Source organism: Hordeum vulgare, chromosome 7H (assembly GCF_904849725.1).
Source record: "Hordeum vulgare subsp. vulgare chromosome 7H, MorexV3_pseudomolecules_assembly, whole genome shotgun sequence".
Classification (NCBI taxonomy): domain Eukaryota; kingdom Viridiplantae; phylum Streptophyta; class Magnoliopsida; order Poales; family Poaceae; genus Hordeum; species Hordeum vulgare.
The window spans coordinates 588,166,623-588,743,338 of record NC_058524.1 but is presented as its reverse complement, the minus strand read 5'-3'; the positions used below and the strand labels follow the sequence as shown (position 1 = coordinate 588,743,338).

Below are 576,716 nucleotides of genomic sequence, written 5' to 3'. Positions count from 1 at the left end.
ATATAGAAGAAGGGTAGATGAGATCAGGAAAAATATGGATCATTTTCTACAAATCCAGAATGTCGCCATTTTGTTAAATCCCTTAAAGGTTAAGAGAATTCGTTAGACATATTTTAGAGTATAGATTCACTCATTTTGCTCCGTATATAGTTTACTGATGAAATCTTTAAAAGGTCTTATATTTTGGAAGGGAGGGAGTACAAGTTTAGAAAAGTTTATTAAATAGCAGCAACTTAAATAGTAGGACATACGATGCCCGGACCGCATCCTCGTCGTCAACTCGGTGGCGACCACCTGCTTGATAGGCGCCAACATGTCCGGGACTGGGCTGTGCCGAGCTGGCACTGGGAGGAGTTACCTTCTGGGGTGCGCAGCTTGGTGAGGAACCAGGCTCCCGTCGTCGACCCAGAGCTTCTTTTGTGGCGGTCGCGGGGGGCACTTTTCGTGCCTAGGTTACCGGCCCCCAAGGAGATCGTACGTCGCTGTGTCAGGGAGGAGGACGAGCACGTCCGTCGCTACATGGAGGCATTGGATGCCAGGTTCCCCAGTACCTGGAAGGTTCTTCAGAGCTCTCACCCAAGCTATGATCTGGTGATGGTCCCAGCTCTTTGGGTGTCCACCGCCCGCGCCTCAGTACAGCGACGGCTCTTTGTTGGTTGATCAGTTATATATTATTTGATGTATTACTGTATTCAAGAGATGTATTTGTTGGGAATATGCCCTAGAGGCAATAATAAATTAGTTACTATTATATTTTTTTTGTTCATGATAATCATTTATTATCCATGCTACAATTTTATTGATTGGAAACACAATACTTGTGTGGATACATAGACAAAACACTGTCCCTAGTAAGCCTCTAGTTGACTAGCTCGTTGATCAAAGATGGTCAAGGTTTCCTGACCATAGGCAAGTGTTGTTACTCGACAACGGGATCACATCATTAGGACAATCATGTGATGGACTAGACCCAAACTAATAAACGTAGCATGTTGATCATGTCATTTTGTTGCTATTGTTTTTTGCGTGTCAAGTATTTATTCCTATGACCATGAGATCATATAACTCACTGACACCGGAGGAATACTTTGTGTGTATCAAACATCACAACGTAACTGGGTGGCTATAAAGATGCTCTACAGGTATCTCCGAAGGTGTCTATTGAGTTAGTATGGATCAAGACTGGGATTTGTCACTCCGTATGACGGAGAGGTATCTCGGGGCCCACTCGGTAATACAACATCACACACAAGCCTTGCAAGCAATGTGACTTAGTGTATGTCATGGGATCTTGTATTATGGAACGAGTAAAGAGACTTGCCGGTAAACAAGATTGAAATAAGTATGCGGATACTGACGATCGAATATCGGGCAAGTAACATACCGAAGGACAAAGGGAATGATATACGGGATTATATGAATCCTTGGCACTAAGGTTCAAACGATAAGATCTTCGTAGAATATGTAGGATCCAATATGGGCATCCAGGTTCCGCTATTGGATATTGACCGAGGAGTCCCTCGGGTCATGTCTACATAGTTCTCCAACCCGCAGGGTCTGCACACTTAAGGTTCAACGTTGTTTTATGTGTATTTGAGTTATATGGTTGGTTACCGAATGTTGTTAGGAGTCCCGGATGAGATCATGGATGTCACGAGGGTTTCCGGAATTGTCCGGAAACGAAGATTGATATATAGGATGACCTCATTTGATTACCGGAAGGTTTTTGGAGTTACCGGGAATGTACCGGGAATGACGAATGGGTTCCGGATGTTCACCGGGGGGGGCGAGCCCACCCAGGGGAAGCCCATAGGCTTTAGGGGTGCCACACCAGCCCTTAGTGGGCTGGTGGGACAGCCCAAGAAGCCCTATGCACAGGAGAAAGAAAAATCAAAGAGAAAAGGAAAAAAAGGAAGTGGGAAAGTGGAGAAGGACCCCACCTTCCAATCCTAGTTGGACTAGGATTGGAAGGGGAGGACTCTCCCCCTTGGTTCGGTCGAACCCTTTGGGGCTTCTTGAGCCCCAAGGCAAGGCCCCTCCCCTGCCAAGTATATATACGGAGGTTTTAAGGCTGATTTGAGACAACTTTTGCCACGGCAGCCCGACCACATACCTCCACGGTTTTTCCTCTAGATCGCGTTTCTGTGGAGCTCGGGCGGAGCCCTGCTGAGATAGATCATCACCAACCTCTGGAGAACCATCACGCTATCGGAGAACTCATCTACCTCTCCGTCTCTCTTGCTGGATCAAGAAGGCCGAGATCATCGTCGAGCTGTACGTGTGCTAAACGCGGAGATGCCGTCCGTTCGGCACTAGATCGGAGCGGATCGTGGGACGGATCGCGGGACGGTTCTTGGGACGGTTCGCGGGGCGGATCGAGGGACGTGAGGACGTTCCACTACATCAACCGCATTTCTTAATGCTTCCTGTTGTGCGATCTACAAGGGTACGTAGATCAGAAATCCCCTCTCGTAGATAGACATCACCATGATAGGTCTTCGTGCGCGTAGGAATTTTTTTGTTTCCCATGCGACGTTCCCCAACAGTGGCATCATGAGCTAGGTTCATGCGTAGATGTCTTCTCGAGTAGAACACAAAATTTTTTGTGGGAAGTGATGTGCGATTTGCTGCCCTCCTTAGTCTTTTCTTGATTCCGCGGTATTGTTGGATCGAAGCGGCTCGGACCGACATTACTCGTACGCTTACGAGAGATTGGTTTCATCACTATGAGCAACCCCGTTGCTCAAATATGATTGGCGAGTGTCGGTTTCTCCAACTTTAGTTGAATCGGATTTGACCGAGGAGGTCCTTGGATGAGGTTAAATAGCAATTCATACATCTCCGTTGTGGTGTTTGCGTAAGTAAGATGCGATCCTACTAGATACCCATGGCAACCACGTAAAACATGCAACAACAATTAGAGGACGTCTAACTTGTTTTTGCAGGGTATGCTTGTGATGTGATATGGCCAACGACGTGATGTGATATATTGGATGTATGAGATGATCATGTTGTAATGGTTAATATCGACTTGCACGTCAATGGTACGGCAACCGGCAGGAGCCATAGGGTTGTTTGTAAACTAACGTTTGTGCTTGCAGATGCGTTTACTATATTGCTAGGACGTAGCTTTAGTAGTAATAGCATGAGTAGCACGACAACCACGATGGCGACACGTTGATGGAGATCATGATGATGGAGATCATGGTGTAACACCGGTGACAAGAAGATCGTGCCGGTGCTTTGGTGATGGAGATCAAGAAGCACATGATGAAGGCCATATCATGTCACTTATGAATTGCATGTGATGTTAATCCTTTATGCACCTTATCTTGCTTAGAACGACGGTAGCATTATGAGGTGATCTCTCACTAAAATTTCAAGACGAAATTATGTTCTCCCCGACTGTGCACCGTTGCGACAGTTCTTCGTTTCGAGACACCACGTGATGATCGGGTGTGATAGACTCAACGTTCACATACAACGGGTGCAAAATAGTTGCACACGCGGAACACTCGGGTTAAGCTTGACGAGCCTAGAATGTGCAGACATGGCCTCGGAACACATGAGACCGAAAGGTCGAGCATGAATCGTATGGTTGATATGATTAGCACAAAGATGCTTACCACTGAAACTAGTGTCGACTCACGTGATGATCGGACTTGAGATAGTGGATTTGGATCATGTACCACTCAAATGACTAGAGAGATGTACTTTTTGAGTGGGAGTTCTTAAGTAATATGATTAATTGAACTAATTGTCATGAACATAGTCTAATGGTCTTTGCGAATTACGATGTAGCTTGCGCTATAGCTCTACTGTTTTTTATATGTTCCTAGAGAAATTTTAGTTGAAAGTTGATAGTAGCAACTTTGCAGACTGAGTCTGTAAAACTGAGGATTGTCCTCGTTGTTGCGCAGAAGGCTTATGTCCTTAATGCACCACTCAGTGTGCTGCACCTCGAGCGTCGTCTGTGGATGTTGTGAACATCCGACATACACGTTTCTGATGACTACACGATAGTTCAGTGCAAAATACTTAATGGCTTATAAGCAAGGCGCCGAAGACGTTTTGAAATGTCACGGAACATAAGAGATGTTCTAAAGAGATGATATTGTGATTTCATGCTTATGCCCTTGTTAAGAGGTATGAGACCTCCGACAAGATTCTTTGTCCACAAAGTAAAGGAGAAAAGCTCAATCGTTGAGCGTGTGCTCAGATTGTCTGAGTACGACAATCGCTTGAATCAAGTGGGAGTTGATCTTCCAGATGAGATAGTGATGGTTCTCCAAAGTCACTGCCACCAAGCTGTGAGAGCTTCGTGATGAACTATAACATATCAAGTATAGATACAATGATCCTTGAGTGATTCGTAATGTTTGACACTTCGAAAGTAGAAATCAAGAAGGAGCATCAATTTTTGATGGTTAGTAAAACCACTAAATTTCGAGAAACGCAAGGGCCGAAAGGGATACTTCGTGAAACGGCAAAATAGTTGTTGCACTAATGAAGAGACCCAATATTAAACCCAAGCCCGAGACTAAGTGCTTCTGTTATGAGGGAAACAGTCACTAAGGCGGAGCAACCCTAGATACTTGGTAGATAAGAAGGCTGGCAAAGTCAACATAAGTATATTTGATATACATGATATTGATGTGTACTTTACTAGTGCTCCTAGTAGCGTGAGAGTATTGGATACCGGTTCAGTTGCTAAGTGATTAGTAACACGAAATGAAAGCTACACGGAATAAACGGAGACTAGCTAAAGGCGAGGTGACGATACGTGTTGGAAGTGTTTCCAAGGTTGATATGATCAAACGTCGCACGCTCCCTCTATCATCGGGATTGGTGGTAAAACCTAAATAATTGTTATTTGGTGTTTGCGTTGAGCATGAACATGATTGGATCATGTTTATTGCAATACAATTATTCATTTAAAGAGAATAATAGTTGTTCTATTTGCTTGAATAATTACCCTCAATGGTTTATTGAATCTCGATCGTAGTGTTACACATGTTCATGATATTAGTACCAAAGATACAAAGTAATAATGATAGTACCACTTAGTTGTGGCACTGCAACTTGAGTCATGTTGGTATAAAATGCATGTAGAACCTCCATGCTGATGGATCTTTGTACTCACTCATTTTTTAAATGTTTGAGACATGCAAACCATACCTGTTGGTATAAATGCATGAAAACTCCATGAGAGATGGATCGTTTGGACTCGCTTGATTTTGAATCACTTGAGACATGCAAAACATGCCACATGAAACAAGAGAGTAACTTGTTGGGAATAATACATTTTTGATGTGTGCAGTCCAATGAGTACTAAGGCACGCAGTGGATATCGTTATGTTCTTACTTCACTGACGATTTGAGTAGATACAGGAGTATTTGCTTGATGAATCAAAAAGTCTGAAATATTGAAAAGTTCAATTCTGTTTCAGAGTGAAGTTCGTCGTAACAAGAGAATAAACTGTCTACGATATGATCATAGAGATGAATATCTGAGATACAAGTTTTGGTATGCAATTAAGATAATGTGGAAATTGTTTCGCAGTTCATGCCACCTGGAACACCATAGTGTGATGATGTGTGTGAACGTCATAGCCACGCCCTATTTGATATGGTGCATACTATGATGTCGCTTATCGAATTACCACTATCGTTTATGGGTTATGCATTAGAGACAACTGCATTCACTTTAAATAGGGCACCGCGTATTTCCGTTGAGATGACACAGTATAGACTGAGGTTTAGAGAAATCTAAGTTGTCGTTTCTTGAAAGTTTGGGGCTGCGATGCTTATATGAAAATGTTTCAATCTGATAAGCTCGAACCCAAAGCGGATGAAAGCATCTTCATAGGATATCCAAAACAGTTGGATACATCTCCTATCTCAGATCCGGAAGCAAAGTGTTTGTTTCTAGAAACGGATCCTTTCTCGAGGAAAGGTTTCTCTCGAAAGAGTTGAGTGGGAGAGTGGTGGAACTTGATGAGGTTATTGAACTGTCACTTCAACCAGTGTGTAGCAGGGCGCAGGAAGTTGTTCCTGTGGCGCCTACACCAATTGAAGTGGAAGCTGATGATACTGATCATTGAGCATCACATCAAGTTACTACAGACCTCGTAGGTCGACAAGGTCGCGTACTACTACAGAGTGGTACGGTAACCCTGTCTTGGAAATCATGTTGTTGGACAACAATGAACCTATGAGTTATGGAGAAGCAATGGTGGGCCCGGATTCCGACAAATGGCTGGGGGCCATGAAATCCGAGAGAGGATCCATGTATGAAAACAAAGTGTGGACTTTGGAAGAACTATTTTATGGTCGTAGGACTATTGAGTAAAGATGGATCTTTAAAAGGAAGATAGACAATGACGGTGATAAGTCACTATTAAGAAAAGCTCGATTTGTCGCAAAGAGGTTTCTGACAAGTTCAAAAGAGTTGACTATGATGAGACTTTCTCACTCGTAGCGATGCTAAAAGTCTGTTGAAATTATGTTAGTAGTTGCTGCATTATTTATGAAATATTGCACATAGGATGTCAAAACAGTGTTTCCTCGATGGTTTCCTTGAGGAAAGGTTGTATGTGATACAACCAGAAGGTTTTGTCGATCCTAACAAGTATGCAAGCTCCAGCAATCCTTCAATGGACTGGTGCAAGCATCTCGGAGTTGGAATATACACTTTGATGAGATGATCAAAGATTTTGGGTTTGTACAAGGTTTATGAGAAACTTGTATTTCCAAAGAAGTGAGTGGGAGCACAATAGTATTTCTGATAAAGTATATGTGGTTGACATATTGTTGATCAGAAGTAATGTAGAATTCCTGTGAAGCATAAAAGGTAAACAGAACTTTCAAATAAAATGCATGCCTTGACAAGTTTTTGAAGGAGTTCAAAATAGATCAGCTAAGAGAGAGTTCTTGGCTGTGTTGTAAGGTGTGAATTTGAGTAAGACTCAAAAGCCCGACCACGGAAGAAAAAAAGAGAAAGGACGAAGGTCGTCCCCTATGCCTTAGCCATAGACTCTACAGTATGCCATGCTGTGTACCGCACCTGATGTGTGCCTTGTCACAAGTCTGTTAAGAGATACAGAGAGTGATCCAGGATTGAATCACTGAACAACGGTCAAAATTTATCCTTAGTAACTAATGGACTAAGGAATTTTTCTCGATTATGGAGGTGGTTAAAGAGTTCGTCGTAAAGGGTTACGTCGATGCAAGCTTTGACACTAATTCGAATAACTATGAGTAGTGAAACGGATTCGTATAGTAGAGTAGATATTTGGAGTATTTCCGAATAGCACGTAGTAGCAACATCTATAAGATGACATAAAGATTTGTAAAGAACACACGAATCTGAAAGTTTCAGAACCGTTGACTAAAACCTCTCTCACGAGAGCAAGACGTGATCAGACCCCAAAACTATATGGGTGTTGGATTCGTTGAAATCACATGGTGATGTGAACTAGATTATTGACTCTAGTGCAAGTGGGAGACTATTGGAAATATGCCCAAGAGGCAATAATAAATTAGTTATTATTATATTTCTTTGTTCATCATAATCGTTTATTATCCATGCTATAATTGTATTGATTGGAAACACAATACTTGTGTGGATACGTAGACAAAACACTGTCCCTAGTAAGCCTCTAGTTGACTAGCTCGTTGATCAAAGATGGTCAAGGTTTCCTGACCATAGGCAAGTGTTGTTACTTGATAACGGGATCACATCATTAGGAGAATCATGTGATGGACTAGACCAAAACTAATAAACGTAGCATGTTGAGCGTGTCATTTTGTTGCTACTGTTTTCTGCATGTCAAGTATTTATTCTTATGACCATGAGATCATATAACTCACTGACACCGAAGGAATACTTTGTGTGTATCAAACGTCACAACGTAACTGGGTGGCTATAAAGATGCTCTACAGGTATCTCCGAAGGTGTCTATTGAGTTAGTATGGATCAAGACTGGGATTTGTCACTCCGTATGACGGAGAGGTATCTCGGGGCCCACTCGGTAATACAACATCACACACAAGCCTTGGAAGAATGTGACTTAGTGTATGTCACGGGATCTTGTATTACGCAACGAGTAAAGAGATTTTCCGGTAAACAAGATTGAAATAAGTATGCGGATACCGACGATCGAATCTCGGGCAAGTAACATACCGAAGGACAAAGGGAATGACATACGGGATTATATGAATCCTTGGCACTGAGGTTCAAACGATAAGATCTTCGTAGAATATGTAGGATCCAATATGGGCATCCAGGTCCCGCTATTGGATATTGACCGAGGAGTCCCTCGGGTCATGTCTACATAGTTCTCAAACCCGTAGGGTCTGCACACTTAAGGTTCAACGTTGTTTTATGCGTATTTGAGTTATATGGTTTGTTACCGAATGTTGTTCGGAGTCTCGGATGAGATCACGGACGTCACGAGGGTTTCCGGAATGGTCCGGAAATGAAGATTGATATATAGGATGACCTCATTTGATTACCGGAAGGTTTTTAGAGTTACCGGGAATGTACCGGGAATGACGAATGGGTTCCGGATGTTCACCGGGGGGAGGGGGGCAAGCCCACCCAAGGGAAGCCCATAGGCTTTAGGGGTGCCACACCAGCCCTTAGTGGGCTGGTGGGACAGCCCAAGAAGCCCTATGCGCAGGAGAAAGAAAAATCGAAGAGAAAAGGAAAAAAAGGGGAAGTGGGAAAGTGGAGAAGGACTCCACCTTCCAATCCTAGTTGGACTAGGATTGGAAGGGGAGGACTCTCCCCTTGGTTCGGCCGAACCCCTTGGGACTCCCTGAGCCCCAAGGCAAGGTCCCTCCCCTCCCACCTATATATACGGAGGTTTTAGGGCTGAGTTGAGACAAATTTTGCCACCGCAGCCCGACCACATACCTCCATGGTTTTTTCTCTAGATCGCGTTTCTGCATAGCTCGGGCGGAGCCCTGCTGAGATAGATCATCACCAACCTCCGGAGCGCCATCACGCTGCCGGAGAACTCATCTACCTCTCCATCTCTCTTGCTGGATCAAGAAGGCCGAGATCATCGTCGAGCTGTCCGTGTGCTGAACGCGGAGGTGCCGTCCGTTCGGCACTAGATCGGAGCGGATCATGGGATGAATCGCGGGACGGTTTGTGGGACAGTTCGCGGGGCGGATCGAGGGACGTGAGGACATTCCACTACATCAACCGCGTTTCTTAACGCTTCATGCTGTGCGATCTACAAGGGTACGTAGATCGGAAATCCCCTCTCGTAGATGGACATCACCATGATAGGTCTTCGTGCGCGTAGGAAATTTTTTGTTTCCCATGCGACGTTCTCCAAGAGTATTATTTATGTATTCCAGATTATATATTTGATAATATTAAGTTGATTATTCGATGATGCATGAATTAAGTGGATTATTCGATGATGTTCAATTAATTTGTAGATGCTATGGATCCAATACACAGTAGAGACGAATATCAGGAAGACATGATGCATGGTGTCATCCACGGGGATGATATTTTAGTTCACGATGTCGATGTAACCAATCAGTTTTTGAACGAGTCCGGCGAGGGAGATGAGTCTCTCAACACACTAGGTAGAATCTCCGGTGAGGTAGACTCCCACGCCTCGGGCGAGGGAGGAATCAGCGGCTCCAATGAGGAAGAAGCCGACGAGGGAGAAGCCGACCGCTCCGGCGAGGTGCATATATATATGAATAAAATAATCCTCTGTTGTCTATATACATACATTAATGCTCTTTATTTTAGCCCTCCAGATCGAGAAAATCTTCAGTATGGACGAAACGAGGCCCAACCAAGAAGCTGGATGACGGTGAGAGATACAGGATCGAAACAGTCTCAAATGCCGGGCAACCAATTGTTCCCACAGATGTAAAGTAGAAGTTTGTGAAGGCATGCGGAGTTTTTGTTAGGGACCACATTCCTATCACCACTCGAGAATGGATTAAGCCAAGGGAGGAAGGAGTCTCATATGTCGGCACATCAGCGAAAGAAAACCTTTGGAGAAAGCTCATGCTTCATTTCACCCTGCCAGTGTCAATGGTGGATCCAGATGAGGAGGAGCCAAATGAGGAGGAAATGAAGAGGCGAAAAGAGGTCGTAGAGAAAAAAGTCAAGGAGTGGTCTCTTAAGAAGATGGCCGATCTATTCAGGGGCTGGAAAAAAAGATTGCACCAGGATTTTATCTTGAAAGATAAGACTCCAGATTTTGATCACGGCTATGAGAAGATTAAAGACTACTAGGCCGAATTTGTGGCGTACAAGAAATCGGAGGACGCCTTGAAAATGTCTGCAACAAATAGGATGAACACAGGTAAGAAGGAGTACCACCATATTATGGGGCCTGGTGGCTACGGCGGTAATATGGCTAAGTGGGAAGCACTTGAGGCATCATTTTTGGAAAAAAATTATCACTCCATAGCCCTTAAGATGGCTCGAACGGGGAAGAAACTGGTTTTACGAGCATGGGGGCTTGTTGGACGAAGAAGGGAAGGAAATTTATAACCAAAGACACAAAGATAATCCCCTACCCATCGAGGAGATTAGACATGCTGTACAGGAGGTTGAAGAGGGACGGTTCTTACTCGATAGAGAGAAGGACGAGCTCACACGCGCCCTTGGGAATAAGGAACACAAAGGGCGAGCAGGAGGCTTACCAGGCTCCCCACCGTGGATTCTTGCGTTCTCCGGGGAAAGGAAGAGATTTCCCGATAGAAGCCATCAGAGGAGAAAGGAAAAGGAGGCGCTTGATAAAGCGGCTGAGGCAGAACATCTGCATAATCTAGAAGAAGCAGTAAAGCGGTTGCAGCAGGATCAAATCGACATACAACAAGGTAGCGGCCAATCTCAACGGCTCATGATAGAAGCTGCATCGAATCGGAAAAGAGGTGTCGCTTCCATGCAACTCCAGGATGATGGTGATGATGCACTGACACGGATCCTCCTCGTCGCTACCCAGTGGATGATATCACACAGAGCACACCTTGTGAGCTAAAGGTGAAAGTTGCTAACTTAAGGTTGACGGTGGCGGTCAGCATGGCCATACCAATTGGACGTAATCCAACTTGGCATTGCTCTTCGATTCCAGAAGGGTACGCTGTCATCGTGGTGGATGAAGTGATGAAATATTATGAGGAGTTGAAGCTCGACCACCCTACAGGTGAAGATAGGGATTTGACTCAACTTGGAGAAGTCAAGAAAAAACCATTGTATGGCCAAAGGAGGACATCTTGCTTCCAAATTGGATGCTAAGGTCACCGACTCCTCACAGCAGCAATCCTTCTTCGCCTCCACCTCACCTGTCTCCAGCGCCACCATCGTCTTCGTCGCCTCACCAGTCTCCAGCGTAGCCATCTCCACCGTAGCATCAGCCGTATCCACCGCCCCGTCAGCCGTCTCCACCACCCCGTCAGTCGACTCCGTCCACTGAGGATCAGAGCAAAAAGCGGAAACGTACCACCGCTAATAGTGGCGGCAGAAAGGGATTCCGATCACCGAAACATAAGTTGTCACCCGTTCCAAAAGTACCTCATAAGGATATGGAGAAGAGACCTTGGGACTATACTGAAGAGGACAATATTAAGAGGGCAGACGCCCAGCATCAACAGTGAAAGGCTGAAGTGGCTAACAACAAGAAGCCGAAAGAGCTAGAGTTCTCGAACACCCGAGAAGATCACGCCGCGTGCGTGAAAATGCTGAAAAACCTTGCAGATCACCTCCACCGTTGCCAGCAGACTATGAACGCTCAATTCTCAAGTCAACTCAGGCAAAAAAGCAGCGGTTGAAGAGTAGTACGTCAAGCGGGAAATCAGTTGCCCAGCTCGGACAACAGAAATAGCAATCGTGCCCCCCGCTCAAAGTGTATTCCGATACAAATGTGTGCTCGAGCGGAGCTGCGGTCGAGCAGAGGAATGATGAAACAACTGCTATCGATCTGGAGTTTGTTGCAATATACGGAGAAGCGGCCAAGGCTCAAGGCATGTCTATTGATGAGTACTTAGACCATTTGCAGGAGTTCGCTGACGTAACATACATGTACCGGTATGGGTCTCCTCTCATCAAACCTGAGTTAGTCAACGAGCTACCAACCAAAATGTGAAGATTGCATGACTAGTACATGCAAGCATGTGCTAAACAGCAAAACTGGATCTACATTGCATATGATGACGAGTATTTCGGGAGTGGACGAGGCGTGCATATGATTCAATTCGACGAATTATTTCAGTTATACCAACAAGACGCCCTCGACAAATCTATCATCAGTGCCTATTGTTTGTAAGTATTATTAATTATGTCATTAAGTCTTACTCAGCTCGTTCTTGCATGTATAATCTTACTCATCACTATATTAATTTTGCAGAATCAAGATTCTCGAATGCAAAAGAGGACAAATCTATGACATTGGGTTCATTGACCCATATTACAATCATCACCAAAGTCTCGAAACGAATCCCCGCGAGACAGAGAATAACTTGGTACAAGGGTTAAGGTTTTGCAGTATCAAAAAGGAAATACTATTTCCTTACAACTTCAAGTGAGTGTTACTATACACACATTCTATTTTCGCTTACTCGATGTTATTATAAGTGTACGTATAATTGACTCGTTATGCGCGTGCAGGTTCCACTTTATTTTGTTAATCATTGTTCCGACGAGGGACAAGTAATAGTCATGGACCCAAAACGCACACCCCTCGCTGAATGGACGAACATGCAGGAATGCATCCAGAGGTAATTTCAATCATTATGGCACTATATCGGTAACTTCTCGTTCATTTCCTGACAGCAAGGAATTAATATAGAACTTCTTTATTCATTTCCTTTTCTTGGCAGGGCTTGGAAACGGTTCACCGCCAAGGCTCGGGGTGATTGGAAGTCAGAGCTTACATTTAAACAAATAGATGTAAGTAACTACTATCTAGATCCGCGCATCTCTTTATTTGAGTTTTAATTCCATTATAATTCTTGATTATGTTTTGATTGAACTCTGTTCTCGTAAAGTGCTTGAGGCAGGAACACGGGAACAATTTATGTGGATACTATGTTTGCGATTTCATTCGCCAGACGACCCATCAGAAGGGCAAAACCCGCGACATAAAAAAATCGAAGTAGGATAGACAATACTCACAGCTTTATTTTATTACCGTGAATTGTGTTCGTTTTCATTGATATATATATTGACCCCTTCTTTAAATTAGATCGAATGGTTGCGGGGCGGTCTTCTATCACAGGAACGTGTACGAGCAATTCAAGAGGAAATTGCCGGATTCTTAGATGCAGAGGTCCTAGATGTCAAGGGAGAATACTATTGCCATTCGATGCAAATGATATGAAATGATATAGTGTAAAAAAGATGCATATATGTGCATGTAACTCGTGTCTACATTTTGTAAATATGTTCGACAAAGCACGACGAATGAGATGGTGTAATATATTCGTGACGATATGCAATATAGTTTTTCCTTTATTGATGTGTATATACCATCCAATTTAGTGCAAAAAAAGAATTAAAAAATGCCCAAAAAAATAAATGAGAAAATAAGGGGCAGCAAAATGGCGCCATCAATTTAGTGCAAAACCCTAAACCATAAAAATTGCTCAAAAAAACAGCGAAGAAATAGCCCCGGTTCATAATACGAACCGGGACTAATACCCCTCCCCCCTCGCTCCCAGCCCCGCCACGTGGAAGGTCATTAGCCCCGGTTCGGGGCAAACCGGGGCTAGCATTAGTCACAGTTGATTAGTCCCGGTTCGAGAACCGGGACTAATGGCCCAACCGAACCGGGGCTAAAAACCCTTTTTCTTGTAGTGCATGGAGTCACTCGACGAGATACAACATTGTATGTTCATACAAGAAATAAATTCGAAGATTCAAGAAGCGGGGAAGGCAATAAGGAAAACAAGTGAGTTACATAATAAGAACTTCTGAGCAACGGGTTAAGTAACTGCATTTTTTACTTTGGCACTTCACTGGTTGAATCGCGATTGCACTACTTGTCCTAACACATGTCATGGAAAACTAAGGATCACCCCAGTAAGCTTGGATAATGCACTACTGCAGGAATGTGTAGCGGTGGCGGGTGGGAAAAGCTCAACAGTGACGGGCAAGGCTTCCAGGTCCGCCCGCCTCTGACCTCATGTCACGGCTAGAACGCTATCAGTGGCGGGCGCCCGCCGCCACTGTTAGGGCAGGAGCAGTGGCGGGCCATAGGTCTTGCCCGCCACAGCACCCGGTGTTGCCCGCCACAGATTTTGCACGCTGCGATGTAGCAGTCATTCTCAGTGACGAGCTGTTTGCACCTGGATCATATTATCATATTGCATTTGATAAATAAATTCTGGTTTGAACCTTGATCCACATACATGCAGCAGATCACAATGATCTCAGATTGATGAAAAGTATTTTTTGTAAATTATAACAAGTGCATTACAATTAATAAGAATTTATATAAGTGAAATGAATGTCGGAGGATGTTCAACTTGACTTTGACCCAAGCTAATATACGGAGCAAATAAAAATGAAGTGTGTATTTAGTTTTTTTTTGTAAGGCTTCGTCTAAAATTCATAGCGACTTGTAAGATAGGAAAAGGTAACATATAAATTTTGTTCCAGAACAGCTTGTTCCAGAACAGCTTAGTCCCCTCTCCTGAGTCGCCTAAGGTCCCCTCTTCTGAGTCTTGACCTCCATTACAAAATCAAGGCCGCCTCTTAGAGGATTGCAGCACCTTGTTCCAAAACAGCTTAGTCCCCTTCATTTTGTAAACATGTCCAATATCGCATTAAAAACATGTATAACATATAAATTTAGTAGGTGAACCCATTTTTTCTCAAAGCATGAATGATTCCTTATTTTCCAAAATCAGCGAGGATATATGAGTCAGACCCACAATCTGCATGTTCCTGCCACACTAGGGATAAAATTGGGAACCCACCAAAAATATTGAGACAATCATGCAGGTACCGAAGGAGCCCCAGGCATCTACAAATCATACTTAATTGTATTTTGGAGCAGACGACCAAAGAAAATATGGTGTATATTCTCAAGTTCAGAGCAGAAACCACACAAGGGTTGCCTGTCCAGTTCTTTTAAGCGTATTATCTTTGGTAGCACTAACATTGTGCCATATTAACAAGAGCTAGATTTTGGTTTTCAGAAGCAGTTTGGCTTTCCATAGATGTTTAAATGATCTGTCAGGCCCACATCGGAGTGATGGTTGTACATTGTTTTCACAGCAAATTGGTTATTCTTGTTCCGGAGCCATCCAAGGACAGAACAACATATTGGATTAGGCCCCAACAAACCAATGCTAGTTTAGTCTTTCTTACACATTTTGTCTTCACTCGTATCCATCCTGGATTAACTCCATGGTTAGTCATCCATCCTAAAATGGCTATAATTTCTTACACACCTTATTGATATGAATAGTTTATTATTTTTATTAACGATGTCGCAAATGTCGTCACTAACCGGCCACTCCGGAGGCGATAGTAGTGACAATCATCATTGGCCCTCATTGGTCATCACTGGCCCACCAGTGTTACATGCCAGTATCATTGATGACTCATAAGTCATCACTGATTGACATCTAAAATTGGAGTAGCTCACTGATGACTCGTACTTAATCACTAACCAACCGTTACATATGATGGGTTGCTATTGACACGTCACCACTGTCCGGCCAACTAGGGATTCATCATTGTTTTAAAGATATTATATCACTAAACCCTCTAGAATTGAAGGCTCTCATCCAACTGGGGACATAAATTTGGAATTGGGTCATCGATTTTGACCGAATTAACAATTTCTTACTCAATTATTTTAATTCTCTATAACACTAAGCTCTCCATTTTTTAAGGTCTCACAATCAATTGAGCTCTCTGTATGAAGTTGGGTCATTCAATTTTGGTTGAGTCAACAATTCCACAGTGAGCTCTCTCATTCGTTTTTTAATGCACCATGGTCCATAATTTTTAAGCTTCTCCCGTCAATCCTTGATTTTGACTCCGTCAATCCTTTTTGTGGCAATGGAATCTCTAACTTCATTAAGCTATCCCATTTTAAAGTCCCTTATTCAAGTCTACAGTTTTGATTGGATACATAATTAATTGGATCGTTCATCCTAGCTACATGGTGGGATCCCTCAATGCATAGGTGACAAAATAGAAGTGTCGCCCATGAAACGTTTAACATCAACATAACACACGCGTCACACAATGCGTCGTGTTGAGGAGAGCTCGGCGGAGATTCAAGCACGATGGGTTTCCGCCGACAAGGCCGGCAAGGAGAACGACGGCGTCTGGCCAGCATACCTCGATGCCAGCATGTGAGAAATAGTTAGTGCGCGTGTCGCCCGTAAATTTGTATAATTAATTACGAGCATCTACCACTACTGCACAGGGTTTCTATGGAGTACCGTGTGTGTTTTTTGCGTTAATGATCCATAAGTCAGTTACCTGTGCAATCGTTTCTAATAAAGCAAGCGTACCATTGACCCAAAAATATCAACTAAACGTGTAGTTTTTTTTGATACAGGATCCACCAATTTTCTATTTTCTCGCACCCGAGTATTTTACACGTTTTGTCTGCGTTATGTGTTTCCCCCACCCAAGTTTCAACTTTCCCTGCAAAATTTTCATTTGGCGCACGATTTCAGAATTTATTCCTCCCACCACATCCCCACACATCACATTTCCGCAATATCTCACCCCTGCCAGCAGCTAAAACCGCTGCCGCCGCCACCGCAACCACAACTTCAACCACATCTAAGTTCTGCTCGAACATCATCGATCCAGTCAGGTAACCCACCAATCTCTATTATGGCCACGGCCTGATTACTGAAATGGCGCCTGCGAAACATCCTCATGCCTCCAAATCCCCACCGCCCCTACCTCCAGAGCATCGCGCAAGCCCAACCACATATAGCATGGAGGTCGAGGAGCTGATTGCGGCCGATGGCGCGATGGCCGTGATACGCTTATTTTGCATCATGAATTATTATTGATATTTATGTTGATCCTATTCATTATCCATTATTATGCAGTTATTATGCCTTTTCTCTCTTAATATGCAAGGTATATCACTGAGAGGGAAATATCTAGAAGTTACTCATGTTTTTGTACTAATTAGAAGATGTCCTATCACACGGTCAAAAAATCCACCCAAACACCATAATAATAAAAGAAAAGTGATACACTCATGAACGATTCATTATGGATTGGTTATACCAGACATTGTCTCACTAATCACTTTCCCGATTTGCACCCTTGGGCCACTTTTCCCCAAACTTTCACCATGAATTGACACATCCATCTGTAAGCATGAATCCGCAAAGTATGTCCCTAGAAGTGGAATATCTGATTCAAAAAATGCACTTCATTGGATCCCCCACCTACCAAACCAACTAATACAGATATTTATTAGAAATTTAATTTTTTTTACATGAAACATGTATAACCCCAAGAATATAAGCGTCGCAGCAAAGCCACACTGTCCTTGTAGTTCTAATTATATCCACTAAATGGCTAGAAATGGACTAAATGAGTTAAATATAACAAACTAACCCCAAAGAATAGTAAATTCTGCCATGTAACATGTAATGGTATATGTTGATTGTAGAAAAAAAATCAAGGCCAACACATAAAGTAGTAGTCGCTTCCCCTTCAAACCTAATACGTCCCCTCTTGGAACTAAGACTCTTTCTTGGAGATGGTCCGGTTTCTAAGCAATGTATTTTACAGCTTTTGTGAAACCTTCTCAATTTTTTACCACATTTTTCAAAGGATCATATAACGAGAGCGCGCCATGTTCCATGTTTCTTAGACTTTGTTTTCATTTTTGGAGTTAGAAGACCAATAATCTCCATGTTTGGGGTTGAGTCTTCACACTCTCATGTTTTGGATTCCATTCATTTTCTTGGGTAAGGGATAAACCTAGACTCAAGAACATAAATATGATTTTGTAACCCAATTTGCCAACTTTTCCATGCACTTGTTAATTTTCAGTTATCTTATCTATACTTCTATACTTATACTAATTAAAGACTCTCAAAAAATTACCACGTTAATTAAAAAATTACAGCCGTTCATCTGATGGGTCCAAATTATTACGGTGTAGATTAGTCTTTAATATATTTTTTTAACATTGCATAAAAGCCCTCTGCATGTCGGCCGTCTCCCAATGATACACTTCCTCTCTTCCGTGTTTACATTGGAAAGTATGTGCCGACTCTCTCTCCAAAATAACCTAGATCAATTCTTTCCTCTTTGTTCAGCCGCACGCCATCTCGACAAGGAGAAACATGGCGTTCCTCTTATCTCATTATATCTGCAATCATGCACGGCCTCTTCGCTGACCACGCCACAGCGCGTCCAATCTGACAGCAATCCTACCGTCCAAGACACCATCAGGGTGATTCATGTTGCATCAGAACAGTGCAGATATTATTTTCCATCGAGCCTTTCCGAGTCAAGCAGATCGAGCGGTGCCGCAGCCCAGGATTCACATGCCATGGTCGAGCAATCATGTTCACGCTGTAATAAAATCCCGTACGATACAAGTCTTGCGGCTAGCTGTCAGGTGAGCAACAAATGCAACTCATTTGCTACCCGGCGTGTGCAGTTGCTGTCATGTAAAAGTGGAGATACTAAGCAGTTAAAGCACATTGTAAGCACATTGACAAACGTTTAGATTTTAAGAGTTAGATTTCTCTTATGCTCGATCTGCACATGCATTTGAAATATTACTTTTCTCTCATCACCGGCGTACGAGTCCAAATTACTGCCTAGCAAATTCTTTGTATAGTGTACTTCTCAAGTAAAAAAATAACGCGCTATACAAAATAGCGTCGTTCCTGATATATGTTATTAACGTGTTATAGTATATTATAGCGTGCTATTAACGAGATATTGTACACTAATCAATTTAACGAGACAATTTTCTATATGCTACAGCGTGTTATTAACGGTGGTATAGGGTGCTATTTTTTCCAGTTGTACTTCTAGCTTAGATGGTGTCCTTTGTGTAATACACCAGAAAATGCATATCTTTTAAAATTATTTTGTAAGGGATGAAGTTTCTTACTAATTACCCTCAGAATGTGAAACATCAATATGCTCGTATGAAAAAAATTAGTGTGGTATGGCACTTACATGTTACAGCAATCAATATTTCCTCATGAAAGAAATATATGTGTATTTTTAGCTAATTTTCATCTGTAGGTGTGGCATGCAAGCAAGGTGAAGAGTAATTCTGTAAATCACTAATACCATGACGTAAGGTAACTTAGCAGTTCAACGTCATATTTGATTGGTCCTTATATTTCTTTTGTGTACTAAATGTACTATCTATCTGATCTTTCTATACCGTTCCTAGGTCTTGACGCAACACAACCCCTCTCTTTACTTTGACAAGCCCTTCTTAGCTTCTCCTATGCATGGCATGCATCTTGCCGCCGTCGTCCTCCTCTTTCCTCAGCAGCGCCATCATGGATTCTCATCAAAGCAATATTAACTATAGGTTATACGTACGGCCATACACTGACATAATGGAGACAGTTTGGTGCAGCCGTCTGGCTGACCTTACCATTGCCATCGCCCATTATGCTCCGATTACAAAGAAGCAGAACCTGACGATTACTTGCCGGCTGCCTAACTTGCACAGTTGGTATATAGATTAATCTAAAAATTCTTTGACACTCGATGCTTTAGTCAGCAGCAACATGCACATGTAAATGTACATAGGCTGGATGTTGAAGCGGGCAGGTGGATTGATTTCGGTGAAGCCTCGACAGCCCATGCGTAGGACAACCAGGTGACTTCCTGTATCATCTTTCTTTTGGAATTTTTTCATTCTTTGCAGGAAGTCTAATAGATATGTACGATACATTGATCCTCTGTAGATGGAAACCTAGAAAAAATCTTTTCTATAAATCTCCATTAGATCTACTGTTATGCTATGTTCAATTATCAGAGATTTATATGATAATTTGCAACGATGCCAAAGTCAGATTTTGATAAATTATGTGTACTATTTAGGTTATAAAGGACATCGGTTCAGCAGTTTAGCAATTTAGCTTCTTCTACATTAGTAAAATAATGTCAGAATAAATTTGATGTATGCAAATTTTGACACATGCCCCATATAGTGAGTACTTTTCTGCGTATGTATACCATGCGATTTTGTCGGCCTGTACTTTCGGCCGAGAGGTACACGGCTTCTTTGAGATGCACGTTCTAAGCAAGCAAGCTGCCTGCTGGATTGATTCTAGCTTGCAGAAGCACGTAGGCCACTTTATATTGTTAGACAACACAAATATTTGATGGCTAGGGGAGCGTGTTTATTTTCTTTGAATTGATCTAACTATTGATTACAGAGGTTATAACAGATAAGCTTAGATTAACGTTAGCCTATACATATTCTATATGTGATTGCTTCGATATACATGTTGATCACGAACACCACCACATCAGACAAAATTTGTACAGTTTCTCCTTCTTGCATGTTTAAATTCGTTGCTTTTAGTATCTACGTGTAAAATTTATAATTTTTTTGTGAAAAGTGTATATTTTAAACTGCATATGAGATCCTTCTAATCACCTAACAAGATTCTTAGGCCGACCGAGCTATATATAAACACAATGTCTATCTATCTGATGGAGAAACAAACTCCCTGCGGGGGTGTGTAGTTGTCTCCTTAGCTCCGTTCATATGAACTAATGTCTGTTTTGCTTTTCTGTAAACCGTTTATTTTATATTTTATATACTTCAGATGGTACACAAAACAATATGTGAAATCACCATATAATTTTCACATGAAAGCCGAGATAATGAAATTCGAGGAGACACTCCGTACCATGTCCTAAAGTAGTATGCGACAGAAGAACGTACGGTTATGCAGTGAAGTTTTGGATTGACCTAATGCTCTCTCTATGCGGTGTGCCAATACATCTTCCTCTAGCGCAAGGCTAGGGTTTTCTTTCCTCTCTGGCGGCCCCGTCGCCTCTGAGTATACCATCCCGATCGATCTCCCTCCCCGTGAGCGATCTCTCGATCGGCTAGTCCTCGCCCCGCCCTTCTCCTCGGGAGCGATGGATCCCCCCGCGGACGCCCTGTCGGGCACCAGCGCTGGCGGCGGCTCCTTCGGAACGCCGGATCTTGGAGACTTCATGGAACAACTCAACCTGGATGATGAAGAGTTTGATGATCTGGTGATAGACGAAACTGATCCAGAGATCAATGGAAGTGTGAGATGGCTTGCTTTGGCGAGGGTCCATACTGATAAAACCTTCAGCCAAACGGCTTTTTACAAGGATATGCGGGCTGCTTGGAATCCCGCACAGCCGGTAAGGTTTCGCCCGGTTGGGCCGAAGCTCTTTGTGGTACAAGCATCTTGTTTGGGAGACTGGGAACGCATGATGTATCAAGGGCCTTGGATCTTCAGGAATTTACTTGTGTTGATGGTTCCATATGATGGTTTCACAAAGGCAGAGGAAGTGCCCATGGTGTTTATGCCAATTTGGCTACAGATTCACAAGATCCCATAGGGTTTTTGCAGGAAGAATATTGTGGAAAATCTGCTGAAAACCTCGGGTGAGATTTTGGAGATGAGACTCAACGGAAATACTCGTGGTGACTACATTAGGGTTAGGGTTTGGCATGATGTTCGCCGGCCTCTCACCAAGTATGTCAGTATTGTAAGGGGGAAAGAACGTCAAGTCTATTTGGTGCGCTATGAGAAATTGGCGCGCTTTTGCAGTGTATGTGGGATCATTGGTCATGATTGCAAAGAGTGCGGATCTAGTGTGCATGAGGAGAAGGACAAGAAGTATGGCCCTTGGCTCTATGCTGATGGACTGAATAAACCGCCGCCTAATGATAGCTATGGCAGGGGGAGGACTCAGAAGCAACATACGCCTCAATCTCAACAGCAGAAATCGCCGGGGAAGACAGTTGTCGACCCGGACATCCTAGATACGGCTACAAGCCCTGCCAAGGAAGGACAAATTTCCAAGCAAGGTGATCCAACAGTGCGCAAGAGACTCTCCATGGATAATGTTGCACCGGAGGCCACTGCATTGGTAGGGCCGGGGGGTTTGCTCGCACTCACCCAGGGGCATGGTGAGGACAGGGCACATGCCTCGCCTACCAGCAGTGCAAGCAGTAAAAGGGCTCGTGTTGATTCAAGTGGTGTGTCAGGTGATCGATCGGCGGCCTCCCTCGAGGAGGACCGCCGGATGCAATGAATATCCTAGCTTGGAACTGCCGGGGGGGGGGGGGGAACCGCCGGACAGTTCATGAGGTGTTGGCCCTCTCTAAAGCCAATTCCCCGGGGCTTGTTTTTCTTTCGGAAACAAGACAGGCCTCTTCGAAGATGGAGAAACTCAAGTGGCGGTTGCAGATGAAGGGTTTTGCTGGCGTGTCGAGTGACGGCCTCAGTGGAGGCCTCGCACTCTTTTGGGATGAGAAACTGCAAGTGACGGTGCTGGATTCTTGTGCACGGTACATTGACGTGCGGATTGTTGATGTGGCAAGTGATAAAAGCTGGAGAACGACGTTTGTCTATGGTGAACCTAGGGTTGAAAACCGTCATCTCATGTGGAGTTCGCTGTCCCAGCTTCGTGCGGTTTCGTCGGAGCCGTGGTTAGTGTGTGGGGACTTTAATGAGGCAATGTGGCAGCATGAGCACATGTCAAGAGTCCAGCGCTCCGAAAATCAGATGGGGTTATTCCGGGATTGTTTGTTGGCATGTGAGTTATGGGATCTTGGTTTCTCGGGGTTTCCCTTTACATATGATAATGGGCAGATTGGAGAAAGGAACGTGCGTGTGCGCCTTGACCGAGCATGTGCGGATGAGGGGTGGAGGGAGCTCTTCCCTGCCGCGCAAGTGGATCACTTGGCATCCTCATGTTCGGATCATAGTCCGATCGTGATTCGATTGGCTCTTGTGGATCCGAGGAGAACTAGAGCTTCTCCTCGGTATGAGATTATGTGGGAACGCCATCCGGCGTTGTCAGAGGTGGTGGCGAGTAGATGGCGGAAAAGCAAGCCGGCTGGTACCCTAGCGGCCGTGAGGGATGCCCTACATGAAATGATGAATGGCTTACGGGCGTGGAGTAAGGAAAATTTCGGCCATGTTGTTACTGAACTGGAGAAGCTACGGGCCGAACTGGCTGATTTACAGCTTAACGATGCGGACCGTTCGTTGATCCGCCATAAGATGTCTCAACTTGATGAGCTGCTTTACAGAGAAGAGATGATGTGGCTACAGAGATCACGCATTACATGGCTGAAGGAAGGGGGGCGGAATACGGCATACTTGCATAGTCGTGCCGTATGGCGGGCGAGGAGGAACTACATTCAGAGACTCCAGCGGACTGATGGCTCATGGTGCTCCTCTCCGTCGGACATGGAACTCATGGCTACTTCCTACTTCAAGGAAGTCTATACCAAGGATCTGACTCTTACTCCGGAGGTCGTTCTCGAGGCTATAGATTCTAAGGTATCTGAACAGATGAACGCCATGTTATGCGCGCCGTTTACAGAGGAGGAAGTGTCGAATGCCCTATTTCAAATAGGCCCACTTAAAGCTCCGGGCACGGATGGCTTTCCAGCAAGATTTTATCAACAGAATTGGGCAGCTCTAAAAACTGAGATCACAACTGATGTGCTGGAGTTCTTTGCCTCTGGCTCCATGCCAGAAGGGGTTAATGATACGGCGATCGTCCTTATTCCGAAAGTCCCTCATCTGAAGGAGCTTAAGGAGTTCAGGCGGATCAGCCTATGCAACGTAATTTACAAGCTGGTTTCAAAGTGCTTGGTTAATCGACTCCGTCCTTGTCTATCGGAGCTGATTTCTGAGAACCAGAGTGCCTTTATCCCGGGCCGGCTCATCTCGGACAACTCTATCATTGCCTTCGAGTGCATCCATCACATACAATCTTTGAAGAGCAACAATCGGGCGGCCTGTGCGTACAAACTCGATCTCTCAAAGGCGTACGATCGGGTCGACTGGGATTTTCTGGAGAAGGCGCTGAGACGATGGGGTTTTTCGGAGCAATGGATCGCTTGGATAATGACGTGTGTCAGATCTGTTCGGTATTCGGTTAAACTCAATGGGAAGCTTCTGGAGGCTTTTACACCATCGCGAGGCCTTCGCCAAGGTGACCCACTGTCTCCGTTTTTGTTTCTCTTTGTCGCTGATGCGTTATGTGCTCTTCTATCTAAATCAGTGAACGATGGTAGATTGAACGGGGTGAGCATTTGTCGAGGTGCACCGGAGATATCTCACCTTCTCTTTGCCGATGATACCTTGCTATTTTTTGAAGCTTCAGGCCAACAGGCGAATGTTGTTAAAGGTTTGTTGAACACTTATTCCTCGGCGACGGGTCAACTTATAAACCCTGAGAAGTGTTCCATCCTTTTTTCTGACAATTGTGGTGGGTCAGTTGCGGATGATATCAAGAATACATTGGAGGTAACACAGCAGGTGTTTGAGCCAAAATACCTTGGACTGCCGGTCCCTGACGGACGAGTTCATAAAGGGCAATTCGAGACGTTGCAAGACAGATTGAGGAAAATTCTTATTGATTGGAGTGAACAATATGTCTCGGTTGGAAATAAAGAGATTCTTATCAAGGCCGTGGATCAGGCGATACCCACCTATGTGATGAGTGTGTTCAAACTACCGGCCTCAGTGTGCGATGACCTAACCAAGATGATGAGGCAATATTGGTGGGGGGTGGAAAACGGCAAAAGGAAGATGGCCTGGCTGAGTTGGGAGAGGATGATGTTGCCCAAAGCAATGGGGGGCATGGGATTCCGAGACATGAGGGCTTTCAATCAAGCTCTGCTTGCCAAGCAAGCCTGGCGCCTATTGGATAGCCCAGATAGCCTTTGTGCGAGATTACTGAAGGCCAAATACTATCCAAGGGGAAATTTGCTAGACACGGTATTCTCGTCTAACAGTTCGGCGGTCTGGAAGGGTATTGTTCATGGTCTTGAGCTGGTGAAAAAGGGCATTATATGGCGAGTCGGCAACGGTCTTATGATTAAAACCTGGAGAGATGCTTGGATTCCTCGTGGCCACAGTTTCAGGCCGATCACCCCTAAAGGGAACTGTCGGTACAATCGGGTGGCTGATTTTCTGAATGAGCATGGTGCATGGGATTTGGAACGGCTTAGGGAGCATGTTTGGGACATGGATGTTAGGGCGATCTTGATGATCCGCACATCTCCAAGGAACGGGCAGGATTTCATCGCTTGGGCTCCGGAGCGGTCTGGACAGTTCTCCGTTCGTAGCGCCTATCATCTAGCTACAGAAGCTCAATTCTCAATGCAGCTAAGCTCGTCAAGTAATAATGCTTCAGGTCGAAGGCCCATCTGGCAGCGAATTTGGAGCTCTCAAGTGCCTCTTAACATGAGAATTATGGCGTGGAAGGTTGTCTCTGGGGCTCTCACCACAAATGAGTGCAAGAAGTATAGACACATCTCGACTAGAGATAAGTGTCGGGTGTGCGGACGAGAAAAGGAGACTAGCTTCCATGCTCTAGTGTCATGTGAGCATGCGCAGAGGATATGGAATCAGATGAGAACAGTATGGCGTCTTCCGAGCCAAGAGCTTCTCCAGGATTCAGGGAAGGAGTGGCTATTAAATGTCCTGGCTAACTGCGATGATCACATGTGGGATTGCACGATCATGTTAATATGGAGGATCTGGTCGTTACGATCGGACCTTACGCACGGAAAGGATGATCCTCCCGTAACGGCAACGTCGGACTTCCTTCAGAGCTATATGAACTCCTTGAACCTATGTGGTCGATTCTCTACAGATGATATCCTCAAAGGGAAAATGCCTGTCGTTCGGGATGCAATCGTCGAGGTTCCCGCTCCTCCAACGGGTCTGCACTGGCCACGACCGCCCTTGGGCTGGGCGGCGCTATCGGTGGACGGGGCATTCATGCAAGAGGACGGGTCGGCGGCAGTAGGTATGATACTTCGGGATCATGAAGGAAGTGTGATCTTCGCGGCGTATAGATGCATCTTTAACTGCAACGATGCGCTGGAAGCGGAGCTACATGCGATAGTGCAGGGTATGGCCTTGGCCCTGCAGCACTCGGCCCTGCCAATTGTGGTTCAGTCAGACTCATCTACGGCACTAGGCGCAATGACCGGGGATAGCTTATCCAGGTCAGCTTATGGGCACTTGGTATTAGAGATCAAGCGTCATCTTCAGGATCGAGAGTTTGTTCCATCAAAACTAAAGCGTGAGCAAAATAGGGTAGCACATCGGTTGGCATTGTACAGTCGTACGGAGTCTACTACTGCCGTATGGCTGGGGAGGAGCCCACCTTGTATTGAGGAGTTGGTGTCTCTTGATTGTAACCCTATAATTATGGAATAAAACTCTCTTTCTGTCGCAAAAAAAAAAATTCATTTTCAAATATTTATGCTATTTTCCAATCGTAAAGGGGAATGCATTTTTTCCTGTGACATTATCACCACCACACATGAATATATGGTGTAGTGTGTGTCCACACTTGGGTTACATTTTGCATATGATTTACTTATGTATTTCTCCCAACTTAACAATCTCAGAAATTTTGCTATACGGTAAGCAAATGTTAGTTAATTATAATATTAATATTTAATAGATACATTTTTATTTTCCTATATTTTTTATATAGAAATATTTATTTAGCCAATATTCATATCTTCATGTGTTCTCAAGATTACTAGCCCGTGCAGATGCACGGGTTGACGACTAGTATATATTTACTAATTGGAGGCACATTTCATGAGCTCTAATTAATCCACATCATCAAAATTAATTGAACCGTCAGATAGTAAAATTTACGTTCAGGATTAAAGGAAATTTTGCGTAACACATGTTGTCCCATAAAAAAAGGAATCTGACACGTCTAACATTACCCGTCCCACAAAAAATAGATAGAATCCCTCGCCTGTTTACAACAGGTAAAAAAGGAAACTTCCTTTTTAAACATCAATCATGTCCTCATTCCTGTACTATAAAAAACAGATCTGACACGTCTAAGATGGAAAACCTCCATCGGTTTCTAAAAAGCTAAAAACAAAAGTCTCAACACCCACGTTAACTAGAAAATGGTGTCAACCAATACAAAGTCTACGTACCTTCTCACTTTGTGATGGAAAAATAAATATATTTGTTTGCAACAACTTACAAGTATTTTAATGGAAAAGAATGCACATACAAGGAAAGAATATACCAGCACGCACATCACATAATCGCCTGCAAAAAAACTTACATCAGAGAGTCCTAAACTCCCACGCTAAGTTTCAACCAATACAAAATCCAACTGTCAACTCCGTTTGTGATGGAAAAAAGGCATACGTATAATGAGAACTCCTAATGCCCCACGTTACACAAGTAGGAGTCCATGTCCCAGTTCCCACACACACAAAACACGTACATGTTCCCTGTAAAAATGAAAATGGAGACATACAAATAAATACTCCTTAAGCATCACTTTATAAAAAAGAGAGTCAATGCCTGATTGAAAAAAATCAATCCTACCTTACGTAATGAAGGCCCATACTATAATAATTTAATTTGTCAAATCATCTAATAGTAATGTAACAAGGAAAAATTTCAGAAATTGGCATGCACAGGAAAATCATATATGAACATAAACTGTATCTTTATGGGTATCCCTAATAGGAATATTCCACATTCACATCCATTAAAAACTTAATATTACTGGGTAAAACAAATTTTAAAGTATTAAAATATACTCCACTGTTTGATTTTATACATGGTAGATACATTCTCTATCAAGTATGATATTTTTTAATAATAAGGATAATAAAGGAGTACTGCCCAATGAAATAAGAATGCACAGAGATGATGTGAAACATAGATTAGTGGTGGCAAGACATTTCGATATAAAAGATTCACTCACGGATAAGTTATTCAATTTTATCCACGCCGTACAAATTGTAACTGGACCATCATGACCATGCGCTCAGATGAGATGAAATAGCATATTCGCAGGCTAACACACATTTTTTTTATTCAACACTAGAGACAATATTTATCTCTTCTAAATGTAATTATGTGAAAAAAGCAATTGGATTACCTTAAGAGTATACATCTCGATGTGTGGGTAAACTCACCAAATTAGAAAGTAAATTCTATGACTGATTTAAGTCCACTAGTAGAAAAAGGGGCTTCCGTCCCAGCTTAATTTACACACTAGTGCCGGTTCCATTACGAACCGGGACTAATGTTAGCATTAGTCCCGGTTCGAACGGCAAGGGCGTCGGTCGGTCATTAGTCCCGGTTCGTGTCTTGAACCGGGACTAATGGGTTTGGAGGCTTTAGTCCTGGTTCGTGTTTTGAACCGGGACTAAAGGGACCTTTAGTCCCGGTTCGAGACACGAACCGGGACTAAATGGGTTTTGTATTTTTATTTTTTCCTGTTTTTAAATTTTATTTCTCTTTGTAGTTTCTGTTTTAAATTGCTTATATCTTTTAGGATATTTAATTTTTTTTAGTGATTCTTTTTGCATTAGATTCAAAATTTTGTCTAGTTTCTGTTTGTGCAATTAGTTTTAAATTTTGAATGGTTTAAATTTGAATTTGTTCAAATTTTCTTCAAACCCAAATTGTGAATAACTTGAGTTTACAAATAGTTTTTAATTTAATTCATTTTCTCCTAGTCATCTGTTAGATTGTTATCACAGTAAGATTTATTTGGTTATTTTTAGAATAATTTAAATTTGGATTTTAATTAAAACAATATTGTTTTGCTTATATAGTTGTTTTAGTCATTTAATTGTTGTTTTTTATTATTTTTAGTTAGTACTTTCTGTAGATTTTAACATGTTATAGTATGGTGCATATTGAATGCATAAAAAGTCTGGAATTAAAATTATTTTAATAAAATGCCTTTGTAGCAGATGGGTTTTCGTCTAAAACCTTGATACATCGAAGGATGATCCAGTTTGTACACGAAGTGCATCCAGTTTTTATCGTAACTCTCTCAACATTTTAGCACATGCCATGTGGGTGAAACTGTGATACCATGCCAACTTTTAACCTTTTCAGAATTCATTTGTAGTGCTTTTCAATTTCAGGGTCAATTAGCTCAAAAAAGTAAGTACATGCATAAAAAATACCAAATGAAGTCAGAAAATATTGAAAATTTATGATGTGGCTTTAAATGGTGTATTTTAAACACACAAAAAGTATGGAGTTCAAATAAGTTCAACAAAATGAAATCCCTTTGCAATAGATGAGTTTTCGTTCGAAACCTTGATACTTCGAAAGAGATTGTTCATTTTGTACACGAAGTGCATCCAGTTTTTGACGTAACCCTCTCAACTTTTTAGCACATGCTATGTGGGAGAAATGATGATACGATACCAAGTTTCAACCTTTTCAGAGTTCATTTGTCGGGCTTTTCAATTTCAAGGTCATTTAGGTCAAAAAATCATTAAATGCATGAAAAAATAGCAAATGAAGTTATAAAGGGTCGAAATTTAGGATGTGGTTTTGAATGGTTTATATTGAATGCACAAAATGCATAAAATGTCTGAAGTTGGAATAAGTAAAAAAAATATCTTTCTAGCAGATGGGTTTTCGTCCGAAACCGTGATACTTCGAAGGAGATGGTCCAGTTTGTACACGAAGTGCATCCAATTTTTGTCGTAACCCTCTCAACTTTTTAGCACAAGCTATGTGGATGAAATGATGATACCATGCCAAGTTTCAACATTTTCAGAGTTCATTATAGTTCTTTTCAATTTTAGGGTCATTTAGCTCAACATAGCAAATAAAGTTAGAAAGGCTTAACTCTGACTTGGTTAACCTTAGTTGTGATTCTGCGGGGACGGTGCTAGCAAATGTAGTCGACGGGTATGATTGGACTCTTGGCTAAAGGGGGATTCTGAAATTTTCAAACTCTACCCTCCTTGGACCGTCTTTTTTAGTTTTTTACAAAATAAACAAAAATGCTAAAATCTTCAAAAAATAAAATCCTTTGAGATGTAGTTAGGTTTTAGTGCCTAGTTGGTATACAAATTTTGAGATATGAATTTTGACCGTTTTTTCAAAAAAGAGAAAAATGTAAAACGACCATAACTTTTGCATACGACGTGAAAAAAAAATAATATATCAAAAAAACTAGAGAAAATTGGGAATCGATTTCACCGGGGCTTGCCCGATGAAGTTTTCTCAGATGCTCAAAATTCCAAATGTAAAAAAAGTTATGGCAAAAAGAAGTTTTTTTCCACAAAAAGAAGAAAAAATAATTTTATTAAAAACCTTTAGGTTGTTTTCATTGAAATTCACTATTATTATTACTTATTTTTTTATTTTAATAATTGTTTGAATTCAAAAAATTAAATCATGTGACATGACATCAAACCATAGGTTGTTTAGGATTGATAGCTTACTATTGTCAGGAGAACAACAAGTGCAGACTTGACAACTAGGGGCGATAGAACCAGGAAGTTAAGCGTGCTCGGGCTGAAGCAATGAAAGGATGGGTGACCGGTCGAGAAGTTAGACGATTTGAAATGAGTAATCTACGCTAGAGCAGTGAGGATGGGTGATTAGAGATTAAATTGTCAAATAAATCAAAGATTTAAAAATTGAAATAAAACATAAAAACAAATCAAAGAATATTCAAAAATAAAATTTGAAAAATAAATAAAAAAGGTACCTTTTTGGGCAAACAAACAAAATAAACAGACGGATCATTTAGTCCCGGTCCGTGTTAAGACCCGGGACTAAAGGGCGTGCCCCTGAGGGCGCTCCGAGGCGCCCACGTGGAGGACCTTTGGTCCCGGCTTGGAAGAGGGCCGAGACTAAAGGTTAGGCCTTTATTCTCGCCTCTTTGGTCCCTGTTGGGAACCGGGACTAAAGCCCCTTACGGACCGGGACTATAGGCCCTGTCCCCACTAGTGGTCTGCTTACTCAATTTACTCCATCCATGCACCAGAAAGTATTATTGAAAGAAGTTATTAGTGTAAAGGAAGACAAACCTGAGGCCCCGGGATGACGATGCACTTAGAAAAGTAGTTTTCATTATGCCGGTGCAAATCGTTCTTATTGTTCAAAAATTGAATAGCTAGCTTTCCACAATTATGCTAAGAAGTTACAACAACGATTGCTGCCAACTACTCTTTAGGGGTAATTCAAACAAATTAATGTGTACCATTATAAGAGTGTCTCACCAAAATGTTCCTACTTTTGATGTTGATCCAAATGATGTTCCTACTTTGGCAAGAAAGTTCCGTCAAATAGAAACATATTAGGATATCTCCGCACCCATCATATGTGTCCAAGAATGTTGATACTATTTGTCAAAATCCATTGTAGTTACAAAGTCATTGACAGGGAATCTACTATGTTAGATTTTCGTTTAAAAGTATCAAAATACTCAAATGTGCATCAACATATTTGTAATGTTTGAACGCAAACTGGTCATTATTTTAAATATATAGGGTCAGATTAATTTTTGCTTAATACATCCACATTTTAGTATAAAACTTCACATGTGCATTAATTCTAACATAATATAAACTATATAGTCATTTTTCGACCCTGTTTAAAAAATTCTCAGTTAAATATTATATTATTTTACCTAATCCTGTTATGGTAGAACACTTTCTAGACCGTGCAGAAGCACGGGCTGATGACTAGTATTTACTAAATGCTTATAAATGCACTAAATAGGTAAAAATGCCAAATTTGGTCACCGAACATGTAATGGTGTATGTTGAGTGTACGAAAAAAAATCAAAGCCAAAATATGAAGCGGCGGTTTCTTGGCCTTCAAGCCCAACCCGTTTCCTCTTGAATCCACAGTTCTTCCTCACCGATGGTCTGATTTCTAAGTAGTGCAGGTCAGTTTGTTTGTCTTTTAAATTTACAACAACCTAAATAGGTCATATAATGATAGCATGTCAAGTTTTATGTTTTGCAGACTTCGCTTGTAGATTTTGGAATTTAAAAACAGATAACCTTCTAGTTTGTAGTCGGGTCTTGGCACCTCATGTTAGAATTATATTTACTTTATTAGATAAGTCCTAAACAGAGAATCGGGAAACCCGAGAGGTAAACCGAGAGGAACGACCATGTCTCTCAAGGAAAGGTAAAAACACGTTTTTTAATTTTCGATAGGGACCACCGTATCTCTCCCCGAAGGAAAATCGTGCCTCTCGAGGAAGGAAAAAAACACGTTTTTTTGTTTCTAGGAAGTACTTCTCGCGGAAGCAAAACCGTGCCTCTCGAGAAAGAAAAAAACGCGTTTTTTCCGTTTCTGAGAGGCACATACGTGCCTCTCATGGAAGCAAAACCGTGCCTCTCGAGAAAGGAAAAAATGTGTTATTCTGGTTTCCGAGAGATATGACCGTGCTCACGAAAGCAAAGCCTGCTTCTCGAGGAAAGGGCGAAAGCAAAGCCTGCTTCTCGAGGAAAGGAAAAACATATTTTTTTTTCGTTTTCAACTCAAAGCAAAACCAAGCCTCGCTTTTTTCACGCAAAAAAAAACCCAAAGCTAAGAAAGACACGTGGAAAACCGAAATGCCAGAAAAAACCCCTGAAAAAACCCCATCTAAAAAGCCAAAAATGCATGGGAAATTATTTTCCCAAAGAAAACGACCAAAACGTTACACATGGCGACGGCCGAGAACGCGTCAAACACGACATCCGAGAGTGATTCTTGAAAGGTTCCTAACGGAATGCTTCTCAAATAGGGACGTAGAGTATTTGAGTTCAAGTTCAAATGCACCCACATGAAAAATAAAATTAAAAAATCAACACATTTATAAAAAAATTGAATTTATTTTATGGTGAATTTTGAAAAATGCTCTAAGTGTTTGCAAATTTTCATCATGAGATCACATTCAAGAAAATTGTGACAAAAGAAATAAAAACGATGCTCTGAAACTTAGAAAGCATTTTGAAACATTGATTTTGTTTTATCACACCATACACAAATATGATATCATGATGAGAATTTGCAAACTTTTTAAAAAATGGTCAAAGTTAAAAAATTCAGATTTTTTTTTAAAAATTGATTTTTTTTACTATTACAGTTTATCAGATGCATTTGAGCTCGAACCCAAAAAGATACTTTCAGTCAAATAGTTGCTTCTCACATCCCCCGTCCCAGCCACATCATTTCCCATTCTCTTCACTTGTAAAGAGCGGGACTTTAGTCTAAGTTGGTAACGGCGTTTAGTCTCGTATCATCAACCGGGACTGAAGGATGAGGATTAAAGCCCTCATCTTTTAATACCGGTTGACCATAATTCGGAACTAAAACTCTTTCATGTGGCCACGAGCTTTATATAAGAAAGACTTTAGAATCAATTGGATACAACCAGGACTAAATGTCTATCTTTAGTTCGGGTTGGTGATACCAACCGGGATTAAAGGGGCTCGCAGGGGCTTCAGACTGCCGCAACCCCTTTAATCCCGGTTGATATAATCAATCGTGATTAAATGTTTCATTCAAACCGATACTCCCTCCGTTTCAGTTTATAAGTCCGTCACGTGTATCTAGGTCGTCAATTTGACCAACTTAATGAGAGGCATATATTACATAAAATATATCATTAGAAACTTTAGATATTCTATTTTTAATGATATATTTTTTAGTTAAACAATATATTTTATATAAGTTAAATTGATGATCTAGGTACACGTGCATGCCTTATAAACTGTGACGGAGAAAGTACTAAAAAACATAGATTAATGCTTGTATTAGTCCCTGATCCAAATCCGATCAAGTCTAAAGCTCCAGACGAGAGGTTTGTTTTTCACTGGTGCTCCCTTGTCTCTCTCCCTCGCCCCGATCACATTCCTCACCGCTGCCGTTTTCGGTCGTTGCCACTGCTCCATGCCGCTTAAGACGTACCTCCACTCATCCACGATCTCCGCTCGCTCCACCATCTCCTGTACGGCGAGGACCCTGGACACAACTCGTCTCCGGAGGATCGTGCGGCCGTGGCTGGCTGCGCCCGAGTGACGGATCCAGGCCACTGCTCGCTGACGCGCGTGACAGATCCACCTGTTGTCACGCAACGTGCGCACCCAGATCAAGCCCCTAAGCTTGGAAACAGACAACGTGATATGGATCAACGCATCTGTCCCAATCTCGATCTTGATCTCCCTGACCGACCTCAGCGAATCTGCTCGCGGCCGTGGTCGCGGTCGATAGAAATCGAGTCTCCCCGGTTCCATCACTGCCCAATCCCTATTATTCGTCCCGGTCGCCCCGGTTATCCACCTGCTATTATTCGTTTCGGCATATATGAGTAGTGAAAAGTGCTAATGACTTGTTTGGTTTCTGGCATCGCGTATCTAAGGTCCAAACTCGAAACGCGTGCTGAATGTGATAAGCACTTGAATGGGCAAGGCTTCAGTGGGACCTATCCATCAGCCAAGAAATACCTCGAGTCGCGCCATCGTAAACCTTTCGGCATAGTAAACATTTTTAGGGTCAGATTCTTTATGATTTTTTTAACACGGTACAATCGATGTCGCTCACATACATAAACATACACTCACACTTTCGTAGTTTACGGAACCTTTTTTTCTCACTGAACGAATATCATCAAAAGGTCTAAAGTAAATTAAAAAAATGCAACCGCCAGTGTCATGTATGAGACTTGAACTGTCAAGTATGAGACTTGAACTCCAATAAACGTAGACAGGGGATACCACTGTCCTTCTAACCATCAAATCACAGATCAGTTTGTCCTTGTGAATTATTTAGACCGTTGAAATAAGTTGCACGCTACGCAATTTAAAAAGAAATTAGGTTGCACTTCTAATAAACTCGTAGGCTTCTAAAATAAAATGTTATGTTGCGTTTTAGAAAAATAAGTTGCATAGCGGGCAGCATAGCCCTAAATAAGCCACACATCAAGACTAGCCCTTAAGTCAAACATTCAAAATCCCACATGGTTATCCTAAACCAAAGGAATTCGGATGCCCCGACGTCTCTGGTTCCAAGGACTCGTCCAAATACCCTTTCCTGCGATGCCCCTAGTGCCCTTTTATGCATTGTCTCTGCTATGATCGGTTGACTGGCCATCCGCCTACCCACATTCACGATGGCGTACTTGTTGAAAAACCTGCTATGGACTTAAGGCCGAGCAGCCTACTGCTTCGCAAACCCTATCCATGCAATACTTCTCCTCTCCCACATCTTCACTAGCTCTCTGGACCACCAAAAGTCGGGCCACCATGATGAGCAAGAAGATAGATGCCGAGAAGATCTAGATGTGTTGGCTAGTCGATGACAGCCCCTACGAGCAGCCACCGATGTGCCAGGACGATGGATCCAAGCGGAGTTATGGATCTAGTTCTAGTTGATGCCCATGATCGTCGGGTTGTCGTCGTCAATAGCTATGTCCATCGTTTAGGCGGAGATGCTCTCCTCGAATGAGGACCAAAATCCACTCTGCTTGCTATGGCCACGCAGATGAAGGAGGCTTGCATCGTTCGTTGATTGAATGGGCTACGACATCGTCGGCCCCTCCACACTATCACAACGTCCAAATTGGATGCCACAACGTGAAGGAGGAGGAGTCATTCCTGCCATGTCACCAGCCGGGAAGCCCATGGTGATCAATCCTCCATGCCGTCCATAAGGGGGGAGTCATCCTCCCCGAATGGACGAAGAGCTCATCATGGGTAGAATATGGTACCCACACTACCAGAAGATAGCGTATACGGTCTGCATGGCTTCTCAAAAACGTTGGCACCACTTCCAAAAGTGTTTGATATGGTGGCATCTAAGGTGAATGGGATTGCAAAGTGGGCCATTGAACTCCTTCCCTTCAGGATTCTGTATCCAGATTAGGCCATAAAGTCTCAGGTGTTGGCCAAATTTATCGCCAAATTGGGTCATAAAGGCTCACCAATCCAGGATGAAAAATCTCCGCGCATACAACATAAAGCTCAACCCATAAAAACGCGTCTTCGGCATACCATCCTGAAAGCTCCTCGGATTCATTGTTTCACATCAAGGCACCCGAAGCAAACCCCGATAAGATAAAGACATTGGCAAGACTAAGGGCATTAGAGAAGCTCAAGGACATTCAGCGTTTTGTTGGTTGTGTCGCTTCCCTAAGTCGGTTTATCTCATGAATTGGGAAAAGGCACTACCTGTGTATCGACTGTTGGAGCAGACATGAAACTTCAAATGGACACTCGAGGATAGTTCAACATTTGAAGAAATCAAAATGTTACTTTGCACAAATCCAATTTTGGTCCCACCGCATCCCGGTTAACTTATGTTACTTTACATCTCGGCCACCGGTCAACTGGTCAGTGCGTTCCTTATTGTCTGGGAATGTCGCATGGGAAACAAAAAAAATTCCTACGCTCACCAAGATCAATCCATGAAGACTAACATCTATGAGAGGGGGGTGCATCTACATACCCTTGTAGATCGCTAAGCGGAAGTGTTCAAGAACGCGGTTGATGCAGCCGAACATCTTCGCGATCCAATCACGATCAGTCTCGCGATCTCATCACGATCCGTCCAGCGATCCCGCCACGATCCGTCCCGCGATCTCGTCACGATCCGTCCCGATCTAGTGCCGAACGAATGGCACTGCTGCCTCTTGAGCTTGCTTTAGTTTTTCCCTTGAAGAGGAAAGGATGATGCAGCACAGGAGCAGTAAGGATTTCCCTCAGTTTGAGAACCAAGGTATCAATCCAGTAGGAGAATCGCGTCAAGTCCAGAGTACCTGCGCAAACACAAAAGAGCTTGCACCCAACGCTATAAACGGGTTATCAATTCCTTCAAGATTGATTGCAAAGTGAGATCTGAAGGCGGAAAGTGCAACGAAGTAAAAGAGTAAGGCTGAAAATATGGTGTGAAGTAGACCCGAGGGCCATAGTGTTCACTAGAGGCTTCTCTTAAAATAGCAAATAATACGGTGGGTGAACAAATTACTGTCGAGCAATTCATAGAACCGCGCAAAGTCATGACGATATCTAAGGCAATGATCATACATATAGGCATCACCTCCGAGACAAGTAGACCGATACTTTGTGCATCTACTACTATTACTCCACACATCGATCGCTATCCAGCATGCATCTAGTGTATTGAGTTCATGATGAACAGAGTAACGCCTTAAGCAAGATGACATGATGTAGAGGGATAAACTCAAACCAATGATGAAAACCCCATCTTTTTACCCTTGATGGCAACAACACGATGCGTGCCTCGCTACCCCCACTACTAGAAAAAGGGCTATAGATGATATAGATACTAATGGCGCACCACACAAGCAGTGCGCCACTACTATATAGTAGTGGCGCACCATGTGAGGTGTGCCATTAGTGTGTGGATACTAATGGCGCACCACACTCTCGGTGCGCCACTACTATATTTTTTTATTTTTATTTTTTTTGCAAAACTACTAATGGCGCACCAGCAGCTGGTGCGCCATTACTAACCTGCTTACTAATGGCGCATCTGTTAGTAGTGCGCCACTACTATATTTTTTTTTGCAAACTACTAATGGCACATCAAAGCTAGTGCGCCATTAGTAACCAGTGTTACTAATGGCGCATCTGTTGGTGGTGCGCCACTACTATTTTTTTTACAGAACTACTAATGGAGCACCAGAGGAGGTGCGCCATTAGTAACGAGGGTTACTAATGGCGCATATGTAGGTGGTGCGCCATTAGTAACCTGGGACCAGCTAGATATTTTGGACAGCCACCTACCACACTCACTTTCCCCACTTTCATTCTCTCCACCTCCTCCTCCAAGCTTGTCTCGGGTGCCTCCTCCTCCTCACCTCATTTGCATCATAGATTCACCCAAATTAAGTGGTTAAATTACCTTTTTTGGATAGGTAAGTAAGGGGAAAGCTTTTATGTTGTAGATCTACTTTTTTCTCCCTCCAACAACATGCACATGCACTTTTTATGGCCTAGCTAGATCTACGTATGTTTGTTGTGTTGCATATATGTTTGTGTTTGCAGGTACCGGTATTTGAAATGCGATAGTTGCCAATATTTTCCCAAAATGTTGATTCATTTCCGTTTCGGCGAGAATTTGGCACTATGCATTCTTTTTTGTCCTATTTTTAGGCAAAGTCATGCCAATTTTTTTTTTGGTTCTAAAATATCGTTTTGCTCTACCCCGCAGGCAACCATGGTCCGCACGATGACCGAAGGCATCGTGAATAGGTTTTTGAGCTCCGCGAAGGCCGAGATGCTTCAAAAGAACGAGACGGAGATAAGATGTCCGTGTCGAAGATGCAAGCTGAAGAGCCTTATGGACCCGGATTTCGTAAAGGTGCGGGACCACCTGCTCTTGCGTGGTTTCATGGATGGCTATCGGTGGCAAGGTGATGAAGATGATTATGAAGTCGTCCATGGGGGCCGGGAAAGAAATGAGGAAGGGCATGAGCAAGACAACCGCGGCGAGGGCGGGCGAGAAGACGAAGAATCTCCAGGGCACAGTCATCATGTAGAAGATGCCGGACATGATGATGAGGAATATGCCAGAGCAGACGAAGGGCCTGATCATGAAGATGAAGATGCCGGAGCAGACGACGATGGACCATCGATGGCCTGGGTGCAGGACCCTCATATTCAAGAGCTGCTTCTCAAGCAGACGGATAACGCAAGAGCTGCCGCCCGAGAGAAAGCCAAGCTGGATCAACTGGAGATAGACGCGGTTACTCCATTGTATGAAGGATGCAGGCCCGAGGATACCCGCCTGAAAGTAACGCTCATGGCTCTGGAGATGAAGGTAAAACACAAAATGACCGACGCATGCTTCGACGAGAACATGTCATTCTGGCACGAACATCTTCCCAAGGGGAACAAGTGCCCGACCAGTTTCGAGGAGGCGAAGAAAATCATGTGTCCTCTGGATTTAACGCACGTGAAATACCATGTGTGCATGAACAATTGCATCATTTATCGAGAGGAGCACGCAGAGTCTACCATATGTCCGGTGTGCGGCGTCAGTCGATACAAGAAGAGGAAGAAAGCTCCTCGAAAAGTGGTGTGGTACTTTCCGATCACTCCTCGTCTGCAACGGTATTTCACGGACCCTAAGGTAGCAAAGCTCCTGCGTTGGCACGCGGATAGGGAGGAGAAAAAGCGAGAAGATGACGGAAATGATCCGGAGAAAAATAAAAAAGACAAGATGCTGAGTCACCCTAAGGATACGAGCCAGTGGCAAGCGTTGAACTACGAATACCCAGAATTTGGGGACGATCCAAGGAACATCATGCTGGGCTCGAGCACCGATGGAGTCAATCCGTTTGGCAGCCAGAGAAGCACACATAGCACCTGGCCTGTGTTTGTGTGGATGTACAACCTTCCCCCTGGTTGTGCATGAAGAGGAAGTACATTCACATGAGTATGCTAATTGAAGGGCCGAAACAACCAGGGAACGACATCAATCTATATCTGGGGCTGCTGAAAGAGGAGCTAGACACGCTGTGGAAAATGCCAGCCAATACGTGGGACGCCGCAGAGAAAGAATATTTCCCTATGAGAGCCGCACTGCTCACGACGGTGCACGACTATCTCGGTTACGGATATGTCGCGGGGCAGGTGGTCCACGGATTTTCTGGATGCGTCAGGTGCATGGATGACACAATGTATCGCCAGCTAGATAGAGATCCCGGGTCTTCAAAAACCGTGTTCATGGGACATCGAAGGTGGCTTCGCGACGATGACATATGGAGAAAACGCAAGGATCTGTTCGATGGTGAAACCGAACCCCGTAGACGCCCCCTTATGAGGAGCGGCGAGGAAATATACGAGCTGTTGAAAAATTGGAAAGAGTGCCCACCGCCGGGAAAGGCGCCAGAGCCAGGAAAGAAGCGAAGGCGCCAGAGCCGCTGCTGAAGGTATGGAAAACGAGGCCTCTTTTCTGGGACTTGCCGTACTGGAAGATCCTCCGTGTGCCTCACAGCCTTGATGTCATGCATATCACGAAGAACGTGTGCGAGAGTCTGCTTGGTACCCTGCTCAACATGCCAGAGAGGACCAAAGATGGACCGAAAGCAAGGGCAGACTTGAAATCAATGGGCATCAGGGAGGAGCTTCACGCTAATAATGATGATGATGAGGCGAAGCAGGACACGGAAAGTCGTCGCAAAGGCAAAAAGTCCAAGAAGACCGGAAATGACTTCCCTTCCGCGTGCTTCACTCTAAGTCAGGAGGAGATCGATCAGTTTTTCACCTGCCTCGTAGGAGTAAAACTTCCTTACGGTTACGCGGGGAAGATAAGAAGATACCTAGACTCAGCGAAGCAGAAGTTTAGCGGGATGAAGTCTCACGACTGTCACGTGCTAATGACGCAGATACTTCCAGTTGCAATCAGTGGGATCATGGACGCGCACGTCCGTGAAACGCTATTTGGCCTATGCAACTTTTTCGACGTCATCTCTCAGAAGTCGGTTGGCGTGAGGCAACTCAGAAGGCTACAGGAAGAGATCGTGGTGATACTATGCGAGCTTGAGATGTACTTCCCACCCGCATTCTTCGACGTTATGGTGCATCTGCTGGTCCATATCGTGGAGGATATCATCCAACTCGGGCCGACGTTCCTGCACAGCATGATGCCGTTCGAAAGGATGAATGGTGTCATCAAAGGATACGTTCGCAACATGTCACGTCCAGAGGGAAGCATAGCCAGGGGCTTTCTGACCGAAGAGTGCATCTCCTACTGCACGAATTATCTAGGCATCGAGAACCCCGTTGGTCTGCCCGTCAACAGGCACCTCGGCAGGCTCGCAGGATGGGGTCACCGTGAGGGTCTCCCTGAAATGCATGTCGACTTCGAGGGTCGACTCGCCGACTTTGAAAGAGCAAACCTAGTCGTGCTACAACACATAGACGTGGTCGATCCTTGGGTCGTAGAGCACAAAACCTTTACTGAAAAGACGTACAATGACCGAGGCCAACAGAGGACGGACGGAGATATAATCAAAGAGCACAACTCATCTTTCACGCGTTGGTTCAAGCAGAAGCTTCTGTCGTACCCTTTACATGAGGATTCTTCCGCGGAGGAACAACTCATATTCGCCTTGTCACAGGGCGCCGAGCACAACCTGATGACGTATGAGGCGTACGATACCAACTGCTACACATTCTACACCGAGGGAAAGGACATGAAGAGCGATGGTTATCAGAACTCCGGGGTAACGATGGAATCCTACACCGGTAACGACAAGGACAGATACTACGGAAGGAACGAGGAGATCTGGGAGCTGAGCTATGCTGGAGAGAAGGTCTCGATGTTCCGTGTCAGATGGGCCAAGAGCGTCATAAAAGAAGACCGGTATTTCACCACCATGGTTATACCCGAAGCCAAATCCAAGACCGCGGGTGCAAACTTCACCGCGAAAAATGAGACATGGGTACTGGCTTCCCAAGTGGACCAATGCTTCTTCATTACCGACCCGCCAAAGCCCAGTCGTGTTGTCGTGAGGAGAGGAAAAAGTAAGATCATCGGAATGGATGGAGTCGCCAATGAGCAAGACTTCTACAAGTACGGCGACCCGAAGATGGAACATGACGACGATGATGAAGTACCAGCATATACCACAAGAAGAAGCAGGACCACCCTACCTAAAAGACGTCCGTTCAAGAGAAGAACTCCATTTACGAAAAATAAGGGCAAGAAGATTGTGAACAAATAGCTAGCTAAGATCGATTGTATTTAAATTTGATGATCTTTTTTCATATTCAATATGAAAAAATATTGAATATTCATGAGGACACTCGATCTCGATCCCCTCCATCTCGATCGCTATCACCCCTCGCAAGATCCCCCTCGCTGCCGAGCACCCCCCGCACCCTCCCCCGCTCCACCGCCGCCACCGTCGGCATACTTACCACTCGAACACCTATTCACTAGATACTAGACACTTCTCAAAAAAATACTGGGCACTTCTCAAACCAAGGTGCAACCAGCACAAGAAAACAATGCAAAAAAAAATACTAGGCACTAGATGTTGTTGTGAGGCACTAGATATTCATAGGCATCTAATTGCAAAGATAAAAAAAAAATACTAGACATCTACTTGCAAACATAAAAATAAAATACTAGGCACTTCTCAAACCAAGGTGCAACCAGCACAAGAAAGCAATGCATAGAAAAAAAAGGAAAAAAAAGAGGGGGGAAGAGGATTCGAACCCGCCACCTCCTGCTAGGAGGCAAAACCCACGGACCACTGCGCTGCTACTTCGGAGGTTAACAACATAGAGAAGGCGCACCTCATATACATGCGCCATTACTATATAAAAAAACATTCTAATGGCGCACCGCTCGGGGTGTGCCATTCCTAAGCCGGGTCGCGCCCTCCTCTCTTCTCCCGCGGCCTCCCCCTACCCCCTTTCCACCAAACAGCAGCGCCCGCCGTCTCCCCGCTCGCCGACCGCCGCCGGACCTGCTTGCTTTCTTTCTTGGTTCGTGGGATTCGGCCCGGGTTCCGGCGCCGCCCGGCTCGATCCAGAGGGCCACCGCCCAGCCCAGCCCAGCGGCCGCGCCGGAGGCGTGGGGGATCGGTTTTTCCGGAGCCCGCTGTCCTCCTCCACCTACAGCTCGTCCCCTCTACGGTCGCGCCGCTGTTCATGGTTGGGCTTCGACGAGGTGAGTAGCAGAGCACCACCGACGGCTCCTTCTTCAGATTCCGGTGAGTCATCTTCCACCTCTCCCATTCATCCCCTTCTCCTTGCGGCGGTGACCTAGGGTTAGGTTTAGGAGCTCAATAGTCAATAGTCAATAAGGAATTTTGTGAATTCTGCCGGCCCGTGCTCGATTTGGTGCGGTTCTTCGAGCCGTTGCCTAGGGTTGTTCGTCCGCCTGGCCTGCCCCTTTTTTGGGTCTAACACAAAGCAGGCTTGATATGTCTTATGTCCTGTCTGAAAGGGTTGTTTGGTAATTAAGCTGGATTTTGCAGTACTGTCTCAAATGGTTGTTTGGTAATTGTAAGCTGGAAGTAGTAGTAGTGTCTGAAATAGGTAGTAGTGCTGTCTGGAATCGGTAAAATCCTTTATGCTAAATTACGCACTTATGCCCTGGAGTGTGGTCTCGGACCTGTTTGCTTGGTCTATTTCTGTCTGCATCTAGCCAAGGGTCTGATTTGACCATGCAAAAGTAATCGATTCAATTGCTATAGAAGAGCTGGTATTATTTGGTTTGTTTGTCAGTGAATGGTGGTGCAAAATCATTATGTTTCTGTCTGTTTTCTGGAATTTGATGGCTTATGGGAGAGTTGGCTCAGTTGCTTGGTTTCTGTCGTAAACTTGTTCTTGAGGCCACAACGTTGGCTCTTGTATGGATTTCGCATTGAACTTGGTGAACCTCGCACGTTTGGTAGAAAACTCTCACTGGTCAAGTGGTGGAAACAACTTACATCCTAATAATGTTCTAGTTTCTTCTGTGGGGAAGGGCCACTTGTCAGATATCTTTGTGTACGGTGGTCTTCTGCATCATATGGAAATTCTCCATCTAGTGTAGTCAATAGATGTTGTTAAGTGACCGTGTCATGGTTTTGGTTCTGTTTTTTGAAGAGGAAAGCCAGTTTTTTTCAGGCTTCAAGAAAATAATTTCCCAGAATATTACTGCTAAGCCCAAGCTTGTTAATCGGCATGTACTTCTCTGTGATATATTGCTAATGTCTGCTCTGATGTGCTTGGTATTGTAAAATGTCTTTTTTTTTCTACATCAATAGCCTTTATGCATCCAAGTTATCAAACTATGTGAACTAGAAATGATAATAGAGAGAATTGATCATTACTTTTCTGAATTGTTGTAGAAGTCTCAATAGTTCTTTCAAGTTCGTACATTGAAAGGCTTGTTTCACAAATAGAGAGAGGCTTAGCTCTGGATCAGGAGCAAGACCTTTCCAGCTTATACCAAGCTCAGGTCTGGTTGGTGGTTTAAGTTGCAAATCTAAGGTAACATCAGCTGCCCCACTCTTATTAGAATGTTGATATGCATTCGACGGTTTCAGAGTATTGTCAATATTTAGACTCAGCTGACTGCTGACTGAAGAAAAGGGTGCCACTGAGGGAACATGTGCTTTCTGATGCTGAAAGATTCTATGATGGGGTATGTTCAAGCCAACCTGCATTGTAGGCAAACCTTCAAGTTGATCAACCGGGTCCGGTGATACATTAAGATCTAAATTAGATAGTTTTCCCAAGCTAGCGTTAGAAGAAGATTCTGTGCCACTTGTTGTTTGCACATCCTTGGGAGGTCTTGCTGAAGGAAAAATAGAAAACCCGTGATCTAGTTTCTCTCTCTTGACAAGGGAACTTGAGTTGATTTTGGCATTCTCACGAGATGCTAACTGTAAATCTAGAGTTAGAAACTTGTGACCCTGTGATCTGGCAGCGGGAGCAACACTCCCTAGTCCACCACTCTCTCCACGAGAGGAGGTCTCATTTGAGCCATTAAGTAGCACGCCTTTCTTCTCGTTCGTTGCTGGAGTAAAACATCTACTGGGAATATCTGATTTAGATCTATTCAAGACAGGCTCATTGCTAAAGACCAACAACTACCAAGTAATATTGGCACATAGGTTGTAAGACATTAACCCAACCAGTTCAAGAGTAAATAGCCCGTTTTCCTGCCAATGTGAACAAATGGAGCAATCATCTGACAAAAACATGGAGCATAAATAAAACAGCAAGCAGGCATGAAGAGAAGACATAAAGCATCATTGTTCCCCATCAGCATATAGTATACCGACGACAACCAAACTACAAAAGGCCTACCTATCTCTGTCATTTCAAGGTCTATTAAGAAGTGAGTTTAAGACACTGAAATGCATTGATACAAGAGACACATCTTGGTTCTTGAAACTCTGTAAAACAAAAACTCATACTACTAACTAGTTATGCCCATGGTCAGCCACCGAACCCGATGCTCCAAAACCAGAATTGGCACTCTAGTGGAGATGTCATTTGTTCTACTTCCATCACCCCCTGGGCTTAAATACACATAATGTGACTCTGCCCGCTTATTTCACTAGCATTGATACAAGAGGCTTATTTCACTAGAATGCCAAGATTTCTTGCAGATTTCATATTTAACATGTTGTATTTAACCTTTTTTTCTTATCAGTTTCATCCTTATATGACTCTGCAACATAATAAAGGTGGTTGAAGAAAGTTGTGCACACGCAAGAAAGTTGGTAGTAGTATTAGTAGTTTGGGATATTCGTTTCTGAGCCCGGGCTCACCCTTCTCCGAGCTCTCCGACCATCGTGTCGTGATGATTTTGCAGGTACCCCGAGAGGCCCTTGAGTTTGCCGGAATGTCGATTAACTTCCTTTCCGGCAAATTCGGGTACTCCATATGTCCTATTTTCAGCAAAGGTCATGCTGAAATTTTCCGTGAATTTTAGCATGACTTTGCTAAAAATAGGACATATGGGGTACTTGCGACTAATGCATGGGCTGGGGTATCTTAGTACTTAATTAAGTAGGATCAACTGCCCCTTTATTCTTGCTGCATTAAACCATAGGTGGCAATAGAGCCAAGTGATTAGGCCCAACTTAGAATTCTCCTTCCCATTTCTTGATAGGGTATATTATTAGAAGATACCCATATATATCAGTCAACCTAGGGTGCCTCGGCATCAATAAACCCTAAATGATGAAAACTGAACTTAGCATTTAGGGTGCCTTAGCGTCGACAAACCCTAAATTATAAAACCTTGGCTCTTAGGGTGCCTCGGTGTCGATAAAAACCTAAATGATGAAAGCTTAGGCTTTTAGGGTGCCTCGGCGTCGACAAACCCTAAATGATAAAAGCTTAGCTTTTAGGATGCCTCGATGTCGACAAACCCTAAATGATGAGACCATGATCTTGTTCCTTGACAATAACCAACTTTTTGACCAAACTTTTTTCCTATTTAGAGCGAAACATGGCCCACAACGATGAGGCCGGCGGTTCGGGCAAGCCATTCTGGGAGCTGTCCCAGGAGATGGAGGAAGAACCTCACAGCTATGAGGACGCCGCGGAAGACACCAATCCCGAGTACACAACCCCTAGTGGCGTCGGGGATGACACCACTGATGGTGCCGCCGAGGATGCCACCACTGATGATGGCAGCGCACGCATAGATGGCAGCCAATCGAAGAGGCAACGGAAGGACCGGCGCCCGAACGTGCTCAGCACCGTAAAGGAGGAATTTACTGAAGTGAATTCCGACGGGTATCCGACGGCACCCAAAGAAATAGTCAAGGGGTACGCGGTTCAGCTCGGGTGCATTCTCCGGAGCAATGTCTCGATCAAAACCGAGAACCTAAGGCATAAGGACCGAGGGAATTTGCGCAACCTCCTCTTCACGAAGCTGCACGAACGATACAAGTTCCCCGGTGACGTCGCAAACACACGCCTCTCAAGGAATAAAGTGAACAGTGCCGCCCTCACGAAGATGATCAAGGCCCTGTCTACTTGGAGAAGCGTGGTGAAGAGAATGATTGACAAAGGTGATAGTTATGAGAAGATCAAGGCGAAAAATCCTTCGATCAGCAAAGATGACGACAAGGAGTTCAAGATCAAGTGCGAGAGCAAGGCAACCACGGAATCAAGTCAATGGGGGAAAGGAATGCGGGAGTTGAACTTAGGGGTCCATCAACTCGGTCCCGGCGGTTACAGAGTGGCGGAACCTATATGGGACAAGGAGGACGCGGAGCGTGCCGAGCAAGGCCTACCACCCTGCTTCGAGAAATACGGTGACAAGCAGACCATGAACTATGTCAGGGCTCGGTACAAGGTGGACCCAGTAACAAAGGAGCTTACCACGGATGCGAAGACCAGGGCGCTTGAGCGTGTTCTGGTAAGGAATACACCCCACGTAATTAGCTCCATATGGTTGCATTCTAATTAATGAAGCCAAATTTCTAAATGGTTCATTCCTTCCGCAGGACACTGAAAGCAGTAGCGCAGGGTCGTCTCAGAGCTCCCATTGGGACACCAATTTAAATTGGGCGTTTAACATAATGAAAAACAAGGATAAGTCCAGTAAGCCGTCATCAGCTGGTCGTGTGGCCGGCAAAGGCTTGTCCACGAAATGGTCGTCATACTATAACGCTGGTTGGCGAAACGAGAGAAATACCAACTTGGAAAGCCAGTCGCGCGAGGTTGAAGAACTCAAGGCAAAAGTGGCGCGGATTCCGGAGATGGTCCAAGAGCTAGTGCAACACCAAGTGGGAGGGGTGATCACCGCCATTGTGCCTACCTTGATTGAGGGGCTGCAGGCTTGGATTGCGGGCGGCCAACAGGGGCCGCCCCCGATTCCCAGCTTCACGGCCAGCAACTCGCACAACGCGCATGCGACGCCATTGGTGTCTCCGGCGCCGACCGGCACCTCGGCAGCAAGCGGCCCCTCCGTCACTTGCACGCCCGCCGTTGGCGGTGCCTCGACATTAGCCAAGCTCGACGCCATCATGATAACTAAGCCTCTCTCGGCCGATGACTTCATCTCCTTGCCTTTGACTCGGCATCCCCTGACGCCCTACATGTTTTCGCAGGGCGCCGACGCCGACGTTCCATGCACTCTCCTGCACTTCATGGGCGGCGAGTTGATCGATGTCGCCAAGGGCAGAATCGTTCAACCGAGCAACCCCATGTCCCACAGTAAACCGATGCCACCCACCACGTATAGGGTTCAACTGGTTCGGGTGCTGCCAGGCTGCGACGACTTGTTACCTTCGTTCCACCCCGCTGGGGCCGACGAAGATGATGTGATGACCCTCAGCGCCTGCTTAAGCTGGCCTTGCTTTGGCCGAAGAGCCAGATTCGTTTGAGGGCGGGGGAAACCACCCCACAGACAACACCGCCAGTCGTGCCGGCGCCAAGCCATGGCAAGACCGCCGTTACGCTACCGGACATGCATGTGGCACAGGATCCGGACATGCATATGGCACAGGTTCCGGACGACGACGATGACGACGATGGTACATTTACCAAGGTCGATAAGTACTTTGCCGAACATGGGTACGGTGAGGAATTCTTGGGGCCTCCTTCTCAAGAACCCAACCCTGCAAAAGACGACCGCGATCTAGCTGGTACCGCGGAGAAACCCAATTGCAACAGGCGTTGTTTGGCGTTTAGTTTTGAGGTGATGCCTCCAGCTGCCGCCTTCACCGAGCCTCAGATAGCCGAGGTGCGAAATATTATCAGCCCCAACACACTCAAGAAGGTGGTCTCTGAGAAGATGAACTGGATCCCATTACATCAGCAGAAGAAGGGACGGAAAAGAAAGACTAACAAGGGTGCGAGCCAGCCGGCACTAAGTACGATCCGTGCTTTGGACGGGCCACCTTCACCTAAGGATATCTCGAGGAGGGTGCATGTGGCGGGTAGGCCGATGCTACCGACTAATCTGCTCAATGCTGCAACCGGTGCTATGCGGAGTCTGCATGACAGTGTTCTTTGTTTGGAGAAGCGGCGTCTCTCCGAGAATAATGTGGCATACCCGGTTTTTGTGGCCAAGGTGCCAGAGGGCAAGGGCTTTGTCGATAGCGCCATCGGGGGTATGATCGTCCTGTGGTTTGATGACATCTTCGCTATGTTTAACCTTCATCCGTTGCACTACACCTTCGTTCGACTATTTTCGCTGAGTATGGAGATGCATATCATTAGAGACAAGACCCCGGACCTAGTGATAGTCGACCCCTTCTATATGCGTGCCAAGATCTTGGGCAGCACTGGGGACCGGCAAGTCGCGAGTTCATACCTCGAAGGCGTCATTCTGGCAAACTCAGAAAAGGATAACTTCCTCGTGCCTTACTTTCCCTGGTAAGTTATCCCCTCATCGCCACGTAACATATGATTTCTTAGATTTTGATCGTCCTTTTTTTCTAACATTCCGTGTTTTGTGCAGTGACACACGTTGCACACTCATCCTCTTAAGCCTGAAATATTCCACGGCCACATATTTCGACTCGGACCGTCAGTCAAAAAAAGACTACACAAATATCAAGAAAGTTCTTGATGAAGCTCTTCCCGACTACGCCATATCTGGAGGCACCTTCAGTAGGACAAGTCTCAGGCACGACAAGCACGTGTTCACCCACAATACGATGTTCGCCTGCGTCAAGCAGCCGCCTGGCAGTCAGAAGGATGCCTACTACGCCCTCCATCACATGCGGGCGATCATACGGGAGAGTAATCACCTTTGGCTACCAAATAATCTCAAAGATTGGGCCGCACGCTTGTCGGCAATCGAGGATGCGGACATCAGACAAGAATTCTTTCGCATCCAGTCGGAGTTTGCGGAAATCATCCATCAAGATGTCCTTCGTACCTCGGGGCAGTTCTACCTCAGATCTCCGCTGTCCAATAGTGAGATAGATACAATGCTACAAATGCAGGCTGACAACGACCGCAATTTCATGACCATCACGAAAGACGGCGGCTTCATCCACGTTCCCGTGAATCGCTACTAATTCATGTTGCAATATTAAACTTTAATGAACTGGTATGTCTCTTTGGTTTGGACAGTCGTTCAACTTATATATAATCGATGCTATTTATTAGTAGGACCATGAATTGTGTTGTTATAGTTGTAATATTAAACTTTAATGAACTTGTATGTCTCTGTGAATTGCTACTAACGTTTTGTTTGGCTAGTGCATAGAGATGACGTCGTATGTCGTGTACAAGGGTAAGGTTCCCGGAGTCTACGACGACTGGGAGGAGTGTCGGAGACAGGTTCACCGATTCAGTGGTAACAGTTACAAAGGGTACACCACAAGGGCGGAGGCGGAAGTTAGATACACGCGCTATCTAGCGGGAGAGAGGAGGGAGCGTTGGAGGAACCGGATGAAGACCAGTTTCATTGCGATTATGCTCATTGTGATGACCGCAGCTCTCTTCTATGTGATTGTAGTTTAGATGGTCGATATCGACTTGTAATGTGAAGACAAACTCGCTACTCGCGGTCTCGAGACTTGTAATGTTCTAACTTTGTTCGGTATTTTAAATTCGGAGACTAATATGATGAATAGTATTCGGAGACTAATCTTCTATTGTATTCGATAAATCTGTTGTTTATATGTTGTGCTATCTATATTCTGTGCAATAATATATTTTGTAATCTGTGCAAATATCAGAAAAAATAAAATAAATACCTAATATTCATACTAGTGGCGCATCACTCCGCACACTAGTGGCGCATCACTCAGCACACTAGTGCGCCATTAGTAAGCCATAGCATATGGGTAAATATGGCCCTGGGAGGCATACTAATGGCGCACCATAAGCTATACTAATGGCGCACCAGGATCTATACTAATGGCGCTCCGGGATCTATACTAATGGCGCACCAGGATATATACTAATGGCGCACTACTTGGTGCGCCATAAGTATACCAGATACTAATGGCGCACCGTGATCAATACTAATGGCGCACTACCTGGTGCGCCATTAGTATACCAGATACTAATGGCGCACTTGTGGTGCGCCACTAGTAAAAAAATCTAATGTCGCGATGCTAGTGGCGCACCTATAGTGCGCCATTAGTAGCAAAAATAGGTGCGCCATTAGCAAGCCTTTTCCTAGTAGTGCCCTTCTGTCAGTGGGAGAGGTCACCGCACGGTATGAACCCAAAACCAATCACTTCTCCCATTGCAAGAATCATAGATCAAGTTGGCCAAACAAAACCCACAACTCAAAGAGAATTACAAGGATATGAAATCATGCATAAAAGAGATCAGAAGAAACTTAAATAAGATTCATAGATAATCTGATCATAAATCCACAATTCATCGGATCTCGACAAACACACCGCAAAAGAAGATTATATCGGATAGATCTCCATGAAGATCATGGAGAACTTTGTATTGAAGATCCAAGAGAGAGAAGAAGCCATCTAGCTACTAGCTATGGACCAAAGGTCTATGGTGAACTACTCACGCATCATCGGAGAGGTCATGGTGTTGATGAAGAAGCCCTCCGTATCTGAATCCCCCCTCCGACAGGGCACCAGAACGTGCCCAGATGGGATCTTGCGGAGACAGAAGCTTGAGGCGGCGGAAAAGTATTTTCGTGGATCTCTCGCACAGTTTTCGAATTTTTCTGAATTTATTGGCGGAAGAGGTAGGGCAGACGTGCCACAAGGGGGCCACAAGCCTGCTAGGCATTGCCCCCTGGCCGCGCCTAGGGGGCTTGTCGGGTCCCCTGCTGGCCCCTGCCTTGGTTGTCAAGTCTGGGGCGTATCTTCTGTTCCGGAAAAAATCTTTTCGGAAGTTTTATTCCGTTTGGACACCGTTTAAAATCCTCCTCTGAAAAGGGTCAAAAGCACGGAAAAAACAGGAACTGGCACTTGACACTGAGTTAATAAGTTAGTCCCAAAAAAGATATAAAAGGCATACAAAACATCCAAAGTTTGACAAGATAATAGCATGGAACTATCAAAAATTATAGATACGTTGGAGACGTATCAAGCATCCCCAAGCTTAACTCCTGCTCGCCCTCGAGTAGGGAAGTGATAAAGACTGAGTTTTTGATGTGGAATGCTACCTAGCATAGTTGTCCTTTGTAACTTCTTTCATGTGACATGAATGTTCAGATCCGTAAGATTCAAAACAATAGTTTGCTATTGACATGAAAACAATAATACTTCAAGCAAACTAGCAAGGTAATCATGAACTTTCAAAATAACAAGGCCAAAGAAGGTTATCTCTACAAAATCATATAGTCTGGCTATGCTCCATCATCCTCACACAACTAATTTAAATCATGCACAACCCCGGTATTGGCCAAGTAATTGTTTTTGCACTATTACTTTCTCAAACCTTTTACAACTATCACGCAATACATAAGCGTGAGCCATGGATATAGCACTATAGGTGGAATAGAGTGTGGTGGTAGTTGTGAGACAAAAAGGAGGAGATGGTCACATTGACTCGGCATATCAAAGGGCTATGGAGATGCCCATTAATAGATATATATGTGATGAGTAGGGATTGCCATACAAAGGATGCACTAGAGCTATAAGTATGTGAAAGCTCAAAAGGAGAACTAGTGGGTGTGCATCCAACTAGTATATGGTGGTGACAAAGACCTAGGGCAATTTGAGGAAGCCCATCATTGGAATATACAAGCCAAGTTATATAATAAATATTCTCACTAGTATATGGTGGTGACAAAGCAAGAAGCTCTCAATCATGAAGAACATGGTGATATTATGAAGCACAAGTGTGGAAAAAGATAGTATCATTATCCCTTCTCTCTTTTTACTTTTTTTTTATTTGGGCTCTTTGGCCTCTTTTTTTCTCACTTCTCTTTTTTTTATTTGGGCTCTTTGGCCTCTTTTTTTTATTTCATTTCCTCACATGGAACAATGCTCTAATAATGATGATCATCACACTTTTATTTACTCACAGCTCAAAGCTTAGAACGATGATGACTCTATAGGAAATGCCTCGGGCAGTCTACCGGGATGTGCAACGATCTAGCTTGGCGTATGACGTTGAAACATCTCGCTAGCTATCTTACGATCATGCAATGGCAACATGAGAGTGACGGCACAAGTCATGATGTAGAATGGTGGGAGTTGCATGGCAATATATCTCGGAATGGCTATGAAAATGCCATAGTAGGTTGGTATGGTGGCTGTTTTGAGGAAGGCATATGGTGGGTTTGTGTACCGGCAAAAATTGCGCGGCACTAGAGAGGATAGCAATGGTGGAAGGTGAAAGTGCATCTATACCTTGGACTCACATTAGTCATGAAGAACTCACATACTTGTTGCAAAAGTTTTTATTAGTAATCGAAACAAAGTGCTAAACGCATACTCCTAGGGGAAGGGTTGGTAGGTGTAAACCATCGCGCGATCCCGACCGCAACACAAAGGATGACAATCAGTAGATCAATTATGCTCCGACTTCCTAACATAGTGGTTCACCATACATGCATGTTACGGGAATCACTAACTTCAACACAAGTATTTCTAGATTCACAACACCCTACTAACATAACTCTTAATATTACCAAATGCACGTCTCAAAACTAATTGAGAAGAATCAGACTTCCCTTTCTACTAAATGCACATGAAGATGGAAGTTTTTGTATCCTCTTTGGGTACCTATCACCTTTGGGACTACTTTCATAGCACAAACCAACTACCAAGTCACGCACCGCCGTGCTCTAAAAGATCTAAGTGAAGCATATAGAGCAAAATTATCTAGCTCAAAAGATATAAGTGAAGCACGATGAGCATTCTAGCAAATTCACGATGAGTGCATGTCTCTCTCAAAAGGTATGCAGCAAGTATGATTGTGACACAACAAAAATAAAAGACTCCTACGATACAAGACGCTCCAAGCAAAACACATATCATGTGGTGAATAGAAATATAGCTCCAAGTAATGTTACCGATGGATTGAAGACGAAAGAGGGGATGCCTTCCCGGGGCATCCCCAAGCATAGGCTTTTTGGTGTCGTTGAATTTTGCTTGGGATTCCTTTGGCATACCCAAGCTTGAGCTCTTTCCACTCTTTATCCCTTTGTCCATGATAACATCACCCAAAACTCGAAAACTTCACAACACAAAACTTAAACAGAAACTTGTGACATCATTAGCACAAGAAAACAAACTACCACCTCTTTAGGTACTGTAGCAATCTTGATTTTTATTTATATTGGTGTTAGATTACTTTATTCTCACTTTTCCATGGCTAGTACCCCCCGATACTATCCATAGTTTCATCAAAACAAGCAACCAACACAACAAAAACAGAATCTGTCAAAAACAGACTAGTCTCTAGCATTCTGTATACTTCGTATACTTATGGTACCTCACAAATTGTGAAAACTTACGACTGCCTGGGAAAAAGGCATATCAACCAGAAGCAAAAAGAGTCAACTCAAAATCTCTTTCTGAATAAAAATGAAAAATAATCTCGTGAGAGAAAAGTTTCTGTCTTTTTCCAGCAGGATCAAACAACCAACACCAAACTAGTCATAAAGGTTTTGCTTGGCTCAAACACAAAATGAAACACAAATGACACAATCATAACAGAATTATGATGGTGTGGACGCAACAAAACAGAAATAAAAATATAAATTCATTGGGTTGCCTCCCACAAGCGCTTTTCTTTAAAGCCTTTTAGCTAGACATTGATAATTCAATGATGCTCACACAAAAGACAAGAATTGAAGCACAACGAGAGCATCATAAGGCATGTCAAAATCACATCTAAGTCTAACATGCTTCCTATGCATAGACATTTTATAGGAAAACAAATTGTTAAGACAACCAATAGTTACCAAATGCAAGAAAGAAGAAAGAGACATAGCAATCTCAACATAACAAGAGGTAATTTGGTAACATGAAAGTTTCTACCACAATTTTTTCCTCTCTCATAGCAATTACACATGGGATCAAAATCAAATTCAACAATATAGCTATCACAAAGGATATTCTTTTCATGATCCACATGCATGCAAAGTTGACGCTCTTCAAAAATAGTGGGATTATCATCAACTAAAGTCATGACTTCGCCAAACCCACTTTCAATATTATTGCATATATGATATTCATCATGAGGCTTAAACAAATTTTCAAGATCATAAGAAAAATCATTATCCCAATCATGATCATTGCAACAAGTAGTGGACATAGCAAAACTAGCACCCTAAGCTTAGGTTTTTGCATATTTTTAGCATGATTGTCATTAATAGAATTTATAATGAAATCATTGCAATCATGCTTTTCATTCAAGGAGTCCTCGTGAATCATTTCATAAATTTCTTCATCACGATTTTCAGATTCACGCATCTCAAGAAAAACTCCATAGAGAAAGTCAAGTGCACTCAACTCACTAGAAATTGGATCAACATAATTTGATCTTTTAAAGTGATTAGCAAGTGGATGAGGATCCATATCACTAGATTTTCAGCAAGCGAAGATGCAAACATATTGAGGGCACATAGCACACAAGCGAACAAAAAGCAAGCGAAAGAAAAGGGCGAGCGAAAAAGGCAAATATTTTTGTAAATTTTTGTTTTTCAAAAGTGGGGGAGAGGAAAATGAGAGGCAAAAAAGGTAAATGCAAGAGATGAGTTTGCGACACTTACTTGGATAAGCTTCACTTGATCCTCCCCGGCAACGGCGCCACAAATCCCCGATGCCAGAAATTGAAACGTTGACAGGAGACTATTCTTGACTTGATCCTCCCCGGAAACGGCGCCAGAAGTCCTTCTGCTGCCTCTTGAGCTTGCGTTGGTTTTTCCCTTGAAGAGGAAAGGGTGATGCAGCACATGAGCAGTAAGTATTTCCCTCAGTTTGAGAACCAAGGTATCAATCCAGTAGGAGAATCGTGTCAAGTCCAAAGTACCTGCGCAAACACAAAAGAGCTTGCACCCAACGCTATAAAGGGGTTGTCAATCCCTTCAAGATTGATTGCAAAGTGATATCTGAAGGCGGAAAGTGCAACGAAGTAAAAGAGTAAGGCTGAAAATATGGTGTGAAGTAGACCCGAGGGCCATAGTGTTCACTAGAGGCTTCTCTCAAAATAGAAAATAATACGGTGGGTGAACAAATTACTGTCGAGCAATTGATAGAACCGCGCAAAGTCATGACGATATCTAAGGCAATGATCATACATATAGGCATCACGTCCGAAACTAGTAGACCGATACTTTCTGCATCTACTAGTATTACTCCACATATCGACCGCTATCCAGCATGCATCTAGTGTATTGAGTTCATGATGAACATAGTAACGTCTTAAGCAAGATGACATGATGTAGAGGGATAAACTCAAACCAATGATGAAAAAACAATCTTTTTACCCTTGATGGCAACAACGCGATGCGTGCCTCGCTACCCCTTCTGTCACTGGGTGAGGTCACCGCACGGTATGAACCCAAAACCAAGCACTTCTCCCATTGCAAGAATCATAGATCAAGTTGGCCAAACAAAACCCACAACTCGAAGAGAATTACAAGGATATGAAATCATGGATAAAAGAGATCAGAAGAAACTCATATAAGATTCATAGATAATCTGATCATAAATCCACAATTCATGGGATCTCGAAAAACACACCGCAAAAGAAGATTACATCGGATCTCGAAAAACACACCGCAAAAAAACACACCACAGGGGGCCCACAAGCCTGCTAGGCGCGGGCCCCGCTAGCCACGCCTAGGGGGCTTGTGTGGTCCCCTGCTGGCCCCTGCCTTGGTTCTCAAGTCTGGTGCGTATCTTCTGTTCCTGAAAAAATCTTTTTCAAAGTTTTATTCCGTTTGGACACCGTTTAAAATCCTACTCTGAAAAGGGTCAAAAACACAGAAAAAACAGGAACTGGCACTTGGCACTGAGTTAATAAGTTAGTCCCAAAAAAGATATAAAAGGCATACAAAACAAACCAAGTTTGAGAAGAGAATAGCATGGAACTATCAAAAATTATAGATACGTTGGAGACGTATCCCGCACCTCCGCGTTCAGCACACGTACAACTCGATGATGATCTCCACCTCCTTAATCCAGCAAGAGATAGGGTGGAGAGGTAGAAGAGTTCTCCGTCAGCACGATGGTATGGCGGCGGTGTTGGTGAAGCTATTCCGGCAAGGCTTCGCCAAGCAATATCAGAACCGATCTAATCGAGAAAGCTGATATGTGGGAGAGACAGGGCTGCATCGTGGCCTTGGTTGGTTGCATCCCTCTCTCCCCATCTATTTATAGGAGGAGGTGAGAGGAAGTTGTGCCCTAGGGTTCCCTCCCTACGAGGGGGGCGGTCAAGATGAGGTGGGGTGGCTGCCTTAGGGGTGGCTTGGTGATACGTCCAAAATGCATCACTATTTTGTATCATAATTTGTCTCTATTCATTGGTATATTTTATATTATGATGATGTACTTATAGTGTTTTGGCTCATTTTCCACAGTTTACTACTTTCCGGTGCCGAAACAGAAGACGCAGGATTCAGCGGAGAAAATAGCAAGAAGAGTTACCATATCAGAACATCTCCAACTGCTCTAAAATTTTGAGGGAAGGAGTTTCCGAACAGATCATGAAGACCGGGCGAAGGAGGGCCGGAGGGGGGCCACAGGTCACCAAGGCAACCTGTTGGCGCGGGCCACCCCTAGGCTGCGCCCAGAGGCCGCCTGGGTGGTGGGTCCCGCCTCTGGCCCTCTCCTTTGGCCTATATCATCCCCTTGACCTAAAAGTTATGGGGACAGAAGTTTCTCCGGAGTTCTGCCACCGCTCCGGGACGGAAACCTACAAAGAAGAAAATGCCTTTCCGGCAGGCAGATACCGTCGGGGAGAAATCCTCCCGGAGGGGGAGATCGTCATCACCATCGTCACAAGCATCATCGAGATCATCATCACCATCACCATCTCCATCTTCACGCCATCTTACTTTACCATTGCAATCGGAGTTGTACCTTGCACTATTCATCTCCTCTACTCTACCGGTGTTGATTACTCTTTTGTTGTGAATGCTATTGAGTTTAGTTGGAGAATTATTGTTATGACCAGATTGTTCATCATATTTTCATCACCTCTGATCATGATCTCTTTTATGTCTCGTGAGTAGTTCCTTTAGTTCTTGAGGGCATGGGAGAAGTCTAGTTAATAGTAGTCATATGATGTTGAAGTAATATGTGGTGATTGATATTTAAGTTATGGTGTTATTCTTCTAGTGGTGTTATGTGAATGTTGACTACATAACACTTCGCCTTTTTAAGGACCTAGGGGAATGCATCATGTATAAAGAATGCTTATGGTGGGTTGCCGGAGTGACAGAAACTTGAACCCCAGTTCGCATACTTTTGCATGAGGGAGTATTGGATCCTAAAGCTTATTGCTATGGTTAGGATTCGCCTTAATTTCTCTCTTGTATTTGCGGACGCTTGCAAGAGGGATTAATCATAAGAGTGTACTTGTCTTAGCCTAGACGGTGCACTAGTTAAGATCCGCCCACATAACACTTATCAATACAAAACATAGTACTAGACAGAGTATGGCGAAAGCACTTGACTATCTCTCCCGTGTGTCCTCAGGAATGCCTTAGTCTTTATAAGTTTAGTCTGTCGGCTTATCCTTTGTGTTCAAAAGGAATGGGCCACTTGCTGCACCTCGGCACCATTTAGTTTCCTTGCATTTATTTCCTTGTTGCTTACACCTGAAAACCCATAAAAAGCTACCTTTCAATACTTATAGTTATTCCTTTCTCAAGATCGCTTGTCAGTACCTTCTGCTCCTCGTTGGGTTTGACACTCTTACTTACCAAAAAGGCTACGATAGATGCCCTGCACTTGTGGGTCATCAAGAACATCTTCTGGCGCCGTTGCCGGGGAGTATAGCGCTATTGGTAAGTGAAATTGGTAAGGAAACCTTTACGCTGTAAGTGCTGTTTTTATTTTACTGTTTTCGTTTTTTTGTCCCTATGGACAACTCTACTCTTGGTTTGTTGCTTGTGGGGAACCGCCCAAATGCTATTGTGGTGGAGAAGCCTCCCCCACCTACTGAAATTGTGCCTTTAAAATACCAACTGGTATTATTGATTGTGTCTTGGCTAATCGTTATGCAGGAGATAGACATCCAGGTGAACACTTGCTATATCTTTAACAATTATGCTCCTTATTCAAGCTTGTAGGTACAACAATGGATTTTGTTATGAGAAAGCTATTTTCTCTATCATTAAAAGGTAAGGCTTTGGATTGGTATATGCTTCTTGATAACTCTCATTTACTAAATTGGCAAGATCTTATGCCTCTCTTTTATGCAAAGTTCTATCCGCTTCATGAAATACATCGAGACAGGAACTGTATTAATAACATTTGGTATCGCGATGGAGAAAGCATTGCTCAAGCTTGGGGGATATTGAAGGCCCTAATGCTCAAATGTCCCAATCATGAGCTCTCCAAGGAAATTATTCTTACAATTTTTTATGCAAGGCTTTCTCGACAAGATAAAGAGATGCTTGATGCCTCCTCTAGTGGGGTATTCTCCAACAAAAGCACTGAAGCTAAGTGTGATCTTATTGAAAGGATCCATAAGAACACCTAAGACTGGGAGATTGATAAAGGTATTGAACCCGTTGTAAATTAGGAGCATGATTACATTGAGAGCTATGTGGAAACTGATTACTTCAATACCTTTTGTGCAAAGATTGGTCTTGATTCCCAGCTTCTAATTGATTTTTGCAAAGACTTTGCCTCTCATATTAACTATTCCAAGAAGAGGGAGGATCAACACCATAAACCTTTTAAGGATTTACCTGTTGATATTAATGTTGTTGACCCTATCTTGCTTGCAGTTTTATATGAAAAGCCCCCTTTTCCCACAAGGATGAGGGCGCATTCTTTTGTCACACGCATACTGAATAAAAGTGAAAGAACGACTGATGAGCACGAGGACCTGATTAAGGTCGATCCTCAAGTTGCATTAGTCAAGGATCTTGTTACTAGTAATATTGAGGATTCCAATATAAATTTGTGTGCTATTTCTACTAACCTTGGTACAGCCAAGAATAAAGGCCCAATCTCAGGTAGTCCAGTGGTATTTGTTCAAATAGGAGATCATAATTATTACGGGCTATGTGTTTTCGGATCGAGTGCTATTCCTTTTTCACTTTATCAAGAGATCATGAATGAGATTCTACCATGTGGAATTGAAGAAGTTGATGTTACTATTCATCTTGCAAACAAAGAAACTATCTCTCCTATTGGAATTGTGCGAGATGTTGAAGTTCTATGTGGAAAGGTAAAATATTCTACCGACTTTCTAGTACTTGGTTCAGTGCAAGATAGTTTTTGCCCTATTATATTTGGTAGGACTTTTCTCAAAACTTGTGGAGCTATTATAAATTGAGGAAAGCAAAAGTATATGTTGAATTTAATGATGAGCCATATGAATTTAACTTTCCTAACTTCTCAAAGCAAACTCGTGGTACAGATTTGCCTAGTAGTGATAAAATTATTGAAGAGATTGCTTCTATTTCTATTCCTCCTAACGATCCTTGTAGAAATTTATGGAGGACCGCGAGAATGATATGCATATGCAGGAAATGAGTGAGCTAGATGACATATTATTGAGACCCGGTGTCCTGCTATCCTGCTATCCTGAAGCACAACCTTCTGGTTGAGCCTTTGGGAATTTTATCAAAACCAAAAGAAGACCCGGTGTTTGATCTTAAACCTCTTCCCATCACGCTCAAGTATGCTTATTTAGATGAAAAGAAAGTGTATCATGTTATTATCAATTCTAACCTTTCAGGATATGAAGAAGAGCGATTATTGGAAGTCATTCATAAACACCGAGGCACTATTGGCTATACCCTTGATGATCTTAAGGGGATTAGTCCATCTATTTGTCAGCATACTATCAATCTTGAGCCTGATGTTAAACCGGTTGTTGATGACCAACGACGGTTGAACCCAAAGATAAAGGATGTTGTGAGGACCGAAATCTTCAAGCTTCTAACCGCAGGTATTATATACCCTATAGAAGATAGTAAGTGGGTAAGTCCGGTACATTGTGTTCCCAAGAAAGGAGGTACGACTATATTTCTAATGACAAGAACAAACTAATACCTCAAAGGATTATTATTGGATATAGAATGTGTATTGATTACAGGAAGCTGAACAAGGCAACCAGGAAGGACCACTACCCTCTGACGTTCATCTATCAAATGTTAGAAAGGTTATCCAAAAACACTCACTTTTACTATCTTGATGGGTATTATGTCTTCCCTCCAATTCATGTTAACACTGCTGATCAAGAGAAGACAACTTTTACTTGTCCTTTTGGTACTTATGCTTATAGATGTATGCCTTTTGGTTTATGCAATGCTCCTGCTACTTTTCAAAGGTGTTCGTCTGCTATCTTTCATGGTTTTTGAGAGGAAATTGTGGAGGTCTTCATGAACGATTTCTTCGTCTATGGAACCTCGACCATTGTCTCCACAACCTTAATAAAGTTTTGCAGAGATGTGAGGAGACGAACTTGGTACTCAACTGGGAGAAGTGCCACTTCATGGTCAATGAGGGAATTGTTCTTGACCACAATATTTCTGAAAAGGGAATCGAGGTGGACAGGACAAAGGTCGAAGCAATCGAGAGGATGCCTTATCCAAACGACATCACAGGTATTCGTAGTTTACTTGGTCATGCTGGTTTCTATAGAAGATTTATTAAAGACTTTTCTAAGACTTCGAAACCCCTCACTAATCTTCTCCAGAAGGATATTCCTTTTGTGTTTGATGAAGATTGTAAGGAAGCCTTCGAAGTTCTTAAGAAAGCCTTGATAACCGCCCCTATAGTCCAACCACCTGATTGGAATTTGCCATTTAAAATCATGTGTGATGCTAGTGATTTTGCTGTTGGAGGTGTGCTAGGACAAAGGGTTGATAAGTAATTGAATGTTATCCATTATGCTAGCAAAACCCTTGATAGTGCTCAAAAAAATTACGCTACTACTAAGAATGAATTTTTAGCGGTAGTGTTTGCTTGTGATAAGTTTAGGCCTTACATTGTTGATTTAAAAGTCATCATTCATATTGATCATGCTGCTATTAAGTATCTTATGGAAAAGAAGGATGCCAAACCAAGGCTTATCAGATGGGTCTTTCTTCTTTAAGAATTTGATTTGCAGATTGTTGATATGAAGTGAGAAGACAACCTCTCCATGATGAAGGACATGCCACATGACCCTATTCCGGTCAACGGTAGTTTTCCTGATGAACAGTTAGCTGTTTTGAAAGTACAATCTAATTCTGATCCTTGGTATGCAAATTATGCTAACTTTATTGTTGCAAAGTTTTTTCTTCCAGGTTTAACATTCCAGCAGAGCAAGAAGTTCTTCCACGACTTGAGGCATTACTTTTGGGATGACCCACATCTTTTTAGAGAAGGTGTGGATGGGATCATGAGGAGATGCACACCGGAGCATGAGCAGAAGGATATCTTGAGACAATGTCATAACAGTCCTTATGGAGGACATCATGCCGGTGAGAGGACCACACACAAGGTTCTCCAGTCAGGTTTTTAATGGCCTACTCTCTTTAAAGACGCTAGAAATTATGTTTTATCTTGTGATACATGCCAAAGAGTTGGTAATGTTAGTAGGAGAGATGAGATGCCTATGAATTATTCTCTAGTCATTGAGCCCTTTGATTGCTGGGGTTTTGATTTTATGGGTCCTTTTCCTCCTTCGCACAAATACACTCATATCTTAGTGGCTGTTGATTATGTGACCAAGTGGGTTGAAGCAATCCCCCCTGAAAGTGCTGACCACAAGACATGTTTGAAAATGCTCAAGGATGTAATCTTCCCTAGGTTTGGTGTACCCAGGTACCTCATGACCGACGGAGGATCGCATTTTACACATGGTGCTTTTAGAAAAGCTCTAGCCAAATATGATGTTAATCATAGAATTGCTTCACCTTATCACCCTCAAATAAGTGGGCAAGTTGAGCTCACAAATAGAGAGATCAAGTTGATCTTGTAAAAGAAAGTGAACAGTTCTAGAAAGGACTAGTCCAAAAAGCTAGGAGATGCCTTGTGGGCATACATAACTGCTTACAAAAATCCCATGGGGATGTCTCCGTATAAGATGGTCTATGGCAAGGCATGCCATCTACCTTTCGAGTTAGAGCACAAAGCTTTCTCAGCTATTAGAGAGCTTAATGCTGACCCAAAGCTTGCTGGAGAAAAGCGTCTCATGGACTTGACTTCTCTAGATAAGTGGAGGAGTGAAGCTTACGAAAGCACAAAAATGTTCAAATAAAAAGTAACGAAGTGGCATGACAACAGAATTTTGAAACATGAATTTAATGTTGGTGACAAAGTTTTGTTGTATAGATCTCGTTTCAGGTTATTTCCAGGTAAATTACTTTCCAAGTGGGAAGGACCGTACCATATCGAAGAAGTCTACCGCTCTCGTGCAATCAAGATTAATAATTTTGAAGGCACAAAACCACATGTTGTGCATGGGCAAAGACTCAAGCATTACATGGCTGGAGACCCCATCATTGTAGAGGTGGATATGGTACAGGTAGCCACTCATGAAGAACATATTGCAACACTGTGTCAAACACCGACAGAAGCAGAATATGAATAGGTATGAAATACGGTAAGGAAACTTCGCGAACATGAATAAAAGTTCCATATTATGCGATTTTGCAAAGTTAGGAAAATTCTGAGCCGAAGTGGAGCCGGAGAGGGGATCCAGGTGCTCCAGGCGACCTGGTGGCGCGGGCTACCTCCTGGTCGCGCCATGAGGCCGCCTGGACCACCTGGAGTTCGTCTCCGACCCCACTTTGGCTTGTTACCTTCCTTTTGATGCAGAAAGTTTTGCTATATATTTTCCCGGATCGTCCCGGCTTTCTATCTTGCGATTCCATGCATTTTCTCTTTCGATCTTTTTCTGCCAGGCTAAGAAGCTATTGTTCAAAATGTCTTCTTGTGACTCAAGCGGGGAAGACTACACGAGTCGTCGTCTCCGCCATGTCGAGCAAGATATCAACCAAGGGAAGGTCATCGGATGGGGTACTAATGAAGAAATTGCCGCAAGACAAGTGGAGATGGAGCGCTTCGTGAGAGAGGAAGTCAAGATGGTCACCACCCAGCAAGAAGGAGATCCTTCATCACGAGGATCCAGCTCCAACAACCCCATCCTTGTGGGGTTTGTTAACCCTCAACATGATCTTTCCCTGAACCTTTCAGAAACTGTCCCTCCACTAGGAGCTCCACCTATGCCATCTGCTATATCCGAAGCTTACAGAATCACTAACCAATTCTGTGAAGACTTCCGTGTTCTTAAAGTACAGGTGTCCATATTGGAAGCTAAAAACCAAACCCTTCGGTGCATAATAGCGGACTTGAAGAACAACAAGTAGGATGAAGAGTGAAATCTTCATGGGTAATGGCATACCCTTAGCTTGTTCCAAGCTTGGGGGAGTGCCCGGTATTATCTTTTATGGTCAAGTTTAGTGTCATATCATGTCTAGGGAAGTTATTTTATGAAATAGGTGCTTGCATTGAGGTCTGTAACTCCTTTGTCGAGAGTCTTGTATCCGTGAGTGTGTAGTTGTCTATGGTGGAATATTAATGAGAAGTCTATTGGTTTCTTGGCTGCACCTGGTATTCTCTTCATGCAATCGACTTTATATGCTGATTCTTATGGGAGTATTGATCTTACATATCAGGTATGGCTTTGAAAACTTTATTTAATCTTAGCCAACATAGCATTGGTCATAACAACAAGCATGAGTTTTTCTAGTAGCGACATATCCAAAACCCTTATGTTCTTATGCTTGAAGTGTTATGCTGACAAGGAAGACAACTTGATGTTTCATGCCAATTCTTTATGTTAAACCTTATATTGTTTTGCATCCAAGTCAACATCATTTGTCTGCTCTCAGAAGCCTTTGCTAGCCAACCCTTGTACTAAGCGGAAATACTGCTTGTGCATCCATACCTTGAAACCTCAACCTTCCCAAGAGTCCACCATACCTTCCCTTTATGTGGTATTTCACCGCCACTCCTAAAGTATATTACTCATGTGCTATCTATAAACCTTAAAATATCACTCCTTGTTTTGTGCCTCTGTTTTAGCTCATGAGGAAGTAGTAGATAATTTATGATCTTCTCATACTGGACAAGTTTTATCCTGGGTTTGCATGTTTAATCTGCGAACCCCTAATACGAGGAGGGACTGGCATGAGCGCGCCCATCTCGTAAAAGCACTGTTCAAGAATTCGTCCGATTAACCAGTTAACTTGCCAGTTAATCGCTACTCTTAGGGTGACCGAATCGAATAACACCTATTCATCGTGTTAACTTGCCATGCCGATTAATTGGCCAGTTAGACCGATTAATGAGTTGTCATACCGATTAATTAGTTGCCAGACCGATTAATCACTACTGGTCTATTAACTGGTGGACAAACGAATCCCAAAATTTTGGCACATAATGCCTCCCACCCCCTCTTTCTACTATTACCTAGGGTTTGGCCCTCCTCGCGCTTCCTCATGCTCCTTTCATCCCCTCCTAACCTGGCTGGTGGCTAGTCGTGTTGTCACTAGTGCCAGTCTCCACACTAGACCTGGAAGATCTAGTTGCTCCGCCATTCTGGTCGCTTGCCTCGACCCCACCCCCCTTGGACAATCCCCATCCTCTCCCAAGGGATGCTCCCCAATCTCTTCCTAAATGGCGTCACCAGCAGGCAAGGTACTACCATCTTCCCCCCCCATACCTTACTTGAGAATCCTGTTGGGGAACGTCGCATGGGAAACAAAAAATTTCCTACGCGCACGAAGACCTATCATGGTGATGTCCATCTACGAGAGGGGATGAGTGATCTACGTACCCTTGTAGACCGTACAGCAGAAGCGTTAGTGAATGCGGTTGATGTAGTGGAACGTCCTCACGTCCCTCGATCCGCCCCGCGAACTATCCCGCGATCAGTCCCACGATCTAGTGCCGAACGGACGGCACCTCCGCGTTCAGCACACGTACAGCTCAACGATGATCTCGGCCTTCTTGATCCAGCAAGAGAGACGGAGAGGTAGAAGAGTTCTCCGGCAGCGTGATGGCGCTCCGGAGGTTGGTGATGATCTCGTCTCAGCAGGGCTCCGCCCGAGCTCCGCAGAAACGCGATCTAGAGGAAAAACCGTGGAGGTATGTGGTCGGGCTGCCGTGGAATAGTCGTCTCAAATCAGCCCTAAAACCTCCGTATATATAGGTGGGAGAGGGGGGACCTTGCCTTGGGGCTCAAGGAGCCCCAAGGGGGTCGGCCGAGCCAAAGGGGGGAAGGACTCCCCCCCAAACCGAGTCCTACTTGGTTTGGTGGGTGGAGTCCTTCTTTCCTTTCCCACCTCCTCCTTTTTTTTCTTTTCTCTTTTTTTTTCTTCCAATGTGCATAGGGCCCTTTTGGGCTGTCCCACCAGCCCACTAAGGGCTGGTGAGCCACCCTCAAGACCTATGGGCTTCCCCGGGGTGGGTTGCCCCCCCGGTGAACTGCCGGAACCCATTCGTCATTCCCGGTAACTCTGAAAACCTTCCGGTAATCAAATGAGGTCATCCTATATATCAATCTTCGTTTCCGGACCATTCCGGAAACCCTCATGACGTCCGTGATCTCATCCGGGACTCCAAACAACATTCGGTAACCAACCATATAACTCAAATACGCATAAAACAACGTCGAACCTTAAGTGTGCAGATCCTGCGGGTTCGAGAACTATGTAGACATGACCCGAGAGACTCCTCGGTCAATATCCAATAGAGGGACCTGGATGCCCATATTGGATCCTACATATTCTACGAAGATCTTATCGTTTGAACCTCAGTGCCAAGGATTCATATAATCCCGTATGTCATTCCCTTTGTCCTTCGGTATGTTACTTGCCCGAGATTTGATCGTCAGTATCCGCATACCTATTTCAATCTCGTTTACTGGCAAGTCTCTTTACTCGTTCCGTAATACAAGATCCCGCAACTTACACTAAGTTGCATTGCTTGCAAGGCTTATGTGTGATGTTGTATTACCGAGTGGGCCCCGAGATACCTCTCCGTCACACGGAGTGACAAATTCCAGTCTTGATCCATACTAACTCAACGAACACCTTCGGAGATACCTGTAGAGCTTCTTTATAGTCACCCACTTACGTTGCGACGTTTGATACACAAAAAGCATTCCTCCGGTGTTAGTGAGTTATATGATCTCATGGTCATAGGAACAAATACTTGACATGCAGAAAACAGTAGCAACAAAATGACACGATCAACATGCTACGTATATTAGTTTGGGTCTAGTCCATCACGTGATTCTCCTAATGACGTGATCCAGTTATCAAGCAACAACACCTTGTTCATAATCAGAAGACACTGACTATCTTTGATCAACTGGCTAGCCAACTAGAGGCTTGCTAGGGACAGTGTTTTGTCTATGTATCCACACATGTAAATGAGTCTTCATTCAATACAATTATAGCATGGATAATAAACGATTATCTTGATACAGGAATTATAATAATAACTATATTTATTATTGCCTCTAGGGCATAATTCCAACAGTCTCCCACTTGCTTTGGCCGTGATCATGCTTTGGCCGTGAAAGAGGTTTAGTCAGCGGGTCTGCTACATTCAGATCCGTGTGCACTTTGCATATATTTACATCCTCTCCTTCGACGTAGTCGCGGATGAGGTTGAAGCGTCGTTTGATGTGTCTGGACTTCTTGTGAAACCGTGGTTCCTTTGCTAAGGCAATGGCACCCGTGTTGTCACAGAACAAGGTTATTGGATTCAGTGCGCTTGGCACCACTCCAAGATCCGTCATGAACTGCTTCATCCAAACACCCTCCTTAGCCGCCTCCGAGGCAGCCATGTACTCCGCTTCACATGTAGAATCTGCTACGACGCTTTGCTTGGAACTGCACCAGCTTACCGCACCCCCATTAAGAATAAACACGTATCCGGTTTGCGACTTAGAGTCGTCCGGATCTGTGTCAAAGCTTGTATCGACGTAACCTTTTACGGCGAGCTCTTCGTCACCTCCATACATGAGAAACATCTCCTTAGTGCTTTTCAGGTACTTCAGGATATTCTTGACCGCTGTCCAGTGATCCACTCCTGGATTACTCTGGAACCTACCTTCCATACTTATGGCCAGGCTAACGTCCGGTCTAGTGCACAACATTGCATACATGATAGAACCTATGGCTGAAGCATAGGGGACGGAGCGCATATGCTCTCTATCTTCATCAGTTGCTGGGTACTGAGTCTTACTCAATCTCGTACCTTGTAAAACTGGCAAGAACCCCTTCTTGGACTGTTCCATTTTGAACCTCTTCAAAACTTTATCAAGGTATGTGCTTTGTGAAAGTCCTATCACGCGTTTTGATCTATCCCTATAGATCTTAATGCCTAGAATGTAAGCAGCTTCTCCTAGGTCCTTCATAGAGAAACTTTTATTCAAGTAATCCTTTATGCTCTCCAAAAACTCTAAGTTGTTTCCAATCAGCAATATGTCATCCACATATAATATTAGAAACGCCACAGAGCTCCCACTCACTTTCTTGTAAATACAAGATTCTCCAACCACTTGTATAAACCCAAATGCTTTGATCACCTCATCAAAGCGTTTGTTCCAACTCCGAGATGCTTGCACCAGTCCATAAATGGATCGCTGGAGCTTGCACACCTTGTTAGCATTCTTAGGATCGACAAAACCTTCGGGTTGCATCATATACAATTCTTCCTTAAGGAAACTGTTAAGGAACGCCGTTTTGACATCCATCTGCCAGATTTCATAATCGAAAAATGCAGCTATTGCTAACATGATTCTGACGGACTTAAGCATCGCTACGGGTGAGAATGTCTCATCGTAGTCAACTCCTTGAACTTGTGAAAAACCCTTTGCCACAAGTCGATCTTTATAAACGGTCACATTGCCGTCAGCGTCCATCTTCCTCTTAAAGATCCATTTGTTCTGAATAGCCTTGCGGCCCTCAGGCAGTACCTCCAAAGTCCACACTTTGTTCTCATACATGGATCCTATCTCGGACTTCATGGCTTCTAGCCATTTGTTGGAATCTGGGCCCACCATTGCTTCTTCATAATTTGCAGGTTCATTGTTGTCCAACAACATGATTGATAAGACGGGATTACCGTACCACTCTGGAGCAGCACGTGGTCTCGTCGACCTGCGTGGTTCGACAGAAACTTGAACCGGAGTTTCATGATCATCATCATTAACTTCCTCCTCAACCGGCGTTTCAACGACAGAGGTTTCCCCTTGCCCTGCGCCACCATCCAGAGGGATGAGAGGTTCGACAACCTCGTCAAGTTTTATCTTCCTCCCACTCAATTCTCTCGAGAGAAACTCCTTCTCGAGAAAAGCTCTGTTTTTAGCAACAAACACTTTGCCCTCGGATTTGAGATAGAAGCTGTACCCAACTGTCTCTTTTGGGTAACCTATGAAGATGCACTTTTCCGCTTTGGGTTCCAGCTTTTCAGGCTGAAGCTTTTTGACATAAGCATCACATCCCCAAACTTTAAGAAACGACAACTTTGGCCTTTTGCCATACCACAGTTCGTATGGTGTCGTCTCAACGGATTTTGATGGTGCCCTATTTAAAGTGAATGCAGCTGTTTCTAATGCATAACCCCAAAACGATAACGGCAAACCGGTAAGAGACATCATAGATCGCACCATCTCTAATAAAGTACGATTACGACGTTCGGACACACCATTACGCTGTGGTGTTCCAGGCGGTGTCAACTGTGAAACAATTCCACATTGTCTTAAGTGAGCACCAAACTCGAAACTCAGATATTCACCCCCACGATCAGACCGTAGGAACTTGATCTTCTTGTTACGATGATTTTCAACTTCACTCTGAAATTGCTTGAACTTTTCAAATGTTTCAGACTTGTGCTTCATTAAGTAGACATAACCATATCTACTCAAATCGTCAGTGAAGGTGAGAAAATAATGATATCCGCCACGTGCCTCTATGCTCATCGGACCACACACAACGGTATGTATGATTTCCAACAAGTCACTTGCACGCTCCATTGTTCCGGAGAACGAAGTTTTAGTCATCTTGCCCATGAGGCATGGTTCGCACGTGTCAAGTGAATCAAAGTCAAGTGACTCCAAAATTCCATCGGCATGGAGTTTCTTCATGCGCTTTACACCAATATGACCTAAGCGGCAGTGCCACAAAAATATGGCGCTATCATTGTTAACTCTAACTCTTTTGGTCTCAATGTTATGTATGTGTGTATCGCTATCAAGATTCAATATGAACAATCCTCTCACATTGGGTGCATGACCATAAAAGATGTTACTCATAAAAATAGAACAACCATTATTCTCTGACTTAAAAGAATAACCTTCTCGCAATAAACAAGATGCAGATATAATTTTCATGCTCAACGCAGGCACTAAATAACAATGATTCAAGTTCATTACTAATCCTGATGGTAACTGAAGTGAAACTATGCCGACGGCGATTGCATCAACCTTGGAACCATTTCCTACGCGCATCGTCACTTCATCTTTCGCCAGCCTTCGTCTATTCCGCAGTTCCTGTTTCGAGTTGCAAATATGAGCAACAGAACCGGTATCGAATACCCAGGCACTACTACGAGAGCCGGTTAAGTACACATCAATAACATGTATATCAAATATACTTGATTTTTCTTTGCCGCCTTCTTATCTGCCAGATACTTGGGGCAATTGCGCTTCTAGTGACCCATACCCTTGCAATAGTAACACTCTGTTTCAGGCTTAGGTCCAACTTTGGGTTTCTTCGTCGGATTGGCAACAGGCTTGCCGCTCTTCTTTGAATTACCCTTCTTGCCTTTGCCGTTTCTCTTGAAACTAGTGGTCTTATTCACCATCAACACTTGATGCTCTTTACGGAGTTCAGACTCTGCGACTTTCAGCATCGCAAACAACTCGCCGGGTGACTTGTTCATCCCTTGCATGTTGTAGTTCAACACAAAGCCTTTATAGCTTGGCGGCAGTGATTGAAGGATTCTGTCAGTGATAGCCTCTTGCGGGAGTTCAATCCCTAGCTCAGCTAGACGGTTTGAGTACCCAGACATTTTGAGCACATGTTCACTGACACACGAGTTCTCCTCCATCTTGCAAGCATAGAATTTATCAGAGGTCTCATACCTCTCGATCCGGGCGTTCTTCTGAAAGATAAATTTCAACTCCTGGAACATCTCAAATGCTCCATGACGCTCAAAACGACGTTGAAGTCCCGGTTCTAAGCCATACAAGACTGCACATTGAACTACTGAGTAGTCCTCCTTACGTGCTAACCAAGCGTTCTTAACATCCTGATCAGCCGTAGCGGGTGGTTCATCTCCTAGCGCAGCATTAAGGACATAATCCTTCTTCCCAGCTTGTCAGATTAGCTTAAGATTACGAGCCCGGTCTACAAAGTTGCTTCCATCATCTTTCAACTTAGCTTTCTCTAGGAACGTATTAAAATTCAGGGTGACTGTCGCATGAGCCATGATCTACAACACAAATATATTCAAAGTGGACTTAGACTATGTTCAAGATAATTAGAGTTTAACTTAATCAAATTATTCGCTAAACTCCCACTCAAAAAGTACATCTCTCTAGTCATTTGAGTGGTTCATGATCCACTTACACTAGCTCAAGTCCGATCATCACGTGAGTTGAGTATAGTTTCAGTGGTAAGCATCCCTATGCTAATCATATCATCTATATGATTCATGATCGACCTTTCGGTCTCATGTGTTCTGAGGCCATGTCTGCACATGCTAGGCTCGTCAAGCTTAACCCGAGTGTTCCGCGGGCGCAACTGTTTTGCACTCGTTGTATGTGAACGTTGAGTCTATCACACCCGATCATCACGTGGTGTCTCGAAACGACGAACTGTAGCAACGGTGCACAGTCGGGGAGAACACAATTTCGTCTTGAAATTTTAGTGAGAGATCACCTCATAATGCTACCGTCGTTCTAAGCAAAATAAGGTGCATAAAAGGATTAACATCACATGCAATTCATAAGTGACATGATATGGCCATCATCACGTGCTTCTTGATCTCCATCACCAAAGCACCGGCACGATCTTCTTGTCACCGGCGCCACACCATGATCTCCATCAACGTGTCGCCATCGGGGTTGTCGTGCTACTCATGCTATTACTATTAAAGCTACATCCTAGAAAAATAGTAAACGCATCTGCAAGCACAAACATTAGTATAAAGAGAACCCTATGGCTCCTGCCGGTTGCCGTACCATCGACGTGCAAGTCGATATTTTCTATTACAACATGATCATCTCATACATCCAATATATCACATCACATCGTTGGCCATATCACATCACAAGCATACCCTGCAAAAACAAGTTAGGCGTCCTCTAATTTTGTTGTTGCATGTTTTACGTGGTGACCATGCGTATCTAGTAGGATCGCATCTTACTTACGCAAACACCACAACGGAGATATATGAGTTGCTATTTAACCTCATCCAAGGGCCTCCTCGGTCAAATCCGATTCAACTAAAGTTGGAGAAACCGACACTTGCCAGTCATCTTTGAGCAACGGGGTTACTCGTAGCGATGAAACCAGTCTCTCGTAAGCGTACGAGTAATGTCGGTCCAAGCCGCTTCAATCCAACAATACCGCGGAATCAAGAAAAGACTAAGGAGGGCAGCAAAACGCACATCACCGCCCATAAAAACTTTTGTGTTCTACTCGAGAAGACATCTACGCATGAACCTAGCTCATGATGCCACTGTTGGGGAACGTCGCATGGGAAACAAAAATTTTCCTACGCGCACGAAGACCTATCATGGTGATGTCCATCTACGAGAGGGGAGGAGTGATCTACGTACCCTTGTAGACCGTACAGCAGAAGCGTTAGTGAACGCGGTTGATGTAGTGGAACGTCCTCACGTCCCTCGATCAACCCCGCGAACAATCCCGCGATCAGTCCCACGATCTAGTACCGAACGGACGGCACCTCTGCGTTCAACACACGTACAGCTCGACGATGATATCGGCCTTCTTGATCCAGCAAGAGAGACGGAGAGGTAGAAGAGTTCTCCGGCAGCGTGACGGCGCTCCGGAGGTTGGTGATGATCTCGTCTCAGCAGGGCTCCGCCCGAGCTCCGCAGAAACACGAGCTAGAGGAAAAACCGTGGAGGTATGTGGTCGGGCTGCCGTGGAAAAGTCGTCTCAAATCAGCCCTAAAACCTCCGTATACATAGGTGGGAGAGGGGGGACCTTGCCTTGGGGCTCAAGGAGCCCCAAGGGGGTCGGCCGAGCCAAAGGGGGGAAGGACTCCCCCCCAAACCGAGTCCTACTTGGTTTGGTGGGTGGAGTCCTTCTTTCCTTTCCCACCTCCTCCTTTTTTTTCTTTTCTCTTTGATTTTTCTTCCAATGCGCATAGGGCCCTTTTGGGCTGTCCCACCAGCCCACTAAGGGCTGGTGCACCACCCTCAAGACCTATGGGCTTCCCCGGGGTGGGTTGCCCCCCAGGTGAACTCCCGGAACCCATTCGTCATTCCCGGTAACTCTGAAAACCTTCCGGTAATCAAATGAGGTCATCCTATATATCAATCTTCGTTTCTGGACCATTCCGGAAACCCTCGTGACGTCCGTGATCTCGTCCGGGACTCCAAACAACATTCGGTAACCAACCATATAACTCAAATACGCATAAAACAACGTCGAACCTTAAGTGTGCAGACCCTGTGGGTTCGAGAACTATGTAGACATGACCCGAGAGACTCCTCGGTCAATATCCAATAGCGGGACCTGGATGCCCATATTGGATCCTACATATTCTACGAAGATCTTATCGTTTGAACCTCAGTGCCAAGGATTCATATAATCCCGTATGTCATTCCCTTTGTCCTTCGGTATGTTACTTGCCCGAGATTTGATCGTCAGTATCCGCATACCTATTTCAATCTCGTTTACCGGCAAGTCTCTTTACTCGTTCTGTAATACAAGATCCCTCAACTTACACTAAGTTACATTGCTTGCAAGGCTTGTGTGTGATGTTGTATTACCGAGTGGGCCCCGAGATACCTCTCCGTCACACGGAGTGACAAATCCCAGTCTTGATCCATACTAACTCAACGAACACCTTCGGAGATACCTATAGAGCATCTTTATAGTCACCCAGTTACGTTGCGACGTTTGATACACACAAAGTATTCCTTCGGTGTTAGTGAGTTATATGATCTCATGGTCATAGGAACAAATACTTGACACGCAGAAAACAGTAGCAACAAAATGACACGATCAACATGCTACGTCTATTAGTTTGGGTCTAGTCCATCACGTGATTCTCCTAATGACGTGATCCAGTTATCAAGCAACAACACCTTGTTCATAATCAGAAGACACTGACTATCTTTGATCAACTGGCTAGCCAACTAGAGGCTTTCTAGGGACAGTGTTTTGTCTATGTATCCACACATGTAAATGAGTCTTCATTCAATACAATTATAGCATGGATAATAAACGATTATCTTGATACAGGAATTATAATAATAACTATATTTATGATTGCCTCTAGGGCATAATTCCAACAAATCCAGCATTCATATATTAGTAGATTATGAATTACAGTTTTGTAGATGGATGGATGGAACTGTTGGTTTTGGCTGTTATTTGTAGTATATTATGTGATGTATGTTAGCAAGTATATGGATAAGTTTAAATGTTTAATTGCTCAATTTAAAATTTGAGATTTTATATATTTAGATGTATAACGATTATTAATTTTACCTCTTATCTATTTTTTATATGCGTACAATAGAATATTATGGTATATTACATAGCTAGGTGCATGGAATTATGCTATGATACATAAAAAAATTAGATATAAGTTGGCAACTTTCTGTTTAATCTACCGATTAATGGTCGACCGGTTAATCCAGTTAATAGGCCGATTCACCGATTAATGGCTACTCCCAAGCCGACCGAGCAGCTACCAGTTACCGATTTCTTGAACAATGCGTAAAAGATAATAATAACGAACAAAACCTCCTTCATGCTTTGTTGATGAGAAATCAGAAAACTTTGGTAGTAATAAACAAAGGAGACTAAGGGGATGTGATCGTCCCCACTTTGAGAGCAGTTCCTCAAAATTTGTCTAGCATGAGAAGTATTGGGCTATCTGCTAACATTCGTTGACAAATCATGCACCTCTCAAAAGCTTGTTTTACAATCTTGTTGATTTCAAAACCTCTAGAAGGTGTAGCACATAATTTTTCCCTACTTCCCTCTACGAAGGGCTAATATTTTATTTTTATGTTGAGTCAGTAAACCTACTTCTTTCTATCCTATAAAAGAGCAGACACTTTATGTTGACAAAGATTCATACATTTATATTGTTTCATTAGGAATTGCCATATCACAACTTTGTTGACGACGTCATTAAGATGAGTAAGTTGTTTGTTAAGCCTAGCTAAAGCAAACATCTTCCTTTGTGTTAGCATTTTCACTTCTTGACTAAAAACATGTTCTTTCAAAAAGATTCAATTGATCTCATCAAAATATAAGTGGAAGAACAAAAGTTAAAATTTATTAGTTGTTCTTTGACCAAGGACATGTTTGCCATGGTTTGATGAGTTTCCCTAGCCCTACTTTTGATTGTGATTGATACTACTCTTTCATATGAACCTTATGACTTGAGAGTGTTGTTGAGGATGGTTGAGTTTAGTAGATAAATTATGATGCTTCTTGTCCGTATTCTTATTTATGACACTTCATGTGACGCCCTCGATTTAATCGTACGCTAAACATACACGCAAATGCGTACGATCAAACTCAAGGACTCACGGGAAGATATCACAACACAACTCTAGACACAAATAAAACAATACAAGCTTCATATTAAAAGCCAGGGGCCTCGAGAGCCAAAATATAGAAGCTCGATAACACACGAGTCAGCGGAAGCAACAAATATCTGAGTACAGACATTAAGAATGACGTGACTTAGAGAAGGCTAGAACAAAAGAAACAACGATCGAACGAGGCGAGGCCTCCTTCCTGGGAACCTCCTAACTACCCCTGGTCTTCAGCGACCTCCACGCAGTAGTAGGCACCGTCGGGGTAGCAGACGTCGTCGGCGGGATACTCCATCTCCTGGGCTCCATCATCTGGTCGCACCAACAGATCAAGGGGCAAAGGGGCAGCAAAGCAACAATGAGTACTCGTCCAAAGTACTCGCAAGTCTTACATCAGAACTATGCTAATTATGCATCAGTATCAAAGAAGGAGGGGGGGGGGGTTATATGCGGATTAACTGCAGCAATGCAATAATAGAGAGAGAAGGCCTAGTCCTATCGAAGACTAGCATCTTCAGGGTCTTGCAGCAATAGACGAGAGTAGAGCATGGTAACACAAATATTATAGTCATATTGTTGCAGCAGTATCAATTATGAGGTCACGCCCAGAGATCCTCCCTCGACTCCCTGCGAGGAAGCAATCCCGGGGAAACTAATTCCAGTTAAGTAACAGTTGTAGTTGTATAAGATCAGGGCACAACTCCAAGTCGTCCTGTAACCATGGACACGGCTATCCGAATAGTTATTTTTCATCCCTACAGGCGTGCACCAACTTTCCCGTCACACTCGATAACACTCTGGCCGAACACACTTTTCTGGGTCACGCCTCGCCTCGGAATATCGACACGTCGCAGCCCCATCTAAGCTTAGCAGAGAGGCCAACCCGCCGGTCTAACTCCTAAGCACAAAGCGTTCGTGTGCCCACTTGCCCTCCGCGCTCCTGCATAATGCGTGGGCGGCCGATGTCATTCCTAGCACCCCTTAATACAAGAGCAATGCATCTTGGGACCACTCGGGCGCACGCCTCTCCATCGCTGACGTCTGAAGAGCTTCGGCTGATACCGCGACGTCGAGTACCCATAATTCTTCCCGCGTAGCCGGTTAGTGCGAAAAGGTCTCCGACCAACCCAGATCAAATACCCAAATCCATTATCTTTTTAATTATGTCATCGACACAAACACACGGGAATCCACCCGCCTAACATCTATTCATCAAATATCATATTAACATGGTCAAGTAGCTATGTGGTAGGAACATCAGGGGGAATTCGAGGTACCGCCCTTGTTGGATTCCGAACGATGTTTCCGTCAAGGTGGACCTAGAGGAATCACCCTCGAGGGTCCCACACTTGAGGGGTTGCATGACAAAGGCATCGTCGGGAATGGTGAAAGAGGAATCACCCTCGATAACCATGACAGACTAGCGGTACTACACAAATATCATCACGAGTACTTCGCGAGGTGTCACCCCGACACCCCCGGTACCCGATAGTATCTCTCTAGTGTCGCACAACTAAGGGGGTGTAAGTGTTGTGCCGGGTCTGGCTCATCGATCAGGGATCGAGACTTGAAGACAAAGCGGGACAACTGGACTACGGGGTCAGAGGGGATGACTGCTCCACCTATACTAAACAGTTTAAAGTGCGATACTGAAAGTAGGAGTTCATCAAAATTAGGCTATGCATCACATATAGGAGCTAACTACAACAGTAGCAAAATTCTAATGCAAGCATGCGGAAGAAAGAATAGGCGATATAGGGATGATTAAGGGGGGTTTGCTTGCCTTGTTGCTCTGCGGCAACAGGCTTGTCGGCAGGGTCGTAGATGTACCCGACAGCATCGTTAGTCTCGGGGTCTACCGGTAAGAAGAGGGGGGAGACACAATAAATATAAGCAACAGGTACAACACTAAGCATGACATGGCAATATGGAGGCTAGGATGAGCTAACACAGTAACATCCGTGATAGACGGGTCGGGAAAATATCAGATGATATTTTCCGGGTCTTTGGCTACTACGGGTCACATGAAAAACGATGGAAAAGTTCCATGTTTGCTATGCTAAGGACGCGTGACAAACGAATGGACCGCGTCTTCCGGTTTGTCTCATTCTGCTGATCAACTTTCATGTTGAAAATATTTTGATCTGACTTATGGTTTAATTTATATTAATTTTTAAAGTTTTATTAATATTTAGGAATTAAAAATAGATTTAATTAATTATTAAATGCTATTAGGACGTCAGCATGATGTCATGCTCACATCAGCACTTGACTGGTCAATTGACCAGTGGGTCCTACGTGTCATTGACACAATTTATTAATTGAGGTTAAATATTAATTAATCAGATTAATTTAGTGGGGGACCCACGTGTCATACTCTAGTAGGATAATTTAATTATCTAATTAAAAGATTTACTTAATTATACTAATTACTCATAATCATATATTAACTAATAAATTCATTAATTATTTAATTCACTAAATAATTATTTAATTAATTAAAATATTTATTAATTTTTTATATATGTTTTTATTTCCATTTTTCTTTAATAGTTTAGAGGGGGGGTTCCTGGGCCCCTTGTCATTGGGGGTGGGGGTTGGCCCCACATGGCAGTGGCACATCGTCCACACACATATACACATCCATCATGCACATGTTCTACACATACACATACATATACATTATGTATATTTTTCTACATACATTCATACCTACATAATACATACATACATACGTACATAATACATACACAATACATACATACATACATGCATTTATACTACACATAGAGGCTAATCCCCTTTGCCAACAGGGAGAAAACCGGAGTGCACAACCGGCGGCTCGCCGAAATAGAAGGAAAGAGAAGGTGGGAGGAGCCCGAATGGGCTCACCGGCGATGAAGGGAAGGCCCGGTGTAGCCGGAGTTCACGGGGAGTCTGCGCGGTTGGTGATGGGGTCGGAGTGGATCTGGTGGGGCGGGTCGAAGGAGGAGCCGGTCGTGGTGATGCGGGGCGGCGCCGGGTAGGCCGGCGCTGGCACCGGTCGGTGGAGGGCGAGGCGGATTCGGTGAGGGTCGACGAGGGGCCGACGCGGTGCAGCCCTAGCGACGCGAGCCAGCCGGTGGTGGGGCTCGGCCGGAGGCGGGGGAGGTAGGTGGCTGGCGTCGGCCTCGATCGGAGGAGGATGGAGGAGGTCCGGCCAACTGGGTGGTGAGGGGCTGGAGGGGCGACGGGGGTGAGAGTAGGGGAGGGAGTAGGAGGCGCCGAGGGGAACGCGAGGCGCGGGGAGCGCCGGCAGTGGGGCGGCGCGAGGCGGCTCGGCGCAGGGACGTGGAGTGAGGGAAGGCGCTCGAAGGACTGTGAGACGAGGGAAGGGAGGGAGCGATGGGAGGGGAGGGAACCAGGGGGTTCCCTCGTGAGGATTATGTTGGAGCGACGGGGCTAGGCTGACTAGGGGCTTTCCCTCGTCCCTGGCGGCGGCAATAGGGAATGGGGGCGCTAGTTTTCCCCCGGGGTGTCTTATACCCCTAGGTGGGTGGGCCGAATGGGGGGGGGGGGTGGCCGGCTGGGCCACTTCGGCCTAGTTGGGCCTGGGGCTTTTTTTTAAATTACTTTATTTTATTATATATATGTAGCTTGTGTTTTAAATATATAGGGATTATAATTAATTTCAAAAATGCCCGATTCACTTTTATAACTTATTAGAGAATTTTTAAAATTCATTCAACCATATTATTTTTGCATTCGAAACTTTTATCGCTTGACTTTAATTTTAAATTTAAATTCGAATCATTTTGAACTAACACGAGATCAATGATAGGAAACACGGTGACGTGGCATTCATTGCATAGTTCTACTGTAGCTTAATTACATTCAACACTCTAGCAAAAGTTGAGGATCTCACAACTCTCCCCTACTAACAAGAATTCTCGTCTCGAGAATTAAGAGGTAGAAGAAAAGAGCTCGGGGTATTTATCTCAAAGATGATCCTCGCGTTCCCAAGTGGCTTCATCTTCATAATGATTTGACCACTGCACTTTAAGGAACTTGGTGACTTTTGCGACGAGTGTGTTGTTCAGACTGGTCGAGAATGCGGACCGGATGTTCTTTATAAGAGAGGTCTTGTTGCAGTTCAAGCATATCATGATCCAGTGCTCGAATAGGATCTTTGAAGTAGCAACGAAGTTGAGACACATGGAAGACATCGTGAACCTGAGAAAGGTTCGCCTCCAGTTCCAATTGATAAGTCACTTTTCCATGCCTTTCGATAACAGATTAAGGACCAATATAGCGAGGAGCTAACTTTCCCTTGACCGCAAAACGGTGTGCACCTCTCATTGGTGTGACACGAAGATAAGCCTTTTAGCTAGGTCGATAGACCATATCTTGACGATGACGGTCATACTAACTCTTCTAACGAGACTGAGCAGCCTTCAGATTCTCCAGAACAACGCGGATTTGATCTTCAACATATTGGATAAATATCCTGACCGAACAGTGATCGTTCCATTGGACGGTGTCTCTGGAATTCCATACGAAGCCAAGTGTAAAAGTATACCTTGGAGTCAAGGGTGTATAGTAGAGTCATGTTTCAATCCTGTGGAACTTTGGGTTATGGGTCCACCATGTCGGCCAAGAAAGGGGCAGAGCGGCGACATCTTATACGGTCTTGGTAGCAAGCCATGTCAGAGGATAGCCTGACAGTTATGTTGGCAACAACGTCGGTACCAAGGGTGGGGGACAAATAAAACCATTTTCCTGCTCGCTGAAACGAGGCGGACCAATAGGCAAAGTTCTCGTCCACCGGAGGCTACTCGAATGTTATCCACATTAGTAACATGGTCTTACTGACAGAGTTTCATACCGAGATTTTTAACTAAGAAGGGAATTAACACTGCTTAGATAAGTTATGCCACAAGAAAGGTCAAACAGGCCAATATGAAGGAAAAATGTGATCACACACACAAGTTTTAGAGTATACCATTCCCGAGGAAAATATAGTGTATGATATACATGATAGGTCACCAAGTACATAACCATTTGGATAAAGAGGCAAAAGGAATCATGATGTTTACCCATACCACATAGTTTCGATAATTGATGAGGAACACTTTAGCATGACGCTTCCAATGCTCCTTTTGAAATTTGAAGTTCCACATCCGTGCTTCGGGGTAGCATCGACATGGTCATCAGGTAAGCGCCGGACCAATGGGTAGACAAAGAGGATTCATGAGGAACAACTTATCAAATAAGTCATATATTTTCCGCATGGTACAATGGCTAACCTTACATATGGAAGAATTTATAACAATAGGTCCTTCGCCCCGGTGCGTTGGTAAGACAACACCGTACTGATTTACCTAAAGACCAAAGATATAATTATTGGGAAATGTTCCAACAATCATATCTACCCGAGATTCAGATCTGATTGGTGTCGGGACACCTCAGACTCAATATGCCCGAGAGAAAAAGAAGAAGATGCAAGATTTTCCTGATATGAGCGACACAAGCAATTCTTGAATCACGAGTTCGATTGTAAGACATATGAACACCATGTCAAGACATCCGTTCCCACGTGGAATTCTTACGTCAAATCGCAACTGAGTTCTCATTTTGGAACCATCATCCAGGATAACAAGGTTCCATGTGTAAGTCTGGATTAGCTCTTATGAAGGAACTTCTTTTCCTTGATTAAATTAGTCAGTGGCTTGGCATGCTAAGAGAAATTATATGAAGTGAAGATAATAAATCTTCAAAACATATAGCACTTCACACATGTATGAATGATTTGGTATTTCCACAGAGGAAGCGAAAAAAACTTTCACATATTCATGGCGACAGGATTGCACGTGAACCTTGGGAAAACACTTCTTATATCAAACATATCCTTCATGAGCTAGGCACAAAGATAGTGCTTTCAAAAGCTTCATCACGAACCATGGAGAACTTGAGGGTGCGGTCGATGGGCTCAGAAACAATCCCTCAAGATTTTGACAGGGATGAATTTCCAAAATTATAATATCAAGGAGATAGCATTTGTCAAATCAAATGGTATAATGTCTTATGATCGAGGGAACAACAACAATTAAACATTGGTCGAAGGGTGCACTCGGAAATACGGACGGAGTAGCACAACTAATGTCAAAAATGTTGAGTCAACACCCAACACACTAAGAATGAAACAATCAGTTGTTAACTGATACATCCATTTTGCATCATGCTTTTATGTTGATATTTATCGCTTTTTTACGCTGTTATTACACTTCACGGTACAATACTTATGCCTTTTCTCTCTTATTTTATAAGGTTTACATGAAGAGGCAGAATGCCGGCAGCTGGAATTCAGGTCTGAAAAGGGAGCAAATTTGAGATACCTATTCTGCGCAATTCCAAAAGCCGTGAAAATCAACGGGGCATTACTTTGGATTTTATGAAAAATACTGGGCGGATGAAGTACCAGAGGGGCGCCACCAGGAGGCCATAAGCCTGCCAAGCCCGACCTACCCCCCCTGGCCGGGCCTAGGTGGCTTGTGGGCCCCCTGTTGCCCCTCCGGCGCTCATCTTTTGCTATATGGAGGGTTTCGTCCCAGAAAAAATCATAAGGAAGATTTCGGGAGGAGCCGCCGCCGCCACGAGGCGGAACTTGAGCAGAACCAATTTAGAGCTCCGGTTCCCCTAGTTTATGCGTTGCTTTGTAAGGGGCTGATTTCCATCCACTAGTTTAATGCTATGGTTAGACTTGTCTTAATTCTTCTTTCATAGTTGCGGATGCTTGCGAGAGGGGTTAATCATAAGTGGGATGTTTGTCCAAGTAAGGGAAGCACCCAAGCACCGGTCCACCCACATATAAAACTATCAAAGTAGTGAACGCGAATCATATGAGCATGATGAAAACTAGCTTGACAGAACTTCCCATGTGTCCTCGGGAGCACTTTACCTCTAATAAGAGTTTGTCCAGGCTTGTCCCTTTCTACGAAAGTGATTGGGCCATCTTGCTACACCTTTGTTACTATTGTTACTTGCTACTCGCTACGAATTATCTTAGCACACAACTATCTGTTACCGATAATTTCAGTGCTTGCAAAGAATACCTTGCTGAAAACCACTTGTCAGTTCCTTCTGCTCCTCGTTGGGTTCGACACTCTTACTTATCGGAAGGACAAGATAGATCCCCTCCACTTGTGGGTCATCAAGAATCTTTTCTGGCGCCATTGCCGGGGAGTGAAGCGCCTTTGGTAGGTGGAATTTGTTAAGGAAACATTTATATAGTGTGCTGAAATTTATTGTCACTTGTCACTATGGAAACTAATCCTTTGAGGAGCTTGTTCGAGGTATCTTCACCTCGAACGGAAGCACAAGTTGTTGCTCCTCAACCTGCTGCACCTACTGAAAATATTTGTTATGAAATTCCTTCGGGTATGCTAGAGAAACTGTTGGCTAATCCTTTTACACGAGATGGAACATCACATCCATACTTGGATCTAATCTATGTAGATGAAGTTTGTGGTTTATTTAAGCTTGCAGGTTTGCCCGAGGATGAGGTCAAGAAGAAGGTCTTTCCCTTATCTTTGGGGGATAAGTCTTTGACATGGTATAGGCTATGTGATGATACTGGATCATGGAACTACAACCGGTTGAAATTGGAATTTCATCAAAAGTTTTATCATATGCATCTAGTACATCGTGATCGGAATTATATTTATAATTTTTGGACTCATGACAGAGAAAGCATCGCTCAAGCTTTGGGGAGGCTTAAGTCAATGTTATATTCATGCCCCAACCATGAGCTCTCGAGAGAAATTATTATTCAGAACTACTATGCTCGGCTTTCTCTTGATAATCGCACCATGCTTGACACTTCTTGTACCGGTTCTTTTATGAAGAGATATATTGACTTGAAATGGAATTTATTGGAAATAATTAAACGCAACTCTGAAGATTGGGACTTTGATGAAGGTAAGGAGTCACGTATGAATCTCAAGTTTGATCGCGTTAAATCCTTTGTTGAAACAAATAATTTTTGTGATTTCAGCGCCAAATATGGACTTGATTCTCAGATAGTAGCTTCATTGTGTGAATCATTTCCTGCTCATATTGATCTCCCTAAAGAGAAGTGGTTTACATATCATCCTCCCTTAGAAGTCAATGTATTTAAAGCCAATCCAGTTGAAGAGAAAGTCATTGCTTATAATGATCCTATTGTTCCTAGTGCTTACATTGAGAGACCACCTTTCCCTGTTAGAATAAAGCATCATTCTAAAGCTTCAACTGTGATACGTAGGGGCTACATTAGAACACCTACACCCCCGAGCAAATTAGAGTTGAACTTAGAATTGATATTATCAAAGATCTCCTATCCGGCAATGTTGATGGGCATGATATTCACTTCTGTGAAGATGCTGCTAGAATTGCTAAACCTCATACAAGAGACAAACATAGGCCTGTTGTTGGCATGCCTGTTGTTTCTGTTAAGATAGGAGATCATTGTTATCATGGTTTATGTGATGTGAGTGCTAGTGTTAGTGCAATACCTGAATCTTTATATGATGAACTTAAAGACGAGATTGCACCTGTCGAGATGGAACCTATTGATGTCACTATTCAGCTGGCCAATAGAGATACTATCTGCCCTTTGGGGATGGTTAGAGATGTTGAAGTCTTGTATGGTAAAACTAAGTATCCTGTTGTTTTTCTCGTCCTTGCTGCCACACAAGATAGTTTTTGTCCCATCATATTTGGCAGACCTTTCCTCAACACTGTCAATGCTCATATTGACTGTGAGAAGCAAACTGTCACTGTTGGCTTTAAAGGTGTGTCACATGAGTTCAACTTCTCCAAGTTTGGTAGACAACCTCATGAAAAAGAATTGTCTAGTAAGGATGAAAATATTGCCCTAGCTTCTATTGTTGTGCCTCCTATTGATCCTTTAGAGCAATATTTGCTTGAGCATGAAAATGATATGCATATGGATGAAAGGAATGAGATGGATAGAGTTATCTTTGAACAATATCCTATCCTTAAGAATAATTTGCATGTTGAACTGCTTGGAGATCCACCCCCACCAAAGGGTGATCCTGTGTTCGAGCTTAAACAGTTACCTGATACTCTTAAGTATGCTTATCTTGATGAAAAAGAGATATATCCTACTATTATTAGTGCTAGCCTTTCAGAGCATGAAGAAAATAAATTATTGAAAACTCTGAGGAAGCACCGTGCTGCTATTGGATATACTCTTTATGATCTTAAGGGCATTAGTCTCACTCTATGCCAGCACAAAATTAAAACCGATCCTGATTCCGAACCACTTGTCGATCATCAACGGAAATAAATCCTAAGATGAAAGAGGTAGTAAGAAAAGAAATACTAAAGCTCCTGGAAGCAGGTATTATCTATCCTATTGCTCATAGTGATTAGGTAAGTCCTATGCATTGCGTCCCTAAGAAGGGAGGTATTACCATTGTCCCTAATGATAAAGATGAATTGATCCCACAGAGGATTATTACTGGCTATAGGATGGTGATTGATTTTAGAAAATTGAATAAGGCCACTAGGAAAGATCATTACCCTTTGCCTTTTATTGACCAAATGCTAGAAAGATTGTCCAAACACACACACTTCTGCTTGATAGATGGTTATTCTGGTTTCTCCCAAATACCTGTTGCACAATCTGATCAGGAGAAAAGCACTTTTACCTGCCCTTTCGGTACCTTTGCTTATAGACGTATGCCTTTTGGCTTATGTAATGCACCTGCTACCTTCCAAAGATGTATGATGGCTATATTCTCTGACTTTTGTGAAAATATTGTTGAGGTTTTCATGGATGACTTCTCCGTTTACGGGTCTTCTTTTGATGATTGCCTCGGCAACCTTGATCGAGTTTTGCAGAGATGTAAAGATACCAACCTTGTCTTGAATTGGGAGAAGTGCCACTTTATGGTTAATGAAGGCGTCGTCTTAGGACATAAAATTTCTGAAAGAGGTATTCAACTCGATAAGGCTAAGGTTGATGCGATCGAGAAAATGCCATGTCCCACAGACATTAAAGGTATAAGAAGTTTCCTTGGTCATGCTGGTTTCTATAGAAGGTTCATTAAAGACTTCTCTAAGATTTCTAGGCCTCTTACCAATCTCTTGAAAAAGGATATTCCTTTTGTTTTTGACGGTGATTGTGAGGAAGCCTTCGAAATACTTAAAAAGGCCTTGATAACTGCACCTATCTTTGAACCACCTGATTGGAACTTACCTTTTGAAATTATGTGTGATGCTAGTGATTATGTTGTTGGTGTTGTTCTAGGACAAAGAGTTGATAAGAAGTTGAATGTTATTCACTATGCTAGTAAAACTCCAGACAGTGCCGAAAGAAACTATGCTACTACTGAAAAGGAAATTTTTAGCAGTCGTGTTTGCATGTGAAAAGTTCAGGTCTTGCATTGTTGATTCCAAGGTGACTATTCACACTGATCATGCTGCTATTAAGTATCTTATGGAAAAGAAAGATGCTAAACCTAGACTTATCAGATGGGTTCTCTTGCTACAAGAATTTGATTTGCATGTTGTTGATAGGAAGGGTGCTGAGAACCCCGTAGCAGATAACTTGTCTAGGTTGGAGAATGTTCTTGATGACCCACAACCTATTGATGATAGCTTTCCTGATGAGCAACTGAATGTCATCAATACTTCACGTAGTACACCGTGGTATGCTGATTATGCAAATTATATCGTTGCCAAATATATACCACCTAGTTTCACATACCAGCAAAAGAAGAAATTCTTCTTTGAGTTGAGACATTACTTTTGAGATGATCCTCACCTTTATAAAGAAGGAGTAGATGGTGTTATTAGACGTTGTGTACCTGAGCATGAACAGGGACATATCCTGCAGAAGTGTCACTCCGAGGCTTACGGAGGACACCATGCGGGAGATAGAACTACACACAGGGTATTGCAATCAGGTTTCTACTGGGCCACTCTCTTCAAGGATGCCCGTAAGTTTGTCTTGTCTTGTGATGAATGTCAAAGAATAGGTAATATCAGTAAACATCAGGAAATGCCTATGAATTACTCACTTGTCATTGAACCATTTGATGTTTGGGGTTTTGATTATATGGGACCTTTTCCAAAATACAACGGGTATACTCATATCCTAGTTGTTGTTGATTATGTTACTAAGTGGGTAGAAGCTATCCCAACTAGTAGTGCTGATCACAACACCTCTATCATGATGCTTAAAGAAGTTATTTTCCCTTGATTTGGAGTCCCTAGATATCTAATGACTGATGGTGGTTCACATTTCATTCATGGTGTTTTCCGTAAAACAGTTGCTAAGTATGATGTCAACCATAGAATTGCGTCGCCCTATCATCCTCAGTCCAGTGGTCAAGTAGAGCTAAGTAATAGAGAGATTAAACTAATTCTGCAAAAGACTGTTAATAGGTCTAGAAAGAATTGGTCTAAGAAGCTTGATGATGAACTGTGGGCTTATAGAACTACTTATAAGAATCCCATGGGCATGTCTCCGTACAAAATGGTTTACGGTAAAGCATGTCATTTACCTCTTGAGCTAGAGCATAAGGCTTATTGGGCAATCAAAGAGCTCAACTTTAATTTGAAACTTGTTGGTGAGAAGAGGTTATTTGACATTAGCTCACTCGATGAATGGAGAACTCGGGCATATGAAAATGCCAAGTTGTCCAAAGAAAAAGTTAAGCGGTGGCATGATAAAAGGATACAGAAACGCGAGTTCAATGTAGGTGATTATGTCTTGCTATACAATTCTCGTTTAAGATTTTTTGCAGGAAGCTTCTCTCTAAATGGGAAGGTCCTTACATTGTTGAGGAAGTATATCGTTCTGGTGCCATCAAGATCAACAACACGGAAGGTAATTTTCCGAGAGTTGTAAATGGGCAAAGAATCAAGCATTATATCTCAGGTACTCTCGTAAATGTTGAAAGCAATATCATTAATACCATAACTCCGGAGGAGTACATAAGGGATATTTATCAGCCTGTTTCAGACTCCGAAAATGAAGAGGTATGTGATTCGGTAAGTAAACCGACTCCAAAACTTTTCCAGTAGAAATTTTCCTCCGTTTTGGAATTTTTAGAAAAATAGAAAAATTTAAAGTAGTCCAGAAAGCGCACGAGGAGGCGACAAGCCTGCCAGGCCCGGCCTACCCCCCTGGCCAGGCCTGGGTGGCTTGTGGGCACCTCCTGTGCCTCCCGGACTCCATTTTCTTGCGGAGTACTCCTTTTGGTCGGGAAAATTTCATTATATATTCTCCCGAAAGGTCTGACCCTCGTATCACCCAATTATCCCCTGTATTCGTTTCCAGCCCGTTTCTGCCGCAGATTTAGGGAAGGATGTCGTCTCAGGAATCTGTCGGGGAGAACGATCTCCCTCAGGTCTATGAAGAAGTAAATGTTGATCTGAAAAGAATGGAGGTCATGGAGGCGAAGGAAAGGCTGCTTAAAGAAACTAAGGGCAAAACTAAGAAGGAGAATCTGGCGTTGGACGAAGGGCAGTCTGTGCTCAACAAGGAAGAAGTTGAGGAAGAGGATTTTCTTCAACCCTACCTTCACCTTTCACCTCCTTCCTTGATTGAACTCTTGAGGTTATGTGAAATAACTCGTGTTCGTAATACTTATCTCACCGGTGAAGTTGTTTTGCTGGAGAAACATATCACAGAACTCCAAGGTATAAATCAAAGATTGATAGCCCTCTTGGAATCAAAAGACATGACAACTCCACCACCGTCACCTTCGAAGGAAGACAACTAAGCACGGGTATGGACAATCCCCTTGGCTTGTGCCAAGCTTGGGGGAGTTGCCCCGGTATCATATCACCCTCACATCTTTTACTTTTACCTTTTTCTTAGTTCGATCCTTTTTGGTTTTATTTTTTTCTAGTAGAATAAAGCTCTTAGTATGTTATAGGCTTGAGTTTTGGTTTGTGTCACCCCCGATGTAATCGAGCTCGTGAGTCATATAACAAAGAGTGTTTTAGTTAAGGGCATTGCCTCATGCCATGATCTAAAGAAAAGAATGATAAAAGAACAAAAGCATGAAAGATCATGTATTGATCTTATGGGAAGTGATGATTTCACATATAAAAAGAATGTTGATTGAAACTTGTTGCGGGTAGACAAACGTAGACCTTGGTCATTGTTGCAATTAATAGGAAGTAATAAAGAAGGAGAGGTTCACATATAAATATATCATCTTTGACTCCATCTATGATTGTGAACACTCATTAAACTATTACATGCTTAGAAGTAGACGTTCGACAAGGAAGACAACATAATGAATTATGTTTGCTTGGTTCCGAACAATATTATATGAGTAGAGACCCCTTAGCATGTGACGCTTGCTTCCACCTCATATGAGCCAAAACTTCCGCACTAAGTAGAGATTCTACTTGTGCATCCACAAACCTTCAACCCAGTTTTGCCATGAGAGTCCACCATACCTACCTATGGATTGAAGAAGATCCTTCAAGTAAGTTGTCATCGGTGCAAGCAATAAAAATTGCTCCCTAAATATGTATGATCTATTAGTGTGTGGAAAATAAGCTTTGTACGAACCTGTGATGAGAAAGACATAAAAGCAACGGACTGCATAATAAAGTTCTTTATCACAGGAGGCAATATAAAGTGACATTCCTTCACACTAAGAGGCCACACATCCAAACCTCAAAAGCGCATGACAACCAGTGCTTCCCTCTGCGAAGGGCCTATCTTGTACCTTTACTTTTTGTCCCTAAAAGAGTCATGGTGATTGACACTAATTCCTTATTTCGCCTTTATCTAGGGTAACGTCATGTGCTAGGGAAAGATCTATATTCATATGTCAACTTGGAAGTAAGTACTCATGAATTGTTATTGTTGACATGACCCTTGAGGTAAGTCGTTGGGAGGCGAAACTATAAGCCCCTATCTTTCTCTGTGTCCAACTGAAACTTTGATCTCATGAGTACCACGTGAGTTTTAGCAATTGTAGAAGACGAAAGGATGATTGAGTATGTGGATTTGCTTTACAAGCTCTTATTTGACTCTTTCTAGTGTTATGATAAATTGCAATTGCTTCAATGATTAAAGGCTATTGGTTGTTAATTCTCAGTAAGGTTCTTGATCCATACTTTACTTGGTGAAGGAATTATCACTTCAGCACAAGAGATTATATGATGATATTGTTGTTCTAATTATGATCATGATGCATGCATGTCTGTACTTTGTTTTGTCGACACCTCTATCTCCAAACATGTGGGCATATTTGTTGATCTCGGCTTCCGCTTGAGTACAAGCGAGATCTAAGCTTGGGGGAGTTGATACGTCCATTTTGCATCATGCTTTTATGTTGATATTTATCGCTTTCTGGGCTGTTATTACACTTCACGGTACAATACTTATGCCTTTTCTCTCTTATTTTATAAGGTATACATGAAGAGGGAGAATGCCGGCAGCTGGAATTCTGGTCTGAAAAGGGAGCAAGTTTGAGATACCTATTCTGTGCAACTCCAAAAGCCGTGAAAATCAACGGGGAATTATTTTGGATTTTATGAAAAATATTGGGTGGAAGAAGTACAAAAGGGGTACCACCAGGAGGCCACAAGCCTGCCAGGCCCGGCCTACCCCCCTGGCTGGGCCTGGGTGGCTTGTGGGCCCCCTGTTGCCCCTCCGGCGCTCATCTTTTTCTATATGGAGGGTTTCGTCCAAGAAAAAATCATAAGGAAGCTTTCGGGAGGGGCCGCCGCCGCCACGATGCGGAACTTCAGTAGAACCAATCTAGAGCTCCGGCAGGACGATCCTGCCGGGGAAACTTCCCTCCCGGAGGGGGAAATCGTCGCCATCGTCATCACCAACACTCCTCTCATCGGAGGGGACTCATCTCCATCAACATATTCATCAGCACCATCTCCTCTCCAAACCCTAGTTCATCTCTTGTAACCAATCTCCGTCTCGTGACTCCGATTGGTACTTGTAAGGTTGCTAGTAGTGTTAATTACTCTTTGTTGTTGATGCTAGTTGGATTACTTGGTGGAAGAGTTTATGTTCAGATCCTTGATGCTACTCATTACCTCTCTGGTCGTGAATATGATTATGCTTTGTGAGTAGTTACTTTTGTTCCTGAGGACATGGGATAAGTCTTGCTATAAGTAGTCATGTGAATTTGGTATTCATTCGATATTTTGATGTGTTGTATGTTGTTTTTCCTCTAGTGGTGTTATGTGAACGTCGACTACATAACACTTCACCATTATTTGGGCCTAGAGGAAGGCATTGTGAAGTAGTAAGTAGATGATTGGCTGCTAGAGTGACAGAAGCTTAAACCCTAGATTATGCGTTGCTTCTTAAGGGGCTGATTTGGATCCACTAGTTTAATGCTATGGTTAGAATTTGTCTTAATTCTTCTTTCGTAGTTGCGCATGCTTGCGAGAGGGGTTAATCATAAGTGGGATGCTTGTCCAAGTAAGGGCAGTACCCAAGCACCGGTCCACCCACATATCAAACTATCAAAGTAACGAATGCAAATCACATGAACATGATGAAAACTAGCTTGACAAAAATTCCCATGTGTCCTCGGGAGTGTTTTACCTCCTATAAGACTTTGTCCAGGCTTGTCCCTTTGCTACAAAAGGGATTGGGCCACTTTGCTGCACCGTTGTTACTTTTTTTACTTGCTACGAATCATCTTGTCACACAACTACTTGTTACCGATAATTTCAGTGCTTGCAGATTTTACCTTGCTGAAAACCACTTGTCAGATCCTTCTTCTCCTCGTTGGGTTCGACACTCTTACTTATCGAAAGGACTACGATAGATCCCCTATACTTGTGGGTCATCAAGTATCTCCATACCTAATTCAGTCCTGTTACAGGAAAGTCTCTTTACTCGTGCCTAATACCAGATCCCGTGACTAACTCCTAAGTCACATTGCTTGCAAGCTCATCATGATGTTGCATTACCGAGTGGGCCCTAGAGATACCTCTTCGTCATACTGAGTGACAAATCCGAGTCTCGATTCACGCCAACCCAACAGAGACCTTCGGAGATACCTTTAGAGCACCTTTGTAGTCACCCTGTTACGTTGTGACGTTTGATACACACAAGTCATTCCTCCGGTGCCCGGGAGTTTCATGATCTCATGGTCATAGGAACACATACATTGACATGTAGAAAATTGTAGCAATAAACTGACACGATCACATGCTACATTCATAGTTTGGCTCTTGTCCATCACATCATTCTGCCAATGATGTGATCCCGTTATCAAATGACAACTCATGTCTATGGACAGGAAACCTTGACCATGTTTGATCAACGAGCTAGTCCTTAGAGGCTCACTAGGGACAGTGTGTTGTCTATATATCCACACATGTATTTTAGTTCCAATCAATACAGTTATAGCATGGATAATAAAAGATTATCATGAACAAGGAAATATAGTAATAACTAATTTATTATTGCCTCTAGGGCATATTTCCAACAGTATCCCAATTGCACTAGAGTCAGTAATCTAGTTCACATCACTATGTGATTCACTCCCAATAAGTTCTGGGGTTTAATCATGTTTTGCTTGTGACAGAGGTTTTAGTCAACGGGTGTGAACCTTTCAGATCCGTGTGTGCTTTACAAATCTTTATGTCGTCCTGTAGATGATGGTACCATGCTCCATTCGAAACTATTCCAAATGATTGCTCCACTATATGAATCCGGTTTGCTACTTTAGAGTCATCTCGATTAATGTCAAAGCTTGCGTCAACGTAACCCTTTACGACGAACTCTTTTATCACCTTCATAATCGAGAAACATTTCCTTAGTCCTCAAGTTACTAGGGATAATTTTGACCGTTGTCCAGGGATCCATTCCTGGATCACTCTTGTACCCTTTGAGAGACTCATGGCAAGGCACACATCAGGTGCGGTACACAGCATGGCATACTATAGAGCCTACGGCTAAGTCATAGGCAATGACCTTCGTCCTTTCGCTTTCTTTTGCCTTGGCGATCTTTGAGTCCTACTCAAATTCACACCTTACAACACAGCCAAGAACTCCTTTGACCGATCCATTTTGAACTCCTTCAAAATCATGTCAAGGTATGTATTCATTGAAAGTTCTATCAAGCATCTTGATATATCTGATCTTGATGCTCAATGTTCAAGTAGCTTTATCCAGGTTTTCCTTTGAAAAATTCCTTTCAAACAAACCTATATGCTTTCCAAAAATCCTACATCATTTCTGATCAACAATATGTCAAGCACGTATACTCATCAGAAATTCTATAGTGCTCCCACTCACTTTCTTGGAAATACAGGTTTCTCATAAACTTTGTATAAACCCAAAAGCTTTGATCATCACATCAAAGAGTATATTCCAACTCCGAGATGCTTGCTCCAGTCCATAGAAGGATTTTTGGAGCTTGCATCCTTGTTAGCATCCTTTGGATCGACAAAACCTTCTCGTTGTATCACATACAACCTTTCCTCAAGGAAATCGTCGATGAAACAATGTTTTGAAATACATCTACAAGATTTCATACTCGAAAAACGCAGCAGCTGCTAGCATAATTCCAACAGACTTATATCATCGTTACGGGTGAGAAAGTCTCTTCGTAGTCAACTCCTTGAACCTATCAGAAACTTCTTTTCAACAAGCCGAGCTTTCTAAATGGTGACATTTACCATCATCGTCTGTCTTCCTTTCAAAGATCCATTTGTACTTAATAGCCTCACGAACATCAAGTAGTTCTTCCAAAGTCAACACTTTTATTTCATACATGGATCTCCTATCTTGGATTTCATGGCCTCCACCCATTTGTCGGAATCCAGGCCCACTATCGCTTCTCCATAGCTCGTAGGTTCATTGCTTTCCAGCAACATGACCTCCAAGACATGATTAATGTACCATTCTAGAGCAATACGTGTCCTTGTCGACCTACGAGGTTTGGTAGTAACTTGATCTCAAGCTTCATGATCATCATCATGAGCTTCCACTTCAACTGGTGTAGGCTCCACATGAACAACTTCCTTCACCCTCCTACACTCTGTTTGATGTGACGGTTCAACAACCTCATCAAGTTCCACCATCCTCCCACACAATTCTTTAGAGAGAAACTCTTTCTCGATAAAGGACATGTTTTCATCAGCAAACACTTTGCTTTCAGATCTGAGATAGGAGGTATACCCAACTGATTCCTTTGGGTATCCTATGAAGATGCAATTATTTGCTTTGGGTTTGAGCTTATGAGGCTAAAGCCTTTTGATATAAGCCTCACAGCCCCAAAGTTAAAGAAGCGAGAGCTTAGGTTTCTCTAAACCATAGTTCATACGGTGTCATCTCAATGGAATTAATAGGTGCCCTATATAAGGTGAATGTGGTTGTCTCTAATGCATAACCCCGAAACGATAGTGGTAATTTGATAAGAGACATCATAGTATGCACCATATCCAATAGGGAATGACTATGATGTTCGGACACACCATCACACCATGGTGTCCCAGGTGGCATGAGTTGTGAAACAATTTCCACGTTGTGTTAAGTGTATACCTAACTCGCAACTCAAATATTCACCTCCACGATCACATTGTAGACATGTTATCCTCTTGTCACAACGATCTTCAACTTCACTCTGAAATTGCTTGAACTTTTCAATATTTCAGACTTGTGATTCATCAAGAAAATACACTTGTATCTACTCAAATCGTTAGTGAAGTAAGAACATAACGATATCCACTGCGTGCCTCAGAACTCATTGGACTGCATACATCAAAATGTATTATTTTCAATAAGTCACTTGCTCGTTCTATCTCACTAGAAAACGAGGCCTTCTGTCATATTCCCCATGTGGCATGATTTGCATGTCTCAAGTGATTCAAAATCAAGTGAGTCCAAAAGATCCATCTGCATGGAGTTTCTTCATGCGTTTACAACAATATGCATGGTTTGAATGTCTCAAACGATTCAAAAACGAGTGAGTCCAAAGATCCATCAGCATGGAGCTTCTTCATGCGTTTTATACCAACATGACTTAAGCGTGGCAGTGCCACAAGTAAGAGGTGCATGACCATTGAAGGTATTATTCAAGTAAACAGGGTAACCATTATTCTCTTTAAATGAATAATCGTATTGCAATAAATACGATCCAATCATGTTGATGCTCAATGCAAACACCAAACAACATTTAGGTTTAACACAAATCCCGAAGGTAGAGGGAGCATGCGATGGTGATCGCATCAACTTTTGAAAATACTTCCAACACTCATCGTCACCTCCCATTTAGCTAGTCTCCGTTTATTCTGTAGCTTTTATTTCGAGTTACTAAAATTTAGAAACTAAACGGGTATCTAATAGATACCCATGTGCTACTACGACTATTAGCAAAGTACACATCAATAACACATATATCTAATATACTTCTGTTGACATTGTGGGACTTCTTATCTAGCAAGTGTCTAGAGCAGTTCTGCCTCAGTGATCATTCCCCTCATCATAGAAGCACATAGTCTCAGGTTTGGGTTCAACCTTGGTTTTCTTCATTAGACTCACAACTGACTTGTCATTCTCGAAGTTTCCCTTGTTTCCCTTGCCCCACTTGAAACTAGTGGTTTTACTAACCATCAACACTTGATGCTCCTTCTTGATTTCTACCTTCGCGGTGTCAAACATAATAAATAGCTCAAGGATCATCTTCTCCATCCCTGGTATGCTATAGTTCATCACGAAGCTCATTAGCTTGGTGGCAGAGACTTTGGAGAACTATGTCAATCACTATATCATTTGGAAGATCAACTCCCACTCAATTCAAGTAATTGTAGCACCTAGACAATCTGAGCACATGCTCAACGATTGAGTTTTCTCCTTTACTTTGTAGGCAAAGAACCTTGTTGGAGGTATCATACCTCTCAACATGGGCACGAGCCTGAAATCCTAATTTCAGCTCCCGGAACATCTCATATGTTCCGCGATGTTCAAAACATCTTGAGCGCCTCAATTCTAAGTCATAAAGCATCACACACTGAACTATCACGTAGTCATCAAAACGTGTGTGTGTGTGAGGTGTTCATAACATCCACAAATGACGTTTGGGGCAGCATATAGAGCGTTGCATTAAGAACATATGCCTTTTGCGCAACAATGAGGACAATCCTTAGTTTACGGACCCAGTCCGCATAATTACTACTATAATCTTTCAACTTAGTTTTCTCTAGGAACGTATCAAAATACAGGGGAGCTGCAGCGCAAGATAATCATCTACAACATAATTTGCAAAGACATTTTGACTATGTTCATGATAATGAGTTCAATTAATCATATTACTAGAGTATTCCCACTCAAATTGACATCCCTCTCGTCATTTCAATAGTACACGACCCAAATCCACCAACCCATGCCCGATTATCACGTGACATGAGGTGGCTTCAATGGTGAACATCTCTATGTTGATCATATCTACTATATGACTCATGTTCGACCTTTCGATCTACTATGTTCCGAGGCCATGTCTGTACATGCTAGCCTAGTCAAGTTTAACCCGAGTGTTCCGCCTGTGCAAAAATGTCTTGCAAACGTTGTTTGTGAACGTAGAGTCTACCACACCCGATCATCACGTGGTGTCTCGAAAGACGAACTCCCGCAACGATGCAGACCTGGGGAGGACACAATTTTATCTTGAAATTTAGTGAGGGGTCACCTTATAATGCTACCGTCGTCCTAAGAAAAACAAGGTGCATAAAAAGGATGAACATCACATGCAAATCATAAGTAAGGAATTACATAGCGCTTAATGAGTGACACGTAGGTCATACAATAATTAAAGACAACCCTATGACTCTTGCCGGTTGTCGTAGCACAGAGATGCAAGTCGATATTAACTATTACAACATGATCATCTCATACATCAAATATATCACATCATGTCATTGGCCATATCACCTCACATGCATACCCTGCAAAAACAAGTTAGACGTCCTCTCATTTGTTGTTGCAAATTTTACATGGCTATTATGGGTATCTAGCAAGAACATTTCTTACCTACGCAAGACTACAATGGTGATATGCAAGTTGCTATTTAACCTTCTACAAGGACCCCTTTTGTCGAAACCGATTCAACTAGAGTAGGAGAGACAGACACCTGCGAGCCATCTTTATGCAACAGGTTGCATGTTAGTCGATGGAACCGGTCTCTCGTACGTGGACGAGTAAAGCTGGTCCGGGCTACTTCATCCAACAATACCGCGAAATAAAGAAAAGACAAAGGAGGGAAGCAATCTAAATATCAACGCCCACAAACTCCTTTGTGTTCTACTCGAGATGCCATCTAGGCATAGACCTAGCTCTGATACCACTGTCGGGGAATGTCGCATGGGAAACAAAAAAATCCTATGCTCAACAAGATCAATCTATGAAGACTAACATCTACATACCCTTGTACACCACTAAGCGGAAGCGTTACAGAACACGGTTGATGTAGTCGAATGTCTTTGCGTTCCAATCACGATCCGTCCCGCGATCTCATCATGATCCGTCCCACGATCCCATCACGATCCGTTCTGATCTATAACCGAACAAACGACACCTCCGCGTTCAGTACACGTACAGATCGATGACGATCTACACCTCCTTGATCCAACAAGAGAGAGGGTGGAGAGGTAGATGAGTTTTCCGTCAACATGACGACATGGTGGCGGTTTTGGTGGAGCTGTTACGGCAGGGCTTCGCCAAGCAATACCGGAACCGATCTAATGGAGAAAGCTGATCTCTGGGAGAGACAGGGCTGCGACGTGGCCCTGGTTGGTTGCAACCCTCTCTCCCCATCTATATATATAGGGGGAGGGAGAGGTGGCTCCGTCCTAGGGTTCCCCCTAGGTGGAGTGGCTGCCAAGATAAGGTGGGGCGGGTGCCCTAGGGGTGGCTTGGCCCCCAAGTTAGGGTGGCGCCACCTCTAGGGTTGCCCTCCACCAGCCCAACCGCATGGGCCTAGGTGGGGAGGTGTGCCCAACCCACCAAGGGCTGGTGTGGATCCCTCACAGCCCATGTGGTCGTCCAGGGCTGCTGGCTCCTTCTATTGGACCCCCAGAACCCTCTCGGCACCCCCGGTACGCTGTTAGTGACGCCTGAACTTTTTTCGGTGACCAACACGGAACTTTCCATATATCAATATTTACCTACGGACCATTCCAGAGCTTTGCGTAACGTCCGGGATCTCATCCAGGACTCCGAACAACTTTCGGTCACCAACATACATAACTCAACTATACTGAAACGTTAGAGAACCTTAAGTGTGCAGACCCCGCGGGTTCGAGAACTATGTAGACATGACCTCAGACACTCTCTGGTCAATGACCAATTGCGGGATCTGGATGCCCATACTGGCTCCTACATATTCTACGAAGATCTTTATCGGTCGAACAATGATGTCAAGGATTCAATCAATCCTGTAGATTGTTCCCTTTATCCATCCGTATGTTACTTGCCCGAGATTCGATCGTCGGTATGTCCATACCTAGTTCAATCTCATTACCGGAAAGTCTCTTTACTCGTTCCGGAATACAAGATCCCGTAAATAACTCCTTATTCATATTGCTTGCAAGCTCACCGTGATGTTGCATTATCGAGTGGGCCCTGGAGATACCTCTCCGTTATATGGAGTGACAAATCTCAGTCTCAATTTACGCCAACCCAACAAACACCTTTGGACATACCTGCAGAGCACCTTTATAGTCACCCAGTTACGTTGTGACGTTTGATACACACAAGGCATTCCTCTGTTGTACGGGAGTTGCATGATCTCATGGTCATAGGAACAGATACATTGACATGCAGAAAACAGTAGCAATAAACTGACACGATCACATGCTATGTTCATAGTTTGGATCTTGTCCATCACATCATTCTCCTAGTGATGTGATCCTGTTATCAAATGACAACTTATTTCTATGGCCAGGAAACCTTGACTATCTTTGATCAATGAGCAACTCCTTAGAGGCTCACTAGGGGCAGTATGTTGTCTATCTATCCACACATGTATTTGAGTTTCCAATCAATATAATTATAGCATGGATAGTAAACGATTATCATGAATAAGGAAATATAATAATAACTAATTTATTATTGTCTCTAGTGCATATTTCCAACACATATCATGGTGCGTGAGATGCAAGACCACGTATTCAAAGTACATATGCTAGTATATTATGTTTCTGAAGTGCTCAGCCCGTGTAAAATAAGCTACACACACTACCAGCAGATAGGAGAACTTCAGCACTACTTTCAAGAGTACTCGATAGTGTTGGCATATGAGGTCTTGTTGAACGATTTCATCGACAATCGGGATGCTATAAGTGATATGGCAAAGTGGACTGTTGAAATCATTCCTTGGAGATTATGCATCGCTCGCGATTGTCCAAACCGATATCGTGCCTCCACTACTATATCGACGATGCCTCATTTTCCAAGTGCAAAGGCAAGGCAGAGTCGCAAAGCTGGCAGCGACGCCAACACAATACAAAAGGAGGCATTTTCTAAGATACGGGTGGTGCCAGCCTAGGTGCGCGTGGAAGCTTGGCCCATCGTCCCGATCCAAGACAACCATCGAGTTGGACGCCCGTCGCCGGCGCCGGCTTAATCCCCACTCCTCCAAGTAGGGTTGGCGCGTATGAGCGCTCCCTCATCACCTGAGCCATCAAATCCCCAAAACGAGTGTCACAAGAATGTGGAGGATGTGGTGGCGCGTCGGTGCCACGGTGTCTCGCGTGATGACGATGACTTAGAAGCGACGTGTATGACGGTGTGAATGATGGATCAGATGACAGCGCAGCGACGACAGAGAAGCTAGTGGCTTCAGCGGCCATGCCTTTGAGGTCACCATCCGGTAAACGACATAATTTTATTTTATTTTGGTTTAATTTTATGTTGAACTTGTTAAATACCTTCCATTTGCATGTGATATATGAAACTTACTTCGATTTCTTCTGTTAGCTTAAACGACATCCATATTTGTGTTTGACTTTGTTTGAAATACATCGGAGATTTGACAATTCCGATTAGATGACCTCCACCCACGAGCTCTTTGCGGACACGGACATTTGATGATGGTCGTTTGGCGATTGCCACTGAATGAGCCCTAAGCTCACAATTGAGACAGAGTTCCTCAGTTCATGATAGCAGTCCAAACAAAGATGGAGTTTATTTTTTCTAAAACACAGTATAGGGTTATATGTTCTCATACATGCATAATTATAGGTTCTCATACACAGACTCGTTTACTCCTATGAACACACGCCGAAAGGATAGCATCAAAAAGTCTAAAATAAATCTAGAAGAATGCAACTACCCATACCTCGAGGAGAATAGGTCACACCACAAGGAAAAACGAACCTACTCATTTCAACTATGCTCAATTGAGAAAAAGATGAATGCCGGCTAGACCGAGATCTAAGGGCATCTCCAGCCGCAATCCATAAAAAAATCCGCATCCATCCATGGAAAGCAGGGCCAGTCCACGGACACGAATATGGAAGGATGCCATCCAACCGTAATCGCATATACTGGAAAACGAAAATCAGCAAACCGGATGAAATTGATGCAAATATGGACAAATTTCAAATAAGCATAACGGATTTCCTACAAATAGGACAAAAACTGCCCCATTCTGGATATAATTTAACTAAGATATAAAATTGTGTGCACGTACGGTCGCATGGAGCTTCATTCCCACGACATGAATACCCTACACTAGTCTACGACCGGCCACGACAGATCCCTTTATCATCTACATGTCCGCCAGCCAGCCCATGGTACTACCGGGAGCCCCGGGGGCATATTCCTCCTTTTCCTATCTCGGGCTACGCCGGTCACTGAAGTGGCGAAGGACGTGCTTCCGCTGGAGGGAAAGAGTTGCACCCGCTTCCATGAAGCGCGGATGTGTGCTTGTTTAGGGGGCAGGGAACGACGATAACATACGAGAGAGGACAAAACATCGGTTGTGGACGTCGACGACTCGTCTGCAATGACCATCTTGGGACCAAAGCGGCGGCCTCCCGTGTTCTACCTTTCCTGGTGTCGACAACGGTCGCGGACGCGTTAGCCACCAACATATCCATGCCAGCTACGATGGCCGCTCCATGTGCCTCCTTGGAGCAACTCGCCGCTGCTACGTTAGCTAGCTTGGAGCGATGAGGTGCTGAACCACGCGCCCGAAAAATTCTCCACATGTGAGCTATGCTATTTTTTCACTGTGAAGGGCTGACCGGACCACACGTTGAGATCTCGCCACCAATCCAATGAAATATTCTTTCCGAATTTCCCTCCTCACTTTTCCATCTGGTTCAACAGCACCGCATGCACTGTAGCACTGCTACTCAGTTGCATGTAAAAGTTCACAACCGTTTTTGTAGCCAACCTCTCCAAGAGCCAGACCTGACACGCGACCCCTGCATGGCTACATCCATGCAACTCCCGTTTAAGTATGGCGTTGCCTTAGATATACTAGTAGGTTGGACGTCGGGACAATTATGGAACAGAGTCCGTTTCTCTGCGCGGTGCTCGATCCGCCAAAGAAGCAGTACATACAGGCATGCCGGTGATCGATCGATCTTCCTGTGTGAATTTTGGTGTAGAAACCAGTGGGGTGACGGCCCCGGAATGCCTAGCCAAACAAGGAGGGCCGCTGTGCAATTCGGGTAGGTTCCTTCTATATTGAAGAAACTTTGCTCGACCACACCAAAAAGGGACGACCCGGACCGAATATTGCAAGTTGTGAACGGACAACATGGTGCCTGTACATATTTTACAGCGCGAATTTGTTTTGAAACTTCTTTAAACACACATACTTAGAGCATCTCAAATAAAAAAATGTAAATTTAAATGAGTAACTTCAATAGGTGATGTAAACTGGAGATGCAAAACCGGCCGGTCGCCGTGCGGGTTGGGTTGCCGGCAGGGGCAGCGGGCAAAAGAGACGGCCGGACGTCGTCGGGAGCTCCGCGCGGCAGGCCGGCGGCTTCGCATGGCCGGAAGAACGGCCTAGGCTAGCCGCAGCCGTCGGAGAAGCTTCGATTCGTTGGCGGTCAAAACTGAATCGGTGGCTCCAGGCGATGCGTCGGTGAGGCAAGCAGCGGGTGACGGGGCCGAAGTCGCGACGGGCCTGACGGCCGTCGGGCGGCAGGCGCCTGCGTCAATTTAAAGTGGATTTGGCCGGCGGCGGAGTAGGGCGGCGGCATTCGCGCGAAAGGGGAGGGAAGTGGCGGTTGCATGGTTGGAAGTTAGAGATTCAAATTTGCACCACGAAGTGATATAGGATACATCTCCGGAAAGCGGGTGTAATTTTTTTCATCTTCATCATCTGTTGAAGCAACGTTTTTTAGCCTTGAAAATGCAAAAGTTAGTTATTTTTACATCTGCATCTTTTATTAGAGATGCTTTTATATGCTACATATGAATTCGTTACATTTTAATTTCACATGTGGCATAAAAAGATAATATGTATTTTTAAATGGCTGAACTTTTTTATTTTTGGGCCGGAAATTTGTTTTTCGTACATCTTGCAAATTGCAAAAAATTTGAGAGAAAATATCATGGATCCGTAGCGAATGCATACAAGTTTTCACATAATTATATTTGATTTTTTTAACTTATAAATAGGGGTGTTATATTATTATTTTTAAAAGGAACACCTTGGTGCCCGACCACACAAACTTCGTACTCCCACATGAAAAGTCTATCCATTTAAGCTTGACCATGTATCTACAGAAAATATAATTATATACCTTTTTATGAAAAAATTGTGTATCTTTTCATTGTCCTTAGAGCAAGTACAATAGAGCTAAGTCAGCTGGCTATAAAAAATAAACTAGTATATTTTTATTTATTTGGAGAAAATATAAGAGGAGAGAGAAGGTAAGCGGACTCTTAGTTAAGAGCGAGCTCTAGCACGTGCTCCTAAACACTATGAAAATGAAAGGTGGGTCATAAAATAATAAAGTATTACACTTTTTTAATCAACTATTGTACGTATTAGCTATAAGATGGGCTATAAATGACATGACAATGGCTTATAGCCAGCAGTTGGCTATACTATTAACCATGCTCTTATGACCTCTTTGATTCACACAATTCTAAAACGAGGGAATAAAAAGGGATATGATTAGTATATCATGCTCATCTCAATCATGTAGGTTTGATTTGTTTGATTACTATATGTAAATGACTTTTTTCAAGAGGTTTGAATGGATAATATCAATCCTATGAAAACTAGTACAAAGGAATCCTAGTAAAAAAATCCTATATTATTCAGTCCTATGAATCAAACAATGAAGATAGATTTTTTTCAAGATTCTAATCCTCAAAAAATCCTATGATTTTTTTAATCAAAGAAGCCCTTAATATAACTGAAAACATCACTCATGATCTCGGACAAAATATAAAATAATATACAGACATGCTAGGGAGACTAGCTAACTAGTTAGGGTCACATGTTCGTTTTAGCTCTAGCCTAGATCTAACATCATTGTTGAAGCCATTCGCATTCATAAACTTGAATATTATCATGGTCACGATTCTAACAATTTTCTTGATTTTTGTGATGAGGATATTCTAGTTGACGATGACGATGTTGAACATGGCTACTACGATGAAGATGAGAGGTTTGACATTGAATGCGAGAAGACTATGAAGAGTCTAAGTCTCATGGCAAACTTCAAAGACTACATGTCTCGAGGAAAAGAGTGGATTCTCGATACTCGATGCACCGATCACATGGCCGGAGATAGAGACATGTTTCACGAGATCACACCAAACCATGGACGACGAAGATATGTGACTTATGGACACAACCCCAAGGGTAAGGTACTTAGTCTTGGTAAGGTGGGCATATCTCATGATAGCTCTATTCAAAATGTCATGCTTGTTGAATCCCTTTGCCGCAGTCTTCTTTTTGTATCTAGACTAGCCGACTTCGGTTTCAATGTGTTATTTACTAAAGTAGATTGACTTGTGTTTCGTCTAGACAGTCATAACATGGTCTTTGCCCGTTTTCGTAGAGGTGATCTATGCATTGTCGATTTCACTAGAAGAGCCAAACCTCATACTCATCTTCTTTCAAAATCTTCTAAAGGTTGACTATGGCATAAAAGGCTAGGGCATGTAGGTATGTGTAATCTAGACAAGCTTATCAAAGGTGATCATATACTTGGTGTTAAAGATGATATGTTTGATAAAGATAGACTTTGTAGTGCTTGTCAAGGAGGAAAACAAGTGAGTGGAAGTCATCCTGTAAAAAACAACATGACTACTAGGAGACCACTCGAGCTGCTTCACATGGATCTCTTTGGTCCCAATGCTTACAAGATCCTCGGTGGAAATTCTCTTGGTCTAGTTATAGTTGATGATGTTTTCATGTTTACGTGGGTATTCTTTCTTGATCGCAAGTTACAGGTACAAAAGATCATCAAGAACTTCGCTCGCAAAGCCCAAAATAAATTTGAAGTGAAGATCAAGAAAGTTCAAAGCAATAACGGATCACAGTTCAAGAACACTAATGTGGGTACCTTTCTTGATGAAAAAGGAATCTCACATGAGTTCTCAGCTACGTACACATCTTAATAAAATTGAGTTGTTGATATGAAGAACCGGACTCTTATAGAGTTGGCTAGAACGATGTTCGATGGATATAAGACGCCAAGGCACTTTTGGGCGGAAGCCCTAGAAACAGCTTGTCATGCAACAAACCGACTGAAAGGACGTGAATATCGCCTAGAGCGGGGTGAATAGGCACCTTAAAATAACTATTGTTTAGTATTGAACAAATGTGAAATAAAACTAGGGTTTAATTAGTCAAGCATAAAAGCTAAAACAACTAGGCTCACCTATGTGCACCAACAACTTATGCTAAGCAAGGTAAAGAACTAAGTGATAGCAAGATATATATCAAGAGACAATATGGCTATCAGAAAGTAAAATACATAAGTAAAGGGATCGGGTAATAGATAATCGAGGCACGTTGAGATGATGATGTATCCCGAAGCTCACACCCTTGCGGATTCTAGTCTCCGTTTGGAGCGGTGTGGAGGCACAATGCTCCCCAAGGAGCCACTAGGGACACCATAATCTCCTCACGCCCTCACATAATGCAAGATGCTGTGATTCCACTAAGAGGCCCTTGGGGACGGTCACTGAACCCGTACAAGTGGCAACTCTTGGGGGCGGTCTTCGAACCCGTACACTTTGGCTACCCTTGGGGGTGTCACCGAAACCCGTACAAAATGCTCGGGGCAATCTCCACAACCTAATTGGAGACCCCGATGCTGGCCCGGAGCTTTAAATGACAATGATTGAACTCCAAGGCACCACCGAGCTTCTTGGACACCAGAGCACCCAAGATGAACAAGCTCTAGGGTACCAAGCACCCAAGAGTAATAATCTTCTCAAACTTCACTTCCACGTATCACCGGGAAGAACTCAAACCGATGCAACTAATGCTATGGAAAGAACACACGAAGTGGTCAAGTCCCTCACACTCAAATCCCTCCACAACAACAACAACTATGGAGGAATATGAGAGGAAGAACAAGGAGCTCACAAAGAACTCCAAGTTCTAGATCCAAGGGGTTCCCCTCATATAGAGGAGAAAGTGATTGGTGGAAACGTAGATCTAGATCTCCTCTCTCTTTTCCGCTCAAGAAATAGCAGAAATCATTGGAGGGATTGAGAGTTAGCAAGCTCGAAGAAGGTCAACAATGGGGGCCAACACGAGCTCAAAGGATAGGGTTCAATGGGGAAGAATAACCCCTTTTATAGGAGGGTAAAAATCCAACTGTTACCCCCTCAGCCCGCACACACGCGATACTACCGCTCTAGAGAATGGTACTGCTGCCCATAAGAGGTAGTACTGCTGCTGGGACTGATACTACCGCTAGGGCGGCAGAGCCGCAAATCAGAAGGTAGGCGGACGAGTGGTAGTTCCGCCAGAGCGGTACTATCGCAGATAAGAGGTAGTACCGCCAACTACTACCGCTCAGGATTCGTTGAGGATTCACTCTGAGAAAACATGGGCGGAAGTGGCTCGGTAGTAACAAGCGGTACTACCGCTGATGAGAGATACTATCGCTCGGAGCTACCGGCTAGAAACCGCCCAATCCAACATGAGAAGTGTCGACACCCCAAGGCAGCGGCACAACCAGCAGCACTGGCTACGGGCAGTACCGCACGAGAGAGGTAGTACCACTGCTCGGAGCGGTACTACCACTGGGATCTTTCCGGACAAGAACAAAAGCACCAAACGAATGCACGAACACGAGTACTACCATAACTTGTGCAAGTGAGTTGTGAATTGAGCAAACTCAAGCTTGTTGGATTCTGGAAGACAAGAGCTATCCAAAACGACTGCTTAAGAAGAGTTAGTATGAAAATTCCAATGATGCAGAGATGTGAAACCTCTATGAATGAAGAACCGACAAAAACTCCAACATCGAAAACATCATAGAAGATGCATATGGACTCCGTTTTCAATGAACTCGAGCTTGTCATGAATATGACCATAAGCTCTAAAACTCACAAAGAGAAATACCAAACAAGAACCAATAAAGATGATGCAAGGATGCAACGACACGGAAAGCTACTCACCTGGGAGCCTCCCTTGATAATACGACAATCGATCCTATAACCTGGTCTCCCAACTACCAACATGTGAATGGTAAAATAGAAAACATATAAAGGGCAAACCTATACCTTGGACAAAGTCCACTTGAGATAGATGATGATGATCTTGACTTCCTCAAGATGGACCACCTTTCTTGATTGCGTTGGCTCGATAAAGACTAGTTGATTGCTCCCCATACTCCAGTATTGGTGAGCCACTCTTTGGCACATCTTCACAAGTACATTGTCACCGCAATGGACGGCAAGCTTCAAGCATGATCTCTTCGTGATGCTCCACTTGAACTTGCACACCGCAATCTTGATGACGATCACCACTTGATGTCATCCTCCATGGATTGTATCAGATCTTCATGTTGATGCAAGCCCATGGAAATATACCTAACCCCACATAGAACTCTCGTGTAGACCATGGGTTAGTACACAAAGCGTAATGGACAATGCTTACCATACCATGGGATCATTTGGTCCCTCTTGGTACATCATGTACACTTTGTGTGTTTATCAACTTGATTCACTCTTTAACTTAGTCTTGATCAACCTTGTATCTTATCTCCTACATGACCAATTTTTGGATAAAGCCTTGAATACCACCTTGGTCACCATATAAACTCCTTGAAACCAACAGATGGACTTCGAGAAGTGCCTATGGACAAATCCTTCGAATATAACTCAAGGCAACCATTAGTCCATAGGAATTTTCATCAATTACCAAAACCACGCATGGAGAAATATGCTCTAACACCGACTGTACTTACACAAGCTTCTTGGTAAAACGACATACGAGCTACTCACCCGTAACAAACTCCAAGTTGGATACTTTTGGGTATTCATCTCAAAGTGTTGCATTCTTGATAAGCATCGTCGTTCTAAATTTTCTAATAAATCTCAAGAAGGTTTCCTACTTGGTTATGGATCAAAATCTCATAGATATCGTGTCTACAAGAACTTCACTCAAAAGTTGAAGAGACAGTAGATGTGAAGTTTGATGAATCTAATGGTTCGCAAGTCGAACAATTGCCAAATGATGTAGGATATAAGGAACCTTCGGAAGCCATTCAATACTTGTCCATCGGCAAGATTCGTCCCAAGGAGGTGAAGGAAAGTACTTCATCAATACAAGTGGAAGCTCCTACTTTGTGTCGAGGCGAACCACAAAAGGACATGGCGGCCTGCACAAGCGGTACATGTCAAGATGAAGAGGAAGAAGAAGTTAATCAAGATGATCCACCTCAACCTCCTTCTCCACCCTCACAAGGAAACAATACCATAAACAAAAATGAAGAAGAAGATGAAGATGAGGAAACTTCACCACCCAACAATCTAAAGCTACCCGAGTTCGAGCAAGAGTGAACAAGAGTCATCCCATAGAACAAATTCATGGTGACATACAAACCGGGAGAATCGCTCTCTCTAAAACTCGTTTAGCTAACTTTTGTGAGAATTACTCATATATCTCTAGTATTGAGCCTATGAAGGTAGAGTAAGCACTTTAAGACCCGGATTGGCTGAATGCCATGCACGAAGAGCTACAAAACTTCGAAAGGAATGGAGTGTGGACAGTAGTGGAGAAGCCCATGGATGAGAACAACATCATTGGAACAAAATTGGTGTTTCTGAGCAATCAAGATGAAGATATTCAAGTGGTACGCAACAAGGCACGTCTCCTAGCTCAATGTTACACTCAAGTCGAAGGAATGGACTACGGTGAGACTTACGCCCCCATTGCTAGAACTGGGGTCATTTGTTTACTTCTTGCTTATGACAATCACCATCATTTTACTCTTTACCAAATGGATATAAAAAGTGCTTTTCTAAATGGTGAAATTGAGGAGGAAATTTATGTTAAACAACCTCCCGGCTTGGTGAACCCTAAGAAACCTAATCATGTTTATAAACTTCGTAAAGCTCTATACGGTCTTAAACAAGCCCCTCGAGCTTGGTACAAATGCCTAACAAAGTTTTCCATTGAAAATAGTTTTTATATAGGTAAAATTGACGCAACCTTGTTCACTCAAAGAGTTAATGGTGAATTATTTGTGTGCCCAAATTTATGTGGATGGTATTATCTTTGGATCTACTAAACCACAATTTAGTAAGAAATTTGGAAGGTTGATGTCCGAGAAATATGAGATGTCCATGATGTGTGAGCTGAAATTTTTCCTTGGTGTACAAATCAAGTAAATGAGAGAAGGTACGCTCATCTCTCAAACCAAGTACACCAAGGACTTATTCAAGAGGTTCAACATGCAAGAGTGTAAAGGTATATATGAGAACCCCTATGCCTACTAGTGGACATGTTGACCTTACCAAGGAGGACAAACTGGTTGATAAAAATGTTTATCTATCAATGATCAGTTTATTACTATATGTGTGTGCCTCCCATCTAGACACCATGCTAAGTGTGTGCATGTGTGCCTAATATCAAGCGGCACCCAAAGAGTCTCATCTTAAGGCCATGAAGAGAATTGTGAGATACTTGATACATACACAAAACTTTGGCATTTGGTATCTATATCTACTTTTCCTAACGCTTTTGCTCTTGTTTTGGCCTCTAATTTCCATGATTGAGAGAAACTAACCTAAATTGACATTGTTTTCAGCATAACTACCATGGTGTTGTTTTTTGTGTAGAAATAAGTGAGAAATACTGGAACCAAGACCCACCAAAGGGGCGACCCCAGACGCCCACTAGGCACTAGGGTGCGCCAACCCCCCTGGCACGGCCTGGTGTCTAGTGGGGCCAACGGGGCTCTGTTGACCCTAATTCCAGCGCTATAAAATTCTATTTTCGAAGAAAAAATAGGAGATGAAGTTTCATCGCGTTTCACGATACGGAGCCACAGCAACCTCTTGTTCTTCATTGGGAGGCCTAATCCAGAGTCCATTTGTGGCTCCGGAGAGGGGAATCTTGAGTCTTCATCATCACCAACCCTCCTTCATTTCTAATTCCTTGATGCTCTCCATCGGGAGTGAGTAATACCTTCGAAGGCTTGTTGGTCGGTGAAGAGCTGGATGAGATTCATCATTTAATCGAGACAGTTTTGTTAGGACTTGATCCCTAGTATCCACTATGTTCGGATATTGATGTTGCTATGAATTTGGTATGCTTAATGCTTGTCACTAGGGCCCTGATACGTCTCAAACGTATCTATAAATTTTGAAGATTTCACGCTGTTATCTTGTCTTCTTTGCTTGTTTTATGTACCTTTTATATCTTTTTTGGGACTAACTTATTAATTCAGTGCCAAGTGCCAGTTCTTGTTTTTTCCGTGTTTTTGACTCTTTTCAGATCTGATTTTGGAACGGAGTCCAAATGGAAGAAAAACCCCGAAATGATTTTTTCCCGAACGGAAGAAGACCAGGGGGCCTTTGGGCCAAGCCAGGTGGGCTCCAGGGAGCCCACAAGCCCCCACTCCGCCACCAGAGGGAGGCGGCGGTGGGCAGGCTTGTGGCCTCCCTGGCTGCCCCCTGACCTGGATCTTTGGCCTATAAATTCCCAAATATTCCGCAAAAAATCAGGGGAGCCTCGAAAATACTTTTTTGCCTCCGCAAGCTTCCTTTTCCGCGAGAACTCATCTGGAGACCCTTCCCGGCGCCCTGCCGTAGGGGACTTTGGAGTTGGAGGGCTTCTTCATGATCATCATCGCCCCTCCAATGACTCGTGAGTAGTTCACTTCAGACCTATGGGTCCGTAGTTAGTAGCTAGATGGCTTCTTCTCTCTCTTGGATCTTCAATACAAAGTTATCCATGATCTTCATGGAGATCTATCCGATGTAATCTTCTTTGGCGGTGTGTTTGTCGAGATCCGATGAATTGTGGATTTGTGACCAGATTATCTATGATATATATTTGAGTCTTTGCTGATTTCTTATATGCATGATTTGATATCCTTGTAAGTCTCTCCGAGTCTTGGGTTTTGTTTGGCCAACTAGATCTATGATTCTTGCAATGGGAGAAGTGCTTGGTTTTGGGTTGTACCATGTGGTGACCTTTCCCAGTGACAGTAGGGGCAGCAAGGCACACATCAAGTAGTTGCCATCAAGGGTAAAAAGATGGGGGTTTTATCATTGGTTTGAGATTATCCCTCTACATCATGTCATCTTGCTTAAGGCCTTACTCTGTTCTTATGGACTTAATACACTAGATGCATGTTGGATGGCGGTCGACGTGTGGAGTAATAGTAGTAGATGCAGAAAGTATCGGTCTACTTGTTTTGGACGTGATGCATATAGATATAATCAGTGCATAGATATCGTCACGACTTTGCGTGGTTCTATCAATTGCTCGACAGTAATTTGTTCACCCACCGTCTACTTGCTTTCATGAGAGAAGCCACTAGTAAACACTACGACCCCCGGGTCTATTCACATCAATCGTTTACACCTCTGCTTTTACTTTGCTTTGTTACTTTGTTGCTTTCAGTTCTCACTTGGCAAACAATCTATAAGGGATTGACAACCCCTTCATAGCGTTGGGAGCAAGCTTTTGTGTTTGTGCAGGATCTTGCGATACTCCTCCACTGGATTGATACCTTGGCTCTCAAACTGAGGGAAATACTTACCACCGCTACGCTACATCACCCTTTCCGCTTCGAGGGAACACCAAGGCAAGGATCCAAGGCCATGGGGGAAATCCTGTGCATACTTGCCTAGGAAGTCCCTTAAGGCGTAGCCGCAGCTGAAGGATTCCTGGTGCCGTCGACACACCTGGTTCTGGCGCCATTGGAAGGACTTTTGTGCATTAGCCTAGCTGACGTCAGAAGCATTTCTGGCGCCGTTGCCGGGGATCTTTTTGAGGTAGCAGAAGTATTTCTGGCGCCGTTGCCGGGGATCTTTTTGAGGTAGCAGAAGTTTTTCTGGCGCCGCTGCCGGGGAGGAGAAATCAAGATCTATCCAAGTAGGTCTCACAAACTCATCTCTTGCATTTACTTTTGTTGCTAGTTGCCTCTCGTTTTCCTCTCCCCCACTTCACATTTGCCGTTTTCATTTGCCTTTTTCCGTTCGCCCTTTTTTCTCTCGCTTGCTTTCTGTTCGCTTGTGTGTCATGTGCCTTCAATATGCTTGCATCTTCGTTTGTTAATCTCTTTAAGAGACCCACTTATGTGGAACGAATTGCTAGTGAGTTGAGGGCACTTGACTATCTTTATGGATATTTGCGTGAGATGCGTGAATCTGAAAATTGTGAGGAAGAAATTCATGATGTGATTCGCGAGGGCTTCTTGGATGAAAAGCATGATTCCAATGATTTCACTATAAATTCTATTAGTGACAATCATGCTGAGAATATGCAAAACCCTAAGCTTGGGGATGCTAGTTTTGCTATGTCCCCTACTTGTTGCAATAATCATAATTGGGGTGATGATCTTTCTTATGGTCTTGAAAATTTGTTTAAGCCCCATGATGAATATGATATTTGCAATAATATTGGAAGTGGGTTTGGAGACGTCATGACTTTAGTTGATGATAATCCCACTATTTTTGAAGAGGGTCAACTTTGCATGCATGTGGATCATGTAAAGAATATCCTTTGTGATAGTTACATTGTTGAATTCAAATATGATCCCACATGTAATTGCTTTGAGAGAGGAAAATATTTTGGTAGAAACTTTCATGTTACCAAGTTACCTCTCGTTATGTGGAGATTGCTATTGCCTCTTTCTTCTTCCTTGCATATGGCAACTATTGGTTGTCTTGACATTCTGTTTTCCTATAAAATGCCTATGCTTAGGTAGTATGTTAGACTTAGATGTGGTTTTCACATGCTTTAGGATGCTCTCGTTGTGCTTCAATTCTTTTCTTTTGTGAGAGCATCATTGAATGCCTAGCTAAGGGCGTTAAAAAAGCGCTTGTTTGGAGGCAACCCAATGAATCTATCCTTTTTCTTTCTGTTTTGTGTTTCCCACACTTTCATAATTTTGTTATGATTGTGTTTTTTGTGTTTCTTTTTGCGTTTGTGCCAAGGAAAACCGTTATGAGTAGTCTTGGGGATGATCGTTTGGTCATGCTGGAAAAGACAGAAACTTTCTGCTCACGAAAAGAATTTTCATTTTTTATGTAAGAGATTTTGAGTTGATTCGTTTTTTCTGCTGATTGCTACGCAAATGCTTCAGACTGTCGTAATTTTTCAGAATGTTTGAGGTACCAGAGGTATACGAAATATACAGATTGCTACAGACTGGTCTGCTGTTAACAGATTCTGTTTTTGTTGTGTTGGTTGCTTATTTTGATGAAACTATGGATAGTATCGGGGGGTATTAGCCATGGAAGATTGAAAGTCTAGTAACCCAACATCAGCACAAGTAGAATTTAAGTTTTCTACAATACCTAAGGAAGTGGTGGTTTGCTTTCTTGTACTAATGTTATCACGAGTTTCTGTTTAAGTTTCGTGTTGTGAAGTTTTCAAGTTTTGGGTGAAGTTCTTATGGACAAAGAGATAAAGAGTGGCAAGAGATCAACCTTGGGGATGCCCAAGGCACCCCAAGAGATTCAAGGATGCCGTAAAAGCCTAAGCTTGGGGATGCCCCGGGAAGGCATCCCCTCTCTCGTCTTCAATCCATCGGTAACGTTACTTGGAACTATATTTTTATTCACCGCATGTTATGTGTTTTTTCTTGGAGCGTCTTGTATCGTAGGAGTCTTTTATTTTTGTTTCATAATCATCCTTGCTGCACACCTAGAGAGAGAGACATGCACTCACCGTGATTTTGTCGAGCTTCACTTATATCTTTTGGTAGACAATTCAGCTCACATGTGCTTCACTTATATCTTTTGAGCTAGATACTTTTGCTCTATGTGCTTCACTTATATATTTTAGAGCACAACGGTGCGTGGCTTGGTAGATGATCTATGCTTTGAAAGTAGTCTCAAAATTTATAGTTATCCAAAGGGATACGAAAACTTCCACCTTCATGTGCATTGAATAGTTAGAGAAGTTTGATTCATCTCAATTAGTTTTGAGTTGTGGTTATTGTAATATTGAAGTCATGCTAGTAAGGTGTTGTGGATCTAAAAATACTTGTGTTGAAGTTATTGATTCCCGTAGCGTGCACGTATGGTGAGCCGCTATGTGATGAAATCTAAGCATGACTAGTATATTGATTGTCATCCTTTGCGTGGCGGTCGGGATCGCGCGATGGTTTATACCTACCACCCCTTCCCCTAGGAGTATTTGTTGAATGCTTTGTTTCGATTACTAATAAAACTTTTTCAATAAGTATATGAGTTCTTCATGACTAATGTTGAGTCCATGGTTTATATGCACTTTCACCTTCCACCATCACTATCTTCTTGGTGCCGTGCAACTTTCGCCGGTGCACAAAACCCACCATTAGCCTCCCTCAAAACAGCCACCATACCTACCTACTATGGCTTTTTCAAAGTCATTCCGAGATATATTGCCATGCAACTACCACCATGACATGTGCCACCACGTCTACATTGCCATTGCATGATCGTAAGATAGCTAGCATGATGTTTCCATTGATGTCTATGCCATACTAGATCATTGCCATGGTACACTACCGAAGCCATTCCATATAGAGTCATAGTTGCTCTAAGTTTTGAGTTGAAAGTGTGATGATCATCATTAATGGAGCATTGTCCCATGTGAGGAAATCAAAGAGGCCAAAGAAGCCCATCAAAATAATAATAAAAGAGGCCAAAGAGCCCACAAAAAAATATAAAAAATTGAGTCTCAAACGTATCTATAATTTTTGATGATTTCACGTTGTTATCTTGTCTTATTTGGTTGTTTTATGTACCTTTTATATCTTTTTTGGGACTAACTTATTAATTCAGTGCCAAGTGCCACTTCTTGTTTTTTTCCGTGTTTTTGACTCTTTTCAGATCTGATTTTGGAACGGAGTCCAAACGGAAGAAAAAACCCGAAATGATTTTTCCCGAACGGAAGAAGATCAGGGGGCCTTGGGCCAAGCCAGGTGGGCTCCACGGAGCCCACAAGCCCGCACTCCGCCACCAGGGAGGAGGCGGCGGTGGACAGGCTTGTGGCCTCCCTGGCCACCCCCTGACCTAGATCTTTGGCCTATCAATTCCCAAATATTCCGCAAAAAATCAGGGGAGCCTCGAAAATACTTTTCCGCCGCCGCAAGCTTCCGTTTCCGCGAGATCTCATCTGGAGACCCTTCCCGGCGCCATGCCAGAGGGGACTTTGGAGTTGGAGGGCTTCTTCATCATCATCATCGCCCCTCCAATGACTCGTGAGTAGTTCACTTCAGACCTACGGGTCCATAGTTAGTAGCTAGATGGCTTCTTCTCTCTCTTGGATCTTCAATATAAAGTTCTCCATGATCTTCATGGAGATCTATCCGATGTAATCTTCTTTGGCGGTGTGTTTGTCGAGATCTGATGAATTGTGGATTTGTGATCAGATTATCTATGATATATATTTGAGTCTTTGCTGATTTCTTATATGCATGATTTGATATCCTTGTAAGTCTCTCCGAGTCTTGGGTTTTGTTTGGCCAACTAGATCTATGACTCTTGCAATGGGAGAAGTGCTTGGTTTTGGGTTCTACCATCTGGTGACCTTTCCCAGTGATAGTAGGGGCAGCAAGGCACACATTAAGTAGTTGCCATCAAGGGTAAAAAGATGGGGCTTTTATCATTGGTTTGAGATTATCCCTCTACATCATGTCATCTTGCTTAAGGCGTTACTCTGTTCTTATGGACTTAATACACTAGATGCATGCTGGATGGCGGTCGACGTGTGGAGTAATAGTAGTAGATGCAGAAAGTATCGGTCTACTTGTTTTGGACGTGACGCCTATAGATATAATCATTGCATAGATATTGTCACGACTTTGCGCGGTTCTATCAATTGCTCGACAGTAATTTGTTCACCCAACGTCTACTTGCTTTCATGAGAGAAGCCACTAGTAAACACTACAGCTCCTGGGTCTATTCAGATCCATTGTTTACACCTCTGCTTTTACTTTGCTTTGTTACTTTGTTGCTTTCAATTCTCACTTGGTAAACAATCTATAAGGGATTGACAACCCCTTCATAGCGTTGGGAGCAAGCTTTTGTGTTTGTGCAGGATCTTGAGATACTCTACCACTGGATTGATACCTTGGTTCTCAAACTGAGGGAAATACTTACCACCGCTACGTTACATCACCCTTTCCGCTTCGAGGGAACACCAACGCAAGGCTCCAATTCCACGGGGGAAATCCTTTGCATACTTGCCTAGGAAGTCCCTTAAAGCGTAGCCGCAGCTGAAGGATTCCTGGTGTCGTCGCCACACCTGTTTCTGGCGCCATTGGAAGGACTTTTGTGCATTAGCATAGCTGACATCAGAAGCATTTCTAGCGCCTTTGCCGGGGATCTTTTTGAGGTAGCAGAAGTATTTCTGGCGCCGTTGCCGGGGATCTTTTTGAGGTAGCAGGCCCGAGTGCCATGATTTCAGATCTCAACCTTTTATGTTTTCACCATTATATCTATGTTTTTGATCCGATCTTGCAAGTTATATGCACCTACTATGTGTTAGGATCCGCATACCCCAAAGTGACAATAATTGGGATTCTTTCCGGTGATTACCGTACTATGAGGAGTTCATGTATTCACTATGTGTTATTAATTTGTTTTGGTTCTCTATTAAAAGGAGGCCTTAATATCCCTTAGTTTCCTTAGGGACCTCCTGATTGCAATCCCTGGCAATGGTGCCAGAACAATGCTTGATGTCAACTGTTCTTCCCCTTTGCAACGGTACCAGAAGAACGCTGCTAGCACTCCCCGGCAACGAAACTAGAAGAATGTTGTTGATGGCCCACCAGCGCGTGGGTTCGCAGCAGTTTTCGAGGGTAGAGTATTCGACCCAAATTTGTTGATTCGCACAACGGGAGGTGAGAGAATACTCTGAAGTATTAGCAGTTGAATTGTCAGATTCAACCACACCTGAAAGATTAGTATCTGCAAGCAAAGTAGTAACACCAAAGTAGCGAGTAACGGCAGTGTAACGAGCAATAGCAGCGGCAAGGAAAAGCAGTAGTGACAACAGTAGCAAGTAGCAACAGTAGCAAGCGAAAGTAGTAGCAGCAGGAGCAGAGCAAAACAAGTGACAGCAGTAGCAACAGTAGTAGCGGCAGCAGAGAAAAACAAGTGGCAGCAGTAGCAACAGTAGTAGTAGCAGCAGAGCAAAACAGGTGACAGCAGTAGGACAAACTCGTAGGCAATGGGTCGGTGATTTGTTGGATGAAATTCATCATGCAACAGTTATAACACGGAGAGATATGTGGCAAGCTCCCGTTCGTCAATGTGATGTAGGCATGCATTCCGTGCGTCGTGATACGTGCTTAGGGAAAAGAACTTGCATGACATCTATTGTCCATCCCTCCCGTGGTAGAGGGGTCCAAAAGGAAACTATGGGACATTAAGGTTCTCCTTTTAATAAAGAACCGGACCAACGCATTAGCACTTGGTGAACACATGAACTCCTCAAACTATGGTCATCACCGGGAGTGGTTCCGGTTATTGTCACTCCGGGATTGCCGGATCATAACACACAGTAGGTAACTACAACTTGCAAGATCGGATCTAAAACACACATATATTGGTGACAACATAATAATTTCAGATCTGAAATCATGGCACTCAGGCCCTAGTGACAAGCATTAAGCATGGCAAAGTAGTAGCAACATCAATCTCAGAACATAGTGGATACTAGGGATCAATCCCCATCACAACTAACTCGATTACATGATAGATCTCATCCTACTCATCACTGCCCAGTGAGCCTACGAATAGATTACTCACGAACGACGAAGAGCTTCATGGAATTGGAGAGGGAAGAAGGTTGATGATGACGATGGTGACGATTTCCCCTCTCCGGAGCCCAAGACGGACTCCAGATCTGCCCTCCAGATGAAGAACAGGTGGTGGCGGCGCCTCCGTATCGTAAACGCGACGAAAACTTCTCTTTTTATTTTTTCTGGGACGAAAGGGAACTTATAGAGCTGGAATTGGGGGCGGCAGAGCCGTGTGGGCCCCACAAGCCTGCCCACCACCACCAGGGGGTGGTGGCGGAGCCAGGACTTGTGGCCCACTGGCCCACCCCCAGAGGTGGAACTTGGCGCAGATATTTTTTATATTTTCCAAAACTGCTCCCCGCAAATTTTCAGGACGTTTGGAGAACTTTGATTTCTGGACAAAAATAACACCAAGGCAATTCTGGTGAAAACATCGTCAGTCCAGGTTAGTTCCATTCAAATCATGCAAATTATAGTCCAAAACAAGGGCAAAAGAGTTTGAAAAAGTAGATACGATGGAGACGTATCACCCCCCTACCACGGGAGGGTAGGACAAAATATGTCATGCAAGTTCTTTTCCATAAGCATGGATGACTATTTACGGAATACATGCCTACATTATATCGATGAACGGGAGCAAGTTCTGTGTCGCCCTATGTTATGACTGATACATGATGAATATTATCCAGTGCCTATGAGTTTTCGACATATTGTGCTTGCTAAGTTACTACTATTGCTACTGCTGTTACAACTGCTACAAACGTGCTATGACTGTTATCGTTGTTGCTGTTATTGTTACCATTGCTATCAAAACTAGCATATTACTGTGCTACCGACGACTGTGCTGCAGATACTAAATCTTCAAGTGTGGTTGAATTGACAACTCGGCTGCTAATACCTGCAAACATTCTTTGGATCCCATTGTGTCAACTCTATAAATTTGGGTTGAATACTCTACCCTCGAAAACTATTGTGATCCCATATACTTGTGGGTCATCAAGAACGTTTTCTAGCGCCGTTGGCGGGGAGCATAGCTATATTTGCTGAGTCACTTGGGATATCTATTTACTGATCACTATGAAGAATCTCAGAGATCCAAGAACAAAGATTGTTCCCTCTAAGACGATGGGAGGTAAGGAATTGCCATCTAGCTTTGCACTTGATACTGATACATCCATTTTGCATCATGCTTTTATGCTGATATTTATCGCTTTAAGGGATGTTATTACACTTCATGGTACAATACTTATGCCTTTTCTCTCTTATTTTATAAGGTTTACATGAAGAGGGAGAATGCCGGCAGCTGGAATTCTGGTCTGAAAAAGGAGCAAGTTTAAGATACCTATTCTGCGCAACTCCAAAAGCCGTGTGTAACATCCCAATTTTCTTAAATTCGGATGTTAGTAGATCATTCATATGCATCTCATATTTTTCTATGCATTATTTTGCTCTTTTGAAAAATTTATTCATTATCTAACTTCAAGCAATTTGTTGGAGTGGATCGAATTAAAGTTCATGATGTTTAGAATACTATTTAGAGTCACCGATTTGGTTTTGCAAATTTTATAATCTCTGAAATTATTTTTAGTGGAGTTTTTAAATGCGCTTTGTGTGGCCTATTGCATAAAACTATTTTTCAAAATATTACATTAGGTGGAACTAGGGTTCCTATAGATATATTATATGTATATATGTATATGTATCTATATATATTTAATATATTTTAGTATATACATATATATTAGTATATATATTTTTTGGTATTTTAGTATATATATATATATATATGTTATTTTCTCGTATTATATTTAACTAGAAAATATAAATATAAATATATATATATATATATATATATTATTATTTTTCACTTTTGAGGCTGTTTTTGTATTTTGTAAAAAAAATATAGCTTGCCAGGCCGAGCCAAAGGCTCAGCCCAGCCAGCGCTCTAGGCCATCGAGCGAGATGCCCCAGCGCACCAGCACACCGAGGGCCAGCTCGAGGTGGCCAGCGCACCACCAGGCCCGAGCTCCTGGACCCCCCACGTGCCCCAGGCGTTGACCACTCCAGGCTCCACCGAGACCGGGCCCCAGGCCAGCGAGGCCAGCGCCAGGAGAGCCAGCGCCTCGTTTCCCCAGACCGAGCCGGACACAGCTCCCCACGAACCGAGACCGAGCCCGGGACTTCTCCTCGCGAGGGCATAAAGCCCCAGGACCCGATTTTTCCCTGCTCCCGATTCGCACAGCGCCGCCGCCTCGCACGCACAGCAGCCTCGAGCATCGCAGGAACACGCCGCGCACGTCTGAGTTCGTCCGTGTTCGTCGGAGTTCGTGGAGCCGCCGTCACCGGAGTTCGTCCGACCGCCACCGGAGAAGCATCATCGGAGGAGCCACACCGAGACGGTTCCGTTTTTCCCCGCTGTTCGTGGTGAGAACGCACGCACGAGCCGATTCATCAAATCCTGATGAACAGCTACAGGACGAAATTAAGTCTGTTTTTATCTATTTTTTGCTGTGTCAGATTCTCGGTATAATTTTGAAACGCGTTTATCTTTTTGCTCGTAACTCCAAATCAGGAAATTCTTTTTCCTGTTATCTCATATTTATGAGTAGAACATGATAGAACCAGTAGTTTTCAGTTTTGCAAAAATTAATTTTTTTAGTTAAATCAGATTTGTTTTAGACCTACCGGAGGCCATATTTTGCAAACCGTTCATCCGATTTAGTTGATTCTTTTTGCATCATGATCGTATCAGCATGTAGATGATTTTATACCTACTGCCATGCTATTTATGCTTTGGTTTTAAATAAGTTGTTTTATTGCCGTTATTTTTATTTGGTGTTATGTGATTGTGGTGATTGATTGGTGTGATTGTTTGCAACGTGTAGATTATGCGGAGTGTGACGCAAACTATTGTCAGGAGTGTGACTTTCTGAACCAGAATCAAGGCAAGTTACATGTTGATCATCATTTACCTATTATTTTTCTATGCATGTAGTATTATATCACCCTATGAAATTTATGCATGTATAGGAATATTACTATTATTGCTATGCTATTGAGATATATCCCCTTGTCATGAAGATCGTGTTAGATAAAATTTTGCTATGCTATGTAGACGGGGATTGGTTCCTGTATTCATTGAGATTTTGTGAGGATTACTACAAAATAAATTTGAGTAGTAATTAAGGATTTAATTCACCTCTGGGCGGATATGGTATTGCTGGGTGGTTTCAAGAACATCATGGTATCAATCCTCTGAATGTAAGTGGATGCCGCCCAGGTTCAAAAAGATCAAACAGACTTAGTGAATTGTAGCTTCCTTGTGCGACCACTGGCTATTATGGGCTCTGGCTTAGTTGATCAGTCATGGAAACCTTACCCGAATGTGCCAGCTGATGTAGCTATGATAGGTGGGATGGGCCTCCTGTGGGACTAGGTGACTGCTTCTGAAAGACTTCGTCTCAATCTTCGTGTTGGGTCCAGTGGGTACAGCGTACTAACCTCTGCAGAGTGTATAAACTAATCATGATTAGCCGTGTCCCCGGTTATGGACAATTTTGAGCAGCTAGGCCATTACAGTTGTTGGATGATCTTGACAGATGACACACTTAATAAAACTTGGTGGGAAACTTAATAATGGTAATAGGTTGGAGTTGGAGATGCCAATTCAACCATATGTGTGTTATTGTAGCAAACAAATTAAAACTTGACTACTAGGTAGCTATGAGGATAAAATCAGCTTTCTGCAAAATAACCATCAGCCTTTCTCTTGTTATACTATGCATATACGTGTAGGTCTGTTATATTGCTTTTCCTGTGTAACTTGCCAATACATTCAAAGTATTGACCTATATTGCTGCAACGTATCAGGTTGCAGGATATTCAGATGAGGAGTAAGGTACCGTTAGGGTCGCGAGTCTTCACTCAACATCGCCAGTGGGCTATGATGGGACTCATCATTATTATTCTGCTACTTTTCCGTTGTATGATAGAATAAAGCTAGCTAAGTGATATGCAGATTGTTATATTTTATAAATTCTGGATCATACGTTATTATAAATGATGCACTTGCTATATCTGGTTTTCATCTATACTGTGTGTGCTAGCGAGTCGATCCAGGGACTAGCACAGTAAAGCACAGAGACTCAAATCCTTCGAGGTTTGGTCGTTACACCGTGAAAATCAACGAGGAATTATTTTGGAATTTATAAGAAATACTGGGCGGAAGAAGTACCAGAGGGGAGCCACCGGGAGGCCACAAGCCTGCTAGGCGCGGCCTACCCCCTGGCCGCGCTTAGGGGGCTTGTGGGTTCCCTGTTGGCCCTGTGGCTCCCATCTTTTGCTATAAGGAGGGTTTCGTTACAGAAAAAATCAAGAGGAGGCTTTCGGGAGGATTCACCGCGGCCACGAGGCGGAACTTGAGCAGAACCAATCTAGAGCTCCGGCAGGGCCGTCCTGCCGGGGAAAATTCCCTCCCGGAGGGGGAAATCGTCGTCATCGTCATCACCAACACTCCTCTCATCGGAGGGGACTCATCACCACCAACATCTTCATCAACACCATCTCATCTCCAAACCCTAGTTCATATTGTGTAACCAATCTCCGTCTCGCGACTCCGTTTCGTACTTGTAAGGTTGCTAGTAGTGTTAATTACTCTCTGTAGTTGATGCTAGTTGGATTACTCGGTGGAAGATTATATGTTTAGATCCTTGATGCTATTCAATACCTCTCTGGTCATGAATATAATTATGCTTTGTGAGTAGTCACTTTTGTTCCTGAGTACATGTGATAAGTCTTGCTATAAGTAGTCATGTGAATTTGGTATTCGTTCGATATTTTGATGTGTTGTATGTTGTCTCTCCTCTAGTGGTGTTATGTGAACGTCGACTACATAACACTTCACCATTATTTGGTCCTAGAGGAAGGCATTGGGAAGTAGTAAGTAGATGATGGGTTGCTAGAGTGACAGAAGCTTAAACCCTAGTTTATGCGTTGCTTCGTAAGGGTCTGATTTGGATCCACTAGTTTAATGCTATGGTTAGACTTTGTCTTAATTCGTCTTTCGTAGTTGCGGATGCTTGCGAGAGGGGTTAATCATAAGTGGGATGTTTGTCCAAGTAAGGGCAGCACCCAAGCACCGGTCCACCCACATATCAAACTATCAAAGTAGCGAACGTGAATCATATGATCATGATGAAAACTAGCTCGATAGAAATTCCCATGTGTCCTCGGGAGCGCTTTACCTCCTATAAGAGTTTGTCCAGGCTTGTCCCTTGCTACAAAAGGGATTGGGCCATCTTGCTGCACCTTTGTTACTATTGTTACTTGCTACTTTCTACGAATCATCTTATCACACAACTATCTGTTACCGATAATTTCAGTGCTTGCATAGAATACCTTGCTGAAAACCACTTGTCAGATCCTTCTGCTCCTCGTTGGGTTTGACACTCTTACTTATCAAAAGGACTACGATATATCCCCTACACTTGTGGGTCATCAAGACTCTTTTCTGGCGCCGTTTCCAGGGAGGGAAGCGCCTTTGGTAAGTGGAATTTGGTAAGGAAACATTTATATAGTGTGCTGAAATTTATTGTCACTTGTCACTATGGAAACTAATCCTTTCAGGAGCTTGTTCGGGGTATCTTCACCTCGAACGGAAGCACAAAGAGTTGCTCCTCAACCTGCTGCACCTACTGAAAATATTTGCTATGAATTTCCTTCGGGTATGCTTGAGAAACTGCTGGCTAATCCTTTTACAGCAGATGGAACATCACATCCCGACTTGCATCTAATCTATGTAGATGAAGTTTGTGGTTTATTTAAGCTTGCAGGTTAGCCCGAGGATGAGGTCAAGAAGAAGGTATTTCCCTTATCTTTGAGGGATAAAGCATTGACATGGTATAGGCTATGTGATGATACTGGATCATGGAACTACAACCGATTGAAATTGGAATTTCATCAAAAGTTTTATCCTATGCATTTGGTACATCGTGATCGGTATTATATCTATAATTTCTGGCCTCGTGATAGAGAAAGTATTGCTCAAGCTTAGGGGAGGCTTAAATCAATGTTATATTCATGCCCCAACCATGAGCTCTCAAGAGAAATTATTATTCAGAACTTCTATGCTCGGCTTTCTCATGATAATCGCACCATGCTTGACACTTCTTATACCGGTTCTTTTATGAAGAGAGATATTGACTTCAAATGGAATTTATTGGAAATAATTAAACGCAACTCTGAAGATTGGGAGTTTGATGAAGGTAAGGAGTCAGGTATGAATCTCAAGTTTGATTGCGTTAAATCCTTTGTCGAAACAAATACATTTTGTGATTTTAGCGCTAAATATGGACTTGACTGTGAGATAGTAGCTTCATTGTGTGAATCATTTGTTGCTCATAATGATCTCCCTAAAGAGAAGTGGTTTAAATATCATCCTCCCTTAGAAGTCAATGTAGTTAAACCCAATCTAGTTGAAGAGAAAGTCATCGCTTATAATGATCCTATTGTTCCTAGTGCTTACATTGAGAAACCACCTTTCCCTGTTAGAATAAAGGATCATTCTAAAGCTTCAGCTGTGATACGTAGGGGCTACATTAGAACACCTACACCCCCTAAGCAAATTAGAGTTGAACCTAGCATTGCTATTATCAAAGATCTTCTGTCCGACGATGTTGAGGGCCATGATATTTACTTCTGTGAAGATGCTGCTAGAATTGCTAAACCTCATGCTAGAGACAAACATAGGCCTGTTGTTGACACGCCTGTTGTTTCTGTTAAGATAGGAGATCATTGTTATCATGGTTTATGTGACGTGGGTGCTAGTGTTAGTGCAATACCTCAATCTCTATATGATGAAATTAAAGACGAGATTGCACCTATCGAGATGGAACCTATTGATGTCACTATTCAACTTGCCAATAGAGATACTATCTGCCCTTTGGGAATTGTTAGAGATGTTGAAGTCTTGTGTGGTAAAACTAAGTATCCTGCTGATTTCCTCGTTCTTGCTACCACACAATATAGCTTTTGTCCCATCATATTTGGCAGACCTTTCCTCAATACGATCAATGCTCATATTGATTGTGAGAAGCAAAATGTCAGTGTTGGCTTTGAAGGTGTGTCACATGAGTTCAATTTCTCCAAGTTTGGTAGACAACCTCATGAAAAAGAGTTGTCTAGTAAATATGAAATTATTGCCCTAGCTTCTATTGTTGTGCCTCCTACTGATCCTTTAGAGCAATACTTGCTTGAGCATGAAAATGATATGCATATGGATTATCTTTGAACAATGTCCTATCCTAAAGAATAATTTGCCTGTTGAACTGTTTGGAGATCCACCCCCACCAAAGGGTGATCCTGTGTTTGGGCTTAAGCAGTTACCTGATACTCTTAAGTATGCTTCTCTTGATGAAAAAGAGATATATCCTGTTATAATTAGTGCTAGCCTCTCAGAGCATGAAGAAAAGAAGTTATTAAAAACTCTGAGGAAGCATCGTGTAGCTATTGAATATACTGTTGACGATCTTAAGGGCATTAGTGCCACTCTATGACAGCACAAAATTAAAACCGATCCTGATTCCAAACCAGTTGCTGATCATCAAAGGAGATTAAATCCTAAGATGAAAGAGGTAGTAAGAAAAGAAATACTAAAGCTCCTGGAAGCAGGTATTATCTATCATGTTTCTCATAGTGATTGGGTAAGTCTGGTGCATTGCGTCCCTAAGAAGGGAGGTATTACCATTGTCCCTAATGAAAAAGATGAATTGATCCCACAGACGATTATTACTAGCTATAGGATGGTGATTGAATTTAGGAAATTGAATAAAGCCATTAGGAAAGATCATTACCCTTTGCCTTTTATCGACCAAATGCTAGAAAGACTGTCTAAACACGCCCACTTTTGCTTTCTAGATGGTTATTCTGGTTTCTCCCAAATACCAGTTGCACGATCTGATCAGGAGAAAACCACTTTCACCTACCCTTTTGGTACCTTTGCTTATAGACGTATGCCTTTTGGCTTATGTAATGCACCTGCTACCTTTCAAAGACGTATGATGGCTACATTCTCTGACTTTTGTGAAAAGATTGTTGAGGTTTTCATGGATGACTTCTCCGTTTACGGGTCTTATTTTGATGATTGCCTCAGCAACCTTTATCGAGTTTTGCAGAGATGTAAAGATACCAATCTTGTCTTTAATTGGGAGAAGTGCCACTTTATGGTTAATGAAGGCGTCGTCTTAGGACATAAAATTTATGAAAGAGGTATTGAAGTCGATAAGGCTAAGGTTGATGCAATCGAGAAAATGCCATGCCCCAAAGATATCAAAGGTATAAGAAGTTTCCTTGGTCATGTGAGGAAGCCTTCGAAATACTTAAAAAGGCCTTGATAACTGCGCCTATTGTTCTACCACCTGATTGGAACTTACCTTTTGAAATCTTGTGTGATGCTAGTGATTATGCTATTGGTGATGTTCTAGGGAAAGAGTTGATAAGAAGTTGAATGTTATTCATTATGCTAGTAAAACTATAGACAGTGCCCAAAGAAACTATGCTACTACTAAAAAGGAATTTTTAGCAGTCGTGTTTGCATGTGAAAAGTTCAGATCTTACATAGTTGATTCCAAAGTCACTATTCACACTGATCATGCTGCTATTAAGTTTCTCATGGAAAAGAAAGATGCTAAACCTAGACTTATTAGATGGGTTCTCTTGCTACAAGAATTTGATTTGCATGTTGTTGATAGGAAGGGTGTTGAGAACCCCGTGGCAGATAACTTGTCTAGGTTGGAGAATGTTCTTGATGACCCACAACCTATTGATGATAGCTTTCCTGATGAGCAACTGAATGTCATCAATGCTTCACGTAGTACACCGTGCTATGTTGATTACGCAAATTATATCGTTGCCAAATATATACCACCTAGCTTCACCTACCAGCAAAAGAAGAAATTCTTCTTTAACTTGAGACATTACTTTTGGGATGATCCTCACCTTTATAAAGAAGGAGTAGATGGTGTTATTAGACGTTGTGTACGTGAGCATGAACAGGGACAGATCCTACAGAAGTGTCACTCCGAGGCTTACGGAGGACACCATGTGGGAGATAGAACTGCACACAAGGTATTGCAATCAGGTTTCTATTGGCCTACTCCCTTCAAGGATGCCCGTAAGTTTGTTTTGTCTTGCGATGAATGTCAAAGAATAGGTAATATCAGTAAACGTCAGGAGATGCCTATGAATTATTCACTTGTCATTGAACCATTTGATGTTTGGGGATTTGATTATATGGGACCTTTTCCAAAATCCAACGGGTATACTCATATCCTAGTTGTTGTTGATTACATTATTAAGTGGGTAGAAGCTATCCCGAATAGTAGTGTTGATCACAACACCTCTATCATGATGCTTAAAGAAGTTATTTTCTCTAGCTTTGGAGTCCCTAGATATCTAATGACCGATGGTGGATCACATTTCATTCATGGTACTTTTCGTAAAACGCTTGCTAAGTATGATGTCAACCATAGAGTTGCATCTCCCTATCATCCTCAGTCCAGTGGTCAAGTAGAGCTAAGTAATAGAGAGATTAAACTAATTCTGCAAAAGACTATTAATAGGTCTAGAAATAATTGGTCTAAGAAGCTTGCTGATGCACTGTGGGCTTATAGAACTGCTTATAAGAATCCCATGGGCATGTCTCCGTACAAAATGGTTTACGGTAAAGCATGCCATTTACCTCTTGAGCTAGAGCATAAGGCTTATTGGGAAATCAAAGAGCTCAACTTTGATTTCAAACTTGCTGTTGAAAAGAGGTTATTTGATATTAGCTCACTTGATGAATGGAGAGCTCATGCATATGAAAATGCCAAGTTGTTCAAAGAAAAGGTTAAGAGGTGGCATGATAAAGGGATACAAAAACGTGAGTTCGATATAGGTGATTATGTCTTGCTATATAATTCTCGTTTAAGACTTTTTGCAGGCAAGCTGCTCTCTAAATGGGAAGGTCCCTACATTGTTGAGGAAGTATATCATTCCGGTGCCATCAAGATCAACAACACGGAAGGTAATTTTCCGAGAGTGGTAAATGGGCAAAGAATCAAGCATTATATCTCAGGTACTCCCATAAATGTTGAAAGCAATATTATTAATACCATAACTCCGGAGGAGTACATAAGGGATATTTATCAGCCTGTTTCAGACTCCAAAAATGAAGAGGTGTGTGATTCGGTAAGTAAACCGACTCCAAAACTTTTCTAGTAGGAATTTTTCTCCGTTTTGGAATTTTAGAAAAATAGAAAAAATTAAAGTAGTCTGGAAATGCACGAGGAGGCGACAAGACTGCTAGGGGCGGGCCACCCCCTTGCTGCGCCTGGGGGGCTTGTGACCACCTCGTGTGCCTCCCGGACTCCGTTTTCTTGCAGAGTACTCCTTCTGGTCGGGAAAAATTTATTATATATTCTCCCGAAAGGTCTGACCCTCGTATCACGCAAATTTTCTCTGTTTTTGTTTTGAGGTGTTGTGCAGACAGATCTAGATCGCTATGCGTCCCCAAAAGCTCGGAAGGACAAGTTCTTAGAGAAGGTCATCAATCCCTACCTCGCGGGAGTGCTGCAACACCCTCAATCTATCGAAACGCGTGAGGGGGTGCTGCACATCCGTGATGTTGACGGACCCAAGAAGACCGAAAGCATGGAGGCGAGGCTCGAAGCAATGGAGCAGCAAGTTGCTATCCCACAGACAACAGCGCCAGAAATTGGCACGTTGACAGAGGCTGGGCTTGTGTTGGTTTTTCCCTTGAAGAGGAAAGGGTGATGCAACACAGGAGCAGTAAATATTTCCCTCAGTTTGAGAACCAAGGTTTCTATCCATAAGGAGGGTCTCGTCAAGTCCAGAGTACCTGCCCAAACACAAACAAGCTTGCACCCAACGCTTCAAAGGGGTTGTCAATCCCTTCAAGATTGTTTGCAAAGTGAGATCTCAAGGCGGAAAGTGCAACGAAGTAAAAAGTGTAAGGCTGAAAATATGGTGTGGACTAGACCCTGGGGGCCATAGTGTTCACTAGAGGCTTCTCTCAAAATAGCAAGTGTTACGGTGGGTGAACAAATTACCACCGAGCAATTGATAGAACCGCGCAAAGTCATGACGATATCAAACGCCATGATCATACATATAGGCATCACGTCCGAGACAAGTAGACCGATACTTTCTGCATCTACTACTATTACTCCAAACATCGACCGCTATCCAGCATGCATCTAGTGTATTGAGTTCATGGCGAACAGAGTAACACTTTAAGCAAGATGACTTGATGTAGAGGGATAATCTCAAACCAATGATGAAAACCCCATCTTTTAACCCTTGATGGCAAAAACACGATGCGTGCCTCGCTTCCCCTTCTATCACTGGGTGAGGTCAGCGCATGGAATGAACCCAAAACCAAGTACTTCTCCCATTGCAAGAATCATAGATCTAGTTGGCCAGACAAAACCCACAACTCGAAGAGAATTACAAGGATGTGAAATCATGCATAAGAGAGATCAGAAGAAACTCAAATAAGATTCATAGATAATCTGATCATAAATCCCCAATTCATCGTATGTCGACAATCACACCGCAAAAGAAGATTACATCGGATAGATCTCCATGAAGATCATGGAGAACTTTGTATTGAAGATCCAAGAGAGAGAAGAAGCCATCTAGTTACTAGCTATGGACCCGTAGGTCTATGGTGAAATACTCACGCATCATCGGAGAGGTCATGGTGTTGATGAAGAAGCCCTCCGGGTCCGAATCCCCCTCCGGCAGGGACCAGAACGTGCCCCAGATGGGATCTTGCGGAGACAGAAGCTTGCGGCGGCGGGAAAGTACTTTCGATGATCTCCTGATTTTTTCTAGAATTTATGGGAATATATAGGCGAAAGACCTAGGGCAAAGGGCGTCCAGGGGGCCCACAAGCCTGGATGGCGCGGCCTCCCCCCTGGCCGCGGGGTGGGGGCTTGTGGGGCCCCTGAGGCTCCCCTGCCTTGGCTCCCAAGCTTCCCGATAATCTTCCGTTCCAGAAAAAATCTTTTCGGGGATTTTCTTCCGTTTGGACTCCGTTTCAAAATCTCCTCTGAAAGGGGTCAAAAACATGGAAAAAACAGAAACTCGCACTTGTCACTGAGTTAATAAGTTAGTCCCAAAATATATATAAAAGGCATGCAAAACATACAAAGGTTGACAAGATAATAGCATGAAACCATCAAAAATTATAGATACGTTGGAGACGTATCAAGCATCCCCAAGCTTAACTCCTGCTCGTCCTCGAGTAGGGAAGTGATAAAGAATGAATTTTTGATGTGGAATGCTACCTAGCATAGTTGTCCTTTGCAACTTCTTTCACGTGACATGAATGTTCAGATCCGTAAGATTCAAAACAATAGTTTTCTATTGACATGAAAACAGTAATACATGAAGCAAACTAGCAAAGTAATCATGAACTTTCAAAATAACAAGGCCAAAGAAAGTTATCCCTACAAAGTCATATAGTCTGGCTATGCTCCATCATCCTCACACAACTAATTTAAATCATGCACAACCCCGGAATTGGCCAAGTAATTGTTTTCGCACTCTTACTTTCTCAAACTTTTTATAACTATCATGCAATACATGAGTGCGAGCCATGGATATAGCACTATAGGTGGAATAGAGTGTGGTGGTGGTTGTGAGACAAGAAGGACGAGATGCTCACACTGACTCGGCATATCAATAGGCTATGGAGATGCCCATTAATAGATATCAATGTGAATGAGTAGGGATTGCCATACAAAGGATGCACTAGAGCTATAAGTATGTGAAAGCTCAAAAGGAAAACTAGTGGGTGTGCATCCAACTTGCTTGCTCACGAAGACCTAGGGCAATTTTGAGGAAGCCCATCATTGGAATATGCAAGCCAAGTTATATAATGAAGATTCCCACTAGCATACGGTAGTGACAAAGCAAGAAGCTCTCAATCATGAAGAGCATGGTGCTACCATGAAGCACAAGTGTGGAAAAACATAGTAGCATTGTCCCTTCTCTCTTTTTCTCTCTTTTCTTTTTTTTCATTTGGGCTCTTAGGCCTCTCTTTTTTCTCTTTTTTTATTTTTGGGCTCTTTGGCCTCTTTTTTTTATTTCCTCACATGGGACAATGCTCTAATAATGATTATCATCACACTTTTATTTACTCACAGCTCAAAGATCACAATGATGATGACTCCATAGGAAATGCCTCCGGCAGTGTACCGGGATGTGTAACGATCTAGCATGGCGTATGACGTTGAAACATCTCGCTAGCTATCTTACGATCATGCAATGGCAATATGAGAGTGACAGCACAAGTCATGAGACGGAACGATGGGAGTTGCATTGCAATATATCTCGTAATGGCTATGAAAATGCCAAAGTAGGTAGATATGGTGGCTGTTTTGAGGAAGGAATTTGGTGGGTTTGTGCACCGGCGAGATTTGCGCGGCACTAGAGAGGCTAGCAATGGTGGAAGGTGAAAGTGCATCTATACCATGGGCTCACATTAGTCATGAAGAACTCACATACTTATTGCGAAAGTTTTTATTTGTAATCGATACAAAGTGCTAAACGCATACTCCGAGGGGAAGGGTTGGTAGATGTAAACCATCGCACGATCCCGACCTCAACACAAATGATGACAATCAATAGATCAATTATGCTTCGACTTCCTAACATAGCGGGTCACCATACGTGCATGCTACGGGAATCACTAACTTCAACACAAGTATTTCTAGATTCACAACACCCTACTAACATAACTCTCAATATTACCGAATCCACGTCTCAAAACTAACTGAGAGGAATCAAAACTTCTCTTTCTACTTAATGCACATGAAGATGGAGGTTTTTGCATCCTCTTTGGGTACCTAGCACATTTGGGACTACTTTCATAGCATAAGCCAACTACCAAATCACGCACCGCCGTGCTCTAAAGAAATAAGTGAAGCACATAGAGCAAAAGTATCTAGCTCAAAAGATATATAGGTGAAGCAATCTGAGCATTCTAGCAAAAATCACGATGAGTGCATGTCTATCTATCTCAAAAAGGTATGCAACAAGGATGATCGTGACACAACAAAAGGAAAAGACTCCTACGATACAAGACGCTCCAAGCAAAAACACATATCATGTGGTGAATAAAAATATAGCTCCAAGTAATGTTACCGATGGATTGAACACGAAAGAGGGGATGCCTTCCTGGGGCATCCCCAAGCTTAGGCTTTTTGGTGTCCTTAAATTTGGCTTGGGATGCCTTGGGCATCCCCAAACTTGAGATCTTTCCACTCCTTATCTCTTTTTCCATGAGAACATCACCCAAAACATGAAAACTTCACAACACAAAACTTAAACAGAAACTCGTGATAACATTAGTACAAGAAAACAAACTACCACTTCTTTTGGTACTGTAGCAAACTTGAATTCTATCTATATTGATGATGGGCTACTGTATTCTCACTTTTCCATGGCTAGTACCCCGATACTAACCATAGTTTCATCAAAACAAGCAATCAACTCAACAAAAACAAAATCTGTCAAAAAACAGACCAGTCTGTAGCAATCTGTATACTTCGTATAATTCTGGTACCTCAAAAAATCTGAAGAATTACGACGGCCTGGGAAAAAGGCATATCAATCAGCAGCAAAAAGAATCAACTCAAAAGCTCTTCCTGAATAAAACTGAAAAATCATCTCGTGAGCGAAAAGTTTCTGTCTTTTTCCAGCAGGATCAAACAACCATTACCAAGACTAGTCATAAAGGTTTTGCTTGGCTCAAACACAAAAAACACGATCACAACAGAATTGTGATGGTCTGGACGCAACAAAACAGAAATAAAAAGATAAATTCATTGGGTTGCCTCCCAACAAGCGCTATTGTTTAACGCCCTTAGCTAGGCATTGATAATTCAATGATGCTCACACAAAAGACAAGAATTGAAGCACAACGAGAGCATCATAAAGCATGTGAAAATCGCATCTAAGTCTAATATACTTCCTATGCATAGGCATTTTATAGTAAAACAGATGGTCAAGACAACCAATAGTTACCATATGCAAGAAAGAAGAAAGAGACAATAGCAATCTCAACATAAGGATAGGTGATTTGGTAACATGAAAGTTTCTACCACCATATTTTCCTCTCTCATAATAATTACATGTGGGATCATCTTCGAATTCAACAATGTAACTATCACATAGGATATTCTTTTCATGATCCACATGCATGCAAAGTTGACGCTCTTCAAAAATAGTGGGATTATCATCAACTAAAGTCATGACTTCTCCAAACCCACTTGCAATAATATTGCAAATAGCATATTCATCATGAGGCTTAAAAAAAATTTCAAGATCATAAGAAAAATCATCGCCCCACTCATGACCATTGCAACAAGTAGTGGACATAGCAAAACTAGCATCCCCAAGCTTACGGTTTTGCATATTTTTAGCATGATTTTCACTAATAGAATTTATAGTGAAACCATTGCAATCATGCTTTTCATCCAAGGAGCCCTCGCGAATCACTTCATAAATTTATTCCTCACAATTTTTAGATTCACGCATCTCAAGCAAAACTCCATAAAGATAGTCAAGTGCACTCAACTCACTAACAATTGGATCAACATAATTGGATCTCTTAAAGAGATTGGCAAGTGGATGAGGATCCATATCACTAGATTTTCAGCAAGCGAAGATGCAAGCATATTGAAGGCACAAGGCACACAAGCGAACAGAAAGCAAGCGAGAGAAAAGGGCGAACAAAAAAGGCAAACGAAAAAAGGCAAATTGTGAAGTGGGGGAGAGGGAAACGAGAGACAACTAGCAAACAAAGTAAATGCAAGAGATGAGTGTGCGACACCTACTTGGATGAGTTCTTGACTTGATCTTCCTCCTCGGCAACGGCGCTAGAAATTCTTCTGCTATCCCACAGACAACAGCGCCAGAAATTGACACGTTGTCAGAGCATGGGCTTGCGTTGGTTTTTTCCTTGAAGAGGAAAGGGTGATGCAGCACAGGAGCAGTAAGTATTTCCCTCAGTTTGAGAACCAAGGTATCAATCCATAAGGAGGGTCTCGTCAAGTCCAGAGTACGTGCGCAAACACAAACAAGCTTGCACCCAATGCTTCAAAGGGGTTGTCAATCCCTTCAAGATTGTTTGCAAAGTGAGATCTGAAGGCGGAAAGTGCAACGAAGTAAAAAGTGTAAGGCTGGAAATATGGTGTGGAGTAGACCCTGGGGGCCATAATGTTCACTAGAGGCTTCTCTCAAAATAGCAAGTGTTACGGTGGGTGAAGAAATTACTACCGAGCAATTGATAGAACCGCGCAAAGTCATGACGATATCTAAGGCAATGATCATACATATAGGCATCACGTCCGAGACAAGTAGACCGATACTTTATGCATCTACTACTATTACTCCACACATCGACCGCTATCTAGCATGCATCTAGTGTATTGAGTTCATGACGAACAGAGTAATGCTTTAAGCAAGATGACATGATGTAGAGGGATAATCTCAAACCAATGATGAAAACCCCATATTTTTACCCTTGATGGCAACAACACGATGCGTGCCTTGCTACCCCTTCTGTCACTAGGTGAGGTCACCGCACGGTATGAACCCAAAACCAAGCACTTCTCCCATTGCAAGAATCATAGATCTAGTTGGCCACACAAAACCCACAACTCGAAGAGAATTACAAGGATGTGAAATCATGCATAAGAGAGATCAGAAGAAACTCAAATAAGATTCATAGATAATCTGATCATAAATCCACAATTCATCAGATCTCGACAAACACACCGCAAAAGAAGATTACATCGGATAGATCTCCATGAAGATCATGGAGAACTTTTGTATTGAAGATCCAAGAGAGAGAAGAAGCCATCTAGTTACTAGTTATGGACCCGTAGGTCTATGGTGAACTACTCACGCATCATCGGAGAGGTCATGGTGTTGATGAAGAAGCCCTCCGTGTCTGAATCCCCCCTCCGGCAGGGCACCAGAATGTGCCCCAGATGGGAACTTGCAGAGACAGAAGCTTGCGGCGGCGGAAAAGTACTTTCGATGATCTCCTAATTTTTTCCGAAATTTATGGGAATATATAGGCGAAAGACCTAGGGAAAAGGGCGTCCAGGGGGGCCACAAGCCTGGATGGCGCGGCCTCCCCCCTGGCCGCGGGGTGGGGGCTTGTGGGGCCCTGAGGCTCCCCTGCCTTGGCTTCCAAGCTTCCCAATCTTCTTCCGTTCCAGAAAAAATCTTTTCGGGGATTTTCTTCCGTTTGGACTCCATTTCAAAATCTCTTCTGAAAGGGGTCAAAAACATGGAAAAACAGGAACTGGCACTTGGCACTGAGTTAATAAGTTACACTAGTGGAAAACGGGCCTTTGGCCTGGACCATTTAGTCCCGGCCTACGTCTGGGCCGGGACTAAAGGCCCGGCCACGTCGCCCCAATTCTCAATCCTCCCTCGAGGCTTTAGTCCTGGCCCGTAAGGAGCCTTTAGTCCCGGTTCGTGTCCCAAACCGGGACTAAAGGGCTACGCGGTGGGCACTGGTGGTGGCAACCGTTTGTATCCCCCTTTAGTCCCGGTTGGTGGCTCAACCCGGGACTAAAGGACAAACACGTGGCCTGCCGTAGTGGTGGCGACCGTTGGTATACCTCTTTAGTCCCGGTTGGTGGCTCAACCTGGGACTAAAGGCCTAACACGTGGCCTGCCGTAGTGGTGGCAACCGTTGGTATACCTCTTTAGTCCCGGTTGGTGGCTCAACCCGGGACTAAAGGCCCAAACGGTTTGCATCCCGCGTCGTTTCGGGCGATCAAAAGCACGAACCGAAGCGTACAGTCGCCATTATATCTGTTTCTTCTTCTCTCTCGCGTCGCCCTCTCTGTTCTTCTCCTCTCTTCTTCCCTTCTCTTCTTCCACCATGCCAACTAGCTTTCATGAGGTGCTCGCACATGGCACGACCAAGCTCCGTGTCGTGTACACAAACCTAAGCAGGGAGGTGCTGTTTTTTCTTCAACAGTTGAAGGAACGATGGTTTGACCACGCAGCGGATCATGAGAAGTCCTTGGGGCTTGATCTGGAGTACACGGCCGATCAACGCGATGTTGCCGTCATCCAACTATGCTTCGCACGCCATGTCTTGATCTTCCAATGGGCGAGGTAAGTTTTGAGGCTTTCTTTGATCGAAGATAATGACATTGTAAGTTTATTTGTTTCAATCATAGTTGGTTCCCTTCAAATAGTTGTAGTGAAACAATTTTGATTAGTTGAAGGGGAGCACAATCTAATTGGAATATTGTTCCATAATCTGAAAATCGTATTAGAATCAACTAGTGTTTAATATGTTCCATTGGAATCATAGTTGGTTCCCTTCAAATAGTTGTAGTGAAACAATTTTGCTTAGTTGAAGGGGAGCACAATCTAATTGGAATAGTGTTCCATAATCTGAAAAATCGTATTAGAATCAACTAGTGTTTAATATGTTCCATTGGAATCATAGTTGGTTCCCTTCAAATAGTTGTAGTGAAACAATTTTGATTAGTTGAAGGGGAACACAATCTAATTTGAATAGTGTTCCATAATCTGAAAAATCGTATTAGAATCAACTAGTGTTTAATATGTTCCATTGGAATCATAGTTGGTTCCCTTCAAATAGTTGTAGTGAAACAATTTTGATTAGTTGAAGGGGAACACAATCCGATTGGAATAGTGTTCCATAATCTGAAAAATCGTATTAGAATCAACTAGTGTTTAATATGTTCCATTGGAATCATAGTTGGTTCGCTTCAAATAGTTGTAGTGAAACAATTTTGATTAGTTGAAGGGAACACAATCTGATTGGAATAGTGTTGCACAATCTGAAAAATCTGACTGGTTCAATATGTTTCATTGAAATCATAGTTGTAGTGATACAATTTTATGCAGTGTTCTTTGATCCAAGGTTATGAAAATTGAATATAGCTAGTGATCTCTCTAGGTTCCATTGGATAGCAATATGATATGTCATAGTCATGAAAATTTCATATAGCTAGTGATCTCTCTAGGTTCCATTGGATAGCTATAGTGATCTCTCTAGGTTCCATTGCATATGTTCTATTTGAATCCTAAAGATAATTTTCTCTTTAGTTGTAGTGAAACATGTATCCTTATTGCAGCAGTATGTAACATTTGTTCCATTTTAATTTGTTTCTGTTGCAGGAGTGACAAGCATTGTCCAGAACTCATGGAGTTCCTTCGCAGTGGCATCACTTTTGCTTCCGTTGACATAAGGAACGACAAGTTGAAGATGAGGCACAGCTTCGGTATTGAGATACCAGCTGGTTGCCTCGTTGATCTCCAAACGATATTCAGGCTTCGACATGACACGACTTCGATGGCTCATATGGCAGTTGCCTTGATCGACGATTCATATGCTGATATGAAGACCAGTTTCCCAAAGTCTCGGCACAAACTTTGGGAGAAGGGCCCACTTGATGATATCAACATTGAGTATGCAGCAAAAGATGCATACGTTTCATACGAGTTGTACCGCAAGATTCGAGTCGTCCACTATGGCCAGCGTCACCTTGAGGAAGGTGGACATTCTGATTTAGATGATTCAGACGAGTAGTGTTCTGAACGTCGAACACTTGTATATATATCTATGGTAGCTATTATTATGTACTGTTTGGACTAGTATCATGTACTTCTTGGTCCAATTTATATATGTCTATTTTCTGTTTGTGCCATTATAGTTTCCAAATTTGAATGGTTTAGCCCTTCTAACTTCATTTGCTACTTTTGAATGGTTTAGCCCTTTCTAACTTCATGGTATCATGCATTTCGACCACATATATATACAAAAAGTCTTCAGTTCAATTAAGTTCAAAAAATGAAATCCCTTTTGTAACAGATCTGTTTTTGATTAAAGCAGTCATTTAATAATGAAAGACCATTAGTCCCACGTGGCGTGCAGCGGAACCACGTGGCGTGCAGCGGAACCACGTGGCGTGCCGCGGAACCACTTTTGTTGTGGGGGTCGCTTCTCGTTCTTCGAAACCCTGCTACTTCGAGAGAGATTGTCCGTTTTGTACACGAACTGCATGCAGTTTTTGTCGTAGCCTTCTCAACTTTTTAACACATGCTATGTGGGTGAAATGATGATAGCATGCCAACTTTCAACATTTTCAGAGTTCATTTGTAGTGCTTTTCAATTTCAGGGTCAACTAGCTCAAAAAAAATAAGTAAATGCACGAAATATACCAAATGAAGTCAGAAATTGTTGAAATTTTGTGATGTGCCTTAGAATGGTGCATTTTGAACACACAAGAAGTATGGAGTTCAAAGAAGTTCAAAAAAATGAAATCCCTTTGTAAGAGATGAGTTCTCGTTCGAAACGCTGCTACTTCGAGAGATATTGTCCTTTTTGTACACGAACTGCATGCAATTTTTGTCGTAGCCCTATCAACTTTTTAACACATGCTATGTGGGTGAAATGATGATAGCATGCCAACTTTCGACATTTTCAGAGTTCATTTGTAGTGCTTTTCAATTTCAGGGTCAACTAGCTCAAAAAAAATAAGTAAATGCACGAAATATACCAATTGAAGTCAGAAATTGTTGAAATTTTGTGATGTCCCTTATAATGGTGCATTTTGAACACACAAAAAGTATGGAGTTCAAATAAGTTCAAAAAAATGAAATCCCTTTGTAAGAGATGAGTTAATTGAAAATAACAAAATAAGTTAATAGTTTGGATAGTCAAAATTATTAATTATGAAAATAAAAAATAGTTTTGCATTATTTATTCAATTTTAAACACTTTTCATTATCATAGTTTTGTCAAATTCTCAAATATGCAAAAAGAATTTTAATAAACGTAGTTTTTAATTGAAAATAACAAAATAAGTTAATAGTTTGGATAGTCAAAATAATTAATTTTGAAAATAGAAAAAAATTGAAACTATATGAGAAATCATAGACAAAATTCGACCTGAATTCACTTTGAATTCAGATTGAATTTTATCCACAATTTCGAATATAGTTTCAATTTTCAGTAAGTTTAGGCCCGTAAGCGTGCTTTGGAGAGGAGCTCGATGGAGAAGCTGCGACGGGGCTTATAAACAAGTGTTAGCCCCCCTCGCTGGGCGAGGTGGGACTAAATTTATCATGCAGCCGAGGAGGGGCTTTAGTCCCGGGTGGAGCCACGCCCCGGGACTAAATGAACTCTGAAAATGTTGAAAGTTGGCATGCTATCATCATTTCACCCACATAGCATGTGTTAAAAAATTGAGAGGGCTACGACAAAAAGTTCGAAACGCTGCTACTTCGAGAGATAATAGTTTGGATAGTCAAAATTCTTAATTATGAAAATAAAAAATATTTTTGCATTATTTATTCAATTTGAAACACTTTTCATTATGGTAGTTTTGGCAAATTCTCAAATATGCAAAAAGAATTTTTAATAAACATAGTTTTTAATTGAAAATAACAAAATAGATAATAGTTTGGATAGTCAAAATTATTAATTATGAAAATAAAAAATAGTTTTGCATTATTTATTCCATTTGAAACACTTTTCATTATCATAGTTTTGTCAAATTCTCAAATATGCAAAAAGAATTTTTAATAAACATAGTTTTTAATTGAAAATAACAAAATAGATAATAGTTTGGATAGTCAAAATTATTAATTATGAAAATAAAAAATAGTTTTGCATTATTTATTCAATTTGAAACACTTTTCATTATCATAGTTTTGTCAAATTCTCGAATACGCAAAAAGAATTTTTAATAAACATAGTTTTTAATTGAAAATAACAAAATAAGTTAATAGTTTGGATAGTCAAAGTTATTAATTATGAAAATGAAATATAGTTTTGCATTATTTATTCAATTTGAAACACTTTTCATTATCATAGTTTTGTCAAATTCTCAAATATGCAAAAAGAATTTTAATAAACATAGTTTTTAATTGAAAATAACAAAATAAGTTAATAGTTTGGATAGTCAAAATAAATAATTTTGAAAATAGAAAAAAATTGAAACTATATGAGAAATCATAGACAAAATTCGACCTGAATTCACTTTGAATTCAGATTGAATTTTATCCACAATTTCGAATATAATTTCAATTTTCAGTAAGTTTAGGCCCGTAAGCCTGCTTTAGAGAGGAGCTCGATGGAGAAGCTGCGACGGGGCTTATAAACAAGTGTTAGTCCCCCTCGCTGGGCGAGGTGGGACTAAACTTATTGTGAAGCCGAGGAGGGGCTTTAGTCCCGGGTGGAGCCACGCCCCGGAACTAAAGACACCCTTTAGTCCCGGGTGGAGCCACGCACCGGGACTAAAGACCCCCTACTTCCCGCCTCTTGGTCTGCCCGAAAAGAGGCCTTTAGTCCCGGGTCGTGGCTCCACCCGGGACTAAAGAGGGTCTTTAGTCCCGGCTCGAGCCATGCACCGGGACTACAGATCCATCTATTTAAGCGGGACTTCGAAAATTTCCAACCCAATTCGTACATTTCTCTTCTTCCTCCTCTCGTTCTCCTGCCCGGCGCGGCACAGCGACGAACTAACCGACGCCGTCACGCTGCCCGCCGTCCTGCTCGCCGTCGGCCGTCCTCCTAGCCGTCCTCCTCGCCGCCGCGCCATCGCGCCGTCCTCCGCGCCGTCCTCCTCGCCGCGCACCATCGACACCTCCGGCCGGTAAGCCCCCCGCCCCCTCCTCCCAAACACTCTGGCCAGTATAGAAGAAAAGAAGAAAAAGGAGAAGAGAAGAAGAAAAAGGAGAAGAAAGGAGAAGAAAAGAAGAAAAAGGAGAAGAAAAGAAGAAAAAGGAGAAGAAAAGAAGAAAAAGAAAAAGATTTTTTTCGTCATTTAATTCCTATTGTTATTAGGTTTGTGCTAGATTATTAGGGTTAGTAATATTTAGAATTAGGTTAGGGTTACAAGAAGAAGAAATATGAACAAAAATAAGAAAATAAGATTAGGAAAAATGAAAATAAGAAGAGGAGGAGAAGAAAAGAAGAAAAAGTGTATATTGTATAGTGTATATGCTTAAGTGTATAGTGTATATAGTGTATAGTGTATAGTGTATAAGAAGAGGAGGAATTTTTCTATAGTGTATATAGTGTATAGTGTATAAGAAAAAAGAAAAGAAGAGGAGGAGCACGTCCGTCGCTCATGGTTGCGTTGGAGGGCAGGTTCGAGCATACCTGGCAGGTTCTTCGGGGATCTCACTGGAGCTATGATCCTGTGATGGTTCCTTCTCTTTGGGTGTCCACCGCCCGCGCCGATACCCGTCGGGCTCTACGGTTCTAGATGTATTAGTGATGCTATATGTATGATAGTATTCTAGGAGTATTAGTGATAATATTCGACGATGTACGGACAAAAGTGATGATGTATTAGCTTATAATTCAATGCATGCTAATTTGAATACTACTTTATTTTACGATTTGCTTTTGCTTATTGAATGCTCCTACTTTGAATACTATGCAGAAATCTAGGAGTCCCGGGTGGAGCCACGACCTGGGACTTAAGTTGTTTTGGAACGGAGTTCCTGATAGAATAATTCTTTTTTGGTATAAAGGTTAAGAGAATTCTTTTTTGCAGAACTATGGATCCACATATCAGGGACCTCGAAGAGGAAGAACTTCTCGAAGATATAATCAAAGACGGCCCCGACGTTGAACCAGCTGAATCTCCGTCGTCATATCTAAACCAGGACGTTGGAATGGAGGTCGAGCGACACGAAGATGAAGCCGATGGGGCAGGAGATAGGTCCAATGACGGAGAAGGTGATAGCTCCACTGATGGAGAAGCCAGTGAAGAGGAGAAGTCCGGCGAGGTATACATATGAAGTTCGACAATCACTTGTAATATGTGAAAAATATTGGAGATAGCTCTATATTGTATACATATACATTCATTTGACGAATGTTTCTCCCTCTTAGGCCTCCACATCGAGAAAAACTATGAAACGAGGCCCGACTAGAAAGTTGGATGCACGGACGCATTACACATTTGAGGTGATATTTCCTACGGGCGAACCCAAGATTCCTAAGAATGCCGCTGACACATTCAAGAAGCCATGCGGAGTGGAACAAGCGCAAAGGGGCAGCCGATAGTGACTATGTCACCGAAAGGTACAAAGATAATCTTTGGAATGATCTCATGTCACATTTCAACCTGCCAGAATGTGAGAATGAAGACGCCGCAAACAAACTGAGGGCCAAAGTCAAGCAGTGGACTCTGAAGAAGATGGATGAACTGTTCCGTAGCTGGAAGAAGAAGCTATGGAAAAACTATCTGAAGACACAGAAAGTGCCAGTATTCGAGGGGTATCTAGCCAAGCAGGCGAATCACTGGAAGGCATTTCAAGAGTACAAGGAGTCAGAAGATGCCCAGGCATTATCAGAAAAGAACAAGATAAATGCCGACAAGAAGAAATATCACCACAAGCTAGGGCCAGGGGGCTATGAGACTGCCATCCCAAAGTGGGGTAAGAAAGAGCAAGATCTGATACATAAAGGCATCGTACCTGAACCACTCCATGATGAGTGGGAATTGAGAGCAAGAAATTGGTTCCTTGCGCATGGTGGGTCGTACGACGAAACAACAGGGGACCTCATCTGCAATGACGATCTTAGGATACCCAGGGAGAATTGGAAAAGGATAGTGAAAGAAATTAAGGAGGGACAAAGAAAGTTCACTTCAGATAGAGATAAAGATTTGCTCACACTGGTCCTCGGCAATGACGAACATGGAGGACGAACGCGAGGCTTCGGTCCTTCTTACCCGTGGTGGCTTGGGTTTGCCAGAGACCAAGACACTTACAGAAGCCGAGAGAGAGCAAAGAAGCGGCAGCAGGATGAGGAGAATGACAAGTTCAACCAGTTTCTTGCCAGGATTAACGAGCAACAGAAGCAGATTGATGAGCTTAGAGGAGTACCGCGCCAGGAAGATCCTGCACTTGATATTACCGGCGCCCCATCTAAGCGGAAAAGCAGCGTGGCTGAATCTGAGGCCCCGCCCGACGATGCACGAAGAATGATAGAGGGCGGTCCCGACTACCCCGTGGATGGAATCAAGGAGTCAACATCATGTGAACTCCATCAGAAATTCAAGAACATATCCATGAAGGTGGCCGTCGGACAAGCTTTACCTTCTGGCCCTGATGCACGCTGGCATGGCCGTGAGATTCCAGCTGGCTTTGCTAAAGTCGGGGTGGATGAAATCATGACGGGGTTTAATGATATGGAGCTCAACATAGCTGGACCCGAAGATGAGAGGACACTCGGAGAAGTACTGGGTGGAGTCATCCTATGGGACAAGAACTACATCAAGCTTCCAGGCTCGGCCCCAAGGACAACACCGCCTCTGAGTCGTCGCAGGTCACCTACACCTCCATTACCTGCAAGCCCTCCACATGACGTCGGCCAGCACAACACGAGTCCATCTCGATCACCGCCGCCGGACTTGGGTCGTCCGTCTCCGCCGCCGCCCGCACATGATACTAAGCGGAAGCATGCCAGCAAGAACGCTCCGTCGATGATTTCTAAGCGATGGAGCTCCCCAATGCGCAAACTGTCGCCCCTCCCAAAGGTACCTCATGCTAATCTTCCTATCAGACCTTATGATCGTACCCCCGAGGAAAACGCCAGGATAACAAAGGAACAACATGAGGCGCAGATGAAAAAGAAGGAACCCGAGCCCCGCCCGGAATACACCGAGAAGCATATAGCATGGGCAAAAGACTTCATAACCCTTCCATCACAGTATGACTTACACTATAATCCTGATGACTATACACGCACATTGCAGAAGGAAGTGAAAAAGAGCAGCTCACGTGCAAGTGCAAGTGGGAGCAAATCAAGTTCAACTACAAGCAAGAAAAAATCAGACGTTCCTCAACTTGGACAACAGGCCAAACAGTCGAGCCCACCCCTCAAGGTGTTAACCGAGAATGTTCCCCCTCTGGTGCAGGGGCAAGCTTTTGAAAGAGCAAAGGAGTTGGCGGATGAATGTGGTATCACGGTTGAAGATTTGCTGGCTTCCCAAGACGACAGGATAACCAAGGCTGTGATAGCCCCTAAGCCACAGTTTGTCATGGGAGAGCCTTTGGTCAGCAAAGATGATCTCCCAACAAATATGCGTTACTTGCATAAATGGTACTTAAGTGAATCAAACATTGGGAGAACAATGATCGTGCTGAGTGTCCCACGGGAGTACTACGGCCGCTCCGAAGAAATCCATATCGACTTTGATGAACTCTTCTAGATGTACAATGGCGACGCCCTCGACAAATCGCTTATGAGTTGCTATTGTTTGTAAGTTTTTCAATTTGTTGTCTACATATAACTTGTTTAGTATTTCAATTCATTGTCTATATATAACTTGTACTCTGTAATGCAGAATGAAGATTCTGGAGTGTAAAAGTAAGAGCATCCTAAATATTGGGTTTATTGACCCAGATAAAATATATATAGCGACGCTAACTGACAAACCCAAGGAGATGGAGGAAAACCTTCTAAGGTTTCTAAGAGATCAAAATTTCTGTGACCACATACTGTTTCCATACAACTTCAGGTGAGGGTCTTTACTCAGTTGTGTCCATTCACTTATAAGTGTAATTGATAAGTTACTGACACACACACACACACACACACACAGATATATATATATATATATATGTGCAGCTTCCATTGGATTCTGTTGGACATTTAAATTGATAAGGGAAGAGTTGATGCCTTCGACCCATTATCGAGACCCTTGGAACAGTTCCAAAGCCTGCAGGACATGCTCCAAGGGTAATTTTAATCATTCTTGCGCTCTATCGGTCTCTTTCGATGATTTTCTGATATATCAATTAATGAAAAACTTAGCAAATCATTATCCTTGTCGGGCAAGGTTTGGAAGCGGTTCAAGTGCGTGACTCCCGGTAACTTTCCTGAGAAGCTGACCTTTAGAGCGGCTCAGGTAAGTAGTAGTATGATATACTTCTATTAATTTTCAGTACATTTATGATGCTAGATTATTATTTTGATTATATATATTCTATTCTCGTAAAGTGCGACCAGCAGCCACGGGGAACGCATCTATGCGGATACTACGTTTGCGAGACCATTTGCACGTTTACCTCTGAGTTCAAGGATCACAGATTCGACGTAAGCAATGAACATTCACACCTCTATTTTTACCCGTCATTCTTTGTTATCATGATTGATATTCATATTCATCTCGTCTTCTTATATAGCACACAGCCATGAGTACGAAGGTCCTACCAGAGCAACGCGCGATTACTGTTGCAGAGGAGCTTGCGGGATTTCTGAGGACGGAAGCTATAGAAGACAAAGGACGATTTAGTGTAGCTAAGGGCCATTACTGATGTTCGTCCATGTAATCGAATAGATGGGCTCTAGTCCCGATAATTCAGATCTCCATATTATTGTATATATATGATCGCTTGTAAGATAAGTTAATCTCATATATATATATATATATATATGCATAATTATTTCTATTTAAATTATATGAAAACTAATTCCCGAATACCAAACGAGGCATCACGTTAATCTCCCGAACACCTAAACCCTAAAACCCTAAATCCCAAAAACAATTTCATTCAAAAAAAAACCCAAAAACCAGCAAAATCTCAAAATCTTTAGTCCCAGTCCGTGTAACGAACCGGGACTAAAGGGCCTGCCCCTGGGGCGCTACGAGGCGCCCACGTGGAGCACCTTTAGTCCCGACTTGTAAGAGGGCCGGGACGAAAAGGTTAGGCCTTTAGTCCTGCCCCTTTAGTCCCGGTTGGTGAACCGGGACTAAAGCCACTTACGGACCGGGGCTAAAGGCCCCGTCCCCACTAGTGTTAGTACAAAAAAATATATAAAAGGCATGCAAAACATCCAAAGTTTGACAAGATAATAGCATGAAACCATCAAAAATTATAGATACGTTGGAGACGTATCACAAGTATTCAAGTGCCAAGGGATGGTGGAACACGAACTCAACGCCAACCACATGATGATCACGGAGTTCACCAACAAGCACAGGATCGATGCCAATGACATCGGGAAGCACCTCTCCACGCTCTATGACAGAATTGATCACCTCCAAGCCGAGATCTAGGACCTGCAGAACCAAAACTGTGAGTATGAGTATAGATTTAAATCAATATGGTTGGCTCCATATTTGAGGATTCCGAAGACTCGGTCATCTTTCCATGATGGAGCACCCATGCCTTGGAAGACGGAGGATCAAACCCAGGTTGCAACAACTCCACCACCATCACCTTCAAAGAAGACAACTAAGAATGGGTATGGGCAATCCCCTTGGCTTGTGCCAAGCTTGGGGGAGTTGCCTCGGTATCGTATCATCATCACATCTTTTGCCTTTATCTTTTCTTAGTTCGATCCTTTTTGGTTTTATCTTTCTCTAGTAGAATAAAGTTCTTAGCGTTTTAGGTTTGAGTTTTGCTTTATGTCACCTCGATGTATTCAAGTTCGCGAGTCATATAATAAAGAGTGTTTTAGTTAAGGACCTTGCCTCATGCCATGATCTGAAAGAAAAGAATAATAAAGAACAAAAGCATGAAAGATCATGTAATGATCTTATGGGAAGTGATGGCTTCACATATAAAAAGAATGTTGATTGAAACTTGTTGATGGTGGACAAACGTAGACCTTGGTCATTGTTGCAATTAATAGGAAGTAATAAAGAAAGAGAGGTTCACATATAAATATATCATCTTGGACACCGTCTATGATTGTGCACACTCATTAAACTATTACATGCTTAGAAGTAGATGTTGGACAAGGAAGACAACATAATGAATTATGTTTGCTTGGTTCCGAACAATGTTATATGACTACAGATCCCTTAGCATGTGACGCTTGCTTCCACCTCATATCAGCCAAAACTTCCGCACTAAGTAGAGATACTACTTGTGCATCCATGAACCTTCAACCCAGTTTTTCCATGAGAGTCCACCATACCTACCTATGGATTGAAGAAGATCCCTCAAGTAAGTTGTCATCGGTGCAAGCAATGAGAATTGCCCCCTAAATATATATGATCTATTAGTGTGTGGAAAATAAGCTTTGTACGAACCTGTGATGAGGAAGACATAAAAGCGACAGACTGCATAATAAAGTTCTTTATCACAGGAGGAAATATAAAGTGACGCTCCTTCACACTAAGAGGTCACACATCCAAACCCCAAAAGCGCATGACAACCTTACTTCCCTCTGCGAAGAGCCTATCTTGTACCTTTACTTTTTTCCCTTAAAAGTGTCATGGTGTTCGACACCAATTCCTTATTACGCCTTTATCTTGGCTAATGTCATATGCTAGGGAAATATCTATATTCATATATCAACCTGGAAGTAAGTATTCATGAATTATTATTGTTGACACTACCCTTGAGGTAAATAGTTGGGAGGCGAAACTATAAGCCCCTATCTTTCTCTGTGCCCGACTGAAACTTTGATCTCATGAGTACCACGTGAGTTGTACCAATTGTAGAAGATGAAATGATGATTGAGTATGTGGATATTCTTTACAAGCTCATATTTGGCTCTTTCCGATGTTATGATAAATTGCAATTGCTTCAATGACTAAAGGCTATTGGTTGTTAATTCTCAATAAGGTTCTTGATCCATACTTTACTTTGTGAAGGAATTATCACTTTAGCATAAGAGATTATATGATGCTATTGTTGTTCTGATTATGATCATGATGCTTGCATGTCCGTATTTTGTTTTGTCGACACCTCTATCTCTAAACATGTGGGCATATTCATTAATCTCGGTTTCCGCTTGAGGACAAGCGAAGTCTAAGCTTGGGGGAGTTTATATGTCCATTTTGCATCATGCTTTTATGTTGATATTTATCGCTTTATGGGCTGTTATTACACTTCACGGTACAATACTTATGCCTTTTCTCTCTTATTTTATAAGGTTTACATGAAGAGGGAGAATGCCGGCAGCTGGAATTCTGGTCTGAAAAAGGAGCAAGTTTGAGATACCTATTCTACGCAACTCCAAAAGCCGTGAAAATCAACGAGGAATTATTTTTGAATTTATAAAAAATACTAGGCGAAAGAAGTACCAGAGGGGAGCCACCATGAGGCCACAAGCCTGCTAGGCGCGGCCTACCCCCCTCGCCGCGCCTAGGGGGCTTGTGGGATCACTGTTGGCCCTATGGCTCCCATCTTTTGCTATTAGGAGGGTTTCGTTCCAGAAAAAAAACAGGAGGAGGCTTTCGGGAGGATTCACCGCCGCCACGAGGCGGAACTTGAGCAGAACCAATCTAGAGCTCCGGCAAGGCCGTCCTGCCGGGGAAACTTCCCTCCCGGAGGGGGAAATTGTCGCCATCATCATCACCAACACTCCTCTCATCGGAGGGGACTCATCACCATCAACATCTTCATCAGCACCATCTCATCTCCAAACCCGAGTTCATCTCGTGTAACCAATCTCCGTCTCGCGACTCCGATTGGTACTTGTAAGGTTGCTAGTAGTGTTAATTACTCTTTGTAGTTGATGCTAGTTGGATTACTCGGTGGAAGATTATATGTTCAGATCCTTGATGCTATTCAATACCTCTCTGGTCATGAATATAATTATGCTTTGTGAGTAGTCACTTTTGTTCCTGAGGACATGGGATAAGTCTTGCTATAAGTAGTCATGTGAATTTGGTATTCGTTCGATATTTTGATGTATAGTATGTTGTCTCTCCTCTAGTGGTGTTATGTGAACGTCGACTACATAACACTTCACCATTATTTGGTCCTAAAGGAAGGCATTGGGAAGTAGTAAGTAGATGATGGGTTGCTAGAGTGACAGAAGCTTAAACCCTAGTTTATGTGTTGCTCTGTAAGGCGCTGATTTGGATCCACTAGTTTAATAATATGGTTAGACTTTGTCTTAATTCTTCTTTCGTAGTTGTGGATGCTTGCAAGAGGGGTTAATCATAAGTGGGATGTTTGTCCAAGTAAGGGCAGCACCCAAGCACCGGTCCACCCACATATCAAACTATCAAAGTAATGAACGCGAATCATATGATCATGATGAAAACTAGCTCGACAGAAATTCCCATGTGTCCTCGGGAGCGCTTTACCTCCTACAAGATTTTGTCCAGGCTTGTCCCTTGCTACAAAAGGGATTGGGCCATCTTGCTGCACCTTTGTTGCTATTGTTACTTGCTACTTGCTACGAATCATCTTATCACACAACTATCTGTTACCGATAATTTCAGTGCTTGCAGAGAATACCTTGTTTAAAATCACTTATCAGATCCTTCTGCTCCTCGTTGGGTTCGACACTCTTATTTATCGAAAGGACCACGATAGATACCCTACATTTGTGGGTCGTCAGCTACACCCTCTATTTTGAATAGACTTGCAACACCACCACCACATGCTATTAATCCTTATATGTCACAAGTTATTGGTGATGCTACATCTGCTATGAATGATGCTTATGATGATGCTATTACCTTGCTTGATGATACTGTGCCACTAGATGAATATCTTGATGAACAACTTCCTAGAGCTAAAGAAATTGAGCATGGTGAAACTAATGATACTATTGAAACTGAGGAAGTCTTTGGAAATGAAAATATTTAAATACCTTTTAGACATGACTATACTAGAACTGAAATGCCTGAAATACGTGAAGGTTATGTTATGGGTGAATAAATAACTAAAGACTTTCTTGCTTGTGAGGATAGAGAAGATCTTAAGGAACTACTATGCAAGTTGAAGGAAACTCCTTGAATGCTAGAATGAAATATGATCCTAAGTTTTCTACTTCACCTATCTTTGTTACCAATAAGGATTATTAATTCTCTCTCGACCCAGAGATAATTAGTTTAGTTGAATCTAATCCTTTTCATGGCTATGAAAATGAAACTTTTGTGGCACATCTCACTAAGCTAAATGATATAGCTACCCTATTTACTAATGACGAGAAAATTCGCTACTACTATATTCTCAAATTATTTCAATTCTCATTAAAGGGTGATGCTAAGATTTGGTACAATACTCTTGCTCCTGGTTATGTGCGTAGTCCCCGTGATATGATTTATTACTTCTCTGAAAAATATTTTCCTGCTCATAAGAAACAAGTTGCCTTACAAGAAATTTTAAAAATTGTGCAAATTGGAGAAGAGGGTCTCCAACAATCTTGGGGGAGGCTTCTCCAATTACTTAATGCTTTTCCTGATCATCCTCTTAAGAAAAATGAAATACTTAATATATTTTATAAGGGACTAACTGATGCTTCTAGGGACCACCTACATAGTTGTGCTGGTTGTGTTTTTAGGGAACGAAATGTCAAAAAGCTGAGGAATTATTAACTAATATATTGAAGAATCATGATGAATGGACACTTCCTGAACCACCGCCCAAACTCACTCCAAAGAAGAGGGGTATCTTATTCCTTAGTCCTTAAACTATGCAAAAGGCAAAGAAATATATGAAGGAAAAAGACATTAAAGCTAAAGATGTTAAGAATTTACCACCTATCAAAAAATACATGGTCTCAAAACACCACCACAGGTGGTGGAGGTAAATTATATTTTAAAGTTTAATGAAGGTGACACCCCTTACAATAAAAATCCTAGTCAATGTTTATATGAGTTTGATAATTATATTAAAGCAAGATCATTTCAACTCCTATGTTATGAGATAATTGAAACAAAACTCTGGTATGATTGCTCGCTTAAGTGACTTGTTATTTAGGATCACCAATGATGTAAGAGGTCTAGGAAAACATGCTTCTATGGTTCAAACCCAATTAGAACAAGTTTCTAAATCTCAAAGTGAGCTACTTCATGAAATGAATAATAATATGAATGATCATGTTGTTAGAGTAATGACTAGAGGAGGAACAATGACTCAAGATCCACTATATCCAGAAGGTCATCCTAAAAGAGCTGAACAGGATTCACAAAGAATTAATGTTGATGCACCTAGTCCTTCTAGGAAGAAAAAGAAAAAGAAAAATGATAGGACCTTGCATACTTCTAGTGAACCTGAAATAGAAAAACCTTCTGTTAATGCTAATGATATCTCTATCTCTAATGATGAAACTCAATCTGGTACTCAGCATTCACCTAGTGATAATCAAAATGATAATGATGATGCTCATGTAGATGCTCAACGTGACAATGATAAAGAACCATATAATGATGTTGAGATAGAACCTGTTGTTGATCTTGATAACCAACAACCTAAGAATAAATGTTATGATAAAAGAGATTTTGTTGCTAGAAAGCATGGAAAAGAAAGAGAGACTTGGGTTCAAATCCCATGCCCAATCCACCTAAACCAACTAAGAAAAAGATGATCAAAAATTTGAATGCCTTGCTGAAATGCTTAGGCGAGTCTTTTTGCGTACTCGTTTAACTCGTCCTTTAAAGATGGCCCCTTACGCTAAGTACATGAAAGACATCATCACTAATAAAAGAAAAAGACATGAAGCTGAAATATCTACCATGCTCGCTAATTATTCTTTCAAGGATGGAGTACCTAAAAAACTAGGAGATCCAGGAATACCAACTATACCATGTTCCATCAAAAGTAACTATGTGAAAACTGATTTATGTGATCTAGGAGCTAGTGTTAGTGTTATGCCTTTATCTTTATACAAAATACTTGACTTGAATAAAATCACACCTACTAAAATTTCATTACAAAATGGTTGACAAATCTAGTGCCATACCTTTCCGTATTTGTGAGGATGTACCCGTTATTGTTGCAAATGTTACTATCTTGACAGACTTTGTTATACTTGATATGATCGAGGACGACAACATGTCGATTATACTTGGTAAACCTTTCTTAAATACTGCAGGGGCAGTTATTGATTGCAACAAAAGAAAGGTAACTTGTCATGTCAATGGTAAATAACATACGATGCATTTTTCGAGGAAACAATTTCAAGTGAATGGTGTTAATGTTATTGAAAAATCTCCGACTACCACCAATGGAAGTTTTCAACTACCTCTACCCACTACAAAAATAAATACGAGATACTTATTATTGGGGATATGCACATCCCCATTGAGGTAACTTTGTGTTTTACGAAAATTCTTCTTGACCTTGCTAATTGGAAGTGGTTGTTAATAAGACTTGATCTACCTTGTTAATGAATCATTTTCAAGAGGCATGAGGTCGATGAATTCAGTAGGCACAACTCTTTGTACACATTTTACTTTTGTTGTTATTTTTATTTAAATGCAATAAATTTCATGATTATCCTATTTTGTGAAAAAAAATCATGCAATAAAAAAGTGCCCAAAAATAAAAGTTCCCCAAATGACCTCAAAAAATTTACATGTTTTTTTCTGAATATTTGAGATCATGTGGAACTAAAAACACTTGAAGGGGTTGTCCCAGGTGACCACTAGGTACTAGGGAGCGACACCCCCACCAGGTGCGGCTAGGTGTCTAGTGGGCCCCTAGGGGGTCCCCTCACTTATTACTTCAACTCACTGCCTCCCCTACCTCCAGAAAAATTCTCTGTAGCTCTCTCTCTCTCTCTCGCTCTCTCTCATGTACTTGTTGTCAAACACGTGGATATCAATCTCTTTGCTCGAAACTCCATTTTTGAAACGATTTTCGGGGATTGCTCCTTGGTATGTAACTCCCCCACTCCTCCAATTAGTTTTTTGCTTTAGTGGTTTATCTTAGAAATAATTATCTACTCTAGGTGATGTTGTAGATGAGCTTGCATGTTGAACTCTTGCATTTCAAAGTAGTTTGAATGCTTGTTTTAGGTTCTAGGCATGCCTATGAGTAGTTGCTATCATTCTTGTGAATTTTTGTTCAATTTATTTTGTGACCCATTTTTTTAGAAATTTGTAAATAGTAATAATGATCTGGTTCAAGAGGAGTTCTTCGAGGAGGAAGTCCTTGGAGGCATCATCGAGTGAGACTCCGATACGACGGTCTTATGCTGAGCCAAGTGAAATCTTTGTGCGAGAAGCCCACGCCAAATCGTGCCTTTGGCCAAGTGATGACTTCATGTTGGATGCAGGCATTAAGGAAGAATTTGAGCAATACATGCATAATACTGAGCTTGCACCCTCCATCGCAGATAAGTGCACGCAACATTATCATCTTACCAGAACTTCCACTAAGGGATTTAAATTTTGTCCTCGAGAATTCAGAGTCTCCTTTAACCTCTGTGAAAATGCCTTCACCCTGTCTCTACATGATTTCTCTTATGCACGTAAAATCCCGTGTTGGGGTTTGCTAGATGAGCCACCAACATGTGAATATGTGGCATTTTTAACAAGTCTTTGCTTTGGTGAAGATAGGGGAGTAACTCAAGGTAGAATAAATAGTATACATTTTTCCTTCAATTCGTTACCTAGCACTCTTTAATGGAAAATGCATAGTGGGCAAGCAAGATTGTAATAACTTATGTGCCTCAGACTTGAGACTCCTACATACTTCATTAACTGGAATTAAATGCTATAATCTTGGAACAATCGTAGCACGCATATTGCAAAGCAATTCTGATAGTGGCCATTTTTATGGCGGAATTTATGCCTCCCATATAGCTAAGAAGTGTGGCGTGTCACCGCGGTCTAGAGACCCTATTCTTCCTACTCGGTATTTAGATTTTGCGGCCATGAAGCGCCACAAGTTCATAAATGCCACCGCTACTGATTATAACTACAAACTAATGTTTAATAAGAAATATAGTGTGTCTGTTATTTTTGCTGCACCTTCCCTCTTTGATTATCAGGGAAAAGGAATATATTATGTCTATGAGAGGGAGGCGCATGAGTACAACACGGCATTGGAGGCTGCCCGTCAGGCCGCGGAGGCTGCACCAAGGGCTTCCATGAGTTACCATACTCACTATTACCCAGACCACTACGGGTGGTAATTACCAAGCTAGGCCAAAAGCCTATACTTGGCGGAGTACGTGTTTCCACCGACTTTATATTCATGCTTACATATTCTAGTTGTCCGTGTTCACACTCCTGCTCTGTATTATCCATTTTAGACTTACTTTCTAGCCTTCTTCTTGTGTGTTTGAGAAACTTGCAGAAAATCCAAAAATATTTCTCACTTCTTTTCGGTTTTTCTTTCTCGCGTAATTTAGTTGTAGTATTAAAATAAAACCCAACAAGATTTCTCTTTTTTCTTTTACTTGTTGGGAGCTTTCCCGTGTAAAAAGGTTTTCTCGTTTTAGTTTTCACTTCTTTAATTTGCTTTCTTCAAGAAAAACTAAAGACTCAAAAAAAGTAATGTGTTTCTCTGAATTTCTTTTACCTTTATTGAAGTTGTACCCAAGGGGAACACCACGATAAAAATGTTGAGTGGCTCTCATATGCATTGTTATTGATCTAATAACGAACCCATACTACTTTGTCTTCTCCTCTTGATTAAAATGTTACAGATTCCAACTTAGTTGACGACGCTCTTGCAATATTATTATTTTCACATCGTTCGATCTTTCAAGTGAAAGGCAATAATGACGACACTTGATGAAGTGACTGTGGCAGAGGAAAAACAGGAAAGAAGTCAACTTGTTTTTGTTTTTGTAAATATGTGTAGACGAGTATCCATGATTCAGCGTATTATGACTAAACATGTTTGGAATAAAAATTAGAGATTATAGTTTCTCATGCCATGCTTAAGTACCTAGTAGTGGATAATGATTTATCTTGGATATCAACATGTATTAAAATAGTTGTGATGTAGTATGATGATATGGTATCCTCCTCTGAATGTTCGAGTGGCTTGACTTGGCACATGTTCATGCATGTAGTTGAATCAAAACCAACATAGCCTCCACAATATTTATGTTCATGGTGTTTATATCCTACTCATGCTAGTATGCAACGATAATTATTCATAAAGCATGTTCATGACCGTCCTCGCTCTCTAGCCGATCGCTTGCCAACCTATTTGCTAGCCTTCACGTATACTAAACGGGAATAATGCTTGTGCATCAAAATCCTTGAAACAAAGTTATTCCAAATGAGTCCACTATATCTACCTATATGATGTATTACCCTGCCGTTCCAAGAAATTTGCTTGTGCCACCTTCAATACTTCAAATGAACCTATGTTTTGTGTGGCTGGACCGCTCATGGAGCAACAGAGGGCGGTCAGTATCTTCCATGCTAAGCGGGGTATTCTCACGATGAGTGTTTATTCACTCGTCCTTGCACGAGAGGGGCTGGTAAAAAGGGACTCCCAATCCCGAAATCATAAATCGCAAATAATTAAACAAAACTCCCCCTAGATTGTTGTTGGTCTGGACGACACATGTGGATTCGGCTAGCCGTGGAGTGTGTTTGTTGCTGGAGGGGGAGTCAACCTTTACTTTTACCGCTTGGAAACCTCCGCTAATTTGTTTAGCATGGAAAATACCGATAACCCTTGGTCGGAACATTCACAGGAAGGGTGTTCCTCCCAAAATAATTTATCACCGATTCTCGCTTTGAGCTCTGGCACCACTACAAATCCATGCTTCCCTCTGCAAAGGTACTTTATATTTACACTGATGTTATTTTTACTTTGAGTCATCACCTTCCCGGATAAGCACCAAACCTGAGAGAATTGTTATCCTCCTCATGCGTTATGTCTAGTTAGTCGTTGTTTGCAGTATGACTAGATCTCTTCTACCATGAATTACAACGCCTAGTCGCTGCTTGAGCTTTGGAGGTGCTCTGCATTTATGCTTTGCGGTCACAGAAAGGGCTAGCGAGATACCATTGTCATCATATTATATCATGATTGTTTTGACAAAGTGTTGGCGCTTCAGTTATCTTATTATTGCTCGCTAGTTGATTATGACATTGATATGAGCTAATATAGTTTCTAATGGTTATTGTCGATATGATTAGTCATGATTTATGTTGAAAACCTCTATGCCCTATAAGCATGTATATGTAAACAAGAACAAAAGAGTTCATAAAAGTTTTTATTTATCACTTTCAGTTTGTCAACTGAATAACTGAATTGCTTGAGGACAAGCAATGGGTTAAGTTTGGAGGAGTTGATACATCTCCATCATGACTAATTTGCCTAACGCTTTTGCTCTTGTTTTGGACTCTAATTTGCATGTTTTGAATGAAACTAACCCGGACAGACGTTGTTTTCAGCAGAACGACCATGGTGTTATTTTTTATGCAGAAATAAAATTCTCGGAATGGAACGGAACTTTTTGGAGATTTTTTTATGAAATAAATGAAAAATACAAGAACCAACACCCACCAGAAGGGAGGCCCCAGGCGCCCCCTAGGTACCAGGGCGTGCCAGCCCCCCTGGCGTGGCCTGGTGTCTAGTGGGGCCCACGGGGCTCCGATGACCCTAATTCCAGTCCTATAAAATCCTATTTTCATAAAGAAAAATAGGAGAGGAAGTTTCATATTGTTTCACGATTCAGAGCCGCTGCCACCTCCTATTCTTCAATAGGAGGCCTAACCCGGAGTCCGTTTGGGGCTCCGTAGAGGGGAATCTTCGGTCTTCGTCATCACCAACCCTCCTTCATCGCCAATTCCATGATGCTCTCCACCGGGAGTGAGTGATCCATCCGTAGGCTTGCTGGTTAGTATAGAGTTGTATGTGATTCATCATGTAATCGAGTTAGTTCTGTTAGGGCTTCATCCCTAGTATCCACTATGTTCGAAGATTGATGTTGCTATGACTTTGCTATGCTTAATGCTTGTCACTAGGGCCCGATTTCCATGATTTCGTATCGAAACATTTATGTTTCCACCATTATATCGACAATATTGATCCGACCTTGCAAGTTATATGCACCTACAACGTGTTAGGATCCGCATAACCCAAAGTGATAATAATTGGGATTCTTTTCGGTGATTACCGTAGTATCAGGAGTTCATGTATTTACTATGTGTTAACGCTTTGTTCCGGTTCTCTACTAAAAGGAGGCCTTAATATCCCTTAGTTTCCTTATGGACCCGGCTGCCACGGGACGGTGGGACAAAAGATGGCATGCAAGTTCTTTTCCATAAGCATGTATGACTATTTACGGAATACATGCCTACATTATATCGATAAACGGGAGCTAGTTCTATGCCACCCTATGTTGCGACTGATACATCATGAATATTATCCAGCAATATCATCGATCCAGTTCCTACGAGTTTTCCTCATATTGTGCTTGCTAAGTTACTACTGTTGCTACTCCTACTGTTACCACTGCTATCAAAACTATCATATTACTGTGATATCGAACACTGTGCTGCAGATACTAAATCTCCAAGTGTGGTTGAATTGACAACTCAGCTGCTAATACCTTCAAATATTCTACGGCTCCCTTGTGTCGAATCTATAAATTTGGGTTGAATACTCTATCCTCGTAAACTATTGCAATCCCATATACTTATGGGTTATCAGTATCCTAAGGGGCCTATTCCAACTCAGACTATGCTAGAGATAAGGTTGATAGAAAATCCACCTCAGGTACTTGTCAATTTCTTGGGAGATCTCTTGTATCTTGGTCATCCAACAAACAAAACTCGATGTCTCTATCGACCGCCAAAGCAGAATACATTACCGTCGGATTGCGTTCTGCGCAATTGCTATGGATGACTCAAACTCTTAAAGACTATGGAATACATGTGATACATGTTCAATTGCTTTGTGATAATGAGAGTGTTATTAAGATTGCTCATAGTCCTTTGCAACATTCACGAACTAAACCTATTGAAGTTCGTCATCATTTCATTCGTGATTATGTTGCCAAAGGGAGTATTAAAATAAAACATTTTCATGACGACAAACAATTGGTTGATATCTTTACTAAGCCACTTGATGAGAAAGTGTTTCGTTGTTTGAGGAGTGAGTATAACATCATCGATGCGTCGAACTTGAGCTAGACTCACTTGGATGCATGCAAGGACATGAGTTTATCTTTACTACTCCATGATACCATTCACATGATGATTCTTCATATCTTGGAAATCTATGCTCCCTTGTATTGCATCTAACCTCTTGTAGGTACTTGTAAGAACTACATTCCACAAGATTTCCATCAACTTATATCACAAGAAATCTTGTTATGGCCAAGTATCAACATCACTACTATGAGATGGAGGAAGAAGACAACACAAACCATATCCTTGACAGACATTTGTTGAAAACTTCACTCTATTCATTTGGATATATCATGATCTTCTTGCAAGACTAACCCATGTAGGTGAGAAGTGAAAGAAACAATCAAGGATTGCTCCTAACACAAGATAATGTTCATCTACCTTGAGCATACACAACAAATTCATCTACATGTCAAGTGATCTACATCTTACGAAAGTATGTACTCATATCCTTGAAGAATCTTTCTCCAAGGCATGAGTTAAAGCAATTCAAGTGATATGAAGACATTAAAATGCTTAAACAAAAAATGGTAAGCCCATTTTGAGCTTAAATATGAGTATGACTTATGATCAAGCATTCTTGCTTGGCTCCTTAAGTTAATATACTCCAATATAGGTGATCTTGTCACCGCCCAACATCTAGATAAGGATCTTGAATGGAAAACCTCTCTTTTCTTGTCTACATTGTTCCTTCCATTCAAATTCTAACCTAGATGAAAATTTCCTTGGAAATCCAATGAAAATATCTCACAAACTTGGTCAAATTTTTCTTAGAGTTTCCTTTGACAAAATGGCCAAAAATGCCTTTGCCAAGTTTCTATTTGCAACTCCGACCCTCCGAAATGGGGAAATCAATTTCACCGGTATAGCAAATAAATTGCTTTGAGCCTCCTCGGTACCAGTGCCATGTAACACCCGGCTGTACCGATTTCTCCCTGAGCCCTAAAATCATTATCGATTCCATCGATCAATTTTGCCTCGGAGTCTCCGATTTTAGTTACTACTTGAGTTCCTTACTATACTCCTGCTATTTTTTGACAAAACTCTTTGTGACCCTCACTCTCAAGGATCCCTTAACCTCTGACCCTTCTTGGAAATTGATGCCAAAGGGGGAGATCGAAGCTTAAATTCAAAGCTTCAGGGGGAGAACCATTAAAGATCAAAGCTAATTATTAAGGGGGAGAGTTCAACTGAGTTCATTGTTCCAAAAAGGAGAGAGAGATAAAAGATTAAGTTATTTGGACATTGTATATGTCCTTTTTGCTAGACTTGTTTCACCCTACCTACTCCCAATATCTACATGCTAAGATAGGGGGAGCGGCGAAACTAATATCTACATTCAGGGGAGAAAAGTTCTAAACTCACTTTTGGATACATGTTATTTTTGAGAAAATACTATTTTCTACAAGTATTCCAAACCTTGGTGAAATTGAAGTTCTTTGCATATTTGTGAAAGAAATATTATTGTGTTATCTTACCTTGTTTTCTCAACTATGTTTCCCTAGTAGAAATGTTCCAGAACTTCAAGGTAAGTATATGCATCATACACTTGGTCAGGACAACCTCTTGCTTCTTGCACATATTGATTTGCAAGAGTGAATCTTGGACATGGAGATTCTTCATTCTCTTCTATCTGATGCATATAGCCAAGGAACATATGACCTATCATGTCCTCTCTACTATGTGTGTGCACCCATGCATTCCAAAGCCACTATTCATTAAAAGGGATTGCACACATTTATGGGGAGCTTGTACTTATCATGTGTCTCTCAAAGCTATCACATATTACTTCCTATCTTAATTTGTAGCTTGGATTGTATGTTGTCATCAGTTACAAAAAAGGGGGAGATTGAAAGCACATATGCTCCCTTGGTGGTATTGATAATTCATGACAACATACATTATCTCCCGGAGACTCGGACTAATGGTTTACCTAGTGTTTCACATAAAGTCCAAAATTTTATAGTGGCTGGAAATGTGAGGAGAAACCCCAAGGAAGGCGAAGAATATGATTGACCAATCTTCAAGCTTCAAGACTCTACATTTTGCATTTTGTGAGAAATCACATTTGAGTCCACTGGAAACTAATACTATTAAAAGGGGATGGGTATCTATGATAATTTGGTTGCTCATGTGCTTAGAGTTAGCCACCAAAAAACCCTCATGAATTCTCCCACAAATACTCTGTCCAAACCCCAAAGGCTAATTTTGATGCCCCAAGTATTTCCCATTCGGCCCTACCGAGTTTTACGCTAGACAGAATCTAGAGCCAACCCTAACATCTCGGTGAAACCAAGTTCCATTTTGGTCCGACAATGATATTCATATGATAAAAATAATGACCAACTCCCTGGTATTCGTATGGTAAAAGTCGGAATCTCCGAGTTCTACAAATCGGTGCCATCGAGTTTGTGTAACTACCTAGGCCAGCCAAAATCGGATGCACCAAATTTTATATATTGATCTCACCAAAACACCAAAAGTTGCCAGGTTTTGCATTAGCCGGTGTAACCAAGTTTTTATTTCGGTTCCACCGAGTTTAGAAATAATGGTGTAGTCATTGGATTTTTGTAGGTGCCTATATATAGCCATCCACCTCCCTTGCATTTGAAGAGAGAGCACTCATAACAAACCAACACTTGATTCATCCATTTTCTAAGTGAGAACCAGCTACTCATGTGCTCAGATCAAGATATCCCACTCCAACGATATGAATCTTGATTTCTATCCTCCCCAAGTTGCTTTCCACCCAATCAATCTCTTCTACCAAGCCAAATGTGTGAGAGGGTGACTGAGTGTTGAGGAGACTATCTTTTGAAGCACAAGAGCAATGAGTTCATCACCCATACCACATATATTACCTTTTGGAGAGTGGTGTCTCCTAGATTGGTTAAGTGTCACGTCCAAGATGCGACCCTATCCTCAATTTGGCACGGAGGCCTCGTCAGGGATAGAAGCGCATCTCGTCGTGTCGCAAGAATAGATATCGTTACAAGTACATGTACTGAAAAGCGGAGTTATATATAGAGTTGGCTTACACTCGCCACAAGTTACATCAGAGTCACAACAGTACATTACATAATCATCAAGAGTAAGAGCAGGGTCCGACTACGGACGAAAACAAACGACAAAAGAAGAACGACGTCCATCCTTGCTATCCCAGGCTGCCGGCCTGGAACCCATCCTAGATCGATGAAGAAGAAGAAGAAGAAGCAACCCCAAATGAACAATCAACGCGTTCGCGTCAAGTAACCTTTACATGTACCTGCAACTGGTGTTGTAGTAATCTGTGAGCCACAGGGGACTCGGCAATCTCATTTCCAAAGGTATCAAGACTAGCAAAGCTTAATGGGTGAGGTAAGGTTAAGTGGTGAGGTTGCAGCAGCGGCTAAGCATATATGTGGTGGCTAACTTACGAGTACAAGAAATAAGAGGGGGAAGATCTACGCATAACGGACGTGAACTACAGATGATCAAATGAATGATCCTGAACACCTACCTACGTCAGACATAACCCCACCGTGTCCTCGATCGGAGAAGGAACTCACGAAAGAGACAGTCACGGTTACGCCCACAGTTGGCATATTTTAATTAAATTAACTTCAAGTTATCTAGAACCAGTGTTAAACAAAGTTTCCACGTTGCCACATAACCGCGGGCACGGTTGTCCGAAAAGATTTAACCCTGCAGGGGTGCTCCAACTAGTCCATCAGAAATTACCACAAGCCGCATAGAAATCCTCAATCACGAAGCTCGCGATCTCGTCGGATTCCCTGGTGGAAAACCTCAACTCTGAGATTACCCAAAGCATCACCGGAATCCCGATGCACAAGATATCTCGTCAAAGGTAAAACTAATCCAGCAAGGCCGCCCGACGTGTCGACGATCCCGATAGGAGTCGCGTACCTCGTTCTCAGGACACGACGGATAAGCGACGCGTACAAGTGCCAAACCTCGAGTTTCCTTGTGGTGGCCCCGCACAGTGCTCTGTTTTGGAGCAACACTCATGAGGAGCACTGGCCCGGGGGTTGATTAAATTATCCTCGGGTTAATTACTCCCTATGCAGTTCATTAGTTATTAGGCAAATGTAGTACCAAAGTTGGGCCTTGCCAGACCAGCTTTAATCTAGAACGAATTATCAAGGGGGTCCCGATAACAACCCCGGTCGTGTTAGGAGCGCTCGTTTATGGAACATAACACCGGTAGTCGAAACTAAGGGGGCAAAGGTGGAACAAAACACAAGGCTAGAAAAGGCCGAGCCTTCCACCTTTTACCAAGTACATAGGTGCATTAAATTAAATAGCATTAATATATGGTGATATAACAAGGAACCCATGTTATCACATGGAAGCAACTTCAACTGCAACTAGCAACGCTATCAACAGGGTTAAGCAAGCAGTAACATAGCCAAACAGTGGTTTGCTAGGTCGAACAGGTTGAAGGTAATCATGGCATTGTTGAGAGGCTGATATTTAACAAGTGGTAGGCAACGAGACATAAACGATAGAAGCGAAAGAACTAGCATGGCAATGATAGTAATGGTATCTGGGGAAATGATCATCTTGCCTGAGATTCCGCTTGGAAGAAGAACAACTCCGAGAGGTCGGCGAACCAACGTAGTCGAATGAGTCCTCACATTCCGACACGCTTGCGGAACTCTATCGAGACGGAGCAAACCGGAAACAAACATCAACACAAATATTCACCACACGATGCACAACATGATGCAAAACCTACCATGATGCATGATCAGATCATCGATGCACGGGATGGCATGGCAATTCACCTCACGCAAACACTACACTTTAAGTGAAGCTCGATATGCAACGGGTTGCATAACGACGAAACTCCACATTTAATTATTTAATTCACTCTCGATTATTTACACGGCAAAACTAATGTTGTTTAACATGGCAAGGGTGAAGCGACGAACCTACATGACATCCTAGTCGGTTATCAAACGGAGCATGGAACGTAGCTACGGGTACAAGAGGCATGCAACACACGATATATATGCCATGAATGCGTCATGCATGCGAGTTCCAACAACACACGCAAGGGGAGAAAGAAACAAGTGTCGCCACGGCGAGCGAGAGGGAACCATGGCGGCAAATCGGAAACGATGCCACGGCAACGTTCCTATCCCGACACTCAATGAGGTAACGTGCCAACGAATAGGGAGTGCGTGCGGGAACGGTAAATAAAGATGGGGTGATCCCGTATCTCGGGTTCCCATGTGTCGAGCACAACATAGATGGACAACATGCAACGGTCAATCATACGGTGCATACATACGGTGCATACATGCATTCAACTCAAACAACTCATACATTCATACATCACTAGCACATGGTACACGACATGTCCCATCGGTATACCTTCGACGCGTGCATATTGGAGCGGAACGGGTCATTGAAGGAGATCAACGATCGTCGTGGTCGTCGTGGAAGTAGTCGTACACGCGCCGGTAGTTGAAGTAGTGGTACACGGTATCGTCGACGATAGTTGTTCGCTCGGCGTCGTGGTTCTCAGGTCTTCGGCGTCGGTAGTCGTTCATGAATCCGTCGATGTTCGGGGTTCGTCGAGGTCGTCGTTGTACTCGCCGATCTCATCGACGACTCACGGTAGGCGGGGATGGTCTATGCGGCGACGTCAACATAAGCAAGCACCAGCACTCTACCCTGGTAACAGCAGCAACTAGCACCTGGCAGCAAGAGCTACAAACTACCTAGCAAGCAAGCAGCAAGTAAGCAGCGAGCAACCTAACTACAACAACAGCAACTAAACGCAAGCAAGCACCCAAGGTTACGGCTCAAGCAGCACGGACAGCAATAGCAAAAGGCAAGCAAGCAAGCTGGCAAGCATGACAGCTTGCATAGCAGTAGCAGCAAAACGGCACGGCTCCAGCAGCTAGCTACAGCACACAGCAGCAGCAGGCGGCAGCATCAGCAAGCAACGCGCAGCAACAGCAGCATTGATAGCGGCGCAAGCTTGCAACGGCCAGCAGCATGGCAGCAAAACGGCGCAGCGACAGCGAGCAGGAGGATGGCAGCAGGCGGCTCCGGAGGTCGGCGGCGCGCAGAGGACACGGGGCTCCTGCAGGCGGGCCATAGCGGCGAGGGTTGACGGCGACCTGGAGGCGGGCGGCGGCAGCACAGGGCTTGGAGGCGAGCCACCGGCGAACTGGGCGGCGCGCAGCGGCAGGAGCTGACGGAGGGCACGGCGCACCGGCGAGGCACGGGAAAAGAGGCGGGCAAAGGTGCAGGCGCACGGCGGCGGCATGGCGGGGCGAGGCCGGCGCATGGGGCACTGGCTGCTGGGTGCGGCACGGGAGGCCAGGGAGGCCGGCGACCTGCGGAAGGCGAGGTCGAGGCGCCCGGCGCTTGGAGGCTAGGTGACGCGGGGGCGCGCGGGGCTGCTCGGCGGCGGGGCTGGCGGCGAGACAGTGCGGCCGAGGCCAGCGGCGGCGCACGGGCAGGTGAGCGGGGGCGAGGGAGAGGGAATCGGGCTGGGCTCCAGGGTTGCGTGAGGGGGAAGGCTGTGACGGCGCTCGGGCAGGAGGGAGAGGGAACGAGGGAGGAAGGAGGCGCTAGGGCAGGGGGTCTGACTGGGCCTGGGCCAGCTCGGCTCGGCTGCTCCCTCCCCCAAATGCTGTTTTTTGTAAACTTATAAACAGCAAGTATAACTAAAGAAAAAAAAAGGCTTTTAACAAAGGAAAGGAAAAAAACAATAATGAATAATAAAATGAAGAAAATGCATTTTCTCCTTCAAAAATAAACCCCAACTCTAAAAAAAATAGATTGGGCCCTTTTTTTTAAAACGAATAAAATAAAATCTTTTGAAGAATTTAAAAAAATAAACCCTTTCGAAGAACAAAATAAAACCTCTTTCATTTAAAGGATAAAATAAAAGCCTTTTAAAAAGAAAAGGAAATTAGACGGTTTTAAAATAAAACAAAAGGAAAATAAAAATTCAAAACCCAAGGGTTGCCCCCCACATTTAATAAAAATGATTTTTATTGAAAAGAAGAAGGCGCACCCTTTTAAATAGGGGTTTAAACGAAGACTTTAGTAAAACCACAAAAAACAAAATGAGAGATGAGAGAAGGGGAGAAGGCCTAGGTCGGCGGTGCAACAGGGTTTAGCGGTGGCTCTCACGCACGCACTCTCATCACGCCAACAAACGACGTCACACTCACAAAGCACTAACGCCTAACAACACGGAGCAACAAGCAACACCGACAAATAACACAGTTGACATGATGCCATGCATGATACGATGACGCAACTACATGACGATGCAACGAATAAAACTAAACACACGACGGAAACGGAATAAAGGGGGGAATCTACTCGAGCGTCGGCATCGGGCTGTCACATTAAGTGTCGCTTGGGAGCCTCCGACTTCGTGTGTAGTTGAACCAAGAAGTTTGTAAGTGCAAGGAGATCGCTTACTTCATAAAGATGTACACCGAGTGAGGGTATTCCTTCATGGACGTAAGCCATAGTGGAATAGACAAGGTTGATTCTCCGTGGACCCCTTGTGGGTGGAGCCCTCAGTGATCTCGTGCAATCTTTACCCTCTGTGGGTTGAAGTCTCCATCGACGTGGAGGTACGATAGCATCACTTATAAGAACCATGCCAAAAATTTGTGTGTGATCTTTGCGTTTGATCTTCCTATCTCTACTCCTTACTTTCATGTGCATGTCTTTACTTTCCGCTGCCATACTTGCTGACTTGCATGTGTAGGATGTACTAGACTTGTTAGAATTGCTAAAAGTTGTCAACCAATAAAACTGGGAAAAGGTTAGGTTCTTAATTTGCCAAGTAGTCTATTCACCCCCCCCCCCCCCTCTAGACGTCCCTTCTTGATCCAACAGACACCACCTGCCCATCAAGGCTAATCTCCTCCTTCTCATGCCAAGTAGTACTGAAACAACATTGGGAGCAGTGTCATGGCAATCAAGATTGCAGGAATGTTTTTCTACATCGACTACAAAAGTTGAGTATGTTGCAGCAGTTGATGCTGGCAAGGAAGTTTTGTGGATGAAGAACTTCTTCCAAGAGCTCGGCATGAAGCAAGAGAAGTATGTTCTGTTTTGTGACAGTCAAAATGTTATACATCTTGACAAGAATTATGTAAGTGCATCTAGTGCCCCTTAGTGATTTTGGTGGTTTGAAGACTTATAGGTTAAGTATCTAATGTGCTTATGAGTGTACACAGGATCTATAAGTCATTGAGGAGTTTGGGATATTTGAAGAATATCGACCCCCTAAAAATATATGTCTTCAGTTGAAGAATTTGGTCTGAAGCTAAAGAAATGAATCGCAAGGAATCTGCGATGAAATTGATATTCCTCATGAAGATACTGATATTGAGGAAACCGGCGTGTCCTGAAGAAAATCACTCTGAAGAATTTCAAGCATGAAGATTTACACTTTCTGTTTTATTTTCTTCGCATTTGAGTAATAGGAACACCGTGCTGTTAAAGGGGGTCGAAGTTACACTATGGAATGAATTTCCTCATGTACGACTGTCACAGCAGTTGAAACTGGGTCATCAACGACTGTCTTCACTGAGAAACGGGTTCTAACTCCTCAACTCCTTACTTTCCCCGTATTATGTGTTGATGACTTTCACTGCGATTGTTTGAAGAATTTGCTGAAAACTTTCTCTGAATTTCCTCAACCCCAAATTCTTCATGTCAGTTAATCCTCATCTGTATTTTGCGTGCCTGCTCACTGTGCAATCTGTTTTCACATTCTTCACTCTAAAAAACTGCTATTATGAAACTTTGCACTTCTGATCCTTTACTGTTTCCGCTGTAAGTTATTCATCAGTGAGGAATTTTCTCAAAAGGAATTTCCTCAGTGATGAAATTCTAAAAATCTCCTATTCACCCCCCTCTAGTCGATATAACGCACTTTCAATTGGTATCAGAGGGAGGTACTCCCTTGTTCTGTGTGATTTTGGTTTAACCACCTGAAGTTTTAGTTATGTCGACTGCAGGCATGTTTCAGGTGACTGCAGCATGTCCTACCTACGAAGGAAAGGACTTTCCCTTCTGGAAGAACAAAATCCAAATGCATCTACAAGCTATTGATAATGATCTCTGGTATATTGTGGAACATGGCGTCCCCATCATCTCTGCCAGTGTCTCTGCCGCTGATGTGAAGAAATTCAAGCAACTCGATTCTCAAGCTAAGAACATCATCTGTGGCCATCTGAGCCCAGGCCAGTTTGGAAGAGTAAGTGCTTTGGGCTCTGCAACACTGATCTGGAAGAGACTGTGCAAGGTAAATGAAGGAGTATCAACCCAGCGTGACACTCGTGTTGATGTTCTTCGCAATCTCTTCAATCGCTTCAAGAGACATGACAATGAAAGCTGCCAAGAAACCTTTGATCGCCTCACTGACATATCAAATGAACTGCAAGCACTGGGAGCTCGAGACATCACTGATCATGAAGTTGTGAAGAAACTGCTGAGATCTTTGGATTCTTCATTTGATACTTTAGTTCTGATGATTCAAGAAAGACCAGACTACAAGATGCTTGATCCAGCCGATATACTTGAGAGGCTAAATACTCATGAATTCCAGCTAGAAGAAAAGAAAGATCTATATGGGCCAAGATATTACACACCACGTGCACTGAAGGCTAGAGCAATTTCATCATCTGAAGAAGAAGACACAGATGACAGCTTTGGTGACCCTGAAGAATTTGGACAGGAGCTTGCAATGCTCGTGAGGAAATTCCATTGATTTACACGACGTGGTCAGTTCGGTAAATCTTCAAGAAGAGACATGTAGAAATCAGAATCTTCATCTGAGGACTACAAGAAATGAACCTGTCACAAGTGCAAGAAATCAGGTCATTACATTGCTGATTGTCCCCGTTGGCGAAAGGAATCAAAGAAGAAGAAATACAAGGATTACAGTTCTGATGACTCAAAGAAGAAGAAGGAATCTTCAAAATCCTCAACCTCAAAGCCCTCATCGCACAAGAAGACTAGTTTCAGAAAGGCTCGGGCACTTATTGGCAAGGAAATGGACTCAGAAGCAGAATTAGAGGAAGGTGACGAAGAAGAGGGTTCTGATGAAGACTCAGAATCCGAACAGGCTAGTCTTGCACTGGCAACCACCTTTGTCAGCAAGTCAATCTTCAATCTTGAAGAAAATGATATCACCGTCCACACTGATGACTATGTTGATGACTTCGCTCCAACCTATTGCTTCATGGCAAAAGGTTCAAAGGTACCAAATAATGCCGCCTCATCTGATTCAAGTGACTGTGAACCTGATGATTATAAGAAACCCAGTTACAGTAAACTTGCTATCATTGCCACTAAACAACAAACTGCCATGGAAAAGCTTCAGAAACTTCTAGATAAAAGTGATGATTTGTTGAATGATGAAATGAACCTTACCCAAATCCTCACTCAAGATGTGAAAAGTCTTCAGTCTAGATTTGATAATCTTCAGGATCGTTATGATACAATCCTCACTGATCATGAGAAGCTTTCGTATGAATTTCTTCAAATAAAGCTTGATCTTGAGAAGCTGAGGATGCCACCTTTCTCATATGGTGCTCGCAGGATGATGAATGCTTTGCCACCCCTTCAGATGTGGGTGGTGAAGAAATCGAACTAATCACTTCTGCACGTCAGGTCTCCAGATGAAAATCATCATCTGAAGAATTTGCTGGAGACCTGAAGAAATGCTTGATAGGACGCAGGCTAATGATTGATGAAATAGAAATATTTCACACGTCCTTACATTTCTGCTATGATGAAATTAATGATCTGATGAAATTAGTATCATATTCTTCAAATCTGAAGCATATGTGATGGTAAGCTGTACTAATTCATCTGCAGGACGACAAACCCAAGAATACTTAGTGGGTTCTTGATAGTGGTTGTACACATCACATGACTGGTGATAAAAGCTTACTGATGAATATGCCACTAACTCCATCACCTCTGAAGCAAATCACATATGCTGACAAAGGTAAAAGCAAGGTATTGGGACTTGGCAAAGTGGCTATTTCCAAGGATAGGCATATGGATAAAGTGATGCTTGTTGAATCCCTTGGTTTTAACCTCATGTCAGTCTCGATGCTTTGTGATATTGATATGATTGTTATCTTTGGTAGATATAGTTGTGTAGTCATCATGGAATCTTAAAGATCCAAAGTCTTCGAAGGTGTAAGAAGAGGGGATTTGTACATTGTTGATTTCTCTACAGGTCCTCAACCAGCCACTTGCTTACTAGCAAAAACTTCATAAGGATGGCTGTGGCACCGAAGACTAGGTCATGCAGGCATGAGGAATTTGCACACGCTCGCGAAGAAGAAGCATGTCATCGGCATCGAATCAGTAAAATTCCTCAAGGATCATCTCTGCGGTGCTTGTGAATCTGGGAAAATGACCAGATCCAAGCATCCGTCCAAGACTATCATGACCACTACACGTCCATTCGAATTGCTTCATATGGATTTATTTGGACCTACTCACTATGCCACACTAACCAATGCAGCATCTTTATATGGCTTCGTCATAGTTGATGATTATTCCAGATATACTTGGGTGCATATCATAGTGTATAAAACTGAAGTGCAGGAAATCTTCAAACGGTTTTCTTCAAGGGCCTCAACGAACTTTGGCATCAAGATCAAACATATCAGGAGTGATAATGGAACCGAGTTCAAAAACACTGGTCTTGCTGATTATCTTGATGAACTTGGTATTACTCACGAATTGTCTGCTCCTTATACTCCTCGGCAGAATGGTGTCGTCGAAAGGAAGAACGGGACTCTGGTTGAAATGGCAAGAACTATGCTTGAAGAATATCAGACTCCTCGTCACTTTTGGCCTGAAGCAATCAACACTGCATGCCATATCATCAACAGGGTATATCTTCACAAATTCCTCAAGAAAACCTCATATGAACTCCTAACTGATAAGAAACCGAATGTAAGTTATTTCAAAGTCTTCGGTGCAAAATGTTGGATTAGAGATCCTCACCATAGCTCAAAATTTGCACCTAAGGCACATGAAGGTTTTATGCTCGGTTCTGGAAAGGACTCGCACACTTACAGAGTCTTCAACAACTATCACAACAAAGTTGTTGAGACTGTAGATGTGCGGTTCGATGAAACTAATGGCTCGCAAAGAGAGCAATTGCCTTCTGATCTAGATAAGTTGCCTCCTGAGGAAGCAATAAAGCTCAAACCTACTGAAGACATTGTCCCCACTGAGGAAATTGGTGAAGAAACGATTCCCATCACTGATGAAAATCAAGAAGATGCTCCTGAGGAAATTGCACCAGAACCACTTCCTCAGACTAGACGAAATCCTCAATCAGGTCATCCAAGGATTTCAAACAAAGTAGAACTTGACAAAATCCTCAACGATATCAATGTGCCAGGTCCTCTCACTCGCTCAAAAGCTTCACACTTAGTTAACTTTTGTGGGCATTTTTCCTTTGTATCCATCATAGAACCCTCAAAAGTTGCTGAGGCTTTTCTGGAACCGGAGTGGATCCAAGCTATGCAAGACAAACTTCTTCAATTCAAGCTGAATGACGTATGGGAGCTCGTCAAACGACCAGATCCTCGCAAGCACAACATCATCGGCACCAAGTGGATTTTCCGAAACAAGCAAGATGAGGAAGGTCAAGTTGTGAGGAACAAGGCACGACTTGTATCCCAAGGCTACACCCAGGTTGAAGGAATAGATTTTGATGAAACTTTTGCACCTGTTGCTAGACTTGAAGCTATTCGAATACTACTTGCTTATGCTAATCATCATAACATCATCTTTTATCAAATGGATGTGAAAAGTGCATTCCTCAATGGTAAGCTTGAGGAAGAAGTATATTGTAAGTGCATCTAGTGCCCCTTAGTGATTTTGGTGGTTTGAAGACTTATAGGTTAAGTATCTAATGTGTTTGTGAGTGTACACATGATCTATAAGTCATCGAGGAGTTTGAGATATTTGAAGAATATCGACCCCTAAAAATATATGTCTTCAGTTGAAGAGATTGGTCTGAAGCTGAAGAAATGAATCGCGAGGAATCTGCGATGAAATTGATATTCCTCATGAAGATACTGATAGTGAGAAGTCCGGCGGTTCCTGAAGAAAATCACTCTGAAGAATTGAAGCATGAAGATTTACACTTTCTGTTTTACTTTCTTCGCATTCGATTAATAGGAACACCGTACTGTTAAAGGGGGTCGAAGTTACAGTATGGAATGAATTTCCTCATGATGCTCAACCCAAGCCTAATCCTACCAAAAGCCTCAAGTGAGGAATATGAGGGCATTAGTATCAAATCATGTCGGGATGCTCCCAGGCTATAAATAGCCACCCCCCACAACCACTAGCTGGTTGGCTGCTCCATTAGAAACTGACACTTGTCATAAGAGCAACCCAAATTCCTCAGAGCCTTCGAGTGTAATTCATTAGTGAGGAAATACACCATACACTGAAACCACAAACCAAACCTAGTGATTGAGCATCACTGAAGAAGTTGTTCCTCTGTGGGACTGAAGCCTTTTACCTTTGAGGACTGTGCATCCTCTAGACGGTTAGGAGTCATGGTCTAGAGCTTTCCAGCAGTCAATTGTGGATCGCCGGGTGACCAAGTTTGTGAGGGTTTGGAAGTCTGCCCTGAAGACTTACCACGAGTGTTGGGCGACGACTGTGTGTCCTTAGCTCAAGGAGAATACGGTAGGGACTGTGTGTCCCGGGACTGGGTGTCCTTTGGTTTCAATACCAAGCCGCTCCAAACCAGATGTACGACTGTCACAGCAGTTGGAACTGGGTCATCAACGACTGTCTTCACTGAGAAACGGGTTCTAATTCCTCAACTCTTTACTTTCCCCGTATTATGTGTTGATGACTTTCACTGTGACTGTTTGAAGAATTTGCTGAAGACTTTCTCTGAATTTCCTCAACCCCAAATTCTTCACGTTAGTTAATCCTCATATGTATTCTGCGTGCCTGCTCACTGTGCAATCTGTTTTCACATTCTTCACTCTGAAAAACTTCTGTTGTGAAAATTTGCACTTCTGATCCTTTACTGTTTCCGCTGTAAGTTAGTCATCAGTGAGGAATTTCCTCAAAAGGAATTTCCTTAGTGATGAAATTCTAAAAATCTCCTATTCACCCCCCTCTAGTCGATATAACGCACTTTCAATTGGTATCAGAGCAAGGTACTCCCTTGTTCTTTGTGATTTTGGTTTAACCACCTGGAGTTTTAGTTATATCGACTGCAGGCATGTTTAAGGTGACTGCAGCATGTCCTACCTACGAAGGAAAGAACTTTCCCTTCTGGAAGAACAAAATGCAAATGCATTTACAAGCTATTGATAATGATCTCTGGTATATTGTGGAAAATGGCGTCCCCATCATCTCTGTCAGTGTCACTGCGGTTGATGTGAAGAAATTCAAGCAACTCGATTCTCAAGCGAAGAACATCATCTGTGGCCATCTGAGCCCAGGCCAGTTTGGAAGAGTAAGTGCTTTGGGCTCTGCAACACTGATCTGGGAGAGACTGTGCAAGGTAAATGAAGGTGTATCAACCCAGCGTGACTCTCGTGTTGATATTCTTCGCAATCTCTTCAATCGCTTCACGAGACATGACAATGAAAGCTGCCAAGACACCTTTGATCGCCTCACTGACATATCAAATGAACTGCAAGCACTGGGAGCTCGAGATATCACTGATCACGAAGTTGTGAAGAAACTGCTGAGATCTTTGGATTCTTCATTGATACTTTAGTTCTGATGATTCAAGAAAGACCAGACTACAAGATGCCTGATCCAGCTGATATACTTGAAAGGCTAAATACTCATGAATTCCAGCTAGAAGAAAAGAGAGATCTATATGGACCAAGCTATTCCAGAACACGTGCACTGAAGGCTAGAGCAATTTCCTCATCTGAAGAAGAAGACACAGATGACAGCATTTGTGACCCTGAAGAATTTGGACAGGAGCTTGCAATGCTCGTGAGGAAATTCCAGAGATTTACACGACGTGGCCAGTTCGGTAAATCTTCAAGAAGAGACATGAGGAAATCAGAATCTTCATCCGAGGACTACAAGAAACGAACCTGTCACAAGTGCAAGAAATCAGGTCATTACATTGCTGATTGTCCCCGTTGGGGAAAGGAATCAAAGAAGAAGAAATACAAGGATGACAGTTCTGATGACTCGAAGAAGCAGAAGTAGAAATCTTCAAAATCCTCATCTTCAAAGCCCTCATCACACAAGAAGACTAATTTCAGAAAGGCTCGGGCACTTATTGGCAAGGAAATGGACTCCGAGGCAGAATCAGAGGAATGTGATGAAGAAGAGGGTTCTGATGAAGACTCAGAATCCGGACAGGCTAGTCTTGCACTAGCAACCACCTTCGTGAGCAAGTCAATCTTCAATCTTGAAGAAGATGATTGCACCATCCATACTGATGACTATGCTGATGACTTCGCTCCAACCTATTGCTTCATGGCAAAAGGTTGAAAGGTAACAAATAATGCCTCCTCCTCTGATTCAAGTGACTGTGAACCTAATGATTATAAGAAACCCAGTTACAGTAAACTTGCTATCATTGCCACTAAACAACAAACTGCTCTGGAAAAGCTTCAGAAACTGCTAGATAAAAGTGATGATCCGTTGAATGATGAAATGAACCTTACTCAAATCCTCACTGATGATGTGAAAAGTCTCCAGTCTAGATTTGATAATCTTCAGGGTCGTTGTGATACACTCCTCACTGATCATGAGAAGCTTTCCTATGAATTTCTTGAAAGGAAGCTTGATCTTGCGAAGCTGAGGATGTCTCATGAAGATCTTTGTATGGAAAATGATTCATTACTAGCTCAACAGATCAGCGCTGGTCAAGTTGAATTTATTCCTCCATGTCTTAAATGCATTGAACGCGAAACTGCTAATTCCTCACCAGTATCATCAAATGCTACCACTGCTACAAATTCTGCAACTGCACCTGCTGTGTATATTCCCTCACTTGAGGAAAACACAAATGTTATTGATGAAAATGCAGGGTTGAAGGAATTGTACGTGACAGGCATGTATAAAAGCCTCAAAGGACATCAAACCCTTTGCAATGTGCTCAAAAAGCAGATCTTGAACAGGAACCCGAGGAAAGAAGGAATTGCCTTTGAGAGGAAATTAAATGTTGATGGATCTTATTGGAAACTTGAGCAGTATCCCAAAACCTCATGGGTTGCTGCTACTTGGCCTCCTTTTGATCCATCTAATCTAACTGTCTTTTCATGTGAATTATCCTATTCCTCAGATGAGTCATTTGACTCCAACTATAAACTGTTCAAAAATCAATCTGGTGAAGTATTTGCTCGATATGATGGAACTAACTGCAGGAATGGCCCTCCTTTGAGGAAAATCTGGGTTCCCAAAAGTTGTCTTGAAAATATTCAGGTGAATGTCCTCATGACACCACCACTGAAGAATCTGAACCCCAGATCAAATTCCTCAAGAGGACCAAAGTCTTCAAGAGGATCAAAATCCTCAACTGGTCAAAACTATGCTCGTACCCGTGCTAATGCGTCTAACATGCAGGGAAACTACAAGGAACATGAATATGAGCGTTACTCCTCAAATCATTATGTTCATAAATCCTCAAACAAGTTCTCTGCATATTCATATGAGTACTTTAATCCCCCTACCGTTAGGAGAAGTGCATTGGCTTGTATGCCACCTTTCTCATATGGTACTCGCGGGATGATGAATGCTTTGCCACCACTTCAGATGTGGGTGGTGAAGAAATCGAACTAATCACTTCTGCAGGTCAGGTCTCCAGACGAAAATCATCATCTGAAGAATTTGCTGGAGACCTGAGGAAATGATTGATAGGACGCAAGCTAATGATTGATGAAATAGAAATATTTCACACGTCCTTACATTTCTGTTATGATGAAATCACTGATCTGATGAAATTAGTATCATATTCTTCAAATCTGAAGCATATGAGATGGTAAGCTGTACTAATTCATCTGCAGGATGACAAACCCAAGAATATTGAGTGGGTTCTTGATAGTGGATGCACACATCACATGACTGGTGATAAAATCTTACTGATGAATATGCCACTAACTCCATCACCTCTGAAGCAAATCACATATGCTAACAAAGGTAAAAGCAAGGTATTGGGACTTGGCAAAGTGGCTATTTCCAAGGATAGGCATATGGACAAAGTGATGCTTGTTGAATCCCTTGGTTTTAACCTTATGTCAGTCTCGATGCTTTGTGATCTTGATATGATTGTTATCTTTGGTAGATATAGATGTGTAGTCATCCTGGAATCTCACAGATCCAAAGTCTTCGAAGGTGTAAGAAGAGGGGATTTCTACATTGTTGATTTCTCTACAGGTCCTCAACCAGCCACTTGCGTACTAGCAAAAACCTCAGAAGGATGGCTGTGGCACCGAAGACTAGGCCATGCAGGTATGAGGAATTTGCACAAGCTCGCGAAGAAGAAGCATGTCATCGGCATCAAATCAGTCAAATTCCTCAAGGATCATCTCTGCGGTGCTTGTGAATCTGGGAAAATGACCAGATCCAAGCATCCCTCTAAGACTATCATGACCACTACTCGTCCATTCGAATTGCTTCATATGGATTTATTTGGACCTACTCACTATGCCACACTAACCAATGCAGCATCATTATATGGCTTCGTCATTGTTGATGATTATTCCAGATACACTTGGGTGCATATCATAGTGTATAAAACTGAAGTGCAGGAAATCTTCAAACGATTTTCTTCAAGGGCCTCGACGAACTTTGGCATCAAGATGAAACATATCAGGAGTGATAATGGAACGGAGTTCAAAAACACTGGTCTTGATGATTATCTTGATGAACTTGGTATTACTCACGAATTGTCTGCTCCTTATACTCCTCAATAGAATGGTGTCGTCGAAAGGAAGAACAGGACTCTGGTTGAAATGGCAAGAACTATGCTTGAAGAATATCAGACTCCTCGTCGCTTTTGGCCTGAAGCAATCAACACTGCATGCCATATCATCAACAGGGTATATCTTCACAAATTCTCAAGAAAACCTCATATGAACTCCTCACTGACAAGAAACCCAATGTAAGTTATTTCAAAGTCTTCAGTGCAAAATGCTGGATTAGAGATCCTCGAGAATATCTCAAAATTTGCACCTAAGGCACATGAAGGTTTTATGCTCGGTTATGGAAAGGACTCGCACACATACAGAGTCTTCAACAACTATCACAACAAAGTTGTTGAGACTGTAGATGTGCCGTTCGATGAAACGAATGGCTCGCAAAGAGAGCAATTGCCTTCTGATCCAGATAAACTGTCTCCCGAGGAAGCAATAAAGCTCAAGCCTACTGAAGACATTGTCCCCACTGAGGAAATTGGTGAAGAAACGATCCCCATCACTGATAAAAATCAAGAAGATGCTCCTGAGGGAATTGCACCAGCGCCACTTCCTCAGCCCAGACAAAATCCTCAACCAGCTCATCCGAGGATTGCAAACGAAGTAGAACTTGACAAAATCCTCAACGACATCAACGCACCAGGTCCTCTCACTCGCTCAAAAGCTTCACACTTAGTTAACTTTTGTGGGCATTTTTCCTTTGTATCCATCACAGAACCCTCAAAAGTTGCTGAGGCTTTTCTGGAACTGGAGTGGATCCAAGCTATGCAAGATGAACTTCTTCAATTCAAGCTGAATGATGTATGGGAGCTCGTCAAACGACCAGATCCTCGCAAGCACAATATCATCGGCACCAAGTGGATTTTCCGAAACAAGCAAGATGAGGACGGTCAACTGGTGAGGAACAAGGCACGACTTGTAGCCCAAGGCTACACCCAGGTTGAAGGAATAAATTTCGATGAAACTTCTGCACCTGTTGCTAGACTTGAAGCTATTCGAATACTACTTGCTTATGCTAATCATCATAACATCACCTTACATCAAATGGATGTGAAAAGTGCATTCCTCAATGGTAAGCTTGAGGAAGAAGTATATGTTGCTCAGCCCCCAGGCTTTGAGGATCCAAAGAATCCAGACAAAGTCTTCAGACTCAAAAAGGCTCTTTATGGCCTCAAGCAAGACCCTCCGGCATGGTATGATACATTGAAGGAATTCCTCATGAAGAAAGGCTTCAAACCTTGTTCACTCGATCCAACTCTTTTCACAAAATCCTATGATAATGAGCTATTTGTATGTCAAATATATGTCGATGATATCATATTTGGCTGTACTGACAAAAGATACAGTAATGAATTTGCCTACATGATGAGTGAAGAATATCAGATGTCCATGATGGGGGAGCTGAAATTCTTCTTATGTCTTCAAATTCGTCAACAAAGCAATGGAATGTTCATATCACAGGAGAAATACCTCAAGGATGTTCTGAGGAAATTCGACATGCACGAATGCAAAGGTGCCAAGACTCCAATGCCTACCAACGGCCACCTCGGCACTGATGAAAATGGTAAAGATTTCGATAGCAGGTATATCGTTCTATGATTGGCTCTTTATTGTATCTATGTGCATCTAGGCCAGATATAATGCTTAGTGTTTGCGTGTGTGCACGTTTTCAAGCAAAACCGAAGGAATCACACCATAAGGCTGTGAAACATATTCTTCGATACTTAGCTCACACACCAACACTAGGATTATGGTATCCCAAGGGCTCCAATCTTCATCTGGTAGGGCATTCTGATTCAGACTATGCTGGTGCCCGTGTGGATCGAAAGTCAACTTCTGGCACATGCTATTTCCTCGAAAGATCACTAGTTTGCTGGTCCTCAAAGAAGCAGAACTGCGTATCACTCTCCACTGCCGAAGCTGAGTACATTGCTGCTGGTTCTTCCTATGCTCAATTGCTATGGATGAAGCGAACCCTCAAGGACTACGGCATCAACATGAAGAATGTGCCTCTCTACTGTGACAATGAGAGTGCTATCAAGATTGCATACAACCCAGTACAGCACTCGAAGACCAAGCACATCCAGATTCGTCATCATTTTCTTCGGGACCATGTCCTCAAGGAAATATCCTCATCGACCATGTGAAGACTGATGATCAACTGGCAGATATCTTCACTAAGCCCTTGGATGAGAAAAGGTTTTGCAAGTTGCGGTGTGAGCTAAATATCTTAGAGTCTTCAAATGTTTTGTAAAAACATGCACACATCCTAACACTTATGCAAAGTTGATGACTTAGATGTGCAACACATGATGAATCAATTTTCTTCAACTCATGAAGAATGTCACTCTGAATGTGAAGAAATTAACGAAGAAATTGATTCTCAGGACCCGACGACAATTGTACGCGGCGTGTGTAATCAACGTTCTTATATGGTAGGTCACGCCACCGCCCAATGTGAAATTCCTCAAGTTGATTTTCTTCAAATGATCAATTTCCTCACAATGTGATTTTCTTCAAAACAGCTGTTCTTCATTGTGATGATTTATCACAAAATCTTCAAAAATACTTGATGACTTTCAATTGACTAGATAGATTGTGATTTAAAGTCCTCAACGGCATTCACTTATTGTTATTTCTTCAAGTTGATATTTCTGCTAAGTGAATGTGATCGGACCCTACTTTCCCTCTATGCTATACTCATCCAGTCTATTCAATTCTTCATATGCGTTCTACTTGAAACTTTGTTCAAAATCCTCACTGCGTCCTTGTCAGCTGATGATTTTGTAACGAAAATCCTCAAATCTTCAAAAATTGTTTCTTTAAGACACAGTAACTGAACCCCACTTCGCATGATCGGATAACCACGATCTCCACTATCTCCACCACATCGTACGGGAACTACACGTGTCCTGCGGAGACGTAAAGGCAGGGGCTACCTGGTCCAAAATTCTCGCGCCAACAGTAACTTTTGGCTATAAATATGTCCTTATCGCCCTCAGCATACTCTTCTTCGCCCCATCACTCTCGTGCCACCGCATACACTACCGAACCCTAGCGCCATCGCTGGTAGTCTCGTCGCCGGTGAGGAAGAGCTTCACTGCCTCGACTTCTCCGTCGCCGGAACCACGCCGGAGTCGGACCATCTTCGTCCGCCGCCGCCGTAGAAGTCTTCTGTCACCGGGTTAGGGTGCATTGGACAGGCGACCGAAGAGCTTCTCCACACACAACTTTCTATGTTCTTCGTGCGCACCGCATCGTACGGGAACTACACGTGTCCTGCGGAGACGTAGAGGCAGGGGCTATCTGGTCCGAAATTCTCGCCCCAGTAGTAACTTTTGGCTATAAATATGTCCTTATCCCCCTCGGCATACTCTTCTTCGCCCCAGCACTCTTGTGCCACCGCATACACCACCGAACCCTAGCGCCATCGCTGGTAGTCTCGTCGCCGGTGAGGAAGAGCTTCACTGCCTCGACTTCTCCGTCGCCGGAACCACGCCGGAGTCGGACCATCTTTGTCCGCCGCCGCCGTAGACGTCCTTTGTCACCGGGTTAGGGTGCATTGGACAGGCGACCGAAGAGCTTCTCCACACACAACTTTCTGTGTTCTTCGTGCGCACCTTCCAGGGTAAATATATCCCATTTTTACAGCAAGTTAGATCTAAAAGTTTACATCTTCTATGTGAAATCTGTTTTTCCTCAAGATACGATACGCACTTGATTCCTCAAACACTGCCTATCACCACATCATTGATGAACTATGCTAAGCATCTAAGATTTTCACGAGATTCCTCAATTGTGCGAATTTTTGGATCTGTACAACTCTGGAACCCAAGAACAGTATGCTTAGGCAAATTCCTCAACCACTGGTTATATTCCTCAAACTGTCAAACTTTTTCATTTTCTTCAAATCAGAGAACGCATATGACCTCTCCAAATTCCTCGCAACTATACTCTGTTCACACGTACACACATGTCAACTGATGAATCTCTCGGTTCTCATCACATTAACTCATTTGCAGCGTTTCTGGAAGAAACTCTTCAAGGCTCATCAGAATCCTCAAGAGTTCAAACTCATCAGCAAAATCCTCAACTTAAGAAAATGGAGGATGACAGAAAACAGAAGGGAGGGAAGAAACTTGAGCAAAACACAGCTGTGGATATCCCTGAGGATATTTACTTGGACTATTGCACGCCTGATGAAAATGAGACAATGGCCAAGAGTAAGATACGGCTGCAGAAGATTGAACGCCGATGGGGGAAGGAATGGAAGGAATACAGGTTTGTGACTCCCAAATATGCAAAGATATTCGCTCTGAAGCCTCCTCGCAGAAGGGCCCCACTTGAGGATCATCAAGTAGCACATCCCTCAAGCCTCATGACTATTGGTGACTATCCAGATGAGAAGGAAAAGCATCTGGCTAAGCTCAAAAAGCAGGCAGAAGCTGCAGTGAGGAAATTCAATGAATCCTCAGCTGCTGCCTCAGGTGCTGCTACTTCCTCTGCCGCAGAAACCTCAGGCTCAGAAATTCCTCAAATGCAGTATGTGCCATCAAAGCGAAGGGCTCCAAAGCCTCAAGAGAAGTCTGCTCAGGCTTCAGTCACAAAACCCTCAGCTCCAAAACCCTCAGTACCAGAACCTTCAACACCAAAAGCATCAGCGCCAAAGCCCTCAGTACCAATCTCCTGAGTACCAAAATCCTCAGCTCCACCTCCAAAGCCTCAAGAGAAACCAGTACAGAAGCAGGTCATGAAGCCTACGACCGCCAGCTCCAGCTCCTCACTCCCAGCTGCAACCAGCTCGGAGACAAAGTCTTCAACACCTCCTGCGAAGACTTTGGTAACTGCTGAACGTGCAACTCTGCCCAGTCCCAGCAAAATCATCACCGTCCCGTCTGCATCAGATGACAGTGATGAATATGATGATCAAACCCTGCAAGCCATCATCAGAAACAAGCAGGAAAGAGTAGCTCAAGCACCAGGCAGTGTCATTCCTCTGGCCATGGACCCCAAGGTCCTCCTTGACTACATCAATATCTGATATGAGGACCCAAACACTCCTATTGATGATTTGAAACTTCCCCCTGGCATCACCCACATGGTGGCCACTTTCATAAATGAAGCCAAGTGGAAAGAACAGCAGGCCAGGCAGGCCAAAGTTGCAAAGATTAAAAAGGAGAAATTCCTCAGGCATAATCTCCTCAAATTGACTCTTGATGCACTGGTGACAACACAGGCAGAGCTGAAGAAATTGACTGACAAGTACTCCAAGCTGTCAGATCGTAAAAGCCTCAAGAACAATTTCATCAAGCTGGCCACTAGTCCTGTTGATGACTACAACAAGAAGGCCGCACCCCCAGCACCAACTCCTCAGCCCTTGATTGAGGAGCCATCAGATGAATCTCCTCATGATGAGCAAACTCCTCAAGCTGAGGAACTACACCAAGAGCGCCGTGTTGATGAACCGGCTATTGAAGAAATCATCATGGAAAAACCAACTGATGAAACTGCCATTGATCCAGCTGCTTCATCAAAGCAGGCTGATGACTCTGTTCCAGCTGGTTCTTCAATACCAGCTAAAGAATCTGTAGAGAGAACCCCTTCACCAAAAGCTTCAAAGGTGAAGAAGATGATTCCGTCTGCATCAGACGTGAAGAAAACCAGGGCTGCTGAAAAGGAAGCCAAAAAGAGAAAGGCCTCCTCAGCAGCAGAAGAAACAGAGGCCAAGCGCCTCAAAGCACTTGAAGAAACTGCTCCTCTGGACCCTGTGCCCCTGAATGTCGCTCCTTCCTATGAAATGGTCATCATTGATGATCCAGCGAAAAAGGCAGATGAGGAAATGAAAGATGTCGCCCCTGAGGAACACACTGACAAGGAAATTCAGATAGACGAAAGTCCTCAACCTTTCATTCCTCAAAAAGACAATGTTCAAGCATCAGCTGCACGAGATGATGAAACTACATCTGCCACCAAGCCAGCTAAGGAAGAACAAACTGAAAATCCTCAAGCTGATGAAATTCAACACTCTGAGCAAAATCCTCAAGATGAGGAACAGGCTGACCCAACTCCTCCTACTGAGCAAGAAGCAGAAATTCCTCAGCCTGAAGCACAGCCAGAGCAAGCCCCTCAGCCTGACGCCCAACAAGCAACATCTCCTCAGCCCGAAGTACCAGCTGTTGAAATTCCTCACCCTGAGGAAAATGCTGAGGAAAATGCACCGAACCAAGACAATGCATTCATCGTGCTCAACCCAGAGACTGCCATTGTTGTCTCCCCTCCTATTTCTCAGCAAAATCTAAAGCCAGTTCAGCGTCAGCCATTCTCCAAGCGTCCTAAGTTTCAAAAAGAAAATTTCTTTGAAGAACGCATGTACTTCATTGGAGAGAACCCCTATGACAAGCCTCAAATGAGGCATCTGAAGTTTTGGACTAGGACTTAGATGAATTACTATGCCTCTCTGCTATGTGGACGAAACAAGATATTCCAGCACAGGCATATTCCTCATGTTGAGCTTGAAGCAATACCGTTCCTTGCGCCAGTCCTCAGTGTACTCCATGATGCTGGTTTACTCCCTATGTGCTCTCACATCTCTAACTGGAACAACGAGCTAATTCTTCAGTTCTATGCCACTCTTCACATCTCTGGCAACCCTGAAGACATTAACACTTGGGTGTTTGACTGGATGACGCAAAACACTCATTACAAGGCGCCTGCTACTGAGCTTCTTCGTGAACTGCATGTACCAATTCCCTCAGATGAGGCTGTGAAGCTTTATGGTGAGCGTGAGCTGCCAAATGGGATGATGGAAGTCCTCATGAAGCCTTTGGCTGAAGGAAAATCTCCGAGAACAACTTTCCTCGTCCACGAGCTCAAGTACACACCCAGATCTGTTTACAGAATCCTGTGCAGTGTGCTCGCGCCGATCAAAGGCCATGATGATGAAGAAGACGTTGTAGGCCTCATGAAGAATATCCTCTTCAACATCATTCATGGTATTCCTATCAACATCCATGATTTCTTCTTGAGGACTTTGGTCGACAATGCTATGTGTCCTTTTGATCACAAGATATATGCCCCATGGATCATGAGATTCATCAGGACAAGGACATGCATCAACTTCCACGCTGATTTCCAAAACCATGTTGGTTATATGCCTCCTATCCGGGTCAACAAGAAGACTTTCCAGTTCATTGAAGGAAAAGGCAAATCCGTGATTGAAGAAGGCAGTAGGCCCCTTGATGGCCAGTTCAGGGAACCAGAAGCTTATTCTTCATGGGATGATACTGATACTCGTCCGGCAAGCCCTGTTCCTCCTCGCGTGATGAATACCAGAGAGCTCCTCCTCAGTCTTCACCAAAAGGTGGATCGCAACCACAAGTGGGTAAAACGCCAGTTTGGTGCCATTGTGAAAACCCTCACTGAAACACAGAACTCTATGAAGCTCAACCATCACTATCTGCATGAGGTTTTTGATCGCACCTGGGCTACACTTGCACATCTGAAGACTCAGACTGAGCTTGAAGAAATGGACTTTGAGCGAGACTTTGAATGGTCGTTGCCTCCCAAGAAGAAGTTCAGGCCTATTCCAGTTCCAGACCTTGAAGCCAGCTCCTTTTCTTCGTTCCGCACTGCCGAAACTGATGAAGAACAACTCGACACTGCTACCGGTCCAAGGAAGAAGACTACTCCCAAGAAGCAGCACAACTCTTCATCAACCGCCAAGAAGTGAAGTCTTCACGGGCGTTAGTCCTCAGTTTGTCCCTTTTCGTCACTTGATGACAAAGGGGGAGAAACTTGAGAGTTAGTCTTTAAGCGAGATATTTTGGGGCTTATGAACTATATTTAAGTTACAAACTCTTGGCTGTTCTGAAGTTTTTATGTGATGAGTTGTAACTTAAGCCTGATGGTACTCTGACGCTTTTGAACGTTTTTCTTCGCATTCTTATTCCTCAAGTTTTAATGCACGCATGCTGGAATTCGTCAGATACCATTTGTCATCATGCATTTTCATTTTCCTCATATGATATGTTACATGTATGCATGATTTACAAGACTCAGGGGGAGATCTCCATGATTTAAATCATCAATGTGCATTTGCTGTAAAAAGCAAAATCCTCAAGATATGCACATCTTCAGGGGGAGTCTCTCTAAATCTTGATTTCAAATTCCTCAAATGAGTATTTACACTTCATATTTTTTATCCATGTTGAAGACTTAACCTAATTGTCATCAACTACCAAAAAGGGGGAGATTGTAAGTGCATCTAGTGCCCCTTCGTGATTTTGGTGGTTTGAAGACTTATAGGTTAAGTATCTAATGTGCTTATGAGTGTACACAACATCTATAAGTCATTGAGGAATTTGAGATATTTGAAGAATATCGACCCCCTAAAAATATATGTCTTCAGTTGAAGAATTTGGTCTGAAGCTGAAGAAATGAATCGCAAGGAACCTGCGATGAAATTGATATTCCTCATGAAGATACTGATATTGAGGAAACCGGTGTGTCCTGAAGAAAATCACTCTGAAGAATTTGAAGCATGAAGATTTACACTTTCTGTTTTATTTTCTTCGCATTTGAGTAATTGGAACACCGTACTGTTAAAGGGGGTCGAAGTTACACTTTGGAATGAATTTCCTCATGATGCTCAACCACAGCGTAATCCTACCAAAAGCCTCAAGTGAGGAATACGAGTGACATGAGGACTCTCACAGTTGAGGGTTCTGACCGTTTTGATAGCCACGCCAAGTCATTGGTCTTATCCACTCCAACGGTCATATTATTTAAGGACATTAGTGTCAAATCATGTCGGGATGCTCCCAGGCTATAAATAGCCACCCCCCACAACTACTAGCTGGTTGGCTGCTCCGTTAGAAACTGACACTTGTCATAAGAGCAACCCAATTCCTCAGAGTCTTCGAGAGTAATTCATCAGTGAGGAAATACACCATACACCGAAACCACAAACCAAACCTAGTGATTGAGCATCACGGAAGAAGTTGTTCCTGTGTGGGACTGAAGCCTTTTACCTTTGAGGACTGTGCATCCTCCAGACGGTTAGGCGTCATGGTCTAGAGCTTTCCAGCAGTCAATTGTGTATCGCAGGGTGACCAAGTTTGTGAGGGTTTGGAAGTCTGCCTTGAAGACTTACCACGAGTGTTGGGCGAGGACTGTGTGTCCTTAGCTCAAGGAGGATACGGTAGGGACTGTGTGTCCCGGGACTGTGTGTCTTTTGGTTTCAATACCAAGCCGCTCCAAACCAGATGTACGACTGTCACAGCAGTTGGAACTGGGTCATCAACGACTGTCTTCACTGAGAAACGGGTTCTAATTCCTCAACTCCTTACTTTCCTCGTATTATGTGTTGATGACTTTCACTGCGACTGTTTGAAGAATTTGCTGAAGACTTTCTCTGAATTTCCTCAACCCCAAATTCTTCATGTCAGTTAATCCTCATTTGTATTCTGCGTGCCTGCTCACTGTGCAATCTGTTTTCACATTCTTCACTCTGAAAAACTGCTGTTGTGAAACTTTGCACTTCTGATCCTTTACTGTTTCCGCTGTAAGTTAGTCATCAGTGAGGAATTTCCTCAAAAGGAATTTCCTCAGTGATGAAATTCTAAAAATCTCCTATTCACCCCCCCTCTAGTCGATATAACGCACTTTCAAATTCAAGCTATCGTTGTCCAACCAAGCACATTGATGCGAGTTTTAATTGGATTCGAGATGGTGTGAGTTCCAAGTTGTTGTAACTTGAGAACATCCATACCGATGACAATGGTTTAGATATTATGACCAAGCTATTGCCAAAAGAGAACCTACAAGTATGTTGCAAGGTAGCGGGCATGGCGGTGCCCCCATCATGAGTCAGAGGGGGAGTTTGTTGGGATATCCACCTCATGTGGACTGTGAGAGATGACCATTCAAGCCTTTTAGGCGTCCCAAAGTTGTGGGAAAGCCCACTACGTTCAGAGTTATTTTGGACTTTGCACATGAGAGGGTGAGGATGGTTTACCCTCCGTCCAAAAGCCACCACTAAGATGGACAAAAATCAGTTCAACCTTCAAGGAAGAAGAAAGAGAGAAAACCAAGAGGGAAAGGGAAGGAGAAGAAGTTTGAACGAAGAAGCAAAGGGAGCTCCTCCCCAAGGTTGTGATGGTCCAGATCCATTATGTTGCCTCCTTCAAGCTGCGGCTTCGCCATCTTTGGTGAGATTATTCCTTTCCCTAGTTCTTGAGCCGCAAATCTTCTTATGATCATCCAAGGTTCAAGAATCTTGATCTATGAGATCATTTAGTGCTATCTAAGGAAGAACTTGGTGTATCCCACATTTTATAATAGTGGAAAAGGATTTGGATGGCTTCGGCCTGTGGTTTTTCCCCTCAAGTTGGGAAGCTTTCCACGTAAAAATCTGGTGTCTCTGTGTCGATGCTTGCTGCTACTCAGAAAGTTACACCTGCTATTATACATCATCGGAAAAGTGTCTCGGGGGTTACACTTTCAACCAAAAATAATTTGATGAGTGCTTGGGGCTGGGTGTTGTGAAACTGTGTTCCTTCATATATATGATGTTGTAGATGTTTTGTTCGGTGTTAAGCAATGATCCTAGAGCTAGTACATGATGTGGTGGTGAGATTACTTTAAATCTGATGTAGTTTTCTAGTTCACCACCAGTGTGTTTGTGTGCTAATGCCCAACATAGTGTCATCAGAGCGGGGTCCTTAGGAGGTTGCTAATCCTAGTAAATTAATCGGTACTAGAAGTGTTGCTCATAATGACCTTGGTAGAAAGCGCTACAACAAGTGAAATGGTAAAGCTTGAATCTTCCAATTACTCATTATGGAAGCCCATGATGAAAGACATCCTTTATTGCAAGGATTTGTATGAGTCAATTGTGGAAGACAAGATACCCACCGGTGACACGGAAGAAGAATCGAGAGTACTGCACAAATCCTTGACATCCTTGACATCCTCTTCGTTGGCACCAGAGCCGCCGCATACGAGTCACCCTAACCATCGCTTTGACATCCGACCTATCCCGAAGCCATCGAAAACAACATATTTCTTTATTTGCAATAAGATTTGGAGAAATCCAAAAAAAACTGTGCATGACAAAAAAACATATCAAGTGAAAAAGAAGTATAAATAAATAAGTACAAATACAAGAGCAAATCCCCCACACGGGGACCTTTACCTGAACCCTCGCTTTCCTCATCTTTTTCGCAAAAAGAACCCACCTCGTCTCCCCCTGCACGAACGATGCCTTTACTGCATGTGCTGCATCGCTGTGCTTACCCTCATTACGCAAGCAACGCATCATGAGAGGATCCGGGTAATGTCAGGCCGACGAGACGCAGCACATGCCAGGCGGGTGGACACACATGCTTCCGTGCGTCACCCGGATCATTGCCCAGATCGGCGCAGCTCAGGCCGGCCTGCCCCGTCTGACCGATTTGACCGTCCTCCCCTCCTCATCATCCCTTTCGCGCTGGAAAGACCGGGCCGCCACATGCATCCGTAAGATAAAATATTCTCCTTCCGGTAAATGCTTCCGGTGCGGTGCGTGCACGTAGTACGTACATAACATATTCATACAGTACCGCCACCACCACGGCCACCACCACCATCGCCTCTGCATCTGCGTGCAAGTGGAGCGCTCGCCGGCATCGAGGAAAAGGTGATGCCGCAGCACTACGCAAGCCGTTGTTAAAAATGTTGTTGCTCAGATCTTTGGGCCCGGCGAGCACACGTATCCAACACTGATAATCATGCCCGGTAGGAGTATCTCTGCTGCTCCATGGAGTAGTAGTTTATGGTTTAGGATAGAGTAACGGTAACGTTCTTTATTACTCTATACTCTGCCTGGAGTACTTGATAGAGGAGGTGAATGCCTGAATGGAGTACGTACGTGCCATTCACGGTAGGTGGTGGTACTGCTGAAGTAACTGGCGTACTCCTACTGTACTGGGAGGCAGTCTTGCTTGCACACATGAAGGAACTGAGCGCCGACTACACGCCGGAGTGGCATCTGCGGATAGAGCGGCGCAGGCGTCCACTGGAGGCAAGCGGGCACGCACGCGCCAGTACACGCGGCATGTCGGGCGGGGCGCGGGCGCGCCGGCAGGCCTGCGCGGCACCACGCAGCGCTGCCTGCCTCCTCCAACTGTAAACGGGACTCTTTTCTTTTTTACCTCTGCGGCTCGCGGTTGAAAACGCAGAGCATGCCCGTTACACACCAATGGGCGCGCCAGGGCGGCGTCACGGCACGCACGCGCACGCGGCCCGCACATGCGCGCGCCACATGATTTTCGTCCGCTTCCAGTCAAAGCCGCAGGCGCAGGCCGCTTTAAAACGCGCCCACCAAAAGCGGCGAGCGAGGCAGAGGCAGGCACCCGGAGCGCCGCCGCAGTCCCGCTCCCACCCACCCATACACTACACACAGGCTCGCTCGCCTCCTCGGAACCGGCCGGAGACGGAGAGGCAGGCAGGGAGGCAGGGAGGCGAAGCGAGACGGAGGGAGATGGTTGCCATGGGCGGCGCCGACGAGGACGAGCGGCCAGTGCAACAGGGCTGCATGGCAGGCTTCCTCCACCTCTTCGACCGCCCGCACATCCTCTCCGGCAAGCGGCGGCTCTGCCACCAGCCCCGCCGCCTCCTCTCGTCGTCCTCCAGTGTACGAGTGCTTGCGCGCGCGCGATGCTACCCTCTTCTTTTTTCTTGTCCCTCGCTCGGCCATTGATGGCGATGCTTCTTGTTCTTGGTCTGTGCAGGGGTCGGCGACGCCGTCGGAGATGTCGATGCCGCTGGACAGGGCGACGCCGCTCCCGTCGTCGCCCGAGATGACGCCGCCCGCGGCGCCGCGGCCGTCGCTCCAGCTCCCGCCGCTGGACCTCAAGGACAGGGGAGGCGCGGCCGCGTCCTGGAGGCTGCCGCGCCTGTCGCTGGACAGCCGCGCGGTGGTGGACGCCAGGGGGAAGCTCCGGCAGCGGGACAACATCAGAGCGGCCTCGCCCGCGGCGTCCCCTGGCATGGCGGGCGCCCCCAGCGTCGTCGCGCGGCTCATGGGGCTCGACGCGCTGCCGTACGGCGCCGCGGACGAGGACGACGGGCAGCAGGTCGCTCGGGGCGGCGAGCTTAGGCGGTCGGCGTCCGAGCGTGTGCCGCGCGACCCGGCCCGCTTCCGGTTCGTCGACCCGTCTTTCTTCGAGAAGCCTGCGCCGCCGGTGCTTCCGCAAAGGCCGTCGTCCCCGACGACAGAGGCGGCGCAGGCACAGCGGCGGTCGCCGGATCCGGCCTTCCATAGGGCGGCAGCGCTGCAGCGGCGTAGCAGCCACTTCGACGCGCGCGAGGTGTTCCCTGAGCCGGCGAAGCGCGTCGACCCGAGCGCCGGGCGGGGCGAGATCGCGCTCTGCGGCGAGATCGACCGGCGCCTCCGCAAGCGTGGCATCGCCGAGCCGGCAAGGGATCTCGAGACGCTCAAGCAAATCCTGGAAGCCCTCCAGCTGAAAGGCCTCCTTCGCCACAGCAGTCCGGCGCCGCCATTGTCCGTGCGCAACCACCCGCCTCCAATCGTCGTCATGCGCCCGTCCTCCCGGCCGCCGCAGCCTCCAACCTCCCCCACGAGGCGATTGCGTGTCCAGGTCGACAATGCCCGCCGCCCGCGTTCTCCTGACCGAGCGGCGTCTCCCGCACGGAGTCCGGCCTCCCCAGCGCGACGCGGCCCGCAGTCCCCTCAGCGCCGCGTTTCTCCGGAGAAGCGCCACCAGCCCCTCAAGAAGCCGAACACCGCCGAGCTCCCCAGCGTCCGCTCCCGCATTGCCCGCCACGCTGCTCACAATCAATCTGCCGACGACGACGCGTCCACCACCTTCTCAGACGGCGGCAGCAGTAGCTCTGTCAGTGCCAGTGCCAGTGCCTCCTCCCGTTGGGACATGGAGGTAAGCCTCAGCACACAAGGTGGTAAAGATCTCTGCTCAAAGGACACATCGTGCAACGTTTCCTCACTTCTCTCTATTCATTTTTTGCATTGCAGCAGCAGCGGGCACGCCTGGAGGACCGCGGCCTGCTGGAGCGCTGCGGCAAGCTGCTGAGCAGCATCGAGGCGTTCACCAGCGCAGGCGACGCGGCCGCCGACCAGCAGCCGAGCCCGGTGTCGGTGCTGGACGCGGCGACCTTCCTCGCCGACGAGGACTCGCCGTCGTCGTCGGGGTCGAAGCGAGGGATGGGCCGGAGGCCCCCCAGCCCACGGCCGGTCGCCTCTCCATCGTTTCCCGAGGACGACGACGAGGTTGTCCCCGAAGCGTGGCTGGTTGGACCGGAGGCCAGTGACCCCGACTTCGCCTACGTGGCGGAAGTGGTCTGTTTGTCGGACCGGATGAGGAACCCGGATGACGTGTACCGCACAGTGGAGAAGAGGCGCCGGCGTGGCGACGACACGTGGCAGCACCGCAGGCTGCTGTGCGGCGCAGCGGGGGAGGCGCTGGACCGGTGGCGGTGCGCGCACCCGTCGGAGCCCGTGGCGTGGCTCCGGGGCGAGGAGCTGCTGCGCTACGTCTGGGCGGAGGTGCAGCGCGCCATGGAGCCGCCGGCGGCGGCAGCGGCCGCCGACGACGACCAGACCCGCGGAGCCATCCTGCGCGACCTGGCGGCGGACCGGCGGTGGTCGCCGAGCGCCGAGGCGGCGGACGCCGTGCTGCAGATCGAGCGGCTGCTGTTCAAGGACCTGGTGGCCGACGCCATCTGCGAGCTGGCCGAGGCCGACCGCCTCCGCCGCCCGCGCCGGAAGCTGGTCTTCTGATCAATCCTTCCCCCGCTCCCACGGCTAATCCAAATCTAAAACAGGATCAGAGCAGAGTGTTAGGATATTATCATTAACAGGAAAATAATGGGATCTTTTACTAGTCTTCATCACCTTCTCGTGTACTCCTCCCCTTTTTGTATACAATTACTACTGTTACAAGTACTGTTTTTAGGGGCAACTACGGCGATGTGTCCCAATGAATGAATGAGTGAATGAAAATTTAAGTGTGTTTCCCGCCATTGCATTATTGCTAGTAGTAGTAGATCTTCTTGCCATGTGCCGCATGCCATGCCATGCCATGCCGCCCACTGAGGGAGTGCTGTGCATGTGGTGTACCAACGCGGGCCTTTAAAGGGAATCCGGTTTTTCTCTTTGACTCTGTCCTCGTCTCATCTCGCACATGCCCGCTTCATTTTGCCACTGTTTGCAAGCTGGACCTGCCGGTGCTACCAAGAGCAACTCTAGTCTAGAGTCACTGTATCAACAGTCATTATAATGCATATCAAGTGCATCAACAGTCATTATAATGCATATCAAGTACATCAGGGCAACTCCAACGCGCCGAAAAATCCGTTTTAGTCAGCATCCGGCGCGTCCGTGTTTGGGTAATCAGTACGCCAAAGGCCTCGACGCATATTTGTCCGCGCGGCCATACAGGCATACTTTTTTCATTTTTTTATATACATATAAAAACATTCCACAAAGTTCGCATGATTCATAACTAAATAAAAATATTGTAGTCTTCGAAAAAAAAATCCTCGTAGTTTACAAGCCAAATGAATTTTAAATGATCACAAATACATTTAAAAGAAAAGGGCCGATACATTTATTGTTTGTCAATGTGAGCCGATGTATGCTCAATCAAATCATCTTGTACCTTGTACTTGAATGTGAGTTGTTCAATCACACATCACATGATGAAATTGAAAAAGTTGTGCAAACGTTATCGCTTCTTCATGCTCACGCAGAACACTTTCATCATGAAATTGAAACCCCTGGTCAAAGATTTCATCATCCCGCTCATCCTCTAAACCATATTGTATGACGACACAAGCAATCATCAACTCCACAACTTCTTAGTACTCCAAGTTCTAGCAGGATACCGAATGATGGTCCATCGAGATTGAAGCACATCAAAACCACGCTACACATCCTTCCCAACACTCTTTTGTGTGTGGGAAATTCTCTACCTCTTTTCTCTTATGGGGTTGGAGATTGTCTCGACAAGAGTTGTCCACTTAGTATAGATACCATCAACTAGATAGTATCCCTTGTTATACTTGAGACAGCTGCCTTTTGCAAGTCTTTCGACGCAAAAGAGCACAGAAGCACATTGATGTCATTGTGGGAACAGACATGCCGAAAAAGACTGTCAAATCCAAAGATCTTGTGAAGCCACAACTTCAAGTATACCATTGCAGTCTTTGACATGCCCCCATAATGCCACTGTCAAGCAGATGGACAATTCTTCCACTTTCAGTGCATACGATCTATGCTACCAACCATCCCCACAAAGCCTCTGCGTGCATTGATCGCCAACAACCGAGTTGTATCTGTTGGAAATATGCCCTAGAGACAATAATAAAATGGTTATTGTCATATTTCCTTGTTCATGATAATCGTCTATTGCTCATGCTATAATTGTATTAATAGGAAACAGTAATACATGTGTGAATAAATAGATCACAATGTGTCCCTAGCAAGCCTCTAGTTGGCTAGCTCGTTAGTCAATAGATGATCATGGTTTTCTGGTCATGGGCATTAGATGTCATTGATAACGGGATCACATCATTGGGAGAATGATGTGATGGACAAGACTCAATCCTAAGCGTAACACTAGATCGTATTGTTCGTATGCTAAAGCTTTTCTAATGTCAAGTGTCTTTTCCTTCGACCGTGAGATTGTGCAACTCCCGGATACCGTAGGAGTGCTTTGGGTGTATCAAACGTCACAACGTAACTGGGTGACTATAAAGGTGCACTACGGGTACCTCTGAAAGTGTCTCTTGGGCTGGTACGAATCGAGATCGGGATTTATCACTCCGCGTGACGGAGAGGTATCTCTGGGCCCACTCGGTTGAACATCATCATGAGCTCAATGTGACTAAGGAGTTAGTCACACGATGACGTACTACAGAACGAGTAAAGAGACTTACCGGTAACGAGATTGAACAAGGTATAGGTATACCGACGATCGAATCTCGGGCAAGTTCTATACCGACAAACAAAGGGAATTGTATACGGGATTGATTGAATCCTTGACATCGTGGTTCATCCGATGAGATCATCGTGGGGCAAGTGGGAGCCACCATGGGTATCCAGACCCCGCTGATGGTTATTGGCCGGAGAGGTGTCTCGGTCATGTCTGCCTGTCTCCCAAACCCATAGGGTCTACACACTTAAGGTTCGATGATGCTAGGGTTATAGGGAATTGTTATACGAGGTTATCGAAAGTTGTTCGGAGTCCCGGATGAGATCTCGGACGTCACGAGGAGCTCCGGAATGGTCCGGAGGTAAATATTAATATATAGGACGGATGGTTTCGGACACCGGAAATGTTTCGGGCGTCACCGGTAACGTACCGGGACCACCGGAGGTGGCCCCGGGGGTCCACCGGAAGGGGGCAACGACCCCGGGAGGCTAGATGGGCCAAGTGCGGGAGGGAACCATCTCCTAGGTGGGCTGGTGCGCCCCCCACACTCAGCCCAAGGCGCAGGAGGTGGAGAGGGGGGGAAACCCTAGGCGCTGGTGGATCTAAGACCCACCTAGGGGTGCGCCACCCCTCCCCCTGCCCTGGCCACCGCACCTCCCATCTGGGGGGGCTGCCGCACCACCTAGGGTGGGAACCCTAGGGGTGGCACCCCCCTCCCCTCCTCCTATATATAGTGGGCACTTTTGGGCTTTTGGAGACACATTTTTCCCTCTCCCTCGACGCAGACCTGCTCTTCTTTCTCCTCCTCTCTGCCGGTGCTTGGCGAAGCCCTGCCGGGAGACCTCATCTCTCCATCGACACCACGTCGTCGTGCTGCTGGAGATCTTCCCCAACCTCTCCCTCCTCCTTGCTGGATCAAGGTGCGGGAGACGTCACCGGGTGCACGTGTGTTGAACGCGGAGGTGCCGTGGTTCGGCACTAGATCAGAATCACACCGCGATCTGAATCGCCGCGAGTACGACTCCATCAACCGCGTTCTAGCAACGCTTCCGCTTAGTGATCTTCAAAGGTATGAAGATGCACTCACCCCCTCTCTCGTTGCTGGTCTCTCCATAGGAAGATCTGAATATGCGTAGGATTTTTTTTGAATTTATGCTACGTTACCCAACAGTGGCATCCGAGCCAGGTTTTCTATGCGTAGATTCTATGCACGAGTAGAACACAAAAGGGTTGTGGGCGATGATTTGTCAATTGCTTGCCGCTACTAGTCTTATTCTTTTCTAGCGGTATTGTGGGATGAAGCGGCCCGGACCGACTTTACACGTACGCTTACATGAGACTGGTTCCACCGACAGACATGCACACCGTGCATAAAGGTGGCTAGCGGGTGTCTGTCTCTCGTACTCTAGTTGGATTGGATTTGATGAAAAGGGTCCTTATGAAGGGTAAATAGCTTTGGCATATCATCGTTGTGGCTGTCACGTAGGTAAGAAGGCATTCTTGCTAGAAACCCAAATCAGCCACGTAAAACATGCAACAACAATTAGAGGATGTCTAACTTGTTTTTGCAGGGTTTGACATGTGATGTGATATGGCCAAAGTTGTGATGTTGCATGTATGATGTATGAGATGATCATGTTATTGTAATAGGTTTCACGACTTGCATGTCGATGAGTATGACAACCGGCAGGAGCCATAGGAGTTGTCTTAATTTATTGTATGAGATGCAACGCCATGTGCTTACTACTTTTACTTCATTGCTAACGGTTAGCTATAGTAGTAGTGATAGTAGTAGTTGGCGTGACGACTTCACGGAGACACGTTGATGCAGATCATGATGATGGAGATCATGGTGTCACGCCGGTGACGATGATGATCATGCGATGCCTGAAGATGGAGATCAAAAGAGCAAAGATGATAATGGCCATATCATGTCACTATATGATTGCATTGTGATATTTTTCATGTTTTTCATCTTATTGCTTAGAACGACGGTAGCATAATAAGATGATCCCTCTTAAAATTTCGAGAACGTATTCCCCTAAGTGTGCACCGTTGCGAAGGATCGTTGTCTCGAAGCACCACGCGATGATCGGGTGTGATAGATTCTAACGTTCGCATACAACGGGTGTAAGCCAGATTTACACACGCGAAACACCTAGGTTGACTCGACGAGCTTAGCATGTACAAACATGACCTCGAATACAAGAGACCGAAAGGTCGAACATGAGTCGTATGGTTGAATACGATCAGCATGAAGTTGCTCACCATGGTGACTAGTCCGTCTCACGTGATAAACGGACACGGGTTGGTCAACATGGATCATGTATCACTTAGATGACTAGAGGGATGTCGATTTAAGTGGGAGTTCATACTTAATTTCATTAAATGAACTTAATTGTCATGAACTTAGTCTAAAAGGTGTCTTTATAAATATTGTAGATGACCAACGTCAACATCAATTTCAACGCATTCCTAGAGAAAAACAAGCTGAAAGATGATGGTAGCAACTATGCGGACTGGGTTCGCAACTTGAAGCTCATCCTTGAAGCAGCTAAAAAGGCTTATGTCCTTGGTGCGCCGCTAGGTGAACCTCCCGGTCCCGCAGCAGCCCAGGACATTCTGAACGGCTAGCAAACGCGGAGTGATGACTACTCTTTGGTTAGGTGTGGCATGTTATACAGTTTAGAAACGGGGCTCCAAAGGCGTTTTGAGCAACATGGTGAATATGAGATGTTCCAAGAGCTGAAGCTAGTTTTTCGAGCTCATGCCCGTGTCGAGAGATATGAAGTCTCCGACAAGTTCTTTAGCTATAAGATGGAGGAGAACAGTTTTGTCAGTGAGCACATACTCAAAATGGCTGGGTTACACGGTCGTATGACTTCACTTGGAGTCGAACTTCCGGATGATGCTATAATTGACATAATCCTCCAGTCTCTCCCACCAAGCTACAAAGGTTTTGTGCTGAACTACAACATGCAGGGGATGGAGAAGACCATTCCTGAGTTGTACTCAATGCTCAAGTCTGCAGAAGTAGAAATCAAGAAAGAGCATCAAGTGTTGATGGTCAACAAGACCAGTAGTTTCAAGAAGGGCAAGGGTAAGAAGAACTTCAAGAAAGACGGCAAAGCCGTTGCCGCGCCCGGTAAGCCAGATGCCGGGAAGAAGAAAAAGAATGGACCCAAGCCTGAGACTGAGTGCTTCTATTGCAAGGGAAAGGGTCACTGGAAGCGGAACTGCCCCAAATACTTAGCGGACAAGAAGGCCGGCAACGTCAAAGGTATATGTGATATACATGTTATTGATGTGTACCTTACCAGCGCTTGTAGTAGCTCCTCGGTATTTGATACCGGTGTTGTTGCTCACATTTGCAACTCAAAGCAGGAACTGCGGAATAAGCGGAGACTGGCCAAGGACGAGGTGACGATGCGCGTCGGGAATGGCTCCAAGGTCGATGTGATTGCCGTCGGCACGCTACCTCTACATCTACCGTCGGGATTAGTTTTAAACCTTAATAATTGTTATTTAGTACCAGCTTTGAGCATGAATATTGTATCAGGGTCTTGCTTAATGCGAGACGGCTACTCATTTAAGTCAGAGAATAATGGTTGTTCTATTTATATGAGTGATATGTTTTATGGTCATGCTCCGCTAGTGAATGGTCTATTCTTGATGAATCTCGATCGTGATGTTACGCATATTCATAGTTTGAGTACCAAAAGATGTAAAGTTGATAATGATAGTCCCACATACTTGTGGCACTGCTGCCTTGGTCATATCGGCGTTAAGCGCATGAAGAAGCTCCATACTGATGGACTATTAGAGTCTCTTGACTTTGAATCATTTGACACATGTGAACCGTGCCTCATGGGCAAGATGACTAAGACTCCATTCTCAGGAATAATGGAGAGAGCAACCGACTTAGTGGAAATAATACATACTGATATGTGTGGTCCAATGAACGTTGAAGCTCGCGGTGGCTATCGTTATGTTCTCACTCTCACCGATGATTTGAGTAGGTATGGGTATATCTACTTGATGAAGCACAAATCTGAGACATTTGAAAAGTTCAAGGAATTTCAGAATGAGGTCGAGAATCAACGTGACAGAAAAATTAAGTGTCTGCGATCTGATCGTGGACGAGAATATTTGAGTCATGAGTTTGGCACACACCTAAGGAAGTGTGGAATTGTTTCACAACTAACGCCGCCTGGCACAACGCAACGCAACAGAGTGTCTGAACGTCGTAATCACACTTTATTAGATATGGTACGATCTATGATGTCTCTTACCGACTTACCGCTATCATTTTGGGGATACGCATTAGAAACTGCAACATTCACTTTAAATAGGGCACCATCTAAATCCGTTGAGACGACACCGTATGAACTATGGTTTGGAAAGAAACCTAATTTTTCATTTCTTAAAGTTTGGGGCTGCGATGCTTATGTGAAGAAACTTCAACCAGAAAAGCTCGAACCCAAAGCGGAGAAATGCGTATTCATAGGATACCCTAAGGAAACTAGTGGGTATACCTTCTATCTTAGATCCGAAGGTAAAACCTTTGTTGCCAAGAACGGATCATTTCTAGAGAAAGAGTTTCTCTCGAAAGAAGTAAGTGGGAGGAAGGTAGAACTTGATGAGGTAATTAGACCCCCTCTCGAACAGGATAGTAGCGCAGCGCGGGAAGTTGTTCCTATGGCGCCTACACCAACTGAAGCGGAAGTTAATGATAATGATCATGAAGCTTCGGATCAAGTTACTACTGAACCTCGAAGGTCCACAAGGGTACGCTCCGCACCAGAGTTGTACGGCAACCCTGTAATGAAGATCATGTTGTTAGACAATGGTGAACCTTCAAACTATGAAGAAGCGATGGAGGGCCCGGATTCCAACAAATGGCTTGAAGCTATGAAATCCGAGATAGGATCCATGTATGAGAACAAAGTATGGACTTTGGTGGACTTGCCCGATGACCGGCGAGCCATAGAAAATAAATGGATCTTCAAGAAGAAGACTGATGCAAACGGTAATATAACCGTTTATAAAGCTCGACTTGTCGCAAAGGGTTTTCGACAAATTCAAGGAATTGACTATGAAGATACTTTCTCTCCCGTAGCGAAGCTGAAATTAGTCCGAATCATGTTAGCAATTGTCGCCTTTGATGATTATGAAATTTGGCAAATGGACGTCAAAACAACGTTCCTTAACGGGAACCTTAAGGAAGAGTTGTATATGATGCAACCAGAAGGTTTTGCGACCCTAAGGGTGCTAACAGAGTGTGCAAGCTCCAGCGCTCCATCTATGGGCTGGTGCAAGCATCTCGGAGTTGGAACATTCGCTTTAATGAGGTGATTAAAGCGTTTGGGTTCATACAGGTTTACGGAGAAGCCCGTCTATACAGGAAAGTGAGTGGGAGCTCTGTAGCTTTACTCATACTGTATGTGGATGACATATTATTGATGGGGAATAATATAGAGATGTTGGAGAGCATAAAGGCCTATTTGAACAAGAGTTTTTCAATGAAGGACCTTGGAGAAGCTGCATACATATTAGGCATCAAGATCTATAGAGATAGATCGAGACGCCTCATAGGTCTTTCACAACGTACATACCTTGACAAGATATTGAAGAAGTTCAATATGGAAAACTCAAAGAAAGGGTTCTTGCCAGTTTTGCAAGGTATGAGATTGAGTAAGACTCAGTCGCTGACCACGGCAGCAGATAGAGAGAAGATGAGTTATGTCCCCTACGCTTTAGTCGTAGGCTCTCTTTTGTATGCCATGCTGTGTACCAGACCTAATATAAACCTTGCCATAAGTTTGGTAGGGAGGTACCAAAGTGATCCCGGTATGGAACACTGGACAGCGGTCAAGAATATCCTTAAGTACCAGAAAAGGACTAAAGAAATGTTTCTCGTTTATGGAGGTGAGGAAGAGCTCGTCGTAAAGGGTTACGTCGACGCTAGCTTCGACACAGATCCGGATGACTCTAAGTCACAGACCGGATACATATATGTTTTGAATGGTGGGGCAGTGAGCTAGTGTAGCAGCAAGCAAGAAGTCATGGCAGCATCTACATGTGAAGCGGAGTACATAGCTGCTTCAGAAGCAGCTCATGAAGGAATTTGGATGAAGGAGCTCATCACCGACCTTGGAATGGTTCCAAGCGCGTCGGGTCCAATGACACTCTTCTGTGATAACACTGGGGCCATTGCCATAGCCAAGGAGCCCAGGTTTCACCGGAAGACGAAGCACATCAAACGCCGCTACAACTCCATCCAGGACCATGTCCAGAGTGGAGTGATAGAGATTTGTAAAGTACATATGGATTTGAATGTTGCAGACCCGTTGACTAAACCTCTTCCACGAGCAAAACATGATCAACACCATAATGCTATGAGTGTTCGATACATCACAATGTAACTAGATTATTGAATCTAGTGCAAGTGGGAGACTCTTGGAAATATGCCCTAGAGGCAATAATAAAATGGTTATTATCATATTTCCTTGTTCATGATAATCGTCTATTGTTCATGCTATAATTGTATTAATAGGAAACAGTAATACATGTGTGAATAAATAGATCACAATGTGTCCCTAGCAAGCCTCTAGTTGGCTAGCTCGTTAGTCAATAGATGATTATGGTTTCCTGGTCATGGGCATTAGATGTCATTGATAACAGGATCACATCATTGGGAGAATGATGTCATGGACAAGACCCAATCCTAAGCGTAGCACTAGATCGTATTGTTCGTATGCTAAAGCTTTTCTAATGCCAAATGTATTTTCCTTCGACCGTGAGATTGTGCAACTCCCGGATACCGTAGGAGTGCTTTGGGTGTATCAAACGTCACAACATAATTGGCTGACTATAATGGTGCACTACGGGTACCTCTGAAAGTGTCTGTTGGGTTGGTACAAATCGAGATCGGGATTTGTCACTCCGCGTGACGGAGAGGTATCTCTGGGCCCACTCGGTAGAACATCATCATGAGCTCAATGTGACTAAGGAGTTAGTCACACGATGACATACTACGGAACGAGTAAAGAGACATACCGGTAACGAGATTGAACAAGGTATGGGTATACCGACGATCGAATCTCGGGCAAGTTCTATACCGACAGACAAAGGGAATTGTATACGGGATTGATTGAATCCTTGACATCATGGTTCATACGATGAGGTCATCATGGAGCAAGTGGGATCCACCATGGGTATCCAGACCCCGCTGATGGTTATTGGCCGGAGAGGTGTCTCGGTCATGTCTGCCTGTCTCCCGAACCCGTAGGGTTTACACACTTAAGGTTCGATGACGCTAGGGTTATAGGGCATTGTTATACGAGTTTATCAAAAGTTGTTCGGAGTCCCGATGAGATCCCGGACATCACGAGGAGATCCGGAATGGTCCGTAGGTAAAGATTGATATATAGGAAAGATTGTTTCGGACACTGGAAGTGTTTCGGGCGTCAACGGTAACGTACCGGGACCACCGGGACCACCGAAAGGGGGCAACGACCCTGGGAGGCTAGATGGGCCAAGTGAGGGAGGGAACCAGCTCCTAGGTGGGCTGGTGCGCCCCCCACACTCAGCCCAAGGCGCAGGAGGTGGAGTGGGCGGAAACCCTATGCGCTGGTGGGCCTAAGGCCCACCTAGGGGTGCGCCATCCCTCCCCTTGCCCTGGCCGCCGCACCTCCCATCTGGGGGGGCTTCCGCACCACCTAGGGTGGGAACCCTAGGGGTGGCACCCCCTCCCCTCCTCCTATATATAGTGGGCACTTTTGGGCTTTTGGAGACACAGTTTTCCCTCTCCCTCGGCGCATCCCTGCTCTTCTTTCTCCTCCTCTCTGTCGGTGCTTGGCGAAGCCCTGCCGGGAGACCTCGTCTCTCCATCGACACCACGCCGTCGTGCTGCTGGAGATCTTCCCCAACCTCTCCCTCCTCCTTGCTGGATCAAGGTGCGGGAGACGTCACCGGGCTGCATGTGTGTTGAACGCGGAGGTGCCGTGGTTCGGCACTAGATCGGAATCACACCGCGATCTGAATCGCCGCGAGTACGACTCCATCAACCGTGTTCTAGCAACGCTTCCGCTTAGCGATCTTCAAAGGTATGAAGATGCACTCACCCCCTCTCTCGTTGCTAGTCTCTCCATAGGAATATCTGAATATGCGTAGGATTTTTTTTGAATTTATGCTACGTTACCCAACAATATCTATAGCAGTTGGTTCTCTCAAGTACCCTCGGCCAAACATTGCTACTACAACCTTGCAGAACCGACACATGGCTTCTAGGCACGTGGACTCGCTCATGCAGACGTACTCATCAATAAGGTTACCAACTATTCCATACGGAAGCATCTGAATAGTTGTAGCGCATTTATGAAAAGAGAAAAAGCCAACCATTCCCAAGGCCGCCTCTTTCAGTACGAAATAATCATCGCCACACTCCCTCCCAAATACGACTGAACACATGTATAGCCATCCGAAAGTGGCACCGACATTGCTTGTGTTTGAAGAGTGGGGAAGAAGACTTGAAATAATCTTCCCAGAGTAGGCAATGGCCGCTCTCACTGTTGGTATTCAACCTCAGAGCATGGCTATGATGGAGCTCCTAAACATCAGTCACTTCCAAGCAATGTGGTCATGGACGACCAAAGTAGCAATCACAAACTCCTCATCGTCCGAATCAGAAATGAAGCTCTTGGAAAAAGTATTCATCACTACTATACATTTGAACCTCGCGGGCAAAATGTTGAACACCTTGCGGGTGTGTGGAAGAAGCCTGCTAGTGAAGAGCCTCACGCCTCTCCCAGACTAGGTAGCATGCCTGTTGGCATGGAAGAGACCATGGTGATGACCATCGAGTGAAGACACCAGTCTTGTAGTCTTGCCGGCGACAGCGAACTCGAGGGTAGGTGGCGTGGCCAGGCAGGGTTATGATAACGGTGAAAACATGCCACAAACATCGGCAAGAGCGGTTGCCCGGTCTGGCGTGCTGCTCGGGGAGGTTTCTGGGTGAGGATGGCGGCCTAGGAAGCGTCTAACCGGCCGGAACTGCACGACGGTGACGAGGGCTGGGTGACGCATGTCTTGGTAGTGGACATATGAGGGGAAGAATGGCCAATGAGCCATCGACTAGGGGCTAGGTGGAGGATAAGAGTGTCGTGTATGCACCAACGCAAACCCGACCCAAATTTAAGCCTGAAATGGATCGCGCGCAGACGGAAAAATGATGCTCGTCCGTTTGCATCGGTGTGTTAGCCCACCATTTGTGTCCGTTTCGACCCAAGCAGATGCGCTTGGACATAATATATTGGCGCGTTGGGATTGCCATTATCCATTTCCGTCAAGTCAAAGTGCATATTAAAAGTTATCCTAATGTGTACCATAGTACTATGCATGGTTGTTACAACCATTTGTACTGTGTTTAGGCCTGTGCATGCTCTCCATTCTCTCTCAATTCTGGTGTACTAGACTAACCTTTGTGTCAAATGGTATGCCGCAATTGCCAATTCAAACCAAGAACAAAATGCAAGTATTCTCTTAACTTAACAAGGCAATAGAAAGGATTGTCACTAATTCCAAATGGTGGGGGCATGCAATTACAAGATGAGAGACAATCGTTAAGCCTATCAATATAGTCCATGGAACCAAGAGAATCAAAATAATGAAAAAAAATCCTTAATAACCGCCAAGTATCAATATATCCGTAATTCAGTATGTAATGAAATAAATATCTCCACAAAAGAATTCTCATGGTAAACATTGAATGATATCACGGTAGTTTATTTTCGTATCATGCAATTGCCAGCTCATATTTCAACAACCTCTCAAAGGATCGGTATGGTCGACTAGAGGAGGGAGGGTGATTAGGCGACTAACAAAAATTTAAATTTATCCTCTTTTACAAATTTTAGCTCAACAATAAAGTAGGTTGTCTAGATATGCAACTAGGTGGACAACCTGTATGACAAGCAACACAAGTAACATGTGCAAGCAATAGTAAACACAAAGATACAAACTTGCACAAACTAAAGGACCAAAATAACTCATGTGGAGTTGATGGAGACGAGGGTGTGTTTCTAAAGCTCCCTCCTTTGAGGGGGATACGTATTTGTTGGAGGAATGTGGAGGCACAATCCTCCCCAAGCGTCCCAAGGACTCACCATATTCTCCTCCACTCTCACACAATGCAAGATGTAATGAATCTACTAGCGGTACCCATGAAGGCAGCAACTGGGACCTTTACAAAAAAGGTTGGGGGCTCCACAATTTAATAGGAGGCTCCCAACACCACTAGGTAGCTTTACCACAATGAATGTGCCTCCGAGGTGACATATTCCATCTAGGGTGCCCAAACACCCAAGAGTAATAAGATCTACAAGAAAAGTATGGGGAATCAAATTTCCTTTGGTGGAAGTGTAGATCTGTAGGAGATATGCCCTAGAGGCAATGACAATAGTTATTTTGTATCTCCAAATTTGTAACGAATGTTTATATTCCATGCTATAACTGCAAGATTCTCGAGTATGCAATAACCACGAGGCTCGGAGGGGAACTCATGTGCACGTGTGCTATAATAAACGGTAAAATTTATTCCTAGTCATGCCTTGTCGTGGTATTTCCGCGGCGGATGCCAGGGGTGGCTTAGTTCGAGATTTGGGGCCGACGGGCGCCAGCGGTGTCTATAAATGGGTGAAGGGGCAAGACACATAATGCTGATCTATCCAGGTTCACGGCCCTTCGATGATGTAAAACCCCTAGTCCTGCTGGTGTGACTATAGGTGATCACAATACAAGGGTGCTCCTCGAGCAGTTTCTAAGGAGGAAGATGGAGCTCTCGCTACCAGTCTTGCTACCTGTGTGGGTTGTGTGATGTGGAGTGTTATGAGTATTCGGGAGACAGGCAACCCCTCTCTGTGGAGGTTGGAGTTCGTCTTTATAGGCTAGCCGGAGGATTACAATAGTGAGGGAAAAGAAGGTGCAGGACCCGACTGCCAACCTATCTAGCTGGCTACGGGTCCCGCCGGCTATCGAGTCTTGTCCGGCGCGGGGCCCGCCGGCTGTCGAGTCTTGTCCGGTGCAGGGCCTGCCGGCCAGGCGCCATGGTAGTCAACACACGTCATGTTAGGGAGTTGGTAGGCGCATGCTTTGCTGCAGGACAGGCTCGCCTCATCAGCCTCGGGAGTGACCGGTGGCCCTGTAGCCTTGCTTTGGTTGCATCATGGCACCGTGTAGCCTCATCGGACCTATCAATGTGCACTGTAGCCATGCGTTATCCTTTGTAGTGGTATTTTCTCGTCTTCGTATGGTAGTATGGGCGGATGGAACGGGCGCTCACTCGCCGGCTGCCATTGGGTCTAGCCGGACGGGTCGGCTGTCGCCAGCCGGCCAGCAGCACGACGGCTAGACGGGTCGCATGCCGCCAACCGGTCCAGGGGGCAGCTAGGCCCTAGATGTCTTGGAGTGGGGTTTCCTGCACTTTGGTATACCCTCGGGCCATTACCCTGTCAGTAGTCCACGAAGTTGTTGGGGGTCCGGAGGCCTCCGGACGAGGGGGGCCAACAGCATCCCCTCATGGAGGTTGACCATTAAAGGAGTTGATGAGCCCGTCGGAGGCTGGCGGGCGAGATGTGTGACCGCGGGACGACTGACACGACAGCTGATTGAGGGCATGTCGAACGTCGCAGCGCCTGGGGTCCCGTGACGCCGCTTCGGGTTCGACGCCGGCTCTCGTGCACCACGTGTGGCCCGGTCGTGGGTGACGGGCCTGCAACTAAGTATGCGATGGGACGCTACAACAGGTCTAGCTTGCTAGGCCTCGGCCTGCGGGCGAGATCTTCTACAGACGCGGGCCACCGGTTGGGATACCCAGTGCGATTAATGCACTGAAGGTTGTTCAGAGTCCTGCATGAGATCCCAGACGTCACGACGAGCTCCGAAATGATCAGGAGGTAAAGATTGATATATAGGAAGTCCTGTTTTGGTCAATGGAAAAGTTTCGGGCTCATTGGTAGTGTACCGGGAGTGATGGGAGGGTGCCGGAGGACCCCCGGGAGGGGTGTGACTACCAATGGAGCTCATGGGCTGTTAAAGAAGGTCGGCCAGCCCTTTTTGGGATGGCCTATGCCTTCCCTAAAGGCCCATGCTCATATATAGGGATAAAGGGATAAGGCAAAAAGGAATTAAAAGGAAAGGAGGAACAGTCCTTCCATGGTAGTCCACCTCCCTTGTGGGAGGTGGACTCCTTCCCTAGTTCGGCCGAACCCCTCCTCCTTGGAGGAGGGGCCAAGGCATCCCTCCCTCTCCCTCCTCCTATATATACTTGAGGTTTTGGCCTTTTGGGAACACACAATTGATCTCTCCCAAGGCACAACCCTACCTCTCTCTTCTTCCTCCTCCGCAGCGCTTGGCGAAGCCCCGCCGGAGAACCACATAGCTCCACCGTCACCACGTCGTCGTGCTGCCGGAGCTCTCCATCAACTTCTCCTCTCTCCTTGCTGTATCAAGAAGGAGGAGACGTCACCGGGCTGTACGTGTGTTGAACGCGGAGGCACCATCGTTTGGTGCATAGATCGGAATCCACCCCGATCTGAATCGCTGCGAGTACGACTCCATCAACCACGTTCATAGTAACGCTTCCGCTTAGCGATCTTCAAAGGTATGAAGATGCTCTACATCCAATCTTATTTTTGGTTTCTCCATAGATAGATCCTGGCATGGCGTAGGAAAATTTTGAATTTACTACGATCCCCAACAGTGGCATCCGAGCCAAGGTTCTATGTGTAGATTCTATGCACGAGTAGAACACAAATGTTGTGTGCGCTGATTTGTCAACTTGCTTGACATTACTAGTCTTATCTTTTGTCGGTCGTATTGTGGGATGAAGCGGCCCGGACCGACCTTACACATATGCTTATGTGAGACTGGTTCCATCGACAGACATGCACTTGGTGCATAAGGTGGCTAGCGGGTGTCTGTCTCTCCCACTTTAGTCGAATTGGATTCGATGAAAAGGGTCCTTAAGAAGGGTAAATAGCATTGGCATATCAACGTTGTGGCTGTCACGTAGGTAAGAAGCGTTCTTTCTAGAAACCCAAGCCGGCCACGTAAAACTTGCAACAACAATTAGAGGACGTCTAACTTGTTTTTGCAGGGTATGCTATGTGATGTGATATGGCCAAAAGGATGTGATGTTACATATGTCATGTATGAGATTGATCATGTTCTTGTAATAGGATTCACGACTTGCATGTCAATGAGTATGAAAACTGGCAGGAGCCATAGGAGTTGTCTTAATTTATTGTATGAGATGCAACGCCATGTTGATTACTTTACTTTATCGCTAACGGTTAGCTATAGTAGTAGAAGTAATAGTTGGCGTGATGACTTCACGGAGACACAATGATGGAGATCATGGTGTCATGCCGGTGACGATGATGATCATGGTGCCCCAAAGATGGAGATCAAAAAAGCAAGATGATATTGGCCATATCATGCCACTATATGATTGCATGTGATGTTTATCATGTTTTTCATCTTATTGCTTAGAACGACGGTAGAAAAGATAAGATGATGCCTCATTAAAAATTCGAGATAAGTATTCCCCTAAGTGTGCACCATTGCGAAGGTTCGTTGTCTCGAAGCACCACGTGATGATCCGGTGTGATAGATTCTAACATTCGCATACAACGGGTGTAAGCCAGTTTACACACGCAAAACACTTAGGTTGACTCAACGAGCCTAGCATGTACAGACATGGACTCGAATACGGGAGACCGAAAGGTCAAACATGAGTCGTATGGTTGATACGATCATCATGGAGATGCTCACCATTGATGACTAGTCCGTCTCACGTGATGATCGGACACGGGCTAGTCGATGTGGATCATGTAACACTTGGATGACTAGAGGGATGTCGATCTAAGTGGGAGTTCATTAGAGGAACTTAATTATCATGAACATAGTCAAAAGGTCTTTGCAAATCATGTTATAACTTGCACTATAGCTCTACGGGTTTTGATATGTTTCTAGAGAAAACTTAGTTGAAAGATAGAAGTAGCAATTATGCGAACCGGGGTCCGTTAACTGAGGATTGTCCTCATTGCTGCGCAGAAGGCTTATGTCCTTATTGCACCGCTCGGTGTGCTGAACCCCAAGCATGGTCTGTTGATGTTGCGAACATCTGACATACACGTTTTTATAACTACATGATAATTCAATGCATATTGCTTAAACGACTTAGAATTGAGGCGCTAAAGACGTTTTGAACGTCGCGGGACATACGAGATGTCCCAAGAGATGAAACTGGTATTTCATGCTCGTGTCCTTGTTGAGAGGTATGAGACGTCCGACAAGATTTTTTGTCTACAAAGTAAAGGGGAAAAGCTCAATCGTTGAACATGTGCTCAGATTGTCTGAGTACTACAATCACTTGAATTAAGTGGGAGTTGATCTTCCAGATGAGACAGTGATAGTTCTCTAGAGTCACTGCCACCAAGCTACTAAGAGCTTCGTGATGAACTATAAATACATCAGGGATATATATGATGATCCTTGAGCTATTCGCGATGTTTGACACCGCGAAAGTTGAAATCAAAAGGGAGCATCAATTGTTGATGGTTAGTAAGACCGCTAGTTTCAAAGAAGGGCAAAGGGCAAGAAGGGATATTTCATGAAACAACAAACTAGTTGCTGCTCTAGTGAAGAGACCCAATGTTGAACCCAAACCCGAGACTAAGTGCTCCTGTAATGAGGGGAACTGTCACTGAACTACCCTAGATACTTGGTAGAAGGCTGGCAAAGTAGACAAAAGTATATTAGATATACATGATATTGATGTGTACTTTACTAGTACTCCTATTAGCGTCAGAGTGTTGGATACCGGTTCAGTTGCTAAGTGTTAGTAACTCGAAATAAAAGCTACGGAATAAAAGGAGACTAGCTAAAAGCGAGATGACGATATTTGTTGGAAGTGTTTCCAAGGTTGATGTGATCAAACATCGCACACTCCCTCTACCATCGGGATTAGTGTTAAACCTAAATAATTGTTATTTGGTGTTTGCGTTGAGCATAGACATGATTGGATTATGTTTATGGCAATACAATTATTCATCTGAAGAGAATAATGGTTATTATGTTTACTTGAATAATACCTTCAATGGTATTGCACCTAAAATAAATGGTTTATTGAATCTCGATCGTAGTGATACACATGTTCATAATATTGTTGCCAAAAGATACAAAGTAGTAATGATAGTACCACTTACTTGTGGCACTGTTGCTTGAGTCATATTGGTAAAAAATGCATGAAGAAGCTCCATGCTGATGGATCCTTGTACTCAATCATTTTTGAAACTTTTGAGACATGCAAACCATGCCTGTTGGTATAAACGCATGAAGAAACTCCACGCAGATGGATCGTTTGGACTCACTTGATGTTTGAATCACTTGAGACATGCAAATCATACCACATGGGCAAGATGACTGAAGACCTCGTTTTCAGTGAGATGGAACAAGAAATCAACTTGTTGGAAGTAACACATTTTGATGTGTGCAGTCGAATGAGTGCCGAGGCACGCAGTGGATATCATTATGTTCTTACTTCACATATGATTTGAGTATATACTAGTGTATTTACTTGATGAGACACATATCTGAATTATTGAATGGTTCAAGTAATTTCAGAGTGAAGTTTAAGATCCTCGTGACAAGAGGATAATATGTCTACGATGTGATCGTGGAGGTAAACATATATATATGAGTTACGGTTTTGGTAAACATTTAAGGTAATGTGAAAATAGTTTCATGTGAAAATTGTTTCACAACTCATGCCACCTGGAACACCATAGTATGATGGTGTGTCCATATGTCATAGTCATGCCCTATTAGATATGGTGCATACTATGATATCTCTTATCAAATTACCACTATCGTTTATGGGTTAGGCATTAGAGACAACCACATGCACTTTAAATAGGGCACCACGTAATTCCGTTGAGATGACACCGTATGAACTATGGTTTAGAGTAACCTAAGTTGTCATCTCTTAAAAGGTTTGGGTCTGCGATGCTTATGTGAAAGAGTTTCATCTTGATAAGCTTGAACCCAAAGCGGATAAATGCATCTTCATAGGACACCCAACACATTTGGGTATGCCTCCTATCTCAAATCCAGAAGCAAAAGCATTTGTTTCAAGAAACGGGTCCTTTCTTGAGGAAAAGTTTCTCTTGAAAGGATTGAGTGGGAGGATGGTGGAAACTTGATGAGGTTGTTGAACCATCACTTCAACCAGTGTGTGTAGCAGGGCGCAGGAAATTGTTCCTGTGGTGCCTACACCAATTGAAGTGGAAGCTAATGATGGTGATCATGAAGCTTCGGATCAAGTCACTACCGAACCTCGTAGGTCGACAAGGACACGTACTATTCCAGAATGGTACGGTAATCCTGTCTTGGAGGTCATGTTGCTGGACAACAATGAACCTACGAGCTATGGAGAAGTGATGGTGGGCCCGGATTCTGACAAATGGCTGGAGGCCATGAGATCCGAGAGAGGATCCATGTATGAAAAGAAAGTATAGACTTTGGAAGAACCACTTGATGGTCATAAGACTATTAACTGTGAATGGATGTTTAAAAGGAAAACAGACGATGATGGTGAAAAGTCACCATTAAGAAAGCTCGACTTGTCGCAAAGATGTTTCCGACAAAGTTCAAAGAGTTGACTACGATGAGACTTTCTCACTCGTAGCGACGATGAAAGTATGTTGGAATTATGTTAGAAATTGCTGCATCATTTATGAAATCTTGCAGATGGGATATCAAATATTGTTTCCTCGACGGTTTCATTGAGGAAAGGTTGTATGTGATACAACCATAAGGTTTTGTCGATCGTAAGGATGCTAACAAGTATGCAAAGCTCTAGCAATCCTTCTAAGGACCGGAGCAAGCATCCCGGAGTTGGAATATAAGATTTGATGAGATGATCAAGTTTTTTGTTTTATATAAAGTTTATGAGAAACTTGTATTCCAAAGAAGTGAGTGGGAGCACTATAGAATTTCTGATAAGTATATGTGGTTGACATATTGTTGATCGGAAATGATGTCGAATTTCTGGAAAGCATATAGGGTTGTTTGAAAAGTGTTTTCAAAGGGAAACCTAGATTAAGCTACTTGAACATTGAGCATCAAGATCTATGAAGATAGATCAAAGTGCTCAATCGAACTTTCAACGAAATGCATGCCTTGACAGGTTTTTGAAGGAGTTCAAAATAGATCAGCAAAGAAGGAGTTCTTGGTTGTGTTGTAAGGTGTAAAATTGAGTAGGGCTCAAAGCCCGTCCAGACAGAAGAAAGAGAAAGGACGAAGGTCGTCCCCTATGCATTAGCCGTAGGCTCTATAGTATGCTATGTTGTGTACCGCACCTGAAGTGTGCCTTGTCATGAGTCAGTCAAGGAGTATAAGAGTGATCCAGGAATGGATCACTAGACAACGGTCATAGTTATCCTTAGTAACTAGTGGACTAAGGAATTTTTTCTCGATTATGGAGGTGATTAAAGAGATCATCGTAAAGGGGTTACGTTGATGCAAGCTTTGTCACTAATCCGGATGACTCTGAGTAGTTAAACCGGATTCGTATAGTGGAGCAGTCATTTGGAATAGTTCCAAATGGTGCATGGTAGCAGTATCTATAGGAAGACATAGAGATTTGTAAAGCACACACAGATTTGAAATATTCAGACCCGTTGACTAATAAACCTCTCTCACAAGAAAGACATGATCGAACCCCAAAACTGTATGGGTGTTGGATTCATTGCAATCACATAGTGATATGAACTAGATTATTGACTCTAGTGCAAGTGGGAGACTGTTGGAAATATGCCCTAGAGGCAATAATAAAATGGTGATTATTATATTTCTTAGTTCATGATAATTGTCTATTATTCATGCTATAAGTGTATTAACTGAAAACCGTAATACATGTGTGAATATATAGATCACAATGTGTCCCTAGTGAGCCTCTAGTTGACTAGCTTGTTGATCAATAGATGATCATCGTTTTCTAATCATGGACATTGGATGTCATTGATAAGGGGATCACATCATTGGGGAATGATGTGATGGACAAGACCCAATCCTAAACATAGCACTAGATCATGTTGTTCGTCTTCTAAAGCTTTTATAATGTCAAATATCATTTCCTTAGACAATGAGATTGTGCAACTCCCGGATACCGTAGTAGTACTTTGCGTTTATCAAACGTCACTACATAACTGGGTGATTATAAAGGTGCACTACAGGTATCTCTGAAAGTGTATGTTGGGTTGTATGAATCGAGACTGGGATTTGTCACACCGTGTGACGGAAAGGTATCTCTGGGCTCACTAGGTAATCCATCACCATATTGAGCTCAGTGTGAATAAGGTGTTAGCCACGAGATGATGTGTTACGAAACGAGTAAAGAGACTTGCCGGTAACAAGATTGAACAAGGTATAGAGATACCGACGATCGAATCTCGGGCAAGTATCATACCGATAGACAAAGGGAATTGCATACGGGGTTGATTGAATCCTTGACATCATGGTTCATCCGATGAGATCATCATTGAACATGTGGGAACCAACATGGATATCGAGACCCCTCTGTTGGTTATTGGACAGAGAAATGTCTCGGTCATGTCTGCATGTCTCCCGAACCCGTAGGGTCTACACACTTAAGGTTCGATGATGCTAGAGTTGTAAAGGGAATAGTATGTGGTTACCGAAGGTTGTATGGAGTCCCATATGAGATCCCGGATGTCATGCGGAGCTCCGAAATGGTCCGTAGGTAAAGATTGATATATAGGAAGTCCTGTTTTGGTCACCGGAAAAGTTTCGGGCTCATTGGTAGTGTATCGGGAGTGCCGGGAGGGTGCCGAAGGACCCCCGGGAGGGGTGTGACGACCAAAGGAGCTCATGGGCTGTTAGAGGAGGTGAACCATCCCTTTTTGGGGTGGCTTAGGCCTTCCCTAAAGGCCCATGTGCATTGGGATAAAGGGATAAGGCAAAAAGGAATTAAAAGGAAAGGAGGAAGAGTCCTTCCAAGGTAGTCCACCTCCCTTGTGGGAGGTGGACTCCTTTCCTAGTTCGGCCGAACCCCTCCTCCTTTGAGAAGGGGCCAAGGCTGCCCTCCCTCTCCCTCGTCCTATATATACTTGATGTTTTGGACTTTTGGGAACACTCAATTGATCTCTCCCAAGGCGCAACCCTACCTCTCTCTTCTTCCTCCTCCGGAGCGCTTGGCGAAGCCGTGTCGGAGAATCACATAGCTCCACCGTCACCACGCCGTCGTGCTGCCGGAGCTCTCCCTCAACTTATCCTTTCTCCTTGCTGGATCAAGAAGGAGGAGACGTCATCGGGATGTACGTGTGTTGAACATGGAGGCACCATCGTTTGGTGCATAGAACGGAATCCACCGCGATCTGAATCGCTGCGAGTACGACTCCATCAACCGCGTTCATAGTAACGCTTCCGCTTAGTAATCTTCAAAGATATGAGTATGCTCTACAACCTCTATTGTTGCTAGTTTCTTCATAGATAGATCCTTGCATGGCGTAGGAAATTTTTGAATTTACTATGATCCCCAACACCTTGAGCCTCCACCCCATGCTCACCCTATAAATAGAGATGGAGAGGGCTCTCCAAAATCATATTTCTCTCTCTAACAAATGCCATGCATGATCTGGCTTTCTCTCTTTCCCTCCATGAAATAGTTTTGTACTACCTAAAGGCTATCTAGTCTCCGGTAGTAAATAGTTCTGGACGGCGAAGCCCTGCTGGATAGCTGACACCATATGTGTACAACCCCATAGAGGGGACGTAGGTTCGATCGTTTGCTCGAGGGGCTGTTCGAGGGTCCTCCCTAAGGGCTGTCCGTGACATCATCCGAGGGATTGTTCGACCGCCTCCTGAAGTGTTGTCCAAGACACCATACGAGGGACTATCCGACCTCCTCCCGAAGGGCTATCCGAGGGAGAACATACTCGCAGTTGGGAGGTTGTAAATCCTAGATGTGGGGATCTACATCGACGATCTTCACTCGTTCTTCTTCTGGTGCGCTACGAGTCGGTAATAATTGGATCAAAACCTTGTATGCATCTTCATAGTGATCCTGGGCGTGTTCATAGTGCGGATTTTTTGTTTTCTGTCGCGTTCCCCTACAAGATCTAGGTCATCTCCCTCAATCTGTAGCAATTCACCAAGTTCAGTTGGCTAGAGAAGCAGATCGTGCAAGAGTATTATTCGGGCATCAATGGAGGAGAGAGATAGGCAAGCGGTAAGTGGGAGGTGGATCAACCACCTGTTTATATATTCCTCAGAAAAATCCAACTATTATGCATGAAAAAGCATCGGAATGGTACAACCGCTCCGACGACAAACCCTAGCTGTGATGGCCAGAGTAGTACAACCGCCCTGGCCACGGGTTGAAGCGGTTGGAAATTAATAGCTGAAAGAACCGGCAAGGTACCGCTCTAGTACCACTCCGATACCAATGGGAATCACCACAAGACCGGTGGTAGGTGCGACACACGAGTTGGTACAACCACCCTACAACATCTTGTGGTGGCCAGTAAGTCCCAAGCGATGAAACCTCTATGGTACATTTAGTACTGGTTATTATTCAATGATAGGAACTAGCGGAAAGCCACGGTTCGATTAACGCAAATCCCGAGGGAATCACCCCTCAGCCGATTGTTGGACTGGATCTTGGGACAGTATAACCAGAAGAGTTGTAAAACCACTACAACGAACGTTACAATCGCTTGGTTCTTTTTGCTAAAGGTTAGGAGTAATGGTTCTTTCCTCAAAGCGACAAGGTAGAATTGTGGGTGCAATATGAGGGTGTGTTCGTGATCTGATTGAACATGTACCTTCTGATGCATACCCCTTTTAATAGTACGGATTTCCTACGACCAAAGAAATACAAAGACGTCGAAAATGATGTCTTCATTTTTTCCCACCTAGAAGGGTTCCCAACCATCTTATGCCATGCAAAGTATACCTAAGTATCTTAGGCACAAAATTAGTCCATAAATTGCATTGTGATCAACCCAAAACACTTAAGATGGGAAATGCCCTTTCAACCTACCAACGCAATGCACATGACTAAATAAAGCAAGAACACATGACACTACTCTTAGGGACTTATAATTACTCATCATGACTGAAGTAAATGTAGTGTGTCAACATAAATTAAAACTACGGACTGCACACAAGATTAGAAGCATAACTCTAAACATTCTTCAACCAGAAAGTCAGAGGCGGGAGGCATCCCACCATACAACTAAGTCACTCGCCAAACAAGCGACAACTATAGCGCCTCTAAAATCAAGTGCCACAACATGGAGAAACCGCAACCCCATCGGTAACACAAACTCGACCGAGAGCATCATTACACAGAACAATAAGGCGCAAGGCTAGTTCAATGTATGCTTGCGAAGGATATTGCCATTTTCAAATGAAAGATATTGCCATTTTCTAATGAGCACATTGACCACAACTTACGAGTGGTACGATACTAGTGATAAGTCGCCCACACTCCACTAGTAGGGTTTTGCACACACAACTAGTAAGGTTCGTGTGTTAGTGGGAGTTCTCATGTAAAATGTTATGTAAATTGGAGTTATACACATCACATACAGAAAAATCCAGCAATGCACACATATCTCGCATCCAATCTTCTCTTTCTATCCACAAAATTCTGGTATAGGGGCCAAATGTTGGGACGGTACCAATGAAACCGAATGTAGGGCAATGACTTCTTCGCTAGCCCTAGAATCATTTTATCTTTGAGATAAATTAAAACATTAGCACAATTAAGACCTTGTATGGGTCAAAACTAGCAACTAAATGTTGTTGTCTATTCCATGACTAATATAGGTGTTCTGGACTTATACAATTACAAATGGAAAAAAGAGGGTGATGAGTGAACCATAATAATCTTGCAAGCACTACCACAACATTGAAGCATGTTGGGAAAATGACAATGCTAAAATTAAGATGTGCAGGAAAGATATTAGACGGTAATGAGCATTAGAACAACAATACATTTGAATGCATTGCCGAAAGGATGCATAGACAACAAAGCAAACTTGCCTACATTCGTTTGTTGAAGAAAATACACAAACTCTAAGAAATAATCAGATGTATTACATTCATGATGAAGGCATATATAGATATGGATCCTACTAGTTTCGTGTGTTGGTCTAATCACAAAAATTGTCCTGCCATCCTAACAAGTGTAGGGAATGCTATCTTGTCAAAGTTCATAGGTTAATGGCATTTTCTGCTTCATATTGGTTGTTGGATTATCCATGACGCATGTACTTCATGATGGATGAGGGAAAATGAAATCTTGTTTGACTTTTGTGTCACATGAGTATGTTGCACTTTTACTTGACCTCGTACCCCTCATGCCAAATTAAGATGAAATCAATGAGCTAGAAAAATAAAAACCAAATCCTAAGTGTCTATTATCATGGAATGCATATGGACTACCTTGTTCAGAAACATCTGCCCTTAGTTATTTGAGCAGCCGAGTTATTTTTGTTTGAACTCAAACTTTAAACGATAGTAGTTGTCCACTTCTAGCGATGCAAGGAAGAATGGCTTGCTTAAATAAAGAAGGCAAGATGAAGCTATGTGAATATATAGGTAGTAGACGAGTACACTAGTAGAAAACATGGCATTAGTCCCGGTTCCATAGGGCCTTTAGTACCAGTTCTACAATCGGGACTAAACAATCGGGACTAAAGGCCCAAACTTTTAGTCCCGGTTGTGTTATGAACTGGGCCTAAAGGTGCTCCATGTGGCCGCCGTGGAGCGCGAGGGCAGGAGGAACTTTAGTCCCGGTTTGTAACACCGGCCGGGACTAAAAGGCGGCCACGCGTCAGGAGCAGCCAAGTGTTGGTTTTTTTAAAGGAGGGGTTTAGGGGTTTCATATTGTGTTTCCCCCTTTTTCTTTTCGTGTCCATCATATTTGGTTCCTTATGCCTGTTCGTGTTCTCGGCCCGTCCCAACTAGACGCTAGCTAGTACGCACATATAGCAATGAAGGAATCGTTACACAACATCGTATTACTCCTCATCATTGTAGTTGTTATCTTACTAGTTAAAAAGCTCTTCATCATTCTAGGTAAAATAGCACAATAAAGGTGAACTCCTCATCATTCTCGTTGTTATCATACTAGCAAGTGACCAAGTTATCACAAGGTTGAAACATTAATTACTGCTTTCACTTAGGTAAAAAGCATAATAAAGGAGAACTCCAACATCTCAGTATTGAAGAACACAGATCAACCTATCTCTAACTTGTCGGATGCGCAAGTATTCCTCTCCAAGTGGTATCGTGGATGCTTGTATTTCATTTCTCCATCCTTTGATTTTCAGAGTTTCTTCACTTTGAGATATCATGTATTTACCACGGTAATTAATCGGGGTTGGCTGTAAGCTAACCATTTGCAAATCACCGGTGGTAAACATCCATTTAGGCCCGGTCTCTCACGGGCGTACCTGTTGAAGAACATTAGTAATAATAATATAGTTAGCAAACTAGTTTTGCTTAAGAACAATGTATAAAAAGGATGAATTAGTGACACAATGGTCAAAAAATTCTTACAAAGTTGTTCGAAGTGATGTTATAAGGGCTCAACTGGTACACTAGTGAGACATATCCATGATAAATTTTGTGGGTCATGTAATTTTTAGCATGATAGTCAACATCATGAATAAGTGAGATGAGATAATTTTTCTCCAACCAAGTAAGCTCGGAGCCATAAGTGTAGTAGGTTCGATCTATTATCTCTTGTGTAGTTCTTGCAACACGAAAATAAACTAATAATTGAAAATAAAGAAATTTAGTCGGGATGAGTACCACATACTTTTCAATAATCAATATAAATTACCTAACAAATATGTTGACAAACACACCTAGAGGTAAAATTGGAATCAAGTAATCCTCCGCATGCACCCAAATTTCTATATTATTATCACGAACATCATCATTACCAAGATCGAAGGTAATGTTCATGTCCTCATTCAACCCATACACCTTGCAAAGTGCTCTCTAATTAGAACAACCAAAATATGTGTGATCCTCAACATTTTTTACCTTGACAACAAAATTGAAATGATGTGTTCTAAGGTGAGCTATTTAGGCTTTGTACTGTCCTTCTCTTTGAAATGGAACTTGTCCAAGACAACAAATCTTGCATGGCAGGGAACACACTAGTCAAATTGTACAAAAGAAAATTAAAGGTTAACTAAAGCAAAAAAAAACCACGTCATACTTGACTAACAAAAAATACATGCCGTCTTTACATACTGTAATAATCTCAAAGTCATCCGTTAGCTTGACGGTGAAGGACGTATCGTTGTCTAGGTAAGGATAACAATCACATATACCCATGTCGTCCCAGCACAAATGGAACGCAGGGGTCCTATCATCGTCGGACCACGCGATTTCTTGTGTTCATGATTCTATATAAGATTAAAAATCACATACATTGGACCATATCATTTTATAAACTTGGTAGGATTTCTAGATTGATTACCTTCTGAGAAATTTAATTGACGAATGCACATAACTTAATTTAGGAATGCACGGCATCCTGGTGCCTAGTAACGAACTTAGAGAAATTCATGATGGACTCGAATATCATCTAATATTTTGTTGATGGATGTAGTTCACTGTCAATTAGGTAATGTGCCTACCAAATAAAAACCTATCCTGAAGGCTACAACAACAACAAAATTCATGCAATGATGGACCGGCCACACACTAAGAAGCTTAATTGTGTCTAGCAACAAAGTCAAAAGCGCTTGTTCTACAATAGATCTCAAGAGGCAAAAACATTATCTTTCAGTTACAACCAATCGATCATCAAGAAAAAAATAGCTTATTCTAGTAGGCGGAGCTTGGCAGACAACCAAGCATTACTTGAGTTAGTCCGCATCCATCCATACTTAGAGAAACGAAAATGAGGAAATTTTCACATGACAGCACACATGGCTGACTTGCTCATTGGCCATCATACAACACCAGTGTATACAAGAAGAACAAACAAGACGTGAATTAATTTGGCAGGTGAGTAGTGAGGTGGCATCCACCATACAGTCGTTAATGATTCATTCAAACTTTAAAGTAACTAACAAATGTAGTATCCTGCACAAACATGTATAACCAAAATGACAAATCTTGAGCTCAATCCAAAACCAAAAGAAGAAATCAACCTTAAACAACAAACAATAAATTTTGATGCTGACATATGTATCTATATTCATAATAGATGGTTGTCGAAGAAATGAATATATTAACCATAGTTTTCCAAAAGAATGACAATGGGAAGGCATATTATCAAACTCTGTTGTCTATAAACTATGGCCAAATTTGTGCTCTTTCCTCATTTCCCAACAACAGACCATAAGTTTATTTAACTTTCTTTGGAGATGTGTTTCCTAATTCAAGAAAAAACATGCACCTTGCACCATATTCTTATGCTCAATACTATGCTAACAGGTAAGCCTGTGTTTCTCGTCATGATAATACACATGTTGTTCGTTAGCTCTTATTCATGCATCCTCGTTTGCACTTCAATCTTGATTACAGAAACTATGTTACCTTCTGTTCTATTTAGTTGTACTTCATTGTATTCTTGTAGTTGCAGCTGTATTTTTCTTATTTGTTGTGTTTGATGTTATTAGCTTACTCTAGTGAAAGGACGTGGATGTCGCCTAGAGGGGGGGGGGTGAATAGGTGCTTTAAAATAATTACGGTTTAGGCTTGAACAAATGCATAATAAAACTAAGTTTAATTTTTCAAGCACAAACCTAAAACAACTAGGCTCACCTATGTGCACCAACAACTTATGCTAAGCAAGATAAACAACTAAGTGATAGCAAGATATATAACAATAAACAATATGGTACTCACAAAGTAAAGTGCATAAGTAAAGGGCTCGGGTAAGAGATAACCGAGGCACACGAAGACGACGATGTATCCCGAAGTTGACACCCTTGCGCATGCTAATCTCCGTTTGGAGCGTGTGAAGGCACAATGCTCCCCAAGATGATACTAAGGCCACCGTAATCTCCTCACGCTCTCGCACAATGCAAGATGTCGTGATTCCACTAAGGAACTCTTGAGGGTGTTCACCAAATCCGTACAAACAAGGTTGGGGCAATCTCCAAAACTTAATTGGAGGCTCCCAAAAACACCACAAATCTTCACCAGAATGACATATGGCTTCGAGGTGACCTCAAATGCTAGGGGCAATCTCCACAACTTAATTGGAGACCCCGACGCTTGCCCGAAGATTTACACCACAATGACTGGACTCTGAGGCACCGCCAAGATTCTAGGACGCCAAAACATCCACGAAGAACAATTTCTAGGGTACCAAGTACCCAAGGGTAATAAGTTTCTCAAACTTCACTTTCACGTATTACTGTGGAGAACTCAAACCTATGCACCAAATGCAATGGCAAGGGCACAGGGAGTGCTCAGGTCCTTCTCTCCCAAATCCCACCCCAACAACTAATACTATGTTGGAAATGAGAGGAAGAATGAAGAAGAACACCAAGAACTCCAAAAACTAGATCCAAGGGGTTCTCCTAACATAGAGGAGAAAGTGATTGGTGGAAATGTGGATCTAGATCTCCTCTCTCTTTTCCCTAAAAAAGAAGCAAGAATCATTGGAGGGATTGAGAGTTAGCAAGCTCTAAGAAGGTAAACAATGGGGAGTGCAACGATATCAAGAGTTGGGGAACCATTGGGGAAGAAGACCCCCTTAAATTGGTCCCCAAAAAGCTGCCTCTTATGTGAAGAATAACACAGGGGCGGTACAACCGGGATACATAATATAGCGGTAAAACCGCTCAACCACCGCCCAAGAACCGCACCATAATAGAACCTAGTCCGATGGTAGTGTGGCACATGGCCGGTACAACCTCCCGACCAATTCTGGAGCGATACAACTTCTTCAAACACCGGTTTTACCGGTCGAGCGGTACAACCTCTATTAGGGGCGGTACAACCTCTCAGTGAAAAACAGGCAAGACAAAAACAACCATAACTTTCACATACGAGATCCGAATTGAGAAAACTCAACCTTGTTGGATAGCAGACGACAAGTACTATCCAAACAAAGAAAGGTTATAGCAAGAAGTGGTAGTAGAAAAATGCCAATGGTATAGAGATGTGAAATCTCTATGAATGAAGAACCGGCAAAAACTCCAACATCGAAAACATCATAGAAGATGCATATGAACTCTGTTTTCGATGAACTCGAGCTTGTCATAAAGATGACCATAACCTCTACAACTCACAAAGAACCACCAAACAAGAACCAAGAAAGATGATGCAAGGATGCAAATAATTTGAGCTCTCAATGAACAATATGATCAAGCTACTCACTTGAGAGCTCCACTTGACAGTACAATAATCTATCCTAAAATAGAAAAACTATCAAGGACAAACCTATACCTTGCGCATCGTCCACTTGAGCTAGATAATGACTATGTTGTCCTACTAAAGATGGACCACCTTTCTTGATTGCGCTGGCTCGATGAAGACTTGTAAACTGCTCCCCATACTCCACTATGGGTGAGCCATTCTTCACCACATCTTCACAAGCCCATTGCCACCACAATGGATGGCAAGCTTCAATCATGTAATCTTCGTGATGCTCCACTTGAACTTGCACACTGCAAACTTGATGACGATCACCACTTGACGTCATCCTCCCTGGGTTGTATGAGATCTTCCTCTTGATGCAAGCCCATGGAAACACACCTAACCCCACATAGAACTCTCACGAGGACCATGGGTTAGTACACAAAGCATAATGGACAATGCTTACCATACCATGGGATCACTTGATCCCTCTCGGTACATCTTGTATGCTTTTGTGTGTTGGTCAACTTGATTCACTTTTGACTTAGTCTTGATCAACCTTTGTCTTTATGACCAATCTTTGGGTAAAACCTCAAATGCCACCTTGTACATCATATAAACTCCTTGAAAGCAAGAGATGGACTTCAAGAAGTGCCTATGGACAAATCCTACAAATATACCTTAAGGCAACCATTAGTCATAGGGATTGTCATCAATTACCAAAACCACACATGGAGAACTATGCTCTAACAATCTCCCCCATTTTGGTAATTGATGAAAATCGCTTTCAAGAGAGTTTATGTACGGAAATAAGCATAACCAAGCACACACATGCAAAGCAATAATGCATGGGTTCGAGATGCAAATGCTTAAACAATAAATGCAAACCTCTCTAAACTTCTCAAAAATAAACTTTCAAGAGAGTTTATATAAGGAAATAAGCACAACCAAGCACACACATGCAAAGCAGTGCATGCATATGAGATGAAAATGATTAAGAAGCAACAAAGGCAAAAACTCTCTTAACTTGTCCAAACTAGAGTCTCTAAACTTCTCCCCCATTGGCATCGATTACCAAAATGGACGAAAAGCCTAGAAAGCCACTATAATAGGTGTTCCTCCAAAACTATGTACTTCTCAACAAATGAGTGCAAAGAAATACACATATACAATGATAAGTAGTTTGAGGAAGATTAACTATATCGAGGACCCAAAGATTGCAAAAAAAGGATCATATGGCACAAAAACATACAAAAGAGAGAAGCAAGCAATCAAAAGATACCAAAAGGAACAAACAATCACATGGTCCTTCGAACCATATGATTGACATATATTACTTTATGTGCAAAGGAGTGTTTTATCAAAACTAGAAAAGCTCCCCATGATTTGTGCACTAATAAGATTTTTTTTGTATTTGATACAAGTGCACAAAATAGGATCATTGCTCCCACAAAATTAATAAAAATACACAACAAGTTCAAGCAAGTAAATAGACAAAAAGCATATCACTTGCACAAAACATATGGGTGAGCAACATGTAAAACTGGCAACTTAAGAATAGGCTCAACCAAAATGATGTGTGTGAGTCATGGCAAAGCACTTGAGAAGACTAATATAAGGATGATCATTACTCATCAACATAGCCTTGACGAAATGAGAAACAAAGTGCAAGACACATCCTTCCCACACACACACTACTAGCAAATGGGTTCACAATTTTACTAATAAACAAGTTAACAACCAACGCTTGTGACAACCCGTGGTGAAGATTGGAAATAATAACCTTGTCAAGAGGAGGGATACAAATCGAAATGGAAAAACCCTCGCCAAGCCAAGCATGAGGAAGAATGATCTTCACCACCAAAGAGTGCATCAAGATGCAGGGATAAAAGATTCACACTCAAGACAAATCCTTTCACGAAACCACCAAAAACTGAAAAATAAATGCAACGGTGGACGTGAAAGAAAAGAGGATATCAATTAGAGATGTAACTTCTCTCATATGTAAAAGATTCTAGGTAGAAGACAATCATGATGATATATATATCCACAAACAAGGATGTACACACGAAATAGTTACAAGAAGGAACAAACAAGATATACAAAAGCAAGTCATAAATATACCAATAAGATCTTTGCTTGAAAGCATAGCACATGGCCTAATATTTTCTTATTGTACATAAACAAACTTCCAACTCACGAACATCAAATACATTACAATTAGGAATAAGACATCATCGTTGGGATATCCTTTTACAAAGTAAACAAGTACCACAAGAACGAGTCAAGAAATACATGCCATGATGCAACCTACGAAAGGTTTAATGCAAGAGATGTATGCATGAAGTAGATACTTGTTACCGAGATAGCATTGGATTGATGTAGTAGATAATTTTTCGTTGATCATCCTAACTTGGCTTCGATAATCACATGGTGTCAACACCTTCCTTTAGGTGAGCCGAGAATCCAATGCATCTCATTTGTTCCTAGAACAACAACAAAATCAAAATGGTGCCCAAACTCATTGGGACCAAGGAGTTAGAAAACTAACAATACATAGGACAAAATCCAAATAAATATGTGCATATAGATATGAAATAGAATTTCATGCACACTTTAGCAAATTTATGACAAGGTGGAGTTCCCTATATATCGTATCAAAGAAAGAAAGCATGCAAAAGAAACTATATATAGTAAATATGCATGCTCAAGGCTTTCAAAAATCAAATCAACACATAGTTGAGAGGACACCAGAAGACAAGGTATCAAGTGAGAATAAAATACCAAACGAAAAATTATCACTTGAAGGATACCAATTAAAAGATACAACAAGGAATGAGATATCCATTGGCACATACCACATAAAAGGAAACAAGATACCAATTGAAGGAAAACAAGCATGAGGTATCTAATTACCAAAAGAGAACTAATTTCCAAACAAACCAAACCCTCAACAAATTTCATGATGGCACAAAGCACCATAAAGAAAAGGACTTGCCTCCCACCAACACACACTTGATGAGGATCAAAATATTTTATGATAAACGCATAAAAACAGTGTTCTAAATAAAATAGGATAGCTCCCCCAAGATATGTGCATTATATATAATTTGCATTTGAATACGGAATGCACAAGATGGGATCATCACTTTCTCTATATCTATAGAAACACTAGACATGTTCAAAATAATCCACAAGAGGCCAGGAATACAAACGATACACAAAAACCAATGTAAATATGAATAGCAATTTATACCACATGAAGGGAATACCAATTGTCAAAGGACAAGATGTATTTGGGAAAACTTCCCATTGGTAGATTTCAAATATACCCAACATCATCTTTACCCCTAAAACACAAGAAAATGACTGATACGTCTCCAACTATCTAATTTTCCAAACTCTTTTGCCCTTGTCTTGGACTCTAATTTGCATGATTTGAATGAAACTAACCCGGACTGACGCTGTTTTCAGCAGAACTGTCATGGTGTTGTTTTTGTGCAGAAATAAAAGTTCTCGGAATGACCTGGAAACTTACGAGGATTTTTATGGAATATATAAAAAATATCAGAGAAAGAATCAACTGAAGATACGCTGCCAGTGGGCCACGAGCCCTGCATGCAGCCCCCCCTAGGGCGCGCCTAGCAGGCTTGTGTGGCCCACATGGCTCCCCCGACCTCATCTCCAACTCCATATAACCTCTCTCGCCCAGAAAAAATAGGAGAGAAGAGTTCATCGTGTTTCACAATACAGAGCCGCCGTCACCGCCGAGGAAGGAGTCCGTTCTGGGCTCCAGAGAGGGGAAATCGACGATGTCGTCATCATCAACCATCCTCCATCGCCAATTCCATGATGCTCTCCATCATTCGTGAGTAATCTTATCATAGGCTTGCTGGACGGTGATGGTTTGGATGAGATCTATCATGTAATCGAGTTAGTTTTGATGGGGTTTGATCCCTAGTATCCATGTTCTAAGATTGATGTTGCTACTACTTTGCTATGCTTAATGCTTGTCACTAGGGCCCGAGTGCCATGATTTCAGATCTAAACCTATTATTTTTTCATCAATATATGTGTGTTCTTGATCCTATCTTGCAAGTTGTAGTCACCTACTATGTGTTATGACCCGGCAATCCCGGAGTGACAATAGCCGGAACCACTCCCGGAGATGACCATAGTATGAGGATCCCATGTAATCACTATGTGCTAATGCTTCGTTCCGGTTCTCTATTAAAAGGAGACCTTAATATCCCTTAGTTTCCATTAGGACCCCGCTGCCACGGGAGGGTAGGACAAAAGATGTCATGCAAGTTCTTTTCCATAAGCATGATGACTAAATACGAAATACATGCCTACATTACATTGACGAACTGGAGCTAGTTACATATCATCCTATGTTATAACTGTTATATGATGAATGCCAGCCGACATAATTATCCATCACCGATCCAATGCCTACGAGCTTTTACTATACTGGTCCTTGCTAAGTTACTTTACCGCTACTGATGCCACACTTGCTATACAAATTACTACTGCTACTGTTACCGCCGCTACCGTTACTATCATACTACTTTGCTACTAAAATTTTGCTGCAGATACTAAGTCTTTCAGGTGTGATTGAATTGACAACTCAACTACTAATACTCGAGAGTATTCTTTGGCTCCTCTTGTGTTGAATCAATAAATCTGGGTTGAATACTCTACCCTCGAAAACTATTGCGATCCCCTATACTTGTGGGTTATCAAGACCTTTTTCTGGCGCCGTTGCCGGGGAGCATAGCTCTATTCTTTGAGTCACTTGGGATTTGTATCTGTTGATCACTATGAGGAATCCGAGAGATCCAAAAACTAAATTCATGCCCTCAACTACGAGGACAGGTAAGGAACTGCCATCTAGCTCTACACTTGATTCACCTTCTGTTATGAGTAAATTTACGACACCATCACCTACTAGTAATTATGATATGTCGCCTGTGCTTGATGATGCTACTTCTGCTATCCATGATGCTTATGATGATGCTTTGCTTGATAATGATATGCCACTGGGTGAATTTCTTGATGCACAAATTGCTAGAGTTACGGCTGAATCTGATGATACTTCTGAAACTGATGAAATTATTGAAGTTGAACCTTTTGTGACACCTGTTAGACCTAGCTCTCCTAGATATGAATTGCCTAATATACCTAAGGGTTATGTTATGGAGGGAGAGGTAGATGAAGAATCTCTTGCTTCTAAGGATAGCTATGATCTTAAGAATTTATTACGCAAGTGGAAAGAAAAATCTCTGAATGCTAGAATGAAATATGGTCCTAAGTTTGCTACTTCACCCATCTTTGTTACTGATAAGGATTATGAATTCTCTGTCGATCCTGAGTTAATCACTTTGGTTGAATCTGGTCCTTTTCATGGTTATGAATCTGAAACTATTGTAGCACGTCTTACTAAACTGAATGATATAGCCACCCTATTCACTAATGAGGAAAAAAATCGCTATTACTATATCCTTAAGTTGTTTCCTTTCTCACTAAAGGGTGATGCTGAAACTTGGTTTACTTCTCTTGCTCCTGGTTGTGTGCGTAGTCCCCAGGATATGATATACTACTTCTCTGAGAAATATTTTCCTGCCCATAAGAAACAAGCTGCCTTGAAGGATATATATAACTTTGTGCAAATTGAAGAAGAGAGTCTCCCACAAGCTTGGGGGAGGCTTGTCCAGTTACTTAATGCTTTGACTAATCACCCTCTTAAGAAAAATGAAATACTTGATATCTTTTATAATGGACTAACCGATGCTTCTAGGGACCACCTAGATAGTTGTGTTGGTTGTGTTTTTAGGGAACGAACTGTGGAACAAGCTGAAATTCTATTGAATAATATCTTGAGAAATTATAATGCATGGACTATTCCCGAACCACCTCCGAAGCCAACTCCGAAGAAAAGAGGTATTCTATTCCTCAGTCCTGAAGATATGCAAGAAGCCAAGAAATCTATGCAAGAGACAGGTATTAAATCTGAAGATGTTAAGAATCTACCACCTATTGAAGAAATACATGGTCTTGATAACCCGACATAGGTAGTAGAGGTAAATTCTCTTTGTAGATTCAATGAGAGTGATATTCCTTATGATAAACCTGCTAGCTTATGCTTAGATGAATTTGATAACTTTGTTTCCAAACAAAAAAAGTTTTAATGATTATGTTAGCAGACAACTGAAACAAAATGCTCGTATGATTAATCATATAAGTGCTTGTGTGGATAGAAATGTTAATGATCTTAAGCTTATTGTTTAACATGCTTCTATGGTCACTACTCAAGTAGAACAAGTACTTAAGGCTCAAAATGACTTGCTTAATGAATTGAATGATAATTCTGTTAGAGTTGTTACTAGAGGTGGTAGAATGACTCAGGAACCTTTGTATCCCGAGGGCCATCCTAAGAGAATTGAACAAGATTCTCAAGGAGTTAATACTGACTCACCTAGTCACCCTGGTAATAGGAAGAAAAATAAAGATGATAGGAACTTACATGCTAGTAAACATGTTGTTGTTACACCTGAGAATCCAAATGATGTTTCTATTTCTGATGTCAAAACACAATCTGGTGATGAACATGAGCCTAGTGATAATATTGATAATGTTGTTCATGTTGATGCTCAACCTATTAATGATAATGATGTGGAGATTGAACCTGCTGTTGATCTTGATAACCCACAACCTAAGAACAAGAGATATGATAAGAATGATTTTATTGCTAGGAAGCATGGTAAAGAAAGAGAATGATGGGTTCAGAAACCCATGCCCTTTCCTCCCAAACCATCCAAGAAAAAGGATGATGAGGATTTTGAGCGCTTTGTTGAAATGATTAGACCTATCTTTTTGCAAATGCGTTTGACTGATATGCTTAAAATGTCTCCTTATGTTAAGTACATGAAAGATATTGTGACTAATAAAAGAAAGATACCTGATGTTGAGATTTCCACCATGCTTGCTAATTACACTTTTAAGGGTGGGACTCCTAAGAAACTAGGTGATCCCGGAGTGCCAACTATACCTTGCTCCATTAAAGGAAAATATGTTAGAACTGCTTTATGTGATCTTGGAGCCGGTGTTATGTCTCTCTCTTTATATCGTAGACTTGAATTGGATAAGTTGACACCTACTGAAATTTCTTTGCAAATGGCCGACAAATCAACTGCTTTACCTATTGGCATTTGCGAGGATGTGCCTTTTGTGGTTGCGAACGTTACTATCTTAACGGACATTGTTATTCTTGATATTCCCGAGGATGATGCCATGGCGGTCATCCTTGGAAGACCTTTTTTAAACACTGCAGGGGCTGTTATTGATTGCAACAAAGGCAATGTCACTTTCCATGTTAATGGTAATGAGCACACGGTGCACTTTCCGAAGAAACAATATCGAGTTCACTGCATTAATGCTATTGAAAAATCTTCATCAATTATTATTGGAAGCTTTGAATTCCCTATACCTACTGTCAAGATGAAATATGATATACTTGTTACTGGGGATATGCACACCCCCATGGAGGTAACGTAATGATTATTCGAAAATTCTCTGGTTTTATGTGATTCGAAAAAAAGTTTGTCAAGGAGACTTGATCAACCTCATTGACGGATTTATTTTGATGACCATGAGATGGATGAATATAGAAGTCACAACCTTCTGTTCCGAACTTTTACTTTCTGTTATTTAGTAGAAAAATAATAAATATAGCATTATTTTCCTGTTTTCTGTATTAACCGTTCAATAAAAAATGACCTCAAAATAAAAGTTCTCCTAATGCCCTGAAATTCAAGTATGATTTTTTCTGGAATATTTAAGAATTTCTGAGGTAGATAACTAGTCAGGGGGATGCACCAGTGGGCCATGAGCCCAGGAGGAGCGCCCACCCCCCCTAGGCGCGCCTGGCAGACTCATGGGTCCCACATGGCCCACTCCACTTATTCCAGCACCCATCTTCTTCGTCTACCTCCAGAAAAAATCATTCCACAGCTCAAACCCGTGTTCTTGCTCATTTTTCTGCATTTTTCGATCTCCTTGTGCAAAGCCCCAATCACCAAACTGTTTTGGGGAATTGTTCCTTGGTATGTGACCCCTCCATTCGTCCAGTTAGTTTTTATTCTAGTGTTTTATTCATTGCATATTATTTCTGCCTTGGTGACCCTGTTCTTGAGCTTTGCATGTTAATTTTAGTTGGTCCCAAGTAATTTTGATGCATGATATGGCCTCTAGGCACTTGTAGGAGTAGTTGCTATGCGTTTTGTTAAACTTTGTTCACTTTTATTTTGAGTCACTAAAACTTTCAGAATTGTTTCAGAAAAAGGAAGATGTCCAGGAAGAACTATCATGGTGGTTCCTCAAGCAAAAGGGGTCCCCGTCTCGCGGTTCGGGAGCCCGATCCTTATCAGCAGAGGAACGCACCGGTGCAACCATGTGAATGGCCTTCCGATGAATTCATGATTGATGCAGGTTTCAAGAACGAGTTTGATACATTTGTTCGCAACGCCGGGCTCGAAGAATTCATCTCCAATAAATGTGAACAGTATACTACACTCACTGCCTCTTTTGTTCGTAGATTCAAATTTTCAGTTGGCCGTGACACATCCATACTGTTTGATCTTTATGACAAATCATATACTATGGATTTAGAGGATTTTAATAGATTATGCAGGACACCTGATTGGGGTAGTCCCAATGACCCTCCTAAGTCTTCGCTTAGAGATTTTATTTCTAGTATAACTGTTGGAGAAACTAGAGATATTACACAGGCTACCATGGGGAGCATTCACTTTCATGCCTTACATTATTTTGCCCTCTTCATAGGTAGATGCATTAACGACAAACATGACCATAGTCACCTCTCGCACCTAACCTTAGTATTCTTAAGAGCGCAGTAATGGGTGATAGAAGTTTCAACATGGGAGCTATAATTGCTAGGAGGCTAAATAATAATGCTAATGAAGGGGATTTCTTCGGTGGGATCTATGCCACTTGCATAGCAAATTCTCTTGGAATACCCATCCGCATAGGAGATCCCCCGCTCCACACAGCTTTCCTTGATCGCGCCGCTATGATACGTTATCAGTTCCTTGAGAGGGATAATGAATCCCTCCTATACCGGTTAATATTTAACCGACAACGTGTTGTCCATATTATCCTTACTGCTCTTGCCTTCGTTGACTTTCAGTGAAAACAGAGATATTACATAACCAGAGGAGAGGCAGAGGAGTATGAGAGGGAGGTGAAGGTTGCTCGCCTCCGTGAGGCAGCTATTCAGGCGGTAGCTGCCGCATCCCAGTACAACCCCCATTATGATTTTGGATATTGCCCGGACGAGCCGTGGAACTAGACCAACTTAGGCCAAAAGCCGAATCTTGGGGGAGTACGTGTCTCTCACCGACTTTATATTCATGCTCACACATTCACTTTGATAGTCGGTGTTCACACTCTTCCATTGTATCATCCATGCTAGTTTATTTTATTTTCTTGCATTCTTCTCGTGTGTTTGTTTAAAAATGAGAAAAATAAAAAAATAGTTGTAAGTTTACTTTCCAGCATGTTTAGTGGTAATTAAAAAAACCAAAAATATTTCCCGTTCTTCTTTTGCTTGTTGGGAGCTTTCCCGTGTAAATAGTTTCCTTTTTCTTTGGGTCGAGGTAGAAGACCATGATTAAAATGATTAGTGGCTCTCATATGCATTATTGTTTATCCGTCAAAGACCCATATTACTTTGTCTTCTCCTCTAAATTTAGTTGCAGATTCCAGCTTAGTCCAATGCACGAACACTCTTATTATTATTCACATCATTCGGTCCTGCAAGTGAAAGGCAATAATGACGATATATGATGTAGTGACTGAGCCTAGAAAAGCCGGTATGAACTCGACCTATTTTGTTTTTGTAAATGTGACTAGCTCATCGTTCCTAATTCACCATTGTTATGAGAGAAACATGTTTGCAATGACAACTTAGAGATCATAGTTTCTGATGCCATGCTTAATTAGCTAGGAGCTTATAATGGTTTGTCTTGGATGCCAACATGAATTTCAAGATGATTATGATGTAGTATGATAGGATGGTATCCTCCTTTGAATGATTCAAGTGGCTCGACTTGGCACATGTTCACGCATGTAGTTGAAACAGAATCAACATAACATCTACGATATTCATGTTTATGGTGATTTATATCCTACTCAGGCTTGCACTCAACATTGGTTAATTTCATTGCATATTGATGACTGTTGTCGCTCTCTAGTTGGTCGCTTCCCAGTCTTTTGCTAGCCTTCACTTGTACTAAGCGAGAATACTGCTTGTGCATCCATTTCCATAAACCCAAAGTTGTTCCATATGAGTCCACCATACCTACCTATATGCTGTATCTACCTGCCGTTCCAAGTAAATTTGCATCTGGCACTCTCTAAATCTTCAAATAATAATTTGTTTTGTATGCCCGAACCGCTCATGTGGTGACAAGGGGTGGTCAGTATCTTCCATGCTAGGCGTGTTATCCTCGATAGTTATCCTCGATACGTGTTTATTCACTATCACTCACAAGAAAGGGGCCGGTAATCGGAATGCCCAGTTCCATACTCAAATTAAATCAAAAATATAATTGCAAACAAAACTCCCCCTGGATTGTTGTTGGTATGGACGGCACCCGAGGATTCGGCTAGTCGTGGAATGTGATTGATCGGTGGTGGGGGAGTCAAAAGTTTACTATTCTATTTGGGAACTGCATATAATATGTGTAGCATGGAAGATGGTGAAAACTCTTGGTCATCGCGTTGACAATGAAAGCACGCCACCCAAAATTATTTATCTCTGTTTTAAAAAGCTTGAGCTCTGGCACCTCTGCAAATCAATGCTTCCCTCTGCGAAGGGCCTATCTATTTACGTTTCTGTTGAGTCATCCTCTTCTTATTAAAAAGCACCACTTAGAGAGCACCTCCGTCATTTATATGCTTTGCTATTAATTGATATTGAGTATGACTATGACTGGATCTTCTTTGCCATGAATTACAATTTCCAGTCGGCCTTTGGTCTTTCAAGGTGCTCTGCATTTATGTTTTGCGGTCTCAGAAAGGGCTAGCGAGATACCATTTATTCATATTGTATCATGATTATTTTGATTGAAGTGTTGACGTTTGAAACTTATTATTATTGCTCGCTAGTTAATTACGCCATTGATATGAGTATACCATGAGATCTAAATGTCATTGCTTATGTGGTTAGCTTATGATCTTGCTGAAAATCTGAATATGAGTTAGACATAATTACAACAACAAGATCAAACAGAGTTCGTAAAAGTTTTTCTTTTGTCTCTTTCAGTTTATCAAGTGAATAGCTTGAGGACAAGCAAGGCTTTAAGTTTGGGGGAGTTGATACGTCTCCAACGTATCTACTTTTCCAAACTCTTTTGCCCTTGTCTTGGACTCTAATTTGCATGATTTGAATGAAACTAACCCGGACCCACGCTGTTTTCAGCAGAACTGCCATGGTGTTGTTTTTGTGCAGAAATAAAAGTTCTCGGAATGACCAGGAAACTTACAAGGATTTTTTATGGAATATATAAAAAATATCAGAGAAAGAATCAACTGAAGATACGCTGCTAGTGGGCCACGAGCCCTACACGCGCACGCATCCCCCCTAGGGCGCGCCTAGTAGGCTCGTGGGGCCCACGTGGCTCCCCCGACTTCATCTCCAACTCCATATAACCTCTCTCGCCTAGAAAAAATAGGAGGGAAGAGTTCATTGCGTTTCACGATACGGAGCCGCCGCCACCGCCTGTTCTTCCTCGGGAGGGCAGATCTGGAGTCCGTTCTGGGCTCCGGAGAGGGGAAATCGACGATGTCATCATCATCAACCATCCTTGATCGCCAATTCCATGATGCTCTCCATCGTTCGTGAGTAATCTTATCGTAGGCTTGCTGGACGGTGATGGGTTGGATGAGATCTATCATGTAATCGAGTTAGTTTTGATGGGGTTTGATCCCTAGTATCCATGTTCTAAGATTGATGTTGCTACTACTTTGCTATGCTTAATGCTTGTCACTAGGGCCCGAGTGCCATGATTTCAGATCTTAACCTATTATGTTTTCATCAATATATGTGTGTTCTTGATCCTATCTTGCAAGTTGTAGTCACCTACTATGTGTTATGACCCGGCAACCCCGGAGTGACAATAGCCGAAACCACTCCCGAAGATGACCATAGTATGAGAATCCCATGTATTCACTATGTGTTAATGCTTTGTTCCGATTCTCTATTTAAAGGAGACCTTAATATCCCTTAGTTTCCATTAGGACCCCGCTACCACGGAAGGGTAGGACAAAAGATGTCATGCAAGTTCTTTTCCATAAGCACGTATGACTAAATACAGAATACATGCCTACATTACATTGACGAACTGGAGCTAGTTACATATCACCCTATGTTATAAGTGGTACATGATGAATGGCATCCGACATAATTATCCATCACCGATCCAATGCCTACGAGATTTTCCTATACTGGTCCTTGCTAAGTTACTTTACCGCTACTGCTGTCACACTTGCTATACAAATTACTACTGCTACTGTTACCGCCACTATTGTTACTATCATACTACTTTGCTACTAAAACTTTGTTGAAGATACTACGTCTTTCACGTGTGGTTGAATTGACAACTCAACTGCTAATACTCGAGAGTATTCTTTGGCTCCCCTTGTGTCGAATCAATAAATCTGGGTTGAATACTCTACCCTCGAAAGCTGTTGTGATCCCCTATACTTGTGGGTTATCAAGAATGACACTTGTAGAGCTAACATTCCACCTAGGAACAAGATAATTTACAATATCAACACTAAGTGGCAACACCTCAAATGTACACATTTTCTAGGCTCGTAATATGCACATAGCATATTACTCCCCCATAATGTGATAACCCAACATTATTAACAAGTGGCAAATGAAATCCAACAAGAGATAATTAATGGAGCATTTAGAATTTGAATTTCTCATGAGTAGGACATACCACATAGAGACTAGATAAACTTTTAAAATCAATACTAAGCGGTAGTACTCATGTATACACATTTATAGGATTATGAGGTGCGCAAAGCACATCACTCCCCCAAAATGGAATAATCCATTAATCTCTCAAAATAGCCAACAAAGATACAAACAAGATGCAAAAAATGCTCAACAAAAGACTCGCATGTACATGATGTGCAAACCAATATACACATACTTGATTACTCAAGATAAGCAAGTTGAAAGCATAACATATACAAACACATGCAAGGTACAAAACTACACCATGCAAAGGGGCAAGTAACTAACAATGTAACAATTTAAGCACAGGTTATCGTAAGGAGGCACATTGGATATAAGATAGAAACTTGATAATCCAAATGACTTGGATTGAGATAATATGACTGATGAAGATCCCTTAATTCTTCATGATGTAGCCAAGTATCCAGTGCCCTCCAACTTCACCTATCGATCAAGTTTGAGCTAGTTGGTCCCCAACCAAGTTGGTTCCTAAGAGGTTAGTCATAATAGGCTTGTTAACCCAAATGGTACTTTTCTTGACACCACTTTGAGTACCAACGAACTTGGCAAACACATTGCCAACCTTATTCTTCCCAAGAGAATAGCTATCATCAATAATGATTGGGTTGGATATGTTACCTCTTGTGGAAGAAGAAGCAAAGTGAGCCTTCTCACGACATAAGTAGCAACATCTACCCTTTAACTTCTTCACAATTGATTTATCAACTTGAGGAGTGTTGGCTTTGGTCTTCTTGGGAAGAGGCCTTTCTTGAACTTGTAGTTGACTATGTGATTGAACTTGTGGCCACTTCCCTTGTTGCTTGTGACTATGGGGCTTCTTCTTTAATGGGAAAGATCTAACATGGTGCCCTTCAATTTTGCACTTGAAGCAAACAATCTTGGCCAAATTCTTGACTTGTTCTTGGCCCTTCTTCTTGAAAATTTTGGACTTCTCCTTCTTGTTAGAGTTGAATCCAAGTCCACCTTTGTCATTTGGGGATTTTTCCCACACAAGACATTGTTGAGTGTGGACATCCCTTCATGACTATTTTCCAAGTCTTTCTTCAAAGAAGTGACTTGGGCCTTGAGCTCTTCGATTTCCTCTACATGGTTAGTATCAACACAAGTACTAGAGGAAGTATAATCTTCATCGTTAGAGAAAAAAGACAAGGAAAGTAATTCATCACAAGATGTAGCAACAGTATGAGTATATGAATTACGAGGACTAGCACTTGGCAAAATAGCATTTTCACTAGAAGTAGTGCTAATGTCCACATGAGGCTCATTTAATGTTACCTTGGTAGTAATAGCCTCATGAGCTAATTTTAGCACATTATGGGATACTAGAAGACCATCATGAGAGCTTGTGCGCATTACATGACTTTCTTCCAATTTCCCATAATTCCTAGATAGCAACTCAAGTTGAGCCCTTATCTCAACATTCTCCTTTAATATGGATGCTTCACAAGAAATGGAGTTAGTAGCACAAGCATCATTATTAGCAACAAGAGGAGAAGGCAACTTGGCAAGATCTTTTGCATATGAAGCTTCAAGTTGAGCATGAGACTCAGTGAGTTCGATGAGCGAACTCTTAATAGCTCATGAGCCATATTCGAGGTGCTCATAGTCCTCAAGGAGTTTAGCATGTGAAAATTCAAGCTTATCAGTTTTAGTTCTAAAACCAATAGCCACCTCGAGATCTCTATAATGGGATTCCTTTAATCTAGATATATAATTCTGGAGCAAAGGTTTCCTCAAGTGATTCCTTGGTGGTTTGTTCATTTTCAAGTGCTTGAGATAGCTCCGCAATCTCATCGGCGTAATTAGCGCCCACGACCTTACATTGTCTGAATGGTGGCCTCATGCTCCTCGAGATGAGCTTCCAACTCATCAATGTATCTCTTGCCCTCAATGGCAATAGACATGATTTCCACGAAGTTGGAACCAACAAGTTTATTCTTATGAACATATTTAAAAATCATATCACCCTTAATTTTTAAGGATGCAGTACTATTACTCTCTTCATCATTATCCTCATCCTAATTATCATCAACATCATCATGAGATATATTGGGATTCGAAGTATGACATACCTTTGAAGCCTTAGCCATATGGCAAAAGCGAGAAACAACTCATTCAAGGCCACATCTTGTTCCACGGAGTGATGGATCTCCTCTACATTGTTAGCACAACAACTCGAGGAAATAGATACATTCTTATCATGGCAAAAAGATATAGAAAGCATATCATCATGAGACTTAGTCAAGTAGTTTTTAAATTATATGCAAGGACTATCAACTCAAGCATGTAGAACATTTAGAGTGCTCAAGTGTTAATACCCAAAGATGAAGCATTGCAATAATATAGTGATGAAGGATCATCAACAATAAGCCCACTAACATCATTGCAATGATCACCACTACTCACCTTATCATTACCTTGTGGAAAACCACATGTAGGTGAAGTAGATGAAGTTGAGAAGAGCACATGACTGGAGGTGGAGGGAGAACAATCATCCCTACAAATCTTGGAAATACCATATTTATCTTGAAGATTTGTCCACAACTCATGAGCATCCTAGAATGGCGTGAGTTGAAATATAACTACATTGCTCAAAGCATCAAAAATCATATTAGAAGCTTGAGCATTGAGATAAGAGTCTTTCTCATACTATAAAGATATATTTTGGGAATCCTTTGGAGGATAAATACCCATATCTACAATTCGCTCTAAATTTGGGTCCATGGCCCTAAAGAGAGTAACCATGCGAATTACCCAAACATCAAAATGTGTGCCATCAAAACTAACAGTGTCAGATAATCCTCATCCACTAGTCGACATCCTTACTTATTAAGTAGTTAAACCTAATAATGAGAGACCTAGCTCTGATACCAATTGAAAGGACGTGGACGTCGCCTAGAGGGGGGGTGAATAGGCGCTTTAAAATAGTTACAATTTAGGCTTGAACAAATGCAGAATAAAAGTAACGTTTAATTTGTCAAGCACAAAACCTAAAACAAATAGGCTCACCTATATGCACCAACAACTTATGCTAACCAAGATAAACAACTAAGTGATAGCAAGATATATAACAATAAACAACATGGTATCACAAAGTAAAGTGCATAAGTAAAGGGCTCGGGTAAGAGATAACCGAGGAACGGAGAGATGACGATGTATCGTGAAGTTAACACCCTTCTGGATGCTAATCTCCTTTTGGAGCGGTGTGAAGGCATAGTGCTCCCCAAGATGCCACTAAGGCCACCGTAATCTCCTCACGCTCTCGCACAATGCAATATGACGTGATTCCACTAAGGGGCCCTTGAGGGCGGTCACTGAAACCATACAAACAAGGTTGGGACAATCTCCACAGCTTAATTGGAGGCTCCCAACAACACCACGAAGCTTCACCACAATGGCATATAGCTTCGAGGTGACCTCAAATTCTCGGGGCAATCTCCACAACTTAATTGGATACCCCGATGCTTGCTCAGAAATTTAGACCACAATGATTGAGCTCCGATGCACCACCAAGCTTCTAGGACGCCAAAGCATCCACGAAGAACAATTTCTAGGATACAACGTACCCAAGGGTAATAAGCTTCTCAAACTTCAGTTCCACGTATCACCGTGGAGAACTCAAACATATGCACCAAATGCAATGACAAGGGCACATGGAGTGCCCAAGTCCTTCCCTCCCAAATCACACCACAACAACTAATGCTATGGTGGAAAATGAGAGGAAGAACAAAGAAGAACACCAGGAACTCCAAGAACTAGATCCAAGGGGTTTCCCTCACATAGAGGAGAAGTGATTGGTGGAAATGTGGATCTAGATCTCCTCTCTTTTCCGTCAAAAAGGAGCAAGAATCATTGTTGAGATTAAGAGTTAGCAAGCTCTAAGAAGGTCAACAATGGGGGGGACAAGCTCTAGAGTTGAGGAACCATTGGGGAAGAAGACCCCCTTAAATAGGGGTGGTACAACCGGTTATGCAGGTTGTACATCCGGGATACATAATATAGCGGTACAACCGCCCAACCACAATCCAAGAACAGCACCAAAACAGAACCTAGTCTGGTGGTAGTGCGGCACATGGTCTGTACAACCTCCAGACCAATTTTCGAGCAGTACAACCTCTGCAAACACCTGTTGTACCGGTCGAGTGGGACAACCTCTGTTAGGGGCGGTACAATCTCTCAGTGAAAAACATGTAAGACAAAAACAACCATAACTTTCGCATACGAGCTCCGAACTGAGCAAACTCAAGCTTGTAGGATAGCAGACGAGAAGTACTATCCAAACAATGAATTGTTTTAGCAAGAAGAGGTAGTAGAAAAATGCCAATGATATAGAGATGTGAAACCTCTATGAATGAAGAACGGGCAAAAACTCCAACGTCGAAAACATCATAGAAGATGCACATGAATTAAGTTTTCGATGAACCCAAGCTTGTCATAAAGATGACCATAAGCTCTACATCTCACAAAGAGAACCACCAAACAAGAACCAAGTAAGATGATGCAAGGATGCAAACGGTTTGGGCTCTCAAAAAACGATACGATCAAGCTACTCACTTGAGAGCTCCCATTGAGAGTACATCAATCTATCCTAAAATAGAAAACCTATCAAGGACAAACCTATAACTTGCGCATCGTCCACTTGAGCTAGACGATGACTATGTTCTCCTACTCAAGATGGACCACCTTTCTTGATTACGCTGGCTCGATGAAGACTTGTAAACTGCTCCCCCATACTCCATTATGGGTGAACCATTCTCAGCACATCTTCACAAGTCCATTGCCACCACAATGGATGGCAAGCTTCAAGCATGATATCTTCGTGATGCTCCACTTAGAACTCGCACACTGACGACCACCACTTGACATCATCCTCCATGGGTTGTATGGGATCTTCCTCTTGACGCAAGCCCATGGAAACACACCTAACCCCACATAGAATTCCCACGAAGACGATGGGTTAGTACACAAAGTGTAATGGACAATGCTTACCATACCATGGGATCACTTGATCCCTCTCGGTTCTTGTAGGCTCTTGTGTGTTGATAAACTTGATTCACTCTTTGCCTTAGTCTTGATCAACCTTGTGTCTTTATGACCAATCTTTTCATAAAACCTTGAATGCCACCTTGATCATCATATAAACTCCTTGAAACCAACAGATGGACTTCAAGAAGTGCCTATGGACAAATCCTACAAATATAACTTAAGGCAACCATTAGTCCATAGGGATTGTCATCAATTACCAAAAGCACACATGGATAAATAGTTTCTAACATCTAGCTTGGTGGCAAATTGTGGACCCTTTTCTTTTTAGCATTGTAGACCTAGAGTTGTCATTGCAAGGATAAGGGGTATCTTGTCAAATCTATGACAGCTATGTTATGGGTGTGGGCGGTTATTTTTTTCCTTTTTATTAAAGCTTCCCATGGCCTTTTGTGAATATTAACTATTCAAAAAAATTGCCTTTTGCGAATATTTGTGTTGCCTTTTTGGACCATAACTTTTGGTTCTTTGGCAGATGCATAGTGTGGTACTACAAAATAGTTACTATTGATTTACCATCTATTTATTGTTAATGTGACTGCATCCCAACCGATGCAATTACCAAGTGTTAAGTGATAATCTAATTCTGGAATATCAGTTATGGGCAAGTGTAGCACAAATTAATCCTACTTTAATTCTTTTCCCAACTTGCTTGATCCTACAACAGGAAAACATCAAGTTTCTAGCAACAAAATTATATTCAAGGACGGAGGGAGGAGAGGGGTGGGAGGGAGGAGGGAGTATACCTGGACGGCTGTGGAGCGGCGGCGTTGGGGCAGGGGCGTGACGACATCGGGGCAGGGCAGGAGCACGGGGAGCGGCGGGGTCGGGGCAGGGCGCGCGTCAGGGCCAAGGGGCAGGGCGCGACGTCGTTGGGGCAGGGCGAGGCGAGGGTGTCGACGGCGAGGTCCGGCAGCGTGGCGGAATCGCGGTGGAAGTCGGCGCCGTCGAGGGAGAGGAGGAGATCGAAGAATTGGATGGGGATTGGAAATTTTCCTAGCTTATATACACAACACTTTAGTCCCGGTTGGTGGTTCCAACCGGGACTAAAGGCCCCCCTTTAGTCCCGGTCTGAGCCACCAACCGACACAAAAGGGTTGGGCTCCCGCCCTTTCGGCTGGTGAATTTCACCTTTAGTCCCGGTTGGCGCCACCAACCAGGACTAAAGGGCTATTCCTGGCACGGAAGAGGTGCGATGCAAGTTTACTCCCACCTCGCCAAGAGAGAGCCACCAGCAGCGGTTTATAAGCCCCACTGCAGCTATCGTCCCGAGCTCCTCTCTAAAGCACGCAGTAAATCCCTTACCTTCCTCTCTGCCCTGTCGGCCGCAGGGCTACATCCTGGCCCAAATGTAGTTGGGTATATAGTCGTATGCACGGTGTGGTGGATTAGTAGGCTGGCATTTTTTAAAATTTTCTTTTGCATATGTTATGTTAATTTTTTAACCTTCTTCACATGACATTCTATTTTTTATACATACTCACTTATGTGTAATGCACATGATTATTGAAGTAAATCATTAATAAAATATATGAAATTCTAAAATAATAGTGTACGAATTTTTTTGCTATTAAAGTTTTTAACAAATTATACTTGATGAAAATTATTTTCGGTATTAAATTTTTTAACAATAAAAACTTTGATAATTTTAGGCAAAAAATGGATGCATTTCCTGTACAAACTGGACAATCTCTTTCGAAGTATGAGGGTTTCGGATAAAAACTCATCTATTACAAAGGGGTTTCATTTTTTAACTTATTTTGACTCCAGACTTTTTGTGCGGTCAATATGCACCATTCAAAATCACATCGTCAATTTTCAACCCTTTTCTGACTTCATTTGCTATTTTTCATGCATTTAATGATTTTTTTAAGCTAAATGACACTGAAATTGAAAAGCACTATAAATGAACTCTGAAAAGGTTGAAAGTTGGCATGGTATCATAATTTCACCCAGTTAGCATGTGCTAATAAGTTGAGAGGATTACGGCAAAAAACTGGATGCACTTCTTGTACAAACTGGACAATATCTTTCGAAGTATCAGTGTTTCGGACGAAAAGTCATCTATTACAAAGGGGTTTCATTTTTAACTTATTTTAACTCCACACATTTTGTGAATTCAATATGCACCATTCAAAGCCACATCATCAATTTTCAACCCTTTTCTAACTTCATTTGCTATTTTTCATGCATTTAATGGATTTTTTGAGCTGAATGACCCTGAAATTGAAAAGCACTACAAATAAACTCTAAAAAGGTTGAAACTTGGCATGGTATCATAATTTCACCCACATAGCATGTGCTAAAAAGTTGAGAGGGTTACGGCAAAAACTGGATGCACTTCATGTACAAATTGGACAATATCTTTCGAAGTATCACGGTTTCAGACGAAAACTCATCTATTACAAGGGGATTTCATTTTTTGACATGTATCTGCGATGATATTGTAGAACAAAGCTTGGATAATCTTATTGCTCATTGCATTGTACCCATGGATAATATTCACCGTTTGAGAGGATGCTTGGGTCAACCTTCACTTTGAAGGGAGGAATTTCATGAAAATTTTCATAATATTCTCACATGTGTCTCTTGTCCTCCACTCCCATGGTGTTTCGTTTCCATGAAAGAACTATGTGATGCTTTGGATCATCGTATGATGTATTCGCTTCCTTATCTTTTATTTTTCTCGGTTTGGTAGACATGTCCTTCACATAGAAAAAATGCTCCACATCATTGGCTTGGACGAATGGTTCGTGTGTGTACCCAAGATTTTTTAGATCCACTCTTGTCATTCTGTACTACACGTTTATCTGTACCCCACCTCTTGACAGATTGACCCATTTGCACCGAAACAAAGGGACATTAAAATGACGTCCATATCAAGTTCCCATATGTCCACTATGTAACCATAATATGGGTCCTTTGCCCAATTGGTGTTTGCTGCATCAAAGCGGACACCACTTTTTTGGTTGGTGCTCTTTTTATCTTAGGCGCACTAGTGGGGACAGGGCCTATAGCCCCGGCCCGTAAGGGGTTTTAGTCCCGGTTCACCAACCGGGACTAAAGGCCTAACCTTTAGTCCCGGGCCTGTTCCAAGACGGGACTAAAGGTGCTCCACGTGGGCGCCTCGGAGCGCCCTCAGGGGCAGGCCCTTTAGTCACGGGTCTTAACACGGACCAGGACTAAATAGTTTCTGCAGATTTTGTTTATTTTAGGGCTTTAGGGTTTAGGTGTTCGGGAGATTAACGTGATGCCTCATTTGGTGTTCGGGAAATAGTTTTCATATAATTCTAAATATACATGTTTATGCATATATATATATATAAGTTTAACTTATCTTACAAGCGAGCATATATATACAATTATATGGAGATCTGAATTATTGGGACTAGAGCCCGTCTATTCTATTACATGGACGAACATCAGTAATGGCCCCTAGCTACACTAAATCGTCCTTTGTCATCTATAGCTTCCGTCCTCAGAAAGGTCGCAAGCTCCTCTGCAACAGCAATCGCGCGTTGCTCTGGTAGGACCCTCTCCCTCATGGCCATGTACTATATAAGAAGAGGAGATGAATATGAATATCAATCATGATAACAAAGAATGACGGGTAAAAATAGAGGTGTGAATGTTCATTGCTTACGTCGAATCTGTGATCCTTGTGCTCAGAGGTAAACCTGCAAATGGTCTCGCAAACATAGTATCCGCATAGATGCGTCCCCCGTGGCTGCTGGTCGCACTTTACGAGAATAGGATATATATAATCAAAATAATAATCTAGCATCATAAATGTATTGAAAATAGAAGTATATCATACTACTACTTACCTGAGCCGCTCTAAAGGTCAGCTTCTCAGGCTCGATACCGGGAGTCACGCACTTGAACCGCTTCCAAACCCTGCCCGACAAGGATAATGATTTGCTAAGTTTTTCATTAATTGATATATCAGAAAATCATCGAAAGAGACCGATAGACGCAAGAATGATTGAAATTACCCTTGGAGCATGTCTTGCAGGCTTTGGAACTGTTCCAAGGGTCTTGATAATGGGTCGAAGGCATCAACTCTTCCCTTATCAATTTGAATGTCCAACAGAATCCAATGGAAGCTGCACATGTATATATATATGTGTGTGTGTGTCAGTAACTTATCAATTACACTTATAAGTGAATGGACACAACAGAGTAAAGACCCTCATCTGAAGTTGTATGGAAACAGTATGTGGTCACAAAATTTTTGATCCGTTAGAAACCTTAGAAGGTTTTCCTCCGTCTCCTTGGGTTTATCAATTAGCGTTGCTATATGTATTTTATCTGGGTCAATAAACCCAATATTTAGGATGTTCCTACTTTTACAATCCAGAATCTTTATTCTGCATAATAGAGTACAGGTTATATATAGACAATGAATTGAAATAACTAAACAAGTTATATGTAGACAACGAATTGAAAAACTTACACACAATAGCAACTCATAAGCGATTTGTCGAGGGCGTCGGCATTGTACATCTCGAAGAGTTCATCAAAGTCGATATGGATTTCTTCGGGGCGGTCGTAGTACTCCCGTGGGACACTCACCATGATCATCGTTCTCTCATTCCTTGATTCACTTAAGTACCATGTATGCAAGTAACGCATATTTGTTGGAAGATCATCTTTGCTGACCAAAGGCGCTCCCATGACAAACTGTGGCTTAGGGGCTACCACAGCCTTCGGTAACCTGTCGTCTTGGGAAGCCAGAATGTCCTCAACCGAGATACCCCATTCAGCCGCCCACTTCTTTGCTAATTCCAAATCTTGCCCCTGCACCGGAGGGGGGACATTCTCGGGTAACACCATGAGGGGTGGGATCGACTGTTTGGCCTGTTGTCCAAGCTAAGGAACGTCTGATTTTTTCTTGCTTGTAGTTGAACTTGATTTGCTCCCACTTGCACTTGCACGTGATCTGCTCTTTTTCACTTCCTTCTGCAATGTGCGTGTATAGTCATCAGGCTTATGGTGTAAGTCATACTGTGATGGAAGGTTCGTGAAGTATTTTGCAAATGCTATTTGCTTCTCAGTGTATTCCGGGCGGGGCTCAGGTTTCTTCTTTTTCATCTGCGCATCATGATGTTCCTTTGCTATCTTGGCGTTTTCCTCGGGGGTACGATCATAAGGTCTGATAGGAAGATTAGCATGAGGTACCTTTGGGGGGGCGACAGTTTGCGCTTTGGGGGGCTCCGTCGCTTAGAAATCGTCGGCGGAGCGTTCTTGATGGCACGCTTCCGCTTAGTATCCGGAGCGGGCGGCGGCGGAGACGGACGACCCAAGTCCGGCGGCGGTGATCGAGATGGACTCGTGTTGTGCTGGCCGACGTCATGTGGAGGGCTTGGAGGTGATGGAGGTGTAGGTGACCTGCGACGACTCAGAGGCGGTGTTGTCCTTGGGGCCGAGCCTGGAAGCTTGATGTAGTTCTTGTCCCATAGGATGACTCCACCCAGTACTTCTCCGAGTGTCCTCTCATCTTCGGGTCCAGCTATGTCGAGCTCCATATCATGAAACCCCGCCATGATTTCATCCACCCCGACTTTAGCAAAGCCAGCTGGAATATCACGGCCATGCCAGCGTGCATCAGGGCCAGAAGGTAAAGCTTGTCCGACGGCCACCTTCATGGATATGTTCTTGAATTTCTGATGGAGTTCACATGATGTTGACTCCTTGATTCCATCCACGGGGTAGCCGGGACCGCCCTCTATCATTCTTCGTGCATCATCAGGCGGGGCCTCAGATTCAGCCACACTGCTTTTCCGCTTAGATGGGGCGCTAGTAATATCAAATGCAGGATCTTCCTGGCGCGCTACTCCTCTAAGCTCATCAATCTGCTTCTGTTGCTCGTTAATCCTGGCAAGCAATTGGTTGAACTTTTCATTCTCCTCATCGTGTTGCCGCTTATTTGCTCTCGCTCGGCTTCTGTAAGTGTCTTGGTCTATGGCAAACCCAAGCCACCACGGGTAAGAAGGACCGAAGCCTCGCGTTCGTCCTCCATGTTCGTCATTGCCGAGGACCAGTGTGAGCACATATTTCTCTCTATCTGCAGTGAAATTTCTTTTTCCCTCCTTAATTTCTTTCACTATCTTTTTCCAATTCTCCCTGGGTATCCTAAGACCGTCACGGCAGATGAGGTCCCCTGTTTCTTCGTCGTACGAACCACCATGCGCAAGGAACCAATTTCTTGCTCTCAATTCCCACTCATCACGGAGTGGTTCAGGTACGATGCCTTTATCTAGCAGATCTTGCTCTTTCTTATCCCACTTTGGGATGGAAGTCTCATAGCCCCGTGGCCCCAGCTTGTGGTGATATTTCTTCTTGTCGGCATTTATCTTGTTCTTTTCTGATAATGCCTGGGCATCTTCTGAATCCTTGTACTCTTGAAATGCCTTCCAGTGATTCGCCTGCTTGGCTAGATATCCCTCGAATACTGGCACTTTCTTTGTCTTCAGATAGTTTTTCCATAGCTTCTTCTTCCAGCTACGGAACAGTTCGGCCATCTTCTTTAGAGTCCAGTGCTTGACTTTGGCCCTCAGTTTGTCTGCGGCGTCTTCATTCTCACATTCTGGCAGGTTGAAATGTGACATGAGATCATTCCAAAGATTATCTTTGTACCTTTCGGCGACATAGTCACTATCGGCTGCCCCTTTGCGCTTGTTCCACTCCCGAACGCTGATCGGGACGTGATCCCTAACGAGAACTCCGCATTGCTTCTTGAATGGGTCAGCAGCATTCTTAGGAAGCTTGGGTTCGCCCGTAGGCAATATCACCTCAAAGGTGTAATGCGTCCGTGCATCCAACTTTCTAGTCGGGCCTCGTTTCGTAGCTTTGCTCGATGTGGAGGCCTAAGAGGGAGAAACATTCGTCAAATGAATGTATATGTATACAATATAGAGCTATCTCCAATATTTTGCACATATTACAAGTGATTGTCGAACTTCATATGTATATCTCGACGGACTTTATTACTTCTTCACCGGCTTCTCCATCAGTGGAGCTATCACCTTCTCCGTCATTGGACCTATCTCCTGCCCCATCGGCTTCATCTTCATGTCGGTCGACCTCCATTCCATATCCGGAGGGGTTTAGATATGACGACGGAGATTCAGCTGGTTCAACGTCGGGGCCGTCTTTGATTATATCTTCGAGAAGTTCTTCCTCTTCGAGGTTCCTCACATGTGGATCCATAGTTCTGCAAAAAACGTACATTTGATTAACTAATAAACTAACAAACTATATAAGAGGGGTTGGAAACTTCGAAGTGTCGTTTTATATAGGAGGACCTTTAGTCCCGGGTCTTGGCTAGAACCTAAACTCTAAAATATGTCTAACGGATTCTCTTAACCTTTGTACCAAAAAAGAATTATTCTATCAGGAACTCCGTTCCAAAACAACTTTAGTCCCGGGTCGTGGCTCCACCCGGGACTCCTAGATTTCTGCATAGTATTCAAAGTAGGAGTACTTTTCCAATTTCAGCATTCAATAAGAAAAACCAAATCGTAAAATAAAGTAGTATTCAAATTAGCATGCATTCAATTATAAGCAAATACATCATCTCTTTTGTGCGCACATCGTCGAATATTATCACTAATACTCCTCGAATACTATCATACATATAGCATTACTGATACATCTAGAACCGTAGCTCCCGACGGGTATCGGCGCAGGCGGTGGACACCCAAAGAGAAGGAACCATCACAGGATCATAGCTCCAGTGAGATCCCCGAAGAACCTGCCAGGTATGCTCGAACCTGCCCTCCAACGCAACCATGTAGCGACGGACGTGCTCATCCTCCTCGCTGACACGGTGACGTACCACCTCCGCGGTGTCCGAAAGCCTCGGCACCCTCACTGGCCCACGCGACCGCCACCAAACAAGGATCGGGTCAACAATGGGCTAGCTCCTCACCAACCTACGCCCTCGGAAGGTAGCACCTCCAATACCACCCTGACGGAGCCCAGTCCCGGACAGGGCCCCTCTGATCAAGCAGGTGTCCTCCGCCGAGTCGACGACGAGGATGCGGGATAGGCATCATAAAATGAACTAAAAAATAAACTAGTTCTATTAATTTTCTTGCTAAAAATAAACTGTTAACACTTAAGCATATACAATAGAAAAATTAAACTATTAACACTTAAGCATACACAATAGCAAAATTAAGCAATAATCTAAGAAACACTATTAACACTTAAGCATATACACTATACAATAGCAAAATTAAATGACAAAAAAAATATTTCTTCTTCTTGTAACCCTAACCTAATTTTTCCTCTTCTTCTATTTCTCCTCTTCTTCTACTTCTTCTTCTACTTCTACTTCTCCTCTTCTTCTACTACTTCTCCTCTTCTCTTCTTCTACTTCTCCTCTCCTCCTCTTCTAATTTTTTCTCTTCTTCTACTTCTCCTCTTCTTCTATTTTTTCCTCTTCTTCTCCTCTCCTCCTCTTCTTATTCTCCTTTTTCTTCTTTTCTTCTCCTCCTCTTTTTATTTTCCTTTCTCCAAATCTTATTTTCTTATTTTTGTTCATATTTCTTCTTCTTGTAACCCTAACCTAATTCTAAATATTACTAACCCTAATAATTTAGCACAAACCTAATAACAATAGGAATTAAATGACAAAAAAATATTTTTCTTTTTCTTCTTTTCTTCCCTTTTTCTTATTTTCTTCTCCTTTTTCTTCTTTTCTTCTCCTTTTTCTTCCTTTCTTCTCCTTTTTCTTCCTTTCTTCTCCTTTTTCTTCCTTTCTTCTCCTTTTTCTTCCTTTCTTCCCTTTTTATTCTTTTCTTCTCCTTTTTCTTCTTTTCTTCTCCTTTTTCTTCTTTTCTTCTCCTTTTTCTTCTTTTCTTCTCCTTCCCTTTTTCTTCTTTTCTTCTCCTTTTTCTTCCTTTCTTCTCCTTTTTCTTCCTTTCTTCTCCTTTTTCTTCCTTTCTTCTCCTTTTTCTTCCTTTCTTCTCCTTTTTCTTCTTTTCTTCCCCTTTTTCTTCTTTTCTTATCCTTTTTCTTCTTTTCTTCCTTTTTCTTCTTTTCTTCTACTGGCCGGAGTGTTGGGGAGGAGGGGGCGGGGGGCTTACCTGCCGGAGGTGTCGACGGCGCGCGGCGAGGAGGACGGCGGCGCGCGGCGAGGAGGAGGGCGGCGCGCGGCGAGGAGGACGGCAGGCGGAGGCGAGAAGGACGGCGGCCGGGAAGCCTGACGGCGTCGTCGAGGTCGTCGGTGTGCCGCGCCGGGCAGGAGAACGAGAGGAAGAAGAAGAGAAACGAATGATTTGGGTTGGAATTTTCCTAAGTCCCGCTTATATAGGTGGATCTTTAGTCCCAGTTCGTGGCTCGGACCGGGACTAAAGACCCCCTTTAGTCCCGGGTGGAGCCACGACCCGGGACTAAAGGCCCTTTTTCGGGCAGACCAGAAGGCGGGAAGCAGGGGCCTTTAGTCCCGGTGCGGAGCTCCAACAGGGACTAAAGGGGGTCTTTAGTCCCAGTTGGAGCCACGCACCGGGACTAAAGCCCCTCCTCGGCAGGCGGCCGAGGAGGGGCTTTAGTCCCGGTGCGTGGCTCCAACAGGGACTAAAGGGGGTCTTTAGTCCCGGTTGGAGCCACGCACCGGGACTAAAGCCCCTCCTCGGCAGGCGGCCGAGGAGGGGCTTTAGTCCCGGTGCGTGGCTCCAACCGGGACTAAAGCCCCTCCTCGGCTGCACGACAAGTTTAGTCCCACCTCGCCCAGCAAGGGGGACTAACACTTGTTTATAAGCCCCGTCGCAGCTACTCCATCGAGCTCCTCTCTAAAGCAGGCTTACGGGCCTAAACTGACTGTAAATTTAAAAATTGAAACTATATTTAAAATTGTGGAGAAACTTAAACCTGAATTCAAAGTGAGCTCACTTTGAAGTTAGGTTTAAGTTTCTTTACAAATTCTCATATAGTTTCAATTTTTTTTCTATTTTCAAAATTAACTATTTTGTTATTTTCAATTAAAAACTATGTTTATTAAAATTCTTTTTGCATATTTGAGAATTTGACAAAACTATGATAATGACAAGTGTTTGAAATTGAATAAATAATGCAAACCTATTTTCTATTTTCAAAATTAATTATTTTGACTATCCAAACTATTAACTATTTTGTTATTTTCAATTAAAAACTATGTTTATTAAAATTCTTTTTGCATATTTGAGAATTTGAAAAAACTATGATAATGAAAAGTGTTTGAAATTGAATAAATAATGCAAAACTATTTTCTGTTATCAAAAGAAATTATTTTGACTATCCAAACTATTAACTATTTTGTTATTTTCAATTGAAAAGTGTTTGAAATTGAAAAGCACTACAAATGAACTCTAAAAATGTTGAAAGTTGGCATGCTATCATCGTTTCACCCACATAGCATGTGTTAAAAAGTTGAGAGGACTACGACAAAAACTGGATGCACTTCGTGTACAAAACGGACAATCTCTCTCGAAGTATCAGGGTTTCGAACGAGAACTCATCTCTTACAAAGGGATTTCATTTTTTGAACTTATTTGAACTCCATACTTTTTGTGTGTTCAAAATGCACCATTCAAAGGCACATCACAAAATTTCAACAATTTCTGACTTCATTTGGTATTCTTCGTGCATTTACTTATTTGTTTTTGAGCTAGTTGACCCCGAAATTGAAAAGCACTACAAATGAACTCTGAAAATGTTGAAATTTGGCATGCTATCATCATTTCACCCACATAGCATGTGTTAGAAAGTTGAGATGGCTACGACAAAAACTGGATGCACTTCGTGTACAAAACGGACAATCTCTCTCGAAGTATCAGGGTTTCAAACGAGAACTCATCTCTTACAAAGGAATTTCATTTTTTTGAACTTATTTGAACTCCATACTTTTTGTGTGTTCAAAATGCACCCTTCAAAGGCACATCATAAAATTTCAACAATTTTTGACTTCATTTGGTATTCTTCGTGCATTTACTTATTTTTTTTGAGCTAGTTGACCCTGAAATTGAAAAGCACTACAAATGAACTCTGCAAATGTTGAAATTTTGCATGCTATCATAATTTCACCCACATAGCATGTGTTAAAAAGTTGAGAGGGCTACGACAAAAACTAGATGCACTTCGTGTACAAAACGGACAATATCTCTCGAAGTATGAGGGTTTCGAACGAGAACTCATCTCTTACAAAGGGATTTAATTTTTTTGAACTTATTTTAACCCCATACTTTTTGTGTGTTCAAAATGCACCATTCAAAGGCACATCACAAAATTTCAATAATTTCTGACTTCATTTGGTACTCTTCGTGCATTTACTTTTTTTTTGAGCTAGTTGACCCTGAAATTGAAAAGCACTACAAATGAACTCTGAAAATGATGAAAGTTGGCATGTAATAATCATTTCACCCACATAGCATGTGTTAAAAAGTTGAGAGGGCTACGATAATAATTGGATGCACTTCGTGTACAAAACGGACAATCTCTATCGAAGTATCAGGGTTTCGAACGAGAACTCATCTCTTAGAAAGGGATTTCTTTTTTTTGAACTTATTTGAACTCCATACTTTTTGTGTGTTCAAAATGCACCATTCAAAGGCACATCACAAAATTTCAACAATTTCTGACTTCATTTGGTATTCTTCATGCATTTACTTATTTTTTTTTTTTGAGCTAGTTGATCCTGAAATTGAAAAACACTACAAATGAACTCTGAAAATGTTGAAAGTTGGCATGCTATCATAATTTCACCCACATAGCATGTGTTAGAAAGTTGATTGGGCTACGACAAAAACTGGATGCACTTCGTGTACAAAACGGACAATCTCTCTCGAAGTATCAGGGTTTCTAACGAGAACTCATCTCTTACAAAGGGATTTCATTTTTTTGAACTTATTTGAACTCCATACTTTTTGTGTGTTCAAAATGCACCATTCAAAGGCACATCACAAAATTTCAATAATTTCTGACTTCATTTGGTATTCTTCGTGCATTTACTTTTTTTTTTTGAGCTAGTTGACCCTGAAATTGAAAAGCACTAAAATGAACTCTGCAAATGTTGAAAGTTGGCATGCTATCATCATTTCATCCACATAGCATGTGTTAAAAAGTTGAGAGGGCTACGACAAAAACAGGATGCACTTCGTGTACAAAACGGACAATCTCTCTCGAAGTATCAGCGTTTCGAACGAGAACTCATCCCTTACAAAGGGATTTCATTTTTTTGAACTTATTTAAACTCCATACTTTTTGTGTGTTCAAAATGCACTATTCAAAGGCACATCACAAAATTTCAACAATTTCTGACTTCATTTGGTATTCTTCGTGCATTTACTTCTTTTTTTTGAGCTAGTTGACCCTGAAATTGAAAAGCACTACAAATGAACTCTGAAAATGTTGAAAGTTGGCATGCTATCATCATGTCACCCACATAGCATGTGTTAAAAAGTTGAGAGGGCTACGACAAAAACTGGATGCACTTCGTGTACAAAACGGACAATCTCTCTCGAAGTATCAGCGTTTCGAACGAGAACTCATCTCTTACAAAGGTTTATTAAAATTCTTTTGGTATATTTGAGAATTTGACAAAACTATGAAAATGAAAAGTGTTTGAAATTTAGAACATTCCATACATGCATTACATAAAAGGTTTAATACATTATTACATTATTGCACCAATATTCCTATCTATTATTTCCGTTTTCTTCTGGGTTGTAGCCATGGAGAATCTTCATCATTGAGTAGGATGCTTGGGTTAGTTTTCACTTTGAAGGGCGGAATTTCATGAAACTTATTATAATCTTCTGACATGTTTGTCTTGTCATCTACTCCCATGATGTTTCTTTTCCCTGAAAGAACTATGTGGCGTTTTGGCTCATCGGACGATATCTTCTTTTGCTAATTTCTTTTTCTCGCTTTTGTAGACATGTCCTTCATATAGAAAACCTGAGCGACATCATTGGCTAGGACAAATGGTTCGTCCATGTATGCAAGATTGTTGAGATCCAGTGTTGTCATGCCGTACTTTTGGTCTACAACTACCTCGCCTCCTGTCAGCTTCACCCATTTGCACCCAAACAAAGGGATCTTAAAAGTAGGTCCATAGTCAAGTTCCCATATCTCCTCTATGTACCCGTAATATGTTTCCAAACAGTGCCCATTCTCGTCTGTTGCATCAAAGCAGACACCACTATTTTGGTTGGTGCTCTTTTTATCTTGGGCAACCATGTAAAATGTATTCCCATTTATCTCATACCCTTGGAAAGTACATATAGTCGAAGATGGTGGCCTGGCTAAACAGTACAGGTGATCTCCAACGGTGTCGTCATTCATGAGATGTGTCTGCAACTAACTGCTGAAAGTCTTCTCGTGTTCCCCTTTAATCCAAGAGTCAGCCTTCCCCGGGTTTTCAGAGCGTAGAATATTCTTGTGTCTCACGATATACGGAGCCACCACGGTGGAATTGTGCAGAACTGTGTAGTGTGCTTGATAGAAAGAATGCCCGTCCATACATACTTTTGCTTTCCTTCCTAGTGTGCCTTTTCCTGTTAGCCTACCCTCATACCGAGATTCAGGAACACCAATTGGCTTAAGGTCAATGATCTCCTCTGTTCCATAGCCCTTGGAGATGCTTCCTTCTGGCCTAGCACGGTTACGAACATATTTCTTTAAGACTCCCATGAACCTCTCGAAGGGGGACATATTGTGTAGAAACACAGGACCGAGAATTCTAATCTCTTCGACTAGGTGAACTAGGAGGTGTGTCATTATATTGAAGAAGGATGGCGGGAACAACAACTCAAAGCTGACCAGACATTGGACCACATCAATCTGTAACCCTGATAGACTTTCTCGATCGATTACCTTCTGAGAAATTGCATTGAGGAATGCACATACCTTCACAATTGCGAGGCGAACATTTTCCGGTAGAATTCCCCTCAATGCAACCAGAAGCAATTGCGTCATAAGCACGTGGCAGTCATGAGACTTTAGGTTTTGGATTTTTTTTGTCTTTCATATTTACGATTCCCTTTATATTCGACGAGAAGCCAGTCGGGACCTTGATACTGAAAAGGACTTCAAAGAACATTTCCTTCTCTTCCTTAGTAAGGGCGTAGCTGGCACGCCCTTGAAACTGCCCTGGATGCATGCCATCTCTTCCTTTATGACTTTCCTGGTCCTCTTGTGCTTCCGGTGTATCTTTTGACTTCCCATACAAGCCCAGGAAGCCTAGAATATTCACGCAGTGATTCTTCGTCAGGTGCATCACGTCGATTGCCGAGCGGACCTCATGGACTTCCCAGTAGGGTAGCTCCCAAATATTGATTTCTTCTTCCACATGGGTACGCGCTTATCAGGGCCGTTAGGAACAGGTTGGCTGCCAGGACCCTTTCCAAAGATTACTTTTAAATTTTTGACCATATCAAATACTTCAGCACCAGTACGGATGACAGGCTTCCCCCGGGGTTCTACCTTGCCATTGAAATGCTTGCCTTTTTCTTTAAGGGATGCTTGGGCGGAAGAAATCGATGATTGTACGGGTACACATTCTTCCTACGTTTGTCCAGATATATACTTTCTGTCTGATCCAAACAGTGCGTGCATGCATTGTATCCCTTGTTTGACTGTCCTGAAATGTTACTAAGAGCAGGCCAATCATTGATGGTTACGAAAAGCAACGCTCGAAGCTCAAATTCCTCTTGTTTGTGCTCGTCCCACACACGTACACCTGGTTCGGCCCACAGCTGTAGAAGTTCATCAACTAATGGCCTTAGGTACACATCAATATCGTTGCCGGGTTGCTTTGGACCTTGGATAAGCACTGGCATCATAATGAACTTCCGCTTCATGCACAACCAAGGAGGAAGGTTGTAGATACATAGAGTAACGGGCCAGGTGTTGTGACTGCAACTCTGCTCCCCAAAAGGATTCATGCCATCTGTACCCAGACCTAACCATAAGTTCCTTGCGTCATCTGCAAATCTCGGGAACTCTCTCTCGATTTTTCTCCACTGCTGACCATCAGCGGTGTGCCTCAACTTATCGTCTTTCATACGATCTTCCATGTGCTATCGCAACAACTTCGCATGATCTTTATTTCTGAACAGACGTTTCAACCGTGGTATTATAGGAGCATACCACATCACCTTGGCAGGAACCCTCTTCCTGGGTGGCTCACCCTCAATATCACCAGGGTCATCTTTTCTGATCTTATACCGCAATGCAGTGCATACCGGGCATTTATCCATATTCTTGTACTTCTCACCACGGTAGAGGATGCAGTCATTAGGTCATGCATGTATCTTCTGCACATCTAATCCTAGAGGGCAGACAAGCTTCTTTGCTTCGTACGTGCTGGCAGGCAATTCGTTCTTTCTTGGAAGCATCTTCTTCATCAGTACCAGCAACTTTTCGAATGACGAGCCAGTCACACCGGTCTCTTCCTTCCACTTCAGCAATTCCAGTGTGCTACCCAGCTTCTTCTGGCCATCTTCACAAGTTGGGTACAACAATTTGTTGTGGTCTTGTAACATCTACTCGAACTGCAACCTCTCCTTTTCTGTGTCGCAACCTCGCCGTGCATCAGAAATGACCCGGCCAAGATCATCAGCGGGCTCATCTGGTTCCCGTTCTTCATCCTGATCTTCTTCTTCATTGTCTTCCATTGCGGTATCAGCATACTCAGGGAACATAGATCAGTAGTTGTCATCATCATTCTCTTCTTCTTCATCGTCGTCTTCCATCATAACCCCTCTTTCTCCGTGCTTGGTCCAAACATTATAGCCCGACATAAAACCGGACCGAAGCAGGTGGCTCTGAATGACTCTTGAGGAAGTATAATCCTTCTCGTTCCGACATTTAACACATGGACAAAACATAAAGCCACCACCATGCTTGTTCGCATCGGCTGCATCTCGAAAAGAATGCACGCCTTCTCTGTAAGCGGTTGTGCCTCGATCACCGTACATCCATGGATGGCTCATCTGCGTTATACGACAGTATATCAAATACAATCACGATCCTAAAAATTAGTAACGCACGGTCTAAACGAGGAAATATAGTTTCTAACCTTTTAGAATAAGTAGAAATAAAGAGGAAGAGGTTTAAGCGTGGCTCAGGCATCTCATATCGTAGTTGTGTTCGATGAACTAAAGCGGCATCGCTCTAACACACATTTCAACAAACACCTCTAGTGCATGAAAAAAATGGAGAGCTAGCACACACCCACACTCTTCCATCCAAGAAAAATGCAAGGAAGAGGGGAGAGGGGGGATGTGCTATATATAGGCAGAGGACTTTAGTCCCGATTTGAGACAAAAACCGGGACTAAAGGTGGCGCACATGCGGGCTGCACCCCGCGTAGCCCTTTAGTCCCGGTTTGAGACACAAACCGGGACTAAAGGCTCCTTACGAGCCGGGACTAAAGCCTCGAGGAAGGCATTGCGATTTGGGGCGACGTGGCCGGGCCTTTAGTCCCGGCCCAGAGGCAGGCCGGGACTAAAGGGTCCCGGCCAAAGGCCCGTTTTCCACTAGTGGCGATGGTGTAAAATGTATTTACATTTATCTCGTACCCTTGGAAAGTCAATACAATCGAAGATGGTGTCCTGGCCAACAAGTACATGTCATCTCCAACAATGTTGTTACCCATGAGATGTGTTTGCAATCAACCGCCGAAAGTACCGATGTGTTCACGTGTAATCCATTCGTCAGACTACTTTGGGTGTTTGGAGTGTTGAACATTCTTGTGTTCATTGGTATACGGTTTCACCAAGGTAGAATTATGTAGAACTGTGTAGTGTGCTTGCGCCCAAGAATATGTGTCCCTACATATTATTGAGTTTGGTCCTATCATTCCTTTTCCACTCAGTCTCCCCTCATGCCGCAATTGAGGGACACCAGTCGGCTTAATTAATGTCAAGAATAAAGTCAACACAAAACCCAATGACCTCCTCTGTTTCATGGTCCTTGGAGATGCTTCCTTTTGTCCTAGCACAGTTATGGACATATTTCTTGAAGACTCCCATGAACCTCTCATAGGGGAACATATTGTGTAGAAAGACGAGACCAAGAATGACAATCTCGTTGACTACGTGAATGAGGACGCGCGTCATAATATTTAAGAAGGATGGTGGGAACACCAACTCGAAACTGACAAGACATTGGACCAAATCATTATGTAACCCTGGTAGGATTTCTGGATCGATTACCTTCTAAGAATTTGAATTGAGAAATGCACATAACTTCACAATAGCTAATCGTAATTTTCTGGTAGAAGCACCCTTAGTGCAACTGGAAGCACTTGCGTCATAATCACATGGCAGTCATGAGATTTTAGGTTCTGGAATTTTTTCTCTACCATATTTATTATTTCCTTTATATTCTATGAGAAGCCAGACGGAACCTTGATACTCAGCAGGCATTCAAAAAAGATTTCCTTCTCTGCTTTGGTAAGAGGTAGCTGGCAGGACCTTGATACTGCTTTGGATTCATGTCGTCTTTTTGTCCATACGTTGCTGGTCCTCCCGTGCCTCTGGTGTATATTTTGTCTTCCCATACACGCCCAAGAAGCCTAGCAGGTTCACAAAAAAAATCTTCGTCATGTGCATCACGTTGATTGCAGAGCGGACCTCTAGGTCTGTCCAATAAGGTAGGTCCCAAAATATAGATTTCTTCTTCCACATGGTGCGTGTCCCTCAACGTCATTCGGAACAGATTGTCCGCGAGGACCCTTTCCAAAGATTACTTGTAAATCCTTGACAATATTAAATATAACATCAGCTATACGGAGGACCGGCTTCTTCCGGTGATCCGCCTCACCTTTGAAATGCTTGCCTTTCTTTCTTAAGTGATGTCTGCTCGGAAGAAAACGACGATGTCCCGGGCACACATTCTTCTTACATTTGTCCAAATGTATACTTTCAGTCTCATCTAAACAGTGCGTGCATGCGTGGTATCCCTTGTTTCTCTGTCCTGAAAGGTTACTAAGAGCAGGTCAATCATTGATGGTTACAAACAGCAACACTCGTAGGTCAAATTCATGTTGTTTGTGCTCATCCCACACACGTACACTTTTTTTATCCCACAACTGTAAAAGTTCTTCAACTAATGGTCTTAGGTACACATCAATGTCGTTCCAGGGTATCTTAGGGCCTTGGATGAGCACTGGAATCATAATGAACTTATGCTTCATGCACAACCAAGGAGGAAGGTTATAGATGCATAGAGTTACAGACCAGGTGCAATGATTGCTGCTCCGCTCCCGAAAAGGATTAATGTGTGACAGCCCGAGACCGACGTTCCAGAAGATTCCCCCTTCTTTCCATTTTCGTCGTGTGTCTATTTTCTTTTGTCGCATCTTCATCGCATCATGCGCATCATCTGCATTGCATCGGCATCTCCGTTGCCGCCAGTTTTCAAACGTTGCAACCGTTGTTAGTTGTCGGTTATCGTCGTTGTTCGTTCCGAGCCTGACCGCACTTGCACGCGCCCGCGGCATCGTCAAACCCTGTTTTAAAAGTGTGCATAAAACTTTCTCTGATCGGGTTGAGATTTGACGTGCGGTCTTATTTTAATATAGCTAGGCCGCCTATCAAGTTTCGTCGCGATCGGAGTTCGTATGGTACCCAAACAGTCGACCGTAGCGGCACCGTATTCGGTCTACCATCGGACGTCTGTCGGTGTTTTAAAATTCGTTGCCGTGCCGCCCGTTTTCCCTCTCATCCCTACTTAGCCCATCTACACAGCCCATCAGTGCCACCTAGCCACTTCCTCCGTTCGTGGTCTTCGAATCGCGATCGGACGGTCGAGGTCCACCCCTCCACAGACCAATCCTATATAATTAGCACCCCCTAGAGAGAACCCTCTAACTCCACTAGGGTTCCCCTAGTCATTTTTCCACCCACCCCCCTAGAAAAAAACCCACCTGCTAGCTCCACCTCCTCTCTCCCCGAAATCCAATCTCAGGTCAGATCTGGACCATTGGATATCCATCCAAAGGCCTAGATTTGCCCAAAAATCCCACCTACCGGACAATGTCCTCTCTAGTGGACAATGTCCGGGCGGCCACAGGGGATTCTCCCTCTCCCCGAGCTCCTCCTGCAGGAGCACGCCCTGCCTGCCCGAGCACCTCCCACTGGTCGCCACGCCCCCGCCGGCCGCCTTGGTCGTCGGGCCCCCCTCCTGCGCCGCTCCTCCCTACTGGAGCCCCAACCGCGCCGCCTTCCTTCATCCTTCCTGCCAGGCCGCAGCTCCTGAGACCACTGGCGCCCCGTGCGGTAGCTGCCCTGCCTCCGTCCGGGACTGGTCGTCGGATGCGTCGCCTCTGCGCCGCCCTCGTCGCCCCGACCCTGTCGCCGAGCTGCTAGGCGCCGCCTTCGCCCTCGCCCCTTGCCTGGTGTAGCCAGCCGCCGGCTCCCCGTTGCTTGGGGTCGAGCAGAGGAACGAGCGCCGCTCGGGCGCGTTGACCGTGGCCAGGTGGCCAGCGCCCCGACCAGGCCCATCTGCGGCCTCCCGCTCGGCCTAGGAGCGCTCGTGGGCCGCCTCCTCCTCTCCAGGCCGGCCTTTGGCCCAAGGTGAGCCTCCCTTCCCCCTGCCTTCCTACTCCTAGCCTAGGCGACGTGTAGCTAAGTTGCGCCCGTGGATAATTAGGCCCATAGGATAGTTTCGGCCCATGTAGTTATTAGGTTTTTCGGATTTAGTCAAATTCCAGGAAATAGACGGTTATTGTTTCGCCCGTAACTTTTAAACCGTATGACGGATCGCGGTGATTTAGATATGGTTTTCATGTAGTTTCTCGCGTAGAATACGTTGGCGCAACTTTCATAATTGTTTGACATCGTTTAGCGTGCTGGATGCCTAGAATAACGTGCTGTTTTAATAGGATACGTCCCGTATTTAATTTTCGCGCAAGTCCGAATTGCTCGAGTGCCTTAGATAAAATGTCCTTGTTTTAGGAACCATTTTTCCATGTATTTTAGAGCAGTCATTTGTATTTTTGCGTGTAGGGATTGCCGCTAGTTTATTTTTCCGTGTATAGGTAATTATCTCGCATTTACGTGTGGCATTATTTTTGTTGCGCAACCCCACATATTTTATATGTTTTTGGGGTAGAAAAATCCATGGGATTTTTTTGTGCAATTAATTTTAGCTTTTGAGTAAATTAGTTCACGCGATATTTTGCCGTGATGCCCTTTTGTTTAATTCGTAGGATTTATTCCGTGCTTCGTTTGAAGGAGTTGTCAACTAGGGAGTTGTTCTTGGGTGTTTAGACTAGCCCCTGGTATTTTTGATTGCAATAGAAATGCATGTTTAGGTGTGATTTGCTTGCTGTCAAGTTGCTAGAAATAGTGCTGATTTGGAGGTGCTGAAATATTTCTAAGTCTGAGATCTGTTATATTTTGTTGATGTCTTATCTTGCTTGTATCTTGTGATCTGTAGCTCTTTTAGGTTGGTCCAATGAAGTTAGTTGTATCCCTTATGTTTCTCTAGCATGATGTAAATTTTCATGCTATTTGGAGTCCTATAGCTTATGGTTTTGCTGCTTTCAATATAGCTTCAGATTGGAAACTGCACTTTCATGAGGTGTAATTTTCACTAAGTCTGAAATAGTGTGTGGGATGCCATTTTGTGTCTTCTTTCCCTAGTGATCCATCATGCCATGCTAGTTGTTGTTAGTTGTTTGTGGTAGTGCTTCTTGCCCTCTTTCGTGTCATGCCTTGTTTGAGCATATCGGAGTTGTGTAGCTCGTAGTTGTGGAGCGTAGAAAAATGCTATGTGGCTGATTTTGGCAGATTGTAGTCATTTCTTGTTTTGCTCGTAGTTTTTGAACTGTAGCTCCGATTTGATCGTGTCCTACATGAAACTTGCTTAGAATCACGTGTAGTTTCATTTTCTCTTGCTGGTTGTATGTTTTGAAGTGCTTGTGACCGTCGTTGCACACATATTGCATTCATGCCATCATATCTTGCGGTGCTTGTATCTTTTGATTCGTAGCTCCGTTGGAGATGTTCTTTATGTGTAGGTTGCTTGAAATGTCGCGTAAAATCATGTGAACCTATTTGTTTTGCTGTTTAACAACTAATTAAATGCATTAGTTCAGATCTGGACATAATTGTAAATTAACATATGAGGTCGTCTCGGAGGTGATATAAGTCGTTTCCGACCTCATTTAAAATGCCTAGATAGGTAGTTTAATTACACTTCACCTCTTGTCATGTTTAACCACCTTTAAAATTGCCGAGTACCTAATCGGGATAGAACTAAATAAATAAGTGTGGAGTTTCATCAATATGCAACTCGTTGCATATTGAACTTCACTTAATGTGTAGAGTTTGATTGTGTGAATTGTCATGTCGTGACTTGCCTGTATTCAGCTGCTCATGCATCATTTGTGTTGTGCCCCATGTGGTGAATTCCGTGTGTTGATTTGTGTTTCCGGTTTGCTTCGTCTTGATAGAGTTCCGCAGCGTGCCGAATTGTGAGGACCCGCTCGACTACGTCGGTTCGTCTGCTTCACGGAGGCATTCTTCTTCCAAGCGGGATCTCAGGCAAGATGACCATTCCCCAGATACCATTACTATCATTGCCATGCTAGTTTTACCGTTGCTACCGTTTACGTCCCGTTGCCTACCACATGTTATATATGAGCCTCTCAACAATGCCATGAAACCTTCAACTGTTCACAGCCTAGCAAACCACTGATTGGCTATGTTACTGCTTGCTTAACCATGTTGTTAGCGTTGCTAGTTGCAGGTGCAGTTGCTTCCATGTATTAACATGGGTCCCTTGTCATATCACCATATTAATGCTATTTAATTTAATGCACCTATATATTTGGTAAAAGGTGGAAGGCTCGGCCTTTCTAGTCTGGAGTTTTGTTCCACCTTTGCCCCCTTAGTTTCGGCTACCGGTGTTATGTTCCATAATTGAGCGCTCCTAACACGATCGGGGTTGTTATGGAGACCCCCTTGATAATTCGTTTTAGATTAAAGCTGGTCTGCCAAGGCCCAACATTGGTACTACATTTGCCTAATCACCTAATAAAATTGCATAGGGATTTTCCGGACCCCGAGGATAATTTAATCAACCCCCGGGCGAGTGCTCCTCATGAGTGTTGGTCCAAAACAGAGCAGCTTATTAATGCTACCCGGGGCAACTCGGCGTTTGGCGTGGTAACCATCGCTCATCCTCGTGTCCTGAGAACGAGGTACGCGACTCCTATCGGGATCGTCGACACGTCGGGCGGCCTTGCTGGATTAGTTTTACCTTTGACGAGATATCTTGTGCATCGAGATTCCGGTGATGCTTTGGGTAATCTCAGAGTTGAGGTTTTCCACTAGGTAATCCGACGAGATCGCGAGCTTCGTGATTGAGGATTTCTATGCGGCTTGTGGTAATTTGTGATGGACTAGTTGGAGCACCCCTGCAGGGTTAAATCTTTTCGGAAAGTCGTGCCCGCGGTTATGTGGCAACGTGGAAACTTTGTTTAACACTGGTTCTAGACAACTTGAAGTTAACTTAAATAAAACTTGCCAACTGTGTGTGTAACCGTGACTGTCTCTATCGTGAGTTCTTTCTCCGATCGAGGACACGATGGGGTTATGTCTGACGTAGGTAGGTGTTCAGGATCATTCATTTGATCATCAGTAGTTCACGTCCGTTTTGCGTAGATCTTCCCCCTCTTATTTCTTGTACTCGTAAGTTTAGCCACCAAATACATGCTTAGCCACTGCTGCAACCTCTCCACTTAACCTTGCCTCACCCATTAAGCTTTGCTAGTCTTGATACCTTTGGAAATGAGATTGCTGAGTCCCCTGTGGCTCATAGATTACTACAACACCAGTCGCAGGTACAGGTAAAGGTTACTTGGCGCGAGTGCGTTGATTGTTCATTTGGAGTTGCTTCTTCTTCTTCATCATCGATCTAGGATGGGTTCCAGGCCGACAGCCTGGGATAGCAAGGATGGACATCGTTCCATTTTCTCGTTTGTTTTCGTCCGTAGTCGGACCCTGCTCTTCTTCATGATGTTTATGTAATGTACTGTTGTGACTCTGATCTAGCTTGTGGCGAGTGTAAGACAATTCTATATATAAATCTCTTCTTTTCAGTACATGTACTTGTAACGATATCCATTCTTGCGACACGACGAGATGCGCTTCTATCACTGACGAGGCCCTCGTGCCAAATTGAGGATAGGGTCGCATCTTGGGCGTGACATAATGTCATCTGCACTTAAACCAAACCATATGTTCCTTGCGTCAACGGGTACTCTCAACATCCCATCTTTCTTACGGCCTTCTCTGTGCCATCGCAACAACTTGGCATGTTTTTTGTTTCTAAACAGATGTTTCAACCGTGGTATTATAGGAGCATACCTTGGCAGGAACCCTCTTCCTGGGGTGCTGGCCCTCAACATCACCAGGGTCTTCCCGTATGATCTTATACCGCAATGCATCGCATATCGGGCATGCATTCAAATTCTCGTACTCCTCACTGCGGTAGAGAATGCAGTCATTAGGGCATGCATGTATCTTCTGCACCTCTAATCTTATAGGACAGAGAACCTTCTTTCCTTCGTACGTACTGTCAGGCAATTCGTTACCTTTGAAAGCTTGTTCTTCATTATTTTCAGTAGCTTCTGAAATCCCTTGTGTGATACACCATTCTCTGCCTTCCATTGCAGCAATTCTAGTGTGGTACCGAGCTTTGTGTTGCCATCCTCGCAATTTGGATGCAACCCTTTTTTGTGATCCTCTAACATGCGATCGAACTTCAACTTCTCCCTTTCACTTTCGCATTCTCTTTGTGCATCAACAATGACCCGGTGAAGATCATCAGCAGCGGGCACATCTGGTGCCTCTTGATCTTCAGCTTCCCCCGTTGCAGTATCACAGTTTTCAAGGAACATAGGATCCAGATAGTTGTCATCATCCTCTTCTTCTTCATTATCTTACATCATAACCCCTTTTTCTCCATGCTTGGTCCAAACATTATAGTGTGGCATGAAACCCTTCTCAAACAGGTGCAAGTGAAGGGTTTTTGAGGAAGAGTAATCCTTCGTATTCCCACAGACAATGTAGGTCGTCAATATAGTCGGAGGTGCGTCGGTTACCGTACATCCATTTCTAGTTCATCTGCGTGCATTATATAATTAAGTATATCAAAAACCATTACAAAACATCATGAATAGAGAAGTGACCAAATTAATACTGACCAAATTAATACAAGTTCATTATCACATTAAAACCTAAGTACAGTAGTGATCAAATGTGATAACAAACAATAATAAAAGTAAGAAAATTATACAAAGAAGTTAATTCGAGCTCAGATTGTGCATCTAAATCAAATGAACTCCCACATATACACTCCTCCACTAAAACCCACAAACCACTCTACTTCTAGAGCATTTTAAATGAGCTAAACTAGCAGTGAGAGATAAAAGGATGAAGTTGCTAACCTTTTAGAACACTTGTGTAGTTAGTGCACCGTCAAACCTAGACAATTCTTGGGGAAAATATAGCTTGGAGGTCAAGTTTGGAGAAGAGAAAGCTTAAGTGTGGCTCAAGAATTTCATCAAACACCTCATGTGCATATGAGGTGAGAACAGGGTAGCACACACCTCCCAAACGCTGGCTGGCCAAAAAACAAAGGAGTGAGCGCGCACGGACGAGCATATATATAGGCATTCTTTTAGTCCCGGTTGGTGTCTAGAACAGGGACTGAAGACTGACCTTTAGTTCCGGTTCCAGACACGAACCGGGACTAAAGGTGTTGCGCCAGGAAACCACGCCCTTTAGTCCTGGTTGGTGGCTGGAACCGGGAGTAAAGTTCCCAAATGAACCGGGACTAGTGCTCGCCGAGGCCCGACCGACGTCCTAGCCGCTCGAACCGGGAATGATGCACGCATTAGTCCTGGTTCGTAAGTTGACCGGGATTGTTGCTCTGATCTGGCAAAAACCAAAGCCATGTTTTCTACTAGTGCTAGTTGAAGAAACCAGGACAACATGTTTTTCTTCAAAAAAATCTAGACTTAATAAAGTGAGTACTCGAAACTACTTTGAGTAAAAGGGAGCAAGAGCCACATTAGTGTCAGCTTGCCTATAAAGATATTGCATATACTTCTATGAGGATCGGGCTATTCTTGTAAAATTACTGAACTAAAAACAAGCAGGTTAATTTGGGCAACTTTGCCAAGCCTCTCGAGTAGTCTCTTCACCCCATCATGAACATGTGATAACTTCTAAATGAGGAAAAGGAGCACTTCATCTTTTTTTCATTTTTATTAATGGCACCAACAAATAAGCCAATATACATTGTTTATATTCATACGCATTCAACAAGAAAAGTGATCGAGTATTATTTTGTTGAAGTACATAACACTATTAAATACTGCTGAATAGACCATTATACTAGGAGTAAATTGGTCACATCAATGAATTTTCTTTGGTATAAATCACTTGCAAACAACAAAATTTGCTATTGAGCAGAAGGCTTATGTGTGTCTTCATTTTAGATCAATGAGTGCTTGCCTTGGTGTATATCAAAAAGGGTGTACGTTTCTTTTACAACTTCTTCCTGTTAATAGAAGCAATGACAAGGCTCACGCACTATAGTTGACACATTCGAGCATGAAGAACCATAGCTACATGATCACAAAAGCAATGTTAATGATGATGCATTATAAGGCTAACACCCTACTCGTGAATATTAGGTAGATGACACCATCAATATGGAAACTTCCCAAAATGAACACGTGGTTTTGACACATTTCACTGGAGAAAAGTAAATTCCAAGAACTTAGCTTCTTGAAAGCAAGATCTAGATAAGGGTCCTAGTTATGTAAGAGGATCCAAAAGATTAAACATTGCTTCAAGTCACACACGAAGCTTCAAGTCCATAAAGGCAACTTGTAAATGTATTTGATGGATTGTTGGATAATACATGACCCCCTCAAAGTGCAATATTATGTTTCCTTAAACATTAAGATTCATGCCAATCAATGGTTCGAGCTACATGCGTGAATGGTTTGTCTTTGGTGCACTTTCAGCCAAGAGAACGCTGCCCCATGGGCAATATTCAAAAGGGAACTTGAAGTGTTCGAGCTCTCAAACGACATATGTACGTAGTATACTAGTCTCTTGAATCCGGCCCGTCCTATATAGCGTTTGTATTACTTATATAGAAGCTTTGTTGAGTACTCCTCCCAATGGGCCTACCCATGTGACAATTGTTGTGTTTCAGATTATTTTTCTTTGTTTTATTGCTTTTTTCATTTCTAGATTTTGGATTTCCTTCTTTTATTCTTATTTTTATTTTTACACATTGTACATTTTCCAAATTTTTTCGAATATAAAGTGAGTTTTCCTTTCTAGTATATAAACTTCATTTAAATGCACATTGAGATTTTTTACTATATATAATTTTTTTCATTTAAATATTGAACATTGTTTTAATATCCAATGAATATTCTTGTTAAACACATTGAACTTTTTTAATATTTGATGGAGTTTTTAAACAAAAATATGAAACTTTTTTTAGTATAAGATGAAATACACACTGAACATTTTTTTGTAATATATTTTTCTATTTCTAATAGGTTGTTAAATACTCCCTCCGTCCGGAATTACTTGTCACACAAATGTATAAAAATGGATGTACCTAATACTAAAATACATCTAGATACATTCATTTCTATGACAAGTATTTCCGGACGGAGGGAGTATGTAGCTCTGAAAAAAATCAGTTGTTTTGTTTCGGTGAAAAGTTGACATATCTTATTTGAAGCCTCATGTGACCGTTATTGCACATTTTGCAAACGGACGTTTGACGCCCTCTAAGATTGGCCGACCTGTTTAGCTATTATTCTATTTTATGTTTACACTGAATTTGCTAAAGATTATATGTTTGAAATGAAACCTAACGCCCGTCATGAGAATCAAACGAGGGATCTCTTGTCCCTGATAAACTGCACTAACCACCCAACCACAAACGGTTTGCTGTGATAACTTCTCCCTTCTTTTTTTCCTTCCTACTTCCCATTTGTTTTGTTTTCTTAAGTTTCATGAACTTCTTACAAAAACGACGACATTAAAAACTGATGAACCTTTGATGAATTTCTTTCAATATCAATGAGCTTTCTTTAAATCATTTATTTTTAAAGAGAGTTCTAGAAATTCGAAGAACTTTTATCAAATCTGATGAACTTTTTTCCAAATTCTGTGAACCTTTTTCAAGTCCAATGAACATTTTTCAAAATCGGTGAACTCATCCAGATTTGGTCAATTTTAATTCAAAATTGACAATCTTTTTTTTCAAAATTGATGAACTTTTTTCAAATTGATGAACTTTTTTCATATTCAAGTATGATTTGGAAAAAATGGAAGACCGTTTTTTCAACTTAAACAAACTTTTTCAAGTTCCTGAACTTTTTTTTCAGAATCAGAGAAGTTTTTTGAAATCACGGTTTTTTCGTTTTTCTGCCACTATTTCCTTTTTCAAGTTCAGGACTCTTATTTCAGAATCAGTGAAGTGTTTTATCTCATTTTTTGAGATCGTGTACATGGGCCGACGCACCCGTGGTGTCGCATGGGCACAGGCAGGTTCTGTGGCGTCGAATAGGAGCTCTTTGAAAAGATGAGTAAATTATGAAGAAAGCAAAATCATTCACGGAGCAAAGTGGGCCAGCCCCTTTTTCCTTGCTTCACACAAGCCGCCTAGATGGAATTTTCTATTTGCGGCGCGTTGCATCAAACTATCGACGCAACGCACAGAATTTTCACTGGTGATGTGCGGTGACCTGGGGGACTCATTATCGTGTTTGAGAGTTTTTTGGTTTTGGGAATATTTTAGAGATTTTTAGTCTGGTTTTCTAGCTTTGGGAAATTTCTATAATTTTTTTGAACCGTTCCCTTTTCCTTGTAAAGTTTTTCTTTTTTTTAAGCCTTTAAATTTTATTCTTATTTTTTTCACACTTTCATTTGTTCGTTTGTTCTCAAAATTGAAAAAGGCTGGGTCGGTTCATTTGTTCTCAAAATTGAAAAAATGTTCGTGGTTTAATTTTTTTTCACACTTTCAAATTTCTTTGGAGTTTTTGAAAAAATTTCTAGTTTCAAAAAAAATATTTCACGATTTTCCAAAGTTGTTCTCAGTTTCAAAATATGTTCTCAAAATTCCAAAAATGTTTGTGTTTTAGAATTAGTATAAGCTTCGAAATTTGTTCAGGGTTTTTCAAAAAAAATCTCCTTTTGAAAATTTTGTTGTCGAGATTCAAAAAATATTCATGCTTTAAAAAATTGTTCACGCTTTCAATTTCATTCACAATACTTCGAAATTATTTTTCAAATTCGAAAAATGTTTTTTATTTCAAATACGAGAAGAAAACTAAAAAGGAAAAGAAAAAACGAACCAGAAAAGAAGAAAATAAACAGAAAAGAGAAAGTAACAAAAAGTAAAACAAATCAGAGCTGGGCCGGTCCAATCGGGGCACCCCTGTGCGGCGTAGGTGTCCCTGACGCAACGAACGCCAGGTAGGAGCTTTCTCTGTTGGAGGCAAAGCGCGTCACATAGGAGGTCCCCAGTATTCTGTCCCATGGAATTCTTTTTCTTTTTCTTTATGGATATTTGTATTGTTGGTTTTTTGTCGTCTAGTTTCTCCATTTTTCGATGGTTCTTGACTGTTTTCTTAGTTCCTTAACAGTTTGTTTTATTTTTTTATCATATTTCTCAATTTTTATTGTTGTCACTCGGCCTTTTGTTTTCCGTTCTTAACAATTTCTTAGTTTTCCTCTTATTTTATATTAGTTTCTCAATTACCTTAGATACATTATTTACACACATGTCTACATTTTACAATATCTTATACTTTTTAGACATTTTACAATATTTTTATACACGATTTAATACATTGGCTATTTTTTCACATTTTCAAATAAATGATTACAAGTTTATAATACATGTTCAACCTTTGTCCTATACACATTAAACGTTTTACAAATACATTTGTGATTTCGTAATGCTTGGTTATCATTTTTGTATATATATTTAATACTTTTCAATGCCTTATTAATATTTTTCAAAAACTTGTCAAACATTTTTTTCAAATGCTTGATTAATATTTTTCAAATACATGATCAAAATTTTCACAGAAATTATTTACGTTTTGTATATATATTTTTCATATATGTGGGGAATATTTTTTCTGTACACAATTTGCATTTTCCTAATGGTTGATTAACAGTTTCTTATTGATAGTAATCTCGCCGATCCATATTAATTGATGCACACCTAATACAATACTGTACTAAAATTTTACTCCCTTTGTAAATAAATATAAGGACGTTTAGATCATTAAAATATATTTTTATGAACGGAGTACTAAGTTTGCATCCATTAATATGGATGGGGGGTATATTCATTTAGAATATTTGAAAGTACGAATGATATTAACAAAGAAAAGGTAAAATGAAAAAAATTGAAAACCTAAGAAAACGAGCCTGTGGCCTCTGCGCGCCCGGACCAACCCATCTTGCAGTGGCCTTGATGCGAGCCTTCCCTACGTCTCACTTTGTATTCACACGTAGTGGGAACAAATATCTAAGGAACGCTTCTTCGGAACTCTTTCGAGGGTCACTCTCAAACGCCACCATTTGGCGCATTGCCAGTCACTGCCACGAGTCGCGTTCTAGGTGTTTCCTCTGGATTTTCTTTTTTATTTATTTTATCACATGCATTTTTGGCTTTTAAAAATGTTTTTTGTTTTTTTATTCTCTGTTTCAGTTATCCAATGGTCTTTCCTACCTTTTGGATGAAAAAAAAAATCTTTTTTTTTGCATGAGAAAACGTGCTTTGTTTATTGTTTCTCTTAAGAGGGTTTTCTTTCGCGAGAGCCATAAATTTGCTTCCGTAAAAGGCACGGTCGTGTATCTTGATTTTTTTTTGCATTTTTTCCTTTCTTGAGAGGCAACAGTTTTATTCCTCGTGAGACACGGTTGTGTTTCTCAGAAACGAAAAAAAAGTATTTTCTGTTTTCTCCTTTATCGTGAGGCATGATTTTGCTTCTGTGAGAGGCATAGCCGTGCCTCTTGTAAATGAAAAAACACATTTTTTATTTTTGTTTATTTGCCAAGGGGCATGATTTGCTTCGGTTGTGTCTCGAAAACAGAAAAAATCGTGTTTTTCTTTTTTTTTCTTTTGCAGAATGCACGGTTTTGCTTCTGCGATAGGCAGGGTCATGTCTCTCTGAAACGGAAACAAAACACATTTTTTGCATTCCGTGAGAGGCATGATTTTTTCGTCCATTTTTTTTGAAAAAATGTTTATTGAAACCTATTAACATGGGATCTAATTTCAAAGATCTTGAAACGAGAAATCTAAAGATGAAAATGGTTCGAGATTTGGACGCACGGTTTAAGAGATAAAACGTTTTAAAATAACGGATGTATGAAAAAAAGAAAAAAAATCCGGATTTACGACAAGTGACACATACAGTGTACCACTTGTTGTGACATGAAAAGATGGAAGTAATAACCTTTAAAATGAGTACTTCTCAATTAATAATTTCGTCACGTAAGGGTGCCTGCAATCTTCTCCATTTGCTACTTTTGCTCAAAAGTAAATAAATTCGCTCTATCTACTAAAGCTTTAGCATGGAGTGCCCCTCAAAAAACAAAACGCTTTAGCATGGAGCGAGACTAACTAAAGGGCTAGCAAAAATTAAACATTTGATCGGGAATTCCCTATTTGCCTTACTTCTTTATTTCCCGATTCGAGCAGTGCACACGGCCGAGGCCTGCCAATTTGCATACATAGCGTAGATAAAGGCTAAATTTTTTTAAATATTGCATTTTTGTTTTTTTTTTTGAAAAATATTACACAAAATTTAGAATTTTCAAAAATAATACGGCCTCGTCTTAGGCGTGGTCGATTGGAACATATCGGCTTAGCCAAGACCAATAAGTCCCAATCGGCCTTGGTTAGGTCGATAGGCCTGTCAGCCTGGCTTCCGGTAGCTTATCGGCCTTGGCGAAGCCAATAAGCTCCTGTCGGCCTTGGCTAGGCCAATAAGTCCTTATCAGCCTTGGCTTAGACCAATAAGGACTGATTGGTGTTGGCTAGGCCAATAGATGCATGGGATTTTTTTTGCATGTTAGCTATTTTCCATGCTCCATTTTCTGCCTAGGTTCCCGCCAATTTACCCCCCTCCCCCAATACTTTCCCGCCAATTTATCCCCCAATACTTTCCCGCCAAAATTGACGAGAAATGGTGAAAGGGCGTGGATGTCGCCTAGAGGGGGGTGAATAGACGCTTTAAAATAATTAAGGTTTAAGCTTGAACAAATGCGGAATAAAACTAACGTTTAATATGTCAAGCACAAAACCTCAAACAACTAGGCTCACATATGTGCACCAACAACTTATGCTAAGCAAGATAAACAACTAAGTGATAGCAAGATATATAACAAAAGACAATATGGCTATCACAAAGTAAAGTGCATAAGTAAAGGGTTTGGGTAAGAGATAACCGAGGTACGCTGAGACGATGATGTATCCCGAAGTTCACACCCTTCTGGATGCTAATCTCCGTTGGAGCGGTGTGGAGGCACAATGCTCCCCAAGATGCCACTAAGGCCACCGTAATCTCCTCACGCCCTCGCACAATGCAAGATGCCGTGATTCCACTAAGGGACCCTTGAGGGCGGTCACCGAACTCGTACAAATGGCAAACCTTGGGGGCGGTCACCGAACCCGTACACGTGGCAACCCTTGGGGGCGGTTACCGGTACCCGTACAAATTGCTCGGTGCAATCTCCACAACCTAATTGGAGACCCCGACGCTTGCCCGGAGCTTCACACCACAATGATTGAGCTTCGAGACACCACCAAGCTTCTAGGACGCCAAAGCATCCACGAAGAACAATATCTAGGGTACTAAGTACCAAAGGTAATAAGCTTCTCAAACTTCACTTCCATGTATCACCGTGGAGAACTCAAACCGGTGCAACCAATGCAATGGCAAGAACACACGAAGTGCTCAAGTCCCTCACACTCAAATCCCTCCACAACAACGAAAGCTATCGAGAAATATGAGAGGAAGAACAAGGAGCTCACAAACAACTCCAAGATCTAGATCCAAGGGGTTCCCCTCACATAGAGGAGAAAGTGATTGGTGGAGATGTGGATCCAGATCTCCTCTCTCTTTTCCCTCAAGAACAAGCAAGAATCATTGGAGGGATTGAGAGTAAGCAAGCTCTAAGAATGTCAACAATGGAGGTAGAACAAGAGCTCAACGGATGAATAAGACCAAGGGGAAGAAGACCCCCTTTATATAGTGGGGGAAGGAATCAGACCGTTACCCCACTTACAGCCCGAGCCCAACGGTACTACCGCTGGCTGCAGCGGTACTACCGCTGACCCTCCAGCGGTACTACCGTTAACCCTCCAGCGGTACTACCGCTGGCTGCAGCGGTACTACCGCTTAGCCCATGGTAGTGCAAAGATACTACCGGGCCAACCACCGCCAAGAAAGTCTTCACAAAAATGTCCGACGCAGTACAACCGCAAAGATGACGGTACTAAAAATTGGAGCGGTACTACCGCTGGCCAGGGGCGGCAATACCGCTGGGACAGCGGTACTACCGCTAGGGCCAGCGGTACTACCGCCACCTCTAGCGGTACTACCGCTAGGTCCAGAGGTACTACCGCTCGCCACTGAAACAACCATAACTTTCGCATACGAGCTCCGAATCGAGCAAACCCAAGCTTGTTGGATTCAGGAGGACAAGAGCTATCCAAACAACGACAAATATGGTGGTCAATGATATGAAAATCTTAAGACCATGCAGATATGAAAATGCCAATGATATACACGAAGTGGTCAAGTCCCTCTATGAATGAAGAACCGGCAAAAACTCCAACATCGAAAACATCATAGTAGATGCATATGGACTCCGTTTTCGATGAACTCGAGCTTGTCACGAAGATGACCATAAGCTCTAAAACTCACAAAGAGAAACACCAAACGAGAACCAAGAAGTATGATGCAAGGATGCAAATGGTTTGAGCTCTCAATGAATGATACGATCAAGCTACTCACTTGAGAGCCCCCTTGATAGTACAGCAATCTATCCTAAACAGAAAACCTATCAAGGGCAAACCTATACCTTGCACCTCGTCCTCTTGAGCTAGATGATGATGATCTTGGCTTCCTCAAGATGGACCACCTTTCTTGATTGCGTTGGCTTGATGAAGACTAGTTGATTGCTCCCCCATACTCACTATGGGTGAGCCACTCTTCAACATATCTTCACAAGTCCATTGGCACCACAATGGATGGCAAGCTTCAAGCATGATATCTTCGTGCTGATCCACTTGAACTTGCACATCGCAATCTTGATGACGATCACAACTTGACGTCATACTTCATGAGTTGTATGAGATCTTCCCTTTGACGCAAGCCCATGGAAACACACCTAACCCCCACATAGAACTCTCGCGAAGACCATGGGTTAGTACACAAACATGTAATGGACAATGCTTACCATACCATGGGATCACTTGATCCCGCTCCGTACATCTTGTACGCTTTGTGTGTTGATCATCTTGATTTACTCTTTGTCTGAGATCTTGATCAACCATGTGTCTCTATGACCATTCTTTGGATAATACCTTGAATACCATCTTGGTCATCATATAAACTCCTTGAACCCAACAGATGGACTTCAAGAAGTGCCTATGGACAAATCCTATAAATGTAACTTAAGGCAACCATTAGTCCATAGGAATTGTCATCAATTACCAAAACCACATATGGAGATATATGCTCTAACAAATGGCGACGGAAAAAGAAGATGATTCGAAGCAATCCGATGAATCGGCTATGGCGACGACGTTTCACCTTGTTTCTAACGACGGCGATGGGGGGCGAACAGGCTCGGCGTCGGGCAGAAGGGTGGCGGTGACCAAGGAAGGCAATGAGGTAGCGGCGATGCCGGCGGGCGGTACGGTTACCAGGAGGAGCGTCGGCAGCGAGGCAGTGTTAGTGGGAGAGGCAGTCAGAGTGTAGTTATGTTGAATCAGTGTGTCTTGTTTAGGTAGCAAAAGTAGTTAGATGTGCATGATCATGATCGTGGCAGCGTCGCACTATGAGACGAAACTTGCTCTTGCCATGCCTTCTCTTTCCCTTTCTTCATTTGGTTGGTGCCACAAGCCAAGGCACCAATACAAGTCTATGGTTGATAAACTTTGCCAATTTGGAAAAAACGAAGAATAGATCGCTATCCCTCTGCTACGACAACTTTCTCTAGTCCTCTCTCTCTTCCTCTCTCTCTATCTTCTCTCTTCTCTCTTCTCTCTCTCCCTCTCTCTCTTATTGCAATTTCCATGCTTTATCTACTCTAGCTCTCCAGCTACCTTACAAAATCAGTGATGTATTCATACAATATAACGTGTCTTATTGTGTTTGTGGTTTTCGTTAAAGAAGACGATATCGTCTTGCTGAGCTCTAGCCCACTAGGCAGGTCCGTGGATCGGAAGTAGAGAAAAGACTCGGGTCAGGTGCCACCAGCCCGCGAGTATGTATCACCAAGCAACAGCTAGCCCGAGCTCCATGTTTGTGGTAGCCATCAAAGGAGGTTGACGCGCATGCATGCAGCCTGCTACATCTTGTCGTTTGTCTCTCGTGTTTCCAGTGTTTGATTTGTTTCACGTCTATGGCCTAGCCATGCATCAAGGGAGAGGCAAGCAAGAGATTTGGTCAAACGGTTCACTCTTACTATATACTATATCAAAATAAAAAAGACCTCTAAAAAGTTGACATGCAACTCGCATGTAATGTGCAGCAGCTGTCCATGCAGCCTTGTTGCAACATCTCGAGAGGTCAGCGCCGCATATTTGCATTTCTCTTGCAGTTTCCATGACGTCCGTTCTTGTAAAAGCATGCAAGGCGCACTCCACTGGAGCCTATCAATTTATAACCCAATTTATACTGTGTAGCTCAGGGTTAAAAAGTAAAAAAAAACTAGTGTTGGTGCTAAGGCGGCTATACAAACATAAGTATAAAAGTAAAAGTTGCTGGAAATTTCGTGCCCTAGCCTGTACTGCGTACTATTCTCTTTGTTGCTAAGTATAAGTCTTTTAAAAGTTCTTACTAAAAATAACGGGAAATGGGGCGAGAAATGGAACCTGGAAAATAGCTAACATGCAAAAAAAAATCCCATGCACCTATAGACCTAGCCAACACCAATTAGTCCTTATTAGCCTAAGCCAAGGCTGATAGGGACTTATTGGCCTAGCCAAGGCCGACAGGAGCTTATTGGCTTCGCCAAGGCCGATAAGCTCCCGGAAGCGAGGCTGACAGGCCTATCGGCCTAACAAAGACCGATTAGGACTTATTGGTCTTGGCTAGGCCGATAGGTTCCAATCAGCCACGCCTAAGCCAAGGCCGTATTATTTTTAAGAATTCTGAATTTTGTGCAATATTTTTCAAAAAGAATAAATAAAATGCAATATTTAAAAAAAAATAGCTAGATAAAGAACACTACAATATCATGTCGGGAGCCTTCTACAAGGTTCCTGACTGGGTTTCAACTTTTTTTTGACTATTTTCCGTTTGTTCTTTATATTACTGATTTCTGTTTTTTTTCTAGAAGCTTCGCTTTTTAAGATCTTTGGAATTTGATACGATTGATCAAAAATCGAAAAAGGGGAATTTTTCAATATTATTTATGTTTTCAAAACTTAGTCACAAACTCAAAGAATGTTCTCATTTTCAAAATTAGTTCACAAACTCAAAAGGTGTTTGGGTTTTCAAAAGTTGTTCGGGAATCTTAAAAAATCATAATTTTGGAAGGAATAAATTGTTTCCAGAATTTATTCCTGTTTAACAAAAAAATCAAATGTTTGAAGAAATATTCGTGTTTTCACAAAATATTATCATTTTCAATAATTTTTCACGAAATTAAAAAATGTTCACATTTTTTAAAACTGTTTGGGAAATTTAAAATTGTTTCAGTTTTCTTGAAAATATGTTCTTTAATTGGGAAATTGTTTTTAAAAAATTATTCAGATTTTTTCTTAAATGTTCGTGTTTCCAGAAAAAAATGTACCGAAAGGAAAAGCCGGAACCACGCTGGTAGCTTAACGGGCTGGCCTTGGTTTGCTTGTGCCTGTGCGAATTTGGTGCCTTTTGACGCGCATAGTGTCAAATAGGGCATAGTGCGGGACTTCTGCTCTGGGCTCATTTAGTCACATAGTGGTTCAGACATTAGGCTTCTGCGCGGGACTTCTGCTCTGGGCTCGCTGCTACTTCAATATATATTGAATTGTTGGCCGCATTTTCTAAGCATGACACCCAATAATTGACTCATAAAAAATACACATAATTAGCATAATAACCCTGTGTTGCTATGGATTTGAGCAATACTACTACAATACATATCGTTGAAATAATCATGTACCATTACAAAGATAGCTTATTTTTCATCCAAGAAAAATCATAGTGATCTAAAATGTGGTACTTGTGTGTTGTTGTGAAAATTGTCTTCTGTCGGAATTAGCGACCTAGCAGTACTGGCATCCTGGTGCGAAAATTCGCATACGAGGCCGAGCACCTCGGTGCTCTACATCCCGTCCATCCACACTCGCTAGGGATCCGCGCGCCTCACCGTATAATGGGAGCTGTCCTCCGTATCGATAGCAGCACGCCGTGTATTGCGCAAGTCAACAGGGTGTACCATCGACGGCGTAGTGGAGCAGCAGGTCACGGCGCGTGATGTTCCAATAGATGTCAGGGTTAGCTTCCAACTCAAGCTTGCCGTCCATCAAACGGGCTCGATCACTGTAGAACCCATCAATTCAACGCAGACATCAATTCAACAGCATGCTCAGGTCAAATCGGAAGTATTTTTTTTATTGTTTCTTAGCCCATTCAACATGCACGTCATTTACTCCCTCGCCGTCCATGGTCGTCTCGTCTATGCCATTAGTTTTTTTTGGCCATTTTTGTTTTTTTTTTGTAAGATGTCCCGGACGAAGTGGCGGTCGTGGGATAGCACGTGGCGGACGGTTACAGGAACTTTCACATCGTTTAAACAGCGAACTGCCTCCGGGCGCATCGTCTCCCTCGTCGCCTCGTCTCCCACTCCTCCTACTTCGTCTTCTCGCTCTCTCTCGTCGCACCATCTCCCCGTTGCTCTCATCTCCCACACCCAATGGAGGGCACTCTTCGCGCTGCCGCCGTTGCGGACGTAGAGAAGGAGATGCCGAAGCAAGAGGACACGACCGCAACGGTTGTCGTCGCTGCGGATCTTGAGAAGGAGTTGCCGAAGCAGGAGGGCACGACCGCAACCACTGTCGCCGCTGCGGATCTTGAGAAGGAGGTCCCGAAGCAGGAGGACACGACCTCGAGCGGTGCTGCGCAGGCTCACGACGATGAGGTGGGTTTTTTAGATGAGGTTTTCTGTTTTTTATAGTTGATTCGTGCTTGAATGCTCCATAGATTTATTTAGACTTGGATTTTTTAAAATTCAATCTTTGATTTGTGCACGTGGGATGTGTTAATGCTTCCCGTTCAACTGCTTTCATAGTTATCGTTGATAAGCACATATATTCAGAGAGCAGAACACACTCTGCTTTTGCATGTGTTGACGACCTTTTGCATTTTTTGTTGGCTTGAATCAACGGAATCTTTCTTTTATTAGTAAAGATTTCACCCAGATCATGCGCTTGATATATACGAACACCCATTCCTAAATTTCGCCTAGATTTTATTAGTAAGGATTATTAGTACGGATTTAATAAGAGTTAGGTTTTCAATTGAGATCTCTGATTGCTGCATGTGCTTTAGATTTTATTGTCATAGAGTACATGCGAAGCTCAAATAGTTTGATCCAGTCCGTGGTCCGCTTGAGTACTATTTTCCATTTGACGCATCAGACAACATGCCAGAACTGGGACATCACATATACGTGAATCAGTCAACACAATTACCAGGCGCATTTGCTAAACAATGTAACACAATTACGCGCATTTGCTAAACAATGTAACTGATTCTCTTTCTTTTTTAGGAAAAATGTAATTAATATTTAATCATATGCGTGTATCAATTTTGTCAGTTCGATCAAACAACAAACAACAAACAAGTTAATAGTTTTGTTGTGGTTATCCCCTCACCGGGGCACGCCAGAGGCTGAGTAGCCCATTTGTGCAATATTAAATTTTTTTTGTATAAATCAGGCTATTCTATGTTCATGAATAGGGTGGCTGATGCAGCAGCACTATGAATGTAATTAGAAGCACATTGTTGAATGGCTTGACCTTTTTGAATATTGTGTTACATAGTTTGTGCTAATCGAATTACTTATATTGTAGGAAAGGGAAGCTGCAGGCATGAAGAGGAAGCTCGCCAAGACTGGGTTCAAGAGCCCGTATGACTCTGACTACGACGACGACGACCCGTACGAGGTAATCCCAACTATTTTTTAGTTCAGCGTAAGCACTATATGAATATATGTTGGTGGGCTTTTTAACGAAATTGATGTAGAGAGTGTTTTAATGTTGTTTGTTTAGTTAGATTACTGTACATGCCTTTTTTTCTTTGTGTTGTTCATTAAAATTTTGGTAAATGGGAATTATCTGATGTTTGTTCATTGCATCATTCTGAATCAGAAGTGTGTGTTCTGGCTCCATAATGCTTAATTTGTGTGTGTAGTATAACTCTGGAGATGACGTCGAGGACGGCAACAAAGAGTTCTTCATTGAGAAGGAAGCTCAGAAGATCAGGAAGAAGGGGAAGGCGGCGTACTTCAAGAGAGAAATGTTCAGATGCCCATACTGCACCACAAAGCCAAAGCCCAAGGATGAGATTTATGAACACCTTATGTCGCATGCACGCGGTTTAACAACGAGTGCTGCAGACATCAAGACCAGGGCAGAGCATGCAGCCCTCCTGAAGGCTCTAGGTCCCATTTAGTCACCCTCCATGATCTAGATGATTGCTGTGAACTGTTTACTTTTGCGCAAATGGCAGGTTGTTTGTGAACTGTTGGAATGTTATGGCAGGCTGTTTGAGAACTGTTTTGGAATGTTCTACTTTTGAGTTGGAATGTATTATGAGTTTATGTGCTGCAACGATCACGGTAGCTGCTTCTATTTTTGCTTCACTGATCATAAAGATCGGAAACAATGAGATTTGCTTCTATTTTTGCTTTACAGAAAAAGATTATAACACCTGGTCAATAAAGAAGAAACAATCACATTTGAAGTTAGCCTTGCAGGCTCAAAACTAAGTAGGCGATACACTAAATTCATACTCCCGCAAACAAAAATCCATAACCATGGATGATATTCGTTATCCAGCAAATCCCGCACAACAACATTGACTACAACTCAGGGCTGTCAAATGCCATAGTACCTACACCATTTTCAGCTCGAAGCAAGTAAGAAATGATGGATCTCTCGCATCAACTGGTCCATGGCGGACCTCACCTTTAGGTTGAAGAAGAAGAGCTAATGGGGACAGCAAATGGGCCCGCACCCCCCTCACAGTTAACAATAAGGCAAAGCGGTGACATTGACATGTTCTAAAGAGAACAGTAGACACATGTATCATGAAACATGTGTGCCAAACCAATACGTCTATGATACCTAGATCCTCAACCTAACACGAGCTACCAGGGGACAGCCAGCAGACATCTTACCATCCCAATGTGCTGCTGGACGTCCCGGATTCAGAGCACCGAGGTGCGCGGTCACACAAACTTCGCACTCCATCCTGGTGCGCCTACTAGGCAGAGGTGGAAAAGGGGTCCTTATTACCTTATGACTTGGTACTTCGTCACTTGCTCAAGGACTACTCTATGGTTCAGATTCCACACTAGCATCTCTAATTTTCCCAATACCTCCCACACCAGGTTAATATTAGGGCAAAGAGCCCAAAAATTGAGCTCGAAACCGCCTAACATTGGCAATCAGTTGACCACTTCTATTTCAGGAGTTACGATGGTCGATAGGAAGATTAACTAAGGAATTTTTGCCTCAACTCTGAATCAAAAATCAGATTCTCAAGTTGAGTTCACAACACAATACGTAGTAGCACTTCAATTGATGAGAGTGAGTGTGGCTTGTATAAATAAAGAAACCCAAGTGAAGTGCGTGCAAGTAACATGGTGGTAGCTAGCAAAAACTGAAAGACAGTACAATGTGGTTAGGTTAATTAATAAGAAAATAAGGCATGGGGGAGTGAAGATCCTTTTCTCTCTATGAAACATGAAGCTTAGTGCAAGTCACCTTACCCATGCACAATCATAAATCGAATAGTGATTTCCTTTTGCTCTTTCGTCTTATCGACTCCCTCATATGGTAGATAATAGCAGTTTCCTCTTCCAATTTACGGAGCTACTCACCTGACAGATAAAAACTAAAATGAAGGATGTGATGAAATAATGTTATTCAACAAAATAATACATCCAAGTCAGAAAGTACAAACCCAAAAATTTGAATGACCAAAGCCAGCAATGATGTTAAATTACCATTCAATTATTCAATTTACTGTGTCGGTAAATAATCATAGTCAATTAGTTATTCTTTCTATGATGACATTATGTACCAGCTAATTACTCAGCAATTTCATTGATAGCTACACAGGGTGAAGTGGGGCAACTCAGCCCTAATCTGAGGGCTAGTACAAGCCTTGCTAGAGGAGCATACGAACAATGAGTACGTACAAACATGCCTTCTCATCTTGTAAGGCAATGACCACATAGGCACACATTTTCTTCTTCAATCCCTATGCAGTACAACAATTGACATACTCATCAACCAATTAGCAATTGACATATTTATCAACCAATTAGCAATTGACATATTCACCCTTTTCTACATCACCACCCAACAAAATCTTCATCAAGATTCTGCCTCTTCTTTTTTGTCTCATATCTGCACACATTGTGCTTAGAAAAGCAGTAACTCAAAGATAGAAATTAGATTATCAAAGAACTAAGGCAAAATTTCTGGTAGGAAGATGGAGATACGCGAATGAGCAACCTAGATTGGGTACGGTGATGATGGCTGGCGAGCAGCTTCCAGTAGTGATGGCTTGTGACACGTGATGTGAGTGTCGCGAGGAACTCCGGCCTCACTGCTCCTTCTTCCACCGCCACCCTCCTCTACTCCTCTATACCCACTATGAAGACCATGCCGACCATGCTTTCCCATGGAGGCGACCTGTAATCATTCCAGAACCACGACGCACAACGATGGCTCCCATGGAGGTGAACTGTGACCGGTCCAGAACAACGGCGCACAAGAGTGGGCAGATGGAGAGGGAAGAAAGAGACGAGAGACAGCGACGACCACATGTCAGGGCTTTAGAGCAGAGGTGAAGACAAAGGAGGAGGCGACACATGGGAGGAGGGGACGTGGGGCTTGATGAGCGGAGGAACTAGTGGCTCAAAGACCCATGGGATTGGTGGCTAGTTTTTTTTACCACATTAGCTAAATGTCACACTTCTCACTTTGATTTTGGGGTCAGTCAATTTCGAGATTTAGCTGGACTTTGATTTTCGGGTCAGTCAATGTTAGACTACTGAAGGAGATGGGAGGAGCTCGCTGGAAGGCCGACCCACCATCTATCTTAGAGTGGGGGGTGGAGCGAAAGAATGGCGATAGCGGGAAAATAGTGCAAGTTTCCTGCAGAAACACTGGTCATCGCCGGGGCTAGGGGAGAACCGGGGGGGGGGGGCAACACAGAGGTGGGTTGGGTTGGGAAGGAGAGCAGTGCCGCCGGCCGCAGGTGGTTGTGGCCGGTGGTTTTGCTAGCATTCGGTGCGGTGGACTGGGGAACGAGATCAATTAGAGGAAGAAGACGGGGTGCCAACCGTTCGATCTACATCCAACGGCCCAATAGGCCAAACGAACGACTAACCCAAATTTAAAACTTAGGCCATTTACATCTAGATATTCCCTTTTCTTACTGTGTGCATCACTAATTCACGATCCGCTCCACACGCCTCACTTCACATACATGAAACCGGAGAAAAACAACCCCATCGGCTGGACCCATGCCTAACGTGGGACATCTAACATTGGCTATTGAAGAATCCATATAGGTGAAACATGAATTGACGGACAACCAGCTCCCACGGTGAAAAGTCGTACCACAATAAACTGGTCGAACGAACTACCTCATTCAGCGCTTGCAAATGCTCCAGAAGAGTGAGTATCCTAGAGGTTTATAGGAGAAATGACTTGGTACTTCACTCACCGGATTGGTCCATGGTTCAAACTGCACACTAGCATCTCTAATTTTCCCAATACCTCCTATACGAGGTTAAGATTAGGGCAAAGAGCCCACAAAAGTGAGCTTGACATCACATAACATTGGCAAGCAGTCGACTACTTCTGTTTTCAGGAGTTATGATGGTCGATAGGCTGATTAAGTAAGGAATCCACGTCTCAATTCTGAACCAGAAATCACATTCTCAAGTTGAGTTCATAACATAGTACGTAGTAGCACTTCAGGTGATGGAGAGTGAGAGTGGCTCTTGTATAAATAAAGAAAGCCAAGCTAGCAAAAATTGAAGACAGTACAATGTGGTTGGGCTAATTAAGAAGAAAATAATGGAGGGTGTGGGGGGAGTGAAGGGACAAACAGAGATCTACCGCCCAGCCCACCCACGCGCTCGAGAGTCCACATGCCTACAACTCTTCCATAACAATTTGGTGCAGCGATCTCTCGTGCATGTTTTTGCGATTTTTGTTTTGAAATTTGTTTTTGTGGATTTGGAGTGTACCAGCTTCATAAAATATAAGTTATACATAGCATATAAGATCATTGCAAGAATATAATCGCATCATTTTTCGTGAGATGCATTATCATTTTGCTAGTCAAATATATGATTAAATTTTGACCCTAAATATGGTGAGAACTAATAAATCTAGACACAGGTAGTAGTAGGCAAACGGTAAAGGTGAAGTGTGTGACTTAGTTTTTTGTTTGAAAAGGGGATGATCCCCTGCATCTCGATAATGCATACAATCACTTTATTAACTATTTATAAAGAGCTTACAAAGCAATACATCAATAAGTGCTTGCCTTGGTATTGGTATATATCAAAAGGGGTGGAGCTTTGTTTTACAACTTCTTCATGTTAATAAAAGCAATGACAATGTTGATGCACTATGGCTGACAGATACGAGCATGAAGAACCATAGCTAGATGACCACAAAAGCAATGGTAAAGATGATGCATTATATGGCTAACAACTTACTCGTGAATATTAGGTAGATGACACCATCGATATGGAAAGTTCCCACAATGAACACATGGTTTTGACAGATCTCATTAGAGAAAAGTAAATTCCAAGAACTTAGCTTTTTGAAAGCAAGATCCAGATAAGGGTCCTAGTTATGTAACACGGTCCAAAAGATTAAACATTGCTTCAAATCACACACAAAGCTTCAAGTGCATGATGGCGACTTCTAAATGTAGTGGATGGATTGTTGGATAGTACATGACCCCCTCAAAGCGCAATATTATGTTTCCTTAAACATCTTGTCAAGATTCATGCCTATCAATGGATCGAGCCAGATGCGAGAATGGTTCGTCTTTGGTGCACTTTCAGCCAACTGAAGGTTGCCTCGTGGGCAATATTCATAAGGGGACTCGAAGTGGTCAAACTCTCACACGACATATGTAGTATACTGGTTTCTTGACGTCTTTGTGACTCATATAGATTGTTGAATACTCCTCCAAACGGGCCTGCCCATGTGACAATTGTTCTGTGCCAAATTTTTTTCTTTGTTTTATTGTGTTTCCATTTCTAGATTTTGGATTTTCTTCTTTTATATTTATTTTTATGTTTACACATTATATATTTTCCATTTTCTAATATAAAGCGAGTTTTCCTTTCAAATATATAAACTCCATTTAAATGCACACTGAGAATTTTTACTATATGGGAATTTTTTTCCATACAATATTGAACATTGTTTTAATATCCAATGAATATTCTTGTTAAATACATTGAACATTTTTTAATATTTGATGAACTTTTGAAACTAGAAGATTAAACTTTTTTAGTATAAGATGAAATACACGATGAATTTTTTTTTGTAATATATTTTTCTATCTCTAATACTCCCTCCGTTCCAAAATATAAGACCTTTTAGAGATTTCACTAGGAGACCACATACGGAGCAAAATAAATAAATGTACACTCTAAAATATGACTATGTACATCCATATGTAGTTTATAGTGTAATCTCTAAAAGGTCTTATATTTAGGAACGGAGGGAGTAGGTTGTTAAAATATGTAACTCCGAAAAAAGTTGTTGTTTTGTTTAGGTGAAAAGATGGCATATCTTATTTGAAGCCTGAGTGACCATTATCATACATTTTGCAAACGGATGCTTGACCCCCTCCAAAATAGGCAGACCTGTTTAGCTATAATTTTCTTAGGAAAAGATAATGCCGACACGTGTGGGCGTTCTGTAACTCGCCCATACGCATGGATCTTCATCCACGCATGTTTGCACGAATCTTAATAATTTTTGATAGATTTTTTGTGCCACGCAGGAAAGGGCTGGTGTATAGGCATTTATCAGTTCGTACACATGCCTGTTTCACGCACACAGACCTCGCGGCTGCCAACCCGACGTGTGATGGAACTGGCGTCGCGCCCACACTTCTGCACGCCTGTTAGTTGTCATGTCTTTCCGGTGTTACATGACAACTGAGTGGAACTGTCGTCGCGCGTCCACGCGCCTGTCAGTTGCCATGTCTTTTCTAGTGTTACATGACAACTGAGTGAAACTGCCGTCGCGCCCACACGCCTGGCAGTTGCCATGTATTTCTAGTGTTACATGGCAATGCAGTTGTTCATATATGACAACTGCAGTTAAATAAACAGTTGCCACGATTAAGCAACAATGACAACTGTCACGTGGGGGCACGCGGGACCACAAGGTGGCAGGCCGGACGTGCAGACCGCGAGGCAGGCGGCCGGACGTGTGGGTGTTACCTGTTTTGTCCACACGTACGCATGCGGTCTATTTCCTTTACACACCACACTGGACGTGTGGCAAGACTCCCTTAACGCCCATACGTGTGAGCAATATCATGATCCATTTTCTTTTATGCATAAACTTAATTCGCTAAAAATATATATTTAAACTAAGCAAAAACGACAACTGTCACGTGGGGGCACGCGGGACCACAAGGTGGCAGGCCGGACGTGCAGACCGCGAGGCAGGCGGCCGGACGTGTGGGTGTTACCTGTTTTGTCCACACGTACGCATGCGGTCTATTTCCTTTACACACCACACGGGACGTGTGGCAAGACTCCCTTAACGCCCATACGTGTGAGCAATATCATGATCCATTTTCTTTTATGCATAAACTCAATTCGCTAAAAATATATATTTAAACTAAAAACTAACGCGCATCAAGAGAATTGAACCAGGGATCTCTTGTCCCCGGAAAATCATACTAACCATCCAACCACAAACTGTTTGCTGTTATAACTTCTCCCTGTTCTTATTCTTTTTTTTCTTTCTACTTTCCTTTTGTTTTCTTTCCTTAAGTTTCGTGAACATTTTACAAAAGCGATGATGCTTCAAAAAAAAATTATAAACCTTTTCAAGTTTGTGACCTTTTTACATAATTGATGAAATTTTCTCAATATCGACAAACATTTTTAAAATCATTTATTTATGCAGAAAGTTCTGCAAATTCGAAGAACTCTTATCAAATCTGATGAACTTGTTTCAAATTTAATAAACTTTTTTCAAGTCCAATGAACTTTCTTCAAAATTGGTGAACTTACATGAATTTGGTTGATTTTTTTTTCAAAATAATCTGTTTTCACAATTAATGAACTTTTTTCAAATGCAATGATGATTGCGAAAAAATGGAAGAATGTTTTGTCACCTTAATAAAACTTTTTCAAGTTCCTGAACATTGTTTTGAGAAACAGTGAAGTTTATTGAAATCACAATTGTTTTTGTTTCTCTACCAGTTTCCCTTTTTTAATTATTTTGTCAAATGTGAACACCGACGCACCCGTGGCATTGCATGGGCGCACGGAGGTTCTGTAGCGTCTGAAGCTCCTAAGAGCAACTCTAGCAGACCCCGCAAAACGGCCGGCCCGTAAAAAATCCGGCGACTATACGGGTTTGGGCTGTTTTTCCTATCAAAGAAGACACTTCAGACGCGGCCCGACCCGTAAAACTTTTGCGGGGGCCCGTAAACGTGACCGCTCGACCGGTATAACTGCGGGTTCGACCGTTGAATGCGGGTCGAAACCCTATCCCTCCGTCGTCGCGAAAAGTCCCCCCACCTCACCGCCGCGCCTCCAATGCGCCACCGTGTGCCTCCATTCCGCCGCGTAGCCGCTCCATTCCACCGCCCTTGATGGCCAGCTCCGGTAGCCATAGGAACGACGACCCCGAGAGGGCTCGTTGCATCAGATCCGACGCCGCACGTAAGCGCGCCGCCCGCCGGTACACGCATTGGGGCCTGACGCCGCCGCCGTCGCTCCTCCGTCGCGAGACAGAGGAGTACGACCGCGCGCGCGGCCGCCTCTTCTCCGGCAGCTCATTCGAGGCGTCGAGCTCGCGCTCGTCCTCCTCCCTCCCACCGGTGAAGAGGGAGCTCGAAGAGCTCCCGTCGGTGAAGATGGAGCCGGAGGCCGAGGCGGTGCCGGAGCGACGTGCCGGGGCCGTCGTCGGACCGAAGGATTTCCTCCCTTCGACGGAGGCGGATAGCCTTCTGCCCGTGCTGCTGACGCGGAGTGCACGAGAGGCGGAAGAGGACCAGCAGCGCCGCCGGAGGGAGGAGGAGATCGACACCGTGCTCTACGAGCAGGGTGTCGCGTCGGCCATCGCCTTCGGCCACAAGGTGGAGGAGTGGCGCCGCGAAGCGACTGCGCATAAGCGCATCTACGTCGAGCTCTCCTCCGACGAGGACGACGAGGACGACGACTGAATGTAGGATATCTACTACTGCACGAACTCGACACCGGTGGGCTCAATTTTGCGTAGTGCGGTAGGATAGCTATTAGCTCTGGTGAGCTCCGATGAGCTCCAACAGGTGATTCCTCCCTCTAGTGCTGAATGTAGTTTGTATGATCATGACTGTGGTTCCAATTTGGCTCGCGAATGTTTATTTTCCAAATTATGCAGTTTCATTATGCGGGTTCAGTTCTGCAGCGCAACATTTCGTCCCGTAAAACCCAACTTCGTTGAACTGTAAAACGCGTTTGCAGGTCATGATTATACAAGGTCTGCTAGAGTTACTCTAACAGAAACACCTTGAAAAGATGACTAAATTAGGCATTTCACGCTAAAGACGTCAGTTAACGTGCATTTTTATTAACTGGCGTCAGTGGTGTTTGAACTGGGCCGGCCATCTTGAGTGCCATCCAGGAACATGTGTTGGCCCTGCACTATAACGTCCTTGTACAATGACACGAGGAACCATAGCCACTTGCATGCACTCTGGTAGTCCGTGCGGATGCCATTTGCACCTTAATTTGTATGTCCCGGTGCCTCCTATTCCAATAAACCTCACGAATGGTTAGGCCAATGAGGCTAGACAAAACGGAAGCTGGAGCACTAGCGGAGAGAAGAGGGGAGGCAATAAGGCTAGACAAACAATTTATAGATAAAAGGATGAAGATGGCAAAGCTAGCGTGACAAAGGGTAGCTGAAATTTTAAAGATTTGGAGAACGGTGTGGGACCGAGATAAGTAGACATATATATATATACATGGAACGATGATCGATTGTAAGAATGCGTGTAGAGTCTGTAATCAAGTGAAGTGGGAGGTGCTCATGTTTTCCTATAGCACATACTCCCTCCATTTCGGTGTATAAGTCATCTTACGAAAACCAAATAATCCAAAAACACTTAGACACGGTGCATTAACTTTTATCTTGTTTTTTGTATTTTTAACATAAATAAAGAAATCGGTCCATAAGAGACGTGGGGCGTGTATGTTTTTAATGACTTGAGAATAACTAGCACGACATGCAGTGAGTATTAATTAGTAAAATCACATTAATTTTTTTGTTTTCCTCTTCGTCTTGGTCACGGTGCACAATCTAAGATGACCTATACAACGAGACGGAGGAAGTATTAACAACAATTATCCAAAGAGTGATGCCTAGGGAATCGTACGTTTTCTAACTTCAGTCTATAAATTAAGGACAACGGTGTAGTCCTTTTGCAAGAAAAAAAGAACGGAAAATTGAACAAAAACCAGCACATCATGCCCACAGGACAGACCACCCGGGCCAATCTGGCTATACAAAAAGACCCACACACGCAACCCAAACAATTCAAAAATAAATAACAGTTTTCGTTGGGCAGGTTATACCGCTGACCCAAACCAAAAATATATATATATCAACTCTCCGTTGGATTTGTATAAATGGACGATCCATATTGATTGCAGGGTACCGTACAAGAGCTCATAAATAAAGACTCTCCACACACCACCGCTGAGGCTTCCGGCAAGCTGTCAGTTAATTGTAGTATTTTAATATTGATGTTGCCTAATTTTTTTTAACCATACAGACGGACTGCATGTATAATATTAAGATAGAGAGGGGGAAATGAAAAACAATCTACATGATCCAGCTTACAACAACATCTAAACAACCACAAAACTCAAAACTAAAGCAACACACAAAGCCCACAACAAATGACCAAAACTACAGGCAACAACAAGTGGAGAACAAAATGACCTATGGTCACTTCTGCCCATATCTTGCCATCATCAATAACTTGAATAATGATCTTCATCATTGGCATGTGAGAATTTTTAAAGGGAAACACTTTGCATCAGGCGTCTGATCCCACGCTCGTGTCAGACCACTTCCCTTCCGTTGGATTTCATGAAAGGATCCAACGCATTGCAACTTCTCTATATAATCCTATGCATCCCCACATCCTCCTGGCCGTGACCTAGATAGGTAATCACCACAGCCACCATTAATCTTAGAGCTTTTTAAATGTTATCGCTGCCGCCGACCATGGTGACGAGGATCAACGGGGAGCGGGAACAAGGAGCATGTCGACGAGAGCACCGACGAGAGGGCGTCATGGACGTGATCCGATGAGGCAACAATCCTCCACGACGCCATGGTCGTGATCAGGCACGATTCTCCATGATGTCGTGGCCATGATCCGCCAAGGCCGAGGGGGGGCGGAAGAGCACAAAGGTGTCGGTGATCGTGAGTGCGACCATTGGTGAGCCCGAACATCTCAGCATATGTCACTCTCCACCAACGAGATTGGCACTTGTATTCCATGGTGACATGGTGTGACGTCCCTCTACACGATGCCCTCGTTCGAGTTGGCATCATCTCTATGCTTCTTGCAATCGGCACCACTGGTTTCTTGACGTATGTACACCCAAGTGGGAATGTGGTGCCTCATTGTCACAGATGTAATGCTTCAGCGTGTGTATCGGGATTCCTAGTGCCTATGTACGTATGTCAATATGTGACATGATCCAAACCTATGTATATTATAGCTCCAAGTATTTTTATTGCATTAGAATCACCGTCAACAAATACTAGAAGCAAAATAAGCCTTCATGACGATTGAAATGTCATTACACCAAGTAATTAATTATTTTCCTTAAAACATGCAATAGTTAGTTTCCATAAAATCACCAACGAAGAGTGATTAACTTAAGCTAGCACCCGCTGATTGATTTGTACTTAGTTTGGAAAGTCCCGTGCAGATGGACTACATGCAGCCTTGCTTCATCCACCATTCATTTACTATTGCATCCAACGGCCTATGACTGGTCTGATAAGAAGCAAAAATCAGCAGGATGCGTAGTGCCCCCCATTTTTAAATACCTTACCATTCTTCTCCCGCCATATGCTCAAGGTGACAAGCAACACCAAGGTGTTCATGGAGTATTTTTTGTTTCCCTGAACTCTAGCTCTGGCATCTTGCCACCGGTCTCTCAAAGTTTGATTACGATGAAGTATGACCTTAAAACAAAGTCTATGATAGGTAGAACATTGAATTAAGAATATGATCCTTTTGAAAATCAGAACATTTCCCTTCGTTCTTAAATATAAGTCTTTCTAAAGATTTCACTACAAACTAAATACGAATGAATATGAACATACTTTAAAGTATAGATTCACTCATTTTATTTTATATGCAGTCCATAGTGATATCTCTAAAAAAAGTTATATTTAAGAATAGAGGGAGTATTAAACACAGAGAAAAGATAATGCAAATACAAATAGGTGGAAATTGACTGAAAATAATATTTCGGCCAGCCGGGTTTTTTTACAACCACAAGGTTGGCTGCAATCCCACACACAATTTCCTATCATGTCTCTGCTTCCTGGATGTGACCGAGCATGGTGGTACGTGGAGAGAAAACAAAAGACATTTTTTGTTGTGTTCAAGAAAATGATTTTATTTGGAAACAGTCACCAAGCTGCCTGTGCACCATTTGCAATTTTCTCATTGCTATCATCCTTTACGAGGAAATAAAATTAAAAACAATTGCACGGAGTTTTGCACTAAAATCACACTTTTATAGTATGCAAAATCGATCATATAATATTGCAATCTTCACATATATTTTTTAGTATTTGTCTATATACATTTACACACAACAGTATCTAAAAAATACCTATAGAATGAAATAAATAAAATCAAATAACAAGAAAACACAGAAAATGAAAAAGAACTGGAGAGAGGGGAGGTATGGGTCGAATATGTAATGAATTTCATCCCAGTAGGAATTGGATAACCCAAATGTGGGGTCAATCGAAAAAACCCTAGTCCAAACTGACTCATAGAAGATTCTCAAAGAAAGAAAGGTGACTCCTGGACAGCCCAGAAAAAAAAGGTGCATATATGTCAAAGTAGAAATCAATGACCAAAAAAATTAACAGACCCAAAATCAATTTACATGCGACTTAGATACAACTAAAGTGTACAAATAAACCGCACATGCCTTCTCCTGTTTAGAGGAACGTGCTTGCTAAAACGCAATCGACTGAGATTATATTTGTCGAGCTTGTAACTTTTGGTCTCATCATTCGCCACATTTCTTCCTACCGGTTGCATCATCCGTCTTATTGGTGGTAGCATCACTAGTGGAAAACGGGCCAAAGGGTCCCGGCCTTCCTCTGGGCAGGGACTAAAGGCCCGGCCACGTCGCCCCAATTCCCAATGCCTCCCTCGAGGCTTTAGTCCCGGCCCGTAAGGAGCCTTTAGTCCCGGTTCGTGTCCTAAACCGGGACTAAAGGGCTACGCGGTGTGCAGTCCGCATGTGCGCCACCTTTAGTCCCGGTTTGTGTCTCAAACCGGGACTAAAGTCCTCTGCCTATATATAGCACATCCCCCCTCTCCCCTCTTCGTTGCATTTTTCTTGGATGGAGGATTGTGGGTGGGTGCTAGCTCTCCACTTTTTTTGATGCACTAGAGGTGTTTGTTGAAATGTGTGTTAGAGCGATGCCGCTTCAGTTCACCGAACACAACTACGATATGAGATGCATGAGCCACGCTTAAACCTGTTCCTCTTTATTTCTACTTATTCTAAAAGGTTAGCAACTATATTTCCTCATTTAGACCGTGCGGTACTAATTTTTAGGATCGTGATTGTATTTGATATACTGTCGTATAACACAGATGAGCCATCCATGGATGTACGGTGATCGACGCACAGCCGCTTACAGAGAAGGCGTGCATTCTTTCCGAGATGCAGCCGATGCGAACAAGCATGGTGGTGGCTATATGTTTTGTCCATGTGTTGAATGTCGGAATGAGAAGGATTACACTTCCTCAAGAGTCATTCAGAGCCACCTGCTTCGGTCCAGTTTTATGTCGGGCTATAATGTTTGGACCAAGCACGGAGAAAGAGGGGTTATGATGAAAGACGACAATGAAGAAGAAGAGAACGATGATGACAACTACCGATCTATGTTCCCTGAGTATGCTGATACCGCAATGGAAGACAATGAAGAAGAAGATCAGGATGAAGAACGGGAACCAGATGAGCCCGCTGATGATCTTGGCCGGGTCATTTCTGATGCACGGCGAGGTTGCGACACAGAAAAGGAGAGGTTGCAGTTCGAGCAGATGTTACAGGACCACAACAAATTGTTGTACCCAACTTGTGAAGATGGCCAGAAGAAGCTGGGTAGCACACTGGAATTGCTGAAGTGGAAGGCAGAGACCGGTGTGACTGACTCGTCATTCGAAAAGTTGCTGGTACTGATGAAGAAGATGCTTCCAAGAAAGAATGAATTGCCCGCCAGCACGTACGAAGCAAAGAAGCTTGTCTGCCCTCTAGGATTAGACGTGCAGAAGATACATGCATGCCCTAATGACTGCATCCTCTACCGCGGTGAGAAGTACGAGAATATGGATAAATGCTCGGTATGCACTGCATTGCGGTATAGGATCAGAAAAGATGACCCTGGTGATATTGAGGGCGAGCCACCCAGGAAGAGGGTTCCTGCCAAGGTGATGTGGTATGCTCCTATAATACCACGGTTGAAACGTCTGTTCAGAAATAAAGATCATGCGAAGTTGTTGCGATGGCACATGGAAGATCGTATGAAAGACGATAAGTTGAGGTACACCGTTGATGGTCGGCAGTGGAGAAAAATCGAGAGAGAGTTCTCGAGATTTGCAGCTGACGCAAGGAATTTATGGTTAGGTCTGAGTACAGATGGCATGAATCTTTTTGGGGAGCAAAGTTGCAGTCACAGCACCTGGCCCGTTACTCTTTGTATCTACAACCTTCCTCCTTGGTTGTGCATGAAGCGGAAGTTCATTATGATGCCAGTGCGTATCCAAGGTCCAAAGAAACCCGGCAACGATATTGATGTGTACCTAAGGCCATTAGTTGATGAACTTTTAAAGCTGTGGGCCGAACGAGGTGTACGTGTGTGGGACGAGCACAAACAAGAGGAATTTGACCTTCGAGCGTTGCTTTTCGTAACCATCAATGATTGGCCTGCTCTTAGTAACATTTCAGGACAGTCAAACAAGGGATACAATGCATGCACACACTGTTTGGATCAGACGGAAAGTATATATCTGGACAAATGTAGGAAGAATGTACATCCGTACAATCGTCGTTTTCTTCCGCCCAAGCATCTCTTAAAGAAAAAAAGGCAAGCATTTCAATGGCAAGGCAGAACCCCGGGGGAAGCCTGTCATCCGTACTGGTGCTGAAGTATTTGATATGGTCAAAGATTTAAAAGTAATCTTTGGAAAGGGTCCTGGCAGCCAACCTGTTCCTAACGGCCCTGATAAGTGCATACCCATGTGGAAGAAGAAATCTATATTTTGGAAGCTACCCTACTGGGAAGTCCATGAGGTCCGCTCGGGAATCGACGTGATGCACCTGACGAAGAATCTCTGCGTGAATATTCTAGGCTTCCTGGGCTTGTATGGGAAGTCAAAAGATACACCGGAAGCACAGGAGGACCAGGAACGTCATAAAGGAAGAGATGACATGCATCCAGGGTAGTTTCAAGGGCGTGCCAGCTACGCTCTTACTCAGAAAGAGAAGGAAATCTTCTTTGAAGTCCTTTTCAGTATCAAGGTCCCGACTGGCTTCTCGTCGAATATAAAGGGAATCGTAAATATGAAAGACAAAAAATTCTAAAACCTAAAGTCTCATGACTGCCACGTGCTTATGACGCAATTGCTTCCGGTTGCATTGAGGGGAATTCTACCGGAAAATGTTCGCCTGACAATTGTGAAGGTATGTGGATTCCTCAATGCAATTTCTCATAAGGTAATCGATCGAGAAAGTCTATCAGGGTTATAGATTGATGTGGTCCAATGTCTGGTCAGCTTTGAGTTGTTGTTCCCGCCATCCTTCTTCAATATAATGACACACCTCCTAGTTCACCTAGTCGAAGAGATTAGAATTCTCGGTCCTGTGTTTCTACACAATATGTTCCCCTTCGAGAGGTTCATGGGAGTCTTACAGAAATATGTTCGTAACCGTGCTAGGCCAGAAGGAAGCATCTCCAAGGGCTATGGAATAGAGGAGGTCATTGAGTTTTGTGTGGACTTTCTTCCTGACCTTAAGCCGATTGGTGTTACTGAATCTCGGTATGAGGGTAGGCTGACAGGAAAAGGCACACTAGGAAGGAAAGCAAAAGTATGTATGGACGGGCATTCTTTCTCTCAAGCACACTACACAGTTGTACACAATTCCACCATGGTGGCTCCGTATATCGTGAGACACAAGAATATTCTACGCTCCGAAAACCCGGGGAAGGACGACTCTTGGATTAAAGGGGAACACGAGAAGACTTTCGGCAGTTGGTTGCAGACACATCTCATGAATGACGACACCGTTGGAGATGAGCTGTACTGTTTGGTCAGGCCACCATCTTCGACTATATGTACTTTCCAAGGGTATGAGATAAATGGGAATACATTTTACACGGTTGCCTAAGATAAAAAGAGCACCAACCAAAACCAAAATAGTGGTGTCCGCTTTGATGCAACAGACGAGAATGGGCACTGTTTGGAAACATATTACGGGTACATAGAGGAGATATGGGAACTTGACTATGGACCTACTTTTAAGATCCCTTTGTTTCGGTGCAAATGGGTGAAGCTGACAGGAGGCGGGGTAGTTGTAGACCAAAAGTACGGCATGACAACAGTGGATCTCAACAATCTTGCGTACATGGACGAACCATTTGTCCTAGCCAATGATGTCGCTCAGGTTTTCTATGTGAAGGACATGTCTACAAAAACGAGAAAAAGAAATCAGCAAAAGAAGATATTGTCCGTTGAGCCAAAACGCCACATAGTTCTTTCAGGGAAAAGAAACATCGTGGGAGTAGATGACAAGACAGACATGTTAGAAGATTATAATAAGTTTCATGAAATTCCGCCCTTCAAAGTGAAAAGTGACCCAAGCATCCTACTGAATGATGAAGATTCTCCATGGCTGCGACCGAGAAGAAAACAGAAACAATAGATAGGAATATTGGTGCAATAATGTAATAATGTATTAAACCTTTTATGTAATTCATGTATGGAATGTACTAAATTTCAAACACTTTTCATTTTCATAGTATCCATGTAAGAGATGAGTTCTCGTTCGAAACCCTGATACTTCGAGAGAGATTGTCAGTTTTGTACACGAAGTCCATCCAGTTTTTGTCGTAGCCCTCTCAACTTTTTAACACATGCTATGTGGGTGAAATGATGATAGCATGCCAACTTTCAACATTTTCAGAGTTCATTTGTAGTGGTTTTCAATTTCAGGGTCAACTAGCTCAAAAAAAAAGTAAATGCACGAAATATACCAAATGAAGCCAGAAATTATTGAAATTTTGTGATGTGCCTTTGAATGGTGCATTTTGAACACACAAAAAGTATGGAGTTCAAATAAGTTCAAAAAAAATGAAATCCCTTTGTAAGAGATGAGTTCTCGTTCGAAACCGTGATACTTCGAGAGAGATTGTCCGTTTTGTACACGAAGTGCATCCAGTTTTTGTCGTAGCCCTCTAAATTTTTTAACACATGGTATGTGGGTGAAATGATGATAGCATGCCAACTTTCAACATTTTCAGAGTTCATTTATAGTGCTTTTCAATTTCAGGGTCAACTAGCTCAAAAAAATAATTAAATGCACGAAATATACCAAATGAAGTCAGAAATTGTTGAAATTTTGTGATGTGCCTTTGAATGGTGCATTTTGAACACACAAAAAGTATGGAGTTCAAATAAGTTCAAAAAAATGAAATCCCTTCGTAAGAGATGAGTTCTCGTTTGAAACCCTGATACTTCGAGAGAGATTGTTCGTTTTGTACACGAAGTGCATCCAGTTTTTGTCGTAGCCCTCTCAACTTTTTAACACATGCTATGTGGGTGAAATGATGATAGCATGCCAACTTTCAACATTTTCAGAGTTCATTTGTAGTGCTTTTCAATTTCAGGGTCAACTAGCTCAAAAAACCATTGTAGAACATATGACCAAATTAATACAAGTTCATCATCACATTAAAGCCAAAGAACAGTAGTGATCAAATGTTATTATTGCAAAAAATAAATACATCAAGTTCTCTCATAAAACAACATACAACTATGTAAAACATTTAAATGCAACAACAAACGCGATCAAAATCGCAACTAAGGTAACTATTGACCCAACTTCATAATGATACCAAGCCTCTTTATCAATGGCATATTTTCTAATATTTCTAATCTTCAAGCGCATTTCATCCATCTTCAAGCGCATTGCATCCATCTTCAACCGCATCACATCGATCTTCATCTTGCGATCATCGATGACATCGGCGACATGCAACTCCAGTTCCATATTCTTATCCTCAATTATTTTCAATTTTTTCTTCAAGTATTTATTTTCTTTTTCAACCAAATTTAACTTCTCGACAATAATTTTTATGTGGGTTGGAATTTCCGGTTCACATACCTCCTAGATTAAAAAAATATATGTCACATTGGTCATCATAATTGTCATAAACACTAAATGAAACAAATAGTTATAAAAGATAATATATACCACATCCGAATCATAGACAGGACGAGGGCCGACGGAGGCGGATACCAAAACCATTGCACTATATAATAACAAAAAATAATGAAAGTGAGTAATTTATACAAGTATGTATCTAAATCATACAAGTAAGATTTTTTTTCTTTTAAAAAGAAGATAAGAACAAGAGGCTCACCACGGTGGTGCTCGCGACGAGATCGGCACGGGGCGGTCGACAATGGTGAGGACGGGCACGGGACGACACCCTACGCATGTGCAGACTCTAAGAAGTTAATTTGAGCATTTGAAATGAGCTACACTAGCAGTGACAAATGAAAGGATGAAGTAGCTAACCTTTTAAAACACTTGTGCAGTTGGTGCACGGCCAAACCTAGACAAATATTAAGGAAAATGGAGCTTGGAGGTCGAGCTTGGAAAGGAGAAAGCTTAAGTAGAGTGGCTCGGGCATTTCATCGAACACGTCATGTGCATGAACTAGAGTGGCAAGAGCATGGCATGGTCACACTTCAACAACCAAAAAACCGGGGTTATGGTGGGCAGGGGCGAGGGTTTATATAGGCAACACTTTAGTCCCGGTTCTTGCCACGCCCCGGGACTAAAGGCCCCTGCTTCCCGCCTTATGGTCTGCCGAAAAAGGGCCTTTAGTCCCGGGTCGTGGCTCCACCCGGGACGAAAGGGGTGTCTTTAGTCCCGGTTCGAGCCACGCCCCGGGACTAAAGGCTCCTGCTTCCCGCCTTTTGGTCTGCCGAAAAAGGGCCTTTAGTCCCGGGTCGTGGCTACACCCGGGACTAAAGGGGTCTTTAGTCCCGGATCGAGCCCCGAACCGGGATTAAAGATCCACCTGTATAAGCGGGAGTTAGAAAATTTCGAACCCAAATCGTCCATTTCTCTTCTTCTTCCTCTCGTTCTCCTGCCCGGCGCGGCACAGCGACGAACTCGACGACGCCGTCAGGCTGCCCGCCGTCCTGCTCGCCGCCGCCTGCCGTCCTCCTCGCCGTCGCCGTCGTCCTGCTCGCCGCCGCCGTCGACACCTCCGGCCGGTAAGCCCCACGCCCCCTCCTCCCCAACACTCCGGCCAGCACAAGCAAAGAAGAAAAAGGAGAAGAAAAGAAGAAAAAGGAGAAGAAAGGAAGAAAAAGGAGAAGAAAAAGGAGAAGAAAGGAAGAAAAAGGAGAAGAAAGGAAGAAAAAGGAGAAGAAAAGAAGAAAAAGGAGAAGAAAATAAGAAAAAGGAGAAGAAAGGAAGAAAAAGGGAAGGAGAAGAAAGGAAGAAAAAGGAGAAGAAAGGAAGAAAAAGGAGAAGAAAGGAAGAAAAAGCTTTTTTTTTGTCATTTATTTCCTATTGTTATTAGGTTTGTGCTAAATTATTAGGGTTAGTAATATGTAGAATTAGGAAAAAGGAAGATAAGAAGAGGAGGAGAAGAAAAGAAGAAAAAGGAGAATAAGAAGAGGAGGAGAGGAGAAGAAGAGGAAAAATAGAAGAAGAGGAGAAGAGAAGTAGTAGAAGAAGAGGAGAAGTAGAAGTAGAAGAAGAAGTAGAAGAAGAGGAGAAATAGAAGAACATGAAAAATTAGTTTAGGGTTACAAGAAGAAGAAATATTTTTTTTGTCATTTAATTTTGCTATTGTATAGTGTATATGCTTAAGTGTTAAATAGTGTTTCTTAGATTATTGCTTAATTTTGCTATTGTATATGCTTAAATGTTAATAGTTTAATTTTGCTATTGTATATGCTTAAGTGTTAATAGTTTATTTTTAGCAAGAAAATTAATAGAACTAGTTTAATTTTGCTATTGTATATGCTTAAGTGTCCGGAACTGGGCTCCGCCCGGCTGGTATTTTAGTGTTTAGGTTCTCCTATATAAAACGACACTTCGAAGTTTCCAACTCCTGTTATATAGTTTGTTAGTTTATTAGTTAATCAAATGTCCGTTTTTTGCAGAACTATGGATCCACATATCAGGAACCTCGAAGAGGAAGAACTTCTCGAAGATATAATCAAAGACGGCCCCGACGTTGAACCAGCTGAATCTCCGTCGTCATATCTAAACGACTCCGGATATGGAATGGAGGTCGAGCGACACGAAGATGAAGCCGATGGGGCAGGAGATAGGTCCAATGACGGAGAAGGTGATAGCTCCACTGATGGAGAAGCCGGTGAAGAAATAATAAAGTCCGTCGAGGTATACATATGAAGTTCGACAATCACTTGTAATATGTGAAAAAAATTGGAGATAGCTCTATATTGTATACATATACATTCATTTGACGAATGTTTCTCCCTCTTAGGCCTCCACATCGAGCAAATCTACGAAACGAGGCCAGACTAGAAAGTTGGATGCACGGACGCATTACACCTTTGAGGTGATAATGCCTACGGGCGAACCCAAGCTTCTTAAGAATGCTGCTGACACATTCAAGAAGCAATGCGGAGTTCTCGTTAGGGATCACGCCCCAATCAGCGTTCGGGAGTGGATTAAGCGCAAAGGGGCAGCCGATAGTGACTATGTCGCCGAAAGGTACAAAGATAATCTTTGGAATGATCTCATGTCACATTTCAACCCACCAGAATGTGAGAATGAAGACGCCGCAGACAAACTGAGGGCCAAAGTCAAGCAGTGGACTCTAAAGAAGATGGCCGAACTGTTCCGTAGGTGGAAGAAGAAGCTATGGAAAAACTATCCGAAGACAAAGGAAGTGCCAGTATTCAAGGGGTATCTAGCCAAGCAGGCGAATCACTGGAAGGAATTTCAAGAGTACAAGGAGTAAGAAGATGCCCATGCATTATCAGAAAAGAACAAGATAAATGCCGACAAGAAGAAATATCACCACAAGCTGGGGCCAGGGGGCTATGAGACTGCCATCCCAAAGTGGGATAAGAAAGAGCAAGATCTGCTAGATAAAGGCGTCGTACCTGAACCACTCCGTGATGAGTGGGAATTGAGAGCAAGAAATTGGTTCCTTGCGCATGGTGGGTCGTACGACGAAAAAACAGGGGACCTCATCTGCAATGATAGTCTTAGGATACCCAGGGAGAATTGGAAAAGGATAGTGAAAGAAATTAAGTTGGGAAAAAGAAAGTTCACTGCAGATAGAGAGAACGATTTGCTCACACTGGTCCTCGGCAATGACGAACATGGAGGACGAACGCGAGGCTTCGGTCCTTCTTACCCGTGGTGGCTTGGGTTTGCCAGAGACCAAGACACTTACAGAAGCCGAGAGAGAGCAAAGAAGCGACAGCAGGATGAGGAGAATGACCAGTTCAACCAGTTGCTTGCCAGGATTAATGAGCAACAGAAGCAGATTGATGAGCTTAGAGGAGTAGCGCGCCAGGAAGATCCTGCACTTGATATTACCGGCGCCCCATCTAAGCGGAAAAGCAGTGTGGCTGAATCTGAGGCCCCGCCCGACGATGCACGAAGAATGATAGAGGGCGGTCCCGGCTACCCCGTGGATGGAATCAAGTAGTCAACATCATGTGAACTCCATCAGAAATTCAAGAACATATCCATGAAGGTGGCCGTCGGACAAGCTTTACCTTCTGGCCCTGATGCACGCTGGCATGGCCGTGAGATTCCAGCTGGCTTTGCTAAAGTCGGGGTGGATGAAATCCTGACGGGGTTTCGTGATATGGAGCTCGACATAGCTGGACCCGAAGATGAGAGGACACTCGGAGAAGTACTGGGTGGAGTCATCCTATGGGACAAGAACTACATCAAGCTTCCAGGCTCGGCCCCAAGGACAACACCGCCTCCGAGTCGTCGTAGGTCACCTACACCTCCATTACCTCCAAGCCCTCCACATGATGTCGACCAGCACAACACAAGTCCATCTCGATCACCGCCGCCGGACTTGGGTCGTCCGTCTCCGCCGCCGCCCGCTCCGGATACAAAGCGGGAGCGTGCCACCAAGAACGCTCCGCCGATGATTCCTAAGCCACGGAGCACCCCAAAGCGCAAACGGTCGCCCCTCCCAAAGGTACGTCATGCTAATCTTCCTATCAGACCTTATGATCGTACCCCCGAGGAAAACGCCAGGATAGCAATGGAACATCATGATGCGCAGATGAAAAAGAAGGAACCCGAGCCCCGCCCGGAAGACACCGAGAAGCAAATAGCATTTGCAAAATACTTCACGACCCTTCCATCACAGTATGACTTACACCATAAGCCGGATGACTATACACGCACATTGCAGAAGGAAGTGAAAAAGAGCAGATCACGTGCAAGCCCTCCACATGACGTCGGCCAGCACAACACGAGTCCATCTCGATCACCGCCACCGGACTTGGGTCGTCCGTCTCCGCCGCCGCCCGCTCCGGATACTAAGCGGGAGCGTGCCACCAAGAACGCTCCGCTGACGATTCCTAAGCCACAGAGCACCCCAAAGCGCAAACGGTCGCCCCTCCCAAAGGTACGTCATGCTAATCTTCCTATCAGACCTTATGATCGTACCCCCGAGGAAAACGCCAGGATAGCAAAGGAACATCATGATGCGCAGATGAAAAAGAAGGAACCCGAGCCCCGCCCGGAATACACCGAGAAGCAAATAGCATTTGCAAAATACTTCACGACCCTTCCATCACAGTATGACTTACACCATAAGCCTGATGACTATACACGCACATTGCAGAAGGAAGTGAAAAAGAGCAGATCACGTGCAAGTGCAAGTGGGAGCAAATCAAGTTCAACTACAAGCAAGAAAAAATCAGACGTTCCTCAGCTTGGACAACAGGCCAAACAGTCTATCCCACCCCTCAAGGTGTTAACCGAGAATGTTCCCCCTCCGGTGCAGGGGCTAGCTTTTGAAAGAGCAAAGGAGTTGGCAGCTGCATGTGGTGTCTCGGTTGAAGATTTGCTGGCTTCCCAAGACGACAGGATACCCAAGGCTGTGGTAGCCCCTAAGCCACAATTTGTCATAGGTGAGCCTTTGGTCAACAAAGATGATCTCTCAACAAATATGCGTTACTTGCATCAATGGTACTTAAGTGAATCAAATATTGGGAGAACGATGATCGTGTTGAGTGTCTGAGAAGCTGCAATGCGTTGGATCCTTTCATGAAATCCAACGGAAGGGAAGTGGTCTGACACGAGCGTGGGATCAGACGCCTGATGCAAAGTGTTTCCCTTTTTTTATTGAGGAAATGACACTTTATTGATTACGAAACATTAACAGCGATACTATGTCAGAAGTGTTGTGAGATATCATGCCGGAGAGACTTTGGAACCTAATGAACAATAGTAGGGATTACACTATGTTAACAGGAGTTCATGGTGCTACTGTTACTCCGCACCTCCATGTGGCTACATCCAACTCATGAGCCACCGTCACCATCTCATGTACAAGTAGGCCGATGGTGGCAGAAACAAGCAGCGTGTTACTATGTTGTAGGATTGTAGCTGATCTTCTACAAACCTGGTGCACCCATCACGGCTGAATCTGGTACAGGTAATAATTTTGATACCTAATCACTACGAATCTCCCAGTTGATCTGCGTGCATGTGCACCATGTAATGACTATCTTCCTCACCCCTGCACTTAAAGAACCTCCCTCACAAACATGAGGAACCATGGCCACTTGCATACACTCTCGAACTCCATGCGTATGCCATTTCCATATTAATGTGTATGTCCCGGTGCCTCCTATTCCAATAGACCTCACGAATGGGTTGCCAATTGAGTTAGCAAAATGAAAGATGGAGTGGTGGGCACTCGAGGGGAGGCAGTGAGGCTAGGCGAGCAATTTATATGGATAAAAGGGTGGAGATGGCATAGAGAGCGTGTAAGAGGTAGCTGAAATTTAAATAATTAGAGGAGGGTTGGACTGAGGTGGACGAGAGTAAGTAGAGAGAAGGATATATATGGCATGATGCTTGGGCTACATTGCCAAGGTCCGTGTCTGCCTAGTTGTGTTTGACGACGATACACTTTGGGCCGAGATGTACGCGGCCGAGGCCACAACAACAAAACAACGTTCCACTAAAACAAAGTCTATGATAGGTAGAACATTGAATTAAGAATATGATCCGTTTGAAAATCAGAACATTTCCCTTCGTTCTTAAATATAAGTCTTTCTAAAGATTTCACTACAAACTAAATACGAATGAATATGAACATACTTTAAAGTATAGATTCACTCATTTTATTTTATATGCAGTCCATAGTGACATCTCTAGAAAAAGTTATATTTAAGAATAGAGGGAGTATTAAACACAGAGAAAAGATAATGCAAATACAAATAGGTGGAAATTGACTGAAAATAATATTTCGGCCAGCCGGGTTTTTTTACAACCACAAGGGCCCTGTTTGGATCCTAGGGTTAGAGTTAGATTGGGTTAGAGTTGAGCTATCTAACCCTCAAAAATCCAAACAGGTAGGGTTAGATTGGGTTAGATGCATCTAACCCACCCAAAAACTCTAACCCTCCCAAGAGGTGCTTTTTTGGGTTAGAGTTAGGTGAGGACAAAAAAAAAAGAAAAAAAAATCACTTCTACTGCATCCAGCCCGCACCAGATCCCACCAACCCCGTCCCTCCCGTCGCCCTCCCTCCCGCAGCCCCAGCCGCCGGCCGCTGCGCCCTGCCGCGGCCAGCCCCGCCCCGCCGCCGGGCCGCCCCGCCCCGCCGCGCCGCGCACCGCCGCCGGGCCGCCCCGCTCCGCCCCGCCGCGCCCTGCCCCGGGCCGCCCCGCCCCGCCCCGCCCCGCCGCCGGGCCGCCCCGCCGCGCACCGCCGCCGGGCCGCCCCGCCCCGCCGCGCCCTGCCGCCGGGCCGCCCCGCAGCGCCCCACCGCGCACCGCCGCCGGGCCGCCAGCGCCCCGCCGCCCAGCCCCGCCGCCGGCCACACAACGATCGGCCACACCAAATCCGGCAGTGAATATGGACAAAAGTTACCAAATGATTGAGAAAGGCCAATCTAACCCTCTCATCCAAACACCTCTTGGGTTAGAGTTAGTTTAGGGTTAGTTGAGGGTTAGAATCTAACTCTAACCTCTAACCCGGTTAGAGTATCCAAACAGGGCCAAGGTTGGCTGCAATCCCACACACAATTTCCTATCATGTCTCTGCTTCCTGGATGTGACCGAGCATGGTGGTACGTGGAGAGAAAACAAAAGACATTTTTTGTTGTGTTCAAGAAAATGATTTTATTTGGAAACAGTCACCAAGCTGCCTGTGCACCATTTGCAATTTTCTCATTGCTACCATCCTTTACGAGGAAATAAAATTAAAAACAATTGCACGGAGTTTTGCACTAAAATCACACTTTTATAGTATGCAAAATCGATCATATAATATTGCAATCTTCACATATATTTTTTAGTATTTGTCTATATACATTTACACACAACAGTATCTAAAAAATACCTATAAAATGAAATAAATAAAATCAAATAACAAGAAAACACAGAAAAATGAAAAAGAAATGGAGAGAGGGGAGGTATGGGTCGAATATGTAATGAATTTCATCCCAGTAGGAATTGGATAACCCAAATGAGGGGTCAATCGAAAAAAACCCTAGTGACTCATAGAAGATTCTCAAAGAAAGAAAGGTGACTCCTGGATAGCCCAGAAAAAAAAGGTGCATATATGTCAAAGTAGAAATCAATGACCAAAAAAATCAACAGACCCAAAATCAATTTACATGCGACTTAGATACAACTAAAGTGTACAAATGAACCGCACATGCCTTCTCCTGTTTAGAGGAACGTGCTTGCTAAAACTCAATCGACTGAGATTATATTTGTCGAGCTTGCAACTTTTGGTCTCATCGTTCGCCACATTTCTTCCTACCGGTTGCATCATCCGTCTTATTGGTGGTAGCATCACTAGTGGAAAACGGGCCTTTGGCCGGGACCCTTTAGTCCCGGCCTGCCTCTGGGCCGGGACTAAAGGCCCGGCCACGTCGCACCAATTCCCAATGCCTCCCTCGAGGCTTTAGTCCCGGTCCGTAAGGAGCCTTTAGTCCCGGTTCGTGTCCCATACCGGGACTAAAGAGCTACGTGGTGTGCAGCCCACATGTGCGCCACCTTTAGTCCCGGTTTGTGTCTCAAACCGGAACTAAAGTCATCTGCCTATATATAGCAAAGCCCCCCTCTCCCCTCTTCGTTGCATTTTTCTTGGATGGAGGATTGTGGGTGGGTGCTAGCTCTCCACTTTTTTTGATGCACTAGAGGTGTTTGTTGAAATGTGTGTTAGAGCGATGCCGCTTCAGTTCACCGAACACAACTACGATATGAGATGCCTGAGCCACGCTTAAACCTCTTCCTCTTTATTTCTACTTATTCTAAAAGGTTAGCAACTATATTTCCTCGTTTAGACCGTGTGGTACTAATTTTTAGGATCGTGATTGTATTTTATATACTATCGTATAACACAGATGAGCCATCCATGGATGTACGGTGATCGACGCACAGCCGCTTACAGAGAAGGCGTGCATTCTTTTCGAGATGCAGCCGATGCGAACAAGCATGGTGGTGGCTATATGTTTTGTCCATGTGTTGAATGTCGGAATGAGAAGGATTACACTTCCTCAAGAGTCATTCAGAGCCACCTGCTTCGGTCCGGTTTTATGTCGGGCTATAATGTTTGGACCAAGCACGAAGAAAGAGGGGTTATGATGGAAGACGACAATGAAGAAGAAGAGAACGATGATGACAACTACTGATCTATGTTCCCTGAGTATGCTGATACCGCAATGGAAGACAATGAAGAAGAAGATCAGGATGAAGAACGGGAACCAGATGAGCCCGCTGATGATCTTGGCCGGGTCATTTCTGATGCACGGCGAGGTTGCGACACAGAAAAGGAGAGGTTGCAGTTCGAGCAGATGTTACAGGACCACAACAAATTGTTGTACCCAACTTGTGAAGATGGCCAGAAGAAGCTGGGTAGCACACTGGAATTGCTGAAGTGGAAGGCACAGACCGGTGTGACAGACTCGTCATTCGAAAAGTTGCTGGTACTGATGAAGAAGATGCTTCCAAGAAAGAACGAATTGCCCGCCAGCACGTACGAAGCAAAGAAGCTTGTCTGCCCTCTAGGATTAGACGTGCACAAGATACATGCATGCCCTAATGACTGCATCCTCTACAGCGGTGAGAAGTACGAGAATATGGATAAATGCCCGGTATGCACTGCATTGCGGTATAAGATCAGAAAAGATGACCCTGGTGATATTGAGGGCGAGCCACCCAGGAAGAGGGTTCCTGCCAAGGTGATGTGGTATGCTCCTATAATACCACGGTTGAAACGTCTGTTCAGAAATAAAGATCATGCGAAGTTGTTGCAATGGCACATGGAAGATCGTATGAAAGACGATAAGTTGAGGCACACCGCTGATGGTCAGCAGTGGAGAAAAATCGAGAGAGAGTTCCCGAGATTTGCAGCTGATGCAAGGAACTTATGGTTAGGTCTGAGTACAGATGGCATGAATCTTTTTGGGGAGCAAAGTTGCAGTCACAGCACCTGGCCCGTTACTTTATTTATCTACAACCTTCCTCCTTGGTTGTGCATGAAGCGGAAGTTCATTATGATGCCATTGCTTATCCAAGGTCCAAAGCAACCCGGCAACGATATTGATGTGTATCTAAGGCCATTAGTTGATGAACTTTTACAGCTGTGGGCCGAACCAGGTGTACGTGTGTGGGACAAGCACAAACAAGAGGAATTTGACCTTCGAGCGTTGCTTTTCATAACCATCAATGATTGGCCTGCTCTTAGTAACATTTCAGGACAGTCAAACAAGGGATACAATGCATGCACACACTGTTTGGATCAGACAGAAAGTATATATCTGGACAAATGTAGGAAGAATGTGTATCCGTACAATCGTCGTTTTCTTCCGCCCAAGCATCCCTTAAAGAAAAAAGGCAAGCATTTCAATGGCAAGGCAAAACCCGGGGGAAGCCTGTCATCTGTACTAGTGCTGAAGTATTTGATATGGTCAAAGATTTAAAAGTAATCTTTGGAAAGGGTCCTGGCAGCCAACCTGTTCCTAACGGCCCTGATAAGCGCATACCCATGTGGAAGAAGAAATCTATATTTTGGGAGCTACCCTACTGGGAAGTCCATGAGGTCCGCTCGGCAATCGACGTGATGCACCTGACGAAGAATCTCTGCGTGAATATTCTAGGCTTCCTGGGCTTGTATGGGAAGTCAAAAGATACACCGGAAGCACGGGAGGACCAGGAACGTCATAAAGGAAGAGATGGCATGCATCCAAGGCAGTTTCAAGGCACTAGTGGGGACAGGGCCTATAGCCCCGGCCCGTAAGGGGCTTTAGTCCCGGTTCACCAACCGGGACTAAAGGGGCGGGACTAAAGGCCTAACCTTTTCGTCTCGGCCCTCTTACACGACGGGACTAAAGGTGCTCCACGTGGGCGCCTCGTAGCGCCCCAGGGGCAGGCCCTTTAGTCCCGGCTCGTTACACGGACCGGGACTCTAGATTTTCAAATTTTGCTGGTTTTTGGCTTTTTTTTTGAATGAAATTATTTTTGGGTTTTAGGGTTTTAGGGTTTAGGTGTTCGGGAGATTAACGTGATGGCTCGTTTGGTGTTCGGGAATTAGTTTCAATATAATTTAAAATAGAAATAATTATTCATATATATATAATTAACTTATCTTACAAGCGAGCATATATATACAATTATATGGAGATCTGAATTATCGGGACTAGAGCCCGTCTATTCGATTACATGGACGGACATCAGTAATGGCCCCTAACTACACTAAATCGTCCTTTGTCATCTATACTTCCGTCCTCAGAAAGGTCGCAAGCTCCTCTGCAACAGCAATCGCGTGTTGCTCTGGTAGGACCTTCGTCGTCATGGCCGTGTGCTATATAAGAAGATGAGATGAATATGAATATCAATCATGGTAACAAAGAATGACGGGTAAAAATAGAGGTGTGCTAGAATCTGTGATCCTTGTGCTCAGAGGTAAACATGCGAATGGTCTCGCAAACATAGTATCCGCATAGATGCGTTCCCCGTGGCTGCTAGTCGCACTTTACGAGAATAGAATATATATAATCAAAATAATAATCTAGCATCATAAATGTATTGAAAATTAATAGAAGTATATCATACTACTACTTACCTGAGCCGCTTTAAAGGTCAGCTTCTCATGAAAGTTACCGGGAGTCACGCACTTGAGCCGCTTCCAAACCCTGCCCGACAAGGATAATGATTTGCTCAGTTTTTCATTAATTGATATATCATAAAATCATCGAAAGAGACCGATAGAGTGCAAGAATGATTAAAATTACCCTTGGAGCATGTCCTGTAGGCTTTGGAACTGTTTCAAGGGTCTCGATAATGGATCGAAGGCATCAACTATTCCCTTATCAATTTGAATGTCCAACAGAATCCAATGAAAGATGCACATGTATATATATATAAGTGTCAGTAACTTATCAATTACACTTATAAGTGAATGAACACAACAGAGTAAAGACCCTCACCTGAAGTTGTATGGAAACAGTATGTGGTCACAGAAATTTTGATCTATTAGAAACCTTAGAAGGTTTTCCTCCGTCTCCTTGGGATAATTAGTTAGCGTCGCTATATGTATTTTATCTGGGTCAATAAACCCAATACTTAGGATGCACTTACTTTTACAATACAGAATCTTCATTCTGCATAATAGAGTACAAGTTATATATAGAAAATCAATTGAAATAGCTAAACAAGTTATATATATGTAGACAACGAATTGAAAAACTTACAGACAATAGCAACTCATAAGCGATTTGTCGAGGGCGTCGCCATTGTACATTTGGAAGAGTTCATCAAAGTCGATATGGATTTGTTCAGGGCGGCCGTAGTACTCCTTGGGGACACTCAGCACGATCATCGTTCTCCCATTCTTTTATTCACTTAAGTACCATTGATGCAAGTAACGCATATTTGTTGGGAGATCATCTTTGCTGACCAAAGGCTTACCCAAGACAAACTGTGGCTTAGGGGCTACCACAGCCTTGGGTATCTTGTCGTCTTGGGAAGACATCAATTCTTCAACCGAGGCACCACATGCAGCCGCCAACTTCTTCGCACTTTCTAAAGCTAGACCCTGCATCGAAGGGGGAACATTCTCGGTTAACACCTTGAGGGGTGGGATCGACTGTTTGGCCTGTTGTCCAAGCTGAGGAACGTCTGATTTTTTCTTGCTTGTAGTTGAACTTGATTTGCTCCCACTTGCACTTGCACGTGATCTGCTCTTTTTCACTTCCTTCTGCATGTATAGTCATGAGGCTTATGGTGTAAGTCATAAGGTCTGATAGGAAGATTAGCATGACGTACCTTTGGGAGGGGCGACAGTTTGCGCTTTGGGGTGCTCTATGGCTTAGGAATCGTCGGCGGAGCGTTCTTGGTGGCACGCTCCCGCTTAGTATCCGGAGCGGGCGGCGGCAGAGACGGACGACCCAAGTCCAGCGGCGGTGATCGAGATGGACTCGTGTTGTGCTGGCAATGTGCGTGTATAGTCATCAGGCTTATGGTGTAAGTCATACTGTGATGGAAGGGGGTATGATCATAAGGTCCGATAGGAAGATTAGCATGACGTACCTTTGGGAGGGGCGACCGTTTGCGCTTTGGGGTGCTATGTGGCTTAGGAATCGTCGGCGGAGCGTTCTTGGTGGCACGCTCCCGCTTTGTATCCGTGGTAGGCTCAGGCTTTGTATCTGGAGCGGGCGGCGGCAGAGCATTCTTGGTGGCACGCTCCCGCTTTGTATCCGTGGCAGGCTCAGGCTTTGTATCCGGAGCGGGCGGCGGCGGAGTGTTCTTGGTGGCACGCTCCCGCTTTGTATCCGTGACTGGCTCAGGCTGCGTATCCGGAGCGGGCGGTGGCGGAGCGTTCTTGGTGGCACGCTCCCGCTTTGTATCCGTGGCAGGCTCAGGCTTTGTATCCGGAGCGGGCGACGGTGGATCGTTCTTGGTGGCACGCTCCCGCTTTGTATTCGTGGCAGGCTCAGGCTTTGTATCCGGAGCGGGCGGCGGCGGAGCGTTCTTGGTGGCACGCTCCCGCTTTGTATCCGTGGCAGGCTTAGGCTTTGTATCCGGAGCGGGCGGCGGCGGAGATAGAGATGGACTCGTGTTGTGCTGGCCGACGTCATGTGGAGGGCTTGGAGGTAATGGAGGTGTAGGTGACCTGCGATGACTCGGAGGCGGTGTTGTCCTTGGGGCCGAGCCTGGAAGCTTGATGTAGTTCTTGTCCCATAGGATGACTCCACCCAGTACTTCTCCAAGTGTCCTCTCATCTTCTGGTCCAGCTATGTCGAGCTCCATATCACTAAACACCGTCATGATTTCATCCACCCCGACTTTAGCAAAGCCAGCTGGAATCTCACGGCCATGCCAGCATGCATCAGGGCCAGAAGGTAAAGCTTGTCCAACAGCCACCTTCATGGATATGTTCTTGAATTTCTGATTGAGTTCACATGATGTTGACTCCTTGATTCCATCCACGGGGTAGCCGATACTGCCCTGTATTATTCTTCGTTCATCGCCGGGCGGGGCCTCAGATTCGGCCACGCTGCTTTTCCGCTTAGATGGGGCGCCGGTAATATCAAGTGCGGGATCTTCCTGACGCGGTACTCCTCTAAGCTCATCAATCTGCTTCTGTTGCTCGTTAATCCTGGCAAGCAACTGGTTGAACTTGTCATTCTCCTCATCCTGCTGCCGCTTCTTTGCTCTCTCTCGGCTTCTGTAAGTGTCTTGGTCTCTGGCAAGCCCAAGCCACCACGGGTAAGATGGACCGAAGCCTCGCGTTCGTCCTCCATGTTCATCATTGCCGAGGACCAGTGTGAGCAAATCTTTATCTCTATCTGCAGTGAACTTTCTTTGTCCCTCCTTAATTTCTTTCACTATCCTTATCCAATTCTCCCTGGGTATCCTAAGATTGTCATTGCAGATGAGGTCCCCTGTTTTTTCGTCGTACGACCCACCATGCGCAAGGAACCAATTTCTTGCTCTCACTTCCCACTCATCACGGAGTGGTTCAGGTACGACGCCTTTATCTATCAGATCTTGCTCCTTCTTTTCCCACTTTGGGATGGCAGTCTCATAGCCCCCTGACCCCAGCTTGTGGTGATATTTCTTCTTGTCGGCATTTATCTTGTTCTTTTCTGATAATTCCTGGGCATCTTCTGACTCCTTGTACTCTTGAAATTCCTTCCAGTGATTCGCCCGCTTGGCTAGATACCCCTCGAATACTGGCACTTTCTTGGTCTCCAGATAGTTTTTCCATAGCTTCTTCTTCCAACTACAGAACAGTTTGGCATCTTCTTTAGAGTCCACTGCTTGACTTTGGCCCTTAGTTTGTCTGCGGCGTCTTCATTCTCACATTCTGGCAGGTTGAAATGTGACATGAGATCATTCCAAAGATTATCTTTGTACCTTTCGGCGACATAGTCACTATCGGCTGCCCCTTTGCGCTTGTTCCACCCCGAACGCTGATCGGGACATGATCCCTAACGAGAACTCCGCATTGCTTCTTGAATGTGTCAGCAGCATTCTTAGGAAGCTTGGGTTCTCCCGTAGGCATTATCACCTCAAAGGTGTAATGCGTCCGTGCATCCAACTTTCTAGTCGGGCCTCGTTTCGTAGATTTTCTCGATGTGGAGGCCTAAGAGGGAGAAACATTCATCAAATGAATGTATATGTATACAATATAGAGCTATCTCCAATATTTTTCACATATTACAAGTGATTGTCGAACTTCATATGTATACCTCGCCGGACTTTATTATTTCTTCGCCGGCTTCTCCACCGGCTTCTCCATCAGTGGAGCTATCATCACCTTCTCCGTCATTGGACCTATCTCCTGCCCCATCGGCTTCATCTTCGTGTCGCTCGACCTGCATTCCATATCCGGAGTCGTTTAGATATGACGTCGGAGATTCGGCTGGTTCAACGTCGGGGCCGTCTTTGATTATATCTTCGAGAAGTTCTTCCTCTTCGAGGTTCCTGATATGTGGATCCATAGTTCTGCAAAAAACGGACATTTGATTAACTAATAAACTAACAAACTATATAAGAGGGGTTGTAAACTTCGAAGGCCCGTTTTATATTGGAGGACCTTTAGTCCCGTGTCTTGGCTAGAACCTAAACTCTAAAATACCAGCCTGGCGGAGCCCAGTCCCGGACACTTAAGCATATACAATAGCAAAATTAAACTAGTTCTATTAATTTTCTTGCTAAAAATAAACTATTAACACTTAAGCATATACAATAGAAAAATTAAACGATTAACACTTAAGCATATACAATAACAATAATCTAAGAAACACTATTAACACTTAAGCATATACACTATACATTAGCAAAATTAAATGACAAAAAAATATTTCTTCTTCTTGTAACCCTAAACTAATTTTTTCTCTTCTTCTATTTCTCCTCTTCTTGTACTTCTTCTTCTACTTCTACTTCTCCTCTTCTTCTACTACTTCTCCTCTCCTCTTCTTCTATTTTTCCTCTTCTGCTCCTCTCCTCCTCTTCTTATTCTCCTTTTTCTTCTTTTCTTCTCCTCCTCTTCTTATTCTCCTTTTTCTTCCTTTCTTCTCCTTTTTCTTCCTTTCTTCCCTTTTTCTTCCTTTCTTCTCCTTTTTCTTCCTTTCTTCTCCTTTTTCTTCATTTCTTCTCCTTTTTCTTCCTTTCTTCTCCTTTTTCTTCCTTACTTCTCCTTTTTCTTCCTTACTTCTCCTTTTTCTTCCTTTCTTCTCCTTTTTCTTCCTTTCTTCTCCTTTTTCAGATTTTGCTTGTGCTGGCCGGAGTGTTGGGAAGGAGGGGGTGTGGGGCTTACCGGCCGGGGGTGTCGACGGCGCGCGGTGAGGAGGACGGCGGCGCGTGGCGAGGAGGACGGCGGCGCGCGGCGAGGAGGGCGGCGCGGCGAGGAGGACGGCGGCGGCGAGCAGGACGACGGCGACGGCAGGCGGCGGCGAGCAGGACGGCGGGCAGCCTGACGGCATCGTCGAGTTCGTCGCTTACCGCGCCGGGCAGGAGAACGAGAGGAAGAAGAAGAGAAAATGGACGATTTGGGTTCGAAATTTTCCAACTCCCGCTTATACAGGTGGATCTTTAGTCCCGGTTCGGGGCTCGATCCGGGACTAAAGACCCCTTTAGTCCCGGGTGGCGCCACGACCCGGGACTAAAGGCCCTTTTTCGGGCAGAACAGAAGGCGGGAAGCAGGGGCCTTTAGTCCCGGAGCGTGGCTCCAACCGGGACTAAAGGGGGTCTTTAGTGCCGAGTGGAGCCACGACCCAGGACTAAAGGCCCTTTTTCGGCGGACAAGAAGGCGGGAAGCAGGGGCCTTTAGTCCTGGGGCGTGGCAAGAACCGGGACTAAAGTTTGGCCTATATAAACCCTCGCCCCTGCCCGCCATATCCCCTGTTTTTTGGTTGTTGAAGTGTGACCATGCCATGCTCTTGCCACTCTAGTTCATGCACATGACGTGTTCGATGAAATGCCCGAGCCACTCTACTTAAGCTTTCTCCTCTCCAAACTCGACCTCCAAGCTTCATTTTCCTTAATATTTGTCTAGGTTTGGCCGTGCACACCAACTGCGAGCACCACCGTGGCGAGCCTCTTGTTCTTATCTTCTTTTTAAAATCAAAAAAATCTTACTTGTATGATTTAGATACATACTTGTATAAATTACTCACTTTCATTATTTTTTGTTATTATATAGTGCGATGGTTTTGGTATCCGCCTCCGTCGGCCCTCGTCCTGTCTATGATTTGGATGTGGTATATATTATATTTTATAACTATTTGTTTTATTTAGTGTTTATGACAACTATGACGACCAATGTGACATATATGTTTTTAATCTAGGAGGTATGTGAACCGGAAATTCCAACCCACATAAAAATTCTTGTCGAGAAGTTAAATTTGGTTGAAAAAGAAAACAAATATTTGAAGAAAAAATTGAAAAAAATTGAGGATAAGAATATGGAACTGGAGTTGCATGTCGCCGATGTCATCGATGATCGCAAGATGAAGATCGACGCGATGCGGTTGAAGATGGATGCAATGCGCTTGAAGATGGATGAAATGCGCTTGAAGATTAGGAATATTAGAAAATATGCCATTGATAAAGAGGCTTGGTATCATTATGCTGTTGGGTCAATTGTTACCTTAGTTGCGATTTTGATCGCGTTTGTTGTTGCATTTAAATGTTTTACATAGTTGTATGTTGTTTTATGACAGAACTTTATGTATTTATTTTTTGCAATAATAACATTTGATCACTACTGTTCTTTGGCTTTAATGTGATGATGAACTTGTATTAATTTGGTCATATGTTCTGCAATGATTTTTTGAACTTATTTGAACTCCATACTTTTTGTGTGTTCAAAATGCACCATTCAAAGGCACACCACAAAATTTCCACAATTTCTGAGTTCATTTGGTATATTTCGTGCATTTACTTTTTTTTTGAGCTAGTTGACCCTGAAATTGAAAAGCACTACAAATGAACTCTGAAAATGTTGAAAGTTGGCATGCTATCATAATTTCACCCACATAGAATGTGTTAAAAAGTTGAGAGGGCTACGACAAAAACTGGATGCACTTCGTGTACAAAACGGACAATCTCTCTCGAAGTATGAGGGTTTCGAACGAGAACTCATCTCTTACAAAGGGATTTCATTTTTTTGAACTTATTTGAACTCCATACTTTTTGTGTGTTCAAAATGCACCATTCAAAGGCACACCACAAAATTTCAACAATTTCTGACTTCATTTGATATATTTCGTGGATTTACTTTTTTTTTTGAGCTAGTTGACCCTGATATTGAAAAGCACTACAAATGAACTCTGAAAATGTTGAAAGTTGGCATGCTATCATCATTTCACCAACATAGCATTTGTTAAAAAGTTGAGAGGTCTACGACAAAAACTGCATGCACTTCGTGTACAAAACGGACAATCTCTCTCGAAGTATCAGCGTTTCTACGAGAACTCATCTCTTACAAAGGGATTTCATTTTTTTAACTTATTTGAACTCCATACTTTTTGTGTGTTCAAAATGCACCATTCAAAGGAACACCACAAAATTTCAACAATTTCTGACTTCATTTGATATATTTCGTGGATTTACTTATTTTTTTTGAGCTAGTTGACCCTGAAATTGAAAAGCACTACAAATGGACTCTCAAAATGTTGAAAGTTGGCATGCTAACATCATTTCACCCACATATCATGTGTTAAAAAGTTGAGAGGGCTACGACAAAAACTGCATACACTTCGTGTACGAAACGGACAATCTCTCTCGAAGTATGAGGGTTTCGAACGAGAACTCATCTCTTACAAAGGGATTTCATTTTTTTGAACTTATTTGAACTCCATACTTTTTGTGTGTTCAAAATGCACCATTCAAAGGCACACCACAAAATGTCAACAATTTCTGACTTCATTTAATATATTTCGTGGATTTACTTTTTTTTTGAGCTAGTTGACCCTGATATTGAAAAGCAGTACAAATGAACTCTGAAAATGTTGAAAGTTGGCATGCTATCATCATTTCACCCACATAGCATTTGTTAAAAAGTTGAGAGGGCTACGACAAAAACTGCATGCACTTCGTGTACAAAAACGGACAATCTCTCTCGAAGTATGAGGGTTTCGAACGAGAACTCATCTCTTACAAAGGGATTTCATTTTTTTGAACTTATTTGAACTCCATACTTTTTGTGTGTTAAAAATGCACCATTCAAAGGCACACCACAAAATTTCAACAATTTCTGACTTCATTTGATATATTTCGTGGATTTACTTATTTTTTTGAGCTAGTTGACCCTGATATTGAAAAGCACTACAAATGAACTCTGAAAATGTTCAAAGTTGGCATGCTATCATCATTTCACCCACATAGCATGTGTTAAAAAGTTGAGAGGGCTACGACGAAAACTGGATGCACTTCGTGTACAAAACGGACAATCTCTCTCGAAGTATCAGGGTTTCGAACGAGAACTCATCTCTTACATGGATACTATGAAAATGAAAAGTGTTTGAAATTTAGTACATTCCATACATGCATTACATAAAAGGTTTAATACATTATTATATTATTGCACCAATATTCCTATCTATTATTTCCGTTTTCTTCTGGGTCGTAGCCATGGAGAATCTTCATCATTCAGTAGGATGCTTGGGTCAGTTTTCACTTTGAAGGGCGGAGTTTCATGAAACTTATTATAAGCTTCTGACATGTCTGTCTTGTCATCTACTCCCACGATGTTTCTTTTCCCTGAAAGAACTATGTGGCGTTTTGGCTAATCGGACAATATCTTCTTTTGCTGATTTCTTTTTCTCTTTAATGTAGACATGTCCTTCACATAGAAAACCTGAGCGACATCATTGGCTAGGACAAATGGTTCGTCCATGTACGCAAGATTGTTGAGATCCACTGTTGTCATGCCGTACTTTTGGTCTACAACTACCCCGCCTCCTGTCAGCTTCACCCATTTGCACCGAAATAAAGGGATCTTAAAAGTAGGTCCATAGTCAAGTTCCCATATCTCCTCTATGTACCCGTAATATGTTTCCAAACAGTGCCCATTCTCGTCTGTTGCATCAAAGCGGACATCACTATTTTGGTTGGTGCTCTTTTTATCTTGGGCAACCGTGTAAAATGTATTCCCATTTATCTCATACCCTTGGAAAGTACATATAGTCGAAGATGGTGGCCTGGCCAAACAGTACAACTCATCTTCAACGGTGTCGTCATTCATGAGATGTGTCTGCAACCAACTTCCGAAAGTCTTCTCGTGTTCCCCTTTAATCCAAGAGTCAGCCTTCCCCGGGTTTTTGGAGCGTAGAATATTCTTGTATCTCACGATATACGAAGCCACAACGGTGGAATTGTGTAGAACTGTGTAGTGTGCTTGAGAGAAAGAATGCCCGTCCATACATACTTTTGCTTTCCTTCCTAGTGTGCCTTTTCCTGTCAGCCTACCCTCATACCGAGATTCAAGAACACCAATCGGCTTAAGGTCAGGAAGAAAATCCACATAAAACTCAATGACCTCCTCTGTTCCATAGCCCTTGGAGATGCTTCCTTCTGGCCTAGCACGGTTACGAACATATTTCTTTAAGACTCCCATGAACCTCTCGAAGGGGAACATATTGTGTAGAAACACAGGACCGAGAATTCTGATCTCTTCGACTAGGTGAACTAGGAGGTGTGTCATTATATTGAAGATGGATGGCGGGAACAACAGCTCAAAGCTGACCAGACATTGGACCACATCAATCTGTAACCCTGATAGACTTTCTCGATCGATTACCTTGTGAGAAATTGCATTGAGGAATGCACATACCTTCACAATTGCCAGGCGAACATTTTTCAGTAGAATTCCCCTCAATGCAACCGGAAGCAATTGCATCATAAGCACGTGGCAGTCATGAGACTTTAGGTTTTGGAATTTTTTGTCTTTCATATTTACGATTCCCTTTATATTCGACGAGAAGCCAGTCGGGACCTTGATACTGAACAGGACTTCAAAGAAGATTTCCTTCTCTTCCTTAGTAAGAGCGTAGCTGGCACGCCCTTGACACTGCCCTGGATGCATGCCATCTCTTCCTTTATGACGTTCCTGGTCCTCCCGTGCTTCCGGTGTATCTTTTGACTTCCAATACAAGCCTGGAAGCCTAGAATATTCACGCAAAGATTCTTCGTCAGGTGCATCATGTCGATTGCCGAGCGGACCTCATGGACTTCCCAGTAGGGTAGCTCCCAAAATATAGATTTCTTCTTCCACATGGGTACGCGCTTATCAGGGCCGTTAGGAACAGGTTGGCTGCCAGGACCCTTTCCAAAGATTACTTTTAAATCTTTGACCATATCAAATACTTCAACACCAGTACGGATGACAGGCGTCCCCTGGGATTCTACCTTGCCATTGAAATGCTTGCCTTTTTTCTTTAAGGGATGCTTGGGCGGAAGAAAACGACGATTGTACGGATACACATTCTTCCTACAGTTGTCGAGATATATAGTTTATGTCTGATCCAAATAGTGCGTGCATGCATTGTGTCCCTTGTTTGACTATCCTGAAATGTTACTAAGAGCAGGCCAATCATTGATGGTTACGAAAAGCAATGCTCGAAGGTCAAATTCCTCTTGTTTGTGCTCGTCCCACACATGTACACCTGGTTCGGCCCACAGCTGTAAAAGTTCATCAACTAATGGCCTTAGGTACACATCAATATCGTTGCCGGGTTGCTTTGGACCTTGTATAAGCACTGGCATCATAATGAACTTCCGCTTCATGCACAACCAAGGAGGAAGGTTGGAGATACATAGAGTAACGGGCCAGGTGCTGTGACTGCAACTCTGCTCCCCAAAAGGATTCATGCCATCTGTACTCAGACCTAACCATAAGCTCCTTGCGTCAGCTGCAAATCTCGGGAACTCTCTCTCGATTTTTCTCCACTGCCGACCATCAGCGGTGTGCCTGAACTTATCGTCTTTCATACGATCTTCCATGTGCCATCGCAACAACTTCGCATGATCTTTATTTCTGAACAGACGTTTCAACCGTGGTATTATAGGAGCATACCACATCACCTTGGCAGGAACCCTCTTCCTGGGTGGCTCGCCCTCAATATCACCAGGGTCATCTTTTCTGATCTTATACCGCAATGCAGTGCATACCGGGCATTTATCCATATTCTCGTACTTCTCACCGCCGTAGAGGATGCAGTCATTAGGGCATGCATGTATCTTGTGCACGTCTAATCCTAGAGGGAAGACAAGCTTCTTTGCTTCGTACGTGCTGGCGGGCAATTCGTTCTTTCTTGGAAGCATCTTCTTCATCAGTACCAGCAACTTTTCGAATGACGAGTCTGTCACACCGGTCTGTGCCTTCCACTTCAGCAATTCCAGTGTGCTACCCAGCTTCTTCTGGCCATCTTCACAAGTTGGGTACAACAATTTGTTGTGGTCCTATAACATCTGCTCGAACTGCAACCTCTCCTTTTCTGTGTCGCAACCTCGCCGTGCATCAGAAATGACCCGGCCAAGATCATCAGCGGGCTCATCTGGTTCCCGTTCTTCATCCTCATCTTCTTCTTCATCGTCTTCCATTGCGGTATCATCTTACTCAGGGAACATAGATCGGTAGTTGTCATCATCATTCTCTTCTTCTTCGTCGTCGTCTTCCATCATAACCCCTCTTTCTCCGTGCTTGGTCCAAACATTATAGCCTGACATAAAACCGGACCGAAGCAGGTGGCTCTGAATGACTCTTGAGGAAGTGTAATCCTTCTCATTCCGACATTCAACACATGGACAAAACATATAGCCACCACCATTCTTTTTCGCATCGGATGCATCTAAAAAAGAATGCACGCCTTCTCTGTAAGCGGCTGTGCGTCGATCACCGTACATCCATGGATGGCTCATCTGCGTTATACGATAGTATATCAAATACAATCACGATCCTAAAAATTAGTACCGCACGGTCTAAACGAGGAAATATAGTTGCTAACCTTTTAGAATAAGTAGAAATAAAGAGGAAGAGGTTTAAGCGTGGCTCGGGCATCTCATATCGTAGTTGTGTTCGGTGAACTGAAGCGGCATGGCTCTAACACACATTTCAACAAACACCCCTAGTGCATCAAAAAAAGTGGAGAGCAAGCACCCACCCACAATCCTCCATCCAAGAAAAATGCAACGAAGAGGGAAGAGGGGGGCTGTGCTATATATAGGCAGAGGACTTTAGTCCCGGTTTGAGACACAAACCGGGACTAAAGGTGGCGCACATGCGGGCTGCCCACCGCGTAGCTCTTTAGTCCCGGTTTGGGACACGAACCGGGACTAAAGGCTCCTTACGGGCCGGGACTAAAGCCTCGAGGGAGGATATGAGAATTGGGGCGATGTGGCTGGGCCTTTAGTCCCGGCCCAGAGGCAGGCCGGGACTAAAGGGTCCAGGCCAAAGGCCCGTTTTCTACTAGTGAGGGTGTGCCAGCTACGCTCTTACTAAGGAAGAGAAGGAAATCTTCTTTGAAGTCCTTTTCAGTATCAAGGTCCCGACTGGCTTCTCGTCGAATATAAAGGGAATCGAAAATATGAAGGATAAAAAATTCTAAAACCTAAAGTCTCATGACTGCCACGTGCTTATGACGCAATTGCTTCTGGTTGCATTGAGGGGAATTCTACCAGAAAATGTTCGCCTGGCAATTGTGAAGGTATGTGGATTCCTCAATGCAATTTCTCATAAGGTAATCGATCGAGAAAGTCTATCAGGGTTACAGATTGATGTGGTCCAATGTCTGGTCAGCTTTGAGTTGTTGTTCCCGCCATCCTTCTTCAATATAATGACACACCTCCTAGTTCACCTAGTCGAAGAGATTAGAATTCTCGGTCGTGTGTTTCTACACAATATGTTCCCCTTCGAGAGGTTCATGGGAGTCTTAAAGAAATATGTTCGTAACCGTGCTAGGACAGAAGGAAGCATCTCCAAGGGCTATGGAACAGAGGAGGTCACTGAGTTTTGTGTGGACTTTCTTCCTGACCTTAAGCCGATTGGTGTTCCTGAATCTCGGTATGAGGGTAGGCTGACAGGAAAAGGCACACTAGGAAGGAAAGAAAAAGTATGTATGGACGGGCATTCTTTCTCTCAAGCATACTACACAGTTGTACACAATTCCACCGTGGTGGCTCCGTATATCGTGAGACACAAGAATATTCTACGCTCCGAAAACCCGGGGAAGGCTGACTCTTGGATTAAAGGGGAACACGAGAAGACTTTCGGCAGTTGGTTGTAGACACATCTCATGAATGACGACACCGTTGGAGATGAGCTGTACTGTTTGGCGAGGCCACCATCTTCGACTATATGTACTTTCCAAGGGTATGAGATAAATGGGAATACATTTTACACGGTTGCCCAAGATAAAAAGAGCACCAACCAAAATAGTGGTGTCCGCTTTGATGCAACAGATGAGAATGGGCACTGTTTGGAAACATATTACGGGTACATAGAGGAGATATGGGAACTTGACTATGGACCTACTTTTAATATCCCTTTGTTTTGGTGCAAATGGGTGAAGCTGACAGGAGGCGGGGTAGTTGTAGACCAAAAGTACGGCATGACAATAGTGGATCTCAACAATCTTGCGTACATGGACGAACCATTTGTCCTAGACAATGATGTCGCTCAGGTTTTCTATGTGAAGGACATGTCTACAAAAATGAGAAAAATAAATCAGCAAAAGAAGATATCGTCCGATGAGCCAAAACGCCACATAGTTCTTTCAGGGAAAAGAAACATCGTGGGAGTAGATGACAAGACACACATGTGAGAAGATTATAATAAGTTTCATGAAATTACGCCCGTCAAAGTGAAAACTGACCCAAGCATCCTACTGAATGATGAAGATTCTCCATGGATACGACCCAGAAGAAAACATAAATAATAGATAGGAATATTGGTGCAATAATGTAATAATGTATTAAACCTTTTATGTAATGCATGTATGGAATGTACTAAATTTCAAACACTTTTCATTTTCATAGTATCCATGTAAGAGATGAGTTCTCGTTCGAAACCCTGATACTTCGAGAGAGATTGTCCGTTTTGTACACGAAGTGCATCCAATTTTTGTCGTAGCCCTCTCAACTTTTTAACACATGCTATGTGGGTGAAATGATGATAGCATGCCAACTTTCAACATTTTCAGAGTTCATTTGTAGTGCTTTTCAATTTCAGGGTCAACTAGCTCAAAAAAAAATAAGTAAATGCACGAAATATACCAAATGAAGTCAGAAATTGTTGAAATTTTGTGATGTGCCTTTGAATGGTGCATTTTGAACACACAAAAAGTATGGAGTTCAAATAAGTTCAAAAAAATGAAATCCCTTTGTAAGAGATGAATTCTCGTTCGAAACCCTGATACTTCGAGGGAGATTATCCGTTTTGTACACGAAGTGCATCCAGTTTTTGTCGTAGCCCTCTCAACTTTTAAAAAAATGCTATGTGGGTGAAATTATGATAGCATGCCAACTTTCAACATTTTCAGAGTTCATTTGTAGTGCTTTTCAATTTCAGGGTCAACTAGCTCAAAAAAAATAAGTAAATGCACGAAATATACCAAATGAAGTCAGAAATTGTTAAAATTTTGTGATGTGCCTTTGAATGGTGCATTTTGAACACACAAAAAGTATGGAGTTCAAATAAGTTAAAAAAAATGAAATCCCTTTGTAAGAGATGAGTTCTCGTTCGAAACCCTGATGCTTCGAGAGAGATTGTCCGTTTTGTACACGAAGTGCATCCAGTTTTTGTCGTAGCCCTCTCAACTTTTTAACACATGCTATGTCGGTGAAACGATGATAGCATGCCAACTTTCAACATTTTCAGAGTTCATTTGTAGTGCTTTTCAATTTCAGGGTCAACTAGCTCAAAAAACCATTGCAGAACATATGACCAAATTAATACAAGTTCATCATCACATTAAAGCCAAAGAACAGTAGTGATCAAATGTTATTATTGCAAAAAATAAATACATAAAGTTTTCTCATAAAACAACATACAACTATGTAAAACATTTAAATGCAACAACAAACGCGATCAAAATTGCAACTAAGGTAACAATTGACCCAACAGCATAATGATACCAAGCCTCTTTATCAATGGCATATTTTCTAATATTCCTAATCTTCAAGAGCATTTCATCCATCTTCAAGCGCATTGCATCCATCTTCAACCGCATCGCATCGATCTTCATCTTGCGATCATCGATGACATCGACGACATGCAACTCCAGTTCCATATTCTTATCCTCAATTATTTTCAATTTTTTCTTCAAGTATTTGTTTTCTTTTTCAACCAAATTTAACTTCTCGACAAGAATTTTTATGTGGGTTGGAATTTCCGGTTCACATACCTCCTAGATTAAAAAAAATATGTCACATTGGTCGTCATAATTGTCATAAACACTAGATAAAACAAATAGTTATAAAAGATAATATATACCACATCCGAATCATAGACAAGACGAGGGCCGACGGAGGCGGATACCAAAACCATCGCACTATATAATAACAAAAAATAATGAAAGTGAGTAATTTATACAAGTATGTATCTAAATCATACAAGTAAGATTTTTTTTTCTTTTAAAAAGAAGATAAGAACAAGAGACTCACCACGGTGGTGCTCGCGACGAGATCGGCACGGGGCGATCGACAATGGTGAGGACGGGCACGGGACGACACCCTACGCATGTGCAGACTCTAAGAAGTTAATTTGAGCATTTGAAATGAGCTACACTAGCAGTGACAAATGAAAGGATGAAGTAGCTAACCTTTTAAAACACTTGTGCAGTTGGTGCACGGCCAAACCTAGACAAATATTAAGGAAAATGGAGCTTGGAGGTCGAGCTTGGAGAGGAGAAAGCTTAAGTAGAGTGGCTCGGGCATTTCATCGAACACGTCATGTGCATGAACTAGAGTGGCAAGAGCATGGCATGGTCACACTTCAACAACCAAAAAACAGGGGATATGGTGGGCAGGGGCGAGGGTTTATATAGGCAACACTTTAGTCCCGGTTCTTGCCACGCCCCGGGACTAAAGGCCCCTGCTTCCCGCCTTATGGTCTGCCGAAAAAGGGCCTTTAGTCCCGGGTCGTGGCTCCACCTGGGACTAAAGGGGTGTCTTTAGTCCCGGTTCGAGCCACGCCCCGGGACTAAAGGCCCCTGCTTCCCACCTTTTGGTCTGCCGAAAAAGGGCCTTTAGTCCCGGGTCGTGGCTACACCCGGGACTAAAGGGGTCTTTAGTCCCGGATCGAGCCCCGAACCGGGACTAAAGATCCACCTGTATAAGCGGGAGTTAGAAAATTTCGAACCCAAATCGTCCATTTCTCTTCTTCTTCCTCTCGTTCTCCTGCCCGGCGCGGCACAGCGACGAACTCGACGACGCCGTCAGGCTGCCCGCCATCCTGCTCGCCGCCGCCTGCCGTCCTCCTCGCCGTCGCCGTCGTCCTGCTCGCCGCCGCCGTCCTCCTCGCCGTGCGCCGCCCTCCTTGCCGCGCGCCGCCGTCCTCCTCGCCGCGCGCCGCCGTCCTCCTCGCCGCGCGCCGCCGTCCTCCTCGCCGCGCACCGTCGACACCTCCGGCCAGTAAGCCCCACGCCCCCTCCTCCCCAACACTCCGGCCAGCACAAGCAAAGAAGAAAAAGGAGAAGAAAAGAAGAAAAAGGAGAAGAAAGGAAGAAAAAGGAGAAGAAAAGAAGAAAAAGGAGAAGAAAGGAAGAAAAAGGAGAAGAAAGGAAGAAAAAGGGAAGGAGAAGAAAAGAAGAAAAAGGAGAAGAAAAGAAGAAAAAGGAGAAGAAAGGAAGAAAAAGGAGAAGAAAGGAAGAAAAAGGGAAGAAAAGAAGAAAAAGATTTTTTTTGTCATTTAATTCATATTGTTATTAGGTTTGTGCTAGATTATTAGGGTTAGTAATATGTAGAATTAGGAAAAGGAAGATAAGAAGAGGAGGAGAAGAAAAGAAGAAAAAGGAGAATAAGAAGAGGTGGAGAGGAGAAGAAGAGGAAAAATAGAAGAAGAGGAGAGGAGAAGTAGTAGAAGAAGATGAGAAGTAGAAGTAGAAGAAGAAGTAGAAGAAGAGGAGAAATAGAAGAACAGGAAAAATTAGTTTAGGGTTACAAGAAGAAGAAATATTTTTTTTGTCATTTAATTTTGCTATTGTATAGTGTATATGCTTAAGTGTTAATAGTGTTTGTTAGATTATTGCTTAATTTTGCTATTGTATATGCTTAAGTGTTAATAGTTTAATTTTTCTATTGTATATGCTTAAGTGTTAATAGTTTATTTTTAGCAAGAAAATTAATAGAACTAGTTTAATTTTGCTATTGTATATGCTTAAGTGTCCGGAACTGGGCTCCGCCCGGCTGGTATTTTAGAGTTTAGGTTCTCCTATATAAAACGACACTTCGAAGTTTCCAACCCCTCTTATATAGTTTGTTAGTTTATTAGTTAATCAAATGTCCGTTTTTTGCAGAACTATGGATCTACATATCAGGAACCTCGAAGAGGAAGAACTTCTCGAAGATATAATCAAAGACGGCCCCCACGTTGAACCAGCTGAATCTCCGTCGTCATATCTAAACGACTCCGGATATGGAATGGAGGTCGAGCGACACGAAGATGAAGCCGATGGGGCAGGAGATAGGTCCAATGATGGAGAAGGTGATAGCTCCACTGATAGAGAAGCCGGTGAAGAAATAATAAAGTCCGGGGAGGTATACATATGAAGTTCGACAATCACTTGTAATATGTGAAAAATATTGGAGATAGCTCTATATTGTATACATATACATTCATTTAACGAATATTTCTCCCTCTTAGGCCTCCACATCGAGCAAATCTACGAAACGAGGCCCGACTAGAAAGTTGGATGCACGGACGCATTACACCTTTGAGGTGATAATGACTACGGGCGAACCCAAGCTTCTTAAGAATACTGCTGACACATTCAAGAAGCAATGCGGAGTTCTCGTTAGGGATCACGTCCCGATCAGCGTTCGGGAGTGGAACAAGCGCAAAGGGGCAGCCGATAGTGACTATGTCGCCGAAAGGTACAAAGATAATCTTTGGAATGATCTCATGTCACATTTCAACCTGCCAGAATGTGAGAATGAAGACGCCGCAGACAAACTGAGGGCCAAAGTCAAGTAGTGGACTCTAAAGAAGATGGCCGAACTGTTCCGTAGCTGGAAGAAGAAGCTATGGAAAAACTATCTGAAGACAAAGAACGTGCCAGTATTCAAGGGGTATCTAGCCAAGCAGGCGAATCACTGGAAGGAATTTCAAGAGTACAAGGAGTCAGAAGATGCCCAGGCATTATCAGAAAAGAACAAGATAAATGCCGACAAGAAGAAATATCACCACAAGCTGGGGCCAGGGGGCTATGAGACTGCCATCCCAAAGTGGGATAAGAAAGAGCAAGATCTGCTAGATAAAGGCCTCGTACCTGAACCACTCTGTGATGAGTGGGAATTGAGAGCAAGAAATTGGTCCCTTGCGCATGGTGGGTCGTACGACGAAAAAACAGGGGACCTCATCTGCAATGACAGTCTTAGGATACCCAGGGAGAATTGGAAAAGGGTAGTGAAAGAAATTAAGTTGGGAAAAAGAAAGTTCATTGCAGATAGAGATAAAGATTTGCTCACACTGGTCCTCGGCAATGACGAACATGGAGGACGAACGCGAGGCTTCGGTCCTTCTTACCCGTGGTGGCTTGGGTTTGCCAGAGACCAAGACACTTACAGAAGCCGAGAGAGAGAAAAGAAGCGACAACAGGATGAGGAGAATGACAAGTTCAACCAGTTGCTTGCTAGGATTAACGAGCAACAAAAGCAGATTGATGACCTTAGAGGAGTACCGCACCAGGAAGATCCTGCACTTGATATTACCGGCGCCCCATCTAAGCGGAAAAGCAGCGTGGCTGAATCTGAGGCCCCGCCCGACGATGCACGAAGAATGATAGAGGGCGGTCCCGGCTACCCCGTGGATGGAATCAAGGAGTATACATCATGTGAACTCCATCAGAGATTCAAGAACATATCCATGAAGGTGGCCGTCGGACAAGCTTTACCTTCTGGCCCTGATGCATGCTGGCATGGCCGTGAGATTCCAGCTGGCTTTGCTAAAGTCGGGGTGGATGAAATCCTGACGGGGTTTCGTGATATGGAGCTCGACATAGCTAGACCCGAAGATGAGAGGACACTCGGAGAAGTACTGGGTGGAGTCATCCTATGGGACAAGAACTACATCAAGCTTCCAGGCTCGGCCCCAAGGACAACACCGCCTCCGAGTCGTCGTAGGTCACCCACACCTCCATTACCTCCAAGCCCTCCACATGATATCGGCCAGCACAACACGAGTCCAGCTCGATCACCGCCGCCGGACTTGGGTCGTCCGTCTCCGCCGCCGCCCGCTCCGGATACAAAGCGGGAGCGTGCCACCAAGAACGCTCCGCCGACGATTCCTAAGCCACGGAGCACCCCAAAGCGCAAACGGTCGCCCCTCCCAAAGGTACGTCATGCTAATCTTCCTATCAGACCTTATGATCATACCCCCGAGGAAAACGCCAGGATAGCAAAGGAACATCATGATGCGCAGATGAAAAAGAAGGAACCCGAGCCCCGCCCGGAATACACTGAGAAGCAAATAGCATTTGCAAAATACTTCACGACCCTTTCATCACAGTATGACTTACACCATAAGCCTGATGACTATACACGCACATTGCAGAAGGAAGTCAAAAAGAGCAGATCACGTGCAAGTGCAAGTGGGACCAAATCAAGTTCAACTACAAGCAAGAAAAAATCAGACGTTCCTCAGCTTGGACAACAGGCCAAACAGTCGATCCCACCCCTCAAGGTGTTAACCGAGAATGTTCCCCCTCCGGTGCAGGGGCTAGCTTTTGAAAGAGCAAAGGAGTTGGCAGCTTCATGTGGTGTCTCGGTTGAAGATTTGTTGGCTTCCAAAGACGACAGGATACCCAAGGCTGTGCTAGCCCCTAAGCCACAGTTTGTCATGGGTGAGCCTTTGGTCAGCAAAGATGATCTCCCAACAAATATGCGTTACTTGCATCAATGGTACTTAAGTGAATCAAAGAATGGGAGAACGATGATCGTGTTGAGTGTCCCACAGGAGTACTACGGCCGCCTTGAACAAATCCATATCGACTTTGATGAACTCTTCCAGATGTACAATGGCGACGCCCTCGATAAATCGCTTATGAGTTGCTATTGTCTGTAAGTTTTTCAATTCGTTGTCTACATATAACTTGTTTAGTTATTTCAATTCATTGTCTATATATAACTTGTACTCTATTATGCAGAATGAAGATTCTTGATCGTAAAAGTAAGAGCATCCTAAATATTGGGTTTATGGACCCAGATAAAAAATATATAGCGACGCTAACTAATTATCCCAAGGAGACGCAGGAAAACCTTCTAAGGTTTCTAACAGATCAAAATTTCTGTGACCACATACTGTTTCCATATAACTTCAGGTGAGGGTCTTTACTCTGTTGTGTCCATTCAATTATAAGTGTAATTGAGAAGTTACTGACACACACACACACACACACACACACACACACACACACACACACACACACACACACACATATATATATATATATATATATATATACATGTGCAGCTTTCATTGAATTCTGTTGGACATTCAAATTGATAAGGGAAGAGTTGATGCCTTCGACCCATTATCGAGACCCTTGAAACAGTTCCAAAGCCTGCAGGACATGCTCCAAGGGTAATTTCAATCATTCTTGCGCTCTATCGGTCTCTTTCGATGATTTTCTGATATATCAATTAATGAAAAACTTAGCACATCATTATCCTTGTTGGGCAGGGTTTGGAAACGGTTCAAGTGTGTGACTCCCGGTATCGAGCATCAGAAGCTGACCTTTAGAGCGGCTCAGGTAAGTAGTAGTATGATATACTTCTATTTTCAATACATTTATGATGCTAGATTATTATTTTGATTATATATATTCTATTCTCGTAAAGTGCGACCAACAGCCACGAGGAACGCATCTACGCGGATACTATGTTTGCGAGACCATTCGCACGTTTACCTCTGAGCACAAGGATCACAGATTCGACGTAAGCAATGAACATTCACACCTCTATTTTTACCCGTCATTCTTTGTTATCATGATTGATATTCATATTCATCTCCTCTTCTTATATAGCACATGGCCATGACGATGAAGGTCCTACCAGAGCAACGCGCGATTGTTGTTGCAGAGGAGCTTGCGACCTTTCTGAGGACGGAAGCTATAGATGACAAAGGACGATTTAGTGTAGCTAGGGGCCATTACTGATGTTCGTCCATGTAATCGAATAGACGGGCTCTAGTCCCGATAATTCAGATCTCCATATAATTTTATATATATGCTCGCTTGTAAGATAAGTTAACCTTATATATATATGCATAATTATTTCTATTTAAATTATATGAAAACTAATTCCCGAACACCAAACGAGGCATCACGTTAATCTCCCGAACACCTAAACCCTAAAACCCTAAAACCCAAAAATAATTTCGTTAAAAAAACCCCAAAAATAAGCAAAATCTGAAACTCTTTAGTCCCGGCCCGTGTAACGAACCGGGACTAAAGGTCCTGCCCCTGGGGCGCTACGAGGCACCCACGTGGAGCACCTTTAGACCCGGCTTGTAACAGAGCCGGGACTAAAGGTTAGGCCTTTAGTCCCGCCCCTTTAGTCCCGGTTGGTGAACCGGGACTAAAGCTCCTTACGGGCCGGGGCTAAAGGCCCCGTCCCCACTAGTGCATGTTGTCCCTTGTCGGTTGTAGGAGATCATTTCACCGGTTGCAACATCCCCCATTGACAGTTGTAGCATTTTAGTTAGAACTAGGGATGAAAATGGAGCAGAAACGGACGAAACTGGATGCTACCACATTTGTATTCATTTCTTTTTGAAAAAGAAAAAGGAAATATAGAAATTCCAAAAATGAATACGAAAATAGATACTACCGCAAACAGACATGAATCGAATATGGAGTGGACACAGAAACAGAAGTGGTCGTTGACCGAAAATTTATAACCCCTTGAGTCATAGAGAAATAAACACAAAACCCCCCAAAAGAATAGAAATGATACCATGGCTACAAAATAATATGATCATGTTAGCAACTTAGCATAGTATTGTAGTAGTACTCGACGATTATGTATAGGGTCTAGTTGATGAGTACATATGTGATAGAAGAAGTTGGGCCTCAAATGATTCATTATGCTCAATGTCTCATTGTGTGTTGTTTGGTAGTTGGACTACAAAGTAGCCATCGACTTATACTAAAAACGGAAATTTTATATTCAAGGAAACGGAAAGTTCCGCTTCCACATCTGTTCAACCGGGAAAAAAATGTTTCGCTTTTGTTTCCGTTTCCGCATAAAGAAATTCATTTTCATTTCCGTTTTACAATTTTTCAAAAATAATTTCATATTTCCTCTTCATTTTCTTTTTTCCTCTGGAAAAGCATAAAGTTCTCACTCCATTTTCATCCCTAGTCAGAACACAGTTGTAGCATATGTTGTTGTTTGCTCGCGTAGCAATATTTTTCCTCGCCGTTTGCAGCATCCAACTATGCTGACGACACTACTTAGACTTTGTTATGTCTCACACGGCTGAGTTCTAGACACAAACGTAGACAAATATAAAAACTGCACATGTGTTCTGCCATCGCCTCTGACCTGCAGCACACCAGAATCAGCCGGCGAAGCCTCCCCTCAATTGCTTGCACTTCTGTCCCAGAGATCATACGAACCATCATCAAGCACGCGCCAACCTCTGCATGCACATTCGTACGAGAACACTAGTGCTGATACACACATTCCTTTGGCGAAAAAGTCAGGATCGGGGTTGCCATGTTACAAATCTGCTCGTGCGTGACAGGGACGAGGACAGAGGATGCAAGGGAACGACGGGGTCCATGTGGACTGTTGGCTGCAATAAGCCGCGGCGGCGCGTTGCACATGTCCGGTGCGTGTATGGGCGCGCACCATATGTGTGTGATGCGTCGGGACCGCGGGAGGGAGGGCGTGCGTGACTTGGGTGACACGGTAGCCAGGCGAGCGGGGTAGACGCGGTGATCACGCGGGGTTTGTTGAAGGCTTGGGGCAGAGAGCACACGGGAGCGCGTCGTGCGCGCGCGCCGAGCGGGCCGAACCGGGTGACGTGGTGGGCAAGCTGCGAGCGAGTCGTGGGGTGGTGTCACCCGAGTATAAGGGGCACCGTGAGGATCATTGTAACGGTGCGGAGTGTGTGCTTGAGTTCGTGCTCAATAAACATGCGTTCGAGCGCCGGGAAAAACCACCTCGTCGAGTCTCTGATCGTCTTCCTCCTCACCTTCTTCTTGTTTTGTTCGAGCCACTGCACCAGGGAAGAGAGAGCTCACACCACGAGAGGCTGGAAGGAACACGTGCGGGCTCACCAGGAAGGTGTTCGATCACCGGGGAAGCTCGGCCACTGCGTTCCTCGTGCTCGAGCCTTGTCCACGGTGATCGCCGGAGGGACGGGGTTCCATTTTTAGCCTAACATGGATAATTCCGAAGTGTGGAGGGGAGAGGTGGCTAGCTGGTCCGTTGGCGAGAGATGGTGTAAATGGCAGCTGCGGCAGGCAACTGGGCGCGCGCATTAACACGCGACATCGCCGATGATTTGGATGGCCAACGGGAAACATTCATGGGTGCATGCATGTCTGTTTTCCTAATCTTGCGTGCGGCATGCTGCATGCTGGACTACATTCATCCAACGTTGATAATGCCTCCCGGTTCCGGCTTTCTAGATGCATATGGCCGAGGCTTGCTCAACAATCATCCGCCCGCGGTGGACCTAACGTAACGTATGTGCCGTCCATTTATGTATGTAAGTAAGTTGGAGGTTCATTTCGTTGGGCATACATACGACGAGGGATTTCGCTAGGCGATTGACGATCAGTTGAATATCGTTCAGTTGAGACGTCTCCATCATGCAAGTGCATATAAACCATAGCCATTAGCCAAGCAGACAAGATGACACACGAACAAGTAGAGAAATACGATACGATGGACCTGTATGAATAATGTTGACGATTGGGACATGTATTAGTCATGTGCGCGCATTGTAGCTGGATAGATACGCATGCATGGGTTTGCGACCAATTAGGAACGATCTCACGGCGTCGTTAATGTAGAAGTTAATCATGTTGTTTCTTTACGATTAGGAAAAAAAGCCAAACCGAGTCCTAGTAGTATTAGCATTCCTAATTCTAGTCTATTTTCATAGTCCCTTGTGGACGTGTATAAAAGATACCCTAGGGGTGTTGATTGTAACATCAGAAAAACGAAAAGCAATACAAAGCAAAGGCTCGACATGGGCCTTTAGCCATCAAATCCATCGATCAGTTTTATTCGTGTCGCTAGTTACGCAAGTTCCGTCAAGTAGCCGGCCGAAGCAAGAATTGTGTAGGCACGCCTGTACAGCTGCATACACACGTTCAAAAGCCAACAATTGATATCTAGAGCCTCGACGATCTACGATCTACGATGACGGACAGCGACGCTGAGTCGGTCAAGTCCGGCAACGGCGGTGCCAAGGCGAACAAGAACGGCGACAAGGTGAAGAAGGGCGTCAAGTCAGTAACCAGTGGTGGAGGAACGAGCGGCACCAACGTCCACGCGCATCGCAACATCCCCATCCAGTACCCGATGCTCACCGACGCCAACTACGGCGTGTGGGCGGTGAAGATGAAGATTATTCTTCGATCCCTTCGAGTGTGGGAGGCCATCACGGACGACAGTCTGTGCCGGATTCCGTGCTGATGACATTGGCGGAGTTCGAGACGGCAAGAGAGGCGTGGAACGCACTCAAGGAGATGAGGATTGGAGAAGATCGCGTCATCAAGGCTCGGGCACAAGTGCTGAAGCGCCAATTTCACAAGTTGCGGATGGAGGAAACTGAATCGGTGAATGACTACGCCATGTGTCTTACTACTTTGGTGGGAGAGATCCGCGCGCTTGTTGCAAAGCTCGATGAGACCGAGATCGTGGAGAAGTTTTTCAGTTCAGTCACTGATAAATTCACGTACATCATCGACACGCTCGAGCAGCTTTACGACATCGACGACATGACCATAACGGAGGCGATCGGACGATTGCGGACATGGGAAGAGAATGCTCGTGGCTGTCGGAAAGGCAAAGGAGGAGGTAGTGACCAACTCATGTACTCGCGCGCAGATTGGGAGGCCCCAAGTAGCAAAGGAAGGCGTGACGGTGGTGAAGGCTCAAGCAACACGAAGGGCGATGGACAAACCGGAAAAGGCAAAGGAAAAGGCAAACCACAAGGTCGTGGTAAGGCGGGCCAATCTAAAGAGCAGAAACCACGGAACTTGGACTTGTCCGAGGTCAAGTGCTATAACTGCAATAAGATGGGTCACTTTGCGAAGGATTGTCCAAAGCCTAACAAGCGGGAGATCAAGGCAAATTTGGCAAAGCAGGAAGACGAAGGTCCAGGTCTTCTGATGGCCGAAGTTTGTGATCTCGTTGAAACGGTGGTTGTGAAACCAAGCCGGAAGGTGCTACTTCATGAGGAAAAAGTGACACCAAAGTTATCCGGTGATCAGAACGTGTCGTGGTATCTCAACACGGGTGTCAGTAACCACATGACGGGGTGCAAGGAGAAATTCCTCGAGCTGGAATACGATGTTGAAGGCTCAGTCAAGTTCGGTGATGGTTCAGCTATGGAGATTTGCGGGCAAGGATCTGTCCTCTTTGAGGGTCTCACAGGCGAACATCGCATACTCACCGGAGTGTACTACATCCCACGGCTGCGCAACAACATCATCTCTATTGGGAAGCTTGACGAGAATGGATGCAAGGTGAATATCGAGAGCGGAGTGATGACGATCTTCGACAACCTCCGAAACGTGCTAGCTCGTGTTAATCGCACACGGAATAGGCTATATATCCTCAACCTTGATCAATCTCAACCGGAGTGTTGGCTCGCCAAGAGTGATGATGATTCGTGGTTATGGCATGCTAGATTTGGACACGTTAACTTCTACGCCTTGAAGAAGATGTCAAAGATGGAGATGGTATCCGGGATGCCAGTTATCGACCATGTTGATCGAGTATGTGACGGGTGCTTGGTTGGAAAACAGCACCACAGGCCATTCCCTGCTCAGTCTACCTATCGTGCAAGTGATGCACTCGAGCTGCTCCATGGTGATCTATGTGGCCCTATCACCCCGGCAACTCACGCTGGAAAGAAGTATTTATTCCTTGTGGTAGACGACTACTCGAGATATATGTGGGTCATTCTCCTACGATCTAAAGATGAGGCGTTTCAAGCGTTCAAGAAGTTGAAGGCTGCAACAGAGATGGAACACAAGCTGAAGGTTCGCGCTCTACGGACAAATCGCGGCGGAGAGTTTACGTCGAATGAGTTCAACGACTACTGCGAGAAGATTGGCAAAAAGAGGTTCCTCACGGCACCTTACACGCGGCAGCAGAATGGGGTCGTTGAAAGGCGCAATCGAACCGTCGTTGATATGGCAAGGAGTTTACTCAAGAGCAAGAACCTGCCGGGGACTTTTTGAGGAGAAGCTGTCTCGACGGCGGTCTATCTTCTCAACCAGGCTCCAACGAAGGCGGTGGTCGCCAAGACTCCGTATGAAGCAATTTACGGACGTAAGCCGAATGTGTCTCATCTACGGACGTTCGGGTGTGTGGCACATGTGAAGATGGCGGAGCCGCATCTCTCAAAGCTTGCCGATCGTAGCACCAAGATGGTGTTCATCGGATACGAGAGGAGTTCCGGCACCAAGGCATACCTCTTCTATGATCCACAAACCAAGCGTCTACGGATTTCACGCGACACCGTGTTTGAAGAAAACCAAGCGTGGAATTGGAGCGCCGCAGCCGACGATGCTCCAAACAGTAACATATTTGCAGTTGAATTTCCAACTGACGATGATGCAGGAGAAGATGTCCAGGTGGTTGGCAAGACGCCCAACCAAGGTGACCACAATGGTAGTGATCATCATGGTGCCGACACCGACGACGACGCGCATAGGTTGCAAAGAGATAGCAACAACGCCGTGCACGACACAGGCGGAGATCTCGACGACAACATCGACAACGAGGCGCATGGTGACGATGACAATCAAGATGATGGTCACGGTCACGACGACTACGCCGACGACACGGATGTCGATGACACACCAGGGTCTCAACCGTCTTCCTCAAGTGCATGAACACCGACACAATTTGTGTCGCCTCCTTCGCAAGCCACAACGGACTCCTCAGGGCCTCGTCGCTACAAGACCCTCAAGAAAGTATACAAGTACACAAAGCCAGTTACACTCGAGTACTCCGGACTTTGTCTATTCGGAGTTGAGGAGCGGCGAACTTCGTAGAGGCGAGAAAAAGTCCTAGCTGGACGCACGCCATGGATGAGGAGATAAAGGCAATTGAGAGCAATGACACGTGGACTTTGGTAACCCGACCTCCAAACCAAAAGACGATAGGTTTGAAGTGGGTTTACAAGTTAAAGAAGGAAACGGAGGGTGCCATTGTGAAGTACAAGGCAAGACTCGTTGCAAAGGGCTACGTTCAACGTCAAGGAGTTGACTATGATGAGGTGTTTGCACCGGTTGCTCGAATCGAGATGGTGAGAGTGCTCCTAGCTTTGGCAGGACAAGAGGATTGGAAGGTTCATCATATGGATGTTAAATCCGCTTTCCTCAACGTGGATCTCACAGAAGAAGTGTACGTGGAACAACCCCTCGGCTACGAGAAGAAAGGCGAAGAAGGGAAAGTTTACAAGCTCAAGAAGGCACTTTACGGGTTGAAGCAAGCGCCAAGAGCTTGGAACTCAAAATTAGACCGGAGTTTGGTCTCGCTCGGGTTCAAGAGATGTCCCCTCGAGCACACAGTCTATACAAATAACTCCAAAGGCTCAAACCTGCTAGTTGGACTTTATGTCGACGATCTGATTATCACCGGAGATAGCGTACAAGAAATTAAATGTTTCAAGGCGCAAATGAAGAACAAGTTTAGCATGAGTGATCTGGGATTACTCAGCTAATACTTGGGCATCGAAGTGAAGCAAAGCTCCGGAGAGATTTCCCTATGTCAATCGGCTTATGCGGTCAAGTTATTGGAAAAATGTGGCATGTCCGATTGCTACGAGACACAAGTTCCAATGGACCAACGTCACAAGTTGAGCAAGCGTAGCTCAAATCCGCCGGTGGACACCATAATGTATCGAAGCGTTGTGGGCAGCCTAAGATATTTGGTGCATACCCGACCTGACTTGGCTTATTCAGTCGGGATCGTGAGTCGTTTCATGGAGAATCCGACAACCGAGCACATGAGTGCGGTCAATCAAATCTTGCGCTATGTGAGAGGCACCATTAATATTGGTTGCACGTACAGAAAGGGAAAGGAAGGATTGATCCTTCGTGGATATTCAGATAGTGACATGGCAGGTGATGTTGATGACCGACAGAGCACAACGGGCATGGTTTTCTACCTTGGCCCGAATCCGATTAGCTGGAATTCTCAAAAGCAAAAGGTGGTGGCACTGTCTTCATGCGAGGCAGAATACATAGCGGCAAGCACGGCGGCTTTTCAAGTAGTGTGGCTGAGAAGACTCCTAGCTATTCTTGCAAAGCGGGAGGTGCAGAAGGTGTCACTGAAGATCGATAACCAAGCTGCAATCTCGTTGTGCAAAAATCCGGTTCATCACGAAAGGAGCAAGCACATAGATACCCGGTTCCACCATATCCGGGAGTGCATTGAAGAAGGGTTGATCGAGGTTCAACATGTGAACACGAAAGACCAACTTGCCGATATTTTCACCAAGTCCCTCGGTCGACAGAAGTTCATCGAGATGAGGAGAAAAGTCAGAGTGCAAGAAGTGAAGTCAAGCAACAAGATTAAGGAGGTGAGTGTAGAAGTTAATCATGTTGTTTCTTTACGATTAGGAAAGAAAGCCAAACCGAGTCCTACTAGTATTAGGATTCCTAGTCCTAGTCTATTTTCATAGTCCCTTGTGGACGTGTATAAAAGACACCCTAGGGGTGTTGATTGTAATATCATAAAAACGAAAAGTAATACAAAGCAAAGGCTCGACACGGGCCTTTAACCATCAAATCCATCGATCAGTTTTATTCGTGTTGCTAGTTACACAAGTTCCGTCAAGTAGCCGGCCGAAGCAAGAATCGTGTAGGCACGCCTGTACAGCTGTATACGCACGTTCAAAAGCCAACAGTTAGTTAGAGTATCTCAAACCCGACGACCCATTTCTTCCACGTATCAGTTTGGATTGCCGTCAACACAAATCGCAGTTCAACGTGTAAATCTCGATTTACACGGACGCGTGTCTGTTTTTTATCCATCCGCGATCCATTTCAAGTTTAATTTGGACGAATGCGCACGACGCCCGCCTTTTTCCTCCTCCTGATCCCTCTGTCAATGGCACGACACCATCATTTCCCTTCAATTTCCGAAAGGAAAAACGTCCACTCGCACACGCGTCATGGACGACTACGCATCAACCCTCGCCGCTGCCGTCGGCCTTGCCTTCCTCGCCTACGCCGGACCAAGGAGGCACGCAAAGGGACGCCACCGACAACGAAGAAGAAGGTCCTGACGTCCGAGGAGCGCTCCATCCAATCGTTGAAGAGGGAGAACCGCCGGCATGACGAAGAAGCCAGGAACGAGGCTGCGGCCGCGTTCAACATCGCTGTCAGCGTAGATCGAGAGGCCGAAGCCGCGAAGAACATATGGCTCGTTCGCGAGGCCACGACACATACCCTGCTGATGCTGGGGTTAAACCTATGCCAACATGGGCTCGTCGCTGTCATTGTGGCCTCGGCCAGCACCAGCTCATCGCTATCGTTGTCGCCCCACATGCCCACCACGCCGCAGGCGCATGGCTTCCAACGACACCACCCACAAACGTCTCGTTTGTCCAATTCTACGGATTTGGTTCACCAGAGGTGAGCGTGGCCGCCCCTGTCATGCTAGCTCCGACGGGCGCCGATATTAATGCCATGCATGTGGACGATGGATCGTCCTTCGGGGGTGTGCGCAAATGGCCTCCCGAGCTCCCAGACGACGCCATGGGGAACACATGCAACTTGTTCGATAGAATGATGGCTGCGAAAGACAAGGCCAACCGCGTGTTCATGGAGTCTCTGGTGGCGGTGGCATTCCCTTCAATCCCGACAAGAGGCATAGCCAAGATGGCCGCATCCCCTTCATGGGCTGGCATGGGGTACTCGTTCGGTGAAGACACGACCGACCCCCTTATGAAGGACCAAACTGGAAACGCTGGAAACACTTAAATGGACGGCCCAATCAGAACGATGACTCGATTCTCCTATCCGAAACAGTGTTGTTTTGACAAAGAATGCGTCAAATAAGATATTCCACGCACGGCAGTAAGTTGGCTCACTTCAAGCAGCTGCAAGATTGGACATTAGGCCTTTGGCTATTTTTTCTTTTGTTCGTTTTTCTCACATTGTTGCATCAAAACATTAGACATCAAAAACATATCTATTAAAAACTATTAATCATGTTTCTGCAAAATGTGTGTAAAAACATTCGTTGTATATACAAAAAATCTAAAATGTATATAGAAAAACAGATATAGAAATATATGTAGTGTATTTGGAATATATTAAATGTATATAAAAGATGTCTTTGATTTATACAAAAAATTCATACCAAAGTGTAAGGAAAAAGTATACATGAAAAAGATATGTTCAAAAAAATGTTAACCATGTATTTGAAAATTGCTAAACGTGTATATATAAAATATAGCTGATGTATATATAATAGATATAAAAAATATACTAAGTTTTATAATTTTTTATCACTTATTTCAAAATGTTAAACATGTATATAGTAAGTGTTTGTAATGTATACAAAAAAAATACAATGTATAGAAAAATAAGAGAAATCAAAACAACATAGGTTATCAAAAAAATTATAATCAATTATTGAAAACATGCACCCTGCTCGCAGCAAGAGAAGGAGGTGATGTAGCTGGGGCTAGAGTTTAGTAGTCGTTTGGAGCCTCTCAAGACAATTTGTATCACTAACCAGTACACCTCGAATTTGACAACACATGTGACGTGAGAATCAAAGGCGAATTATTTGACAAAATAACACTTAGATTTGAAATTATCAAATAGTACATCCACTAGTAGAAAAGAAGCTTTTAGCCTCGGTTCGGTTGGGCCATTAGTCCCGGTTCTCGAACCGGGACTAATCAACTGAGACTAAAGCCCTGGTTCGGCCCCGAACCGGGGCTAATGACCTTCCACGTGGCGGGGCTGGGAGTGAGGGGGGAGGGGTATTTGTCCCGGTTCGTATTACGAACTGGCGCTATTTCTTCGCTGTTTTTTTTAGCAATTTTTAGGGTTTAGGATTTTGCATTAAATTGAATGGGGCTATTTTGCTGCCCCCTATTTTCCCGTTTATTTGTTTTGGGCATTTTTTAATTTTTGTTTTGCACTAAATTAGATGGTACATACACATCAGTAAAAGGAACAACTATATTGCACATCATCGTCACAAATATATTACATCATCTCATCCGTCGAGCTTTGTCGAACATATTTACAAAATATAGACACGAGTTACATGCACATATATGCATCTTTTTTACACTATATCATTTTCATATCATTTGCATCGACGGGCAATAGTATTCTCCCTTGACATCTAGGACCTCTACATTTAAGAACCCGGCAATTTCCTCTTGAATTGCTCATACACGTTCCTGTGGTAGAAGACGTCCCGCAACCGTTCGATCTAATTTAAATAAGGGGTCAATATATATATCAATGAAAAGGAACACAATTCACTATAATAAAATAAAGCTGCGAGTATTGTTTATCGTACTTCAATTTTTTTATGTCCCGGGTTTTGCCCGTCTGATGGGTTATCTCACGAATGAACTCTCAAACATAGTATCCACATAAATTGTTCCCGTGTTCCTGCCTCAAGCACTTTACGAAAATAGAGTTCAATAAAAAACATAATCAAGAATTATAATAGTATTGAAACTAGAATAAAGACATGCATGGATCTTGCTAGTGGTTACTTACATATATTTGTTTAAGTGTAAGCTCTGACTTCCAATCACCCCAAACCTTGGCGCTGAACCGTTTCCAAGCCCTAGCAAGAAAAGGAAATGAATAAAGGAGTTCTATATTAATTCCCTGCTATCAGGAAATGAACGAGAAGTTGCCGATATATTGCCATAATGATTAAAATTACCTCTCGAGGCATTCCTGCATGTTTGCCCATTCAGTGAGGGGTGTGCGTTTTGGGTCCATGACTATTACTTGTGCCTCGTCAGATACAATGACTACCAAAATAAAATGGAACCTGCGCGCTCATAACGATTCAATTATACGTACACTTATAATAACATTGAGTAAGCGAAAATAGAATGTGTGTATAGTAACACTCACTTGAAGTTGTAAGGAAATAGTATTTCCCTTTTGGTACTGCAAAACATTAATCCTTGTACCAAGTTATTCTCTCTCGCACGGGGATTCGTTTTGAGACTTCGGTGAAGATTGTAATATATATGGGTCAATGAACCCAATGTCATAGATTTGTCCTCTTTTGCATTCGAGAATCTTCACTCTGCAAAATAAATATAGTGATGAGTAAATTTATACATGCAAGAACAAGCTGAGTAAGACTTAATGACATAAATTAATAATACTTACAAACAATAGGCAGTGATGATAGATTTGTCGAGGGCGTCTTGTTTGTATAATTGAAATAATTCGTCGAATTCAATCATTAGCACGCCTCGTCCAGTCCCGAAATGCTCGTCTTCATATGCAACGTAGATCCAGTTTTGCTATTTAGCACATGCTTGCATCTACCAGTCATGCAATCCTCGCATTTTGGTTGGTAGCTCATTGACTAACTTAGGTTTGACGAGAGGAGACCCGTACCGGTACACGTATGTTATGTCAGCGAATTCCTGCAAATGGTCTAACTACTCATCAATAGACATGCCTTGAGCCTTGGCCGCTTCTTCTTGTTAGCCACTTCAGCCTTCCACTGTTGATGCCGGGCGTCTGCCCTCTTAATATTGTCCTCTCCAGTATAGTCCCAAGGTCTCTTCTCCATATCCTTATGAGGTACTTTTGGGAGGGGCGACAACTTACGTTTCGGTGATCGGAACCCCTTTCTGCCGCCACTATTAGCGGTGGTACATTTCCGCTTTTTGCTCTGATCCTCAATGGACGGAGATGGTTGACGGGGCGGTGGAGACGGCTGATGCAGCGGTGGAAACGGTTGATGCGGCGGTAGAGACGGCTACGCTGGATACTGGTGAGGCGGCAAAGACGACGGTTGCGCTGGAGACTGGTGAGGTGGAGGCGAAGAAGGATTGCTGCTATGAGGAGTCGGTGGCCTTGGAGTCCAATTTGGAAGCAAGATGTCCTCCTTTGGTCATACAACGATTTGTGTCTTGACTTCTCCAAGTTTGCGCTATGAAGCCATGGACCATGCATGACCTCATCATTACCTAGTAGTAATAGGCGCATGATGTTATGAAGCTTTACAAAGTTGTTTTGTAACGGAATTCCGAATAGGATAATTAGCTTTTTGGTACGCAGTTCAAAAAGAGTCATCCGAATATCGCTATTTGGAAGGACTTTTCTGAACTTCATACCAAAAAGGGAATTATTCTATGAGGAACTCGGTTCCAAAACAACTTTCTAGAGCTTGATAGCGCCATGCGCCTGCTACTAGCAGGTAATGATGAAGCCATGGACCATGCATGACTTCATCATTACCTATTAGTAAGAGGCGCATGACGCTATGAAGCTTTACAAAGCTGTTTTTAATGAAATTTTGAATAGGATAATTAGCTTTTTGGTACGAAGTTCAAAAAGAGCCATCCAAATATCGCTATTTGGAAGGATTTTGCTGAACTTCGTACCAAAAAGAAAATTATTCTATCAGGAACTCCGTTCCAAAACAACTTTCGAGAGCTTGATAGCGCCATGCGTCTGTTACTACCAGGTAATGATGAAGACATGGACCATGACTTCATCGTAAGAGGCGCATGATGCTATGAAGCTTTACAAAGTTGTTTTGTAACGAAATTCCGAATAGGATAATTAGCTTTTTGGTACGCAATTCAAAAAGAGTCATCCGAATATCGCTATTTGGAAGGACTTTCCTGAACTTCGTACCAAAGAACGAATCATTATATCCGAAACTTCGTTCGAAAACAACTTTCGAGAGCTTGATAGCAACATGCGTCTGTTACTATCTGGTAATGATGAAGCCATGGATTTCTTCAATACTTTGACAAACAACATGACATATAGAATCTAGCTAGCTAGGTTACATAGATGAGATAAAAAAATTGAATCAACTTGTGCACATACATAATGTGGCAGTCTTGATAAATCCATTATTAACGCTAGCTAATAATGTTATTTTCTCTAGCTTAACCTACACCTAAAAGAAAATTCACTTAAACATGTACAATATACAATCTACAAATGTTCTACTATTTACAAATATCACTTAAATCACTACAAATATCACTTAGGCATTTATATGCTTAAGTGATTTTTGTACTGATTTAAGTGATATTTGTAGATTAATTTGTATATGCTTAAACATTAACTACGTAACCCTAATAACACAAATTTACATAACACAAATGATTAACCTATTTAACACTAACCTACCTAATCTACAAAACGTACTAAATTACAAAACGTACTAATTAAGCATCTACCTAATCTACAAATTAACCAATAATCTACAAAACATACTAATAAGCATCTACGTACGTACGTAAAATTACATGCATGTCGGTCGCCGATCGATCGAGAGAGGAGAAAAAAGAGAGGCTCACCGGTGGGGCGACGGCGACGGCGAGGAGTTGCAAGCGACGGCGACGGCGAGGAGAAGGACGCCAGGGCGACGGCGAGGAGAAGGACGGCAGGGCGACGACAGGGCGACGACGACGAGGAGGAGGACAGCAGGGCGACGACGATGGCGGCGGCGTCGAGCAATTCGTCCGAGGAAGAGAAAGATCGGGATCGAAACGGCGATTTGAGTTCGAAATTTCCAACTCCCGCTTATATAGGCGGAACTTTAGTCCGGTTCGGGGCTCGAACCAGGACTAAAGACACTCTTTAGTCCCGGGTCGAGCCACGACCCGAGACTAAAGACCCCTTTTCGATATGCGGAGAGGCGGGAAGCGAGGGCCTTTAGTCCCAGGTTGTGGCTCCACCCGGGACTAAAGGGGGTCTTTAGTCCCGGTTCGCACCCCGACCCGGGACTAAAGGGCTGGGCTAGCTCCGGCGCAGCGCAACGCAACCTTTAGTCCCACCTTGCCTAGCGAGGAGCGCTGGCAGTGCTTTATAAGCACTGCCACGCCCAGCTCAGTTAAGCTTCTCTCTATTGCAGGCCGATGGGCCTAACTCTCCTCTCGCTGCCTATTGGGGCCGCGGGCCTGCATCCTGGCCCACGTGTCGGGTAGGGTTTCTAGTCGTATGCACGCCGTGATGGCCCAAGAGGCAGCATTTTTTTTATTTTAATAATTTTTAGTCCTAGTTTATATTTTAATCTTTGCTATTAAAGATTTTTTTCTCTTTTATTTTAGTTTTCTATTTAAGATTTTAACAAAAAAAATTTATGAAGAATCTTTTAAGTTGATATTTTTTTAGTTAATGTTTTACTTGATTCTTTTTAACAAATAAAACACTTTGATAATTTTAGTTCATTCTTTTTAGTTAATGTTTTTGTGTGTTCAAAATGCACCATTCAAAGGCACATCACAAATTTTCAACAATTTCTCACTTCATTTGATATTTTTCGTGCATTTACTTATTTGTTTTTGAGGTAATTGACCCTGAAATTGAAAAGCACTACAAATGAACTCTGAAAATGTTGAAAGTTGGCATTGTATCATCATTTCACCCACATAGCATGTGCTAAAAAGTTGAGACGGTTACGACAAAAACTGGATGCACTTCCTGTACAAGACGGACAATCTCTTTCGAAGTATATCAGGGTTTGGAACGAGAACTCATCTGTTACAAACATATTTCATCTTTTTCGAACGAGAATACATTAGTACATATCACATAAAGTTTAATACATTACGTAGATTTATATTTCGATCCCTTGCCTATGATCGCTTTGGCCGTAACCATGGAGCATCCATTATTTAACGGGATGCTTGGGTCAATTCTCACTATGAAGGGCGAAATTTCATCAAACTTATTACAATCTCGTGACATGTCAGTCTTGTCCTTGATCCCCACGACGTTTCTTTTCCCTGAAAGAACTATGTGACACTTTGGCTCATTGTCTGATGTATTCATTTGCTTGTTTTTTTTCTTTTTTTTTTGGTCTAGAGGACATGTCTTTCACATAGAAAACATGAGCCACATCATTTGCTAGGAGGAATGGCTCGTCTCTGTAACCAAGATTCTTGAGATCAACTGTTGTCATTCCGTACAACTGGTCTACCTTTACCCCTTCTTCATTCATGTTCACCCAACTACAATGAAACAAAGGGACCTTAAAAGTAGGTCCGTAGTCAAGTTCCCATATCTTTTCTATGTAACCATAGTATGTGTCCTTTTTCTCATTCTCGTCTGTCGCATCATAGCGGACACCACTGTTTTGGTTGGTGCTCTTTTTATCTTGGGCGGTCGTGTAAAATGTATTCCCGTTTATCTCGTACCCTTGGAATTGTAATACAATCGAAGAAGGTGACGCGACCAATGATGACCCACAAGTATAGGGGATCAATCGTAGTCCTTTAGATAAGTAAGAGTGTCGAACCCAACGAGGAGTAGAAGGATCTGACAAGTGGTTTTCAGCAAGGAAATATCTGCAAGCACTGAAATTGTCGGTAACAAGTGATTGTGTGGTGAGATGATTCGTAGCAAGCAACAAGTAACAAAAGTAGCAACGGTGCAACAAAGTGGCCCAATCCCTTTTGTAACAAGGGACAAGCCTGGACAAAGTCTTATAGGAAGAAAAACGTTCCCGAGGACACACGAGAATTTCTACCATGCTAGTTTCATCATGTTCATATGATTCACGTTCGTTACTTTGATAGTTTGATATGTGGGTGGACCGGCGCTTGGGTACTGCCCTTACTTGGACAAGCATCCCACTTATGATTAACCCCTCTCGCAAGCATCCGCAACTACGAAAGAAGAATTAAGACAAAGTCTAACCATAGCATTAAACTAGTGGATCCAAATGAGCCCCTTACGAAGCAATGCATAAACTAGGGTTTAAACTTCTTTCACTCTAGCAACCCATCATCTACTTACTACTTCCCAATGCCTTCCTCTAGGCCCAAATAATGGTGAAGTGTTATGTAGTCGACGTTCACATAACACCACTAGAGGAAAAACAATATACAACATATCAAATTACCGAACGAATACCAAATTCACATGACTACTATTAGCATGACTTATCCCATGTCCTGAGGAACAAAAGTAACTACTCACAAAGCATAATCATATTCATGACCAGAGAGGTAATGAGTAGCATCAAGGATCTGAACATAAACTCTTCCACCAAATAATCCAACTAGCATCAACTACGAAGAGTAATCAACACTACTAGCAACCTTACAAGTACCAATCGGAGTCGCGAGACGGAGATTGGTTACAAGTGATGAACTAGGGTTTGGAGATGAGATGGTGCTGATGAAGATGTTGATGGTGACGAGTCCCCTCCGATGAGAGGAGTGTTGGTGATGACGATGGAAACGATTTCCCCCTCTGGGAGGGAAGTTTCCCCGGCAGGATTGTCCTGCCGGAGCTCTAGATTGGTTCTGCTCAAGTTCCGCCTCGTGGCAGCGGCGAATCCACGAAAAAGCTCATCCCTGATTATTTTTGGACAAAACCCTTCATATAGCAAAAAGAGGGGGCAAGTGGGCCAGCAGGTTGCCCACAAGCCCTCATGGAGCGGCCTGGGGGGTGGCCGCGCCGTGCAGGCTTGTGTCCAACTCCTGGTGCCGCTCTGGCACTTCTTCGGCCCAGTATTTTTTATAAATCCGGAAAAAAAATCCTCGTGGATTTTCACGGCGTTTGGAGTTGCGTAGAATAGGTATCTCAACTTTGCTCCACTTTCAGGGCAGAATTCTAGTTGCCAGCATTCTCCCTCTTCATGTAAACCTTGCAAAATAAGAGAGAAAAGGCATAAGTATTGTACCATGAAGTGAAATAACAGCCAAAGAAGCGAGAAATATCAACATGAAAACATGATGCAAAATGGACGTATCAACTCCCCAAGCTTAGACCTCGCTTGTCCTCAAGCGAAAGCCTAGCTCAATAAATATGTCCACATGTTTAGGGAGAGAGGTGTCGACAAAACAAGATACGAACATACATGCAACATGATCAAGATCAGAACAACGATACCAACATATAATCTCTCATGCTAAAGTGACAATTCCTTCACAAAGTAAAGTACGGATCAAGAACCTTACCGCGAAGTAACAACCGATAGACTTTAGTCATTGAAGCAATTGCAATTTATAAGAACATCAGAAAGAGTCAAATAAGAGCTTGTAAAGAAAATACACATACTCAATCATTCTTTCGTTCTCTACAATTGCTACAACTCACGTGGTACTCATGAGATCAAAGTTTTAGCTGGACACACAGAAAGATAGGGGCTTACAGTTTTGCCTCCCAACTGCTTACCTCAAGGGTACTGTCAACCATAATAATTCATGAATACTTACCTCCAAGTTGACATATGAATATAGATCTTTCCCTAGCATATGACGTTAGCCAAGATAAAGGCGAAATAAGGAATTGGTGAAGATCACCATGACTCTTTCAGGGGCAAAAAGTAAAGGTACAAGATAGACCCTTCGCAGAGGGAAGCACAGGTTGTCATGCGCTTTTGAGGTTTGAATGCATGTCCTCTTAGTGCGGAGGAACGTCACTTTGATCAAGAACTTTATTATGCAGTTTGTCGCTTTTTTGTCTTCCTCATCACAGGTTCGTACAAAGCTTATATTCCACACACTAATAGATCATACATATTAGAGAGCAATTTTTATTGCTTGCACCGATGACAACTTACTTGAGGGATCTTATTCAATCCATAGGTAGGTATGGTGGACACTCATGGCAAAACTGGTTTGAAGGTTTATGGATGCACAAGTAGTATCTCTACTTGGTGCGGGAGTTTTGGCTAATGAGAGGTGGAAGCAATCGTCACATGCTAAGGGATCTCTAATCATATAACATTGTTCAGAGCCAAGCAAACACAATTCATTACGTTGTCTTCCTTGTCCAACATCTACTTCTAGGCATGCAATAGTTTAGTGAGTGTTCACAATCATAGATGGTGTCAGAGATGATATATTTATATGTGAACCTCTCCTTCTTTATCACTTCCTATTAATTGCAACAATGACCAAGGTCTACGTTTGCCTACCCTCAACAAGTTTCAATCTTCATTCCTTTTATATGTGAATACATCACTTCCCATAAGATCATTACATGATCTTTCATGCTTTTGTTCTATTCTCACTCTATTGATCATGGCAAGAGGCAAAGCCCTTCAACTAAGACACTCTTTATTAGTGGCTCACGAGCTCAAATACATCGGGGGTGACACAAAGCAAAACTCAAGACTAAAACACTAAGACTTTTAAACTACTAGAGAAAGAGAAAACTGAAAAGGAACAAACTAAAACAAAGGTAAAGGCAAAAGATCTGATGGTGATACGATACCGGGGCAACTCCCCCAAGCTTGGCACAAACCAAGGGGATTGCCCATACCAATGCTCAGTTGTCTTCCTTTGGTGGTGAAGGTGGAGAAGTTGTTGCAATCTTTGACTCCAAGAGGGCCATTAAGCTTTGATTTATACCTTGGAGATCTGCGATATGTTTTCCTGCAAAACAACTTCACGAGTGAGACAATATTGCGAGCACGAGTTGTTTCACAAAACCTCAAGAGTTCAATCAAAGATGGAGACAGTAGGTGGAGGTAGGGTTGGAGGAAATCCACTTCTTCAACTTCTTCCTTGTTGAGAACAGATTGCACTTCGTCCCATGCCTGATCCTTCTCCTTAGCTTTGCCCTTGGTTTCTTTAGGTAGCCTTTCCTTAGCCTCCATAACCTCCATCCTTTTCAGATCAGCATGAACTTCTCCATAGATTTGACGGAGGTTGTTCTCCCCCACAGATTCCTGGGATGACATCTTGACCTAGATCTGCGGCACAAAACAGGCTCGAAACGAAAAACAGAGGAAATCTGCGTGATGCAGGGGTCAGACCAAACGGGAGTATATATAATGATTTTTTCAGACCAGAAGGAGTACCCTGCACGAAAACGGAGTCTCGGAGGCGCACGAGGTGGCCACAAGCCCTCACGGCGCGGCCAGGGGGTGGGCGTGCGCCGTGCAGGCTTGTCGCCTCCTCGCGCACTTTCCGGACTACTTCCAAGTTTTGTATTTTTTCAAATATTCCAAAACGGAGAAAATTTCCTTCTGGAAAAGTTTTGGACTCTGTTTTTTTACTGAATCAGATACCTCTTCATTTTCGGAGTCTGAAATAGGCTGATAAATATCCCTCACGTATTCTTCCGGAGTTATGGTATTGATGATATTGCTTTCAACATTTATGGGAGTACCTGAGATATAATGCTTGATTCTCTGCCCATTTACCACTCTCGGACAATTACCTTCCGTGTTGTTGATCTTGATAGCACCGGAATGATATACTTCCTCAACAACATAGGGACCTTCCCATTTAGAGAGAAGCTTGCCTGCAAAGAATCTCAAAGAGAGTTATTTAGCAATACATAATCACCTACATTGAACTCACGCTTTTGTATCCTCTTATCATGCCACCTCTTAACCTTCTCTTTGAACAGCTTGGCATTGTCATATGCCTGAGTTCCCCACTCATCAAGCGAGCTAATATCAAATAACCTCTTCTCACCGGCAAGTTTGAAATCAAAGTTGAGCTCTTTGATTGCCCAATAAGCTTTATGCTCTAGATCAAGAGGTAAGTGACATGCTTTCCCATACACCATTTTGTACGGAGACATGCCCATGGGATTCTTATAAGATGTCCTATAAGCCCACAGTGCATCATCGAGCTTCTTAGACCAATTCTTTCTAGACCTGTTGACAGTCTTTTGCAGAATCAGTTTAATCTCTCTATTACTTAGCTCTACTTGACCACTGGACTGAGGGTGATAGGGAGACGCAATTCTATGGTTGACATCGTACTTAGCAAGCGTTTTACGGAAAGCACCATGAATGAAGTGTGAACCACCGTCGGTCATTAGATATCTAGGGACTCCAAATCTAGGGAAGATAACTTCTTTCAGCATCCTGATAGAGGTGTTGTGATCAGCACTACTAGTGGGGATAGCTTCTACCCACTTAGTGACGTAATCAACAACAACTAGGATATGAGTATACCCGTTGGATTTTGGAAAAGGTCCCATATAATCAAAGCCCCACACATCAAATGGTTCAATGACAAGTGAATAGTTCGTAGGCATTTCCTGACGTTTACCGATATTACCTATTCTTTGACATTCGTCACAAGACAAGACAAACTTACGGGCATCCTTGAGGAGAGTGGGCCAATAGAATCCTGATTGCAATACCTTGTGTGCAGTTCTATCTCCCGCATGGTGTCCTCCGTAGGCCTCGGAGTGACACTTCTGTAGGATGTCCTTGTTCATGTTCAGGTACACAACGTCTAATAACACCATCTACTCCTTCCTTATAAAGGTGACGATCATCCCAGAAGTAATGTCTCAAGTCAAAGAAGAATTTCTTCTTTTGCTGGTACGTGAAACTAGGTGGTATAAATTTGGCAACGATATAGTTCGCATAATCAGCATACCACGGTGCACTACGTGAAGCATTGATGACATTCAGTTGCTCATCGGGAAAGCTATCATCAATAGGTTGTGGGTCATCAAGAACGTTCTCCAACCTAGACAAGTTATCTGCTACTGGGTTATCAGCACCCTTTCTGTCGACAACGTGCAAATCAAACTCTTGTAGCAAGAGAACCCATCTGATAAGTCTAGGTTTAGCATCTTTCTTCTCCATGAGGTACTTAATAGCAGCATGATGAGTGTGAATAGTGACTTTGGAATCAACTATGTAAGACTTGAACTTTTCACATGCAAACACGACAACTAAAAATTCCTTCTCCGTAGTGGCATAGTTTCTTTGGGCACTGTCTAGAGTTTTACTAGCGTAGTGAATAACATTCAACTTCTTATCGACTCTTTGCCCTAGAACAGCACCAACAGCATAATCACTAGCGTCACACATGATCTCAAAAGGCAAGTTCCAATCAGGTGATTGAACAATAGGTGCAGTTATCAAAGCCCTCTTAAGTATTTCGAAGGCTTCCTCACAATCATCATCAAAGACAAAAGGAATATCCTTTTGTAAGAGATTGGTAAGAGGCCTAGAAATCTTAGAGAAGTCTTTGATGAACCTTTTATAGAAACCAGCATGACCAAGGAAACTTCTTATACCTTTGATATCTGTGGGGTATGGCATTTTATCGATTGCATCAACCTTAGCCTTATCGACTTCAATACCTCTTTCAGAAATTTTATGTCCTAAGACGATGCCTTCATTAACCATAAAGTGGAACTTCTCACAATTCAAGACAAGATTGGTGTCTTTACATCTCTACAAGACTCGATTAAGGTTGATGAGGCAATCATCAAAGGAAGACTCGTAAACGTAGAAGTCATCCATGAAAACCTCAACAATCTTTTCACAGAAGTCAGAGAATATAGCCATCATACATCTTTGAAAAGTGGCAGGTGCATTACATAAGCCAAAAGGCATACGTCTATAAGCAAAGGTACCGAAAGGACAGGTGAAAGTGGTTTTCTCCTGATCAGATTGTGCAACTGGTATTTGGGAGAAACCAGAATATCCATCTAGAAAGCAGATGTGTGTGTGTTTAGACAAACTTTCTAGCATCTGGTCGATAAAAGGCAAAGGGTAATGATCTTTCCTAGTGGCTTTATTCAATTTCCTAAAATCGATCACCATCCTATAGCCAGTAATAATCCTCTGTGGGATCAATTCATCCTTATCATTAGGGACAACGGTAATGCCTCCCTTCTTAGGGACGCAATGCACCGAACTCACCCAATCACTATGAGCAACAGGATAGATGATACCTGCTTCCAGGAGCTTTAGTATTTCTTTTCTTACTACCTCTTTATCCTTAGGATTCAATCTCCTTTGATGATCAACAACTGGTTTGAAATCAGGATCAGTTTTAATCTTGTGCTGGCATAGAGTAGGACTAATGCCCTTAAGATCATCAAGAGTATATCCAATAGCAGCACAGTGCTTCCTCGGAGTTTTTAGTAACTTATTTTCTTCTTGCTCTGAGAGGCTAAGACTAATAATAAGAGGATATATCTCCTTTTCATCAAGATAAGCATACTTAAGAGTATCAGGTAACTGTTTAAGCTCGAACACAAGATCACCCTTTGGTGGGGGTGGATCCCCAAGCAGTTCAACAAGCAAGTTATTCTTAAGAATAGGATATTGTTCTAAGACAACTCTATCTATCTCATCCCTTTCATCCATATGCATATCATTTTCATGCTCAAGCAAGTATTGCTCTAAGGGATCAGTAGGAGGCACGGCAATAGAGGCTAACGAAATAGTTTCATCCTTACTAGGTAACTCCTTTTCATCAGGTTGTCTACCAAACTTAGAGAAATTGAAGTCATGTGACACACCTTCAAAGCCAACAGTGACAGTTTGCTTCTTACAATCAATATGAGCATTGACAGTATTGAGAAAAGGTCTGCCAAATATGATGGGACAAAAGCTATCTTGTGCGGTAGCAAGAACGAGGAAATCAGCAGGATACTTTGTTTTACCACACAAGACTTCAACATCCCTAACAATTCGCACAGGGCAGATAGTATCTCTATTGGCAAGCTGAATAGTGACATCAATAGGCTCTATCTCAACAGGTGCAATCTCATCTTTGATTTCATCGTATAAGGATTGGGGTATTGCACTAACACTAGCACCCACGTCACATAAGCCATGATAACAATGATCTCCTATCTTAACAGAAACCACAGGCATGCCAACAACATGCCCATGTTTGTCTCTAACGTGAGGTTTAGCAATTCTAGCAGCATCTTCACACAAGTGAATATTATGTCCCTCAACATCGTGGGACAGAAGATCTTTGATAATAGCAATGCTAGGTTCAACTCTAATTTGCTCAGGGGTGTAGGTGTTCTAATATAGCCTATACGTATCACAGTTGAAGCTTTCGAATGATCCTTTATCCTAACAGGGAAAGGTGGTTTCTCAATGTAAGCACTGGGAACAACAGGATCATTATAGGCAATGACTTTCTCTTCAACTGGATTGGGTTTAACTACGTTGACTTCTAAAGGAGGATGATATTTAAACCACTTCTCTTTGGGGAGATCAATATGAGCAGCAAAGGATTCACACAATGAAGCTACTATCTTAGAGCCAAGTCCATACTTAGCGCTAAAGTCACAAAAAGTATTTGTCTCAACAAAGGATTTAACGCAATCAAACGTGACATTCATACCTGACTCCTTACCTTCTTCAAGCTCCCAATCTTCATAGTTTCGTTTAATTCTCTTCAATAAATTCCATTTGAAGTCAATATCTCTCTTCATAAAAGAACCGGTACAAGAAGTGGCAAGCATGGTGCGATCATCATGAGAAAGCCGAGCATAGAAGTTCTGAATGATAATTTCTCTCGAGAGCTCATGATTGGGGCATGAATATAGCATTGATTTAAGCCTCCCCCAAGCTTGAGCAATGCTTTATCTGTCACGAGGCCAAAAATTATAAACATAATTCCGATCACGATGTACTAAATGCATAGGATAAAACTTTTGATGAAATTCCAGTTTCAACCGATTGTAGTCCCATGATCCAGTATCATCAGATAGCCTATACCATGTCAACGCCTTATCCTTCAAAGATAAAGGAAAGACCTTCTTCTTGACCTCATCCTCGGGCAAACCTGCAAGCTTAAATAAACCACAAACTTCATCTACATAGATTAGATGCAAGTCTGGATGTGATGTTCCATCTCATGTAAAAGGATTAGCCAGCAGTTTCTCAAGCATACCCGAAGGAAATTCAAAGCAAATATTTTCAGTAGGTGCAGCAGGTTGAGGAGCAACTATTTGTGCTTCCATTCGAGGTGAAGATACCCCGAACAAGCCCCTCAAAGGATTAGTATCCATAGTGATAAGTGACAATAAATTTCAGCACACTATATGAATGTTTCCTTACCAAGTTCCACTTACCAAAGGCGCTTCACTCCCCGGCAACAGCGCCAGAAAAGAGTCTTGATGACCCACAAGTATAGGGGATCAATCGTAGTCCTTTCGATAAGTAAGAGTGTCGAACCCAACGAGGAGCAGAAGGATCTGACAAGTGGTTTTCAGCAAGGAAATATCTGCAAGCACTGAAATTGTCGGTAACAAGTGATTGTGTGGTGAGATGATTCGTAGCAAGCAACAAGTAACAAAAGTAGCAACGGTGCAGAAAAGTGCCCCAATCCCTTTTGTAACAAGGGACAAGCCTGGACAAAGTCTTATAGGAGGAAAAACGCTCTCGAGGACACACGGGAATTTCGGTCGTGCTAGTTTCATCATGTTCATATGATTCGCGTTCGTTACTTTGATACTTTGATATGTGGGTGGACCGGCGCTTGGGTACTGCCCTTACTTGGACAAGCATCCCACTTATGATTAACCCCTCTCTCAAGCATCCGCAACTACGAAAGAAGAATTAAGACAAAGTCTAACCATAGGATTAAACTAGTGGATCCAAATCAGCCCCTTACGAAGCAATGCATAAACTAGGGTTTAAGCTTTTGTCACTATAGCAACCCATCATCTACTTACTACTTGCCAATGCCTTCCTCTAGGCCCAAATAATGGTGAAGTGTTATGTAGTCGACGTTCACATAACACCACTAGAGGAAAAACCACATACAACATATCAAATTACCGAACGAATACCAAATTCACATGACTACTATTAGCATGCATGACTTATCCCATGTCCTCAGGAACAAAAGTAACTACTCACAAAGCATAATCATATTCATGACCAGAGAGGTAATGAGTAGCATCAAGGATCTGAACATAAACTCTTCCACCAAATAATCCAACTAGCATGAACTACGAAGAGTAATCAACACTACTAGCAACCTTACAAGTACCAATCGAAGTCGCGAGACGGAGATTGGTTACAAGTGATGAACTAGGGTTTGGAGATGAGATGGAGCTGATGAAGATGTTGATGGTGACGAGTCCCCTCCGATGAGAGGAGTGTTGGTGATGACGGTGGCGACGATTTCCCCCTCCGGGAGGGAAATTTCCCCCGCAGGGTCGTCCTGCCGAAGCTCTAGATTGGTTCTGCTCAAGTATCGCCTCGTGGCGGCGGCGAATCCACGAAAAAGCTCCTCCCTGATTTGTTTTTCTGGACGAAACCCTTCATATAGCAAAAAGAGGGGGGCAAGCGGGCCAGCAGGTTGCCCACAAGCCCTCATGGAGCGGCCTGGGGGGTGGCCGCGCCGTGGAGGCTTGTGGCCAACTCCTGGCACCCCTCAGGCACTTCTTCGGCCCAGTATTTTTTATAAATCCGGAAAAAAAATCCTTGTTGATTTTCACGGCGTTTGGAGTTGCGCAGAATAGGTATCTCAACTTTGCTCCACTTTCAGGCCAGAATTCCAGTTGCCGGCATTCTCCCTCTTCATGTAAACCTTTCAAAATAAGAGAGAAAAGGCATAAGAATTGTACCGTGAAGTGAAATAACAACCAAAGAAGCGATAAATATCAACATGAAAACATGATGCAAAATGGACGTATCAGCCAACAAGTAGAGTTAATCTGCAACAGTGTTGTCATTCATGAGACGTGCTCGCAACCAACTGCCGAAGTATCCATGTGTTTTTCTTCAATCCAGGAGATAGCCATACTCGGGAACTCAGAGCGTACTAAATTATTGTGATCCTCGATATACGAAGCCACGAAGGTGGAACTTTTTAGAACTGTGTAGTGTGCTTCAGTGAAAGAATTCCCGTCCCCACATATCACTGCTTTCTTTCCTAGTGTGCCTTTCCACTTAGTCTCCCCTCATATGCCGCGTTTCAGGAACACCAATCGGCTTAAAGTCAGGAAGAAAGTCTACAGATAACCCAATGACCTCGCTGTTCCATAGCCCTTGGAGATGCTTCCTTCTGGCCTAGCACGGTTATGAACATATTTCTTTAAGACTCCCATGAACCTCTCGAAGGGGAACATATTGTGTAGAAATATAGGACCGAGAATGGAAATCTCGCCGACTAGGTTAACCAGGAGATCCGTCATAATATTGAAGAAGGACGGGGGGAACACCAACTCAAAACTGACAAGACATTGTAGGACATCCTTTTGTAGCCTTTCGAGACGTTCTTGATCGATTACCTTCTGAGATATTGCATTGAGGAATTCACATAGCTTCCCAATGGGTAATCAAACATTTTCTTGTAGAAGCCCCCTCAATGCAACCGAAAGCAACTGCGTCATAATCACATGGCAATCATGAGACTTCAGGTTCTGGAATTTTTTCTCTCGCATATTTATTATTCCCTTTATATTAGACGAGAAGCCAGTGGGGACCTTCATACTGCTCAGGCATTCAAAAAAGATTTCCTTCTCTGCTTTGGTAAGAGCATAGCTGCTTAAGTATTGACGCACTTTATCAGTCTTCTTGTCATATGGGTCTTTCATACGTTGATGCTCCTCCCGTTCTTTTGTTGTATCTTTTGTCTTCCCATACACTCCCAGGAAGCCTAGAAGGTTCACGCAAAGATTCTTCGTCACGTGCATCACGTCGATTGAAGACCGGACCTCTAGGTGTTTCCAATAGGGTAGCTCTCGAAATAAAGATTTCTTTTTCCACATCGGCACGTGTCCAGTAACGTCGTCTTTTGGAACAGATTGACCACGAGGACCCTTTCCAAAGATTAGTATTTGATCGAAATACTTGACCATAGCCAATAACTCATCACCAGTAGGGAGGTTAGGCTTCTTCCGGTGATCCTCCTCACCGTTGAAATGCTTGCCTTTATTTCTGACGGGATGATTGGTCGGAAGAAATTGACGACACCCCAGGTAGACAACCTTCTTATATTTTTCCAAATATGCACCTTTAGTATTATCTAAACAGTGCGTGCATGCATTGTATCTCTTGTTTGACTGTCCTGAAATGTTACTAAGAGCAGGCCAATCATTGATGGTTACGAACAACAATGCTCGTAGGTCAAATTCCTGTTGTTTGTGCTCATCCCACACACGTACACATGGTTTGGCCCACAACTGCAAAAGTTCATCAACTAATGGCCTTAGGTACACATCAATGTCGTTGCCGGGTTGCTTCGGTCCTTGGATGAGCACTGGCATCATAATGAACTTCCGCTTCATGCACAACCAAGGAGGAAGGTTGTAGATACATAGAGTCACGGGTCAGGTGCTGTGAGTGCACCTCTGCTCCCCAAAAGGATTCGTGGCGTCTGTACTTAGACCAAGCCATAAGTTCCTTAGGTCATCTGCAAAGTCTGGCCACTCCCTCTCGATTTTCCTCCACTGCGACCCATCTGCGAGGTGTCTCAACTTTTTCCCATCTTTCTTACGTTCGTCTTTGTGCCATCACATCAACTTGGCATGCTCATTGTTTCTGAACATACGTTTCAACCGTGGTATTATAGGAGCATACCACATAACCTTAGCAGGAACCTTCTTCCTAGGGGGCTCGTGTTGGGGAACGTCGCATGGGAAACAAAAAATTTCCTACGCGCACGAAGACCTATCATGGTGATGTCCATCTACGAGAGGGGATGAGTGATCTACGTACCCTTGTAGATCGTACAGCAGAAGCGTTAGAGAACGCGGTTGATGTAGTGGAACGTCCTCACGTCCCTCGATCCGCCCTGCGAACAATCCCGCGATCAGTCCCACGATCTAGTACCGAACGGACGGCACCTCCGCGTTCAGCACACGTACAGCTCGACGATGATCTCGGCCTTCTTGATCCAGCAAGAGAGACGGAGAGGTAGAAGAGTTCTCCGGCAGCATGACGGCGCTCCGGAGGTTGGTGATGATCTTGTCTCAGCAGGGCTCCGCCCGAGCTCCGCAGAAACGCGATCTAGAGGAAAAACTATGGAGGTATGTGGTCGGGCAGCCGTGAGAAAGTCGTCTATAATCTGCCCTAAAAGCTCCATATATATAGGAGGAGGGAGGGGGACCTTGCCTTGGGGTCCAAGGGACCCTCAAGGGGTCGGCCGAGCCAAGGGGGGGAGGACTCCCCCCCCAAACCGAGTTGGACTTGGTTTGGTGGGAGGAGTCCCCCTCCCTTCCCACTTCCTCCCTCTTTTTTTTTCTTTTCCTTTGATTTCCTTCTCTTGGCGCATAGGCCCCCTTGGGGCTGTCCCACCAGCCCACTAAGGGCTGGTGTGTCTCCCCAAAGCCTATGGGCTTCCCCGGGGTGGGTTGCCCCCCCCCCCCGGTGAACCCCCGGAACCAATTCGTCATTCCCGGTACATTCCCGGTAACTCCGAAAACCTTCCGGTAATCAAATGAGGTCATCCTATATATCAATCTTCGTTTCCGGACCATTCTGGAAACCCTCGTGACGTCCGTGATCTCATCCGGGACTCCGAACAACATTCGGTAACCAACCATATAACTCAAATACGCATAAAACAACGTCGAACCTTAAGTGTGCAGACCCTGCGGGTTCGAGAACTATGTAGACATGACCCGAGAGACTCCTCGGTCAATATCCAATAGCGGGACCTGGATGCCCATATTGGATCCTACATATTCTACGAAGATCTTATCGTTTGAACCTCAGTGCCAAGGATTCGTATAATCCCGTATGTCATTCCCTTTGTCCTTCGGTATGTTACTTGCCCGAGATTCGATCGTCAGTATCCGCATACCTATTTCAATCTCGTTTACCGGCAAGTCTCTTTACTCGATCCGTAATACAAGATCCCGCAACTTACACTAAGTTACATTGCTTGCAAGGCTTGTGTGTGATGTTGTATTACCGAGTGGGCCCCGAGATACCTCTCTGTCATACGGAGTGACAAATCCCAGTCTTGATCCATACTAACTCAACTAACACCTTCGGAGATACCTGTAGAGCATCTTTATAGTCACCCAGTTACGTTGCGACGTTTGATACACACAAAGCATTCCTCCGGTGTCAGTGAGTTATATGGTCTCATGGTCATAGGAATAAATACTTGACACGCAGAAAACAGTGGCAACAAAAATGACACGATCAACATGCTACGTCTATTAGTTTGGGTCTAGTCCATCACGTGATTCTCCCAATGATGTGATCTAGTTATCAAGCAACAACACCTTGTTCATAATCAGAAGACACTGACTATCATCGATCAACTGGCTAGCCAACTAGAGGCATGCTAGGGATGGTGTTTTGTCTATGTATCCACACATGTAAATGAGTCTTCATTCAATACAATTATAGCATGGATAATAAACTATTATCTTGATACAGGAATTATAATAATAACTATACATTTATTATTGCCTCTAGGGCATAATTCCAACAGTCTCCCACTTGCACTAGAGTCAATAATCTAGCCCTCACATCACCATGTGAATTACATTGTAATAAATCTAACACCCATACAGTTCTGGTGTCGATCATGTTTTTGGCCGTGGAATAGGTTTAGTCAGCGGGTCTGCTACATTCAGATCCGTGTGCACTTTGCATATATTTACGTCCTCCTCCTCGACGTAGTCGCGGATGAGGTTGATGTTGGAATTAGTTTATTACTACCACACACATCTCGGAGATGCTTGCACCAGTCCATAAATGGATCGCTGGAGCTTGCACACTTTGTCAGCATTTTTAGGATCGACAAAACCTTCGGGATGCATCATATACAACTCTTCCTTAAGGAAACCATTAAGGAACGCTGTTTTGACATCCATCTGCCAGATTTCATAATCGAAAAATGCAGCTATTGCTAACATGATTCTGACGGACTTAAGCATCGCTACGGGTGAGAAGGTCTCATCGTAGTCAACTCCTGGAACTTGTGAAAAACTCTTTGCCACAAGTCGAGCTTTATAAACGGTCACATTACCGTCAGCGTCCGTCTTCTTCTTAAAGATCCATTTGTTCTGAATAGCCTTGCGGCCCTCAGGCAGTATCTCCAAAGTCCACACTTTGTTCTCATACATGGATCCTATCTCGGATTTCATGGCTTCTAGCCATTTGTTGGAATCTGGGCCCACCATTGCTTCTTCATAATTTGCAGGTTCATTGTTGTCTAACAACATGATTGATAAGACGGGATTACCGTACCACTCTGGAGCAGCGCGTGATCTCGTCGACCTGCGTGGTTCAACAGAAACTTGAACTGGAGTTTCATGATCATCATCATTAACTTCCTCCTCAACCGGCGTCGCAACGACAGAGGCTTCCCCTTGCCCTTCGCCACCATCCAGAGGGATGAGAGGTTCGACAACCTCGTCAAGTTCTATCTTCCTCCCACTCAATTCTCTCGAGAGAAACTCCTTCTCGAGAAAAGTTCCGTTCTTAGCAACAAACACTTTGCCCTCGGATTTGAGATAGAAGGTGTACCCAACTGTCTCTTTCGGGTAACCTATGAAGACGCATTTTTCCGCTTTGGGTTCCAGCTTTTCAGGCTGAAGCTTTTTGACATAAGCATCACATCCCCAAACTTTAAGAAACGACAACTTTGGCCTTTTGCCATACCACAGTTCGTATGGTGTCGTCTCAACGTATTTTGATGGTGCCCTATTTAAAGTGAATGCAACTGTTTCCAATGCATAACCCCAAAATGATAACGGCAAATCAGTAAGAGACATCATAGATCGCACCATCTCTAACAAAGTACGATTATGACGTTCGGACACACCATTACGCTGTGGTGTTCCAGGTGGTGTTAACTGCGAAACAATTCCACATTGTCTTAAGTGAGCACCAAACTCGAAACTCAGATATTCACCCCCACGATCAGACCGTAGGAACTTGATCTTCTTGTTACGATGATTTTCCACTTCACTCTGAAATTGCTTGAACTTTTCAAATGTTTCAGACTTGTGCTTCATCAAGTAGACATAACCATATCTACTTAAATCGTCAGTGAAGGTGAGGAAATAACGATATCCGCCGCGTGCCTCTACGCTCATTGGACCACACACATCGGTATGTATGATTTCCAACAAGTCACTTGCACGCTCCATTGTTCCGGAGAACGGAGTCTTAGTCATCTTGCCCATGAGGCATGGTTCGCACATGTCAAGTGAATCAAAGTCAAGTGACTCCAAAAGTCCATCAGCATGGAGTTTCTTCATGCGCTTTACACCAATATGACCCAAGCGGCAGTGCCACAAAAATATGGCGCTATCATTGTTTACTCTAACTCTTTTGGTCTCAATGTTATGTATATGCGTATCGCTATCAAGATTCAATATGAACAATCCTCTCACATTCGGTGCATGACCATAAAAGATGTTACTCATAGAAATAGAACAACCATTATTCTCAGACTTAAAAGAGTAACCGTCTCGCAATAAACAAGATCCAGATATAATGTTCATGCTCAACGCAGGCACTAAATAACAATGATTTAAGTTCATCACTAATCCCGATGGTAGCTGAAGTGACACTGTGCCGACGGCGATGGCATCAACCTTGGAACCTTTCCTACGCGCATCGTCACTTCGTCTTTCGCCAGCCTTCGTCTATTCCGCAGTTCCTGTTTCGAGTTGCAAATGTGAGCAACAGAACCGGTATCGAATACCCAGGCACTACTATGAGAGCCGGTTAAGTACACATCAATAACATGTATATCAAATATACCTGATTTTTCTTTGCCCGCCTTCTTATCTGCCAGATACTTGGGGCAATTGCGCTTCAAGTGACCTATACCCTTGCAATAGAAGCACTCTGTTTCAGGCTTAGGTCCAACCTTGGGTTTCTTCGGCGGATTGGCAACAGGCTTGCCGCTCTTCTTCGAATTGCCCTTCTTGCCTTTGCCGTTTCTCTTGAAACTAGTGGTCTTGCTGACCATCAACACTTGATGCTCTTTACGGAGTTCAGACTCTGCGACTTTCAGCATCGCAAACAACTCGCCGGGAGACTTGTTCATCCCTTGCATGTTGTAGTTCAACACAAAGCCTTTATAGCTTGGTGGCAGTGATTGAAGGATTCTGTCAGTGATAGCTTCTTGCGGGAGTTCAATCCCCAGTTCAGCTAGACGGTTTGAGTACCCAGACATTTTGAGCACATGTTCACTGACAGACGAGTTTTCCTCCATCTTGCAAGCATAGAATTTATCGGAGGTCTCATACCTCTCGATCCGGGCGTTCTTCTGAAAGATAAACTTCAACTCCTGGAACATCTCAAATGCTCCATGACGCTCAAAGCGACGTTGAAGTCCCGGTTCTAAGCCATACAAGACTGCACATTGAACTATTGAGTAGTCCTCCTTACGTGCTAACCAAGCGTTCTTAACATCCTGATCAGCCGTAGCGGGTGGTTCATCTCCTAGCGCAGCATTAAGGACATAATCCTTCTTCCCAGCTTGTAATATTAGCTTAAGATTACGAGCCCAGTCTACAAAGTTGCTTCCATCATCTTTCAACTTAGCTTTCTCTAGGAACGTATTAAAATTCAGGATGACACTTGCGTGAGCCATGATCTACAACACAAATATATTCAAAGTGGACTTAGACTATGTTCAAGATAATTAGAGTTCAACTTTAATCAAATTATATGCTAAACTCCCACTCAAAAAGTACATCTCTCTAGTCATTTGAGTGGTTCATGATCCACTTACACTATCCCAAGTCCGATCATCACGTGAGTTGAGTATAGTTTCAGTGGTAAGCATCCCTATGCTAATCATATCAACTATATGATTCATGATCGACCTTTCGGTCTCATGTGTTCCGAGGCCATGTCTGCACATGCTAGGCTCGTCAAGCTTAACCCGAGTGTTCCGCGTGCGCAACTGTTTTGCACCCGTTGTATGTGAACGTTGAGTCTATCACACCCGATCATCACGTGGTGTCTCGAAACCACGAACAGTAGCAACGGTGCACAGTCGGGGAGAACACAATTTCGTCTTGAAATTTTAGTGAGAGATCACCTCATAATGCTACCGTCGTTCTAAGCAAAATAGGTGCATAAAAGGATTAACATCACATGCAATTCATAAGTGACATGATATGGCCATCATCACATGCTTCTTGATCTCCATCACCAAAGCACCGGCACGATCTTCTTGTCACCGGCGCCACACCATGATCATCCATCAACGTGTTGCCATCGTGGTTGTCGTGCTACTTATGCTATTACTACTAAAGCTACATCCTAGCAAAATAGTAAACGCATCTGCAAGCACATATGTTAGTATAAAGACAACCCTATGGCTCCTGCCGGTTGCCGTACCATCGACGTGCAAGTCGATATTTCTATTACAACATGATCATCTCATACATCCAATATATCACATCACATCGTTGGCCATATCACATCACAATCATACCCTGCAAAAACAAGTTAGACGTCCTCTAATTTTGTTGTTGCATGTTTTACGTGGTGACCAAGGGTATCTAGTAGGATCGCATCTTACTTACGCAAACACCACAACGGAGATATATGAGTTGCTATTTAACCTCATCCAAGGACCTCCTCGGTCAAATCCGATTCAACTAAAGTTGGAGAAACCGTCACTTGCCAGTCATCTTTGAGCAAAGGGGGTTACTCGTAACGATGAAACCAGTCTCTCGTAAGCGTACGAGTAATGTCGGTCCAAGCCGCTTCAATCCAACAATACCGCGGAATCAAGAAAAGACTAAGGAGGGCAGCAAAACGCACATCACCGCCCACAAAACCTTTTGTGTTCTACTCGAGAAGACATCTACGCATGAACCTACTCATGATGCCACTGTTGGGGAACGTCGCATGGGAAACAAAAATTTCCTATGCGCACGAAGACCTATCATGGTGATGTCCATCTACGAGAGGGGATGAGTGATCTACGTACCCTTGTAGATCGTACAGCAGAAGCGTTAGAGAACTCGGTTGATGTAGTGGAACGTCCTCACGTCCCTCGATCCGCCCCGCGAACAATCCCGCGATCAGTCCCACGATCTAGTACCGAACGGACGGCACCTCCGCGTTAAGCACACGTACAGCTCGACGATGATCTCGGCCTTCTTGATCCAGCAAGAGAGACGGAGAGGTAGAAGAGTTCTCCGGCAGCGTGACGGCGCTCCGGAGGTTGGTGATGATCTTGTCTCAGCAGGGCTCCGCCCGAGCTCCGCAGAAACGCGATCTAGAGGAAAAATTATGGAGGTATGTGGTTGGGCAGCCGTGAGAAAGTCGTCTCTAATCTGCCCTAAAAGCTCCATATATATAGGAGGAGGGAGGGGGACCTTGCCTTGGGGTCCAAGGGACCCTCAAGGGGTCGGCCGAGCCAAGGGGGGGAGGACTCCCCCCCCAAACCGAGTTGGACTTGGTTTGGTGGGAGGAGTCCCCCTCCCTTCCCACTTCCTCCCTCTTTTTTTTTTCTTTTCCTTTGATTTCCTTCTCTTGGCGCATAGGCCCCCTTGGGGCTGTCCCACCAGCCCACTAAGGGCTGGTGTGTCTCCCCAAAGCCTATGGGCTTCCCCGGGGTGGGTTGCCCCCCCCCCCCCGGTGAACCCCCGGAACCCATTCGTCATTCCCGGTACATTCCCGGTAACTCCGAAAACCTTCCGGTAATCAAATGAGGTCATCCTATATATCAATCTTCGTTTCCGGACCATTCCGGAAACCCCCGTGACGTCCGTGATCTCATCCGGGACTCCGAACAACATTCGGTAACCAACCATATAACTCAAATATGCATAAAACAACGTCGAACCTTAAGTGTGCAGACCCTGCGGGTTCGAGAACTATGTAGACATGACCCGAGAGACTCCTCGGTCAATATCCAATAGCGGGACCTGGATGCCCATATTGGATCCTACATATTCTACGAAGATCTTATCGTTTGAACCTCAGTGCCAAGGATTCGTATAATCCCGTATGTCATTCCCTTTGTCCTTCGGTATGTTACTTGCCCGAGATTCGATCGTCAGTATCCGCATACCTATTTCAATCTCGTTTACCGGCAAGTCTCTTTACTCGTTCCGTAATACAAGATCCCGCAACTTACACTAAGTTACATTGCTTGCAAGGCTTGTGTGTGATGTTGTATTACCGAGTGGGCCTCGAGATACCTCTCCGTCATACGGAGTGACAAATCCCAGTCTTGATCCATACTAACTCAACTAACACCTTCGGAGATACCTGTAGAGCATCTTTATAGTCACCCAGTTACGTTGCGACGTTTGATACACACAGAGCATTCCTCCGGTGTCAGTGAGTTATATGGTCTCATGGTCATAGGAATAAATACTTGACACGCAGAAAACAGTAGCAACAAAAATGACACGATCAACATGCTACGTCTATTAGTTTGGGTCTAGTCCATCACGTGATTCTCCCAATGACGTGATCCAGTTATCAAGCAACAACACCTTGTTCATAATCAGAAGACACTGACTATCATTGATCAACTGGCTAGCCAACTAGAGGCATGCTAGGGACGGTGTTTCGTCTATGTATCCACACATGTAAATGAGTCTTCATTCAATACAATTATAGCATGGATAATAAACTATTATCTTGATACAGGAATTATAATAATAACTATACATTTATTATTGCCTCTAGGGCATAATTCCAACAGCTCGTCATCGCCCTCAACATCACTAGGGTCATCATGTCTGATCTTGTACCGACATGCAGTGCATACCGGGCATTTATCCATATTCTCATACTTCTCACCGCGGTACAGGATGCAGTCATTAATACATGCATGTATCTTCTGCACATCTAATCCAAGAGGGCAAATAGCCTTCTTTGCTTCGTACGTAGTCTTGGGAAATTCGTTATCCTTTGGAAGCTTCGGCTTCAATATTTTCAGTAACTTCTCAAATCCCTTGTCAGCTAAACCAGTTTCTGCCTTCCATTTCAACAGTTCTAGTGTGGTACCGAGCTTTGTGCTGCCATCTTTGCAATTTGGGTACAACAACTTTTTATGATCCTTTAGCATGGCCTCCAATTTCAGCTTCTCCTTTTCTGTATCGCATTCTCTCTTTGCATCAGAAATGACCCGACCAAGACCATCAGCACGCTCATCTGATGCCGGTTTTTCTTCACCTCCTTCTTCTTCGTTGTCTTCCGTTGTAGTATCACAGTATTCTGCAGTGAACATAAGATAGTTGTCATCATCATCTTCTTCTTCGTTTCCTTCCATGCTAACCCCTCATTCTCCGTGCATGGTCCAATAAAAATATGTGGGCATGAAACCTCTCTGAAGCAAGTGGAGATGAATGTTTTTCGAGCTAGAATACTCCTTCACGTTTCTACAGCCAACACATGGCCAAGGCATAAAATTATCCACTTTGTTTGCCTCACCCACATCGATAAATTTATGCAGGCCTGCAATAAATCCGGAACCACGTCGTTCGCCGTACATCCATCGCTTCCGTGCATCGATCTGGCATCATACATGAATAGTGACATGACCACCGTACATTAACACATGCAATATTTTTGTATCAATTACAGATGAAAAGGATAAGGTTGCTAACTCATACGTCTCCATCGTATCTACTTTTCCAAACTCTTTTGCCCTTGTTTTGGACTCTAATTTGCATGATTTGATTGGAACTAACCCGGACTGACGTTGTTTTCAGCAGAATTACCATGGTGTTGTTTTTGTGCAGAAATGAAAGTTCTCGGAACGTCCTGAAAATTTACGGAGAATATTTCTGGAAAATATGAAAAATACCTGCGCAAAGATCCACCTGAGGGGACGGGCCAGTGGGACACAAGCCATGTTGCCGCGGCCCCCCTGGCCGCGGCAACCAAGCTTGTGGGGCCACGTGGCTCTGCCGCCCCCAAACTCAGCTCTATAAATTTCCTTTCGTCCCGAAAAAAATCAGAAGAGAAGATTTCATCGCGTTTGTGATACGGAGGCGCCGCCACATCCTGTTCTTCATCTGGAGGGAAAATCTGGAGTCCGTTTTAGGCTCCGGAGAGGGGAAATCGTCGCCATCGTCATCATCAACCTTCTTCCCTCTCCAATTCCATGAAGCTCTTCATCATTCGTGAGTAATCTATTCGTAGGCTCGCTGGGTGGTATTAAGTAGGATGATATCTATCATGTAATCAAGTTAGTTTTGATGGGGATTGATCCCTAGTATCCACTATGTTCTGAGATTGATGTTGCTACTACTTTGCCATGCTTAATGCTTGTCACTAGGGCCCGAGTGCCATGATTTCAGATCTGAAATTATTATGTTGTCAACAATATATGTGTGTTTTTGATCCGATCTTGCAAGTTGTAGTTACCTACTATGTGTTATGACCCGGCAACCCCGGAGTGACAATAACCGGAACCACTCCCGGTGATGACAATAGTTTGAGGAGTTCATGTGTTCACCAAGTGCTAATGCGTTGGTCCGGTTCTTTATTAAAAGGAGAACCTTAATATCCCGTAGTATCATTTTGGACCCCGCTGCCACGGGAGGGATGGACAATAGATGTCATGCAAGTTCTTTTCCCTAAGCACGTATGACGACACACGGAATGCATGCCTACATGACATTGACGAACGGGAGCTAGCCACATATCTCTCCGTGTTATAACTGTTGCATGATGAATGTCATCCAGCAAATCACCGATCCATTGTCTACGAGTTTGTCCCACTGTTGCTGCTACTGTTACTTGCTGCTACTGTTACTTGCTTTGTCCTACTGCTGCTGCCACTACTGTTTCTACTACTGTTACTTGCTACTGTTGCTACTTGCTACTGCTGTCACTACTGCTGTTCCTTGTCACTGTTGTTACTCGTTACACTGCTCCTACCTGTTACAATACTTTTTCGTGCACCGTTGCCGGGAAAGAATATTTCCCGTCCACGGGCAACTTATGACGCCATTGATATGACAGTTAGGAATAGTCTGCCTTGTCACCAGATCGTTTCTCACACCGTTGCTACCATACTACTTTGCTGCTGATACTTTGCTTGTAGACACTAATCTTTCAGGTGTGGTTGAATCTGACACATTCAGCTGCTAATACTTGAGAATATTCTTTCACTTCCCGTCGCGCAAACCAAAAAATTTGGGTTGAATACTCTACCCTTGAAAACTGCCGCGATCCCACGCGCTCGTGGGCGATTGCAAGACAATTTCCAATTGTTGAGCAATTGGGATGAGCTCTTTTCTGGCTCCGTTGCCGTGGAGGCATCAAGTCAGGAATAGTTGCATATCAGCAGCATTTTTCTGGCACCGTTGCCGGGGAAGGGATTGCTACATTCTCTGAGTCACTTGGGATTTATATCTGCTGATCACTATGAAGAATCTGAAAGATCCAAAAACCAAAGTCTTGCCCTCAACTACGAGGGGAGGTAAGGAACTGCCATCTAGCTCTGCACTTGATTCACCTTCAGTTATGAGTAAGTTTGCGACCCCACCTCCTGCTAGAAATCTTGATATGTCGCCTGTGCTAGATGATGCTAGAGATGCTACTGCTAATGATGATGCTTATGATGCTACTATGCTTGATACTATGCCTGATGATGCCATGCTTGATACTATGTCCGATACTGCTAGAGATGCTATGCCTGATACTGCTAGAGATGCTATGCCTGATACTGCTAGAGATGCTATGCTTGATACTGCTAGAGATAGTACTTTGCCTGATATGCCACTAGGGGTATTCCTTGATGCTCGTATTGCTAGAGTTACTGCCAATGCTCGTGATGCTTCTGAAACTGCCGATACTGTTGAGATAGAACCTGCTTTTGCTCCTGCTAGATCTAGCTCTCCTAGATATGAATTGCCTGATATACCTGAGGGTTACGTTATGGAGGGAGAGATAGCTGAGGATTTTCTTGCGTGTAAGGATGCCTATGACGCTGAGAAATTACTTCTCAAGTGGAAGGAAAAATCTCTGAAAGCTAGGATGAAATACGACCCAAAGTTTGCCACTTCACCTATCTTTATCACCGATAAGGATTATGAGTTCTCTGTCGATCCTGAGATAATCTCTCTAGTCGAATCTGATCCTTTCCACGGTTATGAGTCTGAGACGGTCGTAACCCATCTTACCAAACTACACGATATAGCCACCCTTTTCACTAGTGAGGAGAAGATCCGCTACTACTATATCCTTAAGCTGTTTCCTTTCTCTCTAAAGGATGACGCTAAAGCCTGGTTCACTTCTCTTGCCCCTGGATGTGTGAGTAGTCCCCAGGATATGGTCTATAACTTCCGTGAGAAATATTTCCCTGCCCATAAGAAGCAAGCTGCCTTGCAGGAAATATACAACTTTGCTCAGCTCAAAGAAGAGAGTCTCCCACAAGCTTGGGGGAGGCTCATCCAGCTACAGAATGCTTTGCCTGATCACCCCCTTAAGAAGAACGAGATACTTGATATCCTCTATAACAGACTTACCGATGCTTCTAGAGACCACCTAGATAGTTGTGCCGGTTGTGTTTTTAGGGAACGAACTATAGAACAAGCTGAGATCCTACTGAATAACATCTTGATCAATGATAATGCTTGGACTATTCCCGAACCACCTCCTAAGCCAACTCCTAAGAAAAGAGGTATTCTATTCCTCAGTCCCGAAGATATACAAGAAGCCAAGAAATCTATGCAAGAGAAAGACATTAGATCTGAAGATGTCAAAAATCTACCACCTATCAAAGAGATCCATGGTTTCGATAACCCGATACACGTAGTAGAAGTAAATTCTCTGCGTAGGTTTGATGAGAGTGATATTCCTTTTGACAAACCTGCTAGCCTATGCTTTGATGAATTTGACAACTTTGTTTCCAAACAAAAGAGTTTCAATGATTATGTTAGCAGACATTTGGAACAAAGTACTCGTATGCTTAGTCATTTAAGTGCTTGTGTAGAGAGAAATGTCAATGATCTGAAGCTTCTGAGTAAACATGCCTCTGTGATTACTACTCAGGTAGAACAAGTACTTAAAGCTCAGAATGACTTGCTCAATGAATTAAATGACAACTCTGTCAGAGTCATTACTAGAGGAGGCAAAATGACTCGGGAACCTTTGTATCCTGAAGGCCATCCTAAGAGAATTGATCAAGATTCTCAAGGAATTAATGATGATACACCCAGTCATCCTAAGGAGAAGAAGAAGGATGATAGAAACCTACATGTCAGTTCACCAAATACTGTCACACTTGAAGAACCAAATGATATTTCTGCGTCTGATGCAGAAACACAATCTGGTGATGAACACGAACCTGGTGACAATATGGACAGCGATGTTCATAATGATGCTCAACCTAGCAATGATAAGGATGTGGAGATTGAACCTACGGTTAATCCTGATAACCCACAACCTAAGAGATACGATAAGAATGACTTCACTGCTAGGAAGCATGGTAAAGAAAGGGAGCCATGGGTTCAGAGACCTATGCCCTTTCCTCCTAAGCCATCCAAGAAAAAGGATGATAAGGATTTTGAGCGCTTTATTGAAATGATAAGACCCGTCTTTCTGCAGATGCGGTTAGTTGATATGCTCAAAATGTCCCCGTATGCCAAGTACATGAAAGATATCGTGACCAATAAACGGAAGATACCAGATCTTGAGATCTCCACCATGCTTGCCAATTACACTTTCAAAGGTGGAGCTCCTAAGAAACTTGGTGATCCCGGAGTGCCCACTATACCTTAATCCATTAAAGGAAACTATGTAAGAACAGCCTTATGTGACCTTGGAGCCGGTGTTAGTGTTACGCCGCTCTCTCTTTATCGTAGACTTGAACTGGATAAGTTGACACCCACTAAAATCTCTCTGCAAATGGCCGACAAATCAACTGCTTTCCCTATCGGCATTTGCGAGGATGTGCCTGTTGTGGTTGCTAACACCACTATCTTAACAGACTTTGTTATCTTGGATATTCCCGAGGACGATGCCATGGCTGTCATCCTCGGAAGACCCTTTTTAAACATTGAAGGGGCTGTTATAGATTGCAACAAAGGCAATGTCACTTTCCATGTTAATGGTAATGAGCATACCGTGCACTTTCCGAAGAAAGGATATCAAGTACATTGCATCAATGCTATCGAAAAAACTTCATCGATTCTTATTGGGAGCTTTAAATGCACTATTCCTCGTGTCAAGATGAAGTATGATTTGCTTGTTGGGGAGATACGTATCCCCATTGAGGTGACTTAGTAGCTATTTGAAAATTCTCTATTCTCTTTTGCGATTCGAGAAGGTTTTGTCATGAGGATTTGATCAACCCCATTGACGGATTTCTTTCGATGACCATGAAATGGATGAATCAAAGAGTCACATACCTCTGTTTTAAGCTTTCACTTTCTGTTGCTTAGAAGAAAAATGATAGATTTAGTTTAGTTTTCCTTGTTTCCTGTTTTAGCGTCCCGGAGAAAAGTACCCGAAAATAAAAGTTCTCCGATGGTCCTGAGAATCAAATATGTTTTTTTCTGGAATATTTGAAAAATAGTGGGGCTGAGAGCTGGCCTGGGGGCCACACCAGTGGGCCACAAGCCCTGTCACCGCGGCCACCCCCCTGGTCATGGCAAGCAAGATTGTGGGGCCCACAGGGACCCCCTCCACTCATTCCAGCTCCCATCCTGTTCTTCTACCTCTAGAAAAAATCGTTTCGTAGCTCAAACCCATGTTCTTGCTCATTTGGCTGTGATTTTCGATCTCCTTGCTCAAAGCACCTTTCTCCGAACCATTTTGGGGAAATTACTCCTTGGTAAGTGACTCCTCCATTGGTCCAATTAGTTTTTGCTCTAGTGCTTTATCCTTCGCGTATTCTTGCTACCTTGGTGACCCTGTTCTTGAGCTTGAAATGTTTATTTTAGCTTGTCCCAAGTAGTTTTAGCGCATGATACAGTCTCTAGGCACTAGTAGGAGTAGTTGCTACGAGTTGGGTTAATCTCTATTCACTTTTCTTTCGAAGTCTCTAAAAATTCCAGAATTTTTTAGAGCTAGAAAAAGAAAAAGATGAGGAGGTTCTTGAGAGGCTCTTCAAGCCGTAACCCCAAGGAGGATGAGAAGAACCACCCCAAGTATGTGGTTCCGCGAGTCACAGAAGTTCGAGCGTGCGAGTGGCCAAGTGATGAATTTGTGCGCGCCGCCGGGCTTTATGAAGACTTTTATAACTTCGTGGAGAATGCAGGTCTTACCGCGTTCGTTGAAGATAAATGCTCACAATACCTCGTCCTCACCAATATTTTCGTTCAAAGCTTCAACTTTTATCCGAGGAAGAATCCTCCCATGGTTGAGTTAATGTTATACGACATCCCCCAGTGCATGACACTACAAGATTTTTGCAATGTGTGCAAATTACCTTATGTTGGGGATATTCATGATCCTCGTCCACGGGACTTGGAGGATTTCATAGGTACTATTGTTGTTGGAGAGGAGAGAGGAGTGTCTCGCGCTAGAATTGCTAGCATACATTTTCCTGTGCTTCGGTACTTCTCATTATTTGTGGAAAAATGTTTGATTGGTCGTGGGGAGGCTGGATCACTTAGCTCTCCAGACCTTGCGGTTTTGCGTGAAGGCCTTTATAGCACTAAGACTTATAGCCTAGGTTCTATAGTAGCTCAGCGGTTGAACACAAACTGTTCCAAAGGTGTCGTCTATGGAGGTATCTATGCTACTCGTCTTGCTAGACACTTTGAGATACCTATTAGACTTTGCGAGGAAGAAGAGATGCTTCTTCCTGAGAAATATCTGGATTATGATAGCATGGTTCGCCATGATTTTCTGGATAGAGATGCTAGTAGACGGATGATTTATAACCTGGTATTTTGTCAGGGTACTCGAGAGACTATTACTTTGCCTGCTCCTTCTTTGTTCGATCTTCATGCAGGAAGGTACACTATTATGCCCTCGGACATCTATGCATATTGGGGCTTAGCACAACCACAGGTGCCCGTGCCCGAGCCGCGAGTCGAGTACCAGACGCCAGTTTATCAGTGGGAGCCAGAGGAGCTCACACAGCAGTGGCATCCACAGTCCGCTCCGGAGTATCCCGGAGCTGGTTATTTCCCGCCTTGGGAGTAGCCCAAGCTAGGCCAAAAGCCTAAGCTTGGGGGAGTACGTGTTCTCACTGACTTTACATTCATGCTTATGCTTTCACTTTGTTAGCCGGTGTTTACACTTTGCCACTCTATTATCCATGCTAGTTTATTTCCGTTTTCTTGTTTTCTTGTTTTGTGTCCTTTTGAGAAAACCCAAAAAGATTTTCCTTTCTTCTTTTGCTTGTTGGGAGCTTTCCCGTGTAAATAGTTTTCTATTTCTTTGGGTCAAGGTAGAAGATGTTGGTTACAATGTTTAGTGGCTCTTGCATGCATACCTGTTTAGCTTTCAAAGAGCCATATTACTTTGTGTTTGCGTGCAGATTCCAGCTTTAGTCCAATGCACGAGCACTCTTATTATTGTTCACATCGTTCAATCGTGCAAGTGAAAGGCAATAATGATGATATATGATGAAGTAACTGAGACTGGAAAAACTGGTATGAACTCTATCTATTTTGTTTTTTGTAAATATGACTACCTTGTCATCCCAGATTCAGCTTTGTTGTGAGAGAACCATGTTTGCAATGACAATTTAGAGATTATACTTTCTGATGCCATGCTTAATTAGCTAGGAGCTTATAATGGCTTGTCTTGAATGCCAACATAGATTTTGAGATGACTATGATGTAGTATGATAGGGTGGTATTCTCCTTTGAATGATTCAAGTGGCTTGACTTGGCGCATGTTCATGCATGTAGTTGAAACAAAATCAACATGGCCTCTATGATGTTCGTGTTCATGGTGATTTATATCATGTTCATGCTTGCACTCCATGTTAGTCAAACTCATTGCATCTTGATGACTGTTGTCGCTCTCTAGTTGGTCGCTTCCCAGTCTTTTGCTAGCCTTCACTTGTACTAAGCGGAATACTGTTTGTGCATCCACTTCCATAAACCCAAAAGTTTTTTCATGAGAGTCCACCATACCTACCTATTTGCGGTATCTATCTGCCGTTCCAAGTAAATTTGCATGTGCCATTCTCTAAACTTCAAGAAATAATCTGTTTTGCATGCCCGAACCGCTCATGTGGTGACAGGGGGCTATTGGTATCTTCCATGTTAGGCGTGTTATCCCCGACAAGTGTTTATTCACTGTCATTCACGAGAAAGGGGCCGGTAATTGGAAAGCCCAGTTCCACGCTTAAATCGAAAACATAATTGTAAAACAAGACTCCCCCCGGATTGATGTTAGTATGGACGGTACCCGAGGATTGGGCTAGCCGTGGAGTGTGATTGATTGGTGGTGGGGGAGTTAAAACTTTACTTTTCTGTTTGGGAACCGCCTATAGCATGAATAGCATGGAAGATATTGAGAACTCTTGGTCATTGCGTTGACAATGTAAGCATGCCACCCAAAATTATTATCTCTGTTTTCAAAGCTTGAACTCTGGCACCTCTGCAAATCAATGCTTCCCTCTGCGAAGGGCCTATCTATTTATTTTCCTGTTGAGTCATCCTCTTCTTATTTAAGCACCAATTAGAGAGAACCTCTGTCATTTTTATGCTTTGCTTTTTATTGATATTGAGTATGACTCTGACTGGATCTTCGTTGCTATGAATTACAATATTTAGTCAGCCCTTGATCTTTGAAAGTGCTCTGCATTTATGTTTTGCGGTCTCAGAAAGAGCTAGCGAGATACCACCTATCTATATTGCTTCATGCTTGTTTTGATTGAATTGTTGGTATCTGAAACTCATTATTATTTTCTCACTAGCTGATTATGCCATTGATATTAGTTTACCGTGAGACCTATGTGTCACTTGCTTATGTGGTTAACTTGTGATCTTGCTGAAATTCTGGTTATGAGTTAGACATAGTTACAACAACAAGATCAAACAGAGTTTGTCAAAGTTTTTCTTTCTCTTTCAGTTTGTCAACTGAGTTGCTTGAGGACAAGCAAGGTTTTAAGCTTGGGGGAGTTTATACGTCTCCATCGTATCTACTTTTCCAAACTCTTTTGCCCTTGTTTTGGACTCTAATTTTCATGATTTGATTGGAACTAACCCGGACTCACGTTGTTTTCAGCAGAATTGACATGGTGTTGTTTTTGTGCAGAAATGGAAGTTCTCGAAGCATCCTGAAAATTTACGGAGAATATTTCTGGAAAATATGAAAAATACCTGCGCAAAGATCCACCTGAGGGGACGGGCCAGTGGGCCACAAGCCCTGTTGCCGCGCCCCCTGGCCGCGGCAAACAAGCTTGTGGGGCCAACGTGGCTCTGTCGCCCCCAAACTCAGCTCTATAAATTCCCTTTCGTCTCGAAAAAAATCAGAAGAGAAGATTTCATCACGTTTGCGATACGGAGGCGCCGCCACATCCTGTTCTTTATCTGGAGGGCAGATCTGGAGTCCGTTTTGGGCTCCGGAGAGGAGAAATCGTCGCCATCGTCATCATCAACCTTATTCCCTCTCCAATTCCGTGAAGATCTTCATCGTTCGTGAGCAATCTATTCGTAGGCTCGCTGGGCGGTGATGAGTAGGATGAGATCTATCATGTAATTGAGTTAGTTTTGACGGGGACTGATCCCTAGTATCCACTATGTTCTGAGATTGATGTTGCTACTACTTTTCCATGCTTAATGCTTGTCACTAGGGCCCGAGTGCCATGATTTCAGATCTGAAATTATTATGTTGTCACCAATATATGTGTGTTTTAGATCCGATCTTGCAAGGTGTAGTTACCTACTATGTGTTATGACCCCACAACCACGGAGTGACAATAACCGGAACCACTCCCGGTGATGACCATAGTTTGAGGAGTTCATGTGTTCACCAAGTGCTAATGCGTTGGTCCGGTTCTTTATTAAAAGGAGAACCTTAATATCCCGTAGTATCCTTTTGAACCCCGCTGCCATGGGAGGGATGGACAATAGATGTTGATACGTCTCAAACGTATCTATAATTTTTGATGGTTTCACGTTGTTATCTTCTCAACTTTGGATGTTTTGTTTACCATTTATATCTTTTTTTGGACTAACTTATTAACTCAGTGCCAAGTGCCAGTTCCTATTTTTTCTGTGTTTTTGACTCTTTTCAGATCTGATTTTGGAACGGAGTCCAAATGGAATAAAATCCCCAAAATGATTTTTTCCAGAACGGAAGAAGATCGGGAGGCTTGAGGGCCAAGCAAGTGGGCCCCCAGGGAGCCCACAAGCCCTGTTGGCGCGGCCAGGGGAGGCCGCAGCAACCAAGCTTGTGGCCCCCCTGGCGCTCCCCTGCCCTAGGTCTTTGGCCTATAAATTCCCTAAAAATCCTGAAAAAATCAGGGCGTCCACAAAAACACTTTTGCGCCGCCCCAAGCTTCTGTTTCCGCGAGATCTTATCTGGAGACCCTTCCCGGTGCCCTGTCGGAGGGGACTTTGGAGTTGGAGGGCTTCTTCATCAACATTATCGCCCCTCCAATGACTCGTGAGTAGTTCACTTCAAACCTACGGGTCCGTAGTTAGTAGCTAGATGGCTTCTTCTCTCTCTTGGATCTTCAATACAAAGTTCTCCATGATCTTCATGGAGATCTATCCGATGTAATCCTCTTTGGTGGTGTGTTTGTCGAGATCTGATGAATTGTGGATTTGTGATCAGATTATCTATGATATATATTTGAGTCTTTGCTGATTTCTTATATGCATGATTTGATATCCTTGTAAGTCTCTCCAAGTCTTGGGTTTTGTTTGGCCAACTAGATCTATGATTCTTGCAATGGGAGAAGTGCTTGGTTTTGGGTTCATACCGTGTGGTGAACTTTCCCAATGACAGAAAGGGCAGCAAGGCACACATCGCTTTGTTGCCATCAAGGGTAACAAGATGGGCTTTGTCGTAGATATGAGATTGTCCATCTACATCATGTCATCTTGCTTAAGGTGTTAGTCTGTTCTCATGAACTTAATACACTATATGCATTCTGGATAACGGTCGACGTGTGGAGTAATAGTAGTAGATGCAGAAAGTATTGGTCTACTTGTTTTGGACGTGATGCCTATAGATATAATCATTGCCATAGATGACGTCACGACTTTGCGCGGTTCTATCAATTGCTCGACAGTAATTCGTTCACCCACCGTCTACTTGCTTTCATGAGAGAAGCCACTAGTGAACACTACGGCCCCCGGGTCTATTCACACCTATCCTTTCCACTTTCCCTTTTAGTTTGCTTTGTTACTTTGTTGCTTTCAGTTCTCACTTGGCAAACAATCTATAAGGGATTGACAACCCCTTTATAGCGTTGGGAGCAAGCTCTTTGTGTTTGTGCAGGTACTTGTGATATTCCTTCACTGGATCAATACCTTGGTTCTCAAAACTGAGGGAAATACTTACCACCGCTGTGCTACATCACCCTTTCCGCTTCGAGGGAACACCAACGCAAGTCTCCAAGGCCACGGGGGAAATCCTTTGCATATTTGCCAAGGAAGTCCCTAAAGGCGTAGCCGTAGCACAAGGATTCCTGGTGCCGTTGCTAAGGAATATCAAGACAAGAATAGTCTCCCGTTGGAAGTTCTTTTGTTGCATCAGCAGAAGTATTTCTGGTGCCGTTGCCGGGGAAGGAGAGATCTATCCAAGTAGGTCTCACAAAATCATCTCTTGCATTTACCTTTTTGCCAGTTGTCTCTCGTTTTCCTCTCCCCCACTTCACATTTGCCTTTTTCGTTTGCCTTTTTTGTTCGCCCTTTTCTCTCGCTTGCTTTGTGTTCGCTTGTGTGCCATGTGCCTTCAATATGCTTGCATCTTCGATTGCTGAAAATCTAGCGATATGGATCCTCACCCACTTGCTAATCTCTTTAAGAGATCCAATTATGTTGATCCAATTGCTAGTGAGTTGACTGCACTTGACTATCTTTATGGAGTTTTGCTTGAGATGCGTGAATCTCAAAATTGCGAGGAAGAAATTTATGAAGTGATTCACGAGGTCTCTTTGGATGAAAAGCATGATAGCAATGGTTTCACTATAAATTCTATTAGTGACAATCATGCTAAAATTATGCAAAACCCTAAGCTTGGGGATGCTAGTCTTGCTATGTCCACTACTTGTTGCAAAGATCATGATTGGGGTGATGATTTTTCTTTTCATCTTGAAAATTTGTTCAAGCCTCAAGATGAATATGATATTTGCAATATTATTGAAAGTGGGTTTGGATAAGTCATGACCTTACATGATAATCCCACTATTTTTGAAGAGAGTCAGCTTTGCATGCATGTGGATCATGAAAAGAATATCCTATGTGATAGTTAGATCGTTGAATTCGAATATGATCCCACATGTAATGAGAGAGGAAAATATTGTGGTAGAAACTTTCATGTTACTAAATCACCTCTCGTGATGTTGAGATTGCTCTTGCCTCTTTCTTCTTCCTTGCATATGGCAGCTATTGGTTGTCTTGAAAAAAAAAATTCCTATAAAATGCCTATGCATAGAAAGTATGTTAGACTTAGATGTGATTTACACATGCTTTAGGATACTCTCGTTGTGTTTCAATTCTTGTCTTTTGTGAGAGCATCATTGAATGCCTAGCTAGGGGCGTTAAACAATAGCGCTTGTTGGGAGGCAACCCAACGAATCTATCTTTTTTCTTCCTGTTTTGTGTTTTCCACACTTTCATAATTCTGTTATGATTATTTTTTTGTGTTTCTTTTTGCGTTTGTGCCAAGCAAAACCGTTATGATTAGTCTTGGGGATGATCGTTTGGTCATGCTGGAAAAGACAGAAACTTTCTGCTCACGAAAAGAATTTTCTTTTTTTTCTGTAAGAGCTTTTGAGTTGATTCTTTTTGCTGCTGATTTCTAATCAAATTCTTCAGACCGTCGTAATGTTTCAGAATTTTTGAAGTACCAGAAGTAGACGAAGTATACAGATTGCTACATACTGGTTTGCTGTTAACAGATTCTGTTTTTGTTGTGTTGGTTGCTTATTTTGATGAAACTATGAATAGTATCGGGGGGTATTAGCCATGGAAGATTAAAAATACAGTAACCCAACATAAACATAAGTAGAATTTAAGTTTGCTACAGTACCTAAGTAAGTGGTGGTTTGCTTTCTTATACTAATGTTATCACGAGTTTCTGTTTAAGTTTCGTGTTGTGAAGTTTTCAAGTTTTGGGTGAAGTTCTTATGGACAAAAAGATAAAGAGTGGCAAGAGATCAAGCTTGGCGATGCCCAAGGAACCCCAAGATGATTCATGGATGCCGTAAAAGCCTAAGCTTGGGGATGCCCCGGGAAGGCATCCCCTCTTTCGTCTTCAATCCATCGGTAACGTTACTTGGGGCTATATTTTTATTCACCACATGTTATGTGTTTTGCTGGGAGCGTCTTGTATCGTAGGAGTCTTTTATTTTTGTTGTGTCACAATCATCCTTTCTGCACACCTAGAGAGAGAGACATGCACTCACCGTGATTTTGTCGAGCTTCACTTATATCCTTTGGTAGACAATTCAGCTCACATGTGCTTCACTTATATCTTTTGAGCTAGTTGATTTTGCTCTGTGTGCTTCACTTATATCTTTTAGATAACGGCGGTGCGTGGCTTGGTAGTTGATCTATTATATGAAAGTAGTCTCAAAAGGGGTAGTTATCCAAAGGGATACGAAAACTTCCACCTTCATGTGCATTGAATAGTTAGAGAAATTTGATTCATCTCAACTAGTTTTGAGTTGTGGTTATGGTAATATTGAAGTTATATTAGTAAGGTGTTGTGGATCTAGAAATACTTGTGTTGAAGTTAGTGATTCCCGTAGCATGCACGTATGGTGAACCGCTATGTGATGAAGTCTGAGCATGATTAGTCTATTGATTGTCATCCTTTGTGTGGCGGTCGGGATCGCGCGATGGTTTATACCTACCAACCCTTCCCCTAGGAGTATGCGTTGAATGATTTGTTTCGATTACTAATAAAACTTTTGCAACAAGTATATGAGTTCTTCATGACTAATGTTGAGTCCATGGTTTAGATGCACTTTCACCTTCCACCATCACTATCTTCATAGTGTCGTGCAACTTTCGCCGGTGCACAAAACCCACCATTAGCCTCCCTCAAAACAGCCACCATACCTACCTACTATGGCTTTTTCAAAGTCATTCCGAGATATATTGCCATGCAACTACCACCATGACATGTGCCACCACGTCTACATTGCCATTGCATGATCGTAAGATAGCTAGCATGATGTTTCCATTTATGTCTATGCCATGCTAGATCATTGTCATGGTACACTACCGAAAGCATTCCATATAGAGTCATCGTTGCTCAAAGTTCTGAGTTGTAAGTGTGATGATTATCATTGATGGAGCATTGTCCCATGTAAGGAAATAAAAGAGGTCAAAGATTCCCACCAAAATAAATAAAAAATAAAAAAATGGAGGCCAAAGTGCCCACACAAAAAAAATGAGAGAAAAAGAGAGAAGGGACAATGCTACCACCTTTCCACACTTGTGCATATTAATCACCATGATCTTCATGATTGAGAGTCTCTCGTTTTGTCACCACCATATAGCTAGTGGTAAATTTTCATTATATAACTTGGCTTGTATATTCCAATGACAGGCTTCCTCAAAATTGCCTTAGGTCTTCATGAGCAAGCAAGTTGGATGCACACCCACTAGTTTTCTTTAAGAGCTTTCACATACTCTTAGCTCTAGTGCATCATTTGTATGGCAATCCCTACTCATTCACATTGATATCTATTGATGAGCATCTCCACAGCTCATTGATATGCCTAGTTAATGTGACCATCTTCTCTTTGTTTGTCTTGCAACCTCCACCTCACTCCACACCATTTATAGTGCTAAAACCATGGCTCACGCTCATGTATTGCGTGAGAGTTGAAAAAGTTTGAGAAAGTAAAGGTGTGAAAACAATTACTTGGCCAATACCGGGGTCGTGCATGATTTAAATTCGTTGTGCAATGATGATAGAGCATAGCCAGACTATATGATTTTGTAGGGATAACTTTCTTTTGGCCTTGTTATTTTGAAAGTTCATGATTACCTTGCTAGTTTGCTTGAAGTATTATTGTTTCCATGATAATAGCAAACTATTATTTTTTAATCTAATGGATCTGAACATTCACGTCACATAAGAGGAGTTATAAAGGACATCTATGCTAGGCAGCATGAAAGCATCAAAAGTTCATTCTTTATCACTTCCCTACTCGAGGACGAGCAGGAGTTAAGCTTGGGGATGCTTGATACGTCTCAAACGTATCTATAATTTTTTATGGTTTCACGTTGTTATCTTCTCAACTTTGGATGTTTTGTTTACCATTTATATCTTTTTTTGGACTAACTTATTAACTCAGTGCCAAGTGCGAGTTCCTGATTTTTCTGTGTTTTTGACTCTTTTCAGATCTGATTTTGGAACGGGGTCCAAATGGAATAAAATCCCCAAAATGATTTTTTCCAGAACGGAAGAAGATCAGGAGGCTTGAGGGCCAAGCAAGTGGGCCCACAGGGAGCCCACAAGCCCTGTTGCCGCGGCCAGGGGGGAGGCCGCGGCAACCAAGCTTGTGCCCCCCTGGCGCTCCCCTTCCCTAGGTCTTTGGCCTATAAATTCCCTAAAAATCCAGAAAAAATCAGGGCGTGCACAAAAACAATTTTCCAACGCCGCAAGCTTCCGTTTCCGCGAGATCTTATCTGGAGACCCTTCTCGGTGCCCTGTCGGAGGGGACTTTGGAGTTGGAGGGCTTCTTCATCAACATCATCGCCCCTCCAATGACTCGAGAGTAGTTCACTTCAAACCTACGGGTCTGTAGTTAGTAGCTAGATGGCTTCTTCTCTCTCTTGGATCTTCAATACAAAGTTCTCCATGATCTTCATGGAGATCTATCCGATGTAATCCTCTTTGGCGGTGTGTTTGTCGAGATTCGATGAATTGTGGATTTGTGATCAGATTATCTATGATATATATTTGTGCCTTTGCTGATTTCTTATATGCATGATTTGATATCCTTGTAAGTCTCTCCGAGTCTTGGGTTTTGTTTGGCCAACTAGATCTATGATTCTTGCAATGGGAGAAGTGCTTGGTTTTGGGTTCATGCCGTGTGGTGACCTTTCCCAGTGACAGAAAGGGCAGCAAGGCACCCATCGTGTTGTTGCCATCAAGGATAACAAGATGGGCTTTGTCGTAGATATGAGATTGTCCATCTACATCATGTCATCTTTCTTAAGGCGTTACTCTGTTCTCATGAACTTAATACACTAGATGCATGCTGGATAGCGGTCAACGTGTGGAGTAATAGTAGTAGATGCAGAAAGTATTGGTGTACTTGTTTTGGACGTGATGCCTATAGATACAATCATTGCCATAGATGACGTCACGACTTTGCGCGGTTCTATCAATTGCTCGACAGTAATTCTTTCCTCCACCGTCTACTTGCTTTCATGATAGAAGCCACTAGTGAACCCTACGGCCCCCGGGTCTATTCACACCTATCATTTCCACTTTCCCTTTTACTTTGCTTTGTTACTTTGTTGCTTTCAGTTCTCACTTGGCAAACAATCTATAAGGGATTGATAACCCCGTTATAGCGTTGGGAGCAAGCTATTTGTGTTTGTGCAGGTACTTGTGATATTCCTTCACTGGATCGATACCTTGGTTCTCAAAACTGAGGGAAATACTTACCACCGATGTGCTAGATCACCCTTTCCGCTTCGAGGAAACACCAACGCAAGGCTTCAAGGCCACGGGGGAAATCCTTTGCATATTTGCCAAGGAAGTCCCTAAAGGCGTAGCCGTAGCAGAAGGATTCCTGGTGCCGTTGCTGAGGAGTATCAAGACAAGAATAGTCTCGTGTCAGCACGTGTTTCTGGCGCCGTTGGAAGGTCTTTTGTTGCATCAGCGGATGTCATGCAAGTTCTTTTCCCTAAGCACGTATGACGACACACGGAATGCATGCCTACATCACATTGACGAATGGGAGCAAGCCACATATCTCTCCGTGTTATAACTGTTGCATGATGAATGTTATCCAGCAAATCACCGATCCATTGCCTACGAGTTTGTCCCACTGTTGCTGCTACTGTTACTTGCTGCTACTGTCACTTTCTTTGTCCTGCTGCTGCTGCAACTACTGTTGCTACTACTATTGCTACTTGCTACTGCTGTCATTACTGCTGTTCCTTGTCACTGATGTTACTCGTTACACTGCTGCTACCTGCTACAATACTTTTTCGCGCACCGTTGCCGGAAAAGAATATTTCCCGTCCACGAGCAACTTCTGACGCCATTGATACGACAGTTAGGAATAGTCTGCCTTGTCACCAGATCGTTTTTGACACCGTTTCTATCATACTACTTTCCTCCTGATACTTTGCTTGCACACACTAATCTTTCAGGTGTGGTTGAATCTGACAGATTCAGCTGCTAATACTTGAGAATATTCTTTCACTTCCCGTCGCGCGAACCAACAAATTTGGGTTGAATACTCTACCCTCGAAAACTGCCGCAATCCCACGCGCTGGTGGGCGATTGCAAGACAATTTCTAATTGTTGAGCAATTGGGACGAGCTCTTTTCTGGCTCCGTTGCCGTGGAGGCATCAAGTCAGGAATAGTTGCACGTCAGCACTAACCTCGGTCGAGGATACCATTTTGTGTGAACTTAAGTGTGACTCACGCATTAGTCACCGTACATCCATTGGCGGTTTATCTGTATTATAAAATTAAGTATATAAAAACCATTGCAGAACATCATGAATAGAAAAATGACCAAATTAATACAAGTTCATCATCACATTAAAACCAAAGCACAGTAGTGACCAAATGTTATTATTGCAAAAATAAATACATAAAGTTCTCTCATAAAACAACATAAAACTATGTAAAACATTTAAATGCAACAACAAATGCGATCAAAATCGCAACTAAGGTAACAATTGACCCCATAGCATAATGATATCAAGCCTCTTTATCCACGGCATATTTTCTAATATTCCTAATCTTCAAGCGCATTTGATCCATCTTCAGGCGCATTGCATCCATCTTCAACCGCATCGCATCCATCTTCATCTTGCGATCATCGACGACATCGGCAACATGCAACTCCAGTTCTATATTCTTCTCCTCAATTATTTTTAATTTTTCTTCAAGTAATTGTTTTCTTTTTCAGCCAAATTTAACTTCTCGACTAGAATTTCTATGTGGGTTGGAATTTCCGGTTCACATACCCCCTAAATTAAAAAATATATGTCACATTGGTCGTAATAATTGTCATAAACACTAAATAAAACAAATAGTTATAAAAGATAATATATACCTCATCTGAATCATAGACAGGACGAGGGCCGACGGAGGCGGATACCAAAACCATCGCACTATATAATAACAAAAAATAATGAAAGTAAGCAATTTATACAAGTATCTATCTAAATCATACAAGTAAGATTTTTTTTTTCTTTTACAAAGAAGACAAGAACAAGAGGCTCACCACGGTGGTGCTCGCGACGAGATCGGCGCTAGCGATCGACAACGGTGAGGACGGGCACGGGACACTTGTGTAGTTGGTGCACGGCCAAACTTAGACAAATATTAATAAAAAAGGAGCTTGGAGGTCGAGCTTGGAGAGGAGAAAGCTTAAGTAGTGTGGCCCCGGCATTTCATCGAACACCTCATGTGCATGAACTAGAATTGTGGCAAGAGCATGGCATGCACACCTCAACAGCAAAAAAACAGAGGAGAGGGTTGCAGGGGCAAGGGTATATATAGGCAGCACTTTAGTCCCGGTTTTAAACAAAAACCGGGACTAATAGCCTACCATTTAGTCCCGGTTCTGGTCAAAAATGGGGACTAATGCTCCGCGACACGCCACGTGGCAGTCACTGGATATTTAATCCTGGTTTTTACCCCGAACCGTGACTAATGAGATGAACCGAATCGGGATCAATGCCCTGACAAACTGAACCGGGACCAATGCCTGACATTGGTCCCGGTTTTAATTTGAACCGGGGCTAATGTGGTTTTTGGCTTGGGACGAAAGACCCATTTTCTAACAGGGGGGGTTGATGGCGGTGGTTGGTCAAGTCCGACGATCAACAACAACAGCCTAGAAAGAGCATGGTCATCTAGCAGAACAGTGGCTTCACAATGCAAAGTTGAAAGTTCTATATTTTTGTAGTCCAACACACATATATTTTCATTTTGCAACCACTAAACGTGCATGGGTACATGGATACATATGGATTCCTAGTGTTACTGTTACTTCGAATCTACCTTTGGCGACAACTAAGTCGTCCGGTACCCTCACGAGCCCACATACAAGGAGGCCGTCACCAACGGAAACAAGGAGTGTGTCGCTAGATCGCAGGCTTGTAGCTGAATTTTTACGAACTTGGTGCAGTCGTCACGGCTTAATCTCCACATAATAATTCTTAAGACTAGTGGTTACTGATCCCCCCCCCCCAGGTGTTTGTGCAGCAGGTAACAACTACTCCGTCCGTCTCAAAATTCTTGTCTTAGGTTTGTCTAAAAATGAATGTATCTAAATACCAAAACGTGACTAGATACATTCATATCTAAACAAATTTAAGATAAGAATTTTGAGACGGAGAGAGTATCTTGCTACCCCCTGCACGGTATGATGTTGACAAACAAACACGAGGAACCATAGCCACTATCATGTACTCTGAAAGTCAGTGCGGATGCAATTTTCACATGTCCCGGTGCCTCCTATTCCAATGAACCAAGTGAACGGTTAGGAAAATTATGAGTTAGCAAAACAGAAGATGGAGCGGTAGTGGGGAGACGAAGGGAGGAATTGAGGCTAGAGTAACAATTTATTTATACATACAAGGATGGAGATGGCAAATAGAGCATGCAAAAGGCAGCTGAAAATTTCAATGATTGGAGAATGGTGTGACCGAGGTGGACGGGAGTAATAAGTCGAGGATACGATATACTCCCTCCGTCTCTAGATATAAGTCTTTACATATGTTTCACTATTAAATTACATACGGATGTATATAGACATACTTTAGAATCTAGATTCATTCATTTTATTTCGTATGTAGACTTTTAAAAGACTTATATTTAGGAACGAAGGAAATCGGTTGTAAGAGTGCATATCGAATATGTAATCAAGTGAACTGGGAGGTGCCCATATTGCCTTGTTGCTTATACATCAATAACCCAAAGGGGCATGAATACTATAGTACTTAATTGTGCATTTTTAGAGACGCCTAATCACTATGAATCTCCCAGTTGATCCGCGTGCATGTGCACCATGTAATGACTATCTTCCTCACCCATGCACTATAAGATCCTCTCGCACAAACATGAGGAACCATGGCCACTTGCATACACTCTGGAACACCATGCGGATGCCATTTTCACATTAATTTGTATGTCTCGGTGCCTCCTATTTCAATAGACCTCACGAATGGTTAGTAAAATTGAGTTAGCAAAACGAAAGATATTGTATACCTCATTTTCATCCGCTCGTGTTCATTTCGTTGGGCATACCATACGACGAGGGATATCGTTAGGGGTTGACAATCATTTGCTGTCCATGGTTAAGCCGGCGAGCATATCGTTTAGTTGAGGCGTCTCTATCATGCAAGTGCATATGAACCATAGCCATTAGCCAAGCAGACAAGATGACACACGACCAAGAAGAGGGATACGATACGATGGTCCATTAATAATGTTGACGATGGAGACACGGATTAGTCATGTCGCCCATTATAGCTGGAATAGATACGCATGCATGGGTTTGCAACTAAATTAGGAACGATCTCATGGCGTAGTTGGTTAGAGCAACTTAAATCGGACGATCTATTTCGTTAGCATGTCCGTTTAGATCGTCGCGGATATAAATTGCAGCCTAACGCGCCGGTTTAAACGGATGCGTGTCCGTTTTTTATCCATCCGCGATTCATTTCAGGCATACATATTTGAACAGATGCACGACGCCCGCCCGTCTTCTCTTCCTCCTGGCAGTGGCGATTCTAGTAGGGAGGCTTTAATAGGCTGAAGCCTATCCTCCAAATTCGTATTTCAGTTAAATATGTCACATGACAATTACATCAAGGTGCTTTACATGTAATAATTTAAGTTTACTTGCTAATTATGATTAGTAAATTGATGTTTTGAGCCTACCTCTACTATAACGCTAGATTCGTGAGTGCCTCCTCGCCCACCCGTCAGTGACACATCGTCACACTAGTAGAAAAAGGGGCTTCCGTCCCAGCTCAATTTACACATTAGTCCCGGTTTCATTACGAACCGGGACTAATGTTAGCATTAGTCCCGGTTCGAACGGCAAGGGCGCCGGTCGGTCATTAGTCCCGGTTCAAAAGGGACCTTTAGTCCCGGTTCGTGTCTCGAACCGGGACTAAAGGGTTTGGAGGCTTTAGTCCTGGTTCGTGTCTTGAACCGGGACTAAAGGATAGACCTTTAGTCCCGGTTCGAGACACGAACCGGGACTAAAGGGGTTTTGTATTTTTATTTTTTCCTGTTTTTAAATTTTATTTCTGTTTGTAGTTTCTGTTTTAAATTGCTTATATCTTTTAGGATATTTAATTTTTTTTGAGTGATTCTTTTTGCATTAGATTCAAAGTTTAGTTTAGTTTCTGTTTGTGCAATTAGTTTTTAAATTTGAATGGTTTAAATTTGAATTTGTTCAAATTTGCTTCAAACCCAAATTGTGAATAACTTGAGTTTACAAATAGTTTTTAATTTAATTCTTTTTTCTCCTAGTCATCTGTTAGATTGTTATCACAGTAAGATTTATTTGGTTATTTTTAGAATAATTTAAATTTGGATTTTAACTAAAACAACATTGTTTTGCTTATATAGTTGTTTTAGTCATTTAATTGTTGTTTTTTATTATTTTTAGTTAGTACTTTCTGTAGATTTTAACATGTTATAGTATGGTGCATATTGAATGCATAAAAAGTCGGGAATTAAAATCATTTTAATAAAATGCCTTTGTAGCAGATGGGTTTTCGTCTGAAACCTTGATACTTCGAAGGATGATCTAGTTTGTACACGAAGTGCATCCAGTTTTTATCGTAACTCTCTCAAATTTTTAGCACATGCCATGTGGGTGAAAGTATGATACCATGCCAACTTTCAACCTTTTCAGAGTTCATTTCTAGTACTTTTCAATTTCAGGGTCAATTAGCTCAAAAAAGTAAGTAAATGCATGAAAAATACCAAATGAAGTCAGAAAATATTGAAAATTTATAATGTGGATTTAAATGGTGTATTTTAAACACACAAAAAGTATGGAGTTCAAATAAGTTTAAAAAAAGAAATCCCTTTGCAATAGATGAGTTTTCCTTCGAAACCCTGATACTTCAAAAGAGATTGTTCATTTTGTACACGAAGTGCATCCAGTTTTTGACGTAAACCTCTCAACTTTTTAGCACATGCTATGTGGGATAAATGATGATACGATGCCAAGTTTCAACCTTTTCAGAGTTCATTTGTCAGGCTTTTCAATTTCAAGGTCATTTAGGTCAAAAAATCATTAAATGCATGAAAAATAGCAAATGAAGTTATAAAGGGTCGAAATTTAGGATATGGTTTTGAATGGTTTATATTGAATGCACAAAATGCATAAAATGTCTGAAGTTGAAATAAGTAAAAAAATAAAATATCTTTCTAGCAGATGGGTTTTCGTCCGAAACTGTGATACTTTGAAGGAGATGGTCTAGTTTATACATGAAGTGCATCCAGTTTTTGTCGTAACCCTCTCAACTTTTTAGCACAAGCTATGTGGATGAAACCATGACAAGTTTCAACATTTTCAGAGTTCATTATAGTTCTTTTCAATTTCAGGGTTATTTAGCTCAACATAGCAAATAAAGTTAGAAAGGGTTAACTCTGGCTTGGTTAACCTTAGTTGTGATTCTGGCGGGGACGGTGCTAGCAAATGTAGTTGATGGGTATGATTGGACTCTTGGCTAAAGGGGGATTCTGAAATTTTCAAACTCTACCCTCCGTGGACCGTCTTTTTTAGTTTTGTAGAAAATAAACAAAAATGCTAAAATCTTCAAAAAATAAAATCCTTTGAGATGTAGTTAGGTTTTAGTGCCTAGTTGGTATACAAATTTTGAAATATGAATTTTGACCGTTTTTTCAAAAAAGGGAAAAATGTAAAACGGCCATAACTTTTGCATACGACGTCAAAAAAAAGTTTAATATATCAAAAAAAAACTAGAGAAAATTGGGAATCGATTTCACTAGGGCTTGCCCCGTGAAGTTTTCTCAGATGCTCAAAATTCCAAATGTAAAAAAAGTTATGGCAAAAAGAAGTTTTTTCCACAAAAATAAGAAAAATAATTTTATTTAAAATCATTAGGTTGTTTTCATTGAAATTCACTATTATTATTACTTATTTTGTTTATTTTAATAATTTTTGAATTCAAAAAATTAAATCATGTGACATGACATCAAACCCTAGGTTGTTTAGGATTGATAGCTTACTATTGTCAGGAGAACAACAAGTGCAGACTTGGCAATAGGGGCGATAAAACCAGGAAGTTAAGCTTGCTCGGGCTGAAGCAGTGAAAGGATGGGTGACCGGCCGAGAAGTTAGACGATTTGAAATGAGTAATCTACGCTAGAGCAGTGAGGATGGGTGATTAGTGATTAAATTGTCAAATAAATCAAAGATTTAAAAATTGAAATAAAACATAAAAACAAATCAGACAATATTCAAAAATAAAATTTGAAAAATAAATAAAAAGGTACCTTTTTGGGTCAAACAAATGAAATAAACAGACGGACCCTTTAGTCCCGGTCCGTGTTAAGACCCGGGACTAAAGAGCCTATCCCTGAGGGCGCTCCGAGGCGCCCACGTGGAGCACCTTTGTTCCCGGCTTGGAACAGGGCCGGGACTAAAGGTTAGGCCTTTAGTCCCGCCTCTTTGGTCCCGGTTGATGAACCGGGACTAAAGCCCCTTACGGGCCGGGACTATAGGCCTTGTCCCCACTAGTGGCATCATCTCCCTTCAATTTCGAAAAAGCCTCCCGCCCACTCGCACGTGCGTCATGGACGATGACACGCCGACCCTCGCCGCCGCCGCCGGCCTCGCCAGTGGCGGAGCTAGGACCCAGGCCAGGGGGCCTGGGCCCGGGGCGTCAGGAGCAATTTCTTCATATATTACAACATCATTGACACTATTTAGCACTCTAATGACACTGTAGCAGGCTTGAGGCCCGGGGCGAGGTCTAATCCTGGATCCGCCCTGGGCGAGGTCTAATCCTGGATCCGCCCTGGGCCTCGCCTCCGCCAGTCCCGTCTTTGCTAAGGGCGCACGCAAAGGGCCACCGCCGACCAAGAAGAAGAAGGTTGTGATGCCTGAGGAGCGCACCCTCCAATCGTTGAAGAGGATGAACCACGGGCATGGCCAAGAAGCCATGAACGAGACCGCGGTCGCGTACAACATTGTCGCCACCGTAAATCGAGAGGCCGAAGCCGTGAAGACCCGACGGCTTGTCCGTGAGGGCACGACGCAGACCCTGCCGATGCTGGGGTTAAACCCGGTCCAGCATGGGCTCGTCACTACCATTGTGGGCATGGCCAGCACCAGCTATAGCAGCCGATGTCGCCCTGCATGCCCACCACGTCATAGGGGCACGACTTCTAGAGGCACCACCCGCAAACCTCCTGTTTGTCCAACTCTACGGGATCTGGTACACTGAAGGTGAGCATGGTCGCCCCTACCACGCCAACGCCAACACCGACGGGCATCAATCTCAATGCCATGTATGTGGGCAATGGATCGTCCTTCGGGGGTGCACACAAATGGCCCCCGAGCTCCCAGCTGACACCATAGGGAACGCGTGTAGCCTATTTGATAGAATGTCGACTCCGGAAGACGAGGCCAACCACGTGTTCATGGAGAGCCTCATCTATAAAGGTGGAGACGGTGGCATTCCCTTCTGTCCTGACGAGACACAAAGTCAAGATGGCCGTACCCCCTTCATGGGCGGGCACGCCATGGGAGTACATGTTTGGTGAAGACATTGCCGACCCTCTCATGAAGGACCAAACCGGAAACGCTGGAAACGCTTAAATGAACAACCCAAACAGAACGATGGATCAATTCTCCTATGGAAATAGTGATGTTTTGACGAAGAATGCGTCAAATAAGATATTCCACGCGAAACATTACGTCTCCTCGCTTCAGGCAGCTGCAAGATTGGACAGTAGGCCTTTGGCATTTTTTTTCTTTTCCTCGCTTTTCTCACAATTTTGCATCAAAACATTAGACATCAAAAACGTATCTATTAAAAAATATTAATCATGTTTCTGCAAAATGTGTGTAAAAAATGCTTCCGTTGTATATACGAAAAATCTACAATGTGTATAGAAAAAATAGATATAAGAATATAATTAGTGTAATTGAATATATTAAATGTATATAAAAGATCTTTTTGATGTACTCAAAAAACATACGAAAGTGTAAGGAGAAAGTATATACATGAAAAATATATGTTCAAAAAAATGTTAATCATGTATTTCGAAATCGCTAAACTTGTATATATAAAATACACCTGATGTATATAAGATATATATCAAAAAATATACGTTCTATAAAACTTTAATCATGTATTTCAAAATGTTAAACGTGTATATAGAAAGTGTTCGTAATGTATACAAAAAAAATACAATGTGTATATGAAAATAAGAGAAATGAAAACGACATAGTTATCAAAAAAATTATAATCAATTATTAAAAATATGCACCCTGGTGGGAGCAATAGAAGGAGGCGATGGAGCTGTGGCTAGAGTTTAGTAGCCGTTGGAGCCTCTCAAGACGATAATTTGTGTCACTAACCAGTACACCTCGAGTTTGATAGCACATGTGATGTGAGAATCAAAGGCGGCTTATTTGGCGAACTAACACTTCGATTTCAAATTATCAAATAAAGATTAGTAAAATGCAAAATAATATTAGTTAAACGAGAAAATTAATTGTCCACCAATATAGTCTCATGGTACATCAAGGCAGCGGCGATGGGGACGGTTGGTCAAGTCCGAGAATCAACACCAACATCCTAGGAAGAGGATGGCCATCTAGCAGAACAGCAGCTTCACAACCACCAAACGTGCATGGGTACATGGATGCATATGGATTCCTAGTGTTACTGTTACACGGAATCTTCCTTTGGCGACAACCAAGTCATGCGGCACCCTGACGAGCCCACATACAAGGAGGTCGACGGCGAGAGAAACAAGGAGTTTGTCGCCAGATTGCGGGCTTGTAGCTGAATTTTTACAAACTTGGTGCCCTCATCACGGCTTAATCTCGTGGACACAACAATTCTTAGGCCTAGTCGCTACTGATCTCACACCTTCTCCATGTGTCCGTGTAGCAGGTAATGACTATTTTGCTGCCCCTGCACAGTAAGGTGTTGGCAAACTAACACGAGGAACCATAGCCACTGTCATGCACTCTGGAAGTCCGTGTCGATGCCATTTTCATCTTAGTTTGTATGTCCCGGTGCATCCTATTCTAATGGGCGTCATGAATGGTGAGGCAAATTATGAGTTAGCAAAATGGAAGATGGAGCAATAGTGAGGAGATGAGTGGAGGCACTGAGGCTAGATGAACAATCTATTTATAGATAAAAGGATGGAGACAGCAAAGAGAGCATGAAAAGGGGAGCTACAAATTTAAATGATTGGAGAAGGGTGGGACTGAGGTGGACGGGAGTAATAAGTCGAGGGAAGGATATATATGACACACTATGAATCGGTTGTAAGAGCTGTAATTGAGTAAACTGTGAGGTGCCCATGTTGCCTTCTTGCATATACATCAATAATCCAAAGAGGCTATGAATAAGAGTGTTATCTTGATAATTAGTTGAAAATTGGACAAAACCCGGGATATCTTGCACATAATACACAATTATGTACGTAAAACATTTCAAAAATGTTATTCAAGCATTTCCAAAATGTTAATTGTGTACAAAACAGATGTTTCTCGTGTATACAAAAAACAAACACAGTGTGTGAAAAATATGATCAAGTATTTAAAAAAGTTTAATCAAGTATTTCAAAAACCATTATTTGCAAGAAACAATGTCTCCCACGCATACAAAAAATATACAGTGTGTACGAAAAGCATGTTCATCATGTATTTTAAAAATCTTATGCAAGTACAAAAAATGTTGGTCATGTAAGAAGCGAGTAAAAAAGACCAGCAAGCTGTTCATTAAGGAAAAAAGATAACTTTTGGTTTTCTGTAGATTAAAAATCTACAAAAATGTTCATCCTTTTTTAAAAATATGATGAACTGAAAACATAAATACTTCGAATTATAAAGAAAAAACCAAGAATATATAAAAAAATCGTGGATTGCCAAAATAAGTTCTTGAAGGACAAGAACTGTTCAGTAATTAAAAAAACCTTGAATTACAAACTGTTTTTATATTTGCAAAAAGTTCGGTAATTTGAAAATTGTTTACAAATTTGAAAATAGTTCTTGGATTTGATAAAGTTTACGAATTTTAAAAACTTCAAAGATTTAACATACTTCTTGAAATCAAAAACAATTCGTGAATTAGAAAAACATCAGGGATTTTGAAAAGTTCGTGTATTTGGAAAATGTTCATGAACCAGAAAAAAGTTCATAAATTTAAAATAAGTTCACAAAATTGAAAAAGTAGCGTTTTTGAAAGAAAAAAGGCACACATTTGAAAACAACTCATGAATATAAAAATGATCACGAATTCGGAAATAATAAGTATTTGAAAAAAGTTTGCAAATTTGAAAACGTGAATCCGATTTTGAGAATCATTCATGGATTTGAAGATGTTTTAAAATTTTCGAAAATATTCATGAATATGAAAAAAAGCTCGCTTATTTAATAATTGTTCATGATTTTATAAGGTTTTCACGAATTTCAAAACAAAGTGAAGTAGCAAGTAAAGTAAATGCGAAGTTAAAATAACAAAAAAAGAATTGAGAAAAAAAATAAAAACTACAAGAATAATCAGATAAAAACCGGAGGAAGTGCAATGAAAAAAGTTAAAAAATGAAAAGCAAAAAAAAAAAAGGTCCAAAACCCAAAGAAACCATAGTGAGATAATATTTTCTTGGTAGACAAACCATTCTGAAATAACTAAAAAGAATGTTCTTGAACAATTCCAAAACCAACGAGGGAAAGATGAAAAACCTGGCATGTGTTGTTAGAACTGACGATAGTCTTCTGCGAGAGCTGAGCGTGCCTACGTACAACATAGACTCCCTACGTTCGGAAATAATTGTCGGAGAAATGAATGTATCTGAACGTATTTTAGTTCTAAATGCATTCACTTTTATCCATTTGTGCGACAAGTAATTCCGAACGAAGAGAATATATTAAAAAAAATCTTCATACAAAACAATGTTTGTTTTTTGATGGGGCACACGAGACAATAGGTAGCCTCGCTTCAGGCGGCTGCAAGATTGGACAGTAGGCCTTCGGTGTTTTCTTTGTTCGTTTTTCTCACATTTTTGTAATGTTGAGGATATCCCTTATCATTAGCGTTTTAGTCGGCTAGAGATTAGGTATTAATAAAAAATTGAACGATTCATCGATTTTATTGGTTGACTATTAATCGGCCAATTTTTTCTTGCCATTCTCAGCTTCCAAGCACTAATAAGATAAAAATGGAAACAAGCATCAGTGTGCACTAAGCCTTTAAATATGGCAGCAATATATCAGTACATAACTACATATTACATGTCAAAAAATGAGTCATCGACAAATAAAGTAGGACAACACTATAATACATCTCCTATCGAACGGGGAATGAAGTGTGATGCACCGACGGCTAGTGAAGGAAAGCCCTATTTTGGGGTTCTGACCACAGGGCCTGGCCGATTAGTTGCTAGATTCTCGAGTAATCGCTTCTCGGAGCGATAAATCGGCTTAAATGATAAATAGCAAAATAAGGTGCAATTTTAGCTCTCACCCATCAATAAGCGATAAATCGGTGAATCAGATGGTATTTTGAACATCGCATTTTCGCATCAAAACACTATACATAGAAAGATAATACGTTAACAAATATTAATCATGTTTTTGCAAAATGTGTATAAAATCATTTCCGTTGTATATACGAAAAATCTACTATGTGTATGGAAAAATAGAGATAAAAATATTAATAATTTATTTGGAAAATATTGAATGTATATAGTTTTTTATGCATTATAAAAATGAGACAACTGGTAAGGAAGAAATTATAAATGGAAAATATATATGTTAAAAAATGTTAATCATGTATTTGGAAAATGCAAAACCTGTATATATAAAATGCTCCTAATGTAAAAAAAAAAATATACAAAGTTTATGGAAAAAGTAGATATAAAAATATATGTTTTTCAAAATGTTAATCATGTATTTACAAAATGTTAAAAGTGTATTTATAAATATAAGAAATATACAATGTATATGGGAAAAAGTAGAAATCAAAACAACATAGGTTATAAAAAAATGGTAATCGATTATTAAAAGTATGCACCCTGGTGGCAGCAAGAGAAGGAGGCGATGGAGCTGTGGCTAGAGTTTAGTAGCCGTTGGAGCGTCTCAAGATTTGTACTATCACTCATCAGTACACTTTTAATTTGACAGAAAATGTGACGTGAGAATCAAAGGCGATTTATATGGTGAAATAACACTTTGATTTTAAATTGTCAAATGGAGATTAGTAAAATGCACAATAAAATTGGTTAAGTGAGAAAATAAAATTTTAACCAATATAGTATCATGGTACATCGAGGCAGAGTTGATGGCGGCGGTTGGTCCAGTCCAACGATCAGCAACAATAACCTGGGAAGAGGATGGTCGTGTACCTGAGCAGCAGCTTCACAACGCGCAAGTTGGTTGATTTTATATTTTTCAGGGAGATCCAGATTGCTAGATTTTTGTGGTGCGACACACATTGACTTCTGAGCAGCGGTCGTGTACCTGAGCAGCGGCTTCCATACCACACTCAGCAGCCCATGTACAAGCAGGCCGACGTTGACGAACAAGGATCGTGTCCCTCGACTGAATTTCTATGAACCTGATGCACTCGTCACGGCTTAATCTCATGCACACAGCAATTTTCAGGCCTAAACGCTACATATCTTGAATACCATCCGGGTTCACGTGCTCGGGCATCATAGTCCGTACGGATGTCATTTGTACCTTAATTTGTATGCCCCGATACCTCCTATATATTCCAATAAACATCACAAATGGTTAAGCAAATGAGTTGGCAAAATGGAAGATGCATGGAGCGGTAGTGGGGAGATGAGGCGAGCAATGAGCCTAGATAAACAGTTTATAGATAAAAGGATGGACATGGCAAAGCTAGCGTGACAAAGTGTAGCTGAAATTTTGAAGAGTGGAGAACGTTGTGAGACTGAGATGGTTAGACATATATATGCAATGACCAGAGTTCAATTCATAGACAGGTGATACATAAGGGTTTTCTTTCATTTGTTGAGAATCAACTTTGGTGTATATCTTGATACTCATTTAAAAAAAATCCAAGGATCATGTTTATCTTGATACTTATAATAAAATGGCCGTATGCATCCCTTGTTGGTGCAGAGGTCAGGAAGTGAAAATGTCTCCCAATTTTTTGAGACTTTCAGGCCTGCGTCGTCCCCGTGTTGGGCGACTCGAGTAGCACCCTAAACCAGCCGCCCGGGGCGCATCTCCCTCATCCCATCCCTCCGCCGCTGCCGGTCTATGCCTGAGGGCCGACGGCGGTGCCGGAGGACATGGCCTCTCTCCCGCAGAACGCTGAAAGACAGAGGCAAGAGGTGCAGCGTCTTCGTCTTGCACGAAGCTTCGGTGGAGCTGTCAAGTCATGCCTAGCCGACAGGTGCTACGCACGACAGTTCTTCCTGAGTCTTCGCGTCTGGGCGGATGAGCGTAGGGCGGTAGCGCCGTTGGACGCCATGATGGCGTCGACTGATGTCCGGTCTGGTAAGGATGATGTGGATATCTCTCGTGAAGATGGGTCAATGGTCCGATGATGAGGGTAGCTTTTAGGTTGCACCGGCTGTTGGTCTTGATATGTTATGTGAATGGATTGGCGACATCGCCTGTTTTAGATATGAGGAGTGACTTCACATTATCGAGTTTGTAGGTGTGAATGATGATTTCAGATGAATTGATGTATATTCTTGTCAAACATTTATAAAATAATTAATAAAGATGGCTACATGCATAGATTGATGTAGAGACCGGGGTCCAACCTCCTTTTCCAAAAAGGAATTATATGCAACGACGATTGGTTGTAAGAATGCGTGTCAAAGTTTGTAATCAAGTAAAGTGGGATGTGCTCATGTTGCCCTATAGCACATACTAACATCAATTATTCAAAGAACAAGAGTGATGCGTGGGGAATTGTACGTTTTCTAAGTTCAGTCTATTAATTAAGGACAATGGTGTCGTCCTTTTGCAAGAAAAAAAAGTTAACAGAGAATTCAACAAAAACCAGCGCATCATGCACATAAGACATACCACTCGAGCCAATCTGGCTATACAATAAGACACACACGCAATCCAAACTATTCAAAAATAGTCCCTCCGTTCCTAAATATAAGACCTTTTAGAGATTGTACTATAAACTACAAACGGATGTATATAGACATATTTTAGAGTATAGATTCACTCATTTTGCTCCGTATGTAGTCTCCTAGTGAAATCCCTAAAAGGTCTTATATTTTGGAACGGAGGGAGTAGATAACACCCTCCGGTGGCTTTGTATGAATGCACGATCCATATTGATTGCAGGGTATCATAGAAGAGCTCATAAATAAAGAGCCCCCCCCCCCCCCCCCCACACACACACATCATTGTTGAGGCTTCCGACAAACTATAAGTTAATTGTAGTAATTTAGGCGGACTGCATGTACAATATTAAGATAGAGAAGAAAAAAATAAAGACACCGAGGATGGTGCAAACCTCATCTTGGTCATAATAGCTTCCAAATAATTCCACTCAAGCCGTTCGTATGCCTTCATCATATCAAGTTTGAATGCACAAAATATGTTTCTCTTTGCCTTATTTCTCTTCATAAAATGACGGCATTTATATGCAGTAATAATTTGCCGTTATTAGCGCTCACAGATAAGTGTCGACTGCTCTTCGGAAATAATATCCGGTAGGATCTTTTTAAGCCTGTTTGCAAGTACTTTGAAAGCAATCTTGTATAGAACATTGCAACGGCTAATAGGTCTGAACTGGTAAAGATTAGAGGGATCCTTTACCTTAGGAATCAGAACGAGGATGGTTTCATTGATAATATCCAAACTCTCTTCCCCACGAAGGATTCGAAGCACAAAATTAGTTACCTCGTTGCCGCAAATAACCCTGTTATATTTCTTGCCCGATGAGATCTGATCGGGTCTTGGAGATTTAACCCTAACCTCCGCCTCTTCCACCCAATAAAATCCCCAAGCCCCAGGCGACGGTGATCACACCAGGACAGAGGTTGACGGCGGGGGAGACGATGGCAGGGACGGCCAGAAGCACTCAACGGTGACTGATCGCCCCCGAGAAAAGTACAAAACCTAACGATAGGGAAAGCTCGTGTGAGTTCATTCGTACCTTCCTACGACTAGCTACATAGCCCTCATATTTGTTGGACAACACTACCTTTTTTTCCGAGAGAAATGGATCTCACACAATCCCGTTTTGTCCAGTTCAGCAAATGACCCTTGGCCCAATTAAACCTCAGAAATAGGATGGATGGAGGACACGTGGTAGAATAGTCCCATACTGCTCATGGAGGAAGCTTGCAAACAACTTATAAGGAGACCTTTCTTTGTCCACTTATATGCGCTCACTGATAAGATAAATACACACACATAATAGCGCCCTCGAGTAAGACATCCGGCATCCCTTCAAAATCACTGAAATTTTTATTATCAAAATTGATGGAAATTTCTCATATATATTATCACACGCAGGTCACTTCAATATTACATCACATAATCATCTCATATATAAACTCATTATTATGATGTCTACCAATGCACTTTCTCTTAGATATATGTAGGTTGTCTGGAAATTGAATTTGGGCAGGTCTATTTTTCTGACCGTTAATTGCTGCTCCAAGACCGTGCTCCTTTTTTGTGTGGTATGTGTTCTGTTTTCGGCTGGGAATTTGACTTGTCTGTCTTTTGGGGCAGTCAATCCTTAACAGGCTGAATCCCATTAGTAGATCGATGCATATTGATTTTCATTTTACAACCACCAATGCGCATGGGTAGATCGATGCATATGGATTCCAGGTGTTACTGTTACGTCAGACCTTCCTGTACTACACCCAGCTTCTATGCCACGCTCACCAGCCCATGTACAAGCAGGCCAACGACAACGGAAACAAGGATTGTGTCCCTCGATTGCAGGATTGTGGCTGAATTTCTACTAAGCTGGTGCACTCGTCACGGCTCCATCTCGTGAATGTAGAAATTTTCAAGCCTAAGCGCTACATATCTTGCGTGTTATCCCGATGCATGTGTTCGACCCTGCATTGTAAGGTCCTACTCCTCTGTTTTTAAATATAAGTTTTGTTTAGACATTTCATTAGAGGATCACATACGAATGTATATAGACATATTTTAAAATATAGATTTACACATTTTGCTTCGTATGTATTCCCCTAATGAAATATCTAAAAAAATATATATTTAAAAATGGAGGGAGTAGTAGATAGACACGAGGAACCATAGTCACTTACATGCACCCTGGTAGTCCGTGCGGATGCCATTTGCACCTTAATTTGTATGTCTCGGTGCCTCCTATTTCTATAAGCCTCATGAATGATAAGGCCAATGAGTTAGCAAAACGGAAGTCGGAGCACTAGTGGGGAGGGGAGGCAGTGAGGCTAGACAAACGATTTATAAATAGAAGGATGGAGATGGCAAAGCTAGTGTGAGAAAGGTAGCTAAATTTGTAAAGATTGAAGAACAGTTTGGGACTGAGATGGATAGACATATATATGCAACTACGATACTACTCCCTTCGTTTCTAAATATAAGTCTTTTTAGAGGTTCAACTAATGAACTACATACGGATGTATATAGACATACTTTAGAGTATAGATTCATTCATTTTGCTTCATATGTAGACACTTAGTGAAATATCTTAAAAGACTTATATTTAGTTACGGAGGGAGTAGTAAGAATGCTTGTCAGAGTCTGTAATAAAACAAAGTGGGAGGTGCGCATGTTGCCCTCCTGCACATACATCTATTATCCAAAAAACGAGAGTGTTGCCTGGGTAATTGTACGTTTGATAAGTTCAATCTATTAATAAAAAACAACGGTGTCGTCTTTTTGCAGAGAAAAAAAGGCAACAAAAAATTGAACAAAACCAGCAAATCATGCCCACAAGACAAACCACCCGGGCCAATCTGGCTATACAAAAAGACCCACACACGCAATCCAAACAATTGAAAAATAAATACCAACACCCTCTGTTGGGCAGGTTGTATTGTTGACCCAAATCATCAATATATATCAACACACACACCCCACCGCTGAGGCTTCGGTCAAACTGTTAGTTAATTGTAGTATTTTAATATTGATGTTGCCTATTTTTCTTTTGAACCATACAGAGGGACTGCATGTATAATATTAGAGCTCTTTTATGGTATCTTGCAATCAATATGGACCGTCCATTCATACAAATCCAACGAGGGTGTTGATGTATACTGTTGGTTTGATTCAGCAGTATAACCTGCCCAAACCGAACAACATGGAGCGGTATACAGCCTTGAAGGGCAATTTGGGAAGATTAAATATGCAAATCTCACGTAGCAGTTCCGATATTTCAGGCTAGGCATGTTCATGATTGCAGTTTTTAGGCTAGTACAGTTACATCATACTCCTAGTACTCACATTCTCACGGGGATTAGTTCATCAATCAAGAACATGATTAGTTGCTCTACAAAAAATACATGATTAGTTCATCAGTTAATACATCGCTTTCACGCTTTGTGTCCGTTGGTTCTGTATAGCAGGACCAATCAAACGGGATGCAACAAGTGATTACATTAACCTGGATTCAATTTTTTAAGTACTGGAAAATCATTTCATGCAGCCATAGAAAGGATAATACGAGCGCTATGAGATTGAGAGAGATATGAAACCAGCAGCGACGGCGGCAAGGCCGATGATGGGAGACATGGGAATTAGCATATGCGCGTTGACTGCGGTGATGAGAAGAGAAAAAACTGTGTGCGAGGTCCTAGCACATGGGCTGATATATTTGTCCCATAGATTTATTAACAGCTGGATAAAAGAATGTAACGGCAAGGTCTAAACTGCCCTCAAGAAATAACGGCTGGATCAGATCTATACTGCTTAATCGCCCCTAGCAGTATAAGGTACCGTAAAAAAACTCTAATATTAAGATAGAGGAGGAAAAAATACAACCAACAAAAAATCCACATGATCCAGCTTACAACGACATCTAAACAACCACAAAACTTAAAACTAAAGCAACATACAAAGCCTGCAACAAATGACCAAAACTAGAAGCAACAACAACTAGTGGAGAACAAACCGACCCATGCTCGCTTCTGCCCATAGCTTGGCATCATCAGTAACTTGATCAATCATCTTCATCATTGGCATGTGAGAATTCCTAAATACCCTATCATTCTTCTCCGAGCATATGCTCCAGGTGACAAGGAACACCAAGGTGTACAGGGAGTTACTTTTGATTCCCTGAACTCTAGCTCTGGCATCTTGCCACCAGTCTCTCAAAGTTTGATTAGGCTGAAACCAGCCTAATGAAGGACCAAATTCCATAGAATTAATATGGCGCTAGTTTCTTGAACCGCATTACAAAAGTAGTGAAAATCATTATGTGCAAGTCCTCGCTTAGCCACACGATCAGCCATTCAAACATGCCCTCTCATGACCAACTAGAGGAAAAACTTCCATTTTAGTGCCTTGCGGCGTTCGGGCTTTGCGCGGCGGTGTACTCTGGTGGCAGCGAGATGGAGAGGAGATGGAGCCTCTCAAGAAAACGATTTGTATTGATGACCAGTACACCTCAAATTTAACTGCACTGTTGGGGAACGTCGCATGTGAAACAAAATATTTCCTATGCACACAAAGACCTATCGTGGTGATGTCCATCTATGAGAGGGGATTTCCGATCTACGTACCCTTGTAGATCGCACAGTAGGAAGCGTTAAGAAACGCGGTTGATGTAGTGGAACGTCCTCACGTCCATCGATCCGCCCCGCGAACCGTCCCACGAACCGTCTCGCGATCCGTCCCACGATCCGCTCCGATCTAGTGCCGAACGGGCGGCACCTCCGCGTTCGGCACACGTACAGCTCGACGGTGATCTCGGCCTTCTTGATCCAGCAAGAGAGACGGAGAGGTAGATGAGTCCTCCGGCAGCGTGACGGCGCTCCGGAGGTTGGTGATGATCTATCTCAGCAGGGCTCCGCCCGAGCTCCGCAGAAACGCGATCTAGAGGAAAAACCGTGGAGGTATGTGGTCGGGTTGCCGTGGCAAAGTTGTCTCAAATCAGCCCTAATACCTCAGTATATATAGGAGGGAGGGGAGGGGCCTTGCCTTGAGGCTCAAGAGAGCCCCAAGGGGTCGGCCGAAGGGGGGGAGGAGGAGTCCTCCTCCAATCCTAGTCCAACTAGGATTGGAAGGTGGAGTCCTTCCCTTCCTTCCCACTTCCCCTTTTTTTTCTTTTCTCTTTGATTTTCTCTATCTTTTGCACAAGGTCCCTCTTGGGCTTGCCCACCATCCCACTAAGGGCTGGTGCGGCACCTCTAAGGCCTATGGGCTTCCCCCAGGTGGGCTGCCCCCCCCCCCCCCCCCGGTGAAACTCCGGAACCCATTCGTCACTCCCGGTACATTCCCGGTAATGCCGAAAACTTTCCGGTAATCAAATGAGGTCATCCTATATATCAATCTTCGTCTCCGGACCATTCCGGAAACCCTCATGACGTCCGTGATCTCATCCGGGACTCCGAACAACATTCGGTAACCAACCATATAACTCAAATACGCATAAAACATCGCCGAACCTTAAGTGCGCAGACCCTACGGGTTCGAGAACTATGTAGACATGACCCGAGAGACTCCTCGGTCAATATCCAATAGCGGGACCTGGATGCCCATATTGGATCCTACATATTCTCCGAAGATCTTATCGGTTGAACCTCAGTGCCAAGGATTCAGATAATCCCGTATGACATTCCTTTGTCCTTCGGTATGTTACTTGCCTGAGATTCGATCGTCAGTACCCGCATACCTATTTCAATCTCGTTTACCGGCAAGTCTCTTTACTCGTTCTGTAATACAAGATCCCGTGACTTACACTAAGTCACATTGCTTGCAAGGCTTGTGTGTGATGTTGTATTACCGAGTGGGCCCCGAGATACCTCTCCGTCACACGGAGTGACAAATCCCAGTCTTGATCCATACTAACTCAACGGACACCCTCGGAGATATCTGTAGAGCATCTTTATAGTCACCGAGTTACGTTGTGACGTTTGATGCACACAAGGCATTCCTCCGGTGCCAGTGAGTTATATGATCTCATGGTCATAGGAATAAATACTTGACACGCAGAAAACAGTAGCAACAAAATGACACAATCAACATGCTACGTTCATTAGTTTGGGTCTAGTCCATCACATGATCCACCCAATGATGTGATCCAGTTATCAAGCAACATCACCTTGTACATAGTGAGAAGACCTTGACTATCTTTGATCAACTGGCTAGCCAACTAGAGGCTTGCTAGGGACAGTGTTTTGTCTATGTATCCACACATGTATCTAAGTCTTTCATTCAACACAATTATAGAATGGATAATAAACGATTATCTTGATACATGAATTATAATAATAACTTATTTATTATTGCCTCTAGGGCATAATTCCAACATGCACATGTGACATGATAATCAAAGGTGGTTTATATGGTGAAATATAACTTTGATTTCAGATTATCAAATGGAGATTAGTAAAATATAAAATATAAATAGTTTATCAAGAAAAATAATTTTTGACCCATGTATAGTCTCAAGGTACATCGAGGTAGGGTTGATGGTGGCAGTTGGTCAAGTCGAACGATAGGCATCAACAACCTCGGAAGAGGATGGTCGTAAACCTGAACATGGATTCACAAAGCGCAAGTAGATAGGTTTTATATTTTTGAGGAGACCTAGATGCTAGATTTGTGTAGTCCAACACGCATTCGTTTTGATTTTAGAACCACCAACGTACATGGGTAGACAAATCATAGATGCATATGGATGCCTGATATTTTTATTGAGAAAATGACACTTTATTGATTACAAAACATTAACAAAGATACTATCTCAAAAGTGTTGTGAGATAGCATGCCGGATAGACTCCGCAGCCTAATGAACGATAGTAGGGATTACACTATGTTAACAGGAGTTGTTGGTGTTACTGTTACCCCTGGCCTCCGTGTGGCTACAACCAACTCATCGGTCACCCTCACCATCTCATGTAAGTAGGCCGATGGTGGAAACAAGGAGCGTGTTCCTAGATTGCAAGATTGTAGCTGAACTTCTATGAACCTGGTGCATTCGTCACGGCTTAATCTGGTGTACATAACAGTTTTGATGCCTAATCTCTACGAATGTCGCAATTGATCCGCACGCATGTGCACCAGATAATGACTATATTTTCACCCGTGCACTATAAGATCCTCTCATACAAACATGAGGATCCATGGCCACTTGCATGCACTCCAGAACTTCATGTGGATGCCATTTTCACATTAATTTGTATGTCCCGGTGCCTCCTATTCCAATAGCCCTCACGAATGGTTAGCAAAATTGAGTTAGCAAAATGGAAGATGGAGTGATGGGAAGATGAGGGGAGGCAGGGAGGCTAGGTGGACAATTTATATGGATAAAAGGATGGAGATGGCAAAGAGAGCGTGCAAAAGGTAGGTGGAAATTTAAATAATTGAATAAGGGTCGGACTGAGGTGGACGGAAGTAAGTAGAGAGAAGGATATAGTATATGTCATGATGCTTGGGCTGGCCATACGGGCTCCTCTCCTGGATTGCCAAGGTCCGTGTCTCGCTAGTTGTGTTTGACGACGATGAACTTTGGGCCGAGATGTATGCGTCCAAGGCCACTACACAAAACAACGTTCCAATAAAAGAAAGTCTATGATAGGTAGAACATTGGATTAAGAATACGATTAGTTCGAAAAACAGAAGTACTCCCTTCGTTCCTAAATATAAGTCCTTTTAGAGGTTTTACTATAAACTACATACGAATAAATATATACATACTTTAAAACATAAATTCACTCTCTTATTTCGTATGTAGTCTACAGTAAAATCTTCAGAAAGACTTGTATTTAGGAACAGAGGGAGTATTAAACACGGAGAAAAGATAATGCAAATACAAATAGATGAAAGTTGATTGAAGATTATATTTCGGCCAGCCAATTTTTTTTACCAACACAAGGTTGGCTGCAATCCCACACACAATTTCCAATCATGTATCTGCTTCCTCGATGTGACCGAGCATGGTGGTACGTGGAGAGAAAACAAAAGGCATTTTTTGTGTTTGAGAAAATGATATTCTGGGAAAAGGCACCAAGGTGCCCGTGCACCATTTGCAATTTTCTCATTGCTATCATCCTTTACGAGGAAAGAAAATTAAAACAATTGCATGGAACTTTGCACTAAAATCACACTTTTCAAAATCAACCATTTAATATTGCAATCTTCACATATACTTTTTAGTATTTGTGTGGATATATTTGCACCCAACAACATCTCAGAAAGACCTAAAAATAAAATAAATAAAACCAACTAATAAGAAAACACATACAAACAGAAAAAGGAAAAAAAAACGGAGAAAATGGGAGGTCTCGGTCGCATAGGTAATGGCTTTCACCCCACTAGGAATTGGCTAACCCAAATGTGTGGTAAGTCGGAAAAAAATCTAGCCTAAAGTGACTCATAGAAGATTTTTAAAGAAAAAAGGTGACCCATAGAACAACTTAGAAAAAAAAAACAAATCTCAAAGTAGAAACCAATGACCAAAAAAATCTACAGACCCAAAATCAATCTACATGCAACTTAGATACAACTAAAGTGTACAAATAAACTGCACATGTCTTCTCCTGTTTAGAGAAACAGGCTTGCTAAAACTCAATCATCTCAGATGTCTCAGTCGACCTTGCATAATTTTGTCTCATCGTTTGTAAAATTCTTCCTACCGGTTGCATCATCCGTCTTATTGGTTGTAGCATGTTGTCCCTCGTCGGTTGTAGTACACCATTTACCAGCTGCAACATCCCCCATCGACGGTTGTAGCATTTTAGTCAGAACTAGGGATGAAAACGGAGCAGTACCTGACGGAACTGAGTGTTGTCATATTTGTTTTCATATTTTTCTAGAAAAGAAAAAGTGAATAAAGAAACCCTGAAAATGAATAAAAAATAGACACTACCGCAAACAGATAAAAAGCGAATATGAAGCGGACACCGAAACAGAACTGGTCGTTGACCGGAAATTTATAACCCCTTGAGTCATAGAGAAATATACAAAAACTAAAAAAAATAGAAATGTTACCATGGCTACAAAATAATATGATAATGTTAGTAACTTAGCATAGTATTGTAGTAGTACTCGACAATTACATATAGGATGTGGTTGAGTACACTGTACACATGTGATAGAAGAAGTTGGGCCTCATATGATCCATTATGCTCATCGTGTCATTGTGTGTTGTTTGGTAGTTGGGTTACAAGTAGTCATAGGGCAATACTAAAAACATAAATTTTATATTCATGAAAACATAAAGTTCCTTTTTCACGTCTGTTCCATGGAAAAAAATCGTTCTGCTTTTTCTTTGTTTCCGCATATTTTATTTATTTATTTTTTTCATTTTGCAAATTTTTATTTCCGTTTTCATATTTCCTCTTTATTTTCTTCTATTCTCCGGAAAAGCAGAAAGATTTTACTCCATTTTCATCCCTAGTGACAACAGTTGTAGCATATGTTGTCGTTTGCTTGCATACCAATGTTTTTCGTCATTTGCAGCATTCAACCATGTCGGTCGTGGCACCACAACTACGCTGACGGCACTCTACTGAGACTTTGCTAAGTCTAAATCGACTGAGTTCTAGACACATCCTTACACAAATATAAAAACTGCACATGTCTTCTGTCTTCGCCGCTGACGTGCAGCACACCAGAAGCAACCGGCGAAGCATCCCCTCAATTGGTCGCACTTCTGTCCCAGAGGGCATAGGAACTATCATCAAGCACGCGCCAACCTCTGCATGCATTTTCGGAAGAGAACACGAGTGCTGATACACAAATTCCTTTGGCCAAAAAGTCATCGTCAGGAGTGCCACCCAAGTTACAAATCTGCTTGTGCGTGACAGGAACGAGGACAGAGGGACATGTTGCAAAAAATGTTTCTGTTTTTCGAAATGTTTCTGTTTTTTTTTAATTTGTTCTCAAATTTGGAAAGTGTTTGCGTTTTGACAGAACATGGCCAACAATAATCCGGATCTGCATTGGAGGTTCGTTCTTTAAAATCAGAATTTTAAAAACAGTATTCAGATCTTCATGAAATGTTTGATAAGAACGGACATATTTTGGAACTACCAATGTAGTTAGTTCTAAATAATCCCCACCGCGTATTCATCATGATCGCTTACGACATTCACTGGAAAGGTATCTGTGTGTACATGTGGCGGATTTTCAGTTTGAATCCTGGCTAATCACTAGTAGAAAATGGCCCATTTGTTCCGATTTCAGAGGCCCATTAGCCCCGATTCTGAAACCGGGACTAAAGCCCAAAACCTTTAGTCCGGATACGCTTACCAACCGGGACAGAAGGGTATTCATGTGGCCGCTGCGGGAAGCCCATGCAGAGGACCTTTGGCGGCCAACCGGGACCAAAGAGCATCCACGCATCAGCATCTGGCAGGAGCTGGGGTTCTTGTTTTTTTAAGGGGGGGGGGGGGATGGGGGGTTTTGGAGGGTTAATTTAAGGGTTTCATATTGTGATAGGTAGCTAACAGAAAGAAGTGTCAGCTCTTTCTCCGTGCTTGGTCGACGCTAGCTACTGTTACATATAGAGAGAACTTGAGGCTAGCTAATAAGAAAATGAAGGAAACCATTAATTACACAAGATCGTCATGCTGAACATATATATGTAGAGAAGTGAAATCTCTTTCTTCGTGCTTGGTCGAACAACAAGTTTTCGTATATCTATCCGACGCTACTACATGTATACAATATAAACCTTTTACAATCCCTAACATCATCTACCTAAGATCCAATCACAAATCCGCATGATATTCTCCGTCTTTAGGTATGACGTGGTCAAGAAAGAATCCCGCCAATTCCTCTTGAATTGCTCATATGCGATCATATGATAGGAGTTCATCCCGCATCTGCCAGATCTAATTTAAAGAAGGGGGTCAATACATGCATATATATGAATTAAACCTAACACAATTGATGGTAATATAAAAAATAAATTTTTGAATATTATTTACGTACTTTAAATTGTTTGTCAGAGAAGCCCCGCTCAGAGGTCGAGTGGCGAATGAACTCGCATACGTAGCATGCACATAAAAGAGTCTCTTCTTTCTGGTACAAGCACTTTACGAGAATAGAATTCAATCAAATTGATAAGCAAGCATGGTAATGATATATTGATAAAAATTTGAATCAATTAGAGATGCGCGGAACTAGCTAGTACTACTTACTCTGGGTTGCATAAATCACAACTCTTTGTTTAGACTAGGAACCTTTTTGGTGAACTTCTTCCAAACCATGCCACGCAAAGAAAATGATTACTTGATATCAGGAAATTAACGGAAGTTGCATGCCGATATGTTCCCGGTATTGACTGAACTTACTTCTTGGGCATTGCAGTCATGTCCGCATAACCCTCGGGATCTTTACGTTTCGAGTCTAAGACATTTACTAATGCCCCGTCAAGCTTAATGGATAGCAGAATAAAGTGGAAACTGTGCACGCATATATAACTCATCAGTTATATTACTTAACCTCGAGTAAACGAAACCGAGTATACAGAGAAGACAACAACACTCATGAAGTTGTAAGGAAACAATATTTCCTTTTTGTTTTGATGTATAAGTAACGACTTTAGCAAGTTCTCCTCGATCTCTTTTGTTGAGTGTCGTAGCGTCCATTCATTTACGGCATCTGGGCTAATGAACCCAACTTTGAAGATTTCTGTTTTTTGCATACGACTATCTTCAATCTGCATAATATTGTGGGGATAATTATATATACATGCAATGAACGAGCTGAGCTAGAGACGTAACTATAGAAGTAATACTTACAGACAGTAGGAAGTCATGAGTTGTTTGTCGAGGACGAGTTGATTGTATACTGAAATAACTCCACAAATTTAATAGGCATCACGGGAAGTCCAATGAATTCGTGCTCTGGTTTCATTGCCACATACATAGTGTATTTCTCAGACTCCCTGCAGGTTTTCATGTACCACTCATGGAATTTGTGCATCACCGTTGTTAGAGGAGGATGATCAGGTTTGACGAGAGGCTTCCCGTGCACGTATTTATATTGTTCTTTTGTTACCTAAGCCTTTTCAAAAATTACATCATCCCCCAAGTAATCACCAGGATTGGTACCTGGCACAATCCCTGTAGGATTAGCGACGATATAGCTAGACACCTTGAGCGGGGGGCACAATTGCTTCTCCTTTTCGCCGAGCTAGGGAATTATTTTCCCACTTCTTCGTTCTGCTAACCTTGCTTCAATGGAAGTAGTTCCCGACCGCCGCGCTGCTGCATATGTCTTTTTAACAATGCGGTCATAGTTGGAATCCAACGGAGGCGGTGGTGGTCGCTTCAGGGCATTGATAGTGCGCGTAACTTTTACCGGATCTAGCTTCTCCTTCGGAGGTGGAGTTTTCTTTGGAAAATGTTTCCTCAATTGGGCACGACATATGTCCTCATTTTCCTGCGCGGTCCTCTCATATGGTAACGTTTCCAGAGGGTTGAGAGATGAACCATATCTCCCGCCTCTGCTTGTACTGCTAGCCGCCAGAGGGGCGACGTCTGTCCTCCGTCGTTGCTGACGAGACGGAGGAGGAGACGGACTGCTCTGACGCGCCGGAGGAGCTGGAGCGGCGGCGTCTATCTTCCGCCGTTGCCGATGAGGCGAAGGAGGAGGCGGACTGCTCTGACGCGCCGGAGTAGGTGAAGGAGGAGAGGGAGTGCCCTCATGCGTCGGAGGAGTCGGAGAAGGAGGCAGAGTGCCCTGATCACTCGCCCGAGGAGGAGGAGGCGGAGTGCCCTGACTCGCCGGAGACGGAGGCGTCCAGTTCGGATGCTTGATGTACTCCTTCTGCCATAGACATGTACTCCTGAGAGCACGAACCAGCTGATTCTCCCCTTCACCTGTAGGGTGGTCAAGCTCGAGCTCCTCAAATCCCTCCATTACTTGATCCACCATCACAATAACATAGTCATGTGGAATCGGAAGGCAGTGAAAAGTTCCGTTGGGTTGAGGAGGTGCAACAGAGCTGACAGCCGCCTTGAAAGTGAGGTTCCGACATTTCGTCATAAGCTCGCAACGTTGAGCCTCCGTGATAGTATCCACGGGCTAGCTAGGAGCCGTAAAGTCAGGCTGAACGGGCTCCGTGGAAGCCATGTTGCTTCTCCGCTGAGATGGCGGGGTAGCTTATGGGTAGATTCATGCCGCTGAGATGGTTGTCCGGCAGCTCGCTGGCTCTCAAGTTCCTCTAGCTTTTGTAGTCTTGCTTGGATCTTCTGCATGTCGCTCAGCTCCGCTTTCCTCTTTCTCTATTGGCTTTTGTAACCGCCTGCGTCGGGAAACCCAAACTTCCATTGAACAGAGGCTGGTGTGCCTCGTGTTCGTCCAGGGTGCTCAGCATTCCCTAGGGCCTCAGTCAGCTCGTCCTTCTCTCTGTCAAGAATGAACGTCCCTTCCTACACTGCGGTGATATACTTCTGAAGCTTCTTGATGGGTATTGCAAGTTGCTCGTCCGTCCAACAACACTTCTCTGTTTCACGGTCCAAAGTTCCCCCAACCCCGAAGAACCAAGTCCTTGAACGGTCTGGCCAGTTCAATGTCTGTGTTTCGACCCCTTTAGCAATCACGCCATTCTCAGCTTTGTCCCAGAACGGCCGGGCTTTGAGGTAGCCACCTGACCCCGTGTGATGGTGATACCGCTTCTTTGCAGCATTGTTCTTGTTTGTCTCTGACATTTTCTTACTCTTTTCCGATGTATTGTAGGCCACAAATGCGGGCCAGTGATCTCTTATCTTCTCAAATCGGCCGATAAATTCTGGAGTCTTCCCTTTGTCGACAAAATTTGATTTCAACTCCTTCTTCCACCTCCTGAATAGACCTGCCATCTTCTTAAGAGCACATGTCATGACCAGTGGCTCTATAATTGGCTTATTCGGATCCTCCTCTCGCGGTAGGGTGAAATTTTCCTTTAGCGCGGTCCAAAGATCATCTTTCTATCTATCGGTGACATAATCACCTTCAAGGACGTCGTCGCCCTTAGGCTTATTCCATTTCTTGATGCTGATCGGGATGTTGTCCCTAACAATAGCTCCACACTGAGCAGAAAATGCGTGCTTGGTCCGCTTGGGTTGAATCGGTAGGCCATCGTCCATGAGTGATGTGATCGTGAACCTTTAATCATTGCGCAACCTTCTCTTCGAGCCTCGTCTCGTTACCGAAGTTTGGCTCGATCCGGAGGGCTATAAAAGAAGAAAGAAGAGTTAATATATGTACGTACCAAAACAATTAATGCATCAATTATCTAGTCAGCACAAGCTTAATTAATATATATATATATACCTCACCGGACTTTGCAACATCTCCCTCCTCCGTTCGGTCACCGGAGCCGTCATCATGGTCTCCTTCTTCCTCCGACATTCGGTGACTGGAGCCATCATGATCATGTCCTTCCTCCTCCATTGTATGATCACATGAGCTGTAATCCTCTCCTTCCAGACCATCAGTGTCGTTGAGATATGACAAGACATCACCTCCGGCGAGGATTATCTCCCCCAACAACTGTTCTTTTTCCAAGTCTCTTTGATCCATAGTTTCTTAAATATTTCAGCTCCTTGTATGAATAACCGAATTACACAAACTTCTTTGTTTTAAACATGCACAAAAATTTTTCTTTGGCTCCCATTAATATTGGCCAAAAAAGTTCCGTCACTATACGATTTATGTTTTGTGAATGAATGAATCGGGACTTGACAATGCGTTCCCATGACTTACAAGATATAGCTTGAGAGTGCTTTCAAGGGAAGGGAAGCAAGAAATAAAATGTGTAATCATAAATAAACTAGGTCATTTTCAGCAGCAAGGTCATCATGTGTATATAATATCACTAATACATCGAATAATCCATTTAATTAATGCGTCATCCAATAATCCACTTAATATTATTGAATATATAATCTCGAATACATCACTAATACATCTCTCGAATACATTAATACATCAACCAATAAAGAGTTGTCGTTGTACTGAGACGCGGGCGGTGGACACCCAAAGAGAAGTAACCATCATTGGATCATAGCTCGGGTGAGATCCCTGAAGAACCTGCGAGGTATTGGAGAACCTGGCATCCAACGCCTCCATTTAGCAACGGACGTGCTCGTCCTCCTCCCTAACACGCCGACGTACCTCCTCCTCGGGGGCCGATAGCCTCGGCACCGAAAGTGGCCCACGTGACCGCCACCAAAGAAGCTCTGGGTCGACGACGGGAGCCTCGTTCCTCACCAAGTTGCGTGCCCCGGAAGGTAGCTCCTCCCAGTGCCAGCCCGGCGGAGCCCAGTCCCGGACATGCTGACACCTCTCAAGCAGGTGGTCACCACCGAGGTGACGTCGAGGATGCGGGCAAGGCATCTTCACGGATATATAAATTGTCCATAGTGTTTTATAAAAAATATTATTACCGTTTGTCTGCCATGTTTAAAAAAGGAGAAGAGAACAGGTAAAAGTGCAAAGCCTCTTAGATTTATAATTTCCTTTTGATAAAAATGTGTTTTTTGCTGCATCTATGAAGGTGAACTCTAGTTTTTGTTCTTGTATCCCCTCTCTTTTGATGAACATTATCTGTTTGGCTGCCCTAATATCAATAAATCAAACTCGGCATTTGACCAAAAAGATTTATATTTCAGAGACCTACAACTACAAGAAGTCCTAAAGGATCTACAATTACAAAAGGTCGTCATACCCTGCGTTCCTAGGTTCCTGGAATTTTATCGTACTTCATAAGAAAACACCGATTAGTAGTTTGTTACTATCTTGTAGGTCCTGCTGCTAAAAAGCAGCGAGCAACTCCAATGAAAAAACAGACACCGGCGAAGAAGGAAGGTAAGTACTGTCCCAAATGCAAGTCTATTGTTACAAACCTCTTATATTGCAAGTTTTAGTGTAAGAATTTGGCCTATGCTTGTAAGACCATACTCATTGGAAATATTTGTCCTATGCCCTGTTGATTAGCTAATTGGCATGAGAAATAAACATTATGTATGTATATTTATTCTTATCTCATTGAAGTCATAAAGTTATAGTGAGCTGGAGTGCCAAAGAAATTGACACGTTTAAATATATAATTATTTACATTTAGTGATGGAGGAGACCAGCCACACATGCTGCATATGCAAAAGACATTCCTTAGATGACCCTATATTGCTATTACAAATCATTGTGTAATTTGTTAGGGAGCATCAACCTTAGTTGTTGCTATTGTCCATTTCTTGAGAACCAAATAAATATTGTGTAAATGTCCGAGGGGAAATTATCCTTGTGTATTATACGGCACTGTCGTCCATTAACAGCTTGCTATTATCTTATTTGCTTGGATAAATACATGTTTTGTTAAGCTATATGTGTTGGTCTTACTCATGCATCCATAGAGATTTTTTTTGTCTTTGAGTTCAACATCGATATGCAAATTTAGGTTTTTTTTACATGGTTGCCATTATTTTGATTTCATTCAGATTCAACGTCTCGCCGGGATGCTTGCCCCTACAGATTGGCCTATGCTTGTAAGATATGTAAGAGCTGATTTTGTGAGGGATGCAAACTCACCGGGGGGCTGACGAGGAGAGCGGCGATGGCGTCGGTGTTGGGTAACGTAGCAAAAATTCAAAATTTTCCTACGCCATATTCAGATCTTCGTATGGAGAGACCAGCAACGAGAGAGGGGTGAGAGCATCTTCATATCTTTGAAGATCGCTAAACGAAAGCGTTGCTAGAACGCGGTTGATGGAGTCGTACTCGCTGCGATTCAGATCGCGGCGTGATTCCGACCTAGTGCCGAACCACGGCACCTCCGCGTTCAACACACGTGCAGCCCGGTGACGTCTCCTGCACCTTGATCCAGCAAGGAGGAGGGAGAGGTTGGGGACGAGCTCCGGCAGCATGACGGCGTGGTGGCGATGGAGCGAAGAGGTCTCCCGGCAGGGCTTCGCCAAGCACCGTGGGAGAGGAGGAAGAAGAGAGACAGGGCTGCGCCGAGAGAGAGAGAAATTGTCGTGTCTCCAATGGCCAAAAACCCCACTATATATAGGAGGAAGGGGAGGGTGGCGCCCCCCTTAGGGTTCCCACCCCTAAGGTGTGCGGCAGCCCTAGATGGGGCAGGAGGTGGCGGCCAAGAGGGGAGGAGGGGGTGGCGCACCCCTAGTGGGCCTAAGGCCCACCTGACTTAGGGTTTCCCCCCTTCCCTCTCTTGGGCGCCTTGGGCTGGGTGTGGGGGGCGCACCAGCCCACCCAGGGGCTGGTTCCCTCTCACACTTGGCCCACGTAGCCTCCCGGGGCTGGTGGCCACTCCCGGTGGGCCTCCCGAACCTTTCCGGCGGTCCCGACACGTTGCCGGTGGTGCCCGAAACATTTCCGGCGTCCAAACCCATCCATCTTATATATCAATCTTTACCTCCGGACCATTTCATAGCTCCTCATGATGTCCGGGATCTCATCCGGGACTCTGAACAACCTTCGATAACCTTGTATAACAATTCCCTATAACCCTAGCGTCATCGAACCTTAAGTGTGTAGACCCTACGGGTTCGGGAGGCATGCAGACATGACCGAGACACCTCTCCGGCCTATAACCATCAGTGGGGTCTGGATACCCATGGTGGCTCCCACATGTTCCACGATGATCTCATCGCATGAACCATGATGTCAAGGATTCAATCAATCCCGTATACAATTCCCTTTGTTTGTCGGTATAGAACTTGCCCGAGATTCGATCGTCGGTATCCCTATACCTGATTCAATCTCGTTACCGTAAGTCTCTTTACTCATTCCATAGCACATCATCCCATGACTAACTCCTTAGTCACATTGAGCTCATTATGATGATGTTCTACTGAGTGGGCCCAGAGATACCTCTCCATCACACGGAGTGACAAATCCCGATCTCGATTCGTGCCAACCCAACAGACACTTTTGGAGATACCCGTAGTGCACCTTTATAGTCACCCAGTTACGTTGTGACGTTTTATACACCCAAAGCACTCCTACGGTATCCGGGAGTTGCATAATCTCACGGTCGAAGGAAAAGACACTTGACTTTAGAAAAGCTTTAGCATACGAACAACACGATCTAGTGCTATGCTTAGGATTGGGTCTTGTCCATCACATCATTCTCCTAATGATGTGATCCCGTTATCGATGACATCCAATGTCCATGATCAGGAAACCATGATCATCTATTGATCAACGAGCTAGCCAACTAGAGGCTTTCTAGGGACACATTGTGATATATTTATTCACACATGTATTACTATTTCCTGTTAATACAATTATAGCATTAACAATAGACGATTATCATGAACAAGGAAATATGATAATAACCATTTTATTATTGCCTCTAGGGCATATTTCCAACAGTCTCCCACTTGCACTAGAGTCAATAATCTAGTGACATTGTGATGAATCGAACACCCATAGCATTGTGGTGTTGATCATGTTTTTCTCAAGGAAGAGGTTTAGTCAACGGGTCTGCAATATTCAGATCCATGTGTACTTTACAAATATCTATGAATCCTCTCTAGAACTGGTCCTGGATGGAGTTGTAGCGGCATTGGATGTGCTTGGTCTTCCGGTGAAAGCTAGGCTCCTTGGCTATGGCAATGGCTCCAGTGTTATCACAGAAGAGTCTCATCGGACCTGATGCGCTTGGAACCACTCCAAGGTCGGTGATGAACTCCTTCATCCAGATCCCTTCATGAGCTGCTTCCGAAGCAGCTATGTACTCCGCTTCACATGTAGATGTTGCCATGACGTCTTGCTTGTTGCTGCACCAGCTCACTGCCCCACCATTGAAAACATACAGTATCCGGTTTGTGACTTAGAGTCATCCGGATCTGTGTCGAAGCTAGAATCGGTGTAACCCTTTACGACGAGCTCTTCGTCACCTCCATAAACGAGAAACATCTCCTTAGTCCTTTTCAAGTACTTCAGGATATTCTTGACCGATGTTCAGTGTTCCATACCGGGATCACTTTGGTACCTCCCCACCAAACTTATGGCAAGGTTTATATCAGGTCTGGTACACAGCATGACATACATTAGAGAGCCTACGACTGAAGTGTAGGGGACAGTACTCATGTTCTCTCTATCTGCTGCCGTGGTCGGTGACTAAGTCTTACTCAATCTCTTAGCTTGCAAAACTGGCAAGAACCCCTTCTTTGAGTTTTCCATATTGAACTTCTTCAATATCTTGTCAAGGTATGTACTTTGTGAAAGACCTATGAGGCGGCTCGACCTATCTCTACAGATCTTGATGCCTAATATGTATGCAGCTTCTCCAAGGTCCTTCATTGAAAAACTCTTATTCAAGTAGGCCTTTATGCTCTCTAATAATTCTATATCATTCCCCATCAATAATATGTCACCCACATATAGTATGAGAAAAGCTACAGAGCTCCCACTCACTTTCTTGTACAAACAGGCTTCTCCATAAACCTGTATGAACCCAAATGCTTTAATCACCTCATTAAAGCAAATGTTCCAACTCCGAGATGCTTGCACCGGCCCATAGATGGAGCGCTGGAGCTTGCATACTTTTCTAGCACTCTTAGGATCGAAAAAACCTTCTGGTTGCATCATATACAACTCTTCCTTAATATACCCGTTAAGGAACGTTGTTTTGACGTCCATTTGCCAAATTTCATAATCATGAAAAGCGGCAATTGCTAACATGATTCGGACTGACTTAAGCTTCACTACGGGAGAGAAAGTCTAATCGTAGTCAACTCCTTGAATTTGTCAAAAACCCTTTGCGACAAGTCGAGATTTATAAACGGTCACATTACCGTTTGCGTCAGTCTTCTTCTTGAAGATCCATTTATTTTCTATGGCTCGCCAATCATCGGGCAAGTCAACCAAAGTCCATACTTTGTTCTCATACATGGATCCTATCTCGGATTTCATGGCCTCAAGCCATTTGTTGGAATCCAGACCCGCCATTGCTTCTTCATTGTTTGAAGGTTCACCGTTGTCTAACAACATGATTTCCATCACACGGTTGCCATACCACTCTGGTGCAGAACGTACCCTTGTGGACCTTCGTGGTTCAGTAGCAACTTGATCCGAAGCTTCATGATCATCATCATTAACTTCCTCTTCAGTTGGTGTAGGCGCCATAGGAACAATTTCCCGCGCTACGCTACTCTCTGATTCGAGAGGGGGTACAATTACCTCATCAAGTTCTACTTTCCTCCCACCTACTTCTTTCGAGAGAAACTCTTTCTCTAGAAAGGATCCGTTCTTGGCAACAAAGATTTTACCTTCGGATCTAAGATATAAGGTATACCAATAGTTTCCTTAGGATATCCTATGAATACGCAATTCTCCACTTTGGGTCCAAGCTTTTCTGGTTGAAGTTTATTCACATAAGCATCGCAACCCCAAACTTTTAGAAACGACAACTTAGGTTTCTTGCCAAACCATAATTCATACGCTGTCGTCTCAACGGATTTAGACGGTGCCCTATTTAAAGTGAATGGTCCAATTTCCAATGTGTATCCCCAAAATGATAGCGGTAAGTCGATAAGAGACATCATAGATCGTACCATATCTAATAAAGTGCGATTACGACGTTCAGACACTCCGTTACGTTGCGGTGTGCCAGGCGGCGTCAGTTGTGAAACAATTCCACATTTCCTTAGGTGTGTGCCAAACTCATGACTCAAATATTCTCCTCCACGATCAGATCGTAGACACTTTATTTTCTTGTCATGTTGATTCTCAACCTCACTCTGAAATTCCTTGAACTTTTCAAACGTTTCAGATTTGTGCTTCATCAAGTAGATATACCCATACCTACTCAAACCATCGGTGAGAGTGAGAACATAACGATAGCCATCACGAGCCTCAACGTTCATTGGACCACACACATCAGTATGTATTATTTCCAATAAGTCGGTTGCTCTCTCCATTATTCCTGAGAATGGAGTCTTAGTCATCTTGCCCATGAGGCACGGTCCGCATGTGTCAAATGATTCAAACTCAAGTGACTCTAACAGTCCATCAATATGGAGTTTCTTCATGCGCTTGATACCGATATGACCAAGGCGGCAGTGCCACAAGTATGTGGGACTATCATTATCTACTTCACATCTTTTTCTATTCACACTATGAATATGTGTAACATTACGATCGAGATTCATCAAGAATAAACCATTCACCAGCGGAGCATGACCATAAAACATATCACTCATATATTCTCTGACTTAAATGAGTAGCCCTCTCGCATTAAGCAAGACCCTGATACAATGTTCATGCTTAAAGCTGGTACCAAATAACAATTATTAAGGTTTAAAACTAATCCCGAAGGTAGATGTAGAGGCAGCGTGCCGACGGCGATCACATCGACCTTGGAGCCATTCCCGACGCGCATCGTCACCTCGTCCTTAGCCAGCCTCCGTTTATTCCGCAATTCCTGCTTTGAGTTGCAAATGTGAGCAACATCACCGGTATCAAATACCCAGGAGCTACTACGAGCGCTGGTAAGGCACACATCAATAACATGTATATCACATATACCTTTGACGTTGCCGACCTTCTTATCCGCTAAGTACTTGGGGTAGTTCCGCTTCCAGTGACCTTTTCCCTTGCAATAAAAGCACTCAGTCTTAGGCTTGGGTCCATTCTTTTTCTTCTTCCCGACATCTGGCTTACCGGGCGCGGCAACGGCTTTGCCATCTTTCTTGAAGTTCTTCTTACCCTTGCCCTTCTTGAAACTGGTGGTCTTGTTGACCATCAACACTTGATGCTCTTTCTTGATTTCTACTTCTGTCAATTTCAGCATCGAGTACAACTCGGGAATGGTCTTCTCCATCCCTTGCTTGTTGTAGTTCAGCACAAAACCCTTGTAGCTTGGTGGGAGAGACTGGAGGATTCTGTCAATTGCAGCGTCATCCGGAAGTTCGACTCCAAGCTGAGTCAGACGACCATGCAACCCAGACATTCTGAGTATATGCTCACTAACAAAACTATTCTCCTCCATCTTACAGCTAAAGAACTTGTCGGAGACTTCATATCTCTCGACCCGGGCATGAGCTTGAAAAACTAGATTCAGCTCCTGGAACATCTCATATGCTCCGTGTTGCTCAAAACGCCTTTGGAGCCCCGTTTCTAAACTGTATAACATGCCACACCTAACCAGAGAGTAGTCATCACTCTGCGTCTGCCAGACGTTCTGAACACCTTGGGCTGCCGCGGGAATAGGAGGGTCACCTAGTGGAGCATGAAGGACATAAGCCTTCTTGGATGCAATGAGGATGAACTTCAAGTTGCGGACCCAGTCCGCATAGTTGCTACCATCATCTTTCATCTTGTTTTTCTCTAGGAACGTGTTGAAATTGAGGTTGACAGGTGCGTTGGCCATTGGATCTACAATATTTGTAAAGACAAATTTTAGAATAAGTTCATGATAATTAAGTTCATTTAATCGAATTATGTATGAACTCCAAGTTAAATTGACATCCCTCTAGTCATCTAAGTGATACATGATCCATGTCGACTAACCCGTGTCCGATCATCACGTGAGGCAGACTAGTTGTCGATGGTGAGCATCTTCATGCTGATCGTATTCAACCATACGACTCATGTTCGACCTTTCGGTCTCTCGAATTTGAGGTCATGTCTGTACATGCTAAGCTTGTCGAGTCAACCTAAGTGTTTCGCGTGTGTAAATCTGGCTTACACCCGTTGTATGCGAACGTTAGAATCTATCACACCGGATCATCACGTGGTGCTTCGAGACAACGATCCTTCGCAACGGTGCACACTTAGGGGAATACGTTCTCGAAATTTTATGAGGGATCATCTTATTATGCTACCGTCATTCTAAGCAATAAGATGAAAAACATGATAAACATCACATGCAGTCATATAGTGACATGATATGGCCATTGTCATCTTTGCTCCTTCGATCTCCATCTTCGGGCATCGCATGATCATCATCTTCACCGGCGTGAAACCATGATCTCCATAATCATGATCTCCATCATCATGTCTTCGTGAAGTTGTCACGCCAACTACTACTACTACAGCTAACCGTTAGCAATGAGGTAAAAGTAGTAAAAAACATGGCGTTGCATCTCATACAATAAATTAAGACAACTCCTATGGCTCTTGCCGGTTGTCATACTCATCGACATGCAAGTCGTGAATCCTATTACAAGAACATGATCATCTCATACATCACACATGTAACATCACATCCTTTGGTCATATCACATCACATGTCAAACCCTGCAAAAACAAGTTAGACGTCCTCTAATTGTTGTTGCAAGTTTTACGTGGCTGATTTGGGTTTCTAGCAAGAACGCCTTCTTACCTACATGACAGCCACAACGTTGATATGCCAAAGCTATTTACCCTTCATAAGGACCCTTTTCATCAAATCCAATCCAACTAGAGTGGGTGAGACAGACCCCCGCTAGCCACCTTATACACCGTGTGCATGTTAGCCGATTTAACCTGTCTCACGTAAGCGTACGTGTAAGGTCGGTCCGGGCCGCTTCATCCCACAATACCGCCGGAAAAGAATAAGACTAGTAGCCGCAAGCGATTGACAAAATCAGCGCCCACAAACTTTTTGTGTTCTACTCGTGCAAAGAATCTACGCATAGAAAACCTGGCTCTGATGCCACTGTTGGGTAACGTAGCAAAAATTCAAAGTTTTCCTATGCCATATTCAGATCTTCCTATGGAGAGACCAGCAACGAGAGAGGGGTGAGATCATCTTCATACCTTTGAAGATCTCTAAGCGGAAGCGTTGCTAGAACACGGTTGATGGATTCGTACTCGCTGCGATTCAGATCGCGGTGTGATTCCGATCTAGTGCCGAACCACGGCACCTCCGCGTTCAACACACGTGCAGCCCGGTGACGTCTCCCGCACCTTGATCCAGCAAGGAGGAGGGAGAGGTTGGGGAAGAGCTCCGGCATCACGACGGCGTGGTGGCGATGGAGCGACGAGGTCTCCTAGCAGGGCTTCGCCAAGCATCGTGGGAGAGGAGGAACAAGAGAGACAAGGCTGCGTCGAGAGAGAGAGAAATTGTCGTGTCTCTAATGGCCAAAACCCCCACTATATACAGGGGGAAGGGGAGGGTGGAGCCCCCCTTAGGGTTCCCACCCCTAAGGGGTGCGGCAGCCCTAGATGGTGTTGGAAATATGACCTAGAGGAAATAATAAATTAGTTATTATTATATTTCTTTGTTCATGACAATCGTTTATTATCCATGCTATAATTGTATTGATTGGAAACACAGTGCATGTGTGGATACATAGACAAAACACTGTCCCTAGTAAGCCTCTAGTTGACTAGCTCGTTGATCAAAGATGGTCAAGTTTCCTGACCATAGGCAAGTGTTGTCACTTGATAACGGGATCACATCATTAGGAGAATCATGTGATGGACTAGACCCAAACTAGTAGACGTAGCATGTTGATCGTGTCATTTTGTTGCTACTGTTTTCTACGTGTCAAGTATTTGTTCCTATGACCATGAGATCATATAACTCACTGACACCGGAGGAATGCTTTGTGTGTATCAAACGTCGCAACGTAACTGGGTGACTATAAAGATGCTCTACAGGTATCTCCGAAGGTGTTCGTTGAGTTAGTATGGATCGAGACTGGGATTTGTCACTCCGTGTGACGGAGAGGTATCTCGGGGCCCACTCGGTAATACAACATCACACACAAGCCTTGCAAGCAATGTGACTTAGTGTAAGTTGCGGGATCTTGTATTACGGAATGAGTAAAGAGACTTGCCGGTAAACGAGATTGAAATAGGTATGCGGATACTGACGATCGAATCTCGGGCAAGTAACATACCGAAGGACAAAGGGAATGACATACGGGATTATATGAATCCTTGGCACTGAGGTTCAAATGATAAGATCTTCGTAGAATATGTGGGATCCACTATGGGCATCCAGGTCCCGCTATTGGATATTGACCGAGGAGTCACTCGGGTCATGTCTACATAGTTCTCGAACCCGCAGGGTCTGCACACTTAAGGTTCGACGTTGTTTTATGCGTATTTGAGTTATATGGTTGGTTACCAAATGTTGTTCGGAGTCCCGGATGAGATCACAGACGTCACGAGGGTTTACGGAATGGTCTGGAAACGAAGATTGATATATAGGATGACCTCATTTGGTTACCGGAAGGTTTTCGTGCATTACCGGAAAAGTTTCGGGCTCATCGGTAGTGTACTGGGAGTGTCGGGAGGGGTGCCGGGGACCATCAGGAGGGGTGTCACGCCCCAAGGGGTCTCATGGGCTATGGGAAGAGATAAACCAGCCCCTAGTGGGCTGGAATAAGTTCCCACTAAGGCCCATATGGTTTGAGAAGGAAAAAACACAAGGTGGAAAGAGTTTCCAAGTGGGAAGGTGGAATCCTACTCCAAGTAGGATTGGAGTAGGACTCCTCCACCTCCAATTTCGGCCAAACCTTTAGGTTTTGAGGCTGCCTCCTCCCCTCCCTCCCTCCTATATATAGTGGGGTTTTAGGGCTGATTTGAGACAACTTTTGCCACGGCAACCCGACCACATACCTCCACGGTTTTACCTCTAGATCGCGTTTCTACGGAGCTCGGGCGGAGCCCTGCTGAGATTAGATCACCACCAACCTCCGGAGCACCGTCACGCTGCCGGAGAACACATCTACCTCTCCATCTCTCTTGCTGGATCAAGAAGGCCGAGATCATCGTCGAGCTGTACGTGTGCTGAATGCGGAGGTGCCGTCCGTTCGGCACTAGATCGGAGCGGATCATGGGACGGTTCATGGGACGGTTCGCGGGGCAGATCGAGGGACGTGAGGATGTTCCACTACATCAACCGCGTTTCTTAACGCTTCTGCTGTGCGATCTACAAGGGTACGTAGATCGGAAATCCCCTCTCGTAGATGGACATCACCATGATAGGTCTTCGTGCGCGTAGGAAATTTTTTGTTTCCCATGCGACGTTCCCATTGCTGCGCAGAAGGCTTATGTCCTTAATGCACCACTCGGTGTGCTGCACCTCGAGCGTTGTTTGTAGATGTTGTGAACATCCGACATACACGTTTCTGATGACTACACGATAGTTCAGTGCAAAATACTTAATGGCTTAGAAGCAAGGCGCCGAAGACGTTTTGAAAGTCACGGAACATAAGAGATGTTCTAAAGAGATGAAATTGTGATTTCATGCTTGTGTCCTTGTTAAGAGGTATGAGACCTCCGACAAGATTCTTTGTCCACGAAGTAAAGGAGAAAATCTCAATCGTTGAGCGTGTGCTCAGATTATGTGAGTACGACAATCGCTTGAATCAAGTGGGAGTTGATCTTCCAGATAAGATAGTGATGGTTCTCCAAAGTCACTGGCACCAAGCTGTGAGAGCTTCGTGATGAACTATAACATATCAAGGATAGATACAATGATCCTTGAGCGATTCGCGATGTTTGACACTGCGAGAGTAAAAATCAAGAAGAAGCATCAATAGTTGATGGTTAGTAAAACCACTAAGTTTCGAGAAAGGCAAGGGCTAGAAGGGATATTTCATGAAACAGCAAATCAGTTGCTGCACTAATGAAGAGACCCCAGATTAAACCCAAGCCCGGGACTAAGTGCTTCTGTTATGAGGGGAACGGTCACTGAGGCGGAGCAACTCTAGATACTTGGTAGATAAAAAGGCTGGCAAAAATCGAAAGAAGTATATTTGATATACACGACGTTGATGTGTACTTTACTAGTACTGCTAGTAGCACGAGGGTATTGGATACTGGTTCGGTTGCTAAGTGATTAGTAACACGAAATGAAAGCTACGGAATAAACGGAGCCTAGCTAAAGGCGAGGTGACGATACGTGTTGGAAGTGTTTCCAAGATTGATATGATCAAAACATCGCACGCTCCCTCTACCATCGGGATTGGTGTTAAACCTAAATAATTGTTATTTGGTGCTTGCGTTAAGCATGAACATGATTGGATCGTGCTTATTGCAATACAGTTATTCATTTAAAGAGAATAATGGTTACTCTATATGCTTGAATAATCACCTTCAATGGTTTATTGAATCTCGATCGTAGTGTTACACATGTTCATGATATTGGTGCCAAAAGATACAAGGTAATGATGATAGTACCACTTACTTGTGGCACTGCCGCTTGAGTCATGTTGGTATAAATTGCATGAAGAGGCTCCATGCTGATGGATCTTTATACTCACTTGATTTTGAATCACTAGTGACATGCAAATCATACCAAATGAGCAAGGCCTTGTTTTCATTGAGATGAAACAAGATAGTAACTTGTTGGAAGTGATACATTTTGATGTATGCAGTCCAATGGGTGCTGAGGCACGCAGTGGATATCATTATGTTCTTACTTCAATGACAATTTGAGCAGATACAAGAGTATTTACTTCATGAATCACCAGTCTGAAATATTGAAAAGTTCAATTCTGTTTCGGAGTGAAGTTCGTCGTAACAAGAGGATAAACTATCTACGATATGATCATAGAAATGAATATCTGAGTTACGAGTTTTGGTACGCAGTTAAGACAATGTGGAAATTGTTTCGCAGTTCATGCCACCTGGAACATCATAGTGTGATGATGTGTCTGAACGTCATAGCCACGCACTATTTGGTATGGTGCATGCTATGATGTCTCTTATCGAATTACCACTATCATTTATGGGTTATGCATTAGAGACAACCGCATTCACTTTAAATAGGGCACCGTGTATTTCCGTTGAGATGACACAGTATAGACTGAGGTTTAGAGAAATCTAAACTGTCGTTTCTTGAAAGTTTGGGGCTTCGACACTTATGTGAAAAAGTTTCAGTCTGATAAGCTCGAACCCAAAGCGGATAAATGCATCTTCATAGGATATCCAAAACAGTTGGGTACATCTCCTATCTCAGATCCGAAAGCAAAGTATTTGTTTCTAGAACCGGATCCTTTCTCGAGGAAAGGTTTCTCTCGAAAGAATTGAGTGGGAGGGTGGTAGAACTTGATGAGGTTATTGAACCATCACTTCAACCACTGTGTAGCAGGGCGCAGGAAGTTGTTCCTGTGGCGCCTACACCAATTGAAGTGAAAGCTGATGATGGTGATCATCGAGCATCGGATCAAGTTACTACAAACCTCGTAGTTTGACAAGGTCGCGTACTACTGCAGAGTGGTATGGTAACCCTGTCTTGGAGGTCATGTTGTTGAGCAACAGTGAACCTACGAGTTATGGAGAAAGCAATGGTGGGCCCGGATTCCGACAAATGGCTGGAGGCCATGAAATCCGAGAGAGGATCCATGTATGAAAACAAAGTGTAGACTTTGGAAGAACTACTTGATGGTCATAGGACTATTGAGTAAATATGGATCTTTAAAAGGAAGACAGACGATGATGGTGATAAGTCACTATTAAGAAAAGCTCGGCTTGTCGCAAAGATGTTTCCGACAAGATCAAACAGTTGACTATGATGAGACTTTCTCACTCGTAGCGATGCTGAAAGTCTGTAAGAATTATGTTAGTAGTTGTTGCATTATTTTTGAAATATTGCACATAGGATGTCAAAACATTGTTTCCTCGACGGTTTCCTTGAGCAAACGTTGTATGTGATACAACCGGAAGGTTTTGTCGATCCTAAAGATACTAGCAAGTATGCAAGCTCCAGCGATCCTTCAATGGACTGGTGCAAGCATCTCGGAGTTGGAATATACACTTTGATGAGATGATCAAAGATTTTGGGTTTGTACAAGGTTTATGAGAAACTGGTATTTCCAAAGAAGTGAGTGGGAGCACTATAGAATTTCTGATAAATATATGTGGTTGACATATTGTGGATCAGAAGTAATGTAGGATTTCTATAAAGCATACAAGGTTGTTTGAAAGGGTTTTTCAAAGGAGTACCTGGATTGAGCTACTTGAACGTTGAGCATCAAGATCTATGGAGATAGATCGAAACGCTTAATAGAAGTTTCAACAAGATGCATGCCTTGACAAGTTTTTGAAGGAGTTCAAAATAGATCAGCAAAGAAGGAGTTCTTGGTTGTGTTGTAAGGTGTGAATTTGAGTAAGACTCAAAACCCGACCCCGGCAGAATAAACAGAATAGACGAAGGTCGTCTTCTATGCCTTGGTCGTAGAATCTGAAGTATGCCATGCTGAGTACCGCACCTAATGTGTGCCTTGCCTCAAGTCTGTTGAGAGGTACAGTGAGTGATCCATGATTGAATCACTAGCAGCGGTCAAAGTTATCCTTAGTAACTAATGGACTAAGGAATTTTTCTCGATTATGGAGGTGGTTAAAGAGTTCATCGTAAAGGGTTACGTTGATGCAAGCTTTGACACTAATCCGAATAACTATGAGTAGTGAAACGGATTCGTATAGTAGAGTAGATATTTGGAGTATTTCCGAATAGCACATAGTAGCAGCATCTATAAGATGATATAAAGATTTGTAAAGAACACACGGATCTGAAAGTTTCAGAACCGTTGACTGAAACCTCTCTCACGAGCAAGACGTGATCAGACCCCATAACTATATGGGTGTTGGATTCGTTGGAATCACATGGTGATGTGAACTAGATTATTGACTCTAGTGCAAGTGGGAGACTGTTGTAAATATGCCCTAGAGGCAATAATAAATTAGTTATTATTATATTTCTTTGTTCATGACAATCGTTTATTATCCATGCTATAATTGTATTGATTGGAAACACAGTGCATGTGTGGACACATAGACAAAACACTGTCCCTAGTAAGCCTCTAGTTGACTAGCTCGTTGATCAAAGATGGTCAAGGTTTCCTGACCATAGGCAAGTGTTGTCACTTGATAACGGGATCACATCATTAGGAGAATCATGTGATGGACTAGACCCAAACTAATAGACGTAGCATGTTGATCGTGTCATTTTGTTGCTACTGTTTTCTGCGTGTCAAGTATTTGTTCCTATGACCATGAGATCATATAACTCACTGACACTGGAGGAATGCTTTGTGTGTATCAAACGTCGCAACGTAACTGGGTGACTATAAAGATGCTCTACAGGTATCTCCGAAGGTGTTCGTTGAGTTAGTATGGATCGAGACTGGGATTTGTCACTCCTTGTGACGGAGAGGTATCTCTGGGCCCACTCGGTAATACAACATCACACACAAGCCTTGCAAGCAATGTGACTTAGTGTAAGTTGCGGGATCTTGTATTATGGAACGAGTAAAGAGACATGCCGGTAAATGAGACTGAAATAGGTATGCGGATACTGACGATCGAATCTCGGGCAAGTAACATACCGAAGGACAAAGGGAATGACATACGGGATTATATGAATCCTTGGCACTGAGGTTCAAACGATAAGATCTTCGTAGAATATGTGGGATCCAATATGTGCATCCAGGTCCCGCTATTGGATATTGACTGAGGAGTCACTCGGGTCATGTCTACATAGTTCTCGAACCCGCAGGGTCTGCACACTTAAGGTTCGACGTTGTTTTATGCGTATTTGACTTATATGGTTGGTTATCGAATGTTGTTCGGAGTCCCGGATGAGATCACAGACGTCACGAGGGTTTCCGGAATGGTCCGGAAACGAAGATTGATATATAGGATGACCTCATTTGGTTACCGGAATGTTTTCGTGCATTACCGGAAAAGTTTCGGGCTCATCGGTAGTGTACTGGGGGTGCCGGGAGGGGTGCCGGGGACCATCAGGAGGGGTGTCACGCCGCAAGGGGTCTCATGGGCTATGGGAAGAGATAAACCAGCCCCTAGTGGGCTAGAATAAGTTCCCACTAAGGCCCATAAAGTTTGAGAAGGAAAAAACACAAGGTGGAAAGAGTTTCCAAGTGGGAAGGTGGAATCCTACTCCAAGTAGGATTGGAGTAGGACTCCTCCACCTCCAATTTCGGCCAAACCTTTAGGTTTTGAGGCTGCCTCCTCCCCTCCCTCCCTCCTATATATAGTGGGGTTTTAGGGCTGATTTGAGACAACTTTTGCCACGACAACCCGACCACATACCTCCACGGTTTTACCTCTAGATTGCGTTTCTGCGGAGCTCGGGCGGAGCCCTGCTGAGATTAGATCACCACCAACCTACGGAGCACCGTCACGCTGCCGGAGAACTCATCTACCTCTCCATCTCTCTTGCTGGATCAAGAAGGCCGAGATCATCGTCGAGCTGTACGTGTGCTGAATGCGGAGGTGCCGTCCGTTCGGCACTAGATCGGAGCGGATCGTGGGACGGATCGCGGGACGGTTCATGGGATGGTTCGCGGGGCGGATCGAGGGACGTGAGGACATTCCACTACATCAACCGCGTTTCTTAACGCTTCTGCTGTGCGATCTACAAGGGTACGTAGATCGGAAATCCCCTCTCATAGATGGACATCACCATGATAGGTCTTCGTGCGCGTAGGAAATTTTTTGTTTCCCATGCGATGTTCCCCAACAGATGGGGCAGGGGGTGGCGGCCAGGATGGGAGGAGGGGGTGGCCCACCCCTGGTGGGCCTAAGGCCCACCTAACTTAGGGTCCCCCCTTCCCTCCCTTGGGCACCTTGGGTTGGGTGTGGGGGGCGCACCAGCCCACCCAAGGGCTGGTTCCCTCTCACACTTGTCCCATGTAGCCTCCTGGGGCTGGTGTCCCCTCCCGCTGGGCCTCCGGAACCCTTCTGGCTGTCCCGGCACGTTGCCGGGGGTGCCCGAAACATTTTCGGCGTCCAAACCCATCCATCCTATATATTAATCTTTACCTCTAGACCATTCCGGAGCTCCTCGTGACCTCCGGGATCTCATCCGGGACTCCGAACAACCTTCGGTAAACTCATATAACAATTCCATCTAACCCTAGCGTCATCGAACCTTAAGTGTGTAGATCCTACGGGTTCGGGAGGCATGCAGACATGACCGAGACACCTCTCCGACCAATAACCATCAACGGGGTCTGGATACGGATGGTGGCACCCACATGTTCCACGATGATCTCATCGGATAAACCATGATGTCAAGGATTCAATCAATCTCGTATACAATTCCCGTTGTCTGTCCGCATAGAACTTGCCCGAGATTTGATCGTTGGTATCCCTATACCTTGTTCAATCTCGTTACCGGTAAGTATCTTTACTCGTTTCGTAGCACATCATCCTGTGACTAACTCCTTAGTCACATTGAGCTCATTATGATGATGTTCTACCGAGTGGGCCCACATATACCTCTCCGTCACAAGGAGTGACAAATCCCGATCTCGATTCGTGCCAACCCAATAGACACTTTCGGAGATACCCGTAGTGCACCTTTATAGTCACCCAGTTATGTTGTGATGTTTGATACACCCAAAGCACTCCTACGGTATCCGGGAGTTGCACGATCTCACTGTCGAAGGAAAAGATACTTGACATTAGAAAAGCTTTAGCATACGAACAACACGATCTAGTGCTATGCTTAGGATTGGGTCTTGTCCATCACATCATTCTCCTAATGATGTGATCCCATTATCGATGACATCCAATGTTCATGATCAGGAAACCATGATCACCTATTGATCAACGAGCTAGCCAACTAGAGGCTTGCTAGGGACACATTGTGATCTATTTATTCACACATGTATTACTATTTCCTCTTAATACAATTATAGCATGAACAATAGACGATTATCATGAACAAGGAAATATGATAATGACCATTTTATTATTGCCTCTAGGGCATATTTCCAACAGTCGGGTCGGGGCGGCGGCAGCGTCGGGTCGGGCGGCGGCGGCGGCGTCGGGTTGGGGCGGCATCGAGGGCGTCGGCGAGATCGTCGACGACGAGGTGGAGCACCCTGACGACGGTGACGGGGCAGAGGGCTTCGATGGCGAGCTCGGGAAGCCTAGCGGTGTCGATGTGCTCGGCATCGTCGGGGAGAAATGTAGATGAATTTGGGAAATTTCCCCAAGTCCCTCTTATATACCCAGCACGTTAGTCCCGGTTGGTGGCTCCAACCGGGAGAAATACTGCCTTTAGTCCCGGTTGGTGGCACCAACCGTGACTAAAGGTCATTTTTCAGCACCCCAAAGGGCGGAAAGCAGAGGCCTTTGGTCCCGGTTGGTGGTACAAACCGGGACCAATGCAACACTTTGGTCCCGGTTCGTTCCACCAACCGGGACCAAAGGTCTCTGCTTCGGGCTGCTGAAAATGACCTTTTGTCCCGGTTGGTGGCTCCAACCGGAACTAAAGGGAAGCATTAGTCCCGGTTGGAACCACCAACCATGACTAAAGGGTTGGTCCTGGCATTGGCGCGGGGTGGTGGGAGTTTAGTCCCACCTCGCCAACCGAAGGGCACTCGCAGTGGTTTATAAGGCGTGGTGAGGATTACGTCTCGAGCTCCTCTCCAGCACGGAGTACATGCTTAACATTTTCTCTACCCTGTTGGGCCTAATTGCCCCGTGGGCCTGCATCGTGTCCCAAGTATAGTTGGGTTTCTAATCATATGCAAGCCATTGTGGCCTATTAGGGGGCATTTTTTTATTTTCTGAAAAATTATACTTTGATCATGACCTGAGAAAATCTTTACGTTAATTCTTTTTAGTTGATTTTTTATTCTTTTTAGTAAATGTTTTACTTCATTCTTTTTAGTTGATTCTTTTTAGTCCATTCTTTTTAACAACTAAATACTTTGATAATTTTAGTTATTATTTTTCTAATTCTTTTTAACAAATCAATACTTTGATAATTTTAGTTAATATTATTTTGATTCTTTTTAGTTCATTCTTTCTGCTATTAGTTCAATCTTTGAGCTAAATGACACTGAAATTAAAAAGCATAACAAATGAACTCTAAAAAGGTTGAAAGTTGGCATGTCATCATCATTTCACTCACATAGCATGTGCTAAAAAGTTGAGAGGGTTATGGCAAAAAATGGATGCACTTCGTGTACAAAATCGACAATCTCGTTCGAAGTATCACGGTTTCGGACGAAAACTCACGTGTTACAAAGGATTTCATTCCTTTGAACTTATTTTAACTCCAGACTTTTTGTGCGTTCAACATGCACCATTCAAAGCCACATCATTCATTTTCAACCCTTTTTTACTTCAATTCGTATTTTTCGTACATTTACTGATTTTTTTGAGCTAAATGACCCTGAAATTGAAAAGCACTACAAATGAATTCTGAAAAGGTTCAAAGTTGGCATGGTATCATCATTTTACCCACATAGCATGTGCCAAAAAGTTGAGAGGGTTACGACAAAAATTGGACGCACTTCGTGTACAAAACGGACAATCTCTTTCGAAGTATGAGGGTTTCGAACGAAAACTCATGTGTTACAAAGGGATTTTATTTTTTGAACTTATTTCAACTCCGGACTTTTTGTGCGTTCAACATGCACCATTCGAAGCCACATTATTAATTTTCAACCCTTTTTGACTTCAATTGGTATTTTTCGTGCATTTACTGATTTTTTTTAGCTTAATGACCCTGAAATTGAAAATCACTACAAATAAACTCTGAAAAGGTTGAAAGTTGGCATGGTATCATCATTTCACCCACATACATTACGCTAAAAGGTTGAGATGGTTACGGCAAAAACTGGATGCACTTCGTGTACAAAACGGACAATCTCTTTCGAAGTATCAGGTCTTCACTTTTTCTTCGCTTGTGTCCTTTGCTTATTGAAGTGTAACCATGGATAATCTTCATCGTTTAACAGGATGCTTGGGTCAGCCTTGACTTTGAAGGGAAGAATTTCATGAAACTTTTCATAATCTTCAGACATGTCTCTCTTCCCTCCAATCCCACGATGTCTCTTTTTCCTGAAAGAACTATGTGGCGCTTTGGCGCATCGTATGATGTATTCGCTTTTTTATATTTTCGTTTTCTCGGTTTGGTAGACATGTCCTTCACATAGAAAACTTGCGCCACATCATTGACTAGGACGAATGGTTCGTCTATGTACCCAAGACTGTTCAGATCCACTGTTGTCTTTCCTTATTGTGGGTCTACCTGTACCCCTAACAGATTGACCCATTTGCACTGAAACAAAGGGACCTTGAAATCATGTGCATAGTCAAGTTCCCATATGTCCACTATGTAACCATAATATGTGTCATTTCCCCTCTTGGTTGCTGCATCAAAGCGGACACCGTTGTTTCCGATAGTGCTCCGTTGATCTTGGGCGATCCTGTAAAATGTATTCCCATTTATCCCGTACCCTTTGTAAGTCCATAAAGTCAAAGCTGGTTCCCTGGCCAACGAGTACAGCTCTTCAGAAACAGTGTTGTCACCCATGAGACGTTTTTGCAACCAACTGCCGAAAGTCCTGATGTGTTCATATGTACTCCAATCGTCACACTGCTCCGGGTGTTTGGAGCGTAGAATATTCTTGTGTTTATCGACATACGGGGTCACCAAGGTAGAATTCTGTAGAACTGTGTAGTGTGCTTGAAACCAAGAATGCCCGTCCATACATATTATTGAGTCCGCTCCTAGCGTACCTTTTCCAGTCAGTCTCCCCTCATACCGTGATTGAGGGAGACCAATCTTCTTAAGGTCAGGAATGAAGTCAACACAAAACCCAATGACATCCCTTGTTTGATGGCCCATGGAGATGCTTCCTTGTGGCCTAGCGCGGTTACGAACATATTTCTTTAAGACTCCCATGAACCTCTCAAGGGGAACATATTGTGTAGAAATACAGGGCCCAGAACGACAATCTCGTCGACTAGATGAACTAGGACGTGCGTTATGATATTGAAGAAGGATGGTTGGAACACCAGTTTGAAACTAACAAGACATTGCACCAAATCACTCCTTAACCTTGGCAGGATTTCTCGATCGATCACCTTCTGAGAGATTGCATTGAGGAATGCACATAGCTTCACAATGGCTAATCGAACGTTTTCTGGTAGAAGCCCTCTCAATGCAACCGAAAGCAGTTGCGTCATAATCACGTGGAAGTCATGAGACTTTAGGTTCTGTAACTTTTTCTCTGTCATATTTATTATTCCCTTTATATTCGACGAGAATCCAGACGGGACCTTCATACTGAGCATGCATTCAAAGAACATTTCATTCTCTTCTTTGGTAAGAGCGTAGCTGGCAGGACCTTCGTACTGCTTTGGATGCATGCCGTCTTTTTCATGCACTCGTTGATGTTCCTCCCGTGCCTCCGGTGAATTTTTTGTCTTCCCATACACTCCCAAGAATCCTAGCAGGTTCACGCAAAGATTCTTGCATCACGTCGATTGCAGAGCAGACCTCTAGGTATTTCCAATAGGGTAGGTCCCAAAATATAGATTTCTTCTTCCACATAGGTGCGCGTTCGGCATCGTCAGTCGGAACAAATAGTCTGCGAGGACCCTTTCCAAAGATTACAAGTAAATCATTGACCATATCAAGTATGTGATCACCGGTACGGATGGCGGGCTTCTTCCCGTGATCTGCCTCACCTTTGAAATGCTTTCCTTTCTTTCGACATTGATGGTTGGTTGGAAGAAATCGACGATGCCCCATGTACACATTCTTCCTGCATTTGTCCAAATATATACTATCAGTGTCATGTAAACAGTGTGTGCATGCATGGTATCCCTTGTTTGTCTGTCCTGAAAGGTTACTGAGAGCAGGCTAATTGTTGATGGTTACAAACAGCAACGCATGTAGGTCAAATTCCTCCTGTTCGTTCATATCCCACACACGTACACCTCTTCCATTCCATAACTATAAAAGTTCATCAACTAATGGCCTTAGGTACACGTCAATGTCATTGCCAGGTTTCTTAGGGCCTTGGATGAGCACTGGCATTATAATGAACTTCCGCTTCATGCACAACCAAGGAGGAAGGTTATACATACATAGAGTCACAAGCCATGTGCTATGCTTGGTGCTCTGCTCCCCAAAAGGATTAACACCATTTGCACTTAAACCAAACCATACGTTCCTTGGGTCACCTGTAAAGTCTCTCCACTTTCTCTCGATCTTTCTCCATTGCGGCCCATCAGCGGGTGCTCTCAAGTTCCCGTCTTTCTTACGGTCTTTTATGTGCCATTGCATCTACTCGGCATGCTTTTTGTTTCTAAACAGACGTTTCAACCGTGCTATTATAGGAGCATACCACATTACCTTGGCACGAACCCTCTTCCCAGTGCGCTAACCCTCAACATCACCAGGGTCATCTCTTTTGATCTTATACCGCAATGCACCGCATACCAGGCATGCGTTCAAATCCTCGTACGCACCATGGTAGAGGATGCAGTCATTAGGGCATGCATGTACCTTCTGCACCTCCAATCCTAGAGGGCATAGAACCTTCTTTGCTTTGTGCGTACTTCCGGGCAATTAGTTATCCTTTGGAAGCTTCTTCTTCATTATTTTCAGCAGCGAACTAAATCCCTTGTCAGATACACCATTGTCTGCTTTCCATTGCAGCAATTCCAGTGTGGTATCGAACTTTGTGTTGTCATCTTCGCAATTTTGGTACAACCCTTTTTTGTGATACTCTAACATGCGATCGAACTTCAACTTCTCCCTTTCACTTTAGCATTGTCTCTGTGCATCAACAATGACCCCGCGAAGATCCTCATCGGGCACATCGTCTGGTTCCTCTTGATCTTTAGCTTCCCCCGTTGCAGCATCACCTTATTCAGGGGGCGAGTAGTTGTCATCATCCTCTTCTTCTTCTTTTTTTCCATCATAACCCCTCTTTCTCCGTGTTTGGTCCAAACATTATAGTGTGGCATAAAACCCTTCTCAAGCAGGTGGAAGTGAAGGGTTTTAGAGTTGGAGAAAGCCTTCGTATTCCCACAAACAGTACATGGACAATGCATAAAACCATTCTGCTTGTTTGCCTCAGCCACTTCGAGAAAATTATGCAGGCCCTTAATATACTCGGAGGTGCGTCGGTCACCATACATCCATTGCCGGTTCATCTGCGTGTGTTATATAATAAAGTGTATTATAAACCATTACAACATATCATGAATAGAGAAGGACCAAATTAATAGAAATTCATCATCACATTAAAGCCAAAGTACAATAGTGTCCAAAATAAATACATAACATTCATACAGAGTTCTCATTATTGAACAACATATAGCTCTCGAGAGCATCTAATTAAACCATACATTGAAACTAAAAAAATTAAATGCAACAATAAATGCGATCATAACCGCAACTAAGGTACCAATTGATCCAACAGCATAATGATACCAAGCCTTAGTATGAATGGCATATTTTCTAATCTTTCTAATCTTCAAGCGCATTGCATCCATCTTGATCTTGTGATCGTCGACGACATCGGCAACATTGAACTCCAACTTCATCTTCTCCTCTTCAACTCTTTGTAATTTTTCTTTCAAGTAATTGTTTTCTTTTTCAACCAAATTTAACTTCTCGACAAGAATTTCTATGTCGGTTGGAATTTCCGGTTCACATAACTCCTAGATTAAAAAATCTATGTCACGTTGGTCGGCATAATTCTCATAAACACTAAATAAAACAAATAGTTATAAAAGATAATATATACCACATCCGAACATAGACAGAACGAGGGTCGACGGAGGCGGATACCAAAATCATCACACTATATAATAAAAATAATAATAAAAGTAAGAAAATTACACAAGTATCTATCTAAATCATACATGTAAGAACTTTTTAATTTTAGAAAGAAGATAAGAAGAAGAGGCTAACCATGGTGGTGCAGGCGCCGAGATGGACGCGGGTGATCGACGGCGGTGAGGACGGGGACGGGACAGGACGGACCGCCAAACCTAGACATATCTTGAAGAAAATGGAGACTGGACAAGGAGCTTCGAGAGGAGAAAGCTTAAGTGTGGATCGGGCATTTCATCGAACACCTCATGTGCCTAGGAGGTGAACTAGAGCACCACAAAGCTCTCCCACGACCGGCCAAAAAAACAGAGTAGTGCACTGCTCTCCTTGCGGGCGGGGGGTATATATAGGCCAGCCATTGGTCCCGGTTTGTGGCTGGAACCGGGAACAAATGGTTTCCTTTGGTCCCGGTTCCAGCCACAAACCGGGACTAATGGTTGTGGGCCAGGAGCGAGGCCTATTGGTCCCGGTTCATGTCTGGAACCGGGACCAAAGGGGTCAAACGAACAGGGACCAATGGCCCACAAGGCCCGGCCAGCGCCCTGGCCTCACGAACCGGGACCGATGCCCCCATTGGTCCGGTTCGTGAGTGAACCGGGATTAATGGAATTTCAGGAATGGACTGAAGCCCTGTTTTCTACTAGTGAATGTGTCACAGTTCTTTAATTTTTTACACCGTTAGTTCCCTCCGTGGGCTGGCCAGGAGCAGATTGCCAGTCTGCCGCACCTGCGGCAATAGGAGGTCTCACGTTTTGATGCAGAATGCGTCAAATAGGATATTCCACGCAAGATAGTAAGTCGCCTCGTTTAAGACAGCTGCAAGATTGGACGGTAGGCCTTTGGCGTTTTTTTTTTCTATTGTTCATTTTTCTCACTTTTTGCATCAAAACATATATATTAGAAAATATTAATCATGTTTTTGTAAAATGTGTGTAAACAATGTATATGGAATAATATAAAATATAACTAGTGTATATGGAATATATTAAATGTATATAAAAGATGTTTTTGGTGTATTCAAAAAACATACCAAAGTGTAAGGAAAAGGTATACATGAAAAATATATGTTCAAAAAAATGTTAATCATGTATTTCAAAAATGATAAACATGTATATATAAAATGTACCTGATGTATGTAAAGTAAATATAAAAATATATATGTTTTCTAAAATTGTAATCATGTATTTAAAAATGTTAAATATGTATATAGAAAATATACGTAATGTATATTAAAAATATACAATGTATATGAAACAAGTAGAAATCAAAACAACATAGGGTATCAAAAAAATTGATAATCAGTTATTAAAAATATGAGCCCTGCTGGCAGCAAGAGAAGGAAGCGATGTGGCTGTGACTGGAGTTTAGTAACCGTTCAGCCTCTCAAGAAAACAATTTGTATCACTAACAAGTACAGCTCGAATTTGACAGCACATGTGATGTGAGAATCAAAGGCGATTTATTTGGTGAAATGACACTTTGATTTCAGTTTATCAAATGGAGATTAGTAAAATGCGAAATAAAATTAGTAAGTGGGAAAATTAATTGTCAACCAATATCGTCTCATGATGCATCAAGGCAGGGTTGATGGCGGCGGTTGGTCAAGTCCGACGGTCAACACCAACAGCCTAGTAAGAGGATCGTCATCTACCATAACACCGGCTTCACAATGCACAAGTTGAAAGTTTTTATATTTTTTAAGACAACCCAGATCGCTAGATTTTTCTAGTCTAACACACATTGATTTTCATTTTACAACCACCAAACGCGCATGGATACATGGATACATATGGATTCCTAGTGTTACTGTAACTCCCCCGTTGGCGACAACCAAGTCTTGAGGCACCCTGACGAGCCCAAATACAAGGAGGTCGACGGCGACGGAAACAAGGAGTGTGTCTCTAGATTGCGGCTTTGTAGCTGAATTTTTACAAACATGGAGCACTCGTCACGGCTTAATCTCGTGAAGATAACAATTCTTAGGCCTAGTCGCTACTGATCTCACACCTTCTGTAGGTGTCCGTGTAGCAGGTAATGACTATTTTGCTGCCCCCTGCACACTAAGGTGTTGCCAAACTAACACGAGGAACCATAGCCACTGTCATGCACTCTGGAAGTCTGTGTGAATACCATTTTCATCTTAGTTTGTATGTCCCGGTGCTTCCTATTCCAATGGACGTAATGAATGGTTAGGCAAATTATGAGTTAGCAAAACGGAAGATGGAGCAATACTGAGGAGATGAGTGGAGGCACTGAGGCTAGATGAACAATCTATTTATAGATAAAAGGATGCAGATGGCAAAGAGAGCGTGCAAAAGGGAGCTACAAATTTAAATGATTGGAGAAGGGGGGACTGAGGTGGACGGGAGTAATAAGTCGAGGGAAGGATATATATGACATTGACACACTATGAATCGGTTGTAAGAGTGCATGTCGAATCTGTAATTGAGTAAACTGTGAGGTGCCCATATTGCCTTCTTGCATATACATCAATAATTCAAAGAGGCATCAATACTAGTACTTAATTGTGCATTTTTATAGATCAATCTATTAGTTATGAATAAGAGTGTTATCTTGATAATTAGTTGAAAATTGGACAAAACCCAGGATATCTTGCACATAATACACAATTATGTACATAAAACATTTGAAAAATGTTATTCAAGCATTTCCAAAATGTCAATTGTGTATAAAACAGATCTTTCTCGTGTATACAAAAAACAAACACAGTGTGCGAAAAATATGATCAAGTATTTTAAAAAGTTTAATCAAGGATTTGAAAAACCATTATTGGCTAGAAACAATGCCTCGCACGTATACAAAAAATATACAGTGTGTAAGAAAAGCATGTTCATCATGTATTTCAAAAATCTTATGCAAGTACAAAAATGTTGGTCATGTAAGAAGCGAGTAAAAAAGACCAGCAAGCTATTCATTAAGGAAAAAAGACAACTTTTGGTTTTCTGTAGATTAAAAATCTACAAAAATGTTCATCCTTCTTTAAAAATATGATGAATTGAAAACATAATTATTTTGAATTTCAAAGAAAAAACCAAGAATATATAAAAAAAATCGTGGATTGGCAAAAGAAGTTCTTGAAGGACAAGAACTGTTCAGGAATTAAAAAAACCTTGAATTACAAACTGTTTGCATATTTGCAAAAAGTTCAGTAATTTCAAAATTGTTCACGAATTTGAAAATAGTTCTTGAATGTGATAAAGTTTACGAGTTTTAAAAACTTCACAGATTTAGCATACTTCATGAACTCAAAAAAAACGTGAATTAAAAAAAAATTAGGGATTTTGAAAAGTTCGTGTATTTCAAAAATGTACGTGAACCAGAAAAAAAGTTCATAAATTTCAAATAAGTTCGCAAAATTGAAAAAGTAGCGTTTTTGAAAGGAAAAAAGGCACACATTTGAAAACAACTCATGAATATAAAAATGATCACGAATTCAGAAAAATAAGTATTTGAAACAAGTTCGCAGATTTGAAAAAGTGAATCCGAATTTGAGAATCATTCATGGATTTGAAAGATGTTTTAAAATTTTGGTAATTAAATAATTGAGAGTATAAAAACTACAAGAATAATCAGATAAAAACCGGAGGAAGTGCAATGAAAAAAATTAAAAAACGAAAAGCAAAGAGAAAAAGGTTCAAAACCCAAAGAAACCATAGTGAGATAATATTTTCTTGGTAGGCAAACCATTCTGAAATAACTAAAAGGAATGTTCTTGAACAATTCCAAAACCAACGAGGAAAAGATGAAAAACCTTGCATGTGCTGTTAGAATTGACGATAGTCTTCTGCGAGAGCTGGGCGTGCCTACGTACAACATAGACTCCCTCCGCTCGAAAATACTTGTCGGAGAAATGGATGTATCTGAACGTATTTTAGTTCTAAATGCATCCGTTTTTATTCATTTGTGCGACAAGTAATTCCGGACGAAGGGAGGATATTAAAAAAAGAATCTTCACACAAGACAATGTTTGTTTTTTGATGGGGCACATGAGACAATAGATCCTAGTTTGGGGTTCCCCAAAATAGGGCTTTCCTTCACTAGCCATTCGGTGCATCAACACGAATGGGTTCTGACCACAGGGCCTGGCTGATTAGTTGCTAGATTCTCGATTAATCGCTTCTCGGAGCGATAAATGGGCTTAAATGATAAATAGCAAAATAAGGTGCAATTTTAGTTCTCACCCATCAATAAGCGATAAATCGGTGAATCGGATGATATTTTGAACATTGCATTTTCGCATCAAAACACTATACATAGAAAGATAATATGTTAACAAATATTAATCATGTTTTTTGCAAAATGTGTATAAAATCGGTTTCCGCTGTTTATACGAAAAATCTACTATGTGTATGGAAAAATAGAGATAAAAATATTAATCATTTATTTGGAAAATATTGAATGTATATAGTTTTCTTATGCATTATAAAAATGAGACAACTTGTAAGGAAGAAATTATACATGGAAAATATATATGCTAAAAATGTTAATCATGTATTTGGAAAATGTGAAACCTGTATATATAAAATGTTCCTAATGTACAAAAATATATACAAAGTTTATGAAAAAGTAGATATAAAAATGTATGTTTTTTAAAATATTAATCATGTATTTACAAAATGTTAAAAGTGTATATATAAATATAAAAAATATACAATGTATATGGGAAAAGTAGAAATCAAAACAACATAGGTTATAAAAAAATGGTAATCGATTATTAAAAGTATGCACCCTGGTGGCAGCAAGAGAAGGAGGCGATGGAGCTGTGGATAGAATTTAGTAGCCGTTGGAGCTTCTCAAGATTTGTATCAATCAGTACACTTCGAATTTGACAACAAATGTGACGTGAGAATCAAAGCTGATTTATATGGCGAAATAACACTTTGATTTTAAATTGTCAAATGGAGATTAGTAAAATGCACAATAAAATTGATTAAGTGAGAAAATAATTTTTTAACCAATATAATCTCATGGTACATTGAGGCGGAGTTGATGGCCGCGGTTGGTCAAGTCCAACGATCAGCAACAATCACCTCGGAAGAGGATGGTCGTGTACCTGAGCAGCGGCTTCACAACGCGCATGTTGATTGCTTTTATATTTTTGAGGGAGACCCAAATTGCTACTCATTCCGTCCGGAAATACTTGTCCTAAAGATGAATGTATCTAGACTTATGTTAGTTATAGATACATTTATTATATTCATTTTTAAGACAAGTATTTTCGGACGGAGGGAGTAGATTTTTCCACGCAAACACACACACACATTATTTTCATTTTAAAACCACCAACGTGCATGGGCAGATTGATGCATTTGGATTCCTGGTGTACTTACACGGGACCTCCCAGCTTCCATACCATGCTCAGCAGCCCAGGTACAAGCAGGCCAACGGTGACGGAAACAAAGGATCGTGTCCCTTGACTGAATTTCTATGAACCTGGTGCACTCGTCACGGCTTAATCTCATGCACACAACAATTTTCAGCCCTAAACGTTACATATCTTGAATGCCATCCGGGTACACGTGCTCTCGGACAATGACACAAGGAATCATAGACATTTGCATGCACTCTAGAAGTCCGGCCGTGCGGACGACATTTGCACCTTAATTTGTATGCCCCGATGCTCCTATTCCAATAAACCTCAGAAATGGTTAGGCCAGTGAGTTGGCAAAACGGAAGATGGAGCGGTAGTGGAGATGAGAGGAGCAATGAGGCTAGGCAAATAATTTATAGATAAAAGGATGGAAATGGCAAAAGCTAGCGTGACAAAGGTAGTTGAAATTTTAAAGATTGGAGAACTGTGTGGGACTGAGATGGATAGACATATTATATGCAACTACGATAGTTGTAAGAGCATCTCTAGTATAATGTCTCGATGCGTAAAATGTGTCGATCTGTAAAATGTCTCGATCCGTAAAATAACTACCTAAATATGGATCAGGCGGAAAATGTTGTCAGACCAGACCCATAAACGCGTCCGGTCCGTAAAAACTTTTGTGGGACGCGGCAAAAGTTCGCCCTCAACCTTCAGATACACGGGGTGAGAGGCCGACCCGAGCTCGCCCCTTATCCGCAACGAAATTTTGCGCGAGAGAAATTTCCGCGCGGCCGTTCCCCACCCCCTCCCCCTTCATCGGTAGCCATTGCCCCACCCACCGCGTGCTCGGGACCTTCTTCCCCACCATTCTTCGCTGCCATGGAAGCCTTCCAGCAGGCGGATCTCGTCAACGTGGAGTTCGCGCACGTGCAATCCCGTCCGACAGATCTCATCGCCGGCCATGTCACCCCCGTCGTCGCCCTAGTCACCAACACGCCAGCCCGCAAGCAGCAAGGCAACGTTGTCGTGTAGGACGGCATTCCGGCTGGCCTAGCCGGAAGGGAAGGCGCTGGGCGCCGCCGCTGCTGCGCGATCTGCCCGGTCGACGACACGGAAGATGAGCAAGGTTTTGGGCGTGAAGCGAAAGAAGGTTCCTACAAAGAAACCTTCGGCCACTCCATCCGGCCCGACGAGACGTTCCCCGACGGTGCGTTTCTATGACGCTGCTTCCACCGCACGCATAGTTGGGAATTGCTCAAAAACTGCGACAAGTGGGCGTTAATTGACAGAGAATCCTCACCGAAGAGAGGTTCATTTACGGACATGGATGAAGATGAAGATGATGATGGCCCAAGAAACATGAACAAGCCCGATGATGACAAACAGACAAAGAAGAAGATCAAAAGGGAACAAGAAACATCGACCTTGCGAGACAAGATAGATTCCATGCTGCAATCAAATGAGGTATTGCTAACGAAGTCTTTCGAGGCAAATATAGAGTTGGCCGAGAAGAAGGCACGAGAGAAGCGAGAGAGGTGGAAATTGCTCAAGGAAGTTGAGGAGAGAAAAGCACGTGCCGCTGAGAACAAAACCATGACCAACCTTCTTACCGAAGAGAATAGGATCATGACTTTGAACCACAATGACATGGATGACATCAGCGAATAAGGGCATGATATGACAAGGAGATAAATCATGAAGAGGAGGAGGCTTGCGTGTTACAATGGCGGCGATGGTTTCTCCCCTTGAATCGGAACCGATGATTTCGATCTCGGAGTAGGGACAAGTGCCGAAGTAGGAACAAGTGCAGGCGATATATTCGCGGGGGGGGGGGGGGGGGGGGGGCGATGACCTCGATGATGCAGACTGAAGAACGACTAGGATAAATGAAGTCCTGTTGCGTTTGTCTTTTAAACTGTTCTCTCATTTTCGCGCGTGAACTATGTTTTAGTGTTTAAATTCGATCTCATTTGCCGGAATCGCTGTCAAATTCCAACTATGTTTTATTGGGAGGTTTTTCGGTTTGTGGATCGACACGGTGGCGCCCAAGGAGACCCCGCATTGACGACCCGTATAATAGCATCTTCTGCGGATATCTTTTTATACGGGTCCGTTTTAGGGGGTCTGCCTCTGTCCGCACCCGTGTCGGCCCGCAAAAACCGTTTTTCGCAAACCGTAAACGATTTTTACGGATCAACCTTATACGGGTTCTTCTAGAGATGCTATAAGAATGCATGTAAGAGTCTGTAATAAAGTAAAATGGGAGGTGCACATGTTGCCCTCCTGCACAGGCATCTATTATCCAAATAACAAGAGTGTTGCCTGCGTAATTGTACGTTTTTTTAACTTCAATCTATTAATTAAGAACAACGGTGTCGTCTTTTTGCAAGAAAAAAGGCAACGTAAAATTGAACAAAGACCAACACATTATGCCCAGAAGACAGACTACCGGGCCAATCTGGCTATACAACAAGACCCACACACGCAATTCAAATAATCGAAAAATAAATCTGTACACCCTCCGTTGGGCAGGTTATACTGTTGATGCAAACCATCAGTATATGTCAACACCCTCCGTTGAATTTATATGAATGGACGATCCATATTAATTGCAGGGTACCATAAAAGAGCTTATAAAAAAAACCACCCCCCACCCCCCAACGCACACCCCACCGCTGAGGCTTCCGGCAAATTATAGTATTTTAATATTGATGATGTGTAATTTTTTTGAAGCATACAGACGGACTGCATGTATTATATTAAGATAGAGAGGGAAAAAATACAACCGACAAACAGTCCACATGATCCAGCTAACAACAACATCTAAACAACTACAAAACGCAAAACTAAAGCAACACACAAAGCCTGCAACAAACGACCAAAACTAGAAGCAACAACTAGTGGAGAACAAAACAACCCATGCTGGCTTCTGCCCATAGCTTGGCATCATCAATAACTTCATCAATCATCCTCATCATTGGCATGTGAGAATTCTTAAATGCCCTACGATTCTTCTCCCGCCATATGCTCCAGGTGACAAGCAATACCAAGGTGGTCAGGGAGCTGCTACTGTTGATTCCCTGAACTCAAGCTCTGGCATCTTTCCATCATTCTCTCAAAGCTTGATTAGGCCGAAGCCGGCCCAATGAAGGACCAAATTCCATAAAGTTAATATTACGCCAGTTTCTTGAACTCATTACAAAAGCAGTGGAAATCATTGTGTGCAAGTCCTCGCTTAATTAGCCAGGCAATCAACCATCCAAACACCCCCTCTCACGAGCAACCAAAGGAAAAAACTTCCGTTTCAGTGCCTGGTGGCGTTCGGGCTTTGCCGTGTGGTGCACTCTAGTGGCAGCGAGATGGGGAGGAGATGGAGTTGTGGTTAGGGTTTACTCGTCGCTGGAGCCTCTCAAGAAAACCACTTGTATCGCTGATCAGTACACCTTAAATTTGACTGCACATGTGACATGATAATCAAAGGCGTTTTATATGCTCAAATAACACTTCGATTTCAGATTATCAAATGGAGAGTAGTAAAAATACAAAATATAATTAGTTAAGCGAGAAAATTAATTTTTGACCCATTTAGTCTCGTGGTACATTGATGTAGGGTTGATGGCGGTGGTTGGTCAAGTCAGACGATAGGCACCAACAGCCTAGGAAGAGGATGGTCGTCAACCTGGACAGGGGATTCGTAAAGCGCAAGTCGATAGGTTTTATATTTTTGAGGGAGCGTGGAGAAAGGTACTGGCTGAAAATTTAAATGATTGGACAAGGGTGGGACTGAGGTGGACTGGAGTAAGTAGAGAGAAGGATACTCCCTCCAAAATTATTTATCGCATAATTCTAGAACTAAGATGCATATAGATACATACATTCGTATAAGTATTTCCAGACGGAGGAAGTATATGACACACTATGAATCGGTTGTACGAGTGCATGTATAATCTTTAGTGAGTAAAGTGGGAGGTGCTCATGTCGCCTTCTTGCATATGCATCAATAGTCCAAAGAAGCATGGAAACTACTTAATTGCACATTTTTAGGGATCAATCAATTAATTACAAACAAGAGTGCTATTTTGTTAATTAGCATAAAATTGGACAAAACCGGCATATCATGCCCATAATACGTGTCACCCCGGCCGATCTAGTTAACCACAAAGACCAACTAACACCATTGAAGGGAGAAACTCCATCGAAGCTTTCACTAAAATGTCACTTAATAACAGGGTTACATTATTGATTCCTGATTAAACGTTTTAACGCTTGCATTGCTAGTCCATCGCATGGACGTTATGTTTATGGTTAAGATATTGTGCATATTATGTTGTAGATATCGGGATGAATTCGATACCATGTTAACCATAGCAAAACTGTTAAAAGTGCTCTTCCTTTAAAATAACCGCCAATATAACCACCACAAAAGAACGTCAATAAAAAGGTTACAAGAAAAAAATTCACGATAGGAGATTCCCTCTAGCACCGTTTGTCTTTAAAATGCACTCTCAAAATAGTGTCACAACCTTTAGGGGGCATTTGGATAGCGACCAAGCTAGCCCACCAAATCGTGTTGCGCCGACTGCCCAACTATTTAGCAAAGGTTTCTACCGTCGCGGTCTTGCTAGTTAGTTTGCGTAAAAAGTATACAAGAAGCGAATGGATTGATAAAAATTGGGTAAGATCCAAAATTGGGAGTTCCATCCAAACATATATCCATACCCACGATCAACGGTGAAAATGGTTCGGTGGTCACAGGCTATCATACAAACGACATCCCATTATATTTGAATGTTGTGTGTGCTCTTTTAGGCCTCTACCAATGCGCTACCTCTTAGCTATATGTAAGTTGCCTGGAAATTTGATTTGGGCCAGTATATTTTCCCGAACGTTGATTGTTGTTTCAAGATCATGCTTGTTTTGTGTGTGGTATGTCTTTTGTTATGGGCTGGGAATTTTAGTAGCCTCGGTTTTGGGCTAGTCGATCCTTTAAACGCTTAATGACATTAGCCCGTCTGATGATCTTGCCATTCCCTATCCCCCTTTGTCTTTTTGATGTTTTTATAAATTTTGATTTCTCTTTTTCTTTTTTAGTTGGCTTTTAGGTTTATTTTATATGTATTTTCGGGATGTTAGGTGGTTTACACATAAATATTATTGCCTCCGTCCCATATTAGTTGTCGCTGAAATGGGTGTATCTAGAAGTATTTCAGTACTAGATATATCCATTTGAGGAACAACTAATATGTAATGGAGGGAGTATACAATAAGTGCAAAAATCGCACTATTATATGATTGTCTTTTGCATATTACAAGAAGTGAAATTGCAATGCAAAGTTTTTATATTTTCCAAATTTTCTTTATTTTTAAAAGATAATACCAATCTATCTATACTTATACTAATTAAAGACTTCCAAGAAATTACCACGTTAATTAGAAAATAATGACCGTTCATCCGGTGGGACCGAATTATTACGGTGTAGATTAACTCATATAATCTTCCAAAAAATTAATAGGGCCCACCATACTTTAAAGGTTGTAGAGATAAAAACCACGCTCAAAAAATCCTTTTATCTGGGGCATTCATGCAGCAGCATATAACAGAAACAGAGAATCAAAACAATGCTAGGTTAATTAACTTCCCTAAAAAACCGATTAACTATGTACATTGTACACCCCAGCCGTGTGCAAAAGAAAAAAAAACTACCATCACCCTAACCCTACGAAAATAAACGCTCAATCCCAGCCCCTCCTTAACCTCGCCATCTCTGCATAATCCTCTCCTTCTAAACGCTCAATCCCAGCCATGCCGCCGGCGGTCCTCCTGATGTTATTGCCGATGAGTTCCGGGCGACAGATACCAGCACCTGATTGATCTTTTCTCAAGATGTAAAAGCTGATCCCATCACATCGTATCCCCTCTTCCTCTCCATGTTTGTCTTCAAACTGTCAAACTACATCAATGGTTCTGATCGATCTAAATCATGCAACACTAAACGGCAAGGAGGAGTCCAGAGGCGAGCTATGATGGGTGGGAAGACGGGAGGAAGAATCAGGTACGATCTCTCATGTACTGATCAGTTCCTCATCTATCTTAGCGCCCTGGTTAGGGATCACCTTCACACACACCTCTCAGTGTCAAAAACATACATATCTGATAAGATTAGTTCCTCGATACATTCAAGTAAGAAGTGGGGCGATTGTATTTTTCCTCTACTTGGATAATCACATCAACGGTGATTCTGGTGGCATTGTCGTTCCAAGGAAAATCAAACTACTTGAGTTGTTTCTTTCATATGTGACATGATTTATTTGGTCAGTTGTGATTTTATGGTGCAGCTATAAGCATAAAGCGGCTGAAACTCCTTTCTATTCCAAAGTAATGTTGCCTCAGTTCTTAGAATTGAATCTAATTTCATGTATTTCAGCATCTTGAATTATTCTTCTTCCCATGTTCAAAGGTTATTCCTATCTTTGGACCCTTCTAGAATTAATATATGCATATTACTTATTGTTACTAACCTGTAAGATTGCTAAACCATAATGAGTCCATGACCATGTTTAGACTTATCTTGAACATGACATGGACTGAGAAAAAGTTGTACAGTGAGACACCCACTTGGTAGTTGTTTGACCAGTACTTAGTAACACACAAACATGTCCATTTGCGTCTTGATCTGCGCCTTCAGTGTACGCAAGGCGCAGCGCTAAGCTCCATGGTGCAGTGATAACAGGGTTAGATATGTTGTCACCTAGCTTCTGACCTGCGATCATTACCAAAGTTTTCATTGCCTACAAGGCTACAACACGTTCAGTAAGTTACCTATTCGGCTCATCTCTACAACATCCTCTAACTATACACATCATGTACTTGGATGCAAGAACGAGAAAGAACACTTAAACCGACATATTATGTGGCCATCCTATTGATGTGCATTTTTTCCTCCCATATTATTGTTATATCTTGATTTCCTTAAAAAAATTAGCCATTCCTTACTCAAATATTTATATTAGGTACGTTGGTATTCTATTATACTGTATCTATTTCAACTAATTTTGTGTTCTTTCATTTATATAGGAATTGTCTACTGCTATTTAGTTCTCTCAAATAATATTACCGGTGTATTAAATTTGTCTAAGAAAATAAAACGCTTTAAAAATATTCCTAATGTATGATCAGTCCGGTCTTTCTTAACTGCAGAAACAATTTTTAGTGCAGTCTTCATCCGACTGTCATACTATACTATTGCTTCTTTTTCCGTCAACTTTCAGATTTTATCATGCTATTTATTGCTCCATTCATGGGAATGGAGTTGTCTTAGCACTGTACTAATTATACTTTACTACCAGTTTTCATTTAGAATCACTATGACTTAGATTTGTACGTGATAACATTATATTTCCAATCTCTTTTACTAAACTGATTGGTGTCTTTCATTCAATTATTTAAGGTAAAAGGATTTTCGGATATGTCTCCATTTACTCTGTCGTTAAACTTTGTTCGACTAGACGCAAGGAGAAGAAGTGTGGTGAAAGGGTGGACGTACAAAGCACCAAATGAGGCTATCATATCAGGACTAAGGCAGACTACTGTTCTTTTTTGACAATTCCATATGGCGAGTAAGTCAGTACGATAGACAGAATTTAGCATCATACTTTCATAAAAAAAATTAAATCAAAACCACATAATGATATATCAAAAGTGTAGTCCTGTTTAATCAAAACCACATAATGATATACCAAAGCGTGGTATTTCAAGGGAGGAGTGCTACTATGTTTGTGCTGGTAGAGCCTTAGTTCTGTTGGCGATGTGGCTTATTCCTGAAGTACATATGTACCCAATTCAGGATAACAATACAAGCAGTTATCTATTTCCAGGTAAATTCAAGGATTTATAAGTTTGGCAGACATACATCCTCTGCTTATGCTTACTGGTGTTCTTTGTGAAACATGGTAACATGTGTTAAAACATATCTTTCGTCCTTAAACTGTGCTTTGAGGTCCGGGTAAAAAATATATTTTTTTATGTAAATTCACTAAGGTGTAACTTTCATATTTCATCCTTAGGAAAACCCTTAAAATATTTAATTAAAACAAATAGCAAAAGTGGTATCATTATTTCAAGAAATATCTAGCCCGTGCAGTTTCACAGGGCACTGTACTAAAGAGCGGAAGGAAGCCTGCTGGGGTGGTCTCTACTTCGTCTGCATTGGCATCACAAAATTCAAACAATAGTGCTTCGTTGGTGAAATTATCAAATCAAACGGCGCCCGTACAGTCCACTATTATTTCGATCAAGCATGATTACGGATATTTTTGCATGGACAATTAGTTCTTATGTCCTATGCAGAGATATGTCGATTCTTCAAATTACGCACTCCAAATCTCCTATATTGAGTGATTCTCTGAATTGAGTGATTAAGATGCTGATGGTAGTCGTTATGGCATATTCATCATTTTGAGAGCAAGGCTGGGAAGTTGTATTGTTTTTTAATTTATTACAAGGCTTTTAGAAGGATTTTTCACCTATATTTAAAATTCTTAAATTTATTCATAAAAATAATGTTGATCAATATGATTCACAGTCACGTATTTTTCTAATAATGGCCCGTGCAGACGTGTGGGTTGTGTGGTACAAATGCCAAGATGACCGGTCTCGGATTAAACAGATTTTGTGTCAAGGATGACTACAGAAATTTCCTTCGCTTCATCATTAAAAGCATTGCCTACATCAGTTTAGAGAAGCTTCCATAAACAAATTTCTTCTAGATTCTTTAGTTTTTCAAGCTGAGTAAGATGGATGATGCAATTTCTATTTCCTGATCAATACTAAATTCGCATACACGAACACGTTTTATGTATTGATTTCTTTTATTTTTCTCATTGAAGTCATGGATAGTTCTATTGCATAAAAGAGACAAGGATTCTCTAAATATTAATGCATTTAACCATTGTCCTCAACAATGAATTTATAATCCATTGCTTGCATCAGAATAAGTACATCATTGGCTAAACACTAAGCAAACTTTCCCCAAAAAATGACTCTGATTTAATCACCCCTGGATTGTTTAACTCAAAGTGTTGGTGCTAACCACTACTCGAGGTTTATAACAATATATTTTTATTTCACACATGGAAATGTGACTAACAGTTTTATCCATGTTGTAACTATGTCGTACACATTTACCTAAATTTAGATGCATATATTTCTTATCAGCAGGAATGAGTCACCATTTACAAAAGCTAGAGTCCCAAAAGTGGTCATGCACACCTACATAGGTCTAACCCATAGGGATCGTGATCCAAAAGGCACTAATCCATGTTTTTTATATGAAGGGAAATAATTACATGGTGTAAAAAATATCCTTTTTAAATCTGAAGTTCTAAAGTTAGCTTACAAGCTAAGGGTCTCATACAAATCATTCATGAATTAAAAATAAAAGACAACACAAATGTATTGATATATCACAAAATAACAATGTTATGTTGAATCGGACTAGCCCGTGCGAATGCATGGGTTGACGACTAGTAACACTAATTCATTCTTTCTTATAAAGCTCGATTATTATTTTTTATATTAAATTCTATTTATTTTATTTCTTGTTTAAAGGCAACACCAATGCTACTAATTTATTTCTTCTTCGGTGAGTTCCTTTTTGCAAAAATCCACTATTATCTATTTATTCATGCATAATTTTGAAAGGAAAATTTTCTGTATATTATATGCAAATGTTTTCATTGTAGGTTTTAGTCTTTTTTTGAAAATTTTATTTCTTAAATGGTAAATTTAATTGCAACTTATTAATTCTTCCTTATAAAATTTATCTAGTTTGATTCTTTTAGTTTTACTTCATTTTATTTCTTCTTAAAAGGTAATATCAACACCACTACTTCATTCATTCTTATAAAAAATTCTCATTTTGATTTAGTTTTAGTTTTCATTCCATTTACTTTCTTCTTAGAGGGTAATACTAGTTCCACTAGTTCAATCCCCCATATGATTTTTGTGTGTGTGAAAATTCAAACTATTATATGTTTATTCTTGCATATTAAAAACTCTATTTTGCATATTCTGTGCAAATTTTCTCATTGATTGTTTTAGACTTCTTTTTATTGTCTTTCTTCTTAATGATAATACACATGCCACTAATTTCCTCTTATTTAATAACTTCGACTTATAATTTATTTTTTTATTTTATTTTATTTTATTTCTTCTCTAAGGGAATCACCGCCACTAATTCATTCCTTCTTAGGAAACTACTTTTTGTGAGAAAATCACTATCATATTCTTATTCTTATCATACATTTTTTTATATTGTGTGCAAATTTTGTCATTGTTTGTTTTAGATTTGATTTTTTATTCTCATTATTATTAGAGTGTAATAAACATGCCACTAACTTTATTTTTCTGAAATCTTCATTATTTTGATGCTTTTTCATTTTTCATTTTCTTTTTTCCTAAAGGAATTACGGAATCCAGTAATTCATTATTTACTCGAAAACATCATTTTTTTATTATGTTTATTTTTTAGTTAATTTCCTTTTTCTTTAAGGCAATACCAATGCGGCTAATTTATTCCTTCTTAGGAAATAACATTTTTGCGAAATTTTCACTATCATATGCTTTTTCTTGCATGTTATAGAAAAGTGCATTATTTTTGTAAATTGTGTGCAATAAATTTCATTTGGTTTGTTTTTAATTTTGTTTTATCTAAAGGGTAATACCAATGCCACTTATTCATTATGTTATTATTTTTGTTTTGTTTCAGGTTTTATTCCTTTTCTTTTCTTTGCTAAGGGTATTAGAGATGCCACTAATTCATTCTTTCTTAGGAAACTACCTTTTGTGAGAGAATAAATTACTTACATTTGGAGCATTATAACTTAGTTTGAGTTATTAATCTCTTTCTTATTAAAGGGTAATACCATATCCAAAAATTCATTTCTTGTTATTAAACTAAAGATTTTGGTTTATATTTAGTTTTTATTTTATTTGCGTTCTTCTCTAGGAGTATTACCGACGCCACTAATTCCTTCCTTCTTAGGAAACTACCTTTTTGTGAAAAAATGACTATCATATGCTTATTTCTGCATATTATAAAGAAGCACATTGTTACTATATATGTTTGCAAATTATGTAATTTTTGTTTTAGATTTATTCTCCATTTCATTCTTATTAATAAGTGATAGAAATGCTACTAATTTATAATTTCTTAGAAATCTTCATTATTTTGATATTGTTTTAGTTGCTTTATTTCTTCTTCTTAAAGTGTAAACTGAATCCTCTAATTCATTATTTTAAAATTTCATTATTTTCATTTTCTTACTTTTTAATTCATTGCCTTTTTTCTTTAAGGGTAATATATCAATGCCACTAATTCATTCCTTCTTAGGAAACAACTTTTTTACGAATTATTCACTATTATATGCTTATTCTCGCATAATATAAACAAGCGCAGTTTTTAAAAATAATTGTTTTAAAAACAAAATTTGGTTTATTATTTTTTTTCCCTTTAAGTGTAATACCACAACCACTTATTAATTATTTCTTTTGTTTTTTGTCTTCTTTCTTATCCATGGGTAATACAAACGCCAATAATTCATTCCTTCCTAGGAAAAGTTATTTTTACAAAAACAAATCTCTTATTAGATGCTAATATTTGCATGTTATAAAAAATGTGTAATTTGTGTGCAATTGTTTTCGTTATTTATTTAATTTTATTTCTTTTTCTTCCTTCTTAAAAGGTAATACCAATACCACTAATTTACTCTTTTTTATAAAACTTATTATTTTGATTTTTTTTAGTTTTTATTATATTTTCTTCTTCTTTAGGATAATAAGGATGGCATTGTTTATATTTAATTATTTCCTAGTTGTAATACTTGATCTATCGGTCCCTATAGACCAACATAGGCCACTAGGTCCATTCATTCATGCACCTTGATGTACAGATGAAATCAATGAACGGTTGCTTGCATCTTCGACGAGCGGATGTACGGGCCCTAGGTAGCTTCATAGTTGACGGACATGGATGGTTGAGTTATAGATGTGCATTGGGGCATAGATAAAATCACAATGATGAGACAGAGTTAGCTCCGAATGGAATGCCTAGCAAATAATTGTAGCAAGTACACAACAAAAAGAAGTGATTCACATAAAAATAAAAAATCAGTCAGCTGAACCCTAGCCAGCCCCAAAAATTGAAGGAACGACTACCCCAAGGCATTGTTTCTGAGGGGTTGTATATGAATTTAATGATTTCAGGCTCATGCATACATGTAATTGGGCTAGCAGATTTGTTTTGCCTATGGTCACGTACAAGGTTTTATTTTAGTTAAGCTACAACCTCCCTTTCTTTCATCATTAACTATCATGCGACATTAGGAAAATACCTATGAAGTCGTGCTAAGAAACATGCATTGAGAGAGACCTTAGCGCACACTCTAAAACCGAGCAACCGTGGCAAGAGGGAAATTTTAGGTTTTTGCTCCTCTTAGTAAATAGCTCTAACGACCCCAAAAATGATGTCGCAGCTTGTATACACAATGTAGGCCTGATTCCCAAAGCGTTTCCTGCCCTCGTTGCCCTTGGTTACCATTCATGTCGCCCTTGTTTCCTACACTCACTACCCCAGTTTCCTGCCCCAGTCCACGCATCCCTCATCTCAATCTCGCTTGCTTGCTCTTACACCCACCAGTGAGTCAGCATGTCAGATTTTCCTCCTTCATAAGTTTGTGCGATCTACTTCCACAAGCCTCCAATCGACAACTTCGTCCCCTAACTCGGCATGATGCTTGGGTTGGCCGTATCGACTCCTCTTACATTGCCAAGAACCAGTATAGCTAGTTATGTTTGACGAGGATACACCTTGGGCGGAGATGTATGCGACCAAGACCACTACACAAAACAATGTTTCACTAAAGCAAAGTCTATGATAGGTAGAATTTTGGATGAAGAGTATGAGTAGTTTGAAAATTAGAATGATTAAACACAGAGAAAAAAATAATGCCGATACAAATAAGAGATAAACTAAGTGGAAGTTGATTGAAAATATATTCCATCAGCCAAATCTGTTTGATGTTGTTGAAGAAGCAGTTAGATTTGTTAGACTATTCGTACGTTTGTTTCCACAATTTGGAATGCCAGGGCAAACTTATCAAGTTGTTGTTCTTAATGTAATACATCTCCTAGGTGTCATTCAATTTTCAGTTACTCATTAACTCAAATTTAAACATAAGGCAACTTACATGGGAAAATACAAAGGAAAACATGGGTGCCTACGCACCCTATATGCAAAAAAATAATTAGCAATTCAAAAAAGTTCAAAAAATTCCAAATCATTTTTTGTATCAAACATGATCAAGTATTGTAGTCGTATAAAAAGATTTGTCAGAGAATGACTTCCATTGCATCCTGGGGCGAATATTTGGCAAAAATCCTTATATACAATTATTATACACGCTATATTATCGTCATAAAATTGTCTTTTTTGTCCCGGGGTCATTGGGAATCATTTGTTGTCCAAACTTTTTATACGAGTACAATACCTGATCATGTTTGGTTCATAAAAGGTTTAGAATTTTCAAACATTTTTTGAATTACTAATTTTTTTGATGCATATAGGATGCGCGGGTACCCGAGAGCACCGAATTCCCGTCCAACTTACATGGAGCTATATATGTCATTGCTACTAGCAGAATACAACATTACATGCATTGCATGTTTGACACGCATGGATCCATATTCAAAATGAAAATACAATGGCCCAAATAGGTCCCTCTCGCACCAGCAACCATCTCTATAGGCCACGTCATCAAAGGGCAGCAACACCGCCGACGCTCGTGGCCGCCGGAATAGGAATAAAAGAAGACTTCTGATGAGGAATAGAGGAATTTTTGCAAAAAAAGAAGGTTTTAAGACAAAAAGAAAAAAAACCAATAATGATAACATTTGCACACAGTTTACACAAAAATACACTTTTCCATAATGTGCAAGAATAACCTTATAATAGTGACATTTTTGTGAAAAAAAGTTTCTTAAGAAGTAACGGATTAGCGGTGTTGGTATTGCCATTCAAGGAAAACTAAAACATAAAAAACTGAATTAAAATCAAAATAATGAAGATTTCTAAGAAAGAATGAATTACTGGGATTGGTATTACACTTCCAGAAGAAATAAAATGAAAATATCACATAAATAATGATTAAATTGGCAGACAATTTACATGTAAAATTGTGTTATATATAATAGTGATTTTTTTTCAAAATGGTAGTTTTATAAGAACAATTGAATTAGTGGCATTGTTATTACCCTTAAACTAGAAAAGGAAATGAAATAAAAGAAAAAAAAATCAAACTAATAATTTTTTCGAGGATGAATGTGTTAGTGGCATTGATATAACCTTTAGTAAGAAATAAATTTGAAAAGAATAATAAAAAATTGGCACACAATTTACAAACAAATTGCATTTTTTATAATATGCTAGAATAAGGATATAATTTTGAAATATCACATACAATTTTTTTCCTAAGAATTAATGAATTAGTGGCATTGACATGACATTTAAAGAAGAATAATCGAAATAAATATAATAGTAACTAAAAATAATCAATTAGTGACATTGTTATTGAGAGCGAAGTTATGGTGACATTGTTTTAAAAACTATATTTACACAAAAACCATATTTAAAAGTTTCAATTTTTTGTGCAAACTTGTATGTTTTCACTATAGATTCATGAAAACATCTTTTTGAAAAATGTAACTTGTAATCTCTCAAAGAACAAATCAAGACCAAGAAAATCAGCCCATTTGAAATACATATTTGTATTTTCTTTGTACGCCACATGAGATACCAAAATGTTGTCTAATTTTGCACATACGTTGTATATATATGTGTGTGTGTGTATGTGTGTTTACAAAACAAAAAACAACTGTTTTATGCATGAGAGACTGAAATTTTTGGAAACAAGCACCAAGGTGCCCGTGCACCATTTGCAATTTTTGCATTGTTATTATCCTTTATGAGGAAACAAAATTAAATACAATTGCACGAAACTTTCCATGATATTACACTTTTTTTGGTATGAAAATTAGTCATATAATATTGCAATTTTCACAATTGTTTTTAGCAATTGTGTCAATACATTTATACTCAGCAACATCTAAAAAATACTTACAAAATAAAACAAATAAAACCGACTGATAAGAAAACACATAAAAACAAAGAAAGGAAAAGAAAATAAAGGGAGAGAGGGGAAGTGTGGGTCGCATAGCTAATGGTTTCATCCTATTAGGAATTGGCTGACCCAAATGTGTGGTGAGTCGAAACAAATCCAGCCCAAAGTGACTCATAGAATATTCTAAAAAACCGTGACTCGTATAATAGACCGAGACAAAAAGGTGCATAAACCTGAAAGGGCGCGTTTGGTTGCCCGCATAAGGTCCAACCAGGCTCGCGAGGGAAGAAAACCAGCTGATTGGTTGCCAGCATACACTAATGGGCCTGCATGGTATGAACTTTAAAGCACCTCTCGGCTTGTCTCGCGAGCCATGCTCAGACCAGCAGTTTCTCGCGAGCTAGGCTCGCGCGATGCATGTGGGAGGGAGGGGCTGCACACGAGGAGTCACTATAGAGAAGTTGTGTTGCTTCCCAAAGCGATGATAATTATTACCCTCACCTTCCCTCACCGGTCTCTCTCTCTCCTGTGCCCTTTCCCCAATCTCACCGACGACAACGATGGTGTGCAGCAGATCGAGAACAACAACTCAACCTCCGGCCTCTTTACCGGCATCCGCAGCGGTACTTCGGCAATGGCGGTAAGCACTTTTTGCCCCTCCTATTGTACTACTTCGCATTTGGTCCGAGTTTAGATCCGATCATTGTTAGGGGAAAGGGGAATTGGGGTAAACACCATAGGATTGATCAGATAGATACGAGGTTCCCAATCTGGATTGGGTACAATAGGACAGGGGATTAGGGTTCATCACACACAATGCATACATATCTTAGCCTCAGGGACCCTCGAGACGATTGGAGCGGTGGGTCGCCTTGGCCTTGCCATATCTTCTTCCTCGCTAGAGTCCATCTTGATTGGCATGCTTTGGTGTCCTGGCTTCGACGCCCTCACAATAATCACCATCACACCTTCTTCTTCCACCTCCATAGCCACAACTTCTTGATCCTTCTCCAGTGGCACCACCACAGTGTTTGTCATGAATTAGACTGCTCCTTTCTCAAATCAAGTGTGTGATCAATAGCCGCATAGCCTGGTTTCTTTCTAAATCCGCTCGAGCTTAGTTCGCTAAACTGGTATCAGAGAAACAGTCCGCCTTCAGAATATGGAGGTTGAAGCCGAAGGCTGGCCTGTTTCAAATCTTCAGATCGGATGTGTCATGTTAAAGAAGGACGAAAGCACAAACTAATTTGAAGACCAATTTTGGTAGTGGCACCAAAAAACTTGATTTACCTCAGACGTAAAGTTTTTAAATGAGTTTTTTTGGTTTTCCGAGCTTATGGCACCTTTAACCTATTTTTATGTTTATTTTTCACGAGTCGGGACATCCTCTTGTTCGAGGTGTTCTACTTGGTGGTTTTGCTCGGAAAACCTTTTCTCACCCGTAGTTCGACATCTTTCGTGCCGAGATACACCTTGGCGTTGTCAAAATTGTTGGGGAACGTCGCATGGGAAACAAAAATTTTCCTACGCGCACGAAGACCTATCATGGTGATGTCCATCTACGAGAAGGGATGAGTGATCTACGTGGTGACCAAGGGTATCTAGTAGGATCGCATCTTACTTACGCAAACACCACAACGGAGATATATGAGTTGCTATTTAACCTCATCCAAGGACCTCCTCGGTCAAATCCGATTCAACTAAAGTTGGAGAAACCGTCACTTGCCAGTCATCTTTGAGCAAAGGGGGTTACTCGTAACGATGAAACCAGTCTCTCGTAAGCGTACGAGTAATGTTGGTCCAAGCCGCTTCAATCCAACAATACCGCGGAATCAAGAAAAGACTAAGAAGGGCAGCAAAGCGCACATCACCGCCCACAAAACCTTTTGTGTTCTACTCGATAAGACATCTACGCATGAACCTAGCTCATGATGCCACTGTTGGGGAACGTCGCATGGGAAACAAAAATTTTCCTACGCGCACGAAGACCTATCATGGTGATGTCCATCTACGAGAGGGGATGAGTGATCTACGTACCCTTGTAGATCGTACAGCAGAAGCGTTAGAGAACGCGGTTGATGTAGTGGAACGTCCTCACGTCCCTCGATCCGCCCCGCGAACAATCCCGCGATCAGTCCCACGATCTAGTACCGAACGGACGGCACCTCCGCGTTCAGCACACGTACAGCTCGACGATGATCTCGGCCTTCTTGATCCAGCAAGAGAGATGGAGAGGTAGAAGAGTTCTCCGGCAGCGTGACGGCGCTCCGGAGGTTGGTGATGACCTTGTCTCAGCAGGGCTCCGCCCGAGCTCCGCAGAAACGCGATCTAGAGGAAAAACCGTGGAGGTATGTGGTCGGGCTGCCGTGGAAAAGTCGTCTCAAATCAGCCCTAAAACCTCCGTATATATAGGTGGGAGGGAGGGGGGCCTTGCCTTGGGGTCCAAGGACCCTCAAGGAGTCGGCCGAGCCAAGGGGGAGGACTCTCCCCCCCCCCAAACCGAGTTGGACTAGGTTTGGTGGGAGGGAGTCCCCCTCCCTTCCCACCTCCTCCCTTTTTTTTCCTTTTTCCTTTGATTTCTTATCCTTGGCGCATAGGGCCCTTTTGGGCTGTCCCACCAGCCCACTAAGGGCTGGTGCGCCACCCTCATGGCCTATGGGCTTCCCCGGGGTGGGTTGCCCCCCCCCCCCCCCCCCCGGTGAACTCCCGGAACCCATTCGTCATTCCCGGTACATTCCCGGTAACTCCGAAAACCTTCCGGTAATCAAATGAGGTCATCCTATATATCAATCTTCGTTTCCGGACCATTCCGGAAACCCTCGTGACGTCCGTGATCTCATCCGGGACTCCGAACAACATTCGGTAACCAACCATATAACTCAAATACGCATAAAACAACGTCGAACCTTAAGTATGCAGACCCTGCGGGTTCGAGAACTATGTAGACATGACCCGAGAGACTCCTCGGTCAATATCCAATAACGGGACCTGGATGCCCATATTGGATCCTACATATTCTACGAAGATCTTATCGTTTGAACCTCAGTGCCAAGGATTCGTATAATCCCGTATGTCATTCCCTTTGTCCTTCGGTATGTTACTTGCCCGAGATTCGATCGTCAGTATCCGCATACCTATTTCAATCTCGTTTACCGGCAAGTCTCTTTACTCGTTCCGTAATACAAGATCCCGCAACTTACATTAAGTTACATTGCTTGCAAGGCTTGTGTGTGATGTTGTATTACCGAGTGGGCCCCGAGATACCTCTCCGTCACACGGAGTGACAAATCCCAGCCTCGATCCATACTAACTCAACAAACACCTTCGGAGATACCTGTAGAGCATCTTTATAGTCACCTAGTTACGTTGCGACGTTTGATACACACAAAGCATTCCTCCGGTGTCCGTGAGTTATATGATCTCATGGTCATAGGAACAAATACTTGACACGCAGAAAACAGTAGCAACAAAATGACACGATCAACATGCTACGTCTATTAGTTTGGGTCTAGTCCATCACATGATTCTCCTAATGATGTGATCCCGTTATCAAGTGACAACACTTGCCTATGGCCAGGAAACCTTGACAATCTTTGATCAACGAGCTAGTCAACTAGAGGCTTACTAGGGACAGTGTTTTGTCTATGTATCCACACAAGTATTGTGTTTCCAATCAATACAATTATAGCATGGATAATAAACGATTATCATGAACTAAGAAATATAATAATAACTAATTTATTATTGCCTCTAGGGCATATTTCCAACAGTCTCCCACTTGCACTAGAGTCAATAATCTAGTTCACATCACCATGTGATTCCAACGAATCCAACACCCATATAGTTATGGGGTCTGATCACGTCTTGCTCGTGAGAGAGGTTTTAGTCAACGGTTCTGAAACTTTCAGATTCGTGCGTTCTTTACAAATCTTTATGTCATCTTATAGATGCTGCTACTACGTGTTATTCGGAAATGCTCCAAATATCTACTCTACTATACAAATCCGTTTCACTACTCATAGTTATCCGGATTAGTGTCAAAGCTTGCATTGACGTAACCCTTTACGACAAACTCTTTAACCACCTCCATAATCGAGAAAAATTTCCTTAGTCCATTAGTTACTAAGGATAAATTTCGACCGCTGCTAGTGATTCAATCATGGATCACTCTCTGTACCTCTCAACATACTTTGAGTCAAGGCACACTTCAGGTGCGGTACACAGCATGGCATACTTTAGATTCTACGGCTAAGGCATAGAAGACGACCTTCGTCTATTCTCTTTATTCTGTCGTGGTCGGGTTTTGAGTCTTACTCAAATTCACACCTCACAACGCAACCAAGAACTCCTTCTTTGCTGGTCTATTTTGAACTCTTTCAAAAACTTGTCAAGGCATGCATCATGTTGAAACTTCTATTAAGCGCTTTCGATCTATCTCCATAGATCTTTGATGCTCAACGTTCAAGTAGCGTAATCCAGGTACTCCTTTGAAAACTTCTTTCAAACAACCTTGTATGCTTTACAGAAATTCTACATTACTTCTGATCCACAATATGTCAACCACATATACCTATCAGAAATTCTATAGTGCTCCCACTCACTTCTTTGGAAATACAAGTTTCTCATAAACCTTGTACAAACCCAAAATCTTTGATCATCTCATCAAAGTGTATATTCCAACTCCGAGATGCTTGCACCAGTCCATTGAAGGATCACTGGAGCTTGCATACTTGCTAGTATCTTTAGGATCGACAAAACCTTCTGGTTGTATCACATACAATGTTTGCTCAAGGAAACCGTCGAGAAAACAATGTTTTGACATCCTACGTGCAATATTTCATAAATAATGCATCAACAACTAACATAATTCTAACAGACTTTTAGCATCGCTACGAGTGAGAAAGTCTCATCATAGTCAACTGTTTGATCTTATCGAAAACATCTTTGCGACAAGTCGAGCTTTTCTTAATAGTGACTTATCACCATCATCGTCTGTCTTCTTTTAAAGATCCATTTTTACTCAATAGTCCTATGACCATCAAGTAGTTCTACCAAAGTCTACACTTTGTTTTCACACATGGATCCTCTCTCGGATTTCATGGCTTCCAGCCATTTGTCGGAATCTGGGTCCACCATCGCTTTCTCCATAACTCGTAGGTTCACTGTTGCTCAACAACATGACCTCCAAGACAGGGTTACCGTACTACTCTGCAGCAGTACGCGACCTTGTCGACCTACGAGGTTTGTAGTAACTTGATTCGAAGCTCAATGATCATCATCATCAGCTTCCACTTCAATTGGTGTAGGCGCCACATGAACAACTTCCTGCGCCCTGCTACACACTGGTTGAAGTGATGGTTCAATAACCTCATTAAGTTCTACTACCCTCCCACTCAATTCTTTCGAGAGAAACCTTTCCTCGAGAAAGGATCCGTTTCTAGAAACAAACACTTTGCTTTCGGATCTGAGATAGGAGATGTACCCAACTGTTTTGGATATCCTATGAAGATGCATTTATCCGCTTTGGGTTCGAGCTTATCAGACTGAAACTTTTTCACGTAAGTGTCGAAACCCCAAACTTTCAAGAAACGACAGTTTAGATTTCTCTAAACCTCAGTCTATACTGTGTCATCTCAACGGAAATACACGGTGCCCTATTTAAAGTGAGTGCGGTTGTCTCTAATGCATAACCCATAAACGATAGTGGTAATTCGATAAGAGACATCATAGTATGCACCATACCAAATAGTGCGTTGCTATGACGTTCAGACACATCATCACACTATGATGTTCCAGGTGGCATGAACTGCGAAACAATTTCCACATTGTCTTAACTGTGTACGAAAACTCGTAACTCAGATATTCATTTCCATGATCATATCGTAGACAGTTTATCCTCTTGTTACGACGAACTTCACTCTGAAACGGAATTGAACTTTTCAACATTTTAGACTTGTGATTCATTAAGTAAATACTCCTGTATCTACTCAAATCATGAGTGAAGTAAGAACATAATGATATCCACTGCGTGCCTCAGCACCCATTGGACTGCATACATCAAAATGTATCACTTCCAACAAGTTACTATCTTATTTCATCTCAATGAAAACAAGGCCTTGCTCATGTGGTATGATTCGCATGTCACTACTGATTCGAAATCAGGTGAGTACAAAGATCCATCAGCATGGAGCCTCTTCATGCAATTTATACTAACATGACTCAAGCGGCAGTGCCACAAGTAAGTGGTACTATCATCATCAACTCGTATCTTTTGGCACCAATATCATGAACATGTGTAACACTACGATCGAGATTCAATAAACCATTGAAGGTGATTATTCAAGAAAATAGAGTAACCATTATTCTCTTTAAATGAATAATCGTATTGCAATAAACACGATACAATCATGTTCATGCTTAACGCAAGCACGAAATAACAATTATTTAGGTTTAACACCAATCCCGATGGTAGAGGGAGCGTGCGACGTTTGATCATATCAATCTTGGAAACACTTCCAACATGTATCGTCACCTCGCCTTTAGCTAGTCTCCGTTTATGCCGTAGCTTTCATTTCGCGTCACTAATCACTTAGCAACCGAACCGGTATCCAATACCCTCGTGCTACTAGGAGTACTAGTAAAGCACACATCAACATCATGTATATCAAATACACTTCTTTCGACTTTTGCCAGCCTTCTTATCTACCAAGTATCTTGAGTTGCTCCGCCTCAGTGATTGTTCCCCTCATTACAGAAGCACTTAGTCTCGGGTTTGGGTTTAATCTTGGGTCTCTTCATTAGTGCAGCAACTGTTTTGCCGTTTCACGAAGTATCCCTTCCAGCCCTTGCCTTTCTTGAAACTTAGTGGTTTTACAAACCATCAACTATTGATGCTCCTTCTTGATTTCTACTTTCGCAGTGTCAAACATCGCGAATCGCTCAAGGATCATTGTATGTATCCTTGATATGTTATAGTTCATCACGAAGCTCTCACAGCTTGGTGGCAGTGACTTTGGAGAACTATCACTATCTCATCTGGAAGATTAACTCCCACTTGATTCAAGCGATTGTCGTACTCAGACAATCTGAGCACATGCTCAACGATTGAGCCTTTTCTCCTGTGCTTTGTGGACAAAGAATCTTGTCGGAGGTCTCGTACCTCTTAACAAGGGCACAAGAATGAAATCACAATTTCATCTCTTTAGAACATCACTTATGTTCCGTGACGTTTTACAACGTTTTAGGCGCCTTGCTTCTAAGCCATTAAGTATTTTTGTACTGAACTATCGTGTAGTCATCAGAAACGTGTATGTCGGATGTTCACAGCATCCACAGACGACGCTCGAGGTGCAGCACACCGAGTGGTGCATTAAGGACATAAGCCTTCTGTGCAGCAACGAGGACAACCCTCGGTTTTACAGACTCAGTCTGCAAAGTTTGCTACTATCAACTTTCAACTAAATTTTCTCTAGGAACATATAAAACAGTAGAGCTATAGCGCAAGCTACATCGTAATTCGCAAAGACCATCAGACTATGTTCATGACAATTAGTTCAATTAATCATATTACTTAAGAACTCCCACTCAAAAAGTACATCTCTCTAGTCATTTGAGTGGTACATGATCCAAATCCACTATCTCAAGTCCGATCATCACGTGAGTCGAGAATAGTTTTAGTGGTAAGCATCTCTATGCTAATCATATCAACTATACGATTCATGCTCGACCTTTCGGTCTCATGTGTTCCGAGGCCATGTCTGCACATGCTAGGCTCGTCAAGCTTAACCCGAGTGTTCCGCGTGCGCAACTGTTTTGCACCCGCTGTATGTGAAAGTTGAGTCTATCACACCTGATCATCACGTGGTGTCTCGAAACGACGAACTGTAGCAACGGTGCACAGTCAGGGAGAACACAATTTCGTCTTGAAATTTTAGTGAGAGATCACCTCATAATGCTACCATCATTCTAAGAAAAATAAGGTGCATAAAAGGATTAACATCACATGCAATTTATAAGTGACATGATATGGCCATCATCACGTGCTTCTTGATCTCCATCACCAAAGCACCGGCACGATCTTCTTGTCACCGGCGTCACACCATGATCTCCATCATCATGATCTCCATCAACGTGTCGCCATCGGGGTTGTCGTGCTACTCATGCTATTACTACTAAAGCTACGTCCTAGCAAAATAGTAAACGCATCTGCAAGCACAAACGTTAGTTATAAAGACAACCCTATGGCTCCTGCCGGTTGTCGTACCATCGACGTGCAAGTCGATATTATCTATTACAACATGATCATCTCATACATCCAATATATCACATCACATCGTTGGCCATATCACATCACAAGCATACCCTGCAAAAACAAGTTAGACGTCCTCTAATTTTGTTGTTGCATGTTTTACGTGGTGACCATGGGTATCTAGTAGGATCGCATCTTACTTACGCAAACACCACAACGGAGATATATGAGTTGCTATTTAACCTCATCCAAGGACCTCCTCGGTCAAATCCGATTCAACTAAAGTTGGAGAAACCGACACTTGCCAGTCATCTTTGAGCAACGGGGTTACTCGTAGCGATGAAACCAGTCTCTCGTAAGCGTACGAGTAATGTCGGTCCAAGCCGCTTCAATCCAACAATACCGCGGAATCAAGAAAAGACTAAGGAGGGAAGCAAAACGCACATCACCGCCCACAAAAACTTTTGTGTTCTACTCGAGAAGACATCTACGCATGAACCTAGCTCATGATGCCACTGTTGGGGAACGTCGCATGGGAAACAAAAAATTTCCTACGCGCACGAAGACCTATCATGGTGATGTCCATCTACGAGAGGGGATGAGTGATCTACGTACCCTTGTAGATCGTACAGCAGAAGCGTTAGTGAACGCGGTTGGTGTAGTGGAACGTCCTCACGTCCCTCGATCCGCCCCGCGAACAATCCCGCGATCAGTCCCACGATCTAGTACCGAACGGATGGCACCTCCGCGTTCAGCACACGTACAGCTCGACGATGATCTCGGCCTTCTTGATCCAGCAAGAGAGACGGAGAGGTAGAAGAGTTCACCGGCAGCGTGACGGCGCTCCGGAGGTTGGTGATGACCTTGTCTCAGCAGGGCTCCGCCCGAGCTCCGCAGAAACGCGATCTAGAGGAAAAACCTTGGAGGTATGTGGTCGGGCTACCGTGGAAAAGTTGTCTCAAATCAGCCCTAAAACCTCCGTATATATAGGTGGGAGGGAGGGGAGGAGGCAGCCTCAAAACCTAAAGGTTTGGCCGAAATTGGAGGTGGAGGAGTCCTACTCCAATCCTACTTGGAGTAGGATTCCACCTTCCCACTTGGAAACTCTTTCCACCTTGTGTTTTTTCCTTCTCAAACCTTATGGGCCTTAGTGGGAACTTATTCCAGCCCACTAGGGGCTGGTTTATCTCTTCCCATAGCCCATGAGACCCCTTGGGGCGTGACACCCCTCCCGATGGTCCCCGGCACCCCTCCCGGCACTCCCGGTACACTACCGATGAGCCCGAAACTTTTCCGGTAATGCACGAAAACCTTCCGGTAACCAAATGAGGTCATCCTATATATCAATCTTCGTTTCCGGACCATTCCGGAAACCCTCGTGACGTCCGTGATCTCATCCGGGACTCCGAACAACATTCGGTAACCAACCATATAACTCAAATACGCATAAAACAACGTCAAACCTTAAGTGTGCAGACCCTGCGGGTTCGAGAACTATGTAGACATGACCCGAGAGACTCCTCGGTCAATATCCAATAGCGAGACCTGGATGCCCATATTGGATCCTACATATTCTACAAAGATCTTATCATTTGAACCTCAGTGCCAAGGATTCATATAATCCCGTATGTCATTCCCTTTGTCCTTCGGTATGTTACTTGCCCGAGATTCGATCGTTAGTATCCGCATACCTATTTCAATCTCGTTTACCGGCAAGTCTCTTTACTCGTTCCGTAATACAAGATCCCGCAACTTACATTAAGTTACATTGCTTGCAAGGCTTGTGTGTGATGTTGTATTACCGAGTGGGCCCCGAGATACCTCTCCGTCACACGGAGTGACAAATCCCAGTCTCGATCTATACTAACTCAACGAACACCTTCGGAGATACCTGTAGAGCATCTTTATAGTCACCCAGTTATGTTGCGACGTTTGATACACACAAAGCATTCCTCCGGTGTCCGTGAGTTATATGATCTCATGGTCATAGGAACAAATACTTGACACGCAGAAAACAGTAGCAACAAAATGACACGATCAACATGCTACGTATATTAGTTTGGGTCTAGTCCATCACATGATTCTCCTAATGATGTGATCCCGTTATCAAGTGACAACACTTTCCTATGGCCAGGAAACCTTGACCATCTTTGATCAACGAGCTAGTCAACTAGAGGCTTACTAGGGACAGTGTTTTGTCTATGTATCCACACAAGTATTGTGTTTCCAATCAATAGAATTATAGCATGGATAATAAACGATTATCATGAACTAAGAAATATAATAATAACTAATTTATTATTGCCTCTAGGGCATATTTCCAACAGTAAGTGGTACTATCATCATCAACTCGTATCTTTTGGCACCAATATCATGAACATGTGTAACACTATGATCGAGATTCAATAAACCATTGAAGGTGATTATTCCAGAAAATAGAGTAACCATTATTCTCTTTAAATGAATGATCGTATTGCAGTAAACACGATCCAATCATGTTCATGCTTAACGCAAGCACCAAATAACAATTATTTAGGTTTAACACCAATCCCGATGGTAGAGGGAGCGTGCGACGTTTGATCATATCAATCTTGGAAACACTTCCAACACGTATCGTCACCTCGCCTTTAGCGAGTCTCCGTTTATGCTGTAGCTTTCATTTCGCGTCACTAATCACTTAGCAACCGAACCGGTATCCAATACCCTCGTGCTACTAGGAGTACTAGTAAAGTACACATCAACATCATGTATATCAAATACACTTCTTTCGACTTTTGCCAGCCTTCTTATCTACCAAGTATCTTGAGTTGCTCCGCCTCAGTGATTGTTCCCCTCATTACAGAAGCACTTAGTCTCGGGTTTGGGTTTAATCTTGGGTCTCTTCATTAGTGCAGCAACTGTTTTGGCGTTTCACGAAGTATCCCTTCTAGCCCTTGCCTTTCTTGAAACTTAGTGGTTTTACAAACCATCAACTATTGATGCTCCTTCTTGATTTCTACTTTCGCAGTGTCAAACATCGCGAATCGCTCAAGGATCATTGTATGTATCCTTGATATGTTATAGTTCATCACGAAGCTCTCACAGCTTGGTGGCAGTGACTTTGGAGAACTATCACTATCTTATCTGGAAGATTAACTCCCACTTAATTCAAGCGATTGTCGTACTCAGACAATCTGAGCACATGCTCAACGATTGAGCCTTTTCTCCTATGCTTTGTGGACAAAGAATCTTGTCGGAGGTCTCGTACCTCTTAACAAGGGCACAAGCATGAAATCACAATTTCATCTCTTTAGAACATCACTTATGTTCCGTGACGTTTTACAACGTTTTCGGTGCCTTGCTTCTAAGCCATTAAGTATTTTTGTACTGAACTACCGTGTAGTCATCAGAAACGTGTATGTCGGATGTTCAAAGCATCCACAGACGACGCTCGAGGTGCAGCACACCGAGTGGTGCATTAAGGACATAAGCCTTCTGTGCAGCAACGCAGACAATCCTCGGTTTTACAGACTCAGTCTGCAAAGTTTGCTACTATCAACTTTCAACTAAATTTTCTCTAGGAACATATAAAACAGTAGAGCTATAGCGCAAGCTACATCGTAATTCGCAAAGACCATTAGACTATGTTCATGACAATTAGTTCAATTAATCATACTACTTGAGAACTCCGACTCAAAAAGTACATTTCTCTAGTCATTTGAGTGGTACATGATCCAAATCCACTATCTCAAGTCCGATCATCACGTGAGTCGAGAATAGTTTCAGTGGTAAGCATCTCTATGCTAATCATATCAACTATACGATTCATGCTCGACCTTTCGGTCTTATGTGTTCCGAGGCCATGTCTGCACATGCTAGGCTCGTCAAGCTTAACCCGAGTGTTCCGCGTGCGCAACTGTTTTGCACCCGTTGTATGTGAACGTTGAGTCTATCACACCCGATCATCACGTGGTGTCTCGAAACGATGAACTGTAGCAACGGTGCACAGTCGGGGAGAACACAATTTCGTCTTGAAATTTTAGTGAGAGATCACCTCATAATGCTACCGTCGTTCTAAGCAAAATAAGGTGCATAAAAGGATTAACATCACATGCAATTCATAAGTGACATGATATGGCCATCATCACGTGCTTCTTGATCTCCATCACCAAAGCACCGGCACGATCTTCTTGTCACCGGCGCCACACCATGATCATCCATCAACGTGTCGCCATCGGGGTTGTCGTGCTACTTATGCTATTACTACTAAAGCTCCATCCTAGCAAAATAGTAAACGCATCTACAAGCACAAATGTTAGTATAAAGACAACCCTATGGCTCCTGCCGGTTGCCGTACCATCGACATGCAAGTCGATATTTCTATTACAACATGATCATCTCATACATCCAATATATCACATCACATCATTGGCCATATCACATCACAATCATACCCTGCAAAAACAAGTTAGACGTCCTCTAATTTTGTTGTTGCATGTTTTACGTGGTGACCAAGGGTATCTAGTAGGATCGCATCTTACTTACGCAAACACCACAACGGAGATATATGAGTTGCTATTTAACCTCATCCAAGGACCTCCTCGGTCAAATCCGATTCAACTAAAGTTGGAGAAACCGTCACTTGCCAGTCATCTTTGAGCAAAGGGGGTTACTCGTAACGATGAAACCAGTCTCTCGTAAGCGTACGAGTAATGTCGGTCCAAGCCGCTTCAATCCAACAATACCGCGGAATCAAGAAAAGACTAAGGAGGGCAGCAAAGCGCACATCACCGCCCACAAAACCTTTTGTGTTCTACTCGATAAGACATCTACGCATGAACCTAGCTCATGATGCCACTGTTGGGGAACGTCGCATGGGAAACAAAAAATTTCCTACGCGCACGAAGACCTATCATGGTGATGTCCATCTACGAGAGGGGATGAGTGATCTACGTACCCTTGTAGATCGTACAGCAGAAGCGTTAGAGAACGCGGTTGATGTAGTGGAACGTCCTCACGTCCCTCGATCCGCCCCGCGAACAATCCCGCGATCAGTCCCACGATCTAGTACCGAACGGACGACACCTCCGCGTTCAGCACACGTACAGCTCGACGATGATCTCGGCCTTCTTGATCCAGCAAGAGAGATGGAGAGGTAGAAGAGTTCTCCGGCAGCGTGACGGCGCTCCGGAGGTTGGTGATGACCTTGTCTCAGCAGGGCTCCGCCCGAGCTCCGCAGAAACGCGATCTAGAGGAAAAACCGTGGAGGTATGTGGTCGGGCTGCCGTGGAAAAGTCGTCTCAAATCAGCCCTAAAACCTCCGTATATATAGGTGGGAGGGAGGGGGGCCTTGCCTTGGGGTCCAAGGACCCTCAAGGAGTCGGCCGAGCCAAGGGGGAGGACTCTCCCCCCCTCCCCCCAAACCGAGTTGGACTAGGTTTGGTGGGAGGGAGTCCCCCTCCCTTCCCACCTCCTCCCTTTTTCTTTTTCCTTTTTCCTTTGATTTCTTATCCTTGGCGCATAGGGCCCTTTTGGGCTGTCCCACGAGCCCACTAAGGGCTGGTGCGCCACCCTCATGGCCTATGGGCTTCCCCGGGGTGGGTTGCCCCCCCCCCCCGGTGAACTCCCGGAACCCATTCGTCATTCCCGGTACCCGGTAACTCCGAAAACCTTCCGGTAATCAAATGAGGTCATCCTATATATCAATCTTTGTTTCCGGACCATTCCGGAAACCCTCGTGACGTCCGTGATCTCATCCGGGACTCCGAACAACATTCGGTAACCAACCATATAACTCAAATACGCATAAAACAACGTCGAACCTTAAGTGTGCAGACCCTGCGGGTTCGAGAACTATGTAGACATGACCCGAGAGACTCCTCGGTCAATATCCAATAGCGGGACCTGGATGCCCATATTGGATCCTACATATTCTACGAAGATCTTATCGTTTGAACCTCAGTGCCAAGGATTCGTATAATCCCGTATGTCATTCCCTTTGTCCTTCGGTATGTTACTTGCCCGAGATTCGATCGTTAGTATCCGCATACCTATTTCAATCTCGTTTACCGGCAAGTCTCTTTACTCGTTCCGTAATACAAGATCCCGCAACTTACATTAAGTTACATTGCTTGCAAGGCTTGTGTGTGATGTTGTATTACCGAGTGGGCCCCGAGATACCTCTCCGTCACACGGAGTGACAAATCCCAGTCTCGATCCATACTAACTCAACGAACACCTTCGGAGATACCTGTAGAGCATCTTTATAGTCACCCAGTTACGTTGCGACGTTTGATACACACAAAGCATTCCTCCGGTGTCCGTGAGTTATATGATCTCATGGTCATAGGAACAAATACTTGACACGCAGAAAACAGTAGCAACAAAATGACACGATCAACATGCTACGTCTATTAGTTTGGGTCTAGTCCATCACATGATTCTCCTAATGATGTGATCCCGTTATCAAGTGACAACACTTGCCTATGGCCAGGAAACCTTGACCATCTTTGATCAACGAGCTAGTCAACTAGAGGCTTACTAGGGACAGTGTTTTGTCTATGTATCCACACAAGTATTGTGTTTCCAATCAATACAATTATAGCATGGATAATAAACGATTATCATGAACTAAGAAATATAATAATAACTAATTTATTATTGCCTCTAGGGCATATTTCCAACAAAAATGTACACAACAAATGAACTAGTTCACGAGGAGATATGATCCTAGGTCGGTCGTGTTGCCCAACCCAAGTCCCGGGGGCTACTAGTTACAGAGCTCGTCGGAGAATAAATTACACTGACCGGAAACAAATTCCCCAAAAAATAGCCCGAGACCGAGGTGGTGCAGCACCTCGGAAGCAATCCGGCGTTAGAGCTCGGATGCAGTCTGACTTTGGAGCTCACGCGTAGTCCGTCATAAAGCTTAGATGCAAGTGGCTCATTCCATAAAGGGCACATCCGGCGTTGGTGTTCGACTGCAAAAAGACACCTCGGATGCAGTTCAGTGTTGGAGTTCGGACGCAAGAGGACACCACCACGTGGGAAATACTTCAAACCTGAGGTGTGGCGTAAAAATAATGAGGCATTAGTAAAGGCCGATATTTTAAAGGGGCTCGTCGGATGCCTGACGTGTGAACTCTTTGGATACACCTCGGCGGTCTTCAAGAACAGTGTAGGGAAGATTGCTGAACTAGTTTTCAAGACCGACAACGGAAGATGAAGAACAGTTTGGAAGAACCGATGAGTGTCCCCAACTTGAAGCCAGGTTCAGTGGGATACTAAGGGAGTTCGGGACTAACGGGTCCTCGGGCCGCCGACCTATCTCTATGGATCGGACTCATGGGCCACTACGGGCAGCCGATGACATATACGAGGAAGATTCCACAAGACTTGGTGATCAAGACAAGGACTCCTCTCCACCGACGTAGCCGACTAGGACTCTTGTTATCCTAGGCCTCCGGTGTGCTATAAAAACCGAGGACAGGCTAGTTATTAAAGACATTATGAGAATAATAGCATACTCCTAGCATTTTAGATCACAACATACGATCTCGAGGTAGATCAATTCTGTATTCAATAGTCCATCATCAATATAAACAAGAGCAGGACATAGGGTTTTACCTCCATCAAGAGGGCCCGAACCTGGGTAAATATCTTCTCCCTTGTCTCGTGTTACCCATCGATCCAAGATCCACAGTTCGGGACCCCCTACCCGAGATTTGTCGGTTTTTGGCACCGACAGTCATCGAGCGAGCACCCTAGGAAGAAAGACCACCATCCAATGCCCCAAGAGAAGGGGTTGGAGATGGGGTTGGTATAGGGGTTCAACTTGTTGCCGTAGTTCACGGCATTGGGTTTGAGGAATAGTGGGAGACAGATAGGTGGTGGGTAAGTGCTAACCGTCAGGCTGGGTAAATAAAGGGGTTCTGGGCGATAGGTTTTAATGACGATGTTACAACGTTCATATTGCAGATCCTACCGGTTTAGACCTGTTCATAATGCAAATCGACACGGGGAAGAAGGGCAAGGAGGTGGTGCCACCAAAATAGGAATACAAGGGTAAGGACATGGTGCCGCCCTCAGAGGTGACACCCGTTCAGGTGACGTCCGTCCAGAGCCTGACCACGGACGACGACGTGGCAAAGGTTCCCCCCTAGCGACAAGAGCTAGAACTACGACCACTACCATGAGGCGGGAGGGCCAACTAAGTTCTGCAAGGTGATCATGCCCCCCCCCCCAAGCTCGAGGACATACCTATGCCGCTGGATTTCACGAAGCACTTCCCTTCCGTGTCGTAGGAGTTCAAGCTGAAAATGAACAACAGCTGCTACTGGAGGGTCACTGTCCGGCTGTTCAACGACATGGTCACCCTCGATCATCGTTGGGCCACCCTCGCCGTCGTCCATCAAATCAAGATACGATATATGGTGACCTTCAAGTTGCTGACTCCCGACATCCTAAAGGTCATCGTATTCAATGATGATGTTATTCAAGTGGTGACCAGGTGCGGGAGGCACGGCGACGCATTCGTCGTGAACGCCTAGGACAACCCCTCGTATGCTCCAAGTGCTTTAGTTTAATATCGATCTGGTTTCGTTTGAACCGTTCTCTTTAAGTGTGACACAATATTTATAACTACGTACTACTATGTTCTATTGTGTATGTTCTTCCTGACGCCGTTGTGTGCTGGTAACCTCACCACCACGTCGAAGAGGTTATGAAACAACATGCGTTATGTGTGCTGGTAACCTCACCACCACGTCGAAGAGGTTATGAAACAACATGCTTTGCATGCAAGCAAACAACGGGCCTTGTGTTGGCGTGTACACAAGCGGACAACCAAATAACATGTCTTTCGTGACATTCCATGCAGCCTAAAGTGTATGCAGGCAAGCAAATTAAGTGCAAATGTTAGTTTTGTATCTGTTTTACCTTAGCCAGGCCTTGTTGAGTCATGCTCCATAGTCCAGTCCCGCTATGAATGCCTACCAAACATGTCCAAAGTAGAAATCAATGACCAGAAAAATCAACTAACCCAAAATAAATATACATGCGACTTAGATACAACGGAAGTGTAGAAATGAACCACACACGTACGTCTTCTTCTGTTTAGACAAACAGCTTCCTAAAACTCAATCCACCGAGATTTCACAGTTTCGATCGATCTTGCATCATTTTGTCATATCGTTTGCAACATTTCTCCTACCGGTTGCATCATCCATCTTGCTGGTTGTAGCATGTTGTCCCTCGTTGGTCCTAGCGCACTATTTTCACCGGTTGCAACATCCTCCATCACTAGCTTATAGCATTTTAGTCAGAATGGTTGTAGCATATGTTGTCCTTTGCTTGCAGTACCATAGCAATATTTTTCATCGCGGTTTGCAGCATCCAGCCGTCTCATTCGTAGCACCGCAACTATCTTCTGTCTTCGCCGCTACCTGCAGCACGCCAGAAGCAGGCGGTGAAGCTTCCCGTCATTTGCTCGCACTTCTGTCCGGAGATCATACGGACTATCATCAAGCACTTTCGGACAAGAACACTAGTGCTGATACACACATTCCTTTGGCGAAAATATCAGCGTCTGCCGGGGGTGCCATGTTACAAATCTACTCATGCATGACAGGGACGAGGATAGAGAGGACGCAAGGGAACGACGGGGTCAATGTGGACGACTCCGAAGTGTGGAGGCGAGAGGTGGCCGGCTAGCTAGTCCGGTCCGGAGATGAGATGGTCCAAACGGCAGCTGCGGCAGGCAACTGGGCGCGCGCATTAACACGCGCGCGACATCGCCGATGATTTGGACGGGCAACGGAAACATTCATGGGTGCATCATGCGTGCATGGCTGCGTATCCGTTTTCCTGCTGTTGGTTGGTTGGTCGGTTTGGTGCGACACACCTGTCACGGCTCTTCTCCTAATCTTGCATGCGGCATGCTGGACTATACATTCATCCAACGTTGAATGCTGGACTATAGATGCATGGCCGGGACTTGCTCAACGTCATCCGCTCGCGGTGGACCTAACGTATGTGCCGTCTCATCCTACAATTAAGGACACTAGTCGCCAACCCGTGCGATTCGCACGGGGTAGAATGAGAATGTTATCTTTGAATAATGTTGACAATACATTATAATTCATCTATTATTAGTTTTTTGCGGGAATCATGTATTATTAGTAAATGAAGATTTTTTAATTACTTAATTGTCTCATTGTGGCCGCTACATTGATATTCACAGAAGGCCCGACATGTCTTCCCATGTATCCATTTATTCCAGTACATATACTAATGGGTTTAAAGTGATTTTAAAAGTATTTGGCGCTTCCAAAAATTAGCGTCTTAAACTCTTAATTTAACCACTTTGTGCATGTTGCATAAGACACTTAGCTTTAGTGTATGACTTTAAATATTGTTGAACTCTAGGATGTACAGACTGAGTTAGCATTTGGAAAGCAATTATCCTTTTATCCCAGGGAGATTACTTCTTGTTGCACGTGTATATTTTTATAAATACATGTTCTATTTGGATTTTTAGCGGTCTGTATAATCAAGTATGACTTAAGCTTATCTATATCTCCTCGTTGTACAACTAATATTTTACTTTATTCTAAATTACTGGCTGGCGTACCTTATGGGTAGGCAACGCAGATTATTGGCTGATGTACCTTATTTTGTCCAGTCATTAGTATCAATGCCCAATTAATCAAGTTAGATTGTTAATTTGTAATCTAAAAAAGTTGTATAGTTGGATTTGAACATTATATGAGACTCTAGCGCAAGGGGTAGAGACTTCTTGATGATGTCAAGGTGTGCTAGCTTGTGAACTATGTTATGTTTGGTGCTGAGTAGCAGATTTTCGTCTTAAGTATTTTTGCACTACTTAGTCTTTTGCACCTTTCATATGCTCTCTCCTTATATAGCAAGCAAAACGGGCGAATTAAATTGTTCAGGCACTCAACATATAGACCTACAATATTCTCTTGACTAAGAGGCACATTAGTACCTTCATGACACAAATGAAGGGATTCACATCAAAGCATATATGTAAAGCACAAATCCGATACTCCCATATGTGCTACATTACATCCTATTTTTTTATTAAATATTCATCAATCGGCCATTTATCTTTCGAGGTCTTGATGCTCCAAGCTTCTCAAATTCTTTGGTCGCCGATTGTTTTATCAACACCGCTATGGAACTTATATTATGAAAGAACATGCAAATGCACCAAAAAAAGCTTACATAGTTATCCTTTTGAATTGCCTTGTTCATGACAGTACCCTTTGGTTGGTCTTTGAATAATTTACACTTTCATTCCTGAACGTGCAACATCAATATATTTTTATGGTATTTTAGCAATGCGCCAAAGATGCGAGTTATTGTAAGCTTTCTCTTAGGTCTTGATTCCTTGAATATGAATTCATCTTTATCCTCGCTGTCATTAGAATGTACAACAATATGTGTTGTTTGTTCTATTGTTTTTGTTGTTGTTCACAATTAGTTTATCATTGGTGACTTATTCTAAAAAAACTTCACCAAACTTGTGTTAACTACTGTAAAATAATGATTATAATCATAATTTGGTATGCAGTAGATACTAAAAAGCATAGAGCAGCATAGTAGAAAACTCCGATGCATGTTCAAAATTTGCTTTTGATCTCTTTCACCACCCAAGTACAGGACTTTGTTTTATCCACTTTCATTTTACAAAACGTTCATCAACTTGCACTATTGGCAAAGCCTTTCCCAAGCCTATGAAAAAGATTCCATACATAGTGTTACATATATCCAATGTGGAGTGTGGAGGCGAGAGGTGGCCGGCTAGCTAGTCCGGTCCGGAGATGAGATGGTGCAAACGGCAGCTGCGGCAGGCAACTGGGCGCGCGCATTAACACGCGCGCGACATCGCCGATGATTTGGACGGGCAACGGGAAACATTCATGGGTGCATCACGCGTGTATGGCTGCGTATCCGTTTTCCTGCTGTTGGTTGGTTGGTCGGTTTGGTGCGACACACCTGTCACGGCTCTTTTCCTAATCTTTTCCTAATCCAACGTTGAATGCCTCCCGTTTCCGGCTTTCTAGATGCATGGCCGGGACTTGCTCAACGTCATCCGCTGGCGGTGGACCTAACGTATGTGCCGTCTCATCCTACTATTAAGGACATGTAGCTAGTAAGTTACTCCTATATATGTATCTGAATATTTGTAGTTGAAGAGAACTAGTTTAGTTCTTTTTAATTACAGTATTTAGATATAGATTGAGCACATGCGACAAGGGTTTTTGTTATGCGGTTGACGATCAGTTGCTGTCCGTGGTTAAGCCGGCGAGCATATCTTTCCGTTGAGACGTCTCCATCAGGCATCATGCAAGTGCATATAAAACATAGTCATTAGCCAAGCAGACAAGATGACACACGAACAAGCAGAGAGATAGAGATACAATACGATGGTCCATTAATAATGTTGACGATTGGGACATGGATTAGTCATGTGCGCGCATTATAGCTGGATATATCCGCATGCATGGGTTTGCGACTAATTAAAAACGACCTCACGGTATCGTTGGTGTTAGAGCACGGCGGTACGTACGTTGCATGGGGATATTTGGCTCTGCACTGCTGTAGGCCCCTGCCAACGCGAGCTGCGCGCGAATGCATGGTAATGGTATCCGGAGGTCAGCCGCCGGGTCGGGCTACTACTCCACGCGTCGACAACAATGTTGACTATCGATTTGGCGGTGCTCCTCTACGCCTCTACTTAGAGCAACTTCAACGAACCAACCCAAACACGGATGATTTTTGTCCGCTTTTTGTTCATTTGAATCAATCAGGCAGATACGAACGGGCGTTTTCGTAAATGGATCGACGCATGCGCCCGACGCTGGTCGGATCCATTCTTACCGACGTGTGAAAAAAATACATAAATGCATACTTAAACATTAAAAGCGGGCCACGAAGGCCGACGAGGATCCATGCGTCCGCATTACATTAATTAAATATTAAAAATCCTAAAACTACGAGGGCAGCCCTAGGCGTCGTCGTCGTCGTCATCGGGGCCAGTGAGGTCGACTAGCGTAGGCGAAGGGCCGGCCCAGGGGAACGCCGTGTTCCAGAGCGCAGTTGCCTGCGCCTCCGTCGTCTGTCTCGCCGGCGCGGGCTGTGCTGGTGGCGGTCGCAGCTTAACAGCATGGGCACGCTTTGTCTCCGCCTCCCGTCGTTCCTCCTCCGCCTCCTTCTCCAGCTCCATGAGCCGAAGGACTTCGGCGCGCTCCGCCAGCAGGTGATGCGCCCTCCAGTGTTCGAGGTAGGCTTGCTCCTACTGCGGTGTCGCGCTCAGCCAGATGGGCGGCGCTGTGACGAACTCGTGGACGACGTCGATCCACTCGTAGACCTCCCTCGGCTCCGTGGGCTCGGGCTTCGGCGGAGGTGGCATGACCCGCGCAGTCGGCGATGGCCTCCGCAAGCTGCTGCTGGTACGCCGCCTCCTCGTCGGCCCTGCGCCGCGCTTCCTCCTCGCTGTCGCAGAGAACAGCTGCGAGCGCCGCCTAGTTGGTGGCCTCAGCCTCCTGGTCCTCGTCGCTGACGACAGGCGGGGGCGGCGGAGGGCCTCCTCGCTGCACTTCGCGTACGCCACGACGTCGCTGCTCCTCGTGCTCCACCCCGAACCACACCTCCCAGTTAGGGGAGTCGGCCGCGTACGTAGGGTCTCGCGGCTGCTCCGTTGTCAGCACACGTCGACGGCAGCTCACCTCCTCCGCATGCACCCGCGACGACCGCTGTTGGGTAACGTAGCATAAATTCAAAATTTTCCTACGCATATTCAGATCTTCCTATGGAGAGGCCAGCAACGAGAGAGGGGTAAGAGCATCTTCATACCTTTGAAGATCGCTAAGCGGAAGCGTTGCTAGAACGCGGTTGATGGAGTCGTACTCGCAGCGATTCCGATCTAGTGCCGAACTACGGCACCTCCGCGTTCAACACACGTGCAGCCCTGTGACGTCTCGCGCACCTTGATCCAGCAAGGAGGAGGGAGAGGTTGGGGAAGAACTCCAGCAGCACGACGGTGTGGTGTCGATGGAGAGACGAGGTCTCCCGGCAGGGCTTCGCCAAGCACCGGCAGAGAGGAGGAGGAAGAAGGGCAGGGCTGCGCCGAGAGGGAGGCAAAAGTCTGATCTCCAATGGCCAAAAGTGCCCACTATATATAGGGGAGGGAGGGGTTGCGCCCCTTGAGGCTTTCCCTCTCCTTGGGGGGCAGCCCTAGATGGGGGCTGGTGCGGCGGCCAAGGGGGGAGGAGGGCTGTGGCGCACCCCTGGTGGGCCTTAGGCCCACCTGGCTTAGGGTTTGCCCCCCTTTTCTCTCCCGCACACATTGGGCTGAGTGGGAAGGCGCACCAGCCCACCTAGGGGCTGGTTCCCTTTCCCACTTGGCCCACCTTACCTCCCGGGGTCGTTGCCCCCCTTCGGAGGACCCCCGGGGCCACCTCCGGCGGTCTCGGTGGTCCCGGTACGTTACCGGTGATGCCCGAAACACTTCCGGTATCCGAAACCATCCGTCCTATATATCAATCTTTACCTCCGGACCATTCCAGAGCTCCTCGTGACGTCCGGGATCTCATCCGGGACTCCGAACAACTTTCGGTAACCTCGTATAACAATTCCCTATAACCCTAGCGTCATCAAACCTTAAGTGTGTAGACCCTACGGGTTCGGGAGACAGGCAGACATGACCGAGACGCCTCTCCGGACAATTACCATCAGCGGGGTCTGGATACCCATGGTGGCTCCCACTTGCTCCACGATGATCTCATCGGATGAACCACGATGTCAAGGATTCAATCAATCCCGTATACGATTCCCTTTGTCTGTCGGTATAGAACTTGCCCGAGATTCGATCGTCGGTATACCTATACCTTGTTCAATCTTGTTACCGGTAAGTCTCTTTACTCGTTCCGTAGCACGTCATCGTGTGACTAACTCCTTAGTCACATTGAGCTCATGATGATGTTCTACCGAGTGGGCCCAGAGATACCTCTCCGTCACACGGAGTGACAAATCCAGATCTCGATTCGTACCAACCCAACAGACACTTTCGGAGGTACCCGTAGTGCACCTCTATAGTCACCCAGTTACGTTGTGACGTTTGATACACCAAAAGCACTCCTACGGTATCCGGGAGTTGCACAATCTCACGGTCGAAGGAAAAGATACTTGACATTATAAAAGCTTTAGCATACGAACAATACGATCTAGTGCTATGCTTAGGATTGGGTCTTGTCCATCACATCATTCTCCCAATGATGTGATCCCGTTATCAATGACATCTAATGCCCATGATCAGGAAACCATGATCATCTATTGACTAACGAGCTAGCCAACTAGAGGCTTGCTAGGGACACATTGTGATCTATTTATTCACACATGTATTACTGTTTCCTGTTAATACAATTATAGCATGAACAATAGACGATTATCATGAACAAGGAAATATGATAATAACCATTTTATTATTGACTCTAGGGCATATTTCCAACAGTCTCCCACTTGCACTAGAGTCAATAATCTAGTTATATTGTGATGTATCGATCACCCATAGCATTATGGTGTTGATCATGTTTTGCTCGTGGAAGAGGTTTAGTCAACAGGTCTGCAATATTCAGATCCGTGTGTACTTTACAAATATCTATCACTCCACTCTGGACATGGTCCTGGATGGAGTTGTAGCGGCGTTTGATGTGCTTCGTCTTCCGGTGAAACCTGGGCTCCTTGACTATGGCAATGGCCCAGTGTTATCATAGAAGAGTGTCAATGGACCCGACGCGCTTGGAACCACTCCAAGGTCGGTGATAAGCTCCTTCATCCAACTTCCTTCATGAGCTGCTTCTGAAGCAGCTATGTACTCCGCTTCACATGTAGATGCTGTCACGACTTCTTGCTTGCTGCTGCACCAGCTCACTGCCCCTCCATTCAACACATATACGTATCCGGTCTGTGACTTAGAGTCATCCGGATCTGTGTCGAAGCTAGCGTCGACGTAACCCTTTACGATGAGCTCTTCGTCACCTCCATAAACGAGAAACATTTCCTTAGTCCTTTTCAGGTACTTAAGGATATTCTTGACCGCTTTCTAGTGTTCCATACCGGGATCACTTTGGTACCTCCCTACCAAGCTTATGGCAAGGTTTATATCAGGTCTGGTACACAGCATGGCATACATTAGAGAGCCCACAGCTGATGCGTAGGGGACATAACTCATCTTCTCTCTATCTGTTGCCGTGGTCGGCGACTGAGTCTTACTCAATCTCACACCTTGCAAAACTGGCAAGAACCCTTTCTTTGAGTTTTCCATATTGAACTTCTTCAATATCTTGTCAAGGTATGTACTTTGCGAAAGACCTATGAGGCGTCTTGATCTATCTCTATAGATCTTGATGCCTAATAGGTATGCAGCTTCTCCAAGGTCCTTCATTGAAAAACTTTTGTTCAAATAGGCCTTTTTGCTCTCCAACATCTTTATATTATTCCCCATCAAAAATATGTCATCCACATACAGTATGAGGAAAGCTACAGAGCTCCCACTCACTTTCTTGTACAGACAAGCTTCTCCGTAAACCTGTATGAACCCAAACGCTTTAATCACCTCATTAAAGCGAATGTTCCAACTCCGAGATGCTTGCACCAGCCCATAGATGGAGCGCTCGAGCTTGCACACTTTGTTAGCACCCTTAGGGTCGACAAAACCTTCTGGTTGCATCATATACAACTCTTCCTTAAGGTTCCCGTTAAGGAACGCTGTTTTGATGTCCATTTGCCAAATTTCATAATCATAAAAGGCGGCAATTGCTAACACGATTCGGACTGATTTCAGCTTTGCTACGGGAGAGAAAGTCTCTTTGTAGTCAACTCCTTGAATTTGTCGAAAATCCTTTGCGACAAGTCGAGCTTTGTAAACGGTTACATTACCGTTTGCATCAGTCTTCTTCTTGAAGATCCATTTATTTTCTATGGCTCGCCAGTCATTGGGCAAGTCCACCAAAGTCCATACTTTGTTCTCATACATGGATCCTATCTCGGATTTCATAGCCTCAAGCCATTTGTTGGAATCCGGGCCCGCCATCGCTTCTTCATAGTTCGAAGGTTCACCGTTGTCTAACAACATGATTTCGATCACAGGGTTGCCGTACCACTCTGGTGCGGAGCGTGCCCTTGTGGACCTTCGCGGTTCAGTAGTAACTTGATACGAAACTTCATGATCATCATCATTAACTTCCTCTTCAGTTGGTGTAGGCGCCACAGGAACAACTTCCCGCGCTGCGCTACTATCCTGTTCAAGAGGGGGTGTAATTACCTCATCAAGTTCTACCTTCCTCCCACTTACTTCTTTCGAGAGAAACTCTTTCTCTAGAAAGGATCCGTTCTTGGCAACAAAGGTTTTACCTTCGGATCTAAGATAGAAGGTATACCCAATAGTTTCCTTAGGGTATCCTATGAATACGCATTTCTCCGCTTTGGGTTCAAGCTTTTCTGGTTGAAGTTTCTTCACATAAGCATCGCAGCCCCAAACTTTAAGAAACGACAACTTAGGTTTCTTGCCAAACCATATTTCATACGGTGTCGTCTCAACGGATTTAGACGGTGCCCTATTTAAAGTGAATGCTGCAATTTCTAATGCGTATCCCCAAAATGATAGCGGTAAGTCGGTAAGAGACATCATAGATCGTACCATATCTAATAAGGTGTGATTACGACGTTCAGACACTCCGTTGCGTTGCGGTGTGCCAGGCGGCGTCAGTTCTGAAACGATTCCACACTTCCTTAGGTATGTGCCAAACTCATGACTCAAATATTCTCCTACACGATCAGATCGTAGACACTTGATTTTTCTGTCACGTTGATTCTTGACCTCACTCTGAAATTCCTTGAACTTTTTAAACGTCTCAGATTTGTGTTTCATCAAGTAGATATACCCATACCTACTCAAATCATCGGTGAGAGTGAGAACATAACGATAGCCACCGCGAGCTTCAACGTTCATTGGACCACACACATCAGTATGTATTATTTCCAATAAGTCGGTTGCTCTCTCCATTATTCCTCAGAATGGAGTCTTAGTCATCTTGCCCATGAGGCACGGTTCACATGTGTCAAATGATTCAAAATCAAGAGACTCTAATAGTCCATCAGTATGGAGCTTCTTCATGCGCTTAACGCCGATATGAGCAAGGCGGCAGTGCCACAAGTATGTGGGACTATCATTATCAACTTTACATCTTTTGATACTCACACTATGAATATGTGTAACATCACGATTTCGATTCATCAAGAATAAACCATTCACCAGCGGAGCATGACCATAAAACATATCACTCATATAAATAGAACAACCATTATTCTCTGACTTAAATGAGTAGCCGTCTCGCATTAAGCAAGACCCTGATACAATGTTCATGCTTAAAGTGTTGGAATTATGCCCTAGAGGCAATAATAAATATAGTTATTATAATTCCTGTATCAAGATAATCGTTTATTATCCATGCTATAATTGTATTGAATGAAGACTCATTTACATGTGTGGGTACATAGACAAAACACTGTCCCTAGCAAGCCTCTAGTTGGCTAGCCAGTTGATCAAAGATAGTCAGTGTCTTCTGATTATGAACAAGGTGTTGTTGCTTGATAACTGGATCACGTCATTAGGAGAATCACGTGATGGACTAGACCCAAACTAATAGACGTAACATGTTGATCGTGTCATTTTGTTGCTACTGTTTTTCTGCGTGTCAAGTATTTGTTCCTATGACCATGAGATCATATAACTCACTAACACCGGAGGAATACTTTGTGTGTATCAAACGTCGCAATGTAACTGGGTGACTATAAAGATGCTCTACAGGTATCTCCGAAGGTGTTCGTTGAGTTAGTATGGATCAAGACTGGGATTTGTCACTTCGTTTGACGGAGAGGTATCTCGGGGCCCACTCGGTAATACAACATCACACACAAGCCTTGCAAGCAATGTGACTTAGTGTAAGTTGCGGGATCTTGTATTACGGAACGAGTAAAGAGACTTGCCGGTAAACGAGATTGAAATAGGTATGCGGATACTGACGATCGAAACTCGGGCAAGTAACATACCGAAGGACAAAGGGAATGACATACGGGATTATATGAATCCTTGGCACTGAGATTGAAACGATAAGATCTTCATAGAATATGTAGGATCCAATATGGGCATCCAGGTCCCTCTATTGGATATTGACCGAGGAGTCTCTCGGGTCATGTCTACATAGTTCTCGAACCCGCAGGGTCTGCACACTTAAGGTTCGACGTTGTTTTATGCGTATTTGAGTTATATGGTTGGTTACCGAATGTTATTCGGAGTCCCATATGAGATCACGAACGTCACGAGGGTTTCCGGAATGGTCCGAAAACGAAGATTGATATATAGGATGACCTCATTTGATTACCGGAAGGTTTTCGGAGTTACCGGGAATGTACCGGGAATGACGAATGGGTTCCGGGAGTTCACCGGGGGGGCAACCCACCCCGGGGAAGCCCATAGGCCTTGGGGGTGGCACACCAGCCCTTAGTGGGCTGGTGGGACAGCCCAAGAAGTCCCTATGCGCCATAGGAAGAAAATCAAAGAGAAAAGAAAAAAAAGGAGGAGGTGGGAAAGGAAAGAAGGACTCCACCCACCAAAACAAGTAGGACTCGGTTTGGGGGGGGAGACCTTCCCCCCTTGGCTCGGCCGACCCCCTTGGGGCTCCTTGAGCCCCAAGGAAAGGCCCCCCTCTCCCACCTATATATACGGAGGTTTTAGGGCTGATTTGAGACGACTTTTCCACGGCAGCCCGACCACATACCTCCACGGTTTTTCCTCTAGATCGCGTTTCTGCGGAGCTCGGGCGGAGCCCTGCTGAGACAAGATCATCACCAACCTCCGGAGCGCCGTCACGCTGCCGGAGAACTCTTCTACCTCTCCGTCTCTCTTGCTGGATCAAGCAGGCCGAGATCATCGTCGAGCTGTATGTGTGCTGAACGCGGAGGTGTCGTCCGTTCGGCACTAGATCGTGGGACTGATCGCGGGACGGTTCGCGGGGCGGATCGAGGGACGTGAGGACGTTCCACTACATCAACCGCGTTCACTAACGCTTCTGCTGTATGGTCTACAAGGGTACGTAGATCACACATCCCCTCTCGTAGATGGACATCACCATGATAGGTCTTCGTGCGCGTAGGAATTTTTTTGTTTCCCATGCGACATAACCCAACATAAAGCTGGTACTAAATAACAATTATTAAGGTTTAAAACTAATCCCGACGGTAGATGTATAGGTAGCGTGCCGACGGCGATCACATCGACCTTTGAACCATTCCCGACGCGCATCGTCACCTCATCCTTGGCCAGTCTACGCTTATTCCGCAGTTCCTGCTTTGAGTTGCAAATGTGAGCAACAGCACCGGTATCAAATACCCAGGAGCTACTACGAACGCTGGTAAGGTACACATCTATAACATGTATATCACATATACCTTTAACGTTGCCGGCCTTCTTGTCCGCTAAGTATTTGGGGCAGTTCCACTTCCAGTGACCCTTTCCCTTGCAATAGAAGCACTCAGTCTCAGGCTTGGGTCCATTCTTTTTCTTCTTCCCGGCAACTGGCTTACCGGGCGCGGCAACAACTTTTCCGTCTTTCTTGAAGTTCTTCTTACCCTTGCCTTTCTTGAAACTAGTGGTCTTGTTGACCATCAACACTTGATGCTCTTTCTTGATTTTACTTCTGCAGACTTGAGCATCGAGTACAACTCGGGAATGGTCTTTTCCATCCCTTGCATGTTGTAGTTAAGCACAAAGCCTTTGTAGCTTCGTGGGAGAGACTGGAGGATTCTGTCAATTATAGCATCATCCGGAAGTTCGACTCCAAGTGAAGTCAGACGACCGTGTAACCCAGACATTTTGAGTATGTGCTCACTGACAGAACTGTTCTCCTCCATCTTACAACTAAAGAACTTGTCGGAGACTTCATATCTCTCGACACGGGCATGAGCTTGAAAAACTAGCTTCAGCTCCTGGAACATCTCATATGCTCCGTGTTGCTCAAAACGCCTTTGAAGCCCCGTTTCTAAACTGTATAACATGCCACACCTAACCAGAGAGTAGCATCACTCCGCGTTTGCCAGACGTTCAGAATGTCCTGGGCTGCTGCGGGAGCGGGAGGGTCACCTAGCGGCGCATCAAGGACATAAGCCTTTTTAGCTGCTTCAAGGATGAGCTTCAAGTTGCGAACCCAGTCCGCATAGTTGCTACCATCATCTTTCAGCTTGTTTTTCTCTAGGAATGCGTTGAAATTGAGGTTGACGTTGGCCATCTACAATATTTATAAAGACAACTTTTAGACTAAGTTCATGACAATTAAGTTCATTTAATCAAATTAAGTATGAACTCCCACTTAAATCGACATCCCTCTAGTCATCTAAGTGATACATGATCCATGTTGACTAACCCGTGTCCGATCATCACGTGAGACGGATTAGTCACCATGGTGAGCAACTTCATGCTGATCGTATTCAACCATACGACTCATGTTCGACCTTTCGGTCTCTTGTATTCGATGTCATGTCTGTACATGCTAAGCTCGTCGAGTCAACCTAGGTGTTTCGCGTGTGTAAATCTGGCTTACACCCGTTGTATGCGAACGTTAGAATCTATCACAGCCGATCATCACGTGGTGCTTCGAGACAACGAACCTTCGCAACGGTGCACACTTAGGGGAATACGTTCTCGAAATTTTAAGAGGGATCATCTTATTATGCTACCGTCGTTCTAAGCAATAAGATGTAAACCATGATAAACATCACAATGCAATCATATAGTGACATGATATGGCCATTATCATCTTCGCCCTTTCGATCTCCATCTTCAGGCATCGCATGATCATCATCGTCACCGGCGTGACACCATGATCTCCATCATCATGATCTCCATCATCGTGTCTCCGTGAAGTCGTCACGCCAACTACTATTATCACTACTACTATAGCTAACCGTTAGCAATGAAGTAAAAGTAGTAAGCACATGGCGTTGCATCTCATACAATAAATTAAGACAACTCCTATGGCTCCTGCCGGTTTTCATACTCATCGACATGCAAGTTGTGAAACCTATTACAATAACATGATCATCTCATACATCATACATGCAACATCACAACTTTGGCCATATCACACCACATGTCAAACCCTGCAAAAACAAGTTAGACGTCCTCTAATTGTTGTTGCAAGTTTTACGTGGCTGATTTGGGTTTCTAGCAAGAACGCCTTCTTACCTACGTGACAGCCACAACGATGATATGCCAAAGCTATTTACCCTTCATAAGGACCCTTTTCATCAAATCCAATCCGACTAGAGTAGGAGAGACAGACACCCGCTAGCCACCTTTATGCACGGTGTGCATGTCTGCCGGTGGAACCAGTCTCACGTAAGCGTACATGTAAAGTCGGTCCGGGCCGCTTCATCCCACAATACCGCCGAAAAAGAATAAGACTAGTAGCAGCAAGCAAATTGACAAATCATCGCCCACAACTTTTGTGTTCTACTCGTGCATAGAATCTACGCATACAAAACCTGGCTCGGATGCCACTGTTGGGTGACGTAGCATAAATTAAAAATTTTCCTACGCATATTCAGATCTTCCTATGGAGAGACCAGCAACGAGAGAGGGGTAAGAGCATCTTCATACCTTTGAAGATCGCTAAGCGGAAGCGTTGCTAGAACGCGGTTGATGGAGTCGTACTCGCAGCGATTCCGATCTAGTGTCGAACTACGGCACCTCCGTGTTCAACACACGTGCAGCCCTGTGACGTCTCCCGCACCTTGATCCAGCAAGGAGGAGGGAGAGGTTGGGGAAGAACTCCAGCAGCACGACGGTGTGGTGTCGATGGAGAGACGAGGTCTCCCGGCAGGGCTTCGCCAAGCACCGGCAGAGAGGAGGAGGAAGAAGGGCAGGGCTGCGCCGAGAGAGAGGCAAAAGTCTGATCTCCAATGGCCAAAAGTGCCCACTATATATAGAGGAGGGAGGGGCTGCGCCCCCTTGAGGGTTTCCCTCTCCTGGGGGGGCGGCAGCCCTAGATGGGGGCTGGTGCGCCGGCCAAGGGGGGGGGAGGAGGGGTGTGGCGCACCCCTGGTGGGCCTTAGGCCCACCTGGCTTAGGGTTTGCCCCCCCCCCCCTTTTCTCTCCCCCACGCATTGGGCTGGTGCGATTGGGCTGAGTGAGGAGGCGCACCAGCCCACCTAGGGGCTGGTTCCCTTTCCCACTTGGCCCACCTTACCTCCCGGGGTCGTTGCCCCCCCCCCCTTCGGTGGATCCCCGGAGCCACCTCCGGTGGTCTCGGTGGTCCCGGTACGTTACCGGTGATGCCCGAAACACTTCCGGTATCCGAAACCATCCGTCCTATATATCAATCTTTACCTCCGGACCATTCCGGAGCTCCTCGTGACGTCTGGGATCTCATCCGGGACTCCGAACAACTTTCGGTAACCTCGTATAACAATTCCCTATAACCCTAGCGTCATCGAACCTTAAGTGTGTAGACCCTACGGGTTCGGGAGATAGGCAGACATAACCGAGATGCCTCTCCGGCCAATAACCATCAACGGGGCCTGGATACCCATGGTGGCTCCCACTTGCTCCACGATGATCTCATCGGGTGAACCACGATGTCAAGGATTCAATCAATCCCGTATACGATTCCCTTTGTCTGTTGGTATAGAACTTGCCCGAGATTCGATCGTCAGTATACCTATACCTTGTTCAATCTCGTTACCGGTAAGTCTCTTTACTCGTTCTGTAGCACGTCATCGTGTGACTAACTCCTTAGTCACATTGAGCTCATGATGATGTTCTACCGAGTGGGCCCAGAGATACCTCTCCGCCACACAGAGTGACAAATCCCGATCTCGATTCGTACCAACCCAACAGACACTTTCGGAGGTACCCGTAGTGCACCTTTATAGTCACCCAGTTACGTTGTGACGTTTGATACACCCAAAGCACTCCTACAGTATCCGGAAGTTGCACAATCTCACGGTCGAAGGAAAAGATACTTGACATTAGAAAAGCTTTAGCATACGAACAATACGATCTAGTGTTATGCTTAGGATTGGGTCTTGTCCATCACATCATTCTCTCAATGATGTGATCCCGTTATCAATGACATCTAATGCCCATGATCAGGAAACCATGATCATCTATTGACTAACGAGCTAGACAACTAGAGGCTTGCTAGGGACACATTGTGATCTATTTACTCACACATGTATTACTGTTTCCTGTTAATACAATTATAGCATGAACAATAGACGATTATCATGAACAAGGAAATATGATAATAACCATTTTATTATCGCCTCTAGGGCATATTTCCAACAATCGCGGCACGGCCAACACCAGAATCCTTTTCGGATCCAGATGTTAGTCGTGCGGGAGTGTGACATCGGGGTAAGGGAGCGGCATGCGGTGCACCCAGTGCCACCGCGCTTGTTGCATCGGGATGCTCACACGCTGGCGAGGCCGGTGGGATGACGGCGGCGGGGAGATGGCGCGGGTGGTAGAGCGGGGCCTTGCCCTTGTTTGGGAAGCCGCCGACCATGGTTCTAGAGTTTTGGTCGTCGAGGAGGTGGCTGGATGTGGACGGGCGGGGTTCTGGAAGCAGATGGCGGAACCCACCGCACGCTCGGATGAAAAAAGGCCGGCCGCGGTCGCTTACGCGTGGGCCCGAGGATGGCGGTCGTCATAAATTATGTTGACCGCGGTGGTTGAGGGCAGACACCGAGGAGGCGCGCGCGTCCGCTTTGCGTCTGCGCCGACACATTTCATTCTCATATTTGGGCCGGAAATGGGTCGGTGCAGACCCAAACCGGACGCATTTTGACAATGGATCGACGCGTTGGACCATTATTTTTGTCTGCGCGGACCAAGACAGACGTGGGTGGACGAAATGGATCGCTCGATTGGAGTTGCTCTTACTTATTATTGGAAGACAAGAGTCACAAACAACAATGTGACAGTATGTAGGTAGATGGACCGTGACATGGCCGGCCACGCCGGTACATGCATTCATGCAAGTGCCGGGGTAATTTGTCAGTGGTGCAAGCTGCTGCTGCAGTCCAGTGTAGCAAGAATTGAGCTGTTGGTTGGACTAGATGCGGCCGCTCGTCCTGGTCAATGGTCAGGACCACGGTAACACCCTAACACTAACGCATTGATCAACCACCATGCTGCCGTGCCGATCGCGGCCGGCCGGAGTTACTCCGGTGGCCCAGCCCGCGTTCAATTCTCCATCTGTTCTTGCATCGACCCCTGAAAAATAATAATCTGTTCTTGCATCCCCGCGTCTTCGATCACGTAGGACACAACGGCGCCATGGAGCACGCATGATCCATCTGGAAGAGGAACCCCAGCACTGCACGCGGTAGAAATTAAGATCAGATCGACGCGCGCGTTGGCATGGTGGATCGACGGACTGACGGGGGAGTTGGATCCATTTATTGCTGGTTATTGTTGTGGTTTCCCTGGGCGGGTGGGGTTCACGCAGTGAATGTGGGCATGTGAATCCCTGACGAACTGGCCGGCCGGACAGCTCACGGGCGAGCCGCGTCAAAGACGGCCAGCTACTCCTCGCCTCGCCATGTTGCATCGTCTTCGCTCTCCGTAGACCGGTGTGTGTGAACAGAATGGAGAACGGCAAGGCTGGCTGGTCGCCATGCATGCACGACGCGTTCGTAAATATTCCTGAACTGGGCCATGGACACACAGTGCACTGGAACAGGCTAGGCTTCAGACCTGATGGGTGATGGCCCCCGGCCACTCGCCCGACGGAATCGAGTGCCACGGACCTACGGTGTCGTCCAACCACCGGCATCCGTCTTCCGTCTTCCTCTTTTCATCGGTCGCAGGCCTCGGTACTTCCTGTTCCTTGACAAGATGCATCAGTGCACTTGCAACATTCAGTTTGTTTGTTTGCAAATTTCGGTCACATGCCTTTCCATGGACAAATCACCAGTGCAAGCTGCTGCTGCAGTCGGTGTAGTTTTGAAGGTGTACACATGAGCTTTTACACAGAAGAATTTAAGGCCGATCCTCAAACCGTCCGTTTCTGTATGAACCGCGTAGTCGGACTTGTTGCGTTATCCAATGCGTGTTTGTATCGGTCCCTAAGCGGTCTATGCTTTTTTCCCGTAAATTAGAGACAAACGTAACCGGCGTCCGCACAACATTCAAACCCACGTTTGACCGTCCTCACCCATCAAAACCCCTAAGGACGTTTTCTGTTGCATGTCTGGCTGAACACACCTCCTCGTCAAAGTCAAACGCCTCCGTTGAACCCGTGTGAAATTCGAGAAACCTACTCCGGCCACACGTCTATTCACGAGCGGGCGGTAGTAAACGCAACTTCCGGGAAGCTCCTCGCGTCCACCTAATATTTAAAGAAAACCACACGCGGGGCAACAATCGCACCACTCCGCCGCTCCCCATCTCCTTCTTCCAACTTTTTCTTCATCCTTTCGATGGCATCCGACCAACAGTAAGAGGAGTTCTTCGGCATAAGCGCCGGATGGATGGCCGGCCAAGCCCGTTGGATACGAGGGAGGCAACTCGCTGCTACACCTCCCTCGCCTAGCCCGAAGAAGCAAGTTGGCACTCTAAGCAGGCACGTCGTTCAACAACTTCTCGCTCCAAGCCAGCTTGCAGAGTAATGGCAAGTTGTTGAACGGAGGCACACGGGGGAGCACGGTGGAGCAAGTATCATGGGCGACGCCGCGTCGTACCACGCCTCCTGTGCGTGCGAGCACACCATCCACTGTCAACACACGTGTAATCGCTCCCTGCCGGCAGAGAAAGAAGTCAGTTGCATGGAAATCGACTAGTCGGTGGCCAGCGGGTCCGCGTCCACCGCCAACATCGAGGGAAATCAGAACACGGGAGGATGTCAGCGCTTCGATCTCAGGAAGGCCACCGCATGCATGTCGTCGGCTTGTACACACGACAATCTGTCTGGATCTTTATCTTAGACCATCAGCCGCCCCCGTCTGGGCTCCACGGAAGCGGAGGAGCCCCGTTCCCCTTAGCTAAAGAACCCTCTTTTCGACTCTAATGAGCAGCGTAGTCGAACATAGGGAAGATACGGAGGAAGAAGAGTGGACTGTCGAGCATGGGAAAGACAAAGGGATCCCTGGTGGCGCCGGACGTAGACTAGCATAGTGTATTTTTGTCATGGGAGTAGAGCTTCGCACGGCCGTACATGCACATAGGTTAACATTTTTAATTAAAATATGTCTAGAATGTAAATGCTTTTGTCCAGTATGTATGAAATTCGCTGTGTTTGTATGAGTTTCGGACGGTTAGTTCGGATGGTGTTTGAAATTATTATGTAACTTGTCTTGGCAGTATAAGAATTTTTGATCTATTCTTGTGTGTACTAACCTATTTGATGCGTTCTTGTCAAGTTTTGAATGGATGATGTTTTTAAGGCTTACTAAAAACCGTGATATTATAAAAATTCTCAAGCATCCAAGCTTGAGGATGCCATGATAGACATCTCAGCTCTCTTCATCAACAACTATTGGTTAGTCTCGGTTGAGCCTAAGTTTTTATTTGCCAACATGATATGTTCTATTCCTAGAGTGTCCTTTTGTTTTGTTTGTTGTTTGAAATAATTCTTAGATCTGAAATATTTGATAGGGAGAGAGTCTTCACATAGCTACCTATTTAATTAGTTAACTACTCTTTTTTTTTCGAGAAAATGCAGAGATGTGCGTTTCTTTATTTTGAAAAGAGAGAAAGTCAGTCTCAGAGGAGACGATTACAGCAGGTTTGTTAACTACTCTTTGGTCTTCACTTATATATTATTGGAGCAGTTTGATGTTTACTATTGTGATTCACTTATATCCAAAGAGTAAAGTCTTGATGAATAAAATATTATAAATCTAAAATTATATATACTTCATATTCTTATCTCATGGGGAGTCGTTACTTCACATGATGGTGTAGAAAATAAAATCTATTGGAATTTAACAAACATAACATTGATCATTCAGACAATTCATGAAAAAATAATGAAGGGAAAGAGATTTCACATACAAATATACTATCGTGTACATATTTTTATGATTGTGAACCCCATTAATTATTTTCAAGCTTCATCAAGTAGTTGATGTTGAACTAGGAAGACAACGTAGTGGGTTATATTTTCTTATATTCACATAGAAGATATATTGTCATGGATCCTCTAACATGTAGTGCTTGCTCATAATCTTTTGCTAGCCAAAACTTTGTACTAAGTAGAGATACTACTTATGCATCCAAAAACCCTTAAACCCCAGTTTCTTGCCATGAGAGTCCACAATACCTATCTATGGACTGAATATGATCCTTTAGGTAAGTTGTCATTGGTGCAAAGCAATAAAAAATTGCTCCTAAATACGTATGATCTTTTATTAAAAGGAAAAATAAAATTTGTACAAACTTGTGATGGTAACGCAGTACAAGCGACGAACTACCTAATAAAGGTTGTTATCATAAAGGACAATATTGTTGGGGAACGTCGCATGGGAAACAAAAAAATTCCTACGCGCACGAAGACCTATCATGGTGATGTCCATCTATGAGAGGGGATTTCCGATCTACGTACCCTTGTAGATCGCACAGAAGAAGCGTTAAGAAACGCGGTTGATGTAGTGGAACGTCCTCACGTCCCTCGATCCGCCCCGCGAACCGTCCCGCGATCCGTCCCACGATCCGCTCCGATCTAGTGCCGAACGGACGGCACCTCCGCGTTCAGCACACGTACAGCTCGACGATGATCTCGGCCTTCTTGATCCAGCAAGAGAGACGGAGAGGTAGATGAGTTCTCCGGCAGCGTGACGGCGCTCCGGAGGTTGGTGGTGATCTAATCTCAGCAGGGCTCTGCCCGAGCTCCGCAGAAACGCGATCTAGAGGTAAAACCGTGGAGGTATGTGGTCGGGCTGCCGTGGCAAAATGTCGGGACCCCGATCCTAAGCCATAGGAATCCAGCCTGTAACACATCGCATCCCTTTGCGGTCTCACGCACGGTTAACTCCACGGCTGCAGCCTTACCTTAGCCGGGACCGTTTGCGTCTTTTGACTCACGTATGCAATAGTGTCGCTAGCATTCCAATGTCAAAGAACCCGGATCGACATGTCTAGTCATAAACCAAAGTGGCAGTACCGCACAGGGACAGGCATACATGACCCAACAAAGTAGGTGTCGGTCACCAGCGAGTGTAGACGAGTCGTAGCAAGCTACAAGGACTCCATTACATCGCGTGACATTTCCCCAAAGGGGACAGACACAGCAACTAAGAAGGACACATGCCGGTCAACCAATGTGTCCGGAGCAGTAGCGAGCTACCAGGGCTCGTTGGATCACAAAGGGGCATTTCCTTGTAAGGAGTGCTACTAAAGTTCATGACTAGGTAATCGAACCCCATACATATCAAGTACGACACACGTACGCATGGCATACCGATATGTATAAATACATCGATGGCATCACAACATAACCATAAACATACAAGCTTTATTTAAGAGGCTCGGAAGAGCCACACACATAATATTACACATTAAGGGTCTCACGACCCATAATAGCAGTCATTTAGTTACAAGCCAGCGGAAGAGTTTAAAACTGTCTGAGTACAGACAGGTGCAACTAGAAGGCACATGGCCTGACTATACTACAGATCCAAACCTAGGGCCAGATCGTAGCTGGGACACCAGCTACTCGTCGTCGTCGATGTCTACGAAGAACCCTCCCTTAGGGTCATTAGCAACCTCTGCAACATTTATTAAGCAAACATGAGTACGAAGGTACTCAGCAAGACTTTAAGATAACTAACTACTTATGCAAGGTATCAAAAGGGTATTGTGGGGTTTCATGCGGAAAGCCAGCATCTGACTCGTGACTAGACAACTTGCATTTTAAAATAATTTTGACAACTTGATTTCTCGCACACGAGTCCACTAACACCACAACAATACACCATCGTGGAATCATTCCGTCTCTATACAGAAATGCCGTCCACGACACTCATGCTTATCTTGGCAATTTTATGAGTAGCCATTTAAGTTATCTCCAAGTAGTCCATATCCACGAACACGGCTATTCGAATAGATCATAACCCTGCAGGGGTGTACTTCGTCACACACGCTCTCGCCACTTATCGCCATGTGCACGTTATGCACCTCGGCAACCTTCAAGCGGAAGCCCAGCGAGGGAGTCGGCCACGACCGTTAACCACACTAGTACCTAGTCCAGGTTTATCGCCTATCTGAGAGTAACCCGTACGGAAGTCCGGCCGAGGTTTCCGCCACGTCCTCAAACGATGTGCGCAGGGTTCCCAAGCCCACCATCCGGGTGCCACTTGGTACACTGTGCCACTGCCTACCGCATCACGGCCCACCTCTCAGGTCAGCACCATGCACGGCCTCCAACATTACTATAAACACCAGAAACTACTTGCAACTCCTGGACCGAGTACTAAGCGATTAATAGGCCGAGCGGGGTCATATTTCAGGGCCCAGCATGTGGTAGTATCTAGTCTTGGATTACATACACGGAACTCAGTTCCTATGGACGGTTCCAATGAAACAACCCGCCATGTACTCCTACACAGCCTTTCACCGATACCTTTACCAAGTCAGGTTCAACACACAACCTTTGCTTACCGAACACATAATCACAATTCTGTTCATCTCCCAGATGACAGACCATACACAACTCTAAGCATAGCATGCATAGCAGGATAAGGCACATCATAGCTCAAGCAACTACCAGGTATGCTAGGTTGCAAGGTTCGGCTATTTACTGTGACAAGGTTAGGTCATGCAAAGGAAGTGGGTTCAACTAACGTGGCAAAAGCAGTTGAAGCATTTGATCCTAATGCAATAAATAAGTGCAGGAGCCAGAACATGGGAATTATCGGGATGATCAAAAGGGTTGCTTTCCTTGTTGCTCAGAGGAGGGACAATATCCGTCACACGGATATTCAGTGGAATCCGGGGGTGCGGAGCCTACCGAAAAGAATGGCAACAATCAATAACAATCATATGCAAACAAGATGATGCATGAGCATGGCATGAGAATGCAAGGTGATAAACTATTATAGTCAACATGTATTAGGTTTGAAGTCTATTTGAATCACATTCAAATATCAATTCAAACGAGGTATTCTCGGATACTGATTTAATTGATTCGACCTAATGCTCAGATCAACTTGATGTTAACATGCATGAGATGTCATGTTAGGGTACTGATTTGTAATTAGGACAGTGTGTGATCATGTCATTCATAATGAAATTTGAATATTTTCCAAATTCCATTTATAAAGTAATTATAAGAATTGACTTATTCATTAATCTACATGTTTGGGTTCTGTAACTTTTTCAAACATGCATAAAATAGCATATTCGGATTCCTTGAATTTTTCTGATGCTTTTTCATATATAAATTATTTTCATTGGAGTTACAGATTAATTTCTATGATTTTTACAAGTTTTAGCAATTTCCTGGATTTATTTTATAAACAGAAATACTAATATTGCATCACTACTGACGTCAGCAGGTCAACTGCGCCTGGGCCAGGTCAAACCTGACCAGTGGGGTCCACTGGTCAGTGACCCAGGGGCTAACCCCGCGCTGACCAGCCCCTAATTGGGGTTTGACCAGGCGTGGGGCCCTCTGGCAGTGACTGAGGGGAGGACAATTACGTCCTAATGGTCGGCCACGTCGACACCCACCGGTGGGTGGTCGCCGGCGACCAAGCCCGTGATGGAGGGCTCGCCGGAGACAACCTAAACGGCGCTACACGGCACCAAATCAAGCGCGGTTTGCAGCTACGGGACGCTGGCGAAGCAGCCGATCTGGCAGGGGCATCAGGAGAAGCTAGGGTCGCCGGGAGAGGCGCCGGCGACGAGCCGAAGCGGCGGCCGAAGCTCGGCCTTCTGCGGGTGATGGCTCCAGGGCACGGGGAGGGCAGCTGATGGGCTCATCACATTCCTGGCGGCTCCAGGAGCTCGATCCCTAGCTCGAGCGCGTGGAACAGGCACCACAGCGACGGGGACGACATGACCGGCGGCGAGGAGCTCTCGGCCTTGGTGGGGAACGGGGCTACGGTGCATGAAAGAGCGTGGGGTGAGAGGGGAAATGATGACGAGCTCACGGCGGTTCTGATGGTGTTGTTGTAGGGCTCGGGGGTGCGCCGGAGGGAGCGAATCGAAGGAAGAGGTCCGGCGGCCGGAGGTGGAGAAGATGGCGGCGAGGCGATGACAGGGGGCCTCCGGGCTTGATTCCTTCTTCCAAGGGACGAGGAGGAGCACGGCAAGGCTTTGGGGCACAGCAGCTGGGCTGCAGGGGGCTCGTGGCCACGGCTACGACGATCGACGGCGACAAGCAGGCTCGGCCATGGTGGGAGAGGGCGAGAGAGAGACGGAGGGGAGCCAGAGATGGGTGGAGAAGGGAGAGACGTGCACGGGGTACTCATCCCCGCCGTCTGCGTGGCTCGGGCAAGCAGGAGGTGGCCAGGGGACGTGGTCGCGCTCGCCGGCGCGTCAGCACGCAGCTGCTTCTCCTCCTGGCAGGAGGAAGAAGACAGCCGTGCCCCTGGTGGGCTGGGCCTCCTCAGGCGACAGGTAAGGGTTTTCTTTCTCTTATTTCTTTTCTATTTTGTTTCTGTTTTGCTAACTATTGTTTTTCTATTTATTTCATCTTCAAAATGGGTTGTAAAACTATTTTAAACACACCTGGATATTTGTTGGAATATTTCCAACTATTTCCAAAGTTTTCAACATTTTTGAAAATTTAAAGTTTCTGATTTCAAATTTAAAACTTGAAACCAATAGCTTTTGCATTTATTTAAAATGCTTAAAGTGTCAAGAAAATAGTTTTCTCCAATGCTCATTTACTTTCATGATTTATCAGAAAGTTTGAACATTTCTTGAGGCCATTTTGGGTTCATAGATTTTAACTAGTTTGAGATTTCCTTTATTTAAAGTAGTGGCTAGGGTTTTGGGTTTTCCTTCACCTATTTCTTTGATCTTGTTGAAAATTCTTAGATGCAAATGCAAAGAAGACATGAGCACAAGACTAACTTGCTTAAGGTGTCAGGGATGTGACAACTCACCCCCACTCAAAAGAATCTCGTCCCGAGATTTAGAAGTCGTCGGGAATAACGCAGGATACTCAAGTCGGAGACGATCCTCTCTTTCCCAAGTTGCCTCCTTTTCAGAATGATTTGACCATTGAACTTTAAGAAACTTGAGGTTTCGACGTCGAGTGGTACGCTCAGCTTGATCAAGAATACGCACGGGGTATTCCCGGTATGAAAGGTTATCTTGGAGATCAAGCGTTTCGTGGTCCACTTCACGGATAGGATCCGAAAAGCAACGCCTGAGTTGCGAGACGTGGAAAACATCATGAACCTTGGAAAGATGCGGAGGAAGTTCCAACTGGTAAGCAACTTCTCCTCGTTTGGCAAGAATGCGAAAAGGACCAATGTAACGAGGAGCCAACTTGCCCTTGATACCGAAACGATGGGTACCCTTCAAAGGTGTAACCCGAAGGTAAGCCTTCTCGTCAACTTCAAAGGTCACAGCCTTATGATGCCGGTCATATTGGCTCTTTTGACGAGACTGGGCTGTTTTCAACTTTTCACGAATAATGCGAACTTGCTCTTCTGCATCCTGGATCATATCCGGGCCAAAGAGTTGCCTCTCTCCGGTTTCTGACCAATTAAGAGGTGTTCGACATCTTCGTCCATAGAGAACTTCAAAAGGAGCTTTGCCCAAACTTGATTGGTAACTATTGTTATAAGCGAATTCGGCGAATGGAAGGCACTTCTCCCAATTCATACCGAACGATATAACACAAGCTCGGAGCATATCTTCTAGGATTTGATTCACTCTTTCTACTTGACCACTTGATTGGGGATGGAAAGCAGTGCTAAAAGATAGGTGAGTCCCCATGGCATTTTGAAAGCTTTCCCAGAAGCGAGAAGTAAAGATACTTCCACGGTCCGAGTTAATCTCCAGGGGAACACCATGAAGAGACACTATTCGGGAGATATATAACTCTGCTAGCTGGCTAGCGGTTATACTCTCACGAACGGGAAGAAAATGAGCCACTTTGGAAAGACGGTCAATGACCACAAAGATAGCATTATTTCCTTTCTTGGTCTTGGGAAATCCGGTAATGAAATCCATGCTAACTTTATCCCATTTCCATTCAGGAATAGCTAGAGGTTGAAGGGTGCCAGCAGGCCTTTGATGTTCTGCCTTAACTCGACGACAAACGTCGCAGTTAGCAACGAACTCAGCAATTTCTCTCTTCATCCTAGTCCACCAGAACCTCTGGCGTAGGTCCTGATACATCTTAGTACTACCGGGATGAATGGTGAGAGGAGAATCATGAGCCTCCTTAAGGATTAACTGCCTTAGATGTGGGTTCTTAGGAACCACTAGACGATTCTGGAAGAACACAACACCTTGATCGTTCATCGAAAATTCTTTAGCGTTTCCGATAGAAATATTCTCCTTGATCCGTGATATACCCTTGTCATGCTTTTGGCCAGCTATAATTTGTTCCTTAAGAGTAGACTTCGCCACCAGGGTAGAAAGGAATCCTTGAGGAACAATATGAAGATTCAACTTCCGAAAGTCCTCATGGAGATGTGGTTGACCTTGTTGTAGCATCAAATTGTTACAATAAGATTTACGACTTAGTGCATCGGCCATAACATTGGCCTTCCCCGGGGTGTAAGTTATCCCTAAGTTGTAAGCCGAGATCAACTCAACCCACCGTCTTTGCCTGAGATTCAAATCCGGCTGGGTGAAGATATATTTCAGACTTTGGTGATCAATGAATATTTCGCAATGATTACCCAAAAGGTAATGTCGCCAGGTTTTTAGTGCATGGACCACAGCTGCAAGCTCAAGGTCATGTGTGGGATAATTATCCTCATGTGGACGCAACTGTCGAGATGCGCATGCGATCACATGACGATCTTGCATGAGAATGCAACCTAATCCTTGTCGCGAGGCGTCGCAGTAGATAACAAAGTCCTTAGAAAAATCTGGTGGTAGCAACACAGGTGCGGAAGTCAGGCGTCTTTTCAGTTCCTGAAAACTGTGCTCACACTGTGGTGTCCACTCGAACTTTTTATCCTTCTTGAGGAGTTCGGTTAGAGGCTTTGCAACCTTGGAGAAATTCTCGACAAAGCGGCGACAATAGCTCGCTAGACCAAGAAAACTCCTAACTTGCTTAACCGATTCAGGTTGAGTCCAATCAAGGACAGCTTGAACTCTCTCGGGATTGACAGCAATACCTTACCAGAGATTACGTGTCCTAGATAGGTCACTTCTAGTAACCAGAATTCACATTTTGAAAATTTGGCATAAAGGCGATGCTCTCGAAGTTTCATCAATACCAGCCTTAGATGCTTGGCATGTTCTTGTTCATTCTTCGAGTAGATGAGAATATCATCGAGGTATACCACGACGAATTTATCCAAATACTCCATGAAGATTGAATTCATCAATCGTGAGAAGGTGGCTGGGGCATTGGTTAAACTGAAGGACATAAGGGTGTACTCGTATTGGCCATAACGAGTAACAAAAGCCGTTTTTGGAATGTCCCCGTTCTTGATCTTGATTTGATGGTATCCCAACCTCAAATCCATTTTGGAGAAGACTGAGGATCCAGCGAGCTGATCGTACAGATCGTTGATCCTGGGGAGCGGATACTTGTTCTTTATGGTGACCAGATTAACTGGAAGATAATCTACAACCATCCGATCCGTTCCGTCTTTCTTCTTGACGAAGAGGACGGGACAAGCCCAAGGAGAAGAGCTAGGATGAATGAAACCTTTGTTCAAGGCCTCATCTAATTGCTTCTTAAGTTCGGCTAGCTCCAGGGGTGCCATCTTATATGGTCTTCTGGCTATTGGGACAGTTCCCGGAACAAGATCTATCACAAACTCTACATCTCTGTCAGGTGGAATTCCTCGCAGTTCCTCTGGAAAAACATCCGAGAAGTCACGGACTACCGGAATGTCTTCAAGTTCCGGAAGAGGGTTGGCATTTAAGGAATAGAGTTGGCATTTGGCAACTCGAGTAGAGACATTAACCATCTGACCCGAGGGATGGGTAAGCTGGACATTTCTAGAATGAGTATCAATCTTGGCATAGTGAGCTGACCCAGTCCATGCCCAAGATGATACTAATATCCGAAGATTTCAAGGCTATCAATGAGGCTAGAAAAACTAGCCTATCTACTAGAATTTCATTGTCATAGGTTATCCTAGAGGTTTGCCATTTGCTACCAGGAGTTTGGACAACCAATGGAATTGGCATATCACAAAAAGACATGTTATGCAACTGTGCATAACTTTCTGAAATGAAGGAATGAGAAGACCCAGTGTCAAAGATAACGGACGCTGGGTGATGATTAACAAGAAGCGTACCCAGCATGACGTCGGGATCCTCTGCAGCTTCTTCTGCTGACACATAGTTCACACGGCCACGTGCAGGAGTTGGCTTCACATAGTAAGCTTTGCCCGACTTGACTTGCCCGACGGACTTTACGGGTTGCTTGGCACCCACATTCTGAGGACACTCACGGGAATAGTGCCCTGGTTCTCCACACTTGTAGCATATCACTTGGTTGGCACGTCGTGCAGCATTGCTAGCTGGACCACCGTAAGTTTTTGCTGGAGGGTTGGTCTGATTTGTCTGAGGCGCCACGTAGGATGGCCTCGGAGTGTATCTTGGCGGCAGAGAACTGTTCGGAACCCACAGCCTGCGTTTGGGAAACGCGGAACCAGAGGACGAGCCAAAGTCACGGGAGTGCTTCCTTGTGGCTTCGAAGTCAGTATGACCAGTCTCGGCACTGATCGCCTTGTTGACCAGAGCTTGAAAGCTTGCACACTCGTGGAGGCGCAGATCACGACGAAGCTCAGGGCTCAGACCCTTACGGAATCTTTCTTGCTTCTTGGCGTCAGTAGACACCTCCTCTGTTGCATAGCGGGCGAGGTTACCGAACTCGCGGCTATAGGCATCCACAGACAACTTGCCCTGAGTGAAGGCACAGAACTCCTTTCTCTTTCTGTCCATCAGGCCCTCTGGAATATGGTGCAGACGAAAAGCTGCACTGAAGTCTGCCCATGTGGCTACTGGTTCAGCGGGACGCATAGCTTCAAAGTTCTCCCACCACAGATTGGCGGGTCCTTCCAGGAAATACGCCGCAAAGGTCACCTTGTCGGCCTCAGACACATTCGCAGAGCGAATCTTGCGTGAGATGCTGCACAACCAGTCATCAGCGTCGAGGGGATCGACGGAATGATGGAACTTTGGAGGATTCAGCTTCACAAAGTCATTGAGGGACACTGCGGCATTCCTAGGCCGTCGAGCCGTATTCTGCTCAATACGCTCTAACAGTCGATTGGTCTCCCTTTTGTTTCTCTCTGCCTCAAGCATCACTTCCGCCAGAGAGGGCGGATGAGGCAGGTCTTCCTGCGACGCTTGACTACCCTCGCCTTGCTCATGACCAGGGGCACGGTTCAACCTGGTGAACACCATCCTGACAAACAAACTCATAGCTTAGACCAATATCATATCAATACTAGCTATGGATTAAGAATGTACTGAACACACGGAATGCGGAAATGAATATCCGAAGAGCATGGTAACAAGCAACTGCTATATATACACCATGGTTCATACACACCCTTACACAGTTCAGTACAAACTTACTCGAAGAGTAAACTACTGAAATTATGAAACTACTCATCAGAGGCTTACAAGCTTCCTATACATTATTTATCTAGGCCTCCGGAATTCATTTCACATTACAGGCATACTTCACAATTCACGCAGGACTGTGAACGTACGGCTACTACCATACTATCCTTCCGCTCACAGCTCAGGCATCCGCATAGAACATCTCATAGAGATTACCTCCATGACCTGGAAGTTCAACCTACGGATCAGGAAACACTCTAGCCTGAGATCCCTGGGATCCATAAGGACACGGATGTGGCCTTGGTCCCCTGACTGGTGGTAAGAGGGTCCCCGAAGAGGTGTGACTCCTCCTATAGCTGGCCAGTCAACATGAGCCGGAAGATGGTTCCTGACAGGGTTCAGCATCTCCATCTCTCCATACCCTGTCTGGACTACCGGTGCCAGCTGCGTCAAAGCCGTCCACAGACGGGCACGTGTAGCATAAAGCTCCATGCGGAGAGCACGAGCATCCCTGTCTCTGTTCTCTAGCATCTCAACAGTGGACTGCAGTAGTGGATCCTCCATAGAAGAATCAAAATAGACTCCACTGAGGTATCCCTCTTCACCAGGCTGAGAGGCCGGAACATAGCAGAACTCTGAATTCTGCAGCAGTGCATGTCTCGCTCTCATAATGGTCAGCATTGAATAGGCAGCATCCTATACTGCCATGTCAACGGTGACCCCTAACCCATAGGACCAATGGATTGGCTTCTCAGCTCCAGGGTAGTCTGGAAATACCCTAACAGTGCAGATGTACTGGCTCTGGTTGAAGTCTCGGTACTGTTCCTCCACTGTGTACTCGGGGTACCAGCGGTAACCGCACACCAACATCAGCCTGACCAGCATGGCCGTATGACCCGGCACATCAATGCACCTGGTCAGACGTACCACCTGACGAGAAGGACGGCCAGGCATCTGTAAATAGAGAGTAATGCAAAAGCATTAGAGCTCCGAATGAAAAATTGGGCAGCATAACGGCTGTAAATGCTCAAAAACAAATTTTGAGACAACCCAAAATGGAATAGCGTAACCACTCAACTATCAAGTTCAACTCTCTGATCATCAAACCTACTTCCTTTTTCCTAGGAATAACAGAAACCCAATATCTCTTGACCCGTAGTCCTATAATCTACCGATCAGAAACACGAGCCTAGAAGAAGATGAGTAGCCTAGTCCTTAATTCCCGCAGAAAAGACGAGGATGACCAGAATAGAATAACTTGAGAAGAGAACAAGAGTCTTACGTTCCCTTCCACAAACAATTCCCTTATATATAACTAAAGCAATTCTAGACTCAACTTCGACCAGTTTGGCTTAGTAATCCTACAGTCAGTCAGGCTCTGATACCAACGCTGTCGGGACCCCGATCCTAAGCCATAGGAATCCAGCCTGTAACACATCGCATCCCTTTGCGGTCTCATGCACGGTTAACTCCACGGCTGCAGCCTTACCTTAGCCGGGACCGTTTGCGTCTTTTGACTCACGTATGCAATAGTGTCGCTAGCATTCCAATGTCAAAGAACCCGGATCGACATGTCTAGTCATAAACCAAAGTGGCAGTACCGCACAGGGACAGGCATACATGACCCAACAAAGCAGGTGTCGGTCACCAGCGAGTGTAGACGAGTCGTAGCAAGCTACAAGGACTCCATTACATCGCGTGACATTTCCCCAAAGGGGACAGACACAGCAGCTAAGAAGGACACATGTCGGTCAACCAATGTGTCCGGAGCAGTAGTGAGCTACCAGGGCTCGTTGGATCACAAAGGGGCATTTCCTTGTAAGGAGTGCTACTAAAGTTCACGACTAGGTAATCGAACCCCATACATATCAAGTACGACACACGTACGCATGGCATACCGATATGTATAGATACATCGATGGCATCACAACATAACCATAAACATACAAGCTTTATTTAAGAGGCTCGAAAGAGACACACACATAATATTACACATTAAGGGTCTCACGACCCATAATAGCAGTCATTCATTTATAAGCCAGCGGAAGAGTTTAAAACTGTCTGAGTACAGACAGGTGCAACTAGAAGGCACATGGCCTGACTATACTATAGATCCAAACCTAGGGCCAGATCGTAGCTGGGACACCAGCTACTCGTCGTCGTCAATGTCTACGAAGAACCCTCCCTTAGGGTCATTAGCAACCTCTGCAACATTTATTAAGCAAACATGAGTACGAAGGTACTCAACAAGACTTTAGGATAACTAACTACTCATGCAAGGTATCAAAAGGGTATTGTGGGGTTTCATGCGGAAAGCCAGCATCTGACTCGTGGCTAGACAACTTGCATTTTTAAATAATTTTGACAACTTGATTTCTCGCACACGAGTCCACTAACACCACAACAATACACCATTGTGGAATCATTCCGTCTCTATACAGAAATGCCGTCCACGACACTCACGCTTATCTTGGCAATTTTATGAGTAGCCATTTAAGTTATCTATGAACAACATATGTCTCCAAGTAGTCCATATCCGCGGACGCGGCTATTCGAATAGATCATAACCCTACAGGGGTGTACTTCGTCACACACGCTCTCGCCACTTATCGCCATGTGCACGTTATGCACCTCGGCAACCTTCAAGCGGAAGCCCAGCGAGGGAGTCGGCCACGACCGTTAACCACACTAGTACCTAGTCCAGGTTTATCGCCTATCTGGGAGTAACCCGTACGGAAGTCCGGCCGAGGTTTCCGCCACGGCCTCAAACGATGTGCGCAGGGTTCCCAAGCCCACCATCCGGGTGCCACTTGGTACACCGTGCCACTGCCTACCGCATCACGGCCCACCTCTCAGGTCAGCACCATGCACGGCCTCCAGCATTACTATAAACACCAGAAACTACTTGCAACTCCTGGACCGAGTACTAAGCGATTAATAGGCCGAGCGGGGTCATATTTCAGGGCCCAACATGTGGTAGTATCTAGTCTTGGATTACATACACGGAACTCAGTTCCTATGGACGGTTCCAATGAAACAACCCGCCATGTACTCCTACACAGCCTTTCACCGGTACCTTTACCAAGTCAGGTTCAACACACAACCTTTTCTTACCGAACACATTCTCACAATTCTGTTCATCTCCCAGATGACAGACCATATACAACTCTAAGCATAGCATGCATAGCAGGATAAGGCACATCATAGCTCAAGCAACTACCAGGTATGCTAGGTTGCAAGGTTCGGCTATTTACTGTGACAAGGTTAGGTCATGCAAAGGATGTGGGTTCAACTAACGTGGCAAAAGCAGTTGAAGCATTTGATCCTAATGCAATAAATAAGTGCAGGAGCCAGAACATGGGAATTATCGGGATGATCAAAAGGGTTGCTTGCCTTGTTGCTCAGAGGAGGGACAATATCCGTCACACAGATATTCGGTGGAATCCGGGGGCGCGGAGCCTACCGAAAAGAATGGCAACAATCAATAACAATCATATGCAAACAAGATGATGCATGAGCATGGCATGAGAATGCAAGTTGATAAACTATTATAGTCAACATGTATTAGGTTTGAAGTTGATTTGAATCACATTCAAATATCAATTCAAACGAGGTATTCTCGGATACCGATTTAATTGATTCGACCTGATGCCCAGATCAACTTGATGTTAACATGCATGAGATGTCATGTTAGGGTATTGATTTGTAATTAGGACAGTGTGTGATCATGTCATTCATAATGAAATTTGAATATTTTCCAAATTCCATTTATAAAGTAATTATAAGAATTGACTTATTCATTAATCTACATGTTTGGGTTCTGTAACTTTTTCAAACATGCATGAAAATAACATATTCAGATTCCTTGAATTTTTCTGATGCTTTTTCATATATAAATTATTTTCATTGGAGTTACAGATTAATTTCTATGATTTTTACAAGTTTTAGCAATTTTTTGGATTTATTTTATAAACAGAAATACTAATATTGCATCACTACTGACGTCAGCAGGTCAACTGCGCCTGGGCCAGGTCAAACCTGACCAGTGGGGTCCACTGGTCAGTGACCCAGGGGCTAACCCCGCGCTGACCAGCCCCTAATTGGGGTTTGACCAGGCGTGGGGCCCTCTGGCAGTGACTGAGGGGAGGACAATTACGTCCTAATGGTCGGCCACGTCGACGCCCACCGGAGGGTGGTCGCCGGCGACCAAGCCCGCGGCGGAGGGCTCGCCGGAGACGACCTAAACGGCGCTACACGACACCAAATCGAGCGCGGTTTGCAGCTACGGGACGCTGGCGAAGCAACCGATCTAGCAGGGGCATCAGGAGAAGCTAGGGTTGCAGGTAGAGGCGTCGGCGACGAGCCGAAGCGGCGGCCGAAGCTCGGCCTTCTGCGGGTGATGGCTCCAGGGCACGGGGAGGGCAGCTGATGGGCTCATCACATTCCTGGCGGCTCCAGGAGCTCGATCCCTAGCTCGAGCGCGTGGAACAGACACCACAGCGACGGCGACGACATGACCGGCGGCGAGGAGCTCTCGGCCTTGGTGGGGAACGGGGCTATGGTGCACGGAAGAGCGTGGGGTGAGAGGGGAAATGATGACGAGCTCACGGCGGTTCCGATGGTGTTGTTGTAGGGCTCGGGGGTGCGCCGGAGGGAGCGAATCGACGGAAGAGGTCCGGCGGCCGGAGGTGGAGAAGATGGCGGCGAGGCGATTACAGGGGGCCTCCGGGCTTGATTCCTTCTTCCAAGGGACGAGGAGGAGCACGGCGAGGCTTTGGGGCACAACAGCTGGGCTGGAGGGGGCTCATGGCCACGGCTACGACGATCGGCGGCGACAAGCAGGCTCGGCCATGGTGGGAGAGGGCGAGAGAGAGACGGAGGGGAGCCAGAGATGGGTGGAGAAGGGAGAGACGTGCACGGGGTACTCATCCCCGCCGTCTGCGTGGCTCGGGCAAGCAGGAGGTGGCCAGGGGACGTGGCCGCGCTCGCCGGCGCGTCGGCACGCAGCTGCTTCTCCTCCTGGCAGGAGGAAGAAGACAGCCGTGCCCCTGGTGGGCTGGGCCTCCTCACGCGACAGGTAAGGGTTTTCTTTCTCTTATTTCTTTTCTATTTTGTTTCTGTTTTGCTAACTATTGTTTTGCTATTTATTTCAGCTCCAAAATGGGTTGTAAAACTATTTTAAACACACCTGAATATTTGTTGGAATATTTCCAACTATTTCCAAAGTTTTCAACATTTTTGAAAATTTAAAGTTTCTGATTTCAAATTTAAAACTTGAAACCAATAGCTTTTGCATTTATTTAAAATGCTTAAAGTGTCAAGAAAATAGTTTTCTCCAATGCTCATTTACTTTCATGATTTATCAGAAAGTTTGAACATTTCTTGAGGCCATTTTGGGTTCATTGATTTTAACTAGTTTGAGATAACCTTTATTTAAAGTAGTGGCTAGGGTTTTGGGTTTTCCTTGACCTCTTTCTTTGATCTTGTTGAAAATTCTTAGATGCAAATGCAAAGAAGACATGAGCACAAGACTAACTTGCTTAAGGTGTCAGGGATGTGACACAAAAGTTGTCTCAAATCAGCCCTAAAACCCCACTATATATAGGAGGGAGGGAGGGGAGGAGGCAGCCTCAAAACCTAAAGGTTTGGCAGAAATTGGAGGTGGAGGAGTCCTACTCCAATTCTACTTGGAGTAGGATTCCACCTTCCCACTTGGAAACTCTTTCCACCTTGTGTTTTTTCCTTCTCATACCATATGGGCCTTAGTGGGAACTTATTCCAGCCCACTAGGGGCTGGTTTATCTCTTCCCATAGCCCATGAGACCCCTTGGGGCGTGACACCCCTCCTGATGGTCCCCGGCACCCCTCCCGGCACTCCTAGTACACTACCGATGAGCCCGAAACTTTTCCGGTAATGCACGAAAACCTTCCGGTAACCAAATGAGGTCATCCTATATATCAATCTTCGTTTCCGGACCATTCCGGAAACACTCGTGATGTCCGTGATCTCATCCGGGACTCCGAACAACATTCGGTAACCAACCATATAACTCAAATACGCATAAAACAACGTCGAACCTTAAGTGTGCAGACCATGAGGGTTCGAGAACTATGTAGACATGACCCGAGAGACTCCTCGGTCAATATCCAATAGCGGGACCTGGATGCCCATATTGGATCCTACATATTCTACGAAGATCTTATCGTTTGAACCTCAGTGCCAAGGATTCATATAATCCCGTATATCATTCCCTTTGTCCTTCGGTATGTTATTTGCCCGAGATTCGATCGTCAGTATCCGCATACCTATTTCAATCTCGTTTACCGGCAAGTCTTTTTACTCGTTCCGTAATACAAGATCCCGCAACTTACACTAAGTCACAATGCTTGCAAGGCTTGTGTGTGATGTTGTATTACCGAGTGGGCCCCGAGATACCTCTCCATCACACGGAGTGACAAATCACAGTCTCAATGCATACTAACTCAACGAACACCTTCGGAGATACCTGTAGAGCATCTTTATAGTCACCCAGTTACGTTGCGACGTTTGATACACACAAAGCATTCCTCCGGTGTCTTATAGATGCTGCTACTACGTGCTATTCAGAAATGCTCCAAATATCTACTCTACTATACGAATCCGTTTCACTACTCATAGTTATTCGGATTAGTGTCAAAGCTTGCATCGACGTAACCCTTTACGACGAACTCTTTAACCACCTCCATAATCGAGAAAAATTCCTTAGTCTATTTAGTTACTAAGGATAACTTTGACCGCTGATCAGTGATTCAATCCTGGATCACTCTGTGTACCTCTTAACAGACTTGCTGCAAGGCACACATCAGGTGCGGTACTCAGCATGGCATACTTTAGAGTCTACGGCTAAGGCATAGAAGACGACCTTCGTCTATTCTCTTTATTCTACCGTGGTCGGGTTTTGAGTCTTACTCAAATTCACACCTTACAACACAGTCAAGAACTCCTTCTTTGCTGATCTATTTCGAATTCCTTCAAAAACTTGTCAAGGCATGCATCTTGTTGAAACTTCTATTAAGCGTTTTGATCTATCTCCATAGATCTTGATGCTCAACGTTCAAGTAGCTCAATCCAGGTATTCCTTTGAAAAACTCCTTTCAAACAACCTTTTATGCTTCATAGAAATTCTACATTACTTCTGATCAACAATATGTCAACCACATATACTTATCAGAAATTCTATAGTGCTCCCACTCACTTCTTTGGAAATACAAGTTTCTCATAAACCTTGTACAAACCCAAAATCTTTGATCATCTCATCAAAGTGTATATTCCAACTCCGAGATGCTTGCACCAGTCCATTGAAGGATCGCTGGAGCTTGCATAGTTGTTAGTATCTTTAGGATCGACAAAACCTTCTGGTTGTATCACATACAATGTTTGCTCAAGGAAACCGTCGAGGAAACAATATTTTGACATCCTATGTGCAATATTTCAAAAATAATGCAACAACTACTAACATAATTCTAACAGACTTTTAGCATCGCTACGAGTGAGAAAGGCTCACCATAGTCAACTGTTTGATCATATCGGAAACATCTTTGCGACAAGTCGAGCTTTTCTTAGTAGTGACTTGTCACCATCATCGTCTGTCTTCCTTTTAAAGATCCATCTTTACTCACGAGTCCTATGACCATCAAGTAGTTCTTCCAAAGTCTACACTTTGTTTTCATACATGGATCCTCTCTCGGATTTCATGGCTTCCAGCCATTTGTCGGAATCCGGGCCCACCATTGCTTTCTCCATAACTCGTAGGTTCACTGTTGCTCAACAACATGACCTCCAAGACAGGGTTACCGTACCACTGTGCAGTAGTACGTGACCTTGTCAACCTACGAGGCTTGTAGTAACTTGATCCGATGCTCGATGATCACCATCATCAGCTTTCACTTCAATTGGTGTAGGCACCACAGGAACAACTTCCTGCGCCCTGCTACACACTGGTTGAAGTGATGGTTCAATAACCTCATCAAGTTCTACCACCCTCCCACTCAATTTTTTTCGAGAGAAACCTTTCCTCGAGAAAGGATCCGTTTCTAGAAACAAACACTTTGCTTTCGGATCTGACATAGGAGATGTACCCAACTGTTTTGGATATCCTATGAAGATGCATTTATCCGCTTTGGGTTCGAGCTTATCAGACTGAAACTTTTTCACATAAGTGTCGAAGCCCCAAACTTTCAAGAAATGACAGTTTAGATTTCTCTAAACCTTAGTCTATACTGTGTCATCTCAACGGAAATACGCGGTGCCCTATTTAAAGTGAATGCGGTTGTCTCTAATGCATAACCCATAAATGATAGTGGTAATTCGATAAGAGACATCATAGCATGCACCATACCAAATAGTGCGTGGCTATGACGTTCAGACACATCATCACACTATGATGTTCCAGGTGGCATGAATTGCGAAACAATTTCCACATTGTCTTAACTGCGTACCAAAACTTGTAACTCAGATATTCATTTCTATGATCATATCGTAGACAGTTTATCCTCTTGTTACGACGAACTTCACTCCTGAAACAGAATTGAACCTTTCAATATTTCAGACTTGTGATTCATTAAGTAAATACTCTTGTATCTGCTCAAATCGTCATTGAAGTAAGAACATAATGATATCCATTGCGTGCCTCAGCACCTATTGGACTGCATACATCAAAATGTATCACTTCCAACAAGTTACTATCTTGTTTCATCTCAATGAAAACAAGGCCTTGCTCATGTGGTATGATTTGCATGTCACTAGTGATTCAAAATCAAGTGAGTATAAAGATCCATCAGCATGGAGCCTCTTCATGCAATTTATACCAACATGACTCAAGCGGTAGTGCCACAAGTAAGTGGTACTATCATCATTACCTCGTATCTTTTGGCACCAATATCATGAACATGTGTAACACTACGATCGAGATCCAATAAACCATTGAAGGTGATTATTCAAGCAAATAGAGTAACCATTATTCTCTTTAAATGAATATTCGTATTGCAATAAACACGATCCAATCATGTTCATGATTAACGCAAGCACCAAATAACAATTATTTAGGTTTAACACCAATCCCGATGGTAGAGGGAGTGTGCGACGTTTGATCATATCAACCTTGGAAACACTTCCAACACGTATCGTCACCTCGCCTTTAGCTAGTCTCCGTTTATGCCGTAGCTTTCATTTCGTGTTACTAATCACTTAGCAACTGAACCGGTATCCAATACCCTCGTGCTACTAGGAGTACTAGTAAAGTACACATCAACATCATGTATATCAAATATACTTCTTTCGACTTTTGCCAGCCTTCTTATCTACCAAGTATCTAGAGTTGCTCCGCCTCCGTGACCGTTCCCCTCATAACAGAAGCACTTAGTCCCGGGCTTGGGTTTAATCTGGGGTCTCTTCATTAGTGCAGCAACTGCTTTGCCATTTCACGAAGTATCCCTTCTAGCCCTTGCCTTTCTTGAAACTTAGTGGTTTTACTAACCATCAACTATTGATGCTCCTTCTTGATTTCTACTTTCGCAGTGTCAAACACCGCGAATCGCTCAAGGATCATTGTATCTATCCTTGATATGTTATAGTTCATCACGAAGCTCTCACAGCTTGGTGGCAGTGACTTTGGAGAACCATCACTATCTTATCTGGAAGATCAACTCCCACTTGATTCAAGCGATTTTCGTACTCAAATAATCTGAGCACACGCTCAACGATTGAGCTTTTCTCCTTTACTTCGTGGACAAAGAATCTTGTCGGAGGTCTCATACCTCTTAACAAGGGCACAAGCATGAAATTACAATTTCATCTCTTTAGAACATCACTCATGTTCCGTGACGTTTCAAAACGTCTTCGGCGCCACGCTTCTAAGCCATTAAGTATTTTGCACCGAACTATCGCGTAGTCATCAGAAACGTGTATGTCGGATGTTCACAACATCCACAGACGACGCTCGAGGTGCAGCACACTGAGTGGTGCATTAAGGACATAAGCCTTCTGCGCAGCAGCGAGGACAATCCTTAGTTTTACAGACTCAGTCCGCAAAGTTTGCTACTATCAACTTTCAACTAAATTTTCTCTAGGAACATATTAAAAACAATAGAGCTATAGCGCAAGCTACATCGTAATTCGCAAAGACCATTAGACTATGTTCATGACAATTAGTTCAATTAATCATATTACTTAAGAACTCCCACTCAAAAAGTACATCTCTCTAGTCATTTGAGTGGTACATGATCCAAATCCACTATCTCAAGTCCGATCATCACGTGAGTCGAGAATAGTTTTAGTGGTAAGCATCTCTATGCTAATCATATCAAGTATACGATTCATGCTCAAACTTTCGGTCTCATGTGTTCCGAGGCCATGTCTGCACATGCTAGGCTCGTCAAGCTTAACCCGAGTGTTCCGCGTGTGCAACTATTTTGCACCCGTTGTATGTGAACGTTGAGTCTATCACACCCAATCATCACGTGGTGTCTCGAAACGAAGAACTGTCGCAACGGTGCACAGTCGGGGAGAACACAATTTCGTCTTGAAATTTTAGTGAGAGATCACCTCATAATGCTACCGTCGTTCTAAGCAAGATAAGGTGCATAAAGGATTAACATCACATGCAATTCATAAGTGACATGATATGGCCATCATCATGTGCTTCTTGATCTCCATCACCAAAGCACCGGCACGATCTTCTTGTCACCGGCGTCACACCATGATCTCCATCAACGTGTCGTCATCGGGGTTGTCGTGCTACTCATGCTATTACTGTTGGGTAACGTAGCATCAATTCAAAATTTTCCTACGCATGTTCAGATCTTCCTATGGATAGACCAGCAACGAGAGAGGGGTAAGAGCATATTCGTACCTTTGAAGATCGCTAAGCGGAAGCGTTGCTAGAACGTGGTTGATGGAGTCATACTCGCAGCGATTCCGATCTAGTGCCGAACAACGGCACCTCCGCGTTCAACACACGTGCAGCCCGGTGACGTCTCCCGCACCTTGATCCAGCAAGGAGGAGGGAGAGGTTGGGGAAGAAGTCCAACAACACGACGGCGTGGTGTCGATGGAGAGACGAGGTCTCCCGGCAGGGCTTCGCCAAACACCGGCGGAGAGGAGGAGGAAGAAGAGCAGGGCTGCGCCGAGAGAGAGGGAAAACCGTGTGTCTCAATGGCCAAAAACCCTCTCTATTTATAGGAGGAGGGGGGAGGGCTGCGCCACCCCTAGGGTTCCCTCCCTAGGGGCCGGCGTCCACCAGATGGGAGAGGGGGCGGCGGCTAGGGTGGGAGGGGGTGTGGCGCACCACTTGGTGGGCCTAAGGCCCACCTGCGCCTAGGGTTGCCCCCTCTCCCCACCACTTGCGCATTGGGCTGGGTGTGGGAGGCGCACGAGCCCACCTAGGGGCTGGTTCCCTCCCGCACTTAGCCCATCTAGCCTCTTGGGGTCGTTGCCCCCCTTCGGTGGACCCCCGGGGCCACCTCCGGTGGTCCCGGTGGTCCCGGTACGTTACCGGTGACCCCCGAAACACTTCCGGTGTCCGAAACCATCCGTCCTATATATCAATCTTTACCTCCGGACCATTCCGGAGCTCCTCGTGACGTCCGTGATCTCATCCGGGACTCCGAACAACTTTCGGTAACCTCGTATAACAATTCCCTATAACCCTAGCGTCATCGAACCTTAAGTGTGTAGACCCTCCGGGTTCGGGAGACAGGCAGACATGACCGAGACACCTCTCTGGCCAATAACCATAAGCGGGGTCTGGATACCCATGGTGGCTCCCACTTGCTCCATGATGATCTCATCGGATGAACCACGATGTCAAGGATTCAATCAATCCCGTATACCTATACCTTGTTCAATCTCGTTACCGGTAAGTCTCTTTACTCGTTCTGTAGCACGTCATCGTGTTACTAACTCCTTAGTCACATTGAGCTCATGATGATGTTCTACCGAGTGGGCCCAGAGATACCTCCCGATCTCGATTCGTGCCAACCCAACAGACACTTTCGGATGTACCCGTAGTGCACCTTTATAGTCACCCAGTTACGTTGTGACGTTTGATACACCCAAAGCACTCCTATGGTATCCGGGAGTTGCACAATCTCACGGTCGAAGGAAAAGATACTTGACATTAGAAAAGCATTAGCATACGAACAATAGGATCTACTGCTAGGCTTAGGATTGGGTCTTGTCCATCACATCATTCTCCCAATGATGTGATACCGTTATCAATGACATCTAATGCCCATGATCAGGAAACCATGATCATCTATTGACTAACGAGCTAGCCAACTAGAGGCTTGCTAGGGACACATTGTGATCTATTTATTCACACATGTATTACTGTTTCCTGTTAATATAATTATAGCATGAACAATAGACGATTATCATGAACAAGGAAATATGATAATAACCATTTTATTATTGCCTCTAGGGAATATTTCCAACAGTCTCCCACTTGCACTAGAGTCAATAATCTAGTTACATTGTGATGTATCGAACACCCATAGCATTATGGTGTTGATCATGTTTTGCTCGTGGAAGAGGTTTAGTTAACAGGTCTGCAATATTCAGATCCGTGTGTACTTTACAAATATCTATCACTCCACTCTGGACATGGTCCTGGATGGAGTTGTAGCGGCGCTTGATATGCTTCGTCTTCCGGTGAAACCTGGGCTCCTTGGCTATGGCAATGGCTCCAGTGTTATCACAGAAGAGTGTCATAGGACTCGACGCGCTTGGAACCACTCCAAGGTCGGTGATGAGCTCCTTCATCCAAATTCCTTCATGAGCCGCTTCTGAAGCAGCTATGTACTCCGCTTCACATGTAGATGCTGCCACGACTTCTTGCTTGCTGCTGCACTAGCTCACTGCCCCACCATTCAACACATATACGTATCCAGTCTGTGACTTAGAGTCATCCGGATCTGTGTCGAAGCTAGCGTCGACGTAACCCTTTACGACGAGCTCTTCGTCACCTCCATAAACGAGAAACATCTCCTTAGTCCTTTTCAGGTACTTAAGGATATTCTTGACCGCTGTCCAGTGTTCCATACCGGGATCACTTTGGTACCTCCCTACCAAACTTATGGCAAGGTTTATATTAGGTCTGGTACACAGCATGGCATACATTAGAGAGCCCACGGCTGAAGCGTAGGGGACAGAACTCATCTTCTCTCTATCTGCTGCCGTGGTCGGCGACTGAGTCTTACTCAATCTCATACCTTGCAAAACTGGCAAGAACCCTTTCTTTGAGTTTTCCATATTGAACTTCTTCAATATCTTGTCAAGGTATGTACTTTGCGAAAGACCTATGAGGCGTCTCGATCTATCTCTATAGATCTTGATGCCTAATATGTATGCAACTTCTCCAAGGTCCTTCATTGAAAAACACTTGCTCAAATAGGCCTTTATGCTCTCCAACATCTCTATATTATTCCCCATCAATAATATGTCATCCACATACAGTATGAGGAAAGCTACAGAGCTCCCACTCACTTTCTTGTACAGACAGGCTTCTCCGTAAATCTGTATGAACCCAAACGCTTTAATCACCTCATTAAAGCGAATGTTCCAACTCCGAGATGCTTGCACCAGCCCATAGATGGAGCGCTGGAGCTTGCACACTTTGTTAGCACCCTTAGGGTCGACAAAACCTTCTGGTTGCATCATATACAACTCTTCCTTAAGGTTCCCGTTAAGGAACGTTGTTTTGACGTCCATTTGCCAAATTTCATAATCATAAAAGGCGGCAATTGCTAACATGATTCAGACTGATTTCAGCTTCGCTACGGGAGAGAAAGTCTCTTCGTAGTCAACTCCTTGAATTTCTCGAAAACCCTTTGCGACAAGTCGAGCTTTGTAAACGGTTGCATTACCGTTTGCATCAGTCTTCTTCTTGAAGATCCATTTATTTTCTATGGCTCGCCGGTCATCGGGCAAGTCCACCAAAGTCCATACTTTGTTCTCATACATGGATCCTATCTCGGATTTCATAGCCTCAAGCCATTTGTTGGAATCCGGGCCCGCCATCGCTTCTTCATAGTTCGAAGGTTCACCGTTGTCTAACAACATGATTTCCATCACAGGGTTGCCGTACCACTCTGGTGCGGAGCGTGCCCTTGTGGACCTTCGCGGTTTAGTAGTAACTTGATCCGAAGCTTCATGATTATCATCATTAACTTCCTCTTCAGTTGGTGTAGGTGCCACAGGAACAACTTCCCGCGCTGCGCTACTTTCCTGTTCGAGAGGGGGTGTAATTACCTCATCAAGTTCTACCTTCCTCCCACTTACTTCTTTCGAGAGAAACTCTTTCTCTAGAAAGTATCCGTTCTTGGCAACAAAGGTTTTACCTTCGGATCTAAGATAGAAGGTATACCCAATAGTTTCCTTAGGGTATCCTATGAATACGCATTTCTCCGCTTTGGGTTCGAGCTTTTCTGGTTGAAGTTTCTTCACATAAGCATCGCAGCCCCAAACTTTAAGAAACGACAACTTAGGTTTCTTGCCAAACCATAGTTCATACGGTGTCGTCTCAACGAATTTAGACGGTGCCCTATTTAAAGTGAATGCTGCAGTTTCTAATGCGTATCCCCAAAATGATAGCGGTAAGTCGGTGAGAGACATCATAGATCGTACCATATCTAATAAAGTGCGATTACGACGTTCAGACACTCCGTTGCGCTGCGGTGTGCCAGGCGGCGTCAGTTGTGAAACGATTCCACACTTCCTTAGGTGTGTGCCAAACTCGTGACTCAAATATTCTCCTCCACGATCAGATCGTAGACATTTAATTTTTCTGTCACGTTGATTCTCAACCTCACTCTGAAATTCCTTGAACTTTTCAAACGTCTCAGATTTGTTCTTCATCAAGTAGATATACCCATACCTACTCAAATCATCGGTGAGAGTGAGAACATAACGATAACCACCGCGAGCTTCAACGTTCATTGGACCACACACATCAGTATGTATTATTTCCAATAAGTCGGTTGCTCTCTCCATTATTCCTGAGAATGGAGTCTTAGTCATCTTGCCCATGAGGCACGGTTCGCATGTGTCAAATGATTCAAAGTCAAGAGACTCTAATAGTCCATCAGTATGGAGCTTCTTCATGCGCTTAACGCCGATATGACCAAGGCGGCAGTGCCACAAGTATGTGGGACTATCATTATCAACTTTGCATCTGTTGGTACTCACACTATGAATATGTGTAACATCACGATCGAGATTCATCAAGAATAAACCATTCACCAGCGGAGCATGACCATAAAACATATCACTCATATAAATAGAACAACCATTATTCTCTGACTTAAATGAGTAGCCGTCTCGCATTAAGCAAGACCCTGATACAATGTTCATGCTTAAAGCTGGTACTAAATAACAATTATTAAGGTTTAAAACTAATCCCGACGGTAGATGTAGAGGTAGCGTGCCGACGGCGATCACATCGACCTTTGAACCATTCCCGACGCGCATCGTCACCTCGTCCTTGGCCAGTCTCCGCTTATTCCGCAGTTCCTGCTTTGAGTTGCAAATGTGAGCAACAACACCGGTATTAAATACCCAGGAGCTACTACGAGCGCTGGTAAGGTACACATCAATAACATGTATATCACATATACCTTTAACGTTGCCGGCCTTCTTGTCCGCTAAGTATTTGGGGCAGTTCCGCTTCCACTGACCCTTTCCCTTGCAATAGAAGCACTCAGTCTCAGGCTTGGGTCCGTTTTTTTCTTCTTCCCGGCATCTGGCTTACCGGGCGCGGCAACAGCTTTGCCGTCTTTCTTGAAGTTCTTCTTACCCCTGCCTTTCTTGAAACTAGTGGTCTTGTTGACCATCAACACTTGATGCTATTTCTTGATTTCTACTTCTGCAGACTTGAGCATCGAGTACAACTCGGGAATGGTCTTCTCCATCCCTTGCATGTTGTAGTTAAGCACAAAGCCTTTGTAGCTTGGTGGGAGAGACTGGAGGATTCTGTTAATTATAGCATCATCCGGAAGTTTGACTCCAAGTGAAGTCAGACGACCGTGTAACCCAGACATTTTGAGTATGTGCTCAGTGACAGAATTGTTCTCCTCCATCTTACAGCTAAAGAACTTGTCGGAGACTTCATATCTCTCGACACGGGCATGAGCTTGAAAAACTAGCTTCAGCTCCTGGAACATCTCATATGCCCCGTGTTGCTCAAAACGCCTTTGGAGCCCCGTTTCTAAATTGTATAACATGCCACACCTGACCACAGAGTAGTCATCACTCCGTGTTTGCCAGACGTTCAGAATGTCCTGGGCTGCTGCGGGAGCGGGAGGGTCACCTAGCGGCGCATTAAGGACATAAGCCTTTTTAGCTGCTTCAAGGATGAGCTTCAAGTTGCGAACCCAGTCCGCATAGTTGCTACCATCATCTTTCAGCTTGTTTTTCTCTAGGAATGCGTTGAAGTTGAGGTTGACGTTGGACATCTACAATATTTATAAAGACAACTTTTAGACTAAGTTCATGACAATTAAGTTCATTTAATCAAATTAAGTATGAACTCCCACTTAAATCGACATCCCTCTAGTCATCTAAGTGATACATGATCCATGTTGACTAACCCGTGTCCGATCATCACGTGAGACGGACTAGTCACCATGGTGAGCAACTTCGTGCTGATCGTATTCAACCATACGACTCATGTTCGACCTTTCGGTCTCTTGTATTCGAGGTCATGTCTGTACATGCTAAGCTCGTCGAGTCAACCTAGGTGTTTCGCGTGTGTAAATCTGGCTTACACCCGTTGTATGCGAACGTTAAAATCTATCACACCCGATCATCACGTGGTGCTTCGAGACAACGAACCTTCACAACGGTGCACACTTAGGGGAATACGTTCTCGAAATTTGAAGAGGGATCATCTTATTATGCTACCGTCGTTTTAAGCAATAAGATGTAAAACATGATAAACATCACAATGCAATCATATAGTGACATGATGTGGCCATTATCATCTTTGCTCTTTCGATCTCCATCTTCAGGCATCGTATGATCATCATCGTCACCGGCGTGACACCATGATCTCCATCATCGTGTCTCCGTGAAGTCGTCACGCCAACTACTACTATCACTACTACTATAGCTAACCGTTAGCAATGAAGTAAAAGTAGTAAGCACATGGCGTTGCATCTCATACAATAAATTAAGACAACTCCTATGGCTCCTGCCGGTTGTCATACTCATCGACATGCAAGTCGTGAAACCTATTACAATAACATGATCATCTCATACATCATACATGCAACATCACAACTTTGGCCATATCACATCACATGTCAAACCCTGCAAAAACAAGTTAGACGTCCTCTAATTGTTGTTGCAAGTTTTACGTGGCTGATTTGGGTTTCTAGCAAGAACACCTTCTTACCTACGTGACAGCCACAACGATGATATGCCAAAACTATTTACCCTTCATAAGGACCCTTTTCATCAAATCCAATCCGACTAGAGTAGGAGAGACAGACACCCGCTAGCCACCTTTATGCACGGTGTGCGTGTGTGTCGGTGGAACCAGTCTCACGTAAGAGTACGTGTAAAGTCGGTTCGGGCCGCTTCATCCCACAATACCGCCGGAAAAGAATAAGACTAGTAGCGGCAAGCAAATTGACAAATCATCGCCCACAACTTTTGTGTTCTACTCGTGCATAGAATCTACGCATAGAAAACCTGGCTCGGATGCCACTGTTGGGTAACGTAGCATAAATTCAAAATTTTCCTACGCATGTTCAGATCTTCCTATGGAGAGACCAGCAACGAGAGAGGGGTAAGAGCATCTTTTTACCTTTGAAGATCGCTAAGCGGAAGCGTTGCTAGAACGCGGTTGATGGAGTCGTACTCGCAACGATTCCGATCTAGTGCCGAACAACGGCACCTCCGCGTTCAACACACGTGCAGCCCGGTGACGTCTCCCGCACCTTGATCCAGCAAGGAGGAGGGAGAGGTTGGGGAAGAAGTCTAGCAACACGACGGCGTGGTGTCGATGGAGAGACGAGGTCTCCCGGCAGGGCTTCGCCAAGCACCGGCGGAGAGGAGGAGGAAGAAGAGCAGGGCTACGCCGAGAGAGAGGGAAAACCATGTGTCTCAATGGCCAAAACCCCTCTCTATTTATAGGAGGAGGGGGGAGGGCTGCGCCACCCCTAGGGTTCCCTCCCTAGGGGCCGGCGGCCACCAGATGGGAGGGGGGGCGGCTAGGGTGGGAGGGGGTGTGGCGCACCACCTGGTGGGCCTAAGGCCCACCTGCGCCTAGGGTTGCCCCCTCTCCCCACCACTTGCGCATTGGGCTGGGTGTGGGAGGCGCACCAGCCCACCTAGGGGCTGGTTCCCTCCCGCACTTAGCCCATCTTGCCTCTTGGGGTCGTTGCCCCCCTTCGGTGGACCCCCGGGGCCACCTCCGGTGGTCCCGGTGGTCCCGCTACGTTACCGGTGACCCCCGAAACACTTCCGGTGTCCGAAACCATCCGTCCTATATATCAATCTTTACCTCCGGACCATTCCGGAGCTCCTCGTGACGTCTGGGATCTCATCCGGGACTCCGAACAACTTTCGGTAACCTCGTATAACAATGCCCTATAACCCTAGCATCATCGAACCTTAAGTGTGTAGACCCTACGGGTTCGGGAGACAGGCAGACATGACCGAGACAACTCTCTGGCCAATAACCATCAGCGGGGTCTGGATACCCATGGTAGCTCCCACTTGCTCCACGATGATCTCATCGGATGAACCACGATGTCAAGGATTCAATCAATCCCGTATACGATTCCTTTTGTCTGTCGGTATAGAACTTGCCCGAGATTCGATCGTCGGTATACCTATACCTTGTTCAATCTCGTTACCGGTAAGTCTCTTTACTCGTTCCGTAGCACGTCATCGTGTGACTAACTCCTTAGTCACATTGAGATCATCATGATGTTCTACCGAGTGGGCCCAGAGATACCTCTCCGTCTCACGGAGTGACAAATCCCTATCTCGATTGGTGCCAACCCAACAAACACTTTCGGAGGTACCCGTAGTGCACCTTTATAGTCACCCAGTTACGTTGTGACGTTTGATACACCCAAAGCACTCCTACGGTATCCGGGAGTTGCACAATCTCAAGGTCGAAGGAAAAGATACTTGACATTAGAAAAGCATTAGCATACGAACAATACGATCTAGTGCTAGGCTTAGGATTGGGTCTTGTCCATCACATCATTCTCCCAATGATGTGATCCCGTTATCAATGACATCTAATGCCCATGATCAGGAAACCACGATCATCAATTGACTAACGAGCTAGCCAACTAGAGGCTTGCTAGGGACACATTGTGATCTATTTATTCACACATGTATTACTGTTTCCTGTTAATACAATTATAGCATGAACAATAGACGATTATCATGAACAAGGAAATATGATAATAACCATTTTATTATTGCCTCTAGGGCATATTTCCAACAATTACTACTAAAGCTACGTCCTAGCAATATAGTAAACACATCTGCAAGCACAAACGTTAGTTTAAAGACAACCCTATGGCTCCTGCCGGTTGCCGTACCATCGACGTGCAAGTCGATATTAACTATTACAACATGATCATCTCATACATCCAATATATCACATCACATCGTTGGCCATATCACATCACAAGCATACCCTGCAAAAACAAGTTAGACGTCCTCTAATTGTTGTTGCATGTTTTACGTGGTGACCATGGGTATCTAGTAGGATCGCATCTTACTTACGCAAACACCACAACGGAGATATATGAATTGCTATTTAACCTCATCCAAGGACCTCCTCGGTCAAATCCGATTCAACTAAAGTTGGAGAAACCGACACTCGCCAGTCATCTTTGAGCAACGGAGTTACTCGTAGCGATGAAACCAGTCTCTCGTAAGCGTACGAGTAATGTCGGTCCGAGCCGCTTCGATCCAACAATACCGCAGAATCAAGAAAAGACTAAGGAGGGCAGCAAAACGCACATCACCGCCCACAAAAACTTTTGTGTTCTACTCGAGATTACATCTACGCATGAACCTAGCTCTGATACCATTCTTGGGGAACGTCGCATGGGAATCAAAAAATTTCCTACGCGCACGAAGACCTATCATGGTGATGTCCATCTACGAGAGGGGATTTCAGATATACGTACCCTTGTAGATCGCACAGCAGAAGCGTTAAGAAACGCGGTTGATGTAGTGGAACGTCCTCACGTCCCTCGATCCGCCCCGCGAACCGTCCCACGAACCGTCCCGCAATCCGTCCCACGATCCGCTCCGATCTAGTGCTGAACGGATGGCACCTCCGCGTTCAGCACACGTACAGCTCGATGATGATCTCGGCCTTCTTGATCCAGCAAGAGATACGGAGAGGTAGATGAGTTCTCCGTCAGCGTGACGGCGCTCCGGAGGTTGGTGGTGATCTAATCTCAGCAGGATTCCGCCCGAGCTCCGCAGAAACGCGATCTAGAGGTAAAACTGTGGAGGTATGTGGTCGGGCTGCCGTGGAAAAAGTTGTCTCAAATCAGCCCTAAAACCCCACTATATATAGGAGGGAGGGAGGGGAGGAGGCAGCCTCAAAACCTAAAGGTTTGGCAGAAATTGGAGGTGGAGGAGTCCTACTCCAATTCTACTTGGAGTAGGATTCCACCTTCCCACTTGGAAACTCTTTCCACCTTGTGTTTTTTCCTTCTCAAACCTTATGCGCCTTAGTGGGAACTTATTCCAGCCCACTAGGGGCTGGTTTATCTCTTCCCATAGCCCATGAGACCCCTTGGGGCGTGACACCCCTCCTGATGGTCCCCGGCACCCTTCCCGGCACTCCCAGTACACTACCGATGAGCCCGAAACTTTTCCGGTAATGCACGAAAACCTTCCGGTAACCAAATGAGGTCATCCTATATATCAATCTTCGTTTCCGGACCATTCCGGAAACACTCGTGACGTCTGTGATCTCATCCCAGACTCCGAACAACATTCGGTACCAACCATATAACTCAAATACGCATAAAACAACGTCGAACCTTAAGTGTGCAGACCCTGCGGGTTCGAGAACTATGTAGACATGACCCGAGAGACTCCTCGGTCAATATCCAATAGCGGGACCTGGATGCCCATATTGGATCCTACATATTCTACGAAGATCTTATCGTTTGAACCTCAGTGCCAAGGATTCATATAATCCCGTATGTCATTGCCCTTGTCCTTCGGTATGTTACTTGCCCGAGATTCGATCGTCAGTATCCGCATACCTATTTCAATCTCGTTTACCGGAAAGTCTCTTTACTCGTTCCGTAATACAAGATCCCGCAACTTACACTAAGTCACAATGCTTGCAAGGCTTGTGTGTGATGTTGTATTACCGAGTGGGCCCCGAGATACCTCTCCGTCACACGGAGTGACAAATCCCAGTCTCGATCCATATAACTCAATGAACACCTTCGGAGATACCTGTAGAGCATCTTTATAGTCACCCAGTTACGTTGTGACGTTTGATACACACAAAGCATTCTTCCGGTGTCAGTGAGTTATATGATCTCATGGTCATAGGAACAAATACTTGACACGCAGAAAACAGTAGCAACAAGATGACACGATCAACATGCTACGTCTATTAGTTTGGGTCTAGTCCATCACATGATTCTCCTAATGATGTGATCCCGTTATCAAGTAACAACACTTGCCTATGGCCAGGAAACCTTGACCATCTTTGATCAACGAGCTAGTCAACTAGAGGCTTACTACGGACAGTGTTTTGTCTATGTATCCACACAAGTATTGTGTTTCCAATCAATACAATTATAGCATGGATAATAAACGATTATCATGAACAAAGAAATATAATAATAACTAATTATTATTGCCTCTAGGGCATATTTCCAACAAATATGAAGTGACATTCCTTTATATTAAGAGATTGCACATCCTAAGAAATCAAAAAATGCATGACAACCTCTGCTTCCCTTTGCGAAGGATCTATCTTGCACTATTTAGTCTTTATTATTGTAAGTATTTTTATGCAAGAGTCGATAGTATGTATCACTATTCCGACCTCAATTATTCTCTACCTCACAAGCATCATGTGGTGGGCAAATATTCAGGCATATATAATGATCAAGTAGCAAACTATTCACATGTTTAATTCAAAGACCAAAAAATCTCTTGAAACTTAACAAACTATGTTTTCAGTCATTAAACAATTCTAATTCATTTTATTTTTAGGAAGGGTCTATGTAAGAGCTTTTTGTTTAGCAGATTCCACATACACAACTATCACATAGTCTTCCATAATTGCTCACACTCAAAGCATATTTTTGGAACAAACAATTTCAGCCAGCCACAAAGGAAGATACAGTTTTAATGTTTCAACTCTCAACATATTTATCTCAAAGATAATGTCAATAATAATAACTCATGATCACCTACATCCAACTAGTTAGATGTTTTATTAAAAAAATAAGTTGTTTTTTACGATATAAAATGATGCGAGGAAAAGAGATAAGAATTATCGTCGATCTAACTTATGAACTACTCTAGCATTCAAACATCATAAATTATTTCTTTTATCATTTACCTGTTGGAGGACGAGTATGAATTAAGCATGGGGATGCTTATACGTCTTCAACGTATCAATATTTTATCAAGTATTCATTCCATGTTTACAACCATTTCATATGGTTTTTGTGCATTTTAATATGATTTTTGGGAACTAACCTAACCTAGTGCCCGGCCAGTGCCACTTTCTATTTTTTTGGCTATTTCTTGGTTCACTTAAAGTCCATACCAGACAAAGTCCGAATGCCACGAAAATCTACAGTGATTTTCTATGAAGAAGAAGGTACCCGTGAAGCTTCGGGGGCGGACCAAACGGAGTCCAGAGGGCCATAAGCCTGGGTGTCACGCCCCCTACGGCGCACCACCTTGGCTTGTGGGCCCCTCAAGACTCTGTTTGGCGTGATTCTGATGCTGAAAAATCCTACAAATATAGAAACCTCCGGAAGGAAAGCTAAAACTTCTACACCACTGCCGCAAGCCTCTTCTCCAAAGCGATCTCATTCGAAGCCCTTTTCCGCACCCTGTCGGAGGAGGAAATCATCATCGGAGGCCATCTTCATCATCCCAGCTGTCTCCATGACGAGGAGGGAGTAGTTCACCCCTGAGGCCGAGGGTCATAAACAAGATCACAACAAGGATCATAAACATGAGGACACCATGTATCACAACAAGGATCATAACATGTATAATTTCATTAGTAGTTGGGACTGGGGATATAAGCCATATTATTGCAGTCGAACCCCTAACTATATTAATTAAACTAGGTGTTACAAATAATATAAGTATATCAACAAAGTATACCACCAACATCATTAGCTTCTATCACCCGCAAAAACATCATTAGCTTCCATGTCATGTTATACATATTGGCCTCATTTGACCTTAACCTCGAGAGGTTCCACTTCATTCCTGTAGTATAGACGTGATGTTCTCCAGCTTCTCCTTGCTACCATGCACAACTTTCAGCGGTTCACCAATCACAATGTCAAGCTTCTTCTTCTCTTCTTGAAGAACGTCCCCATCCTCCTTGATCTCCTTCATGACATTCCTGATATTCGACATGTTATTTGCCTGAGAAGAAAGGATGCACCTTTGCTCCTTGACCAGCTTCATCTTGTCCATCTTGCACTACTACTCTAGCGTTGCCATCTTTTTCCTCATATCTTCAAGATCCTTTGTTGAATTATCAATAGTCCTTCTGCTTCTCCTTTGCATCATGCGAGTCAAATAGCTTGCCAAAATCTTCAACCAGATTAGTGTACTGTTTGCACAAGAACTCATTCTTCTTCATAAATTGGCTAGGTCTTTATCATGAGCATGTCTATCCATCACCCTTCCATGGTTTTGCTCATGAAACATGTCCCAAAGTTTGTCATACACCTGTGTAGTATAACAGGTCACGCCTATTCAAACCACTCAACCACTCGACATTCAATACACCCCTCTAAATAATTAAAAATTCATGTAACAAGTTTAATTTGAATTCAGACAACATCAACTAAATTCAGATAACATGTTTAATTGAATCACTCAGGAACAACAAAATTCACATAACAAGTTTAATTGGATTAAGTCACCAACAAAATTTAGGTAACAAGTTTAATTGATTTCATTTAACTAGTTAACTAGTCATCACCTACAAGATTTAGTTAGATGCTAATTCCAGTATACTAAGCCAAGCCTACAAAATTCAGTTAACTAGTCAGAACCTAGAAGATACGGTTAAAAGATAAAAATCATTTAATTAGTCAACACCTAGAAGACTTGGTTCGAAGTTAAATTCAGTTAAGTTGTTAACTAGTCATAACCTAGAAGATACAGTTAAAATGCTAAATTTAGTTAACTAGTGAGCACCTACAAGATTCAATTAAAAGCTAAATTGTGTTAACTTTTAACCGGTGAGCACCTAGAAGATATACATGAAAGTTAAATTCAGCTAATAGTTAACTAGTCATGAGCTACAAGATTTAGTTAAACGATAATTTCAGTTGACTAGTCAACTAAGTTCATTTAGCTAGTTAACTAGTCAACCACTAGTTAATTTTTTAATAGAATTCAGTCCAAAACAAAAATCATTTAACTAGTTAACTTTAAACAAGAAGAAGATTCAGTTAAGTCAAGTTTGTGTTTACTACAAAATGAACAAGCACTGGTGGGGACGGGGCCTTTAGCCCCGGCCCGTAAGGGGCTTTAGTCCCGGTTCACCAACCGGGACTAAAGGGGCGGGACTAAAGGCCTAACCTTTAGTCCCGGCCCTGTTACAAGCCGGGGCTAAAGGTGCTCCACGTGGGTGCCTCGTAGCGCCCCAGGGGCAGGCCCTTTAGTCCCGGTTCGTTACACGGACCGGGACTAAAGATTTTCATATTTTTCTGGTTTTTTGGTTTTTTTTTGAATGAAATTATTTTTGGGTTTTAGGGTTTTAGGGTTTAGGTGTTCGGGAGATTAATGTGATGCCTCGTTTGGTGTTCGGGAATTAGTTTTCATATAATTTAAATAGAAATAATAATGCATATATATATAAGATTAACTTATCTTACAAGCGAGCATATATATACAATTATATGGAGATCTGAATTATCGGGACTAGAGCCCGTCTATTCGATTACACGGACGAACATCAGTAATGGCCCCTAGTTACACTAAATCGTCCTTTGTCATCTATAGCTTCCGTCCTCAGAAATCCCGCAAGCTCCTCTGCAACAGCAATCGCGCGTTGCTCTGGTAGGACCTTCGTCCTCATGGCCGTGTGCTATATAAGACGAGGAGATGAATATGAATATCAATCATGATAACAAAGAATGACGGGTAAAAATAGAGGTGTGAATGTTCATTGCTTACGTCGAATCTGTGATCCTTGAGCTCAGAGGTAAACGTGTGAATGGTCTCGCAAACATAGTATCCGCATAGATGCGTTCCCCATGGCTGCTGGTCGCACTTTACGAGAATAGAATATATATAATCAAAATAATAATCTAGCATCATAAATGTATTGAAAATTAATAGAAGTATATCATACTACTACTTACCTGAGCCGCTCTAAAGGTCAGCTTCTCAGGAAAGTTACCGGGAGTCACGCACTTGAACCGCTTCCAAACCCAGCCCCACAATGATAATGATTTCCTAAGTTTTTCATTAATTGATATATCAGAAAATCATCGAAAGAGACCGATAGAGCGCAAGAATGATTAAAATTACCCTTGGAGCATGTCCTGCAGGCTTTGGAACTGTTCCAAGGGTCTCAATAATGGGTCGAAGGCATCAACTCTTCCCTTATCAATTTGAATGTCCAACAGAATCCAATGGAAGCTGCACATGTATATATATATATGTGTGTGTGTGTGTCAGTAACTTATCAATTACACTTATAAGTGAATGGACACAACAGAGTAAAGACCCTCACCTGAAGTTCTTTGGAAACAGTATGTGGTCACAGAAATTTTGATCTATTAGAAACCTTAGAAGGTTTTCCTCCGTCTCCTTGGGTTTATCAGTTAGCGTCGCTATATGTATTTTATTTGGGTCAATAAACCCAATATTTAGGATGGTCTTACTTTTACAATCCAGAATCTTCATTCTGCATAATAGAGTACAAGTTATATATAGACAATGAATTGAAATGACTAAACAAGTTATATGTAGACAACAAATTGAAAAACTTACACACAATAGCAACTCATAAGCGATTTGTCGAGAGCGTCGCCATTGTACATCTGGAAGAGTTCATCAAAGTCGATATGGATTTCTTCGGAGCGGCCCTAGTACTCCCGTGGGACACTCAGCACGATCATCGTTCTCCCATTCTTTGATTCACTTAAGTACCATTGATGCAAGTAACACATATTTGTTGGGAGATCATCTTTGCTGACCAAAGGCTCTCCCATGACAAACTGTGGCTTAGGGGCTACAACAGCCTTGGGTATCCTGTCGTCTTGGGAAGCCAGCAAATCTTCAACCGAGATACCACATTCAGCCGCCAACTCCTTTGATCTTTCAAAAGCTTGCCCCTGCACCGGAGGGGGAACATTCTCGGTTAACACCTTGAGGGGTGGGATCGACTGTTTGGCCTGTTGTCCAAGCTGAGGAACGTCTGATTTTTTCTTGCTTGTAGTTGAACTTGATTTGCTCCCACTTGCACTTGCACGTGAGCTGCTCTTTTTCACTTCCTTCTGGAATGTGCGTGTATAGTCATCAGGATTATAGTGTAAGTCATACTGTGATGGAAGGGTTATGAAGTCTTTTGCCCATGCTATGCTTCTCGGTGTATTCCGGGCGGGGCTCGGGTTCCTTCTTTTTCATCTGCGCATCATGATGTTCCTTTGCTATCCTGGCATTTTCCTCGGGGGTACGATCATAAGGTCTGATAGGAAGATTAGCATGAGGTACCTTTGGGAGGGGCGACCGTTTGCGCTTTGGGGGGCTCTGTCGCTTAGGAATCGTCGGTGGAGCGTTCTTGGTGGCACGCTTCCGCGTAGTATCCTGTGCGGGCGGCGGCGGAGACGGACGACCCAAGTCCGGCGGCGGTGATCGAGATGGACTCGTGTTGTGCTGGCCGACGTCATGTGGAGGGCTTGGAGGTAATGGAGGTGTAGGTGACCTGCGACGACTCGGAGGCGGTGTTGTCCTTGGGGCCAAGCCTGGAAGCTTGATGTAGTTCATGTCCCATAGGATGACTCCACCGAGTACTTCTCCGAGTGTCCTCTCATCTTCGGGTCCAGCTATGTCGAGCTCCATATCATGAAACCCCGTCATGATTTCATCCACCACGACTTTAGCAAAGCCAGCTGGAATCTCACAGCCATGCCAGCATGCATGAGGGCCAGAAGGTAAAGCTTGTCCGACGGCCACCTTCATGGATATGTTCTTGAATTTCTGATGGAGTTCACATGATGTTGACTCCTTGATTCCATCCACGGGGTAGCCGGGACCGCCCTCTATCATTCTTCGTGCATCGTCGGGCGGGGCCTCAGATTCAGCCACGCTGCTTTTCCGCTTAGATGGGTTGCCGGTAATATCAAGTGCAGGATCTTCTTGGCGCGGTACTCCTCTAAGCTCATCAATCTGCTTCTGTTGCTCGTTAATCCTGGCAAGCAACTGGTTGAACTTGTCATTCTCCTCATCCTGCTGCCGCTTCTTTGCTCTCTCTCGGCTTCTGTAAGTGTCTTGGTCTCTGGCAAACCCAAGCCTCCATGGGTAAGAAGGACTGAAGCCTCGCGTTCGTCCTCCATGTTCGTCATTGCCGAGGACCAGTGTGAGCAAATCTTTATCTCTATCTGCAGCGAACTTTCTTTTTCCCTCCTTAATTTCTTTCACTATCCTTTTCCAATTCTCCCTGGGTATCCTAAGACCGTCATTGCAGATGAGGTCCCCAGTTTTTTCGTCGTACAACCCACCATGCGCAAGGAACCAATTTCTTGCTCTCAATTCCCACTCATCACGGAGTGGTTCAGGTACGATGCCTTTATCTAGCAGATCTTGCTCTTTCTTATCCCACTTTGGGATGGCAGTCTCATAGCCCCCTGGCCCCAGCTTGTGGTGATATTTCTTCTTGTCGGCATTTATCTTGTTCTTTTCTGATAATGCCTGGGCATCTTCTGACTCCTTGTACTCTTGAAATGCCTTCCAGTGATTCGCCTGCTTGGCTAGATACCCCTCGAATACTGGCACTTTCTTTGTCTTCAGATAGTTTTTCCATAGCTTCTTCTTCCAGCTACGGAACAGTTCGGCCATCTTCTTTAGAGTCCACTGCTTGACTTTGGCCCTCAGTTTGTCTGCGGCGTCTTCATTCTCACATTCTGGCAGGTTGAAATGTGACATGAGATCATTCCAAAGATTATCTTTGTACCTTTCGGCGACATAGTCACTATCGGCTGCCCCTTTGCGCTTGTTCCACTCCCGAACGCTGATCGGGACGTGATCCCTAACGAGAACTCCGCATTGCTTCTTGAATGTGTCAGTAGTATTCTTAGGAAGGTTGGGTTCGCCCGTAGGCAATATCACCTCAAAGGTGTAATGCGTCCGTGCATCCAACTTTCTAGTCGGGCCTCGTTTCGTAGTTTTGCTCGATGTGGAGGCCTAAGAGGGAGAAACATTCATCAAATGAATGTATATGTATACAATATAGAGCTATCTCCAAAAATTTTCACATATTACAAGTGATTGTCGAACTTCATATGTATACCTCGCCGGACTTTATTATTTCTTCACCGGCTTCTCCATCAGTGGAGCTATCACCTTCTCCGTCATTGGACCTATCTCCTGCCCCATCGGCTTCATCTTCGTGTCGCTCGACCTCCATTCCAACGTCGTGGTTTAGATATGACGACGGAGATTCAGGTGGTTCAACGTCGGGGCCGTCTTTGATTATATCTTCAAGAAGTTCTTCCTCTTCGAGGTTCCTGATATGTGGATCCATAGTTCTGCAAAAAACGGATTCTCTTAACCTTTGTACCAAAAAAGAATTATTCTATCAGGAACTCCGTTCCAAAACAACTTTAGTCCCGGGTCGTGGCAAAACCAAATCGTAAAATAAAGTAGTATTCAAATTAGCATGCATTCAATTATAAGCAAATACATCATCTCTTTTGTCCGTACATCGTCGAATATTATCACTAATACTCCTCGAATACTATCATACATATAGCATCACTGATACATCTAGAACCGTAGCACCCGACGGGTATCGGCGCGGGCGGTGGAAACCCAAAGAGAAGGAACCATCACAGGATCATAGCTCCAGTGAGATCCCCGAAGAACCTGCCAGGTATGCTCGAACCTGCCCTCCAACGCAACCATGTAGCGACGGACGTGCTCATCCTCCTCGCTGACACGGTGACGTACCACCTCCGCGGTGTCCGGAAGCCTCGGCACCCTCACTGGCCCACGCGACCGCCACCAAACAAGGATCGGGTCAACGAAGGGCTGGCTCATCACCAACCTACGCCCCCCGGAAGGTAGCACCTCCCAATACCAGCCGGGCGGAGCCCAGTCCCGGACAGGGCCCCTCTGATCAAGCAGGTGTCCTCCGCCGAGTCGACGACGAGGATGCGGGATAGGCATCGTAAAATGAACTAAAAAAATAAACTAGTTCTATTAATTTTCTTGCTAAAAATAAAACTATTAACACTTAAGCATATACAATAGCAAAATTAAACTATTAATACTTAAGCATATACAATAGCAAAATTAAGCAGTAACCTAAGAAACACTATTAACACTTAAGCATATACACTATACAATATTTCTTCTTCTTGTAACCCTAAACTAATTTTTCCTCTTCTTCTATTTCTCCTCTTCTTCTACTTCTTCTTCTACTTCTACTTCTCCTCTTCTTCTACTACTTCTCCTCTTCTCTTCTTCTACTTCTCCTCTCCTCCTCTTCTAATTTTTTCTCTTCTTCTACTTCTCCTCTTCTTCTATTTTTCCTCTTCTTATTCTCCTTTTTCTCCTTTTTCTTCTTTTCTTCTCCTCCTCTTCTTATTTTCCTTTTTCCTAATTCTAAATATTACTAACCCTAATAATCTAGCACAAACCTAATAACAATAGGAATTAAATGACAAAAAAAATCTTTTTCTTCTTTTCTTCCATTTTTCTTCCTTTCTTCTCCTTTTTCTTCTTTTCTTCTCCTTTTTCTTCTTTTCTTCTACTGGCCGGAGTGTTGGGGAGGAGGGGGCGGGGGGCTTACCGGCCGGAGGTGTCGACGGCGCGCGGCGAGGAGGATGGCGCGACGGCGAGGAGGACGACGCGACGGAGAGGAGGACGGCACGGCGGCGAGGAGGACGGCAGGCGGCGGCGAGCAGGACGGCGGGCAGCCTGACGGCGTCGTCGAGTTCGTCGCTGTGCCGCGCTGGGCAGGAGAACGAGAGGAAGAAGAAGAGAAATGGACGATTTGGGTTGGAATTTTTCGAAGTCCCGCTTATATAGGTGGATCTTTAGTCCCGGCGCGTGGCTAGAACCGGGACTAAAGACCCCCTTTAGTCCCGGTTGGAGCCACGACCCGGGACTAAAGGCCCTTTTTCGGGCAGACCAGGAGGCGGGAAGGAGGGGGTCTTTAGTCCCGGTGCGTGGCTCCAGCCGGGACTAAAGCCCCTCCTCGGCTGCACGATAAGTTTAGTCCCACCTCGGCCAGCGAGGGGGACTAACACTTGTTTATAAGCCCCGTCGCAGCTTCTCCATCGAGCTCCTCTCTAAAGCAGGCTTATGGGCCTAAATTCACTGAAAATTGAAACTATATTTGAAATTATAGAGAAAATTCAATCTAAATTCGAAAGAATTTAGATTGAATTTTCTCTATGAATTCTCATATAGTTTCAATTTTTTTCTATTTTCATAATTAATAATTTTGACTATCCAAACTATTATCTATTTTGTTATTTTCAATTAAAAACTATGTTTATTAAAAATTCTTTTTGCATATTTGAGAATTTGACAAAACTATGATAATGAAAAGTGTTTGAAATTGAATAAATAATGCAAAACTATTTTCTATTTTCATAATTAATAATTTTGACTATCCAAACTATTATCTATTTTGTTATTTTCAATTAAAAACTATGTTTATTAAAAATTCTTTTTGCATATTTGAGAATTTGACAAAACTAAGATAATGAGAAGTGTTTGAAATTGAATAAATAATGCAAAACTATTTTCTATTTTCAAAAGTAATTATTTTGACTATCCAAATTATTAACTATTTTGTTATTTTCAATTAAAAACTATGTTTATTAAAAATTCTATTTACATATTTGAGAATTTGACAAAACTATGATAATGAAAAGTGTTTGAAATTGAATAAATAATGCGAAACTATTTTCAATTTTCAAAAGTAATTATTTTGACTATCCAAACTATTAACTTATTTTTTTGAGCTAGTTCACCCTGAAATTGAAAAGCACTATAAATGAACTCTGAAAATGTTGAAAGTCGGCATGCTATCATCATTTCACCCACATAGCATGTGTTAAAAAATTGAGGGGGCTACGACAAAAATTGGATGCAATTCGTGTACAAAACGGACAATCTCTCTCGAAGTATCAGCGTTTCGAACGAGAACTCATCTCTTACAAAGGGATTTCATTTTTTTGAACTTATTTGAACTCCATACTTTTTGTGTGTTTAAAATGCACCATCAAAAGGCACATCCCAAATTTTCAGCAATTTCTGACTTCATTTGGTATTTTTCGTGCATTTACTTATTTTTTTTAGCTAGTTGACCCTGAAATTGAAAAGCACTACAAATAAACTCTGAAAATGTTGAAAGTTGGCATGCTATCATCATTTCACCCACATAGCATGTGTTAAAAAGTTGAGAGGGCAACGACAAAAACTGGATGCACTTCGTGTACAAAACGGACAATCTCTCTCGAAGTATCAGCGTTTCGAACGAGACCTCATCTCTTACAAAGGGATTTCATTTTTTTAAACTTATTTGAACTCCATACTTTTTGTGTGTTCAAAATGCACCATTCAAAGGCACATCCCAAATTTTCAGCAATTTCTGACTTCATTTGGTATTTTTCGTGCATTTACTTATTTTTTTGAGCTAGTTGACCCTGAAATTGAAAAGCACTACAAATGAACTCTAAAAATGTTGAAACTTGGCATGCTATCATCATTTCACCCACATAGCATGTGTTAAAAAGTTGAGAGGGCTACGGCGAAAACTGGATGCACTTCGTGTACAAAACGGACAATCTCTCTCGAAGTATGAGCGTTTCGAACGAGAACTCATCTCTTACAAAGGGATTTCCTTTTTTTGAACTTATTTGAACTCCATACTTTTTGTGTGTTCAAAATGCACCATTCAAAGGAACAGCCCAAATTTTTAGCAATTTCTGACTTCATTTGGTATTTTTCGTGCATTTACTTATTTTTTTTGAGCTAGTTCACCCTGAAATTGAAAAGCACTACAAATGAACTCTGAAAATGTTAAAAGTTGGCATGCTATCATCATTTCACCCACATAACATGTGTTAAAAAGTTGAGAGGGCTACGACAAAAACTGGATGCACTTCGTGTACAAAACGGACAATCTCTCTCGAAGTATGAGCGTTTCGAACGACAACTCATCTCTTACAAAGGGATTTCCTTTTTTGAACTTATTTGAACTCCATACTTTTTGTGTGTTCAAAATGCACCATTCAAAGCCACACCCCAAATTTTCAGCAATTTCTGACTTCATTTGGTATTTTTCGTGCATTTACTTTTTTTTTTAGCTAGTTGACCCTGAAATTGAAAAGCACTACAAATGAACTCTGAAAATGTTGAAAGTTGGCATGCTATCATCATTTCACCCACATAACATGTGTTAAAAAGTTGAGAGGGCTACGACAAAAACTGGATGCACTTCGTGTACAAAACGGACAATCTCTCTCGAAGTAGAAGCGACCCCCACAATAAGAGACGACATTCTACTTCTCTCATATATGGTGGACACTAGCTCACCTGATTTTTCAACCGTCGATGATGGTCGCTACTCCTACTTCCCCTAGTGCATAACCAATATCTAGCACAAGGAGAAGAAGGAGAAACGACCCCCCACAGCAACAGTCGACATTCTTCTTCTCTCATGTATGGTGGACACTCCCTCACCTGATTTTTCGACCGTCGATGATGGTCGCTACTCCTTCTTCCCCTAGTGCATAACAAATATCTAGCACAAAGAGAAGAAGGAGAAGCAACCCCCACAACAACAGTCAGCATTCTTCTTCTCTCATGTATGGTGGACACTCCCTCACCTGATTTTTTGACCGTCGATGATGGTCGCTATTCCTTCTTTCCCTAATGCATAACAAATATCTAGCACAAGGAGAAGAAGGAAAAGCGACCCCCCACAACAAAAGTGGTTTCGCGGCACGCCACGTGGTTCCGCTGCACGCCACGTGAGACTAATGGTCTTTCATTTTTAAATGACTGTTTTAATCAAAAACAGATCTGTTACAAAAGGGATTTCATTTTTTGAACTTATTTGAACTGAAGACTTTTTGTATATATATGTAGTCGAAATGCATGATACCATGAAGTTAGAAAGGGCTAAACCATTCAAAAGTAGCAAATGAAGTTAGAAAGGGCTAAACCATTCAAATTTGGAAACTATAATGGCACAAACAGAAACTAGACATATATAAATTGGTCCAAGCAGTACATGATACTAGTCCAAACAGTACATAATAATAGCTACCACAGATATATATACAAGTGTTCGACGTTGAGAACACTACTCGTCTGAATCGTCTGAATCAGAATGTCCACCTTCCTCGAGGTGACGCTGGCCATAGTTGACGACTCGAATCTTGCGGTACAATTCGTATGAAACGTATGCATCTTTTGATGCATACTCAATGTTGATAGGATCAAGTGGGCCCTTCTCCCAAAGTTTGTGCTGAGACTTTGGGAAACTGGTCTTCATATGACCATATTCCTCGTCGATCAAGGCAACTGCCATATGAGCCATCGAAGTCCTGACATGTCGAAGCTTGAATACCGTTTGGAGATCAATGAGGCAACCAGTTGGTATCTCAATACCGAAGCTGTGCCTCATCTTTAGCTTGTCGTTCCTTATGCCAACGGTAGCAAAAGTGATGCCGCTGCGAAGGAAGTCCATGAGTTCTGGACAATGCTTGTCACTTCTGCAACAGAAACAAATTAAAATGGAACAAATGTTACATATTGCTGCAATAAGGAAACATGTTTCACTACAACTAAAGAGAAAATTATCTTTAGGATTCAAATAGAACATATGCAATGGAACCTAGAGAGATCACTATAGCTATCCAATGGAACCTAGAGAGATCACTAGCTATATGCAATTTTCATGACTATGACATATCATATTGCTATCCAATGGAACCTAGAGAGATCACTAGCTATATGCAATTTTCATAACCTTGGATCAAAGAACACCGCATAAAATTGTATCACTACAACTATGATTTCAATGGAACATATTGAACCAATCAGATTTTTCAGATTGTGGAACACTATTCCAATCAGATTGTGTTCCCTTCAACTAATCAAAATTGTTTCACTACAACTATTTGAAGCGAACCAACTATGATTCCAATGGAACATATTAAACACTAGTTGATTCTAATACGATTTTTCAGATTATGGAACACTATTCCAATCAGATTGTGTTCCCCTTCAACTAATCAAAATTGTTTCACTACAACTATTTGAAGGGAACCAACTATGATTCCAATGGAACATATTAAACACTAGTTGATTCTAATACGATTTTTCAGATTATGGAACACTATTCCAATTAGATTGTGTTCCCCTTCAACTAATCAAAATTGTTTCACTACAACTATTTGAAGGGAACCAACTATGATTGAAACAAATAAACTTACAATGTCATTATCTTGGATCAAAGAAAGGCTCAAAACTTACCTCGCCCATTGGAAGATCAAGACATGGCGTGCGAAGCATAGTTGGATGACGGCAACACCGCGTTGATCGGCCGTGTACTCCAGATCAAGCCCCAAGAACTTCTCATGATCCATTGCTACATCAAGCCATTTTTCCTTCAACTGTTCAAGAAAAAACGGCACCCCCCTGCTCTCGTTCGTGTACACGACATCGAGCATGGTCGTGCCATGTGCGAGCACCTTTTGAAAGCTAGTTGGCATGGTGGAAGAAGAGAAGGGAAGAAGAGAGGAGAAGAACATAGAGGGAGAGCGAGAGAGAAGTAGAAAGAGAGAAATGACGACTGTGCTTCGGTTCGTGCTTTTCATCGCCCGAAACGACGCGGGATGCAAACTGTTTGGGCCTTTAGTCCCGGGTTGAGCCACCAACCGGGACTAAAGAGGTATACCAACGGTTGCCACCACTACGGCAGGCCACGTGTTAGGCCTTTAGTCCCGGGTTGAGCCACCAACCGGGACTAAAGGGGGATACGAACGGTTGCCACCACCACTGCCCGCCGCGTAGCCCTTTAGTCCCGGTTTGGGACACGAACCAGGACTAAAGGCTCCTTACGGGTCGGGACTAAAGCCTCGAGGGAGGCATTAAGAATTGGGGCGACGTGGCCGGGCCTTTAGTCCCGGTCAAAGGCCCGTTTTCCACTAGTGAAGATTTAGTTACATTAACTAAACTAGACGGTACATACGTCATTAAACACTAAATCAACCACTACTACATAGCAAACAAATCCAACCAGGATTGAGTTACAGATCATAGCGCTGAGCTTAAACAGAAAGACAAGGAGAAATTACACGCTTACCACGGCCATAAAATCTCCTCCCGGTGTATAAGCCATCTAATGCCAGAAATTGCTTGGCCCTGAACTGGTGAAGCTTGCATTTCGTGGACGAATCAACCACTGTGCCAGAGAAAGAGGCATCAACAATGGTCTCTTGGTTTTCCTCTATTGACAAGATATTGATTAACGAACATAACCTTCCAACGAGCTTCAAATCGAATATGAAATCAAAAATCCCCAAATACAAATCGTAACCGGAACCCAAACCCACGGAAACACTTACCCGCAAAACCATGTCCATGCCGGTGTATCGAGGTCCTCCTCGGTTCTCTCGTCTCCATCTTTCTAGGGAGGGGGGGGGGGGGGGGGGCGTCGTTGCCGACGCAGATGTGAGAGGGGTGTCGACTCATGTTTCCCTTTAAGAAAATGTTCTAACCGAGCCGGTCCGACCAATGTTAACGACTGTAAGTCTCACGTGTCGCCGCTTCTCTCGGCGTGTGGACGGTTTGCCATGTCAAAACAGGATAAAAAATATTCTCACTATTATCAATTTTTCGGCTCGATAAATTTGGTCAAGGTTTGTAAACCGATGATTTTCTACTAATGACACCTCTAATTGTAGGTTTTTTCCCCACTCACATGAAAGAATCTTATCTATGCATCTTAATTAGAAAAGGCGTCCCTGGAAGACTAGGCATTGCAGCATTAATGTTCCACTCTTAACCAAACAGTGTAGGCCTAGTTTAGACTGAACCCAATCCCTAACTGCCACTCACTTCTCAAGTCACACTTCTGATCGCTACTGCGCACCAACCATCCGAGTGAAGCTCAAACGCCCATCATTCTTAGTTCAAAGCTCAAATGTCTGTTTAATGACACAACTGCATGAATAAGGATGGTTGAACCATTGGTCTTTCGGCGCATCAAGCTCCAATTGGTACCTCTGACCAAACCACATTTGATAGGTTGCAGCCCTGACTTTGATATTCTTAGTCACACAGGTACCAACGTCTACCGATTTTTATTGATTATTAAGATTTTTCTTTTGCGGGTGAATTGATTATTGGGTTAATGTCACATCCCATGCACCTAACAACATCTCTAGCCGTCCCCAAGACGCCCCCTAGGAGCACTTTTTGGCGTCGATGGACGAAAAATTTCCACTCATGCCCTCAACGCCCCACTTTTCGTCAGATTTGGACAAAACTAGAGCCGGCATTCTCAGGCCAAATCCAGATCACCAGGGGGTATTCGGGGGCGCCGAGGCTACTTTTTACATGCAAATAACCAACCATCACTCGCCCATCCCCTCTCTCTCCTCTTTATTTCTCCTCCGCACATGACACATGAACTGCATAGAGAGGGTGTGACCGGCATAGAGCGCCCTGCCTGATGGCTGGGGACACAACGAGCGAAAAAATAGTAACCCCCAGAGTAAAAATTATGCCGGGCAACCCCTATCGACGTAAAAAAGGCCTCCTGGAGACCTCAACAGAGAGTACGGTTCATAACCGGTTCTGTGCAACTATAAGTAGAGTATTTAGGTAGAGAGAGTAAAAACTTAGAGTGGTACCCTCGTTTTAAAATGTAGTGCAAATTTCGTTTTCTCAAAATCAAGCATGTGTGTGTTTGATCAAATTTAAAAAGAAAAGCATCAACAAGGCCATATTATCATTAGATTAATCTTGATGTATATTTTTATATTTTATTTATTTAGTATTATAGATGTCGATAGCTCATTTTGTAAACAAGGTCAAACAAAATATACACCACACTGTGGAATTTAGGACGTAATGGCTATTTCTTTTCTTGAATGACAACAAAAATATACTCCCAACGAACAAGACCAGGGTTATAGATACATTTGTCGATCAAATCAAGAATTAAAGAGAAGGAGAAAGAATGAAAATAAGATGAAGCACTAAAATACTCAAGAGAAGAGGAGAAAATAAAACATGACACTAAAAATTAAGACAGCATCTCGATGCGATGTCCAATTCCAACGGCGGATCGGAGCAGTATTTATACATGTCTTTTCTTGATGCATGAGACCCCGCGCCATAATCACCTAACCGTGGCACGTACGTACGTACGCGCGCCACCGCCACCGCCACCGCCACCGCCGCGCATCTGGGTCGACCGAGGCAGTCAATTCGCGGCCACCGGCGGCGGCTGGTTGCGCTCGACGATGCCGGCCCGGAGCGAGTTCTTCATGACGACGGTGAAGGCGAAGGTCTCGGTGGGGTCGGGGGGGCCCTCGCCGGCGGGGGGAGTCCACCGGAGCTCCCGAATCATGTTGGCGAGGGTGAGCTGGATGTGGAGCACGCCGAGCGTGGCGGCCGGGCAGATGCGGCGGCCGGCGCCGAACGGCATCATGCGGAGCGCGCGCGTGCCGGTGATGTCGGTGTCGTGGCCCTCGCCGCCCTCGAGGAACCGCTCCGGCCGCCACGCGCCCGGGTCCGGCCACGTCTCCGGGTTCTCCGTCACCCACGCCGTGTAGAACTCCACGCTGGCGTTCGCCGGCACCCTGTACCCGCCCAGCTCGGCGTCCCTCGTCGCCGCGTGCGACAGCACGAAGTGGCTCGGCGGGTGCCGCCGGAACGTCTCCTTCACCACCGCCTGCGACCAAGAAAATATTTAGTCACACCTCACACGTCAAACTTACTTAATTAGAAATTGGAGTCTTCTGCTGTCGATCGCTTTCGGTTGACCCTGGCTCACTGATGAGCCGGCAAACGTCATTTTCAAATCTGTTTTCATGTCCAAATCATCGATCATGATTGATCATTTGGTCACCGGCTACACTCGAGTGGCCAGCTGCATGAGTGTCTGCTTACTTTAATCCCTACGTCAACTATCCTTAATTAGTAGCCGCAATCTTGGTTCGAAGGTGTGGTGATAGTCCTTCAACAGAAAAAGGGAAGGGAACATGCATGGGACCGACCGATCGATCGATGGTGATGGTGTGACACTTGTGTTCCAATCACAAACTGTGAAGGTTTAGTTGATTGATTAGCCGGTCGATCAGGTAGTAGTGATCATCAGTTCATATTCCTATGTCCTGGTGCTAAAGTGGACTTCTCTCAAGTCTCAACTGCAATGCCAAATGTCTACTTTAAGGACAGGAATTTCTTACAATTGATTTTGCCCAAACGAGCTTGCAAGAATGAACCATTTCTGTGCATGGTAATAAGCATATTGCTAAATTAATTAATCTGTCGCTTGAGTTAAATGATGTCAAAGATAAACAATGTAGAGTATGCTAGAATGGGAATGGATGGATTGATCACCTGCAGGTAGGGCAAGGACTCGACGTCGGCCTCGGTGATCCGGGCGGTCTTGCCGGCCTTGGCGACGACCTCGTCGTAGACCCTCTCTTGCGCGGCCGGGTCGAGGATGAGGTGCATCATGACCCACTCCAGCGCGGTGGCGCTGGTGTCGGTGCCGGCGCTCATCACCTCGGAGCAGAGCGTGACCAGCTCCTCCTCGCCGAGCCGCTTCCCTCTGCCCGGCGGCTCTAGGTCGAACAGCGAGTCCACGTACGCCTCCCCGGGCGGGCTCATCATCTCCACGCCGCCGATCACCCTGTTCCCCTCCCCGGCCGCCTTGCACGCGTTGCCGCCTGTCCGGAGGAACTCCCGCCGCGCGCGCACCAGCGGCAGCAGGCAGTTGAGCTGCCGCCGGCGCAGGTTCTTGGCCTCGGCGAGCTCCCTCCGGAAGAGCGGCGTGAGGAGGGGCAGGAAGTCCGGGAGCTTGGGCAGGGAGATCATCATCACGTCCTTGAGCACCTCCTCGATCTCCACGATGAGCTCGTCAGGGATCTTGGCGCCGAAGCAGATGCAGATGAGGATGCTGCAGATAGTGAGGCGGCAGCTGGCCATCATGCGGACGGCGCCGGTCTTGGCGTGCTCCGCGCGTATCCGGCGGAGGTGGTTGCCCATGGCCCACTCCCGGATCCACGAGAAGCCCTTGACCCGCTGCGGCGACACGATCTCGGCGACGAAGTTCCGGCGGAGCGCGCGCCAGAGCGGGCCGTAGGGCGCGGAGTTGACGGTGCACTTGCCGACGCTGAAGAGGAGGCGGATGGGGCTGTCCGCCGGGCGGCTGGCGAACATGGGGCCCTGCTTGACGAGCGCGTCGTGGATGAGGTCGGCGTCGGTGACGATGACGAGGGTGCGCTGGCCCATGCGCATGGTGAAGATGGGCCCGTACTTCTCCCGGAGGTCGCGCACGACGTACATGAAGGGGCGGCGCTGGAGGATCACCTGGAAGAGGTTGCCCACCACCGGCCACCCGGGCGGGCCCGGAGGGAGGCCGTCCACGCCGCCCGTCTTGGAGCACCGCCGCCACCACATCAGCCCCAGCACCACCGCCGACGCCAGCAGCAGCACGTCGTTGACGTCCATCGCGCCGCCCTCCTCGTCGAACCCGGCCAGCTCACGATGTACGCCTCTTTGTAAGCTTGCTCTACTGGAGGTGGAGGAATGGCATGAAAATAGTGTGTGCTGTACGTACCTAGGAGGCAGGTCGATGAGCTAGTATGCGTGGTGTGTCGTCAATGGCGGAGTGGGTGGAGCGATATATAGCGGGGCGGGCCGGGGGAGACGAGGCGAGACTACTGTGGGGGGCGTAAATGCGAGCCATCTACCATCTGAAAGGAGCCATGAATGCGAGCTCTGGTGTGTCCTTTAATGCGGGCTCGTGAGAGCTCGGCGAGCAGTAGGGCTGTACGTACGCCACTGGTATTGTACTGTGTACCGGCGGCAGCAAGCTGGCCATGGCTACCTTAGCTAGGGAGCCAGTGAGCCGCACGCAGCTGGTTTTCTTTCTTGGAATCTAGAAGCGGCATGGCTGCTGCGCTCATCGCTCTGCTATCGCTTTCATTAATGGCGCGCGTCAGTGGAGCACGAGCCGGTGCGGTTGGGAAGTGGAGTGACGCTGTCCAAGTCCAACGCGCTGCGACCATGGGATGGGAGCCAAGCCATTATTCACGCACCCAGGGAGTGACCATGGCCAGGCCGGTACACTGCCATTTCCCCCGTTGTTAAAAGGGTCACAATTAACTTTGCCCGGCGGGTAAAAATCATGGGCGTCAGTAACTCGTAAGCAATGAAATAGTTTTTAGACCATCTCCAATATGCGCGCCGTGCCTAAAAAACTAGTTTACCGCGCGCTGGTCGCCTGATCGCCTAAATAGTTTTTATTAGAGCAACTTCAACGGACCGACCCAAACGGACGACGAATTTGTCCGTCTTTTGTCTGTTTGGGTCGGGCGGCCGTCCGACGTCCGTCCTGTTTTAGATTTGGATCGGCAGTGCGTCTAACGTGCCGACCCATTTCATGTCCGCGGTCAACATATTTAAAAAAAAGGCCCGCGGCAGATCATGTCAGCGGCCATGTTTCATGCGAGCAACATGCCAGCGCCATCATACAATGCCGGCTTCAAAAAATAGCATCACAGTCATGCTGGCGCACTCGCTAGCTGGCCGACACACATGCCAGCACAGAAAAACCTGTGGGACTTGAGTTCGACCACGTCATTGCGGCCCCGTGGTCATGCCAGCACACCTGCTCGCATCCAAAAAACATGGCGCTCGTCGCCATAGATCACTCGTTGTCGAAGTTGAGCATGTTGGCCTCCATCTTCTCGAACCACGGCCTCTTCCTTGGCGATACAGTGTTGAGATCCACCTTCATGATCTCCACCCCGGTCATCATGTTCGCGAGAGCCACTTCTTTGACCTTGGTCTTGGCGTTGGCGACCTCAATCTCTAGCATTTTGGCTTGCTTCTCCGCCTCCATCTCAAGCATTCGTGCTTGCTTCTCCGCCTTCTTGTCAATCCTCCTCCTTTGGAGCTCCAAGAAGGCGTTTATTTGCTTTTTTCTTTCTTGCCGGCGCTTCTCCTCCCTTGAGTCCTTTTTGGTGATCATGCCCTCCACGGTTGCGATCAAGGCGATCGATGCCGCATCCCGCTTGTCCTCCTTCTTGGAGTTGGTCTTCCCCCCCCCCCCCCCCGGCCGAGCCTTCTCGCCGTCCCCAACCTCCTCCACGGCTTGCTTCCCACCACGCGACTTGAGGCCGGCATATTGCGTCTTGAACTTCTCCTCGTCTTTGATCACCCTAAAGCAATGGGAGAGGTTGAAGCACTTGCCATTGTGTTGGGCCTTGAATGCCTCTAACGCTTGAAATGCCTACAAATGTATTTCATGCAAGTCTATTGATAAAATGATATGAAAAGCATGTACATGATGACACAAAAAGAGGGCGGCTTGCTGGCATACCATGTCTTGCACACCGATGCCGCTCACGGGGCGGGCCTTGACGCTCTCAAGAGTGGCACAAAACTTGTTTCACTCTTGTTGGATCACCCTCCAACGCTTCGAAATGGACACCCACCCACGCGCGCTTGCTATTTGATACGGCGGAAACTTCTTCCGCTCATGAAACTCACGGTGAACACGAATCCAAAAGGTTGAATGCTTTTGTTCGGCACCCGTCTTGGGGTCTTGCCCAATGTCTCTCCAACGCTCTCAAAGAAGCTTGTCCTCGACCGCCGTGTATGCCTTGGTCCGCTTGCTCTTGCGCTTCGGTGTCGTCCCGTCCGCTTGGTTGGCGAGCTCGTCCTCAAACAAAGGCTCCGCTTCGATGTCACACTCGTACTCTTCCTCTAGCCCGTAGTCCTCCGGGAACTCATGATCGAGAGGGGAGCCGTCCAGGTCCAGGCCGACGCTGACCTGATCACCCATGAAGGCGGCCTGATCTTCATTGTAGCCTCGGCCATCCTGGCTTTGTGTCTCGTTGGGATCGAAGCCAGCGTCTTGCGCACCACCCTCGAAGATCATGTTCTGCATGTAGTCATCGACGGCCAGAATTCCGCCGAATAGGTTGCGCGCGTCTGGCAGCTTGTCGGCTGGCGTATGCCTCGCACGTTTCCTCGCGCCTCCGGATGACGAGCCACCGGCCACCGGTGTGGCGTTGAGGTGGATGGTCGTGGGTGCGGGCGTGGAAGGCGCGACCACGCTCACCTCGGGCGAGCACTCCCCCGAGAGACGGGAGGCCTGCAGGTAGACGTGGAAGCTGTGCATCGGGTTGCAAGACAACGCACGGGCCGATTTGGGTAGCAGCGCACGAGGGAAGGCAGATGAGCCGGTGCTGACCGCGACGTCCACGGCGGCGTTGACAAGGCCGTGCTGGCTAGGGTTTAACCCCAACATGCAGAGCACCTCCCTCGTTGCCACCGCGACGCGAGCGTTGGTGACCTGCTGCTGCGCGGCGGCCGCCGCGATGGCTTCATCCCTTGCGCCTGCCGCGTGCCTCCGGTCCTTCCTCTTGGCCGACTCCTTTGCCCGCTGTTCAGCCGTCAGCACCTTCTTCGGCTCTGGCTTCGGTGCGGCGGCCTTCCGGGAGGCGTGATGCTTGCCTTTGTCAAACACGAGGGAGGCCCGGCCGGCTGCGGCGTCGAGGTCGAGGTCGAGGTCGCCGTCCATGGCGGGTGCGGGGCGGGAGCTGGAGCGGGCGTCGGGCGGGAGCGCGCGCGGGCGGTAGGCTTTTTGAGGGGAAATGGTGCTGGAAGCCACCGACCGGCGGGCTCGGGAAAAGGAGTAGGCGCGCGCGCGCGAGCGTCTGTCTCGTGTCCGCGCCGACGCAAATCCTACCCAAAATTGGGTCGGGAATGGGTCCCCAGGTGGACGAAAACTGGACGCGCGTCCGTTTGGGTCGGCGCGTTGGGCCGACTTTTGTGTCTGCGCCGACCCAAACGGACGGCGGCGGACGAAATGGGTCGCCCCATTGGAGTTGTTCTTAAGACGTGGTCACAAGCAATGTGGAGGGAGGCCTTCAGCTACACTTGCAAAGACTGGGTCATAGCCCTAGACCAAGTCATAGAGAATGTCCGGACCAGTTATATGACCCTGTTTGGATACTCTAACCGATTTAGAGGTTAGAGTTAGATTCTAACTCTAGAGTCTAGACTAACCCTGAACTAACTCTAGGCAAAGAGGTGTTTGGATGGTAGGGTTAGATTGTCAATAAATGCACTTTTTCCAATCATTTGGCTCCTTAGCAGCAAGGATTTGTGTGGTGGAGGTAGAGGGAAAAGCAACTTTTTCTGGGCCCCACCTAACTCTAACCCAAATAAGCACCTCTTGGGTGGGTTAGTTCTTTTGGGTGGTTTAGATGCATCTAACCAACTCAAACCCTCCTGTTTGGATGTTTTGGGGTTAGTTCGATCCAATCTAACCAACTCTAACTCTAACCCATGGATCCAAACATGGCCTATGTAAGACTATCCACAATGGAAGTAACATAGGTAATAACATAAATGTCATCTAAGCAAGAAATATGATGTGTTAACTAATTAACTAATTAATAATTGAGTAGCATGTTACTCATATTAGGAGTAACATAGTGGATACCAATACAAGATGATTCTATAGGCTAAGGCTCTGTTTGTTTAAAAAGTCCTAGGACTTTTTTTAGTCTCAACTAAAAAGTCCCTAGTCCCTATCTGTTTGGTTCCAGTGACTAAACATGAACTATAGGTTATTAAATGACATGCTAAAAGACCATGTTACCCCTACTAATAGACTAGAGGTTATTAAATGACATGTTAAAAATAGGGACACTGTTAGAAAAAGTCACAAAAAGTCCCAAAAAAGACTCTCCCTTAGGGACTTCTTTCTTTAGTCCGAAATGCCCACTTTTATTCCCTAACAGTCCCTCCCGTTTGGTTTAGATGCGACTAAAAGGGACTTTTTTAGTCCATACACCAAAAAGTCCGTGTAAACAAACCCCCCAAATAAATAAAAGGCTCAATATATTATTATTTCTATATTACTATTCACTGTGAACGTAGTAACTTACAGTAGTAACATATGTATGTTACTACTCTATCTTACTCCCCACTGTGAGTAGTCTAAGTCGCGTGGAATTTTATTGTCTTATGTAAGTCGATTTTCTGTTTCTGGGCCATTAGGTTAAGATCTAATCTAAGAGGCATCCTTCTTTTCTTCTTCCTCCAGTTCCTTTCTCTTACAGCCATTTCTCTTCCTATGAAATTGACTTATCCAAGTTGTAAATTCACTCAACTTATATGTAGTTATTGTGAAGAAAGAAATTATTCTCCCGTCTTTTCCTCCATGACCGACCATGTGTCTAGAAAGGAATAGCAAGTGGCGACAAATCAAAATCATAAGATCCAAGATTTTAAGCTTAAAAATAACCAAAGATTCAAATAGCGTGCTACGAGCATCTCTAGCAAACCCTTGAAAACGCGAATGCTTTCGGCTCGTGAAAAACGTGTTTTAAGGGTTGGTCTGAGCTGCGACCAAACAGATCCCTTAAACTTAAACTGTAAAATCAAATATTCGCTTATTTTTTTCCACATCTTCTTTTCCTTTCGCCTGTGTCCATGATCGACTAAATTTGTCCCTATAAAATACATAGAGAACAGACAGCGATCAAATATGAAACCGCCGGCGTCTAGAACGACTCGCACGAAGCAATCGTCGCGGAATCCATCTAAAAGCTACCTAGCTCCTCTGTTGCGGAATTCATTCAGGAGCTAGCTAGCTAGCTAGCCCTGGTCGCGGAAACCATCCAGGAGCTACCTAGCTAGCCAGCTCCCATCGCGGAATCCATCGAGGCTAGATCATGTTGCCGTTGCCGAATCTGGCCAAGACGGGCTGGGCGCGCGGCGGCCAGGACGGGCGAGTGGCGGCCAGGACGGACGGGTGACGCCCGGGGATGGACGGCCGACGGTCGGGGACGGACCGGGCGGCGGTCAGGAGCAAGTTATGAAGGTTCCGATGGCAGTTGGACTCCCGCCAACGGTCTTTTGCATATACGGGGGCGCTCTTGGGTTGGCTCCGAAATCCTTATTTTCATGGGTTCGGTAGGAATGTTTACCGTGCTCCTTAAAAACATTTCCAGGTCTGAGTCGTTTATGGGGTTTATTCGGACAACTTTTTTCACGCAGACCCGTATTTTGGCGGTTATTTTGCAGGTCGGGGCATTATACGTGGTGTGCTAGAGATGTAGGGGCGGCTCGACCATAAGCTATCAAATGCTATTGGTGTGTTTCGGTATAAACCAATAAAAATAAGAATACAATTCAACGTCAGTTTAGCATATAGCCCCTCCGTCAACTAATATAAAAACATTTAGATCATTAAAATAGTACTCTAAACACTTCTATATTAGTTGACAAAGGAAGCACTTGACGATTGACATGTATCAACAAGCATCCAACCAATAAACAGAAGAATGACAGTACATAATAAGGACATAGTGATTCATTACACCGTAATAAGGACATAGTGTGATTCATAACAGTACATAATAAGGACATAGTGTGATACGTCACATTATAACATCAACTCATAATGAAAAAGTAACAGGAACACATTATGCAAAGAAACGCTTTGGATTTTGATTTTGGACACAAAAATATTGGCCGACACGGCAGAAAAGCTATCATAGCGCTAAATGGCGGCCTAATTGAGCTTTAAATATATGTCGGCACCGCTATTAGCGCAAGACCCCTTTTGACCTGAAATATAGGTTAGCATAAAAACTATTAATTCATAGCGACTCGGCAACTAAGGTTTAGTGACGTTGAACCTTCGTTATCATGAACAATGCATTTCAACCAAATTTTAAGGTATTACCCTGTTTGAACTTCACTAAAATAACTAAAAATATCTGAAACGAATTCGCAAAAATGGTAAATAGTTTGGTGACTACACTGAAAAGGTTTCAGCTCATTTTGATGCCGGAATTGAGAAAATCACCATTCTAATATTTCTTGTCCAATTTTGACCAAATTTTGGTAAAAAATCAAAAGTTTTGAGCCCTCGTGAACATTTTATTTATATTCTCAGAAAGTTTCTGCATAATTGGATAAGAAGTTTGTGAGAATCATCATTACTCAAATTTAAAGTTTGCAAAAACACTTGGGAAGCGAAAGATGTTGTTAAATGAAATGTTAAAGCCTTTGTTGTCACTCGTGACAAGTAAGTCATGATGGATAGGCCTGGCTGGACAATTTCAACATCATACTGGGGGATTAAAAACTCAAAAGTTGTGGTTTTGCACATAAGGTCGTTCATAGATGGGGTTTTGTGAGATTCACTTTTTTTTAACACTTTTAATGATTATATGCTATGAATTTATTATTTCGTCCTTGTGGGGGGTGTGCTGCTAGCAACCATTTTGCCTCTTTCTATTTCAAATTACCATATAGTTTAAGAAAAAAATAGATAACGGCAATACCAGGTAGATGCTATCCTGTCATCAAGTTTAATTTTGTACTAATATGAACACACTCACCCTTAATCAACCAGACTAGCAACCTCTGTCTTGTCCAAATCCAGCAATGATGGCTTGCTGACATCACCATTGTAGTGTTTGTGGGTTACCATCATGGGTTATCGAGTTTTGCCTCTCCTAAAATTCTCCTGAAATTACCGAAAAGGCTTTTGCCACGTTATATATATATATATATATATATATATATATATATATATATATATATATATATATATATATATATATATATATATATATATACAAAGTGCATGAGGGTTCGGCTGAGGACATAACTCAACAAACCCTAAATAAACAACAGAGGACACGAAGGTGTGAACCCGACACAACCACGCCACGCCCACAGGCTAGGTCACGGAGTTCCAAAGGCTAATCCAGCTTAGGAGGCGATGGGAAAGCGAAGGGGCCAAACAATGAGCCATCGCCCGAAGATTTGTAATGAGGATGTCGATGGCGTCTCAATCCGACACCTGGCTAAGCAGCCATCAAAGCTGCAAGTAAACACATATTTTATAGATTGTGTCAAAATATTGCCGAAGAGGCGTGCGCTAAATCACGAGTTTATCACGGATTGTCCAAAGAATCGACGCAAGAACCCCAATGTCCAGCCACCTAATGTGGGGGAGCCTCACCATAACCAGCTCTTGAAATTAGGAACTTAAGTACTACATTGATATTCACATATTTCCTGGGCTATTGGAATTTATAAAAGAGCTGGTATATGTTCAAGTCATATAATTTTCACATGTCTGTTACAGGCCTTTGGTCCTCAACAAAAGTTCATACATATATTTCATCAATCCGGAAATACGAAGCGAATTTGTTTGGGCAATACAAAGCCTTGATAAATAATCACTTTAAGAATAAGCACTAAGATACCTCACGTAAAACTTATGTCAACAGATTCATCCTGATTGCTAAATAAACATGTTTGCATTGAAATGTGTAGCCAACTATTATTGTGATCTTAGATGGTGTAAACCAAAAGAAACACATACAAGGACAGAGAAGATAACCGTTGTAGACTGAAAGTCCCTGCAAATTCTGCTACTAAGACCAGCTTGTCAGTCTCGATCAGTCCTGATCTTGATGCTACTCATCACTTGGCAAGTGGCAACATATAATAAGCCATTTGGGCTCCGACCAGCGGGTTGCCGTCTCTCTTTTATGTTGACGGGGAGGCAGAGCCGTCTCCCCACATTTTCGGCGTATAGAGGCAGCAAAGTTGGTTAGCTCCGTCGACCTAGACCTAGCTCCATCCGCCCGTGTGGCCGTCGAGGACGAAGAAAGGATCCTAATTAATCCCCCGGCCTTCGGTTACGATTCGACGGGGATCGTCGGGACGGGGGAGTGAGAGCGAAAGGTCGGTCTCGAAACAGAAACAGGAACAGGAACCCGATGGTGGTATGTGCGCGCGCGCGTGTACAGGTCCGTGGAGCAAGTCGAGTGTCTGGATGTTGTCAGTCTAGTGGGAGGGAACCGGAGTAATTTGCTTGTCCATGGATCCATTACATGCTGCTCGAACTGCATTAGACCTTTGACAAATTATACGCGTCTACAACTGGATTCCTTAAATGATTCCCCATATGTTCATGGATGTGTCATGTCAGTGAACGAACAAGAGAGAAAAAACGATCCAACCAGCCCCCTTACGTCGTCCATGTATGCGTAGGCTGTTCGCGAACCCTCGTACCTATCCTAAATATAGAAAGAATACGAGGGTTCCCAGCAGCGAACGAGCAGTCCGCCGTGGCGTATGCCTAAACTGTCTACAAACCCTTGTATATATCCCAAAAAAGCGTCCCGACAGTCTCAATTTGAAATTCCGACCTCGCCCATGGTTGATTGCGATGCTAGCCAGCCGAGCTAGCAACTTAGACCGGCATACATGCACCGTTCAATTAAAAGTATACTCATTACTGTCGCAGATCTACTTTTTCCTCATTTCTTGGAAATAATACCAACAAAATTTCTTGAAAATGTGAACAATGTTTCAATGTCAGATTTCTTTTTTTAATGTGAACTTTTTTTACAAAAATGTAATTTTATTCAAAAAATTTGTGTCTTTGTGAAAACTGGACAGTTTTAAAAAATGAAATTAAAATACACACTGAACATTTTCTTAATAAAATACACACTATACATTTTAAAATATACATCAAGAACGTTTATCAACTGCATGCTGACAAAATTTCTATACACGATGAACACTTTTTATACACAATGGTTTTTTTTCAACGTACGGTCAACATTTTTCTTCAACATGGCGAACTTTATTGGAACATGAATAATTTTTTAAAGATGGGTAAAAATGGAAATCTCAAAGTTTTATTTGAATTTGGAATTCCAAACATTTTAAAAATGTGAATATATTTGGATAACATGAGTAATCTAACCTTAACAAAATTTGGAATTTCAAACATTTTCTAAAACTTAAACATTTGTTTTTTGAATTTATGGAAAACAAAAATCAAACAAAAAAAGAAACACACAAAAGGTAGAAAAGGAAGAAAAAAGAAAAAGGAAAGCAAAAACTGAAAACATGAAATCCCCAAAAAACCATATAAAAGAAAATAAAATGTAAAAAACTCAAGGGTCCTTCTAAAAGGTTCCCAAAACTGGTTGCTCACCCAAAATGGGCCGGCCTGTCTTGTTTCGGTCGGGTCCTTCTAAAACGTTCCCAAAACTGGTTGCTCGCCCAAAATGGGCCGGCCTGTGTCGTGTCGGTCGCCCGCTGCGCATCGGTAAAACCGCGATGGTTTGACCCTTACAATTTGGTAAATCATTCAAACCTATCATGGATGTCTATCATGAACATGCCCACCTTCTTGCAAAATTTGTGATCATTTCGAGAAAGCCCCAAAAAACATCTTGTTGAACGTAGCGTGTGTGGGTAGACCAGAAAACTCCGTTTGAGAGCATGTTATTTCTCAACATACATGAAATGATCCTATTCTTTTTTCATTGGCTTGTATGACAAATGCAAGGCATCATGTCACGTCATTTGACTTTTTAATATTTTTTTTGTTTTTTCTGAAGTTTTCATGACTAACATACTTCCATTCAAAGAGCCAAATAACTCTGTAATCCTGACGTGACCCGAGCATTCTCTTCATATCTTCAAATAAACATACCATTTCTCAAACAAAAAAAAATCAACTGACCCATTGCCTAGATGTTCTTCTCCCCTGTCACGTAGCATACCCAGAAGGCCACAACAAACTAGCTATTGGCTTCCACATGGATACGGTACATGCTTATTTGTTCAGATATATGTAGTGCTATTCGACAATAGATCATCAAAGCTTAATTCTTCTAGTGGCTATCAACAATCCTGCGATTACTGGAGGTACCAGGTTAGATGCCTCGTACGGGAAAACCCTATTTACCGCTCTGCGCGAAGCGGTGTCAAGGCTTCGCACAGAGCGGCAGCGGGATCGGGCTGGCCTGGTAGCGGGGCTGCAGTACCCGGTTTTAGAAACCTTCTAAAGGTTTTCAGTCGGTTTTTTTTGTTTTGAAAAAAATTCTAAAAGGTTCTCTGAACCAGTTTTTTTTCTTTCATTTTTCTGTATTTTTTTCTGTTTCTTATTTTTCTTTTCTGTTTCTGTTTTAAAAAATGTTCTGGATTTTCACAAAATAATTTTGCATTTTCAAAAATTGTTTTCGATTTTAAAAAAGTGTTCTGTATTTTCTAAAAATTGTTCTTGGTTTCACAATTTGTTCTTAAGATTCAAATTTCTTCTCAGTTTCAAAAAACATTCTTAACATTCTAAAAATGTTCATGCTTTCAAAAATTGTTCGCGTTTCCAAATTTCTTCAGGATTTTTCACAAATTTCTAGATTTCAAAATTTATTCTCAAAATTCAAAAAATGTTCATGCTTTAAAAACCTTTTCGTGCTTCCAAATTTGTTTGGGGTTTTTGAATTTTTTTCTTAGTTTTTTGTTCTCAAGATTCAACAAATGTTCGCGCTTCCATATTTGTTCACGATTTTTTAAAATTGTTCTCGGTTTCAAAATTTGTTCTCAAATTTTAAAACTGTTCGTGCTTTCAAATTTGTACGGTTTTTTTCAAAATTGTTATCCTTTTTAAAATTTTGTTCTCAAGATTCAATTTTTTTTTGTGATTTAAAAAATTGTTCGCACTTCCAAATTTGTTCACGTTTTTTCAGAATTTTTCTCGGTTTTAAAATTTGTTATCAAAATTCAAAAAATGTTCATGCTTTAAATAATGTTTGCGCTTTCATACTTGTTCAGGGTTTTCAAAATTGTTCTCGGTTTCAAAATTTTGTTCTCAAGATTCAAAAAACGTTAGTGCTTTAAAAACTTGTTCGCGCTTCCAAATTTGTTCACCATCTTTCAAAATTGTTCTCGGTTTCAAAATTTGTATTCAAGATTCAAAAAAAGTTTGCATTTCCAAATTTGTTCTCAGTTTTAAAATTTATTCTCAAAATTCAATCTCATGCTACAGTACACACTCACTACAAGGCCGGGCCATGGTGGACTCCCCTGGGCCATTTCTATTTTTAAGGGCGGGCGACGTATTTTCGAGAAAGACCATCATACCCTTTATGATGAAGGAATATGATGAGATCTTCTCTGTTCATGTGTTTAGGGGGTTGTATTAAAATAAGAGTGTCTGTTAACGTCCTCAGGCCATTGCTGCATTCTGGCTTTATAGCATTTCCGAAGCCCTTCGGATTCTTTAAATTTTGTCTAAAATAGTGAAGTACATCGGACACCAGAAGTAACCCATGGCACCACCACCAGCCCCAATCGACATTGATGCATGCTTCTGCTAACGAGTTCTTTTAGTTGTTTGGAGGGTGGGCCGGGCGTTTAGGGCCCACAATTTTGGAAAATTTGAAAATCATACTTAAAAGTGTCGGATAATAATGAAGGCAATTTCTGATATGTTCAATAGGAGATCCTACTTTTTAACAGATATTTCACACTTAGAAGCAGATCATTTCCCTCTTCGGCCATAGTCAATTTTGGTATCCTGTTTTTTGACATTCACCAATTACCTCCCATTTTTTATTCTATTATCTCTGTCAATTTTGCAAAAGAAGGGTTGCCCTTACCGTGTTCTACAAATTTTGCTAGGGCCTGTAAGCGGTGGTGGAGTTACACAACCAAAATTGGGCAGGCCAATACAAAAGAAGGCATATTATTTTTCTCGCATATCCCATTTTACTCACGATAACACATTGTATTTGTTCGCTGGATGTTGGGTGGGCCATGGCCCATTTATAACATATAGCTTCGCCAGCGCCCTAAGATGGGCGTGCATAAATAAGAGCAAGTGTGCTACTTTATCTCGGAGAAAGCACTAGATTCTAGCTTATATTCATCATGTGCTAGAACGATAATAATTAGTTAGTGTTGATAATTTATGACATGCTAGATGATGAGTTATGATAATATGACAATGAGTTATGATAATGATGTTGAGACGTCACACAAATATGCCTATCATTCGACAAGTGTGCCTATCATAACGAGTCATTATATCAGTGGATGGAAAAAGTGGATTAGATTTAAGTGGATGGATCCAAAGACATCAAGTGGATGGATCCAAAGTGAACAAGTGGATTATATAATCATATAACAATCTCTTAATTGCTACTGTATCAAAATTTGTATAATGTTGTATAAATACAATACAAAATAGAAGAAATGAAATACAGAAGCATAATAGTAGCACGGGGCAGCAGAGAGCGCTGCTACTAATTATCAGTAGCACGGCCTAGACTAATGCTACTGATATGCCTGTTAGCAGTAGCGCCCAAATGACCGGCGCTATATATGTTAGATGTGGCGCCCTGGCAGTAGCGCGGCCATCCACGCTACTACTAGAAAAACATCCCGCGCTACTACTAGTGTTTTTCCTAATAGTGACCTGGACATGGTGCGGGAGCAGTCGGAGATGTTCCGGGAGGCGCAGGCTGGCGCCGCCAATAACCACCACCTCCTTCGGGAGCATGTGCAGACGAAGGAACATCTCGCCTCCAGCAGGGCGAATGTGCCGTACGCGGACCTTGCGGAGCAGGAGCAGCTGCTCGGGCCTCCGCCCCACGAGATCTTTCTCGCTTGCTGGCGGTACCGCCACGGGTGGCGAATGTGGAGCCTGATTACAAGGAGTGTGATGATGCGGGCGATGCAATGTTCGACGAGAGCGACGACAAGGAGTGGGACATCACCGAGGCCGTGCCCGTCTCGACGACCACGAAGCCGATACGTCCGTGGACACTGACGACAACGAGGACGAGTAGTGCATGGTATGTTGTCGTTGCTCGTGTCCTAGGAAGGCCACCGCTCCTCCCCTCCCATCGACGCCAAACTTTATGTGGGCTCAACATCAGCGGCTGAGAATTCGCTTGGCGACAACATGGAGGCGGACAACTTAACTTCCCGGGTACCAGGAGGTTGAGGTTGCAGAGGCGGAGTTGGAGAGCGTCGAGACGGTGCTGGAGAAGGCAAAGTTTTAGTTCTCGTATCTCATAGCCGGGCACGGAAAATGGGTGCCTCTGATAATAGATTAAGTGTATTAATTATACGTGTAAAGCTGGACGAACACTGCTTAGTTGATGTAAATGTTAGAAATCCATCATATTTGTATAAAATTCGGTCGTGTTTATATGAAATTGGATCATGTTTGTACGAATTCCATCCAATTGATTTAAATTATTATTAAGGCTAATATTGAATTTTGGTCTTTCGCACCCACCTCCATGGATGGATGTGAGAAAATTTACGCATCATTGTTGAATATGCCCTTACAAACAGAAACACGAACCGATGTCAGCTCGGTGTGCGCGAACCGGAGTAATTTACTTATCCAGTGTTAAACAAGGTAGGGTTGGAACAATGCTCAATACCCTAACTGGGTACGACTGTCATATATTTATAGGAAGGAACATACTGGTTACAGAGTCATATTACAACACGTGTATGCACAATATACTAAGTCTAACACCCTCCCTCAATCTTAACTATGTTCTGAAACACTCAGAAGGTTAATATTGCGTTGATACCCTTCAAAAGAAGGCGAGGGTAAGGGTTTAGTGAAAATATCAGCAAGTTGATCTTTAGAAGAAAAAAAATGATCTGAAGCGGCTTCTGTGCAACACGTTCCCTAACAAAATGATAGTCAACTTCGATGTGTTTTGTTCGAGCATGAAATACCGGATTTGATGAAAGATATGTAGCACCGATGTTGTCACACCAAAGAACATGCGGCTGAGCTTGAGAGACCTTCAACTCTCTAAGCAATGACTGTACCCAGATAATCTCAGCTGTGGCGTTAGCAACTGCCTTGTATTCAGCTTCAGTACTACTCCGAGATACTGTAGCTTGCTTGCGAGCTTGCCAGGCGATCAAGTTAGGACCAAAGAACACAACATGTCCCCCCGTGGATCGCCGATCATCAGGACAACCAGCCCAATCAGCATCAGAAAAGGCTGAGATCACACCAGAAGGCGCAGGTTGTAGATGGAGACCATACGAACTAGTATAACGAACATAGCGCATAATGCGCTTAACAACTGTCCAATGAGAATCGCGTGGTGCATGAATGTATTGACACACACGATTAACTGCAAAAGATATGTCTGGTCGAGTGATGAGCAGATACTATAGACCACCAACTATGCTGCGGTACTCAGTAGCATCATCAGAAGAGAGCAAACCACCGTCAAGAGCTGATAGCTTGTCTGTGGCAGACATAGGAGTCATAGCAGGCTTGCACTGCAACATACCTGCACGATGTAAGAGATCCTGAGAATATTTCTGCTGAGTGAGAGTCAAACCGGTGTCTGAAGGAATAACCTCAAGGCCCAGAGAATAGTGTAGTCTCCCAAGATCCTTAACAGCAAAATCAGCACCCAGAGAAGACACAAGCCGATCTTCAGCACAGACCGACGAGCTAACAAGTATGATGTCATCTACATAGACCAAAATGTACATAGTCACCTCAGGTCGCTGAAGAATAAACAAAGACGTGTCAGCTGTAGATGGTACGAAACCATGTGCACAAAGAGCAGCTCCAAGTCGTGCATGCCACGCACGAGGGGCTTGCTTCAGACCATAGATGGCTTTGACAAGGCAACATAGATGATGTGGCTGAGCAGGATCAACAAAACATGGTGGCTGACGCATATACACCTCTTCCTCCAAAACTCCATGAAGGATGGCATTCTGAACATCTAGCTGACGAAGCGACCATCCACAAGTAACAGCCAATGAAAGAAGAACACGGATCATGGCAGGCTTGATAACAAGACTCAATGTGTCTTCATAATAGAGGCCATGCCTTTGTTTGAAACCTTTAGCAACCAATCGTGCCTTGTACCTTTCAATAGAGCCATCAACATGTTTCTTCACCTTGAACACCCATTTAGAATCAATAATATTGACACCCGGTGGAGGTGAGACCAGACGCTAAGTATCATTCTTCTGAAGAGCATGAATCTCCTGCTCCATGGCAGCTCGCCAGTGTGGAATGTCCAATGCAGCTCGAAAATGTCTCGGTTCAGCCATAGGATCACCCTTACTGTGAGCAACACAGGCTGCTAGCCATGCAATGGTCCCATCAGTGCGCTTAAGAGGCTTGACGATGCCGCTCTTACTGCGCGTGTGAGGGCGCAGAACAACAGGTGCATGAGAACGAGAAGCAGCCTCCGCAACTGCTTCTGGAGACGAGTCGATGGCGACATGCAGCTCCAGCTGGGGCGAGGACAGCGACGAGGAGACCGGAGAGGACCGGTCTGACCTAGGTGAGGTGTGTTGGAAATATGCCCTAGAGGCAATAATACTTAGTTATTATTATATTTCTTTGTTCATGATAGTCGTTTATTATCCATGCTATAATTGTATTGATTGGAAACCCAATACTTGTGTGGATACATAGACAAAACACTGTCCCTAGTAAGCCTCTAGTTGACTAGCTCGTTGATCAAAGATGGTCAAGGTTTCCTGGCCATAGGCAAGTGTTGTTACTTGATAACGGGATCACATCATTAGGAGAATCATGTGATGGACTAGACCCAAACTAATAGACGTAGCATGCTGATCGTGTCATTTTGTTGCTACTGTTTTTTGCGTGTCAAGTATTTGTTCCTATGACCATGAGATCATATAACTCACTGACACCGGAGGAATGCTTTGTGTGTATCAAATGTCGCAACGTAACTGGGTGACTATAAAGATGCTCTACAGGTATCTCCGAAGGTGTTCGTTGAGTTAGTATGGATCAAGACTGGGATTTGTCACTCCGTATGACGGAGAGGTATCTCGGGGCCCACTCGATAATACAACATCACACACAAGCCTTGCAAGCAATGTGACTTAGTGTAAGTCGCGGGATCTTGTATTATGGAACGAGTAAAGAGACTTGCCGGTAAACGAGATTGAAATAGGTATGCGGATACTGACGATCGAATCTCAGGCAAGTAACATACCGCAGGACAAAGGGAATGACATACGGGATTATATGAATCCTTGGCACTGAGGTGCAAACGATAAAATCTTCGTAGAATATGTAGGATCCAATATGGGCATCCAGGTCCCGCTATTGGATATTGACCGAAGAGTCTCTCGGGTCATGTCTATATAGTTCTCGAACCCGCAGGGTCTGCACACTTAAGGTTCAACGTTGTTTGATGCGTATTTGAGTTATATGGTTGGTTACCGAATGTTGTTCGGAGTCCGGGATGAGATCACGGACGTCACGAGGGTTTCTGGAATGGTCTGGAAACGAAGATTGATATATGGGATGACCTCATTTGGTTACTGGAAGGTTTTCGTGCATTACCGGAAAAGTTTCCGGCTCATCGATAGTGTACTGGGAGTGCCGGGAGGGGTGCCGGGGACCATCAGGAGGGGTGTCATGCCCCAAGGGGTCTCATGGGCTATGGGAAGAGATAAACCAGCCCCTAGTGGGCTGGAATAAGTTCCCACTAAGGCCCATAATGTTTGAGAAGGAAATAACACAAGGTGGAAAGAGTTTCCAAGTGGGAAGGTGGAATCCTACTCCAAGTAGGATTGGAGTAGGACTCCTCCACCTCCAATTTCGGCCAAACCTTTTGGTTTGGAGGCTGCCTCCTCCCCTCCCTCCCTCCTATATATAGTGGGGTTTTAGGGCTGATTTGAGACAACTTTTGCCACGGCAGCCCGACCACATACCTCCACGGTTTTACCTCTAGATCGCGTTTCTGCGGAGCTCGAGCGGAGCCCTGCTGAGATTAGATCACCAGCAACCTCCGGAGCGCCATCACGTTGCCGGAGAACTCATCTACCTCTCCGTCTCTCTTGCTGGATCAAGAAGGCCGAGATCATCGTCGAGCTGTACGTGTGCTGAACGCGGAGGTGCCGTCCGTTCGGCACTAGATCGGAGCGGGTCGTGGGACGGATCGCGGGATGGTTCGTGGGACGGTTCGCGGGGCGCATCGAGGGACGTGAGGACGTTCCACTACATCAACCGCATTTCTTAACGCTTCTGGTGTGCGATCTACAAGGGTACGTAGATCGGAAATCCCCTCTCGTAGATGGACATCACCATGATAGGTCTTCGTGCGCGTAGGAAAATTTTTGTTTCCCATGCGACGTTCCCCAACAGTGGCATCATGAGCTAGGTTCATGCGTAGATGTCTTCTCCATTAGAACACAAAAGTTTTGTGGGCGGTGATGTGCGTTTTGCTGCCCTCCTTAGTCTTTTCTTGATTCCGCGGTATTGTTGGATCGAAGCGGCTCGGACCGACATTACTCGTACTCTTACGAGAGACTGGTTTCATCGCTACGAGTAACTCCGTTGCTCAAAGATGACCGGCGAGTGTCGGTTTCTCCAACTTTAGTTGAATCGGATTTGACCGAGGAGGTCCTTGGATGAGGTTAAATAGCAATTCATATATCTCCGTTGTGGTGTTTGCGTAAGTAAGATGTGATCCTACTAGATACCCATGGTCACCACGTAAAACATGCAACAACAATTAGAGGACGTCTAACTTGTTTTTGCAGGGTATGCTTGTGATGTGATATGGCCAACGATGTGATGTGATATATTGGATTTATGAGATGATCATGTTGTAATAGTTAATATCGACTTGCACGTCAATGGTACGGCAACCGGCAGGAGCCATAGGGTTGTCTTTAAACTAACGTTTGTGCGTGCAGATGTGTTTACTATATTGCTAGGACGTAGCTTTAGTAGTAATAGCATGAGTAGCACGACAACCCCGATGGCGACACGTTGATGGAGATCATGATGATGGAGATCATGGTGTGACGCTGGTGACAAGAAGATCGTGCCGGTGCTTTAGTGATGGAGATCAAGAAGCACATGATGATGGCCATATCATGTCACTTATGAATTGCATGTGATGTTAATCCTTTATGCACCTTATCTTGCTGAGAATGACGGTAGCATTATGAGGTGATCTCTCACTAAAATTTCAAGACGAAATTGTGTTCTTCCCAACTGTGCACCGTTGCGACAGTTCTTCGTTTCGAGACACCATGTGATGATCGGGTGTGATAGACTCAACGTTCACATACAACGGGTGCAAAACAGTTGCACACGCGGAACACTCGGGTTAAACTTGACGAGCCTAGCATGTGCAGACATGGCCTCGGAACACATGAGACCGAAAGGTCGAGCATGAATTGTATAGTTGATATGATTAGCATAGAGATGCTTACCACTGAAACTATTCTCGACTCACGTGATGATCGGACTTGAGATAGTGGATTTGGATCATGTACCACTCAAATGACTAGAGAGATGTACTTTTTGAGTGGGAGTTCTTAAGTAATATGATTAATTGAACTAATTGTAATGAACATAGTCTAATGGTCTTTGCGAATTACGATGTAGCTTGCGCTATAGCTCTACTGTTTTTTATATGTTCCTAGAGAAAATTTAGTTGAAAGTTGATAGTAGCAAACTTTGCAGACTGAGTCTGTAAAACCGAGGATTGTCCGACATACACGTTTCTGATGACTACACGATAGTTCAGTACAAAATACTTAATGGCTTAGAAGCAAGGCGCCGAAGACGTTTTTGAAGCGTCACGGAACATGAGAGATGTTCTAAAGAGATGAAATTGTGATTTCATGCTTGTGCCCTTGTTAAGAGGTATGAGACCTCCGACAAGATTCTTTGTCCACGAAGTAAAGGAGAAAAGCTCAATCATTGAGCGTGTGCTCAGATTATCTGAGTACGACAATCGCTTGAATCAAGTGGGAGTTGATCTTCCAAATAAGATAGTGATGGTTCTCCAAAGTCACTGCCACCAAGCTGTGAGAACTTCGTGATGAACTATAACATGTCAAGGATAGATACAATGATCCTTGAGCGATTCGTGATGTTTGACACTGCGAGAGTAGAAATCAAGAAGGAGCATCAATAGTTGATGGTTAGTAAAACCACTAAGTTTCGGGAAAGGCAAGGGCTAGAAGGGATACTTCGTGAAACGGCAAAGTAGTTGCTGCACTAATAAAGAGACCCCAGATTAAACCCAAGCCCGGGACTAAGTGCTTCTGCTATGAGGGGAACGGTCACTGAGGCGGAGCAACTCTAGATACTTGGTAGATAAGAAGGCTGACAAAAGTCGAAAGAAGTATATTTGATATACATGATGTTGATGTGTACTTTACTAGTACTCCTAGTAGCACGAGTATATTGGATACCGGTTCGGTTGCTAAGTGATTAGTAACATGAAATGAAAGCTACGACATAAACGGAGACTAGCTAAAGGCGAGGTGACGATACGTGTTGGAAGTGTTTCCAAGGTTGATATGATCAAACGTCGCACACTCCCTCTACCATCGGGATTGGTGTTAAACCTAAATAATTGTTATTTGGTGCTTGCGTTAAGCATGAACATGATTGGATCGTGTTTATTGCAATACGATTATTCATTTAAGAGAATAATGGTTACTCTATTTGCTTGAATAATCACCTTCAATGGTTTATTGAATCTTGATCGTAGTGTTACACATGTTTATGATATTGGTGCCAAAAGATACGAGGTAATGATGATAGTACCACTTACTTGTGGCACTGCCGCTTGAGACATGTTGGTATAAATTGCATGAAGAGGCTCCATGCTGATGGATCTTTATACTCACTTGATTTTGAATCACTAGTGACATGCAAATCATACCACATGAGCAAGGCCTTGTTTTCATTGAGATGAAACAAGATAGTAACTTGTTGGAAGTGATACATTTTGATGTATGCAGTCCAGTAGGTGCTGAGGCACGCAGTGGATATCATTATGTTCTTACTTCAATGACGATTTGAGCAGATACAAGAGTATTTACTTAATGAATCACAAGTCTGAAATATTGAAAGGTTCAATTCTGTTTCAGGAGTGAAGTTCGTTGTAACAAGAGGATAAACTGTCTACGATATGATCATAGAAATGAATATCTGAGTTACGAGTTTTGGTACGCAGTTAAGACAATGTGGAAATTGTTTCGCAGTTCATGCCACCTCGAACATCATAGTGTGATGATGTGTCTGAACGTCATAGCCACACACTATTTGGTATGGTGCATGCTATGATGTCTCTTATCGAATTACCATTATCGTTTATGGGTTGTGAATTAGAGACAACCGCATTCACTTTAAATAGGGCACCGCGTATTTCCGTTGAGATGACACAGTATAGACTGAGGTTTAGAGAAATCTAAACTGACGTTTCTTGAAAGTTTGGGGCTTCGACACTTATGTGAAAAAGTTTCAGTCTGATAAGCTCGAACCCAAAGCGGATAAATGCATCTTCATAGGATATCCAAAACAGCTGGGTACATCTCCTATCTTAGATCCGAAAGCAAAGTGTTTGTTTCTAGAAACGGATCCTTTCTCGAGGAAAGGTTTCTCTCGAAAAAATTTGAGTGGGAGAGTGGTAGAACTTGATGAGGTTATTGAACCATCACTTCAACCAGTGTGTAGCAGGGCGCAGGAAGTTGTTCCTGTGGCGCCTACACCAATTGAAGAGAAAGCTGATGATGGTGATCATCGAGCATCGGATCAAGTTACTACAAGCCTCGTAGGTTGACAAGGTCGCGTACTACTGCAGAGTGGTACGGTAACCCTGTCTTGGAGGTCATGTTGTTGAGCAAAAGTGAACCTACGAGTTATGGAGAAAGCAATGGTGGGCCCGGATTCCGACAAATGGCTGGAAGCCATGAAATCCGAGAGAGGATCCATGTATGAAAACAAAGTGTAGACTTTGGAAGAACTACTTGATGGTCATAGGACTGTTGAGTAAAGATGGACCTTTAAAAGGAAGACAGACGATGATGGTGATAAGTCACTATTAAGAAAAGCTCGACTTGTCGCAAAGATGTTTCCGACATGATCAAACAGTTGACTATGGTGAGACTTTCTCACTCGTAGCGATGCTAAAAGTCTGTTAGAATTATGTTAGTAGTTGTTGCATTATTTTTGAAATATTGCACATAGGATGTCAAAACTTTGTTTCCTCGACGGTTTCCTTGAGCAAACATTGTATGTGATACAACCAGAAGGTTTTGTTGATCCTAAAGATACTAAAAAGTATGCAAGCTCCAGTGATCCTTCAATGGACTGGTGCAAGCATCTCGGAGTTGGAATATACACTTTGATGAGATGATCAAAGATTTTGGGTTTGTACAAGGTTTATGAGAAACTTGTATTTCCAAAGAAGTGAGTGGGAGCACTATAGAATTTCTGATAAGTATATGTGGTTGACATATTGTTGATCAGAAGTAATGTAGAATTTCTGTGAAGCATAAAAGGTTGTTTGAAAGGAGTTTTTCAAAGGAATACATGGATTGAGCTACTTGAACGTTGAGCATCAAGATCTATGGAGATAGATCAAAACGCTTAATAGAAATTTCAACAAGATGCATGCCTTGACAAGTTTTTGAAGGAATTCGAAATAGATCACCAAAGAAGGAGTTCTTGACCGTGTTGTAAGGTGTGAATTTGAGTAAGACTCAAAACCCGACCACGGCAGAATAAAGAGAATAGACGAAGGTCGTCTTCTATGCCTTAGCCGTAGACTCTAAAGTATGCCATGCCGAGTACCGCACCTGATGTGTGCCTTGCAGCAAGTCTGTTAAGAGGTACATAGAGTGATCCAGGATTGAATCACTGATCAGTGGTCAAAGTTATCCTTAGTAACTAAATAGAGTAAGGAATTTTTCTCGATTATGGAGGTGGTTAAAGAGTTCGTCGTAAAGGGTTACGTCGATGCAAGCTTTGACACTAATCCGAATAACTATGAGTAGTGAAACGGATTCGTATAGTAGAGTAGATATTTGGAGCATTTCCGAATAGCACGTAGTAGCAGCATCTATAAGATGACATAAAGATTTGTAAAGAACGCATGGATCTGAAAGTTTCAGAACCATTGACTAAAACCTCTCTCACGAGCAAGACGTGATTAGACCCTAGAACTATATGGGTGTTGGATTCGTTGAAATCACATGGTGATGTGAACTAGATTATTGACTCTAGTGCAAATGGGAGACTGTTGGAAATATGCCCTAGAGGCAATAATAATTAGTTATTATTATATATCTTTGTTCATGATAATCGTTTATTATCCATGCTATAATTATATTGATTGGAAACCCAATACTTGTGTGGATACATAGACAAAACACTGTCCCTAGTAAGTCTCTAGTTGACTAGCTCGTTGATCAAAGATGGTCAAGGTTTCCTGGCCATAGGCAAGTGTTGTTACTTGATAACGAGATCACATCATTAGGAGAATCATGTGATGGACTAGACCCAAACTAATAGACGTAGCATGTTGATCGTGTCATTTTGTTGCTACTGTTTTTTGCGTGTCAAGTATTTGTTCCTATGACCATGAGATCATATAACTCACTGACACCGGAGGGATGCTTTGTGTGTATCAAATGTCGCAACGTAACTGGGTGACTATAAAGATGCTCTACAGGTATCTCCGAAGGTGTTCGTTGAGTTAGTATGGATCAAGACTGGGATTTCTCACTCCGTATGACGGAGAGGTATCTCGGGGCCCACTCGGTAATACAACATCACACACAAGCCTTGCAAGCAATGTGACTTAGTGTAAGTTGCGGGATCTTGTATTACGGAACGAGTAAAGAGACTTGCCGGTAAACGAGATTGAAATAGGTATGCGGATACTGACGATCGAATCTCAGGCAAGTAACATACCGAAGGACAAAGGGAATGACATGCGGGATTATATGAATCCTTGGCACTGAGGTTCAAACGATAAAATCTTCGTATAATATGTAGGATCCAATATGGGCATCCAGGTCCCGCTATTGGATATTGACCGAAGAGTCTCTCGGGTCATGTCTACATAGTTCTCGAACCCGCAGGGTCTGCACACTTAAGGTTTGACGTTGTTTTATGCGTATTTGAGTTATATGGTTGGTTACCGAATGTTGTTCGGAGTCCGGGATGAGATCACGGCCGTCACGAGGGTTTCCGGAATGGTCCGGAAACGAAGATTGGTATATAGGATGACCTCATTTGGTTACCGGAAGGTTTTCGTGCATTACCGGAAAAGTTTCGGGCTCATCGATAGTGTACTGGGAGTGCCGGGAGGGGTGCCGGGGACCATCAGGAGGGGTGTCACGCCCCAAGGGGTCTCATGGGCTATGGGAAGAGATAAACCAGCCCCTAGTGGGCTGGAATAAGTTCCCACTAAGGCCCATAAGGTTTGAGAAGGAAATAACACAAGGTGGAAAGAGTTTCCAAGTGGGAAGGTGGAATCCTACTCCAAGTAGGATTGGAGTAGGACTCCTCCACCTCCAATTTCGGCCAAACCTTTAGGTTTTGAGGCTGCCTCCTCCCCTCCCTCCCTCCTATATATAGTGGGGTTTTAGGGCTGATTTGAGACAACTTTTGCCATGGCAGCCCGACCACATACCTCCACGGTTTTACCTCTAGATCGCGTTTCTGGGGAGCTCGAGCGGAGCCCTGCTGAGATTAGATCACCAGCAACCTCCGGAGCGCCATCACGTTGCCGGAGAACTCATCTACCTCTCCGTCTCTCTTGCTGGATCAAGAAGGCCGAGATCATCGTCGAGCTGTACGTGTGCTGAACGCGGAGGTGCCGTCCGTTCGGCACTAGATCGGAGCGGGTCGTGGTACGGATCGCGGGACGGTTCGTGGGACGGTTCGCGGGGCGGATCGAGGGACGTGAGGACGTTCCACTACATCTACCGCGTTTCTTAACGCTTCTGCTGTGCGATCTACAAGGGTACGTAGATCGGAAATCCCCTCTCATAGATGGACATCACCATGATAGGTCTTCGTGCGCGTAGGAAAATTTTTGTTTCCCATGCGACGTTCCCCAACAAGGTGGACACCGGAGAGGCAGCTGGCCCAGGCGACGACACTGCACACTCAGCTGGGGTAGACGAGGCCAACAGCTCGGCCGCTGGACGTGCATGGGACATGCATGCACGCTCGTCGTCAGCATCGGCTGCAGCTGGAGCTGGGAAAGGCGAGGCTAGCGTAGGAGCGATGACTTCGGCCAGGCCGGGCGAGGTCGGTGTAGTAGCTGCAGCTGGCGCAACCATAGCCCCAACATCATCAGCATCATCGAGGAGCTCAAGTTGAGCACCCCTTCCAATCCCTGCACCATGGTTAGGCAACAATAGAGGAGAATATGCAACATCTTCAAATTGATCAGGCAGAACCGGAAAAGAGTGTAATGAAGTTGTGGTGCTGTCAGTGGATGGCGAGGGAAGTGTGAAAAACGGGAAAACAGTCTCATCAAACACAACATCACGGGATATGTAAACACGATTAGTCGGAATATGGAGACACTTGTATCCTTTGTGAAGAGGACTATACCCGAGAAACACACACTTTGTAGATCGATAAGCAAGTTTATGAGTATTGTATGGTTGGAGATGTGGCCAACACGCGCAACCAAAAACTTTGAGAAGAGAGTAATCTGGAGTTTCATGAAGTAGCACTTCTATAGGAGATTTCATGTGAAGGAGTCATGTAAGGAGTTTGTTTATCAAAAAACAAGCAGTAAAAAAAGCATCACTCCAGAACCGAAACGGCACACAGGCATGTGCAAGTAGTGTTAAGCCAGTTTCAACTATGTGACGATGCTTACGCTCAGCTGCACCGTTATGCTGATGTGTGTGAGGGCAGGAGACATGATGCGAGTTGCCAAGTTTCTGACAAAAGGTGTTGAGATTGCGATACTCAACCCCCCCAATCAGATTGCACATGGACAATTTTGTGCTTGAGCAATCTCTCAACATGTGCTTGAAATTGCATAAACACATGAAACACATCAAATTTGCGCTTAATAAGATAAATCCACGTAAAGCGACTGAAAGCATCAATGAGACTAACATAGTAGTTGTGCCCACTAATAGAAGTCTGGGTATGACCCCACACATCCGAAAACACAAGTTCAAGAGGGGCTTTAACAACACGACTCGATACAGAGAAAGGTAACTGATGACTCTTGCCTTGTTGATAGGCATCACACACTAAAAACTCCTTATTTTTCGACTCAACAGGAAGATTATGGCGACGGAGAACATGGCGCACAATAGAAGTGGCTGGATGACCGAGGCGAGAGTGCCACTGCAACGATGACACCCGGACACCACTGAAGACATGAGAGGCAGATGGCACATCAAGAGCATAGAGGCCATCGCAAAGCCAACCACTAAGAAGAACGTCCTCGTGACCAGGTCCTTAACAAAAAAACGAAAAGGATGAAGCTCAACCAATACATTGTTGTCAAGAGTTAATTTAGGAACTGAGAGCAAACTACGTGTAACTGATGGAACGAAGAATATTATGGAGACGCAAGGTTTTAGTGGTATGAGAGAGTAGAGATGCCTGAACAATATGTGAGATGTGCATACCTGATCCATTGGTGGTGTGGACTCGGTCCTGACCAGTGTAGGGCTGGCGACTAGCCAGCTTGTCCAGCTGGCTCGTCAGTTGATCCGCCGCGCCGGTGTCTATGTACCAGGGAGGATCCACATGATAAGATGGAGTAAACCCCAGATCCTGTGTAGCTAGAGCAGCTTGCTTCTCGTTGCCTTTCCCATTGTTCCCAAGGCCAAGGAAGTCACCTTTGAAGCGACGATGGTAGCGAGACGCCAGATGCCCCTCGATGCCACAGAGCTGGCACTCAAGCCCGCCACCACAAGCCTGAGAGTGTAGCCGCTTGCGCCCAGCAGCGACAGGAGCAGGAGCAGGCAGCCGGGGATGAGTCGGTGATGGCAACGGGAACTGCTTGGCACCACGAGACTCCCACGGTGGGCAACATTAGCGGAGGGAGCATCTGTATAGATCCCAACGAAGCGATGAGCAGAGAGGCGTTGTTCCGTGCTAAGGAGGCACGCATAGAGATCACGGGGTGGCAAAGGCGTGTCACGTCCATGAATGCTTTCCACAAGGGAGTCATAATCCTCATCAAGACAATTGAGAATGAATGAGGTGAATTCCTCATCACCGAGAGGCTTCCCGATGGATGATAGTGAATTAGCCAGATTTTGGACCTTGTTGAAGAAGGCAGTGACAGAGAGATCATGCTTCTTGATTTCACCTAGTTGGTTACGAACGGCGGATGCCCGTGCCAGGGACTACGAGGAGAAGCTGGAGTCAAGAGTGGTCCAGGCATCCTTTGACGTTGCAGCAAAGACCACCATGCCAACCACGGAAGGAGTGAGCGAGGACTTTATGGCGCCGAGAATAGCCTGATCCTGAGCTATCCACCGTCGGTGAGCCGGGTTAGGCATCATAACAGAGCCACCATGAACCGAGGGCATTGGAACTTCGGCCGGAGGGCACGGTAGCGTCCCGTCAACATACCCCTCAAGGTAGTGACTGCGCATCAGCGGCAACACCTGAGCGCGCCACAAGAGATAGTTATCGGTAGATAGCTTCACAGACACCAGATGGGCAAAGTGAAACGGCCCTGGATCAGCCACCGGTGCGGAGGGCTACGAGTCATACGGCGACGGGGCAGTGTACGACACCAGCGCATGAGCCGAAGGGGGCGCACGGTAGTGTTGAGGATGACCGTAGGGCAGCAGCGGCGGCGCGGTGTAGGGTGCACCATACGAGGCCTCGTAGGGCGCCGTGGAGATTGGTGCGTGAGGCGTCGGAGACGGCGCGACGTACGGTGCATGATACGGCCCGCCGTAGGGCACCTGCGCAAGGGCACCATAGGTCGTAGCTGGGATAGGGGCGTCCGAGGAAATCGGTGGGGGCATGTCGCGTGCGTGGTGAGGAGCAGGGAGATGCGATCCTGAGGAGAGCGGCCGAGCCCAGGTGAGCGGAGCAGACGCCATGAAGGGCGACGCCATGGCGAGGGTGGAAGGAGGCGGCGCGGCGGCGGAGGCCGACGCGGCGGCGGCAGAGGAGGCGGAAGCGCGGCGCGGATCGAACGCGTCGTCTGATACCATGTTAAACAAGGTAGGGTTGGAACAATGCTCAATTGTCATATATTTATAAGAGGGAACGTACATGTTACAGAGTCATATTACAAACGTATATGCACAATATACTAAGTGTAACGTCCACGGATCGACTGGTGGTGCTCGAGCTGCACGAGTGGTACTGAAAAGACGAACATCCAGCCCATCTCGGAGAGGCTTGGAATTTTTCCTGAAAGATTAAAGTACCCACACACCACAAGTAACCCGTGGCACCGCTATATTAGCCCCGATGGACATTGATACCGAGCTTTTTTTACCTGTTTGGACGGTGAGCGACGCGTTTTGATTTTTGAACAAGAACCAGAAGCATATCATTTTCCTTTCCACGTATAATTGATTTTAGCAACGTGCTATGTAACATTCACCATTACCTTGGTTCACATTCTATTTATCTGCCAATTTTACAAGAGCAAGCAGGATGCACATACATGCACTTCAGTACTGGCTTGTTCTAGTGGCTCTACTTTGGACCTGACGTGATGTAATATAATTTCCGTGTGGTGGAATGCAGAATGCTGTTCATAGAGGTCAGGCCAACTCTTACACTCTACCCAAATGATCCTGTCGCGTCTGTTTCAAGTAAACGGTTATAAACTGTGGCCCAAACATGAAAATAAGTGGACAAATGTCCATTTTTTGTTAGTGGCTAACGCATCTTCGGTCCAAATTTGAACCTCGTTTATGTCAAAATAGATAACACGAGGACGAGAGGGAAGCACACACTTGTCTGTTATGGGCCACCCGTCGGGGACATAATACGCCTACTTTCTCTCTCTTTTCCAAAAACCCTCTCGCGCTCCCCCTCCCATCCCTCCTTCATGGCCGGCGCCCCAAAGAAACCCACCGACCCGGCCACCACCATCGTCCACCCGTGACGAAGAAGAGGAAGAAAGAGAGGTCTAAGCTCACGCTGGCCGAGGCCGCGCGGCTCGACAACGAATCGACCAAGAAGAGGTCCCGGCGAATAGTTGCGGCGGAGAAGAAAACCACCACCGACTATGCCGCCGAGGCTCCGGCCGCGCAGCCGAAGACCGTCGTCGACCAAAACGTGGCCATCCTCGCCAAGGCCATGCAGGCTGTGACGACGCAGACCCTCGTTATGCTATGGTTTTTCCTACCTGCGCGAGCCATTTTCTTCGCCACATCCATGGACGCGGTGAGTGCAGGCTTGTCAGCCAGTCACCCTCTGCAATAGCGGTAGCCGAGCTCCTCCATAACACTAGAGACGCCTAGTTTTCATTTGTCGTGGCAGCAAGCTCAGACTTGGTTCTCCATGCTGCGGGAAGATAGCGTGGTCACGCCCCTCACCCCCACTATCCCTTCTGTCGTTGACCTCAACGTCATGCCTAGGTACAGTGGCACCAAACAGTCGACCGACATGATGCAAAGGAAGCAACCCCGGTCGATTCCTACGACCAACCTTCTCGTCGCCCGCAACCTGTTCGATGTAATGCCAATCCCGACGCCGACGACCAACAAGCCCGACTACAATGCACTCGCGAAGAATGTCATCTACGAGGGTCGTGGCCAGGCCTTCTGTTAGAATTGTGTCAAATATTATTTGTACAAGTTAGGTTACAGTTGGACTTGGATTTGGATTGTGTGTAAATAGCGTAGGAGTCGTGTCCTCTAAGGACACATGTACCCCTAGGCTTCTTATACATAGCGGGGGTAGATACATGATTTAACCTATGACAACATAATAGTACATGCATGTAGGGGGAGCCGGCGGCGTGTGCCGACGCCCGGGCGGCCAGAGAGTGGTATTGTAGCGGTGTCATGGGCAGAAGCACCCTAGTCATGCCCCGGGGATGTAGCCATATCGGTGAACCTCGTTAACAAATCTCGGTGTCGTGCTCGTGTGATTGCTTGGTCCTCGATAGATCCACGGAAAGCCTCGGCCCGATGGTGAAGGCCAAAGCTTTGATCCCAAAGAGACGCAAAGCCAAGACGGCCACGGTCAAGATGGAACCAACCACTATGGTGTATTGCAAAGATGAGGAAGAATAGGTCAACATTGTGGAGGAGCCATTTTTTATCGATGAGCTCACCCAAAGAGCCGAGGCACAAGGGAGGAAAAAAACACTCGCACGGTATCATATACCAAAGTAAAGGACACATTGACTTGAAGAGGTAGATGGAGATAGGCCAAGATCCCAAGACCGGTGCCGAGCAAAAATGATCCATTTTTTATGAGACTTCATACAACCTTTCATGATCCGAGGAAGTTACCGCCCTACAAGTCTGTGAGCACCCGTGGCTTCAACTCAATCTAAAAGAGGTGGGGTTCATTCAAGAAGAAGGCAACAAGTATTGTGCCACGTTTGAGAGCATTGAAGGCCGTACCATGAGTGTCCTAGGCATGGCTGACTTGATATGACCTCTCCTATTTGCATTTTTATGTCATCTTCATGTTTGTTCCATCTTGTGTCCTTCGGTATTACATTTGTGATTTTCTCTTTGATTGTGTAGGCATTTCAATCTTTAAAAGCATTCAAGGACTGACACAAGAATACGCCATTCACTCTCATCCATTGTCTGCTTATCGAAGATTGTCCCAAATTCAAAAAAGAATATGCCACTTTAAAGAAGAAAGGAGGACCGGTAGCGGTGGCTGGGAATGGAGATGTGGTCAAGAGGCTGAGGGGCAAGACCAACCCAAAGCTTGATGAGAAGTGTGATGCGACATCTATCATCTTTCAATAAACTTTGCACAACATAATGACTTAAAAGAAAGTGAGGGACAAAAGAAAACGCCAAAGAAAGAAAAAGCAAATAAAGATACATTTAAAACTCCAACCTAAAAAGCTTGACATGACGAAGGTCGTCAAGAGAAGAAAGCTCGACATGGATGAAGCCGTCCAATCGAAGAAACTCGTGATCGAACGGAACGTTTCTTACAGTTTGTCTTGATTTTTCGGCTAGTTCGAATTTCCCACGGAGAAAATGACACAGCGAGGCAGCTCTTAATCACGTGGTAGCAGCCAAAATCATGTAAACCAAGACAAACTATGGATCTTGCTTGCTCATGCAGACTGATGGACGATGGGGAGCTCACGCGGTTGTACTCGTCGATGGTATTAAGAGCAACTTCAACCACGCGATTCATTTCATTTGTGCTGCTCGTTCGGGTCACCACGGAAACAAAACACAGCCCAATGCGCCGATCTAAACGGACACACGTCCGTTTTCTGTCCGCCCACATCCATTGCATGTTTAAATTTGGGCTCGATTTGCATGAGCGCAGACATGGACGAACACGCGCGACGCCCGTCCTTCTTCTTCACTGGCCCGCCCGTCGGTGGCATTGTGCCACCATTCCCTCCAATCTTCCAAAAAAAAATCCCGCCCACCCAAGCGCGTGTAATGGACGACGACGCGCAGACCCTCGACGTCGCTACTGGCCTCGCTTCCCTTGCCTCCGCCGGTCCCGTCTCTGCCGGCGGCTATCAGGAAGAAGAAGGTTCTGATGCGTGAGGAGCGCGCCATCCAATCGGCGAGAAAGAAGCACCACTGGCATGCGCAAGAGGCTAGAGAGGGTGAAGAAAAGTTCAAAGCGCAATATGCTGCCATCAAAACGTGCGTGTGTGTGTGTGTGTGGGGGGGGGGGGGTTGAGGGGGCTGAGCCGTTGAAGACCATGGTGAGGGGGAGACGCCGTGGGCGTGAGAGAAGACCAACTCCAAGAAAGAGGTCAAGCGTGAGGTGACGTCCCTTGCCTTGCAAGCTACTTTGTAAGGCATGATCTCCAATAAGGATTCAAACGAGGAGAAGCGCGACAAGACAAGGAGGAGGAAATTAGGACCTTCATGGATATACAAAACAAAAATCTCCCGTCGGAGATGGAGAAGCAAGCGAAGATGCTAGAGATCGAGGCCATCAAAACAACCACCAGAGCAAGAGAAGTCCGGCTGGCTTGCATGACAAAGGGAGTCGAGATCATGAAGATGGACTTGAGCACGGTCTCTCCAAGGAAGCGGTCATGGTTCGAGAAGATGCAGGCCGACATGCTCAACCTCGATGACGAGTGATCCATACCGTGGTGTGCGGGTATGATAACCACGAACAAGATGGCTTGGTGGAATTACACCCTCATTTTATGTGTTGGCATGTGTGCCGGTTCGCTGGTAAGTGCGTCCAACTTGAAAACTACGTATTTTTTATGTTGACATATGTATGCCGATCGCTGGCAAATCGCTGGCGCGAACTCTTGATGTTGGCATGGCTGCTGACATGATCTGTGTCTGCAAGACTTCTTTACCTTCAAAAAATGTTAAGCATGGACGACAAATGGGTCAATGTGTTGGACACATGATCGATCCATTAGCAGTAGGGTCGAATACGTCGACCTAAACAGAGAAAAGGAGGATAAAGCGCGCGTCTGTTTGAATCGCGCTGTCAGAATTGCTTTAATTAATGCATGATGCCTACGTCGACCTAAACAGAGAAAAGGAGGATAAAGCGCGCGTCTGTTTGAATCGCGCTGTCAGAATTGCTTTAGTTAATGCATGATGCCGGCATCACCTGAAAAGTAAGTTGCCTCTATCATTAGTCGTGCCACTTTTTTTCACCTGACCCAGCCCCTCTACAGGCTCACCCTCCTCGTCTGGTTTCTCCGGATCTGATGTCTCACATGGTAGATCTAGCATGGACGTTGCATGTTGCAGTGTCTCCTCAAGCCGCTGGAAGACAAGTCGGTGTCGCTCCTCCAGAAGATCATGTCGCCACACAAGATGGGGCAGACGACATCGGGTTTTTCTTCATGACAACGCCATGCCACTCGTCTTCTCCACCTGATGTTAGGTGCTGGTCCTCTCCGACTGTGAACTGGACGCGAGAACTTCCTCCTGGTGGTGGATTCAGCATTTGGCCATGCAAGAGGATGAGTTGTGGCAACTAGAGGGCACTGCCGGCGACGAGCGATGCCTTTTTTTTTCAAAATCAAAGTTTTCATCGCACACGGTTGTTTTCGTTGAACGTGAGGCAACCATAATTTGGATCTGATGCAGTTGTTTTGTTAGCACCCTATGCAAGCAAAAATAGTGTTGGGATATTATTTTCATGTGGGCTGTAAGGAGATGACTATTTGAGGCCTTTTAGGCAGCCCAAAAGAGATGCACAAGCCCACTATCCATTAGAGTTATGACCTAGGGTCATTTTGGTCTTTGCACATGAGTGGATGTGGATGCTTTACCCTCCGTCCAGCAGCCACCACCTAGGGTCACGAAAATTAGTTCAACCTCCATTGGAGAAGAAGAGAGGAAACCAAGTGAGAAAGGGAAGAAGAAAAAGATTGAAGGAAGAAACAAAGTGAGCTCCTCCCCAAGGTTGTGATGATCCAGATCCACTAGCTTGTTTCCTTCAAGCTGCGGTTCAACCACCTTTGGTGAGATTGTTCCAATCCCTAGCTCTTAAGCCCCAAATCTTGTTCTGTTCATCCAAGATTCAGAATTTTTGATGTATGAGATCCTCTAGTGTTATCTAGAGAAGAAACTTGCTATATCCAATATTTAATAACAGTGGAAGAGGATTTGGATGGCTTCAGCCTGTGGTTTTTACCCTCAAGTTGAGGGGTTTTCCAGGTAAAAAAATGGTGTCTTTCTTGTTGATGCTTGTTGCTGTCCAGAAAGTTACTCTTGCCACAAGACACTTGTCTGAGGTGCATCTTGTCTGTTGAGTAATATTTTCTCCTCCATTTATGCTACTGCATATGTTTTCTTCCATGCTAAGCAACGATCCTTGAGTTAGTCCATGATGTGGTCCCGGAATTACTTTGTTTCCGCTGTAGTTTTCAGTTAACCACAAGTGCATTTGTGTGCTAATTCCAATAGAGTGTCATTCGAGCCTTGGTTGCTTAGAAGGTTGCTAATCCCACTTGCTTGATTATTGCTGGAAGTGCTGTTCACAATGGTTTTTGGAAGAAAGCGCTACTACAAGTGCCATGATAAAACTCGATTCTTCCAATTACTCATTATGGAAGCCCCATGATGGAAGATATCCTTTATTGCAAGAATTTGTATGAGCCAATTGTGAAAGACAAGATACCCGCAGGAGTTATGGAAGAAGAATGAAGAGTGTTGCACAGAAAGGCAGTAGGTATGATTTGGTTGCACAACAACCACAATATAGTTCATAATGTTGAAAATGACACAAATGCATATATATGTGGCAGAAGTTGGAGTCTCTGTATGAGAGGAAGACATCAATGAACAAGGCCTAGGTGATCAAAATACTTGCAAATCTTGAATACCGATATGGCACAAGTGTGATTGAGCACTTGAACGTCTTCCAATGCCATATAAATCAACTTTCAGCCATGAAGATCAATTTTGATGATGTGGTGCAAGCATTGTAGAGGAACTGACTGCGTGAGTGAACGAGTGGAAACCAAAAATAGAGATGCGGGCATGGCGATTCACATGACGCGAAGCACAATAGCTGTGGCGGGCGAATGAGTGTGCGAGCCACCGCAAATATTAAGAAAGTTTGGATGTGTTTGACGTGGTTTGCCAATCTAGAATTGTGACGGGCACTGCACGCTACCCGTCACAGGTCATGGAGGAAGCCGTCCACCACTGCACCATCGAGCCAATGGGCTTATTTGAAAGAGCGTACCTGTGACGGACCCAAACTATGGCCCGTCGCATGAATGACATTAACTGTAGTGGGCGTTTGATGGCATCCACCACAGCTGTTATTTTAATAATAATAGTGACGGGTTCTCCAACTAGCCCGACACTCATTAGGGTTCACCTATAAGCCCTTTTCCACTAGTGATAGTGGAGCCATTCAGATGAAAACGCCTCCACAACAAAAATCGCTGGATGACGAGAGAGCATGTTGAATTCTTGATTTTGTCACCCCGATTTTATACTCCGTGATGTTTTTTTTCGAAATGGAGGCTGGCTTTTGTTGCCATGGCGCGGTTTAGCCGTTGATCGCCAAGATGGAGATGGTCAACCCTCCCCACCCGCACCCGCCTAGAGATAAGAACGCCATTGATTTACGACCAAAAGAACTACCAAAAATCTCATTCTCATACATCCACATCCCCGAGAGCCACGACCCTGGTGCTCGGCCAATGAACATTAGGGAGTAGCGGTCCTTCATCAGCACGACTCTTAAAGCACGAGTGTTGGCATCTGTCTCATAGACGATGAAGTTGGCAAAATTGGGAAGCGCCATTTCCTCTGTTGTGATCATGGCATCCTTTATAATAGAAAACGATGTAGCATGGTCCTTAGTCCAAGTGAACATTGCATTTTTAGCGGGTTCACCCGAGCATTTGCGCGGCTAGATATTTATTATTTACAATTTTTTTATACAACCATTTGTTAGCATTTGAGTATTTGTTTTTCTGTGTTGTCAAACCAACATTGTATAATCTAAATGTTAATTAGCTGCTTGCCAAAAAAATTGGTTCGACAATTATGTACCTTAAATTATATCATGATAATTTCAAACTTGAAATTTAAATATCACATTTTCGTAAGAAAAGCTCATTTATAATAATGATTTAATACTGTCATGATCTATACATCGAAGGCGACTTCAATGTAGTTACATTGTTTAATAAATGTACAATTTTGGCTTATTTTCCGTTTTCTAGGCCTTTTTAGCGTGGAGTAAGTATTAATGTGCACCAATTGTAGTTTGTAGACTTGGGTCACTTTCCTTTCTTGTGTTTGTCCACTTTTTTTCTGCCTTCAATCAGTGTACATCAAACTCAAATTTACGATATTACTTTCTTTGATTCCCCAAACCCCAAGTCCTATGACATTCAAGTAGGTCTGCGGTGATTATGGTTTGGTTACACTTATGTAGCAAGGTGAAGTTCTTCTTATTAAAAAACTTGATTGATTGATATTATAGTATGTATCTCACTGCGATATCAATAATTTTATAAAACATATGATGCGAATCAGCCACTTCTATAACATCGCTGGACATGGCAATGATAGATGTTGGGAAATAGTCATATTTCGGCGGCCTGGTATTTTACATTTAATCAGTCAAGACCACTATACCTCGCAAAAAGAAAAAACCACTCTACTTGACATCTATACCATATTTCTTAGACAATCACGCAGTTGTGCATAGGTATATTCACTCATGCCGCTTTGAAAGTAACTCAAATGCATACATTTATCTTCTATGTTATACAGTTGTTTTGTTTCCTTTTATTGAGTGGCCTCGTCAACATGGTTTGAGGGAATATTCCATTCGTAGAGTTTATTACATAAATTTTTAATCTTGATATCGTTAATAATTTATACCTAAATTTCAGTGCCACTCAAGTATGTAAGAAATATATTTTCTATGTTGCACAAATAAAAAAATCAATGAACTTTGAGTAGAACTATAGCATAATGTCTTCTTTCGAGTTAAAGATCATAGTTATTCAAAAAAATGTATGTCATAATAGGTACGTGTATGGTTGGAGATTCAACCAAAGACTTTCTATTTTATAATACTGATTTAATACTTTCATGATCTATACATCGAAGGCGACTTCAATGTAGTTACATTGTTTAATAAATGTACAATTTTGGCTTATTTTCCGTTTTCTAGGCCTTTTTAGCGTGGAGTAAGTATTAATGTGCACCAATTGTAGTTTGTAGACTTGGGTCACTTTCCTTTCTTGTGTTTGTCCACTTTTTTTCTGCCTTCAATCAGTGTACATCAAACTCAAATTTACGATATTACTTTCTTTGATTCCCCAAACCCCAAGTCCTGTGACATTCAAGTAGGTCTGCGGTGATTATGGTTTGGTTACACTTATGTAGCAAGGTGAAGTTCTTCTTGTTGGGGAACGTCGCATGGGAAACAAAAATTTTCCTACGCGCACGAAGACCTATCATGGTGATGTCCATCTACGAGAGGGGATGAGTGATCTACGTACCCTTGTAGATCGTACAGCAGAAGCGTTTAGAGAACGCGGTTGATGTAGTGGAACGTCCTCACGTCCCTCGATCCGCCCCGCGAACAATCCCGCGATCAGTCCCACGATCTAGTACCGAACGGACGGCACCTCCGCGTTCAGCACACGTACAGCTCGACGATGATCTCGGCCTTCTTGATCCAGCAAGAGAGACGGAGAGGTAGAAGAGTTCTCCGGCAGCGTGACGGCGCTCCGGAGGTTGGTGATGATCTTGTCTCAGCAGGGCTCCGCCCGAGCTCCGCAGAAACACGATCTAGAGGAAAAACTATGGAGGTATGTGGTCGGGCAGCCGTGAGAAAGTCGTCTCAAATCTGCCCTAAAAGCCCCATATATATAGGAGGAGGGAGGGGGACCTTGCCTTGGGGTCAAAGGGATCCCCAAGGGGTCGGCCGAGCCAGGGGGGAGGACTCTCGCCCCCCCAAACCGAGTCCTACTTGGTTTGGTGGGAGGGAGTCCTTCCCCCTTCCCACTTCTTCCTTTTTTTTCCTTTCCTTTGATTTTTTCTCTCTTTGGCGCATAGGGGATTGGTGGGCTGTCCCACCAGCCCACTAAGGGCTAGTGTGACCCCCCCAAATGCCTATGGGCTTCCCCGGAGTGGGTTGCCCCCCTCCGGTGAACTCCCGGAACCCATTCGTCATTCCCGGTACATTCCCGGTAACTCCGAAAACCTTCCGGTAATCAAATGAGGTCATCCTATATATCAATCTTCGTTTCCGGACTATTCCGGAAACCCTCGTGACGTCCGTGATCTCATCCGGGACTCCGAACAACATTCGGTAACCAACCATATAACTCAAATACACATAAAACAACGTCGAACCTTAAGTGTGCAGACCCTGCGGGTTCGAGAACTATGTAGACATGACCCGAGAGACTCCTCGGTCAATATCCAACAGCGGGACCTGGATGCCCATATTGGATCCTACATATTCTACGAAGATCTTATCGTTTGAACCTCAGTGCCAAGGATTCGTATAATCCCGTATGTCATTCCCTTTGTCCTTCGGTATATTACTTGCCCGAGATTCGATCGTCAGTATCCGTATACCTATTTCAACCTCGTTTACCGGCAAGTCTCTTTACTCGTTCCGTAATACAAGATCCCGCAACTTACACTAAGTTACATTGCTTGCAAGGCTTGTGTGTGATGTTGTATTACCGAGTGGGCCCCGAGATACCTTCTCCGTCATACGGAGTGACAAATCCCAGTCTTGATCCATACTAACTCAACTAACACCTTCGAAGATACCTGTAGAGCATCTTTATAGTCACCCAGTTACGTTGCGACGTTTGATACACACAAAGCATTCCTCCGGTGTCAGTGAGTTATATGATCTCATGGTCATAGGAATAAATACTTGACACGCAGAAAACAGTAGCAACAAAATGACACGATCAACATGCTACGTCTATTAGCTTGGGTCTAGTCCATCACGTGATTCTCCCAATGACGTGATCCAGTTATCAAGCAACAACACCTTGTTCATAATCAGAAGACACTAACTATCATTGATCAACTGGCTAGCCAACTAGAGGCTTGCTAGGGACGGTGTTTTGTCTATGTATCCACACATGTAAATGAGTCTTCATTCAATACAATTATAGCATGGATAATAAACTATTATCTTGATACAGGAATTATAACAATAACTATACATTTATTATTGCCTCTAGGGCATAATTCCAACAGTCTCCCACTTGCACTAGAGTCAATAATCTAGCCCTCACATCACCATGTGAATTACATTGTAATAAATCTAACACCCATACAGTTCTGGTGTCGATCATGTTTTGGCCGTGGAAGAGGTTTAGTCAGCGGGTCTGCTACATTCAGATCCGTGTGCACCTTGCATATATTTACGTCCTCCTCCTCGACGTAGTCGCGGATGAGGTTGAAGCGTCGTTTGATGTGTCTGGTCTTCTTGTGAAACCTTGGTTCCTTTGCTAAGGCAATGGCACCAGTGTTGTCACAGAACAAGGTTATTGGATCCAGTGCACTTGGCACCACTCCAAGATCCGTCATGAACTGCTTCATCCAGACACCCTCCTTAG

The 576,716-nt window shown here is 43.5% G+C and overlaps 2 protein-coding genes across 3 annotated transcripts; one reads left to right on the top strand and one right to left on the bottom strand.

Moving 5' to 3' along the window:
• Window positions 1-186,990: 186,990 nt before the first annotated feature.
• On the top strand, window positions 186,991-189,643 carry LOC123407828 (serine/arginine repetitive matrix protein 1). Of its 2 annotated transcripts, none has more exons than XM_045101055.1 (3): window positions 186,991-187,297; window positions 187,395-188,561; window positions 188,660-189,643. In XM_045101055.1, exons 1-3 carry the CDS (start codon window positions 187,145-187,147, stop codon window positions 189,419-189,421), a joined length of 2,082 nt encoding a protein of 693 aa, XP_044956990.1. In that variant the 5' UTR covers window positions 186,991-187,144; the 3' UTR covers window positions 189,422-189,643. The 2 variants fall into 2 exon arrangements, with proteins under 2 accessions (XP_044956990.1, XP_044956989.1); XM_045101054.1 differs by having other exon boundaries at window positions 188,657-189,643.
• Window positions 189,644-535,702: 346,059 nt separating this feature from the next.
• On the bottom strand, window positions 535,703-538,754 carry LOC123411574 (cytochrome P450 77A3). The gene is made up of 2 exons (XM_045104543.1): window positions 537,211-538,754; window positions 535,703-536,539 (listed from the first exon to the last, which is right to left on the bottom strand). Exons 1-2 carry the CDS (start codon window positions 538,324-538,326, stop codon window positions 536,069-536,071), a joined length of 1,587 nt encoding a protein of 528 aa, XP_044960478.1. The 5' UTR covers window positions 538,327-538,754; the 3' UTR covers window positions 535,703-536,068.
• Window positions 538,755-576,716: the final 37,962 nt, after the last annotated feature.

Excerpts from the sequence above, each read along its gene's own strand:
- LOC123407828 (XM_045101054.1), top strand. The coding sequence starts at position 187,145 with ATGGTTGCCATGGGCGGCGCCGACGAGGACGAGCGGCCAGTGCAACAG. Across the intron at positions 187,298-187,394 it reads TCCTCTCGTCGTCCTCCAGT|GGGTCGGCGACGCCGTCGGA; the intron begins GTACGAGTGCTT and ends TGGTCTGTGCAG. Across the intron at positions 188,562-188,656 it reads CCTCCCGTTGGGACATGGAG|CAGCAGCGGGCACGCCTGGA; the intron begins GTAAGCCTCAGC and ends TTTGCATTGCAG.
- LOC123411574 (XM_045104543.1), bottom strand. The coding sequence starts at position 538,326 with ATGGACGTCAACGACGTGCTGCTGCTGGCGTCGGCGGTGGTGCTGGGG. Across the intron at positions 536,540-537,210 it reads AGTCCTTGCCCTACCTGCAG|GCGGTGGTGAAGGAGACGTT; the intron begins GTGATCAATCCA and ends TCTTGGTCGCAG.